The sequence below is a fragment of the Ursus arctos genome, unplaced genomic scaffold, assembly GCF_023065955.2.
Source record: "Ursus arctos isolate Adak ecotype North America unplaced genomic scaffold, UrsArc2.0 scaffold_15, whole genome shotgun sequence".
NCBI lineage: Eukaryota > Metazoa > Chordata > Mammalia > Carnivora > Ursidae > Ursus > Ursus arctos.
Genome location: NW_026622819.1, coordinates 1,523,618 through 2,100,333, shown reverse-complemented (window position 1 = coordinate 2,100,333; position 576,716 = coordinate 1,523,618). Strand labels below are relative to the sequence as shown.

General features: G+C 49.6%; 2 protein-coding genes and 1 pseudogene across 5 annotated transcripts; 2 read left to right on the top strand and 1 right to left on the bottom strand.

Moving 5' to 3' along the window:
- Positions 1 to 20,874: 20,874 nt before the first annotated feature.
- Positions 20,875 to 21,411, top strand: LOC123001444 (60S ribosomal protein L17-like; annotated as a pseudogene).
- Positions 21,412 to 96,198: 74,787 nt separating this feature from the next.
- On the bottom strand, positions 96,199 to 100,225 carry LOC130543733 (uncharacterized). 4 transcript variants are annotated; one of them, XR_008959286.1, is made up of 5 exons: positions 99,742 to 100,225; positions 99,431 to 99,590; positions 98,850 to 99,055; positions 97,416 to 97,752; positions 96,199 to 97,246 (listed from the first exon to the last, which is right to left on the bottom strand). XR_008959286.1 is itself a non-coding variant. In XM_057312393.1 (4 exons), exons 2-4 carry the CDS (start codon positions 98,861 to 98,863, stop codon positions 96,740 to 96,742), a joined length of 858 nt encoding a protein of 285 aa, XP_057168376.1. In that variant the 5' UTR covers positions 98,864 to 99,055; positions 99,431 to 100,225; the 3' UTR covers positions 96,199 to 96,739. The 4 variants fall into 4 exon arrangements, 1 of the variants encoding a protein (XP_057168376.1); XR_008959288.1 differs by having other exon boundaries at positions 98,854 to 99,055; XR_008959287.1 differs by having other exon boundaries at positions 98,850 to 98,934.
- A 501-nt stretch (positions 100,226 to 100,726) lies between these two features.
- IRX2 (iroquois homeobox 2) lies at positions 100,727 to 106,095 on the top strand. The gene is made up of 5 exons (XM_026506655.4): positions 100,727 to 101,092; positions 102,414 to 102,819; positions 103,073 to 103,786; positions 104,590 to 104,665; positions 105,344 to 106,095. The coding sequence occupies exons 1-4, from the start codon at positions 100,844 to 100,846 to the stop codon at positions 104,640 to 104,642; spliced, it is 1,422 nt and encodes a 473-aa protein (XP_026362440.1). The 5' UTR covers positions 100,727 to 100,843; the 3' UTR covers positions 104,643 to 104,665; positions 105,344 to 106,095.
- The last annotated feature ends 470,621 nt before the right edge of the window (positions 106,096 to 576,716 follow it).

The window sequence follows — 576,716 nt, the reverse complement described above, 5'->3', positions numbered from 1 at the left end:
TTTTTTTTCAATTTCTTTCCTCTCATCTATGTTTTAATTTGAAGAATAACACACCTGAGCATTGGTGTGAAGTGTGTTAATCTGAAGTGTGTCCTGCGGGAGCTGATGAGTTGGCATCATCGCCTGTACGCTGTGACCACCACCCAGATAGATAATAGAGAGAACACGCTCAGTACCATTTGCTCCTTCTCTGCCCCAAAGTAGCCTCTATCTGACTTTTATCTCAGGAGGTTAATTTTGCCTCTTATCAAACTCCCTCTACATAGGACCACATGCACTTTTTGTGTCTGGGTTTTATTGTTCAGGATAAGGTTTGTGAGAGTCAAGTCAGGCACTTGACTCGTTTTTATTGTTGTATAGTGTTATATTCTATGACTCCACAAGTCTTATTCATTTTCCCATTTTGTCTTTTCTGTCATTGTGTATACATTTTCTATGAACTTTTTTTTCAAGCACAGATAGGCTAATTTCCCTTGGACTTAAACTTAGGGATGGAATTGCTGGGTCGTAGTGTAAAAGTATATTTAGCTACAGCAAATATCTCCAAACAGATCTAAAAATGGTTGTACAAACTTACACACCAAAAGCAGAAGAGGAGCATTTCCATCATCTCTGCATCCTGCCTGTGTTTCTCAGTCTTCCCTTATAGTGGGTATGCGATGGTATCTGATGATGGATTTAGTTTGCATGTCCCTGATGATTAGTGATGTTGAGTACACTTGCTTATTGTCATTTTGATATAATTTTTAGTGAAAGCCTATTGAACCTTTTTCTGATGTTTATTTTTTTCTTATTGATTTGGAGGAGCTCTTGTATATCCTGGGTGTGCATTCTATGTCAGATACATTTATTGCAAATATCCCCTCCCAGTCTGTGGCTTTATTTTTTTTTTTTATTCTCTTAATGATGAACAGGAGTTCTTCACTTTTGGAACAGCTGGGTGGCTCAACTGGTTATGCATCTGCTTTCCGCTCAGGTCATGATCCCAGGGCCCTGGGATTGAGTTCTGCACTGGGCTCCTTGCTCAGTGGGAGACTGCTTCTCCCTCTGCCCACTCCTCCCCTGCTTGTGCACTCCCCCCTTCTCTCTCTGACAAATAAGTAAAATAAAATCTTTTTTTTTTAAGTTCTTCACTTTCTTTCACACAGAAATGACATTCTCACAGGACAATTATTTGAAAAAAATAATCCCTATTGAATTATGGTCTTTTTTTCATTATTTGTGTTTTCTTTACTTTCTCTCAGCTATGTTTTCTAGTTGCAGGGTGAAGTCATGCATAGCTTCTCTCAGATTTACTCCTGTTTATCTAATATTCTCTGTTGCTATGATCAGGGGCTGGCAAATGGAGGCCCACTGGCCAGCCTGAGCCATCAATCTGCTTTTGTGCAAAAGAACATTAAGAAAATAAAAGAGAGAGAAAGAATTGATATACAGTAGTGATTACATGTGGCCTGCAAAGCCTAGATTATTTCCTTCCTGGCCATTTACAAAAGAAAAAGTTTGCTGACACCTGATATTTTTGTTTTCCAATTGTTTATTATTTGTACATAATACACTATTGATTTTTATATTGACTTTGAATTCAGTGACCTAATTAAGTTCATATTAATTTTAAGTCAACCATCTGGATATTTGTTTTCAGTTTGTTCTGTTTATTTCTATTCTTTTATTCTTTTTTGTCTCTTTTGGCTTAATTTTTTTCATTGATTATGCATTTTTTATTAACTCTTTGGTTATGGATTTTGAACATTCTTTTTGTAGCTACCCCAAATATACTATATACATCTTTGACTTACTATACTTTACCTTAAATAAGTAGGATTGCTATTATCTAAACTTTGGGGAAAAAATCTTACAACAGTTTATGATTATTTATTCTCTCCTACATTTTGCACAATTTTTGTTATGTATTTTACAGGTACATATATTAGAAATACTTTAAATTATAGCTCTTTGGTTTTACTTTACATAGGCAACATTGTTCTGTATATTTATTGACACATATGCATTTTCAGATGCTCTTTGGTCCTTGCTAAAGTTATATGCTTCCATGTAGATCATTACTATATAGCCTGAAGAATTCTGTAATAATTATTATACTGCAAGTTTGCTGGTAATAAATTCTAGACTGGTAGATTGCCCCGGGGACTCTTTAAATATCTATTGTCTTCTGGCTTCCATAATTTCCACTCAAAAGTCATCTGTAAGTCTAAGTTTTGCTCCTTTTTATGCAACTTCTTTCATTTCTCTTGTCTTTGTTTCCTTTCAGATCTTTCTTTCTTTCTTTCTTTCTTTCTTTCTTTCTTCTTCTTCTTTTCTTTCTTTCTTTCTTTCTTTCTTTCTTTCTTTCTTTCTTTCTTTCTTTCTTTCTTTCTTTCTTTCTTATTTTTTTAAGGCACTTGCCTGTGATATGCCTAGATGTGTGTCTGTCTTGTTGAATTGCTTTGGTTTTGTTGCTTTGAGTCCAATGATCTTCTAGAATCAGTGGGTTGATGTCTTTTACAAATTTTGGAAAATGCCCAGTAATTATCTCTTCCAGTATTTCTTCTGCCCATTATTTTTTCCTTTTCCTTCTAGATTCTACCTGTACTCATGTGAGAAGTTTTCACCATAGCTTATGTGTGTATTTCTATTCTCCCTTTGTCTCCCCCTCTCTCTTTCTCCCTCACTGTCTTTCAGTTTGGATACATTCCACTAACCTGTCTTTGGATTCACTAATTCTTTTTTCTGCTTTATCCAGTCTTCTATAGGTGTTTATTGGCAAAACCCAAGTGACACATCATTGTCTTATGTGCAAGGGAATCTAGGTAAGCAATCTGGCAAAAATGAGATAGTCACCAAACATAGAAAGAAATTCATATGCTGGGTAGCCAGAGTTAACAACAGATATCCACTACATTGAATATAGCATGTTTTCCTAAAGACTTCTACCATATCCTTTGGTTTTTAATTGTATTTTTCTAGTTTTTCTTTCTTGGTTTGTTTATAACATAACTTTAATTTCCATAAATGCCTTTTTTTTTCCATCTTAAATATATTTCAGAACTCTAAAAATGCACTATTCCTTTCTTCTATGATTGTATAGTCTCTCTTTTGAACATTTATGTTTATTTGTTGAGCTTATTTTCTGGTACCTGATATTGTCTGCAATATCTTTGAGATTATGGTGAACCAGTTGTCTGAACTCTTTGGATACCTTTTTCATGTTTTTTGTTCATTTACTTTTTTGCTTATATTACTTTTCTCCTTTTATTTCCTAAATCTTTAGGCCAGGTCCCTTTTTGGTTCCTTTGTGATTATTATTCATTTTTCTGGTGCCAGATCTTTGTTAAGAAGAGCCCAGGGAGGGATACATGGAAAATTACTTGGAAAAACATTTACCTTTGAACAGGACTTAACAGGGGGTCTCAAACGTATCTTGAGAAATCTGATAATTATTTTATCTGAGGAATGCACACCATGTAATTTGCAGAAGTTCCCCATCCAGTCTCTCCACAATGCCAGCAGCCCTTGCTGTCTCCTTGTCTGGCCTCACTCCTACCACCCACCCCCAGAGTCAAATCCTCAGCAAGGGAGCCAAGTTGGAGATGATGGAAATGCTGGTCAGCATAATTTTCCCTTCAGCTTCTTCTCCCCTGACATTACTTGGTATTGAATCGGGTTTGCTCTTCTGTGGTCCAACCACGGCCCTAGATCTCATTGCACTTAAAAAACATCTTTGGCATGGTTGTTACATATGTATCATTTTTGAGGATTTGGCACAATTTCACAGGACTTGGCACATTGTCGTCCTGGTTTGTTTTTGTTAGTTGTGGAAATTCCTCTGTTTAATTGAAGATGGCATTTCTCTTTTTAAAAAATTATTTTTCCTTTATTTTTCTTCTCATGGGTTTTGATGGAGGGGAGTGGTGTTTCATCAGGAGGACCATACTTTAAGTTTTGCTTATACTGCCTTCAACACCAATTCTTAACCCTCAATAGAAACCATTCCAGCCAAGTTCAGGGACACAAACTTTCTATTCTTACCACATCCTGGGAGAGATTTCAACACTGCAAATTTGATTGTTACACCTAGATGTATACTTGCCTTGGCTCACACACACGCTCGCTCAAGTTCACACACACACACACACACACACATACACACACACTGGGGGGCAGAGGAGGATGGATGCAGCAGCAGAGGATCAGTGGTTCCTGCTCCAACCTATGGTGGGCCCCTGACAAGTTCAGCAGCACGTCTGTGTGTGGTCTCCACACCTGTAGGCTGCACTTTGTCCTGCACATTGCTCCCAGAGGTGAGGGAGTGGTGAGTGAGCACAGGAGAGTATGGGAGATAAGCAGACTTCTTCAACCAGGTTGCTGCTATTGTTGGCCACAGTGCGCACAACAGTGTAGATGCTTAAAGAACTAGACCGTTGAACCTCTCATGCTTTGGTTTCTTGCAAAATGCTTCTCCAGAACTGGTTCAGATTCTCCTGCTCCTGGAGCACTGAATCATGGCTTCAGTTTTCATTGGGTGGAGCCCAGTGAAACAAGCACAGCTGTCTTCTGACCTACCCCATTAACTTTATTTCAGACGATCAGTTCTTACAAAGCCAAGATTTCTCCAGACAAGCAACCAGAGGAGGGGCTGAAGGCTGGACGTCTAGAGAGAAGACTTCCCACCCACAACATGACTGAGCCTTTCTCTGGAGAAGGCTGGCCCTCAGCTCCTGTGGAGGTCACTGCATCCGAGTTTTCTTGGCTGCTTGGCTTCCTGGTAATTGACTTGTAATTAAGTTGCTCTGGTGGAAGGACCAGACCATAGGTACCCGTAGTCCCAGGACAGCCACTTCCCTGCAGCAAAGTGACTCACAGCCAACAATGGGACTTCATGTCAGCACTCAGGGAGATAAGGAGGTTTGGTGATGTGGTTTCTGCTCAACTTTTCCAGGTTCTATAACTGTGGGCGGGAAATGATAATAAAATAGAATTACCATTTCTAGAACAAGTGTTCTCAACTTATCTGGTCGTCCTACAGCCCCATATTCAATCTGTCACAGAAATTAGATTTTCCTACACTAGAAATAAAATTAACTTTTTGCCAAGAAGAACATTTATCTACCTAATAACATTGAGTTTTTATATTTATCATTTACAGTAAATTTTAAAGACAAAAATGTAGTAATGCTTTATAGAATCTATTTCATTGCTACAGGTTAAAATATAAACAGAAATAATAAATTAGCTACTAGTTGGAATTAATGTGTTAAGTGTATTTTTATTCTGATGGAAGTATACTTAATGAACACAAAGATAACATACATAAAAAGTTCAGTGGTATTAATTGCAAAAATGGCTTATTGCTCTGAATAAAAAAATACAAAGTTAAGAATTCCATCAAACATTTAAATCATCATAATTCTATTGGCCATCTTTTTTGCTATAACAATAAAATGCAAAATAAGGAATTTCATCATTGGCAAATTTTTAAATTATTTTTTTCTTAAAATAAAGAAAACAAAAAAACTGTACCATACGTTCCATGTGGCTCCTTGTGTCAGCACTGCCAACTCCCTGCTGTCATTTTGCTCTAAGCCACTGCACTCAGGCAGGCGTTGGTGAGGCCATAGACACATGCTCTACTGCCCGAGGTTCCCTTCTGGATGTCCTCCCAAAGAGAGAAACAGAAGAGACAACGTGGAAATGAAGCATCACAACTAACACCTACAGGACTTGGCTGTAGCCAGCAGGAGAAGCGGCATGTTAGAGGGTCCAGAAGCAGCATCCAGCTTCAAGGTAATGCTTTGATGTGCAACCAGATTCTTTCCTTTCTCCTTCTGTGGCAGAAAAGGTTATAAACTTCTTTCCAGAGCTTCCTCCGGGGTGGAGTTGATTAGGCCATGTTCAACCCCACTCCCACTGTTTGTAATAATTACGTGCAGTTTTTTTACAGGATGATACCAGTACCACTGGGGAAAGTGTGCAGAGTTTTAAGTCTGAATTCCAGAGCTCCAGTGCTTGGGTTCAAATCCCAGCTCCGCTGGCCAAGCACAGGTGAGTACTGGCCTTTACTCATGTGTGTGTCGGTCATAGTAACAGTACCATTCTCATCGGACTTATCTTCACCAAGTTGCTCTGCGAAGCATTTAGGAAGTGCTCAGATAATTATCAGTGGTTATTTTCGAAACAGTAGCATGAAAACCTTCACCTGCAAGGCAGGACACTGAGGTAAGCTTTTGCATTTAAAGATGCTCAAGAATGACTCCTAAGAAGGGAGCAAATGGCTAAGGATGAACGTTCTCCTGCTGCTTTTGTTTCTAGGAGGGTGCACCCTCAGCCGTCCTGATGCTGTGCTGTGGTAACAGGCGATCTAACAGCTCGGGGAGCGGGGAGGGCCTCACATGGTTTCTTTCTGTCTTGACTGCTGCTCTGCTCCACATCCCTCCTTCCTTCTGGGGTCTAGGCTGAAGGCGCAGCTCCTGCCATCCTTGAGGAGGAGGAAAAGAACACCATGCGCTTGCTGTGAAAGCTGCTGCCCAGAAATGGCAGGTGTCCTTCCCACTGACATTTCATTGGCCAAAGTGATTCACATGCCCGCACCTGCTGTCTGGGGGCGGGGGGGCAGGGAAACACAATCCTCTTCACGGGGGTGGTCAGCAAGCGATTGAGAATAATAGCACAGCCTGGCAGAGCCAGTGTCCCAGGGACAGGCTCCTCTATAGAGCGAACTATTCTCCCTCATTCTCTGGGGCACCGTCATGGCTGTCAAAGGCCTAGACTAGCGGTCCCCACCGGAGCTCCCATGCAGGCAGTGTGGGCCTCCTGTTCACACAGACAAGCACATAGTTGGAACGTAGGATAATGTGTTGAACGTATGGGGCACAGAGCACAGAAGGGGCTTTTTAAACTTGAAGCACACCTCCGTGTGTTGCCAACAACAGCTGCACCCAGCACCTCTGAATATTTATGATGGGAGAAGGAACTTGATTCCCAAATCTACAAGTATCTGTATCAGCATTAGGCAGCTAATCCCCAGCAATGACTGGGAACAGATGACCACAAGTCTGCAGCTTGGGGGAAGCTCCGTCCCTACACTGATGAATGGCCAAGGGCCATCCTGCTCTGGGTCAGCGTCAAGCACACAGACCTGTCCGTAACACAAGCTGCAGAGGCTGAGAGGTGGCATCATTCTTGGGGGCAGAGAGACACGGGGCTGAATGCCAAGGTGAGCAAGAATCACACGCAGAAATGGTCACAGTCAATCATATACCTGCCCCGAACCCCGGCAACAAACCCAAGCTAATTGTGACTGTGCTGGTGTTGCCCCCAAGAAAAAGTCCCGCTGATCAGAGATACACAGCTGACATCTGGCAAAAAGGGAGGCCTGACGTTCGGGCTGGTCTAGCAGGCTCTTCCTGCTCACTCCTCTGCCCACAAGTGGAGGGCACACGAAGCCTCCACGGTGCATCTGCTGAACTCTGGGTGGATCTGGAGGTTTATTAAGCACCCGCCTCAGCTCGCAGTGCAGTGAAGGAGACAGGTCTGCCCACGGTGTCTGCAAAGTCCCACAAGGACACGTCCAGAAGCTGGCTTAGAAGTGGCTCTCTCTCCCCCACGTCTGCAGGAGGAAGAGCTTCCCTGGCACTGACTGAAGTTGTATATGTTCTTACTTACATGCTCTGCAGGGCTTGTCTGTTAAACAGAGCTCCCAAAACCTGTCTCTGCTCCTCACGCGAGCCTCTCCAACGATTGTTGCGTTTGAGTGCGTATTTGCTTACCTCGTCTCTGCGCACAGATCCTGAATAGCTTATCTCTACCTTTACTTGCACCTAAACAGCAATAAGAATGGTCATGCCCCTGGTGTGAGCGCTGCCACCACTGAGCCACCCTGGAGAACCGGGTGTGGACACCGTGTTTGCTCAGGGTCACACGGCGGTGTGCAGGGGAGCCAGGCGTGGAGCGCACCCTGCTGAATGCAGACGCCAGGACCTGTGCTGCCCCTGGACTCCACCCTGCGCCCCAGGCATGTGATGCGCGAGCCACGGACCCTCACTCCAGCTACCTCTCAAGAGCCAGCTGCATGGCACAGCCCCCAGTGTACTTATCAGCTTCATCGAACTCACTTCTTCCGCTCTGCTTGGAGCAGAACTCATTTATTTTATGATGCATGATGTTGAATCACTTCCATAAACCATGGGGAAAGGTCAAGAGGCCATGAAGTGTTGCCCCACGTAGGGACATGCTGCTCATTGAGAAAATCTCTGAGGGGTGGAGACGGGGAGCCTGAGGGCTGGGTGTCAGCAACGCAGCCCCTGCGCTTAATTGCAAAAGAAACCTGAAGTCAAACACAGAAGCGTATGTTTAATTACATTTTTAAAAGAAAACTTAATTGTTACTCAATTGTCCCTTCCTAATGACTTTCTGAAAGACAATTAAAAATATATACTCTCATGAATAAAAAAGAACGTATCATTTTAGCACATTATAGTCCATGTGTTCGAGAATAATTGAATCTCTGTCAATTATGATTCCAGTGAATTATAGGAAAGATCCATTCTTAGCCACGTGAATGGGAATGTGAAGCTGGCATGGTCCGACACTGCACACTTATTTTAATAAATTGATGACCTTATAATGGGCTCTTCCCAAAGCATTTTTCCCACTCAATTCATCACTTGGGTTGACCCACTTTCTCAGTGCTTGACTTAAGGATCCCTGGAAACATGAATAGAGGATACAGCTGTGTTTCTCTCCTTCGGGACCCCCCGTGCGCCCCACCTGCCTCTGCCTGACCGCACCCCCTTGGAGCATCGCAGGGCTCGTGGCACTTTCTGCCTCTGATATGCTCCGCTTGGAGAGATTTCTTTCAGGGGTCCCTCACTCCCAGATCCTGGCGTGGCTCCCACATTGTCTAGGAACTGAACAGCCGCACATGTCATGACGTAGGTCTTCTGCTCAAGCCGACCACTGTCTGTGTTGTAAGGAAAGGCACTAGTACTGTATCGTCAGTCTCTCTTCCCAACACCATCTGCCAAGCAACAGATTCATTCTCTAGTGATGTGGGGAGCAGTGTCATCATGTTTTCAGTCCTCGTAGATGTGCAGGTCTCCGCTCTGTTCCACGGTTCCATCCGCCTGGTTTTACGTCAATACGGACTGTGCTTATGACTGGGGCTGTGTGTTTCTTAATATCTGGGAGGCCGACCCTGTTGTCTTTCGTTTTATAAGGTTAATGTGGATCTTCATGAAACTTCGTTCTTCCGTTAAACTTTACATTTATGAAGTGTCAAGCTAGACTGCTGATTGGGATTTCATTCCTGTGACAGAGGAGTTTGACAGAATTGACATCTTTGAAGCCACCCCCGCGAAGAGCATGCAAATCTCTCCAATTTGCTCAGATCAGATTCTATGTCCTGTGTTAGGGTTTTATAGGGTTCTTTATAGAGCCGCTGTGTGCTCCTGGTAAAATTAACTGCAGATACTTCATAGTTTCTGTGACTATTATGAACAATTTGTACTTTCGAATGGCCACTGCTGGTTCAAAGACGGGCTGTTGATTTCTGCACATGGAAAACTTCCTGAGCAGCTACTGGTTCTAACAGCTCACCTAATAAAACTGTCGCTTTTTCCTGGGTATGATGCCGATAATGAGAGTTCCAGCTTTTCTGTCTCCCAGCACCAGAACTCGGACAGTTACGGCCAATGACCACGCTACCCCGCCAGCACCCCCAGGCTGGGAGGAGCCCCTGCCAGCCTGATGGGGCCAATCTTCAGAGCACCTCTGACCTTCAGCAGCAGGGCTCTGGGGCTTGGAGATATTCTGTGGCTCACACGAGACTCCGTCTAACCTGAACCCTGAGATGTGGGAAGAGTCCCATCTTGCCCCACGTCTCTGTTCCTCTATGCACTGTGGATGTTTTGGGCCCCTAGCTTGCCCTCTCGCATGGGTCCTCATGGCTCTGTGGCCTTGCCACCTCTGTCCTACTGCCCTTCTCATCACACAACTGCCCTGGGATCCGACCTCCTGAGAGAAGACCAGGGGGCAAGTACCCTTCTCCTTTGTTTGGGGCCACATGTGCCCAGAAACCTGGAGTCCCCGCCACGGACTGCAGAGAGGACCTGCCCTTCGCACTTCATCCCTAGGAGGAGGGCAGTGACGCCTGGCCGGCTGGCCCTGAGCCCCACGCGCAGCTCTCCAGCCTCCCAGGAGTTAACATTTCCTCCTGCGTCCCTCAGGGCTACGCTCCGGTCAGCGGGGGTGCCTGCAGTGGGCATGGCCAGAGCCCTCCCCTGAGGCCACGGGGACTGGAGGGGCGGGCACGGCACCCACAGTCACAAGTGCCGCTGAGCCTGCATGGCTCACGGGGCCCCACAGTCCTTGCTGCTGCCCCTGACCGCCAGCAAAGCCTGGCCCCATGCAGTCGCCCCCATCAGCAAGCCGGCTTCGTAGGTGCAGCTGCCCCCAACCTGTCTGGGCCTAGACGCCGGCAGGAGCTGCCTCCCACACAGGTGATCAAGGGAAGAGCGCCTCTCCGGCCTCGAACTCGCTCTTCCCTGGGCGCTGCAGAGAAAACTTCTGCTCCTGTGGCTGGTGAAATGGAGAACAGCATCTTGTATGAATTTTAACACCACATGCCCTCTTCCCAAGGCTTGCAGGCAAGTCACGTCCTTAGGCTTCTCACGTTTGAAGCTCCAAGTGGCACCACTTCTGTTTGCAAACACGTGTGGGCGATGTGGGCACATTCCTTTCACTTCCCCGTGCCTCCCTGTTCCACGGTCACCGATGCAGCCACCAGGCCTGGCCTGCCAAGGCCACATGGACACACACCATTCACAGGCATTTCGTTCAAAATCTGAGGTTCCAGACACTTCCATTTCATGCATTATGAAGGTGTGATGCTGGAGCCAGAGGGCATCTTCTGCAGTAGGAGAAGCAGCTCGGCCGCAGGCACGGAGCCGGGGGCAGCAGCTGCCTGGGCCGGGGCCGACACAGGCCGGGACGTCAGCACAAGGCCAGGGCCAAGTCCAGCAGGAGTGGTGGTCACATTGCACGAGGCCTTTCCCACTGGACGTAAGCAGACAGAGCATAAGACTGCCATTCATGGTGAGGCTGGGAAATAGACACTGGCCATGGCCTGCATCTGTCCCCGTGGTGCTTCCCCCCGCCCGGCTGGAGGTGACGTCACCCATCTGCCGTCAGGCAAGCACTGTCACTGCCTGGAGACTGCCTTGCCCACTCCAGCCTGATGACAGCTCCTGCCTGATAGGATCACCGTAAGTCAGTCACCGTCGGAGCCGATCCTGTCCCTCTCCTCCACCCAAGTGGCCAGCCCAGGACGCTTCCTCCCTCTCTGGCCTTCCAAAGAGAGCAGATGATAAATGGCAGGAAAGTCTGGACGCTCCCTGATCCGGTAATAAACTGCCTCGTCCTGTGTGTTTGCAGAGTCTCTGCTTTGGGTTTGCCTTCTGCACTAAATGCGGGAGTCTGTGCAAACCTCCAAGACAGTGTCCGACCGGCAACAAACATTCTCAGTTAGCTAGAGTATGACCCCAGCAATACGAGTGCGTCAAAACAGGACCACGTAAAAGCCGGGACGAGCGTAGCCAGAGTGCACACGGCAGCACAGTTGCACAGTGGGATGATTTTCACTGCAAACAAGAGTATGCTGAATAACTTCTAGGGGTAGCAAGGCTCCTGGGGAGATTCCTGCTGTGGACGGAGCCAAGTGAGGCCTCTAGCTTGTGTCAAACTTACTCGGTGGTATTTGCGGAACAGATAATTGGGGCTAGTACCTTGATCCCTGTCCAGTGGCCCCTGGGTACCAAGCCTCCTTCCCCAAGCGCTGCACTCAGCGAACCTTGGCACTGGTCAAATGCCCAGAGGTCCCCATGGCCGGGACGGTCTGTGAGTCAGCACACACAGATCACTTGTGTTTGCAGACTCGTTCATGCCACTTGCTTCCATGGGAAAAGAAATGTCCCCGTCACAGAGTCTCATAAAAAAGAAGTACTGCCCCCCCTTACCAATGAGGAAGCACCTCTTCTCCTTGGCTGATTGACGGAGCCAATTAGATCCACAATTCCCAGTCACCGCTCAGTTTTACAAGCCACGTTTCCCAAAAGAACTCTCCCTGGGTCAATCACGCACATAGAATCTGCATGCCTTCACCAAGTGTAGGTTGCCCTTTGTGGGGTGATTTCCCATCTCGAATCCCAGAACCACCCGGCATGCCTTCCCGTGGCCGACACGGCACTGCCTGGCAGACACCAGGATTTCGCCCCTTTCTTCTGCAGACGGGCTTTCTCTTTCCGGGGGGTTGCTGGGGACTCGGTGGCTCCCTTTTAGGAGCAGAATGTGCCCTGGTCAGGTGTGACCTTCCTGAACCCACTTTCTCCATTGAATGCATCCCCCTTCCCTCCCACAGCTAGCTGAGCACAGAATTGGCTGGAGAAAATGTTAAATACTAATTCCTGGGTCACATACTTAGAAGTCTAGTGGCCTTTTTTATGGTGATTTTTTTAAATGAAGCAAAACTCTAGTTCTGGGTAGGTGACACATTCCTATGGTACAAAACTCACAAGGTTGAAATGGGGCACAGGGGAAAACCCTCCTTCCCTGCTGACCTCCGGTACCCAGCCTCTCACACTGAGGGCCTACACCCACAAACCCAGAGCCAGCCACGGGTGGGCGTGATCTGCGCGCCAGAGACAGAGAGCCGAGCAGAGCAAAGGGCACCCTACGCCTCACAGATAGAGGTTCGAACGGTTAGCTGAGGGCTGGGATATGTGTATTTCCATCATTCATAGAAAGATCTCATCTCCACAGCATAACATGATGTGAGTCCGTTAGAAAGCCCTTAGGAAACACTACCCACCACGAGAGTGACCTCCCTTAATGCACAGGCTTCTTTGTGACCCTTTCCCTAGAGATGTCTTCACAACCTCCGGAGGAACACTCCAAGATCTGGACGCTCGCGGGGCCTCGTGAAGCCCTCCACTGCTCTGGGTGGAGACCCTCGCCAGGGGCCCCACCTCGCCTCCTGGTGTGGACAGTCACCGAAACCGCAGAGCTCTTTCTGATGTCTACACTCAATGAAACATTAATTCATGATTTTCTTAATATCTTATTGATCTCCCCTCTCCAAAGGCCAGAGGTTAAGAAACTCCATAAAAACGTCCTGGCAATTTATTGCCATCCCTCGAAGACACTGCAGTAGGCTCCCAGCTATTTGCTCTCCCATTGTCTTTCCACGTAAGGTTGCAGTTCAAAATGACAAATTTACCTTTTTCTATGAACTTTATATGAACTTGTTTTTAAATTTAATATATAAAGACCCAAGTGCCTGTCTTGGATGGCTGTAGATTCAGACGCTCAACAAAGCCACGGTCGTAGGGGAAGCCTGGCCACCCGCCCCGGTGAGCTGGGTCAGAGTCAGTCTGCACGGGAACACCTTGCAACCGCGCGGCTCACCGACCCTGACCGTGCTCTTCCTTCACAAGAGGATGACAAACCATGAACTGTGGTCTTGTGACGCCTCTTGTTTGTGCTGAGAAGATGGGGACATAAAGAGAGCAAGGCGTGGGTTCCCTGCCGGACGCCCCATCCGGTTGCAGGCCCGGAGCTCTCAGCTGCTAATTGACCACCACGCTGCCCAGTAATTGTGTGCGGCGTCCACACTCCACAGGGCAACAGCTCCCTCCAAAAGAGCCAAGTGTGGATTCACTTCCAACTTCCAACATGAAGGGGATTGATCGGACATTTGGGAGCAGAAAATCATGAACCAGAAGATTAAAAATGGAAACCAGTTTGTAATTTCAGGGAAAACATTTGTTACTGTAAATGCTATAATGAACAGGTGAAAAACTAAATGTCTTTTTAATTACATTATTTAGCTCAAATAGGCACAGACTTGAGAGTTTTAATTAACCTGACTCAGAAAGGAAATAATTTCGCATTGCGATTCTGCTCCAGCCTCTCCCTTGGAGAACCAGCCAAGGTGTGTGATGGCGTCCTGACGTGTCCGAGGGCAGAGCCCCCTACCCCCGCCCCCTCACCTCCCCCCCCCCCCCAAGGAAACAAGCAGATAAGTTGTAGGTGAGGGATCAGTGCTGGTCGGAGGGAACTTGCTTTTTCTTTTTCTTTTTTTTTTTCTTTTTTAATCTTCCCCTCAGGCTTTAACTAAGCAAATCTCAGGGAAGCCTAGAGATAAGAAAGTTGACTGTCTAAAAATAGTGTGTTCCTAAAAACTGCGTATTTGGACTAGAATCTCTTGTTCCTTGTTTTAAGTAGACACTTGGACAGATTTTTTTTTTGTCCTCAAGCTTCAATTCAGATCTATCAACTAGAGCATCTGGAGACAAGCTTTGCTCTCTCATTCAGAAATCTAGTATTTCAAGATAATCTTTTACGTAGCAGAAGGAGGGCTATGCACGCGCATTCCTCCATGCTCAGTGATGTCGGTCCGCGCGCACAGGTGCAACCCCGCGGGAACCCACCGAGGCGTGTGCGGGCCGCGCTCTGCCTCAGTGTACATCCGGCCACTTAGCCTTGTTCACTTCATCTTTCTTTCAGGGAAAGCACTCCTGTACTGGGCACTTTCTGGCTTATGCATTTCTAAGTGCGGTCCCGCCAAAAGAGGAGTCAAAAAGGCTTAGAGTCTGAAATATGATGCTCTTTGGGGCTTTTAATAAACAAACTAGAGATTCCAAATTCAAGTTACTTGAATTCTTTAAGTTTTGGTAAATAATTGTGTCCCCTTTCCACCTTATTTGAAATAGCATTGGCATTTTAAATTAGGGGGTAGCAAATAATAGTTTCCCTTTTAAAAGTGCCTGACAGGGGCGCCTGGGTGGCCTAGTTGTTAAGTGTCTGCCTTCGGCTCAGGGCGTGATCCCAGCGTTCTGGGATCGAGCCCCACATCAGGCTTCTCTGCTAGGAGCCTGCTTCTTCCTCTCCCACTCCCCCTGCTTGTGTTCCCTCTCTCGCTGGCTATCTCTCTCTGTTAAATAAATAAAACCTTAAAAAAAAAAAAGTGCCTGACAGGGATGGAATAGTCCTGGTTCTCGTTATCAGTCTATAAAAGGTCCCCACGGTCTGCTGCCACATCTGGGTCAGCCTGTGCACCTCTGTGGTGACTGCGCAGCACAGGGACCCCTGGAGACCCTGACCTCCAGCTCTCCAACCCCACACAGAAGGTGGTTCAGGGACACAGGCACAGGGTGCAGCGTGTCTCCTGGGCGGTGCTGCCCTGCCCCAGTTCCAGAACTTTCTGAAAGTCCTGTGAGGTGCAGAAAGCACTGTGCATTGTCAGCGCCTGGAGGGGGTGATTACCCCGCCAGGAAGACCCACTGGCAGCAGGTGGGCTGTGCAGGGACAGGCGCTGCCATCAGCACTGGGTGGTCTCACCCCATGTGCCTTTTCAGGGAGAGAACAGCAAGAGCTGGGCCTCAGGGAGCCTACGACCTCCTCCCAGCCCCAGAACAGACATGTGCTGGGGCCCAGACAAAATCCTAGCAGCCGAGTAGGATGGGAAACACCCCTAAAGAGGTTTCAGACCGACTTCGAACTCTCCCGAAGCTTCACATCTACGCAGTGCTTTCTGGTTTTGAAGTTGTGACGCAGTATTTCGAGACAAATGAGGTTTATCAGCCTGAATTTACAGGTAGGGAGACAAAGGCCAGGGCACACGATAAAGCAGGAGGAGTACCAGACCGAGAACAACAGGACTCAAAGCCAGACGCCCAGCCTCGCTCTGAGTCATTCTGGTCTTAGGCTCAGACAGCTTTCCGTTCAGCAATCACCAAATTCACTCAACTGCAGTAAGCATGAATGGCCCCATTAATAACGTCGGACCATTTGGGGAATCACTGTAGCAAGAGTCAGATCTCCAGATTATGAATACATTCAATGAGACAGAATAATTTGAAAGAGTTTGATGAAGAGTATGTGGCAAGAATCTAAGAATTAACACTTCTCCTGCAACTGGGCTAAGTGTTGATACACAATAATTTAAAAGAAGTCAGAAAAAAATGTAAAAATAAGCGAACATTAAACACTATTCGCAAGTGTTTACATATGGAACACCAGTTTATGTAATATTCATGGAATAAGTTCCGTACTTGTTGCAAGTTTCAGAGGGACTGCCTCAACTGAAATCATTTCATGTCCAACATCAACAAGGGCCCTTCCTATCTCTGTACCTCTGTCCCCTCTCTGTTGTTCGCTCCCCTTCTCCGTCTCTTGCTCTTCTGTCTCCCTGTGCTTGTGTCCCTATAGTGCATTGAATGGCACTCCTCCAAAACTCATGCCCACTGGGACCTCGGGATGTGACCTTGTGTGCAGAGAAGGCCTTTGCAGATGTAATGGAGATGAGCTCTTCCATCTCTAGGAGGGCTTTAAATGCAGTGGCTGGTGTCCCTGCTAGCGGATGAGAGCACAGACTCCCACGGAGGACAGATGGAAGTGATGCAGCCTTAAGTCAAGGGACACCGGAAGCCACCAGAAATGAGAAAGATAAAGGAGGAGGCACTCCCAGAGCCTTCAGAGGGAGTGCAATCCTGCTGACACCTTTACTTTGTACCCCCACCTCCAGGACAGAGAATCAACTTCTGTTTCAGGCCGCCTGGCTTGTGCTGACTTATTACAGAGCCCCGGAGACTAACCCACTCCCTCTTCACCATCCAGACTTCCAAACATCAACATCTGTCATTCTGTGCTATGGAAGATCTCCTCCCACTCACCCATGGTGTGTGTGTGGGCATATGTGTGCACGTATGTGTGTATGTATATGTATATGTGCATGTGTATATACGTATGTGTGTATGCGTGTGCGTATGTGTGCGTGTGTATGTGTGTATATATGTATGTGTGTATGTAGGTATGTGTGTATGTGCATATGCATTCATGTGCATGTTTACATGTGTATGTGTGCACACGTGCATGTGTGTATACATGTATGTGTGCGTGCATGTGTTGTGTATGTATGTGTGTATGTGCATGTGTACATGTATTTATTTATGTGTGTACATGCATATACATGTGCATGTGTGTGCGTGTATAGGTGTGTACATGCATGTGCGTGCATGTGGGCATGTGCATGTGTGTATGTGTATCATGTATGTGTGTGTGCGTGTGTGTGTATCTGTATGTATGTGTGCACATTTATTTTTATTTTTTAATTGCCTCTGTAGAATGGAAGATTGTCTATCTAATCTATGGACCAAGCATTACCTTCTGGGCATAGGGGTCCCTGATGGTGTTTTCCTGTCCCCTCCCCTAGATGAAATTTGCCAACAGTTGGAAAACTAACAAGGTGAAAAGGTGTTGGGACTTGGAAAAATGTATTAGAAATTATGAAACTTAAAATTACAGCTCTGCATCATCAAAGAAACTTTATTTTTGGAACTGATACGACAGACTCTGCGGAAGACAGTTTGGTGGTTTCTTAGAAAAGCAAATGTGCTCTTTCCATATGATGCAACGATCGCACTCTGACATTTACCCAACAGAGCTGAAAACTTGTGTCGACAGAAAAACCAGCACATGGACGTTTTTCGCAGCTTTATTCATAACTGCTAAAACTTGAAGCAACCAAGTTGTTCTTCAGTAGGTAAATGAATAATCTGGGGTCCATCTGGACAATCGAATGTTATTCAGGGATAAAAGGAAATGGGCTACCAAGCCATAAAAAGACATGGAGGGATCTGAAGTGCATGTTACTAGATGCAAGGCTACCATATACTGTAGGATTCCAACTCTGGGACGTTCTGGGGAAAGCAAAACTGTGGAGACAGTAGAAAGATCAGTGGTTGTTGGGGTTCAGGGAAGAAGGATGAATAGGCAGATCACAAACGGTTTTCAGGGCAGTGAAATACTCTGTGTGATACTATAATGGTGGATTCATGCCATTATGCATTTGTCCAAACCCATACAATATACAACAGCAAGATTAAATCCTTGGGTAAACTATGGGCTTTGGGTGGCGATGGCATGTCCATGCAGGCTCATCAACTGTAACAAATGTATCACTCTGGAGGGTGTGTTGAGGGTGGGGGAGGCTATGCGTGGGGGGAGGGGCAAGGGACTTCTGGGAAATATCTATACCTTCTGCTCAATTTTGCTGGGAATTTAAAACTCTTCCTTAAAAAAATAAGTCTTAAAAAAAACCTTAAATATGTTAGAATTGTAATTTTCATTTAAATAATCTATGGTTTAAAATTGTTTTATAGTACACATATAGTGCATACATTAGTAAGAGCCACACACATACAGGATATATAGTATGCGTGTGCTTGTCGACATTTACTCTGGAACAGTTTTAAATATACTTCCTTACCTTGTCAAAAAGCAAAGGATTGTTTTAGTTTCCTCTGCATTTATGATATAAATTGCCTTGAAACTTTGGGGAAATAATCTCAGCTATAGCAGATAGAACATTCATGGGAAATTCTCCAGTGACTTTTACTCACTTTTCATAAGTAGAATGTGAGCTATTTTCCTGCTTTGTTAATAGCTATATGTACTTTCCATTCTTTAAAGTTTCAATGATTAGGATCAATTTTTAATTTTTCTAGATATAGATGCTCCATTATACATTTCCTATGTAATAAATTTGAATTTCTATATTCATTAACCCTTCAGTAGTCTTTTTTCCATGACAGTGTATGGCAGTCTTGTGGGTTCCCAGTGCGTCTCCTAGCTGGCCTAGACACTCGGTAGAGATGACCCTATTCCACTGACTCATGCCATAAGCATTTTGCAGAATGTGCTTGCAGCTCATCTGAAAATCTGGGGTGGGGAACGGAGTAAGATTTTATTAGTTCACATCTTATTATTTTTTAAGCCAGTTTCTGGTGTCCATATGGCCAACGCAGATTCAATTTTCCAGAACAGATGCCCCTGGGCCTTGGTCCTCCAGAATCTATGCCACATGCACACAGACTCTTCCTTTGGAGAACACAGATGGCCAACCATGGGAAGCAACCTTGGAAGTGCCTAACTGAGGTCCAGCAAGGTGTTGCCTTGTGGTATTGGGTTGGTCCACTCAGGCTAATGATTTTAAAGTTAGGGAGGCCGGGGCTCTGGCCCCCTTTATAGCTGAGACCTGATGACCTCCACACACGTTTCCCTGAGGACACAGAAGGACACCATGGAGGATGATGTCCACTCACTCATTGCTGCCTAACCCTGTGGCCTCTGCACTGCTGTGTCTGGTTTTGGGGGAAAACTGAAGGGAAATGTGCTTCTCACCTGTCTTTAGACTTGCCATCTGCCCAGCTCAGGTGCACTCTCAGAGGAGAACAGGGTGGTTTGGCTTGCTTCTATCCCCAAAGGAGCCTGTACTTTTATAGTGATTGAATCTGGAGAAGATGCCAAAGGCCTGCGTGGAACACTCTAACAGCTCATTCTCACCACAAATCAGAATGATTTTCTATACAGAGTAGATAATGGATGGATAAAGGTGTTTTCTAATTAATCATAAATACTAAGTATATGACAATACTAATTAGTATGATATATGTGATTAAATAAGACTATCAATAACCAAATTTTGATAGCAAGAATGTGGAATTGGTTGTGATTAGTCTTTTTGACCAAGCTAGAAAAGTTGCCTGGAGAGAGTAATAGAACATATCCAAATAAATTTTATGTGATTTCAAATCTTCCAAGAAGCTTTGAATAAGAGAAATCACTATTGGTAATATTAATGATTTTTTTCCCCAATAGCACATGGCATCTTAACAATGGGACTGTTTTCATGGAGAGAGAGACTTAGGAAGGAACATTGAGTATGTGTCCTTTCAGCCAAATTTTATAAAAATGACAAGCACAGAAAGAAATCCTGCAGGTCATTATACTCAACAAAAGGCCAGCAGCATGCTGTCCCCATGAAGAACTGGTAAATTCTTAGATGACCAACCAACTTGGGGAACATAAGAGTGAGAAATCATAGTCCCAAATACAAGACAAACTCCCTACAAAGATGACAGTAATTCCAGAGATATTCCAAATTGAGAGAAAAATAAATACCATGAAACAGCACACTAGGAGAGAAACAATGCCAGTCTGGGAAATCAGTTGCATTGTGGGGAAAACTGTCCTCAATGTAAATAGAAGCAAACAACCCAAAAATTTCAAACACTTAGAAAAACTAACACGATAAAAGAGAAACTTTAATGTAAATAACAGGAGAACCAAAACCCGAGAGAACAGAATAAAACAAATGGAAAAAATCTTTAAAATAATTAAAACAGATGTCCTAAGAGAGATTAAAGAGGAAATCACATACAAAGAAGATGAGATCCAAAAACAAAACAAAACAAAACACTAATGAGTCTTTAATAAATTGAATCGAACAAACAGAAGAGAAGATGTGGATGAGGGTCAAATCCAGGGAGCTGCGAGATTCATGTCACTCAAAACCACGAACGCCCAGAGCCCCTAGGAGGCCTGACGAGTACATGCACAAGTTACAGTGTGTGCTCAATGGAGTCCCAGGGGCAGCAGAGGAGAGGAATTTATCTTAAAATATCAGTAGAAAGAAGGAGGAGGAGGAGAATAAATTTTCCCAGAAATTCTTTAATTTAAATATTTCAGATTAAAACACCTGCCTGTGCTCTGCCACGCCATACACGCAGACACACGAGGTTAAGTATCATAAATTCTAAGATGCTTACCTACTTCTAAAGGCATACCTCGATTAAATTTTAGAACTGCACAGATAAAAAGAAAACAGTAAAGTCTTTAAAAAAAAACTAACTAAATGTCTGAAAAATGAACAAGAGTTAAGTTGGCTTCAGACTTCTCCTTGCTTTGCTACGTGACAATACTTACGGCTTTGAAGCTCAGAATAAGATATTTTGAAGTGGCCTTGAGAGGTGATCTCTCAAGATGGCTTGCTCTTCACATGACCCAGAAAACCCTACAAAACCATGCAAATCAGGAGGTCAAATCTTTGTGTTCACTTTGGTAACACAAGTGAAAGTGCCCAGGCCATCAAGGGTACGCACATCCGAAAGGCCACCCAGTATCTGAAAGACGTCACTATGCAGAAGCAGCGTGTGCCTCTCCCTCACTGTGGTGGTGGAGCTGGGAGGTGTGCCCAGGCCAAACAGTGAGTCAGTGGCCCAAAACAGTGCAAAACTTTTACTGCACATGCTTAAAAATGCAGAGAGTAATGCTGAACTTGCGGGTTTCAATGTAGGTTCTCTGGTCTCTGAGCACTTCCAGGTGAATAAAGCCCCCGAGATATGGTGTAGAACTTACAGGGCTCATGGTTGGATTAACCACATGAGCTCTCCCTGCCACATCAAGATGATCCTGATGGAAAAAGAGCAGATTCCTCCTAAACCAGAAGAGGATGGTGAACAAAAGAAAAAGATACCCCAAAAGAAACCGAAGAAATGAGAACTTATGGCCTGGGAGTGAATTCTGCATAAAATAAATGCAAGTAAAAGTAAAAAATATATATATGTTTTAAACCTAGGACCATTTACCAAATAAGATAAGCCTTTAATGTTTGAAAACAAAAGAATGGCAGTGTTTGTAGACATTGTCAAACATATTGAACAGCAAACTCAGATTGCCACTGAGAAAATATTCCTTGAGAATGTACTCAGGCAAGGCAAAACAACCAGCCGTGGAAAGCAAAATGCAGGGTTTAAACAATGATGACAAACTCAGAAATCGGGAAAATTCATCTTTACATACAAGTACTCTTTGAGTCATAATGAGACCGTAACTGATTCAAACAGCTATTGCTTAAGTTATTTCTAACACTAATGCTTTGTGCAGAATAGTAAGGGCAGGTACTGAGTTTAGATATTCATAGAACAATGCAATTTAAAGTGTGTTTACCTAACTTAATTTCACATGTTAAAATTTTAAGAGAACTGCCAACATAAAATAAGGCGACAAAAATGAGTCTAAAGATACCCAAGGGCAATGAGATCATTACGTGGGATTGGTTAAACTCAACTATTTCAAGAAAGAGTCCAACATTGGAGAGGCTTCCCAACTATGCTCATTTTGTGTCTTCATTATATATTGCTGGGTAAAATATCACCCCCAAACTCAGCTTAAAATGGTAGACAGTTATTATGTCCCGGCCCCTGAGCCAGGAGTCTGGGTGAGGCTGAGCTGAGCTGTCCAGTTTCAGATCTCCCACTGTTGTGGTCAAGAGGTTGCCTAAGGCTGTGGTTTCATCTTAGGCTCGACTGGGGCAGGACCCAAACTCACTCGGTGGTTGTCGACAGGATTGAGTTCCTCGTTTGTTGTTGGCCTGCAGGTTTCCATTCTTTGCTGGCTCGTTTTTGCTACATGGGGTAGCTCAGAACACGGCAGCTTGTTTCATCAGAGGGAGCAAGTGAGAAGAGCCAAGGACAGTGGGAAAGCATGACTCTTTATAACCTCATCTTGGAAATGGCAATCCATCACTTTTGCCAGGTTCTGCTCCTTAAAAGCAAGTCACTAGATGAAGCCCATCTTCAAGGACTTGGATGCCAGGAGTGGAGATCATTTGTAAGCTTGTCAGGGGCTGCCCACCACAAGTGACAAGCAAACACAATGCAAATCAAGAAGCAATCTGGCATGGAAATGGTAATCAGGAAGCTATCAGAGAAAATAGGGTTCATGCAAACAGTGATTAACAAGAACAAATGGGTTTGTTATTATGCAGCTTGCTATGTGTATAAACACGAAATCTACCAAGGAGTTACAAGTAAATAAAACATGTTCCTCTAACAAAGGAACTTTGAAATAAAGCAAAAGTTCATTGAAATACAAGGAGAACGATTTGAACATTCTTTGCTCAGATGAACTATCCCCCAAACAAATAAGGATACACTTTTGCTTCCAATAATAATCCTGGCCTGAATATGATTGTGAGGTTTGAGTACAACCAGAAGACTGTGTCTGTTCTTTTCAAACAGGAAAATATTACAAAAATTGTATGAATTAGAGACATCCTTAAGAAAATGTTAATAAATGCTAGTCCCCAATAGAGTCATGTAAGCCAAATCCTTCAAGAATAAAAGAAAAAACAGATGAGCATTTTAAGGAAATCACAAAACTTGGAAATTTACAAACAATGTATTAAATAACTCATAGCTTAAAGAAAGAAAACTTTAAAAAATATATCTTCTTGCTATGCAGCAATGCTAGGAAAAAAAAACATACTCCCATACATTCTTTGTGGGGCTGTGAATTGTTTGACTTTTGACAAGCAATCTGGAATTGGCTATAAAAATCAAAATAACATACTTTTTGGTCTAGCAGTCTGACTCCTGGCAATCTATTCTAAATAATTAAGATCACCAACGTCTAAGACAGTATCTACATGTATACATCTGTATTGTTTGAAGTGACCAACGTTTGAAGTGAAGCATATGTACACGTATGGAATTGAAGACCAGATCCCAGTTCTGCCTGACCACGAGTGGGAGAATAGCCATGCAAGAAAGCATAGGGCCTCAGGATAGCCCGGAGCGGGGGACACATGGCCTTGTGGAATGAGCAAAACTACTGTGAGCAGTGTCCAAAAACAATGTCTCCTCCATGACAAGGAGGAAAGCAAGAAGAATACTCTGTCCCATTTGTGTTGCATAAATCCACACACTCGTCCTGGACGGTCAGCACAGAGGGTCTGCAGTGGCGGGGGCGGGGCGCTAAGGATCTGCAGTTGGAGAAGCTGCACAAATCGTCAGCATGGGCTTCACCTCTTATTCATAGTGAGAAATGTTTGTAAATTATCTGGGGGAGAACAAAAGCTTAAATCATACACACGTGTGTGTACATTCATATGCATGTATATATGTATTTATGTGTGTGTGTGGACAGTGTGTATATGTGTATGTATGTATTTTTCAAAGCCCAAATGCCTTCCCATGCACACACAGCACCGCATTCTCCTCCCCAAATGTCTACTTTTCTAGATGGTTAAATTAATTACAGGATTCTGTTTGTCTTCTTTCTTTCCAATAGAAACAGAAGGTTTGCATCTAAAAAAAAGATTCTGCTACAAGAATAGATCAAGAATGACAGAAATCATCAAGGGTTAAGTGACAGTCCCAAATTACACAAAGGACAGAGCCTCGGACCCATTTGGTCACTCATTCTTGATCAACAGGTGTCACAGATCCTGCCAGGCAGGTCTGGGCGGAGGCACTGTCTCCTGTCTGTGCCCACACTCAGAGGGCTGTCCTCAGCAAGTGACTGCCTGTGCCCACAGGTCCTCCCAAAACCCACTGAGGCCCTGGATGAGAGCCAGGCCCTGCCCTGTTGCCATGGAAACCGTGCACTGTCCTTGGTGCTCTGGTGCTCCAGTGTCCCACCTAATATGAGTGTAATTTATAGCAAATGTACGGCTTTATTTCAAGAAGTCATCATAACCACTCCCTGGCCCTTCAATCAAAGCTCAAACAACTGAAAAACTACACAGACATCGAAGAGACATCTCTACTTGAGGTCGGAATTCTTTAACTGAATCATAGGAATACTGAGTTTCAAGTACCAAAAGTGTTTGTTTGTATAGGAACTTTGATTAGGAACAGTTTATCTTAAAAACTCCTCTTCCTAATACAATATTATTTTTAATCATTTAGGAAAGAAATTATATATAAAAATATAGCATTTTCATTGTGTTTCTCCTCCCCAAAAGTCTACTTTTGTATATGGTTAAATTAATTATAGGATTCTGTTCATTTCCTTTCTGTTTCAGTTTCCAGCCTCAGAAATCATTAACTGCTCATTTGAAATACAATTTAAGAAAAAAATCATCCATTATGTTGGAGTATATGTATGTCTATTCTAAAATGTTCTATCAGGAGAATGCATTATAATACAATAAATTAATCTTTAAATGCAAGTATCTCAGTGTTCTGAGGTGGGTAAATAAGAATTTCCTCTCTCTCTGTCTCTCTCTCTCTCTCTCTCTCATTTTTTTTAAATAAGGCAGTTAAAGGACAGGAAGTAATTCCAGCAATCTAGTTTGGCACAGCTAGAGGGAGGTTGAAATGCATTTGAGCTGAGGGGCCCAGGCTGGAACGGACACCCCGAGGGCCTCCCGGGTCTGCAATGAGGAATTAGCAGACAAGGCAGGTGTTCTTGGTCTGGAAGGGAGCAGGGTGGTACTTCTCTTATGCCCCCCTGGGTTGTAAGAGCATCGCTGCCCCCATGTTGAATACTGCACAATAAAGCCACATTCTCTTGGGGTACAAATTGTCAAAACCCCGCAGCACCTGAACAGAGACCACATCTGCCCAAAGAAGGGCAGGATTTTAAACAGTACTGATTATATTGAGCAAAAGACAAACCTTTCACAAAATTATGAGAAAGATGCCAGGCTGCTTGAAAGCACTTCACTTCTCTGCTTCCTTTCTTCACATTGCCCCCTGAGACCCAGAATCTTCTGGCCCCTGCAGCCTTCCTGAGGCAGCGTGCCCCCACCCAGGGCCACCCTCTCAGCCTGGGCAGCTCCCTGTGAGGTCTGGAGTCTCCTGAGATAGGCCTGCAAGGCAGGGCTGGGATCTGTGTGCTGAGGGAGTGTAGGTGTGGCCCCTTAGGGCTGTGTCGTTCACGCTACAGCATGGGAGGTGGGCCTTCTCCAATGTGATCAGAGCTCCAGCCCTTCTAGGGGCCAAGGTGAGTGCCCTCCTTCAGCACCTGCAAGGTCACCGTTAGCCGCCTCTCCCTCCTCTCTTTGAGTACCTGTACCTTCCCCCAGGTGTGCAATGGCATGCTCCTGCAGCTCTAGTATACTGATTTACAAACATGTTTTTTTCCTTTATCTAATGTACCCTGGTGTTATCAGTAGGATTGTGTCCTGCCCACAAAAGACAGGTCGAAGTCCTAACTCCCTGTACCTGTGAATGTGACCTTATTTGGAAAGAGGGTTTTTGCAGGTACAGTCAAGATGGAGTCGTGGGGCGGGCGGGATCCACTAGGGCTGGAGTTCTTGCAAGAAGTCAGAGACGGGAGTAGGAGACCATGTGCATGGGAGGCAGGGGCTGGAGCTGAGCAGCCTGAGCCAAGGAGCTCAGGGACTGTCACCACCAGCAGAGGCTGAAAGAGGGAGGATGAGCGCTAGCCAGGATCGCAGAGGGCGTGCGGGCGGCGCTGTCCGCACCCTGAGCCCAGATGCAGGGCACCCAGATGGCGAGTTGGTGATTTCTGTTGCCGTGAGCCAACCAGATCCTGGATCTTCGTGGCGGCAGACCCGGCAAACGGATGGACCTGCCTAGAAAACTACACGCATCATTTACAAATACCCAAAGCACGTTCTACTTAACTTCAATTAAATCAAAGACTTCCTAACAAAAACCAGAGAATTTTATGTCTGTCCCAGAAACTGTCGCCTCGGTACACCTTGGTATGACCCCATCTCTGTTCTTCCCACTTCATCGGGGCGTGAAGTTATCTACGGAAAAGGTTTGTCTTGTTTTGTTTGTACAGAAATGACTGACCTCCTGCTTTCCACAGCTCTTCCTCACGCAGAATGTTAGCAAGAGTTCGCGTACTGTTTTCCTCAAGTGATCTACTCAAGGAAGATCGAGACACGTTGCCACCTGTGAAATGAGCACTGGTATCATTTCTGTGCTGAATACGCAATGAGGAAGACAGAGGTAGCTGAGGACACCCACCTGCACCCCTGAGCTCCTGTGCCCGGCCGGTGAGTCCCCTGCTGCTCCGGGGCCTGGTCGGGCAGGCTGGACGCTCCAGGGTGGGGGGCAGGCATTTCCGGCACCCACACCTCCTCCAGGCAGCTGGTCCGGGGAGGAAGGTGTGACCTCAGCCCTCCTGCGGCAGAGCCCCAGGTGAATGCCCATCACGAGGTTCTCGGGCTGTGCAGGCTTTTACTATCTGCATATTTATTTCACCTCTTAAATGAAATCCAATTTGAGGCTATTAATATTAATGCACGGAGATAATTCTGATGATGAATTAATAAAACACTTGGCCTCTCAATGTGCTGTTTGCTCTTACATTTAATGATGCTCTTAACTGGAAAGAGGAAGAGGCAGAGCAGGCTCCACCTGGAGCCTGGAAATTAGAAACCACTTCATTGTTTTGAGCTCGCTGCTTTAATGACAATCAATAGAATCGATCTGGGAGAAGAAAAGTATTTACTCAAGCTCTTCCACGTGCTGCGCTCCCTGTTTAGATTTCTCAAGCATCATCTGAATACAATATTTCGTCAAGGTCCTACATCTGCTAATGAATTACATGCTGAACGAATTTTTCACCCGTCCCCCCGCCCCCTGACCCCGCTCCCCGCACGGTTTTGGTACCACAAAATACTGCTTTCCCCTAATAACAGCACAGAACTGCGCGGCCAGGGCAGAGAAGGGAGGCGTTGCCGCAAAATCAAGAAGCCATCTCCGCTGTGGTCGGATTTGCTTGCAAAACAGACAGGATCCTTGGCCCTCCCTTTCCCAAAAATAATTCCTGGCTGGTGGTCTTTTGTTGTTCAAATGAAGATAATTTACCATTCACCCTCCACTGGATTAGTCATTGAAAAGACAATTTAGCTTCAATTAACTTAACTAGATTTAGCATTAAACTTCAGCTAAATACACGTTCAGTTCAACAGTCATTCAACAAATATGTGTTAAAGTCCTCTAATTAGGGTGGTTTCTCAGTTGATTAAAAACAACAACATCCACAATCTATTGTTCTTGGAACCCCTCCCAGACGCAAGCACGTCCGTGTCCAATACGCAGCCGGAGACTGCTCTCGAAGGAAGAGACTATTACCCATTTTACCAGGAATGAAAATTAAGATCTCACACGGAAGCCATTAATATGAAGCCAACGACTCCAAGGAGCTAAAAGAAACAGGCTAAATCAAGATGGGATGAATCGTAAAAAAAGAATCACTGCTCAAATAAGGTGATGTGAGCAAGAAAAAGCACCAGCCAGCCTGTTCCTCAGCTTGCAAAATAGACACTTTTAAAGCCCATTTAAATTTTAGGACAGCCAGCAGGATAAGACAAAAATCTATTTGGGGCCGAATTGATTTGTTCACTGTCATTTACAAGGAGCTTCATAGCATATATTCTCCTATTAAATTGGAACGAGCTGTTACATGGGGAACAAGCCACGGGTTTGTGTTTGTCTCGCAGTGTTTAAAGGGCACCTGCTTCAGATTCGAAGCCTCGCTGGGTCTTTCTCTATTGCAAGATGAAAGGGGAGTACGTTTTAATCACTGGTGATCATGCATGTCTAGGAAAGTAGCAGGAGGGTGCATGGGGGTCGCCAGGTGGACGGAGCTCCACCAAGAGCTTTGGGGGCCGGTTTTTCTAACGTGTGTGACAGCGCTGGCTGAACAGTCCTTGGAACTGCTAACCTCAAAAGGTCCATTCATCTGAGCACATTACCAGGAACAAATCCAGCATGGTGGAAAACAGACTTATATGAACACATTGTAGCAAATGCATTGACAATCTCACACACGCACGCACACGCACACACGCACACACGCATGCACACGCACATGTCGCATATACACATTTGTAATATATGATACATATGATACATATATATACTTTCTGCAAACAGAAAATGTTACCACAACGTTTTCAGTGGTTGTCAGCCATTTCACCTCCTTAAAATATGCTCTAAATTACTGTGATACGATATTTTTTTGTCTACTGACAAATGTAGCCACAACACAAGTCTAGAAAGTCACACATGATGTAAAAGACGAAAAACCCTCAAATGTCATTAGTGTAAAACTCACGCACACTAGGCAGAGTCGTGGCATAGAGCACGCGGAGGAAGCAGTCCTGGGAGCCATGTCCACAAAAGTCCCAACTGGACCTAAACCACCAGCCGAGTTTCCCACCTGAGAAGAGCCTGCACTGGCAATATGCATTGGGTTTTCGTAAACTGTGGATTCTACTCATTCACAACCCACACAGAGATTTCGGGGATTAAAAATACTAACAGTTAATCATAGAAACACACATGGACCTTAGGACCAGAGTCTGTGGTTTAAGAGCAGAAGGGGGACAGCCCTTCACAAACAGTGGAGCAAGGACACACAGCAGCCACCGGACTTGTCCGCTGGGGTCTGAACGGTTGAAAGAAAGAGCAGTCTCTCAGGCAGGCCAGTGGGAGAACCCCAGGAGCCATCCCCGCGGGGGTCCCCTCTGGGGTCATCCCGGCCGGGGGCGCACGGAGCCCGACTCTGGAACCTGCTCTGAGCTGCCGCGGAGCCGAGCGTTTGAGCAGCTGCCCGCCCCTCTGAGGCAGCACGGGGGTCCACCCTTGGCCGCTGTGAACGCTGGGCCTCTAGTCAAATAGCTCCATTTTTTCCACGAAGTCTTTTTGGAAAAGGTGTGGTATAAATACACAAATACATAAAATAAAGTGCAATGGAGTAAAATAAAATAAAAATATTTTCCACCTCCTACCACCTTCACCATGGCTCCACGGATCAGATTTATGCTGGAGGGGGGGAGATAGCAAGTGAAAAATGAAAAACAATTTCATATTTTAAATTTATGAGACTGGAGGATAATATATCACTTTTTTTCCCCTCCAGCTCGCGGCAATAAATTGTCTATCGCCTATTCGGTATGTTTTCTGTATCACTCAGCCGGCTCGGTTTCAGTTAACACCTTTAGTATTAACTAAATTGTTCATTTCAAAAGTGCTGCTGCATAGTTAATTATCTGGGGGAAGAGCTGGTCCTATTTTTCTAGACGTAAACAGATAACGTAGAAAGAGAGAAAAGGCAGACCGGAGCCTTGCCCGGCACCTCCCCACCCTTGGTGTCTATAAAATGCTTTCCCCAAGCTTTGAGGTGATGAAAAGGACAGGGGATGGGGTCTAAATCAGCTAAGCTTGATATGATGCCAAAGCCTTTGGCTAAACAGAGATTGACTTAATTCTTTCCATAATGACTTTGGTCCGGAGCGCTTCTCCACCACAAGAGGGAGAAACCCAACAGAACAGAGAAAATCTCCTCAGTCGGGTTATCTTGACTCTGCTCCAGGCAAAACCTAGAAATATTTTTTTAATCGAGATTCTCTACAGCAGCTCTTTCCAAATGCCAGTATCCATCATCGCTGACTGGATCGATAGCTGTGTTTTGGCCCCAGTCTCCTGCGAGAGATGGTATGCCATCAGTGATAGACAAATATCACAGTTAAGCAAAGTATCCAGCCAGACCTAGTAACATTTTTATTGATTTTTGTTGTGCAAATAATGTCTTTTTGGGCTGAATAAATGGCTTTGAGCCAAACAGTCATTGTTTATGATTCCAAAATGCAATAAAGGGACAGGAAATATATTATGGCCAATGTCTCAAGGCACACAACATAATCATCCTTTGGTAGTAAAAAACTAGCCATCTGAAACCAAGAGTGCATATTTATCCATGCTTAAAGGTGCCTGTAGGACTTGCAAATCTTACACAAAATGTCCTGTTAGGAAACAGATGGCGTTGCCCTCTAACCCTATTGAACAACTACTAGAAAACCGAGCAAAAAAATAAGCACCATATTTCTTCAATCAATACAAAGAAAACAGTTTATTATACTCCCTTCAAATGAAATATCAAAGTTGCCAAAACAGCACCCATTCACTTTAAAAGAAAACACATCAAAAAACTCCCTGACTTTATCAAATGCTATAGAATCAGAAAATATTTTAGTAAGGTTTTTTTTAAACCATACCCATCCAAAGTAACTGTGAGCTTGTTCCCCGTGGTAGCTCAGCAGAAAGTGGGCCGTTCGAGACTTGCCCCCAAACTAAAATAAGTCCTTTGTGTGGGTGGATTTTGGCATCCTTATGTCTGCGTTAGACAGCCTGGTTTCTCAAAGGGGTAACGGAGGTGGGCTCACACTCACCTCTCTGCGTGATGCGCTCTCGCTGCATGTTTTTGTTCAGACCCGAACAAAATCACGGTGTTGCGAGGGTTCCCACGCATCCGGTTCACAGATCCAGCGCACGGCCCCACGATGAAGAACGTGCAATTGTGCTGGATTCCTGCAAGAACTCTGCCTCCGGGAATCAGCGCGATCTGGCGGAATTAGACCTCCCAAGTCCTGCAAAAGCGAGCATGCATTCCAAAACATGGGATTGTTCCGCCCTTTATGTCCTGCCATGGATACACAGAAAAGGGGAAATTCAGCTGTACCTGTTTTCTGTGTGTGCTGAGATTTATTCTTGTACTTATCATTGGACTCGTACTTTCTCTTTTCAGAAGTATAAGGGTTATTTAACGAATAAACAATCAGTTGCATCCTATTTTAAATTATTCATTTATTTATATTATGGCTACTTATTGAATTACTTCTCCATGAACTAAAGCGTTTATTTTTTCAAAGAGCATTTCATATGTTATCAGAATATACTCGATGCCAAAAACACGGCAGCTCAGAAAACAGATTTTAAACAAACTCCCAATTTTACTACCCTAGCACTAGAAACATGATTCTTTTGTTACGTGTCTGTTGTAACTACCCGTGCATACCTCTGTGGGGGATAATATGTACCTATGTATTAAGCAAAATGTTCCCTTCTTACCTAGTGCGTGTCCCATTGTCTGTTTAGACACTGAACAAAATGAGTTCTCACACACACGAGTGCTAACCCGAGGCCACGTCCTTGACAGAGGTCAAGGACCTCTCGCCCACCTCCCAGCGCCACAGCCAGCACTGAACAGCGGTGTTCTTTTGAATCCAAGCTGATCTGGCAGTAAAATTTATCTCACAATTTTAAGTTTTATTTTTCTTATTTCTAGTGAATCTGAATATTTTTAGAAGTCCACTCACTCCTCTATCTTTTGTAAAACATGATTATTATCAATTCTCATTTTTATTGTTATTTATATTTTTTCTTTATCGTAGGTTTTCTCGTTATTCCACATGAAGAATAAAAGTCCTTTGTCAGCGGTGGGGGGCACGACGTTGTCCTGTTTTCTCGTTCAACTGTCAGCGTGTTGATGGTGTTGATTGTTTTACATGCCAAATGATTTTTCTTTCCATTTTAATTAGCTTCTCCGTCAGTCTCTGACGGCTGCGATCTCTGACGTTATTCCGAGGGAGACAGACGTCCTCTGTCCCCGTCATGTATGGAGCTCCAGCCCGTCTCGGGTTTGCTTTTGCGCAGAGACCTTTCCTGGATCATTCCAAATGCCTCACGCATCATCCACTGAAGATTTCGTTATAATTCAGACCGTTTCTGGTGTGTCCACACTATTTCATTTCTCCCTCTCTCTTCTGCTCACTCTGCCTTTATCGTAGCCTCGCACGCCTTGGGCTGTCTGGCAAGTAGAGAATCGCTCTCAGTGCTCTCTTAAACTATCTCGACTACAACATCCGTTTAGACTTTCAGGTGAACCTTAGCGTTTCGATTGGAATCACACAGTATTTATAAATTAAGTCAGGAGAGATGAGTATCCGGCAGTGTAGAGTCTTGTCCGGGAGACTGGCACTTTCCTCTCCAGTCCAGTCACTTCCAGATTAGGTCGCCGTCGTCTTTGGTATACTGCGTGTCTCTGTTATGTTTCTTTGTTAGTGTTAGATTAACTAATGACACCTTTAGTTTACGAATCCACCCCCCCACCTCTGCAACACACACACACACACACACATGCACACACACACACACATCACAGGGAGTAAAATACCAAAACCTGACCGGGAGTTTCAGAAGGCTTTATATTCTAGATCTATTGGGTGTTTGAAAATCTATCCCGATGACATGGAGCAGCTTGGTGAAAACAAGTGTTAGGAATAACAGTGAGACTCCACTGTGCACACATTGGAATGGCCAAAATCCAGAGCACTGACAGCACCAAATACCAACGACGGAGGCACAGGGACCCTCGTTCACTGCTCGTGGAAACAAGAGGCAGCACAACCACTCTGGAAGACAGTTTGGTCGTCTCACAAAACTTGACCTACTCATACCATACGGCCCAGCCATCGTGCTCCTTGGTGTTTATCCAGAGGAGTTGAAACCCACACGGGGATGTTTATAGCAGCGTTATTCATAATTGCTGAAACTTGGGAGCAACCAGGACATCCTCCAGTAGGTGAAGAGATACATTAACTGTGGTGCATCCAGACAATGGAATATTGCACCAAAAGAAATGAGCTTTCAAGGACCAAAAGACATGGCGGAAACTTAAATGCACATTACTAAGCGCAAGAAGTCAATCCCAAAAGCCTCCACACTGTAGGATTCCAACTAGATGACATTCTGGAAAATGCAAAACTATGGAGACAGTCAAAGGATGAGGGCTTTCCCAGTTAAGAGAAGGGATGAGTGGGTGGAGGATTCTTAGAGCAGTGAAAACACTCCGTATGGGACCGACGTGGTGGATACGTGTCATGACCTTTGTCCAAACTCAGGGGGCACGCCACTCCAAGAATGAACCCAATGTCAACTGTTTTCCTGTGGGTTCATCCATCACAACACAAGCGCCACTCTGCCGGGAATGTCACGGTGGCAGAGCTGCTGTGGGGGTAGGGGCTCTATGCGGAATCCCTGTACCTTCCTTTCAACTCTGCTTAACCTGAGAAAGTGAAGTCTTTTAAAAGGCAAGAGCAAGAGCTTATACTGAACAATGTGAGGGTGTCCTGGGGCTCTTCTAGGCTCCTGTCAACGGCAGAGGCTTTCCACGTCAGACGTGATAGAGACCGGCACCTCAAGAAGCCCGCTGGAGGGAGTTGGACTCCACCCAGGGAATAAGCCTGCACTGCAGGGGCTATTCATATAAAAGCCCATTTCACACACGAAATTAGCAGGACAGGCACCCGGGAGTCTATTTACTGTGCCAGAGCTGACCCCCAAGAACTGGCATGCGGCAAATCCACGGACTGTCCACCATCCCAGCAGCACTGCATACCTGAATGCTGGCATCAGTTACCACAATTTCCAGGTCACACTCTCCAGCCAAACACCGGCCTCTTGGGCTCTACAGCATTTGAAGAAGGCAGTAGCAACAAAGAGCCTGGGATGCAGGGAGGAAGGCACCCAGGTAAGAGTTCTACCAACCAGGCACGGTCCCCTGGACTAACCCAAGGGGCATGAAAGTCACCGTCGGGGACTGACGTGCAGACCATAAGACGACGACTGCCAGGTTTTTCTTGGTCCTATTCTGTAAACTTCCTCGTGATCTTTGACCAGTTCCGTAAACATCTTTAGCTTCAGGTTGCTCATTTTTAAAATGGCAATAATAATACGATCAATCCTAAAGGATCGTAATAAGAAATGGTCAATATACAGAATGCCTGGAGCAAAGAGGGGCTTAGGAACGCTCTTTACTGTCCTGCCTTTATTCCTTTCCTCCTCCCCAAGATGATCTGTGTTTTAAGGCACGAGCTGGGGAGCCCAGTGCTAAGGATCAAATACCACCAGTCAGGAAGCAGGTTTCATGACTTTTAATTTTTAAAAACAACTTGACTTGCCCCACATCAAACATTCCAGCCTGTGCTCACCCACAGGTGTGCTGATAAAGACAAGCTGGGGGATAGGCAGCCGTCTGCGGAGGAACAAAGGAAGACATTTGGGGAGCAAACCCTCTTTGAGCAGCTGTGTGGGGTCACGTTGGGCCATCACAACTGTCACGCACCTGACCGTTAGTCTCAAGGCTGCAAGTGTCAGGTCACAGACCAGATCCTGGGACGAGGCTTTGGTGTCTAAATGGGCCAAAGCCACCAACACTGTGCACAGCTTAATAAAAACCAAAAACAGCAGTTCCGTTGTTTTCTTTTTCTTTTGGAAAAATTTTAAAGTTTTTGTGAAGACAATTTTAATCTTCTGGTCTCTATGGGAAGCCAAGAGGTTTTGTTTGCATTAGGCACACAGGGTCCATTTAAATAGATCATTATAATTTTCATTGCATATCCTACATTCTTTATAATTCTAAAGTTGGGGTAGAATAATTCAGGAGTAGACTTCTGGGAAAAGTGGCCAAATTCTTGAATGAATCTCCCTTGAGAACGATCTCCTGCTTGTACATGAAGCAAAGTGGCAGAAAAGCTCCAATGCACACAAATATATCGATGGGTGTTGGAATTCTCTGTGACGTTCTGTCTACTCAGCTCCTGGCCTCTTTAAATAAATGGCAGAAAATCCTACCACATAGTCTGGGGAGGGGACAAGACGTTGAATGGCTAACGTTGACAGGTCAACAGCATTCATTCCACAGACCTGAAATCCAGATCAGCACCTGGCCAGAGCTGTGGGATCCGCTCTCTCTTGTGTTCACCAGGGCAGCCAAAATGTCGGTGGCCTCGAGTAAGAAAGATTTGTGGTCGCTGCGCAAGTGAGCAGTTGGTGAGACGGTGAGCAAGGTTGGAAGTGAGAGAAATCTTTCGAAGTGGATGCCCTAGAGTGCTCTCCACCATCTATCGTGATATCAGGTACTGCTGGACTGTGGAGACTCTTCCCAAATCCAGGGGACGAGATCCCCTGCCTCCGTTCACACGACTTCCCGGAGAGAAGGTCTTCTGACTATCCTGGGAGCAAACCACAGAGGGGAAGGTGCAGAGGGAGCAGAGTGCAGGGCTCCCCATGGGAGGGAGGGAACGTCCTTCACATCCTTCAGTCTGCAGGGCTGGACGCCAGGACAGAGTTCGCCTCTGGGACCTGGGAGGTTGCCTTTGGATTTTCTACAGAAAGCCACCTGTCCTGGACTGGAAGGGTTGCCTTCTCTGCTGATGGCAGCCAAGCACAGTTTCAGATTTCGGAGGGCACTTCGGGAGTGGGGTAGAGCTTTCTTGGACCGCGGGGAGTTCGCATGTAGTACAGTCGGGGTGAGGAGTTTACCCTGACTTCTTTTTAATGCAGCTCTATTGAAATATAATTTACATATCGTATAATTCATCTATTTAAAAGGTGCAACTCGATACTTTTGGGTACACTTACAGTTATGGGCAACTGTCATGCAGTCAATATCAGAACCTCGAAAGAAACCCAAAGTCTTTAGCTCTTACTCCCTATGACCCCCATGGCCCCAGCCCTAAGAAACCACTCATCTACTCTGTGTCTATAAATCTGCCTCTTCTGGACATTTTGTATAACTGGAATCCTAAAATATGTGGCATTTTGTTTGGCTTCTTTCGCCTAGCCTCATGTTCATGAACCTCGAGGTTCATCCATCTTGTACCCTGGGTCAGCATTTCACTCCCTTCTGTGGAGGACTAGTCTTCCGTCCCGCGGATGGACCATATTTGCTTATGCATTCGTACGTTGATGTGCATTTGAGTGGTTTCCATCTTTCGGCTATGACGATGCGTGCTTCTGTGAACATTTGTGTTCCAGCTTTCTTATAGGGAACATTTTTGTTTACCTTGAGTATTAATAGGCGTGGAATTGCTGGGTCCTATGGTGAGTCCATGTTTGATTTAATCTTTGGAGGAGCCACCAGGCTGCTTCCAAAGCGGCTGTGCCGTCGTACATTCCCACCAACAGTGTATGATGGTTCTGATGTTGCTGTATTCATGCCCACACGCATTTGTTTCCGACTTCGGATTCGAGCCTTCCTGGTACGTGGGAAGTGCTATCTCCTTGTGGTTCTGATCTGCATTTCACTGATGGCTAATGACATGGAACTTCCTTCCATGTGTTTATTGCACATTTGTGTATCTTCCTTTGTCCTTTTTTTAAATTGAATTGTATGTCTTTTATTTTTGAGCGTAAGAGTCCCTTATGTATTCCATGCACAAACCCCTTATCAGATACATAATTCGTGAATATTTTCTCTCATTCCATCCATTGTCTTTTCAATTTCTTCATGGCATCCTTTCAAGCACAGACGTTTTTAATTTTGATGAAGTCTAACTTGCTGTTTGGTACTTTGCTCATGCTTTTGGTGTCATACCTACGATCCACCACCAATTCCACGGCCACGGAAATTTACCCCTGTGTTTTCTTCTAAGAGTTTTATTGTTTTAGTTCATACATTTAGATCATCGATCCATCTTGAGCTAATTTTGTAAATGGTGTAAGGATCCAACTTCATCCTTTTGAATGTGGCCATCTAGTTGTCCCAGCACCATTTATTGTAAAAACTATTCTTCCTATCATTGAATGGTCTTGGCACCCTTGTCCAAAATCAATTGACCATAGACACAATTTAGCAGTGATGGTCTACAAAAGGTTCATCCTCTGTCCACTACCAGCTAAGAACAGAAGTTGAAAGTAGACATTTAGAAACTGTTACAGTATCGTGACAGAGTAATTTTATGTCTATTGAACTTAATAAGTTAAAAGTTCATTCTTTCATTATTTAAATTAGCTGTTATTGTGTTTTACAAAAAAAAAAAAAAAAGGTCTGCTCTGGACTGAGGGTATGGCAATTCTGGTCCTTCCTGCCGGGTAGCAGAGAAGCAGTGGTCGTCAGGACGGCTGGGGAGGGCAGGTTCTTGGGCACACTCTCCTGTCATGAGTGGAAAATCTACGTTGATGCAGTCTGGCCAATAGCAATCTGCTCCTGACCTCATCCATATTAAATGCAAGGTCTTTATCATTTAAAGTGCTAGTGAAAAATTAGTAAAAATGTACTGTTTTTTTCTAAAGTTAGCCAAGAAGTCAGAGTGTGTAGATTTGGCAATCGGAGGCACGGGATCTTCAAATGAAGCTGATAAGGTTGAGTGTTCAGGGTGACTTCAAATATCGCAACATACTTAGAAGATGTGCAAATTCAAATAAATCTCAAAGCCTGAGTTTATAGCTAATGTTTTGGGTTTTTTTTTTTTCAATTTTAAAATTGCTTCTTCTGGTTAAAAATAAAAATGCTGAGAGCACATTACTTTGCAGCGAAGCCCAAGTAGAACACAACAGGAAAGCCTCCTTATCGGGTTCTAGAAACTGACTCTGAGGGGACCTGCGTCTGGGGCTTGGGAGCGCGCACCGGGCACTCACTGCGAGGCCTTTCCTGGGTTATCTGGCTTTGAAAGGATCATGTTCAAACCCTGCAAAGATAAAAGGCGGCCTCCACAGGCTATGAGCTGGACCGTTAAACATTTCCATATGACAAAGTCCTCTCCTGAGGTCTGACCTGCCGGGAGAGCCCAAGTCTGCAGATCTGAAGAAGCCAGACCCTCTTCTGCCTGCTTCTCACAGGCAAGTCTGGTGGGAGAGCTTTTGAAAACGACTTGAAAATGCCTTCTGTGGGGGGAAAGTCTTAATGAAAAAGGAACCACATACATAACAATGTTCAAAACCAAACTCTTATTTAAATGGGTTTTTAGAATTAAAAAAAGGACAACTAGGGATGAGAGTAGATCTTGTGAAATAAAGTCCATTTCTGTTGGGACCCACTCACTCCTTTTAATACAATTGTCAGATATTATTTCTTTACTATTTTTAAATTTATTTAATCAATTTAAAATAGTGGTAGCTTTCTCTTATTAGAAGCACTACAGCCGTCTTTTCCCAACACCTTAAGTTTCTAAAAGGTCTCTCCTACTGGACGTGATCTACACGGGAGAAATACCTGGATTTTCTTTTTTTCTTTTTCTTTTTTTTGTTTTTTTTTTCTCCTGCCTTTTCCACTGTTTAATGTTAATCATTTTCTCTTGACCTTTTTACTCGTTTTTAGATATGTGCTAACACCAGGTATCGAATACAACTAATATAAGATATATTGTTTAATGACATCATTTCTGACGAGCATCTCCTATAACATATGCAACTGGTAAGTGATTCCCCAATGACTGCAGAAGGTCTGCCTTCTCAAGTGTTCGTCAGGCTTTTAGAAACCATTTTTATGTAAAAACGAGAACATAGAACATAGATTCTCCTGGAAACATCTGCCCAGTTTGTCTATGAGCTTTTCATGCTCTTATTTCCAAATGTTGCTGACGTCAGGTGTGTGCTGAGGTCAGGACGTCCAAGCCTATGCAGATCGGACCTCTCTTATGGTTTAGAGAAGACAGGATGATTCAAAGAGACACACGACGGATGGTTTTAACATAGAAACTCTGTTAATATGGTATCCGCCTGTAATTGGCTTTGAAAGTTGCTGGGAAGTGACTGGCTTGAGACCGCACTGCAGAACGTGTGAAGTCCATGGCGCCAAAGGTGTTCAGTGCAAGGACTGTGTGGTGTCCTAAGGACGGCAGCGTGCCTGAGGCTTCCGTCGCCGAGCGGCCCCGTCGGAAGGACCCAGCCAACCCCTGCATCGGAGCAGCCTGCATGCCTGTCCCGTGCTGGAGGACAGGGTCCCTAGGAACAGGTGTCTCGACTCAGCTGGGTCCCCCAGGAGGTGACAGGGCTGCCCTGTACACGCGTGCTGGGGGGTTCGGTTCGTTGTCACCGCTGCGGAAAAACCCGCCTCAGGAAGGATGCTGTTCTCAGAGCCCTAAAACCTCACCTTTGTAGGCAACTCGTCCTCGTAACCCTTGGGAATTAATAAAACCCTATTTCTGTCGTCTCTAGGAGCTTCCGGGTCACCTGCTCTGACCTGCGATCGAGAGAAACAGTGTGCGTCACCCAACACACCCAAGAGAACAATGAAGTCACAAAATAAAGGAAAATGATGTATGTTTTCAGTTTAACTATGTGTCAGGCAATAAAAAAAAAAAGTTGCTAAAATGTACGTTTAGCAGCCAAAAGGCTAAATGGATCCACTGAAACTACCTTTACTGTTTTTAAGAAACTGAATGTAATGCTTTTTAAAAGTGTATTTGGAAGGCCCAGAAAGTTGTATTTTAATCTGTCAATCTTAAAATAAAATTTGGAGAGCTCTTTAGAGCTCTTTAGAACTGATTCTATCCTAAAAGTTCCTTCTGAAAATTAGATTAATAAACGTATCCAATTTACCAAATTTGAGGCCAACGCTGAAGATTCTGAGGAATAAATTGAATGCACTGCACTTTCCAGCTTATGGCACACCGTTGTGCAAGCCCTTGTGCTCCTGTTAAGAATTTACCAGCAGCAATGAAAGAATGTAGAGCTGTATCCGAGTCTCCCAAGTTGGTTTCTCTAACTCTGTGAATATTTAAATGCTCCAAAGTTACCCTGTTGGTTCCCTTTCCTTCCAGGCTCTTCATTTTGCAGAGTGACAGGGAAAAAACACCCCCCAACACATTCTAAACATTTTGCATAATAATCTTTACAAGAGATTATTGAGATGTGGGTTTTAATAATTTTAGTATGAAAAGATATTAATCACTGTTCTGCCCATAAAAATCACAATTCACCCTTTTCCTCCTCAGACTCAGCATCAGGACTCCTGTTGCAATGACTTCTCGAGGCCCCTCCCCACGACTTCTACGTCTGGCAACCCCCCGGGGATGGGGTGTCTCTCCTCCCGCCTCCTCTGGCCTTGGCCACAGCTGGCTTCTGGCCTTGAGAACGGCCTTCTCCTTCGCTGGTTTGCAGACTCCTGCCCACTGTGCACCCACATGGCAAACTTGAGCTCCATGGGTCTTAGCAAGAGGAGCCCAGCAGCGACTAAGGCTGGAGGAGGGCCTCGCAGTGGGAAGCAGGCGCTGGCATGGGGATCTCCTGCCTCCCGCTCAAAGCTTTCTTGCCTGTTTACTTGCTGGTTTTGCTGGATGCATCAGTGACGTTGTCGGAGGGAAAGGATTATCAGTAAAACGGGACCAACGTTTGCTCCTCAAGTCAGATCTTTCATAGAACAGGCAGAAAAAGAAGGCAGCCTCAGTGGACAAAGAGCTACAAGGATGCTGAGGTCCCCACAATCAAGCAGATGCCACCATCCCCGTCCCCCAGTCGGGAACATAGTTCCGACATTTTGCAGGTCATTATCCCTATGCCGTCTGCCACCGTTTGGTGGGTTAGCACTTAGCACTAAGTGTTCCAGCACATGCCTTCCACCAAATGACGCACCTAAATGCAGTCCCACATGCAGGGACGGGGAGAGACGAGGACAGAGCAGGTCACGTCCCGGGGCGCCCCTGCACTCAGCGCCAGCAGCAGGGACAACGGGCTTGCCCCACGTCAGGCTCTTCGCAAGCACTTTAGAAGACCATCGCCTTTGTTCAGGGTCCTGTGGGGCGGACACCGTCGTCTGCATTTCATAGATGGAAACACCGAGGTTCCAGAGGGTAGGGTGCCGTGCCAGACGTAAGTGAGGAGAAGCATCTCTCCCAGGGGCATCCGTGGGATGTCTACTCCATTCTCAGAGTGACCTCTGTCCTGGCCAGGATGGTTTGGGCCGAGCTATTCTGTATCAGGTGGCCGTTGCTGGAGATCCTCGGATCTTCCCACAGGAAGGAAGGAAGGAAGGAACCTTCCACAGCAGAACAGGGGTTCGTCCAGAGCCAGGAACTGGAAAGGCTCCCTGGTCTCTGCAAACCCACTAGGAGCCGGCTCCGTGACTGGTCTTGTTTACTGAATTACTCTCAGAAATGTGCGCTCGGAGCTTTGCGCCTCCAGGGAGGGTTTGGTTTGGTTTTGTCTTGCATTGTTGTTTTTTTAAGCTGGAGGAAAACTGCAGGGTCACACGTTTTGACTTAACAAAGCTTATGCACCTCCGATCCTTGGCACGGAAATGAGGCTACTGGGGGGATTTGGGCCGCGTAGCCTCCTGCTTTCTGCATCCAAAGGGAGAGTGAGCAGAAGGAGTGGTGAGTGGGAGAGGATTCCAGAACTCCCCGTGACCCAGCCACGGGGCTCGCGGGGCCTGCCCACGGACGACGAGCCACTGCAGCGGTCACCTCTAAGGTCTCTTTAGGGGCAAAACGTAAAAGGAATTTTGCAGTTGCATTAAGTTGCTTGAAATGACCAATAGGAGAAATCTCACCTTCCCAAAAGCTTTGTTTAAAAATAAACGGACGCTTCCAGTCGCTCGTGACCTGATGTGAGCGGACTGCAGAGACCCGACGGGCACACAGGAAGCCGCGCACCTCCACGTGTCTCCCTCCCAGAGCAGCCGAGGAAATGAGATCAGCTTCAATTCCGTCCCTTTCATTAAAAGTTCGCTTCAAACAGCGTCTTGCGCGTGGTCACTTCACGGGCTGTCACGGATGCAACGCGACATTAAGCCCGTCCTGGATGTTACCGAGTCAACACGCTAATTCATTTCATTTCTAAATGACATTTACTTATACATTGTAAAACCAGGGGAGAGAGCGTCTGTGTTGGCTTTATCTTCTCCGAAATTAAGATAGCGGTTTAAATTGAAAATGTAATTTAAATCCTTTCCGGCGTGGGAGCCGCGCCTGGGCCCCCTCCGCAGGGCTTCCCAGAGAGACCGGAGCGGCCGAGAGGCTGCAGAAGCGGCTCTCCAGTCAAAAGAGAATTCGGAGCAGATAGAGACAAATCATCCCATGACAGAGGTTAAAAGAAACCTGTTACTATGACAACAGATGGGGTCAGATAACAAAATGAACAGCCACTTTTGATCTTCAAAAAATTCTCTTCCCTTTGCTCTCGCCTGTTATCTGGACCACTCCATCAAACACCCGGCAGATAACACAGCTGAAACCCCAATCGACCTTCAAGAGAACCCAGACCGGTTGGGAAGTGTGTGGAAAGCTTACCATCACAGCGGAAGGGTTTCTGATGCTCTGTGCCTGTGTACACAGGAGCACACATAGCCGCTGCTCACAGACGCAGTGGGGTAGGGTTCAAAGGCACCCACACAAGTGCTTAACACATGTACGCAACAGTAATGTTTCTACGGCCCCGAGAATTGAAAAAGGAAGAGGCGTTCAGTTAAAAGATTTAGATGTCAGGGCTCGCTGTCGTCTTATTTTGGATTAGTTAGTATAAACACATTTCACATAAAATCGACAAGCCAGTAAAAGTATATCCAGGAGCGACTGAGAGAGCTCAAACGCATTCGGGGATACTCGAAGACGACTTGATCAAAAAGCCCATGTAAATGGGCAGAACACGGTGAGCATCCTGGCCGTGCTATTTGGCTGTGGGGAAACCGAGCGGGAGACCAGGGTGCTGGGCGTTTCCTCCCAGCACCTGGCTCCGCACGCGCCCCGAGCACCGCGAGTCTCCTGCTTCTGCGGCAGATGCTTTCAGAAAAGCTAGACGAACGTGTTTTGTGTTTTAGCCCACGTGAGTTTCCGTTTTTACTATGATGGTCCACAAATACGTTTGCCTTGAAGACCATGAAGTTGTTTGCCCAAAATGAAGGAAACTTTCCACATCAATGGTGCACAGTGCGCTCGCGGCAGGTGGGTGCCCCCCTCTGCTGCTTGGACCAGACTGCAGCTGAGATGTGGGTAAATGGGGAATTCGTCCTCGAGGAGCATGTTCCATCCAGAGCCTGAGTCCCAGGGGCCGTGGCAGGGAGACAGAAGAGATGCCTCCTCCATGCAGACCACCCGGACCCTCTGGTGCCCCCGTTCTGAACTGGACTTTCCAGGCATGGCTCAGGCTGGAGAGGATTTACTCACATTTTACTTTAAGAAAAAAAATATATATATATATTTATTTATTTATTTATTTATTTATTTATGTATCTCAATCATATCTTTCATTCAAAAGATTTCGAAAAGTATACACCTTTTTCCCATTGGCTTCTAAAATAAATTACTTCCAAAAGGAAATAATTTCGGATGCAAAATGCATGAAGCTAAGGCAGCGAAGAGTGAATTCAGACCGGCTTCGGCAAGAAACATTTGCTCTGCTCAAGACCAAGTACGCAGAAAATAACCTACATGGTCGATTTCTCCAAATACCAATACAGGTCTAAATCTAACAGAATACGGGAAACGGCCACATGTCCATTTTGAAGTGACCCCAAAACTCATAATGTCTATAATAATGACAAGATTACGACACTTTGACATAAAGATGCTGAAAGACAGTAGAATTTCTGTTTTAGGGTACATGGCACTTGGAATTTGTGATTTCTGGGTCTAAGAACTAAAGGTCTCCCAACTGCACTGAGGAGAGTGTTAAAAATCTGATTGTGAAATGAACATTTTCCAAATATTCTTCAGGATGTATTAGAACAGCATTCAATTTACAGAAAATATTTGGGGTCATTATGAAGTAATTTTGATGATATACATTCTGTAGAAACAATAAATTCTGGGTGTTTCCAGGAGGCTGGATGGTGCTGGTCAGGGATGGACATGCTCTTATCACCTACATCCCACCACGGTCCAGTGGGGTAGCTCGTACGTCTAATTTCAAATAGGAAAACCAAGGTTTGGAGACATGGTCATTCCCAGGAGCACTCAGCTGTCAGGGTGGCCATGAGCCTGGGTTGGGGACCATCCAAGCAGATGCGATCTCTGTGCCCACAGGTTCTCCAGGTCTCCTTCACTTCGCCAATAAAGCAATTGATCTCCGATTCGGCAATACTATTCTCACAGCGTTGTGTTTTTGTTCACCATCTTTGTCTTCGTCGAAGGTGGGTTTACATGTGTGGGGAGGTATGCGTTCCGCTGACACCGCACCACACGCACAGTGCGGGGTACGTACCCATGGAAGGGACGTTCTTCGACGCACGCGAGGTGCGCCCATTCTGTATCTCATTCATGCGTACATCACCCACCCATCACCACGTTATTTCCACTTTTCTCTGTGTTCCATCGTTGTAACTTTCAGAAGACCACATTTCACCTTTCTGTAGTATTCCACTTTCTCGTTTACAAAAATAACTGACCGTTGATACAACTTTGAGGTGCAAGCCAGGGGCACAAAAGTGCAAATTTGGTAAGCATGAACGTGGAACAGATCGGACAGCATTCTCTTTCATGCTATGATTCAGTGTAGCAAACAGGTGCTTTTCAGTCACAACTGCGTATAAGGCATTCTGGTAGCCAAGGGTCCTCCCAGACCCACTTCACTAAATGAAAACCAAGTCACAGAGTAACCTGACGTCTGTCTCACTGACGTAAAATAACCACCAAGCTGTGTGCTTGTAGGGGGATCGTCTAAGCACCCTGGTCTGGGCTACTGGTTCTTCACGGGGGACACTGATGTCCACCCTACTGCTTCTTTCAAGCCAACCATCCCGCAATCGGAACAAACCCACACAACCCCACAAACCCCACAATTGGACAAGTTCTCCCACCAAATGCCTCCTCTTCCTTGGGGAGACCTGATCACCCCCAGAAAGAAGTGCTCCCTTCCTGGAGTGTCCTGTCTGGGCAGGGCTTGAAAGCCCCCAGGGACGATCTTTATGTCTGAGCCCCTAAAGCTCCAGTCACAGTGCCTTCAAATCCTCAAAGTCGTAGGACCACAGAACATGTTTGTGGCATCCAGTGATACAAGGAAAGGACCCCTCCCACCAGAGCTATCTGGCCTGCATCAGCCCTCCCTTCCCAGCTGACGTCAGCAGCCTGGTGACCCGGGCTCAGGAGGGCAGCCCTCTATATTCCTGTTACCCGAGAGATGCCCTCACTTCCTGGCTCCCGTGTGAGCAGAGCACAGGCACACTCGGGCATCCCTGGGTGATGGAGGCCAGGCTCCCCACTGACCTGCTGGCCCTGGTTCCCTTTGAAGACTTGATGTCAGAGGCCCTGGGAGAAGCACACAGCCAGAATCTGTCTTTGCAGAGCAACTCCATTTCCTCAAAGCTACTGCAAAAGAAAAGACCAACAAGAGATAGACAATCACCCCTCGATTAAAGGTAGGGGAGAGTAGAAACCAGCTCTAAGGTGGGTGCCAGATGGGGGGCCTTGTGGGTGTGAGATATCACATGACCCAGCAGCAGGAATGGGTAATGTCATCTAAGCCCGTGATGATCTGAGCACATTGCCAGCACAGCACTGGGCTGACCCCATCTGAGGTCCCGTCACTATGCGGATGCCCACCTGGGCCCACCCAGCACGGCCACACACCGCCCCATGCATGTCAGAAGGGGTAGCCTCTAGCTAGGGGGCTGTGCTCATATGTAGTTTGAGGTGATGAATAAGACCATTCCACTTGAAGGGATTGATTTCAACTCCATCAAAGGGTTGGGACGAGAGGTCTGGCTCACATTCAATCATGCTTCATGTCCTACAAATGCCTTCTGCACCCATCTCTTTCTTTCAAGACATCTGTGCGATGTTGTGCGTTGGAAAGACAAATATTCAGGCCATATTCCGTTTACAGGATGACTAACTGGCTGTGGGAGCAGTCTTGGACTTTGAGATAGCCTCAGACATCACACGTAAGAAAAGCCTTCCCATTACCAAAATATGAATCCTAGGAATATCTTCAATACTTTGGCATTTCAGGAAAGACCTTTTGTTTTAAAGAATCATCAATAAGCATCTTCTTCCTCTCAAGTTTCCAGAGACACCGTTAGACTCAGCCTCCCAAACCTCGGAAGGGTTACGGGCTCTGCTTTGTGAATGTTTAAAACAAACAAACAAGCACACAAAAACTTAGAACGTACAAAGACATAAATTAAGTGGGAAATACTTTCTAACAAAGGAAATGCAGAAACATTTTTTCCAGACAATAAGTATGGGTTTACTTTTCATTCACTTTGGAACATTTGCATGTATATGATTTTTTCAGGCAAATAAATATCTTTTTCCCCCTTTATTGGAATGAGATGTACTTGCCCATGAAATATAAAAGATACTTGTATTACGGTTAATGCTCACGACGTGATGTTGCCAACCAACAGAGATTTTCCACACGTAGCCTCGAGGAACACTCAGTGAGTAGCCTGAAACCCGTGTGACCGTGTTTCAGTCTTTGTCTCTTGACCTCAAGCCCGTCTCTGAGCTCTGCTGACCTCATCCTTACCCTCCGTGTGGTAAGCTCGGCTCTCTTGCCAGACGGCCAGTGTGAGTCCGAGAATTATCTTCTAGAAAGCCTTCAGTGTTCTACCTGGAAATCTTTGAGGCACAAATGCAGAATAATAAGGAGTAGGAGAAGAAAAGGAAGATGTGTGTAATTCTCCTCTGTTTTTATCTATTTCTGGATGATCTTAGGAAAGTAAAATGCTGTTGAACAATTGGTTTACCCAACACTGGAGAAGTTCTTAAACATGTCCAAGTAACAGAGGGCAGTTGTTTAAGAAAGGAAAAAGATAAATGCATAAAATGAATTAGAGAAATCAAATGAAAATGTTTTATTATGCTTTATGTCCAAACTTATACTCCAAATTTTAATTCCAAGTTTTAATGTCCAAGATATTAGTGACCATAAGTGACAGATGTTTAATTCACTGTATCAAATCAATCACCAGCAAAGAAAAATCCTGCTAACGCCCCCTCGGCATCCGCGAGGCAGGCGGCGGGTGCTGTGCAGTCAGATGAAAGCGTTTCCACTCGCAGCTAAAACTAAGGAGGCAAAACTCGTCTGGAAAGCAAAGCTCATGAAGGGATTCTTTGAAGGGTTGGGTGTTATTTCGTATTTATATTTAAAAGCAAATTAAGGACTGTTTAAAGGCTGTTTGCATTAAGAGATTGGATTTGCTTTAATTGTGTGGTTATTTGTTGTTCCTATATAGCATTTATTAGTGAAATGAAAATATGGCTTTTAATAGATTTCAATTCTTTTACAGAAGAGCTCGCTAAATTATTTAATGGCAACGTCCCTTCTGGGATCGGCACTCCTCTCCCCCCTCCCCCAGCCCCCAGCCTCGCCCCAGCCTCCTTCCTCTGCGGGCTTGCAAACTCGGGGGCCCTCGCTGGCACCCCCACTTGCAGCAGCGCCTCTAGGGATCACATGCCACCGAATTTCATATAAAATCTGTAGTCTTGACCTTACTGAAGACTGAGGCTTCTTTAACTCGGTGGGTAGTGGGCTGGCATGGACAGCACTGGTTGCACCTTTCACCTCCTGTGGGGGCCAGCCGTGCAGGAATCAAAAACTGACCCTGGCCAGCTCCACGCCTCTGTCTCCAGCCCCACATCGAAAGTGTACCAATTTCTGGACCTGAGGTGGCATTTCAAGGGTTGGAAAACATAACGGGAGGCCCAAGGACAATCACAGAGCAGAAAGCCAGATGCCCCACGCTGCAGAGCACGGCTCCCCTTCCCGGTGACCCGGTGGGTGCACGCTGAGCCTTAGCACCCCTCCTCTCTGGGAACGCGCCTCGCACCTCCGTCCCCACGACAAACTGGCCTCCTGCAGCAAGGCCACCTCCACCCACCTGTGCGCAGAGACTCCGCTGGGCTGCAGAGCAGCCTACTGCTGGAACCCCTCTCCTGGGGGACCCCCAGCAAGGAGCCACTGCCAGAGCTTTCGAGGTAGCTGGTCGAGGGTCTAGGGAAGTTAATGTAACTGTAACATCAGGCAGGATGTTGTCTCAGGTAATCTGGTACCAAGGTCGCCCTCTGAACCATGACTCACCCAGCCCTCGGACTCGGTCCAGCTGGGCACTGTGATGCTGTGCACCTGGCCATCTCCTGGCCCTCGCTTGGGGCCCTTTCCCAGACCAGCAGCAAGATGCCGACAATTGCAGCAGGTGCAAGGAAGGGAGTGCGTGAGCAGACAGCAGCCACGGCAGAAGACACGCCCCGCGGAGCCTCCTTCTGCCTTCCTCCATGATTGCTCTCCTCCGTCTGCTCCGCAGCCCCACCCTGTGCGCGTCCTTGTTCACTCAACTTCCTACCTGGTTTTATTTCATCTCACTTCACATTTGTTACGCATACTAGGTACATTTATGTTATTCCATCCATTTTATTTCTTGAATTCCTGCAAAGTGAGTTCACTGTTATTGTGGCATCAAAAACATTCCCTCGGAAGGTCATGACCACCTGTTTCTTGTCAAGCTCAATAACCTTTTCCTCCGTCGGACTCTGCACCCCTGGCTGGCACCTCTCTGCCAACATTACTGAGCCTTTTTTGTTCGAACTGGAAAGCTCGCACCCCTGTCCTCCACGCTTCCTTCCGAGTGCCTCCCTGCTCTGCCATCGAGGTGCTGGGACGTGCACATGCTCCCCCCACTTCTGCAGGGGCCTGTCGCCTCTCCTCAGCGTCTGCAGAGTGTCCTGGCACAGCTCAGCCACGGAAGTCATCGTTTTGAGCGATCAAAATCGCTCAAGTTCTACTCTGTTTCCTAGTAGAAAATAAACTCTTTGGAAGTGACTCTACAGGACTTGTAAATGCTGATTTGTTGGAAGGCAGGGAAGAGGGTGGGAGGGAGGGTGCATGGGCAGGTGGGAACAGTGATGACCCCACCTCTGACCTTTCCTTCTTCTAGGGTCTGTATGAAATCTTAGCTGCCCTCCCCTCTGCCGAGCTGACCCCAGCCACCGCCCTAACCCTCCCCAAGGCTCTTCCCTTATGAAACGCACTTCCCAGGCATTTACCATATATAAACATACATACCCAGGCTTCTGAAACAAGCTTGTAGGCTGGGATTATAATGGTCCTATAGTGACTCCACCTGCAGTCCAAGCGCCTGGGTTCAGAGACCCTCCCTGAGTCCCCTTCCTTACACAAATGTGGTAACGACATCAGCTCACTCCTGAGACTGCGTGCCCCGCCCAGAGAACCTTCTGGCCTTTCTCTTCCCCAGCCCACATCAGGCCACACTCCCATAAGGAGCACACCTGTGATGTCGGTTTTGTGGTTTAGATTTTTAAACAGGATTAGAGTATCGATTTCTGAGGGTGACACCTGTTTTCAGAATAAAACCTGTTCACGGGACTTGATTAGTGTAAGTACACTTACAGAGACAGACTACAGAACCCTGCAGTCCACAGCACGTCTGAAAACACCCGCAACAAACATTGAGCGAAGTGTGGTCTCCCGCCCCTGCCTAGCTCACGCCCGAGGCTTCCTCGCGTGGTTCCAGCCAGGACCCCCGCCACCTGGTCCTGGGGATGCATGTGCCCCCCACCCCCCAGCAGCCCGCAGAGCTCAGCCTTCTCTCTCATTCTGCTCGGAGCACAAAGGACTCTCTGGATCAGCTTACTTATGCACCAGGGAGACCGACAGGCAAATTTTCAAAAAGGGTTGTATGTCATTAATTCTTGTTGATGTTAAAACTTTCCTTTTTAGCAAAACAAAACCTGTGGGGTAAGCATCATAGTCTGTGTCAATAACAGGAGGGGAAATAAATGTTGAAACATACTAAGTAATTGCCCGACGGTACTTGTACTAATGACCGTAAACTTCTACTATGCTAATTTTTCTCTACACTTTTAATTACCGATCAATAATACTTTGCAGTTGACATTTAAAAATGCTGAACCATGTGTACCAACACAGACTGAGAGAAAATCTACAATGTGGGACTGAATTTGCCAAATCAATAAAGTCTGCCATTTAACAAGTAGCATCATGTACACAGTCACCAAGATTAGCCAGCGTGAAGGACTGGACCTGGAGCGTTTAATTACCGCTTAATAACGGGGCTGCCTTTCTTGGACAAAGCCCTCTGCTGGGAAAAGTGGGGCGCCCCTGTCCAGACCCACCTCCTCAGCCAGAGGAAAGTCTGCTTAGAAGACACAGGGCTTCATGGTCTGGAGGGAAAGACACCTCCGTGCATGGGCATTATCCTGACTTAAAAGGAATTCCTTCATGAAAATCAAAGGATCTGCCCAATGTCTGTAATCGATTGAATCATAAAGGCATCAGATAGAGATATGTGATCTTAAAACCATCCTCTCGTGAGGGTATCAATAGTATGTGGATCATTCATTTGGAATTTAGGGGATAGAGGCAATGAAATACCCATCCACCTTGGAGACTAGAGAAAAGGAAGTCTTAGAACACCACACAGACCTCAGGAAAATCAATTTTTGTAGAGCACTGTGGTAGAGCATTAGCAGTCTTCATTTTCATTATTATTAGCGATAATAATAAATCTAGACCTTAAGTATCCGGAGCATGTGATTGTCGAAATGCCGTTATCCGCACAGGAAGCCGAAGCGATTTGTCTTGGTTGAGCCGGGTTGGCTCCAGGCGGCCGGGCCGTCGGTGCGCCTGTGGGTCGTCTTCGTCTCCGCAACTTTCTACGCAACGTTTGGCGAGAAAAAGCTGAACACAAAGTGAAGATGTCAGCTCACGTCGTGACTGCTGAGGGGTCTGCTAGCTTCTGTAGTCACCTCTTACTCTCGACGGGAAACTTCCAGAAACTATTAAATGCTCCTGTTTACATAACAGCGTCCCATCGCATCCACCAGAAGCGGTTGCCTCCACCTGTTGAATGTGTGCGATCGAGTCCATGTTGATGAAACGGCCAGGCAAGAGCTCAGCAGCCAGGGCCGGTGATGGTGGGTCTCCTGCTGGTCCTCTGCCCGGCCTTGCAGTCAGTGGAGCCCAGGGGTCCCACCAGGATTCACAGACTTTCTTATTTTCCAAGGAACATTTTCCTTTATAAAGATGCTGGGGGATGCCAGGCTGACCTCTGCACTTTGCTCTTCCTGCATCCAGACTGGGCTCACAACATGTCCCTGGTTCTCCCTGCATCATGAAGTCCCATCTACAAGTGTGCCCGGCCCCTCACATCCACCTGACCAAATCCCACGTATCCCTCAGGGATTGATACGATAATATAAACCAACTCTGTTCCAAGTCTTCCTTCCCTGCCCCCAAGACTGCTGAGCTGCCTTCCTCCTCTCAGTCCTGTGGCCTCGGCGGGTGGTCAGGGGTGTCACGGAGGGAGGCCCAGTGAGAGGAGGCAGTGGAGGCATCCAGACCACGTCCCTCACAGGCTCTGTGAGAGACCACCTTCCTCCACCTGCAGTCCTCACTGCCAGCCCAGAGCACACGGGTTGACCAGATGCCCCGCCCTTCACCTGCTCACCCTTCTTCACAGCTCAGTATCACATTGGCCCCCTCATATGGGCAAGGAATGTTAAGACCACTCCAGTTCTCACTCTGCACTTGGGCCACAGTGCTCTGACACTATCCTTCCCAGTGCCCTGCCCAGCTTCACTATCCCATCCACCCCTGCTCATGACTTACCCCTCTGTGACTCAACCCTGAGACAGCCTCTGTTTCCCAATAAAATCAAAATGCGCCCATGTCACTTCCCCCCCACAGATCCACAAATGAAGTGCACACCCTCTCCCATGGCATTCGAGGACCCAGTGTCCTGACCCCACCCTTGTCCCCTCTCAGTGTCTTCTTCCAGCCCGAGCACAGCCCCGCCCATGGGCCATGGAGCTCAGCAGAAACCTGGCCTTGCTCGAGCAGCTCTGCTCATATTCCCTCTCTGCAAGTGTCTCCCAGGCCTCTGGGTTATTCGTTTCTACCTCTGTAACAGTGCTGACTTTATGAAAATAATGAGTACATCATCCTTTAAGTGGAAAATGTGCTTTCACAGCAGATTTATGATTGTCTGCATAAATCACTTGTCTCCCATTGCGGGGTGGGGGGGGACAGAAAGAAAGCAAGCACCTGAGGGCAAGAGTCTGATTTTAAATATCATCTTACTCACAGCACCCTGCTGTTTTGTTGTCTTGGAACAGCGTTGACTATATGGTCCTGGGATTTTCTAGGAGCCTCTGATGGGTTTGGCCTCCTGCCATGGGTATTGTGGCCTTGACCTCCTCTGGGTCACTCTGAACACCAAACCCCGGGATAGCTTGTGATGTTACAAGCTCTCGTCTATCTGGAAATACTAATGTACTTATCCAACCCCACCCCTGTCCTCCCAGGCAGCTGTCAGGTACAGAGGGACCCCAGCCAGGGACAAGATCAGTGGGGGTGGGGTGGGGGGGGTGTCCCTCTGAAAGCCCACATTTGATTCCGGGCTGAAGAGTGAATCCACTCAATATAGCAGGAAAGATCTATGTTCCCAATATTGGGAAAACAAGCCAGAGGCTGGGCTTGAGTGCAGGGTGAAGGGCCAAGAGCTCAGAATCATGATGAGCTGGGGTCAAAGGGAAGGGAGAGCAGAGGGGGGCACTTTTTACCTTGTGCACTCACCTGGAGCACAGGGCTCCCCATGCTGTGAACCAGGGCATGGGCAGGTTCAGGCTGAGGGAAGAGCAGTCAGGTCCTCCTGGCTCTCTTTTCAGAGATTTTCCCATCACCATGACCAATTCTTGAAACTAGCAACAGGATACTCAATACTATTTGATTGCTCTCCATGAACTAAAGTACGGACCGCAACAGTGGCATCCCTCCCCCCTCCAGGCATGCTGTCTGCTCTGGAGGAAGCAGATGGTAGCAGCACCTGCAGTGAGGTACATAGCAGTGGAAGGTCAATGAGCACAACTCAATCTCCTGGCTTGGTCCTGGGTTCAGCAGAGCCTTAAGACCCCATTCAGGCAGATGAATCTGGAGAAAACACCTGCTCAGGACTGTACCCCATCCTCAGGAAAGTACAAAGTAGGAATTCTTCCTTATTCACCACTATGAGAGACTTGATTTTGCAGAGGAGGACAGTTCTAAGACAGTCATAGCTAAACCAGCCAGAGGCTTGATCGAGCCATACCTGATTTCCATACCAATCTCTGGGCTTATCTGTTGTGAGAGCCAATAAGCTCCTCCTATTAAACAAAAATAAAATAAAATGTAGGACTGTAAGTGGGAGGAGAGATCCAAAGGTTTTTCTTTACCTAAAAGTGAAGCACATTTCTACATACATGGCAGGGACTGATTAACTGAGGGAAGCCAGACTGTGACATTGGAGAACTCTTGGTGGGATGCAGGAAATTCCTAATAGAAATGCCATGGCCAGGATGCTTCCAGAGCATGTGGAAGTGAAATCAAGGTTAACTCCGCTCTTCAGAGCCTGGGGCTTCCTAACAAGTGTTCGTCGGCTCTGACGTGTCAGGGTCAAGGTTTCTGCAGAGGCCACAGAACCTCCCCAGACCGAAGTCTCTGTTCCTGTTCATGAGCAGGAAAGAATCGCAAGAAATAGCAACAGAAATGCCAAAAATCTTTCTAGGCATTTAGCTTTATAACTTCCAGAAATAGGAACCCATTAATTGTTTGGTGAACACATCACTTTGGGTTACATTTTCAAATTTACAATGTTTGTGCCCACCTTTTTAAACCACTGTTATTAGAAATTCCCTCAAGACCATGCTATCCCGACTTCACTGGCGAGCTTGCTCAGTGTTCCAGCTGGAAACTCGCCGCGAGGGCCACCGGGCAGAAATCACTGGAAACAAGTGAAAACCAGGACTTCTCTCCCCACTGCTCCCCAGATTGTTCAAATGGACCCAAACAAGGTGGAATGAGGCTCCAACTGGTGGACTACAGCTTGACACGGCGGCGAGTTTTCAACAGCCAGAGGAGTTATCCTGAGCAGGAAGTGAAACGAGACAGGTCCCACGTGGGACGCGGGGCGTCGGACGCCTGTCCCACCCTTGGCGACTTGCGCAGATTCTGCGAGCAGCTTGTCTAAGAGCAAACAGGACCTGCCTATCACTGAAGCACTCTGCACGTGTCCCAGCACTGAAACTGCTTTTCCAAGAGAAAGATACTGAAATTTTAAAAAATAGAGGGCTATCTTCACGGTGTCGGTGAGCCCCGAGGACAGCGCCAACAGCTGGTGGCCGTGGGGCTCCAACAGTGACCTCTTCCGGTTTGCACTGAGTTTTCAATCAGGACAAGTTTGGTTCATTGTCTTGTTTTCTTTCTCATGCCAAGAAACACTATGAAATAAAATATAAAAATATTCCCTGATTTTTAAATCAAAAAGGCCAAGATGCCGAATGCTCCTCAGACCCGCTGCCTGGAATGCAAACATGCCCAGGACTGTGGAGCTGGCCCGCTCGGCGCACACCCTGTGAGTGGGGCTCGGTCCCCGTGGACCATGCATCCACAGGACGTGCGATTGGCCCTCATGTTTGCTGGACCATCACAACCCGCCTAGCTTTTTTGGACAACTGTTGGGAAGTGAGCTTGCAATCTGGGTAGAAATATATCAAAATAATAAGCGAGGGAAATGTTACATATCTGAAGAGGTAGTTAGAGTCTGTCAACTTGCACTACGGAAGGAGGAAGTCTGAAGGCCGCAGACCTACTCACGGTCGCCCCTGAAATCACGTCCCCCAGGACGCGCCTGTCTTGTTAAGAGCAGACAGATTCGCGGTCTGGTTGAGCCGCAACAGCTGCTCCCTGCTAGGAACTAAATGCTCCTGGTTGAGACCGTGACTTCATTTTCCCACGGCGTCAGAAAGAAACCCCACTTACGGGGTAGTCACCCTTCCCGTGAGTCGGGGGGCAGAGGACAGCAGAGGAGACTGATCAGGGATGGCGATCACACGTGCCTGCAGGAAGTGGCCTCGCCCAGAGACCACAGAGGTAAACGCGTGTGCGCATCAATGAGTGTGTAGCGTGTGTGCACGTGCGCGCATGCTCATGCCTGTGCACGCTGGGGGAGGTGGCGGATGTGCCGCATGCATGGACGCATGCGCATGTGAGGATGCCACTGTTAAATGTGGCCGGGGTTCGGAGGGACCGGTCCAGCCGTTAAGCTGGTGTGTGCATCTTCTCACTGCTCAAATGTAACATGTTCTCTACACTGTGCCTGTTCCAGCCCAAAGGCTGCCGGGGGAAGGAACCCCCACTGCAAGAAATAGCCTGGAGTCCACGTGTCTCCTGGTCTCTTGGTGGCCTGTGTGCGTCCCATGTCCCCTTGGACTCCTCACCATGCACCCGGGTCACTGTCTGGGGCCACCGTAGCTTCTAGAACCTACTTCCCCTGAGCTGGCCGTGCCTGGGAATTGACAAACAGCATCCTCCCCAGGCTGCCCCTAAGCAATCCTTGAGGGGTGGGGGCGTCCCACCTCCCCCCCGCCCTTGCACCAAAGTCCACCCCTTCCCAGGGCATCACCCAGGGTTCCCTCCATGGAGTTTGCAGGACCCCATGCCCAGCGTGGCTCCTCCCACTCCAGATCCCGTGCCTGTGCCCCTACTGGAATCCCTCCCTGATGCAGGACTGTTCGTCCAGAGCCGACTTTGGGAGAAGCCAGCCCGACGCAGCACAGTCTTCCTTCTTGGCTGCCATGCTTTTAAGACTCCACGGAGGAGGCCGTCCAGCCAACGCTGAAACTGCCCCCCGCAGGTGCGCTCGCCCCAGGAGGCCGGCCGCCCACCCCAGCACCCGCAGCCCGCTAAAGCCCACTCTGATGCATCAGCTCCACTGCACACTTGGTCCACAGTCCTCGTCCTAGTGGCACGTGGGCATGCCCAGTCTGCCCCCTGAGGGCCGCGGGTTGTACGCATCCTGCCGTTAGTCTTCATGCCGCCGCACCGGGTGAGCGTCCAGCGAGCGCTGGAATGAGCGGCTTCCCATTCTCCCAAGTGACGCTTCCCTGATACTGCCCGCATCGCCGTGTGGGCTCGGGTGACCAAGTGCGCTGCTGTGGAGAGGACCACTGGCCGTCTTCCGCACTGTGGTCCAGAGCGTCTCTTGTAGTGCATAAAATTGCATATTTCAAGATCAGATGGCCCGCGAGAAAACAGCTGGTAATACACCCCCTAAACTTTAAAATACCTTCTATATTCTGCTGACCGTGGTATGATCTACAAGAAAACAATATAAAATAAGTAAAAAAAATAGGTCAATAAGCATAGGAGATTAGTTTAAGGGGTGAATATTGTAATGAATTTGGCTCAGAAACCAAATATGAAATCAGTTAAAATCAAATGAAAATCTAATCAAACGTTCTCAGTAAGATTGTTGAATTTTGAGGGCACTGACCCAGTCATCCTCCCCCAGCGGCGTCAAGGAGAACTGTGCGTCGGGATCTTTTGGAGCTCAGTTTTCATGTCACTGCTACAACACGGTGTTTGGGGAAATCGAGCATGTCCTTCTGTGTCCCTTACATCCCACGACAGGTGGCTTGGAAGGGAAGCAACGGCACAGAACTCGGACGGCCTCGAGCCCGGGGGCTGTGCTGGCCTCCGGGGGCAGCCGCACCCTCATCCCCCTTAGTTTTCCCGCTGAAGCCCGGGCCCGTCACAGTCTGGTTCCCTTCCTCCAGGTATTGCTCGGTTTTATGTAATACCAGATCCAAACACATTTTAGAAACCTCACAAGCTGTTTCCATGGGTTTTGCACAAAGAACTTTCGTCTGCAAATGTGGACATGTCTATGAAAGCAAACCATCCCAACAGAAGCACCTGACCTTCCCGGGAAAAGCCTCTGCTCACTCAGCCACCTCGACTGCACAGATGACTTCTAACAAACATTGTGTAAAGGGGAAAACGTGTGGTCCCAGGAGACCCTCTGGGGAACTATTCGAGCCCGTGTCAGGTCCCCTCCGCAGGAGCTGCCCACCCACCCAGGGCCCAGGGACGGAGAGCAGGGTAGGGGGGAGAGCTAAAATTTGGCACGAATCTTGGTGCAGAGAGACGACAAACAATAGTCTTCAAGGGTGTCTATGGGGGTGTGTCTGTTAAGCCTCATTTTCAGATTTGTTTTTTTGTAGGACTTTGTTTTTCTGCCATTTTCATTAGACTGTCTTAAATGTAGTGTCAGTACTTTTCAAAATAATAAGTATTTATTGACATAGGTTACACAGATTTCCAAAAACTGTAGTCCACAATGTATTTCAGGGGGAAAATGATATTAAGAAAATTCTAAAACAGCCACAAAAGGAGTTGCTGTGCCTTCCTGTAAATGCGCCCATCCAGACTGCACGTCCCCGTTTGCTGATTAATAAGCACAATAATGGTAGCACCCCCGAGACTGACTTCAGAGGCCCGCTCACCACCGAGTCCCAGCTCCGGTGCACCCCAGTCCTCGGATTAGCTGTGACAACATCCTGGGGGAAATTATACGACAGTCTAGATTTGGTTCTCATTTCTTCCGAAGTATTTGTACAAAAACGAGGAGTAAATTAAGCACACAGAGTGATTTCCCAGGATCTTTGAAGAGCAATCCATCCCGAGGCTGGCATTCACATGGCCGTGGCGCCTTTCATAGCAAGTCTGGGACGCGTTCCCTCCATCTGCCAGCCTCATTCTTCTGCAGGCCCAAAATCTCAACATGTTTTAGAAAGTTAATTATTAAATACTGTCAACTGTTGCTGAGTTGACAATCGCACGGGTAGAGCCCAAGTACATTGCGCTATCTCTTTCCCCGTCGACCGCACATTTAACTACCTTTGATCTTATCTAATAGTAGATATAGAATTGAAATAATCACCATTTAAATATATTAGGTTGTTTGACATAAGTACTACACACAGGGAAAATCAATAATGATTATACAATCACCAGATACAATGTAAACGGCATACCGCAAAGTCTTTACGGGGCGAGATAACATCACAGAAATCCCAACGAGAGTCAATAGCCATTAGTTTTTAAGAGTGACCACTTGAACTTGTGTGTGTGGGTGTGTGCACCGGAGCCAGCTACCCACAGGGGACGGATCTTCAAATAGGTGAGGTTCAAAGAAATGAAGAGAAGTCGGGTTTAAGAAACGCGTCTCGGGGCAGCTAAGACTTGCTGGACTCCTGTAAACCCAAGTGTTACCTGCTTCTATGAAAGCAAGGAATAGCGGCTTGCATGTAGCTCAATTTTAAGCAGAAGTCTAACAGCTAAGGAAGTTATTTATAATTATAGTTAAATCGAGTGTCTGGAACCCTCGTGACAGCACAGAGAACTCGGCCGGCAGGCATTGGCATCTAGCAGGATTCTTCACAGCTGAAATTTGGTCCTAACACCTAGCATGCCTTTCTCAGCTAGGAGGGGAGGAGAAAATCTTAAGGACGAGTCTATTCTGTACTATCTTCCTCAAGGCCGTGGAATCCTGACATCTGCACAAATTAATTTTCACCACTGAGTCATTTGGGAAAGAAAACAGTTTTCGCTCCGGGAAATACCTGCATGAGTTCCTGGAGCCCAGAGACCTATCTTTGGCATCTGAAAGTTGATACACGTCAAGGATTCTTGGCCAGTCCTGAAGAATTAGGAAATGGATTCGGTAAAATGGAAGCAGTTATCAACTTTCCAGATTGTTCTCGGGCAGAAGAGGAGCTATGATGATCAATCTGTTCTGAGTCCTCGAAGCCAACCCCGAAAATGCATGTGCTGATTCCATTGACATATTGGTCCCTCTTCGCGGTCCAGACGCCATTCCAATAGGCCCACCTTGGTGGGCATTAATCAAGATGGCAGCCAATGTGTTCTTCCTGTGCTGAGAGTCATCGAGAGAGGCATTTTGAAAAAAAGTCAGTTATTCCTCTATTTACATCCTCCAGTACGACAAACTTGGCATGCCTAAACCCTAAGCAAATACTGCAGGATGAAGAAAAAGTCCAGCAAAAAATAGAATGCCGTCATTCCTGTCGTCTTAGAAAATTAAAAGCTCCTGGAAGGAACACAGGCATCACTTTATAACCCTTCTCCTCTAGCCTCTCCAACCTAGCTGTCAAATTTACTGTTTAAGCTTTTCTTTGTAATCACACGATTATGCACTTGGTCACCTTCCCCACCCCCATCATTCCATCTAATGGTTTTAAAGGGAGAGGAAATTACTTGTCTTCCCAGCCAGTACTTGACACTTTTATGGGTCGTTTGTAATGAAGCCATTCTTCGGCTTTAATGGAGACCTTGATCCCGAGCAGTGTGAATAATTGTCAAAAGGTGATTAATTAAATATTCACCACTCCCCTATAAAATTGATCAACATATTACATTACAGTGCTCCAAAAGTTATTTTATTTCTTCATTCCACTTCAAATTCTATGCATTTAAACAAGCTTTAAACTGGAGCCATATAATTTACTACACATTAATTATACATACACACTGACTAAAGTAAGAAGTGTCTTACACCTTTTTTAACTCTGTAAAACGTGCCACCGTCACTTACACCACTGAGAAGTCCTGTCTGGGAGATGAAATGCCTGACGTATCTGCTTCCTGCGCGTCTACAGCTTGTTAGCTTGCTTAGAGGGCTTTCGGTTGTACAAACACGTAGATTTATGGGAAACAGGTTTCCAAGGCAAATATATATATATATATATATATTACCTAATTCAATCGATACATATAGTTTTGGCTTTTAAAATACTATCCCAGGACGAGGCATGTCAGGGAACTTTGCCCAACCATCCCTTCAAACACTTGAGGGCCAGCCGCTGAGGTGGGGACGGGGCCCAGGGAAGGGAGATCACCAACCAGGGACTTTGTTGAAATAAAAATAAAGCCTGGGCTTCCTTCCTCATCACACCTACCCTGGCCTCGGCTTACTCTGGGTTTTGACGGTCTGCATAAATAAATGCAGAATCTTCCTAGAATATCCGTCCTTCCTGCCTGCGTCCTGTCCTCCCACCCAGCATCCAAGCCGTCCTCAGGTCTGGCTGGGAGGCGAGCAGAGATCACCAAAAAATAAAAAATAAAAGACAAAATTACCAATTTCAAATGTAAACTCCACTTCAAAGACATCCACAAGGCTCAGCAATCAAACCAGATTTTATTATTAACAAGAAATACAGGTGACCTCGTGATTTAGTTTAAAAATCTGGTAAAATAAAGGGGAAAATGACAAAAAATAAAGCAAAGCAGTCTGTTTGTTTCTATCTTCTAGAGACAACGTTTCTGCACTTGACCTGGGAGCGGTCGACGAGAAATGGAGTGGTACAGTGCTGGCACACTAAGGAGCATAGGAAAGGCAACACTTCACAGAAATACGTGGGTCTCCGCCACTGGCTTGCAGACGTGCCCACCGTCTTGAACCCTGCAGAGCAGCCGCGGCTTAGTGCACACCTGGGGTCCCTCCTGCGGCAGAAGCACCCAGGACGGAACCCCGCACACCGTGGGACTCTGATCCAGGTGCCCAAGCCCACGCACTGGCGTTCGAGAAGGCCCCGGAGGCCCTCTCAATGCAGATTACTGATTTCATTGAAGTGGTCAATCAACCACTTTTTTTTTTTCCAGGCTGTTAAAATGTCATTGAGTGAGCATAGCAGATAAAAAAAAATGATGAGCAAAAAAAATAATATTTCAACTTGAACAAACTTGCTATTTGTACACTTGATCACATGGGTCTGCTGTAGTCAAGATGATTCCGGCAGCAGCTACAGGAATGAGTCCCACAAAGGGACTGAGTTTAATCATCCAATCCCAGACTGTATTGATTTTGGGACTACTTGCAATGACTATATAAATAAGCCATTTCTTTGCAACTGTATCTACAGCCGGTCATGAACCCAAAACCTTCACAACCTGGTCCAAAGTGAATTATGCCCCGCAGAAATAAATTAATAAAACTAACACAGCCGGGCTCCTCCACCAACTTATTTTCACGTTTCAAGAGCTTAAAAATATAAAATCAATAATCATTTAGTCATAAGGGTAAATGAAGCGACATAACATCAAAGTATACCCTTTAGCTATTCAAGTCATCCTAGGTAATTTATCTCATCAAAAGGCAGTGGTAATAATCCTTTCCACTCCGAGACAAGCTGCCACACAGCTGCTGTATTATCCTAGAGTAAACACGTTGGGAGAAAATATTAAAAATCAATATCTGTTTCCTTCTATCAGACCAGATGGCATCCATCATAAATCCGTCCCTGTAAAGAGTCCTTGGAGCTGGGTGCCCAGAGTGAGGAAGACAACTGAATTAACAACATAAAACGAAGGTGTGCTCAACGGGGAATGACAGCTGGATTTCTTTAAAATTTCAGTATTTTACCATTGCAAAAAATTTGCTGAAATTATAATTATGAGGAAAAAATCTATTGTAGCCATAGGGCGCAGAGAGGAAGCAATTACCGGTACTGTAAAATAAAAATGTGAACGGCAGCTTTCAGTCATCCCTGCAAGTGATCCCAGTGATTTGATTTATTTATTTGATCATTCATTCGTTCATTCATTCGTGTAGCCTCGTGGTTTCTAGCCATGAAACGCAGGCGTCAGCCCCTCCACCTGGAGAATCTATCACAGTGTCATATGGGGTCATAAGGCATCTGTTCCCCCGAGAACTTCCTAAAAAGTTTCTGAAGCACTTTTCTGACCCCCATTGCCCAAGGGGAAGCAGCTGGGTGCTAAGCCCCCGAGAGGTCTGCTCCCTACGAGGGGGGAGCCTGATCCTAGGCGCCGGGCAGTGGGCTCTGCTGGTGACAGATTGACACGGCGGACACCCTGGACGCGGAGCCCGAGCCAGAAGCCGCCGCCACACTGTGCCAGACCGTGAGGCTGCTGAGCTTTGGAGCACGTGGGAGAAAACGCCGGGGAAGCCCTTCCAAAGGGGGGCAGCTCCCCACTGGCACGGTCTCCTTGCCTTCAAGCCTAGCCTGAATTTTATGATTTCTGGGAAGCGGGACATCGTTGCTATTTTTAGGGGGTTTTAGCCTCACCTCTGTCAGACATCAGGGCACACACACAGTAATGAAGCACTTGTAAAACACAAACTTCCTCCAACACGAGGACTTTTCCGGAAGATCTGGCTCATGTCTTTGGAGCTTGCTTGTGGCCCCCTTCCTCTTGACCAACCACGGAGATTTCACATTGTCCCTGACAGACCCAACTCTGCTCCCCCATTCGTAGGTTGAAACCCTACCCCCCATGGGCACCTGGGTGGCACAGTCGTTAAGCGTCTGCCTTCAGCTCAGGTCATGATCCCAGGACCCTGGGATCGAGCCCCACATCAGGCTCCTTGCTCAGCGGGAAGCCTGCTTCTTCCTCTCCCCCTCCCCCTGCTTGTGTTCCCTCTCTCACTGCCTGTGTCTCTCTCTGTCAAATAAATAAATCTTAAAAGAAAGAAAGAAAGAATGAAAGAAAGAAGAAAGAAAGAAAGAAAGAAAGAAAGAAAGAAAGAAAGAAGAAGGAAAGAAAAGAAAAGAAAAGAAAAGAAAAGAAAAGAAAAGAAAAGAAAAGAAAGGAAAGAAAGAAAGAAACCCTACCCCCCAGCACTTCAGAATGTGGCTCTGTGAAGATGGGGCCCTTACAAAGAGGTAACTAAGGTTAACGAGGTTGAAGGGTGGGTGGGCCCTCCAGCAGCACTCGTGTCTGGGAAGAGGAACAGCCTCCAGGCAAGAGCCACCTGCAAGCCAAGGAGACCGCTCTCACCAGAAACTGTTCCTGCTGCACCTTGATCTTAAACTTCCAGCCTCCAAATGGTGGGAAAGTAGAAGTCTGTGGTGTCCGTGGCCCCAGCAGACGAATGCACCCCCCCGAAGTCACCTGCCCTTGGAGCTCCAGAAAACGGCTTCCTCCGAGTCTCCTTGGTGCAACGGCGGGATACACGGTTGGCTTCATAACGAGGTTCCTCATATACTGGAATAAACGATCCCTTGAAGAGGCCCCCAAATAAATCTCTTTTGAAGTAAATCCTGCTTGTGTCAGTTTAGGGAGCAATCCCCATATTTTATTCCAGAATAAGAAAATGTTCTCTTCCTCGGTTCCAGTCACTGAACTACCCCCAGGACCCAGTTATCTCATCTTTAACTACGCATCCCCAGATTGAACACCTCATTTGGGTGTTGTCTGACAAGCACACGCAGCCTACTGTTCACATCTAGATACCAGGTATTTATGAGTAAGAGTGATAGAAACCTCATCATCGCTGATTTATTGGGGATTTATATTTAATCAAAAGTTCTAAATCATTTTCACATATATTCTTATGTAGATATTCATGATTCATCATCTATCTGACATTTTGAAGTTGCTTTTATTTTACTTTAGACTAGGTGCATGCCCTTAGATTTTTTCCCTAGCAAATGTGAGGTTGGGTTCCACTCCTTGCTCTAGCCTAAGGAAAGCTCCATGCAGATCTTGACTCTCAGATGGAGAACTTACTAGCATTCCCAGAGGGCATGTCAGGTCACAGATTGTGGCATGGCGGACAGAGCATACAGAACATCCAGTACCATGCCGCTCAGCCGGCACAGAGTAGAGATCTCCACAAAAGCATGCGTGTCCCTGGGAACATGCACCCCGAAGAGCAGAGCTCTCCCCCACCCACCTGCTGGCTATGTCCAGGGCCCCGACGCCCCTGCAGCTGCATTAACCAAGCACTCAGAGGAACTGGCCAACCAAATGAGAAACCACTGCCTTACACGACATCAGAAAATAACAGAGGGATCCTTCACTATTCCAAGAATGTTCCAAACTTGAGCCAAATTACAGATCATATCAAAAGTCTAAAACAACGTTCTCATGTTAGAAGAGTTTACTGTGAGGATAATGTTTCAGCTCATTTGGTGTCTTCCAGTCTTTCTCGGAGAATCTCTTTCAAATTGGGCACTTGTTTTTGACTAAGTACTGGATGTAGAATAATATTTGTAAAATTATTCCATTCCTTGAATTATTCCATTCCTTGAATTATTCCATTCCTTGAATTATTCCATTCCTTGAATATAACTTTTCCTTCTTAGAAATGACTAACTGAGCTCTTGTTATCTGCTTGGTTCAGAACCCAGAATATAAACATTTGGACTGTGAAGAATTTGAATATCAATCCTCAAAAAAACCACATTTACCTTCACATAATACTATATATCAAATCATCAAATGGATTACAAATGAGACTCACTCACAGAAAGTCACCTGAAAGCCCACTGAATGCCATCCCAGACCATGACGCCAGCTTCACTTACCAAGATGGCTGTGAAGGTGGGCCATACATCAAGACCGCTGCCAGGTGTTATCAGGGGGGGTGGGAACATCAATCATGTGAGCCTTCCCCAGGACCCTCCCACGCCAGTGGTGCTCCATATCTTTCTTTTAGGAAACATTTAATCATTGACACACTTCTCAATGGGTATTAAGAAAGTCAACTCTTTAAATCTCTATGGTTGCTAAGAGACTGTTATTTAATGTTTGAAAATTTTCATCTATATCAGATATATTATTTTCTTCCATGGCAGACAGGATCTTGAGATCTGCCAACGGGCTTAAAAAATGACTTTTACAAAGAGAAATCACACAATTCCTTAAATAGTAGTCTTTCTTTTTTAGAAATGATTCTCTGCAAGTCTAATTTATTAATGAATTTTCAACACAGCATATAAAGCATACTCACTCTGGCTAATGGCAATTACTTATTTGTATTTAGTAACTGAATATTTGACAAGGAAAGTATATAGGCACTAGATAGCATTTTCCCATTTATGCTTTCTTCTCTTTTCTTGCTTAGGTTAAACTAAACCATTTCCTAAATCAGATTTGAAAACTTGAATGAAATGGGCAAATTAAAAGAATAACATCCATTTTTAAAACTGAGGCCAGAAAGAATATTGTAAATAAACCCATATGCTCTTTAAAAAAAAAAAAAGTTTTCAGTGGTCAAATATAGACCCCCAGCTTCATCCTCTTCATCATCCTCATCACCATCACCCAGATCAGGTGGTATATCTACTGGAGTTGAGGAAGCCATATCTTATACTCCAGCATTTCTGCTTAATTTTAAACTATAGAAAATTCATGAACATAGATTTTCATATAAAAAAGTTAATTTTTACATTTTTATGGTACTATTATAGCTTCCTCTCTCTAGGCAATCTAGTATGTATTTTATTCATATATTATGTACATATTATTACATAAAAGCATATGCAGGTTTTTTGTTTGGCTGGTTTGGGTCATTGATTTATATTGTACTCAATTGTATGTGTTGTGCCTTCTCATGCTATTCCTTATAAAAATTCAGCCAAGAGCCAAATGAAACTTCTAGAGTTAAAAAGTCAATATCTAAAAAGAAAAATCACTGATGGACTTAGCAGATTAAGCACCACAGAAAAGGATGATTTGGAGGGCAGAGGGAGCAGACATCCAAGCACAGAGGGTAAAAAAGGAAGACTGTGCTGAAATAAAATGTATGAAATCATCACACTAACTATTTTGTGTCAACCATATAAGTACATAATCAAACAGACATGTGTGAGACGGAATATGTAGAAAGCGACAATACCTGGCAATAATTTTGAAATGAAAAAAGAAACACATATGCTTTTTGACTCAGAAATCCCACACCTAGAACCCTATCACACAGAAACAAAACTAAAGAAGAATATATGCACAAGGATGTTTTTTGTATGACCATTGCAAATAGTAAACACTTAGAAATAATATAAATGTGTTTTATTGGGGAAATGGGTAAATAAATTATGGTAACCTACTTTCATGCCATGGACTACGAGGCCATTATCCAAAAGAGAGAGAGAGAGAGAGCACTGCACACCACAGAAGGAAAGATTAGGGAACTTAAAGACACAGCAGTATAATGTATCCAAAAAGAAGCACACAAAGGAGGAAAAAAGACAAAACAACAACAAAAACTAGAACCTCGGTGACCTATGGAAAAATATCAAACAATCTAATATAAATACATTTGGAGTTTCTGAGAAAGGGAAAGGATCAGGAATATATTTGAAAAAATAACACTGGATAGTTTTACAAATTAATGAGAAAATTTACCAAAGCCCAGTCAAGACAGATACAAAGAAAACCATGCAAGGCAACTGGGGTTAAGGGGGTGGGAGCACATGATTCAGGGAACACAGATAACAATGACTGCAGACTTCTTCTTAGGACCACTGAAAGCTAGGAGACAATGAAAAGAATCTATAAAGTGCTGAAAGCGGGGGGGGGGGGGGAGTCAACTTATAATTCTGTGTCCAGAGAAATATTTTCAAAAATTTTTTGAAAAATTTTTAAAGATTTTTCCAGGTCAATAAAAGAGAAAGAATTTATCGCCAGAAGACATTTACTACAAGCAATGCTAATGCTAAAAACCTCTTATTGCTGAAGTTAAATAATGCTGGATAGGAACTTAGGTCTACTCGATGTGAGACAGGAATCCATCAAAATTCTAGAGGAGAACATAGGCAGCAACCTCTACGACATCGGCCAAAGCAACCTTTTTCATGACACATCCCCAAAGGCAAGAGAAACAAAAGATAAAATGAATTTATGGGACTTCATCAAGATTAAAAGTTTCTGCACATCCAAGGAAACAGAAAAACTAAGAGGCAGCCCACGGAATGGGAGAATATATTTGCAAATGACACTACAGATAAAGGACTGGTATCCAAGATCTACAAAGAACTTCTCAAACTCAATACACGAGAAACAAATAAACAAATCAAAAAATGGGCAGAAGATATGAACAGACACTTTTCCAATGAAGACATACAAATGGCTAACAGACACATGAAAAAATGTTCAAAATCATTAGCCATCAAGGAAATTCAAATCAAAACCACACTGAGATACCACCTTACGCCAGTTAGAATGGCAAAAATAGACAAGGCAAGAAACAACAATTGGTTGGAGAGGATGTGGAGAAAGGGGATCCCTCCTACATTGTTGGTGGGAATGCAAGTTGGTACAGCCACTCTGGAAAACCGTGTGGAGGTCCCTTAAAAAGTTAAAAATTGAGCTACCCTATGATCCAGCCATTGCACTACTGGGTGTTTACCCCAAAGATACAGACGTGGTGAAGAGAAGGGCCATATGCACCCCAATGTTCATAGCAGCAATGTCCACAATAGCTAAATCGTGGAAGGAGCCGAGATGCCCTGCAACAGATGACTGGATTAAGAAGTTGTGGTCCATATATACAATGGAATATTACTCAGCAATCAGAAAGAATGAGTTCTCAACATTTGCTACAACATGGACGGCACTGGAGGAGATAATGCTTAGTGAAATAAGTCAAGCAGAGAAAGACAACTATCATATGATTTCTCTCATCTATGGAACATAAGAACTAGAATGATCAGTAGGGGAAGAAAGGGATAAAGAAAGGGGGGTAATCAGAAGGGGGAATGAAACATGAGAGACTATGGACTATGAGAAACAAACTGAGGGCTACAGAGGGGAGGGGGGTGGGGGAATGGGATAGACCAGTGATGGGTAGTAAGGAGGGCACATATTGCATGGTGCACTGGGTGTTATACGCAACTAATGAATCATCGAGCCTTACATCGAAAACCGGGGATGTACTGTATGGTGACTAACATAATATAATAAAAAATCATTATTAAAATAAAATAAAATAAAATAAAATAAAAAAGGAACTTAGGTCTACAGAAAAGAATAAAGAGCTCCAGAACTGATAAATATGTAGATAAATATTAAAGTTATTTGTCTTAATTTTGAATTTTTTAAAGGTTAATTGACCATTTAAAGCAAAAATGTAAATAACATATTATGAGGCTTATATCATATGTATAAATAAAATGTATGACTTAGGGAATTGTCTTATAACGGTTTTGCATTACATACAAAGATATATAATATTTGAAGGTAGAGTCTTTTGAATTAAAGTTGTGTACTGTAAACTCTAGAGACCACTAAAAATTATAATTAAAAAGAGGTATAATTAATAAGCCAATAATGGAAATAAAGTGGAATAAGGGAAAAGAATCAATCTAAAAAAGACAAGGAAAGATAAAGGTAAAAAAAGAACAGGTAAGTAGCAATATGGCAGACTTAAGCAAAACCGTAACAAGTGATATTAAATATAAAAAAAAAATCTAAGACACCAGCTAAAAGGCAGAGATTATTAGACATGATAAAATGCAAGACCCAACTATATACTGTCAATAAGAAATAAACTTCAAATATTAAAAAAAGAGCTTTGTTAAAATAAAAGGATGAAAAAAGGTATACAATAAAAACACTAATCATAAGAAACCTGAAGGGACTATCTTAGTATCAGACAACATAGACTTCAGGACTAGGAATATTCGTATGTCTATATAAGGTATTTCATAATGATAAAGTAGTTAATCAAGAAAATAAAACAATGCTACATTTGTATGCACCTAATAATGTGTTGAAATACGTGAGGCAAAAAAACTGATAGAGTGAAAAAGGAACAGACATGAATGATTGGTGACATTAACACTCCTCCTTCAGCAATTGATAGAACAAGTAGAAAGAAATCAATAAGGACATAGAAAACCTAAATAACACCATCAACCAAATTTAATTAATTGATCTATATAGAATATTCTGCCTTACAGCAGCAGAATACATAGTTTCTCAAGTGAATCTGGAATCTTCCACAATGCAGACCCAAGTAATTGACTGTAATATAAGTTTCAATAAACATAAGAGGGACGAAATTATACAGAATATATTCTCTGATATAGTAGTATTAAATTAGAAATAAACAATAAGAATACATTTATAATATTCCCAAGTATTTGGAAATTAAGCAAAATATGTTTAAATAACGCAATGTGTCAAAGAAGAGGGCAAGAACAAAGAGAAATTAGAAAATAATTTAAATAAAAATGAAAACAGAGCATATAAAATTTTGCAGGCTTCAGCAAAAGCAGTGCTTAAAAGGTGATTTGTAGCTTACTGCTAAATGTACTTATGTTAGAAAAGAAGAACATTGAAAATCAATGGTCTAGGCCTCCACCTTTAGAAGCAAAAAAAGGAAAAAAAGAAATATCAAAGTAAATAAGAGAAGGAGGAAAATAATAAAGATCAGAGCTGAAATCAATGAATTAAAAAAAAAGTACTTACAATAGGAAGAAGTCAATGAAACCAAAGCTCATTCTTTGAAAAAAAAATCAATAAAATTCATGAATCTCTAGTCGACTTAAAAAGAAAAAATGAGAAGATATAAATTATTAATATCAAGAATCAAAGAAGGCACATCACTACAGATCTCACAGATATTAAAGATATAATAAGGAAACATTTTAAAGTGTTTTATGCCAATACAGTCAACCATTCAGATGAAATGGAGACATTTCTTGAAAGATACAAAACATAAGAAAGAACAAAAAGTCTGAGTAGTTCTGTATTTTTCCTAATATTAAATTTATCATGAAAAATTTCCCTACAAAGAAAATTCAGTGATCATTCCATCAACATTTTCAGAAATAATGATGATGAGGATACACAAAATGTTTCAGAAAATAGAGGAGGAGGGAAATACTTCAATCTCATTTTGTGAGGCAGGAGTACTTCAATACCAAGACACCAAAAACATAAGGAAAGAGAACTATCAAAATCCATCATAGAAAAAAAAAGATGTAGGGGCACCCGGGTGGCACAGCGGTTAAGCGTCTGCCTTCGGCTCAGGGCGTGATCCCGGCGATCCGGGATCGAGCCCCACATCAGGCTCTTCGGCTATGAGCCTGCTTCTTCCTCTCCCACTCCCCCTGCTTGTGTTCCCTCTCTCGCTGGCTGTCTCTATCTCTGTCGAATAAATAAATAAAATCTTTAAAAAAAAAAGATGTAAATTCCTTTGCAAAATACCATTAAATTAAAACTAGTGATAAAAAGAAAATATTATGACCAAATAGACATTCATCTCAAAAATTTAAGATTAACTTAACATCCAAAAATCAATTAACATAATTCACCATATTAACAAGAAATGAAGAAGGAGGAGGAGGAGGAGGAGGGGGAGGAGGAGGAGGAAGAGGAGGGGGGAAGAGGAAGAGAGGACCAGGAGGAGGGGGAGGAAGGGGAGGAGAGGAGGAGGAGGAGGGGAAGGGGGAGGAGGATGGAGATGAGGAGAAGAGGAAGAAGAAGAAGGGGAGACATGATTACTTCAATAGATGGGGAAAAAAGCATTTGACAAAATTCAGCACCTATTCATGATTAAAAACTCAGCAAACTGAAAACATTGATGAAAGAAATTGAAGATGACACACAAATAGAAAGATAACCAACTTCATCGAATGGAAGAATTGTTAAAAAGTCCATACTACCCAAAGCAATCTACAGATTTAAAGCAACCCCTGTCAAAATGCCAACAGCATTTTTCACAGAACTAGAACAAATAATCCTAAAACCTGTATGGAACCACGAAAGACCCCAAGTAGCCAGAGCAAATTTGAGGAAAGAGAACAGGGCGGAGGTATCACAGTTGAGGTTTCAAGATACACCACAAAGCTGTAGTATGACATTATGGCCCTAGCACAAAAATTGACAGATAGATCAATGGGACAGAATAGAGGACCCAGAAATGAACCCATACTTATATGGTCAATTAATATATGACAAAGGAGGCAAGAATATCCAATGGGAAAAGACAGTCTCTTTAATAAATGGTGTTGGGAAAACTGGACAGCTACATGCAAAAGAATGAAATTGGATCACTTTCTTACACCATACACAAAATAAACTCAAAATGGATTAAAGACCTAAATGTGAGACCCAAAACCATAAAACTCCTGAAAGAAAACATAAGCAATAATTTCTCTGACATCAGCCATAGAAATATTTTTCTAAATATGTCTCCTGAGGCAAGGGAAACAAAAGCAAAATTAAACTATTGGAACTACACCAAAATAAAGAGCTCTTGAACAGTGAAGGAAGCTGTCAACAAAACAAAAAGGCAACCTACTGAACGGGAGAAGATACTTGCAAATTTTTTATCCAATAGGAGGTTAATGTCCAAAATGTATACAGAACTTGTATAACTGAACACCAAAAAACAAATAATCCAATTAAAAATGGGCAGAAGACCTGAATAAACATTTTTCCAAAGAAGACATACAGATGGCCAACAGAAACATGGAAAGATTCTCTACATCACTCATCGTCAGGTTACCGCAAATCAAAACTGCAGTGAGATATCACTTTACACCTGTCAGAGTGGATAAAAATCAAAAACACAAGAAATAACAAGTGTTGGTGAGGATGTGGAATAAAAAGGAACACTTAGCTCTGTTGGAGGGAATGTAAATTGGTGCAGCCACCGTGAGGAACAGTATGGAGGTTTCTCAAAAAGTTAAAAACTGAATTACCCTATGATCCGGTAGTTCCACTACTGGGTATTTACCCAAAGAATATAAAAACGCTAATTCAAAGGGGTACGTGCACCCCTGCGTTTACGGCAGCATTATTTACAATAGCCACGATACGGAGGCAGCCCCAGCGTCCATCCGCCGATGAACGGATAAAGAAGTGGTGTATAAATATACACAACGGGACATTATGGATCCGTAAAAAAAGAATGAAATCTTGCCACTTGCAACAACATGGATGGAACTAGAGTGTTATGCTGAGTGAAATAAGTCAGTCAGAGAAAGACAAATACCGTATGATCTCACTCTTACGTGGAATTCAAGAAACCAAACAAATGAACAAACAAAAAGAGATAAGAACAACAACAGCAACAAAGACTCTTAACTACAGAGAACAAACTAGTTGTGGCTGGAGGGGAGGTGGGGGTGGTGCGGGAAGTAGATAAAGGGGATTAGAGTACACTATCTTGATGACCGCTGATGGAGGGAAGAAACGCCTTCAGCAAACCAAGGGCGCAGAGCACATCCTTGAACCTAGAAAGCCCATCGGCAGTTACCCTACAGGTAGCATCGTGTCCCGTGGTGAAAGCCTGAACGCCTCCCTCCAGGATCAAGAGCAAGGCAAGGGTGTCTGCCCCCCCAACACTTGGTCAACATTGTACCAGGGGTCTCTCCAGTGCAATAAGGCAAGAAAAAGAAGCTCACACCATACAGATTCCCAAAGAAGAAATAAAACTGTCTTTATTTGTAGATTTGTGGGTAACATATTTTGTGAATAATATAAATTTTATCTAGTAAATCCTAAATCTTTAGGAGTCATCAAAAGTTTCTAGAATTAAGAAATGGATTTGGCAAATTCACACGATGAAATGTCAATGTACCATGATTCATTATATTTATGCTAGCAGCAAGCAACTGGAAAATGAATTTTAATATCCATTATTGATAGCATTAAACATATGTGGAAACCAACATATCACAGTATGTGCAGTACTTGTATCCTCAGAACTACAGAATATTACTGAGGAGAATTAAAGAAACTTACCTAAATGGCAAAATATATTGTGCCGACCAGAACACCCAATTGGTTATAATATCCATCGTCCTTTAATTCGTCAATAGATTCATTGCAGTACAAATGAAAATCCCAACAGGGTTTTCAGTAGAAAATGATTCTAAACTTACGCAAAGTGAGACTCTTTAAAATGGAGCAGAGATGGAGGACTTAGCGGCCTGGTTCAAAGGTTGCTGCAGGAATGACATCCATGAGGTGTGGACACAGGCAGGCCGACTACCGCACACGACAAATCACTTCAGTGAGAGATGGCTTCTTCCGCAGAGAGGGGAGAGGACAGCCTTTCCCCCAAATGGTACTAGGGCAGACAACAAATACAAATTTTAACTTGAAATGAATCATGGGGCTAAACAGAAAGCTATAACAGTTCTTGAAGAAATAATAGAAAATCTTTGTGACGTTGGCTCAGACAAAGATCACTTAGGATGCAAAACACATAAACCTCATAAAAGAGAAACTGACAGTTGAACTTCACCAAACTAAAGACTTCGTTCTCAGGAGGATATCAAAGAAACCAAAAGGCCTGCCATTGACTGGAGAAAATATTCACAATACATGTGACAGACCACAGGCTGATACCCAAAATACAGCTCAACTGTAACAACACAAACAGCCAGTGGGGCACCTGGGTGGCTCAGTCAGTTCGTTTCGGCTCAGGTTATGATCTCAGGGTCATGAGATCGAGTCCTGCTTTCAGCTCTGTGCTCAGGAAGGTGGGGTGTCTATTTGAGATTCCCTCTCCCTCTCCCTGTGCCCCTCCCCTCCACTCCCACTTACTCTTGTACTCTCTCTCTCAAATAAATAAATCTTGAAAAAAAAAAAAACAATACAAACAGCCAATGTTTAAAAATGTTGATAATGTTTCAGCATACCATTTATAAGCCAAAAATTTGTGAAAGATCAATAAACTCATGGGAAAGTGTTTCTTTAAGTTATCAAAGAAATGCACATTAATGGGGCACCTGGGTGGCACAGCGGTTAAGCATCTGCCTTCGGCTCAGGGCGTGATCTTGGTGTTATGGGATCGAGGCCCACATCAGGCTCTTCCACTATGAGCCTGCTTCTTCCTCTCCCACTCCCCCTGCTTGTGTTCCCTCTCTCGCTGGCTGTCTCTATCTCTGTCGAATAAATAAATAAAATCTTTAAAAAAAAAAAAAAGAAGAAGAAATGCACATTAAAATCCCAAAAAGTTAACCGTGCAAACCCACTGGAATGGTGAAAATTCTAAATCTTGAAAATAGTTGGAGCCGGTACAGATGCTGAGCAACTATTGTAATTACTGGTGGAAATGCAAAATGAGGAGCCGTTTGGAAGATTCTTATAGACTCGAGCGTACCTTTACCCTTACTTTATGGCCCAGCACGAACACTCCTGTTTCCACAGGAGAAATGAAAGCGTATTCCACGCCAAGACCAGCTCATGAGTGTTCCCAGCAGTTTTATTCTCAGCAGCCACTAAATGAGTACGTTAAAACTATGCCCTAATAATACACCTACAAAGGTAATCACAGGGAAGCTGAGAAGTAACTAAGAAAGCACGATCAATGCAGCACATCGAAGTTTATAAAGAAAGAGTGAAACAGGAAAATATTGCATCTAGGAAATCAGAAACAAAAATATACTGCGAAGAAAGGATAAGTACATAGATCGGTACTTGTGATAAATGTGAGTGAGCTCCATTCATGTCATAAACGAGACAATCTTCCAAACTGGGTAAAAAACATCCTCCTACAAGTCAGTTTAGAGACACATCAAAGACGAAGTGGGAAAGAAGGGAAGGACAGGGAACCGGTCATCACAGGCTAACAAAGGGCAAGCAACTGGAGTGATGTGGGTGTGAAATAAGTGAGAATTTAGAGTGAAAGCACAGTGAAAAGTTAGAGAGTCACAAAATAAAAGGAAGAAGGCACTAAGACAATATGCCCATCGGAAACTTTTTGTACCCAAAACAGAGTTGAAAAACACACAAAGCCAAAAATTGGAGTAGAAAAATCTCAACCACAGGAAGAGACATTAACTTAAATACCAGAAACTAACAAATGGAATGGAAAAATAAAGAGTAGAAAAGTTGGATACTGTATTTAATAAGCTTGGTCTAATTTGCCTTTCACTATTGAAATTGAACAGTTACAGGATGCACTATATTCTTTTAAAATATTCGGGAAACTACCGTGAAGATTGAGCATTTTTTATTGTACGATGAGGTCTCAACATATTCTAAATCAATGTTTGCGTATATTATTTCTCTCTCTCTCTCTCCTTTTTCTTTCTTTATTTTTTCTTTCTTTATTATTTATTTTTTTAAGTAGCCTCCACGCTCAGCAGAGCCCAAGGCAGGCTGACTCATGACTCTGAGATCAAGACCTGAGCTGAGATCAAGAGTCCAATGCCTAACCTACTAAGCCACCCAGGGACCCCTGAGTACATTATCTCTTAACAAATATAAAAGTGGTGCTTTGAGGGGCGCCTGGGTGGCTCAGTCGGTTAAGCACCCAACTTTTGATTTTGGCTCAGGTCATGATCTCAGGGTCATGGGATCAAGCCCCACGTTGGGCTCTGTGCTGCACCTGGAGCCTGCTTCAGATTCTCTCTCTCCCTCTCTCTCTGCCCCTACCCCCTGCTCGCCCTTGCTCTCTCTCTAAAAAAACAAAAATTAAAGTGGTGCTTTGAAAAGAAATCCTAGTCCAACGATATATATATATGAATAGTGCAGGCACAACTAACCAAAATTCAAGGTGGAAGGTAATTAAAACTTTATGCAGACATTTTAAAACTGAGACATAATAAAATAATCTTGTAAATGTAAATAGCCAACACTGTCTGGAGACTAAGAAAAGCTAAAGCCGTGGAATACGATGCAGTTGGTAAAAAGCAAGGACTTGGGCAGCGTGGAAACCTCTTCGCTATGCTGTTAGCACAAGAAGAAAGCTTCAGACCACAGACGGCGTATGCTGTAGACGTGTCATATCATTCACTGTGAGGACTGCTATCGTGTCACTCTTTGGTGGTTCGGAAAGCTGAGTGACTCAGTGTCTCGTGAGGTGGGGTGCAGGGCTGTCTTGCAAGCTCATGACCGGAGCACGGGCGTGTGTATGCGTACGGCTTATGTGACTGCTGCGTGTGCGCTTACATACACAACGCTTACACGTCCGCAGGTGCGCGTACGTGCTGAGACAGTGCTAGGGGATACGCACTCACGCTGAGGAGGGGAAACGAGACTGAGGTTGGGGTCTACAGTGGGTGGAATGGTGATCCCCAGAAAGGTATGCTTGCGTCCTAATCCCAGAACCTGTGAATGGGATTTTGTTTGGAAAACATTGTCTGCTGGTGTCCCTTACGGACCTTGAGATAAAGTGCTCCTGGGTTTTTGGCATGTGCCAAGTCCAGAACAGCTCTCCGCGGGAGAAACAGAAGAGGAGCGAGTGGGCACAGGAAGAAGGCTCCGGAACAGGGAGGCGGAGATCGGAGCAGGCGGCCGCGAGCCCAGGAGTGCTCAGGGTCTCAAGCACCTGCCGCAGAGCAGGAGACAGAGGGATGACACCACTCTCCCCTGAAGTGTCCTGAGGAGCCCACCCTGACGACACCCGGGCCTCGGACCCCGGCGCTCAGAGCTGAGAGAGAATGAATTTCTACGGTGTCCTGCGGCCCAGTCTCTGGTCATTTTAGCAGCCACAGGCATCGCAACTTTGCCAATAATGTTGAACTTGTTGATATGGACGATGTAGTCACGTCTAATGTGTGGCAATAACAGCGAGCTCCGCTTGTTTCTGTTCGGACTTGGTTCATACGTGAAGCAGGAAAACCAAAGCACCGGTCGCCGGAGGGCTGTGGCTTGGCGCGGTCTCCGTGGGCTCCAGCCTGTGGACACAACGCACCGTCAGCTCCAGCCAGGGCAAGGTGGACAAGGGACAGCCTCCTTCCATCCCACTGGCCGGCACCCCATCGCATGGTCAGACCTCACGGCCGGACATTCTGAAAACTGTAGGCTTTATTTCCATGGCGATATCCTCAGCGGCCACACAGGATTCTAGCGTTGAACACGGTATTTCTGGCGTGGCCTGCCCTGTGGTGCGGCAGGGTCCTAAACTACACGGTGTCTGTCCTCACGACAACTGAACACCACCTCCTGTGGATGTCACTGCTCTGCCGGGGGGTTGCTAGTGAGGGACAGATGGAAGCCTCTGCCGCGTGGCCCCGAATGGCCCGTCCCTGCGACACTCAAACAGCGCACAGCTGCTGAGGGACGAGGACCCCGGGCCACCTGCTAAGTCACAGAAGCATGTATTTGGCCTTATTTCCAGATTTTTTTTATTACTTACGATTTCCAGGTTTGTGATGGTCACACCTGCTTTATCACACACATCATCTAGCCCGTTACAGCGGCCCTCTTCACATTTCCTTTCCTATCTCTCTGCTTCCCTCTTTATTCCAGTGTCTACTTAACATTCCACGGCGAGGCTGTATGATAGCCAGCCTGTTGCACCGAGGACCTAGTTTCTACTTCCTCTTTCTTTAATTATAAAATGCGACATGTGATGAAGAGTAATATGACAATTGATAAGAATGCAAACCCATCGTAGACCCCGTATTCTATTCCTCAGAAGTTAAACACCTTTAACCATATAGTGTGAATCCTGACGAACACTTCGTGTGTACGGGAGGGTGTGGGCACGATTGCAGAGCTGCCGGGGAGACCTGTCTGGTCTGGGAGACCCTGAACTACTGCACACCCCTGACTTGTGTTTAAGCTGGTTCCAGCTTTACACTATGACAGACGTGCAGTCATAAACTCTCTTAGACCCATGCTTTGGGGTATTTCCAGTTTACATTTCTAGAAACAAAATTCCTATTCAGAGACTATGAAGATTTTAAATTTTGACAAACATTTAAAAATAGCTTCCAAAACACTTTATAGCCTGCCCTTCTTCCCCTCCACCGTGAACACGCTCTCACATTCGCATGAGCTCCTCTCCCACTGTTGATTTATATTATTGTTGCCTAGGTATTTGTTGTTTGGGGGATTATGCGATAATTTTGCCACCTAAGACTTGCATCTTTTTATAGATTTTATGTACTTTATAAACGTATGTATTTTTTGTGGAAAACGTGCATATACATACATGCGTGTTTAGGCATTTCTAACACCACCTCTATTTGGTCACATAACGTGTATCAGGTAACAGCTGGTACAAGAGTTCCCCTTAGAGAGAAAGCCATCTTTGTCAGGGCAAACCCTTCTTAAGAAACCGAAGACCGTCTCTGTGGCCCTTGGCAGAAGTATACACACTGCTCTTCATGAGAAAGACTAGGCATTGTGTGCTTTCTCCCAATGGGAAAGCGCAGAGCAGAAAAGCAGGCCTGGGACAGAGGAACAGCGGGAAAGAGGGAGGCGGCCATCAGGGGAACCGGCCCGACATCAAATCTAAACTGCCTTTATCTTGAAGCAAACCCACCCCCACCCTTCCCATCTCCTCCACTGTTCATTAAAGGCCGGAAGACTGGGAGGAGGAAGAAGTGGGTCTGGCCTGCAGAGATGCCGCAGAGCTAGCTGGCTGGGCGGATGGACGGTGCGGGCCAGAGCATGTGGGAGAGCAGGTGTGGAGAGCTGCCCGCACCTGCTGCCCCCAGAGCCCACCTGGCCTGCAGATCTGTGTGCGCACGGCACTGCCCCGCAGGCTGCAGGGCTGGACCCTGCCTCGGGAACAGGCCTGTCTCTGGAATGGCCGAGGTTCCAGTTGTCCTAGTGGTGAAGAGTCTGGTGTGGAAACAGGTCGAACCAGTTGTGCTCAGGAGGACCTCTCACCTGCATTGAGGTGTGTGGGACCTGAGGGCACATTCCAGCCCGCGGTGGAGTGGAGGGCTGGGGGTGGGGTCAAGAGAAGTTAAAGGGAGTGGGCCCCTGGGCCAGCCCACACCAGGCTGGAGGCAGCTTCACACACAAACGAAACAAAGCAAGTTCCCAATTTAGAGGATGCCGTCAGTACGGCAATCTTGAAAGCAGTGAACCCCACTGCTAGTGGGGCCGCTGCGTATGCGGGGTCAGGGGCCAGGAAGACAGACAGATAGGAAGCCAGTACTCAGCCCCAGGCACAGGGAGGCCCCTGGCAAATTTTAGCTCTCGAAGCCGTAGGACAGCATAGGGATGCTGAAGCCCAGGGTAAAAGAACAGGGTCCCCGGGGGCTCAGGGAAATGAGAGGCCAGAGACCAGCATGGCAGACCTCCAAGTCCCCACTGGCCCTGTCCTCTGAGAAGATCAGCTCTGTTCTCACTGGGAAAGTCCTGTCCACTTAGATTCCACCTGTATTTCCAGGCTGGGAAGAACAGCTCTCTCTCCCATTCTTCTAAGGTGGTGTATTGATTCTGAATTCCTCCTAAAACCTGTATCTTCTGCATATATAACTGGTTAAATAGTGCCCTCCCCTCCCCACCCCCCAGAGATGGCGTCCACCCAAAACCCAGAAACGTGGCTTTGTTTAGAAATAGGGTCTTTGCAAACCTGCTTCAGCGAAGGACCTGCCTAGATTAGGGTGGGCCTAAATCGAAGGGTGGCATCCTTCCAGGAGAAGGAGACTTGGGGAAAGGTAGAGATTGGAGCAGGGAGACCCCAGGGCAGGACGCCTGGGGCACCAGAAGCTGAAGGATGCAGGATCCACACCCTGCTGACAGCCTGATGGCAAACTTCCGTCCTCGAGTTCTGACACAGTAAATTCCTGCTGTTCTAAGCCACCCTTCCGTGGTCCTTTTTCACATCAGCCACAGGAGACCAACGCAACACGGGTCCAGGTGCTGCTCCCTTTAGGACTTCGGAAGTCTGTGGCCACATTCCCCAGATACACCGTCCCACTTCCCTACGCCTTCCGGACGTTCACTCTCCCTTCATTCTGGTTTCTGCTCAGCTGTCACCTCCTCACTGTGACCTTCTTTCATGGCTGCTGATAAAATAGCCCTCTGCTTGCTTGCCTGGCTTCCCTGCTCTTCTTAGCACTGCTCACTCCCGGAGAAAACACCCTGTGTCCAGCAGACCAGCAGCCCCCCTGCCGAAGCCAGCTCAGACCTGTGTCTTCATCACACCAGACACCTCCCGGGACCTGGGTCCAGCCTGGCCACCACCAACCACACAGACAAGCCCCAGCTGTGTGCTCCTGGATTCGGGGGCCCCGCACAAATGTCTGTCTGAGTGCCAGCCAATACCACGGAGGATCCTGAAAATAGACTCGGGCGGCCTTCTACCCCTCGAGCACAAGCCTGAAAATCGACTTTGGCTAACACCAGCCCATGGAGATACATGCCCATGAATCTGTTATTCCTCCCAACAGCAAAGGGATCGAGGTGCAGGTGAGAGACCATGCTTCGTTCACAGTGCATTAAGGAAAACACATGAAAATGGTTGCAGGTAAGACAGAGGCCCCTCGGAGAGGACACTGTAATACTTTTAAAAATAAAAATTAAAGCATGCTCTAAGCCCTAGAAAGATGAACATGTCTTTCAGCAATCGTGAGAGGCACAGAAGGGAGATGAGAGGAACATCAGCGGTGAGTCTGGGGAATGAACACAGGCGTGCACGCGGATGCCCAGAAACGCACCTGAGGACGGTCGGGGCCACGGCGTGAGCGGCCTGAAGCAGCTAAGGTTACTCTGGACGCGGGCGGTCGATTTGCAGCTCCTGTTTTGCACTCTCAGCGCTGTCGGTGCTGGTGTCGCCCGCGAAGCCGGGGGTCTCTCCCCATCTTCAGTGGGCGGAGAAAGAAACTCTGCTCCAGGACCTCTCTCTGCTCTACAGCGCTAAGTTCTTTCATGCAAACGAAGCATGCAATAAACGTAAATAAATAACCAAAACATTCCAGTGCAAACAGTCATTCTCACTCCTGTGAACATAAATTCCCAAAGGAAACAGGATTGGGTCTCCCCGAGCCCCTACTTCTCCAAGGTGCACAAAGTCCCGGCCGAGGCCCTCGGCATGCACGTCAATGGGCCAGCGTGTGCCGCGGACGTGTCCAGAGAGTGTGTTGGCTGGGACCGCTGGTCATGGCCTCCCCCCTCGAGGAGTCTGTCAGTAATCCCTGCCGACCTAAAGCCCTAACCTGTGTTTGGAGCACAGTTCTGGAGACAGATCAGCTGGGAAGTACAAGCACCTATCGATTCTCCCTGGATTTGGTTGGGAGGTTGAGTGTGGCCACCTGTTAACCAGCGAATTTCTGTCCTCACCCCACATGAGAATAAGCCGGCCCCCTCTTTAATTCATTAGATCCATGTGGTGGGAGTTGTAGCTCTTACTTTGAAGGGCTCGTCATCACCAAGTGCAGGGACTGGGTGGCTTGAACAACAGAAACGCATCGTCTCTGGAGGCCAAAGTCCAAAATGGGTGTCTGCGTGGTTGGCTCCCTCCGAGGCCTCGCTCCCTGGCGTGGGGATGTGGTTTCCCCTGTCCCTCTGTGCCTGTCTCCTGTAAGGACACAGTCACATGGGGTTCGGGCCATCCCTAATGGCCGCAGGTAGGGGGTCACCTGGTTAAAGAGGTCGTGTCTGAAGAGTCACATGTAGAGGTACGAGGGCTTCAACAGATGAATTTGGGGGGACAGACTCACCCCACAACAGTTCTCAGAAACTGTTTGCTGGTGTATTTGACGAACACGTGAATTAACAGACAGAAACATGAAGCCAAATAAAAAATGTTGTCAGATTCTCTTGAAGCTTCAATCACGAGGACCAAAGATGCCCAGTAGGTATGCTGTTCTGGTCAGGTGGTGAGGACGATGCAGGAGATGGGAAGCCTGGACACCCTGGAGATTTGCAGAGCGTCCCGGGGGTGGTTGTGGTTAGTGAAATCACCCGTGCAGCGTGGATGCTGTCCAGGGTCGCAGGGTAAGCATCCACGGCTAACCACGGCCTCAGGGCAAGCACCCACGCTGACCACGGCCACAGGGCAAGCACTCACGGCTTCCCAGGATCACAGGGCAAGCACCCACGGCTGTTCACGGCCTCAGGGCAAGCACCCACGCTGACCACGGCCACAGGGCAAGCACTCACGGCTTCCCAGGATCACAGGGCAAGCACCCACGGCTGTCCACGGCCGCAGGGCAAGCACCCACGGCTGTCCACGGCCACGCAGTTTCACTGTCCCAGAAGTTAACAAACTGCTATGAGATGTCACTTAACCACATTCGATATCCCCTGAAACCCCTGCGTCAAAGTCTCTGTTTATTGTCACTGGGCCCTTGCTGCTCACCGCCTTCCTGCTGCCAGGACCTCAGCTTTTACTTGCCCCTTTTCCAGGGGAGCCCAGCAAACCCAGAGGCTTCTTTCCTTTCCTGGAGAAGACCTGGCATTCATCTGACCCCACTTTTCCCTCCGGCTACTTGATCTTCCACTTCCATTCCGCCTCCTGCCCTGACGGCTACAGCCTCTGTGTGCGTTTCCAAACGGCCTCAGTCCCCCTTTCTTCGGGAGAGGGAGGTTTTCCCGAGAGCACCCCCAGCTCCTATTCTGGCCTCTGCTGTCTGCTGGTGGCCGTCACGTCCAGAGCCTTTCTCAACCTGGAACCACGCCACGACCACAGCCCTCTCCCGCCGCTGCTGAAAAGTCAAGCTTTGGAAGTACCGCCTTGCCCTTTGCAGGAGCCCAGCTGAGCCTCCTGTGAATTCCAAGTACGTCCTCTGGAAGGCAACTGGCGGGATTTTACTGACTTGGTCGTTCAACTGAAACTCCTTCCAGTGCAGGCTCCCATCCTGCCGACGGGGAGTGAGCACGTCCTGCGAGCTTTCTCTGATGGAAAGGAAAGCTGCCTGCCCTGCACGCAGAGTCCCGGGGCCACCTCCGTGCACCCCCATCTCTGCCACTGCAGTTCCAACCCGGCGTTCTAGAGATCGCTCGGGCATGAGGCAGAAGGAGTTACACCCCAGCTCGTGCAGTACCGGGCTGTACTTACGTACCTCTTCCCCTCATGCCTGTGGCTGAATTTAGTCTAAAACAAAGACCGGTCACCATCATCCCCACTAGAGCACAGGAACGCCCGAGATCAGCACCGCAAAAGGTATTCCCATGCCTCTGTCAACCAAAAAAGAAGTTAAAAATATGGAAAGAACTGTTAAACCCAAATTAGAGCTGACGAGAAGCTAGGAGAGCAAGCACGTCATCCACAGCTCGGCACGTGGCTCTTGACAGGCACATATTAGGTGCACGTAAGGCTCTGCTAGGCCCCCAGCAGCATTTCCTTCTGAAGAACGGCCCTCCAAGGACGGCATCGGAGCCCTATTTTACAGATGAGAAGTCGAAGGTCACAGAGACCAGGTAATCGGCCCGAGGTCAGTGTAACAGTTTCCTAGTGCTAGGAAACACATTGTCCCAAACTTTGTGGCTGAGATCAAAAACACTGTTACTGTCCGTGATTCGTGGAATTGGCTGCACTTGGACATTAGTCCCTTCTGTTGGCCCCCACGGGGGTTTCCACCAGCCGGGGGCTCTCGACGTGTCCAGGATGTGTAGCCTCTGTCCATCGAGGGGTCTAGCCTGAGCCTCCTTATAACGTGGCAGCTGGGGGCCCAGGAAGTGACGCCTCCAGTTCCCTTCTGGAGCTGGAAGTCACTAAAAGTTGGTTCTGTTGCATTCTGTGATGAAAAACCGTCACAGGCCAGCACAGATCCAAGGGGTGGGGGCTGGCCCCTTCCTTCTGGTGTGAGGAGTGTGCGACATGAGCGTGCAAGGTTCGAGGAGCACAATCCGCACAGAACCAACAGTGACCATCACTGCTTCCTGGGGTTCCTGGGGGCTCAGTCGTGAAGCGTCTGCCTTCAGCTCAGGTCATGATCTCAGGGTCCTGGGATCGAGCCCCACGTCGGGCTTCCCATTCAGCGGGGAGTCTGCTTCTCCCTCTCCCTCTGCCGCTCCTGCCCACCTGCGTGCTCTCTCTCTCTCTCTCTCTCAAATAAGTAATATCTTCAAAAAAGAAATTGTTTCCTGATGGTGGGAAATGGAGAAGGGGGGGAGGGGGCTGTTGTAGAAGTATTTGAGTTTTCAAAATATGAGGATGTATACTTTGATAAAAATAAAAACAGAAGTAGAAAACAAGACAGACTAGATAAGACCTATAAATAACATGACAACATGGGGGGGGTGTTTCAAATAAGTGGTTCGTAGAAGAAATGAACTCGAGGCTTGGGAAAATTTGCTGTCCATGGAATAAATGTGACCTCACGCCATTAAAAAACAATTCCAAATGAATAGAAAATGCTATTGTGTAAGTCCTATTGTTATAAGAAGAAATACACATTTTGTATTCTAGGTTCTTTAAAAAATATCTTCAATCAACGAAAAGGTCACAACTTATAAAACACTAACAAATTATACTATTAAAAATCAAGGATTTATTTAAGTTAAAAAATACTTTAAATTGACTTGAAAGACCAAAAAATTAGGAAAATAATCTCCATTTACATGGATGTACAAGGCTTAATATCATAAATTATAAAGATCACTTATTAATAACAGAAAGATCAATCATCAAACAGACAAAAAAGCGAAGAAACTGAGGAGACAATTCAGAGAAGTGGAGAGATAAGTGCCCAGGAAAGAGGCGATGATGATCCCCAGCCTCAAACATAACACAAGACGAAGGAGAGTTCGCACAGGAGTAAAACGCCATTTATCTCCTGTCAGACGGACAAAGACAGAAACGATGGGGAGCTTTCCAGGTCTGACGAGGGTTTGCTAAACAGGCCGACTGATGCAAACACACACTCTTTATGAGTATTTTGAGCATTAATTTATTTTCGTAAAATATGAGATGTTTATGTTTATTAATTGAGACACTCGACATGATAAAAAGGTCGGAGGGTAAGTGTAAACTTGGGTGGTTTTCGTAAACATGTCTATCCTCGTGATCGCGACACCGAGCAGCATATAAAGTTAAGTCCCCACGTGTCCCAGGCTGGTCCCCCACCCTTCACCCCAGGGGACTTCCCCTGCTAAGGTTCATATTCGCCAGGACTGTTCTAGAATGCCGTGTAAATGCAGTTGTAGACTCCGCCGTCTTTTGTAGCTATCTCTTGTTTCAGCATGGTGGGTTTGAGATTCATCCATGGTGTGCGAGGTCGTTTGTGCCTTTTTATTGGGGCACAGGTTACATTCCGTAAATAGATCACGACTGAGCTCCTCCATCTATCCGTAACTACTTGGCTTGTTTCCAGTTCGGGGCTAATATAAATAATACCACAACCAACATTTCGGTCAAACAGTTTGCAGGGCATGTGTTCTCACTTCTCTTGGGTAGACACCCAAGAGCAGCATTTCTTAGACAAGCGGCAAGCATGTGTCTGACTTTATACGAAGCCACCAGCAATCTTCCAAAGCACTCATGCAATGTTACACTTCTCCCAGCGGTGGTCGGGACTCAGATGTTCCTCATCATTGCTAACACTTGACATTATCAGTCTTTTTAAATTTAGCCTGATTCGAATGGGTTTGTAGTAATGTCTGTGCTTTGAGTTCATATTTCTCTTACGACAAACAATGTTGATCATTTTTGAAAGTTTTATTGGCCATTTATCTATCTTCTTTAGGCAAGTGTCCATTCAAGACGTTTATCCATTATTCATCAGACTCTTTTGTCTTATCAAAATGTGTGATGTGTGTCTCTCTCTCTATATATATATAGACATATATACATACATATATATGTCTTTTTGTCAAATTATACACTATCGACAATATATCCCATATCACAAATGATATGCTATGTACAGTATAATCCACATTATAATTACACACTATGGCTTGCTCTCTCATCATATTGTCTTTGTCCACTACAGACAATTTGAAGTCCAATTAATCCCTTTTCTCTTTAAGGATATTCTTGTGTGTGCCCTATTGAAGGAATAATTGCATACCCCAAATCGTAAAGATTTACTCATATGTCTTTTCCAGGTGGTTTAGCTTCCTCATTTAGATTTATAAATGATGTGCGGTAGAAGACATAGTTATTTATTTTTCACGTGGATATTGAGTTGTTCTTGTACCAGGACATCCACGTGAAGACGAAGTGATCGCGTATATGTAGATCTATGGTGGGACTCCCTCTTCTGCTCTGTGGGTCTGTAGGGCTATCCTTCCACCAGCGTTAAGCTGTCCTAATTACTGTAATTTTATAGTAAGGCTTGAACTCAAGAAGCTTAAGCTTTCCAGGTTGGTTCTTCTTCAAAACTGTTAGACTAATCTTGTTCTTTGTAATTCCATGTAAACTCTAGAATCAATCCATCAGTTCCTACAAAAAAAAAAAATCCTACTGATACTTTAATTGGTGTTGTATTGAATCCACATATCAATTTCGGGAGAATGAGCATCTTAACAGCATGGAGTTTGCAATCCAGGGCTAGGCTATTCCTCTCCTTTTATTTACATATCCTTCACTTACTCTCAGCACTATTTTGTAGTGTTTTGTGTAGAATTTTTGTGTATTACATTTGATTTAATTGATTTATATTTGTTTAAATTTAAATTCTTATTTGTTAAAAATTAAATTTCCTGGGGTGCCTGGGTGGCACAGTCGGTTGAGTGTCTGCCTCTTGATTTTGGTTCAGGTCGTGATCTCAGGGTCCTGAGATAGAGTCCATGTCAGGCTCCACATCCAGTGAGAGTCTGCTTCTCTCCCTCTCCTTCTGCCCCTCCACAACCCCCCTCTAAAATAAAAAAAAACTGAAAAAGAAAAATAAAATAAATCACAACTCCAGATTTCAAGTTACATTACAAAGCTAGTGAAATTAAAACAGTATGGTACTGGCATAAAAATAGACATGTAGATCAATGGAATTGAACAAAAATCCACAAATGAACCCACAACTATATGGTCAATTAATCTTTGACAAAGCAGGAAAGAAATATCCAATGGGGAAAAGACAGTGTCTTCAACAAATGGTGTTGGGAAAACTGGACAGCCACATGCAGAAGAATGAAACTGGACTATTTCTAACACCATACACAAAGATAAACTCAAAATGAATTAAAGACCTAAATGTAAGACCTGAATCCATAAAAAGCCTTGTAGAGAGCACAGGCAGTAATCTTTCTGACATCAGCTGTAGCAACATTTTCCTAGCTATGTCCCCTGAGGCAAGGTAAATAAAAAGCAAAAATAAAGCACTGGGACCATCAAAATAAAAAGCTTCCGCACAGCAAAGAAAACAATCAACAAAACTAAAAGGCAGCCTACCAAATCGGAGAAGATATTTGCAAGTGACATATCCCATAAAGAGTTAGTATCCACAATATATGAAGAAGTGATACAACTCAATACCCCCAAAACAAATAATCCAATTAGAAAATAGGCAGAAGACAGGGATAGTCATTTCTCCAAAGAAGACGTCCAGAGGCCATCAGACACATGGAAATGAGCTCAACACCACTCATCATCAGGAAAACGCAAACCAAAACCACAATGAGACACCACCTCACACCTGTCAGAACGGCTGAAATAAAAACACAATGGGAAACCGGGGATGTACTGTACGGTGACTAACATAATATAATAAAAAAATTTTTTTAATTAAAAAAGTAAAAAAGAAAAAAAAGAAAAAGAAAAAGAAAATAAATAAAATATTTATCCTTAAAAAAAAAAAACAAAACACAATGGGAAGCCTGGCTCACTCAGCTAGTAGAGCATGTGACTCTTGATCTCGGGGTTGTAAGTTCAAGCCCCACGCTGGGAATAGAAATTATTTAAAAATAAAATCTTTAAAAAATACCTCACAAGAAACAACAAGTGTTGGCATGGATGTGGAGAAAGGGGAACCCTTGTGCACTCTTGGTGGGAATGCAGACGGGTGCAGCCACTGTGGAAAACAGTATGGAGATTCCTCAAAAAATTAAAAATAGAGCTACCCTATGACCCAAAAATCATACTACTGGGTGTTTACCCCCCAAAATATAAAAACACTAATTCAAAGGGATACATGCACTCCTATGTTTATAGCAGCATTATTTTCAATAGTCAAGATATGGAAGGAGCCCAGATGTCCATCGACAGATGAATGGATAAATGAGATGTGGTATATAAATAGACTGGAATATTACTCAGCCATAAAAAGAATGAAATCTTGCCATTTGCAATGACATGGATGGAACTAGAGAGTACAATGCTAAGTGAAATAAGTTAGAGAAAATACCATATGATCTCATTCATATATAGAATTTAAGAAATAAAACAAATGAGCAAAGGAGAAATAAAAAGAGAGAGACAAACCAAGAAAAAGACTCTTAACTACAGAGAACACACTGACGATAACCAGAGAGGAGGTGGGTTGGGTGATGGGGGAAATAGATGATGGGGATTAAAGAGCACACTTATCATGATGAAAAAAAGAAATACAACTGATTGTTTTAATATGGATTTTGGATCCTGTGACCTTGTTAAATTCACATATTAATTCTAATAGATGTTTTGTTTTTTGCAATCATATTGCCTTAAAAACCTTTCCAAATTTTGTCTTGTGTCTTTGTTTGCTTGTTTGTTTATTAACTTATTGTCTTCTTACACCAGCTAAGACCCCAGTGTAATGTCGAGTCCAAGTGGAAATCCTTATCTTGCTCCCATCCTGAAAAGCATTCACTCTTTCGTAATTAACAATGATGTCAGCTCTGGTGTGGGTTGCTGTCCTTTGTCAGGTTGAGAGATTTCATTCTGCCCACAGTTCTCTGAGTGTTCTTAACAAGGGACTTGTAAATTTTGCACAATTTTTTTTTCTGCCCATCTACTGATAGGACTTTTCTCCTTTATTCTGTCAATATAACGAATTACATTGATTTTCCCAAGTTGAGCCAATCCTAAGTTCCTGGGATGAACCCCGTGTGTGCATGGTGCTTTACTGTTTGATGTGTTGTGGAACTCGATTCCCCGATAAACTGGAGGACTCTTGTTTCTCTGCTCAGGAGACATCTTGGCACTGTGATGAACAGACGTCAAATGGACAAGGACAGTGTCTAAGAGAACACAGTCAGAGCCCGCTTCACAGCCACCAGAGTGGCTAAGTGGAAATCAGTGACCATGCCAAGTGTTGGCAGGAGCGTGAAGCAGCCAGCAGTCTTCACATTGTTGAGAGACGTAAATGGGACATTTTCCATCCCTGGAAAAACTCCTCATTCACCCTGTGACCCGGTCACCACTTCTTAGAATCCTGATTCTGTGCCGTCACGAATACGGGACTGCCTTTGTGGGAGGCTGCACGCTGCAGCACTGTTTCTCAAAGCCAAAGCTTCTAACAGCACAAATGTCTTTCCTAGACATCTGGTCAAACAGCCACAATGCGTTCCCAAGGTGAATGCTGTGAAGATACTTTAGAAAAAATGAGGAAAATCTCTATAAAATTATTTGTAATGATTTCCTTGATTTACTGTTCAGAAAAATAGCAGTAGAGAAGGGTATTTGTGTCTAAGAAAGAAAGGCAAAGGATTTACTTCTTCTCATGAATGCACGCATATCTTCACTTACGTTAGCAGAAACAATCACGGAAGGACCGTGAGAAGCTAACGAGGATGGACAAACGGAGGGAAAGGAAAGAATCAAGACTTTGCTGAGGACACTGTTCGTGACTTTTAAACCATGAACATTACTTCGCAAAAAGTGGAATCCAGTACAAAACGGAAAAAGCTCTAAAATTAACATAGAAATATAGAAATCTGTGTATAAAACTGACAGGATAATATAATATTTTCAAGTAACTTTGAACACAGTGCTTTGTGAATCCTGAATGTGATATCTTCCAGATACAAAAAGATTTGCAAAGAAAAAAAAATGTACTCATGAATTTATTGTGATTAGTAATGTTGATATAGCTTTGAAACTTTTATGTATATTTTAAGATAAATCAAAAAAATAAATATACAATGCTGAAGGAAACAAGACTTTCAATATATGGGGAGAGATTTAACTATAAATATTTTGATGCTAAATAAATTAGAAATACGTGTGTGTTTATCTGAGATATAATTGATTATCTACCGTACTTCAAATTCTCTATATAAAAGTTGACCATAAACATGTTTCTCAGAGGGGCACGTGGGTGGCACAGCGGTTAAGCGTCTGCCTTCGGCTCAGGGCGTGATCCCGGCGGTCTGGGATCGAGCCCCACATCAGGCTCTTCCTCTATGAGCCTGCTTCTTCCTCTCCCACTCCCCCTGCTTGTGTTCCCTCTCTCGCTGGCTGTCTCTCTCTCTGTCGAATAAATAAATAAATAAATATTTAAAAAAAAAATGTTTCTCAGAGAGTCACATAAAACTCTGGAGAGGTCAGAGATTTCACAAGATAACAGATAGAAAGCCTTGCTTGTCTTCTTGTTCCATGATAGTACATACCCGATTCATCAATTTCATACATAACTTTAAAATTACCAAATATATTTGAAGAGGTAAAAAAAAAATACATAAGTGACAAAACGTAAATTTTTCCCTATTCATGCTGCAGATTTTACTCCTCATAAGTAACTACTTGGAATTCTGTTTCTATCCTTACAATTCTTTCTGCACACAATAATAGCATTTAAAAACACACACACACACAAAAATCCTGCCAAATTTTGTAGTTGTTCATAGAACCCATTTTTACCCACTGGTAATGTTACAAATCTTCCCCGCTAGGCTTGCCTTGAAGTAAAAGAACAATGCAGAAATGTCCCCTCTTAGAGTTACCGTCATCACTGTGGGCGCCGGGCACTTCTGCAGCTCCTGGCAGCCGGGACAGCGACGCAGCGCCTGGCTCCGCATCCTCAGAAGGGTGCGGTCTTACGGCCTGGCCTCCCTGTGCTCAGAAGGGACTGCGCATGCTATCGGCCTCACAACTTCTTTAGCTGTCAGACTCTAGGTGTCCTGTAAGGTCTCTGAAATGCACACAGTCTGAACACTGCCATTCTCCAAGGGTCCTCCCTTTCACGTTTATAAACACGCCCGCCTCCCTCACTGCCCCCACCCTTGTCCCCAAGTGCTGGCAGCCACCAAACTGATCCCCACTTCCAAGACCTTCTAATTCAAAAATGCTCGATACATTTTTTTTATTTAAATTCTATGTATCGTGCAGGAAATAGCCTTTGGGATTGGCTTTGGTCGCTCTGCGTAGTTCCCTGGAGATCCACCCAGGCCGCCCTGTGGACCAACGCGCACTTGGTGCACGGCTGAGTGCTACCTCGACCACGGGGCCACGGAAGGACATCTGCGTGCTTCAGTGTCCATTACAAATGAAGCTGCTGTGAGCACCCACGTGTGGAGCTTTGTGTGAACATACGTTTCTATTTCTCCGGGACCAACGCCCAAGAATGCCATCGCTAGACCTCGTGGTCGTTTCAAGTGGAGTTTTACAAGAAGCTGCCAAACTGTCTTGCAGAGCGAATGTGCCATTTTCTACTCCCACCAGCAATGTGTGAATGATCCAATTTCTCCACATGGTCACCAGCAGTCGACATTGTCACTCTTGTTTATTTTAGCCATTATGGTGGGTGCATGTGTTCCCCCTGTGGTTTAGTTTGCATTTCCTTGATGGCTGATGGTGACTAAGGGCTTCCCACACCCTTATTTGTCCTTTGTATATCCTCCTTGGTGAAATGTCTTTTTGTGTCTTTTGTCCAAATTCTAATTGATTGTCTTCTGTCATTGTTTTCTTCCTTTTTTTTTTTTTGAGTATTCTTTATATATTCTAGATACTAGTCCTTTGTTGGATATATGGTTTGCAAATATTTTCCTCAGTCTGCATCCCATCTTTGTATTCTTTCAAAAGTATCTCTTAAAAAATAAGTAAGTAAATAAATAAATAAATAAATAAATAAATGTATCTTTCACAGAACAAAAAGTTTAGATTTGGATGAAATTCGGTTAATCAAATTTTCCTTTTATGGATGTGCTTTTGGTGTCTGGTCTAGAGTTCACTGCCTAGCCCTAGATCTTAAAGATTTTCTTCTATATTTTTTCTGAAAGTCTTATGATTACATTTAAGTCAGCGATCCATTTTTAGTTAATTATTGTATGAGGTGTGAGAGTTGGGTTGACATGTTTTCTGTTGGTGTTCTGCTAGGGATATGCAGTTATTTCCACACCATTTGTCAGAAAGACGTAACTTTCCTCCATTGAATTATTTTGCATCTTCATCAAATAGGTCAGACATATTAGTGCAGATATGTCTCTGGGCTCTTGATGCTGCTCCAATGACCTACCTGTCTATTCCTCTACCAGTGGCACATACTCTCGACTCCTGTAGCCGTGCAGCGTCTTGAAATAAGGTACACTGATTCCTCCCACTTTATTCTTTGTCAAAATGTTAGCTATACTAATGACCGTGCCTTTAAAAATACATTTTGGAATTCGTTTGCCTGTAGCCACAAAAATCTTGCTGGGATCAAATTAATTGTTTAAATACTAGAACTCTTACCCACTCTGAATATTTTATGTAAAAATATCGCCAAAGTTCAGTTTGCTTATGTTCAAGCTTCCTTTTCCCAAATGTCAATGCGCTTTCATTCAGTCGCCCAATTAATCATTGTGAGCACCTGCTATGTGCTGGGGACTGCACAGGTCATTTGGGATGCAAAACTAAAAATGCATGTCCACTTTCCTCAAGGAATGCAAGGTTTGGGGCTGATTGCTAACTCAGGAATTTTTGTAAATTTTGTAAAACTCCATGCTACTTTAAATGTGAGTATCAGAGAGGGATATGAACCATGAGAGACTCTGGACTCCGGGAAACAAACTTAGGGTTTTAGAGGGGAGGGGGGTGGAGGGATGGGTTAGCTAGCCAGGAAAGGGTATTAAAGGAGGGCACGTATTGCGTGGAGCACTGGGTGCTATACGCAAACGATGAATCATGGAACACTACATCAAAAATTAAGGATGTACTGTATGGTGACTAACACAACATATAAATAAACAGATAAATAAATAAATAAATAAATAAATAAACAAACAAACAAACAAATAAATAAATGTGAGTATCCATTAGGTCCTCAAGTTTAACATCCCAGATCAATCATGTGCTCTATCAGAGAGCCGGGGCCTCGAGGAGTCATCTGATGCGCCCCGGTGCTCGCATGCCACCATGCTCCAGGCCAGTGGCGTCTCCACGGGGGAGCAGTGGTGACGTGTAAGCAAGTGTCCGGGTCAGTTTTCTGTTTATCTCCCTCAACTCCTTGCTGTGCCTTTTAGAAGTAAAAATGAATAACCAGGAGTGAGCCATTTATCCATCCATCCCATCAATACTTGTTTCCTGCTCATGACTTTCCCAGGCTTGGAGTGGGGGCAGGGGGACGAGGTCAGAGAGCCAACATACCAAGCGCCAGCAGCTCCCAAGGAGAAGGGGTAAATGAGAACCATGGGGAGCCTGAGGGGGTGAAGCAATGTGTGGAGGCCGGACACAGGAGGGAGTGTGACTGCAGCAGAAAGGTGAGGGGGCCGGGGCACTTGCAGCAGCGAGCAAGGGGGCCGCCGGCCTACAGCTGCGGGCAGAAGCAAGTTCCAAAGGGCTTTCAGCCATGTTGGCACAGGGAAGCTTTTGGAAGCCTGGTGGTTCCCAGGAAATAATGCCCTCCTCCTGGCCCGGCTCAGAACAGGTTGAGGAAGAGAATGACGTATGCAGACCACTGTAATCACTCACCAGGCCAGGCCAAAGGACTTGGCCTCACAGCCTCTCCCACTGAGCAAGGGCTTTAAGCAGACTTGTATTTGACGATCCATATCCTTCTGGCTGCAGTGGTGAGAGGGAGTCCTTTCTAGAAAGAGCTTAGGGCAGAAAGGTAGGAGCTCTCCTTCAGGAGTGAGGAGGTATGGGACGAGCCACAGCCTGCCAGGGCAGGCACCTTCTCGCTGGGCACTGACTCTCTTCTCTTTTCCTTGCTAGGCTGCATTCTGCCTTCCCCAACTTGCTGTCCCCCAGCCCCTCTCTCTAATCTTGATTTGAATTTCTAAAATATGTCCACTGTGACATCAAGAGAAGATGCAGAATTCCACGCAGCGTAAAGGCATGCGTCTCCCTATAAAGGCACGCAGGTGGCCAGGGGGCAGCCAGGCTCAGGAGAGACCTTGGAGCCCATGGCCTTGAGCAGAGCCGGGGCCAGGCCGAGCCTCCCCCAGAGTGAGGCAGTGGTTCTGCAGATCCCAGATGGAGCACACAGGGCTTCTGGGGAGCTTGTTGCCCAAGAAGCCTGTCCCCCTGCCATGCTCTGGATAACTGCACAAAGACATACACCCAAATGACAATCCATTTAAAGGTCTAAACTGCAAACCCAACACATTGTTTTTTGGCTTTTTAATTCTTTCTGAAGGGTAGGGAAATGGAGAGAGGAAAAAAGACATGAAGGATGTAAATTTTTAAGAATTTTTTAAAATAAAAGGCTAAATTAGCAAATTATACTTCTGTGCTATAACATTTTTTAAAATGCTAATTATTATTTTTGTTTTAATTTTCAAAACAAAATATTTTCACACAATAACAATGTACAGAGTAATATAATTGCATGTAACCATCATTCCAAGTTAATAGTCATTAATATTTTGTGACATTTGTGACATTTACGACTGATATATTTTTCAGAAATAAAACATCACTAAGAGTGCCAGGGCCCACCTCCCAGTCCCGCTGCCCCTCTTCAAAGGTCTTCTGAGTGCCCTGCAGTAGCATGGAGACCTCCTTCCGGCACAGCTGTTTTGCCCCCCCCCCCCCCCCCCCCCCCCCCCCCCCCCCCCCGCTGAGGACAGCACTGAATACCGTTGGTGGTCAACGCCCACCTTCTGCATCATCTGGTCTGTATCCTTTTTCTTTTTAATTATTATTTTTCCTCGCTCAGCTTTATACTTTCAGGATTTATTCCTGTTGATACAAGGAGAACTACCTTCATTCACATTCACCCCTGGGGACCATTCTATTCCCTGAAATATGCCACAAATTCTTTACCCAGGCCTGTACTGATCGCAGTTTGGGGGGTTCCAATCTTGCCCTTTGCAAACAATGCTGCAGGGCTGTGCTTGGCCTGCCTGCCATGCCTCCCAGACTTGCTCTGTGTGGTGGGCAAGGAAGCCAGGGGTTGCAAGTGAGAGGGAAGTGGGCATCTTCTGTTCTCCCAGATGCTGCCAAACATCTCCCTAGTTTCTTTGTAGCAATTTAAACTAGCAGGGCAGTGAGGGAGGGCTCCCTGCGTCTACACCCCTGGGCCTAGTGTGGTGTCGTCCAGTGGCTGGAACGTGGCATCTGCTCCGCTGACTCCCCCATCTCTAGGCAACTGGGGCATCTTTACGCTTTTTCCAATCTTCTCTGGGCAGAGTCTGTTCATATCTCTGGCCCGTTTTCCCACCAAATGGCTTGTCTTCACCCACTGACTGTCAGAATTCTTCCTGACTGTAGAGCAGCGTTTGTCCTATTTACAGGTGTTTCCCATTCCTTCTCGCTGGTGGGTGTCAGCCATTTACATGCTGTCCAGCTGAAGCTGTTTTTGTTTTTACTTTTAATGTGATTTGTCGAATTGGTGTTTCCGCATTCTCTCCGGTTTTTAAAAAGGGAAAACAAGACAAAACAAAACCCTCCTCCCTTCCCTACCTAAGCAATGCCAGTTGTGTCACGGCCTGAGGGAGAGTTTGGTGGGGGACAGGCACGCCTATGCGCATGCCATGTGCCCCCCGAATTAGCAGCCTAGTCAAGCTGTTTGGGGGTACACACACCAAAGTAAGATTAGCCAAAAGATCTGCAACATAGCCCTAGACAAACGCTCTCTAGAGCTTCTCTTGTTGGCTGAAAGTCATTGTCAGAAGAGTGCAGAAAATCTTCCTTTGCCAATGTATTCTTGGGATCGAGGAGTCCTACCTGCTCCCGCCGGGTCGGAGGTGACTCCTGCCCGCTCTGCACTGTCCCGGGCGCGCTCCCGGGCCGCACGCGCCGCCGAGGACGCCACCGAGGTGCGCTCTGGTGTTAAAGCGGCGACGACAAAGCCAGGGAGTAGCTGCCGCAGGGGCGAGGACGAGGGTGAGCTAAGTTCTTCCAAACACTGTCTTGCAGAAACAAACAAAAAAAGATCTAAAACCAAAACCACAACAAAACAAAACCCAAACCCAACAACTGCTCATGTGTTTCCACTTGCGCAGAAAAGCCGGCGCGGGGCGGCGCGGCCCTCTCGGGAAGCGCGAGTGTGCGCGTGCGTGTGTCCGCGCCTGGGTGCGGGGGTCCGGGCCTTCCTGCGAGCGCGGGGGGGAAAGACGCAAAGGCGGCCTTTCCAACCTTTCTTCTTCCAAAGTCGCTGGCCAACCAAGGCTGCTCCCGAAACGGGTCTCCCCGAATGGAACTCAGGCCCCTGCATTATTGCGCGTCGCCTCCCCTCTTCTCCCTCTCTCCGCGCTGCGCTCTCGAGCCAGCCCCTCCCAGGCCCGGGGGGCTGCGCACCCGGGCGAGGAGGAGCTGGAGAGGAGTGGGGAGAGTAGGGGTGGGGGGTGGGGGGCAGACACCGGGTCTGCAAGATGCGGAGAAATGGGAAGAGACACTCGGGAAGCACGTCGGAGGCGGGGCGCCATGGAGAGGACGGACACTTTGCTGCCCACTAAAGGAAACCAGGAGGGAGGAGGCAGCAATGAAGAGACCTCACAGTCACTAAGAGCTCAGAGTCAGTTACGTGGGGGAAGAGCCAGGTAACCAAAAGCGCGGTTCTTAGAAAGTCAGAGAAGAGTGCCCTCAGTCCTGGGATCCCGACCCCAGGGGGCTGCCCACTGGCCTCTAGAGACTTCCACCTCGGGTCTCCGCGAGGCTCCAGGCAGCTCCAGGCCAGGGACGGTGGGGACCTGTCCGCCTGCTGGGGATTCTGCTGCGCACTTGCTTTCCAGGGATCTGTCTCAGCATCAGAAACTTGTTGGAGAACCTCAGAATACCGTTGCATCTGAAATCCAGACGTAGTCCAAGCATAGGGAGAGGGTTGTCAACCGCGCTGGAGGGATATTTACGTTTCATTTTGACTGGCACTTAGTACAATATATGGCGGCGTATTTAGATTTGCAAACAGGGAGAGAGAGAAACAAAGGATAGTGCAGAACCGAACTTCTTGATCCTTTACTCCTTCTTGTTGCACTCCCTCCAGGATCCCAGCAAGTGCTGGGACAAGAGGGGTCCTTGATTAGGAATCCAATGGGAAGGTGCTCTGATACACCGAAACTACTTACATTGTAAAACTGACTGCATTAAGGGGAATCCATGTAAAATGTGTATATTTAACCTTAATGGACCCCCCCCCCATAAAAAATTAAGCATTCCAAAATGGTGCCTCTTTTCCCACCAAACTCTTAGAAAAACCCGGCCGATTGCCAGAGTAATAAGACAGAATAAGTCCCTGCGTGGCTTTGGTTTTATTAGAGTGCCCCTGCATAATTTTCCTTCTTCCCCAAATTAAACCGACGCGGGAAGAGAGAGGTCGGGCGGGGCTAGGGCGCCCACCGCCGATCGGTGGTCGGGGACGGCACCGGGGCCACCGCTGCAGGGACGAGGCCGCAGCCGCGGGCCACAGCGCCCCCTCGCCGCCCGCACGTACGACTTTTGGGCCCGCGTCGCTCCCTGGCCTCTCCCGCGCCCGAGAGCCCGGGACGGGCAGTGTCTGCGAGGCGCTTCGGCCTGCGCAGCCAGCCGCTTCCCGGAGAGAGACCCTCGGGCCCAAGCCCGCGTTCCAGGCATTTCTCCCGGCTCGGCCTCGCAGGAATCCCCGGCTCGTTGAAATGTGCATGTCCTCGCCGACTCGTTCTGAATGCATCGGCCACTGTGAGGACAAGAAACAAAAAATGTGACAGTGTTAACTTATTTTTACAAACGCACACAGGGGAGGAGGGGGAGGATCCCCCGCAAGCCTGAAACTGCGCGTTGCCCCTGAAATTGTTACAAAGTGATCGCGATTCCCAAGCAGTTCTCCAGTTTTCCTGCGCGCCTACCCGCTCGCTCTCCGCCGTTCCAGCTCGGACGGCAACCGAAAACAAGAGCGGCCAAGCGCCTGCCCAGCCTGGGCGCCTCCGCTGGCCTGGACGCCCCTCGCGCGTGAGCTGAGCGGCCCCGTCCCTGCTGTCACCGAGCGAGAGGCGGCCTTGGAGTCCGCGCCGCAGCGGCTCGCTCCCCGCGCGGCCTGCGCTCTCCGCGGTCACCGGAGACGGAGTTCGAGCGAAGCCAGGCCACCCTCGCAGGCGGCCGCGTGCGGAGCCACCGCGTCGAACCTCCACACTCGCAGCCCGTTCTTCCCATTGATTTATTTTAGAAGACCAAGCCAACTTTAATCTAAGAAAAGGAAAAGTGATTTTAAAAAATCAGGGAGCTTTAAAGTGAAACGGAGTTTATATATTCCAATAACAATGCAGAGCGTAAGTTTTAATGTCTCTGCGTAGGCATTTTAATTTGCTACAGTCACTACCAATAAAAACGGCATGTAGTGCGATTCGACTGTTTAATAGTGCAAGGTAGACGGTTTTTATTAGTAGCAGGCAGCAGTATGGAAAATTTAGATTTCAGTGGAGGAGTGTAATTGCTGGGGGAAAACACACTCGAGGAAGAGGCTGTCTTTCGAATCAGCAGCAGGAGCTAAAGAGGGGGAAGAGGAGACTGCGTTTGTGGAGATGCACCCAGGGCGACTCGGGCCCCTCCAAGCCACGTGCAATTGTCTGCTTATATGCTTAATTGATGTCAAAATCGAGTGTATCCGGAGCATACGCTCCTGCTCCAAACTGGGGATGTTTTTGTAATAATTCAATGTTTTCTTTTCTGCCCCTGGCAGAGATCAGGCCCAAGGGGGGTGGAGGGAGAGAGAGGGAGGGTGAGGGGGCGAGCCCCAAATGCTAATGAAACACAGCAGGAACTGGCCTTTAGAAATGGAAATACTGCAGGCCAATCATCCTTGGAGATAAAAATTAGACCTGATTTTTTTTTTCACTTAAACTATCTAATTGGAAGCGAACCCAAAAGCCTGCAATCTGATCTGCTGCTGTTTATGTTTGTCATTCAACGTGTGTGACTCGCATTTATGGCCTCATCCTGGCCCAGTCCTCTCCTGGGAAGACCAAAAGTATCATAGATCCTGTCAATGGTATGCTGCAGGGGACTGCTGGAGCGACCCCCGCTTCTCTTTCCTTTTGGACGCTACAATAATCGGTGTAAAGTGTCTGCCCTGCACTGAATTAGGACAGCCTGCCTGGGGTGGCAGCGTTGTTGAAATGGCTGGGCTGGGTCTTCCAAGTGGCCCAGGGTGGGGGAAGTGGTGTCTTTGGGGGTGATGTGGAGATTCAAGTGTTGAGGGTGCAGGGACTGGTTTTTAGGAAGGGGAGAACAATGGGGAGGCAGGGGTGGGAAGACTGGGGGGGGGGACTGGTGGCCACATGTACCTACTAGGGGTCATATGCCTGCAGTCCCAGGCGGATGGGTTCTTCCCAAGCCCAACACCTTGGTTTGCAACCGGTTCCCTCGGACCTAGAGAAAGACACAGGCAGCTTCACTGTGTCTCGAAGGTTCTCCTTGTGAACAGGCCTGGGCTGGAGCCTCTGGATCCGCAGGCTGCAGCCTCGCCTGGCCTGGCGATTGCCCTCGGGACCTAAACAGAAGTCCATAACAGGGCTGGAGGGTTAGGGTGCTGGGAGGCATGGGGGAGAGAGTGATGCAGGCCGGAGCTCCCCCTGCAGCAATGTCACCTTACAGGTAACCCACCCGAGAGGGCCTCCGAAGAAGAGGCACCTGTTGGGTGGGCAACCCCGGCCCAGGACTGCACACACAGACATCCCGTGGACCTCCTGAGCGCCCCCCATCGGCGACCACCCTGTCACCGGCGCCCACATCCTCTGGCCCGCCCAGGTGGGAGAGGGATGGAGAAGGGCTGAAGAGTAGAAGGTATTCTGGGGCTGGGGTCCCAGGTCTCATCACTAAGCATCTTGCCTCTGGACCCGAGGGCACCTCCCGAGCCGCAAGTTACCTGAGCTACCCGTGCTGCTGACGGCGTTCGTACCAGCAGCCTGTCTCTTTCTCCTTCCTTCCCAAGTGACCGCAAGGCTTCACGTCGTGCCAGAGGCGGGCTGTCCGGTGACAAGCATTCTCTCAAATGCTTTACGACACTTGTCCGAAAGAGGCGTCAACTTATTAAAATAAAATCAAATAAAACCTTTCGGGGGTGGCATCTTCACGGGAGAAACACTGGCGGCGTGTGTCAGAACATTCGCGACAGCGCAAAGTCCTACCACTCAGAGACCCAGGTCTCCACTATGGACTTCGGGGCACAAAGCTCACCTCTGGGCCCTCCTGGCAGTTCGCAATGAAGGACCCGGATCCGGGTCCCGCAGGGATGCGCTGGGTGGCGCGGGGCAGGCGACCAGACTCGAGGCCACGCGCGGAGCCTCACACGCCGTGAGGCAGAGTCGACGGAGGAAGGAGGAAGGGAGAGCCGCGCACGCCACCCCCAGGAGGACCTGGGCCGCGGGCGCTCCCATTACGCCCTCCCTTCGCCCCGGCTCCCGGCCCCCAGCCTGGGGTCACGCGCGCAGTCACCTGGGCCGGCCTCTTCGTGGCGCAGAGGGGACGTGGACCGTTCGTTCCCAAGGGGACCAGACCGGCCCGACTGCGGGCGGCCTCTGCCTAGTCCCTGCGGGCAGACCGGGGGGTGGAGCAGTGGCTTCAGGGGTGGAGGGGGGCGATGAGAAAGGTGACTGGGGCGGTTAGGGGGAGCTGGCCCGGGAGAGATGGGGTTGCCGGGTGGCGGGCGCGGGGGTGGGGGGCGCTGGGAGTACGTGCGAGTGGGAGGGGGGCGCGCCCGGGCGAGCTGTTCTGCCCGGCCAGGCTTCGGGGCCGCGGGCCGCGGCGCTGGGGCTGCGCGGGAGGCGGCTGCGCCACAAAAGCCTGCGCGTCCCTCCCTCCTTCTCCCCCGCCCTCCCGCCTCCTTCTCCGCCCTCCCCTCCCCGCCCCTCCCCCGGCCGCGGCCTGGCAGCGGGAGCAGGCGGAGCAGGCGGAGCAGGGGAGGGGGCGGGCGCCCGAATATGCAGATGAGCGTGTGACGGACAGCTTCGCGTTCCAATGTCCCTCGGAAACTCGAGCGCTCCTTCCTCAACTCCTCACTCCCGACTCCAGACTCCCCCAAACCCCGACCGCCGGCCTGGCGCGCGGCTGCGCCCACCGGCTCCGCGCTGCCGCTGCCGCCGCCGCCGCAGCTGCCGCCGCAGACGCCCCGCCGCTTCCCCGGCCCGCGGGCCTCCCGGGCTAGTGCGCGGGCCGGCCTGCCTCGGCCCGGGGCCCCCGCGCCCGCCGCCGCGCCGCGCCCAGGCCGGGCGTGGATGGAGGGCGCCGCGCGCCTTGCCCGCTGCTCGGCGTGACGCGGGCCCGGTGCCCCGCGCCCACCATGTCCTACCCGCAGGGCTACCTGTACCAGGCGCCCGGCTCGCTGGCGCTCTACTCGTGCCCGGCGTACGGCGCGTCGGCGCTGGCGGCGCCGCGCAGCGAGGAGCTGGCTCGCTCTGCGTCGGGCTCGGCTTTCAGCCCTTACCCGGGCTCCGCGGCCTTCACGGCACAGGCGGCCACCGGCTTCGGCAGCCCGCTGCAGTACTCGGCCGACGCTGCTGCCGCCGCCGCCGGCTTCCCGTCCTACATGGTAACCGCGCGCAGGCGGGTGGGAGGGGACGCGGGACACCCGGGCGGCGGGACCGCGATCGGGGCGCGAGGGCGCGGGGAAAGTGCCGTGGGCTGTGGCTCCGGAGTCTCGGACGCGGGCCGCCGCTCCACTGGCGGGACGGGAGGCCGGAGTGAGAAGCAACGCGGCCAGCTGGCGACGTCCCTCAGCCTGGAGGTCCGCTTCCCCTTGGCTCTCCGGGTGATGTTCCCTAAGAGCCTGAAAAGTGCGACACCAATGGGCTCGGGAATCTGTGCCGGGTTGTACTCCGTTCACGCGCCAAAGCCTGGCGAAGGTTGCGGAGCGGGCCGGGGGGCTCGCCTCTCTCGGCTCAGGGAGCGAGGCTCGGCGCCACTGGAGCCTCCGGGGCGACTGCCGGGCGCTCAGGGTTCACTTGCGGGGCTTGAGGGTCACCGGGTTGAGGGAGGGAGCGAAGCATCGGGCAGAAGCTCTGGGGCCCTGCCAGGCGCGCCACCATCTCGGCCTTAACCTGCCCACAGGCCGTGCTTTCGAAAACCATGTCGGCGGGCGTGTGGCAACCCTAATTGCCGCTGAAGTCCCCTGCGTACAGAGAGCAGCCACTGCTTCCCCGACCCCGGGTCTGCCCGCTCGCCTCCGGTTCCGCATCTGGGCCCGGCCCGGGTGGTGGCGACGCCCGTCTCGGGCGATTGAGGCCGTTACGGGAGGGAGGGGGGTTGTCGCCACTGCCCGCCCTCGGTGGAATTCCGGGGCAGCGACAGAGGAGCTGGGGCCTTGGCGAAGGCTGCAAACGTCTCGAATTTAAACGTTAAAGGCTGAATTAAAATGCTAATTACCGCGTATTTGAAGAATTCGAAACGGTGACTGGCTTCTGAGTTGCAAATTGGATTTGCCGAGCTTTAGAGCGGTGAATGGCGGAGCGGGGGCTCTGGGGTGGTTTTTTAACCATATAAGGGCGGGGAAGGGGGAGTAGGGGGAGCCAGCCAGAGAAATTTAGATATCAAGAAAGTACCTGTGGGTCTGTGTGCTTGCATGTTTGCGTACATCTGTGCCCGCAGCTCAGGGACATTTGGGGGAAGATATGTCATTTTAGGAAAGTGAAATAGTTTAAAAAAATTGAGATTAGAACTGCAGCGTTTTCGTTATCAGCAGCCTGTCTTACATTATGCGCTGCGTTTTTTCTGCTCGTTTGCTGCGGGAAATGAGGCTCCAGCGCGGAACTCCCCCGGGGAAAGGCTGCATCGGGAGGGCGGAGGGAGCACCTTTGGGCTGATGCGGGCCAGGTCCCCGCACACCCCACTCACCAGGCTCTTGTCGTTTCCAGGGCGCGCCCTACGACGCCCACACGACGGGGATGACGGGCGCCATCAGCTACCACCCATACGGCAGCGCGGCCTACCCGTACCAGCTCAATGACCCGGCATACCGCAAGAACGCCACGCGGGACGCCACGGCCACGCTCAAGGCCTGGCTCAACGAGCACCGCAAGAACCCGTACCCCACCAAGGGCGAGAAGATCATGCTGGCCATCATCACCAAGATGACCCTCACGCAGGTCTCCACCTGGTTCGCCAACGCGCGCCGGCGCCTCAAGAAGGAGAACAAGATGACGTGGGCCCCCAGAAACAAAAGCGAGGATGAGGACGAGGACGAGGGCGACGCTTCAAGGAGCAAGGGGGAGAGTCCAGACAAGGCGCAGGAGGGCACGGAGACATCTGCGGAGGACGAAGGTGAGCAGGGCCACGGCTGGCGCGAAGTCGCAGGGAGCTTTCTTCCCAGGCGGGCGCAGAGCCAGGTCGGGGAAGGTGCTGCCTGCCGCCACCCAGGTGTGCGTGGGGCTAGTCGAGTCCTCGGGCACTCCTGGGGAGGCTCTGCACCCCCTAGGACGTGGCTGGGTTGGGGTCGAGGTGGGAGATCACGTGGGGCGGAGGGCGCCCGGGCCGGGTTGTCACCGCGTCCCACAGCCCTGCCGCACCCCTGCAGGGATCAGCCTGCACGTCGACTCGCTCACGGATCACTCGTGCTCAGCTGAGTCGGACGGGGAAAAGCTGCCTTGTCGGGCCGGGGACCCCCTGTGCGAGTCGGGCTCGGAGTGCAAGGATAAGTACGACGACCTGGAGGACGACGAGGAGGACGAAGAGGAAGGCGAGCGGGACCTGGTGCCGCCCAAGCCCGTGACCTCGTCGCCGCTCACTGGCGTGGAGGCGCCGCTACTGAGCCCCCCGCCCGAGGCCGCGCCCCGCGGTGGCGGCGGCGGCAAGATGCCCCTGGGCAGCCGGACGTCGCCGGGCGCGCCGCAGCCCGCCAGCAAGCCCAAGCTGTGGTCTCTGGCCGAGATCGCCACGTCGGACCTCAAGCAGCCAAGCCTGGGCCCGGGCTGCGCGCCGCCGGGGTTGCCCGTGGCCGCCGCGCCCGCCTCCTCCGGGGCGCCGCCGGGCGGCTCGCCCTACCCCGCCTCGCCGCTGCTCGGCCGCCACCTCTACTACACATCGCCCTTCTACGGCAACTACACAAACTACGGGAACTTGAACGCGGCGCTGCAGGGCCAGGGGCTCCTGCGGTACAACTCGGCGGCCGCGGCCCCCGGAGAGGCGCTGCACTCCGCGCCCAAGGCGGCCAGCGACGCGGGCAAGGCGGGCACGCACCCGCTGGAGCCCCACTACCGGCCCCCGGGCGGCAGCTACGAGCCCAAGAAAGGTAGGCTGTGTGCGGCCCGCGGGGCCTCCGGGGAGGGAGAACTATGGGGTCCCGGCTTAGTCAGCACTCCAGAGAAAGCCTGGGTAAGGGACCAGGGAGACCCTTGGGCCTGGCAGGGGGAATCTTTGTTGCCCGAAAGGAGATAAGGGAAAAGACAGAGTGCGCCCCTCTGACCAGAAGTTAGGAGAGCAAAGGGGGCGGTAACACCAAAAAGGGGAGGAGAAGCCGGAGAGACCCTTGCCTTGCAATAAGGCTTAGCCCATTATTACTGCATTTTATTTAACTTGCTATTATAATTATGATTAGTATTATTATCATGATTGATTTGTTTCCGCAAAAAACAAATTTTCACAAAATGCAAATTACAGCTTGTCTCCCGTTTGACTGAGCTGAGGCTTCAGTGTGTTCTCAGTTTGGAGAGTCTGAGCTGAGTCTTCGCTTCTGCTTTTGGCTGGAAGGAAACAAATGTTCTAGTAACTCTGAGAGGCCCTAGTTCTGCCAAATAGAAGACAAGAGTCGTTGCCGCTTCCCTGCTCTCTCTGCCTCTCCTCCCGTGGCTCGTAGTTGAGGCTGGAGTTGCTAAGACCTGCAGAAGGAGCTCAAGGAGGCAAGAAAAGAAAATGAGAACAGGAAACATGCCCCAAATCTCTCTCCAACAGTGGCTGCACAGACAGTTTCCCTAAACTGTTGTGTGCGTTCAGGGAGCGAGTGTGCATGGGTGTGCGGGCTGGCGGGTGCGCAGCTGTCTGGGAGACAGATGGCTCTGGGGTCAGGTTCTGACTAACTGCCCCCTCCCCTGACAGATGCCAGTGAGGGCTGCACCGTGGTTGGTGGGGGCGTCCAGCCCTACCTATAGGAGGCCCGTGCGCGGCAACGCAAGTAAGTGGGAGCCGGGTGTTGCCTCCCGCCCTGGGAGAGCCTCCCCGCACCAATTGCACTGTCAACTTGCTTAACGTCTATTTCCTGCTCTTGTCCTGCAGTCTGAGGGGCATTGCAATGTTCTTCAGTCTTTTTTTTTGTTCCTTTAAGTGGGAAAGTAGCTGTTCTGTTTTAGTAGAGTCCCTCTTTTTCCGCCCAAGTTCTGCTGTGAAGACTCGCTCCTTTAACGGGGCGTGCATATTGCACCACTGCTGTCGTTTTCTCTTTGAAAAACATATTATTAAAATTCGGATATTTGTATGCAGTTTGGGACCATTTTTTACTACACTCGACGTGTAACAGACGCTGGCTTTGACGAGCTAGTGCTGCCGAGGCCCAGGCGTCAGGACCCTCTAGAGGTGATGTTTGCAGAGTAAGCTGAAGAGACAGGAGAAGCTCTGGCCCTTTAGCAGGCCCGCCCCCGTGTCCAGATGGAGTAGATAGGACCCTGCAGTTCGCCTGGCTCACAGCAGTAGCTCAAAAAATCCCTACTTCACAAGTAGGCAAAATTACTAATCACAGATCTTGAAGATTTGGGAAAGAGGCGGAATCATTTCAGATCGACTCATTTTTATAATGTGTGATGTTGGTGTGGAACTGAAGGATTTGGGATGATTTGGTTTTTTCCTTGGTCCACAGGTAGGTGTCACAATTGCTTTGGAAAAAAAAAGTCAGCAGCAGGCCATTCTCTCTCCCCAAGTTCATAAATATACAGATATAAAAAAACACGTCTCTAAACCCGGACCACATCTTGTGCCACTGTAAAGGACAAGGAGCCACAGACTCTAACGGAACAGACTTTTGTTGGACATACCGTGAATTTGTTGGCATAGTATAGCTTCCCCAATGTATGTGTGACTTTTGAAAACAATCTTTTTTCTCAGGATATCTTGAATTGATCACTTCATTGCCACGGTATATATTCTATAGCTGTGATAGGATTTACTGTAAAATTTATTTGTAAAAGATGTACACAGTAGAAATAAAATGTGATTGAAAAACTTGAGTACTTAAGAAGTGGAAACAAATTTGATATTTATTTTTATAATGATATAAAGCTTCTAGTAATTTATGCAAGTTGTATTGCAATGGAATCTAAACTTTTTGTAAATAAATTCTGCCTGGTTTTTATTTGAACATTGCTGGTTATACAATCTTTGTTGGTTGTTTAACAAGAATTCTTTACTAATTTATATCTTAAATTGTAAATAAAAACAGACTAGTCTATGACAATATGGTGTTTGGGGCTCATTTTTCCTAGGAGAGTGATTTGGGTAGGGAGCCCCAGTTGATAGCAGCCCCTCCCCCCAGGCGATCTGACCTCAGGCTTTTTAATGAAAATGTGTAAAATAATCTCTCCCTTCTCCCACTCAGAAAAAAAAAGGAGAAAGGCAGATGGAAGAGAAATGCACAGTACGGCAATAACATCCAGTTTTGGATTATTTATATGCACACGTATTGGAGCAAAATTAAGATTTTGTGCTCTGAATATGCAAATTACTTCTTAGTGTCCATTTTTTAACCTTGGCAAAATAAGATGACCTGACATCCTTACACGTTAGGATCCATTTTGTATTTCTCTCTGCTGGCTTATTGGACCTTCTCGGTAAGGTGAGCTGGAGAACCGTGACAGCACGGATAGTAAGGGAGTCCCCCCTCTGACGGACCATAAATTACTGGTGGAAGTAATTGTTCATTTTAAAGCCTGAATTGTCCACATTGGCATAGATTATTCAAATGTAAGGGCCTTGACTCTTCTTTTCATATATCTCACATTGAACACAAGGTGAAAATCTGGAGGAGAGATTTATTTTCCTTTCGGTGGCTCTTACCCTTACCCTGGGGGAAGAGAAAAGTTCAAACCACCTTAGACTCTAGCCTGGTTATTGCGCTGCTCACTGTCTAATTCTAGGACAAGTCCAGAGTTTGTAGGCAAGTAGCGTATTCCCTTGATTAGTATCATAAAAGCAGCAAACCTGTCACTTTAATTTTCAGCAAAATTATATGGATATCCATATAATATGATTTCAGAGAAGAAATGAACAATCATTTATTTCCTTTCCAAAGATAAATTGAGTGAATATAACTTACGGTTATAAAACAAGAATAATAGCTTCTTAGATTGCCCTTTAATCAATCATACACTTACTTTTCAAGAGGTTCATCTGTTTTATTCCATGATTAATAATGCTGCAGCATGAGCGCATTATTGGATCCCAGCGGGGGACGTCCCGGATGCTTTTAGCTGCTTTGGAATGGTCAGTTGGGGTTCATTATGGGCTGATATTGAACAATTTATAAAATCTTGTCTAAACATCTGCCAGCTCCGATGGCCGATGTGTCTGAGGATGGGAAATTGCTGGACCAGTTGATATTGACAAACGGATCTCTCTCCAGTGGCTTTTTGTGCCGTAGAAATTAGTGGCCTCTTGCTGGGGTCTTGTTAGAAAGGGTATTTGAAAGTAATCTTAGGTACTTGAGGCAAAGCCAGGGGACTGTGAGCTGGACACCGAGCCAGGCTGGTGGGGAGGAGCAGTAGTGGTTTGTCTCCTGAGAAAAGGGGTAGATCAGGGTTTTGGTTTTCTGCTACGTCTTAGGCATTTTGTTGGTTTCGAGTATACAAGCGTTTGGAGGCTGGACATAAAGCCAACCTTTAGGGTAGAGAGCTGTTTTGTTATGTCTTGTTTTGTTTTCTCCTTCCTGCCTCCCCAAGAAAGAGACGTGGACATGTTTGGAGCCGAGCTATTTCTTGGTGACAGGGAAGATTTTTCACACGGGAAACCATGCCACTCTGTGGCAGCGAGTCTGGAAGAAAACAAATGTGAGGTCTGGGAACGGAAAAGTGAGCTGTGAGCTCTTTTGCTCATTTTTGTTTCGTACGTGAAAGCTTCATAGAATTTCCATGAAGATAATGATTTTTCCCCTCCAGATAGCGTTTTTGAGCGCAATTTGAAGGGATGAAATAGTTTGCTTTTGTTGCTATTAGCCATATTTCCTAAATCAGCAGGGAACACAATACACATGGCAGCAATATCTGTTATATGTAAAATTCTAATTTAAGTCTTTGGAAGACTTCACTGCAAAGTATGGAAGTGAGTGATCTCTAACAAATTACACACTTCAAGACCACACTCCCTAACGAACATGTAACAGTTAAGGCACTGTCTCTTAGAGAAGGATGAAGTGTGGGAGTGGGAAACGCAAACAAGAACTGATCTTTGTGCATATGTTCAGAAACTGAAGCCTGGATAGAAGCTGCCTCCCTTTGGAACAGAAGATCGTTTTACCTGGACATGTGATCCGTTCCCGCACGCGCACGCGCCCACACCCGCCCCGTCCCCGACCGGGTTCTCCGGACAACCGCACCTTTCCGTTGCTGAAAACTCAAAGCAGCTCAGGAGATTAGCTCAGGCTAACGAATCTTCTTTGATGTTTATATGCCCGACAAATTATCAAAGATTTCCATAACTTACTCACCCTGCCTTCCTGACCTGAATTTCATTCCGGAGAACTTGATTTTTAAATGTGTGCTAAGAACATAAAACCCGCAGGTGTTTAGAGGGATCTTTCTAAAAGAGAAATGCAGAGTGATTTATGAGCTCTCCTCTGTGAAAATCATTAGGAAAGATGAAGGAGGAAGAAGAGAGAGGGGGAAGAGGAGGGAGGAGGGGCAGGAGGAGGGAGAGAGAGCGAGAGAGAAGAGGGAGGGAGAGAGAGAGAGAGAGAGGGAACGTTCCCTGGGGAAGGAAGTTGGTGTGGGGTCTGATTTTTATTTTTGCTTTAAAGTCTAGTTAATCGAACTGTCGCCGGCCAGGAGAGACGCTTGCAGCTCCCGGAGCGGGCCGCCGGGCGCGCGGGGCGCTGGCGAGCGGGGCGCGGAACGGTCGGCCTGGGCCCGGCGCTGCGGCTGCGGGCCGGGCGCTCGCGTCCCGTGGCGTGCGTGGCTCGGCCTGCCGACCCCTGCCCTCTGCGGCCGGGGCTTGGGCGCGGGGCTGGTGGATCGGACCCCGCGCTTTCATCTCAGGTGGGCCCCGGGGGCCGGGCGCTGCCGAGATCCCCGGGAGCGCTTGCCCGGCGGCCCTGGCCTCCCGCGCCCGTCAAATGTCAACATTTGTTCCCAATAAAAGAGTTATTGTTTCTGCAAAGCTGCCCAGCGACCGCCTTTGAAACTTGAAAAGAACTTCATCCACCTTTGTCTGACGCGAGGCGAGAGGGCGGGAGCGCAGAGGGGAAGGGGCTGCGGCCCGGCCCGTGGGGGGCGCCGCGGGCACCCACCCTCGAGGCCCGGCGCGAGCCCGCGTGCAGGCGGGAGCCGGGCCGGGGCGGCGGGGCTCCCCGCGGACACCTGCGGGCTTGGGCGCTGCGGCCAGTGCGGGAAGCCACTTGCCCCGCAGCCCGCCTGCGTTTCAGGGTCAGGGAAGACTGCATTTAAATATGTACTACAGAGGCCGAGCGTAAAGTGGGCCGTTAGTGTTTCATCGTTACGGAATAAATGTGCCCTGAACTTCCACGGCTAGTGTCGCGTAAACAGACAACAGTTTGAAAAAATCATTCCGAACCGATTTATTTGTTCTGTCTGAGGCAACCCTTTGGAATCTAAACACTACACTGGGTTATTAGAAAGTTTCCTCCAAGTAACACTATGCAATGATTACCTAACAGATGATTCTTCCTTAGTGCATTGAAAATCCCAAGAAAAGCATTTATTTTAACCCCAAATTAAGGATATAAGTAGATCTACGAAATAAGTGTTCTTACACAGCTTTACAAAAATAACATTTTAAACATTTTAAAAAAGTGTTAACACAAGAGGCAATCTTGGGAACAATACACAACAGTCTGTGATATGTGGGTATTACAATTAACATCATTTGAATTTCTACAAATCGCAAAGGGGACATGTCCCTTTGATGTATTTTCAAACCTTTATGTAAGTGACAAATCCCTACAGATATTTTAAAGGCTTATTATGAGAAGAAGTAATCTATGACAATATAATTTTCCAGTTGCTGAAAATTACTTTCTGTGGGCCGTAATGAAAGCACATGCCAGCCCTCCCCTTTGCTTTGGCTGGAGCTGCAGGAGACCAGTATTTCATGATGTGCTCATAGCCCTTGCCCGTGGGAGGCAAAGGAGAAAACACTTGTTTTAGGGTGCAGACACCCCCATTTGCATGCTTCACTACCTTCTCACCTGTATCTCCTGCAAACAGAGCCATATAGACTCACTGGTGCCTCCACCCTCCAAGCAGAGAATAGGCTCCTGTTCTCTCTACCGAGGGCAGAGCGTTCTCGATCTTTCTAAGAAAGATAAAAATTGAAGATGTCATTAAGGAGGACTATACCGGCAATATAATAAAAAGGAACGAGTTATGAAATCTCCCTCCTCTGTTCTTCTGCAATCCCAGGTAAAAGGAAAGAGGAAGAATGGTTTTTGTTTGTTTACTTAAGTCTGGTCCTGAGATAATAAGGGAGAGTCTTTAAAAAAGGTGTCCTCAATGTTACTTTATTCTATATGGAACTGAACACAAATTAAATCTAATATTCTTAAAGAAGCAAACTGTGAGGTTTGGAGCTGCCTCCAAATGGGAACACAGCGGATCTTCATAGGAAATACCCAGAGGGCAGAAACGAAACACAACACTACACAAGCACTGGCATTTTTTGTGGGGAGATAAATTGACAATTTATTGTGTGTAAGTCCTGATCAATTATTAATCCTTAGTGTCAACAACAGGGTTATAATTACCTTTGGTTATTTAAAGGAATATTTTTTTCCTTCCTCTGATCCATAATTAGTTAATGCTCTTGAGCAAGGATTCAAAGAGGAGCTGCTCCCACCAGGCCCCTGCCCACCACTCCATTCTGGTGACCTTTAGGGAAAACACCCTCAGTCACCTTCCTTCCCTCAGCAACTCCCTCCCAGGCTGCCTTCCAGTGGGGGGCACCTTCCCCCTCCGCTCCCCCAGCCATAAATAATGATTCCGGAGGAAAGGGGGAAATGACAAATAGAGCGCAGCTGGAATTAATAAGGGCGATCAAAGTTAGTGACAGTGGAACCGCTGGCAGCGACGAAGGTCTGAGGCCCATCAAGGTGCCCGTCGTAGCTCTGGCCTGTTCCTCCAAGATTAAGAGAAAGGGCACAGCGAATTTTTTAAGCCCTGGCATCTTCTAACAGGGGAGAGGGACTGCGGGAGGACCCCGGTTCCTAGGCCCTGAGAATCCCCGCGGAAAGGGGCCGACCTGGCTTGGGGTTTGAAGGGAGCTGGGTTTTCGCCCAGCGCGGTGCAGACCCCATATGCACCCCGCTCCGGTCCCCGGGCACAGTGAGGGGGGTGGTCTTCGGCCCTGAGAGGTTGGGTCGTGAGTTGGCGGGTTAGCTAGGCACAAACAGGTGGCCCGCGTTAGCGGGAGCGGCGGATGATCTGCGCCCGGAGGAGCTCGGAGGGGAAAGGCAGCGTCCGCAGGAGGGAAGCCGCTCCGCAGCGTAGAAGGAGCACCGCGGTTGCCGGCGCTGTCGCCCTCTGCGTCCCAGAGGCCGGCGGCCCTGAGTGCAGGTGCTGGAGCTGGAGGCGCCTGCTGCATTCTCCCTCGGGGCCCCAAGCCCCTTAATTCCCTAAAGCCCCACAGGGTCAGGTGCAAGCACATGTGTTTTGCCCTGGCACATCTACAATCATTTCTTCAGGGCGCTGCTTTCGTCCGAGCTCTCCAGACGCCTAAGCTGTCCGAGATGGGGACGGCTTCAGCTGACACCCCAGGCCCACGTCTGCCCTGCGGTCCTCCAACGCAGCGCCATGGCGCGTGTGCTTCACTGGTCACATCGAGGCCCCAAAGGCAGCCACCTCGACTTCCAGAGCAGCGGCAGGTCAAGGAAGCTGCAGATGCGGTGAACCACCTCGGGTTGCCCCTGCGCCCCACTCCCTGGCTGGAGTCCCTGCGGGGTCGCGGCCGGGAGCCCGCGGCGGGGGGTGGAGCACCTGGAAGTGGGGGGCTGCAGAGATCGGAGGGGTGCTGAGCTGGAACTCTGGGATCCGCAGTGCAGAATGGGCCCCATGTCACTGCGGCCTGAACGCTCCGAGTCCTCCTGCCTGCCCAGTTCTCCCACTTTTGACCCCCTCCCCTTGGGATTGGGGAGTATCTGGCCCTCGAGCCTCCTTAGAGGAGGCGGTAGCCAGGCGCCCTGGGCCTTGGAGCAGCCTGCCAGAACGTTCGATGGCTGCCAGTTCCCGGGAGACCCACCAGGCTCCCCGCACCGCCCCCCCCCCATTTCGGCAGGTCCCTTGCTCTCCCGTCCTCCAGCCCTGCTCAGGCCCCCTTCCGAGGTTGGTTCCGGGATCTGCATCCCCTTCCCCTGAGCGCCTCGGAACCCCCCCCCCCAATCCCCGGAAGTGCAGCTCCAAGGTGAAGAGTGTCGCGCAGTAGGCCAGGTGGAGGGGCGGAAGCCCTACTCTCAGAGCTGCAGCACCTTTCCGTGTCCCCTTCTCTCTTGAGATGTTCTTCCCTGCACGGGCACCGCACGTCTGTGGGCAGCAGAGCTCCACAGCCACACCGAAGCTGCGGAGACAGAGGGCCCTCCTTGCTCGCCTGGTGGTCGGCGGGAGCTGCGCAAGGACACGGACCCCGCGCGGCGCCCCGGACGCTCTCCCTCCGCGCAGGCAGGCCTGGCAGGTGGCACCTCCAGGGACGGCCTCGGCCTCGGATAAGCGCAGCGGGCCAGGGCGTTCAAGGGAGCTGTTGGCATCTCGGCACCAATGCCTGCAGACCAGTGGCCCTCAGAGCTCCTGCTTCTTTTGGGGGAATTTACCAGACAAGGTCAGTGATTTATAGACCCCACAAAGCCAATGTAGCCACCTCGACGTATTGCCTGACCCCTTCCTTGAACTCCTCCTTAAGAACCAGCCGGTGGGCTACCTGGAGGAGGTGAGGAGCCCTGTGTATGCAGCGCAGCCTGTGGCCCGGATGGGGGCGCCCGCGAGCGTGCTCTGTCTCCTGGTTTCCGTTGTGCTACAGCCCCCCAGTGCAGGGGGGGAGGTTCTCCAATACAGCCCCTCCTTAACCCCTTCCTTTCTGGGCTCCGTGGGACAGCTTTGACTCAGGGGCTCCGAGCTGGTAGAGCAAGGGTAGGACCTAGGAACCACATACGGACTCCTGTGGTCTGGGAGAGGATCCCAAGCGAGGACAGGACCTACAGGAGGCAGCATAGGCCATGGGGGCCCCGGGGAACGCTGGGAGATGGAGGGACGGGGAGGTGAGGGTCAGATCAGGGGAGGTGGTGTGCCCCCTAACCTTTGGCCTTGTTTATTTGGGGGGCATTATGGCCCCCAAAGAGACCTCGGCTCAGTCCTTCTGAGGACAGCTGCTGTGGGATCAGCCCACCAGGGCCTAGAGACAGGGATCCCCAGCCCTGGGTCCAAGTGCGGGGGGAGAGGGGGTGCAGATCAGGTTCCAGGCGGTACCCAGCCATGACGTTAGTTCTTTCAAACAGGAGGCCCAGACCAGCTCCAGGTTTATTCTTCCTGACTCTCAAGCAGTGGAAAAACAATTTGTTTTATAATGATTATGTGATACTCAGCCCCTCAAATAAAAGTGTCCTTGGTGGCGATGGCCCCAGATATAAACAGGAGTTACTGAAAAGGCCCAGGCTTTGGGGAACCTGCTTCCTGCAGGAGGTCCGATCTGGGGAGGGGAGAGGGTAAGGCTGAGCCCAAGCCTGGAGTGGAGAGCAGTGAGTTGGACATTTCTGTGGGGCTGGACTTTTTACAAAGACAGGGCCTGACTTGAGGCTGTGCCTTAAAGAAGATAAAGCCCGCCTGCCCAGAGACAGAACCACGAATGAGTTACACTGTAAACAACTCAACCGGCCTAAGTAGAAGCAAACAATGGATTCAGGTGCACACCCCTCCTCTCCCTTCTTCCCAGGGCAGACAAGGCTCAGTGAGCAGGAAGAAGCCCTAGTTGTAGGTGGGCTGTGGGCTGGGGAGGGGGGGGGGTGCGACTCTCAGGCCAGGAGCACTTTTGGCCTGACTCTCTGAGGTCAGGAAAGGCCAGATAACTTCTGACGTGGGGAAGGGAACAGGATGGTTCTAAGTCATCTCAGGTTTAGGGGTCCAGAAAAGCACGTGTCCATGGTACTGGTGCCCTCCTGTGAGCACTGGCAGTTTGGGACAGGGTGCATGGAGGCAGGTGCTGGCTCCTGCGGTGGGGTCATCCCCTGGAGTGTGTCCCCCAAGACAGAGTATAAGCCCTGCTCAGGGTGGGTGGCCTCCTTGGCGTGGCCTCATCTCGGGCTCTGAACAGCGGCCCTGCAGGAGGGCCAGTGCATGCTCTTGGGGGGGTGGGTGCTGCTTGGCAGGGGAGTCCAGGCGAGCCAGTGCTGGAAGGCCATCTCTGAAGCCTGGAGAGGGGAGGGAGCGGCGCTCGAGACTGTCCTATGTGACTCTTTCAGTGGCCCAGAAGGCCCTCTCCCCCAAACCCTAGCTCCTCCCACCCAGGAGGCTGTGCAAGGGGCTCCTTGTTGGGTGAAGCTGGTCCCAGCATCACCACCCACCTGCCCGGGTGGGTCAGCCCCAGCCCTCATCCTGGCCTGAGGCCCAGCGATAGCCACGCACCACAGGGACAAGTGAGGCCCGCACTGAAGGTCTGAATACTGAAACGTTTGCAAACCAGGCTTCTTTTTTTTTTTTTTTTTTTATTAATAATGATTTTTTATTATATTATGTTAGTCACCATACAGTACATCCCCGGTTTTCGATGTAAGGCTCGATGATTCATTAGTTGCGTATAACACCCAGTGCACCATGCAATATGTGCCCTCCTTACTACCCATCACCGGTCTATCCCATTCCCCCATCCCCCTCCCCTCTGTAGCCCTCAGTTTGTTTCTCATAGTCCATAGTCTCTCATGTTTCATTCCCCCTTCTGATTACCCCCCTTTCTTTATCCCTTTCTTCCCCTACTGATCATTCTAGTTCTTATGTTCCATAGATGAGAGAAATCATATGATAGTTGTCTTTCTCTGCTTGACTTATTTCACTAAGCATTATCTCCTCCAGTGCCGTCCATGTTGTAGCAAATGTTGAGAACTCATTCTTTCTGATTGCTGAGTAATATTCCATTGTATATATGGACCACAACTTCTTAATCCAGTCATCTGTTGCAGGGCATCTCGGCTCCTTCCACGATTTAGCTATTGTGGACATTGCTGCTATGAACATTGGGGTGCATATGGCCCTTCTCTTCACTACGTCTGTATCTTTGGGGTAAACACCCAGTAGTGCAATGGCTGGATCATAGGGTAGCTCAATTTTTAACTTTTTAAGGGACCTCCACACGGTTTTCCAGAGTGGCTGTACCAACTTGCATTCCCACCAACAATGTAGGAGGGATCCCCTTTCTCCACATCCTCTCCAACAATTGTTGTTTCTTGCCTTGTCTATTTTTGCCATTCTAACTGGCGTAAGGTGGTATCTCAGTGTGGTTTTGATTTGAATTTCCTTGATGGCTAATGATTTTGAACATTTTTTCATGTGTCTGTTAGCCATTTGTATGTCTTCATTGGAAAAGTGTCTGTTCATATCTTCTGCCCATTTTTTGATTTGTTTATTTGTTTCTCGTGTATTGAGTTTGAGAAGTTCTTTGTAGATCTTGGATACCAGTCCTTTATCTGTAGTGTCATTTGCAAATATATTCTCCCATTCCGTGGGCTGCCTCTTAGTTTTTCTGCTGGAAGAGATGGAATCCTTCCTGGAAACCTATAAACTACCAAGATTGAAAAAGGAAGAAATTGATTTCTTAAACAGGCCAATTAATTATGAAGAAATTGAGTCAGTGATAAACAACCTTCCAAATAACAAAACTCCAGGCCCGGACAGTTTTCCTGGGGAATTCTACCAAACATTCAAAGAAGAAATAATACCTATTCTCCTAAAGCTATTTCAAAAAATAGAAACAGAAGGAAAGCTACCAAACTCATTCTATGAGGCCAATATTACCTTGATCCCCAAACCAGGCAAAGACCCCCTCAAAAAGGAGAATTACAGACCGATCTCCCTAATGAATATGGACGCCAAAATCCTCAACAAGATACTTGCTAATAGAATCCAACAGTTCATTAAAAGGATTATCCACCACGATCAAGTGGGATTCATACCTGGGATGCAAGCGTGGTTCAATATTCGCAAATCAATCAGCGTGATACATCATATCAACAAGAAAAGACTCAAGAACCATATGATCCTCTCAATCGATGCCGAAAAAGCATTTGACAAAATACAGCATCCTTTCCTGATTAAAACCCTTCAGAGTGTAGGAATAGAAGGTACATTTCTCAATCTCATAAAAGCCATCTATGAAAAGCCTACTGCAAATATTATTCTCAATGGGGAAAAGCTGGAAGCCTTTCCCTTAAGATCAGGAACTCGACAAGGATGCCCACTCTCGCCACTATTATTCAACATAGTACTAGAAGTCCTTGCAACAGCAATCAGACAACAAAAAGGGATCAAAGGTATTCAAATCGGCAAAGAAGAAGTCAAAATGTCTCTCTTCGCAGACGACATGATACTCTATATGGAAAACCCAAAAGAAGCCACTCCCAAACTATTAGAAGTTATAGAGCAATTCAGTAACGTGGCGGGATACAAAATCAATGCTCAGAAATCAGTTGCATTTCTGTACACGAATAACGAGAACGAAGAAAGAGAAATCAGGGAATCCATCCCATTTACAATAGCACCAAAAACCATACATTACCTTGGAATTAACTTAACCAGAGACGTAAAGGACCTTTATTCTAGAAACTATAAATCACTCTTAAAAGACATTGAGGAAGACATAAAAAGATGGAAAGATATTCCATGCTCATGGATCGGAAGAATTAACATAGTTAAAATGTCCATGCTACCCAGAGCAATCTACACTTTCAATGCTATCCCGATCAAAATACCGAGAACGTTTTTCAAAGAACTGGAACAAATAGTCCTTAAATTTGTATGGAACCAGAAAAGACCCCGAATCTCCAAGGAACTGTTGAAAAGGAAAAACAAAGCTGGGGGCATCACAATGCCGGATTTTGAGCTGTACTACAAAGCTGTGATCACAAAGACAGCATGGTACTGGCACAAAAACAGACACATAGACCAATGGAACAGAATAGAGAGCCCAGAAATGGACCCTCAGCTCTTTGGGCAACTAATATTTGATAAAGCAGGAAAAAACATCCGGTGGGAAAAAGACAGTCTCTTCAATAAATGGTGCTGGGAAAATTGGACAGCTACATGCAAGAGAATGAAACTTGACCACTATCTCACACCATACACAAAAATAAACTCCAAATGGATGAAAGACCTCGATGTGAGACAGGAATCCATCAAAATTCTAGAGGAGAACATAGGCAGCAACCTCTACAACATCAGCCAAAGCAACCTTTTTCATGACACATCCCCAAAGGCAAGAGAAACAAAAGATAAAATGAATTTATGGGACTTCATCAAGATTAAAAGTTTCTGCACATCCAAGCAAACCAGGCTTCTTAAGTGCCGGGGACAAGGCGTGTCAGCCACCCACCTTGGGAAGTACACCTTCAAGGGAAAGCATCACAAAACAAAACACAAGCAGAGTACGATTTGCATGGAAGTTGGGACATTAAAACGAGGACGACTGGATTTAATTGTCACTGTGCCTGTCTGGGCCCTGCGTTCTGAGGGGCGGCAATGTGTGGATTTGTCATAACAGAAAAACAGCAGCATTCACAAATCATACATTCATTCCATTGATTTGCTCTTGTCTTTCGCATAATTATCCCTTGTAACAATCAAGATTTTCATATGATTTGTGTCCCACTGACAATCTATGATGTAAAAATTAAAAAGCTGTTGTATTCGAAGTGTAGACTTGGACATATTTTCAACAGAAACTGTGCAGTTCACCAGATGCAAGAAATAAAAATAGCCAAAATAGCCAACTTGTTTGTTTTCCCAAAAAAGTTATTTTCTTCTATAATATTCAGTTATCTCTTGAGATTTAAAGGCAAAATACACATTACAATTTATAAATACCCATATTTTAAATAAAAACTTGAAAAAAATAAAGCTGCCCTGTTTTACATTTTGATATGCCATCCCGGACAGGGCAACACCCAAGGAGAAATCTCCATGGAGTGGAGAGCGTGGACGGCAGGTGGGGGCGGCCCTCCTGTGCCTTCCCAGGCCCGGGCCCTGCTCAGAGCAGGAAAGGACTCAGGTTGCTGAGCCTCCTTCTCCCCTTCTGCACGTGGGAAGCCACGTCCCCCACACAGAGCAGCTGTTGGGAAGATGAAATGCCAAGGTGTGGAGGGGATGTCGGGGGCAGGGCGGAGAAGATGCTTTCAAGGACACGGGGTCGGAAGTCCGTGGGGTGGGCAGTGGGCAACAGGTAACTTCAGATAGTATGAGGAGCAGACAAAGACCCCAGTAATGCCCTAACAGGGGAAGGGTCAGGTAAAGAAGGGCTTCAGGGGACTTCTTTCCTTGGGGTCCACAGTTCCAGCCCCACCTGGCCTGCAGCAGAGAGCAGCCCCACTCCAGGCCGGATTCTCCAGGCAGCTGACCTCGGGGTCTGCTAACTTCGGCAGCACAAAGCTGGACCCTGTTCACACATATGGCACTGCTCGTAACACGGAGGAAGTTAGAGCATTTTTAGGGACACAGAGAAATTGCCCAGCAGGGGCAGAGAGCTCCCTGTGCCCCCTCCTCATGGCACAGCTTCCCCAGCTCCTCTCACCTTGGTTCCTAGTAGTGCACTTGTTTCCACGGATGATTGAGTATCGATACGTTATCAACTGAAGTCCATCGTTTATGTCAGGGTTTGCTCTTTGTGTCCCACACTCTGTGGGTTTTGACAAATGCACGTGGCATGAGGTTTGATTTTATACAGACCTTTCCTGCCTTAGATGTGTCCCTTAGACTTTTGCAAGAAGTGATAGATACAATCAATAAATAGGTACAATACAAATAGAGTAGTATGTACACGTGACTATATAAAATATTCAAACGTGAATATGTAAATATACATAAATACCAGAGTTGTAAATAAAATACAAGACATCCAGTTACATTTGATCGTTTTCATAAACAATGGATACTTCTGAAATATAAGAGCCAAGTGTGTCCCTTGCAGTGTTTACCTCTAAAGTTTTGTTGGTTTTCTGTACTTTGAATTTAACTGTATTTGTTTTATTTTATTTTTATTTGCTAAACCTGGCCATCTCAATATTGATGAGGCACAGTAAAAAATATTTGTCAAGTGATACTTTTTTAAAATCCATGTCTTGAAATGGAGGAGTGGGACCGAGGGAGCAAAGCAGAGCCCGTAGGATGAAATTTACTGTGTGTTCGTGGATGGAGCTGGGGGCGTCCGGTGGCTCTCGTTAGATCCGGAATCACCTTTCGTAAGATAGGAAGCAGGTGAAGAGGGAGCCTTTAAACACGGAGATCCTTTTGACATCTCTCTTGCCATGGTCAGCTCTCCACACCTTCCTGTCTCTTTTTTCTACCATGAAGATCTCTTCTCAAATCACATATCTTTTCATAAGTAAATGCTACTATTTAAAAATGGACACTTTAATTCAGCATAAACCCATTGACGGTCACCGATGTTCCCGGTGTTCACACAGTCCACATGACCGCGTGTCTTAATGTCCTTAAGCCAGAATGGCGTTGGAATCACCTGGAGAGAGATTCAGGGTCCGGTGGCTTGGCGTGGACCCAGGCACAGGTATTTTTTTAAACAGTGATGGCCTGAGGCTAAGAAAATGCGAAATTAAGAAATAAAATGCCCAAGGTGGAAATTTAGACACCGTTCGGGTGGTGGACCCAAGTGGGAACGAGCCGGGGCTTTGCGGTATGCCTGAAATACCACCTGGGTGGATCTGGAATATGGTGACTCGCACACTCTTGAAGGAGCCAGGAGGTTCCACAGACCACAGAGGTCCTGCAGGCAGAGCTGTCCGTAGACCGTGGGGGCTGGGTAGTTTTGCTTGGCCATCAGTGGGTGAAAGCTCTTTGGTTTCCATCAGAAGCAGGGTAAGTGTCTGCATGTTATGGGTCACGATGCCCAGCATTAGAAATAGGCCTTGGCCCTGACTCGGCGGTGGGCCCACAGACCAGGCTTCATCACGCGCAGCAGGACGGAGGGATGATGGCGTGGAAATGTGGGCCTCGCCTCTGTTCTGCAGACTGTTTGATTTGCAAGGCTGCGCACCCCAGCTTCGGCCAGCACCGAGATTCACGAATGCAATGGGCCAGGGATTCGCTGGGTTTACACTGGCTTCAAGTCTACACAGTGAATATTTACGGGCTCGAGGGTTTGCAGATGGAGAAATGAGAATCAATGTGATGTGATCACAGTGCCAACTCCAGTCACGAGGCTCATCCTGGAGACTGAGAGTCCTGATGCGGGAGATGCCCCTACAAGCTGCACTGGGTCGGCTCGCGTTGGATTGCCAGGCTGTCGGTGAAGGACTGGAGTCCCTTTGAAGCCCCCACTTGTCAGTTCAACTGGGACAGAAAGCTAGAGATGGCAGCTTGAGTTTTCAATAATTTCTTGTTGGCTTCCATTGTGTTGCTGTGCAGCCCCACTAATGAATCTAGATGTGTTATCAATAAGCCCATTAAAATCCGCTGTAAACCCACAGGGGACATAGATTTCTTGGGAGTTTCCTGTTGGCTTCAGGGGATGTCAATCCCTGTGCATTTGTGAGTGTGTTTCCCACGCTGCTGCTCTCTGGTCTTCAGTCTGCAGGCTTTTGTCTACCAGACGCAGCGCGGAGCAGGACCCACACGCAGCCCCGGCCGGTTCACTGCCGCTGTGTCGTCCGTCTGTGGAAGGACGCCAGGCCACTCCACAGGAGCGCGACTTCAAGTAGTCACCTGTGCTCTGAGCGGAGAGGATGTACAGTGACAAGGAGAAACCAGGGCCATGCTCGGTGCTAAGCCCTGGACACCTGTGGAACATTTTCATTTCAACTGTTTTGATGGGGAGACACGTGATCATTGAAAAAGCAATGGGTACATGTCTGCCTCCTCTGTGCTCTTCCCCTGCTCCTCTGTTCCACCCAGCACGGCCCTTCCCTGCGCCCTCATTCTCCCCTCTGCCCACAACAGCATCCAAACCCTGGTTTCCTGCCCCCAAGCCTTCTTCTCGCCGTGCCATGCTGCATCGCCCTCCAGAATACCTTCCTCACGCCCTCACACTGGCCTGATCAAGGCCTTTGCCAATGGACCTGGGTCTCACTGGCCTTCTGCATAACCCCCCACTTCCCTTGCTTGCTCCCCTTGCTTGCTCATTTTTGAAAACACGTCTTTGTGATGGGGCTCTGTGCGGACTGCCAGCTGCAGGAATCCTGTGTAGACACTGTCTGGGGCCTTGTGTAGACAGTCAGCTACAAGAAACTAGTGTAGACAGCCTCAAGAAATCTGTGTAGACAGTAACCTGCAGGAGATTTGTGTAGACAGTCAGGTTCAGGCGGCTGTATAGATAGGGGTAGGAGGCGGTGTGCATAGCAGGGTGCAGGAGGTGGTGTGAAAAGTGGGTTGTAGGAGGCAGTGTGCACAGCAGGGTGCAGGAGGCAGTGTGCACAGCGGGGTGCAGGAGGCATGGTGCACAGTGGGGTGCAGGAGGTAGTGTGAACAACAGGGTGCAGGAGGCGGTGTGAACAGTGGGGTGCAGGAGGCGGTGTGAACAGTGGGGTGCAGGAGGTGGTGTGAACAGCGGTGTGCAGGAGGTTTTGTGCACAGAGGGGTCCAGGAGACGGTGTGCACTGTGGGGTGCAGGAGGTGGTGTGAACAGCAGGTTACAGGAGGTGGTCTGAACAGCAGTGTGCAGGAGGTGATGTGCACAGAGGGGTCCAGGAGGCGGTGTAAACAGCGGGGTGCAGGAGGTGGTGTGAACAGCGGGGTGCAGGAGGTGGTCTGAACAGCGGTGTGCAGGAGGTGATGTGCACAGAGGTGTCCAGGAGGCGGTGTGAACAGTGGGGTGCAGGAGGTGGTGTGAACAACAGGGTGTAGGAGGTGGTGTGAAGTGCAGGGTCCAGGAGGCGGTGTGCACAGGGGCACAATAGGCAGAGTGCTCAGTGGGTGAGTAGACTACAACCTCAGGCTTGTTCTCAAAGGCATTCTGTGCCTTCTTTCTTCACAAGAATCTTCTCCCTCTTGAACTAGTTAGGACCCTGTGCACATGAAAGTGCCTCCACGTCTCTGTAGCACAATCTGAATTGAACACAGATGATTCGAACTTATTTTATGTATGTGCCCTTATGAAATACTTGTAAAATGATCGTGATGTCTGGAAAAGCCGCAGACTGGTTAAACTTGGTGTGGGATGAGAAGCGGAGGGTGTCTCATCGGGGGGAGGGAGGGACACACCGCAGGTGGATGCCTCATCCAGCAGCTCACCGGCAGCTCCTCGGCGTTACCGCATTCCACTCTTAGCTTTGCAGGAGGTGAGCTCAGCGGCACCATCCCCCATTTCTTTAAGGGGGACAAATGCAAAGGGAACTGAGATTTAATTTCTGTGTCGCCGAACTCTTAGCTGCCACGGAATAAGTGATGGCTTCTTAGCAATGGCATCGATCCAGGTCATAATTCTGTTTATAAACGCATTTTGTACAGGCAGACCTCATTCTCTTGTACTTTGCTTTATTGCACTTTGAAGATACTGCATTTTCACAAATGGAAGGTTTGCGGCAGTGCTGCATAGAGCGACTCTATTGGAGTCATTTTCCCAACAGCATTTGCTCACTGTATGTCTCTGTGTTACTTTTCATTAAATTCCCCAATATTTGAATGATGAAAATTTTGTTATTATTATATTTGCCTTGGTGATTCTGTGATCAGCGATCTTTGATATTACTGTTGTAATTGCTCGGGCTCTGTGTCCATGGGGCGCCTTCACATCCAGCATCTCACTGAAACACTGTACAAAGCCCACAGCCTCCCTGGATTGATGTGACTCACTTCACACGTTAGTCAGGAGGGGGCCGGAGCTCAGGGATTTCAGGACATGCCGCCAATTACACAGGCAGAACCCGCCAGCGCAGGTGCAGGGCTTCCTCGGTGCACTTACTGTGGGCCTCATCCACGCCTCACCCCCACACTGCACAACCGCGAGGACGGTCATCTCCATTCCACACTGAGGAAACTCGTTGCGAGTTACAGGGACTTACAGAACAGACTTGGACTCAGCCCAAAATAACCCAAGGCAACAAATGGGCTCTGGATCCTGCACTGGGCAAAGTGCAGGCCCCCTGCTCCCTTCCCAGCCCGGCCAAGTCTCCACCCAAGGCTGCTCTTCCAGGCTGATTTGTCTTTCCCTCCACCACAGGCCCTCTTCACCCATGCTCAGCTGTCCCTGCTGCAAACTGGCCGTTGTGCAAATAAAGACAATGAGCGAGAACCCAGCCAAGAGTCACGCGGATGACATATTCCCAAAACCTCCTCCACTGGGGGGACTGTCTTTGTGAACCCCCAGCAGGACCTGCAGATCTGGGTCAGCGCAGAGCAAAGTAAAGTGAGCAGAGACTCCGTCTCACATGCAACGAGACTTTCGCTGCGCGGGTGGAGAACGTGCAGAGCGCTTCCAGAGGGAGGCAGAGCAGCAGCTAGCTTCAGCTGTTCTCCTTCAATTACTCTGTAGCAGTTTGCAGCTTTAGCCTTCACGAGCACAAACCAATGACCCGTACTGCCTAGAACCGGTGCAATGCAAAATGGCAGTAATGACAGCGGTCTCAGCTCTCAGGCCGGCCTCTGTCACCCTCAGGGCTGCTCGCCGGGACAGTGCCCTTCTGGGTCCAACCTCATCATCTTTGGCCTCAGCCCTCGGCTTCTTTCCTGAGATCTTTCCTTCCTGATTTTATGTATCTAGCTATCTGCCACTCACCCACGGAGTTTAAATTCCCAGAGTAAGTAAAACTCCGAAATGAGGAGGAAGCATGGAGCTGGGGCTCATGCAGACATCCTTTAATCCACCCTCTTCTAAGGAGGGAGCTGCCAGCTTCCAGCTGACTCAAGCTCCCCAGGACAGCCCGGCTTGCCCCATTTACACAGAGCGGAGGGCACGGCCCACACAAGCACATCCCATTTCTTGCACTTTCTATCAAATTCCTCTCCTTTTTTGAGTGTTCTTGATTTAAACATTAGGCAACGTTGCTTCAACCTTCAGAATCGTGCACGACATCGTCGCCTTTTGCTCGGACGCACAAAGGCTGTTCAGTTCCGGAAGACCACGCCGCTGCCCTAACTGCACACCAAGGCTCGTCCCCTCGGATCCATGCTCTGACTGCACCATCTAATTTTGGAACAGGAGCTGTCTGTGTTACTTCCTATGGATTAAGAAGCCCTCGGCGAGATGTATTGAGGCTATCATGGATTTCAGGAATATTTGGGACTGTCACTCATCAACCAGTCAGCACCTTGTCCCCGTGTGGACAACACTGCAGGGTAGGAGTGGAGTTTACCCTTCCTGTTCCTTAGGCTTCCCTTCCACAGATGCCTCGAGCTGGTAGGAAGGGTCTGAAGGCCGACTTCCCATGAATACACACGTGCAGGTTGTGAATACACATAAATGTATTAGGTTTGGGACACCGTGTGGAGGCAGGGCTTGACGGTGGACAAGCAGGTGGCTTCTGGGCGATGCTGAGCACCACGTGGGCACATTCTTCTCGAGCACGTCCTCCTTTCGAGGTGCTCCCACCTCTTGACCTCTTGTGTGACCTCATCTTCCTGCTCACTGGCCTCTCAGTGGTGTCTTCGGCAAGCTGGCCACTTGCTGGCCCCTCCTGGTGCCACCTGGCCTCCACGGAACCCCCTTGGTGGCCAGTGGGTGCTAGCGAACTTTCCTGCAGGGGAGCCCAGGAAGGACTGTCCACTGCCCAGCTGTGTGGCCCCATGCTTGGCACAGTGCCAGACAGGTGTGTTCCCCAGGAGTAATTATCAGAGCAGGTATGTTGAAACCCACATTTGGATTTGTTGGGTTCAATACAATGCACAGACATTCATCAGATATCTAGTGAGCTGAGAGGGTGTGGGAAGAGCATGCCATGCGTGGAGTCCGGCCACCGGCCTTCTGGCCCCAGCGGGCCACGTCCCGTAAACCCCCGACCTTACTAGCCTCAGGTGTGCCGGCAGAGGATGGAGCACAGCATTCCTGAGGACGTGTCCACACGGAAACCCTGGCGTTCAGTTCCTTTTCTGGATCAGGCTGCCAGAGAGTTCTACAACATTAGAAAATATCCGGCAACATAATCATCGATTTATTATCTGGGAGGACCACTTGCTTTCACAGCAGACTCTCAGCTGCAAAGTGAACATTGCAGTAACAAAATTAAAATTATTTTCTTTCAAAAAGGTTTTGTTTAAAGTGGAGCACACACGAAGCAGACAGGAATCAGAAGATTTTATAGGTCTGTGAAAAATTATTTAATATATTATTCAATTTCTTGAATATTATTAACTCTATTGAGCTACTTACAGAATCTTTTATTAGAGGAGTAGCTTGGAACGGTTCATAAATCTTCTGGGCTGCAAATGGATGTTACGTATGCCGTCCATAAAGGTAATTTCAAACCTACGAGGAAATGTTGGAAAGAAAAAGCATTGTGACCCTCCTATAGTGGTGTGTTCACTTGATGGCAGGTAGGAAGGAGGAGAGACATCAAGAAAGACTTCCTAACATCGCAAAGAAAGCCAGCGTTAGCTCTGAGATTTAGGACCTTTCTTGGTAAAGCAGTGCAAACGCATCGGCAAATGGCTTGCATCTGCGAGGTGGGCCCGTGAGCTTCTGCATCCCTGTTTGGGGCAGGACGTCTTCTGAATTATTGGAGATGGTACACAGGGAGGGTCTGTAATGTGCAGCAGGACCACGGCATGTTCCGTTGAGTCAGCTTGGGTGTTTGCGTCTCTTTCCCTGTGTTTTCGGCCTGTGAGCTGATCCATGGCTTCCTGACCCCAGAGACCCTTGTCCAAACAGCTCTCAGAACTTCACAGATACCAGCTCATTATGCACCACTGGCCATGAGATGCAGGAGTGCAGAATGCAACTCTATCCGTGTGTTCCAGCAGCCGTCCCTCAGACGATGTGGTTTCTCCGGGGTCCCACGCGGCTGTCACGTGGCTGGAGAGAAGCCTGTTGCCCAGACCACAGTCCAGGGCAGTGTGTAGAGTGGCAGGATACACTCCACGCTCTGGCCGGAAATCCAGCTTTTCTTTCTTGAGAAGCCCCCCATCCTGCCCCACCCCCATTGTTTCAGATTGCCGCATTTTCATGATGTGGTTTTGAAGCAAAAAGTCAAAAGTGATTACGGTGATGGGCCGCCATCTCTCCAACGCTCGCTGGCTTTGAGCCACGCTGGAGAAAGGGGAGCTTTACACGTGGACAAACTATTTCTGCTGCTCTTGGAAGTCATGAAATATATTGAAAGACGTTTAAAAATACTTTTCCCAGATCGTAGGACGATGGCAGCTAGGTAAGGAAGAGTTTAGTATGCTCCGAGTGAAAGTTCTTTATTGGAAAAGCTGACAGGTGCTCCATTTGTATGAGAAAACCCAGCCATTGTTATCCAAACCTCTCAGAATCTGTAACACTGTGCTTGTCAGAGGCGTATAGATCATGATTCTGTTTGAGCAGTATTGTTCAAAATTTCTATTAATAATTCCACAAGCACTTCACTAGTGACTAAAATGACCTTGGATTTTACAAATGGAAAATGTTCCCAGCCACATCCAGGGGTGAGAAGCAGGCAGCCAGGCCCCAGTGGGTTCTTATCCTTTTATATCATTTGCATGGCCTTTCTCAGGCAATTTTCATTTCAAAGTCTTAGTTTAACTTCCCTTGGGGGTGCCATTGCATGGGTGTGAATTTAGATTAAAAAACAACAACAACAAAACTTCCTATTTCTTGTTTTTTTTTCTTTTCTTTTCTTCTCTTCTTTTCTCTTCTCTTGTCTTCTCTTCCCTTCCCTTCCCCTCCCCTCCCCTCCCCTTCTCCCCTCCCCTCCCCTCTTCCTTCCTTTCCCTTCCCTTCCCTTCCCTTCCCTTCCATTTTTTCCCCCAATCTGACCTCATCAAAACATAGAGCTAATGAAGCTAGGGTTGTACATTCGACTTTTGGGTAAGCATAGCACAGATGACTCGTTTTCAGAGCCGCGATCCCCGCATCCTCTCTCAACTCTGAGGTCTTCACACCCTCGCAAATTGTGTAGATAGTTCAGAGTGCCCGTGATCCTGTCGACTCTCTTTTCCCCCTCCTGGTGAGACGGTGAGCGTGGACGGTAGACAGCCATGGCACGGACATAGAACTCCCCACGTGCACACCCCTAGTTCTGGCGCCTGCTGTGTGGCCTTGGCCTTGCCCACATCAGCATGTACCTTAAATCAACTCACAGTACTGAGCTCTTCCTGTGCTCCAGAGGCTGGACCGCTCAATTTGACCCATACATGTTTTCCTTTTAGTCCATAGGACAAGAATCGGGAAGGAGAATCAATGGAATCTCTTCTAGATCTAAGTGTTTATTATCTCAAGATTCTCTGGGTTGATGTGGGATCTTTTTATAGTTAGTAAGAGCTCCTTGAACAAAGAAAGTCCTGTACGAAGTTCACCAATAACTCCTATTTGTTCCATTGAGTTTAAATTACTTAAAAGCCCGTGTCATAGGTTCAATTCCATTAGGACTCAGTCCTCCTAGTGGTAGTTGGAAACTGCACTAAAAATGTAGCCTGATGTCTCTTGAATACATGCTTCCTGACACAAGACAGAGCGTGGCTTTAGGAACACAAGTATCTGCCCCATGACGCAACAAGCAAATGGACAGAGGCTTCTCACCGTGGGTGGGCAGTGACGCAGTCGTGAACGTGCAAGATGGTCTAAGATGTGGGTTTAGACTGTTTTCAAGATGTGGGTTGTGACCCGTAGTGAGTCTTAAGATCAATTAGCAGGTTCCTTTAAACAAAATAAAATAGAAAAGGTCATTGGGTAGATAAGGAGGCTTTGTGAACCAGTGTTTCAGGTGTGTTTGTGTGTCTATGTGTAGATATGAAAATATATTTCTTGCAGAGGATTGTGGTCGGACAGATTAAAGGCCACTGGTGTAGTCGATAAGCAACAGATTATCCCGCTTCTCTGAAAGGTGGTCAGGATTTTAGTTGTATTCTAAGTGGGACCCTTCGTTTCTATGGGACTTAGAGAGGCCAGCGTGCCCCCTGGCTGCCCACTGCAGCATGGCAGGGCTCCGCTTCTGCTGCTATGAACAGGAGCTAGAGAGAGGGCCTGCCCGTCAGTAAAGACGGTGAATATCCCTAAAATGTGAGTGAAGCAAAGCTAACCAGGTGTGCACACTGGAGCCATGGTGACAGGTGTCTAGCTTCAGGGAACAGGTAGGGCATCGACTACACTCATCAGTTGCCCTGATTACCAGGGACTGTCACGCCTTTCCTCGTCACCGATAGAGGCCAGCCTGTGCCCAACCAGGGGTGGCAGGGCCCGGAAAGGCCTTCCCGCTGCCTTTGCAGGAGTCCTTGCTTCTGGAAGCTTCCAGCCCTGCTGTTTCTTCCCCAAGCACTCTGTGGCCTCCCTCTGTAATTCCACCGGCCACGTGGCATTCCACAGAGGCCACGAGGGAGACTGTTTTACAAATCCTTGGCATGGTGTTCCGAGGACAGAAATCCCAACAAATAAATAGCCCAAACCTGTGAGTTGAGTGTAACAAATTCTTAAAATACATAGAAAGAAAAAAAGAGCACTGACCAAGACCCCGTGCAGCGGAGCCTGATTTCCAAGGGCGGTTTCCGCCTCTCGGGCCCTAGGATGGACACACAGAGTCAATTGTCTTTCAGGGCAACCTTTCTTCCAGGAAACTCACCAAGGAGCATTAGTCTTATTGCATTTAGTCACTGAATGCGAACCAGGAGGCGTCCTCTTCATTAAAGGCACTCAGAAATTCTGGCCAGCTGTTTCCTGCCACTTGGCTGAAGACAATTGCGGGGACTCTGGGCGGTGCTCAGCACATCTCTGCCCCCAAATTACACTGCCATCGTTTCCTTCCTAAATTGGATCCCAGTGCAAGAGGGGGCCTGTGACGGACGGGCTCAACTTCAACACGCTCTAATGCACGGTACCCACGCGGAAGGTTCTGGAGACTGTGGGCATCATGCCCAGCTAAGTCCTTGTTTTGGCAAGTACATTTACCCCCTAAAGCCCCGGAACTTGCAGCCTCAGAATGGGGCCCGAGAGAAGCCACGGCCGGCATGCCACGCTCACGGAGACCAGCGGCTCACGCGTGCGCTCAGTGCCCACGAGATGGGGCCTACTTCTTGTCTGCCACTCTATTTTAGAACACAAAGAACACTTTTCCTCCAAAAACGGTGCTCCATGCATTATGCACACCTTGCAATGATCCCAAAACGCCCAAACCCCAGAGCGGCTGAACAGGAGTTTCTCGTTTCTTCTTTTTTTTTTTTTTTGTTAAAGATTTTATTTATTTATTCGACAGAGACAGAGACAGCCAGCGAGAGAGGGAACACAAGCAGGGGGAGTGGGAGAGGAAGAAGCAGGCTCATAGCGGAGGAGCCTGATGTGGGGCTCGATCCCAGAACGCCGGGATCACGCCCTGAGCTGAAGGCAGGCGCTTAACCGCTGTGCCACCCAGGCGCCCCTCGTTTCTCTATACCAGTAGGCAGACCATTCACCTGTGTCCTTGAGGGTGGCGTGGCGTGGTGCATCCGTGGACACAGAGCTGTCAGGGCGGAAGAGGGGCCTGTCCACAAGGGGAGAGACCCGTCCTGGAATGATGGGACTGTGAGGCTTCGTTGCCCACAGAGGGGCAGCTTATTTTCCACAGGTGAATTCCCCGTTAGCCTACCCTCCAGACAGGCCAGTGGTCACCATGCACCATCACGGGAAAGGATGACCATGGCTCTGCGGTTCCGTTGTAATGGGAAATGCGTCCTCCCCCATGTGATGTCCCATCACGACTCTAGGGCCAGCCAGGATGTGCTCCTTCCCTTTGACTTGCCTCTTCCTCTTATCAAGGGCTCATGTTAAATAAGTAAGGGGCTGCCGGCTGAGTTTGGGGCACCCCAGTGAAGACGGGGATGGGTGAGGCCCTTGGGGCTGACGACCACAGGGGAGTCGGCTGTGATCCTCTAGTCTGTCTTTTACACGTGCTTGCACGTTCCAAATTCTGTGTCATGCATACCCACAGCTAGAACCCAGTAAACATCCTAGCAGTGACCCAGGCTGGGGAATGGGTTTTCTGGAGCATGTGGGGCACTGCTGCATTGGGAGATGGGCCCCACGTGGGACAGGGTGGAGGGGACTGCACAGGGCTCTGGTTACAGGGACTCCTGTTCAAGACACACTGATGAGTGTGCACCCCCGGGGAGCATGGCTCCCACACGGGCATGAGCCCAGCTCCTCAGGCGACAGCTCCCCTCCTCATCAGGTCCTGGGAACCCAGGGCCCGTGGCTCCCAGGGCCCCCTCCCCTCCAGCAGAAGGGAGGACAGGTCTGCCATGTGTCTGTCCTCCACTCTGCACAAGAACACATGCCTTGTGTTCTGGGTCTACTTGTCCTTGGTGTTTTAGGGAGGAACGGGGTTAGGGGAGGCAGAGAGCAAGGCAGATGAAGTAACCGTCCCAGCCTTGGCTGAGACTGGGCTGGGGGCAGGTGCCCATCTCTGGACAGTCACCGCGGGCTGTGCTGACCACCTGGCCTGGCCACATGTCCAGCCCTGGGCCGGCCCCTGGGCACGGGATTCTGCCCGTGTGCTGACGGGCCGGCCAAGGGGGCGCAGGACCAATAGAGCACACGCATAGCGGTGGATGGTGGTTCCGGGTCCAGACAGGCACAGCCGTCTCAAAGGCCGCCTCCTGCAGGTGTCCCCAGAACCCACCACCCACAGCCCCACAGAATCACTCACAGGCACGGTCTCAGCGGCCGGGCGAGGACTCACCACTACCGTGAGCACAGGGAGGCTAAGTAGCCATAGCCCCTGAACATGTGGGGAGAATGAATTAATAATGTGAATGTCTTGTCTTTTTTCCCAAGTAATACACACCATCGTGAGCATCTGGTCTTCTGACTTGGCTGTTTCTTGAGACCAGAATAATTCACAGAATTCGGTGGCCTGGGATTTTGGACAGAGCTGGGCTCCTGGCTGTGGAGACGCAGGCTGCCGTCTTCCCGCGCTCCCTGACTCCGCTCAGGGCAAGGATGCGGTGCTGCGGGTCCGTTAAAGCCGCTCTAAGTGCTGGGCCTCCTTCCGTCCCGGGCCGAGGAGTGGCTGCTGACCGCGTGTCTTTAGAAGTGGGCTCTGCTGGCTCCCGTCACAGGCCCGTGAGAGAACATCGGGGACCCTGAGCCGGGTCCCCCGCCTGCACCCCCACCGCACCGCGAGGGAGCCTCCCACACTTGTTGGGCTTGGTGAGAGTCCGGCAGCCGAGTCAGCCCTGATGCATCACGGCGCCCTTCACGCTGCTCACTTATTTGCAATCCGGCAAAACTTGGGAAATACAATGGCTTCTATGTTTGTGTGTGGGCAGGAATATTCTCAGAATTATTAAGTTCTGGTGTCTCTCTATGGCCTTTGGAGAGCGGGATAATTCAAGAGTGGAAGTGAAGTTTGTAACGAATGTGTCTATTGGGATTCTGACAAGTAGAAAAAAAATATTCCTTTAAAATATACATACATTTTTGAATTGACAAATAATATGCAAATATATACAATCACATAGTAATTTTGCTCTAAGTCAATCATGTGAGACGTTGGCAAAATGCCGTACCATAGGCGTGTCATTATGTCATGAAGTCCTTGTCCCCTCTGAGTCCCCGATGGGTGCTGCAGAGCCGAGAAGCGGATGAAACCCTTTCCGGGATGCTTTCCTGATTTCTGTCTGTCCGGTCGCAGATCTCTGTTTCCGTCTGTAAGTCACCAGCTGCATGCAGAAATTACACACCCTTCCATACCGATTCTCCCCTCCAACTACACACTTAAAAATATATGATTCATGTTGGATTAATTTAAAACTATTTTTGGAAAAAAATTTCTAAACATTTATAAAAATAATGGGACAATCACAATTAAGCACTTGCAATGGGCACCACTTAAAACTATGTTGGATCAGTGGCTGCTTTTTAGATGAGCCTTGACAATCTGACGAAGGCAGAATGGAACTGGGAGTTGGGAACTTATGGCCACCAGCACCTGCCGCTTCCACCCTGGATATGAAATAATGGACGGCGCTCATCGTAATAATGATCACGGTAATTTATTTGCAGAATAAATTGTTATCCCTCAGGAGCTAGAGAGGAAGGATTAAAATGCGAGCTGCTCTACGTCGAATCTCCATGAAGAAGGTCGCTCTTCTGTGACCTGAGAGGCTGCGCTGAGCCGCGCAGGGAGAGCTGCCGTGCAGGGGCTTCTGGGGGTGGCGGCCTGACGCAGAAGCATGCCCCTGCAGCCACCCCGGTGCACTCACGCAGGGTCGAGCACAGTTTGCAGGAGGGTTGTGGCCCACCTCATAGGCTGCCCATCCGCATCTTCAGCGCCCCGCCCTCTCTTTCATAATTCCTTCTTTCTGCAGAGTTTGGGAAAGCTGTGCATTCACTTCCCCAGAAAAGTTTTCCAGCTAAGGCTTGGCCACATGACACAGTTCAAGTCCATGAGGCAAAACGGAAAATCACGGTGGGTGTGTGATGGGTAGGAGAAGAGGGATTCTGAGAAAATGTGCTTCCTTGACTATAATCCAAACAAAACACATTTCTTTCTTATTTCCCTGCGCTGTCCCTTTGTCTCTGCAAGCAGCTGTGGGAGGAGGTGACACTTCTGGGGAACCGTGGGGGTAGGGTTTGCATCTCAAGTGGACAAGTCCAAGGATACAGAGCCAGCAGAGTGAGGGTGAGAAACGGGACAGTGCAGAGAACACGGTCCTCGGTGCGTGCCTGAGTGGACACACCCGACCGCGACCTGGCCCGTGTCTTGTGATTTGGGAAGTCCCTTTGCAGGGTGCCCGAAGAAGTCCCAGCTGACCTAGAAGGACACCCAACAGAGCACTGATCACAGAAACCGCACTGGAGGGACTCTGGGCATGTCAGCATCCAAGGGCATTCATGAGAAGGAGCCAGGCCTGCGCCTTCATCCTGGGAGTCACTGAAATGCAGGTTGTGTCTCCCACCTTAACGCCGTCGTTAAACGGCACACATTCAGCAGCTACTTCTGTCCCGAGTGACCTTGTTCTTCATCATGTCCCCAGGTCTCAGAACGTATCTCTGTGTGACGTTGATGACAGGGCTCACAGAGCAGAAATACCTCCCTCGGCCAGCAGGGCACCGGGCAGGGGCTGTGGCCGCTGCCCCCACGCGTGCCGCCCGTGAGACCGGCTGCCGGCCCCGTCTTCCCACTGTCACTCGATCGTGCCCTTTACCCTCACAGAGCGGCCGCACCGGCAACCTTCCTCACGTTCTGCCTCAAGGTCGGGACGAGACTAGGAAGCAAGGGGCCCCTCCCTCGTCCATTTCAGCTTTTAGGTCCGAACCTTGCAGCCCCTGTCCAGTTGTGCAGACGCAGAACCTCATTTCTCTCTCTCAGGATCGGTTTCCCCGCCCGGTGCTACTGCTGCTGGGGGCCAGGTGTGTGTGGGGGGAAGGTAGCATCTTGGTTCAGGCTGCCTTCAGCCACTTCCAGGTTAACCCAGACTGGGGGACCCAGCGGCTTCCTCCCCCTCTGTCCTGCAGCATCTGCCCATGAGAATCCACACCTCATCTTCGGCCCCCACCCCAAGACTCCATCTCTCCTGCTCTGGTTGCTCTTGTCTGCAGTCCAGTCTGAGCGCACTTGCTTCCTGCCTCCAAACCCATCCCAGCACTCAGGGCGCTGCCAGCCAGCACGCTCAGCCCTTCCCAAGCACGCGGGGGCACAGGCTACTCCAAGCCCTTCCATCCTGCCCTGAATGTCCTGGGAGGTCACAGGCTGCCGACGCCAGGCCCAGACTCCAGACCTTCCTTCCCTCCGCTGGTGGAAAGGCCACTGCGCCGCGTCCTGCTCTCAGGATGCATTCTCTGTCCTGCGCCCATCAGGCTCTGGCCCTTGGCATGTCAAAGGAAACCCTCGGAGTTCAGGAAATCCTTTGCTTTCTCGAGGACGTGGCTCCTGGGCTGAACTTTGGCTCCTAAGTTCAGCGGGCTCCATGTTATAAAAAGTCTATTTGGAAAGTGACCGTGGAGCACTGTGCCTTGACTTTCAGCTCCACCCGTCCTTACCACGAAGCATGGCTGCGTCCTTTTAGAAATGCACCATTAGTGAGATAATTCACAGGAATTAGAGCTACAGTGGGCTAACGAAAATCATGAAGCATTTGAAATATTTTACAAAATGTAATCCTAGCACACGAGCTTTTGTAAATCCACAGGAGAGACAAGAGACTGGAAAGCCAGGCTCTCGACTCTAGGAAACAGATACGGAGAGAATTCTAGCAGCTTAGGTGGGAGCACGTACAGCCCGAGGCTGGTGGGTGCAGCACACGCACGGTCACCATCTCTCCAAACTGATGATAATACAGAGAAAACCAATAATCTTCTACACATCAATATCTATCACTAGTAATCTATACATAGTATCAATACGTACCTGCCACTAATAATGTCTAGGGAGGCTGGGCGTGCCCTTGTGTGATGAGGCCCATGAACTTTCGAGCCCAGGGTTACTCTAGCGGTCACACGAAGGGCTGCGGATTCTCTCAGAGATCCAGTTGCAGAGACCAGTCACCAGGATCAATTAGTCGGTCATTTCGTTCATTCAGTCGACGCCTGTGTATTCAGGACCAGGTACAAGTGAGTTTCTGTGTAAGGCACTTTACCCCCTGTGCCCAAGAACTAAGTGGAAAGATCAGGATGAAGTATTACTGAATATCGACATCAAACATGAGTCCTTTAAAACGACTAATTATTAACTCTAAACCAGAAGGTATTTGGCAGACTGGGAGAAGGAAGCGATTGGATTTCATAGTATAAAGTAATGAGTAAAGCAAGAAGGACCCTGAAGAAATGTTTTCAGGGTTCGACTTAAACCCCTTAAAATCATTTTTTAAAGATAAAATTTTATTTCATGGAAATCATAAGCCATGTTACTACAAACCCAGTTCAACCTACTGCATATAAAAACTCCATCACCTTGCCTCAAGGTAAGAAAATGCAGTTTACTACTATTGAATCACACTAAAATATTCGTCTGTCAGTACTTTGTCAACCATGGTTTTGATGGCATTTAAATTGAATTTAATATAAATTTAAAGGCATCTCCATTTGATGTGATGAATAATTTGGGGCCACCATCAACTTCAATTCTAACACCGTAAATGGGGGCAGTGCCAGCTGTCCTGATGCGTTTACAGCTGGGACTTACTCGTTAGAATATATTTTTTAAACACTTGGTTATTTTAAATTTGCAAAGAATACTGAAGCCAGAGGTAGAATCCCAACTTCAATACCACGCCCCTGAGGAGGCTCCAAAAGCAACTGGTGAGCAACCCCACCCGCAGTGGCCCTCGGTGAGCGGCCGTCATGGAGAGGGGCCCCTGGCCAGGTTGCCACCTCCCGGCAGCCCCCCGCTGACCGTGTGGACGGCGCTGGCGCCCCTGCCTCTCGATCTTCCAAACCCACACAATCCAGCAGAATCATGCTTCTCTTTGCACAATACCCGGTTTTCTTTGTTTTGCTATTCGAGAACAGCTGGTAAGAGGTACGGACGATTTTCAGAGGCAGGAGCTTGAATACGTCCCTGGGGGGGTCAGGTGTACATAGTGGACATTGTTTCTGGGCTGTGTGTCTCCTGCCTCAGGAAGGAGGAGTGCTTGGTGGTGACGGAGAAGGACCTCGAAGGGCAGGTGGGGCCGGGCTCGCTGAGGGGAGAAGACGCTGAGACAAGCACCTCTCCAGGTCATTGCGGATGTTGAGAACTGGCACGGACGGGGAAGGCAGGGATGCGCCCCATCATGGGAGCTGTGCGTGGCTTTGAGTTCCAGCCCGGCGGGGAGGGGAAGGTTTGAAGGGCTGCCCATCAGAGCAGGCCTGACTTCCACCGACAGAAAGCCCTGTGGCTGCAGACTGAGGACAGCTTGCAGTCGTCACACTGGGGACCCAGAGGGGGTGGGTGGATCCCTCTGCAGGAGACACGGTGGGGACAGACAGGAGGCCGCAGGTGGCGGATATGTAAGGCACTTGGAAGTGAGACTGTGCCCGGTGTGGAAGCATCAGGACAGGTGGGGGGTGGCAGGTGGGCTGGAGCCGTCGCCCACAGCACTGTGGGGTCCCCAGTGCGTGTGGAGGGGCCGGCGACTGCGCTAGCTTCGCACATGTGGGCTGGCGGCTGTTTAACTGGGGGCTGATGTGGGGGTTTGCAGACCAGCAGCGATGCCCGCCTGGCCGGGTGTCACTCTCCGAAGCGTGTCGTGAGCCAGACCAGCGTGGGTATGACTTATCGCAGGTACAGGGAGCCAAGGCAGGCACCTTAGCCGGGGGCCCAAGAGGAAGAGCCAGCGATGGGAGCCCGGCATCCTGGGAAGTCCGAGGGGCAGGAGACGTGTTGTCCTGGCCCGGCCAAGGGGAACAAAGGGTCAGACTTAGAAGTGGCAGCGGCCCGCGGTCCACAGCCGACTCGCGCTCCTAGGTCACATCGCCCGGGGCTTCCAGGCACAGCTGGCGTGTAGCTAGTCAGGAGTGTGGCAAGTGGGAGGGGGACGTGAGGCCAGGCCCTCTGACCGCCAGGAGGCCAGCCCCCTGGGGCCGCGGGCCAGGGTGGCGGCGTCTGGTTGGGACGGTCCGTGCTGGGGGCCTGGGCTGGGCCAGACAGCGTGCAGCACGGGCCGGGGCGGAGCCTGGTTGCCGCGGTCCCCACGAGGGCAAAGGCTGAAGACCCCTAGGGAAAGGAGGTGACCCCTACTCTTGGTGTTCAGATAGCACAGAAGCTTGCGGCAACAGGACAGAGGAAGCGTATGCTGAAGGGCTCGGCCGCAGTTCCCAGGGACAGGCGGCTTCTGGGATGCTTCGCTCCGTGGGAGGCAGTGACTGACCTACTCCTGCTCGCCAGGGTGGCCTAACTGAGCTCGCTTTTCATGGCCGTCATGCTCCATGTTTTTGCTGCTGCTTCTTTTTTAAAACTGATCTTAGTTTCTCTATTTATTTGTATCTTGAGTTTATGAATACATGTGCAATTGAATTTTTTGAAGTATATGCAGGTATGGACTATGGAAATGGTATTTTTAAGGTCTGAGCTCTATCACACTTTACCAATTAATCTGGCTCAACATAAAATAAATAAAACATCTCATAGGGGTTTACTACATTCTGTGAATTGATACTGTAGTGTTTGATTTAGCTCTGGTTTAGTTTTAGACTTTCTTTCTTTCTTTCTTTCTTTCTTTCTTTTTTTCTTCTTTCTTTCTTTCTTTCTTTTTTTCTTCTTTCTTTCTTTTTTTTCATTTTTAGTATGTTTTATTCCACTTTTTTTATAATAATTTTTTATTATATTATGTTAGTCACCATACAGTACATCCCTGGTTTTTGATGTAAAGTTCGATGATTCATTAGTTGTGTATAACACCTAGTGCACCATGCAATACGTGCCGTCCTTACTACCCATCACCAGCCTATCCCATTCCCCCACCCCCTCCCCTCTGAAGCCCTCAGTTTGTTTTCTAGAGTCCATAGTCTCTCATGGTTCATTCCCACTTCTGTTTATCCCTCCTTCATTCTTCCCTTCCTTCTCCTACCAATCTTTGTAGATCTTAGGTTCCATAGATGAGAGAAATCATATGATAATTGTCTTTCTCTGCTTGACTTATTTCACTAGGCATTATCTCCTCCAGAGCCGTCCATGTTGTAGCAAATGTTGAGAACTCGTTCTTTCTGATGGCTGAGTAATATTCCATTGTATATATGGACCACATCTTCTTAATCCAGTCATCTGTTGAAGGGCATCTTGGTTCCTTCCACACTTTGGCTATTGTGGACAATGCTGCTATGAACATTGGGGTGCATATGGCCCTTCTCTTCACTACGTCTGTATCTTTGGGGTAAATACCCAGTAGTGGAATTGCTGGATCATAGGGTAGCTCAATTTTTAACTTTTTGAGGGACCTCCACACTGTTTTCCAGAGTGGCTGTACCAACTTGCATTCCCACCAACAGTGTAAGAGGGTTCCCCTTTCTCCACATCCTCTCCAACATTTGTTTTTTTCTTGTCTTGTCCATTTTTGCCATTCTAACTGGCGTAAGGTGGTATCTCAATGTGGGTCTCTCTTCGCAGAGGACATGATACTCTTTTTTTTTTTTTTTTTTAGACCTACACTTGCCTATTGGATGGAATAAGAAAAGTATTGACTTTTGACACTGGATTACAGGGTACCAAACTTTGAAAGAACCTGATTGAAAATGTGAAATCTGTTTTCTTGGTAACTCTGTATGGTTTTCCTTCTGCTAGGAGGGTGTCGGATCGGGGTTCATGGAGATACTCAAACCCTGGAAGCAGTTGACTGCCCCCCGCTTGTGCAGAGGAGGGTGAGGGCTTGCTGCATCCCCCAACCTTCCCCCCCTCACGCTGGGTCTGCAATGCAAGCCCACCTAACTCACTCTCGGGCTCCCGGAGCAAAGCCTCATCCTGGCCCCTAGAAGCTCCCGCCTGGTGTCCCAGGGTCACAGGTGAAGACACTTGCTGCTAGGAAGGAGGAAGGAGGGCCCAGCCACGTGCCTGGAGCACAGCGTGCCTACCCATCTTCCCCGTGCCTGTGACCACTGTGTCTCCCTGAGTGGCGGGTCTACCCTGGACACAGGTGTGCTGGTGAGGCGGACCTCACCCCAGTGTGAGTCGGCCTCAGTGCACCTGCCGCATTCCCGAGGCAGAGAGGTCCCTGCAGACGCAGGTGCCCTCGTCGGAGAGCTCTCCTGACCACCAGGAGCCCAGAGCAGGTCTGACGTCTCCCAAGGACAACCACAGCTGGAGACCCCACCTTGCTGTTGATTAGGGCCAGGTGTGGCACACGCAGCAGGGCGGACGCTGAAGTTCCCGCCACTGGCCTTGGGGAGAATGCATGCCCAGCGGCCAGGTGGCAGGGCAAAGAGAGGCTCTAGAAACCTCTTCCCAGGGACTGGCCTCAATGGTAGGAATGAGCCCAACTGGGAGGGAGAAAGGGAGGTGAGCGTCAGTCCTGGAAGTCAGAAACGGTGCCAAGCACAGGCGTAAATATCTGGTGTGGGTCCAGATGGGCCAGACTGAGGGAGGTGGGCCGTGCCTTTCCAGGAGCTGCTCAGCGAGGGGGGAGGGGGCGGGCCTGTTCCTGCCAACACCACTGCTGTCCTGAAGTTCAGGGGCTTGGAGGCTGCAGGACGCTGGGAAGAGACGGGGCCTCGACCAGAGAGGCTCAGGGAGCTCGGGGCAGGCTGAGCGGCAGCGAGGAGCCAGCTCCTGCCCTGGTCCCTCCCGTCAGTCGTTCTGTGAGGACGTCGCAGCTCCGTCTGTGTGGAGAGGAGGTGTCCTGCCTCCAGGAAGGCACGGCAGACCAGGGGCACGGTGGGGCACAGCAGGAACACGCCCGTCAGCGAGGTGTGTGGAGCCTGAGCAAAACAGAAGACCCAACCGGGGGCAGCTCCTTTTACAGCGGGGGGACATGTCTGGACCCAGAGGTCCTGCTGTAACCCTGGGGACCCTGTCCCCCCCCCCCCCACCCGGAGGCAGGGGGCTCAGGACAAACCCCGCAGCTGGCTGCTTGGGCCGACCTGGGTGTGGGAGCCAGCCTCCCCCACACCTGTGCCCCTACCACCTCTGACCCCAACCTCCTGCCTCTTCCAGCAGGTTCCCGGACACCTGCTGCACTGCCCGCTCTCACCCCGAATTCGGGGAAAGGATTAGGATGTTCCATCACTACTGGTTTTCGCGTACAGCTTCCTGTGATTTCTATGTGCCCCTACTGAAGTTCCCCGGCTGTGGGTCTGTTAACTGTTTCCCAAATGCATCCTGAGCAGGAGTCGTCCCACAGGGGGTCCCACCTGCTCTGGACGCAGAGCCCCAGGGGGCGCCCAGGCTGGCCTCGCTCCACACCAGCACCCGCACGCTGCAGGCCTGCCTACGTTCTGAAGCCGTATTCAGTCTAGCGCTGGGCAGCAAGCTCATTCCCAGCTGCACCCCTGAGTAGGTGGGAGGGAGGGAGGGGAGTTCCAACCCCTTCCTGAAGGGTCAGCTCAGAGGAATCCAGCTTCCTCCCAAGGACTTCAGGACTTCCATCCCAGGCATGTGGAGGCCTCTGGTCCCAGGGACCTGTTTTGCTCTGGATCCATGCTCATCACCGTGCAATGCACCCCGTTTCCAGGCACAAGGATGCTCCTTGCTTGCTTTCCTAGGCAGCTGTGTATTTAAAATTAAATGATCTTTATCCAACATATCCATGCGTTTGGAGTGGAAGGGGAAGATCCGACACTTACCCCATCTACTGACATGACCTTGGAGTCTAAATAACCTATTTCAACAATTAAAAATCTTCTTTAGCGACATTTAGGCAGATATAAATGTGACACATACAACTCAGTTGCCTTCCTATGTACCCCAAACAACCACTTAGAAGATGTAAGGAAAGAGAAAATTTTACTGAAAATATCAATGAAAAACACAAAATTCTTTTTTTTTTAAAGATTTTATTTATTTATTTGACAGAGAGAGAGAGAGAGAGAGCGCGCACACAAGCAGGGGAAGCTGCAGAGGGAAGGGAGAACCAGACTCCCCTGCTGAGCAGGGAGTCTGACCTGAGGTTTGATCCCAGGACCCTGGGACCATGACCTGAGCTGAAGGCAGACCCTTAACGGACTGAGCCACCCAGGCATCCCAAGAACATAAAATGCCTATGAATAAACTTGATAAGCAACTGCAAAATATATGTTGGGAAACTTTCAAATACTTCCGACAGCGTCGGGTCTGGGTCTGGGCGGTGGGAAGGTACTTTTTGAGGTCGGCTAGGAGGACTCGGTTCTACCCGAGTTAATATATGAATTCAGCCCAAACCCAATACATATGCCAGCAAGTGTATGTTACGACCGTGCATGTGGTCGTACAGTTTATATGGATGAGAAATCATGCCAGACTCCCTAGAAAATCCCTAAAAAAGATGTGCAAGGACGAAGAGAGGCAGCAGGCCTACCAGACAGGAAAACGTGTTGTAAAGTGTCCACAACCGAACGGCCCCCAGCGCGTGCCTGGGCGAAGGGAGCAGAAGGTGAGCACAACGGACAGAAGCAGGGAACACGGGGTTTTGTTTGTGACACACGCAGCATCTCACATCATCAAGGCAAAAATAAGTGACAGACAACGGAACAGCCATCTAAAATTAGCCATAAAATTGGACCCTTCTCTTACTTCACACAGGAACAAACAAACAAACAAGCAGCAACAAAATGCCAAATGGGTACGAGAGCTCTAGGAAAAAAGTGAAAAATGAGACCTCAGTTATGCCAGAAGAACACACGGACAAATTCCTTCCTAACCTGAGTGGTGAAAATCTCCAGCTATGACCCAAGTAAAGATTCAATTAAATAAGGAAAAATTAGTAGCATCAATAATATATAAATATTTGCATAGCCCCTAAAACCCCCAAAACCCATGATCAAAAGCAATGGCAAAGTGGGAAAATATTCTCCGCTCTTACTCCAGCTTATGGGCTAGCGGTTTAACCAACCAAGGAAAACGGAGCCCCCCCCCCCCATGCAACAGAACAATGGGCAAACAGCCAGAAAAGACATTTTACTGGAAAACACCCACGAGCTGCCTTTAGACACGCGGGTAATGTTCCACGTCGCCGTCTGGGGAGCAAGGCAGCCCTGTGGAGGGGAGCTGGACAATATCCAGCAAATGTGGACTCTAACCCAGTCCCGGAAATTCTGCGGAAGGTTGAGCTCCACAGATACGAGGTAGCAAACACAAGGCAGCGTCTGCTACAGCAAGTTCAAAGTCACTAGCCATCGTGCGTGGACAGGCGGCCTCTGCAATTTGTCCGTGTCCTCACCCCCAACCCGTGAAGGGGACCCTCTTTGGAAAAAGGGTTTGCCGATGTAATTAAGTGAAGGGTTTTGCATTGAGGAACTTCTCCTGGATCATCTTGGTGGCCCCAAGTCCAATGACAGGTGCACTCTAGGAGCGAGGGAGAGGCAGATGAGACAGACAGACGGAAGAATACACAGAGGAAGAGGCCACGAGAAGACAAAGGCAAAGATTGGAAAGACGTGGCCACAAGCCCAGTGCTGGGGCCACGAAGGCTGGGAGAGGCAGGAAGGGTCTTCCCTAGAGCTTTTGGAGGCAGCGAAGCCCTGCCGACACCTTGATTTCAGACTCTGGCCTCCAGAGCGGCGGGAGAATCCAGTTCCTGCTGGAGGCCAGCCGCCGTGGCGATTTGTCCTGCGGCCGCAGAGAATGAACATGGTGAGCCGCCTGTCCTTGAGAAGGGGCTTAGGAACTGCTGCAGCCACCCAAGGGCTGAGTGGCCCTGGGCCTCCCTGGCAGGACCCTGGGCGCCTGGGGATCTGCTCTGACATGAAGAGGCTGCATGTGAGCATCCCAGAGTAGCCGGCCACCTGTTACGGAGTGACAGTGGCATAGGAAGGCACTCGGCTTTTCTGACTTTGGGAACCAAAGAACAGAGAGGCGACAGGAGGACGGTGATGGAAAGATTCCCGGGCAGGGGAGTGGCTGGGTGAAGTGGGGGGCGTGGAGGGAACACTGCTTTCCCAACCTTTTGGGACCTACGGACTTCACTGAGGAGCACGCTTCTTTTAATATGCAGCATACATAACTATCTTATTCTTTGTGAATGATGGTGTAAGTGGACGTAGAGCGCGGAGCGTGGAATCAAGATGAATTGCCAATGTCCTTGTAGAAAGAGCAGGGACACTAAAAGGGAAACAGCTTCAGAAATGATACACGGCAGAGAATTTCCTTCCCAAGTGCTCAGGATATTCCAGGCAGAAATCATGCTTGCAGATTTATTATTTTTTAATTATGGAGATGCACCAAGAGTTACTGCTCTGTAAAAGGGGAGCAGAGGACAGGCCTCTCCCAAGGTCGCGGCAAGAGCACCTCTGTCAACATTGCAGGAAACACTCGCACCAGTGCTGTATACTCAGATAATTGCTTGTTGATGCAGGAAATCGACAGAAAACTGTTGTCACAGAGAGTGTCCGGGCCCCAGTCCCCCTTATGAGATTTTCTCAAGTGGCTCCTTGTGCCTCCTCTAAATGGCCATGAACCTCCAAGGGGGCTGGCTGCATTTCCAGCTGGCAGAAAGCCTGGATGCTGGGACTGACCCCATCCCCTGCCACACCTGCCCCCTCGGGAGGAACGAGAGCTGGCCCGATTCAGAAGGCTGTTCAGAACACGTGCTGGCTGTGACACAGAGCCACTTTCTGCCCAGAGTGCATGGCTAGGAAGGAAGCATTCAGGCCTGCTGGGCATTGGCAACCCTACTGTGACCATGAGGCCCTCCAGCCAAGGACAGTGCTGGTGCTCCAGGTCACAGGGTGAGAGGGAGACCACTCCTGGGGCATCAGTGGCACTTCTAACTTGACCCACAGTCTGGGCGGCTCCCCTCACCTCTGCACACAGCTAGCGGTTCCCTGCGGTTCTGGACTTTCAGCCTCTGCACACGGCTAGAGGTTCCCTGCGGTTCCAGACATGCCTGACAGACAAACAGCTCAGACAGCATAACACTTGGTTGATTTTTCTGAAAAAGAACAAAAGTCTGCAAGCTGAAGTTTCCTGGGAAGACTGGAAGGTGAAGAGAAGCAGGATGGGGCCACCAGGCCAGATGTGGGGAGGGCATGAGAATAAACATGGGGTGAGCCCCAAGTGATGTCGGAGAGGCAGATCACAAGGGAGAATAAGCTCTGATTTTTCTAAGGAGGGTAATTGGTGTTTCAACCCTCAAATTTTATCAGAAAAAAAGAGAAAAAAACTAGGACAGTGGGAGACAGCAAAGATTTTCTCTCGTGTGAAGGGATTAAGACGATTTTTATTTTTGACTTTAATAATGAACATATGAATGAACAGATCTCTAAACTCAGGGCAATCATGAGAAGAACGGAAGGCAGGATAAATGCGTCCTGCAGGTTCCCAGAGAAGACACTTAGTTCAACTAAACCGTAACCAGGCCGCGGAAGACAAGAAACGTCAGACAGTTTTTGGAAGACTGAAATGACTGGAAGAAAGCCAAGCAGATACATTTTTTTTAAAAGATTTTATTTATTTATTTTACCAAGACCAAGAGCACATGTAGGGGGAGCAGCAGACAGAGGTAGAGGGAGGAGCAGACTTGCCGCTGAGCAGGGAGCCCGACGTGAGGTTCTATCCCAGGACCCTGGGATCATGACCTGAGCCGAAGGCAGATGCTTCACCAGCTGAGCCCCTCAGGTGCTCCATGACTTTTTTTTTCATAAGAGTAAGAATAAGGGACAGGACATTGAAATCATGCACCCACAGACTTCATTGTATTAAAAATGTACAAATATAGAAAAAACACGGAAGTAGAGTATCTGCCACATTAACATCATGGGCCAGTCAAACCCCACAGGTGCAGTGCAGCTTTCCAGCGTTCGATGATGAGTGGGTACATTTCTAGCCATAAATGTACCATAAAATTAACTAAATCCGCATATCTTCAGATGTAAACAGAGATATATGTTTATTGCATATTTATTTATGTATTTAGTAATATATATTCATTAGTTACATGTCCAATTATGGAAACAATGGGAAGACTGGGTGTCTGTGTTTGTCCTGTACTCGTTTCTGGAATCATTTCGTGAACAGTGGTGTTTGCTCCTGACCTGGACAGCGGTGACCCCAGTCTATGACAGGACCCCGGCCCCCACCGCAATGCCGGACAAGCACCTGGTAGCCCCAATACTTCCTGTCCCGCAGCCTCAGAGGCTCGGGCTCGGCTCAAGTCGCAGCCGACCTGGGTCTCAGAAAGGGGAAGGGCATCCCAGCTCATACAGTCACACCGCAAACACACCCCGAGCAGCCCTCAAGGCCGAGGTGGCAGTGCACACATTGGGGGCCCTGCCCCGCTGGTCCTCCCTCTAGGCTTCCACGCAGTACGAGCAGGTCACCGGGAGTGTCCACACACGGGCTCTCCTCGTCTCCAAGGGAGACATCTGTGAAAACTGTTGGTCACCTGAAACAGCGGGCTTTCTACGAAATATGCCACTTTGCTCTCAGCCTGACAGTGAGAAATCTGGTGAGAAGGGGCTTACCCAGCATTCCAGGGCCCAACAGATGTGAGGGACGGCTTCGCGCGGGCCACGCCACCAGGGGCAGAAAGGCAGGAGGCGCAGCCGGCAGGGCCTGGGTGTCGCGCGGTGCCCCGCGGCACGTGTCATCCCTTCCCCTCCCGGGGAGGAAACGTCATGCTGGCGGGGACTTACAGACAACATGAGGACCTGGCCTTGTCTCCGCAGTGGTCTGCTGACGATTCTGGGGCTCAGTGTCCCCCTGTTTCCCCTGTGGTTTCGAGTTCTCGTTCCGCATCTGCAGGGTGGGTGAGCTAGTGCCGGGGAAGCGGGGAGGGGGTGGGGGGGGGGACGGGACTCTTTCCTAATTAAGAGACGCGAACGAGTAGGAGCAGGTCCAGAGAGAAAGGGACAACGGTGCTGGCTGCTTCTCCGCGGACGGCGACGCGGCGGAGGAAAGGAGGGCGCTGCTGGATCAAATAGGATCCAGTTGTGCACCCCCAGGAGCTCGCGCTCCCAGCGCATGGCTGCGGCGAAGCGCCCGCGCGCCTTGAGCGCTAGCAGGTCCGCTTGTCCCCCGTGATTGATCGTGGGGCCGCGGCCGGTCACCTCCAGGGCTGCAGAAGCATCTGCTCATGTGCTCCTTATCATTGCTTTAAGTGGCAGAAAGGTGCATTTTCTGAGATTGGAATCCCGACTCTACTCGGAAGGCCCCTCCCACCGCCGCATGCCCCTGGCCTCCGCGGAGCCCCCCCCCCCCCCCCCCCCCCCCGGGGAGGGAGACACCAGCTTCCCCAGGCCCGGTCAGTGCTGCCTGTTCCTTTCAAGGAAGCATTTCGAGAACGGCTGCCCACCATGTCCTCACTGGTGCTGTAACGTCTAAGAGGAGGCCCTGCAAAGCAGCTTCTGAGTAAAGATTTCCGGGGCATGTTTGCTTGGGGGTGCTCCTGGAGGTGGGTAAGGAGGGCGAGAAAGGGCCCACGGAAGTGCCTCAGAAGGCCCACCTCCAGGCAGCCGAAGCCACCTCGGCCCCAAGACCACTGGGAGAAGTGGGCGGTGTGCTTATTCTCTGCTCTGGCAACTTGTGAGGGTCCCCCTCCAGGTGACCGGGCGGAGGCCTGCGTGCTGTCCCCCTGTGCGGGCCTGGGGCAGGCTGGAGTCGGGGGAGGTAGGGGCCCACCTCCAGGTCCCTGGAGGCCCCGCTGCCCTCTGCAGGAGAGGACTGGAGAGCTGCCTGCAGAACTTCTCCAGGCCATGGTCCCTGGCACCGGGATGCTCTGAGCGGAGAACAGGGACTCGAACCAGGGAACCAGGGGCTCCATCATCTGTGTGCAACACACAGACGCATTTTGCTTCTGTGTTATCAAACTTTAAGCTTCTAAGAAAACAAGTTTGACCTTTGTCATCCCACAAGTCCCTGTGCACTTAGTGCCTAGCCTGCGTGCCTCCCCTCCCCCACCAGGTTTCACTGCCTGGAGCCACAACAGCGCTCACCCGTGGGGAAGAAGCAGGCCTTCACGGGAACTCCGGCAATCTTTCAAACCCATCCGAGATAAGCATCCATGGCCCATATCTGATATGATACATTCGCGTCCCCTTAACCTGTCTGGAAGGAACACTTTCCTGCTGGTGTGTGATGGTCCATTTCAGCTGCGCTCAACGGCAGGGTGCAGGAGCCCCAGCAGGGCAAGGAAACGTCCACATAGCGGCCCTTGTTCGGTATCAACGGGGTGAGACCTTCTTAACGCATTTCACTCGCGATCTTTTAAAGCTGTCAGACCAGAATGATTTTCAGTCACTTTGCTCTGGATTGGATTTAAAATCATGTCCCAAAGGTGGTAGATTAATAGATTAAAAAGGCAAAGTATTAATCTAGCACATCGTCCTGTCTCCTTATGCGGAAGATACAGTATAACTGTCACGCGGTGGCACATCTTCGATGAGGCGTCAACGGGCTTAGAGCTGGCTTCTCAGACATGCGTCCGCTGACCGTGTGGACCTAAATGCTCCTGGTCTGACCGGATGTTGGGCGGGAGAGGCGTATCCAACAGCCCTGGAAAGCAATTAGCGTTGAAATTTGTTCCTGAGACGCAGGGAAAGAGTGTCCTCGCTCACAGTGACTCTCAGAGTGCTGGGACCTGCTGTGCGTTTACCTTCACTGTGTTCTTGAAAGAAAGAAATACGGTTCTTTATTGTTTAATGTTGAATTCCCAAGGAAAGCAAAAGGAGGTGTTAAAGGCCATTCCTTTCAACATTTTGCCTTTAAGGATTTATGGTAAAAATGAGAATTTGGATGCACAGCTGTCAGAAACTTTTGAAAGCGCCTGAAAGCTGGCTGAGACTGTTTTTGGAACGGAATTTGCTAAACTGTGGCTCTGTCCAGGGGAGGCTGAGGTTTTCGGTCCTGCTCGCACGGTGTGCAGTTTTGTGGTCAGCTTCTAGGGCAGAGTTGGGAATTCTGCACAGGAGGAGAGACAGGCAGCTCTCCGCTCTCCCTCAGCTGAGACAAAACTCCTCTCATCGGAGGAGAATTTGCGTGCCGCACTTGAGGGGTCCCCTCTGTGCACCGGCGCTGCGGCCCTCTGGGGCCAGTGCTCTGTGGGGCACTTCTGCACGCCCCGGCACAGAGCACACACCCTCCACGCACATGTGTGTGCATCTCCTGCCGAGTGAATGAATGATTTTAGCAGAGAATCTGCACCCTCCCTTCCCTTTCTGCAGAGCCAGGCACACAGCAGGTGCTCAGTAAGTGCTCCACGCACAGAGGCATGTTCGGTGAATCTATGCTCCACCTATCTAGGGCCCGCATGCCTATTCTGGATCAAACTTCATGCATCACAAAGGATCACATTGGCAACTCACTCAGATGGATTGTTCTGGAACATTTTCTCTTTGCCTTATAGAATTCGTGCAAGACTGTGAACTTAGACACTACCTCCAGAGCACCTCCCCCTTACACTGGGATGACAGCGGCGTGAGCCAGACCCTCAGGACAAACACTTCCTTTGTACTTAGAGCGAGCACCAACCAAGCAAAATTCATGTAAAACTTTGCATTCTGAAGCCGCAGGCAGCTCCATGGACTGTTTTCTTCTCCTGAAATTTCAGAAACAAAAAATTCTTCCAGGGGCCCCTCAGCGGTCGCGCCCCCTAAATCATGAGGATGTCTGAAGTTTTGTGTCACAGGGACCATATTTTCTATGCTGTTCTTTCAAAGTATGTTCCTGGAAAAGTACTTTGGGAGGCAGAATCTGAAAGTCTTAGAAATTATTATTATTTTTATTTCCCCACGAAGCAATGGGGCAGAACGGTGCTGGAGGCCACGTGCCAAGTGTGGTGCCGGCAGGGGCTCCTGCACATCTCGTCCGAAAGTCCCCACAGCTGGGTCCTAGTGCGAGGGCTCCGCGTGCGTGATGCAGAAAATCCCCGATGCGGTTGCTGGCTTGATGGAAAAATAGGAAGTCAGGGGGACGCCCATCAGCACGGCCAGCTTCGTCCCTGCCTCTGCGGGGCTGTGAGGTCAGCCTGGCTCCCCCAGACTCCGCAACACACAGGACACTGGGGAGGGGGCCAGGCACAGGGGCTGCCCTGGCTGAGACCCCAAGGACACGGGCAGTCGTCAGGTGTCTGGGGAGCAGGGGGTCCCCGGGGAGTGTCTAGGGCAGCAGAGAGGAGGTCGCCTGGAAGGCAGTCTGGGCTCCACCTGCCAGTCCCCTTGCCCCCTCTGGAGACTCAGGGGCTGCAGTCTCTTCTCCACTCCCTTTGGAGGCTGGGCATTTGTTGTTTTCCAAACATGATTCGCTGTGCTGTGGATGGACCTCTGGGTTCAGTAGGGTCACACATTTTCTGCAGAATGGTGTTGACTATGGTGGTAAATGCTGCTGGATGCATGACCCCTGGGGGCCTGGCATCTAGGGCCTGGGTCTCCTCCTGCTGTCCAGCTCTGTGGGCTCTGGGGCTGCTCAGACCCCGCCACAGGCTGGCAGAGACAGAAGGTACAGACAGGCGCAGCTCGGGACACGTTGCCTGGGGAAGAGGCCCCCAGCTGACCTCGGCTGAGGTGGTTGGGGTCATTTGGAAAGGTGGGTGCACAGCAGAGAGCAGACATATGGATGTAGCGTGTGCAAGCGTGCACACTGGCCCTCAGGCCTAGGACAGCACAGTGAACACGCTGTTTTTGCATCCTTACTGTCCATGAGATCAGCATGCATGTAAAACCTGCTTTTCCTCCTCTCGAAAGCATGTTTTTCAGACCGAGTTATCTTGTAGTTCAAGCTGGAGCCTTTGGTGCTAACCTGTGCATGCTTCGTCAGTGGGCTTACAGTCTTCCTCCTCATCGGTGGGCTCCGGGGGCTGCCCGCCTGGTCGCCACACCGCCTTGTGCCCAGCCCAGAGGCTGCCCTGCCAAGGAAGCTGGTCTCACGTTCGCGTGTTGACGCCTCCCCTGCAAAGCAATGGCATTAGGAGGCGGGCCATTGGGCGCGGATCAGGTCCTGGGGTGGAGTCCGGACAATTGGGATCAGCGGCCTCATAGAAGACACCCCACAGAGCGTCTGCCACATGAGGACGCCGCAAAGAGGAGGCTACCACGTGCAACCCCAGAGCCCACCCCTGCCAGCACCTCGGCCTCGGCCCCTCAGCCTCCAGATCGGAGCGCAGGCATCGCTGCTGGTTGTCAGCCCCGGTCTGTGCGATGTTGTTAGGGCAGCCCGGAGGGATAAGACGGTCATGCTCTAAGGGCCACGCAGCCGTATCCCCTGCAGGGGCGGGGGGCGCGGGGACACTGAGCAGCCCACTACCATGGGAGTCCGCTGAATGGCACCTTCCTCAGGAGTCAGAAGGATCAGAGGCCCTTCGGGAAGGCGTCCTCCTCAGGTCTGCTCTTGTCCCTATGGACGAGCACATCTCCAAAGGGAACAGAGGGCCGAGCGGAAAGAGGTCTGTTTTTTACTTCTTGCATGTTTATCTTGTCAATACGCTCACTGTTTTATAACAAAACGATCAACATTGAATTACATTTGCCTATTCAAAACCTGGTGTGAAGGGATTGTTTTAAAAAGAAATTTCTTCAAATTTTGGGAGGCTTTATTTTGCATTTTGTTCTGGGATTTTGAGGCTATCTGAAAATCCCTTGAGCAAATGGATTCACTTTAGATTATGAGCCACTGCTTTGAAAATTCTGGTCCCCAGCAGAATAAAGTGTTCTTGCATGAGGAAAACTTGACCAGCTTCATTCCAGAGATCTCGGAGGGCTGGGGTTTGACCTAGGTTTCTTCTGTGTTTCGGCTTCCTCTCATTGAAAGTGTGAATGAGTAAAAACAGGATCTCTCTGCTCACCCCAGTGGTGTCCGGGGCATCGGGTGAACATTGCGTTAGTGCATGAGGATTGGAACTCCGGAGGAGAGATTTACAAAGAGATCCTATGAGAACCACGCCAATCTGGAAGGGTCCCTGCTGTGGAAAGTTTGGTGTCAGGTCGACCTCGGCCCCGCCCGGGGGCAGAGGAGGAGCTGCTCTCCCTGGGTCCTGGGTGACCCCACGGCAACCCCCCAGCTCTGCTCCCAAGGCAGCTCTGTAACCCCTAGTTCTCTTTTATAACGAGCCCCACCAATATGCGGCAAGCCTTGGAACACTCCGCCGTTCTCTTGTGAATGATTTTAGGGAAGAACAGAAATTTGCCAAGAACATCCAGGACTCTGGGTATCTTGCCTTTGAAGACTTTGGGAAATTTAGATTGCATGCAATCCCTAGCACCATAATTTATACTTCAGAAGATAAGGCTGATCTGGGGAAATGTAATTTTGACTAATTTATTGGCAATCGTTCGACTCTTCTCGCTGTGACACATCTGCAGATAATTTCCCCCCCACGATCTGTTTTGGGGTTTCCTGGTTTTCAAAGCCCCCGCACATCTGCCTGCCGCATGAGCATGAAGGGGCGCATGCCTGCACCCTGACCAGCCTTCCCCAGAAACCGCCGCGTCCTCTGCCTGCTGTGGGAAAGATACATACACAGGAGGGGGGCTCAAAAGTGCTCTTCCTTCTGCAATCGCTTTATCTTTCCTTCTTGCATTTCCATCTTATTTGCCAATGCAGTGGGATCAGTGATAAGGCATGGAGGTAACAATGTTGGGTTAGTATCAGCCAGTTCTTGAGAGAGACACAGCTGCACGGCTCATAGCCTAGATTCTGTCCGATCTAGCCAACCTCACCGTCCAAAGAGCGGTGTTGTCCCAGACTATGTCCAGAAATTCTCCATGGGTCGCTCACGTAGCAGGATGCTCCTCTCCTGACAACGGCCTGTCTGACCCTCCTCTGACTGTCTTGCCAGGTGCCACCCCTCTCTGTTGCCCGCGCTCCCATCAGCATCACTGACCAGTGGTTTGCAGGCCAGTTCTAGAAGCTCGGAGAGTCCGGCAAGGCAGCTAACGAAGCTGCCCAAACTGGAGAGGTGCGTGACGATTAGCAACGTGGTAACCCCAAACGAGGTTTGTCTCGGCTTCCAGCTTTCATGCAAGAAGCAAAGAAAGTGTGTAAGAAGAAAAAGCAACTCTCATCGCACAGCAAGCAAGCAAACAAAACAAAGAGAAAAATTAAATCCTCGTGGAGAAACTCCACCTCAGCAGGTACTTGGATAGGGGTAGAAGCTCAGTGTCTGTGGTCCAGGCTGCTTGTGACAGCTGTCCCCAGCCTGGTGCTTGGGGGTCCCAGCAGGGGGACAACAGCAGGTGCCCTGGGGGCACAGGCAGGCTGAGCTCATCTCCATGGGACCAGGGTCCTCTCAGGGTTTTGCAGTTTACACCAGGAACTTCACTCCCACCTGGACACCCGGGAACTGTCTGACTGCAGCCCAGACACATCATGGGGCTGAGGTCAAGGTGCTCGGCTGTGGGATGTCCCGGTCTCCCCTCTGAGGGTGGGGCAGCAGTGTGGCCCCCATATCACAGCTCAGTCTGCCCCACCTGGGAAAGTGAGGGAGAAGGGAGGCTCCGGGCCACCGGGCAGCGGAGACGTGATGTTCCCTGTGGCTCTGGGCTGCTTTTGCAGACAGAGGCGGTCTGAATGTCTCAGTGGCAGAGAGCCCTGACGGGGGCTTTCTCTCTTTGTGTGCCCTCTGCCTCGGGAGCGAGCAGAAAGCTTTCTTTACCATTTTTAGATCTCCTCTTGCTGGTGAGTCTGCCGGGTAGCAGATGGCCAGGGGCGCTGGCCCTGATGGTTGGCCATGAGCGTGCGCCAGAGATGGGTCTCCCCCACGCACGTCCCCGGGGGGCTGCTGCTTTCCTGCAAAGGTGACTTGCAGACGGGCATCAGGAGTTCCTACTGCCCACGCACTACTCGCACCCCTCACCCCACCCCCAGCGCTCTCGTGTCTGTCCCTGTCACTGCTCGTGGCACTGGGCTCCCCCCGCTCCCCGGTGCACAGCTTGTGGGTCCGCATGCACTGCACACCTCCATGCAGCCTGGTCCCTGCGTCCAGCTCCCAGCGGGGCGAGTGCAGGGAGATGGCGCTCAGGGCGAACGCCAGGCCAGGCCAGTGCGCTTCCCCAGACACGTCATCCTCACATGACATTTTGTATCTGTCCCTGGGACTGCTGTAACAAAGTCCACAAATTTTGTGACTTAAGAACACAGAAATGTATTCTCTCACACCTGGAGGCCAGACGTCCAAAATCTAGGTGCTGGCAGGGCCACACTCTCTGGAGAGACTCTAAGCAAGGACCCTTCTTCGCCTCGTCCAGAGGCCAGTGGCCGTTGTCCTTGGCTTGTGCCTGACCTTGGAGGTCCTTTTACTCATGTGTCCCCGCTGGGATTGCAGACCAGGGCCATGTGCCTTCTTCCGAATGCTTAGGCTTCTTTGTGCCACGGTGGCCATAAGGCAGCAGGGCTCCTTTGGGGGAGGGCTCAGGGTTCCACCTGAGTGTTCCACAGTGCCAGGGAAAACCTGGATCATTTTTATGGACTAACTTCAGAAATCAAAAGCATCCTTCCTACTGCATTAGTGGTTAAAACAGGCAAAAGCCCTTCCAGATTTAAAAGCTCCATAGGCCCCATTTCTGAATGGGAGACTGTCAAAGAAATTCATGGCCGTTTTCCTTAAAAAAGGATATAACAGTCTATCCTCTGGTCACAAGTTATTTACATTCTATCCCTGTGCAGAATAGGTCAAGACCATCCCCAGTCATCCTGGCAGCAGGTTCAGGGTCCATGTGAGGCTGAGGCTTCTGTGTGGTTCCTTGTATGCACTTCCTCTCAATCTGAAGACCTGTGTACAAAGCAGTCATTCTCCCTTTTTGTAGGAAACAAACCTGAGTTTGTAAGGGAAGGAACACCCTTCTCAGTCTATTTCCTGATGCCAAATGTTGTAGCTACAAAATACTCTTCATTTTGTGATGTTTCTGTATTGTTCCTGGCCAAGTCAATACAATTCCCTTAAAAACATTGTGGGTTTCCTCTGTATCATTTCATGTTTATTCTACTAGTCAAAAGGCACATCCACAAATCTCTTTAAGACAAATCCTTCTCTTGAGCATAAAGTGGGGGAAATGACTGTAAGATTCTTAAAAGCCCTTAACACACAGGGTTTGTGATCTGACATTCTTGAAAGACTCCTTCATCAAAAGAGTGTATAAATCACCACTCTAACTCCTTCTTTGGAGAGACTGAAAATGAGAAGAAGTTTATTTTCTAAGTTAACAAGTCCTGGGGTGCCTGGGTGGCACAGCGGTTAAGCATCTGCCTTCGGCTCAGGGCGTGATCCCGGCGTTATGGGATCGAGCCCCACATCAGGCTCTTCGGCTATGAGCCTGCTTCTTCCTCTCCCACTCCCCCTGCTTGTGTTCCCTCTCTCGCTGGCTGTCTCTATCTCTGTCAAATAAATAAATAAAATCTTTAAAAAAAACAACAACAAAAAAAACAAGTCCTGCCTATTTGTATTTCTTCTACATTCTGCTTGAAAGTTGAATAATTCCAACTGTAACTCATCCTTCTTTATCCTTACCTTATAATATTCAGTTGAAACAAACAAACAAACAAACAAGAAATTGGCATTTTCAACATTCTGCCTAAAAATTTCCTTAGCTGAACCCATCCCTTTATTGCATACTTTTGCTGTTTGCTTCATTATTTCAGACAATGTCTTGCTAAAATTTCCATTGCTAAATAGTAAGGGTCTTCTTTCCTTAAATAGTATTTCCTCACCTTTGACTGGGTTTTCACTGACATCTGTTGTGACAACTCTCTGGCTTCTACCAAGAGCCTCCTCAAGGCTCTTGAGCTTCCACCAGCCCCCAAACCAATGCTGTGTATTTTAGGTTTTTATTATGGCAGCATCCCACTCTCAGCTTCCAAATTCTGTTCCAGCCCCCACTGATGCAAAACAAGTCACCTAAAACTTAGTGATCAGCATAAACCACTTCATTTTGCTAGTATGTTCAGGGGATCAAAAATTTTAAAAAGACACAGAGGAAATGGTCCGTCTTTGATTTGCAATGTCTGGGAACTTTGGTGCAAATTACAAAGTTTGTGCTGCCCGGGGGAGGGGAGGGCAAAAGCATTTGAATCAAAATTTAGCAAAGCCGTCTGGTGCTGGAACTGTCAGCCAGAATGCCTTTTGTGGCTGGACTTCTCAAGCAAATTCTCCAACTCCAGGGCTCAAAAGAGCCGAGTAAAAGCTGTATTGTATGTTTTACACTAGCCTTAGATGTCATCCAACGTGCCTCTCTTCCACTGTGTGGGTTAAAGGAGACACTAGCCACCCAAGATTTAAGAGGAGGGGAGTTGCATCCCACAGCTCAAAGGAAGGAACAGCAAAGACTTTTGTGGTTGCTTTTTTTTTCTTCTTTTTGAGTTCCCTCATGCATTACGCCAAATTAGATTAACCAAACCAACCAACCATTCTAAATAATGAAACTGCCACATAGTTGAGAGCAAGTGATTTTCTATTCAGTCATTAGTAGAATCCATTCATCCACCCATCCATCCATCCATCCATCCATCCATCATCCATCTATCCATCCATCCATCATCTATCCATCCATCTCTCCATCCATCCATCCATCCATCCATCCATCATCCATCCATCCATTCACACGTTTACATATGTGCTTATTAAACACTGAGTACCCACTACGCAGCTCACATGACAGGCTCTGAAGAGCTGTGTCCCCTGAGACGTTGGTCATCACACTTTATCCTCACTGGTCCTGCTCTGTCTCAGGAGAGCCTTCCTACTCCAAGAGGACAGTGCAACTCTCCTGAGTGCCTCTTCCATGAGTGCCTCCATGAGTGCCTCTTCTCATCTGCTGGCCACTGAGCAACTAGAAAGTTCTCTCTAAAATGTAAGGTGGATTGTGGTTTTTATTGCTCACAATGTTTCAGGGGCTCCAGCTGCTTCTAAGATAGAGCCTGGTGTCCCAGAGTGTCCTCTGAAGTCCCAGAGATTTGGGCCTACCCCTCTGTCTAGTCTCAGGATCTCAGCCACCTCCTTCTGTCACTCTCCTGATGGACTCCAGACCTAAAGCACAGAGCTCTACCTTGAATTTTTTTTAATTTTACTTTGTTTAAATTCAATTAATTAACATATAGTGTATTACTAGTTTCAGAAGTAGAGGTTAGTGATTCAGCAGTTGCATATAACACTCAGTACTCATTCCATCATGTGTCCTCCTTAATGGCCATCACCCAGTTACCCCATCCCCCCACCCACCTCCCCTCCAGCAACCCTCAATTTGTTTCCCAGAGTTTAGAGTCTCTTGTGGTTTGTCTCCCTCTCTGTTTTCGTCTCATTTTATTTTTCCCTCCCTTCCCCTATGCTCCTCTGTTTTGTTTCTTAAATTCCACATATGAGTGAGATCATATGATAACTGTCTTCCCCCTGATTGACTTATATCCCTTAGCGTAATACCCTTTAGATCCATCTACATCATTGCAAATGGCTAGATTTCATTTTTGATGGCTGAGTAATACTCCATTGTGTATACACCACCTCTTCTTTATCCATTCAGCTGTTGATGGACATCTGGTCTCTTTCCATAGTTAGGCTGCTGTGAACATTGGGGTGCAGGTGCCCCTTTGGATCACTATGTTTGTATCCTTTAGGTAAACACCTAGTAGTGAATCACCAGGTCAGAGCATAGTTTTATTTTTAACTTCTTGAGGGACACTACATTTTCCAGAGTGGCTGTACTAGGCTGCATTCCCACCAACAGTGTATGAGTGAAATTAGACAACTTTCCTACATCATACACAAAAATAAACTCAAAATGGAGGAAAGACCTAAACGTGAGACAGGAATCCATCAAAATCCTAGAGGAGAACACAGGCAACAACCTCTGTGACCTTAGCTTCAGCAAATTCCTGCTAAATATATCTCCAAAGGCAAGGGAAACAAAAGCAAAAATGAACTATTGGGACTTCACCAAGATAAAAAGCTTTTGCATAGCAAAAGAAACAGTCAACAAAACTAAAAGACAACTGACAGAATAGGAGAAGATATTTGCAAATGTCTTGTCAGATAAAGGGCTAGTGTCCAAAAATGTAAAGAACTTACCAAACTCAACACACAAAAAACAAAGAATCCAGTCAAGAAATGGGCAGAAGGGAGAAGGAGTTAAAATGGCGGAGGAGTAGGGACCCCTTTTTCAGCTGGTCCCCTGAGACGAGTTGGATAGGTACCAGACCAGCCTGAACATCCATGGAATCAGCCTGAGACGCAGGAAGATACATCTGGATCTCTACAAATGAACATCTCCAGCGCTGAGTATTGAGGTACGAAGCGGGGAGCCGTGAAACCGCGCACAGATATCGGAAGATAAACGGAAGGGGGAGGGAGCCGCCGCGTTCGGGCACCGGGAAGCGGTAGCCACCTGCACGGGGGAGCGGGCGGACTCCCGGACTGGCACCTGCGAGACAGCAGACTGAGACCGTGAGCCGGGGAGTGCGCCACCAGACTGAAAACCGGAGCTCCGGTGCGCTCACTGGAACCAGACTGAGACCGGGAGCTCCGGGAGTGCGTGGGGGCGGCTGGTGGCTGGCGGCTGCCGGTGTTAGAAACACAAAGGATAGAGACGCGCCGGCCCTGGAAGTGAGGGCTGGGATGCCGGGTGTGGGGCGCACAACCTGGACGCTGCAGGGTTGAGCAGCACCAACAGAAACAGAGTTAAAGTGGCCAGAACATCAGTGGAGAACGGTCCGTGATCCCTGTTCTGAGACAGAGGCTGAGATTCGGCCACTGCTGCTCTGACTCTCAGAAGAGGCACAGCAAACCGCCAGGGAAAGCCGCCAGAGAACAAAAGCCTGGAAATACCGGCTCACAGTGTGCCCATCCCCATCCCCCCTCGCAGGGGACACAGAGACTCTACCCAAACAGGGTTGCCTGAGTATCGTTGCGGCAGGCCCCTCCCCCAAAAGGCAGGCTGAAAAATCAAGAAGCCCACATCCCTAAGGTCCCTATAAAACAAGGGCGCACGGCCTGGGTCCTGGTCAATAATTTGGGCTCTGGGGGCGCCTGGGTGGCATAGCGGTTAAGCGTCTGCCTTCGGCTCAGGGCGTGATCCTGGTGTTATGGGATCGAGCCCCACATCAGGCTCTTCTGCTATGAGCCTGTTTCTTCCTCTCCCACTCCCCCTGCTTGTGTTCCCTCTCTCGCTGGCTGTCTCTGTCGAATAAATAAGTAAAATCTTTAAAAAAAAAATAATAATTTGGGCTCTGGACAACCCCGCAACCTCTCCTCATCAGAATGACAAGAAGGAGAAATCCCCCCCAACAAAGAAAAGACAATGAGTCTGTGGCCTCTGCCACAGAACTAATGGATATGGATATAACCAAATTACCAGAAATGGAATTCAGAGTAACAATGGTCAAGATGATGTGTAGACTTGAAAAAAGTATTAACGAAAATGTTAATGAGAATATAGAATCCCTAAGGGTGGAAATGAGAGCAAATCTGGCAAAAATTAAAAATTCTATGAGCCAAATGCAGTCAAAACTAGAGGCTCTGATGGCCAGGGTGAATGAGGCAGAAGAATGTATCAGTGAATTGGAGGATGGGTTAGTAGAAGAGAAAGCTAAAATAGAATCTGGACTCAAAAAAATCCACACTCAAGAATGTAGGTTATGGGAGATTACTGGCTCAATGAAACGTTCTAATGTCAGAATCATCGGCATCCCTGAGGGGGTGGAGAAAAACAGAGGTCTAGAAGAGATATTTGAAGAGATATTTGAACAAATTGTAGCTGAAAACTTCCCTAATCTAGCAAGGGAAACAAACATTCGTGTCCAAGAGGCAGAGAGGACTCCTCCCAAGCTCAACCACGACAAACCTACGCCACGTCACGTCATAGTGCAATTCGCAAATATTAGATCCAAGGATACAGTATTGAAAGTGGCCAGGGCAAAGAAATTTCTCACGTACCAAGGCAAAGGTATCAGAATTACGTCAGACCTGTCTACACAGACCTGGAATGAGAGAAAGGGTTGGGGGGGGGGGGAATTTTAAAGCTCTTTCAGAGAAAAACATGCAGCCAAGGATCCTTTATCCAGCAAGGCTGTCATTCAGAATTGATGGAGAAATAAAGACCTTCCTGAATCGCCAGTCATTGACCAATTTCATAACCATGAAACCAGCCCTACAGGACATATTAAGGGGGGGTTCTATAAAAGTAAAAAGACCCCATGAGTGATACAGAACAGAAAGTCACAATCTATAGAAACAAAGACTTTACTGGCAACATGGCATCATTAAAATCGTATCTCTCAATAATCAGTCTCAATGTAAATGGCCTAAATGCTCCCATAAAACACCACAGGGTTGCAGATTGGATAAAAAGACATGACCCATCCATTTGCTGTCTATAAGAGACTCATTTGGAACCCAAAGATACATTCAGACTGAAAGTAAAGGGATGGAATACCATCTTTCACACCAATGGACCCCAAAAGAAAGCTGGGGTAGCAATTCTCATATCAGACAGATTGGATTTTAAACTAAAGACTATAGTTAGAGACACAGAAGGGCACTATATTATTCTTAAAGGATGTATCCAACAAGTGGATATGACAATTATAAATACATATCCCCCCAACAGGGGAGCAGCAAGATACACAAGCCAACTCTTAGCCAGAATAAAGAGACATACAGATAAAAATACATTAATAGTAGGGGACCTCAACACTCCACTATCAGAAATAGACAGAGCACCCATGCAGAAAATTGACAAAGAAACAAGGGCTTTGAATGCCATACTCGACGAGTTGGACCTCATAGATATATATAGAACACTACACCCCAGAACCAAAGAATACTCATTCTATTCTAATGCCCATGGAACATTCTCAAGAATACACCGTATTCTGGGTCACAAAACAGGTCTCAACTGATACCAAAAGACTGAAATTATTCCCCGTGTATTCTCAGACCACAGCGCTTTGAAATTGGAACTCAACCACAAGGAAAAATTTGGAAGAAACTCAAACACTTGGAGACTAAGAACCATCCTGCTCAGGAATGATTCAATAAACCAGGAAATCAAAAATCAATTTAAACAATTTATGGAGACCAACAAAAATGAAAACACAATGGTCCAAAACCTATGGGATACTGCAAAGGCAGTCCTAAGGGGGAAATACATAGCCATCCAAGCCTCGCTCAAAAGAATAGAAAAATCTAAAATGCAGTTTTTATATTCTCACCTCAAGAAGCTGGAACAGCAACAGAGGGACAGGCCTAATCCACGCACGAGGAAACAGTTGACCAAGATTAGAGTAGAAATCAATGAATTAGAAACCAGAAGTATAGTAGAGCAGATCAACAGAACTAGAAGCTGGTTCTTTGAGAGAATTAATAAAATTGACAGACCACTGGCAAGACTTATCCAAAAGAATAGAGAAAGGACCCAAATTAATAAAATTATGAATGAAAAAGGAGAGGTCACAACCAACACCAATGAAATTGGAAGGATTATTAGAAACTTTTATCAACAGCTTTATGCTAATAAATTAAGCAATCTGGAAGAGATGGAGGACTTCCTGGAAACCTATAAACTACCAAGACTGAAACAGGAAGAAATTGATTTTTTAAACAGCCAATTAATTATGAAGAGATTGAGTCAGTGATAAACAACCTTCCAAAAAACAAAACTCCAGGCCCGGACAGTTTTCCTGGGGAATTCTACCAAGCATTCAAAGAAGAAATAATACGTATTCTCCTAAAGCTATTTCAAAAAATAGAAACAGAAGGAAAGCTACCAAACTCATTCTATGAGGCCAATATTACCTTGATCCCCAAATCAGGCAAAGACCCCCTCAAAAAGGAGAATTACAGACCAATTTCCCTAATGAATATGGACACCAAAATCCTCAACAAGATCCTGGCTAATAGAATCCAACAATACATTAAAAGGATTATCCATAATGACCAAGTGGGATTAATCCCTGGGATGCAAGGGTGGTTCAACATTCGCAAATCTATCAGTATCTTAGATTTTATCCAGAAGGAAAAATTCAAAAATCATATGATTCTCTCAATAGATGCAGAAAAAGCATTTGACAAAATACAGCATCCTTTCCTGATTAAAACCCTTCAGAGTGTAGGGATAGAGGGTACATTCCTCAATCTCATAAAAACCATCTATGAAAAGCCTACAGCAAATATCATTCTCAATGGGGAAAAGCTGGAAGCCTTTCCCTTAAGATCAGGAACACGACAAGGATGCCCACTCTTGCAATTACTATTCAACATAGTACTGGAAGTCCTTGCAACAGAAATCAGACAACAAAAAGGGATAAAAGGTATCCAAATTGGCAAAGAAGAAGTCAAAATGTCTCTCTTCGCAGATGACATGATACTCTATATGGAAAACCCAAAAGAATCCACTCCCAAACTATTAGAAGTCATAGAGCAATTCAGTAATGTGGCGGGATACAAAATCAATGCTCAGAAATCAGTTGCATTTCTATACACGAATAATGAGACTGAAGAAAGAGAAATTAGGGAATCCATCCCATTTACAATAGCACCAAAAACCATATGTTACCTTGGAATTAACTTAACCAGAGACATAAAGGATCTATATTCTAGAAACTATAAATCACTCTTGAAAGACATTGAAGAAGACACAAAAAGGTGGGAAAATATTCCATGCTCATGGATCGGAAGAATTAACATAGTTAAAATGTCCATGCTACCCAGAGCAATCTACACTTTCAATGCTATCCCGATCAAAATACCGATGACATTTTTCAAAGAACTGGAACAAATAGTCCTTAAATTTGTGTGGAACCAGAAAAGGCCCCGAATCGCCAAGGAATTGTTGAAAAGGAAAAACAAAGCTGGGGCATCACAATGCCGGATTTTGAGCTGTACTACAAAGCTGTGATCACAAAGACAGCATGGTACTGGCACAAAAACAGACACATAGACCAATGGAACAGAATAGAGAACCCAGAAATGGACCCTTGTCTCTTTGGGCAACTAATCTTTGATAAAGCAGGAAAAAACATCCAGTGGAAAAAGACAGTCTCTTCAATAAATGGTGCTGGGAAAATTGGACAGCTACATGCAAAAGAATGAAACTTGACCACTCTCTCACACCATACACAAAGATAAACTCCAAATGGATGAAAGACCTCGATGTGAGACAGGAATCTATCAAAATCCTAGAGGAGAACATAAGCAGCAACCTCTACGACATCGGCCAAAGCAACCTTTTTCATGACACATCTCCAAAGGCAAGAGAAACAAAAGATAAAATGAACTTGTGGGACTTCATCAAGATAAAAAGCTTCTGCACAGCCAAGGAAACCATCAAAAAAACTAAGAGGCAGCCCACAGAATGGGAGAATATATTTGTAAATGATACTACAGATAGAAGACTGGTATCCAAGATCTACAAAGAACTTCTCAAACTCAATACGTGAGAAACAAATAAACAAATCATAAAATGAGCAGAAGATATGAACAGACACTTTTCCAATGAGGACATACAAATGGCTAACAGACACATGAAAAAGTGTTCAAAATCATTAGCCATCAGGGAAATTCAAATCAAAACCACATAAGATACCACCTTACGCCAGTTAGAATGGCAAAAATAGACAAGGCAAGAAACAACAATTGTTGGAGAGGATGTGGAGAAAGGGGATCCCTCCTACATTGTTGGTGGGAATGCAAGTTGGTACAGCCACTCTGGAAAACAGTGTGGAGGTCCCTCAAAAATTTAAAAATTGAGCTACCCTATGACCCAGCCATTGCACTACTGGGTATTTACCCCAAAGATACAGACGTACTGAAGAGAAGGGCCATATGCACCCCAATGTTCATAGCAGCATTGTCCAAAATAGCCAAAGTGTGGAAGGAACCGAGATGCCCTTCAACAGATGACTGGATTAAGAAGTTGTGGTCCATATATACAATGGAATATTACTCAGCCATCAAAAAGAACTAGTTTTCAACATTTGCTGCAACACGGACAGCACTGGAGGAGATAATGCTAAGTGAAATAAGTCAAGCAGAGAAAGACCATTATCATATGATTTCTCTCATCTATGGAACCTAAGAACTAGGAAGATCAGTAGGGGAAGAAAGGGATAAAGAACGGGGGGGGTGTAAACAGAAGGGGGGATGAAGCATAAGAGACTATGGACTATGAGAAATGAACTGAGGGCTTCAGAGGGGAGGGGGTGGGGGAATGGGATAGACTGGTGATGGGTAGTAAGGAGGGCATGTATTGCATGGAGCACTGGGTGTTATACGCAACTAATGAATCATCAAACTTTACATCAGAAACCAGGGATGTACTGTATGGTGACTAACATAATATAATAAAAAAATGTTAAAAGAAAAAAAAAAGAAATGGGCAGAAGACATGAACAGACATTTCTCCAAAGAAGATATACAAATTGCCAACAGACACATGAAAAGATGTTCATTATTATTCATCATCAGGGAAATACAAATCAAAACCACAATGAGGTACCACCTCACACCAGTCAGAATGGCTAAAATTATCACGTCAGGAAACAGCAGATATTGGTGAGGATGTGGAGAAATGGGAACCCTCTATCCTGGTTTTTGAATGCCGTCTCCCCTCCCTCTCCTTCTTCCTCTCTCCCTTCCTTCCTTGCTCCCACTTTCACCAAAAATGCCTTTCCCCTTTGGAGCCATTCTTACCTCCCAGAGTTGGTTTGGTGGTGTCCTCCACAGTTTCCTATCCAGGTGTTTTCCTGCACTTGTGTCCATGTCTGTGGCCGCAGCTGGACTCCACTGGGGGCAGCTCAACGCACACACCTTGCACCTAGGACAGAGCAGTAAGCATTTGTCGAATTGTTTCAGGAATGGCTTTTTCAGGTGATTGTGGTCACTTCAGTGCAGCTTGGGCTCCTGAAATGAATGGGAGGAATCGACCTTGGAGGTGCTTGTTTCTCATAGCTTGCCATGGAGATACTCATGAGCCCCACCAAGTATCTGTGGCCAAAGAATGCAAAGCCATGGGAAACAATGTATGCAGAGTGCGAGCCTGTCTCTGTGATGGTGTGAAGACAGGCTCTGGTTCTTACAGGCGCTGAGCTGACCTCTGTGGGGCTGTGGCTCGCATTCCACTTACATCTCCTCTTACATCTGCATCGGAAAGGGGACATCTGTTCCAGATGGTTGCATATGCATGCGCACGATTTCTTTGTCCAATTCACAGATAATTTGACAGACAGATGGGGGAAGAGCAGCATGCTGGTGTGGCCTGGCTGGTGTGAGGTGTGGGGAGACCTCTGTGGGTCTGCGCACAAGGACCTGCTTCCATCTGAACAGAATCTCTGCCAAGCCTTTCTGGGAACTTTCTGGAAGCAGGGCCTTGGTATAGCAACCCTCTGACATGTCGTGGATCCACTCTTACTTGGCCTAAACCTTTGCAATCTTCTTTCTGCTCCACGGTTCGCAGCTCTGGTGGAAGAGAGGAAAAGCAACTTTGCACCAGGGTAATTTTACAAGTTTGGTGGGAACGCGTCTGCCTGCTCTTTCCAGGACTGAAGGGACCCACTGTGAACTCATACTTTGAATTCAGGTTGTGACCAACCCCTGAGTCATGTGTTCTTGTCCCCACTTTGCATGTGGGGAAACTGAGTCCAGGGAGAGCAGGCTATGTGGCAAGACTCACAACTAGCAAAGGGCACCATCAGAATGGGAACCCAGTTCTGAAGTCCTCACAGCCTGGACAGGAGATGTCGAGAGGGGTCCCGTCTGAGGGTCATGATGGAAATACAGCCTCTCCTACTCCCGGGCGGGAGCTCGGAGTCACTCGGCTGGACAGGGACCCTCCCTCCCTTTTCCTCCAGGTGTTGGAGCATGTGGTGGCGGCACAAAGGTGCTGCAGGAAGGAGCCCCCATTCAGTCACAGCTCATCCCACCCCCCAAAGCTGGGTCCTTCCTTCTGAAGCAGGCTCTCCGAGAAGCAGTGTGGGACCATCTCAAGCGCGGGCAAAGCTGCTTCAAGCTCCTCACGGCTCTGCATGGCGCTGACCCGCAGGTCCGACGATGTGCACATTCTTCCCCGTTGGTAGCTGCTCCTACTCGTCCCAGGGTGCCTCCCGTGCCGGCCGCGGGCTCCATGCACCTGTTTGAACCTGTGCTTTCTCGGAGTCATTTCTCCTTGACAAGCTTGGGGGGGTCTTGTCAAGATGGGGTGATTGTTTATAGAGGGAGCTTTGCTGTGCCCGCCCCTCTGGTCCTTCCAGCACCAGATGTATTTAATTACTGCCATGCATGCTGAACACCCGGCCTCGCCATCTCCCCTTTAGCAAGATCATGTGTGAGTGTGTGTGCGTGTGTGTGAAAAAACGCAAACAGATTGTATAACAAAGTGTTCTCTAGCTGTCAGCAAGAGCTTTGAAAATAAAACACTTCCCTCCCAACTCACCATTGGCTGGCAGTCGGCACATAATGAATAATCGCTCCGGGGACCCGCGGAGAGATGTGTGGGAAAACTTTAATTAAAAGCTTGTCAGTACAATTTTACCTGGGTGACATCACCTGCGTGAAATGCCGCTGCGGGCTTTGTTGTCTGTGGGATCGCAGGGCACACACTTGTTTTGCTGACAGCAAACAATTCAGAAAGGCCTTTAAGAGCTGGTGGTGGGTGGACGGAGTGGGAGGGAGCCGCTGGGCTCGGGCGAAACCCCATCGTGTGTGGGGCTCTCATTGTCTAATGAGCAGCTGGAGTTGGCTCTGGGGTGCGGGGGCAGGGGGCGGTCTGGGCCTGGGCCTGGGGCAAGGCGAGTCCAGCAGGCGGCGCCAGGGCTTTTGGTGGGGTTCCCGGCCAGGTCTCCTGGGGGTGCCGGGGCACCGCGTTCACCCTCAAGGTACTCCCCAGCCCTCCCACAGTGCGAGCAGGGGAGCAGTGTCCCTGGTGGGCGGGATGTCCAGCCCCCTCCCTGAACAGAGCAGTATTAGAAAAGACAGGCCTGGTTTGAGCCTGAGCTCAAAGCGAACATGAATGCGGGGGACACGTGGGGTTCTTGTCCTTCCAAACAAGCCGTGCTAGATGCTTCCTCCCGGCAAAGCAATTATTTTCAGATGTACTCTCAATTGAAGACACCCACTCCCGCCTCACCTCTAAATGAGTCATCAAAACTAATACTGAAGCCACCTTAGCCATTTAAAATGGCTTTTGAGGTTAGAAAGAGAAACTGAGTTTTCACCTGTGGAGAGATCTGGAGATTCCTGAGGACCAACTGAGTCAACATTGCAGGAGGTGGGAGTTCTCTTGGGTTTTGGATTTGGCAAACAATCCCTCATTCCTTGTTGGCTTCTTTGGCTCCCCTCTAATTTGTTACAAGCTTGCATTCCTAATATTAACGGATTAATTGCAAGTTATAGCAATTAAATACTAATTAATCCATTTTCTGAACAATGCCCTTCTTTTATCTATAAACTGTTTACTTGACATACAATATTTTGGTAGCAATTAAATGTTACAATACAACCCAACACTTTCCAAACTGTGTTTAGGCAAGTAAGTAAGCAAGCAACTTCACTACTTTTATCAATCACCGAGCAAGCGGAGTGTGGACAAGGCTGGATAGGGAAGGCCTGGGTACCCGCCAGGTACCCGCTGGGGTTATTGCGTGGGACTTATCTTGGGTGGAACACGTTCACGTCTGCGCAGTGACAGCCAGCTGAAAGGGGTTAAGGCAACGGCAGCTCGCGCTGCCCGGCAAGAGTCAGAGCAGACTCCGTTGCAGAAGACCCAGCACTCCCTGGGAAGGTCCCCAGCCCCTTGCTCCCAAAGGGGTATTTGGAGCCAAGCCGCTTTTCTAGCAGAGGCAGTTGTCGTCCCAGGAATGGGCAAATTCGTCTGTGGCAAAGATGGGCAGATTTCAGTTAGGAATGGATTGCACTCCGAGAGCTCACGTGTGAGCCCACGCTCGATGCCGGGGTGCGTTTCCCAGGCTGGCGTGCAGCCCTGTCCTACAGCTGCTCGAAGAGAGGGTGCATTCTAGGCCCCAATCCAGAAGGGACTGGGCACCCCTTCTTCCAGCAGAAACTGCAGACACTGTGGTGTGGGAACGGCCATGGAAGAGGGGGTGTGTGTCTGGAACACCCCCACTCAGGGCATGAGGTTGTTACTACCAAGGGGGGAAGCTGTAGCTTGAAGGCGTCCTCCGTGGGCCTCTGCGCCCTCCAAGTTCAGACTGAAGGCGGGTCACTGTCGGGGGCGGGGGCGGGGGGCTCCTGATTGGGGCCCGGGCTCCACCTGCTGAGCCTAGGCAGGGTCTTCATAAGCTGGTTTGATGGTTTTATTTGGCATTTCCCTGGTAATGAACCCACCCAGGGATGTTTTCAGGAGCCCGCGCTACACCCCTTCCCCCGCCTGACCCCTCCCCCTCCCCCATCTCTCTCTCCCTGTTTCCTTTTGCCCTTTTTTGTTTCCCACACTGAATCCCCTCTTCTCAACTGAGGGGGCGGGGGATGGGTTTGGTCTCTTTCATCTTCTGCAAAGAGATCCAGATGTATTCTTCGGTTTATGTTCCGCTCACTTTCCTTTTCTCTGTACTGTCTTCTGCTTCATTGCCGACCTCGGTGTTACGCAGAGCCCCGGACGTTGCAATTTCTGAGATCCCTGTGCCTCGGAGTGAGGACCGCCCGCTTTCTGCCTTCGTGAAAGCCAAGGACACCTTTCGCTCCCTCCCACCACATTCAGGTTCAGCTTAGACGATGCAAGTAAAGCCGGGCGTGTTCTTAGGAGACCCCCTTCAAAAGGAATTTTGATAGTGATTCGGGGTCTTCTCGGTGAATGTCATAGTTTGGGTTGGCAAAAAAGTCATTCTTCTAAAAACATTGTTTTGAGACAACACTTGTTAAAGCCACCAATACTTGTCAGCGAGTGGTAGTCTTAAAACACAGATTATTGCTTCCAAAACTACTTCCCGGGTCCGCGCCCAGAATGGCCCCCATGCCACTATTGCTTTGCTGGGGGGACTGGGCCTGTCGGCAGGAGCGGCCATGGACTCGGAACAGAGCGGGAAGTTCAGGTGGCTCTGGGAGCTTCAGAGACCCGCTCCCGTGTGGCCCAGGCTCGCCCTGCTGGCTGGCGCACACTGGCCATGAGAAGCCGTGTTAATCCAGGCTTTCCTCCCTGTACGAGAGGAGTCGGTCTGCTAAACCCAGGGCTGCACGACGGCTGTCCCATGACTGTGACCCGCTCCCCTGACCCTCCGCTTGCTCTGTAAAGTCGGATTCAGCTCCTCAGTATCACTGATGGCTCCGGACTGTGCGTGGACGTGGTCTTTGACAATCGTGGCTCTGCGCCTTCTTCCGGCTTGTTTATACAAATGTTTCTCTTTCACTTTTTTGTTCCTGGCTGAGTGTGGTTTTACATAAGTCATTGCGTGTTTCTCCCCGTAGATGACTTATTTTAAACACACTTTTTTTGAAAATTATTCATATAACTTTACGAAAGAAATCTGGTAATTAAAATCATTGAGTATTTATTTGTCTAGGAAAAGACAGGGGGATTAATGGAAGAGAGTTCCTTGTCCAAGGAAGGATGACGTACAGAGGGGCACCTGACAATTACCAAGGAGGGGATGTTTACTACGTGATGATACCATGGCTAGCCGTTTGGAAGAAAGAAACACGGAAAAAAAAATATACATCCTATGTGAAAAATTCATCTAATAAATATGCATCTCACACGGAAATAAATTTAAGATGGACAAACTGCACAAATATGAAAAATGAAACCACAAAAGGTCAGGAAGAAAATTAAGTGCATTTTTGTTACATTGGTCTGGTTTTGAGAAGGACTTTCAAATATGGATCACAATTATTCTGAAAAAAGAAAGAAAAATTTGACTGATAAACATGTAAAGGCGCTTAAGGCAAATAAAAACAAAAAGTGAGAAGAAATGATAAAATGGGGGGAAACATTTTTTACAAAGAAAAGAACTCCCCAGATCAAGAAGAAGATTAACGCCCGCACAGGAGACTCCCGGCAGTCCCAGCTCACACACTCGCTGGTGTGCACGGCGGCCGCGGCCTGCACGCCTCCCAGAGTGTGTCACACTGCTGATGGCAGGAAGTCGAAAACAAAGGCCATGTTTAAGCTGGCAAACATGGAACTTTCAGTGACACGGGGTCCGAGGCGCTCTACCACACTCCACGGCAGGCCCAGCGCTGCAGAGTTCCTTGAGGAAGTTAACGTAAAAACTTCGTGCAGAAATTCAACATGTACAAATTTGTTAAGGGAATGGTTTCCCCTCTCTTCTATGTTGCTGTCTGATTATTACAGGCTGCATCCCCTCGTTATTTCTGATAAACAGGTAGCACTCTCCTAACAAGAAAAATAGTAATTTTAAGATTAAATATTCCTCCTTGCATGTATACATTTTTTAAACTCTAAACATTCCAAATCAAACTTTCAAAGCACAAGTTACTCTTGAGCGAGGCACCATCTCAGTCCTGAAGCAACGCGGGGTCGTTTCCAGTCGAGAGGTGCTTGGATGAGGGGAGTGGGCAGCGTGGAGCAGGAGAGGGCACGAGGGTGTCCTTTCCCCGGGACGCCGCCCTGCCCTCGCCAGCAGCTGATCTGCAAAAGAGAAAAAGAGAAAGCACGTTGTACGATGAATGCGTCTGGGAGTTCACCACCACAGGGACTGTTTCTGCAAAGTACTGCTGACCTCGCTGGCCTGCTCAGAGGCCCCCAGAGGACTTCCCGCAAATGGGCGCAGGACACGAGAACACTCTCGCTTTGCCTGTGATGACAGAGACAGAGCTGCCGAGGCCATGAGCTTCTTCTGTGCAAGGCCAGCCCTCCTTCAGGCCCCGCCCAACACTCGGTGACACCTGGGGCCCCACTGCTTATCTGTTTGACCGCGGCTCTCCCACCAGAGGCTAGATCCCCAGCCCCCACCTGCAGGCCTGTGTCTGCAGCCACGAGGGGCGGACAGAGTGGCTCAGCATCCTGCCTTTACGGCGCTATGATCCACGAGTGACTTCTTTGACGATGGGACCTGGGGATACAAAGTGGGAGCCTCAGCTTCTAAGTCCCCCACTCTGTTTTGCTCCCACTGGTTAACGCATCCTTTCTTTCTCTGGAATCCTGAGCCCTGAGACGGCGCACGGAGAGAACGCGCCAGGCTAGTGAGATGAACAGGAGAGAACTCAGCACACGTGGTCCTCTCACTAGAGCTTGGTGAACCTGTGCGCGGCCCTCTGTTCACGGGGTGAGGGGCAGAACACAGAGCCTTTCAAGGTAGTTGGGCCCCAGGGTTTGGAAGTTGTGGCTCCCGCTGCTGGTTTCATGTCTGCTGCTGCTGTTGCTGTCACCGGGGGACCATTTGCAGGGCGAGGTGGGGCCCCCACGCCAAGCTCGGCAGGTGCGTCATCTGTGCTGGAGCTGGGGGGCACTACTTAGCCCACAAGCTTCGAGCCTCTCTGGCAGGACACCTCCAAGATGGCGTAATCACCTGTCAGGGCTATACCGCCTCAACGGCAGGTCTCTAAATAAATGTGCACGATTTCAGTCCAGACCAAGAGAGAAGGCTTCCCGTTGCAAGACGTCCTCCTCTGTTTGAAACAGTGTACCCAAATTTGCTCTGCTTCCATTGGCTTTCTCCAAATCCATGGCATCTCCTTGGTAAGTGCTTCACCGTTGTGCCTGGAACAAAGCCATGGACCTGCCCGGGGAGGGGAGCCATGGCCCGGGGACTGAGTCCCTGAGGATGGAACTCGGCCTCAGCATCACTCCTTCCACTGACAAGGCCTTCCTTCCTTTGTCTCCCTTGCCTCTCCCTGCATCACCGTCCCCACCACCCCTGCCTCTCCCTGCATCACTGTCCCCACCACCCCTGCCTCTCCCTGCATCACTGTCCCCACCACCCCTGCCTCTCCCTGCATCACCGTCCCCACTACCCACTGCACTCAAATCCAACCTCTTGTACCAAAGTTGAAGTCATTTTCTATGACAGGGGATTGGAACTTCTGAATTTCCAAGAACTAATAAAATAAATGTATTATAGGCTGGAAGAAAGGTGGCCAACTTTTATGTAAGCAACAAAAAGACAATAAAGATAAGCAAAACCAAAACACATCAACTATTATTACTATCACCAACTTTTGTAAAGGAAAGACATTTTAAGCCCCAACCCGTAGAACGTTGTAATTCAGAATAAAGAATAATGCCTTCCAAGCATGGTTGGTGGGCAACTTGATACCCACACACACTACATTTTTCTTGTTTTTCGCCTTCCCTCCCAGACTGTTGGAACCTCTGGGGCTGAGCGGTATTTGGGAACCCTGCCCCACGGTAGGCTTGCCGGCTCGAGTGTCCTATTTCTACCTCAGCTAGACATGGAAGAAAGCCCAGTGATTATTTGGTCTCATGGCAGGAATAATTTAAAAATCTCCCCAAATATACTTCTGTCCATTGGAAATGGATTAAACATAAACAGGTAATAGAGTTGCTTCCAGAAGAATCATCTCATTCATCAACTTTTGCTCCAACTGTTTGCCAACTTCCACATTAAGCCAAATCTCATTCCTACAGACTCCTCTTTGATCTTCTCGTGGCTGCCGTCTTGAGACCATCGTGCAATACGAGAGATGTTCCGCGGTAGTTTCGTGATGTGCAGTTAGCTGCGGAATCCGTTGGCTTGGGTTCTGTAATGTGTGCACACCCCTGGTTTGTGCAACACACAGCATTTCAAACAGGCAGACCCTCATTTCTTTGTCTGAATTTGTGTTGGCCGAGAACACTGTGTCATTGCTTGGGCTCTGCCAGTTACTCTCTCTCAGTGTATCATTATTTAAGGATTGGAGCTCAAGACAAAACAAAAACAGAGGCACTGAAGCTGGTGTGGCTACACTTCTGCAAGAGAACACAGATCAAACGATCAGCTTGTTAGAACCTCGCTCGCTTCTGTGTTCTCAGACTGAGCTATGCAAATCGTCCTCTAGGAAGCTCATAACTGAACGATTGTCTTGATGAACCCAGGCAGTCAAAATAATCCAGCCTGAGATAACACATATACACAGGCCCGCTCTGTTCTCCAGCACGTGAACAACAAGAGTGCAGACCTCCTGGTTTCCAGCCTAACACACAGCGTTTTCAGGTCGCTCAGACTGCTGTTTACCCGGGCACGCCTGATGCCGAGGCTGGAGCGCTTGCCAGGTTCTGGAGTTGTTCGTTGAGTAAGTGCATGACTTTCTCTCCTCTTCAGGTTACTGCAGACCTTTGTGACAAAGAATGCCGATCACCAGCTCAATAGTGGCACAGCGTCAAAATCACCTTTGGGTTTCAGAGCCTTTCCATCCATGTATCTGGCTGGTCATACGAGCCTGCAGATGGTAATTGTGGGTGATGCTGGCTGTGTGACTTCGCAGCAGATAGGAAAGGAGAGGAAGAGCGTGGCTCCCGTCCAGCCTCATCAGAGGAGCGGAGGGTGTGGGCACTGCAGCTCGCACGGACTATTGGGAAGGTGTTAGAGTTACATGGGGCAAGTGGGAAGGTACCTGTTTGGATAGTGACCGTACTAGAATTGCACTTTTAAACTGATGTTTTCTCTCTTAAAGATGACAGTTGGGGGGGGGCACTTAACTCAAGTCTCATTTTAAACTGTGGCCCTGAAGGTTCAGAATCGTCAGATTCTACATTGCACTATGGTTTTATGTGCTGTGGGGACAGCGAATATTCTTCGCTGAGGGTAGAATTCCTTTGTAGAACTGGCCCAGAATCTCTTCACACCTGGCAGGTGAAGAAAATGTAAATACAAAATCCAATAACCAATAAACCAATGCTATTTATTTGGAGTCTTCACATAAAATACGTTTATAAATAATGAAACTGATTATTTTTGAGATTTTTAAAATGTGGTTTCTAAGATTATTCCAAAAGGGATATTTTTTTTAAGTTCTGAAATTTTATGGGGCACCTGGGGGGCTCAGTCAGTGAAGTGTCTGCCTTTGGCTCAGGTCATGATCTCTGGGTTCCTGGGATTGAGCCCCTCGTTGGGCTCCCTGCTCCTTGGGGAGCCTGCTACTCCCTCTGTGCTCTCTCTTTCTCTCTCTCTCTCTCTCTCTGTCTCAAATAAATAAATAAAATCTTTAAGAAAAAAAGTAAAGTTCTGAAATCTAAAAAACAAGCTTGCATTATTAGGATCAACATACACTAAAAGTAACAACCTATTGAACACAACAGTACATCAGGCGTTATGCTAAGGGTTTTATGTGCACGATCTCATTTAATTTCCAAAGAGACTTTTTATCTCAGCTCATAGTTTCTTTGGAAGGACAACTACCTTAAAAACATAATAAATTTCCTTGTGCACCAAAGGACAGTATCAACAGAGGAAAAAGCTACCTGCAGAATGGGAGGAAATATTTACAAATCACATATCTCATAAGGAATTAATATGCAGAATACATAAAGAACTCCTACAACCCAGCAACAAAGAAAAAAAAAACTGATTTAAAAATAGGCAAAGAATATGAATAGACATTTCCACAAAGAAGATGTACAAATGGCCAATAAGCACATGAAAAATGTTCAAGATCATTGATCACTGGGGGATTGTAAATCATAACAGTGACACAAACCACTTCATGCCCATTAGGGTGGCTACTATTGAAAAAAGGCAGAAAATAAGTATTGGCGAGGATGTGGAGAAATTGGAGCCCTCGTGCCCTGCTGGTGCGGAAGGAAAATGGTGCAGCCTCTATGGAGAACAGTCCTTAAAAAGTTAAACATAGAACTGCCATATAATCTAGCAGTTCCACTTCTGGGTAGATCTCCAAAAGAACTGAAGGCAGGACTGGAACCGATATTTGCACATCCATGTTACAGCAGCAAAGCCAAAAGGCGGAAGCAACCCGCGTCCAAGGACAGGCACGTGGATGAACAGGACGTGGTACACGCACACAGTGGTATAGTATTCATGCTTAAAAAGAAGGAAATTCTGACCCGACCTTGAAGACACCATGCTGAGTCGGATAAGCCCACCACAAAAGGATAAATCCTGTACGTTTCCACCTAGACAAGGTGCTCAGAGTCGTCAGAATCATACAGACAGAAAGTAGGACGGTGGGGGACCAGGTGGGGGAGGGGGCGGGAAGTTCGGGCTTCCTGAGGGCGGGGTTTCGGTTTTGGAAGGTGAAACCGCTCTGGTGATGGGTGGTGCTGATGCTTGCACAGCAATGGAAATGCCCTTGAATGGTGCACCTAAAAAGGGTTAAAATGGCAAATGCTATCTTATGTATGGCTTAACAAAATTAAAAAACAAAAACAGACAATGAATTTCTTATCTATTTGCCTCCAGTCAGCTCCAATATTCTGGATGTCCTTAGACTTGCTCTGTTGCTTGGCTCCTTTACTCCCTGCCGGTCTCTCTGGGCCTTGATCTCTGCCCTGAATCAGGCCGTGTGGCTTTGCTGGAAGAACCACACTCTAGTCCTGTCCCCTGGGCATTGTGGGCGGTTGAAAGCATCACCTTTGCTCTGAGATATCCTAACCTATTCAGAAGTTTTAACAAAGGGCTTGATGGCTTTGATGAGAAGAGATTATAACCTTCCGATTCTGAAAACCCCCTTATTTTCTTTTTTGAGCTCACATCTTTCTTGCAGCACCATGTCAGACACAGCCAGCAAACACCATCATCCAGTCTCTCCAGTCCATACACTTCCTGTGAGCCACCCAAGTTAGCAGAGCTGAGAACTGCTCCAAACACTTCCCCCCTTCCTGCGGTGGGTCTGCACCTGCAGAGGGGCCAGTACCAGTGTCCTCGACGGCTGACACCCATCCCCCAAATGCACGCCACGTACTGTAGGTGTCCTGTTAGGACAGCACCTCACCTCTGGTCCTAATGCCAGCACCACCTATGATGATCTAAATCACTTTTTTGTGAGCAATAATCCCAAAACGTCAGCAGGTTTTTAAAGATATATTTATTTATTCTAGAGAGGGGGGAGGGGCAGAGGGAGAGGGAGAAAGAAACTTTAGCAGACTCCTCACTGAGCGTGGAGCCAATGTGGAGCTCGATCCCACGACCCTGAGATCACGACCTGAGCCTAAACCACGAGTCGGACGCTTAATGGACTGCACCACTCAGAGGCCTTTAAAATGTCAAGGGGTTTAAAACCACAGATGGATTTCTCATTGTACTCTTTCAAGGACCTCTAACCTGGCAGAAAAGTCATAATCCTCAATGTTGCTATTGGCCAGGGGCCGGTCATTGCTCCTGGGGGGCTGCCATTCTTTCTCAGGCTTTCCAGTGAGTCACGGCTCTCTCACATTTCAGATCTTTCCAAATTTCCCTTCTGCTACTTCACTCCTGCCTCTAGCTAGAGAATGTTCTCTACTTCTAAGATCTTGTGTGACGGGACCAGGCCAACCTGGAAAACCCAGGATGATTCCCGGTTCATCACATCCACAGTCTCTTTTGCCATTTACCCTCACGTAGTCACAGGTTCCCGAGAATTAGGGCATGGGTATCTCCGGGGAGCCTTACTGGATTCACCGTACTGTCACAGACCAGAAGAGTAGGAGACAAGACACGACAAACCAACCTCCTACTCGTATGACTCTTGTCCTTGCCTACTTGGCCTCCACGATGGCTGACGCGTCTTTGCCGTTGTTTGCTGGGCAGGTGCAGACTCCTGCCTGGGGTACAGGTGGCCAGTCACCGAGGGAACTGCATGGTTCAGTGGAAAGAGCTGAATTTTAGATCTTTTTCCCTGGGAGGGCACTGATCCCTGTGGATGTTTGTTCACTTATTTGTAAAATAGATTTCAAAATTTGTGTGTGTCATGGAAACCCTTGCTCCGGGCTCCAGAGAGACTGGAGGGGGCAGCTCCAGGTCACGTTGCCCTGTCGGCTTCCTCCCCGCGGCCCCCATGCCCCAACCGGCACCGCCCCTGCTGACGGGCCTCGGAGAGAAACGTCCTCTGCCGCTCCCTGCCGGGACCTTCCTTGCTCGCGCCATGAGATCAGCGGACACATCGTTCTAAGATCTCCTGTTGGAGAAGAGTCTTGGCCTGAACGTCTGTGCTCTCTGTGGTTTGAAGGGTTCTCCAGGCCGCTCAAGGACAGAGTCTGACCCTGAGGCGAGAGCTGAGCAGAGCCTGTGCCCTGCATCCTCTAGATGAGATTTTTGTCCCTTTTTGAATCAGCTGCTGGGTTTTCTTTCCAGCTCCAGGGGCGGTGATTACTCAATGCACAGAGTGCTGCCTTCCTGATAGATATCTCTGCCGCCGCGGTTTGATGGGGTTCATTTGTACAGCGTGGGGAGCTGTCCCGATCCTCGCTGGCTTCTGGTGGCCTGCGTGCAGGCAAACACCTGCCGGGACCTGCCTGCAGCCAGGGCACCTCGGGACAGCGGCCCCCGCCTCTGTGCCGTCTGCAACAGCGTGAAAGGCCGAACCAAGGGCTTCGTGATGGTCTGCAAGCACTGAGCTTTTACAAACACGTATAGGAAGGGAATGTATTTACTCTCCAACCATAGAAGTTTCGGATTGCAAATACGGCAAGCCATCAGGGAAAGCTGAGGGATGTACTTCACGTCCTACAAGATTGTGTCTAATATCTTTACTGAAGGTTAGTCTGGGGGCTCCTACAGGGACAGAGCCCATCTCAATGGGAGACACGACACCCTTGGGGAATTCTGAGTCTTTAATCTTGAGACAAACACTTGCGCTAAGTCACAGTGGTATTTTGCCGGTTAGCCGAGGAGAGGATTCAGCTCCCATGATGGCACTAGCCGTATGGGCCATGCGGATGCTGCGAACTGATTCGGTGGTTTTCGATGGGAGGTGAGTGGCTGGGTGTTGACATTGCGCAAGCCTGGCTGCAAGCGTACGGTCCCCCAGGTCCTGTCGCAAGCGGCGGAGTTGGCCTCAGCAGTCACCCTGCGGTGTCTTCACCGTGTGCTCAGCCACTGTGGCTCGGGTGGCCTCCCCCAGCCATGCACCGGCCGTGCTTTCTCCACTGCGGGGCTGCCCTGTGGCCACGTCAGCCCTCCTTGCATTTGGAGGGCTCCTCTGGCCGAGAAGGCAGCGACTCAGAATTGGGGCAACAGGAGGCGGCTCCCAGCCCCAGCAAGCTGCGTGCACGTCAGCGCACACGGGACTCGCAGGCAGGCCTGCAGCTAGTGCAGCAGGTCATGTCGGGGGGCCGGTGGCTGGAGGCAGCATGCGGAGTGGGTCAGGACTTGGGAACCGTGCTTTCCAGCCACAGCAAATGGAGGCAAGCTCTACAAACACGTCCGTTCCTGGCAGCATCTGTGGGCTCGTCCACGGTCTCCATGTTTCGCACATGTTCACTGAAACGGGAGTGACGGGGGAACTTCATGGACAGAACTGTGGCTTAGTTGTGCTCTTTAATAAAATTCTGACTTAACCCTTCAACATTTCCTCTGGCTTCGGTCTCGCCAAATTATGCTAATCGTTTGGCTGGTCCAAAGATCCTAGAATAGGCTCCTATCACATTTCCTTCCGTGAGGAGTGTTCCGGGACAATTTCTCTGTGTCCCTCCATGGTCTTGGGTTCTTACCAAAGGATGAAAACAGGGGCTTCCTGGTGAGAAAGCCTCATAAGTGGCGTTGAACACACGGACCAGCTCTTACCCTGAATGAACGGTAGAGAAAGGGCAGTCAGTGGTAGTTAAGTTCAAGTTTTGCCAGGATGCCTTTGCTGTGGCGATGACTGTCACCCATCTGTGCTTGTCGGTCACCATCATGAGACGTGCTCCAGGGTTCCCTGTCTGCAGCCCGGAGAGACAACAGTGTCTTCGGGAAAGTCCTTACTGCTACCCAGTTATGATGGATCCTAGGGCTTTCGTTAGTTTCCGGTAGCGGTACGAGCTTATCATGGATGTGACATTATCCTAGATTACAGGATGGTGCCGTAGAGGGATGGGACGCACATCAGGAAAGCCGCCCAGAAATACCGTGCTCTCTCCCAGCTCTTTACTGGCAGGGATTTCTTTGCAACATGTAACTCCAGTTCTGTGACTTCAATTTAAAACTGTCTATTTAACAGTCGTAATTGCCATGTTCCAAAATCTCTCGGCAAAAGTAACTGCAGAAAAGGGTTTGCACAGCAGGCCGGAGCCTGCTACATTTAGAAAGGCCTGATGGCAAGGTGGCCTCGGCTGGTGTCTGGGAACATGATCGGGGGAGTGTCTCGTCCCCTAACTGATGAGAGGGGCTCCCTGTGCCCAAACTGTTCATACGAACCGGGCTGACACTGGATCCCGCCTTCCTGCTGGGAGGCTGGGATTTCAGCATGTGGCACTCAGACGTGCCTGCAGGACCCACCCAGGAAGGTCCCTGGGCCTGTGTCTCTACGAGCTTCCCGAGGACAGCGTTTTCCTTATGGGCACGACTGCTTTCTGGGGACTTCGGCTCGTCCTTCGATGACCCTGGTAGAGGGCTGTGGAAGCTGGTGCCTGGTTGGCCCTGGACTCCACGCCAACGCCCTTCCCTTGCTGATCTGCATCGTGTCCACGAGCATGAGGATATGTCGAGTCCTGGGAGACCTCCCAGGGAGCTGCTGAACATGGGATGGTCTTGGGGATCCCGAAAATGTGTCCTTTGAACACACATCTTCACTCACACTCTCCTGTTCCCTCCTACTCTCCCACCAGGTTCTCAGTGAGTGTTTCTTAGGAAATCTATAATCACGGGATTTGGGGCTTAATGAGGCTGATAGCAGAACCCACAGAGTGAGGGTTTAGGAGAGACACACGTGGAACCCCACGCTCATGGAAGCGGCTGGGGTGCAGGCTCTAGCCGAGCCGCGGGCGCAGAGCAGAGGCGGTCCGGTGGGGGTGCACCGCCCCCCGCATGCGCTGTGAGGCTCTGCGGGAACTCCGTGACGTCATCTCACAGGAAACGAGTGTGCGGCATCGCCAGGTGCTTTCTGCGCGTGCAGCACGTGCTGGACCACAGGCTCTACTGTGGGCGGCCCAGAGTGCCACGGGGCTGGGATCGTCAGGGATGCCTGTGGAGAGACAGTGTGGACCGTTCAGCAGTCGGCTCGTCCAGGAACCCCCGGGGTCCGTGCTGCACACCCACACACCAGCCCACGGTAAGCAGGGGCCAGACGTGGACGCGAGGGAGAACCTTGGTTTCTAGAATTTTCCTGTCTCTAAGACAGATTCTGCTCCCCAAGTTCTTACCATCTGCGCAGTTATCTGAGCTGCGTTGTGGAGAAGGACGAAAATGCGTTACCAGGACGAACGTCTCTCCGCCCTGGCCTCAGCCTCTAAAGGCCTCATGGCTCTACTGTTTGCATGAGGGGTGAGCATGACTGCTGGTTGATGGGGTCCACTAGGACACCAGATCCTGGTTCCCTTGAGGGTAGAGCCCCAGCCTGTCTGCTTGTGCCGTGAAGAATGCCCAGTGGGGCCCACGTGTCAGCGTTAGGACGGGCTGTTGAATGAGCTGGTCGTCTCAGCATTTCATTCATCCTTATATTGTTTTGATCACAATTTCTTGAAAGAAAGGCAATTAAATGTAAAGTATGTGAATTTCATCTCTTATCTCCTTGATTGCCAGATAAAGCATTCTGTTGGGAAATGCTCAGATAGTAGCGATACTGAAAGTAACTGATGAAGTTCTTCAGGTCCCGCCCAATGAGTCCGAGGATTGGTTGGATTTAGGAGAAATGGCAGCAACGCCGCGTCACTCCTTCGTCCTCTCAGGCAGTAGTTACTGAGAACCTCCGGCGCTCCAAGCCACGTCACGACGGTAGGCGAGTCCAAGATCCTGGGACAAGAATGTCAGGGGGGACCGGGCCAATCTGAGAGCCTTGGAGGGGGTGTCTTGGGGCTTGCCCAAAGGGGTTGAGTGCAGGCTGGAGCTCTGTACGGAAGGCACGAGGAGGCAGGGGGGAGGTGCAGAGCCCGGGGCAGGTAGGTACATGGTGAGGGAGTCTGGAGGCCACCTCCCAGCTTTGTAACCCCATACGCTCCCCCTCTGACATCTTTGTCCTACAAATGGCGGGAAGCCATGGGGGGGGGTGGCAATGTTAAGAGCAGTACTGCGGGTGGAGGATGGGGCAGAGAGAGTGGAGGCATGGTGGCCGGCCGGTCAGGGGTGCCTACTCCTGGGCCAGTAACCTGTGCAGACCCTCGGAGCACATGCTAATGCATGGGTGGATGCAGTGGAGGACCCATGATGTCCTGGAAGGACTAGCTAGTGTGCGTACAAGATGGGGCTAGTAACCTGCCGAGGTCCTCCTTGGACCTGCTGGAAACCCCAGAGAGGACATCTCGTCCCAGGAGGCTGACAAGTCATGGTGGTGTCTCAGGTTGAGCTAACAAAAAGCCGCAGCAGGTCTGTGCTCATGGGACTGATTGTCTTCAGGGAGACTTTTATGCAAAACCAAAGAAATTCACAGATAACATGATTGTAGGTTCTGTGATCTTTGTGAAAAGTTGGCGTCTGAATACTACTCCTATCGCTAATTGCGGTCTCCCTGAAGTGTGGGCGCCCTTGGGAGGAAGAATGGGCTTGTTGAACATCAGCTGCCTACATTGCTTGTGACCACAGGCCATGGCAGGTTCAGAGGACGTGTGGCCCAGGCATGGGCCAGGGTCCCTGCAGGACGGGACAGCAGGACCGATAAGGGGCCTGGAGCCTGGGAAGGTCGAGGAGAGGAAAGAGGCCAGCAGGCGGATAGGTGCCAAGAGTAAAGTTCAGAATCATGGCTGGGGCTGGCATAGCTGCTGAGACCACGTGCTCTGCTGCTCGGAGTCTCCGTGATTTTACAGCGGCGGGATAACCGCAGACATGGGAAGGTATGGTCGCGTGTGTGCCCAACCTCTGATGCTACTGCTGTTTCTCCGTATTGGACATGTGGCATTAAGAATGAGATGTGAGTCTGTTCCTCAGCTGTGACATACTAGCTGCTGTCCCCCAGTGGTGCCTCCATGACATCAGTGCCACAGCGACCCTCCCAAGAGGAAAGACAACCTTCAGCTGACACCACCACTGATCTCCCTGGGGCAGGCAATCCAGCTTTGGGGGGCCAGACATTTTGGTGCTCTCAGACAACTCTGAAATTAAGATAAAATGAAATCTAATTTTTAACAGGAAAGCCAGAATTTGCTTCATTGTCAATCCATAACAGCCTCACATGGCCCATGTGAATGGAACCCCCAGGGGTTGCACAACTCTGCAGACAGGGAGGCCATGCACCTGAGGTGAGCAGGGGGGTGCACAGGCGAGTGCCGGTGAGGAATACAGGAAAAGCTGTGCAGGCGGGGCCTTGCATGTAAGACCATACAGGTGAGGCCACGCAGGTGAGGTGTGCAGGTGAGGTGACCTCTGAAATCACTGTCCTTTTTAAAGGATGAATTTTTTCATAGATGGTATTGGGTTTACCACTTGAGTAAAGATAAATTGTGATCCATACCTCACACCGTACTCCAGAAGAACTCCAGATATAGTAAAGATTTTAACTTAAAAAATAAAACCAGAGGTATTAGCGTGTGACCACAATTAGCGATCCTTCAGTGAGTGAAAGTGAGATGTGCAGGTGAGGAATACAGGAAAAGCTGTGCAGGCGGGGCCTTGCATGTAAGACCATACAGGTGAGGTCACGCACGTGAGGTGTGCAGGTGAGATACAGGTGAGGCTGGGGTCACAGCCGTTCTTCGACCCCAAAACCATCTGGAAGATTCATTTTCTACCTTTCTTGGTTCAGATGGGCATGTCTCTGGGCCTGGCAGAAGACTACCTTTTGCAGAACTTTGCCAAGATTTGTAGTATCTGAAACTGTATATTGACAGATCTATTAAGGAAAATATTTTACAGGGATGGTAAAAATTAAATAAGAAATTCTACTTTTTCTCCTTTTAGCACCTGAAGAATCAGTTCAAAAATGCTAGGAAAGACAGTTCAAAACAAAACAAAACAAAACAAAACAAAACACCACAGATCTTTTGAGGATTAAAGTAAGAGGAAAGAGTTATTTTCCTCACCTACGGCCCAGAAACTTCACTAAACAGTGTCTACTTTATGTTTGCTACTTGGCTACAATCCCTGTGGGATTATCCTCTGTGAATCCTTTCCAGTGACCAGAATTAGACAGTACCCACTTCTGCAGAGTCTTTTGCCAAATTTTGGGGAATTGTTGCCACTCTGATACATGAAAAATAATACATTGGTGTGATTTTTAAATTGTTTTGTGTGAAGTTGAGCATATATTGTCTTTGTCTCTTTTTCTGTAAGGTTTTTATCGTCTTCATTCTTAAACACTCTGTCAATATTTGCTTTCACTGAAATGGCTACTAATTTTTTTTCTCAGTTTGTCAGTTGTCTTTTGAATTTCCTTATGGTGATTTAATTTTGATGTAAGCATTTTTAAAATTTTGTAATCCAATTTATTAACATTTTATTGCTTTTGGATTTGGAACGATAATTAGAAGGGTGATATCCACTCCCATTTTAGGATCGAATCAATCCATGTTTTTACATCGCTGTCTAATACCTCTGGTTTTATTTTTTAAGTTAAAATCTTTACTATATCTGGAGTTCTTCTGGAGTATGATGTGAGGTATGGATCACAATTTATCTTTACCCAAGTGGTAAAACCAATACCATCTATGAAAAAATTCATCCTTTGGAAAGGACAGTGATTCGAGAGGTCACCTTTACCAATTACCAACTTTTCCTTCATGTTTTACTTTGTTCTGGGACGTTCCCTTCTGATTTGATGAAATCAGAATTTAGACAGCAGGTTCTCATCATAAAATGCAGACGTGTTCATTAGCCCACATGGCTGCTGCTTTCTAAGAACTATGTGTAGCGAGTTTTTAATAATTGATGAAGTCAAGGACTTTTTAACTTTAGTAAGTATTACTAAATGTGAAGAGCTGTCATTATTAATGGAGTCCTTTGGTTGACGTTGGGGAGAAAATTGTGCAATCCTGTAGCTACTTCAGTGGGTTCTATTCTTAGACTTTGGGGTGCACACGTCAGCGGTTGGGCACCAGGTCATCCAATACCGTGACATTTTCTGGGTCTTGCTGTTAAGCAGGTTTTTAATTTCCTTGTCACGAGTGAATTTCATATATATATATTCCTCCTTATAAAAGGCAAACACTGTTAACTCTCATTCATTGCAGACACAGCAAACGATTTCAGATTAGGGAACAGTTGTAAAAACAGAGAAAATGTACTGGAAAGGTACAGCTGCTGAAATATTACTTTGAGTACAATCACAGACTCGAATCTATCTTGTACTAATGGAGGGAGGTGCTTTCCCGGGACAGCACTAAGGCTCCGTGTTGGACGGAGCACTTTCCTGGCCCAGGAGAGGCCCATGTGCTGGCTGAGCCCACGCTCATCGCTCATCGGCTCGCTCATCAGCGGAGAGAGGCCGCTGGGAACCCCAGAGGGAAGCTGGGCACTGCCCCAGGGAAAGTGGGATTTGTCTTCTGAGCTGGAGGGGGCAGCCTTCGGTCGGTCAGGGAGCCACAGAGGGTCTGTCCTCCTAAATTGAGATTTGGGCCGACCTACTGTGGCTTCTAGGGAAATGCATCTCTTTGCTCAATCTGTAAAGACCATGACCCATTCCCCCAAATGGCTGGAAGCAAGTCAAATTTTGCTGAGAAGAAAATGTGTTTGAAAGCACATCCTTACGAAGAAGTCAAACTGCAAGGAAGATTTCTGACACTCTTTTAAGTCTGTCTTCCTTTTACGAGCGAGAACAGTTCTAAAGTACTAGCTTATAGTTTTGGTCTCTATCTTTAAGTACTTTTTATAATTTCCCTCTTCTTGGGATTCCCTGAACACATGGGGGCAGGGGATCCCCTGACCGCCATTTGAAGGCCATAAAACTCGGCAATTAAATAAAAATAAAAATAACATTTGATCATTTGTCCTCAAAGAAAATGTAAGTTTTGTAAAACATGCTTAAGAATATGGTGCTGGTACTGGAGGAGATAATGCTAAGTGAAATAAGTCAAGCAGAGAAAGACAATTATCATATGGTTTCTCTCATCTATGGAACATAAGAACTAGGAAGATCGGTAGGGGAAGAAAGGGATAAAGAAAGGGGGGTAATCAGAAGGGGGAATGAAGCATGAGAGACTATGGACTCAGAAACAAACTGAGGGCTTCAGAGGGGAGGGGGTGGGGGAATAGGATAGGCTGCTGATGGGTAGTAAGGAGGGCACGTATTGCATGGTGCACTGGGTGTTATACGCAACTAATGAATCATTGAACTTTACATCGGAAACCGGGGATGTACTGTATGGTGACTAACATAATATAATAAAAAAACATTAAAAACAACAACAACAAAAAACAAAACAAAACAAAAAGAATATGGTGCCGGTAAAGATCTTATAAACTCAAAGGACAAGAGTTTTCTTTTTCTTGGGTAGAGGGGCTTTTAGAACTTTATTATGATGACAACTGCAAAAGCGTCAGTCAAAGGAAGCTTCCTTTGTCCCGGGGAGATGCCCCCCGACCCGGCCTCTGAGCACCCTGGCCCCCCGTTCCCCCCACCAGCTCCCCTGAGCAGCCTGGCCCTCAGCCGGGCTCTGAGTCAGCTTCTCATCCTAGGCTCCTTTAGGACCATCTCGGCATCTTTTCCAGATGTGCTGCTCTCTCCAGGTCAAGCCCGATTTAGCACAAGGCGTATAATGTTGACTATTAGCCACAGTAGAAAAGTTCTTCAAATACAAATGATTGACCTTCCGTTACTGAGCCCTCTCTCTCTTGCTCGCTCTTTAATTGGAGGGAGATACAGGTAAACTATAAAAGTTACTAGTGGTTTTGGGTTTTCAATCTCTGTAAGCAAAGTGAAACACACTCCTGGGATTTGCAGAATGTGGTGAGTTGGTGAAAACTGTGCTGTTTTTATTTACTGGAAAAGGTGCTTCGTGCTAAAAGCTGCTGTGAGAGGCAGTTCGCACGCACGCGAACGGGCGTTCTTGGAATATGTAACCATCAAAATGGAAAGGAAATATTTTTATAATGATAGTAAGTTTAAAACTTCTTAACTCACAAACCTAGCCGAACATTTCCTATATTCAGTAATTTCTGGAAGGAATGAGCTTCGGTAACAAGAGAGGATGAATGATTTTCTGCAAAGCTGTGTTTGCCTCGAGTTCATGACTCAGAAGACGCAGCAGGAATGTGCTCACGTGTCTGTCTTTCCTGCAACGACAGAACACAGGGGAAGGGCACGGGGACTCGGGGTGGCGGCCACGTGGAGCGTGAGGCTCCAGGCTGCCCACCTGACCTCCGAGGGCCTGGGCCACACACGTGCTGCCTCCCGGGTCAGCCCGGGCTCGCCAGAGCCTTGGGTTTTCTTTACAAACGGGTGGGGTTGGCCACACTTATCAACCATTTCTGGTCACCGGCCAATTAGGAGAAGTGTATGCATGCCTAGACCATGAAAACAATGTTCAGAGGGTCTGACTTTGTTAGCTCGGCCAAATGATCTGTTTTTAATGTAAATATTTTGGCTCTATTGAAAGTCAGCAAATCAAAGATTCTGCTGTTCCTTCATTTTAATTTCTTTTGGATGATACTTTGAAACATGCATGCTAGACCAGCCTTGCACCCCTGCGTCCGGTCACGTGGCCCTTTGGGGAATTGGTGTTGTTGGGGCCGCCGTGTGGGGCTCGCTGAGGTTTGCAGACTGAGATGTGGTTGTGGGTGGAGGTCAGCAGCCCAGGAGAGGGCCTTCCGCACGGTGAGGTGGCCACATGATCCCATCCGTTCCCATCTCAGGAGGGCAGTGTGGGGGACAGAGGGGAGAGAAACACAGTTACTGACTGACTGTGGAAATAATACTTATGGTTCTTGGTTTCCCAGGTTGGGGTGTGTTTGGGGTGTCGGAGAGGGTGGCTGTACCGTGTTCCGAGAGTGCAAACCGTGAAACCACAGCCAAGTAGGGCTCGGGTCAGGAATGCTGTGCTGGCAGCAGCCGGGGAGCCGCACCAGGGGCCGACGGAGAGGCATGGCTGGGCCGAGAGTCTGCGGCCAGGAGGGCAGGGGTGCAGCGGGCCCTGCGCGGCAGCTGGCCTCCCTGCACCACGGCCCCAAGCAAAACAAATCCCCCGCTGTTTAGCTGGCTTCGGGCTGCGCCTCCTTAAACGGGACCTCAGACCCAAAGGCCCTTTCTTAGGATGACTTAACCGTAAACAGTTGCCTCGTTCTGGGTGAGAACCCGGCTTTGCTGCGTGAGGAGCGCTTCGTAAAGGGCTGAGGTTGCTAATCCTTGTAAATGATGGCTCATTTTAATTTTAGGATTTAATGGTCTCATGTTGCTTTAAGTATACTTGTATTTAAAAAAAGCAGCAGATGACTGATTACAACAGTGACATTCATGAAGGTACAGAGGAAGGGCGTCTGTCTGGGCGAACAGCGCAGCGCCTACGGGACGGCTGGGCCGAGCGGGGCGCCAGGGTGCGGGGAGGCCTGGGCCCAGCCCGCTGGCAGCTCCCTGTGCGGCCTCGGCAGGGGGAGACCGGGGGCCTGGGCTTGGCGCGGACGTGGTGGGGAGGTGCCCAGCTCCCCCTTCCCCTGGAGGAGCACCCGCGGGGCCCCGTGCACGGCCGGCCTGGGGTCCGCTGGTGGTGTTTGTACTCGGGCTGACGGCTCTGTCTTCCAAACACAAGTCAGGTACGAGGAGCGTCTGCACCACCTTGTGCCTGGAACGGAGAAAACTCCCCCATGGCGCATGCCTGCGAGGCTGGGAGGGCTCCCCATCCCCGCCCAGAGGGCCCCTTAGGTCTTCTGTGGTGTTCCCTTGACCACATGCACTTCTTCCTCGGAGGAAGCCTGTTTGCTGTCAAGGCCCTTGCCGGGGGCTCTGTGCTGCCGTGTTGAGGAGAGAGTTGCAGGATGGTGTAGCTTCGGGGCGGACTGTCAGCAGCTGTGGGCTTGGGTGGCTTGGCCCTGCCGCTGCCTGGAACTGCCCGGAAAAGCTCAGGAGGCCGGTCATTCAGCTTTCTCTCTGTTCTTCCTCATAAACCTGTGCCCTGTTAGGACTCACTCCAAACACATGCTGACTTTTGTGAAAATGGCCTTTGCATGTATCCAGCACTTTGCCGTTCAGAGCAGAAGAGTAACAACAAGAAGACAAGATTCAACTATTACCAAAAAAAAAAAAAAAAAAAAAAATCAGAACTTCTCGTCACTATGTCCAGGAGCAGGCCCTCCGCATAACGTGAGCGGACACAGAGAGACCCGTTTGATAACTCGGCCCTGAGTTCCCCGGGCAGCATGAAAGGGAAGGCGGGGGCCAGAGGCATCCCCAGGATCACAGGCTTCTCCTCACTGCAGAGCCGAGCCTCCCCGAGCCCCAGCCCGCGGCCAGGGACCTGTGCCTTCTCCCGGACGTGGAAGCCCCTCTTGATGGGCGAGGATCTGGGGGCTCTCCTCCCGCTTACGCAGACAATGATTTGCTCCTTAATTTACAAACGGTAAAACAAAAGCAATTTGGCTAAACAGTGAATGAAATCTGACATGACTTATTTCTGCCCATCGTTGCTTTGGGATTTATTTATACTGTTGTTATTTATAGATGCCAAATACATATCATCAAAGACACTGTGGTTTTAATCATTTTTATGGAAGCCTGAATGTCACACATAATACTATTTTCATAAGAAAAAAATCCCCAAGCAAATGCGGTTAAAACCACGTTATGGAATATAAAGGAGAAAATGGAAACATTATCCTCCTTACTTTTTTTTTATTATTTATTTTTTATTTTTCTGGTGCTCCAGACTCCTTCTAAGTTTGGTCCAATATCATGGACAGAAGCACAATGGCCTTTACTCAGGCAAATGCTAATTTTTCAATGATGGCAAAAATTAGAAAAACTCCACTGGCTCCATATTTTCTTCTTGTGAAACCAATGAAAATGTAAATGGACTGTGTGCTTTTGTGTGGAAATTCTCACCAGCTTTATCGCTCCTCTCCCACCCTCGCCCTGGAATCCAATTATGTGACGGGCCGGGTTCGTGGCCCAGGGCGGTGAGAGGAGAGCCGAGGGGAGGCCGCCGGTTAAATTCTTCTCTCCGCTTCCAGGACACCAGCATGGGAAAGCTTTCCTCTGCTTTTACATATTCCAGAAAGAATTATTAGCCTTAAAGTTGCCACGGGACAGGTCTCATGCCCATTTAGGAGCTGACTTGGGTTGAGCAGAAATGGAAAGTCCTAAGAGTCACTTCCAGCTCCTCTGGGTCCTCGGTTAGTGGACCTGCTGTTTCTAAGAGCATGGTTTGTGCTGGGTTTGCTCTTGGTGCAGCACGGAAAATGACTCCCTCCCCCGGGAGCTGTGCGTCTTGGGGGGACGGTGGTTCACACGGCTTGGCTTCCCGTGAGGGGCCTTGCGAGCCCCCAGGCCCCGGCGCGGTCTGTGCGAGGACGGCGCTCCGGGCTGTGGCCCCCCTGCCCCCCGGCCATGTTTACACGATCTTTATCTCCAGCAACTATTACGGGCACAACCGTCGGTGAGCTCTGCACTTGCAAAATAGCACCTGGGAAAGCTTCTTCCGCAAACCTGTTTCACCTTTTTCCACCCCTCCCCGCGGTGACAGGTTAAGATTTACAGTTTTTAACACTGTGGCGGCAGCTGGCTTGATGCTATCGTGGGGAGAAATGCCTGGAGGAGGGGTTAGGGCAGGGAGCGCAGTTCATTAAGCAGGAACTTTACCCTAAGAGCACATGGAGTGTCCCGACTAACCACATTCTAAGGAACAGTTAATTCTGACCGGGCAGTCCTGGGCGAGGATCAGATGGTGGGTGGGACGCCGCCTGCCCCGCTGCCCTCCGGCCCGGGCCGGGCGAGCGAGGCGAGGCCTGTGTCCCCACCAGGGCTGCCATCCCCGGGAAGACAGAGGGCCGGCCCAGAAAGGCACCCGCGAATTCGAACCACTCAATGAACTTGCGGATAATGTCTCCTGCTTTAGAATCCGGGCTCCCTGTGGTGCTCCTGAGGAAGACGTTGGGATAACAGATGAGTGAAGCAGGCCAGCCGCCCGAGCTGGTGGCCCCCGTGCTGACCCGCGCATTTCTCATATTCTGCTCCTGGCCCCTTGGCCCCTGACGCCTCGTCATTAGCCCCGTTATTGGGGAGGCCACGCGTTTCACATCACGCGGTAGTTTGGTGATGAACTCGGGCTTATTGGAAAGATGTAATCTCCGGTCCCTGTTTGTAAGGAGCTGTAACTAGCAAGCTCCGTGCTCACGGGCTGGAGAGAGTCGTGCATCTTCTCTTCTTCCGAGCTGTCAGCTACATGCTGAAACTCGAGAGCCACCAGGTTGCCTTTCATGGGCTGCTTTCTTCTCTTTTCTTTTCTTCTTTTTTTTCTTTTCTTTTCTTTCTCCCTCTCTCTCTCTCCCTCCCTCCCTTCCTTTTCTTTTTTCATCACTAAGACATGGCTATGACTATGAGAAGCCATGCCTGAGCAAATGCTTCGCTTGGCAGTCTGGAGCCGGCCCAGCCACGGTCACTGGGACCCCGGCACACGGAGAGTGCATGCCTGCCTCGTGTGTGGGGGGCAGCATGGAGCCCTTCCCAACTCTGGGGCAGTGGGGGGGGGGGGGGGGGCTGCCGAGCAAAACAGCTGATCGCCAGCAGCTTCAAAGTAGGACCCTATTCCCACTCAGATGAAAGAGCATCTTTTTACAGGCTGTTTAAAAGAATTTTCCATAATTATAACAAGTACAAAATCAATGAAGCAGAGGGAAATGGAATTTTAGTCCAATAAATCAGTTCATTTTTTCTTCCATCTGTCTTCCATGTGAGTTGTTTTGTGGGAGGAATCCTGCTTGCTGAGGCCCCGGGGGTGCCGTCTTTGTCACAGCCTGGGGGGTGCTCATCCCTTTGCGGGGCTCAGGTAATTCTATGGGAGCCTCGGAGGACTGAAGGACACTCGGATGGAGAGCCCAGCGGAGACCTCAGGCGGGGGCCGTGGGGCTCCCTTGGCTGGAGGACCAGAGGCCCTCAGGAGGGCCTGGCTCTGCCAAGCGGCCTTGGGAGAGGCCCCACCTCCCTGCTGTTCAGTTTTACTCACCCCCAAAATAGAAAAAACATGATGCCCTCTCCAGGCTTTTGGAGCCTTCAACGAGAAGTTCTTTGTAGAAGCATCTAGAATAGTGCATGAGAGTCACTAAATTCTCAGAAGTGGTCGTTTCTCTCTTTGCGCTGGAAATTTAATGAAATAGCCCCAAAGGCCCCACAGTAAGTGAGCCAAACCAAGCAAATTTAGATTCAGCTTTTATTTAAAGACTAGAGTGCCATGTCAGATTTCAGACACTTTGGAATCATCTTGGTGAAACACAGAAGACAACAATTAAATGTATTTGCATCCGAGGGTTCACTCTCAACCGCAGGTGTTCAATGAGCATTACACCTGTTGGGGGTAGATAAGAGGAAGCCTCTCTCCTGCCTCCCTCACAGACACGGTGCAGGAAGAAGACGTCACACAACTGAGAGGCTGGACAGATGGGACATGCCCCTGGGTCCCTGTCCCCTGCTTCATGTGGCAGATGAGGGAGCCCCGTTGAGTCCTATTCGGGTCCTGGCCTCGTTTCTCTCTCTGCTTCATCAGGCTGTATGTAAGCACACCCACCATTGCTCCGGACTTGGACAGTGGGTCTACCCAGGTGAAGGGTGGGCCGATGGGGCCATCATTTAGGCTCTGAGCTCAATGAACGAGGGAGCCGCCGTCACATACCTGTGGCAGGGGCCCCATCCGCCAGGGCACTGCCTCCGAGCTGTGGACACGGGCCGCACACTGAGCTGTGCCCACACCCCACACTCCTGTCGGCCACGTTTCCCAGCCCCTCGGTGGGCACGGGACCGCTTCTTCCCACTCTTAACTCCTCATGGCTGCAGAACTGCTTCCTCCTGCCTGGCCATGGTTAGGAATGTTTCCCAGCCTCTGGTGCTTCTGGTCTATCTGGGGAGGGACAGGGGTGGGGCTGCTCAGGGCAAGGCGGACGGTCCTCCACCCTTAAAGGGCATCAGGATGGAGAATCGGTGAGCCAGGATAGGGGAGCCAGCCAGGTGAAGGATTTGCTCGGCCGCCGTGACCCAAAGCCCTTCGGCCTCTCTGTGCCCAACACCCAGGACTGGGGAGAAAAATGTTGTGTCCCTGGGAGAGCTCCGTGGCATTTTCCACTTTTTAGACAAATTAAATTAACAACTACAGTGGCAATGACAACAAATTGAAGTCAGTTCCTGAACATCTCCTCCTATCACATCGACACAGTGCCAACTGTCTGGGATAAAAACATAATTACCGAGCTGATAACCACGCCCAACAGGAAGGTTAATCTCTGGTTGAACTTAACTTTGAGTTTGAGCATGACACAGACGGTGGAAAGGTAAGTTTCCCCATCATGGTTTAATGCCCCGGTCTCCTCATCGGTGAAGCCGGTTCCGGTGCTGTCCGTCCGCCTGAGTGTGACGGCCCGGCGTGTGCCTGGAGCTGGACGAGGCTCTGAATACTGAAAGGCCTGATGCAGCATCAGGCCTGCTAGCTTCCCACTACTCTGCCTGTTTCTGCGATCTTCTCAGGCGACTAGAAGTCCCTTGCTCCTTGGGAAATAAACCAAATGCTTGTTAAGTGGGTGTTGAGGGCACTTTTCAGAGACAGTGAGAGGGAGAACCGAAGCATGCGAGTGAACGTTCTTCCACATCACTTGGTGGGATGAGAACTAAAACTCTTCATCTTAAATTGACATGAACAGAAAGATGAGCTTCAAAAAGGAAATGAGTCAGAGGCTCAGAGGTTGGGAAAGTTCCCGGCAGCCGGCAGCGGACAGGGGGTGATAATGACCCCAGGAAGGCTGGTAAAGCGTGGGCTGCAGTTGGCGCAGCCTTTGCCAACGGCTTCCAACAGGTCGTGTTTGCATAGACTCCCACCCTCTGAATTCTGCTTCGATGAGACATCCTCCCATGCCAAGAATCAAAGCACGTCTACTGAAGCTCCATGCCTTGTGTGACATGTGTTGGCAGTAATGTACCAGCCAACGCCTCCAAAGTCTTGGAAGTGGGCATTGCAATGCCTATTTTAGTAGACACTCGGAAAGGGGGTGTTACCACTAATCAGACTGTCAGAAATAATGACATTAAGAACTCTTTGCTGGCTCAGAATTCTCGCTGGGCCTCCTTTTACCTCTTCCACACTCATTCTCCTCAAACCTTCAGCAGATCACGAGAAGGATGTCCCAGGTCCCCTTGCAGATTTCCAAACGGTGCTCAGCACCACCCCTCTCCCTCCGAGCTGCAGGGTGGCAAGGTATGGCCTCCCCACTTCTTCCCCAGACACGCACTTTTCTAGAACGTGTCCTCTGATGTACCATCTGTTTAATTCCTCTTTTTCAACCCTGTTTAAAGGCACATTTTCCTCACTCTGTCCAGAAAATTGAAGCAAAGTCCTGTTGTTGTCTTCTTTCATCTGCTTTCAGACGGAGAGGTTTTGCTTAAGGAGTGATTACCTCCAAGGGAAGATTCTTCAGTCCTGTGGCTTAAACTATTGAAAAAAAAAAAAAAAGAGACATCCCCTCTCAATTTTCTACAGAATCATAAAAGGTGGTTTTATTCTTTTAAAAATCACCTAGTGTGACTGAAGAGGCCCGGGGGCTTTGGTGAACATAAGCAGTCATCTCTAAAACAATAGAGCAATTAATTCCGTGAAGTTTCCTGGTTCTCAGTGAGGTAATCTGCCATCAAAGCCAGAAAACATGCCCCTATAAATCTAGGCACTTGCCGGTTGTCCTGGCCTGAAAATATCCTTCCCTCTTGTTCCCACCCTGGGTGAGACCATTTTTGGATGCAGTGGCGTTGACTGCTGTGAACATCCTCCTCTCAGATGTTCTCTTGGTTCATGTGCTGGAAACACTACGATTGTTTTTTTTGTTTTTTTGCCCATCATGTATTGGCCTGTCCCTACACAGATTTGAATAAAATATGGGTCTAATTATATCACATGACAACAAAGCTCCTTAAAATAAAATCTTCGTAGAACACAAATTACTTATCATATCCTATTAATTTGATATCCCAACTAGGAGGATAACAGATTTCTCCTGCACACCACTTAAATCCTGTACTTACAGTATACTAGGGTTTCTTAGGTTGTGTGGTGGGGGCAAGGACGGAGCGACCACGGACCTGGTTTGGGAGTGCAGCTTTTGGAAAATCATGACTTGCATAAAAGTTTCTCACCAAACTTTATATTTTATTAATTAAAAGGACATTGTCAGGTGCCTAAAACCATAGGTTACTATCAAGTAGCACTGAATAAAAACATTGTGAGAAATTTAATTTTAAAAAAGCAGAGTAAGATAGATATTCTGAGGTCCCTTTATTTTATTGCCTTTTTCTGATGTGCAAACATTCTCCACACATTCTTCTCCCTTTGTGTTCTTCTCCCATTCAAGCATCCCTCTTGATGCTCCATATTTATCTTTTTCTGACAATGGAGTTAATTCTACCAAGCCATGTGATTTGGTTGCTCTCGTAACCATTGGACTGTTCCCCTTAAAGACACATGTGGGACACCACTCCCCTGCCCCACTGAGGTCAGGAAGGTACAGGACACTTGCACTGGCCACTGAAATTCAAGCGGAAGTGGGTAGTTGCTTCCGTGTGGACCTTCCAGGAGCTCCTGCCTCCCTGACCTCAAAGGGAGCTTGTGTAGTGATGGAGCCTCTGTCGGCCTGGGCCGCGGAAAGCGTTACCCCCACATGTAGTGTGAATGAGTGAGAGACAGAACTTGGTTCTTTAATCTGCGAAGGCTTTAGGCTGAGAGCTGCAATTACCATCACCTCACACTGCCCCCTAGACTACTGCACTTGGTGTAATTACTGGTGTGTGTTTCCCAACACAACGGCCGAATCAGCAAGCTTCATAAATCCGTGCTGAAACCCTTCTGCGTTTCTGTCTGAAATATTCCTCGAGGATTCACTACACCAAGTTCATAGGTTAGCTTCTGAATCATGTCTTTGTGTGTTTCTCACAGGACCTCTCAGGAGCAAAGTTTCAGGTGCAAATGCCCACCTATCATTTGGGGGAGGTGACTTGACTATCTATGGGGACACAGGTCCACCTTCCATCCAGACATGGCATTGTGCTTGCTGAGGTGGCCACAGCATTCAGTGGAGCCATGGTGGCCAGCGCTCCTTGGGAGGACTAACCCGTATACACAAAGGGAAACATTTTCACCATTTCGAAGAAACCTAGTCATAGGCTGGTCACAAAATTAAGAGGAACACTGGGTGTTATATGCAAGTAATGAATCATGGGACTTTACATCAAAAACTAGGGATGTGCTGTATGGTGACTAACATAATATAATAAAAAATATTATTATAAAACAAAAAACAAAATTAAGAGGAACCCAAAGAGAGTTAATATTTTAACAATGATTTCATGGTGAATTCATCCTTTAATCCTGACCAACACCTACTGGTTTTCAACAACCTCAGGTAAAATTCTTAAGCCTCATCAGGGTTTCTGAAAAGACAGAATGGCCTTTGTTTTTCAGGGGCCATTATTATCTGTGTCTTGAAGGAAAGTCTACAGCCTCTACGTGGACACTGAACTATCGCAGAGGCAGGCAGCTCAGGCTGTTTGGTTAGACCCAAGTGGAGGATGGAGCAGAGGACTTCTGGTCCACCAAGGGAGCTCCACTGCGTCTCACTCTCAGTGGCCTAGTGCCCCGGAAGAGTGGTCCTAGAAAAAGAACTTTGAATATCGAGTGGTCTAATCTTCCTCGATACATTTTTTCTTGTGCTGGATGAGAGGAGAGGACTGGGAGGCTAGCAAGCAGGAGCGCGTGGACATCAGGAAGGAGCATGGTCGAATCAGCGGGAGGACCTTCACAGGACAGTGCAGCCCACCACTACAAAGGATGTCCAAGAGAAGATGGCTGAAAGCATGCCATGGTCTCTTTTGGAAGTGGTTAGAATTTTGGAAAATAATTCAGTGTGAGTTACAAAGAATCATACAAATAAGTCTGGGGGAAAGACCAAGAGTCAATGAGACTGACTCACCCCTTGTCAACTCTCCGTCAGAATATTAGGGAAGATACAGAACATGAAGAAAGCTCATACTGGCTCTTGGAGAAATGTCAACTAAAAACAATCTAAGCATTTTGCTGCCTTTCTGTCTCCATGCACAACAAATGCACCACTTCAAATGAACCTAATACGGGAAGAAGGCACCATGCCCCTTCTTGATGATGAATCTAGTCAAGACCAAGAAATCTGGGGAAGCGATGAAGCACAAACCTGGTTAGTCTGTTTGGAGGAAACCGAGATTCCATCTTCTACATTCTCCCTTCGACTCACCCTCTACCTGTCCAGGGGCTCTAACACCGTGCAAAGAAGAGTCCCCATAGGCAGGTGGAGGGAGAGGAGGGCTGGAGGAACACTCTAAAGATGAGGTTTGGATAAACCTCCTTGGCTTTCCAGATGAACGGCAGCAAGGGAAATATTCTATTACAGTGAATCAAAAAAATATTAGATTGCATCTTTTTTAAAGATTTTATTTATTTGAGAGAGTGAGCATGAGTGGAGGGGTGGAGGGGCAGAGGGAGAGGGAGAAGCAGACTCTCCACTGAGCAGGGAGCCCAATGCTGGACTTAATCCTAGAATCCCAGGATCATGACCTGAGTGGAAGGCAGGCCCTTAACTGACTGAGCCACCCGAGGCATCCATATATATATATATATATATATATGGTAGGCAGCAAAGCAAGATTTATTGAGTTACAGTAAAGTTTGTAAAGTTTATTGAATGATAGAGCACAAAGCCCCCAGAGAGGGAGGGGATCCCAGAGGGTTGCCCAGATTGCATCTTAATATTCTTTTTTTTCTTTCTCTCATTTTTAAATTTTTAAATTATTTTTTAAAATTTGAACTCAATTAATATATAGTGTGTTACTTGTTTCAGAGGTAGAGGTCAGTGATTCATCAGTTGCGTATAATACCTGGTGCTCATTACATCAATTGCTCTCCTTAATGCCCATCACCCAGTTACCCAATTCCCCCACGCACTTCCCCCCCAGCAACCCTTAGTTTGTTTCTAGAGTTAAGAGTTTCTTATGGTTTGCCTCCCTGTCTGATTTCACCTTCTTTTATTTTTCCCCCTTCCCTTATGATCCTTTGTTTTGTTTCTTAAATTCCACATATGGATGAGATCATACGATAATTGCCTTTCTCTGATTGACTTATTTTGCTCAGCATAAAACCCTCTAGTTCCAACCACATTGTTGCAAATGGTAAGATTTCAACCTTTTTGATGGCTGAGTAATATTCCATTGTATATATGAACCACATCTTCTTTATCTATCCATCTGTCGATGGACATCTGGGCTCTTTCCACTGTTTGGCTATGGTGGACATTGCTGCTATAAACATTCAGGTGCAGGTGCCCCTTCTGATCACTACGTTTGTATCTTTGGGGTAAATACCTAGTAGTGTAATTGCTGGGTCATAGGGGAGCTCTATTTTTAACTTTTTGAGGAACCTCCTTACTGTTTTCCAGAGTGGTGTACCAGCTTGCATTCCCACTAACAGTGTAAGAAGAATTCCCTTTCTCCACATCCTCGCCAACAGTTTTCATTTCCTGCCTTGTTAATTTTTGCCATTCTGACTGGTATGATGTGATAACTCATTGTGGTTTTGATTCGAACTTCCCTGATGCTGAATGGTGTTGAACATTTTTTCTTATGTCTGTTGGCCATTTTTATGTCTTCTTCAGAGAAATGTGTGTTCATGTCTTCTGCCCATTTCTTGACTGGATTCTGTTTTTTGAGTGTTGAGTTTGATAAATTCTTCACAGGTCTTGGATACTAGCCCTTTATCTGATATGCCATTTTCAGATATCTTCTCCCATTCCATGGTTTGTCTTTTGGTTTTGTTGACTATTTCCTTTGCTGTGTAAAAGCCTTTTATCTTGATGAAGTCCCAATAGTTGATTTTTGCCTTTGTTTCCCTTGCCTTTGGAGACATGTCTAGCAAGAAGTTGCTGTGGCCGAGGTCACAGCGGTTACTTCCTATGTTCTTCTCTAGGATTTTGATGGATTTCTGTCTCACATTTATGTCATTCATCCATTTTGAGTTTTTTTGTGTGTATGGTGTTAGAAAGTGGTCCAATTTCATTCTTCTGCATGTTGTCTCTTAATATACTTAAAGAAATGCAGGAATACACAGTCCCTGGGAAATAGGAGAGCATTCCTTAAGAAAATGCAGAGATTAAAAGAACAAGAAGAACTCAAGCCCATGAAGGACACTTAAGATTGGCATTAAGAGAAGTAGACGAGTTAGAAATATTAAAATTTTTATACGAAACACATCTACTGCATTTGATAAAACCAGAAGTAGTTTTATACCATGAAACATTAAATCATTGTTCCGAAAGACAGATTTGAGAATGTCTGTAAGAAGGCAGAGAAATGGATGAAAATAAAATAATAAAAAGTAAAGAACATACTGTATCTGCAGAGCAGAGTCCAAACTAAGGGCCTGAGCTTTCTTAAGGAAGAGATTAAAAAAAAAAAAAAAAAAAGCAGTAGCAATTAAGACCACAGTGGGGAAAAAAAAAACTTTCTGAATTGGAAAGAGAAAGTCACATGGATTCCATGGCTTACAATGTTCTAGGCAAAATGGCAAAAGCAGTCTGTGTAGAAACAGTCACACCTACATAGACCCCAGTGATTTTTTTTTTGAAGTCCAAATATTTAAAACTCTATCTGCAAGCATTTATGAGAAAGAGAGTAGGAAGTTGAGTTAGCTGTATACGTCCTTTGAGTCACCCCAGCTGATGGGAGATAATGAAGCCACTTGACACAGGAGCAAAACTACTTGCTTGTCTAAAATTTCTTTCTCCTACAAGTTATCTTTCAAGTTGGAAAATGTCCTAAGTGGAAAGCCTCCGAAAGTGTGCCACCCGCATACCCTTCATAAGAAGAAGAATGTACTCGAAGATAGTTTGTAGCCATCAGACACAGAGGCCACATGTAAAAGTTAGAATAAGGACGTCGTGCTACAGAATAGCACTGGCTGAGGCCGAAGTCAGGGAAGCTAGAGACGACTGACGTCGCCCGCTGGTCTCGAGAACCAAGTGCCTATTGCACGTTACAAAGCATAGCAGGGAAAAGATTTTTGGTTCTTTGTTGTTTGCTCACTAGTTCGTTTACATACTGCTGATATTTTTGCTTTCCTTGATGTTAAATGGGAGGGTTTAACATAAGTTTTCTAAGTTATAAGTAAGAAAAAGAAGAGACATTGACTAATTTTGTGCTTAGGCAGTAAATGAAGATACTTATCACGCAGGAATACTGCACAACAGTGCGGTTTTGTTTCTCCATGCAGTAAAAATTTATCTGGAAAGCTGTGTCTGTCCATCTGTCTGTCTATCTATGTTTTTAATATGCTGTTAATATGCTTTAATAGTTGATCCCAAATGTACTACTTAAACATGGTATTTACAAGTATATTTTAGAGCTGGGAATGCAAAAAGGACTGACCAGTGGTGATACTTGCTGAGTCCTACTCCATGAAATAGCACATGCATCACATCCCAGGAAAGCTCTGCAGGCAGAAATAAGACCTGCTACCTCGTCCCACTTTCTAGCAAATCAGATAACTGTGAATCGGTAGATCTATTGATTATCGGTGAGGCATTATGAGGGGTATGATATTTTTAAGGACAGTCCTTCTACCTTCACGCACTTCTAACACAGTTGGGGAAGCACGTGCTCTTCGTAGGAAATTTTATATAAACTATTATCTGGAGACAGCTGTGTCAATGAGACACAAGATAGTCTGGGCTTAATTGTCAAAGGAAACACCTAGATAAGCATTTCTGTGTTTTCCGAGGAGGCAGAAAGCAGGCCGGGGTGTCAACATAGTCTGAGAAGAAGGTGAGTGCTTGAGTGGCAGGAAGGGCTGGCTTTGCCAGGTGAAGGGCGGGAGCAAGCGAGGGCGCAGGCAGAGAGGACCAGGCCTGGGCGGTCAGCTGGGCTGCGCGGCAGGCCCGTGAGCCGCCGCAAACACCGCTGGGGAGGCAGACAGAAGCCAGATGCTGAGGCCCTTGCTTGACATGCTGTGCGTGTTTGATCGAATTCTATGGCTGGGGGCCACTGATGGTGTTCAGATGGTAAGTGGCTCGATTACAGTGCATTTTATTTGCTTCTAGATTTATTTTACTTTATTTTTAAAGTCCCACAAACAGAAGTCTTCATGGTAACAAACTGAAACTGCTTGAATACAGGAAAAGGAAGCTTTCCGCCTCCCCCACCCACCCAGGCCCCTGCCAGCAGCCCATCGTGCCCACCCTGTCACACCTCCTGTCTATTCGTCTCAACTTTGGGGCGTCTTCACCAGTGGAGATGTTTTCCCCCCATAACTGGAATATAACTGCACGACTCTGAAAGTCCTTCTTTTTTCACACAAAATATCTGCATGCCAATATGTACAGACTTGAGATTGTTCTAACAATGCTGTATTAAAATTCATAATATCTAGATGCCATTATTGCTTAACACTTGAGTTGTTCTCCACAAGCATCTCTGGATATGTATCATTGCAGAGCTGTGCTTTCATTTAAAAAAAGTAAACTTACCTAAATGGGAATGCTGGATAACAGGGAAGGTAGATTTTAATTGTACCCTCAAAAGTCTACAGGAGTTTGAAGACAGAAGTTGCGGTGACTTATAGGGGAAAGGCATGGGGGCAGCCTCAGACTTCTCCGCGGAACTGGAAGCCGGAGGCAGAGGGGATCGGAGCAGAGGATGGCGAGATAAGAATTTTGTAACCTCAGCTGAGATATTGTTCATCTTTCAGAACAAATGACAATGATTTTGAACATGTGAGACTATCAGGAGAACATCACCATGTTTGCTATGTAAGGAAATAATCAAGAAGTCATTGGCCAAATGACAATTGAATCAGGAATTTCAAGATAGGAAAAGACAGAGGTGGGGAGAGAGTGTCAGACAGTCAATCCACCCTGTGTGAAATGACATCGGAGGGCACAGCGGCCACAGCGAGGCATTTGTAATACACACATTAGCTAAGGATGCTGGGAAAATACAAACTTCATGGAAGAGCAAATTACGGAGTGAAATTAAATTTTACGATGTCTCAGCAGAACCAGGAGTGCAGGAGATGGGTGGCTTTGGAGAAGTAAAACCTTCCTAAATTATTCATTTAGATGGCAAGAAGGAGAGGGTAGGCAAGTTAACCAGGTGTGGTCTTCACTCTCTTGTGGGGTTACAAACTTAAGGTAGGTTGTTACAGTAGAGCTACTCAAGGAACAGGAACTCCACCCAAACAGCAACGCAGGGAGACAGAAGAGCAGCAGGGGAACCTCAGGCTGCAGGTAGGAAGCATGGCCTGCGATGGGTAAAGACCATCCCTTCAACTATCACGCACGCTACCTCTGAATTCAGGAAGGGTGGGGGTCAGATTGTTAACAAAACCCAGTTCTGTTCTTGGCAAGAAAGTCCTCCAAGTCAAGTGACAAGGGAAGATTGAAAATAAAGATATGGATGGTTCTATGTTTAACTTTTTGAGGCACCTCCACACCATTCTACAACCCAACAATTGCACTACTAGGTTTTTACCCAAACATACAAATGGAGTGATCTGAAAGGGCACCTGTACCCCAGTGTTTAGAGCAGCAATGTCCACAGCAGCCAAACTATGGAAAGAGCCCCGATGTCCGTCGACAGATATGGATAAAGAAGGTGTGGTGTATATACACAATGGAATATCGTGCAGCCATCACAAAGAATGAAATCTTGCCATTTGCCAGGACGTGGAGGGAACTAGAGGGTGTTATGCTGAGTGAATTAAGTCAATCAGAGAAAGATAATTGTCATATGATCTCACTCGTATGTGGAAATTAAGAAACAAAACAGAGGATCATGGGGAAAGGGAGGGGAAAATAAGATGAAATCAGAGAAGGAGGCAAACCATGAGAGACTCTTAATCATAGGAAACAAACTGACGGTTGCTGGAGGGGAGGGCAGTGGGGAGATGGGGTGACTGGGGGATGGGCATTAAGGAGGGCACGTGATGTGATGAGCACTGGGTATCGTATGCAACTGATGAATCACTAAACTCTACCTCTGAAACTAATGATACATTGTATGTTAACTACAATGAATTTAAATAAAACATTTTAAAAAATAAGGAAAAGAAAAAGAAAGATATGGGCCAGTATCTATCACTGAAATCAAACCAAATCAAATCAAAGTAGAAATACTGCTACTAAATGTAAAATACAACATTCCAGACAGTTTGAAGACCAGCGTTGCGTGCTGATAAAATGCGCACCCAGTGAGGAAGTTATGCATTTGGTTTGGTTTTTTTAGAGCTGTGGGGAGGGGCAGAGGGAGAGAGAGTCTTAAACAGGCTCCACACTCAGCGCAGAGCCCATTGCGGGGCTCGATCTCACAACCCTGAGATCATGACCTGCGCCGAGATCATGACCTGCGCCGAAATCAAGAGTTGGATGCTTAACTGACTGAGCCACCCAGGTTCTCCAAAATTTATGGCATTCTTAAAATTCAACGAACAATATAGGAGCTAAATATAAAAAAGCATGTGTACGTGTGTGTGCGTGTGTGTGTGTGGGGGGGTACATACACACCAAGCATACAGGATGGAATTATAATGGGAGACTCAAATATACTTGCCTCATAATTTGACAAATCAAATACAGCAGTGGTTCTCTTTCAGTTTTCATTATCATTCTCCTAATGAGCCTTTTCCCACCACGTAAATTGTAATACTGAAGTCATACAATATATCTGTTGTGTTGCAGGTATATCTGTGTTTTATATGTAAAAAGAGTAAGAATGTTTTGCCCCCCTAAAAAACAGTTTCTGCCCCTTTTTGGGCAACACCATTCCCATTGAAAATGCATAGATTTTAAAAATAAATGAAAATACAGGGATATGAGCATAACAGAACAGGTACGATCCTTTACAGAGGCACTAGGAAGACCAGATCCCCAAGGCCAGCATGCACAGCGGTGGAAGGGAGATGGTCCCCAGCTACGGGGTCCTCAGCACCTAAGGAGGGAAGTGTGCATGGGACGGCACAGCACTCGGCTGAGTGGACGTATGTGGTCATGTCTCCCTGAGCCTCTCCTCCAGGAAGGACTCCATGGTTAACACATTTGAGAAACTAGGTTAAATCCAATTAAACTGGTCACTACAGGAAGGCTCTCAACTTTAATGTGCTAATTTGCTCATGAAGCCAAAGAGGAGATGGGAGAAGCACAGTGTTCTAAACTTACCAGAGTCCCACCAGCAGAGCCACGAGCTTGGGGCTCCTATCGCTCTCTCAGGAACACCCGGTAGAACAGCATACATGGGAAACGCTGCCTTCCTGGGGGAACGTCCTCATTGCAACAGAACCAGGTAAAGCAAGAATGAAATCCTACAAGACAGAGTCCCTGTCTTTGACCTTGACCTCCTTCCCTCCCTTCTTCCTTACTCTTTTTCTCCTGAGCCAGATTTTAAAAATAAGAAAATTAGCAACAAAAAGGCAACATTTAAAGAAATCACCTCTGAGGTCATTGGCCTTTGTCATCTCAGTACTCCCAGAGCCTTTATGTAATGCAGCGCCGTGTCTGCCGTGTGCTGGACATCTGACCCTGAGCACCACGTGGCCGGCAGGCAGAGACCAGCGTGGCCTCTGCTCTTGGCTCCAGGAGCCCGTTCTGGAATACAGCACTGACCGTGAAGTGGCATAGGTGATGGGAGAATGTCACGGAGGGAGCACCGTGTTCCATAATTTGCAGAAGTGAGCAAGTCATCCCTAATCCTATAGATTTGTCTACGCCATAAACTCACACAAAGAATGGTGCATGTTCCAGATGTGATGGAAAGAATCTGTTAGGGCTGTTCAGCGTGTTCTAAGGTCTCCTATCTTGTTATCTTTTAGAGGAAAATGGTGCCATCTCCTTGCAGCCTGATGGTGGTGACTTGGAGTCAGGGAGAGCTGGAGGAGCTCATGCTGACCTGCCTTATGTCACCATGGACGCAGCGACGGCCTTCCACCAGCCGCTGTGAGGGAATCAGGACGGCCAAGTCAAGGCCAGCTGTGCTGCTGGCCCCTATCCGAGTGTGGCCAGGCATGACCAAAGGTTCTGGATCCAGAGAGCCCCTTCACACCTGGAAAGCAGTTTCAGGAGTTTGGGAGAGCAAATGGGAAGGTTCCAGCAATTCTTTCAACCTGGGGTGCTCGAAGGAGTCATCTCTGCTGTGTGAATGTCTGTGGGTCTGAGCTCGAGGACCTTCTGCATAAATGCCAGGTCAATGCCCTTTGGTTCTTCGCAGTCTGGACCCCCAGGTGGAGTCTAAAACACAAGTCAGGTGGGACAGAGTGTGCTTGATGCCTTTACGAGAGGCTGTATTGACTCCTAGAGGAAACTAATGTGGCAGGGGTGCGGAGGGCCGCACACAGACGCTCTCACTGGGACTTTGTGGTTCCCAGTCGTGCTGTATGATCCTGAAAACAAATGATACCATGAGGAAGGGCTTCCCGTGGGCCCCGCTGGTTAGGCCTCCAGGGAAGTTCAGAAACCAAACAGGTGGGCATTTTCAACTCACTTTAAAAAAACTGGTTGGGAGTCATGGACAAATCCAAGATGTGTGCGGAATTTGCATTCGTATCATTTGGTGTTTGGATTTCTTTGGTCCTGCTGGGTCCTATTCCAACATTGTATCAGAGTTGGCGTTTGCTTTAAAAACATAAAGCAAAGTACATGATAAAGCCACTGGGATTGTCATCCAAATACGAACTTTTCTTCAGCTTTACGAAGACCTGTTTTCCTACGTAAAGGTGGTGTCTATACCGGTGTATGGTTTTAACAGAGATGAGCTGAAGTTAGCTTGAAACTTCTTTCCTAAGCAGCTGCCATGGTGTATTCCAAAGTCGGTGAGGGCTCATCTCACCACTAGGTCGATGTCTCAGGAGCGTCTTGCCTGGGCATTCTTAAAATATGCTTCAGTCCCCAAACCGAGGAACCTGTGCGGGAGCCCCTCACAGCCTGCATCCTGCATGATGAATGTGGAGGCGTCGCTGGAAGGACACGCGGCAGGACATTCTGCTCCCGCGGTGTGGACCATCGGGGGATCCTGGAAGGTGGTGGCATTCCTCCCGAAAAACTTGAAGGAACTTTTGGGAGCTTTCCCCCGCTTCCTGCTCCTCCCACCTGCCTCCTCCCCGGGCATGTCTCTGCCATCACTCACTGCCCACCAGGCTGGGCAGAACCCCACCACTTTGCAGGTGGGGCGGCTGCTGCCCGTGGCAGAGACGGATGACATATTTATTAGCTTGTCAAAACCTCCCCTGTTTATGGAAGTCTCACCCGGCTAAACAAAACAGTCTGCTTCCCATTGGCTCATCGAGAGGCCCCTGTTGAGAGCTTCAGCAAAGTGCTTGATGAGGCATAAAATGATGATTAATTAATTTACTGCTCGGTTCATCCTCACACCGCGTGGCTGATGGCTCTCCCAGCGGTCAGCCCTCGCTCGGCGGCGTGTGCCCGGCCTGCCTTTGCTTTGACCCGAGCTCGGGGCTCTCGGAGACTCTGGGCAGGAAGGAGAGGAAGGCGGGCACAGAGTCTCTGGGGAGGGGTGGGTGGGGGACCCCCAGGAAACAGGTGCGGACCACAGAGCAGCCTTGGCGCACCTGCCCTGGGACCAGCGCTGGAGTCCAGGAGGGATTTCGGAGTCTGGGAGGGATTTCAGCGCCCAAGGGTGTGGTGGGGGCGGGGACCTGGCCTCCATCTTCACCGGACCAGCAGCTTGCGCCCATGGTCACTGCGGGAGATGGACGCCGTCCCCCAGTGCCTGGCGCCAGGATGGCCGGAGACCTGCCTGCCTGCCTGTCTGCCCTTCACGTGGGATCTGTGTGTGAGGAGGCGCCACCTGGGTCAGGAGATCCAGCGCGGCTGCCAATGGGTCAGGACTGAAGTTCAAGGAAAGGGAGGCTTTAAGGGATGGGGTTTCCTTTTCCCTTCTTAATTCAACTCTACATGGTACCCAAGTGGTTCCATTTGTTGGGTTTTAAGAGCTTAGGCAGTGTAATCTTTTTGAAAGTTAGAGAAATGTTTCAGATGGGAGGTCTTGGTTGATTATGCACTTCCCACTGGCCAAGAAGAACAGGCTTGCCGATGGAACCCAGGTATACCGCAAAATGACAGACTGACGCGCTCACAGTCCCGAGGGACTCCAGTGAAGAGTCATCACCTTGTCTCCAAGCACATGGTCCTCACGTGCAGGTTCTGTGAAGTGAAGGAGACTCGGCCCCAGGTCAGGTGACCAGCTCGCAGTCAAGGGACGTATCTGAGCCCCCGAGAGCATGTGGGAGTACTGAGGGCTGCGAGCTCGGGGCAGCAGGAGCCCTACACTCTCCTTTCCATCTGAACTGCCATAGCAGAGGGGCTGGTGGTGCATGGGGGGCACTGTAATCCCCCCATGGGTGACCAGAGGACCACAGACCCTGCGGGACAGCCGTGTCTGCCCTTCCCCTGTCCCTTCGCAGCTGAGCGGCAAAGAAAAGGGGCTCACAGACCATCTGCTATGGCCGAGCAGGAGCTGGACGAGCCAACCTTCACCAAGCTAGGCTCTCCAAGAACCCCTGACCCAGTCTGGCTGTTCCCCAAGACAGAGCTGGGGACATTGACAGTGACTGTGACACATTTGGGGGGCCACATCAGGCCACGGGGACAGATGGTCGACCTGTTGGCAAGGGGCTACTGCTCCACTGGGTCAGGTCCTGGGCAGCAGGGTCCAGAGAAGCTCCAGATGGGCAGGAGGCCTGCATGGACTGGGCACCCCTCCAGGCTCCCGTCTGATGAGGAACGCTGCCCTTGCGGAATGCAGTCTCACATGGGACAGGTGCACCTGCAGCCCGGTGTCCCCCACAGGCCTGACCCTGTGCCAGCCACTCACCCCGAAGGGCACAGAGCAGAGGGCACCACCCGTGCTGGGTCACGGCTGCTGGTCTTTGCTTATAAACGGGGTCATCTTACCTTGAGATGGTATTGGGTGTGGAGTGAGCTAGAAGGTCTTCTAGAAACGTAAAATCCAGAGCAAGAGCTCCCGCCTTGTCGGGGTTTCCTCGAAGAGGAGTCTGTAGAGACACAACCCGGTCATATGTGAAAAGTGCTAAAAAGCCCGTCAGCCAAGAAGCCAGTTTACCTGCACTCCTCTCCACATTGTCCAAACTCTCCGCACAACAGAACACGACATTAAAGAATCACGTGCTTAATCCCTCCGGGAAAGGGGACTGCACGTTCCTTAGGATACAACACAATAACACAATCTTGGCCCTCTTAATTTAAGGTATTCTTAGTAATTCAAGGGATCTCTGTTGAGCACCCACGTGGGGGGCATCCCAGCCCCGTGTGCTGTCCCTGGGCCGACGATGAGCCCAGGACAGAGGCATGGAAGGTGGGCGGGGGCGTTGGTGGGCTGCCATGGGGAACGTCTGCCCTTCGGGGGGTTGAGGCAGCTTCAGGAGGAGGGTTCACTGAGTAAAGACTGTGAGCTGGGTTCAAGGGGATCTCTCAGTCCATGGCCCTGGGTGGGTCGGCGTTCCCACAGACGGGGAGCAGCATGGCGCCCAGAGGCCAGGCCTGGCGTTTGATGTTAGGGACAATGGGGCATCATGGAGGCCAGGGGACAGGACATACAGTTAACAAGAGTGCGGGGGTTGGGGCGTCTGGCCCTGTCTCAAAAGTACATGGGATGGGCTGGGCTGGCAGTGGGGACGAGGACATCACCTTACCCAGGAAAGCCTGGGAGTTAAGAAACTGTGTGTGCAGAAGGCTACTGGAGGTCAGAATTGAAATCTGGTGTAAACACACGTAGGGCGATGCCTGCACGCATGGGTGCTTCCTCAGGACAACCCAAGGCTCGGTTTCCCGGTGTAGGAACAGACGGCAGTGCCCTATAGGATGATCTGATGGAGGTAATATGGGACTGAGAGTGGCGCCAGCAAGTCTGGCTCATTCCTGCCTGGCTCCTGTTGCCCGTGGAAGACATCCAAGGACGGGGCCCGGCGCAGGCGGAGGGCGCTGTGGGTCCTTTCCGGGCAGGGTGGAGGGCGACTCTCGGTCCTGGGAGCACATGGAGGGGGTTGTTGATTCTGAACTTCCCCTTCTCCTCTTCTCATGCCCCGCCTGCATGTGAGAGACTGGCTGTCCCAGTCAACAGGGTCACTTTGGTGTCACTAGGATTTTAAAGCACCACTTCTGCGAGGTCATGAACGTGTGAAGGTCTCCAAGGCACAGTTTGAATTTTGAACACTTTCTTCTTTTTTAAAAAAATTCAACACTGTGTTTTGCCAGACCTGACCATGGGCCGGTTTAAAATCAGAACTCAGTGTTTGGAGGCTGGCTAAATGTGGCTGAGCGCTTCCTAAGGCCAATTAGGACATCATCCCGGAAAGGCAGTCTGTGCTAATGGGGCCTCCCCCGCTCCTGCTCCGGTGAATAAGCTCTGGCTTCACACGTGGCACAATAGCCCCATCTGGCTCGCACCATTTTCTAAGAATTTCTGTTTCCTACTGACTGTTAGCCATGTGTCCAGGATATTCTAGTTATGAGCGCCACATTTCCTCCTGCGTGCAAATAATTCAGCTCCAGAATCAGGACTTGATCAAAACTTCCAAGACAGAGTATTTAAAAAAAAAATGGGTATCTTTCTCCTTTTTCTGAAATTCCCAAACTGTCTTGTAATTGAACATCACAGGAAAAGTGAAGAAAGGCGCGATAGCCAAGGAGCGCCAGTCAGCGTGTGGGACCCAGGAGGCAGGTGCCCTGCCTCAGCTCTCTTGCAGCCAGCAGGGGAGCCGCCGTCCCCGGAGCTGGAGAAGCTCAGAGGTGCGTTTTCCCTCCAATACGGGAAGCTGTAGGGGGAAATGGTGGAGGAAGCTGATTGAAATGATAAAATCGTGGCGAGCAAAAGGTGGAAACTGGCCGCAGGTAGATGAGGGAGCTCTGATTGCGAGCTGTGTCCTGGCGGCCAGCGTGCACTTCCACCCCACAGACGGAGTGTCCTGGGGCTCGCAGGGGATGCAGCCCCCGGGTCACAGGAGGTGACCTCTTCAAGGAGCCTGGGGAGGCCCTCTCATGCCCCGCGGGTTTTGATTGTAATAAAGTAAAGATGTTGGTATTCTGTCGGTCCGAATTTTCATGAACTCTAAGGGCCCTTCATGAGTGAAATTTAAAGTTGTTGCTTTTCTTTTTTTTCCAAAAAAGTATCAGGAACTTGCACTAAATCTACAACAGAGTAATAGATACAACTATCTATTTCTTGAACAAATGAAGGATGCATTGGACTTAAACCCAAATGATCACATGCACTCCTTTCTACCTCATGGGGGGGCTCGGCTTTTCATGTGAATATTTTTAAGGATTCTATCGCCCCGTGAGGTGTGTATTGACTTGTTCGTTATTTTGAAAGTAAAGTAAAAAGAAAAAAATTAAATGTCTATTTTTCCCTTGTGATTTAAAAGTGCTACAGTAGAGGAATTTTTTCCTCTAATACAGTAATGGGGACAGTATCTCATTTAAAACCCTAAGTGAGTTTGCACAATAGAGACCAGGGGGCGAAGCAGCGACAGTACAAAGTGACAGTGATGCCTCCTCTACGGCTTCATTCAGTCCCCCCGGCCACGCTGACACCCGCCAGCTGCGCACCAGCCGCCCACCACCCCGCGGGGCTGCGTGGCAGCAAGAGGACATGGGAGGCGTCCGCCAGCACGACGGCCCCCGTGGATCGGCCGTCTGAGCTCACCTGGCTGCTGTAGTCCCATCAGATGTGCCTCGGCCGGAGGCGCTCCCGCGTGCAGGTGCTGGCGGAGGTGGGGCCAGGGGAGCCAGTGGGGGGATGGCGTGCAGGGCCGCTCCCAGGCTCAGAAAGATGCAAGCCTCAGGGTCGTCAGAGACCTTCCCGTACTGATGCAGATTTACTGCTCCAGAAAAAAGAAAAAAAAGAAAAAAGCAGCCTTGTTGTATGATCAAAGCTAATAAAATAGAAAGCAAATGGCGCTGTGGCGGAACGGAACCACATTCCACGTAATGAGCGCTCATCGACCGGTAACCTGTGGCCCGCGTGCCTATGGATTTCTGCTTTGTCTGTTTGCGGCTCTAGGAAGCAGCCGTCGGGCCTCCCCGGGCAGGATGAGGGGAGAGTTAACAAAGCTGTGTTCTATGTAGTGTTAGACAAAGCGGTCAAGTTAAACGCGGCGTGGGCGGGAAAGCCAGCTCTGGGGCTGAGGGAAGCCAGGGCCTGGAGCCTCGTGCCGCGCTCTGGGACGGTGCTGTGGATTACCATCACGTTCACGAAAGTGGTGGGAGGATTCGTCAATGTCCTGCATCCCCGGGTGGGGACTTAAAACCAGCATCCTCCCTGTGGAGTGATTCTTAGCGTAATGGCCACCTGACTTCGTTTGGGTCCCCTCTGTGTGAATGTGACACAGTTGATCTGAGCGCCCTGGGCACAGAGAGACGGAGTGGTTGCATTATTATACATACAACTTAAAAGGCAGAGTTCCCGGGGGCGCCGCAGTCGGGGGAGGGCGCAGCTCCTGGGTTTGGCTCAGGTTGTGATCTCAGGTCCATGGGATCGAGCCCTGCATCAGGCTCTGTACTCAATGGGGGAGTCTGCTTGAGATTCTGTCCCTGTCCCTCCCCTCACTTGTGCTCCCTCTTTCTCAAATAAATAATCAAATAAACAAATAAAATCTTAAAAAAAAAAAAAGCAGAGCTTCCGAATGGGTGAGCTGGGGGTCCGAAGCCCTGGGAGCAGTGCTAGGCAGAGCCGAAGAGGAGCCTGGGGAGGCGGTCTCAGCCCCAGCAGGATCTCGGCAGGAAAGCTGTCCCCCACTCCTGCCCTGGACACTTTTCCTGTGACATTGGACTCGTAGGCTCACTAGCAGCCCGTCCCGAGCTAAGCCGGGCACTGTCGGAAATGTCTCCCTGCGTCATGGATCTGAGCTCAGGCCTGTTCCTGGACCAGGGGCCCGGGCCGCTCTGCCGTCTTCTCCCTTGGAGGAGGGCAGTTGCAGTCCCCTTGGGTCCTCTCCTGTCTGAGTCACTGCCACCCAGTTCTCTCCCCTGAACGTCCAGGCTGGCCTCCTCTCCTGTCCCCCTCACAGGGCCCTGGGGTGAGCCTGCCTGGGTAGGGAGCGGCATTGTCCAGAGGGAGCGCAGCTGTGGAGAAGAGAAAGCTTTGGCCCAGGCCCCCACGGCAGGAGCGGCAGGTCTGGGCCTGAATCTCAGGTGTCCGACCCCGGCCTGTGTTCTCCCAGCGGGACTCCTGCATGCTTCTTGCTGGCCCACAGTGCACGGCCGGGCGCTGCCGCTATTCCCTGCGTGGGCTTCCTCACTGTGACCGGGCCGGCTTTGCCTCAGGATGCCTCCGTGCTCAGCAGCCAGGAGGGAGGGGGAGGGGGAGTGGGCAGCTCCTTGTTGCCTTAGCACCAGAACCTGTCTGGTTTGCTCCACAGCTAAACAGGGAGCATATCAACCTCAGGCTACAGAAGGAGAAACTGAGGCTGAAGGAGGCCGTTGCCTTGGGAGGAATAACTAGGCGCATTTGAGTTCCTGCGTGAGAAGATGCTTACATGGGAACGGAGCTCACGAACACTGTCAATGACCTTACAAACACAGACCGTCTCCACAGTCGGAGCCCTCTGACTCTCTTTGCTCCCGAAATGAACCCACTCCTGTGCGGTGGCCCAGACTCTGTGACCCTCACTGCCCCACGCGGGAGTGGCTTGCAGGATGGAGAACGTCTCCTTCGGGAGGCGTGGAGCGGCCTGGCAGGGCCCCTGCCGTCTCCGCCCCTGCCTTTGCAGCTCTGCCAACCCCACTGTTCGCACAAAGCGATTCTTGGGTTGGGAACCGTGCGTCCTTCTGGAAGTGTGTCATGAAGCCCTGCAGTCAAGCTTTGCTCCAAGTCAAACGTTGGTGGCATCACCGGTGTTTGGTTCAAATGTTCCCTGCAAGACGCGCAGCCGTGTCGTGGGAACGTCCCAGGCAAGGGGGCTCTGGGAGGAGTTGTAGACCTGGCTCCATAGCAGTTCAACAGGGGGCCAGCTGCTTCTGGATCTTGATCCAACCTCTCCTCCTAGCTGAAGACAGACACCAGTGACAAGGCGGGTAGCAGCCAGCAAACATCAAGGGCAGGAGAAAGGGGCCGTCCGGGGGAACATCTTTCACATCTGGGAACCAAGAATAATAACACCTGGAAGGAAGGCAGAGCCCTTGGTCTGGATGCCGACCCCACTGCGTGCCGGGGTCCCCACAGCCCGGGTGGTGGGCAGCTTCGGTGTTATTTTCAGGAAACAGAGAACACGGAAAACTGAAGTGCATTAGGCACTAGCCAGGGGACTCACGACGGCTGAATTATCCTCTGCAGCTTTTCCATTTTTAAAAAGCCGTAGCCTGGAAAGGGAGGCCGTGATGTCAAATGATCACGGACTCAAACCGCCTCAGACCTGCCGGGGTCTGACTCCTGAGCCAGCTTTCTCTCATCGGTAGCCCTTGGGGTGGTCAGTTCCTTCCTCTCTTGGCCTGGCTGCACCTGGCTGCCCATCACTTCCCAGTTCCACAGATGGTGACATCGTGGCAGGCACTTCACATCGTCCAGGGTGGGAGCATTTACACCATTGAAATAGGCAAATGCTACACATCAGAGCTTTTGTGCCCGGGACTGCTGGCTGTTCGGTATCTGTCAGCACCCCCTTTCTCTCACGGGCATGCTTCTCTGTGTGAGGGGAATCGTGGGGGCACGGAGGCCACGCTGTCGGGGTGCAGGGAGGGAGTCAATGACGTCACCCAGGCACGGGCATGGCCCACCGTACACGCCTGATAAACGTGCAGCTACAGCTGCCCTTCGTTTTGCTCTTAGCGCTGTCCTTGGGCTTGCTTCTGTGTGTAGTTCGCCGGTTGGATAACGTTCCCCGCGCTGAGAAACCGAAGCATGGGGCAGGTGTCGCCTCCCAGAAAAATACACTTCACTGAGATTCGCTTTCAAGGTGAATTTTGCACAACTTGCGGAGGGCAAAAATAAAACCCAGCAAGAAGTGGCAGAGATTGAGCAGATAAGCCCCAAATGAGTCAGAGGCACCTGAGGCCTCAGATTCCCTCCCGGGGTTTCCAGGAGGCCTTGTGAGCAGGTGTCCTCGCGTCCCGCCCACGCCTCCGTGGTTCCACAGGTGTCCACGCGGCTCCCGAGGCTCAGATGTCTTCCGAGTGTGTTTTTCCTTCTTGCTGGCACACGGCTGACTCAAGCAGACACAGGCACTGCGGGGAAGGAGGAGAAGGTGAAGCCTCCAAACCGTATGGTGAGCTCTGCTTTCCAAAATATTTCCACCCTTGTGCACAAGCGTAGACCCGCCCCCTGTACCGCGTGTCTGGGACGCGGCTGCAGCCAGCACAGCCACTACAGCCACTGGCGTCCTGCTAGCAGGCGGCCCCTGAGCAAGGGGGTTTCTTCTCACATCTGGAGTTCCCTTGGCAAAGGGTGTTTCACAGCAAGTCTTCAGAGGCTCTCAGTGCACTTGGCAGTGTTCTGTTCTTTATTTTTTGAACTCTGACCCACTGCAGTGTTTTATGTAAGTAACGAACACAGTTCAGGCGAGAATCTCAGTCTCCCCTCCAAGAGCATGGACGGTGACCAGTGGAGCAAATTACCAGGCACAGGAGACAGAAAGAGGGGAAGTCCCCTCCCTATGCCTCCGATTCCCTGTGACAGCTGATAATGGCCCCTTCCACTCTCTAAGGACCACTTGAATTCACTCCGTGGCCTCACATGCTTCCCTTCCTTCCCTTGTGGTAAGTCCGTGGTGGGGCCACAACGGACCCAGTGAGGCCATGCGGTTGGGTGCCCTTCACAGTTGGCCAAGATTTCCATTAGCAGCCACCTAAGGAGAATTAGAGATCAAATATATGACATCCAAGATCCTTCAAAGACCCTCCATGTTCTACCACCGTTGGGTCCTGTTGGTAGAGACAACTTTGCTGACGTGGAGCTTGCAAAGGCCAGAGGGGGATGGCTGGGCAGGGTGGCCGTGCCCGGCAGACATGCCCACCCTCTCTGATAGGCTTCCTGGCCTGGGGTTCTGCAGCTGAGTCCCAAAGCAAGGAGCCCAGCTGGCAAACTCCTGAGTATGGCCCTGCTTCTCCCCATGAGGCTGTGTGATGTGCTTGCTTAAGGCCCGACTCCAGGCAGGACTCATGGCAGGAAAGCGTGTGCCGACTGTCACATGGGGATGGAAGGGTCCTGGCTTTGCTTATCAGGAGAGTAACTAGAAAGCTCACACTTATGTGCAGGGTCCAGACCAGGGCCCGACTGAGGAATCTCCCGATTCTCATGACCCGACCGGCTCTCCGTCCGACCTGAGCAGGCACATGTCGCTGCTAGGGCTGCTGTCCCGCCTCCCTCCTGCTCCTTACGTCACATTCACCAAGAATCAGCTCTGGTTTTCCCTGGTCCTGTTCGAATCCTTTACCCCTATTATTCAATTATACAGCTCAGTTAAATACCAACCAAGGAGGCACCTGGGGGGCTCTGTCGGTGAAGCGTTGGCCTTCGGCTCAGGTTATGATCCCGGGGTCCTGGGATTGGGTCCCACATCGGGCTCCCTGCTCGGCGGGGAGCCCGCTTCTCCCTCTCCTCCTCTGCCCCCCGCTCCTCCTGCTCCTGCTCGCTCTCTCTGTCTCGCAAAAACAAATAAACAAAATATTTTAAAAAATCAGCCCAGAGCCTACTCAGTACCAACACACTTACTGTATGGAAAATTAACATAAGTTCGAGGAACGCTATTTTTTTTTTCTAGGAAAACTAAGTTGCATGCTTTGCAAAAACTTCATAAAAGCATCACTTAAACGTTCTGTCATACAACTGCACACAATTCAGAGAAATTCTACTTGCTCACCACACTCAGATTGTTTTGCAAATATCTTCAGGAATCGCTAGACTTTGTGGAAACAAGCACACGAGGAATCATGATGCTGATTCCTTCCAATGAGGAAAGTCTTATCCAAAGAAAAGTCTTTGACCTTGTATCAAGATTACTGAGTGAATGAATATTTCTATTTGTAAACATTTAAGGCATGTTCACATGTATGCTTGATAATTGAGTTATTTTTATTAATGAAGCAGCTTCTCACCCTGCTGGGTGGAGGAAGAGGCTGGCGTTGTATTCAGGACTCCTCCAGTGAACGCGGTTTGGGGGGCGAGGCCACGGAGCATCGGCCCCTCTCACTCCTGTGCAGACCGAGCGCCTCCCCGGCAGTAGCCATGCCCGTCTTGACCTGTTACCTCATAGTCGTTTTCCTAGTAATTAAACGTACATTCCTCACAATGGAAGGTTACAGACATCAAGCACTATTTGGCAGCATAATTGACAGGGATTTGTGGGGAAAATCCATGTACACGCGTATCAGGCGAGTCCCTGTGTTCCAAGACAACACAAAGATGACAGAGGCAAAGAACAAATGTTAAAGGTAGCTGTTTCCCAATATTGTTTGAAAAGTACCTATCTAATTAGAGATGAATCTGTTTGAATTCAGCAGTAAAATAAGCTGATGAAAGAAAGAAAAAAAAAACTAGGTCAGTTGGAGATCTGTGTAAGTTGGGTCTCTAATGGGACGATCGTTAAAAATAATTTCAATTATTCACGTTTGAATGACTTTTATATAAAGCTTTTTAAATAACGTGAAATCTGCTGCACAAAGTCTAAGTGAAAGAATGGCCGAGTTAATCTCTGACATATTATCTGAGCTTGTACATTGTGGAAAGGAGCCCAGCAGAATGTTAAATCCCACATAAAATATTCTGGTTTCCTCTGGTTTATTTTAGAGCTGTGGTGTCATTTATGATTACATTTTATGAGAAGATAATTACAAGCAGAACTGCTTTTCTAAGCTTGAAAAAGGTAATCTAAACGCTAAGATTAATGCATTTGGGACATTAATAAGCTCAATTCTCTCCAACTTGATGGATTTGTAACTTTCCCTGCAGTGCAGACTTGAGGGGGTCACCCCTCTCTGCAGAGTCCACGCATGCCACAGACTTCCCTCCCCCTAACGGAGAGGAAAGCAGTCCTCCGAGGCTCACGTGGGATAAAGCCCCGGCTCTGTAAGGAATATTGGCGTATTGTGTATTGAGTCATAGGAAGAATCAAGAGCTCTGCAAACAATGCAGATGTTACAAAGTGGGGCCAGAAACATCTGTGTCTTTTGCTGTGATCATCATGCATTCTATCCAAAGCAAGTGGTAAGTCAAGCAAAATAGAAATTTAGAAATGTTCAAAGGAGTAAAGGGTAAAATGAAAAGAGTAAAACCTCCTGAGAGTGAATGTGAATGTGAAAGTTCCAAGTAGATTAGATGAGTAATCACATCACCACCCTCTCTGAAGTTTGGGCTTGGGGAAATTTTAATTTCTGGGTGTTTATCCAAAGGAAATGAAATCACTATCTTGAGGACATATCTGCACTCCCATGTTTATTGCAGCATTATTCACAATAGTCATGACATGAAAACAGCCTACAAGGGTGGGGGGTTAAGAAGGTGTGGGACATACATACGACAGAATACCACTCAGTTGTAAAAAGGAGGAAGCCCTGCCATTTGGGACAACACGGATGGACCTTGAGGGCATTATGCTAAGTGAAATAAGTCAGAATGAGAAAGACAAATGCTGTCTGATCTTTCTATACGTGGAATCTGAAACATTTTTGAACTCTTAGAAACAAAACAGATTGACCCTTGCCAAAGGCAGAGAGTGGGAGCTAGGGAAATGGGTGAGTGGGGTCAAAAGGTACAAACTTGGAGTTATCAAATACATAAGTCATGGGGAAGTCATGTACAGCATGCCAGGTACGGTTAATAATACTGTATTATATATTTGAAGGATGCCAAGAAGTAGATGTTTAAAGTTCTCACCATACGTACATACATACAAATGTTAACTCACATTTTGTTTTGATGTGTTAAGTAACCTAATGCTGATCATCCTTTTACACATATACCTCTATCACATCATGATATTGCATACCTTAAACTCACACTATGTCATATGTCGATATATTTTAATAGAACTGGAAAAAAATTGGGCTTTGGGGATACTTCCTTTCTAAAGAAGGAGAATTCATCTCCCAGGTGAGGTGATGAACTTCTCTACTGGGTCCCTGAATTCTGCTAATTAGCTCTGAAAAAATGCTCATTTCCCAACATTCAGTGAAATGCCTGATGACTAATCCTTGCTCCATGGATCCTGGGGGTCCCGTGCACAGAAGAGGGTGAGGTCTCTGCCATGGACTGTGTCCCTGGAAATGACAGGGCACCGTGCCTCCGGTTACCAAGTTATTGTGATCATAAATAAAAGTGAACATTTTATCATTCGAAGTATAACAATGTATCTATTAGATATGATCATTGTTCAATTTTTTTTCAAAACTAATTCTGATGGATACAAATAAAATCAAATTAAGTATTAAGTAGCCTTGGTCAATAATTTTCCAAGGGCACAGACTATTTATTAGGGAGGACAAGTGTGGAGAAATGGAGATTGCCTTTTGAATGGCCATGAGTTACCGGAGGGAAGCTGACACAGGAAAGACCCTCACAGCAGCAGAGACCGAACCATTCAGTGTCCATCGCTCTGCGGGCACATACCTGGTTGCTGAACAGCCATACTCTTCAGGAGTTCTTCCTCCTTCTTTTCTAGCTGTTTCCCTCATTTCTTGCTTTTTCTTTGTTTAATTTTTCCCCCTTTTACAGATTTGCACTTGCATTACTTTGGAGCAAGACTTGTTGTTGCCACTATATATTTCAATCTTTTAACCCTTAATCTGTCTTTAAGCTACTCTGTCAGCTGTTCGGTTTCATTTTAAACAAACTCCATATTTAATTAAAGCATCTCCATGCTTTCACCCAAGTCAATGATGAAAATCCCTAAGTGGAGTGCTCTCCGAAGTTATCCCTCTGAGTCTCCCCAGTTGTTGCCCTCTTGGGCAGGCCATCATGATGAAAGAGATATAATTATTATTTTTATCTTATAAATAGCAGTGAGGTTAAACTATGAGCTAATCATTTGTTTATAAGAAAATGGTAACAGTGGGTCCCGAAATCTTTTGAACTGCAGAAGAGACCCGGCTCCGGCTTCCCCATCTCCACGGGACCTCATGTTGTCAGTTTGCTCTGGTTTGGATGTCTCAGAGTTCTTTCTACCTGTTCACATGGCCACGCTCCCTGTGTGTTGGGCACTGTTCTGGGCACTGGGATGGGATGCAGTGGTGAGCTGGGACATGTGTGGTCACTGTCCTTATGGATTTATAGTTGGGAGGAGACACAGGCACTTATTAGATCATCACACAAACACAGGTAAACTTGCTGTTATGACTCATGTGGCCAAGAAGAGGCACAGGCTCTGTGGGTCCTAAAATAGAAGGAGCTGAACAAGCCAGGGAGGCCAGGGAATGCTTTTTTGTCAAAGTAGGCTGGAACTGACATTTAAAGGAGCTCTTTCTTCAGAGGGAGGGAAGAGCTACCAGCCAGAAGAAGCAGCATGTGCAAAGGCCCTGTGGCAAGAGGGTGGGGGGGGAGCGTGGCAAACAAGAGGAAGCATTTGGATATTCAGTTAGGGACAGAGCACTTAAGACCTCCTGATCTTTTTTTTTTTTTTTTTTTTTTTTTTTTTAAAGATTTTATTTATTTATTCGACAGAGATAGAGACAGCCAGCGAGAGAGGGAACACAAGCAGGGGGAGTGGGAGAGGAAGAAGCAGGCTCATAGCGGAGGAGCCTGATGTGGGGCTCGATCCCAGAACGCCGGGATCACGCCCTGAGCCGAAGGCAGACGCTTAACGACTGAGCCACCCAGGCGCCCCAAGACCTCCTGATCTTGATTAGGGATTTTCCTTTCTCTTTAGAGCTTTGGGAAGCCACAACAGGAATGTAAGGGAGGGAGCCAGGCGGGCAGGGTTGATATGCATGGGTAAATTCATCTCATAGGCTTATGGAGGAGGAAGTATGAGCAGCAGCAGAATGGATGGGGCAGAGTGGTGTGTGGACCAGGGGAAATTGGGGGGCTGGGCAAGGATGATGGTGTGATGAATGGGGACAGGGGGGAATGGAGGAGGAAACTCAGCAAGTCTTGGTGAGGGAAGCAATGTGGGAACTGTGGGGCAAGGAAGGTGCAGCATAGCGTGGCTTCTGGCTGTCACCTTCACTGAGACTGGCTGCTCTGCAAGGCACCAGCCCAGGGAGGGGCTCCCGCGTCAGGGTGTAGGGTGTGAGGTATTTCTGGGCTCTCCAAGAAGGCACGCTGAGCCGACTGTGCTTGTTATGAGCAGGGAAGGAGGGCTGGGCTGCAGACACAAATGCAAATGGGCAGGTGACCTGCATATCTGTGTAAATCAGGACTTGACTCTAGGTGAGATTTAGAAGCTTCTAGAACAGAAGAGATGAGACCTGCGATCAAGCTACGCGCAATCTCTAATCGCTGGTTAATACAGACTGGCTAAGGGATGGGCAGAAGAGCAGGAGGAGATCCTGGAAAGTGTCTGTGTCATCAAAGCCAAGAGAAGAGAGGGTGTTTCAACAAGAAAGACATGTGTACTCCATGCCGAACACTGTTCCAGAGGGATCCAGGGAGGTGAGGAAAGTCCGTGAGTCTTTCTCCTTGTAGAAGTCACTGGAGACCTGAAGTTGCATTTGGGGAGTGATGGAGCCCCAAGCAGAGTAGGGTGTTGAAGGGTGAGGGGCAAGGTTTGAAAATGGAGACAAACGTGTAGATGAGAGATCTGTCTGTGACTCTGTAAATGTTAAGAAAGGTGGAGGCAGACAGGGTCCAGTGGGGTTGTTTTGTCGTTGTTGTTATTGTTTTTTGCCTTTAAGAAGGACATGACCATGTTCCAACCACCAGAAAGGAAACAAAGGAGGAAAAGAAGGGACAGCTCCTTGGGCAGGAGCCCTGGAAGGCAGGAGGGCAAGTTTCCATGGTGCAAGGGGAAGGGCTAGCCTGGGGCAGGAACAGGGCACCTCTGTCACAGTGACCAGACCGTGGTGTTACTCTGGGCAATGTCCTATCCTGTGGTTCCCCTCCACAGCACTCTAGAAACCTCATCTTCCCTGGAGGCCTTATTGACATTTTCCACCTTTGTCTCTGACCCCACCCCACATCTCTGGCTCTTCCTGAGCTCCACGTAAAGGTCTCTCACTGCCTGCGGTGGGGTGGCTTTAAGTGCCTTGCATTACTCCAAACTCACCACGGCGCACCGAAGCTATCGCCTCCCCAGGTTTTCTACATTCCTAGTGTTCTCAGCATCATGAATGGTGACCCAGCTGCCCAAGCTGGAACCCTGGAGTCGTGCTGATTTCTCCCTCCCCCTTACCCACAATGAGCTCCCATGATTCTGCTTCTTCAATATTCTGCCATTTCCTCCACTGCTCCCTGCCCACGTCCCTCTACCTCCTGCAGGCATCATCTTCACTTACTTGGAGAGTTGCAATAACATCTGAAATGATTTCCTTATCTCTAGTGTTTCTCATGGCTCTGCATTTCCTAATTCTTAGCGGTCGAGGCTCCCACCAAACCTTCAGAAGCTGGGGCTCAAAGGAAACCAGAAGTCTACTCTCAAGTTATCTGATGTGAAGGCTCTTCTGATGTTTCCTGATGGCAGGGAGGATTCCTGAGGGCAAACACAAAGTCTTACCCCTCTTTTACTTGTTCATCTTGTAATTCCCTGCAACACCGGATGATGTATGTTGCACATAGCAGGGACCCAAAAATCGGTAACTGTGAAGTCGCACGTTAACTTCTTGCCAGATCTTACTGGTGGTGGTTGTGGGGCCACAGGAACGGAAAGGGCCCCTTATGGACAGAGGGGTGTCCATATAAGGAGGGGGGTGAGCAATTAGACCCGACTGGGAAGCAAGACAAATCCTCTGAAAACTGCCCAGACTGCTCCAAGCTGGGAAAACCAAGTTCTGGAGAAATCTGATATTAACGAGATACCTGGAGCCAGACACCTCCATCACCTAGCAAGTCTTTGGTGAGAGGTAACAATTGTGTTTACCTGTAAGGGACATGCAGATTTAGCTAGAGAAAGAAACACATGGGAATTGTACGTGCCCAGCCCCTAGGAAGTGAGGGGAGTGGAGGAGGACCCCCAGGGAGTACAGGGAGAATATGTGTGTGCAATGATTGAATCAGATGGATACTTGCTCAATCTTCACTTTGTACTTCGTGCATATCTGTCTGTAAAGGAACAATTTGTTTTGTTATGGCACAAAGTATGGAATGTTTGATGATAGGTCAAGTGATGTAAGAAGATGATAAGATCATCTGATAAGACTTTCTAGCTTACTAATAACTAACTGTGTTTTCAAGAAATTGTGATTGTCATGCTCTATCTGCCCACACAAAATATAGATCCCTATTGAAGACAAGTGGGAGCATTAGGGGAATCTGCTGCTCACTGTCCCTTTACAGAGTAGTTTGAGAAAATCTAGCAGAGAAAGTTCAGGAGGGAACATGGCTGTCCTTCACTCCGGAAGTGACTCACAGCTCACTGTTACTTGGTTTTAGTCCATATCTGATCCCACTTGGGAAAGTTTGCTTCAGGCCCTCACCTGTTGCGTGGGCCCTGAGGAGAGTGGGAAACTCAGCCTTCAGGTTTTGACAACAATCATTTTTAGAAACAATGATTTTGTCTGATGAAGAACACACAGGAAAGTTGACCCCTTTCCCTTGAATTGCCCAGTGCAGAACTGGGGCAGCTACTAAGTCTTTTTGTGGGCCCTTTATTTTCCCAAGAGTTTTCAGTTGCTTCTGGCATTGGAATGTAGGCAGCACACACTTGAGGCACATGGACTACTTCAGGTTAATTTATTCAATCAAGATGGATCGGGTGGCCCATTGTTAGGGCTTTGGTGGCTTGCAGCCAGAGGGAAGAAATGGGACTTGTCTAAACGGGCAGTTATGATCAACGGCCTCACATATTTAGTTAGGTGGATTCTTTCTTTCTTCTTTTTAAATTTTGAATCCTTACATCAACATAGTTAACATCTTCTGTCAATTTTGCCTCAGCAGTGATTGAGAGGGAATGCTTGAATTGGCTGAGCCAATTTTCTTCTCCTCTGTAGACTTCATAAGTCTCTGAGCCTCATATGTATGAAATAGCATATAAGAAAGGAGCTGGCCAACCACACCTCTAAGCCCCCCCCCCCATCACTTCCTCATTGTCTCCCAGGCCCTCCAGTCCAGATAAGGCATTTTTCCAATCTGAGCATAGGTGATTCTATTGACGAAGCTTTGAATATCATACATAAATTGTTAAAGAAGTTTGAAAACATTAACTTTATCACTTACATTATTAAGAATGTATCAAACCAGTGGAAAAAAGGTTACCATTTTGAACCATGGTGAGAAATATTTGTTTTGAATTTCTACCATCTACCATCTAGCCTGGTTATTAGGTCAGGTTTCCTCAAAACACGCTCTAAGAGCTTGCCCACAGTGAGTATTAAGAAATTACTCCCAGGTGTGGGATAGCAAAAAAGAAGCTGTGCAAGAATGCATTCAGACAGTCCCAGCCTCGGCCGGATCCCACGAGGGACCCTGGAGTAGAAGTGTGCCTCCAGGTTTCTCCCAGCTCTGGCACCGGAGTCCAGCTTCCCTCTACTTCCTCAGGCAGCCACTGTCTGAAGGCTGCCCTGGAGGGAAGGAGTGGACATTTCTGGGCACTTCTGGCTTTTGTCATGTGCACAAAGTGCTTCACTAACCTGTAGTTCTATAATACTTCCCAAGGAAAGTCCTCCAAAGAGAAATTCAGGTGCTGGCAATTAAAGGGAAGACCAAGAGGTGAGAACGCACCTGGCACCTGCTACTCTCTCAAGAAAGCTTTTGAAAGGAATGTTTGAGAGAGTGAATAGCCTTTTGACCACAATCAGGATTATTTTTACGGCAAGTTTAGCAAGAACCCTGCAGCTTATAAAAATTCATTTCATTAAGGACTCAGGTATAACCACAAGAAAGCCATTAATTAATGTTGTTGATAAATATTAGTTGATAAATGGACATTTCCTATGCTATAGAAAACGTTTTTGTGATTTTTCTACAAAGATGATAAATGTTTCTCTAAAACTTTTTAAAATGAACTTGACTCTGTCATAGTCGCAAACGAACATAATTTGTGTTTTTTGGGGCCATAACATACATATGGAAAAATACACAACTGTGTTAAAAAATTGGTCAATACATTGTGTGGACATTTTTGGTACATCCCAACCTACTAGAAACTGGAAACTTCATACCAATAATTTTCTCAAAGCAAATTAGTTTTGGCTTGTAGTAATTGGTTTTCTAGTGGAAGGAAGGTCACAGCAGTGGAAAGAATGGGGCCAATACATGTGAGCGATTTTTTCCCCCAACTGCCAAGCATGGGTCATCTGCAAACAGGCAGAATGTGGGGAAAAAGACATGGAAATACAGAAGGTTCAAGGAAAGCTGCCTCAGTCAGTGTCTCTCACAGAGTCCCTCTCGTCCCTGGCTGTGCCTGGCTGCTTTCAATGCCTTTTCTTCCCTTTAGACTCTAAAGAAATGAAATTTTTTTCCAGCATTCCAAAAGGAAAACAATTGCTTTAAAATTCCATAACTGCCTTCAATCCTATAAATTTCTGTCTTTCATGTTTTATCTCAAACAATACATATGATGTTCATATTTTAGAAATGGTTTTCTTGATGTTCTCTGGAGTTATATTCATAAAAATGAACAATTAGGTAGGCTATATTCCTAAGGGGAAAAATTCAGTATTCACATTTTAACATATAAAAAATGAGTATGTCATTAACTACCTTAAATCCTTTTATGGAAAAATATGTTATAAATAAACACATGCATCAATGCATAAATAGAAACTTCTGCCCTCTTTGTTCCTGCGTGCGGGTTTCTTGCACCTTGCGGGGCGGCCCCGTTGCTGCTCTGGCTTTGCCTTCCCAAATTGCTGTAGCATCACACAGCAGCCCGTCTTGTCTCCTCAATAGGGCCGCTGCCACTCCAGCCCTGGGCATGAGGCAAAGTGCTGATATGAGTGTTTGGCAGTGCCAAGGCAGCTCAACCTAACAGGACATCTTTGTAGTGCCGATTGCTCAGAAGCACGTAGGAAATATTGTGAAAATTGACCAAGTCGGTTAATTGCATTTATAGACAGAATGCAGGGGGATTACCAAATGTCCCTGGTTCTCACAGAGATGTTTTCTCACTGAGATAACAAAACAGTCAACTTGGCACAGAAAACATTCACTCACGCAGCGGGTCTCCTTCTGCAGTCTAACCCTGGGCTTAAACCCACAGACCAGACAGGACACGGGCTCAAATGCTGTGATCCAGGGATGCTGAAGCAATATCTCAGAGCACCACCAATGAGCAGCTGGCCTCAGTGGTCAAGGACATAGACCCTGGAGCCAGGCTGCCCAAGTCCACTCCTGAGAAGCTACAGGACCTTGGGTAAGGCACCGACCGCTCCCTGCCTCAGTTTCCACCTGTGGAAAGGGGATAATGATGGTTGTTATGGGGATCAGAGAAGCCAGGTCTGTCAAGTGCTAAGAATGGAACCTGGCACAGGGTGGGTTCCACATAGGTTGTCAGTAAATCCACGACAATGGCAGGTTGGCTGTGCAGAAATCCTGGATGTTCCAAAGGCATAAAGATATAGGGCAAAACATTGTTTGTGCTCTTTTATGTGCTGCCCGTGGCTCAGCAAGAGTCCCGAGATGTCTCAGGGCTCTGGTTCTTCCCTCAGAGAAATAGAGACAATCCCACAGATGCGAGGCTGATTTGAGAGATCAGAGGTGAAGTCAGTCAAGAACGGCGTGCTCAGCTGGGGCTCAGTAAGCAGCAGCCACAGACCCTGAAACAACTTTGCTCTCGTTATCATTTGCTCATGTTAGGTCTAAAAAGAAAAGGTATATCTCTGTGAGCCCAGCTCAGCCTACACGGCAGGGCTGTGAGTGTGTCTGTGAGCATGGCTCAGCCTACACGACAGGGCTGTGAGTGCCTCCAGGGGCATGGCTCAGCCTACACAGCAGGGCTGTGAGTGTCTCTGTGAGCGTGGCTCAGCCTACACGGGAGGGCTGTGAGTGCCTCCAGGGGCATGGCTCAGCCTACACAGCAGGGCTGTGAGTGCCTCCAGGGGCATGGCTCAGCCTACACAGCAGGGCTGTGAGTGTCTCTGTGAGCGTGGCTCAGCCTACACGGGAGGGCTGTGAGTGCCTCCAGGGGCATGGCTCAGCCTACACGGCAGGGCTGTGAGTATCTCCAGGGGCATGGCTCAGCCTACACCTCAGGGCTGTGAGGGTCTCCGTGAGCTTGGCTCAGCCTACACGGCAGGGCTGTGAGTGTCTCTGTGAGCATGGGTCAGCCTACACCTCAGGGCTGTGAGGGTCTCTGTGAATGTGGCTCAGCATACACGGCAGGGCTGTGAGGGTCTCCGTGAGCACAGCTCAGCCTATACGGTGGGGCTGGGAGGGTCTCTGTGAGCACGGCTCAGCCTGTGTTATTTGAAACCGTGTGCTCTCACTTCGGTTTGGCCACATTTCTCAGATTTCTGCCCTTCCAGGCTTCATGACTCTGGGTTAGGGTCATGAGGTGTGATTTAATAAATACCACCCCGCGCCACAGATGAGTGGCTGATTCACAAACCCAGCCTGCTCTGTGTTGTAGTTTAGTCTGAGAATATACAGCAGGACTCATCACTTCAGATGATCCTAAACCGTAAGCTTTCCTTTTATTTTAAGGAAGACCGAAAACTTCACGCGAGTCCGCCCTCGCTCACAAGTCGACTGTACGTCATGACCATACATTTCAATACTTCCGAGTATGTCAACTATCTGCAAACAATTTGATCTCCATCACCGTTTGACCAATGCAGTAAAACAAAACGTTGGCATCCCAGAAAGAATGTTTCGACGCGGAACTCGAGAGAACCACTTTTGCCTCCTGACACTCCTCGTGCTGCAGAGCAAGACGCAGACTGGCCCGAGTTGCCGTAGCTCGGCCCCGACCCGGGGCGTAGTCCTGGGCAAGCCGCTCGATTCTCAATCCCACCTGTGCTCCGGACCTGCCACGCAGCCCCCACAGGATATGACCCCTGGCAGCTTCCTGGAGCTCGACCAGGGACCCTCTCTACTTTCCCCACCCACCTCCCCTTCGGTGCCTCGGCTGAATTTTCTAAGGCAGCTCACGTTAATTTGTAAATCTTTTCCTTTCACCTCTATACATTTCTTAAAAATCTGCAGCAGGAATGAATGGTACCTAAATAACTTGATTAGGTTACTGAAAATTGTTTTAATTTGGTTAGCTAAAGTTCAGAAAAGAATTGAAACTTGCTAATTCTCAAGGAATCCATATATAAAAGCTTACAATACTTGCTGAATAATTTTCTCTGTTAGACTCACTTTCACAGAAAATCAAGTGGTCTAAGAAATACAGAGACCGTAATTTGCTTCAGGAGGGCATGACATTTCCCTAAGTATCAGCAGTGTCTGTTTAACTACAACTCACCGCTGAGCAAAATAGATGCGCCTCCTGACGATAAGGTCCCGGGTTATCCAGAAGCATGGGTTTGTCTTTGATGGTTCCAGACCCCAGTGAGATTTTTCTCATGTGTTTTGGTATGTCTGCACGCGAGGCTGGAAGTGAACATGGATTTTATTGAACATCATGCTTAAGACGATCCAGAAGAATCCATAGGTTTTAGTTAACGATTCAGAATTGCAGAAGGTCTAATATCAGACAAGCATCACTCAGTGCCCACATAAGTGACAGGGATAAATCCTTCATGCACAGAAGTTAGATCCTGAAGATTTCTGGTATTGACATTAATTGGTAGAGAGGTGACCCCTTGCTCTAAAAGGTGAGAGGGCCCTCAAGGAGCTGGGACCCAGACCTGGACCCTGGGCTGAGCTGTCCCTCTCCGGCCCCTGACTCTGGCCTGCGCTCAGCTCTTGATGGTGATGTGGAGACGTGAGACTGGCTGTTCACAGTGGTTCTCATGAGCCGTCTCACTCACGCAATAGAGATTTATTAACTCCTCTGCAGTTCTAGCACTTGGGGACACATCGTAAATGACACAGATGAAAACTGCTGCTCTGGTCGAGCTCACCCCAACTTGACTCAACCCCCAGCAACCCCCGGGACGCAGGCGGATGCTTCTCGCCTGTCACAGCCAAGTTGCAATGAGAGGGCTCTTTAACTGTGTGCCTCCCCTTGTGTGAGACACTGCAGGGACAACGGACCCTTGAGTTCCTGCCCAGAAAGTTCTGAGTCACTGCTGTGTCCTGGGCCTCTCCCAGACCTAATCTCCCCAGAGCTGGCCACACTGGCTCAAGGGACAGTGAAAGGGTGAATGTTGGGTGGGGTGTGTCTCAAGCCCGGAGGTGCAGGCTGTCATATCCATATGTGTGTGGACAGACCCACGGGGTAGGCAGAAGGCAGAACAGGCCAGTCCTCAGGGGGACACCAGGCCCTAAAACAGCACCCTGAATCTGAGCCTGAACTTTCCATCGGTTGTGAAGGTATGTGGGTCGGGGCAGGAGTATAAAGCCGTTTTATTCTGTTATCACGAGGGCTGGCTCAACTGATAACGTCACATACTCAGACATACTGTGTGGGGAATAGTGGGGGACGAGCCTGGCTCCTTCTGGCTGCCAAGAGCTGACAGTTACCTTCTCAGGCATTTTGGGAACCCTCAGCCTCTGGAGATTGGCCGGGAGCACTCACACTGTAGGCACCGGCAGACGCCAGAAGTCAGGTGTTCTCCCAGAGCCCTCACCTGTCCTGCTGCTCCAGCTGCACGTCTTAGGGTGGCCTGTCAGGGGCTCGTACCACTCACCTCTGGCCTTGTCCTCAAGTTGGTGCCTCCTGGTGACAGCGTGGCTACGGCAGCATCTCCCAGGCGGGAAGGAGAGAGCGGAGGGGGAGCACCTGTGTCCCTGTGGATTTCCACCTTTGTTTCATCGGCTGTGCGGTGTGTCTGTGTTAGATGTCAGGGGCTCTGAACTCCAGCCTTTGTCTTTCCCTCTGGCATGGAGAAGGGGGTGACGATGCATAAGGAACCGGGGTCACCCATGGACACCTGATTCAAGCCACTCCTCTTCCCACCAATGTGGACTTGGGGCAAAGTGATTCCGGGAACCATCGGCATCCCCCCGAACGGAGCGGACAGGGATGTGAACCAGGAGCATCGGTCGTGAGTCCATTGTCCTCCACGCGAGAATGTGCAGAGGCGGTCAGACCACAGACGGGAGAAAGCGGGGAGGTGCACAGGCTCAAGGGGACACACGTCTCTGCAAGGGGAGGCTGAAAGCTCAGGGACTTCCTCTGGGTGGTTTTCCACTTCCTGCTCCCAGGCTGGCAAAGTTCCAGCACCCATCCCATGCTGGACCTCCATAATAAGTTCCACATTTTATAATAACAAGTTTATTATTTTATAACGTTTTAAAGCTTATAACTTTAAAATATGCTCCAATCTGGTTTCTGTTATTAGCAATAAAATTATTTTGCATAACTTTTTTAATGAAAATTTTGATTGTCTTTTTGTAGGATAAGTTAACTCATAAATACTTGACATTCATTTAAAATTGTGGTTTTTTAAAAGATTTTATTTATTTGGGGTCGGGGGGCAAAAGGAGATGGAGAAACAGACTCCCTTCTGAGCAAGGACTCTGGGATCATGAGCTGAGCAGAAGGCAGACGCCTAGCTGACTGAACCACCCAGGAGCCCCTTAAAATTGGTTTTTTGAATTAACCATGTTTTTCACTCTATCCTGAAGAAGAAAGCATTAAAAAAATCCCAAAGAATCAAAAGTATCTTACAGAATCACAAAATAAGTTGAGTATTCTCTGCCTCAGAAAAAAAAAAATCGAATTCCCAGAACTTTTCAGGGCTATCTTGAAATATTTTGTTAGGAACGTTGGTGTACTGGAAACGTAGAGGGAAACTATACATTTTCCATATTTAAGACACGACTGGAAGGGAAATCGAGATAACATCATCTCTGCCCCTGGGCAAGGCCGTCCTGAATCCTGAAACGTGGTGCTTGACAGGCGTCTCTGATGTCACGTCCCGTAACCCCCTCCTACGGCTGTGAGTCAGAGTTTCCATATTTAGGAAGACTTACATCTTGTCTAGGTTTGCGGTAACTAATCCCGACCTAATACCACGATGTTCTCACCCCGAGAAGACCACGCGGCACGCTTTCAAATCATGACGCGTTAACATTAACGGTTGTCTTTTGAAGGGGTGCTGGGCGAGTTCTTCAGGCATCGCTGCTGCTCTGGGGGGGCTGCGGGCTGTTGGGCAGGCAGAAGGCGGAGCCCTGGGCGGACTCCGCGTTGATGTCTTGGGCTCCTGGGGGCTCAGTAACGTGGGAAATGTGATCAGTTTGGAAGACAAACAAAGATCGGTGAAGTGATCGAATAAGAAGAGTGTGTACCCTCGGGATGGTGCAGCCGGCGTGTTTCTCCAAGTCAGTCCTGAGGGCAGACTCTAAAAAATAGCGTGTTGGAGGAATCAGTAGATAAAAATTCTTGTGCTGTTAATTACCGCCTGGTGATATGGGGAGCTGAACGTGTACCGGTGGTGATAGGTGAGGCGAAATGAACCGAAGAAAACCAGCACAAAGTCCATCTTTTAGGAGAGTCCTAAGTAGACTAGCCACCCCAACTTCTAAAGGACCGTCGTGAGCGTTCGGGTGAGGAATGGCGCTTCTCCTCGCGTATCAGTTTGAGACAAGCCCCCCCGCCCCATGTATGTGCAAGCCCAAACCTACCACTTCCAGCCATGGCCTTAACTACAGACATGCAGATGTGACGGGGCCTGAAGAGCTCCTTGGCCACACTCCACACTCGAATTCCACGTGGGACGGTGTGCTTCATTTCAGGCTGGCTGTGGAGACACTTTCTGTTTTGTCTTGTTTAATATGCTAAACAAAGAGGTATAGATATGAGTACATAAAGAGTGGGTGGTCTTAAATTCACTGAGGTAGAAATTGAGCATGGGTTCCAAGGAGGTGAGCTTCTTCCAAAGCGGAAGGCTTTCCAAACAACTTACGTCAGGGGAGCGAGCATAATTACCTAATTATGCAATGTAAGGCACTTTGTTTTTAGAGAGGAAACCAGATGCACAAAGACTTCTTATGTGAAACCGAGTGTGATGGGGCGGAAGATGAATGTGCGCATTACAAAGGTGGTGTTTGCAAGCCATGTTTTCCCGGAGAAGCAAACTCCAAAGGCGTGGACCCGGTTGGACACATGTCAAAAGAGCTTTGGTGTTCACTGCGGCAGATTCAAGATGGGTCTGACTGGTTCCTTGCCCACCGCCCACTGAAAGGTGGCATCTAACTCCCCTCCCCTGGGTTACAGGCAGTCTTGGTGCTTGCTCTGACAATAGAACGGAGCACGAGATTCTTGACCTGGCAGCTCCCGCCTTCTGTGTCTTGGGGCAGTTTCTGAGGGAGGCTCGAACCACCACCGAAGAGCCTGAGACCGTGTTCCCAGAAAGACCACGCGTAGAGTCCCGGTGGACAGTCTCAGCCAGGCCCAGCCAGGCAGCCCTGCCCCCCGAGACTCGGGGTTTGTGGGGCAAGCGCTCTTGGGCCCCCCAGACCAGCTGGTCTGCCGGGTGAACACCAGCAGGGCACCGCAGTCAACACTCTATGACACAGAAGCAGAGCCCACCTGAGCCCTGCCCACGTCCCTACCCTGACACTGTGCCATGCAATCAGTTAGTTGTTGTAAGCTGTTAAATGCGCAACCATCTGTTATGTGGGACTAGATAATTGGGATACTCACCAATAGTCCACCTTCAGGATTTTCCTTGGTTCTCTGGGTTTAGCGCGATATTTATTATGCTCTGCTTCATAACTTAAACACGAAGAATAAGGCTGGTTAGGACATACCCTTCTCTGGGTATAGATGATACGCAAAGTCGTTCTAAAAACTACAGAGTACTGTTTATACGATGTTCTAGAAACTTCCTAATCTTGGGAAAAAAATTTTGAAGTTCTTTTCAGTTGATTCATCTGTACATGGGCGATGACTAATTTCTACCTCACAGGGTTGCTGGAGGAATTACATGGGATAATGTTTGCAAAATAACCTGGAATCTTTAAAAGCCAAATGCGTTGAGAAAGAAATATTATAGAAAGTATTTCTATGGGAATTCTTTTCCAATATCAATAATGTTCCTACTTATATAGTAGAAAATCTAATTTTTTTATTATTAAAAATTTGTATTAATACAGAATGTTTTTTTATTATAATAATATTTTTTTATTTTATTATGTTAGTCAACATATAGTACATCCCTGGTTTTTGATGTAAAGTTCAATGCATAATATTTTTTGAAGCCTTTTTATAAACGGGTTTTATATAATATCAATGATGGTCATATAATAATTAATAGAAGAAAGATTTCAATGTCCAAATCTTTTATTTGTGTCCCCCAATTGAGTCAGCTGTATTTTATATATAAAAAAAGACAATCACAATGCAATGATTTAGAAATCTCTAAATGATTACCAGCTAATAGTAGATTATAATCCTAAAATCTTGAAAAATCTTGTAAAATGGTAAAATAATCATCTGGACATGAGAATCGCTGTGGGTTCCAACTTCCTTCATTTGTCTCCCTTGTGCTGAGACTCAACTCAAGTGAAATGCACGCAAAGAGGTTTAGAGCGGGACATGGCTGCTTCCACACCTGTCTTCTTCATGTTTGGTTTAACAGCAGGGCTGGCTGGGCCGCATTCATCCTTTCCAAGAGTGGAGCTCTGCGTCGAGCCTCAATTTATAGATAGGAGGAGAAGGAGAGAATGTGAAGAAGATTCTGGAAAGGAAAGCAGGAGGACAGCTTTAAATCGCTGTGTCTTGCAGACCATTTTAGGAGGCAGCAGGGGGTCGGCCATGGCACAACCACAGTCAGGGTCAGGGAAGGGCTTGGTAGGGCAGGAACGGTGCATGGCCTTCTCCAAGGGCCTCGGCTGCAAGAGAAATGGGTAACACTGGCGGGGGCAGGGGGGAGATGCAGTGAGAAGGAAAGGTGGGATGAGAGAAGCCTGACCATGAAGAGAAGGAGGCAGGTAGATGCTTTACTGGGTTGAGGAAGGTTTGGTTTTTATGATCAGAAAGGCGTGTTTCTTTGGTCCAAGGGAAAGGCTGGAAGGGAGGCAGACGCAGCAGGGAGCAGGTCGGGGACAGTGAACCCTTGGGACCAGGACAAGGCCTCTCAGAGACTCACTAGGAGGCAAACTGGGCTGCTGGCTCCTCGGAACTGCCATGTCATGACGTCTCCTGGGTCTCCTCAGCAAGACGGTGCCCTCTTCTCCCTCACCTCCAGCCTCCATGGCCCAGAGAGTCCACCAAACCATCCACTTTGAACGACGGTTTCTACCTCTCAGTGTGCTCAAAGATGCCACATCTGGGTAACAAGCAAGGTGTGGAGAAGTTGACAAATAGACGTTCTTCCTCCCTCACCTTGTGGAGCAGACAGACGAGCACGAGGAAAGTTCCCTGAGAAGATGACAGCATCCCGCTGTATGTCTGACTCCTCTGTGTTTCGTTGGAAGGCAGGAGTCAAGAGCAGGCATCCTACATCTTATCAGTTCACTGCCTTCCTCCTTCTCCAGAGACCTGTGCTAACAGGTCAAGGTCATATAAAATAGGTAGGTACCATGGTCCCTTCTCTCCATGAAATTTTCCCTCTTGATGGAGAAACAACACTTTTATGCAGTAAGCGTTTCAGAGGAGATGTGTCACAGACGCTTGTGGCCCAGGCAGGGTGGGGCGAGGGGCAAGATCTGCAGAACTTCAGAGAAGGAGGCAGGACAGGTGTGAACATGGTGGGGACCAGCAGGCCCTGGGCAGCGGGGATGGGACACTGTCCCCTGCCTCATGTTAGTCTCTGTCCTGGCTTGCTGGGCAATCAAGGACTCTCTGTTCTTTGGTTTTCTCACTGGCAAAATGAGGTTAGGCCAGAACCCCCAGATAATTTCTAAGATTGCTTCTACCTCAGAAATTCTGTAAAGTCACACAGACTTTAACAACCAGGTGGAAATCAGTTTCACACCAAAGTCAATGTTTGAAATTTCACATTTCATTTTTGAGATTTAAAAATGCTGAACTCCGCGCCTCCAAAAAAAAGTAAAGAAATTTTATGACGTTTAAAAAAATAATAAAATAAAATGCTGAACCCATATGACACTAGTGCTGTCGTCCTACACTGTACGAGCTGATCATATATGCTCCAAGTCTGTCGTAACCTTTAATAATGCTGAGGGATACGTAGCGAGCCCCACGCACACCAGCCGGTGTCCCCCCGAAGCTGCCATCCGCATCCCATCGCACCCGCCCCTGCTCATCAGCGTCTTGCAAGTCGGAGGCGAGCTTCAATCAGTGAAAACAGTGGGCTGTCGGTCTGACAGTGCTAGAAAGGAGCTCTCATCGATGAGGCTAGCTGTGTCAAGAGGCAGATTACCTAAAATACGTGAGAGATGTTCCCCATCTTGTACGCCCAGGGCTTAGGAACCTAGAAGATTTTTTTTTTTTAACAACCCACCAAACTCATTTTTTTTGGGGGGGGGACTATTTTTCCTTTAAATTCAATTAGCCGACATACAGTACATCATTTGTTTCAGAGGTAGAGGTCAGTGATTCATCAGTTGCCTATAACACCCAGCGCTCATCACACCACGTGCCCTCCTTAATGCCCGTCACCCGGTCACCCCGTGCCCCACCCACCTCCCTGAACTTATAGCTTGACTGATGTCAGGCTTGACCCCTAACCATCCTCCTCCAGCCTTGAGTTGGCTTTCTGGTTGTTTGATAGGGTGATGGCCTTAGGATTGTCCAGAGAAACAGAACCAATAGGATCTGTCTGTCCATCTGTCTATCTGTATATCAATCATCTTACTGAAGTATCATTGAGAGAGAGAGAGAGAGACGGATTTGAAGCAATCAGCCCATACAGTTTGGGGGTGACAAGCCTGAAGTGCACAGGGTGGGCCAGCAAGCTGGAGACTCAGGGAAGGAATGACACTGCTGTCCTGAGCCTGAATCCTGAAGGCTGGAAGTTCAGGCAGGGTGTCTGTGTTGCAGTCTTGGGGAGAATTGCTTCTCTTTTGGGAAACCTCGATCTTTGCTCTTGAGTCCTTCCACTGATTGGATGAGGCCCACCCACTTTCTAAAGGTCCTCTTTTACTCCAACTCTACTGCTTTAAAAGTTAATCACATCTAAATAAATAAATATATAATACTCACATCTTAAAATCACCCTCCCAACATCTGGTCCATGGCATTTAACTGAACAACAGGGCATTCAGTCTGGCCAAGTTGATCCATAAAATTAATCCTCCCAGTGATCATGTTTTCTCCTTTGCTCAGGACAGCCCTGGTTGGCACAGACTGTCTTGGTGTAATTATTAATAGCACTCAATCTCTCTAAAAGTGCTATAGTTCAAAACACAGAGTCATCCTACTTCAAGGGAAGTGGCTGGGACTCCATCAAGCCTGCAGAACAGGTCGTAGGGATTTTATACTTGCCTGGTCATAAAGATGTACTTAATGGGTTTCATAGGTGTAGCCTAATTGGGTCTAATATTTGCTTTCATTATAATCACATTATGAGGTTAGGAGAATTAGACAGTTAACCTTTACCCTCCTCAAGTTTTCTACAGTTATGGTTAGCTGCCGAAGGAACCTATGAGTGTGCATGACTGCATTGGCTTGGGTCTGCTCGCCAGCTAAGGCCTTCTCCATTCTGAGAAGGTACAGCTGTGGTTTTTCTTTTCCTGGTGGAGCCCAAGGATCCCGGATCTTAGGTTGGCCCGGGCTGATGTCATATGCCACGAGGTGCAGCCTCCAGGTCGGCTGCCAGGGAGATGGCAGTGGCTGGTGCTGGCCGTGGTGTGGACGAGTGCTTTCCTCTGAAGCTGAAGTCTCATTCCCTGGTTCCCTTCAGTTCAAGTCCCTTCATGGGACCTTTTACCTTCATCAGTGTTTCTCAAAGTGAGATTCCCAAGCTCTCGGAATCAAGATGCACTGGGGACTTGCTAAAAATGCCCTAACTCAGACCTGACCCATCAGGATGGGGAAGGCAGCTAGTCTTCAGGAAGACCTGTTGATCCAGCCTCCGAGGTCCATGTCCTTGTGCAGACCCCACCCTCCACATGGCACTAAGTTGTGCCCAGTAGAAGGCGTGGTAGTGACAGCATGTCGCTTCTGAGAGTCGTGGGGACCACTGGCTCTGCCTTGACTTCTTAGATCGCTCACTCTGGGGACAGCCAGTGATCACATCTTGAGGACCCCCAGGCAGCCCCGTGGAGAAGCCTCCCACCTACGGCCACGGGAGGAGCCGCTTTGGGAGCGGGTCTCCCAGTCCTGGTCATGACTTCGGGTGAGGTACATAGACTGACTCCAACTTGTGAGAAACCTTGGGCCAGAACCACATGGCTGTTCTCAGATGCTGTCAAATGATAAATGTCCGTTGTTTCAAGCCGCCCAACTTGCAGCTGGCTTGTCACACAGGAGTCAGCAGCAAATGGGAAGGGAAGTTTGTGTTCTTGTCAGCAGGTGGGTCTCACGCACCCGAGAGGTGAGGCCTCACAGTAGGTCAGCACGCAGGCTCTGGGGATGGGCAGTGAGACGCCAGTGTGCACTCTCGTCGGTCGTCACTGCTGCCACCTGGACCCCTGTGAGAGCCTCGCCACCAAGGCTGTTGGGAATGTGTAGGCCCTGTTCTCCACTTGTAACAGGTCTATCAGTACATCACTCCCCTGTCCCAACACCTCCAGTGGTTCCCATCTCATTCATCCCCAATTTGTGCTCCCATCTGTGGTGGACAAGACTGCATATGGCGCATCCTGGGCCCCCCCATGACCTCATTTCCCACCACCCTCCCCTTCCTCCCTCTCCCCTCCGCTCCCCACTCCTTCGCTTCCGGCCCTCTCCCCCTGCCCACTCTAACTCCCACACACCCCTGACCCAGTTGCAGCCACTCGTCTGTTTTTTGTCCGTCTCCCCACCAGCACGGCAGCCCCAGGAAGGGGAGGACCCTCCCTGCCTGGCTCGTCGCTGTCTTCCTGACGCCTAGAAATGCCCCTGACACGCGGTTGTGCCTCAACCACTATGTGTTGAATAAATGGAAACCACGCATGCCTGGCAAGCCCGCGTGTCACAGCAGGGCTCTGGTGCCTGCCACCCCAGCCTGCGTTTGTCCGTGAATCTCCCAGTCTGTGTCATTTTCACAGGCTGCTTAATTAAAATTGAAACTATGATAACATATAATTATATTTCAATTAAAATGCTTAAAATTAAGACTCAGCTTGGGGCTTCCGTCTTCGTGATGGTTTATACGTCTGCACTTACGTGCTCTCCCGTGGGTCTGACCCTCCCAGCCCTGGGGATGTCTCAGGGGCTTAGTCACACCGTGCCTTCCCTCACACACTGGAAGCCTTTTTAGGGCAGGCAAGCATCTCATTTCTCCAGCACGGGGGTCACCAAACATGGTCCATGGGTGGCATTCATCAGAGCACACACGTGTGTCCGCACACTGTCTGCTTTCATGGCACAATGGTGGAGTTGAGTAGTAGCCACGGGAGCGTATGGGCTGAAAGACTAAAACAATTACTCTTTGGTTCTCTACATGGAGTTTGACAATCTCTGGTCTAGCACATGGGAGACACTGAGTGACACTAAGTCTCTAAAGGGAGAAACGTTTAACATGAGGAATACTGTCGTGAGCTAAGTCAACATCAGCAGGAAAGTGAAAGGGATATGAGTCAACCACTTGCTGAGTCCCACTGAAACAGGTTCACTTAATATTACACAGTGTAAAGAAATGGGTCCCGTAGAAAGCGTATTGTTCCGTAGTATCCCTGTCACAGAGCCCAGGGTTTGAGATTTTCACATTTTCCATGTAATGCAGTTGATACATACTGACTCTGTGCCCTAAATGTTCTAAAACTAGAAACATTAACAATAGCTTAGGAATCCCAAATAAAAGATTGTGATGAATGTTGATGTGAAATATGTTCTATGACTAATGGATCCTTTAACATTAACTATTTTATCACTGCCATATTACTTTAATTTGCCTTTAAAATGGGTGAATAACCTTAGAAGTTTCCAATTAGGAGTGATTTCTGTTTGATACCAAGACTAGATATATGAACTTAATGTCCCACAGAAAAAGTTAGATTTCCACGGGTCTTAAGAATAAAAGCTGTGCATTTCTGGGTCCTCTCTAACAGGCAGCTGATCGGAGTCAAGCCTTCCCAAAGCGCAAGGTCATTTTATTGCACAAAAGGAGACTTTTCAGTGTGTTCGGAGCCGCTTAGGGGGTATAATCATTTATACAGAGTTGAAACTGAACAAGAACAAATGAATATCAAAGGCAAAGCCATTAAAAATCATTAAAAACCATTAATTATGACCCTTGCCATTCCCAGGGTACTCCAGGCTTGGGAAGCTGAGGGAATTCCTGTGGGTGGTGAAGCCTCTGCCAGTCTCTCCAGGTGCACAGGTGGTTACCTGGGAAGATGTGTCTAAGCCTTGCTGGGTCTGACGGTCTTAATGAAATCGACTTGTGTGCTGAAAGTCCTCCCTTCACTTCCACAAGATACCAGATTGGTCCGATGGAACACAGAACGTCATTTCTCCTACACTGTTCCCACTGCAGCCCTTGTAGGCCAGTGGGACTCTTTCCATCTGTGAACACTTTGTCCCATGAAAATGCACGGTAGGGAAGCTTGTGGGTGCCGAGTCTGGAAGACCTTAATGTGTGGACACTGAAAACCTTCACCCTTACTTCTTTTAATAAAGAGATTTTAAAACACTCATTGCTGTGAAACTTTAAGGTTCACAAATGATAAAGAGCATAAATGACTGGAACTCCAGGCATGGTTGATTCCATTACAAAGATTTATTTATTTGGTCCTATCTGAGTCGGAGGCATTCAGTTTCCTGAATGAAGGATTTCTTATTAGCAACATATGTTGGGTGAATTCTGAGCTCCCTGAAAAAAATATGTTTATGCATTATGAAGAAGCTGATAGGGTCACATATTAGCTATGGAATGGAAATTAATAATCACTCACTGGGAACCATTATACTAAAGGTGAGATAACAATATTTTATTTTAGTGTTTCATGTGCATGTTTATTTCTTTCACGGACCATTCACGTTCCAGCCACATCTTCTCCAAACGAACACAACTGCACAGTTTGGGATAGGACTGTAATGTGTTATCAAAGTGCTACCAAGGACTGTAGCAGTGGTCATGTAAATTCATCACCACACTTGACCGTCAAGCCAAACCTTCTCACGTACCTGAACAACTTTTTCTTTTCTTTTTTTTTAAATGTTTTTTTTTATTATATTATGTTAGTCACCATACAGTACATCCCTGGTTTTTGATGTAAAGTTCGATGATTCATTAGTTGTGTATAACACCCAGTATGATCCAGCCATTGCACTACTGGGTATTTACCCCAAAGATACAGACGTAGTGAAGAGAAGGGCCATATGCACCCCAGTGTTCATAGCAGCATTGTCCACAATAGCTAAATCGTGGAAGGAGCCGAGATGCCCTTCAACAGATGACTGGATTAAGAAGATGTGGTCCATATATACAATGGAATATTACTCAGCTATCAAAAAGAACGATATCTCAACATTTGCTGCAACATGGATGGCACTGGAGGAGATAATGCTAAGTGAAATAACTCAAGCAGAGAAAGACAATTATCATTGTAAAATATTTGGACAGTAACAAAGAAGAAAAATTTGAAATCACAGACCTATGTTTCCAGTTTAAAAAGCTAGAAAAAGAAATGTAAATTGAAAATAGAAAGAACATGAATAGAACAGAAATCAATGAAATAGAAAACAGAGAAACAATAGAGAAAATTAACAAAATCCAAAGTTGGTTATTTGAAAACACTAATACAATTTATAATCTCCTAGTAAAATTTATGAATGAGCGGACAGAACTACATATGCTAAAGTCATTTAAAATCCAAATGATATGTAACAGCCTTTAAATATTTCTAGGATATGTACAGGTGACTCCTCTTACATGATAATGAAGAAATTTTACAATGAAGAGATGTATGAGTAATTCAAATGAGTAATTCAAAGAAAACCATGACTCAGCAAAACTGACATATAAAGAAATAAAAATATGAATAGGCCTACAGCCATTAGAAATCTATTTTGTGATAAATATCTTCCCCACAAAGAATACTCCAGATCCATATTACACCCTTGGTAAATCCTAACAAAGATTTAAAGAAAAAATAGTACCAATTTTATGAAACACTCTCAGGAAATATAGAAGAGGGAGATGTTCCCCAACTCATTTGGTGAAGTGAATAATTCCTTAATAACAAAATCTCAGAAAGATTTTACAAAAATAAAGAAGGCAACTTTCCTCACAAGGCATACATTTTTTTTAAAAAAATTTTATTTATTTATTTGATACAGCGAAAGAGACCACAAGCAGGGAAAGCAGCAGGCAGAGGGAGAGGGCGAAGCAGACTCCTGCTGAGCAAGGAGCCTGATGCGGGACTCCATCCCAGGGCCCTAGGATTATGACCTAAGCCAAAGGCAGACACTTAACCCGCTGAGCCACCCAGGTGCCCCTAGGCACAAATCTTTCATAAAGGATTGGCAAATTGAGTCCAGCAATATATGTGACGCTTTGGTAGGTTTTATCCCAGAAAAGCAAAGTTGATTAGCACTTGAAAATCAGCCACTGTAGCTCATCAACTCATGGTGGTGACCTGCCGACCCCCAAGTCCACGGCACTCACAGCTGCCTGCGGAACAACAGCTACACTTGTAAATCCTGAAAAATGTACGAATCCAGCCGATTAGCAAGTTCATGTAATAAAAGGAATCTATGGAGAAACCGTGTGTGTGGATGGGTGATGAACAAAACGTGACGTGCACACTGACACAGTAGTTCTAATGTACCTGTGTACGTAGGCGTTTGTAGATTTTGGTTTTATCGACTCTCTAATGAACTTTTTTCTGAATATGAATTTGCCTATGTGACTTGTTTCCTTGCTGTGTGTCCACATGAGTTTTGAGCTGATTCTCGTGATTCTCCAATCCAGAGAGGACCATGACAGTCTGAAAGGAAATGCCTAGCCCCGACTTACCCTTCCTCCAGTTATTCAGAACTAGGCAATTTCAGGGATGGAGTTGCTAAAATAATGTCAATTGCAACAAAAAATAGTCTTCCCAGATTAGATATAAAACACTTCTTTTGCCATAATTACCTGGTAACTCCAAAATATTTAATAAACTAGAGTCTTAAAGTATAGAAACAAAGCCTTTTAATATATTCATGTAATATATTTCATCAATAAGTAAGTGCTTTTAAGAACTATTATTTATTTCATCACCTAGACTATCTCTGTGATATAGGGGGGGGTGTGTGTGTGTGTCCACTTTCATGGAGATAAAGAAACTAATGTGTGTAGGTCTAATGAATGTATCTGCTTTTAAAGGAAGGGGTGACATCAGAACATACATCCTACATAACCCCCATGGAGGGAGTAGTTATTTACAGATCTCCAAGGTCTGTAAGGCCAGGAATGGTCCTATCTATTTGGGAAAGTTATATTTAATACTCTTACCTAGGGCACAGTAGCTTTAGCTATCCATTCCAAGACAGGGTCAGAGAAGGCACAGCGGGAGTAGGTCAGATGTGGGAAGCTAGAAGATGGAAGGCAGAATGCCCAAACCGGGCTGTAAGGTAGATTGGATCCATATCAGGCCAAGAAGATTTGCCAGATTCCTTACTGGGGAGGGGGGCTGTGGCACATGAAAGCAGAGGACAGGCATCTAATTTGAAGGCTACCCTCAGTTGGTCCAGGAGAATCACGTTTAGGGATGTTTTTAATGGCGTGGTCTCTGCCTATGATCGCGACCCTCAGTCTTGAGAGCACAGAAGGGAGGGAGCTACAGAGCTGGTGGATGGGGACAATGATTATCCAGTAGGAAAATCCAGCTGTCCAGCAAAGTATGAGAGTGTGTGTATGTTTTAAAATACATTATTCATGTACCATAATGACTCTTGGTTTGAAAAGGAAGCTCTGTTTGGTAATATTTATACATTTCCATTAATAAGTTTGAAATACAACACAGATTTGCATAGAAAAAAAAATCATTGGTTTGGCATTAAACTCATAAATTTCCTCTTTTGATGTGTAGGAAATAAGTCACTTTTTCTAGATATGGCAACTTAAGCCCAGATGTCCAACATCCCTCTCTCAAAAACCAACAGTGATAATCAAAGGAAGCTAAAAATAGATTCAGTGCAGGAATCCAGGAAAGGGCATCATTAGAATGCCGGAAGGTTTAATGAATTTCTTGGATATAGAGTACAGATGGGACTAGATTAAAAGAAGTCATGAGGGCTCACACGTCCCCTCTTCCAACATGCTCCTGCTTCTTGGCAGAACTCCCAATAGTCTCTGAAATAAGTGTTAGGACTGGAAGAAAAAGAAGAACCCCTGTCTCTGGACCCCACATCTTCTTTCTGGGACAGACCAGCAGTATTCAGAATGAGCTGTACCAGAAGTTCCGAGGGAGAGACAGAGAGGTGCAACCATGCAGGAACCTCAGTACGCTGGGCTTCTCCTGGCTGGGAATTTCTCCTGAGAAGTGGAGGCCCTGTCAGCCTGGAGGCCCTCTTTCCTGACCCAGTAGGGTTTTGCTCAAACTCAAGACAGCAAAGCTCTGATCACTGCATTTAGCCACAAGACACCTAGACTAGAGGATTCACTGAATATAAAACTAACCAGAAAACATTGGTCCCCCAACAGCAGTTTTGGGGACACAGAAGGAAAGCACCTAGAAGGGCAAGTGTGGTTGGGTCTACCCGATCTTCCAGGCTTTGTCCACCACGGCCTCCCTTAGCACAGACTCTGAGCTAACTGCATTAGCTTTTCAGCTAAGAATGAAGATCGTTCTAACAGCATCCGGGAGCCCTGTGTAGAAAACCAATTATAATCATGCATACTGAGATATGCTTCCATTTAAGCTGGAAAACTCAGGAAAAGAAATGTAGAACATAGAAAAACATCCTACTTTGTAAAACCAACCAACCAACCTGTGTGTGTGTGTGTGTGTGTGTGTGTGTGTGTACACACCTATGTACATATATGCATAAGGCTCAAATACAGGAAGAAAATATTTTGGAAAAAAATACCAAAGGGAGTAAGTTACGTGTATCCAGAATCTCTCTCTCTCCTTTTTTTTTTTTTTTTTTTTTTTTGGTGCTCCCACTGAATGGGAAGAAAATATAAACTTTGAACTAAGAGATTCATGATGAGAGAGGAAGGTGTGAGGGAATCTGATGGGCTTCAGGACAGAAGGAGAGAGGAAATAATAAATGCCTCAGGATGATTAAAAGGGTAAAAGGAGCAGGACATCTCAGAATCTGTAACAAACACTGACTCAGGTTTTCCAAAGAAAAACTCAAGTAATGTTTCCCAGAAGCAGAAGAATAGGACAACGAGACAAATATCAATAAGAGAGAAAAAGAAGAAAATGGAGATTCAGCCACAAACATTGGTTTCCTGAAAAAGAAGCCACCTCAAGATGATCCACTTTTTTTTTTTCCCTCATGACATTTCTGACTCCCTTCATTTTTTCTTGAAGAGCTGTTTCCAGCTGGTACTATTTCCCTTCAACTTAAAGAACTTGGTTAAGCATTTCTTGGACTGAAGGGTGGCGGACAGCGTATTTCCTTCATTTTCTTTTATCTGAAAATACCTCCATGCTGCCTCTCTCTTGAAGACCTTTTGCTGAACACGGAAGACTGGGTTAACCTACAGTTTTAACAGCGGCTGCTCCACTGCCTTCGGGCCTCCACTGTTTGGAGTTAGAAGTCAGTTGAATGTGAATCATTGGTCCTTCATATGCAAAGTGTCATTTTTCTCAGGCCACTCTGAAGATTTCTGTTCCTCTTTGGTTTACGTCAGTTTGTCTATAATGTACCTGGGTATGCTTTCTTTTGTATTTATTCTGCTGGGGTCCACTGACCTTCACTGAGATTCAGAAATCTGTGAATTTATGTGTTTCATCAAATTTGGGAAGATTGTGGTCGTTGTTTTCTGAAATATTCTTTTGCCTTAGTCTCTTCCTCCTCCTTCTTGGACTCCAATCATACCCATGTTAGCGCTTATTATATTGCACACCTTTCATTTCCTTCAAGCTTTTTTTCCTTTCTCTTCTCAAAACTATGTAATTTCTATTGATTAAAAAAAAAACAAATTCAGTGGATTTTCTGTCATCTCACTCCTACTGTGTAGCCCATTAATGATTTTTTTAGACTATAGATATTGTCGTTTTCAGCTTTCTGATTCCGTTTCTCTGCGGCTGTTACGTCAGCGCGCTTCCCTCTCCATCCTCGAGAGTAGTAGCAGCTGCTCTAAAATCCCATTTGCTAATTGGGGCATCTGGATAATGGAGTTACCCTCGCTGACGGCCTTTTCTCCAGAGAACATGTCATAGTTTTCTGCTGCTTCATCCTAGATATTGTGAAGAATTTGTTGTAGAAGTTCTAGGGTTTTTTATGTGCCTCAGCAGACTTTTGCTTTATTTTTGAAGCATGCAGTGAACTTGGCAGAACTCGGTCTGCAACTTACTCCTGCACTGAGATGAGCCACAGGTCAAGATCAACGCAATTCCTGCAGCCTTAGTTGGGCTGCTCGAGTTACACTCTGCATGTATACAGCTAATGGGCCAGCCAGAAACTTGGGCAGAACATAGATTTTGGCTCCCTCAGCTCTCTTTTTATAGCACAGTATGAAATAGTAGTCGAGACAGTGGGTAACGCATTTTATTTATGACTTTCATAGGAAAGCTTTTATAATGTTTAGGAATTAGCAAACAATTCCTGTTTTTGAGGATTTTAATATGACGTGGGTGAAGTTGATTAAAGGTCTTTTCTACATCTGTGAAGATGATTGCGTGACTTCTCTCCTTATTCCTATTTGATGACTTTCCTAACATTGAACCAGCCTGACATTTTTGGAATTGCCTCGATTGGCCATGATGTCTTGGTTAGCATGTATTTTACACTTGGCCATTATCTTTTTAAGGATTTTTTAAAGACTTTATGTTTTCTAAAGCAGTTTTAAATTCATGGTAAAGTTGAGATGAGGATACAGAGATTTCCAGCTCCACCACCAGAGTGATACATTTGTTCCATTTATTACAAGTGATAAACCTACATGGACACAAGAATCCAGTGTCCACAGATTACATTGGTGTTCCCTCTTGGTGTTGGTCAAGTGTATAATTACATATCTCTACAATTATAGTGTTATACAGAGTAGTTTCACCATCCTAAAAATCCTTTCTCTTCCGCCTATTCAAACCTCCCTCTCCCCAAACCCTTGGAGACCATTATCGCTTTACTGTCTTTATAGTTTTGCTTCTTCTAGAATGTCATAGAGTTGGAATCACCTGGTATGTAGCATTTTAAGGTTGGCTTCCTTCACTTAGAAACATACATTTAAGGTCCCTCCATGTCTTTTCATGGCTCTATAGTTTATTTCTTTTTAGCAGTGAATAATATTATATAATAATATCCCATTGTCTGTATGTATCCATTCACAGACTAAAGGGCATCTTTGTTGCCTCTAAATTTTGGCAATTATGAATAAAGCTGCTATAAACATCCATGTGCAGAATTTTGCATATGTCTAAGTTTTCAACTCCTTTGGGAAAATGCCAAGGAATGGGATTGCTGGATCACATGGCAGGAGTATGTGTAGTTTTGTAAGAAACTGCCACGCTGTCTTCCAAAGTCGCTGTGCCATTTTTCATTCCCTCCAGGAGTGATTAAGAGTTCATTTTTGCTCCACATCCTCTCCAGAATTTGTTGTCAGTATTCAGGATTTTAGTCATTCTAGTAGGTGTGTAGATATCTCGTTTTAATTTGAACTTCCTGATAACATATGAGGTAACATATATTTTCATCTTCATGCCTTTTTCAGTGAGGTGTCTGTTAGGGGATTTTGCCCATTTTCAGTCTCATTTGGTTTCCTGCTGTTGAGATTTTAGAGTTCTTTGTGTATGTGGCATAACAGTCCTTTATCAGATGTGTTTAGAAAATATTTTCTCCCAGTCCATGGCTGTTCTTCTCCTTCTCTTGACATGGTCATTTGCAGAGCGAAGTGCTTCGTCTGTTTGTGTTTTTATGACGCCCAGCTTATCAGTTATGTCCTTCATGGATCATGAAGGTCGTTGCCACACTCAACGACATCGAGGTTTTCTCCTGCACTCTCTTCTGAGTTTCCTCATTCTGAATTGCATATCAAAGTTAATGTGTCACAAAGCAAATTTAAAGAAAAAATTTGAAAACCAGAGAAGAAAGACACACGGCACAGAGAACATCGAACGGAGCGATGGTGTGTCATCACCAGCCGCCGAGGCCAGAACACAGTGGGCGGCATGTTCACGGCACAGAAGAAAGGAACTGCCAACCCAGAATTCCGGACCTGCTGAAAATACCTTCCAGTAATTAAAGCAAAATAAAAACAATAAATACATAAATAGGTAGTTTAAAGTTTTTTTTCCTTTCTTAATTTCAAAAAATCTTTGAGAAATTACAAAATTTAGTGGTTGATCTGCCATGTTGTTTTCCTTTCCCTCAAGCTCCTTTCATTCTGTTAGACCTTCTTGGGCCAGTCCCCATTACTGTCACTTCCACACTCTTTTAAACATTTTCTTAGTTTGGGGCGCCTGGGTGGCTCAGTCAGTGAAGCGTCTGACTCTTGGTTTCAGCTCAGGTCATGATCTCAGGGTTGTGAGATCGAGCCCCATGTCAGCCTCCGCAATGGGCAAGGAGCCTGTTTAAAATTCTCTCTCTCTGCCTCTGCCCCTCCCCGCTTGTGCTCTCTCTCTCGAAACAAAAAAGGTCTTTTAAATTTCCTTTGCTCTTGTTAACATGTTCTTTGTCCTCCTTCAACCACTCTGCTCTGTTCACTAGCCCTCGTGGTACTTCGAGTTTTGTCGTCTTTTCAAAAATATTTTCCTTTTTTCTTGGTCTGCCTTGAATTCTGTCATTTTATCTCTGAGCGTTTGTAATTCTGGTTTGTTCTACTTTTCATATAGTCTATCATTCTTTTTATTTCTTTTAGCTTGTCTTGAAGTACACCAAAATACATATTTCTCAGCATCTAAAACTAAAATAGCAAAATCAAAAGTAAAAACAGCCACCTGGGAAAAAGTATTTTCACATGTATAACTTATTTAAGATTAATAGCCTAATATGTAGTGAGTTTTACAAATAAATTATAATGATTTTAGGGGACCAATATAAAGATTACAAAATAGGCATGTAGAGAATAATCATAGGGGCGCCTGGGTGGCTCAGTCGGTTAAGCATCTGACTTTGGCTCAGGTCATGATCTCAGGGTCCTGGGATCGAGCCCCCAACGTCAGGGCTGCTTCTCCCTCTTCCTCTGCTGCTCCCCCTGCTTGTGCTCTCTCTCTCTCAATTTAATAAACAAATTTTTCTTTTAAAAAAGAGAATAATCATAAATATCTGGCTGTTTTCTTTCCAGTTGGTGAGCAAAAGAAGAAATTAAAGTATTATCAAAACTGGCCATTGAATAGGGACTCTCAAAATAGGGACAATTTTCCAAGAAAGGTATATTAATTTCTACTTTTTTCAGAGTGTCAATGTCTAAAAAATAGCCTTGTCAGTAAGTATCGAACATCTCTTAAAATGCCCTGTGTTAGGGCTGAGCCGTTCTGCCTCCAGGGATTCAGCATGAGAAAGTGATTGGAGATAAAAACAGTTGTTTGAATAAAAATAATCCTAACTTTTATGCTTATTAATAATTATGTTCCACCATAGAATACTTACTAAATACATTTGAGAGAGCCAAAATGTAAATTATTTTACAGATATGGAAGTAATGTTTTAGGACCATATTTAATATTATGAAGAAATGCCACTCTATGCTACAAGTAAAACAAAAAGTAGTTTTGAAAAGAGCACATATGGGGGCGTCTGGGGGGCTCAGTCAGTTCAGTGTCTGACTCTTGATTTCCACTCAGGTCATGATCTCAAGGTCATGGGACCGAGCCCCCTGTCGGGCCCCGTGCTCAACGGGGAGTCTGCTAGAGATTCTCTCTCTCCCCCTCCCTCTGCCCCTCCCTCTGCTCATACTCTCTCTAAAATAAATAAATGAATCTTTAAAAAATAGCATATATAGTAGATCTCTATTTTCAACAAAAAATACTCATAGAAATAAGACTGAAAAGTATAAATACAAACAGTTCGAAGTTAGTCTTAAATCTGGGACTATAGGAGGTATTTTCTTGTCACGTTTTTTGAAATTTTCTAAATTATATTTATATATATATTATATGCTTGTATAGTGTGCCTATCATGTAATATCAACATAGTAATATACATTCTTGTCATATTAATAAAATATTAACATATTCTTATATGTTGTGTTGTATATAACAGGTAATACTTGAGTAACCAATTGGTCTATCATCTGTCTTTAAAAACTATAGAATGTGAAGGGAACGCTTATCGGTGTCCTATTCTTTTTCCCTCTGGGTTTCCCCTTCACCAGCAACTCCTGCGGAAAGAATACAGACAACTTATAAACCTAGTTTTTAGGATAGAATCCTCTACGTGCGTCAGACTGTATATTCTCATTTACGCCTTCTGTGACCGTGAGGACTTACTGGCTTAGAAATACAGCACGGTCCCTACATCTCCAGATAATTGGCCACTTTGTTAACAAGGTTGACTTCTACGTAATTAAAAGTAATTCTTGCCCCTAATTAAGAGTAGTGCTGTATCACCACTTCCTCCCTTTCCCTCGGGGTCATCACACTACGGTTAAGCACTAAACAATAGGATTTTCTGGAGGGGAAACTAAGGGACCCTTTGACTTCTAATAGAAATACCCCTTTTGTGTCTCTAAACTACAAAGTATGAGGTTGTCTAAACTTCCCCGTGGCGTCCACCTCCCAGGGTCCTGTACAGACAGCCACTTGCAGACCATTTCTCCGTGTTGCTGCCGTGCTCCCCAATGCCTCTGATCACAGACTTGAGAGTGTGCGTGTGCGAGTGTCAGCCTCACCAGGAGCTTCTGGGGTGCCGCTGACCTTGGAGAGCCAATCCCGGTGGGATTGGGCGAGGCCGGCCCCCAGCTCGCCGTCGTGGAGGCCAGCGTCTCCCTGTCACCTGCCTGCCGCCAGCTCCCCCAGCAGCGCAACCTTGACTGTTCACTTGTACGACCTCCATCTCAGGCTGTGCCTCTACAGAACCCCAGCTAAACCACTTTCCTTTAAGCTTCCTTTTTCTTTAAATAAAGACATTTTTATTTTCAAAAGCGGTACCCTCTTGCCTCTTCAGTCAGAATACGCGAAACACTACTGAACAGAGACCTTTTTGACTTTGTTTTTACTTTGCTAAGGGCTGCCTGCCACTTCTGGGCGTCCTCACTTCCCCTGTTTGCGGTTTGTGTGGCCGGCCATGTCCCTTGCTGCCCCCGCCCCCCCCCCCCCCCCGCTGGCTTTCTCCTTCACACATGGAGAAGGACAGACCTCATGCAATCACGGAGTTTGGAGGGAGAAACCTGAGGTATTCGCCTGCCTACTTGTGGTCTTTCTTCAAGATTTTACTTATTTATTTGTTTAGAGGCAGCGAGCAGAGAAGGGGCAGAGAGAGAGGGAGAAAGAACCCCCCGCAGACTCCCTGCTGAGCACAGAGCTCGACCCTGGACTCTATGTCACGACCCTGAGATTATGCCCTGAGCCGAAACCAAGAGTCGGAGGCTTAACTCACTGAGCCGCCCAGACACCCCTACTTGTGGTCTTCCTTACCCTGAAAGGTCAGATTTTTCAGAAAAAAGACACCACCCCACCCCCTCTTGCTCTAACTGTGCAGAAACTCTGTCCCCAGGAGTGGATGAGGCTGTGACTTTCTTCTAAATGGCTTCTTTTCCCAGCTGTGGCTCCTTCCTCATCCTACCTGGATCTCCTGACGTGCACATCACTCACACACACACACAGGCACACAAGCATCACACATACATGTTACACGTACACACACACACAGAGGCACACAAGCATCACACATACATGTTACACATACACACACAGGCACACAAGCATCACACATACACGTTACACATACACACACACACAGGCACACAAGCATCACACATACATATTACACGTGCACACACACAGGCACACAAGCATCACACATACACGTTACACGTACACACACACGCACAGGCACACAAGCATCACACATACACGTTACACGTACACACACACGCACAGGCACACAAGCATCACACATACACGTTACACGTGCACACACACAGAGGCACACAAGCATCACACATACACGTTACACGTACACACACACAGGCACACAAGCATCACACATACACGTTACACGTACACACACACAGGCACACAAGCATCACACATACACGTTACACGTACACACACAGGCACACAAGCATCACACATACACGTTACACGTACACACACACAGGCACACAAGCATCACACATACACATTACACGTGCACACACACAGAGGCACACAAGCATCACACATACACGTTACACGTACACACACACAGACACACAAGCATCACACATACACGTTACACGTACACACACAGGCACACAAGCATCACACATACACATTACACGTGCACACACACAGAGGCACACAAGCATCACACATACACGTTACACGTACACACACACAGACACACAAGCATCACACATACACATTACACGTACACACACAGGCACACAAGCATCACACATACACGTTACACGTACACACACACACACACACACGCACACAGGCGTTCTTTGAAGCCAGGAGATTCTGAACAGTAGGAGTTGTAATCTCCCAGCTGTATCATTTTCTCTTTCCCCATAAAGTAAAATCATTTCAACTAATGATTGAGTCAAAGGTTTACACCTGTCCATACATTAATCATTTCCAAAACCCATTGTCATTAGAAATCTCTTACAAGATACTCGTCTTTTGGCAGTGTTGCTTGTTTGGTTTAATTGAGGTGTTAAGCGAATTGGAAATGACATCATCAGAGAGAAATGGATGAGTGGGTTGGAAGTGGGTCAGAGCTTGCTCACAGGGAGAGCAGGACTGCCTGAGGCATAGTCGTATTAATTTATTAAGGGTTTATGTGTTTCATGCAATTAAAGGAAATCTTGAACGGTAAGTCTCCACACCCCAGCAGCAGCCGTCTCTGTCAGGGAGAAGTCCGTCGTACTCTACAAAACCAGCGTTCGTCCGGATGACGGTGTGTCTAAAAGTATAGCTCATTTGACCTATTTCTTCCTAGAGTTCGTACAAGATCGTTTTCCCGGGCTCCGTTTGAACCACCTTATTTGTATGTGGTTTTTATGTAATTTAGTCTCAGGAAAGGAAACGATTCTTCGTACGACTTTCTGTGTTTCTATGGTTCACACTGACCCCCGAACCGCATCACCCAGGAATGAGATACGCATTCTTCCCACGCCTGACCCCACAGTCCCCACGGCTCGAGAGCTGGACTCTCTAATGCTCACAGCACCTGCTCAGGACTCCAGCGGGATGCGCGGCCCGCTGAGCGGAGGGATGCAGGCAGGCGGGCTCCATAGGGCCGAGAGGCCGGTGGGAGTCTGCCGCTGGCTCCCACGAAGCCTGCATTTGCTCTGCCAATGAAATATGGTGGATCCTTGAACAACGAAGGGGCCTGGGTGCCCACCCCCGTGAGGTCGAAAATCCACGTATAACCTTGGACTCCCCACAAGACTTCACTGTTGACTAGAAGCCTCCCTGAGAACATAAACAGTCGATTAACACGCATTTCGTATGTTACGAGGCACATACTGTGTTCTTACAATACGGCGAGCCAGAGTAAGGAATGTGTCATGAAGAAAACTATAAGGAAGAGAAAATACATTGAGATCATGCGCTGTATTTATTGAAAAAATCCACGTACAAAGGGACCCTGCCGTCCAAACCCGCGTTGTTCAGGAGTTCCAGAGCCAAGTGTGGCAGGCCGAGCCCCCGCTGACAGCAGGGCCCCAGCGCGGTGGGAGCCGCCTCGTGGGAAGCCTACAGCGGGTGGGTGGGCCTGGCCACACCCGGCAGCCGGCCGTGCAGGTGGGGCGCCCCAGGCGGCGCTCCCTGACACCGTCCTACACCCATCTGTGTTGTCAGCAATCTCGGAGGCTTCCGTGTTACAAGACACCACCAGAAAGCGTGTGCAATCCCTCCCGCGTCTTATCTCCGTGCTGATCTGTATCCATAAATACGCGGCACATTTCTGAGTCCTGCACCCGGGGAGCTGCCCAGAGAGGAACCGGTGAGGGCCTCGCCTTGTCCTCCAAGCACGGTCAGCAGTGCTGGCCCTAGACCCGCTGCCAGGGGTTCCTGCACGTGGCTGTGGGGCCTGCAGGTTCTCTGTGTGCATTGGGCCACAGCTCACAGGGCAGGTCCAGAGCACGTCCAGACGGCCCTCCCCGGTGTCACAGAGGACACATTGCCCACTCGACTGAAGCTCTCTGGTCTCAGTCCCACCCTGTAAACCATCTCTGGAAGTGGGAAGTTTGCAAGAGTCCAGCCCTGCTTTGCCAGGACACAGGCAGCTGTCACCCCCACCCTCAGTCAGGGGCATCGCCAGCTCAGGGGCTGCCTCCTCCCTGCACTCTGCCCTGCTGCCTGTGTTTCCTCGGGCAGGGGGGCACTCGCTGGCCCGGGCAGACCCCTTCCCAGCACAGGGTGAGGGCGTCTTGTTTCTGGAGGGGCCCTCCCAGGAGCTAGCTAGGCATGCCTGGGGGTGTAAAGGGTCCCTCCTGCAGTGGGAATTCATGGAGGGGACCCGGGGACCTGAGTGGATTGGTCAAGGGGGCCCTGCCGCCCCTCCCTGGCCTTTCTGCCTTCTCTCTCCCTCTGGCTCTCTCTTTCTCTTTTCTCCTTTTGTATTTTCAGCATTTTACAGCCTGTTTGTCCAGCCGCTTCCTTGCTCTCAGGGATACCCCACAGACGGGGTTCCGTGTCAGCCCTTCCTAGCACTCCGGTCCCCTTGAGCCATCGCCCTCCGGCAGGCACCCCTGCGGCGGAGGCCTGGCTGCCCTGCACGCGAGGGTCCCTGGGCGCTCCTCCCGAGGACTGGGCTCTGAAGGCCGCCTGCTGCCCCCGGCTCCATGCCAAGTCTGCGCCGGTCCTGTCCTGGGACAGGCCTCAGCCGGGAGGACGCAGAGACACCTACTACCCACTCGGCTGGAGACCGAATTTTCCCAGGCGCTCCCCAGCAGGAGGGGTCCACGTTGGACTTCCACCAGCCAGGTCTTGGCGCCCTCCTTCCCGTTCTTACCAAGCCCCGGGCTGTTCCACGAGCGGGTGTGTCTCCCTCTCAATCTGCATTGTGTCTTCCCTCGCTCTTCTCAGGGGCCCCTGAGTGTGTGCACGTGCACCCCCCACACGTGTGGAGTAAATGCCCGTGCACACTCACACACCCCACTCATGCCTGTGTGCACGTGTTCATGCCAGGGCATGCCCACACTTACGCCCAGGCGTGCATGCGCACACGCCCAAGCACACCCACACTCACACGCACTTGTGTGTGCACACACCCACCAATGGCAGCCCTTGCTCCTTGGTTCTCTCCTCTGCAATTGGTTTCCTGTTCCTGTGCGTCTCAGCCTCGTGCCAAAGCCCCACCCCAGACAATCCGCAGAAATGCTTGGCACAGGTGGCTTGACCTCCTCATCCGCAAAGTCACCCAAAATTTGTAAGACTCCTATTTTCCATATTTGTTCCCACCATCTCCCCTGGGTTCCCCTGTCTGGGAGCTGTCACTGGCTCTCCCAGGGCCCCGGCTCTGCCCTCCCTCTCCTGGGCCTCCTTGGGTCCCTTCCAGGGAGCCCCCCATTCTGGGCTTCCTCACGTGGAGTCCCACAGCTGCCCCACCCTCTGGGGGGCTGTGCTCATAAGCACACCCAGCTCCAGCCCTCGCCCAGGGGATACCAGGGTCCATCTTGCCCACCCTGTCTCCCAGGCCCTCCCTACCATCCCCTCTGCTCTGGACCATCCTGTTTCCTCTATCTGACCTCCCTGGTCCCCTCCTGCCGTGCCCCAGCCAGGAGCTCCCCAAAGCCAACCCATGCCTCCGCGTAAGCCCTTCCATTCACTGTTCACAGAAGGCCAGCTGTGCATTGCATGGGAGGCCCCCGTGGTCCAGTCTGTCCGCGCCCGTCTCTTTCTCCTGGGCTGAGCTTTCTGGCGGAGGGCACCAGGCACATTCGTCCTCAGGCTTCAGGGCGGACGTGCGCACCCTCCGTTATTTGCTGGGAGAAGGACCAAACCAAGAACACCGACAGTTGATAAACCAGTGGGAATTAGACAGAGAGCGTGGGGATGGTTTTTCCGAGGAAACAAGCAGCAGAACGTGAAAGACAGTGCAGAAAGTCGGGAAGAGAAGGAAAGTGAGGTATGCATCGCCAGGTTCTAACAGACTGAGAGAACATCTTTGCAATGCAATTCCTTCGCTTTAAAGAATGGCGGTTGTGTTAGTTTTCTGTTGCTGTCATACAATCAGGTGTTTATTGCCTCCCACAGAGCGCATCTTCCCCTGGTGGCCAGCTGGGTCCCACTCCAGACTGTCCACTAGCTGAGATCAAGGTGCCACCAGCTGGCCCTTACCTGGAAACTCTGGAGCAGGGTCTGCTGCCAGTCTCATTCTGGTTGTTGGCAGAGTTCTGCTCCCTGCGGCTCTAAGACGGGGCCTTATTTGGGTGGATGGGTAGATGGGTACGTTGGTGGATGAGTGGGTGAGTGGATGGTAAGCGATGCTGGATTTGGGGGCAACCCAGCTGTGTGGTTTTCCCTTTCATACCCTATGTCCTCGGGGATCCTGGGCGTGGTCGATTCTGCTCAGTGTCCCTGAATTGCCTTACAGACACCCTGTTTCTGGGCACTGGGGACGCAGCCATCAACCAGAGTGCCATGGACCCAATACTCTCATCCATTCTAGGTTCTTCCCTTCTCTGCATTTGTTGGAAATCACGTGCTCTCCCATCATAAACAGATCGTTTTTGGAGGAGTCTCTGGGGACAACGATGGCTCACCCCAAATGCCCCGAGCAGCTGAAGAGGACCAGCATGCCAAAGACTAAAACCTCACCCTCCTTTATCGGAGGGGACTGCCGTGGGGGCCGGTGTGGCACAGGACCACAGTGACCCTGCGTGTGCTACAGAGAAGTGAGGCCTCTCTGTTCTTTCCTATTCTCCTCACAAAGTCCAGCCTCTTCCTCCTTGGTGGTTGGAGTCAGCAAAGCCGTCTCGCAGGTGAAGTCCCTGTGTAGGAATTAGGGGCATGTGCACATGTGTGTGTGTATGAATGTAGGCGTGTGCACACACATGCACAGGCATGTGTGTATGTGTGTGTATTGAGAGTAGGGGCTTGAGACAGGTTAGGGGACCCCTGTCACAGCCACGAAGAGGGGATGCCATGCACTGGGAGAGGCTGGAGTCTCTGGACCCAAACTTCCTGGCTCTCCCTCACTGAGCCGGAGTCTCTGGACCCAAACTTCCTGGCTTTCCCTCACTGAGCCGCATCTCTGCCTGTCGTCCTCGACCTCTGAGAATCGGGCAAACATCGGTAACAGAAATACTTCTGTCCAACACTAAACCCGCTGGGTCCAGACACACTCTCGGTGCGCATGTCCCCCCAACAATCTAGTAGGAGGACCCTCTCTGCCCACAGGTAGGAAAGACTCGTTTCTCCTTCCCGTCCCTCCGCACCTGCTTAGCACTAGGGAACGGGAGCAATCCTGCACTTGCCTCCTGCCCTAGCTTTCCTGTGCCTCCTCCTACTGACATTCTGGTCATTTCGGCCCTCCCAGGGCAAATTCTAGGGACCACGTGGTCCCTGCACAGTGGGATGAAGAAATGAAGATGCTCAGTGGGTGCCCAGAAACCCAACCGCAGGCTTGCAGCGCCAGAAGCTTGGGGACATCTAGGGTTTGGGGTCCATCCTGGCCTGTGGTAGATGCCTACAGGAGAGAGTGTCGTGCTCATGCTGGACCGGGGCAGGTGGGAATGGACCCCTGAGGACGTCGGGGATTTCCTTCTCAGTTTCAGGATGTGTCTGTTCTCTGGTGGGCAAAATTCCCAGCGCCCCCCTCCCATGAGTTCTGCCTTTCTCTTTTGAGTATGAGTAGACCTGCAGGTGTGGAGAAATGGTCTCATGATGATACTGTTATGAGGCAAAGGGAAAGCGTCCTGGTGGGGCTTTTGAAAGCAGATTTTTCTCTGGGCAGTGACAGAAAAGAAAGTCTAAGAGACATCTGCCCCAAGCAGCCTGAAGGAAAGCAAGCATCCATGCTCTGAACCATCTGCAAGGGCCACATGGCGGGGACATGCGGGGGCTCCCGGGACCTCAGCGTGGCCCCAGGTGACTGCCAGCTACAACTGCATGGAAATGAGTCTCCCAATGACCTGAGCCTGCACAAAGACCACGGAGAATCTGAGCACCATTCCCAACCTACGGAAATGCCAGATCTAAGTCAGTGCTGTTTGAACCTACAAACTGTGTGATGACTTGTTACACAGCAGCAGGTAACGAACACCTACCCACGACTCTGCTCGTGGCCAGAGTCCTAGAGATATTCCAATGGACCAGAGTTCAAATAGTTTTCAAATAAGACGTGGTAACTCAGGGTTGGACTCCGTAATTTGGGGGTTTTCTTCAAATCATATTATCTGCAAGTCTCGTAAATATTTTTGCGGCAGAACGAGATGGGCTTTTTTTTTTCTTCCTTTTTTTTTCTTCTTGTGGGAGGAGAGTCTAATAATCTGAAAGAGTCAGCATAATGTTGCATTGTGTTAAACTTTTTTTTTTCAGTGACTCATTTTAAACTAAATGGAAATCCTGAAAGGATTAATGAGTTCATATGTGTTTCATGTTTTGAGATACCCAGTAAGTAGGAGCAAATACTATTAAAATGAGAATCACACTGTGATTGAATGTAAGGCTTATAACTATATATATTTGTACACTTTAAACATCTGACTTCCTGGGGGAATTCCAACTGAATCACGGAAATCGCTCTGCAGTTGTAATCCAGGGAGCCTGAGAAAAGAGCAGGGAGATGCCCTGCTGCCTCCAGGGCCCTGTGACGTCCCCTCTGGCAGCACTTGGCGCCTCTCACTCGCTTCGCTATTTCACAAGAGCAGTTATGAATGTGTCTATTGAGAGAAAAGTGATACCTTTGATTTTTACTTACTATGTCTTTGACAAGAGACTTCCTCCTTCTGCTTATCAGAATGAAATATTCATAGGTTCTCTGCAAGGACGGTCGACGCTCGCCTGCTTTGGGTGGTGTCCTTCGCAGTTGGTGTCTGACCCTCAGTCAGTGGACATCGGCGCGGCCCAGATGCTCCCGTGAGCGCCCCCGGCAGGTGCTCACCAGGAGGGACGTCCATCTCCAGCATCGGCACTGCTCCCAGCGACGTTGCTGGGATGGAACCGTGAGAGGAAAACAGACGTGCCGTGTGGTCCGAGGAGGACAGAGGAGGCACATGTGTGGTTGCTCACTTTGGTGAAAAAAAGAAAATCCGGCATTCCTAATCAGTTGGTGACTGGATAGGAGCTGGTTCCTTCGTAAACCATGCTGTTGGTGTTCATCCCCAGCCTGTGGGGAAGGTCTGCTCACTTGCGTCTGGCCATGTGGGTAGGGGTGGCATTAATTCTGTAATGCCGCTTAGTCTGGTCCCCTTGACTTGCTGCCGGCAACACGCTCATTTCCTCTCGTGAGCTCATGAGCACAGAGCCTTACCGAAGTATTTTCGTAAGCAGTTTTGTGGGGATTTTACTGCACAGGAACACTTAAGTGCTTTCAACTTGTAGACGTTTTCTGTCTCTATCTGTCTTTGAAAGACATATTCTGTCCAGAATATAGGGTGATACCATGCACTCTCTTTCTTGGCCAGGCACTTCTGAGCAAGCCACGCCCTTCCAAATTTCCATTCTAGTAAGGTACATTATCTCCATCCATCTCTGATGACAATCAGACATGGTTTCCACACCAAGCATGACTTCAAGTTCTTCCTGTTTATTAATTAGACTTCAATTTGTTCCCAGTGCCAATTTTCAAACCTCCTACGTTCTTTACTCACCTTTTTCTCTTTCCATCAATCAACTGTTCCCCAGATGTAATTAAATGCTTATAAAATGTGCAGAACATTGTGTGATGTGCTAAGAGAGCCAGGTGAGGGGAGAGAGAGAGATTGTGCTCATGTCAGGTTAGGATACGGGGCAGACCCACGAGCACAAAACTGCTTTTGTAAACAGCTCATTGACAAGAGAAAAGTACACAGTGCATCTGATTTCGACTTAAGTAAATTATCAATCCAGAAATCTGCAAACAATGACTTTCTAAGAGATATTTCCAAAAGTCTGAAAATTTCCCGAACACAATAGGGGAAGGTGATGAACAGAAATCTCTCTCATCAAGCCGTAGGGCAAACTCAGAAGACTGATCTCGTCTTTTAATCGGTTGATGTAAGCCAATTTATGAAGAAAGGATTTCACAACCTCTGCCACTAAAAACGCTGTAAGCCAACTGGCTGGTGTTGGAGGGGAGGGAAGCTGTGCCCGGGAGATGGGTCTGGGCATATCCTGGCTGCCAAGTGCTCATGCCCTGCACCCCAGAGACCGTTGGGCAATGCAGATGGGAGATACGCTGCCTTCCCCAGGATCACCCGGAAATCTGCCGACCAGGGCTATGGGAAAAGCACAGGCCCCACAGATCATTACAGCAATTTGTTTTCTTAACTGTTTGTTGTGGCTTCCCTTTTGCAAATAGCAATGCCTACATCAAACTCTTAGTTTGCGGAAAGCACACACCCAGATCTAGCATAGAGGCAGTCCCTTCCCTCCATCATGAAAGAGAATTCTATAATTGGTGAATGTGAGGATGAATGTGTGCCAACCCCACCAACTTACTCAAATTTTTGAGAAAAATGGAAATAGTCCGTGCATTAATCGTGATTAAATCTAGGAATTATTCAAAGTAACAAACCATAGTGTGAGACACCATAAAGACCTAAAAGCTGTCTTATGACGTCACATTCATTAAAAATTAATTTGCTTACATAATTATAAAAACATCCTGTGTAGCAGAACCACTTTTTTTCCCCCCGTGTTCCTCTTTTTCTTAACTCCGCCTCAGCCCCAACCAATGGGCACATACGCACATCCGTGCAAACTCACACCTGCCTCCTTCGGCAAATGACCCTCCACCCACCTCTGCCCACCTGCGTACCTTGGGAGCCACCTGAGGGGACCGTGTGTCCCTGGGTCCTGGCACAGGAGACTGGTCCTGAGATGTCCCAGGGCCCCGGCTGGACCGTGGAGAGCCTTCCTGGGAACCTGACATTGGGAATCAGAGAGGCTGGCCCTGCCTGACTGTTCTCCTGAAAGCATCGGCTGTGGACTTAGGAGCCGGCGGTGACATCCAGTTTCTCCTAGGTGTCCTGGAAATCAAGGATGGTGACTTGCATGGAAGAGAGAGGCAGACCCTCAGATGTGATGAGATCGGAGGCAGAGGAGAACCTGACCGCACGCGGGCCCGTGGCTGCCGGTTGCCTGAGTTTGTCCCTATTCTGAATTCTGAAGCACATGCAAGTTTCCTTTTCTAAATTCTTCTTTCACTTTAAGCCAACTCAGATTTCTCTCCCTTTTATGCACTGGAATCCTCATTAAAACCACAAGAAGAAATTCACCAGGATGTCCATAAGTGAATATTTCCACTTAGCGGGATTGAGGTGGTTTTTATTTCTTCTTAGTCCCATGACAAGAGGCCTTCTTAAAGTTTTAATTTGTCTTATTCTCCCAGTTTTAGGAGACTTCAATAATAATAATAATTTAAAAAAAACAATCATTTTTTCTAAAGAGAAAAAAGGGAGAGAGTAGCAGGGATTTCACAGCCATTGGAAAAATTCGTGATGTAGTTTATATCTTATAACATTCATTATTTTTATCATAATTATTTTCCATCAAGAAACCAGACAAAACAATTAGTATTACACAGGACAGACAGCATTAACCTGAAAATATATAATGGAACAATTGCTTAACATTTTCTCAGGCTTGAGGAGACATCTATGTTAAACACAGTTTGTTATGTAATGAGATATTTGCTAATAGAAGCAAGAAGCTGGCACTTTATGACCAAGCAACTTGAAAGAACATTCTGGAAAGTCTTTTGCTGAAAGACCCAATCTATAGCCAGAACTACTCCTACTTCTTTCTGTGCTTCTACATGTTTTCCAGAGGTCAGCTTGGTCCAAGGACTCAGTGGCTGACTCCTCTGGGGAGTTTTCTAGGAGAGTGGGATCTCCATAGAAGGACACATTTGCTGTGTCAACCTAAAATGCAACAAGGTTACCTTCTCTTTCTCAGGTGTATGAGTGGGAGAAACACGGTGCTCTGTGGATTCAGAGGTAAGAGTGCCATCTACTGAATTAAAGACTTCATTTCCGGCAGCCCCATAGCCAATCCTAAGAGACCTCTTCCCCGGAGCCCCAGCTGGGAAGATGCTGGGGTGTGGCTGGGAGCAGAGAACAAATACAGGACAGCCTGAGGGTAGGGCGAATGCCAGCCTGACAGTGTTTGCAGTGAAAAGGAGCATTCTCAAGCGGAGGGCTGCTCTTTGCTAGTTCAGAAGATGATTCGAGCAGCTGATTTGAGAAGACACTCAGATGCAGTCACGGATGGTCATTTGGGAGAAAGCAAGCACGTGTGCAGTGGGGAGCTCGGTGTGACCAGGAGAGCAGCGGAGGGTCCCGCCTGGCTCGGATGTTCACGGTTCAGAAAGAAGGAAGACGTCTTTCAAACAATTGGACCATGGATATGGCTGGGGGGGCGTGTCCTTGGTCTGCCCAGGACAAGCACGTGTGTTCCCGTGTGTGTGTGTGTGTGTGTGTGTGTGTGTGTGTGTGTGTGTGGTGGGGGTGGACATTAATGTAACTATTTTCCCGCACTTTCTCCATGACCGATCACTGGTGATGATAAGGTTCTGTTCATCTGTCCCGCATCACTACGGTGGAGATTAATTTGCTGACGCTTTGAAGAGCCTTTGAAGATGCTAAGTGTTATTATTATAATTGCTACATAAAGTTCCTGAAGGAGCATAAGCAGAGGCTGAACTCGGTTTATTTCACTTTCGTTTATGTTGTGGAACTAGTCATCTACTATTTGTACGGCTACATCACACTTAAGATGGAAGGGTCCTGAGCAGACGGCAGAGGAAGAAGCAGGTGCACGCTTCTGTTGGGCCGGACGTTTGGACATTGGACCACTTTCCATTCGATGTCTGCAATCGAAGGGTTCTGGAGGGTCATGGAGGGAAGACAATCACCTATTATAATCCTCCTTGGTTTTCTGGGGAGTTAGGATTGAGCTAGTAGCATAGAGAAAAATTAACCAAAATTTGGCACGTAATATTGGAGAAAGAGTCCAAAATTCCAAGTGGAAAAACCCCTGCTCTTGGGTGTGTTTGGAAGACTTGGAAGCCAAGTGCTCACTTGTCTTGGGTGAAGATACTGGCATGGAGCCTCCCTGCACTCATGGTTTGGGCTCCTTCCTTCTCTCATAAACCTCCAGGAGACAGATATTACCCTCATGCTTCCAACATGGGACTCGGTGTGTGTGCGTACATGTGAGCGTGTGAGAGTGTGTGTGCATGCAAGTGAGCATGGGAGACTGTGTGTGGACAAGCACTGATCAAGGGGGACAAGGGTGTCTGCAGTCCTTGGGGATCCTGGGAGATGACCATCAAGTCACACGTGGGCACCTCTTATTCCAGAGGCCTTCCCTCCTTCTTTCCTTCCTTCCTTCCTTCCTTCCTTCCTTCCTTCCTTCCTTCCTTCTTTCTTCCTTCTTTCCCTCTCTCCTTCCTTCCTTCCCTCATTCAGCACGCACTTGGTGAGTTGCCAGCATTCTCTGGGTAGCCTAGAGACCATGTGAGGAGCCCTGGTCCTAGCAGAGCTGGTATTCCAACTGAGACACAGATACTTTAGGACGGATAGGAAATTAATTAATGTCATTAATGCATGACAAGTATGATAACTTTCCATAAAAGAGAAAGATGGGGTATTTTGAATGCATAAACCAGGATAACATGACCTAGTGTGGAGTTAGGAAGTCTTTCTGGAGGAAAGCTTAACGTTATGAGGAAGGACATGTGGTTCCAGGCAGAGGAGCAGCTTGTGCAAAGGCTCTGAGGTCATGATGAAAGCATGTCCTCTAGAGCCCACAGACCTGCAAGTGAACCTGCCCAGACAGAAGATATGAGGTTGGGCTGTAGCCAGGGACAGACAAGTAAGAGCCCTACAGTTCTGGGTAAAGATTGTTTATCCAACCAGCAAAGAAGTCAGGACAAGCTTTAAAGCTGGAGTCATGAGGTCAGATGAGTGTCCGGAGGAGGGCAGACATGGCATAAGAGAGAGTAAGGAGGCCATGGAAGGGGCTTGGCTTGAAGATGCATAGGAGAATTTGGGAACTGTAAGTAGGTAAAATTTTCAGGGCTGTTCCATGACTGGGTGGAAACTGAGCTCGTTGGAGGGGAAACGGGAAGAGCAGGTGTTTGAGGCATCCCTGCATGGGCCCTTTCTGCATTTCTGTTCCTAACATTGCTTTTCTTCCCCAATTATACAAGCAGCACATAAACACACTGGTTTTGTGCAAAGCTGGATGTCGCCCAGGTAGACAGAACAGAGTGAGTCTCGGTACTGCCTCCTCCTTTCCGTGTCCTTCTGTGCAGGCGTGTGTTTGGGAGCAAAGGCAGCTCATCTTCCCAAAGTCAGAAGTGACACTGTGCCTGACTCAGGCTGCTGTGTGGGGCCCCATCACCTCCTTTCACGTGGCTGCTTAGGGTCCCCTAGGACGTGTGGCCACCACAGTGGGCAGCCTCCAGTCACCGCAGAGAGCGTTGTGTGTGTACATATGTGAGCGTGGGAGAGCGTGTGTGCGAACATGTGAGCGTGGGAGAGCGTGTGTGCGTGCACATGAGCACGGGAGACTGTGTGTGTCTGGGCTCCGGTGCCTGGCCCTGCGCTGGCTTCTCCGTGCACTGCACGAGCTGGCGGCCCCCGCGCTCCAGGGCCGGGATGCGACACGGCTCAGCCAGGGCAGCGTCACCCTGATGCTCTGACCAGATTCGTACATGCTGTGGTGGGGCCAAAGGCGAGCTATCTCAAGTGGACAGGGTCAGGTGCATTCCAGAACGTCTCCACCACTTTCCTGTGGCACCAAAAGCGTGCAAAAACCTCATTTCCCCCAAATATCTCAACACATGTCATTATACATCTTTAAAGAAAACCCCGTGAATCTGGAGGGTGTGGAAAATACGGATGGAGACATTCCCTCGTTTACTTTTTCCTGATACCGAACGAAGCCAAGCATCTCCTGTTATGTTAATTAATTACTTGTGCTCATCCTTCTCTGAGTCTCTGGATCACGTCCTTGTTGCTTTTCTTTAGGGTCATTGGCCTCTTACCACTTATTTGTCCTAACTGTTCATGTGTCACGGTTACACTTTCCTTCGTACACATACTGCAAATGTTTTCTTGCAAACGACTCTTTGTATTTCAACGTTGTTTATGATGTGTTTGTCCACTCAGGGACTTTAATCTTCTTTTCATTTTCAAATCCAATGTGGCTGTCTTCCCTTCATGAGTTCTGGGGTTTGTATCTTGCTAAGAAAACCCTCATTAAAAATTATTAAAATAGGGGCACCTGCTTATTTGGTGAAGGGTCTGCCTTCGGCTCAGGTCATGATCTCAGGGTCCTGGGATCCAGCCCCACATCGGGCTCCCTGCTCAGTAGGGAGCCTGCTTTTCCTCTCCCCTGCTGCTCTCCCCCTGCTTGTGCTCTCTCTGTCTCTCAAATAAATTAATTAAATAAAAAATTATTAAAATAATCTTTTATATCTTCTTTATTTACGTTCTGTATGTATTTGCATGTATGTGTAACAGAGTTTAATCTAGGGGTGATGTGACATGGGAGCTTTCTTATCGCTGTGATTTCTGTCCTCAGAGAGAGGCTGCTTACGTGGTCCATTCTTTCACTGGTGACCGTAACACCAGGCCTGGGTTCCTGGTGTTCGGGCTCATTGTCCATTGGTTTGCAGGCTCTTCGACTTAGCCGACATTTATGGACCCCACCAGGCCCTGCCCCAGCTGCTGGGCTGGCCACACACTGGCAGGTGAGGCCCGCGAGCCCCTGCCCCCTGGTGCTTGAGGTCTGCTGCGAAGACACAGCCAACAGCTCAGCCACTGAGTGGGGGTGCAATGGGTGGGGACACGCGCGAAGAACAAAGGGAAACGCTGAGTCCCAGAAAAGGGAGCCAGTGGAACTTCTGCGGAAGGGAACAGGGGCGCTGCTTTGATGTCTGTGGGGGCGCTGAGCTGCCCTGGGGTCAGCAAACCCTCTGCACGGAGAATCCAGGACGCAGTCGATCCAACCGTAAGGCATATTGGCGTACGGCAGGCGCCCTCTGGACACCGCGGGATGGCGAGGGCAGTCGGCACCTTCCGCTGGGCAGGAGGAGAAAGGCAGGGGAGGTGGTGCTGGAGCCAGGCACAGGGGCAGGGTGGTGGGCACGCACACTCCAGATGCGCACACGGTCCTGCGGGCCGACGGGCTTCCAGCTGGCCTCGGTGCGGTCACATGCAGAGCACCCTTCTCCACCTGATGCGCTAAGTCTCCCTGTCTGGCCTCTGACGGCGGCAGCCACCCACAGGGCGGTCCTCACATCTCTCTCGCGAGGCCCATCGGCTCCAGCTCACCATCTCCTATTTTACACAACGGATCTTCCAGGCAGGTGAGGACACCGGCTGGGCCATCACACCGGGGACAGAGCTGAGGTCTGAACCAGGATGGCCTCCTAGGCTGTCTTTGAGCCCTGCCATGTGGTGAGGGGCTGGCGAGCGCCCCCTTCCCCATATGTCCCCACTCTCTCCCTGTCTCTTTGTCTCTGCTGTTGGCCTCCTGACGTGCCTCTCCAAGGCCCCACCATGTCCGTGCTCCGCGGGGCCGGGTGCCCTGGGAAGTCTGGCTCTGTGGTGCCTCGTCCTTGCGGCTTTGTTCTGGGGGTTTCCTTGTGTCCCTGTTGTTTCCCAAACGTGTGTGTGTGATTTCACATTTCCAGCGGGATTACTTCTGCCCCCATCTCCTTCACTCCGCCGGCCTGCGTGCTCCCGAGGCCCGGGGTAAAGCCAGCAGCGGACAGAGCCCCAACCAGGCAAGGTGGGTTCTCAGCATCAGAGAGGGTAGGTCATAGTTTTTAAATCTCCCCCCCCAAAGTGTGTGTCTCCCCAGATGGAGAGGCAGCTGGACGTGGGGAGGGAATTAAATGGTGATTTCAGAATCCAGGACTTTCTAAGACTTCATTTGTATGCATCTGTCTGTCCATCCATCCTCCACCCATCTCCTCGCCACCGACAGCAAGAAAACAGCAAGGAGTTCAGGACCCAACGGGCCAGCAGAGATGTGGACTGGAAGCTACCTGGAGGGTAGGCTGCTCCACGGATGTGTGCACAGGTGGGGAACCTGGAGGGCTCTTCAGAACAGACCAGGGCTTGGGGAAGCTTCCAGAAACGGCCTTACCCCAGCCGTTACGGGCCCGGCACCTTGACCCTCAGTTGCCCATTCACTCACCCTCCTGCAGGAGGGAGGCAGCTACGGCAATGCCGCCGAGACGCTGGCTATGAGGACGCCTGCGCACGTCTCTCCCCTTTTCCCGGGATGCCCTGGTCCAGATTTAGGGTTGGCACTAACAGACGCACGCTTGAGGGAGTCAGGAACGGTTGGTGACTGGGAGGATCTCCACCGTGGGGAGGCATCCAGGTGAGGGGCTCAAGGAGGCCACGGCCCATCTCCCGCCCTGTGCCCTCGCTTTTCAGTTTCCTTCTCCCTGAGGCCTGTAAAGCACGTGGAGAGAGATTTTAAAGCTCCAATGTGAATTTTCACACCTCATGTCTTAAACACTTGAGGAGAGTTGACAAGATGTGGAGGCTCAGGATATGAAGCAGAGGGATCTCTTTCCCTGAGAGCTGGGCCTCTGGGCCGCGCAGAGCCCTGGACCCAGGTCCCGGGGGCAGGGGGCCTGCAGCATGGCTGTGTGCCTGCCCGGGGTCCTCCACAGAGGATTTTTGCACAGAGGCAAAGAGGAGGCCCCTCGAGGTCGCTCTGGACTACAGTGGCCACGGGGGCAGAACAAAGGAGTCCAGAGTGTGGCCTGAGATTCCCACACATTCAGAGCCCCTCCAGGAAAGCCAGCTTCCTCTGCAGGCCGCAGGTTGAGGCCACCATCCCTGGCATGAATTGGAGGCATCGGGACCTGATTCACAGCCCAGTCTGCTGGGGCTGTCCTTACCCCTTGCTGCCACTTCTGGTGATGGCTGAGTGGACCCTCTGGCAGGGGGTCACAACCTGTCAGCAGGGCAGTAGAATGGACACCCACCGACCTTGCCCTCCAGGCCCCTGAATTCCCAGCCTGGGCCTGTTTCTCCACTCAGCAGGAGGGCACGGGGCTGCAGTGCCACTGAAAGCTTGTGGCACATTGGTCCGCTCTGGCCGCCATACAAAACACTCCTGACTGACTGCATTAAACACGGTATTATCAGCTCCCAGTTCTGGAAGCTGGACGTCCAAAACCAAGGTGTCGGCCGGGCTAGTTCCTGTGAGGCCTCTCTCCTTGGCGTGGAGAGGTCCTCTTTTGCCTGTCTCCTCATGTGGGTGTTGCTGTCTGTCTGTGTCATCATCGCCTCTTCTTTCGAGGACGCCGGCCCTACTGGATTGCAGCCCCCTCTCAAGAGTCCATTTCGAGCTAATTGCACTTTAAAATGTCCCGTCTCCAGATACCATCACATTCTGTGGTCCTGGGGGGACTCCAACATATGAACGTGGGGGACGCCACGCAGCCCACGGCAACAGGGAGGCTGCCATTGAAGGAAAGACGGCCACGTAACGTGAGAGCAGCTGTGATTTTATTACCCATTAGCAACAGAATGTGACAGATTCTAAGTTATTCCTCCAGGTAAGGGATCTAAATAAGAAATAGAGATAATTTTTTGCATCACCAAACTCTCATTACATTTTCTTTGATGTTTTATTGCTAAGTTCTTTCTTGCATGGTGATATTCTGATTTGAGAACAGCGAGCGATATTGCAGCCAAGAATATATCCAAGCTGTGATAAATATGTTGGCTAATATTTTCCTTCCCAAGTTATTTTGGTGATAATTGATGTGTGTATTTTATAGTTCACTGAATCTTCAGCCAAATAAAGGCTCACAAAGAAATATGGGGCTGAAATATTTGGAATGGTCGAACTTTCATCCTTGGTGAAGTATTAGGGTCATTTCAAACGTTCCAGAAGCAAATACGTGCTTCAGTCGCTCTATCTTTGACTCGGTGGCTCAGTAGCCTGTAAAAATATGCAAATCAGTTTTGAGACAAATAATTTGGTAAGTAAATTATTAACTAATAAAACATCTTTTCCCCCAATAATCTACCAACTGTCTGGAACAACTTATCACACAGAAACAAAATAAATGCCCAGTGTTGCAAAAAGAGATAAAAATCATCGAGACAGGTGCGCAAAGCCATGTTGGAAAATGTCTGCCGTGGTGGAGATGAAGTAGGGTGGAAGGCACGTGTTGGGAAGGGCACGCGTTCATACATGAGAAACGTCTGCAGCTGATGGGGTCCTTAGCCACCGCTCACCCGTTCCTTGGGCGTTAGCTAGTGAGTGTAATGAGATCGTCTTTAGAAACCCATCGCTGGGAAGCTTGCAAAGAAAAACGTGTATCCCCCTGTTGCAGAGTTACCTCGTTTGGGGGAAGGGAAATTTGAACAATCTGAACATTGACGGACTCTTATTTTCTCCTGAAATGTGGCAGAGAACATGTGGCCAAGTTGGTTCAGATGGCTGACTGCAGAGGGGACCCGCGTCCCTGGGCTGGGTGGGAAGGGCCTTGCTGCCAGGGTGGGTGAGCGCCTGGTAAGCTCAAGGGCAGCCGGGCTCTGCGGCAAAGTCCCCCATGGGAACGGGCAGAGGCAGGAGGCAGGGGGCCCCCCTCAGCAGTCCTGCCTGGTTTGCACTCACAGGGATGCCCAGGCGGGATTTGCACCAGAAAGTGACTTACCTTCTTTTGGAGGGAAACGAAAGAATGTCATTCAAGATAGGTTGGGACGTTTCAATTTGACATACAACGTATCATACTTTCTACATACAACGTTCACTCCCATCAAATATTTCTGATTGTTGATTGATTTTCCCCCAGAATTATTATTTCTTAGAGGGAAAAAGACCTTGAGGCTCAGCTCCCTGCAGTGCTTCCCTTCCCCCCCCCCCCGGTTGCTACTGCCCTATTACCCTGGCAGCACCACAACAGCCCCCCTCCAGACCCCCGCAGCCCCTCCGGCATCTCCCTGACGCTTTCTCCGTGTGGCTGCTAGAGTGAGCTTTAAAATCACAGTGACTGAGGTATGGTGCGTATACAGTGAAACCCGCCCATCCTCACTGCACGGTTTGCCGAGTCCTGACAAACTATGTGGCCGTGTAACGACCAACACAAGAAAGATCGAGGCTATTTCCACCGGCCCCAAAATTGCCTCGTGCCCTGTTCCGTCAACCCACCCCCTGCCCCTGACAACAGCTGACCATTCTGTGGCTCTAGGTTTGCCTTCTCGGGAGCTGTGCACATGGCCTGCGGTGTTCTCGCGCCTGGCCTCCGCCGTGGAGGGAGCGCGATGCCGCCGGGACGCACCCGTGTCAGGGGTTTATCCCTTTGTATCACCGAGCAGTATTCCATTGTGTGAATTTGTCACGATTTGTTTTTCCATTCACCGGATGATGGACATTTGGGTTGTTTCCAATGTGCAGCTATTAAGCATGAAGCTGCTGTGAATACCCGTGTTCAGGTCTTTGTGTGGACATGTTGTCATTTCCCTTAGGTGACGACTCAGGAGTGGGGCTCCTGACTCATACGGTGAGCGTGCGCTCAACTCCCAGGAAACTGCCAGACTGTCTTCTAGAGTCGCTGTAGCCGCTGCCGTCCCACCACAATGGATGGAAGTCCCACCTCCTCCACGATGTCCCCAGTCCCTGCTAATGCTCAGTCGGGCATTATCAGACGCCTGCATCTTCGGACATCGTGGAAGTGAGTTTTGTCCAGTTTCCCTGATGACTAGAGAGGCTGAGCTTCCCCTCACTAACCGTACATGCTTCTCTGTTCACAGTTCTGCATGTATGCTCCCATTTTATTTTTATTGAATCATCTTATTATTTCATTGTAAGAGTTCTTTATATTTTTAGGAGCACAACCTTTAAGTGTTTTGTAAATATTTTCTCCTACTCTATTATTTTTTTCCTTCATTTTTCCTAAAAATATCTTTGGAAGAACAAATTCTTTAATTTTTCAAGAGGTCTAATTGACGGTGTTTTATCAGACTTTTGATACCCTCTCTAAGAATCTTGAGTAGCTTGAGGTCATAAAGATTTTGACCTAAAATATACTAGAGAGGATTTATGGTTTTAGCTGCTATGCTTAGGTCTCTGGTCTGAGCCAATTTTTGTGTTGGTGTGAAGCAAGGATTCAAATCAGTTTTGTTTTTTATTTGCATATGAATATCTGACTGTTCAACAGCCTTTGTTGGAAAGAAGACCCTTTCTGCATTGAACTGCTTTGGTGTCTTTGTTGAAAATCAATTGACTGTGTACGTGTTGAGTCTATTTCTGGATTTCTGGATATATCCATTGATCTTTATGCTAATGCCACACTTCCTTGATTATTGTAACTTTATAGAAATCTTGAGTCATGTAGAAGTCCTATATTTTTGTTCCTTCTCAGACAGGAGTTAGATACTATAAGTCACTGTGTTTCCATATTAGATTTTTAATAATTTTGTTAAATTTACTCCTAAGTATTTCATGTGTTTTATGCTATTAAAAAGAGTACTTTTTAAATTTAAAATGTCTGATTAATTAAAGCTTGCATACAAAAATATAATAGGTTTTTATTTACTGCCTTTGCCTGGTGACCTTTTTTGTTAGTTGTTTGTTTTTTGCATGTGATGTTTGTAGCAGTTTTATCCCTTATTGCCAAAAAATCAGAAGTAACCAAGATGACTTGCAGTAAGTGAATGGGTAAACAGTGATATGTATATATAATGGACTAGTAGTATTGCGATAAAATACATGTATATGTTTATACTTAAATATAAATACATTGTGATAGGTGCGTCTGGGTGGTACAGTCAGCTAAGTGTCTGACTCTTGGTTTCGGCTCAGGGCATGCTCTCAGGTCATGGGATGCAGCCCCACACTGGGCTCCATGCTCGGTGTGGAATCTGCTTGGCTCTCTCTCTCCCTCTTCTTCTGCCCCTCCTGCTCATGCATTCTCTCTCTTTCTAAAATAAATAAATATTTAAATAAAATAAATAAATAAATACATTGTGATCATGGTAAAAAGAAATTAGCTATCAAGACAGGGAAATACGTGGATGACTCTTTAATGCATATTGATAAGGGAACAAGCCAGCTTTTCAGGCTTCATACCATATGATTCCACCTCTATGACCTTCTGGAGAAGAGAAAACGAAGGAAGCGGTAGAAAGGTCAGTGGTTGCTCAGGGTTCGCATGGAGGGAAGTGTGAATTGGTGGAGCACAGAGCATTTTTAGGGCGACAAATCTATTCTGCGTGATACCATAATGGTGGATACATGTCCTTACGCATTAGTTCAAACGCACAGAATATACAGCACCAAGAATGAGCTCTAAATAAACTATGGGCTTTAGTTAATAGTAGTATACTGGCATTGGTTCATCAATTGTAATAAATTAGCTCACCAATGCAAGATAATAGTAGGGAAAATGTGTGCATGGGGGGGCTGCACATGGGAACTCTGTACTTCCTAATTAATTATCCAGTAAGCCTAAAACTGCTCTAAAAATAACCTATTAAGTTAAATAAAAGCAAAAATTATGAGATTACTGGCTCCTATGGCTATTAATTCCCCTAACCAAGTAGGAAAACCCTCCAAGCTTCCCTCCCTGTCTTTAAGGTTATGACATCTACTGACATCTGTCACTCACTCAATAACCACTTACAGAGAGCCGGATGTTGGAGATGCAGCAGGACGCAGAATGGGCCGGGTGGGTACCTGTCCCCATTGGGGACACTTTGTGGGAAGACAAATACATAAACCAGTCATCGGAATAACATCAGACAGTGGTGATCAGGGAGAAGGAAATTAAAAATAAGGCATGGTGGCAGAATAGAGAGTGATGGGGTGGGAGGTCCTGGGGCCTCCCTGGGAGGCAGGTTTTTGAGCTGAGCCTTGAATGTTGGGAAGGAAGGTGCACGGGGAAGGGTGCCAGGAGGAGAGACAACAAGCTTACGGTGCTCAGGGGAGAACGTATTTGGAATGACCGAGGCCTCAAAATGACCACGAGTGTTGCAGAACAGGGGGCCCAGGTAGTGAGGGGCAGAAGGTGAGGGTGGAGCCACGGGCCTGCAGTGGATCCCAGGGATGCTTGCTTCTTTTTGTTCAGGGAAGCTTCTAGAAGATAAGTTTTAGTAGCTCATTCTGTAGATTGCTCCACATTTTCTCCATATGTGATCAAGTCATCTGTAAGTGAAGACGTTTTTCTTGTCCATTCAATCTGTGTCTCTTCTCTCCCCTCTCCATCCCTCGTTTGCGGAGAGTTTTTGTCATAAATGGGTATCAGATTTTGTCAAATGTTTTTCTGCGATATGAGCATATGATTCTGTTGTTATTTTAATCCAATAAGGTTTTGAAATATTAAACCAATTTAGTGTTCTTGGTCTGTACCCCACGTGGTCACGATGTATCATCTTCTGATTAATTGCTGGGTCTGCTCTGCTAACATCTGCATCAGGAACTTGATGACTGTGTGTATGGTGTGTGGGTTCCTGTAAGGTCTCTGCCTGCTCTCTTACGAGGATGCTCCAGGCCTTAGGAGTGTATTCAGGAGTTTCTATGGGGCCGGTGTCACCCTGTCTCAGTGTTTGACAGCATCCCCAGAGCCGTCCTAACTGGGAGCTTCCTCCGGGGGAAGGTGTCAGACTGGTCCATGTGTGTAACAGACATGAGCCGATGCACATCCTCTCTCTTCTTCGGTGAAATCTGGTAGTTCTTCATCATGCAAGGATGTTGCCTGTGTCACCCACGTTGTGGAATTCATTGGCACAAAGCTGTTCATAAATCCCCCTATTTTCCTCGCCATGTTTGTAGACCGTGCACCGTGTCCGCTCTCATCCTGACTCCGGGCAGGGCGCTGGGTCACAGCGTCTCCCCACCTCCCACTGTGAACGGCTCCGGGGCCATGCTTCCCATCTCCAAGTGTCTGCAGATAGAGGCAGCTTTTCCCTGAAGTCACCTTTCGATTTCGAGAAGCTGCCCGGGAGCCCTCACACTTCCCTCTGTCTGTGTAGTCCGGGGGAGCAAGAGCTGATGTGGAAATCACAGGTACAGGAAGGCCTATTAGGTGCCCAGCTTTGAGCATGACCCCTGAAGCACAGCAGGGGCTCCGGCACGCTCCCGGGTGAGTGATGGAGAGGCTCCGAGGAAGCGGAAGCTGACTTGGGACGCAGACATTGTACGCCCTGGGACAGAGGGTTCAGGACCTTACCACCCTCATATGTCCTCCGGTGCTCTTTGCTCAACATCAGAGTCTCCTGTTCTTGTGTTCACGTGGAGGCTCATTCTTGGCTCCTTGAAGTAGGGGGATGCAGGACTAGCAGGGACATTGTTCCAAGGGCTCCGATAAACGTCACCGGACAAGGTGGGAAATGTCTCAATGCTAGAAGCAAAACTAAAACACAGAAAACCCTTGATCCCTTGTGGCTTTCTCTGCATCTCTGTAATGGGGCTGTTAGATACACGTAACAGAGGGACCACACGAGATGGATGGGCTGATGTGAAACGTGTTCACCACCATCACTGGTGGGGAAACAGCCATAATTGTTGAGAGTCTTAATGGAAGATTTATTTTTGAAAATGTACATTAATGAACAATTGTCACAGCCTCTGGGTACGTTGGCTCCTTGTTGGATCATTTCATACTCGAGCCCTTGTTGGAGTCTTCACATGAATATCTCTCTATATGCTTGAAAAACCGTGAGGTGGGTATCACTTTTATCTCATTGAACAAACAAAGCAAAACAAAACTGAAACCGGGCACACGGAGAGACTGGTGCAGATGTCACAGCGGGTCGTTGGAGGATTGGGGCGCGAGCCAGCAATGTGCCGCGGCCCACGGCTCGTCCTCGCCGCGGTGCACCAAGGCCTTGCTGGAGCAGTTAGAGACGATCTGTTACTATCGCAACTGTTTAATTAAACGTGCCTGTTTGAAAATGCTTGAAATGTTTGGCTTGTGATTCTAATGGGGTGGGGGGATTACTGGGTGGGCTACCGGGAGAATCGTCTGGAAAAGCTTCAGAGAGGGGGGATGCTTGCCGACGACGTTGAGCTATTCTCCTCCAAAGTCCGTTTCCTCTGAGGTCACTGCTTTCCAGCTGGGCCTGCCGGGAGATGACTTGGGATGCGGCAGGGATGGGGATGACGAGGCGCAAGCTTTGAGATGCCCGTGGAGGGATCTCAATGCCTGGGTTACAAGCAATGGGTGCATCTGTGAATGAAGGCCCTGCTGTCAGTCTTAGTGCGGTGCCATTCACTTCTCTGCTCTGCTTTCTACAATAAAGCACCAGTGATGGGGGCAGATTTAAATGTGTTTCGGCTGATGCCCGGTGTGTTTTCATTTCCCGTGCACCGCTTTTGACGGCAGGGCTCACGGACTGACACAGCCTCGCCGGTATCTGTGGATTTTATCACGTGCCTGAGAGTGGGAAAAGTGAAAAATCCCTGCACAGGAAGGACAAAATGGAACAGAAACTCAATACACAGAAAGAGCAACAAAACTCCCAGACCCCCGAAGACTTGTGCATGGCCCAACGTGCTGCTGGGCTGGGCTCCCTTGAGGCTCCAGCTGCCGGGACAGGTGCGCAGCTGTGTCCTGCTGAGGAGTGAGCGGTTCTGTGGACCAGGGGTTGTGCTTGTTTTTCTCTTCAGAGCAGCCACTCCTTGCTGCTTTTGCTGCTCTGACACCGAGTCTGTTTTGTGACCACCCTGTGTCTCACTGTCCCCCTGGAATCCTGGACCTCTGTGGGGTGGAGATGGGGCTTCCAGGAGAGGCGCTCAGCCCCACCTGCTCCTCGGGACCTGACGCTCACTCCCAGTACCAATGCCAGCGCTGCCATCTGGAGCCGGGACAGCCCCTTGCCCCCCAAATCTGGCACCTTTCCGACTGACTTCCAGATCTGTGAGTGGGTTTCAGGTCCTCTACTCCCCAGAAGTGCGACCCCCGGATATGCCAGGAATGGCTTATTACCCAGTGACATAGGGAATGACTCATCTGAGCTGGCCAGAGTCAGAGTACAACCAACACTCTGAACCTTCTAGCGTTTTCTGTACGTGGTGGTGACAATCCCAGAGCACCAAGCAGACGGACTCCCCGAAGTCGCAGAGCCCGTGACATCCCACCAGCCGTGCAGCCTCTACGGTGTTTTACCCGCAGTGCAGACTTGGGTTCAATACCGTCGATCCAGCTGGGCCTGGGTCTGCTTCCCCTGGCGGCCCCGCCCAGCTCTCCTGCCCACTGGTCTCTGGGCCCTCGCGGCTGTGGATGGCAAACACCCGGGAAGGTGCTGGCAGGAGACTTGAGCGTGGCAGGAAGGAAGCGCCCGATGTTTCTCCTTCTCTCCTCTGTTTGGGCGATACCTCCCACCGTCATCACGGGCCTCTCGCCTGGGGTCCGCCGGCTGCAGACGGCTCGCCTTTCCCAGGTCCTTGTTCCCAGATTCCTCACCCCATCAGCCCCGGGCTCCGGCAACACTCCCTCCCCCATTCCTGCTCCCAGGTGAAGTAACCGGATTGCTGATCCTAGATTCTGGGTGCTCGGTTGGTGGACTCCCCAGTTTTCCCGACACCTTTGCAGCGACCCTCACCCCACCGGCTGGTGTGGGTGCTCTTGCCTCAACCAGGCTGGGAGTGAAGCAAGCTTTCGGACAAGCCGCTACATGCAGAGTGCATAATTTGGATCCATAATGATTAAATATTCATGGAGAGATTAGCTGGAGCCACAGGAAGGGGAAGGTCAGTTCTGTCAACGGCTCCGGGCCTTTGTTTGTTTTTAACCTCTCCATAAATGGGCGTATCAGTCTGCTTGCAGAGGCCCCAAGTCCAATTATTTCCCAGGGAACAGAGACTGGGGGGGCTCATGCGGACGTGCAGGATGGGAAGGTCTACATATTTGCGGTGCTCTCAACTACCACACCGCCAGCCATGCACGTGCACGTGGAGGGGACTGCGTGCTGACGCACCCACGCAGGGAACACCGCGACGGCTGGCGACGGCTGCGAAGCGCCACGTGTGTTGGCTGAACAGGAAGGCCATTCAGGCCCAACGAGGCGCTGCCGAGCTCCACGGGCCCCAGGCGCCAGCGGCCCCTCGCTGCCCCGCTCCCTCAGCGGTGCTCAGACCCGAGCAGAGGCCAGTGGGGACGTGAGAAACTGGGATAATCACAATATGGCTCTAGAAATAAAGCCTGGATTCACCCGGAAGGTTTCAGTTGGAGTCTTGACAAATAGGAAATATGAACTCAATACTGTACTTTTCCCTGGAATTTCAATGCTTTAGTATATAGCAAGGCAGCTCTCTGGACTCCCAGGCAGGTAAGGAAAGAAGCATCTTTGCGCCATATTTATTAAATTTTGAAAATCCCATATTTGCCTCAGCAGTGAACATAGTTTAAAGAAATGCAAAGTATAGAGGAACTGTGTCTGTGGTGTAGACCATAACCGCCGGGAGACCCGGGTGCCCGGCACTGGCCGATGTGTTACGTATGCCACCCCAACGTGTCAGCGAGGGCACAGGAGGACACTGCTGTCAGTGGTCGGCAAGGACGCCCTTTCCTGGGAGAGCACACGCAGATCGAATATCCCATGTTCCCACTAAAATAGGGACACTCCATGCGTTAATGACTGTGAAACGTCAAAATGTTCTGAGCTCACGTGTGAGAGCGGTCCACTCGTAGCCGCATTGCATCAGCAAACACACAGTGACGGCACCTTATTGAGTTTGGAGAACCGTCCACATGTGTCTGCAGGGGCGATCATGTCTGGCTGGGGCACCCGGCTTCACGCACTTTGTCCCCGCAGCATGCAGGCTGCGCGTCCCCAGCCCCCTGGCGCTGAGGAGCCCCACCCCCTCCCCCAGGGTAGCGCACCATTAGCAGCAAGGACTGAGAAAAACACGCCCGACCACGGAGTGTCTTCTTTCTCTTGTGTGTCAGTGCCGATGGCGCCCCGGACTTGGCCCCACCGTACAGGCAAAATCTTAGTAACGACCCTGTACTATACACTCGCTCGCACCCTTGGGCTTCCACGTCTTCTTCTGCTGGAGGGCTCTTGGCGCCCAAGATCCCCTAAACACTCAGGCTCGTTGCGAGGCTTGCGACTGTTCCGAAAGACCCCCTCATCTCTGCATGGCGAAGGGCTGGGAGGGCGGCCACGGCGCTGGCCCCTTTCAAGGCACAAGCACTGAGTGGACAGCGAGTCTGAGAACCCTCCCCATCGGTGGCTTGACGTGAGCCCAGGCTCTGGTCTTCACTCCAAGTTCCTGGACAGACCACAGCGGCAGGAGCACAGCCCTAAAGCAAAACCAACGTTTCCACTGATTCAGTCTCACCAGGCAGCCCTTGCAGCTGGTTTATGCATCTTCATCAGAGACAGCTGATCTTGGCTAAGCTCGGGCCCTTGTGTGACTTCCCGCTTCTGCTGAAATTTAATTCCATTCAACAGGTACGTATCACCGCTTGCTGCTTACAGTCCGTACGGATATAAGCAAGGAGCTTGGGAGAGGTGCCCTTCTGAAAGGCAGAGGCGAAAGGACAAGGCGCCCAGGATGGTGGTGTAGGAGGGGGGCAGGGCAAGGCAGGGGCAGGGCTGCAGAGAAACAGAACCCAGAGCAGATTGTACACATATCATCTGCAGGAATCGGCTGTTCACGAACGGGGCTGAGAAAGCTGGTGCTGTGGCTCTGGTCTGTGTCTGAAGGCCCAGGAACCAGGAGCATCCCTGGTGTGAGCCAGTCCACGGTCAGGTGTGCCTATGGCTCTAGTTAACATGAACAGTGGACCCTCACAGGTGGCCAGGCCCTGGCGGGTATGGCTGGCTCTCCATTTCCCTGATTGGGCCAAAAGTGATGCCATCCTTACAGGCTCCCAGAAAATGGGGTAAGATCCCTCTCTCTGGTCTCCAGAGTGGGAAATAAGACTCTGTCTTCCAACATCATCCATGGCTTCCCCCAGGCACTGGCTGTGAACCCCCACTCTGGATATAACCACAGTGAGCGTGGGAGAAGGTCCCACGGGGTGCCAGAGGCCCAGCCTTGTTCCCAGTGACCATGGGGGAGGCATGTGGCCCCAACTGCTTCTCAGATCTTGGTGAGAAGAAAAGAGCCGGCCCCATTCTAGGAGGACACGTGGATGGAGGGGACAGGGGTGAAAGCCCCATCCTGAAAGCACCCCCATGCTGGCCCGTGAGGTGATCAGCTAAAGAAGCCAACCTGAACATCGCCCGCCATGACGTCACATAATGAGGAGCAAACAGGGCTTTGGAGAGAGTCCGTGACCCCCCAGTCTCACGAGGAGTTTTCCGTTCTGGTTGGAGCGCCTGTCTACCCTGAATTCATTGGAAGCTGAATTCATTGGAAGCACGTGTTCCCAGGACGTCCCCCCTGTGGCAAGGTTCACGTGGGGACTAGAGAGCTGGAAGGACAGTGGTCCCATCTCCTGGTGGCCGGGTGGCCGCACTTCTGAGAACGGGGTAGAGCTCTCCACCCGCCGCAATTCTGAAGCCCAGTGAGAACCGGCCTGTCACGTTCTTCTTCAGAACTTTTTACAGGAAGAACTTTCTCCTGCCTCAAATCATTTGAAATTTCGTTGATTCTCCCTTATTTTGTTTAACCTGCGAGACGCCTGCCCGTTGGCCGGGGAGCAACAGGACCCATTGGAGTCTGACAGTGCGGATGGAATAACCGTCCTCCCGATCCTGTAACGCCGTGGACCCCACCCCTGCGTCGGCTCTCCCTCCTGGGGAGGACAGGAACCGGCCACCTGAAAGGTGCGCGGTCGGGAGGTTGCACGTCCCCAGGGCCAGCTCAGGCCGACGGCGGGGAGGGCACCCACGATGCCCCATGGTCACGCGGTTCCCTGGCCTGAGCCGGTGGAGCAGACAAGGCCACCCGGAGGAGCGCGGGCGGGCGTGGGGCTCAGGGAAAGGAGCGGCGGCCTGCGCTGTGGGCCCCGAGCAGCTGCTCCCCACAGTTCAGATTACGGAGCTTAAATTAGCACGTCTGATAAGAGGGCGGCCTCTCTTCGTGTCAGAGTGGCCGCAGCACCGGCCTCTGCGGCCAGGACCGTGACCTCCGAGCCGTAAGGCGAGTCACCGCTGGAAATTATTTATCAGCCGAGCGGCTCATCCCGTTTCAGCCTCCTGGGCCTTTCGCATCTAATTGACACAGCAATAATGGCCTATGAACTTTTGATCCAATTAATTGTTAATGAGAGGTTTGATCAGCAAATAAAGGGCCTATTAGGTTGGCTGCTTGTCTTTCGTAGTAGCAGGGGCCAACATTCTGCAAAGGGAGAAATAAAAGTATTGCTGGCTATCCACTTACCCACCATGCCCTATCTTACATAAGCCACGTGGTCTTTGATCTTTGGTACAAAGGTTGGCCACCCCTACAAACTCACATGTAAACACACACACGCTATATATTTTTTTAAAAAATGTATTTATGGATGTTTTTTAAAAATATAATAATTTCTGTGATTTTTATGTTTGCTCTCTACGAAAAAATTCAGAATTTTACTGACCCAGTATAAATTGCAGAAGAAATCATAGTTTTATCTTTTGTGATTGGTTTCCTTATATTTTTTCAAAATGAAGCTGAATTGATATCTTTCTAACTATCAAAGTCATATTTATGTTCCTAGAGACAGATCATGAAAATCAGAGAACACATTTTTTTTTTCTTTTTAATAGACTTTATTTTTTAGAGAAGTTTTAAATTCACAGCAAAATTGAACAAAAGGAACATAGATTTCTCATATACCCCTGGTCCTCGTACAAGGATTGCCTCTCCCATTCTCAACATCCTCCACCAGAATGGTACATTATTCAGAGAGCACATTTTTAAAAAAGTGAATACCGCCGGTAATTCCGCCGCTGAGAAGTAGTAACTGCTAGCTGGTGTCGGCCGGCAGAGCCCGTTTGTGTGCTGGGCACCTGCAGGGGGCGCTGTTCACGCCCAGATCCGCCTGAGCGGCTCTGGAGCTGGGCTGTGAACACCTGCACCAGCCCTGGTCCAGCCCGGACATTTTCATATATGTACTTATGTGAATATGTGTCTATGTCATTCCAGAAATGGGCTAATTTTGTTTGAATCTTTGGTTTTCAGTATAGAACATTTCTAAATTGCTTTCCCAAAGAGATACTTCTGTCATGTTCTGAATCCTCCCTGAAGAACGCAGTCTTGGAACTCCTACACCACTGTCTGTAATTGGTACATAGAAATTGTTTCTCCACCAGTCAGATAAGTGTGTGGGGTCCTTGTGTCCACCCTGATGAGACCCACAGTGATGAGGACTGTTTGCCTGCTCTGCCTGAAACAGGTGAGCAGGAAGAGTCAGTGCGCTGGGTCCTCACAAGGATCACTCTCAACTCCAGGTGTCACTTGCTAGGTGACGTGATCGCAGTGCACCCGGAGAAGCTTCTGCTGAGATTTTACCTTCAGAGCTTTGCATATGTGATGCTAATATATTTTTGAGAGTTAACACATCAAGTTGTCAATCAATCCAGCCACAGATTGCGGCATTCCAGCTCCCTGACTCATTCAGCGTGTGACCTTCTACTGGGAGCTCAACTCCTGCCAGCCCCTGACCCTTCTCCGTGTGAAGGAAGGTGATCATGAGTGAGCCTCAGAACCAGCGTGTTCCGAGAGACTGGGACCTGGAAAGCGCTCGGCGCATAATAACCATTAGTGCTCTCTTACCTGTAGCACTCCTGCAGTACCAGAGTCGGATCCCGCAGGCAGGTGTGGTTGAGTTTAATCGAACGGCCCAGTACTTCAGCAGTAGACACAGTGATGCAGTGATGACATGGAGAGCAGGATGGAGGGTGACCAGTAGCGGCTGCCAGGCACGGGCCACCCGAACGGAACGTTGGGATGGAGAGTTCCATCCGCTGGGGACGATGGTAGTGAGTCACACTGCCCCACTTGGTTAGCTTTGTCCTCAGCAACAGGGCCATATATTGTGCATATTTAAGCGCTTTGTTTCTTTCTTTTTTTTATTTCCAATTAACCAACATATAGTACGTCATTAGTTTTTGATGCAGTGTTCAATGATTTATCAGTTGCGTATGACACCCAGGGCTCATCACCACACGCAGTGTTGCGTCTCAACTCTGTTCCACGTCGTCTAAGCCTGACAAATGCAGGCCAAGCTGACCAGCTCAGGGCCTTCTTCCACCTTCTTCTCTATGTTTTCAGAGCTAGGCCAAGGAAGAACGGCACTGACATAATGGAAATACCTTCAGAGCTATTTAGAGAAAACATGAAATGGGATTACTTGGAGGAATAAGGGAAGGGAGACAGTGGGGAGGGCGAGATAAGAAGCAGGGGACATACGAACATTGGTACAGGGACTCCAGCCACAATTCAGTGGGGGTGACGTGCTTCTTGGAGAAGCCCAGCACATGGCTGCACCACTAGGTTGGGGCAGATGGGCGAGTCTGGGACAGAGCTCTTAGATGCCTCTTATGCTGTCCCATGATCTGGCATTCCCGTGTATGGGTGTGGAGGTGTGGAGGGAATAGGTGGTGGTACAAAAGGCCACGAAGTTCTTTGGAAGTGATGTGAATGGTAGAGGTTGACTCTGGAGGAGGATGACAATGTCCTGCTCTAAATGGCCAGAGGGCACTTCTGTATCTTAGGGGTGCTCAGTCTGCTCTCTGGATCAGACACTCCATCACAAGGACCCAATGTGGAAGCCAGGCTCCTTTCCACCCCCACCATCGCAGGATCGTTGGACTACCCATACACCCCCCTACACTCAAGTACCATCTTGAACCAGAGGAGGAAGAGAGTCTCAAAGAATGAACAGCTACTCTAGAGAAATTATGTTTAGTTTTGTAAGAAACGGCCAAACTGTTTTCCAAAATGGTTGTGCATGTTGCATTCCCACCAGCAATGAAGGAGAGTTTCTGTTGCTCCACATCCTCACCAGCATTTGGTGTTGTCAGTTTTCCAGATTTTGGCCATAGGTGCATAATGGCATCTCATTGTTTAACTTGTATTTCGCAGATGACGTAAGATGTAGAGCATCTTTTCATACGCTTGTTTGCCTTCTGTATATCTTCTTTAGTGGAGTGACTATTAGTGTCTTTGGTCCATTTTTTAATCAGGTTGTTTGTTTTCTTATTGTTGAGTTTCAAGAGTTCTTTGTATATGCTGGATAATCATCCTCTATCAGATGCATTTTTTAAAAAATTCATTTATTTATTTGAGAGAGAGCACGCACACAGGGGGAGGGACAGAGGGAGAAAATTTTTGAGCAGACTCCCCACTGAGTGCAGAGCCTGACCTGGGGTTCAATCTCATGACCCATGAGATGACGACCTGAGCTGAAACCAAGAGTCAGACACTTCACCAACAGAGCCACCCAGGTGCCCCTATCAGATGAATCTTTGGCAAATATCTTTTTCCAGTCTCTGGCTCGTCATCTTGTTTTCTTGACAATTTGTTTCACAAAGCAGAAGTTTTTAATTTTAGAAAAGTCCGGTGTATTAGTTCTTTCATGGATCATGCCTTTGGTGTGGTGTCTGAAAAGTCAGTTGGGTTTTCTCTTATGTTACATTCTAGGAGATTTTTTTTGTATAACTTTGTGTTTTACATGTAAGTCTATGATCCATTTTGAGTTAAGTTTTGTGAAGTGTGTAAAGTCTGTGTCTAGGTTCATTTTTCTACATGTGGATGTCCAGTTGTTCCAGCACCAATTGTTGAAAAGATTGTCTTTGCTCCATTATATTGTCTTTGCTCCTTTGTCAAAGATCAATTCACTATGTTTATGTGGATCTATTTCCAGGCTCTCTGTGACATTCCATTGATCTATTGGTCTGTTCTTTCACCCATACCATATTGCCTTGACTACTGTAACTTCATAGTGAGTTATTGAGTCAAATGGTTTCAGGCCTCCCACTTTCTTCTTCTTCCATATTGCATTAGCTATTCTGCATTTTTGCCTCTCCATGTAAACTTTATTTTTTTATATTTTTTAAAACCTAGCTGTCTTTTTTTTTTTTTAAGATTCATTTATTTATTTGTCAGAGAGAGAGAGTGCTGGAGCACAAGCAGGGGGAGGGAGAAGCAGGCTCCCTGCTGAGCAAGAGCCTGATGTGGGACTCGATCCCAGGACCCTGGGATCATGACCTGAGCCGAAGGTGGACACTTAACCGATTGACACCCAGGTGTCTCTCCATGTAAACTTTAGAATCAGTGTATTGGTATCCATGAAATAAATTGCTGGAATTTTGATTGGGATCGTATTGAATCTATTGACTAAGTTGAAAAGAACTGACATCTTCACAATGTTGAATCTCCCTATCCGTGAACATGTGATCTCTCTCCATTCATTTAGTTCTTAGATTTCATTCATCAGAGTCTTGTAGGTTTCTTCATATAAATCTTTACATTTTTTGTAAGATTTATGTCTACATAGTTCGTTGTTCAGATTGCTAATATAAATTGTATTGTGTTTTTAATTTTGAATTCTACTTATTATTGGTATATAGGAAAGCAATCAAATTTTGTACATTAACCCTGTATCCTAAACCTTGCTCCAATGGCCTATTATTTCCTGGAGTTTTTGGTAGACTCTTCTGGACTATCTACATAGAAATCAGGTCATCTGTGATCAAAATCAATTTTATTTTTTTCCTTTTCAAGCTGTATATTTTTGTTTCCTTTTCTTGACTTATTGCACTAGTTAGTATCCCCAGTACAATGTTGAAAAGGAGTGGTGCGAGGGGACATTTTTGCTCTGGTCCTGGTCTTATTGGAAAAGCCTCAAGTTTCCCACCATTAAGTATGATATTGACTGGGTTTTGTTTTGTTGTAAATATTCTTTTTCAGGTTGACGAAGTTCCTCCTCCAATACTAGTTGGCTAAGAGTTTCTATCATGAATTAATGTTGGATTTTGTCAAATGCTTTTTGTCCACCTATAGACATGATAGTGTGATTTTTTTTAGTTTGTTGGTGTGATGTATTACATTAAATGATCTCTGAATGTTGAACCAACTTTGCATAACTGAGATAAATTCCACTTGATTGTGGTGTTAATTTTTTTTTTATAAATTGTTGAATTTAACTTGCTAATATTTAGTGGAGTGTGTTTTGCATCTGTGTTTGGGAGAGATATTGGTCTGTAGTTTTCTTTTCTGGTAATGTATTTTTCTGGTTTAGTATTAGGGTAATGCTGACATTATAGAATGAATTATAAAGTAATCCTTCTGCTTCTATCCTCTGAAAGAGATTGTAGAGAATTGGTATAATGTCTTCCTTAAATGTTTGGTAGAATTCATCAGTGAACCCATCTGGGCCTGGTGCTTTCTGTTTTGAAAGATTATTGATTTTTTATCTAATTTCTTTACAAATGTAGGCTTATTCATGTTATTTCTTCTTGTGTGAGTTTTGGCTGATTGTGTTTTTGAAGGACTTGGTTAATTTCATCTATGGTATCAAATTTGTGGGTATAGAGTTGTTCATAGTATTGGATATTACCCTTTCAATATCTATTGGATCTGTAGTTATGTTTTCTCTTTCCTTTCTGATATTAGTAATTTATATCCTCTCTCTTTCTTTCTTCATTAGCCTGGCTAGAGAAATTGATTTTATTGCTTTTTTCAAAGAACTAGCTTTTGCTTTCATTGATTTTCTCTATTGATTTCGTGTTGTCAATTACACTGATTTCTGCTCTAATTCTTACTATTTCTTTACTTTTGTTTACTTTGGACTTAATTTGCTCTTCTTTTTCTGGTTTCCATATTGATTTTAGATCTTTTTCTCTTTTTTAATATGTGCATTTCATGCTATAAATTTCCCTCTAACACTGCTTTCACAGCAACCCACAAAATTTAATAAGGTTGTATTTTCATTTTCATTTAGTTCAAAACATTTTTAAATTACTCTTCATACGTTTTCTTTGACCCATGTGTTATTTGGAAGTGTGTTAATCTCAATGTATTTTGGGATTTTCTAGTTATATTTCTGTTATTTATTTCTAGTTCAATTCCATGTGGTCTGAAAGAAGACGGGGCATGATTTCTGCTTTTTTATATTTGTTAAGGTGTGTTTAAGTCCCAGAATGTAGTCAGTCCTGGTGACTGTTCCATGTATGCTTGAAAATAATGCATTCTTCTATTGTTGGATGAAATAGTCTACAGATGTCAATTATATCCAGCCAATTGATGCTGTTCTTCAGTTCAATTATGTCTTTACTGGTATTTGGTCTTCTGGATCTATTTGTGATGCAAGGATGTTTAAGTCTTCAACTTTAAGAGTGGGTTTATATTTTTCTCCTTGCAGTTCTATTAGCTTTTCCCTCTTGTGGTTTGGTGCTCTATTTTAGGTACCTATATATTACAGGTTTTTATGTCTTCTTGGAGAATTGTCCCCTTCATAGTTATGTAATGCCCTTCCTTATACCTGATAACCTTTTTTTTGTTTTGAAATTTGCTCTGTCTGAAATTAATATAGTTATGTTTGCTTACTTTTGGTTAGTGCTAGCAAGATGTATTTTTCCCAATCCATTTACTTTTAAAAAAATTCTTTATTTAAATTCAATTTGTTAGCATATAGTGTATTTTTAGTTTCAGGGGTAGAATTTCATGATTCATCATATAACACCCATGCATATAACACCCAGCACTCATTACAACAAGTGCCCTCCTTAATCCCCATCACCCAGTTACCCCACCTCTCACCTACCTCTCCTCCAGCAACCCTCAGTTTGTTTCCTAGAGTTAAGAGTCTCTTATGGTTTGCTTCCCTATCTGTTTTCTTCTTATTTTATTTTTCCTTCCCTTCCTCTATGTTCATTTGTTTTGTTTCATAAATTCCACATATAAGTGAGATCATATGGTATTTTTCTTTCTCTCACTGACTTATTTTGCTTAGCATAATACTATTCACTTTTAATCTATATGTGTCTTATAATTAAAGTGGGTTTCTTATGGATGATATATATTTGTATCTTCTTTTCTGATTCACTCTGACAACCTCTGTCATTTAATTAGACTATTGATGCTCAAAGTGATTATTGGTATGGTTGGAATAATATCTACTGTATTTGTTGTCCTTATTTTTTGTTCCCATTTTTGTCTTCTTTGTGTTTTTTATTTTTTGTAGCTTTGAGTATTTTATATGATTCCATATTCTCTGTTTTCTTAGCAGGTCAGTCATACTTTATCTTATCTCATTTCCTCTTATCTTATTTTAGTGGTTCCCCTCCAGTTTTCAATATACATTTATGACTGATCTAAGTACACTTTCAAATAATACTATACTAATTCATGGCTAATGTAAGTATCTTGTAATAAAAAAGTCTTATTTACTACCTTTCATCTCATGTATCATGACTGTCATATATTTCACTTATATGTAAGCTACATAAGTACATGTACATACTTATATGTATACATATATAGATATATTTACACACAAGATATATACATAAGCATAAATAATATGATACTTCATAGCTATTATTCTAAACAAATGGTTAGGAGTTAGAGTAATTAAGAATAAAATAATAAGGGGTGCCTGGGTGGCTCAGTTGGTTAAGTGTTTGCCTTCAGCTCAGATCATGATCCCAGCGTCCCAGGATTGAGCCCCACGTAGGGCTCCTTGCTTAGTGGGAGTCTGCTTCTCCCTCCGTCCCTCACACCACTTGTGCTCTCTCTCACTCTCTGTGTCTCTCTCTCAAATAATAAATAAAATCTTTAAAAAAGAATAAAAAATAAGTTTTTTATTTAACCCTCACTTATTCATCCTTCAATGTTCTTCCTTTCTTTATGTTGAGCTGAGTATTTTTGTTGTTGTTGTTGTTTTGTTGTTTTTCGTAGTTTCTTTAGAGTCCTCTTATATCATTCTCCTCTGTCAAAACACTTCTTTCAACATTTCTTATAAGCAGGTCTACTGACAATACATTTCCTCAATTTTTAGTTTTCTGAGAAAGTCTTTCTTCTTCACTTTTGAAGGATAATTTTTCAGGGTACAAAATCCTGGGTTGGTGTTTTCACTTTTCTTTCTCTCAAAATTTATATATTTCACTCCACTCTCCTCTTGCTTTCATGCTTTCTGAAAAGAAGTCAGATGAAACTCTTACATTTGTTTCTCTGTAAGTAAAGTGTTTTATTTTTCTGGCTTCCTTCAGGATTTTTTTTTCTTTAACTCTGATTTTTTGTAGTTTGAAAATGATATGCCTAGGTATAGCCTTTTTGACATTTGTTCTGCTTCGTATTCTCTGACCTCCCTGAATCTGTGATTTGGTGTCTGACATTCATTTAGGAAAACTCTCAGTCATGGTTGTTTCATTTTTTTTTTTTCTGTTCCATTCTTTCTTCTCCTTCTGGCATTTCTATTATGGGTATTAAATCTTCTGTTGTTGTCCCATAGTTCCTAGATAGTCTGTGGGCTTTTTTATTTTCTTGTTTTTTGTTTTTTGGGGTTTTTTTTTGTCTTTGTTCTCTTTTCAGTTTTTGAAGTTTCAGTTGATATATTCTCTAATTCAGAATTCTTTCCTTAGCCACATCCAGTCTACTAATAAGCCCATCAAAAGTATTCTTCATTTCTATACAGTGTTTTTGATCTCTCACATGTCTTTTGGATTCTTTCTTAATATTCCCATCTCTCTGCTTCCACAGTCCATCTCTTCTTGCGTGCATTTTATCCATCAGAGTCCTTAACATATTAATCCATTTGTTTTATATTCCCAGTCTGATCATTCCAACATCCTTGCCATGTTGAATGTTCTGAGGCCTGCTCTGTCTCTTCAATTGTTTCTGGCCTCTTAGTCTGTCTTGTGAGTTTTGAAATGGCACACGAGGTAAGAAGAACAGATGTAAATAGGTCTCCCAGTGTGGTAATAAGGAGTGGGGGAGGGAGAGTGCTTTCTATTCCTCTGATTAAGGCCCAGGGTTTTAGTGAGCTCATGCTCCTGGACTGTAATATCCACAAATGCCCCTCAGTGTTGTTCTTCCTTGTTGAAAGGGACTGAATGGCTAGAATGGGTTGTATTGGGGTGTTTCCCTTCTCCCACAAAGAAGGTTAGAGGTGACAGGAGTTGGGTATTTCCTTTCCTCCAGGTCACTTAGGTTATGTTGATACTCTAGCAGGTTGGGCTCTGTTGACTAGTTTCTCCTGTGGCAGGCCTTGTTAAGAAGAACAGAGTGCTCCAGTGAATTTCAAAATGGCTTTTTTTCCCACTTCCCCTTCTCAAAGTCTAAAGGGATTGCTCTTTAATATTTACTGTGGGGAATTGGTCAAACTCCTGAAGGTAAATCTCACAATATTGTGGGGGTCCTTTTATGACCAGGTCCTCTTGGAGTTTTTAACTCCCAGAATTGTCCACACTGAGCCCCCAGCAATTCTTCAACTATAGTTCAGGTTTTCCCACTCTCGTTCTGGTTCCTATAGTGGTTTCTGCTTGTGAGCCCCTTCTCCAGGAAGCCATAAATCTCTGTATCATCTGTCTCTCCAATCTTGTTGGCAGTCATTTTCCCTGTGTCCTCACCTGTCTTACAGACCCAAAAAAGGGCTGTTGATTCTTCAGTCTGTTAGCATTCTACTTACAGTGAGGATGGATGGCAACTCCAAGCTCCTCTTGAGAGGTTCTTAAATCAACAAAAATAATTGCTTAATGACATGATAGTAAGTTAACAAAAGGAGTAGACAAAATAATTTTGAAACTGTAATCATTTCCTGATACAAAGATTATGTCTTGAATCATGTCTACACAATAGTAAATAAAGTGGAGATTCAATAAATATCTTGTTATGTAATCAAGAAAAGTCAACTTGATTATTTCAAGCCAAATGATTTAACTCTGAGAACATAGTGATCTGAATCAGTTCTCTACCTTGGACAAATTAACCAGCTAATTGTCAAATTTTTGCTTAATTTTCTCTTGTTGCAGCTTTAGATTAAATAATACAAACCACTTACTTCTTAAAACCCATAAAACATTTGTCTTTACCTCAAAAGCTCATTTGTCCCAGTGAAATTATTAGGTCAGATTTTCATGTCTGGTTGTAATGCAATCATGGAGGTTAGAGCAGACTCTCACCAGGACCAGCTGTAAAACTTGACAAATTTGTGAGACCCTGGTTTCCATTCAGGGCACAAGAAGTAGGCCAGAAGGTAAAACTCAGGCAGTGAGCTGAGCTCACCCAGCTCTTGCCTGGTGGCAGCCCACTCCCCACTTCAGAATGGAATAGAATGGATGCATAGAATGGAAACTATCAGGCATAAAGTAAAAAGTCTAAAGTGTGAAGATGTACAATATTGAACCTAAATGGCCTTATAGTAACCACTAGCATCTAGTAACAAAAGTTTTAGGTAAGTAGGTAATAGATGAAATTAAAAAAAAAATTAAACTATGAATCCAAGCAAAATAACAGTAGAATGACAGACAGACAGAAAAGCAGAATGGATAAATGATAAATGAAGAAAGAAATGTTGGTTTAACTCAATCACTATATACGTACAATAAATTTAAATGGACTAAACATGTAAATTATAAGGCAGAGATCTCAGGCTGGTTAGACTAGTCAGACCCAACTGAACTCCATCTACGGAGGTGTGTTTCATGCATAAAGACAGATATTGAGAGTGAACATGAGCCGTGGCCCTGTTTGTGAGATTATAACATAATCTCAAACAACATGACAGAGCTGGTTTGGTTATATTGATATCAAGCAAAAGGACTGGACGGCATCAACTCTAAAACATAACTTCAAAGACAGTGTCAAGAATGAGAAACAACACAACCCCAGCCTGGAGGAAAAGTGTCACAACACAGGTGTAAATGACCAAAGACTTATGTCAGGGATTTTCATATATGTGTAACATCTGGGTATGTGTCTTTCTCCATAAATTTACATATATGCAAATATTTCACAAATTACATGTATATGGGTAATATGTAGACATATACATACATATATATACAAAGAGAACCAGTGATAAAAATGATTTCTCAGACAGAGAAAGACAAATGCCATAGGATCTCATCTACATGTGGAATCTAAAACAAAGACAACAACAAAGAAAACCTGAGCTCACAGGTACAGAGCATCACCTGGTGGTGTCAGAGGCGGGGGAGCGGAGGGGGGCAAAATGTGTGAAGGGGGTCAGAAAATACAAACTTCCAGCTAAAAAATAAATAAGTTCTGGGTATGGAATGTACATCATGGTGACTATAGTTAATAATACTATATTGTATAAAAAATTCTTGTTAATAGGACCACCGTTCTAATTAAAAAGTGGGCAAACTATTTGAATAGCTAGTTCTGCAAAGAAAAGATATAAATGGCAATATGCTTATGAGAGATGCTCAGCCTTGTGGGTTGTCAGGTGTATACACACCCCATTCACAATGATCTCAAATCTCACTACAATTTAAAAAGATGATAGACGGATGAAGAGCAGAAAGCCAACAGAGCCCTTGCATGTTGCCGGGAAGTCAAGAACGGTGTGATCACTCTGTTAGACTTACACTTGCTGCCAGAACCACTTCTAAGTACTTACTTTGGAGAAATGAAAACTTATGTGTCTGCCAATAGATGGATGCATAAACAAAATGCAGTACCTTCCTACCATGGAATGATATTCAGCTCTAAAAACAAATGAATTACCCAAACACACAACATGGGTGCATCTCACAGCCTTACGTTGAGCAAAAGAGCCCGGACTTAAATGAGTAAAACTGTGTAATTCCATTCACATGAAATTCTGGAACAGGCAACATGAGTCTGAATTGATAGAAATCAGATCGATGATGGCCTGAGGAGGGCCCTCTTAGTTGAGAAGACAGAACTTTCTGGGGAGATAGAAGTGTTCTGTTTTGATGTAAGTAGTTTCTCTGCTGTGTATGTCTACCAAAACTTACCAAATTGTACACTTAAAATGTGTGAATTTCATTGTATATAAATTATACCTCGGTGAGGTTGATTTACAATAGTCAAACCAAGTAAGAGTTCCCCAAATTATCCAGAGTCTCTACACCCTGTTTTCTGCAAGCTTGTGCGCTGTCCTGCACTAGACGCTTGCGTGAGGGACGTGGTCCTTGCACAAAGGCGATCAGGAGGCAGCGGCAAACAGGGCCACGGCTCATCCGTCTTCACCGTGTTCGGTCAGGTCTGAAGACGTGTGGCCGTGTGTCTCGGGAAGGTGGCAATTGAGGGCTAATCCGTTTCTAACAACATTCACAGCTTCCGCCAGGCTCTCCCACTGCCAAGTTTCTGAGCGTATTGAGAATAGACCTATTGTTTGCAAAGCCGACAAGTAAAATTCTTTCATCCAAGACTGACTCACCCACGGTCATGTTACCCAACTGAACTGTTTTCAATAGCGTGAGTCCTTGCTGGTGGCCATTCACGACTGGGCACTAGGAGTATTTATTTTGAAATTTCTGAATTTTCCTGAGGGATGCAATTTTCTTGTCGCTACCTAAAGCATCAATTATTAAGGCTCTATGAAATTTTCCCCAATTATGCTTTTGATTCACTGCTTCAAGCAGTCTGCATTATCCAGAATATGTCTGTGAACGTCACTCACGGTTTATGCTCTCCAGTTTACTGGCTTCATAAACTTAGGGGTGCTACTGATTCTGCTTCTTTATTTTCCTTCAAAGCCCATGGAGTCTAATGTTTTCTACTTTGCTTAGATTGTTGTTTTGTCATTAAAATTGGTTCTGGCTCCTTCCCAGCTCTTCCATCAGTATGTTATAATCTCACAATTAAAATGTCTAATTTATTTCCTCATGTTCCCGATGTTATTGAAATTGGCTAGAACCCTCTAGAAAGGATGCCAAAATCTTAATAGGCACCAAGGTAACAAAACATTTTGTCTCCTTTTATTTTCTGTTTTCATTATACTAACAAAATAAAATATTTAACCTATAGTCAGATGGAAATCAGTTTACCTGTATTTCTTTTAGAAATAAATTACTTTGCAACTTTAAATTAAGTTGCTTTTATGACTTTCCATTGAGGAAGAAAGTATTGCTATCAAATGTAATGTTAAGATGTTAATTTTAATAAAATAGTAACTTTAAAAGGTAGCCTCACAGCTATAGACAATGCTTTAAGTGAAAGGACAGTAGTTTACCTTCATTATCTTTTTTGGGCTGATCTGTCCGTAAATTATTAATCTGACAAATAGAATAACAGTTTTGAATTTTTTAAAATGTAACCTGAAATTTAATTGCTTTGCCTTGCCACTTGGGATTGTCTTTGTGAAGTTTTCTTCACTCTGATATAAACTTTTAATATTAATTAAAATAATTGCTCAATGCATCCAGCAGCAGATGGGTCTAGAATGCTGGGCAGAGCCGGGCTCATCGGTGGATTTGGGAGTCTGTGTCTTGTGTGGTCTGTGGGGCCCTCCACCTATGAGGCTCCCAGAAACCCAGCCTTGGGTTTTCCATGGATCGTTGCTCACCAAAGCCATCCTGCCAGCCAGGAGGAGGGGGTGCCGAAAGGAAATTAAAACTAAGCATTGCTATGCTCATTCCTTCGGCAGGTGTTTACTCAAGTCCCACCAGGCACCGGGCTGCGTCCACAGCTGGAAACACTGCCCTCACTTCAGCCCCGTGGGGAGAGAAGACCACCAGGCGATGCTGCGAGGGATAGTGACGAGTGGATCTCACCTCTTCAACCACGCGGGACCCAGTTAGTTCATTTATTCTGAACGTTGCTTAACAAGTCACCCCAAAACTTAGTTCTTAAGACAGCAATTTAGTTTAGCCCTGGGGTCCTGTGGTTTGCTGGGGCTGGAGCAGCCTGCAGGCTCCCCCGTGCTGGGTACCCAAGATAGTGCCCTCACACATCTGGTATTGATTCTGCCTGTGGCCTGGTAGCTCAGATGTCAGCCAGAGCCACGATGTGGCCACTCCCTGTGCTCGGGCTTCTCATAGTGCAGATGTTTCCAGAGGGAATATTCCCAAGGGCAAGCATTCCAAGAGGCGAGGAGAGGAAGCTTCTGGGCTAGCTAAAGGCTCTATCTGGACTGTTGCCGTGTCACTAACTGAACTGGGTTGGTCAAAGCAGTCATAGGGTCCTCCCCTAGTCCGTGGGGAGAAACAACACCAACAAAAAACAGAATCTCATCATGGGAGAGGGGCAAGGTCCCACTGCAGAAGGGCACGTGGTACGGGAGGAGGTAGCGACACAGTCAGCTTTGGAAAACAACATGTATCACCAGATCTAAGACAGCGGTCGTGAACGAGTGGCATTTCCTGCAAGGCCTCTTGTTTACATGTTAAGTTAATAAGAGGTAAATCTAACAAATATTTATTATGTTAGTGTGCAAATGGCCCAAGCACCTTACCTAGATTAGCTCATTCAGTCCCTATCGTCTCCCTAAGGGGTGGCTAACATTAGGATTTTCATCTTACAGATAAGGAAACTGACACAAGACCCCGAGGAACCGCCACGTCCACGCGTCTGCGCAGAGACTAGAACACCTCTCCGTGGCTGCACCGCGCTGCACAGGATTTAGCCTTTCCGAGGGCACGTGGACACGGCGGAGCAGGGGTGACCCTGAAGGGCAGGTGGACAAGCGTGCCAGGCAAATTAAACACCCTCGGAGGATTTCTGCCCAGAGACGGTCCGGTGAGGAGGCAGAAGGGAAAGAACTTGCGGCTGGACTAAGGTGAAGGAGGGCTGGGGGCAAAGAGGGATTGGAAGGCTCGTCCGGGACTTCAGAAATATTTTAAGCATGGGGATTCTGCGACCAGGTGTGTGGCTTGCGAGGCTCACCCCGGCTGCTCTGTGAGGAAGGACTGGAGTGGGGATGGCGCGGAGAAGAGAGACAGGGTCCAGCCGGAGGAGGCTGCAGGGGCTCATGGGAAGACCGAGGCTGAGCCCTGGGGTGGTGCCAGCAGAGATGAAGGACAGCAGATGTGTTCGGTCCAGGCACGTCGTGGAGAGGCTGCATCTGCGGGATGTGGGGGGGGGTTGTTGCTGGGCCGAGATGCCCCCCTGGCCTCAGGTTTCCATGATGAAACCTGTGTTGTTGGGGGCACCTGCTACAGAGGGAGAACATTATAGAAGCTGCAGGCTGGGAGGAAAACCCTCTCCCTCGCTTCCGCCTGCTGACAGGCTGACGGTACGAAGACTTCCTCAAGGGGCTAGACTACCTGCTTCGAGCTCCTGCGTTCAGGCACGCCTCTCCAGGGGCAGGTGTCCCAAGTCTTGGACAACACGATCCGCATGAAATCATGCGTTGGCTGGGGAAGGAGGCAGATCTGTAGGTAACATGGGGCCCTCATCGTGACAATATTCAGGATGCTGGCCATGAAGTCCTCGAGCCTGCTTTTGTAGATGTCACATGTTCTAGCCAATTGGAAGGTGGGGGTCAGCTTGGAGATGGGCAGGTGGGGTGGAGGGAGGGAGCGAACCAAGTGAGGTTAGAATGAGGTGAGAAAGGTTGGGGGCACGCGGGGTCCTGGAGCGGGAGCGCGGTAGAATCATCATTGCTGCTCCCGTGTGGAGACCCCCTTTAATACTCTCCCCATCTTTAAATTGCTCTATAAGGCAGACTCCGTGTAAGTAACAAAGGGTGTTTTTCAGCCTTCCTGGGAGGGGAACCGGGCTGTCAGCAGCGGGAGCTGGAGAGGTGTTTTGCAGGAGATGATGTTCCGTCCTCTGAAACCATCCGTTTCCAGGAGGGAACAACTCTGCAGTTGTGGGTGTAAGAAATAGACTTTGTGCTTCCCAATATTGAAAAAAAAATCTAACATCATTTAAATTGGGGTTTTAGATCGACATTTTCTTTTTAAAGGTGACTTATAGACAGCTTCAAAGTAGCTCTTTCAGTTTCAAAGCAGGTCAGATATATTTATTACATTGACTTTCTTTCAGATCTTGATGCTCGGAGAATAATTTCTTATTGGTATTTATTTTTCTCTAAATTAGCTATTTGCTTATTGACCCAAAATAGTTATCATCTCAGCTGGAAATATATTGGAACTCTGGTTGCCAAACAAATATTCAGCAAAAGATGAATAAAAGCATATGGGGAGGAAAACCCTACCAAGTCCGGCCTGCCGGTGCTCTGGAAGGCGTCCTGGCCGGCAGCCACGTGCCCCACGGAGGCAGGCGTGGGGGTGACAGTGATAGATTCAGCAGCGGGAAGGTATTAATGATATTCACCGCTGATGGCTGAGCACTTCACCGTCATTTGCATTTCCATTTATCATTATGAAGAGGACGCCAGAGCTAATTAAATTCTGGGCTAACAGGGTGACCGGGGAGTCTGGTGGCCACCAACGCCCAGAAAGACCTGGGAAAGTTTCCAGCAGGAAGGACACCAACCTTACACCAAACCCAATTAAGTTAATTCTTCAGGAAATCGTGTGAGGCACTTTCATTTGGGCAAACTGGAGGATTTTAAGCGTATCTCGTATTTCCTGCTTGAATCAAAGGCTGGCAGTGACCACTGTGCCCCCTCGCCCTGCCTCCAGCCCCAGCCAAACCCATCTCTGAAAATCCTTACATTTAAAACAATCCGAAACCTGGAAACTCGCAGGTTTTGTTTGCATGGCACCTCACGCTTCTCTGTTGCTGTCTCTGAATTTTCTCAAACGTTCTACACATTTAATTCAAAAGATAAATTCTGGACCATTTATTCCCTGTTTCAGTGCAGAATACACATGTACAGAATAACAGGATCTCATAATCCGGTTGTAGTGCACACAGTCCACAAGCCGTGATTCCCAAAGTGTGAAGTTTCCTCGATGCATTTTCATTAGTATGATTCCCCCCTTAGTATCCATGACAATAAATGGCATCATTAAAGAATGGGATTTAATTTTTCCTTTATGAGTTTTAATTAGAGACTGACATTTTGATTCTTCTCCGCTGCCTAGCAGACCAACAGCATGCCGTTTGGGGGGGTTCAACTCAGTTCTTCCTCCTGACGCTGATCCAGGAAAATCAGAGATGCCCTTGGAGAAAGCTCTGCAGAGAAGAACGGACAGACTTTATTGAAGAGCGTCGATCTTGACCTTTTGTAGAACCAGGGGGGCTCTCCGTGGGCTTCCTCCCCTTCTGAATGGAGAGGGGTGGCTCCCACACCGCCCCTGACTTGTCGGCGTAGCAGCAAGAGGGAAAGAATTAGTGCCACGTTTAATCGTATTGATCGCAAAGATTGGTTTAGTCCCGATTAAAGCAAAGCTTAAAAAGGGCTTTTCTTCTGTGGAATGAAGGAGGGGGATGCAGGTCTTCAAAGGACATGGGAAATGACATTTGTGCCCACCTTGTACCAGGCACCACACTGCACCCTTGACTTGGGAAACGTCATCCCGCCTGCTTGGTGCAGTGGGAGTGGCCCTCCTCCTTGGTCCCACAGCGAGGAGACCCTTGGAAAGAGAGGTACAGTGAACACACACGGGCAGCTCGGGGGTGTTCAAACCCGGTCTCCTGCCCCGGACCAGGGCTGCGCCTTGCTCCCAGCCGTGCCTCCAGGCTGAGTCCTGACTTGCTGGCTTTCACCCCCAGCTCTCCTGTGCAGGTGGCAGGGGTGTAGGGAGAGGGTGTCTTCAGAACCCCCTCCCCACCTGCAGTAGGAGAAGCGGCCGTGCCGTGGTGAGGGCACGTGGCCTCTGGGTCCAGGTCACTATAGTGGTGTTGCTGACGGAGTCCTCGATCCCCGTGTGGTGAGTGAGATCGGAGGGCCATCAGGACACAGCCGCACCAAGAACAGAGTAAGAGGCTGCAGGTGTTGGCGTTCACTGGTTTTACATCCGCAGTGGCGTGCGGCTAACCAGTGGCGTGCGGCTAACCATAAAAGGAAGACGTGAAAAGTGATAAAGACACAAGAACTAATTTTAAGAAATGGTGATCTGAGTTCTCCCAGCACAGTCTGAGCTGGCAGTATAACCAAGGGGATATAAATGATCTGCCTCGCTGTGTTCTCGTCTCTCTGGACATGAGGCGTCTGGAGTTCACAGGAAGTGGAGCCTGGATCCTTCTTGCCCCCTTCATTCTGGGACCTGGGTCCCTTCCCCTGATGATAGTTCCAGGAGCCAAGCAGCCACAGAAGCCTCATTCATAGTGGGACTGAACCCCCAGGACCTGAGCAGGGCTCAGGACACAGTAAGGGTGCAGCCAGTATGTGTGGAATGAGTGGACGGATGGATGGATGGGTGGATGATGGACGGATGATGGATGGATGGGTGGATGGATGATGGGCGGATGGACAGATGGATGGACGGATGGATGGACGGATGGATGGATGGGTGGATGATGGGTGGATGATGGATGGATGGCGGATGATGGGTGGATGGGTGAATAAATGAACAAACTTGGGGCGTTCAACCCAGCTTTCACCTGACATACTCAGGATGTGACCCTGGAGTGCTACCCTGAGGTCTGGTCTGTATCTAACTCCTGTTCTGAGCCCAGGCCTGGTTTAACAGGGCCCTGGCTCCCAGCCAGTTCAAGTCCTTGCTCACAAAGTGGTCTCCTGCTGTTGGCAACACCTGGAATTTAGATGACCTTCAGACAGGTCATATGGAATCCAAAGCGGGTCCCCATGCCCCTCTCTCCATGCTTCACAGTGAAGGTCCAATGGGCGCCAACTTGTTACGACTCCATTCAGTGGTTGTTCTCTTGGTGACAAACGGAGCATTCTGCATGCAGCAGCAAGGACGGATGATGTGATACAATGATCAGACATGTATATTTCATTAAGAATGATGAAGTTCACCACTGGTGAAATTAAGCTTTCTTTCATTAACAACTAATGTTAATCTAAAAAGCCAGTCCACCATTTTAAACATTGTGACTTCATACTACTTTATCCTATAAATGAACTAAGTTATTCTGGATTTACAATTAGAAGCACACAGAATACAAATGGTACAGCCCAAATTAAACCCTTATGAACCAGAGGTGAACATTCAGCAGGAGGAATGCTGAACTTTGTCCAGCACACCAGTAATTATCTTACCCTTCGTTAAGTCACTAACCTTGTGGTTCACCAAAGATACGAAGAACCTGGTTTTACATTTCATGGTTGGGTTTCGAGAAGCCCAGCTCTCAAAGTAGGTAAACTCGCAGGAGGAAGTTAAGCACTGCTCTCATCCACATGACCAATCTTATCATCAAAAGACATTTATTAAATACCTAATTGTGCATAGCGCTGAGTTAGATGGTGAACAGAGAATTAGGTGAACCGAATTTCTTGTCTCCCATGAAGCTACTGGACATACAAGAGAGTGAATAAAATGCCAGGCCAAGAGAAGAAATACAGAATGAAACCGGCTGCTGGGAGGTCACTTTGGAGAGGCCATGGGGAGGGAAAGTGGCATGCGCACAGAGGACAGCCCAAAGGACAGCTGAGAACTCTTACCTCTTATCTGAGCAGACACAGCCAGGGCTACCAGGCAACCCCAGAAACTTGAGGGTAGGCACTGTGTTGGGGAAGAGATCTCAGGTGCCCCTGACATGCTGAGGAGGAGGGGTGTGGAAGAAGGCTGGGGAAAGGGGCACATCATCCTCTCTTATTGCTGAATCCCAACGGTAGTTTGCTGGGAAAGAATCAGATCTGCCAGCTCTGCTCAAGACGGTCATTCTTCTTCCTGTCTGATCCCTGTGACCAGGGACAGGGATACATGGACATCGTGTGTGGCATGCACTCATACATGGGCAGGGATCACTGTGTTCTGGGCAGGCCCTCCCAAAGGGTCTGCTGCAGACCTTATCAGGACCTTGTAGAGGCAGCATTTCAATCAGGAGGCAACACATACTGCTTTGCCTCTGAGAGTTCTTGTTTTAGTTTTAGTTCTATTTAGTTTCTTTTTACTTATTTTAGTCATGCTAAATTACGTGATTTTTTTTTTTTTATCCTCACGACTGAGGTATTAACGGACGGCTCATTCGAAGTCCAGTTGCATGAGTGGTGACAATTGTATTCAGGCACATAGCCACCAGCACAATCACAGAACATTCCCATCACTCCCACATGCTTCCTCCTGTCCATTTGCAGATGATCCTTGCCCCAAACCTGACTGCTAATGAACACGGATCAGCCTTCTGTAACTATATTTTGCCATTTCTATTTGTATGTAAGTGGAATTATTTTGTGAGTCTTTTGGGTCTGACTCTTTTTCATTTAGCAAAATGCTTCTGAGATTTGTGCATGGTGCTGTCTCAGTACCCGTTGCTCTTCACTGCTGAGAAGTGTTGCATGGGATGCATGCACCACGATGTGCTTATCCACTCGCTAGAAGAGAACCCTTGCCACCTTTCCGGTTTGGGGCTCTTATGGATAATGCTGCCATGAGTACCAGAGTTTAGGGAGTATATGTTTTCCGCTCTTTTGGGCAGATCCCAGGAGCGGAATTGCTAAGTGGTAGTGATGTTTAATTTTATAACGTACTGCCAGACTGTATTCCAAACTGTCCCCCCCCATTTTGCATTTCCACCAGCAGCATGGAAGTTTCAGCGCTCCACCTTTTCACCAACACTTGCTATTTTCTACTGTTTTCACTCCCTGTTTAGTCGGTGTGCCGTGGTATTGATGAAGCTTTTAATTAACATTCTTAGGTCACGTGATTCTACTTTTAACTTTGTGCTAACACCATCAATAGGACTCATTGTGGAAGCAGTTCGATGCTTGGTGTGTCGTGACCATGAAACACGCACGTGACCTGCTGCTGCTGCTGGGGCCACGCAGTGGCTTTGCCAGTACTTCGCAGCAAACGTGCTCGCAGAATCACATAGTGCCACCCGGGGTCTCTAAAGCATGTTTGCCTGTGGGATGCAGAGGCAAACAACCCCCATGTGTTCTGATGGAAGTAGGTGCCCTGCCTGACCTTTCCATTTGCCTTCAGCATCAGCTCACCGATGCCTTCCACCAGGGTTCGCTCAACTCAACAGCATGGCTGTCACTTAAACTATTAAGCTTTACCTTCTTTCATGGGCCTAAACAAAGCCCACCGCCCTGACCATACTCTCCAGGCTGAACCAGAGCAGTGTTTGGAATTTATATTTATTTTAAAAACAGCCTGTGGCTTGGGTGGGGAAATGGCATGCTTCCTAACACAATTTTGTTGTAATTCTTTGTACCTATCTGTTATGGACCCAACGTGTCTCCTCCAAACTTGTATGTTGAGGCCCTACACTCCAATGTGTTGGGAGTTTGGAGATGGAGTATTTGGGAGGTAATGAGAGTTGCGTGAGGTCAGGGGGGTGGGTTCGTGCCCTTATGAGACAGACACCACAGAGCTCTCTCTCTTTCTCTGTCTACCATGTAGGGGGACACAGGGAGAAGGGGGCTGTCTGCAAGCCGGGAAGAGGGCTCTCATCAGAAACTGACCATGCCCGCACCCTGAACGTGGGCTTTCAGCCTCTAGAACTGTGAACAAGTAGAAGGTCTGGCATGTCAGCCTCCTGGCCCACAGTGTGGTGTTAGGACCGTACAGACGAAGACACTCGTGAAGCTTTGTCTGGTGCTTGAACTGCATCTGTCTGCTGCCTCAGCCCTGTGACCCAGAGACTCATCTTACAGACTAACTCCTTGGTTTCTGCTGTCTTTGCAAAATAAACATCAAAGCTTAGAAAGTACAGCATTGATTCTTAGGGGCAGGAGAAGGGCAGAGTGGGGTACAGAGTTTCTTTTTGGGGTGCCGAAATGTTCTAAAATTGACAGTGGCGTTAGTGGCACAACTCTGAATATACTAGAACGTACTGAATCCCACACTTTGAAGGGGTGACTCTTACGGAATGTGGGTTGTATCTCAATCAATCTGTTATTACAAAAATACAGCAGACGAGCGCATGGAGACATTAGTTCTTCTGAAAACACCAGTCCTTTGATTGCACTTTTGATTCATATGCCTGGGACGCTGGGGGGACTTGTGATAAACTCGGGAAAGTCTAAGGCTGTTTGCCCTTGAGGCAGAACTGAAAAGAGCCTTCAGAAACACAGATCGCTGGCTACGGCTTTGTGCACAATGTAAGTAGAACCAAATGGTTGTCCAGAGACACATGGATCTGCAGAAACTATTGTCTCCAATTATTTTATGATAGAATAATGAATAAGGGGTACCTTATTGTTAGTATATTCTATTCTAAATGTTCAAAGGGCATGGCATATGAAATGATAAGCAAACGTTAAAGATGCTTTAGAGCCCTTACTGAATTTTCTGAGCCCACCGATTATGTATTCTGCTTTATCGATCAATTTCTGATAACTCTTCAGTCAAATATGGTTATGAGTATGGCTATTAAGGGTTGTAGGGCAAATGAGGTCATGCCTACTCCAGCTGCTGGGTGATCCAGGCGTGCATCGTGGGCCCGGCAGACCCCTACTGACCGCCCACACTGGGGCCCCTGGGCGTTCCCACCGCTCATGGCTCCTGGCACATCTCCTGCTCTCACTGACTAGTGGGCAGGAGAACCCGGGGAAAGAGTGAGAGACAACGCGTTTTGCTCAGCCTGTCCGAGACGCTTCAGGAGCCTTCAATCCACCGGTTCACGGCTGACCGTCTCTGAAAGACCAGAGTGGGGTGAGCCAATTCTGTGGCAGAACGCCGGGGGGACCCCGTCGGTGTCCACTTGTTTTAAGTTCATATGTTGATTACCTTCAGACCTAGATGCCTTCTCTCTAGATCAGAATCGCCCAATTAGGAGGGTGATGTGAGCCACACAGATGGCGTCAGGCTGGGTAGTGCCCATTTTTAAGAGAAGCAAAGAGAACGAGGTGAAATTAAAAAGCCTTCAGTACAACCAAATTTTATCACATCAACGTATAATTAATACAAACAATTATTAATGAGATAATTTGCATTCATTTGTATTGAACTGAGCCTTCAAAATCCGTGATTAGATTACATTTGTATCACATCTCAAATCGGGCACTAAATTTTCATCGGTTCAGGTGAAATGCTTAGTCCTGGCAAAAGACCAAGTTGTGTTTAATGGGAAGATAGTTAACACTGTTTCAGCCTTAAAATCTAAATATAACATGTATGTTATATACACATCTAAAAATAAGTTAATGAAGATTGAAATAGTCCAGTTCAGTTTCTCGATCATGCCAGAGGCCCGTGTGGCTGGTGGCTTTGTTCTCAGACAGAGCAAGGCTAGACTACACAGCGACCAAGCCAGGTGGCCGGGGCAGGACAGAAAACAGTCACCCCTGAGTGCCATCAGTTACCTCACACTCACAGGTTAGAAGATGTGCACAGCCGTTCCCCCGACATAAATAATGGGTATGTGGAGACAGGACGTGTAACGAAGAAGGATTTGAACTTGAATTGTTACTTTCCAGGGTCTACAATTAATTCCACACCCGGGAAGGTCAATGAATCAAGTATTTGAAGCATATCAAAGGAGCTCTTGGGAGAGATTTTGCATTTCTACACTGACAGCAACGTTCCGCACAGCTGTGTGGACCATTGCCTGGAACGCTGGCCGGCCAGGCACTGCCCGAGGTTACGGTGCAGGAGGAGACCTGGCCACATCATGTCCTCGGGAGCTCCCCACTATGTGGGGATGGCGGGCCTCTGGATCCCTCGCCTCCTGTCCCGGGGGGATGGCTTCCTCAGCAGCAGCTTCGCTACCTCCCCTAACACCACCTCCCCCGGGCTTGGCCGGCTGGCTGGCTCGGCGCTGTGCACCCCACACACTGCAGCCTTGCTGCACTGACCCGGCGGCTTGCTCGTCAAGGTGGGGGCTGTTGTCTGGCACCGATGTCCGCGCACCAGCCAGCTCAGAGCACTGGGCGTGGGAGTTGCTCTGCTCTGCTCAGGTCCTCAGGTGTAGGGGTTGAGTTGGCTAGAGGTAGTGGTGTTAGCCGTGGTGCAAATTTCAGAAACCAGAGTGAGGAAGGGGGATATAATGAAAACCATCCCTCCTCCCATTTTTTCTAATGTTTCTTGAGCTGAATTTTGAAGAGAACAAGAAGTAGAAGGTACCTTATAAATACTTCTTTCTTCTCTGGGAAAACATCTGGAAGGTTGACACAGAGGGACCCACAACTGCTTTTTTGTTGTCATAAAGTCCGTGGTGGAACGGAAAGGGCTGGAGCAAGGGGGAGCCAAACCAATCATTTTAAATTGGGCTGAGAAAAGCCATTTAGTTCCACTCCATCTGAACTTACCAAACACTTGGTTCAGACCTGAAACCCTAGGCCACCACCCTCCCCTGGGCCTGGGGGCCCACAGCCAAGCCAACGAGCCTCTAGGAAAACATCTTGAATGTGTTTGGCTGAAAACAGGAATGAATCCAGGGCTTGGGAGACAGCTAGGGTTTGCTAGAGGGCATTTTCTTTCTTCTCTGCTCAGGGTTGCTTCATCCTACAGATGTGTGCATGGTGGGACCCATACGCATGCACACACACACACATATACACAAAAAATTGAGGGGAAGGACCCAGAAGTTTCAACAAAATGAAGAGGAAATGCACAGGTTTTGAAAAAGAAAAAGAAACATTCAGGCCAAAGTTCAACATGGCTATGGTCAGTCCCAGTCGGCCCAAGTCAGCCCCAGGTGCATGGGGACAAGGGAAGGGTAGGCTCTTCTCTCTGGGCAAAGGGGAGATGTCCTCATGCACTCATGGCCTTTGTGTTACTGACGGGTCAGTTGAATCAAGTTATGGTGCATGCAGACTAGGTGAGGCACGGCCCAGAGATCACTGGGGTGCGATTCTGAATGTGTCGGTCCCCATTCCCCCCTTGTGCACCCTAGATCTGGCTCACACACAGCCTGAGCCTTAGGCATGGGAGGGAAGAGGCTTGTGGGGACAGCAGATGAGAGGGTGGGAGTCTCAGAAGGCTTTCAGAAGTGGGTGGCCTTGGACTGGGACATGGAAGGTGATGGTTGGGACAAGGAAGGAGGGATTTTGTAGCAGCAAAGGCTCTGAGGCCTCAGCGTGCAGTGTGCATCTACATAACAGCTCAGATCGTGTCCTGGTGTTTTCTGAGCTTCTTTGAGATGCATGACTGGAAAGGAAAACACAGTTCCATCCTTTCTGGGAACCGTTAGTTCCTGTTATCCTACCCACCAGTCAGACTTTGGGAGGCTGGTCAAGCGCACGACAGGCTTCCTAGGTGAGCAGAGTTGAGCCAGGAGATAATTGTTGTCTTGGTTGGGTGGGAGCAGACCCCAGTCACATTCTTCTCTGAGCCTCGCAAATAACCAATGCTTTGACCCAAAAGAGAGCAGAGTGGGCCATGCATGAGCAGATTCCATCGTGGAACGGAAGGGAGAGGTTAAACAGCATAGGGTAACAGTCGTATCCCCACATCCCGTTAATTGGAAAACTTTGAAGTACTTACATTTTGAACGAAAAACAGTGATCGACAATGGAAAGAATTCTGATAGATGATAAACAGATGATAGATAGATAGATAGATAGATAGATAGATAGATAGATAATAGATAGATAATAGAGACAGGTAAGGTAGATGGACAAATAGACAGGTGAAGATGATAGGGACAGGGGAGCAGAAGGCAAGCTGAGGACAAAGCAGAAACTGACACCCCATAACCCCTCCCCCTAAGGGGATGTATGTGACCTTTCTCAGGCACTCCCAGCTGCCCTAAAGGAAAAACAAATAGTTCCCTTACAGAGACCACAATACTGCAAGACCTGAGTCTCCCTCAGTTTACAAATGTCTTAGCAATCTACAAGAACAAAGCATTTCTATCAATAACCTAGCTTCCGGAAGGAAATGTAGATACAATTAAATGTCCTTATAACCTGCAGCCCATTAAAGATACTGGAAGCAGGCAGAGTGTAATGTTCCTCCCGGAAATTCCCAACTATCTTCATGTTAATTCCTTGCTAGAGGGGTAAACAACCTTAACTTGACAATGGCAAGGCCTCTGGTATCCAGCGAGTCTTCTTTAGCATATGAAAATCCTTTCTCAACCTCCCTGTTTCCTTACCTCTCCCAACCCCATAGTATATAATCAGCCACCCTCACAACCCAGGGCAGCAGCTCTTTCTGCCCATGGGTCCTGTCCCCGTGCTTTATTAAACCACCATTTTGCACCAAAGACGTCTCAAGAATTCTTTCTTGGTCTTTGGCTCCAGTCTCCACCCCACTGAACCTCACCTATATCCCAAAACCACACCAGTAGTGTCCGGGGAAAGTAAAAGCATCAACAACACATACTATTCCCGGGACTCCCAGTGTCTTCAAGAACTAATGTGACACACATGAGGAGCAGTAGTGGTGGGGGGACTGATGGGATGAACATGAATCAGGTGGGGGGACTGATGGGATGAGCATGAAGCAGGTGGGGGGACTGATGGGATGAACATGAAGCTGGTGGGGGGACTGATGGGATGAACATGAAGCAGGTGGGGGGACTGATGGGATGAACATGAAGCAGGTGGGGGGACTGATGGGATGAACATGAAGCTGGTGGGGGGACTGATGGGATGAACATGAACCTGGTGGGGGGACTGATGGGATGAACATGAACCTGGTGGGGGGGGCTACTCAAGGGTTGATCTTGTTTGACTCAGAGATGGTCACAACCTCAGTTTTGCAACAGAAAATCAGAAGGGACTTTGGTTTCTTTTTGTCCAGCTCAAATGTAAGATTCGTCCGTCGGGTCTAAACCGTGAGTCCGGAGTGAAGGGCATAGACCGTCAGCAGGAGCCTGTTCCCCGGGCAAGCGCGAGTGTGTGTTCTGAGCCGTTCCTGGGAGGGGCTCAGCACAGCTCACACACAACGGATGTGGTTTAGGAATATAGGTGAGGTTCAGTGGGGTGGAGACTGGAGCCAAAGACCAAGAAAGAATTCTTGAGACGTCTTTGGTGCAAAATGGTGGTTTAATAAAGCACGGGGACAGGACCCATGGGCAGAAAGAGCTGCTGCCCTGGGTTGTGAGGGTGGCTGATTATATACTATGGGGTTGGGGGAGGTAAGGAAACAGGGAGGTTGAGAAAGTACTTCCATATGTTAAAGAAGACTCACAGGATACCAGAGGCCTTGCCATTGTCAAGTTAAGGTTGTTTTCCCCTCTAGCAAGGCATTAGCATTGAGATGGTTGGGGGCTCCTGGGAAGAATGTCACAGGTGTCCCACCCAAGAGTGGGGGGTGGGGGGAGGTTGCAGGTGTCAGCTGATGCTTTGTCTTCAGCCAGCCTTCTGCTCCCTCATCTCAACCACCCCAGTTCCGTACCCATGGGGGGAGCTCACGGATGACCTCCCCTTCTAGAAGGGGCAGAGACGAGATCCACATGAGAAGGGAAATGTGGCCAGATGGGATGTGGTCACCTCCCTGCCCTCCGTCTTAGTGGGCATGGGGGCTCCGAGGAAACAGGTCCCTCTGCAGGAGTTCGGAAACCCCAGTTCCGAATCTCAGGAGGCAACGCCCTGGCTGCCCTGTTCCTGGTCCGCGACCTCGGCATGGCCGTGGGCATCTTCTGGCCGCTGAGGGTTTGGTACCAGGGGCTGAGAGAAGGTCTCGGGTGTGTGTAGGTGCTCCTTACAGCCCCCGCTGTGCCACGGCCCATGGGCACCATTTCCAACTCTCAGGGTACTGCCAGGACCCCAGCCTTGACTTCACAAGTCACATGGAGGAGGGAGCCAGATCTGCCGCAGGGAGAGAGATTTCCTTCAGCTGCTGCTTGTCCACAAGGGTTTGCTTTGGCCCACGCGGGCCGGCACCACTGCCGCCAGGCCTCTAGGGGTCAGGGTCGGCAGGGTCCAGAGACGGGGCCTGGGGGAGGCAGGAGGAAACCACCCAGGTCACGAGGGCAACTGCCGGGGGGGTCTCTGTCTCCAGCTGCAGGCCAGCCGTGCACGCTCGGTGCTGGAGCCGCAGCTGCGGGCGCCAGGCCCCCGACTCTGGGCAGGTGGGAGCCACAGTGGTCCCCTCCTTTCCTGTCCTGGGCTCTGTGGGTATAGCTCCCTCTTCTCACCCCTTCTGATTTCTTTCCTTCCTGCTGAAATTGTTATGGCCATTTGCTGCTCACCCTTTTCTCTTTCTGGTTTAAAGAATGTTCCGGCATCTCTCCATCACCCACGCTTTTCTCTTGTCTGCTTCTGGCCAGACTGTTGGAAACCTTTCCCTTCCTCCCTCCTCTCTGCCCTTCCTGCTGTTTCTTGTTTCACAGTGTTTTAAAGCCACAGAGGACTCCTGGTGGTGGCTCCCCGCTGGGTTGGCGACAATGGGCCAGGAGCACCTGCCCTTGGCTCTGGGGGAGGGGCAGGGCCCTGTGCTCTGGGAGGCGACCAGGGTCCCTCCTCATGCCCTTTCCTCCTGGGGGTGCTGCCCCCGGACTCCAGCACCCCCAGAACCCTCTGCCATGGCCTTTTGTGGGGAAGAGTCCCCAGAAAGTCACTCCCTGCCTGTTGGCAGACCCCGGATGGCCTCTCCCTCACACAGCAGGCCTCCAGCTTCTCCACCAACTGGCAGCCCCCTTTCAGCTGTGTCTCCAGCCAGAGAGGCTTCGACACCACTGTCTCTAGGAGGTCCCAATAAAAGGATTCTTTCCTTTGAAAATGACCTACGATAAACACCGGGATGATATCTGAAAGGATGGCTATTCTTTATTTCATCAACTTATCGAAAGGACACAAACACAACAATACAAAACTGGATGGAAACAGATCTTAAAAAAAAAAAAAAAAAGCAGCAGTAAGAGCACATCTTAAAATAGCTCAGGGTTTCAAAGTCATCCTGGCCAGGGCGGCACCGAGGGGATAATGTTCAGGTTCGCATCGTGCGCCTGTGCGGGCTTGGGAGGCAGGGCTGCGTCCCAGCTACAGATACATCCAGACACGCGGCCTAGCGGGGACCGTCCCTCCCCCACGACACCCCGTTCGGCGACCCCACAGGAGCAGGGAGCACACGCCGCGCAGACCGGAGACTTGCTCTGCTGCCAGGCACCCTGAGCCCCAAACCCAGGCTCCACGGCGGCTAGCGCCCCGCTGGCCGAGAGAGACGCGCCCCACGCAAGCGGCAAGGCAGCCGCGGCGGCGGAAGGAGAAGAAACAACTTTACACAAGTTGTTTCCGCGGCTGCTCTTTGTGATAAGGGACTTCTGCTCCCTGTCAGCCCAGTGCCATATGCTGCAGGAAAGCAGGGGCCTTGAAGAAGGAGCGGCTCCTGAATTATTGATCAATGATTAGCAAATGCAATCGAAATTGTAGACTTGATGTTGTGCGCAAATCCATAATTTATGAGTGGACAAAATAGGAGGTAGTAGAGGCAGCAGTAGGTGATTTCAGCCCCGTATTGATTACTTAAAACAACAGGAGGGAAGTGTAGTGTGACAGATGGAACAAAGCTGACGGCTCCCGGCCGGCCGTCGGCAGGGGCAGAGCTGGGGAATACTCGGCTGCAGAAGCAAATACGTTTCCATTGTGCCTCTTTGATCACCACGCTGTTCCACGAGACCAAAGGACATATTTGTTTATAATTTATGTATTCTCTCGCTATGAAAGATTGATGGTGCCCTATTAGATACTCCAGGATCTAAATTTCCAGATACTTTGTACTGTGACAGCCGGCGACTCGGTGTTGTGAAGTGTCCTCGGCCGTCCTCCAGCAGGGCACCATCCCTGGAGGGCTGGGCCGGGCAGCCGGCCACCCAGGGCCACCCGGGACTGCCCGAGCCCGTGGCCCCACACACGGCCCCCACCCACTCTCAGCCCAGCCTCCAGGATGAGCTGACGGAGCCCTCGGCCGGACGCAGGCAGGAGATGACCTGACCCTCAGCCGGCGGCCAGGAGAGCCCGGTGAAGCCCATCGTAGGTGGACGTTTTCTCCTGGGGAGTTTGGAAGAACAGCTTGAGTTCCCACATTTGTGAATACTGTGGATTGGGAAGTTTCAACTGCATACGTAATAAAGGCAGTTTGGGAATTTAGAGCAACGGGGCGGCGGGGGGGGGTGATTTTGCACCCAGGGGAAGTCAAGCACAGTCTAGGGGCATCTGGGGTTGTCCCAGGTGGGGAGAGTGCCCCTGGTGAGAAGAGAGGATGCTGCTGACCATACTCCAGGGGACAGGGGGAGCCCCAACAAAGAATTATTGCCCCCAATGCCTACTGTGCGCTCATCGTCCCTTTCAAGGGGGCACAGTCTTCACAGCTGAGGGTGTTAGTGCCCCAGAACTGGGGGCTTACTCAGGGGAGTTCTACACTCTGGTCTAAAGAGGGTTCTCCAAGCCCCTGTGTCACAGTCTCCTCCCCTGTAAAGTGGGGGAAGAAAACTGTCCCCCCCATACTGTGGTATGCAGGCAGTTCAGGGGACACAGAGCCGGGCACATAAGATGCGTTGAGAGAATGTTAGTGTAGTATTACATTCATTACGACCGCCGTGTCACTGAACAGCACAAGCCCATATCCAGCACAGTAGGAGTCCCACTGTGCAGGGTCTCAGCTCTGCTCGTTGCTTATCTGTCTCTCCATCCATCTATCCATCTATTGTCTATCCATCATCTATCTATCCATCTATCTAGCTATCATCTATCTATGGAGATGGGTTAAATCAGCTAAGAACACTTTCTTAATTCTGAGCCAAAACCAAAATGTGGTGTGAATCGAGAGTTAGTTTCTAAATCACTCTGTTGCTGGGATCTGCACAACCCTATAACATCGCATCCTAGGCTTGGAAGTGACCATAGGAAACCCACCACAAACTGCTCTTGAAAGTCCCAGCAAAGTATGTGAGCATTGAGAAAGTTGCTACATGCAGGAGAAAATATATAAGGAGGCTTTTGAAATCAGTTTGAAACTCCTGCCCTCTATTGTTTTAAAAATGTAAAACCAAATAAAATGGAATTTGCTCAGAGGAGCCTTCATGGTTTTGCCTCCTCTTTTTTGGCGTCTAACTAAAACGGACATGGGAGTAGTTGTTTGCAGAAGTGGCCGGCATTCCAGTCTACCATATCATTTCATGGTTAGGGTCCAGGACATCATCAAACAACCCACATAGCCAACGCTTCCTAAATTTTTGAGGAACGTGTATTGCTTGACAAATGGAAAGAAGTTCCATGGGCAGGGTGCAGGGCAGCACACTCAGCTTCCCCGGGGCCAGCCCCTGGGCCCGCTGCGATGGGGAGAGCCTGTTGTCACCGGGATCCGGTGGCCGGTGTTGCTAACCAGTGTGCTTCCTCGGCCAGGCTCTGCACAGGGGCCCGAGATGCAGTGTGCAGGACACACATCTGCTATAAACTCATGAACAGCGGAGATGTCTTTTCAGTTCTTAGGAGGCTTTTCTAGTCACTGAAAATAATTCAAGTCCTTGTTCTCTGAATTTGCAGGTAAAAATTCTGAATTGAAAAGTGAACACTGCTGTCTGCTAAGTTGCAGCTCTCTGGGGCAGGGGCTGCCATGAGAATGTGCGGTTTCACCAGGAGCTGCGGTCCCTGGGAAGTCATATAGCGGCTGGCCAGGTGTGGCAGGTCTAAAGCATGGAGAGGTGGGGTCCCTCGAATCTGGTAGGGCAGCACAGGGAGGATGTTATGTGACTTCTGAGGTGCGGTCATAAAAGGCCACCCGGCTGCTCCCTCCCATGGTCCCTGGAAGCCAGGAATCTGGCTACCCTGAGGCCACCAGTGGTAGTCAGGCCAAGAGTCCTGTCTGAGCCCAGGCATGCGGCTGGACCAGACGTGGAGGGTGCCATCCTGAGTGCTCCAGACCAGACATCTGCCAGCTAAGTATGCAGAGTGTCCACACCTCAGGGACAGGAGAATCGCCCAGCTGAGCCCCAAACATTCCCAAGCCACAAAATGATCAAACAAGGTGACAGGGTTGTTGTTGGAGCCCCGGAGGCTTTGGGGTCATTTGTTCCACAGCAGTAGACCGATCCAAGCTTCCAGCGGGAGGGACAGACCTGTGTCTGTGGTCACAGGTCACACACATCTGGCTTATTTCAAAGGGGCCATGACCTCAGTGACCTCCAGATCCTGGGTGCAGACCGCAGTCAGAAACTGCACACACATCAACACAGAGTGTCATACGGACTTAACCTCACCACCGCCAGTAAAATCTGCTGTGTTCTATTCTCTTCCTTGTCATTGTGATTTCATGACTGAAATTCGGGCAGAGGCCCCAGCACTGCCTTCCTGTCCCGTCGCAGGGAAAGCACAGCCACCCACACCTCCCATTCCAGTCATGCCGTCGTCCACCCGACTGCTTTGTTTGCACAGAAACGCTTTATTTCTCCAACACCCGCTTGGCTCCTTTAATTCCTCTCAAGTGCTAGTTTTGCTTTATTCGCTTCAGGAGGTGCGGAGAACTGAGAGTTGAAGGTGGGCTCCCTCTCCGAGCACGGGGAGGCTCTGGAGCAGAGGCTGCCGCGGGGACCGCCACCCTGCAAGCGTGTCCACCTTGACGACCGCACTGACCGCACTTGTTGTTAACGGACTCTGTGTTCTGTGCATCTGGCCCTGCTGTCTGCTTGGTGGGGGGAAAATCGCCTAATGTTTATTTTACGGGTAAATTCAATTGCACCCAGTGATTTCTCAGGCAAACCCCAGGCTCCCCTGTCCTTCTCCTCGGCACTGCGTCGGCATCCTGTCCTGCGGGAGGGGCCACCCCGGCAGCTGCTCTCAGCACGGCACTTGGCGTATGTGGTCACCCTCACGAGCCTTCTCCCCGGTCACCTTCAGGTCCCCAGCTGCCATCGCCCAGGTGCTCTGCTCCAGAGGGGGCCTCTCTCTGGTCCTGACCACTCTCAGCTCTGGAGGCATCCCTCTGAGGGCAGGAAAACTCCCAGGGCTACCTTCCCCAGAGATAGCCTGCCCAACGTCCCCACGGCGGCAAACTGACCTTGGCTGCGTGAAGGGCCTCTCCTGCTGCTGCTGACGTGGGTGCCCAAGTGGCCGGTGGACACGGCCCCTTCCCAGGGTCGCAGGCGGAAGGAGGTTCAATGGCTCCGTCCCACCTAGTCTGCTGAGGAGGGAAATGGGAGTGGGCAGGGACACACGGCCTAGACTGTGGATTCTTCTCTGATCCTTGTGGGTTATTATTCACCAGGTAGGCAAGTTTCTTCCAAATCCAATGTTCCTCACTCTGTTCTAGACTCAGGGTCGCGTAGTCAACTAATTTAAAGAACACCAACAACACCCTTTTACAGAAAAAGCCTGGTCCTTAAAGACCAAGAAGGACTTGTCTGTCAAGATGACTAATTATGCTTTGCATTTATTTTTTTTCATAATAATTTTTTATTATGTTATGTTAGTCTCCATACAGTACATCCTAAGTTTTTGATGTAAAGTTCCATGATTCATTAGTTGCGTATAACACCCAGTGCTCCATGCAATGCGTGCCCTCCTTACTGCCCATCACCGGCCTATCCCAATCCCCCAACCCCTCCCCTCTGAAGCCCTCAGTTTGCTTCTCAGAGTCCATAGTCTCTCATGCTTCATTCCCCCTTCTGATTACCCCCCCTTTCTTCTTCCCTTATTTCTCAAACTGATCTTCCTAGTTCTTATGTTCCATAGATGAGAGAAATCATATGATATTTGCCTTTCTCTGCTTGACTTATTTCACTTACAATTATATCCTCCAGTGCCGTCCATGTTGCAGCAAATGTTGGGTAATCGTTCTTTCTGATAGCTGAGTAATATTCCATTGTATATATGGACCACAGCTTCTTAATCGATTTAGCTAGTGTGGACAATGCTGCTATGAACATTAGGGTGCATATGGCCCTTCTCTTCAGTACATCTGTATCTTTTAAACACAAAACAAATATGCACACACAGCAACCCAGCTAGGAAAATGTCTGTATTTAGAAATCCAGTTGACTTCTTTTTCCTCCTTGTATTCTGATGTGTTCTCTGCCTAGGACACAGGCAAGGGTGCATGTGCACTCGTGTTCACGTGTGCATGTGTTCATGTGTGTCGTGTGTTCACACGTGTGCATGTGTGCTCATGTGTTCATCTTCACTGTGCTGTGTTCCCATGTGTGCATGTGTGTTCACATGTGTGCTAACGTGTGCATATGTGTTCACACGTGGTGTGTATTCCTGTGTATGCATGTGTGTGTGTGTGTGTATGTGTGTGTGTGTGTGTTGGGGAGGGGGCAGAGAACTCTGAAGGAGGCATAGAGACAATAAAAAAAAGATGAGTTTATGTCTCTGGATCCTGTCCAGTCATAGATAAATGCAGAGATTTATAAAATATAACTGCCTTTTTCCTCAAAATAGTATGAGTATGACAAAACAAAAACTTTGTCACGGAGATAAGGTGGTGACTAATAGGAAAGCTATATTAAAAGCATGCGACATAAGGGCTAGACCCTTAGGCAAGTTCCCCTGAAACAGTCAGACCTTTTCCTTTGCACACCGTCGCCAGGGTCTGTCCCCTTGGGGGAAGAGCTGGGCACTGCCCACGGTCCCTCCCGCCTGGCGGAAACACACGTTTAATTGGACGATTCTCCTCCCCTGGGCCGGGGGAGGAGGGACGCGTGGCTGTCCCCTGCCGTGGGAGTGCACCTCCCACTCTCGGCTCTTCCCAGATGACCAGGCCGGCTTTGGTTAATCCACTTGTCCCTGGGGCCGGGCCCAGGCTGGTGGCAGGCACCCTTGGGTTCCTTGGCTGAATGACAATTAAGTCAATATTTGGGGTGGGGAAAACCAGTCTTGGGGGATGGAGCTGTGGTTCCCTGGTTTTGCCTTCTTACCATCTTATTTCTCTCAGGGTAGCACAGCTGACACCACTTACTGCCAGCCGCTGGGGGCCTAAGACTGAGGTGCCCTGATGTCCCTGCTCGCTTCTCTTGCACTGGCTAATGCCAGTTTATTAGGTAAACTCTGCCTTTTAAAGATTAATTGATTCCCTGAACTTAAATATAGTGCACTGCTAGTTGGGGGACCTTTCCCTTCGTGATGCTGCTGAATGATTCAAAGGGTCTCACTGTATCAGCATGGCCACCCTGCTCTCCAGCTGTCACCACCATATGCTGTGCCCGCCCATGAACAGAGGAGGGCGGGCGACTCAGGACCTCGAGCCCGAGGAGAACGCTGTGGCCACTGCAGTGTTCTCGTTACGGGACCCCTGTTTTAGCCACAGCTAAGGGACACCTTAGTGCTGACTTAATTTTTCCAGGCAAGTACGTATACCTAGACGGATATTAGAAGGCAAGCAATCACGGTGCCGTAGCAGGACTGGAGGTAGCACGCGTTCCTGTCGGAGTCCCGCTGGGATGCTTCCCTGGCAGCTTGCGGCACGAGGCTGCTTGAGCTCCTGCCATGTCTGACCGAGTCCCCTGCGGCAAATCAGGTGTAAACTCATGGGATGAGAACCTACATGAACATATCTGACAACAGATCGGGGTTCTTTGCAAAATTGGGTTCTTACGGTCAACATAATGGCAGCTTCAGCCAGTGAAGCCCTCTGCAGAGGGCGGGTCTCCTTGCAGGACCCCGGGAAAGAGGTGATGAGCTTCCCTTGGCGGCGTGGCAAGCCCAACCCAGGGCTGAACATGCTGCAGCCGCGCCCTGACCCCAGAAGGGAAGGGACTGAGAGGTCTCTGTGCCGGTGGGAGAGACAGAGAGAAAGCCCACATGAGAGACAGACAGAAAGCCCACGTGAGACCTGGGGTGGGGCCGCAGCCGCTGCGCCCTCTGATTGCTGTGAGGAGGCAGGAGACCCCAGGGCGGGTCGGTTTCCGAGCACAGATGGGGAATCTCGGAACCTCCGGACTTCAGGCCCAGCCTGCACTCACACTGCTGTGAGCGGCCTCCTGCTGGCGTCCCAGTCTCGCCCGAGCTCGAGGTCACAGGTCAGACGTCGGATGATTGGTCTGACACCATAGAGCCTTGACCTGCGGTGGCAGCGAGTTCCGGACTCCAGACGTTTCCGGGGATGACTGCGCTGGGCCCAGGCGCTCTGCATTTGTAGGGTGGAGAGGCTGTGATGCGATGCTACTGGGAGTCTTGGTGACACCCCACAGAGGGGGCTGCAGGGAGATCGGGTCCCGCAGGAGCTGCAATCGTCCCGGGCAGACGGCTCAGGCGCGGCTGCTGGGCGCCCTCCTCCTCTGGGCCTTTGCCCCCTCTCCACCTGAGACTGAGCGGAAGGAATAAATTTATTATATTGGGTATAGGTTTCCATTCTTCCCTGGGGATTTTATCACTTATTCTTGGCATTCTGTTGTTAGAGGACCTGTCTATAGCTTTTGGTCTCTGATAGCATAGGTTGGGCAGTAAGAGTAGATGTAATTTGGGGTGAAAAACTGATTAGAAGCCATTTCCCTTTTGATCCACCAAGATCAAGGGGCTGCTTTGGCCGATGAACAGACGTCGTGTGTTTCCAGCCTTGGGATGGAGCGGCACAGCCTTGCCATCCTGGGCTCCCTCGGAGAAGCCCGTGGTGGCAGCCGCCTCACCGACGTCTCCTTCAGCGGCTGTGTCAGCCAAACCTGACGTTTCTAGCTCTTCTGTCTACTTTTTGTCTTTTTCATTGGTTCAGACTCGGGCAAAGAAAACAGGACGACGACGGTCTCAGTAAAGAGAGGCCAAGCCAGGCGCTAAACCGTCACAAGCTCTGGCTCTTTTAACCTAAAGAATGTTATGGAGGGTGAACTATTATTACCTGCAGGCTACTCCAGGCCCGGGTTTCAGGGAGGGCCACGTTTTCCAAGATCCCACCAACCGCAAGTGGCGCATGGTTGGCGATGGTTAACCTCATGTGTCCACTGGAGAGGATCGCAAGGAGCCCCGATGTTTGCTTAAACCTTATTTCGGGGTGTCTGTGAGGGTGTTTCCAAAAGAGATTAGCAATTGAATTGGTGAACTGAGTAAAGCCGTTAGTCCTTCCTGGTGCGCTTGGGCCTCACCCACTCCGCGGAGGGTGCAAATACCGCAAAATGGTGGAAGCAGGTTGAATCCACTCCTCGTCCCAACGTGCTTGTACTGGACTTTGCTCTTCTCCCATCTTCATGCACCTGAGTCTCCGGACTTCAGACCCAGCCTGCAACCCACACCACGGGCTCTCCTGGGTCTCCAGATTACAGACCGCAGTTTCTATGTGGACTTCTTGACCCTCAGAATCCTGTGAGCCAATACCTTATAATAAATCTCATTTTTTGCTTCTGTCTCTGGAGATGTCTGACTAATACAAACGCCAGACCCAGAGCCCCAGCTGTGGCCCCAGGGTTAGGCTGCGGGGATGCTACGTGAAATCATGGTCAAGGGGGGGTCTTTCTAGAGGGTTTGAAACCAGCCTTGATGAGGAGCAGGTGGGGAGAAACATTCCTAGGAACTAAACTTCACTTTTTGGGCACCCTGGATTGGTTTTGTTTCTTTCTAGGAAAATACCCCAATGGTCTCCTGAACACGCTAGACATTCTCTACTCTGGTGATGTGTTAGGGTCACTGCGGGGGGGGGGGTGTCTATGGAAAATACCAATGCGTGTGCCCCTTATTACCTATGGAAACAGAATCTCAGAGAGGAAGGGGCCATCCCAGCAGGTGTCCTGCTTTTTTTTTTTTTTTTTTTTTTTACTCACAGACAATTTTATGTGAAGCCAAGTTCAAGAGCAGATGTACATCAAGCATTCATTCACCATAAATTTGGAGGAAACTGCTATCACCAAAAGACCAGGCACAGAAGACACGGTGATTCTCTTATTTACGGTAGCTGTGTTCTGTAACGTCACTGAGAACACAGATTAGCGCACGACGGGCTGTTGCTCCTGGAGGAAACACGGGGTTAGGTTTCTATGAGCCCTGTAGCAAGATTTTGCTCAACCAATCAATACAGGATCATGCTTTATGGGTGTTTCTCTTTGAAGACACCTTATTGGTATATATCTTGGACTCACTAACATTGAACTTTCAGCCAATGAAATGTATTTGGGCTTGAAAGAGGTTTCCCTAACATGCATTTGCTGTGTGAGGCACATTGCAGCCCTCTTGTGCTTGGGGTCCCCAAAGACCACTTCACTCCATGCTCAGGGGCCGTTGTAAACAGCAAGGTCACCAACAACAAGCACAAAAATTCAAAAGGCACTACATTAAATAGACTGCAGGGAAGACCCTTGTTTCTAGCACGCAGGCTGAACATTGCCTGGTTCCGCCTCAGCTGGGAACGTGCACCCAGAGACGAAATGTGTCAGCCCCCCGCACATGTCACTGAATGATCGAGAAAGCACATCCCCTTCTCACGGAGGATCCGTTGTCCCCAGGCCCCCAGGGGAGGTCCGAAACCATGGTGGTATCATACTCTATATAGAACCGTGATTTTCCCCTTATGTACATACTTACAATAAAGTTTAATTTACAAATGAGTCACGGTAAGAGATTAACAACAGTGTGTAACAATAAAATAGAACAATTATAACAATGTACAGTAATAACAATTACCTGAGACGGTCTCTCTCTCAGCATCTTATTCTATCGTACGCGGGTTTCTCCTCGTAATGATGTGAGATGATAAAGTGCCCGGGTGACGGGACAAAGCGGGGAGGGTGACATAGGCACGTGACATGGTGCAAAGCCACCACTAACCTTCTGCCTCCCGTCAGTGGCCGGCAGCAGAAACAGCAGCCACAGATTTGAGGGTTACAAGTAAATTTAAAACAATAGGACAATTTGCAGCTGTGGAATCCATGAATGCTGAGAGTCGGCTGTACTGCTTTTTTTTTTTTTTTAATTCAATTTAGTTAACATATAGTGTATTATTAGTTTCAGAGGTAGAGGTCAGTGATTCATCGTTGCATATAACACCCAGTGCCCATTCCATCACGTACCCTCCTTATGCCCATCCCCCAGTCATCCCATTCCGCCCCCCACCTTCCCTCCAGCAACCTTCGGTTTGTTTCTTAGTGTTAAGAGTCTGTCATGGTTTTTCTCCTGTTTCTTAAATTCTATATATGTGGTGAGATCGTATGACAATTGTCTTTCTCTGACTTGTTTTCTTAGCATTATACCCTCCAGTTCCACCCACACTGTTGCAAATGGTAAGATTTCATCCTTTATGATGGCTGAGTAGTACTCCATTGTATATAAACCACATCTTCTTTACCCGTCCATCGATGGCCATCCGGGCTCTCTCCACAGTTGGGCTGTTGTGGACTTTGCTGCCCTGAACATTGAGGTGCAAGTGCCCCTTAGGATCACCATGTGTGTATCCTTTGGAAGCATGTAAATTATTGCGGGTGGTTGAGCAGGGCTGTGTCCCCGAGGAAGCCGCCTCTCTCAAGAGCGAGGGGAGGGAGGAGAGATGTTTTCTCTGTGTGTAGGTGGCTGGAGGAGCCTGGCCCACTGTCCCCTGAGCCTAAGGGCAGGGGTGGTTTGATGCTGCTTCTGCGTTGGAGCAGGGCGTGGGCAGGACGCGAGAGCCTGGAGAGCTCTGATTGCTGCCTCTACTGCGTGCACAAAGTCCGGCTTGGACCCTCCAGCTTGCAGGGGGCTGGAGGCAGAGACGGCTGCAGAGGCCCGTCCTTCGTGGCAAAGGTGCTCGGAGCCACTGTGATTTGGAGTTGTCATCCGTATTTGAGTGAGTGAAAGCCAGGTGCACATGAGGGAGAGAAAGAAGTGCATGTGAGTTTTCTGTGGAGATTTCTGTGGAACTTTGCAGCAAGTTCACACTCTTGTCTCTAGGAGGGCGCCAGGTGGGACTTACAGATTGGCTACGTCTTTGGAAGACGGCAGCCCCACGAAAGCCCGGCGTCAGGTACTCGCCGGAGCCTGGCCCCATCCGGCAGAACACCATCGTCTCATCACCCCCTGCCCTCAGCTCCGTGCTGGGCAAGGTCCAGAGGGTTCTCGGGGGAGGCCCTGGAGCCCGGTGGCAGCTGCTGGGGCTCCGAGCCCGGCCGCCTGCCCTCCCCACAGAAGCTCTCTGCCGGAGGAGGACCCGGAGCCGGACCACCACGTCTACACCCGGCCGCTCTGCCCGGAAGGCCCTGCAGCCAGCCCTTCCTGCGATGGACAGTAGGCAGGCTGCTTGGATGGACAACATAACACTGAGACGGACTGGTTTGCAGACGGAAGGAGGAGGATGGCTGGGATGGCGCCCCGGGTCATCCGCGATGGCCCTCACACCCTGTCTGCCGCGAGAGCCCGGGGTGCCTGTGACTCTGCTCTCTTCCGTGAACTAGGACATCGTGAGGCACTTGCCCACCTTCCCTGTCTCCACATGTGCTCACAAGCTCACACACATGCTCACACATGCATTCACACACTCATATGTTCACACACATGCTCACACATTCACACATGCTCACGCACGCTCTCACACGTGTTCACACATGTTCTAACATGCTCACAGGTTCATACACATGCTCACACACATAATGCTCTCACACGTGTTTGCACACATTTTCACATGCTCTCACATGTGTTTACACACAGGTTCTCACATGCTCACACACGCTCACACATTCACACATGCTCACACACACTGTCACACACACGCTCTCACACGTGTTCACACATATTCTCACATGCTCACAGGTTCATAATGTGCTCACACACGCTCACACATGCTCACACGCAGGCTCACATAATGCTCTCACACGTGTTTACACACGTGTTCTCACATGCTCACACACAGGCTCTCATAATGCTCTCACACATGTTTACACATGTGTTCTCACATGCTCACATGCAGGCTCTCATAATGCTTTCACGTGTGTTTATACACACATGCTCACACGCTCACACATTGTTCAGAGACCCCCCCATCTCCCCACCGGCCATGCGCACGGACTCCTAGGTCAGCCCTGAGCAGCAGACTTGCCCAAAGCTATCCCCATCACACAGCAATTTTCTGTAAAGCCTTTGGCTTGTCTCCAGAGCCAGCCTCATACTTTTTCCTCATATTTTAAGAAGCGAAGTTAGATGAATTTCAACATCTTTATATATGGCATTATCAATTCAATTCAAAGTTCACGCATGCATTATTTCACCCAGTAAGACATTAGGAAGGCCTACTGTGCACCAGGCTCTATACTAGGTGTCTGGGTGGGTGGAGGGGAGCTGGCTGAAAAGGGGAATAAATAGGCTTACCTCTGTCCCTCCCCCCTCCCCTCCCTTCCTGCCTCCCCCTCCTTCTTCCCTCTTTTTTTCTTAGTCATATTTGGATGCCCTACATAGTATTAGAGATAAAAAGATGAATAAGAAAAACTGTTTCTCAGGAGTTCAGATTCTAGAGCATTGTCTCAAGCTGACTCTGGTGATCTCTTGGCTCAGCTCGATACCGGGTGTTTAATGAAGAACTGACTTTGTGGGACCCCTCGCCATACGGAGTGTGCTCTCAATGCCCATGAGCGTATTACAGACTCTAGTCTACTGTACCCCAACCTTCAGCAAAGAGCCGTCCTCTTGCAGGCAAGGCAGTGCCCATCAGTGCCCCTCAGTGCCCCTCAGACCCGTGAGCCCAATGAAGATACAGGGTCTCCTACCCTGTCACCCCACCGACTCCTTCCTGGAGGAGGAAGGAAAAGAGCCTCAGAGCTCTGTTTCCAGAGTCAGCTTAGTGCTTTCTTCTGATTTTTTGCAGTCTAGTTAGAGTCAACAACTTTGCGAATGTTTATTGTTTTGGTTCATCTCTATTAATAATTTGCATATAGTCCTGGCCTACTGTTCCACTGAGAGCGTACCACCACATGGAGACACATGCGTTACCGGAATGTTCCGCAAAGAATTTGAAATGGGAATGTCGTCCTTATGCTGTGCTCTGTATCTCTCCGTCATTTCCCTTCCGTTCATCACCTGCCATCTATCTCTCTGCCTGTCTGTCTCTCCACCCTCTGCCAAGTTTGAGAGACTCTGACTGAATTTCAGGATTTCCTTTTCCAAAGCAGAGTCTGTGATCCAAACGGGTTGAGTAGCTTCAAGTTCTTGAGCAAGGCGGCTGGAGCGCTGGGGTGCACCGTGGGCAAGATACTGCTCTGGTGGAAGCAGTTCCCATCTCCCCGGTGGTGTTAGAAGTTCAGCGACTTACGGTGAATAGTGAACCCCGCATTCTGTTGGACAGTCCTTATTCTTACAACCAAATGGCCACCTTCCCGTCTCAGCATAGTGTCTGTGCTGGGAGCATGGACACACAGCAACAGTCCCCTGGCCTTTGTCAAAGTCTACATTGAACACCATCCCGCGTGCATTTCTGCTTCTTTCTGTGTGTCGGTATCCCCGTATCACACATGTAAAAATACACTTGCAGTGGGGGGTGCAGGGGAGTGGGCGGGGGGAAGGGGAAGGGTGGGCAGAGGTCTGTGGGCAGAGCTCGGGGCTAGCACAGCGCTGTCCAGGTGCTACGGAGCCGTCAGGGACGGGGGACGGCAGGGTTTGCCTGTGCGGCCCAGCCCCGGGAGACCCCAGGAGACCCGCAGAGCGATGTCACTCCCCTGGGGTGGGCTCTCAGCTCTGGCCGGCTCTTGGGTCCCTGCTAATAAGGCCCCGCTTGAAGATTTGGCCAGTAATCTTGCTCTCGAGTCCCCAGCTCGGCCACCTTGTCATGAGAGTCTCACCCACAGTGATCTGTCTCTTCCCGAAAATGGTGCGAATCAGGTTAGAGGCATCAGTGACTCTGAAGGGACAAGCCTACACGAGCCGGCCTTTTTGGAAGATGTATTGGACTTTAATAAAACTTGATCAATGCATTTCAGTCAAATTGAATTATATGTAAGTGGATAGGGTTGACATATGTTTCAATATCTGCGAGTGATACATTACTCTCCAGTGAGCATAAAATTTAATGAAATATAAATACCCATTAATCCTCACGTTTCAACCAATCAGTCACTACAGCTCCTGCCTGCTGTGAGCAGAAGCGGGCCCAGAGATTCATCTGTTTCATCCGAGCGGGAGCTCCAACCTGGAAAGACTTCAGAAGACGAGGCGACAGAGGAGGCCCAGGACAGGAAGCCTGCCAGTGCGGTGGCGGGGGCGCCGGGGCTCACACGGATCGCACGGCCCTGGTCCGCGGAGGGGCCAACTGCCTCCGCAACTGTCGGGGGACAAAGGACAAGAGAGGTCGCCCCTCTTCTCCTCAAACACGTCCTTCCCTTCTCGTCTGCTGGTGGGTTTGCCATGAGACGTGGCGCCAAGTGCCAGGCGGGGCGGGTCCGGAGCTGCCAGACACAGGGCGTCAGGCTGCACAGCGGAGTCTGCACGGTCCCTTCGTCCCCGGGCGGGGCTTAGTTGCCAATATATGTCCCTAAAACCATGCACACAGAAATACAAACATAGGAAAGAGAAGTGTTGAAGCGGTTTACCGTCAGTGTGTGTCTGATTACACGGGTGAAAACAGCTCTGTGCCTCCCCCTCGAAGAAGCAGTCATGCTCTGCGAATCACCTGCGGCCATGCAGGGCCCACGTGGCAGGGGGCTCAGCCCCCGAGCTCCGCCCCTGCGCCCCGGTACCCCCCACACGCCACTCCGCACTCTAAAGCTGGAGGAGGTGAGGACGTACCGTGATAAGTCCCAACCAGGCGCTACAATGGCTGTCCGCCCGCGGAAAGGGGAGAGAAACGCCACCCCAGGAGCAGAGGAGCCGTGCATCTGGGGGTCCCGCCAGCATTGGCTCCATGTGGGGGCTGGCGGACCGCTTGGAGGCACATGGTGTTTGCGGTGCAGACCCCTGCACTGGCAGGTCATGAGTCACTGGTTGTTACGTGACCGACCTCTACGCTGAATGTCTTTGAGGGGTTGCTGTGCACCTTGCCAAGTGTCCCAGCCAGTCCCCTTGGGTTCAAAATGAGACCCGCTAGCCAGTCCCCTTGCAGATTCAATTCAGACCCAAACTACTGCCTGGGAGCACTGCCCGCTTGGAGTTGGGAACTCGCAGGGACAGAGTCAGGTGGGTGCTGGCTCCAAGGTTGGTGCTGCTGGGTGTAGAGACAGGTGGATACTTGGGGAACTGTTCCCTAAGAAGACTCACCCCGCACCAGAAGCATACAGACAGCACTCACAAAGGATTCCAGAAGGTGGGAGGATGAGCTCTGGTCGCAGGAGGAGGGGTCTGAATCCCCAGAGAGCAGCAGGCTCCCTGGTGACCCGGGGCACGGCCGAAGCAGGGAGGGGTGGCACCCGGTCTGCAGACATGGTGGGGAGCGGACAAAGGAAGAAACAGCACGGAGCTCCTGGATGCTCCTTTTCCTGACACCCTGAGAGCCCCCCTGCAGGGCCAGCCCTGGAGTGGAGCGTGGGAAACCAGTTGAAGGTGACACCCCAGTCCAAGCTCGTGTCACCCCAAACTACATGAAGGCACAGAACACTCTGTCAAAGAACATCAACGCCCAGTGTTGCAACTGGAAACAGAGGCAAGCCGCCGGTGGGGAGGAAGCTCATTGGGGCGTCTGCAGGCAGTGCGTGCTCTGGGGGGGGGCACGCATCCCCCTGGGGGGCAGACAGCAGGCTCCGCAAAGGGACTGTGCCCAGGGTCCCGCCAGTGGAGACCAGCTCCCAGGAGCAGAAGCCTGGCCTCTCCCCCTGCTGCCCTGGGATGCGGACGTGTTCCCTGCAGAGTTTCGTTCTAAACACAGGGAGGAAACACTCCCAAGAAAGACGGCAACCTGGTGAGGAGCCCACACGGTCCCGTGAAGACGGAGCTTGGTGATTGGATGGAGATGTTTGACGCCCCCGTCTCTCTATTTACGTTTTAGTTTTCCCATAACTTGTTAATGCACATAACATCCGAATGAAGAAGGATGCTCTTCTCATTTTTGTTTCACCGATGAGAGCCATTAAATCGGCTGAATTCAAGTGGCCCACGTGAGACGGGCTCACGTGTCTGCCGGCCATCCACAGCAGAGGCAAACGCACCTCAGAACCCTACAGGCCGACTACCAGCACACATCAGGAGCCCTACCGCACACTGCAGTTCCGGACACATGTCGCGCACGGCTTGGCATCTAAATTACGTGTCACCGCAAGTGCCAACTCGCTTTCGAAGATCTGTTCCCCTGTGGAGAAGGGGAAGGGGAGCCCAGGAACCACAAGAAGGACGAGGTGACCCCCCCCAGCCGGGCACCCTGCAGGACGGCCCGGGGTCTGGTCGGGAGGATTTCCGGCCCGCCGGCTCCGCGTCTGGTGGTGGAGGTGCGCACTTTAACCCGGCTGCTCCCACTCCACTCCGGGCGCGGCTCCGGCAGCACAAAGCAGAATCCGAGTTGCCTGAGGCAAGTTTACACCTGTTCCGTGGCTGCGGGGTGAAAGCCCCAAGGTCCCGACTGCTGGCCCCTCGGCAGAACAGGCCAAGTCTGCTGGGCCTCGCTGGGTGGGCGGCCCCCATGCCTGTCGGCTGTTACCCACCCCGTCCGCGTCGCCTTCCCCCAACACAGCTCCCCACACGGGACGCGCGCTCATGAGCCCCGCACAGGCCGTTGGGGCCACGTGTGCCCGCCAGTGCGGAAAGACCTTCGGTGGAGGTCGTCCCCGCCCGGTGGACTCGCTCTCAGGCCACGATGCATCGTGGAGGGTGAGGAGGTCCCCCAGAGATGGCGCCGCCGTCGCACAGAAGCGCAAGGCCGCGTGACACAGGCTGCGGCCTCGGCGTCCGGGGAGGTGGTCCGGGTGTGCGCGGAGTCCGCCGGGCGTCCCTGCTCCACAGCACAGAGGACTCCGTGGATGTTGGAGTCACGCAGACCGTAGGAGGTCTGGTGTTTCTCCAGGGCTGCGCGCAACTGAGGGACGGAGGTTTCTTGGGCTTTGGGACTCTGTCTGCAGCCGCATCGTGGAGCCCGCCTGCGCTGTGGCCTGGACATGCCGGGTGTGGCTGGGTCTGCCCATGGGCCTCTCACCAACTGGTGGGGGAGACGGGGCGGGACTCACACCCGCGACAGGGCCATCCCCGGCGTCTCTGCTCTTCCTGCTCCTTGGCCACTGGGGTCCCGCGGACGAGCCTGGGAAACATCCGCTGGGCTGGGGTCCTATTGACTCTTGTCCTTCCTTCCTCCTCGTTCCTTGTGTCCAAAGTGGGAGGACTCCTCCCCACTCTCCTGTGCACACACATCCTAGGGGAGACGTTGCTCCGAGCAATGTATTGCCACATGGGCTCTGTCATCCGGGCATTTTATTCTATAGAAACTTCGCTGATGTGAAAAATCCAGAAAGACACCGCAACTGACCTGCATGAACGTGGCTCCAGCCCTTGCAGGACAGACAGCATTCCCCACAGCCGCGCGGGCGGGGTCCCCACACCCCGCCCCAGTGTGCTTGTCTGTAACCCTACTGGAACTTCTGGGTCGATGACTAGCTGTGGGGTCTTAACTCCAGACTCGCCCTCCTGGAGTGCCGTCCGCCTGGCCGTGCTGGGGTCTGGATCTGCTGAGAGCAGCTGTCCTCTGCCAGCCACGTACTCAGAGCCTCCCACACCAGGGCCCCCCCAGGAGGCCGCAGGGCTGGGACGGGGAGGCCCTCCCTCTGACCGTGTTGCTACTGTCGACGGCATCACCCTGACAATGGCCTTTAGTTTGTCCCAGGTCCTGCTTGTGAGACCCCCACACACCTGCGGCAGCCTCCCCTGAGGACTCCATGACAGGCAGGCCTCACCCCTTCCTCCCGAGGTCTGAGCCTCAGCTCCGGCACCGTTCTGCAGGCTCTCAGCTGGGATGCCCTGCCTCTTCCCTCAGTCCCCTGGGTATGAGGCTGTCATCTCAGGGCCCCCATATGCTATTTTCAACTCCCCAGTATCTGTTTAAGCAATTTCTTATATATAGACATGAGTGTCGTTTCTCTATTCTGGCCTGGACTTTGGACGAATCACCCACAAACCCACAACACCAAAAAGAGCTAGAAAGTGAGAAAAAAAAATTATAGTGCCAGCGGCTAACGTGGACGTCACCAGGTCTGTGTATCCACGGGTGTATCGGTCTCGGAGTTGTGGAGGTCCTCGGCATGAAGCGCCATGTGCCACGTGCTGTGGCATCGCAGTTGAGTGAGTCACGCCCACAGGGGGGTGGCGGTCAGCTCAGATGGCCACTTGCTGCCCCAGCCGGCCCCCACGAGACTGGCTTGCCCGGAGAAACAGCGCCATTGCACAGGGCTCAGCAGAGAGAACCATCAGTTCCAGAGCTGTTGATCTCACAGGGGAGGCGAGAGCTGCACTGGCCTTTGGAGAATAAGGGGTTTGGCCAAGCGAGGGGGCGACGGGAGACTGCAGTGAGGACACAGAGTGAGGCAAAAATCCCCATCCTGGAAGGAGCCCCCCAGACCTCTACCAGAGCCTTCAGACTCACGTGGAGAGGGTAAGTACGGGAAGGTCGGAAGCGGGCGTTCAGGAAACGGTGAGGACCGCCCCACAGGCCTAGAGACAGTCATCCTGGGCAGAGTGAGTCCAGAGGGTCTGTTAGCAAAGAAGACACGGACACCAAATACCGCAGAAGTAAACCTGATTAAGAGTTCAGGGCCGCTATCTCCATACACCTTGTCCGATTTTGAGGCCCCGCCGGGCAAGCCAAGATGGCAAAGTGATGACTGAGTCATCCAGAGATAACTGAATTGCATTAAGTAGAGAAGGAGGATGAATGTATGTAATAATTTCAGGAATATATGAAGGTAAAGTGATGTGAGCACGTCACAGAAAAGGGCTTCAGGGTTTCGGGGGGGCACCTTTGGCTGAGAACCACGAGGCAGCATGACGCCCTCTGTGCCGGGAGACCTCCCTGGGTAACTCAGGCCCGCCCTGGACCTCTGTGTTCTGGGAATGGTAGTTACCCTGTTCATGGGGACACGGGCTGCTGTGCTCGAGCCCCTCGGGGCTGCGGCTCGGTGGGGGCTGCACAGAACTGCCCTAAAGCCACAGTGTCCGCGCGAGGCCTGTTCCCAGGGACCGCAGCCTCTGCAGCCTGTGCCCGCGGGTCAGGAGCAAAGGGCCCATCTCCCCTGCCTGGATCCGACATCAGGTTTCCTCCCTCCAAGGCTGCTGTCCTCCCCTGCTGTGCCCTGCCCCCGCGATGCTGGTCCCCCTGCTCCATCAGATGCTGTTTGGTTCTCCCGGTTCCCCGCCTGCAGACTCACCCGCAGTGCGCCAGGAGATGCTTCATCTGCGACCACCTTCCAGTTAACCTCACAGAGGATGGAGGCCAGTCTCAAGGCGCGGAAGCGGGCTCCCAAGATAGAAGCACCTCAAGGTCACAGAGTTCAGTTTATGACCGCCATGGTCGCGCGATCCCACAGAATGGAAAGAACGAGGGAAAGGGTGCAAAGCAAAGAGCATATACTGAGTGGAACTGAAGCATCCCCTGTGTTGTAGAGACCATCAGGACCGGCGGGTGAGGCAGGAGGGGCAACTGTCCTCTGGGAGCGTGAGTGGGTGCTGGCGGCAGGTGCACAGGGCGGCAGGTGCACAGGACAACAGGTGCATGGGGCACCCGCATGCTCTGACGGTCGGTGTGCTCCTGCTTTACTTCCGTCCAAGACCAGCCCCCTAGAATGTGGCCCAGGCTGAATACTTTAAATAACCAAGCGAAACACGCACTTTACGGAGAGCAGTTAATCTCCTCTTTTTGGTCCTAAAGTCCATAATCAGGACTTTTAACAAGCAGTCAGACACTTCATTAACTGCTTGATGCGCATTTCCCCCCTTCATCCTCTCAAGCTCCTTAACATCGGTACAGTTATTGTCCCCTTTTAACAGATGAAGAAGCTATGTTTTTAGGAGACAAGTTGACTGTGACTCCAGCCCAGGCGTCTACCTCCAACGGCCACGGAGACCCCTCACTCGCTGACCAGTGGAGGCTCAGTGCTCAGGTGGGCCAACATGAGTGGCTTGCCTACCAAGTTCCACACTGCGCTGTGCACTTCCTGTGAAGTGAGGCGCTTGAAACACAGGTGAGAAAATGATCAAGAGCGAACAAACCTCCCTCTGGCTTTCAGGTCCTTGCAGCGGACGGAAGGAGACTCAGTAATACCAGGAATGGAAGCATCCTGAAAGTACCGTGTGTGTGTGTGTGTGTGTGTGCACACGCGCACACGTGCAGGGGGCAATGCAAGGGGATGCTTCACAAGGAATTATTGTAATTTAATTTAAATATATTTAATTATAACCACTTATGTTACATTTAATATTATATGTTAATTTTTCTCAGTCTTAAATCAGTCCTGAGTTTGGATTGGAAATATGAGCTTGAATTCATGATGATATTATCTTTAAAATTCACAAAATGTTGGGGCACCTGGCTGGCTCAGTCAGTAGGGCATGAGATCCTTGATCTCAAGGTTGTGAGTTCATGCCCCATGTTGGGTGTAAGGCTTAGTAAAAATAAAATAAAATAAAGTAAAATAAAATTCACAAAGTGTCCCAGATCTGAAAGGTAGCAAGGAACACATTGGCACCTGCAAGGTGGTCTCTGAGAACTGTGGGCCACCAAGAGGGACAAGTGGAGGTCAACTCCCATGGAGGCTGGGAGGGTTCATCTGTGTAAAGGACATGACGACCAAGAGGACAAGCCCAGAAGCAAACGTGCAGCACATCACATGGGAGCACGTGGCCAGCTAGCAAGAAGGCCACCTCCTGAGAGCCAGGAGAATGGACAGGTGTGGAAAGGAAGGTATGAAATAGGTCCCTAGGGTCTGTAGTCTGGGAGACTGGAGAGCCAGAGGATTAGGTCATTGGCGTGCACGTGCTCAGAGAGTCCCTGAGCTACTCAGGGACCTGAGTGAGAGCTCAGTCAGCACGGCTGTGTCCAGGGTCCAAGATGCAGACATAGAGTGGGCAGCTTTCAGCACATGGGTTACCTGGCCAAGACTGTGGCAGGTGAGAAAGTGCTAAAGGCTGGCAGGTGGGGGGGTCATTGGGGGTGACGATGGTGCACGAGCACCAGTCCAGTGGGTAGTGGGAGCCCATGGTGCATGATGGGGAGACCGTTGAGAGATGACGCTTGCTAACAGCTGGCCCAGAGTTCCAGAGCCAAGAGGAGAAGACTCCCAAAGTTGGGAAGGGGTGGAATATGGGTTCACAAAATGAGAATTATGGAACAATGTAGATGTGAATCCCCAGGAGTTGGGGAGCCTGGGCTTCCTGCATAGGAACAGAGGGAGGGAGCCGTGAAGTGAACTATGGCTTCCGTGATGCCGTGAGTGTGCAAGGTGGGGTGGGGCAGATGGAAATCATCTAGTATGATGGACATCCTCTCGGAGAAAGAGAAGGATGAGAAAAATCAAGGATCGTGAATGCCAGCTGGTATGCCAGCCTCCACCCTACTGATCAGAACCAGAACCATGAGCCGAAGGAGATCCATGCAGGAAAACACGGTGCCACGTCAATAACTGCATAACTGGCCATGATAAAAAATAATGAGGAGCCCTTTTTATAAAGTCATCACGGGATTTGGGATGTGTTAGAATGAGGACCTGAAGCCTGGGCATTCCGATGATGAGATCCATGACAGGTTGACTCAGTGCTCAGTGCTGGCTCTGTTCTTGCCTCAGGTGACAGGGCGGGCAGTCCCAGCTGCCCAGTGGCCAGGAAAACAGGAGGGAGTCCTTGGGAAACTGGGAGGGGGCAGCAGCAGTGACCAGCCCCCCGTCCTGGGAGGATGTCTCCGGAGGCAGCCAGCAGGAAATGGCCCTGGAGTCTGAACACAGGCGAGAATGGGGCACACAGTGCGCTCTGTGCTGAATGTCCGTGCTATGTTTTGATGGTACTGCCCTTCAGGTGTCCTGGCATAAGGTGCTGGAAAGATTTCCAACGAGAGCTCTGATTCCTCAGGAGCCACCCTCTGTATTAAATATCAATAGTGTAGCCTGAGTTCGACTTCTATCAAAATAAACTGAATTATAAGGGGAAAAAAAACACCCGGTCTCCACTTACAGATTTATACTCACTTACATAAGACAGTGATTAATACACCGCAATCTCTTGGCCCCTGGGCAAAGATGATACATTTTCATTCATTGTTCTTATTCTCTTTCTGATTGAAAGCCTGAGTTTTTCTACAAATCACAGTTCTAATGCATATTGTTAGAAAATGATTATTGTTGATTTTGCAAAATTCTCCATTTCCTTAATCGTTCATCTCATGTGTTAACTTATTATTCGGCAGGTCGTTTATTAAACCTGTTGAATTCTCTGTTCTAGCAGGGGAGAGCCACAGAGCCATGCAGTGTCTTCTGTGAAGCTGTTGAAGAAGCACAGTGCTGTGGGGGCAGTGCCCCCCGCCCCCGGGTTCAGGAGCGGTCCTCCTAAGCATTTTGGTGCTGGCGAATGGTACCAACCCATTATTCCCTGGCATGTTCTGCAGGGGGAAGGGTTGCAGTGGGGTGGAAAGGGCCAGGGAAGGGCCACTCTGAAAGCACAATTCCAAACACCTGTCCCAGTGTCCCAGAACCCCGACTGCATCCAGACTCCATATGGTCGGAGTCCACAGTTGCGAAGGCAAGAACGCATTCTAACTTGTAAGAGCAGAAAGGGGTTTAGTAAAGCTGCTAGCAGCCCCGACACCTTCAGCACAAGCAAGCGCCAGGCAGGTCCAGGAACAGCATAGTTGGAGGCAACCCAGCCATTGGGCACGATCCTTCTAGTGTAAACAGTCTTGCTGCCACGCTGCCCCTGAGTTGGATGGAAGAAGCTCCAGGGGTTGTTTTAGGAAAATCCAGAAGCAGTGCATTGCCTTCCCCATCATCTCCTTGCAGACAGTCATGGAAGCCAGAACACGGGCTCACCCACCAGCCATATAGGAGTCTAGGAGACGTGTTTTCCCCTCTATTAAATACTGATGTAACGGAGCTCATAGGTGGGAAGTTGTCGAAATGTCAAAAGAGTGTCCAAATGATGTGGGGCACCTACCAGGAACAAGCGTGTGGGGTGAGACTCACAGGGTAAGCCGGAGTTACTCGGGCTGACCGTTATTACCCAGAATTTAACACTTGCAAAGAAGAAAGACACAATCTTTTGAAAGTTCTCAAGATAGATTATGCATGATTTGAGAAAGTAACGCACAGGTTGTATCATAATAAAATGTCACTTATGAAGAAACGGCCACAAGAATGGGCATAGGACATCTGTAGGGGAGCACCATAAAACAAATTCTTAATTTTTCTTAGAAATACTCAATGACTGTTGTTACACGCAGGAACTACAGAGCAGAGGAAGGCACGGCTAGACGCCCAGGATGCAACTATCTTTACCAGACTTAGAAATAACTGTCATCACCTTTGAAAACCTGATGTGTACAAACGCTATTATTTTAAGTTTCTCAAGGCTTGAAAAATATTTGACCCTATCTCACCACCCTCTGCTTTCCAAAATCTTTTTTCTGCCCCTTAGTATCTTGGTAGAGATTGTACAGACTCTAAAGCTAGCCCGAGATACTCAAATTGGGCATGGGGAGTCAGCACGAAGCCTAGAGCCCCTCCAACACACTCCCAATGCCTGCAGGTTGAGACCGTGGGTCAGGGAGCATCGAGAGGGCATCGTAGGGCTTCCAGCAGGGGCTGTTGGGCCCTCCGGCCCATGTCCCCACCCCGCAGCCCATGTGTCAACCCTGCTGGAGGAAGAAGGGGCTCTGCAGAGGACTGTGTCACCAGACATGCTGCCCACGACCTCGGATCGCGGGAGGAGGCTGCGATAATCAGTGCTTCACTATTCCAACACAGCCCCGGGACCTCAGGAATTTCATTTCTCACTGGCTAAAAAATGCTCTCCTTCCTTTAAAAGTTTCCTCGTGGTTAATGTAACCAGACAGTGAGCAGTAATAATGGAAGGGCACAGAGAGATATGGAATTTGCTGCTTAATAAAGCAAAACTCAGCATTAATGTAGTCGGAATGCAAGGGAGTCATAATGAAGGGTTTTTTTTTTCCTTAAATGCACTTTATCATGAGGGATTTGTGTCTAATCATGGGTCCTTTTTAAGCCACAACAGTGTTTTACTGCTCATATTTTGTGATTCTCCTTAATTCAGAGTATTCGTTGCTCCGTGAAGAATTGATCTTTCATCAAAAGGGCCAAACCAAGAGCGAAGAGCCCCGGGCTCCCAGGAGTGTGGATGTGTGTGTGGCTCTGAGTACATACGAGCAACGAAACGGGCATTTCTGAGTTTGTTTCCAAATACAATACACACGATGCCATTTCCTTTTGCACAATATTTCACGATAATCTCATTACCTTTTCTCCCATCACAGATGTGCTGGGATCAAGGGGTGACCCACAAGGAGAAAGAAACTCGGAAGGGCTTGGTCCGAGCATTTGCTCGAGCCGCTCAGACTTGGAGCCCTCGCTGTGCTCCTCGATGATTTGCATGGTAATAGTTACACTGTGAGGACACATTTTTCTCTGTCACTATGATATAGAGGATTTAATACCACAGTGAGTGTGACATATCTGAGACTGTGAAAGAAGACTCTGAAAATAGTTGCTTCTGAAGGTTTTATAAATGCCTTATAATTCTTCTATTTGAATATTGTCAATATGAGAGCCGAAGCTCACGTGGCAAAGTTTCACTCTAGCGCCTCGCTTTCCTTCATCATTTTTTATCCTGAAGTTAGTGGTGGCCGCTCTTTGCGAGGAGCGGGAGCCCGGCTCGCTGCTCACCCCGTTTCCCTTGTTCACAATAACCGGGCTGCGCACGGCGGGAACCCCACAAAAGCCCTCCTGCCTGGAGGTGAGGAGGCTGAGCAGCGGGACTCCGCCATCTGAGCACTCGCACACCTGCGTCCATGAAAGACCTCCTCCCGCTGCTCCTCCTCTGTGATTGGCTGCAAGTGACGTCACCGAGCCACGCTCCAGCATCCCGGGCAAGCTCAGGTGCCGCGCGCTGCCGGCTCGTGGCCTGCGCCTCATTAGTCTTCCGGGGTCGATCTGGTACCCGCTTGAAGTTAAGAATAGATGGCAAAGATGCACACAAAATGATCAGCTATTAATCCTGTGGTTCTGGGATGCCCGCCTGCGGGGTAATGTGCAGCCTCCGTAGATGGCTCGTCAGACTAGTCCCACTCTTTGGAGGGGGTCTTTCACTCGCGTGTATTTGCCCCGGCGGAAATCAGAGGCGCCTCCTTCAGGGGTAGTTTGCTGTGCTGTTTCCCCTTTACACGTATGAGGCTCAGACACACGGTTCCTATATGCGAGTGGGGAAGTGTTAAGAGAACCAGAACATTTGGTGGAGAGAACACTGATTTTCTGTCAGGAATGTAAGCAGAAATCACTGTGACTCGAGTATCATCATTCAGACGGGCCTTACCTTCTTCCACATACAGTGTGAATTCATGTTGTTCGAACATATCGGTCAGGCCCGTGTGCCTGGTTTCCTAATTTTCCCAACACCTGTCAACCATCTACTGCATACCAGACACTCTACCAGGTAACTGGAATACAAACATAAATACAATGGCAACTCTAGAAACTTGCCACCTGACCAGGAAGACCGTACGTCCTGAAATGAGACGGTCTGCAGCGGGCGTCCACGGAGCACGCCGGAGGCACGGCCACTCAGCCTCAGGGGGGTCACTTCTTTAACCCTCGCAGAATCCTGGCTGGTGGTGATCAGTCGGCATCAACTAGGCCTGGCTGCAGTAACGACAAGCCCCAGTCATCAGAGGGTTTTTTCTCTGCTCGCGCAGTGTGTTTTGTGGTCCGCAGGCCCCCAGCACAGCTGCCTCTGTGGCTGGCCTGCGACTCCAGGCTGCTCTGGACATCCTCCTGTACAGTAAAGGGTGGGGGAAGCGCAGGTTGCAAAGCAGAGCACCAGCAAGCGACTGCTTCTCCCCGAAACTGACCTAAGGCATCTGTGTTGGCATTTTATTGGCCAAAGAAGATCTCATGATCATGACGGTCTTCCCAGGGAGCAGGGAGGTACCGTCCTTCCTCTCAGGAAGGGAGAACCGCCCCGGGGCTCACGTGCAGTCGTGAAGACCCCAGGGATGAACTACCCGTGGTCCCACCCTACGGGTGAACAGAACAAGCTACAGTGGGTTAGACACTCAGCAGGCAGTTTCACCCAGTCGGAGACCCCGGCAACCCCGCTCTGGACCAGGGCTCCACGGCAGCATGGTGTTGCATCCAGAACCCTCGCACAGCAGTAAACCACAGCGTGCGTCCCCCTGGGGAGGGTTGTCCAGGGTTTTCTCAGACTCCAGCCAGGTCTGGGGCTGGAAACGGGTAGTCTCTGAGGCAGGGTGGGGAGGGGTGAGAAGGTGCAGCAGGGCTGGGTCCAGCATGCCACAGCATCGATGAGGTTGGGATGGAGATGGGGTGTCAGGTTTCCGTGTGGCCAGGTCCAAAGGAGCCCTTGGCCACACCACAATCTGTGTGCAGGAGGCCGTCTTCTGACCGAGGGCCTCCCTCTTACTGGGAAGCAGCCTTGCGGCACTGAACACGTGGTCGTATTTTCCATTTCTATTTATGGCTATTTACTCTAGGAGACTGTGGCCTCTTGGCTTTTTCAGCCTCCTCGATCACTATCCCAGAGAGGGCAAAAAATGCGTATAATTTTTATGAGGTTGCAATTTTTATCTAATTTAATTTCAATAATTATATGACTCCAATTTTTCCTTTATTGGTTTCATGGTTAAAAATACTAATGCTTGGCTGGAATGTAAAACTTGTTAGCCATGTTTCTTGAATCTGAGTAATTCTTAAACTCCTTCCAGGTTCTTGCGAGCCCCCAGTGTTCACTTAAATTGACTTTGTTTTAGTTCTTAAATACGTATAAGTTGGAAGGTGGGTATAAGTGGTTATGTCAGCCATATAACTGTAAAACTAAAACAGATTCTAGATTAAATACAAACAAAATTTCAAATCTGACATAATTTCAATTGCAACACAAATTCAATGTGACAGATGAGATTGTTGTGTTGAAGCACGACTGCAGAAGGACAGAAGGTCTGCCTACTCATGATCTTGTATTACTGGCCTGTAATCACATATTAGAGAGTAATTCAACTAACATCCAAATATCCCAGGAGGGGGAATATGTGAGCTCGTTTTCATCAATCACTGTCTCTGCTCTGCAGTTGTGAGAAAACCAGGTTTCTCTGCTTCTACAAATGTTTGATCCTGATTTCACCATCATGTTTTTAAATTATAAGCTTAAAATAAGGCACTAACCAATGCATTGTAAGCCAGCTGGAACGAGGGAGGGTCCTGACAGGTGAAAAGCAGCTCTGGTCACCTGGCTTTTGTGGAATATCACTTTTTCTTTGGCCTGGGCACATACATTGAGGTGTGTCTGCTTGATCGGGCTGTTTAAAACTCAAAGCCTGTGTATCTCTGCCGATACAAAAACACATACAACTCTGTGTCACCGAGTAGATGTGCAAAAACACGCTTACATATAACACATCCCACGCAGGACAGCATACATCACCTTCTGAAAGTTTTAAGAACTTTAATCTGACCTCTAATAAGCTGCAAAACCCCGTTGGAGAACGCAGGGTCAAAATATACAGTACTTAGGGGCACCGGGGCGGCTCGGTCGGTTAAGCATCTGCCTTCAGCTCAGGTCATGATCCCAGGGTCCTGAGATCAAATCCCTTGTTGGGGTCCCTGCTCAGCGGGGAGCCTGCTTCTCCCTCTCCCCCTTGCTGTCTCTCTCTCTCTCTCTCTCTCTCAAATAAGTACAATCTTTATAAAGACAGTATAGTACTTAGACACAAGCAGCAGGCCAGGGAGAAATGGAGATTTTAAGACACAAACATGAACCAGATCTGGTTGCTTTGAAACTCTGAGCAGACACCTGCCCCAAGCCAACACTGAGCATCCGGGATAGTAAAGCGATGTTGGGTACCATTTAACCACATTTGATGAACACTTCGTGTGAAAGAGGGAGACTGAGGCTGACAGTGGGAGCATCACATTTCTGGAAGTACGAGAAGCTGTCTGTGCTGTGAAGGACCCTCAGGGATCCACGTCCAGGCAGCGACCTCTCCCCACCCAAGCTTCTGTGTTTGCTCAAACGAAGCACAACTTGACTTTGCAAGTCAAGCAATCAGAAAAATTGCCACAGCTGCAGCTGCTTGTTTGGAAGTCAGAAGATTCCTGATACTGGGCAAGCTGAAGAAATTACCATGAAAATGAGCAGGAAGGCAAATGTGAGTATAATTAATAACCCTCATTAAAAATTTGTATTCACTAAAATATCTCCATTTTCTGATTGATTGATTTTTGCTAAATGTTAATAAAAATGTCCACATATCCAATTAATTTATAGGACTCAAACCCCACTTTTATCTCTTCTTTATATCCTGAGGCTTTAAGAAAAAAATAATTTTAAGAAAGAGCTAAACTAAAAACAGAAAAGAAAAGCTTTCATATGCCGAAATAACTCCCTTGAAAAGCAGGAACAGAAATATGGGAAATAATGTTTAAAATGTGAACATTAAGCCACTTTGATTAGTCAGAGGAGGAACAGGCATGGAATATCAGGAAGAGAGAACGTGTAAGAACTCCTTGGAGTCCCCATGCTGGCGTGGGACCTGGGCGGGGCTGGGGGGCCGTGGCTCCGGACGACAGGCCAAGGCTTCCTGAGCGACGGGGGCTCCGATGCACGTCGTCTGCGGGGCTCCCACACGCAAGCCTGGTGCAGTATTGAAGCTGAAGTGTTCTATTGCATTTGCCAGCTCAAAATTAATGGCATATAAATTGACTTTCCATATTTCTGAGGTTAATACCGCGTTCCTGAGAGTATGCTGGATGTATGACACATCTGACTAGACCGACGTCACTGAAGTGTGAATTCAGTCGTGTTTAATATTAGAGAAAGTGCTAAATAAGTCCTCACATCCACCAGTCAGAAGACAAAAACAAACAGATGATTAAAACACATTTAGAAGTGAGATACTAATTACTAGCCAAAAATTATCTTAGTGATCCACAAATAAGAAATAAAAAATTCTTAATATAGTTTCTAAAGACCTCCATCTCAAACACATAGCTAAGGTCAGAATAAGGTTAAAACAAGAGAAATTTATATTAACTTGGAAAAGCAGAAATGATGATACCATTTATTTTTTTCCTGTCAGTTCAAGACAAGGCAACAAGAAAAGAAAAATGTATCATGCATGAGTTACGAAGAAAAGAAGACGACACTGCCCACATCTGCAGAAGATAAAAATGTCTACCTGGAAATTCAAAGGACTCAACCGAACACCTGCCGGAATCAACAGTGGCTGGTTACGGTCAATAGGGACCTAACGTCCTTGCTGATCTCTGTATGGGTGGACCCACGGGCCGGAGAAGGAGCACAGTGTGGACGAGGGTGTCTGCATGCATGTGTGCGGGTGCCAGAGAAGCCAGACAGGCGCACAGAAAGTGACACAACTTCGCGAGGCACAGAACAGGTCCGGCTAAGTGCAGGCGCAAGTGAGCCTGGGTATGGAACTCTCAGCATCAGCAGTGTGTCAGCCTTTGTAAAGTAACCAGCAATGTAAACGCTGCTCCAACATAACTTTCTTTTTTCTAAATTTACTTAGAATATTAAAATATGCTTCTAAGTTTAATTTGGGAGCATAAATGCACAGCACATTGTCCCTTTAAAATGCCAAGCAGTAAAGCATCTTACAAAAGCACAATGATTAAAACACCATGAATGGATCCCGAGGTACACTGAGAAACCCAGACACAGACCCAGCTACAAACAAGCAATGAATACATTGTAAGTCAGCGTTTCTAATCCTCGGAAAGAGCCCATGTCCGAAATAAGCTTTTGAACTATAAGTAGCCTCTTTAAAAAAACTAAATAACACCAAAACAAATTTCTGAATGCACACATGTAATTATACATCTATACGTACATATGATTATAAATGTAAAATAAATACACCAAAAGAGTGCTATACAGTAGAAATATGGTACAAGCTACATACATAATTATACATTTTCCAATAGCCATATTTAAAAAGGTAAACGGGAAGAGGTGAACTTAATTTTAATAATATATTTATATATATATAATATATATATTTTATTCAACCCAATATATCAAAAATCCTCATTTCATAAGGATCATTTAAAGATACTTCTACTTTTGGGGGCACCTGGGGGGCTCAGATGGTGAAGCATCTGCCTTTGGCTCAGGTCATGATCTCCGGGTTCTGGGATCGAGCCCCACGTCGGGCTCCCAGCTCAGTAGGGAGCCTGCTTCTCCCTCTCCCTCTCCCTCTGCTCGAGCTCTCTCTCTGTCTCTCTGTCTCAGATGAATAAATAAAATCTTGAAAAAAATAAAAACAAATAGAATACTTCCATTTTTTTTCATATGAAGACTTTGCCATCTCCTGTGTATTTTAGACTTGAATCGCACCTCACTATGGACTGGCCACGTGATGTGCTCAGTGATTATGTGGCACCGAGCAGTGGGGCACCAGGAGGAAAAACCAGTATGCAGGTAATGTACAATGTCCCATAAGAAAGTCCTCTTACGCATAATATCAAAGGCAAAAACACAAAGTAAAACATTAGCATGTACCCATATTCGATTAACATCCTCTGGTGTACAAATAGTTATTAAAATAACACTGAAGTGTTTATAAGAACAAGATAACACTTTAATGCACAAGCGAGCAAAGGTCATTCAGTAATTCATAAAAGTAAAATACAAGAAGTCCATCAGGAAATAAAATCTTAAAAAAGTAAAAAGGTCAAACAAATTCAACCAATGGACATTTCAAGAAAATCTCCTGGATCCTCTGTTGCTTCATTTGTAAAGTTAGAACAAAAATGAAATCTACATCTCTGAAGATTAAACAGGAGAGCTCATGTATAAAATGTGGAACATGGTAGACTAGCAATAAATCTTAATTTAAACCACAGATATTTTTTGGATCATAAACATCCGTTGAGAATAAACATTTGTAAATTAGAACTATTTAGCCACTTAAAACAATCTTCTTTTCATAACACAGTGATCATTTTCTGTAGGTAACAGAAACATAATTTAATTTGACAAGAAAGTGTGTGTTGCCGCTTCTTATCTCTCTGCAGGTTGTTTTCAGTCATTACTTGTAAATAAATATGACTTCTCAGTTTTAGAGTGTTCGAATTTACCATCACGAACCAATGCACTTCCTGAGCTGGGTTTCATCAGATCCCCAGCACCTGGGAGCCTTGCCCTGTATTGAGTTCATCTATTGGCTAAAGACCAATTACAGACGGCTGGCTCTGGTACAGAAGGAGAATCAATATAAAGACTTTGTGGGAGTTTGTTTATATTTGTGTTTATATCCATTTCTGTGCTGTTTTCATGCCTGTCCTCAATGGAACTGTCCGCAGCTGTCCACGAATGATAATGCACTAGAATTTTAAACACGTTTGAATTCCAGACACTGTGCAATTAACTGTAAAAATTGCAATTACTATTTTATCATCACATAGTCTTAGAACCGGGAGACACTTATAAAATATTTAATCTAAAAATACTTTTTAAAAGCTATTTGGACATGGGGGCAGGGAGTAAGTTGTTGGAGGCAGAGAACATTCGATCCAGAGCTCGCAGTACCCACATCGTGATTTTGCACGGGCCTCTCTGTCGAATAAAGTGAACAAGCTGCTGAACTTCGTAAAGGAGACTTCATTTTACTGGATGTTTAATAAATTGTGACTTTCTGATGGAAGTATTTGCCACCGGGATCGTCAGATTAACACACACGGGCGGGCGCACACGTGCGGTCACACACACACACACACACTCCCACGTGGCAGGCGAGACCCTGGTCACCGCGTTCCTCTGGGGGTGCAGCCAAGCCTCCCAAGCTTCCTTGCTCCCGAATCACGAGACCCGATAGAGGCTGGAAAGCGAAATGACCACCTTGCAAGTGTCCACATTCGGTTAAGCCTCCAAACGAACGCCCTAAAATAAGAACTTAATTTGCATTCACTAGGGCAGCTAGCCTCTGCCAGCTGAAGACAGAGAAACCCTTTAAGAGACCTCCACTGGGGTGGGACAGCTCTGAGAGAGACGCGGCCCCGCTGCACCCTGCTCTGGCTAACCTTCCGTAACGGGGTTGGCACCCATCGATTGGGGTTTGATCGTCGGGAAAGACCCCTCTTGGTAGGTCTCAATCATGGCACAGGGTAGAATTTCTGGCCACTGCAGGTGAGGGTTTAGGGTTTGATGGAGTGGCTTGGTGCTGCTGACATGCCTGCACTCCTCACGCCTTTCACTTGCTTGTCCTGTTTTCCTAATGTGATCTCAGTTTTAAAATGTTAATTGATACCATTCAGATGTTCTTGTTACTGGATATTGATTTATATATATATATATATAGTTAGTTTATAATGAAAAAATTGAAATTAAAACAATATTTTCGTTCTTTCATGGTAGGTATATTTTTATCCATTGTACAAAAACCCATACTGAGGAAAATAGAGGCATCATTTTAAATATGTTTAAGTAATTAAACTTTTTTGATCCAATAAAGAATTATTGAGTAAATAAATCAGATTATGTTTGTCTTTGTCAGCTCAGGCTACCATGGCAAAACAACGGAGGGGAGGGCTGGAATGACAAAGGCTCTGGGGGTGGGGACCCGAGGTCAGCGCGCTGGCGGGGTGGGTGTCCATGAGCCCCCTCCTCCCGCCTGCGGCCAGCTCCGTAGCTGCGTCTTCCCATGGCCTTCCTGCACATGGGGCGTCTGTGCGGCCTCAATCTGTAAGTACAATAATCCCATCGGATGAAGATCCCCCTGCACGACTTCATTTAACCCGCTCACCTCCTAGAGGCCCCATCCCCAAACAGTCACATTGCAGGTGGGGCTTTAACGTGGGGATGGGGGCCAGCGACAGGCACAGGTCGGTCCACAGCCACAGTTCATGACAGAACACAAAAGGTCTGTTTCTAATTGAAAATAAGGGTCCAGGGAAAATGTAATACAGCGTCATCATCTCCTAATCTGTGCAAATTCTCCTTCTGCACTGCGTTTCCTGGAATAGTAATAACATGCCTTCCCTCCCTGGTCCTGGGAATGTATAAAATGCTGGACTGGCTACCTTCTGTACCAGTATTTGAAGTAACAGCAAGCACATACGGTTGTGGGATATGTGGACTACACCCAATCTCTCAGCCGTGTACGGACAGAAACAGTCCGCGGTGACAGCTGACTCAGCTCTGCTCCTCCTGCTGGAAAGAGCCCCAGGCACCGCACCCCTCCCTCCCATGGACGCCGTGCACGGAGGGTGCACATTGCAGTCCTTCCTTCCAGGCGGCCAGAGGCGGACTCCGGCTGCTACCTGTGGAGACCTTTTCAGCCCCACCACACACTGGGGAGAGCCTGCCCAGCCCCCTCGGCGGGCACAGGAGCCTGTCAGAGGCCCCGCCTCTCCTCCCAGCCGGACCCTCTCCTCCTAGCCCTCTGGGCTGAGACCGCCCCCAGCCTCATTTCCTACCACCATGGGGCTCTACTTGCCCAGTGACCCCCCTGGACACCGAAGGCCTGGCTGCTGGTGCAGCCCATGCCTGAAGAGAGGATGTTCGTGGCCCTGGAAGGACAGAGGAAAGCCTCAGAGCCTCGAGACTCCTGGAAAGCCGGGCAGGTGGGATGAGGAGCCAGGTGCAGGCGTGCATCCACAGCTCCTCCACGAGCCCCGCCCGGCCTCTGCTGAGCTGTCCAGGAAGGGTGCCGAGGAGACAGGCCCACGTTTGCTCTCCTGCGGTCTACACTGGGGGCGCCATTCGTGTGTTCAGGAACGATCTGGAGAATAAGTGATTTATCACAGAGACTTGGGAGTCGTCTGAGACACTGAGGAACTTCCCCTCCAGCAGAGCACGAACACGCTTGGACAGCGTGGACCAGCCCCATGGCTGAGGGGAGCCGCGGGAGCCACTCCACCGTATTTATAAGCAGAGGAGACTTTCTTCACAGTCTGTTTTACCTCATAGATGCCTGCACGTCAGCTTCATCTGGAAAGAGAGCTGACGTCCCACCTGCGACCTCACGGGTCTGCGTCTGGCATCGCTCTGACCTTTGTCTGCTCCTGTATCATCGAGGGAAGCGGCGAGCTTCTCACCCTGGACCGGATTTCAGATCTGGCGGGATGGCTTTTCCTCGGCAGTAACAACCCTCTGTGAAGCTAGCGCTGACCCTAGAGTTATTACATTCTAATTATAATGACGTGTTTAGTCAGGTGTTCTGGCAGATACAGCTTTGGAAGAAACTCACTTGTTCACTTTTCTGAATGGCGTGTGCATCTTGGCAAACTGGTATAAATACAGTCCTGTGTATAGAATTTTTTAATTTCATGGGAGTTTTTCAAATGGCATTTAAATATTTTTAAAAATAATTAAATAGGAATGTTAGTGCTGATTTGTTCTTTGGAAAGAATTCTATCACTCCTCATCTTTCCCTTCATTACTAATTGCACCTAACAACTCACGATAGGGTGAGGGTGGGATTTTAATTTTCACTGTACACATCTCTGAGTTTGTATGCTCCCAACTTCATCAAGATTATGTCACGTATCATTGGGATTTTAATAATGCAGCACGTTTGATGGCTGCCGAGGAAAGCAGATGCAGGTGCCAGGCGGAGCAAAAGAGGTAAGCATTTAGTCTCTCTCAAATTCCACAGAGGGGATGAGAATTTATAACAAAACAATGATTTCCAAGCACTTCTAGCTAAATGATGAAAATACGTGATTTACGATCCACACGTTGTAAGCCGGACACTAACACACATGCCAGGACCACAGGCGCAAAGAGCGACTGCCTCAGGCTACTGCAGGAAACCCAGCCACGCTGGCCAAGGCATGATAATAGTAACCAATATGCCCACAGGCCCTGCCTGCCAGGCACGTCCCAAGGCCCAAGCTAACTCATGTAATCCTCAGTAACTCTAAGAAAAAGGTTTGGTTATAAGTGTCCCCTGTTTACAGATGGGAAATGGAGGCTCAGAGGGGCCGAGTAAGTCATGCCAACCTCAGGGCCAGGGAGTGTTAGACCCAGGTTCAGACTCCGCCACCAACCTGAGAACAGCTGTCCACATCCGCTCTCTGCAGAACTGCCTCCCCAATAGTACGTGTGAGCACACACACACGCACAAACACAAGCACACACGTGCACACGCACACAGCCAAGCCTATGTGCATGCACACACAGACACACATGCTGTACCCACATCTACACACGTGTGCGTGGGTTCTCACCAGGATGTGCACACATGTATGTAAACACACCAGGCAGCACTGACACGTGCATAGGCATGTGTAAACACACACACAACACATACATGGCACATAAACCATGTGCATAGAACACATGTGTGCACACCTGAACCCATGGACACAAAATAGCACCAGTACTCACACATGTGCATATGCCCACAGTGGCCCTCGTACATTCATGCATATATGTACACACACATACAACAGGCATCTGCACAGCTCATTCCCACACAAAACTTCATATGCACATCTTTCCACGTGTGTACACATGTATATTCACATGCGCATCCACACATAAGCACACGGGGACGTTTATGCGAACATACGCATTCACACATTCACGTATGATATCCATGCACATAGATGTATGCACAGAGAGGTGCTCACACACGTGCACACATTCATGCAGGGATCTGTGTACAAACACACACATGTACTCATGGGTATATGCACACACTTACTTGTGCATCTCAAGCACATGTGCACACACATACATGTATGTGGCATGTGCACATACTAATGAAAGTAATCATATACACACGAATGCACACACACTCACCCACACACATGTGCACACCTCACACCCACGTGCACCCACCGACACTGACACTCACACACAAATATGCACATGTACACGTGTGTTCACACCCAGAGGCATGTGTACACAACCGCACATGCAAGCATTCACACTATGCACACTAACGACACTCACACATAGATACCCACACACACACATAAAGCACTCATGCACCTGCACGTACACACAGGCGGCCACGTGAACACGTGCACGCAGACACAGACACATACATTCACTGAAAACATGAAGGTCAGCTCTGCTGATGTGAGCAGGGGCGGTGAACATTCCAGGCCAGGAAGACCTACGGACTGTGGCATATCATCTCTCCTTGAAACGGACTTCTGGGGATGTAGGCACCCAGCAAGGGCTGAGCTCACGGGCAGTTCGCTTAATCACTGCCATCACATCCGTGGGAACCCCATGAAGTACACACCCCTCCCCAGCAGCGGACTGTCGCACTTACCAGGAGGGCGGGAACCACAGCCGGACCCTGCGTCCGCTCTGGTCTTCCACCAGCCACAGAAAGCAAGCGGCTGGGGACAGAGGCGCCTGCAGGGATATCCTTGGGTGGGACCGGCTCAGAATTTCCACTTTCAGCTTGTCTGCCTCCACCTGTGGCAGCGGAGCTGCTGGTCCCGGGATGCGCCTGCTCCTCGGGACACGAGTCCTGCCCAGAAGCGCCCTGAGCGGACCGCGCTTGCCTTGGACACCGGAGGCCGGGTCCCACGGGAGTTCTCCACCGTGAGCACTTGCCCCGGAGGCTGGCAGGGCTGCAGCATCTCCTGTCAGCCCACCTGTCGTGGGTGGAACCAGATCAGCTCAACACGTATCGAGCACGTGCGCAGCACCTGCACCGGGCAGACCAACTAGGAGCCGAGCCACAGCGGAGACCCCCTCTCCCGACAGTGGGATGTGCCTCCAGCTGGCAGCAGGTGGGTCCCCCGGTTCCCGTCCTCTGGCCGCCCCTTTGCTGCTCCCCTCGTCTCTGCACCCAGAGGGGGTTGTAGGTCCGCCTCCACACCCACGTGTCCCACCTTCCCTCAGCCAGTTCCACCATCACCACCACCCCTGGGTCAGGCAATTCGGGCCATCGCCGCCATGTCCCGTGGCTGGCAGAGCACGGGTACCACCCTCCATCGGTTCAAGACTTGAGGTGAGGGCTCTTCCTCCGCCGGGTGTCCTCTCTGTCCGGAGCTCTCCTGTTCCCTCAGCGCCGCCAAGACACCGCTTCAGCTGCCCGCACTGCCCGTCGCATGTCCTCTCTCTTCCACGTCCAGCTGCTCCGGGAGATGTTCCCTGACTGCCAGTGTGTGCCGGGCCCTGGCCAGGCCTGGCACCAGGGTGGGAAAACCGTGCCCGCATCCAAGAAGCGCCTGATGAAGGGGAGGCTCCATGCTGGTGGGACGGCCCTGAGCCTCCCGTGCCATCCCTCCCCGGCTTTGCGGCAGCTGCCCATGCAGACTCTCGCTTCCGGCCCACGTCCCAGCCCTGCTTTGGCCACGGGGGGCCGGGCACCTCTGCCATCTTGGTGTCCTGGCCAACAGCTCACCCCGTGGGCTGGAGTTTTCGTGCCTATCTTGACCCTTATTTCTGACACATCTTTGGTTTGGTGCCTGTCTCCCCCACCCCAGAGGCCAGTGCCCACATTTCTGTACCCGCTGCCCACGCTCCCGCCCAACCAGCCCCATGAGCGTGCTTCATGGAAGAGGCCTCTGTGTTCAGCTTCATTGGGTGGGTTTTTCAAGGGGGTGATTGAGCACATGAGTGTTGGCTTCACCGTCTCCCCGGCCCTGCCTCACCGAGCAGGTCGGGATCTCACAGTTGAGGATCTCCGCTGTCCTGACAACTGTCCCCCTAATGACTGGGCATCTGCCCCTGAACTTAATACAGCCGATAACCAATCCACAAGTGAATAGAGAGTAGGACAGACGGGCTGGAGGTAGGTTTCAACAGTGCCCTGGTTATCCTGATGAAACACGCAAATAAGTCAACAAGGATGTTGACATTTTAGCTTTTGTGTTTGTAGTTAAATGAAACCAATTTGGTTCATGAAGCAGTTTTGCTCTTTTTTTTCAACTTGAGTGAAGATTTTAAAGTTGATGTATTTTATTTCACCATTAAAAATAAGGGGATTTGTTAACTCACTTGTCTTTGGATCTTTGCAGCTGAATTAAATTATTTAAAAATCAAGTTGCATCCTGTTTTATGGCATGAAGTGATCTCCACCACAGTCTTATAACTAATGTGCCCCTTTGTCCAGCTGGACGACGTGCTTCACATGCAAAGGGCAGGTGCCGCCCTGCTCCCGGCCTTCTTCCTGCCTCAGTCCCTCGGGCCTGGGCCTGGCCGCTCCTCAGGGCACGGGAGCCACAGCACCCCACTGAAGCTGCTGTGGCCCCAGCCAGTGCACTGAGTCCCAGACCCGTGTGCCCTCTCAAAGGTCAAGTGGTACGTCATTCTTAATTTCTGTTCAATGATCTCTTGCTTTATGTTCATCTCGTAAGGAGTAAATTTTGAATGGAAGGACTTGAGTTTCATGGGAGGGACAACCTTCAGAGTTAAGGCAAACGTGAGACCTTCTCCTTATATCTCATCACTTACCCTGTTGGGAAGGGCTTTTCTGAGCATGATTCAGTGAGAAAGGTGTTCAGCTACAGATGACGTAAGAAGAAAAATTCACATTTGGGCGAACAAAGCATCTATTCCTTGTGGGGCAGGAAGGGAATCAGCGATCAGCATGGACGTGGGGGGGCTGCTGCCGGCCAGCCAGACACCCCCAGCACGGGAGACGGGCTAACGAGGCACTCCCCAGGGACAGGGACCCACGGGAGGTTTAAAGAAAGGCGTCCCCTGACAATTGCTGGGGTTAAAGCTGATTGGAGTTTTCCTCCTGTTTCTTATCAGCGACACACCCCGAGAGCCCACTGCCCACGTCCGCCTTTGTTCTCAACACGAGGGATCCGGTTCTGTTCGCTGTTTCCTGCCTCAGACTCAGAAGCTGAGGGTCCTGTAGGAGCGCCCCGCCCGGACCTGCCCTGCATTTGAGGAAGGAGCTGGACTGCACAGCTGGGGCCCAACATTAGCCCCTCAATAATTAATAACACAGCCATGAAAGTTTAATGGCACCTTTGTAAGTAATGGTTTGGCTGCCATGTCTCTGGACCGTTCACGGAGCAAGTTGCCTGGAAATGTTCTGGGTGTGCCATCTGCACCCAGCCTAATGGGGGGAAGAGGGAAGGACAGGAAGGGTTTGGGGAAGCCAGGGCCCTACGCTTGCTTGTGGGAAGCAAGGGGCACCGGAAAGGGTCAGGATTCATGACAACATAGCTTGACTGGCCTCAACTCACTCCACGGCCAATATCCATCCCACGTTAAAGATAAGCACCGTGGTGTCTCTGTCAGATGGAAGCTGGGACTGTGCTGGTCAAGGCGCCAAACCAAGTCGTGCAGTTCCTGGCCGGTCCGGAGTTTCTTGGAGCTGCTCGTTGGGTGTCCTCCCAGACCGGGGCAGGCCACCCCTCTGGGTGCACCTGCATCACCCCCCTCACCTGCCTCACCTGCCACACCTGTATCACCTGCATCACCTGCCTCTCAGAGTCCTCAACTGGTTGGTCCAAAATGGAAGGAAAATCACTTGTTAAATTTTATGTTTCCAATAATCACATCAATCATCATAAGGTCAACAAGCGTCTGACCTGATGGAGGAAGAATTTTGCTAAGAGCACTGGATGTGCCTTTTCCCGCTCCACAGGTGTTCCCTGTCTACCTCCCTCTCTTCCCCCTACAAGTGGGGTCCCAGTGGATAAGGGATGGGGGCCTGAGACCCTCTGGCAGTCATCTGCTCCACTAGTAATGCCTGCGTAATTAGCCGGACATGCTCAACTAGTCATGCCTGCCTGGTTATCTCGGGATACTCCACTGGTAATGAGCGCTAGGGGATCCCAACACGCTCTACTGGTAACGCCTGCCCTGGGACACGGCTCACACCTCCCCATTTCTCAGTAAAGCGAGGAGCCCCTGCCCAGGACATTTACTGTCACATATATTTACCAGAACCCTCACTTTCTGAGCTGAGACAGTGGAGAGCAGAGGCCTCACTGGAGGTCCTGGGCTGCCCACCACTGCGCACCTGCTGTTGTGTCTAGAACAGTTTCAGGCTCACAGCGGAAGCGAGGGGAAGAGACAGGTTCTGCTCTCTGAGCCTCCTCTGTTGTGCTTCCCAGGCTGTGTTTCTCAGACCAGCAAGTCTGTTGGCAGCATTTTCCTTCCAGCCCTTGGTCCCTGTGTGTGGTGTCAGATCCCGCTCCGTGCCCGTCCCCCAGTTCACACTGTTCTGTCGCACTCCTGTATTCATCTGTTCTTTCACCAACACCATGCTGACTCGGTTACTGTGCTTTTACACAAGTCTTGAAGTTGGGTGGTGTGAGTCCTGGACTTTGTTGTTCTCCTTTGATGCTGTGTTGGTTGTTCTCGGCATTTTGCTTCTTCTCCATGGAACCTTAAAACCAGTTGGTTGAGAGTCACAAAATAACCTCCTGGAATTTTGATTGCACTGAATCTATGGACTGAGTTGTAAAGAACTGACGATATTGAGTCTTCCCATCCATGAACATGGACTGTCTTTCCATGTATTCAGTTCTTTGATTTTCTTCATCAGAGTTTGATAGTTTTCCTCACTTAGATCTTGTACATATTTTGTTAGATTTACATCTAAGTGTTTCATTTTGGGAGATGTTAACAGAAGTTGCATTTTTTATTTCAAGCTTACTTGCTTATTTCTGTGATATAGGAAACTGACTTTTGTGGATTGGCCTTGTGTCCTGCTACCTTGCTAAAATCACTTTCTTAGTTCTAAGAGGTTTTCTTATCTGCTTTTTGAGTATTATTTTTGGATTTTTTACATAAATATCATGTCATCTGTGAACAAAGAGAATTTTATTTCTTCCTTCACAAACTCTATGCCTCTTATTTCCTCTTCTCGTCGTATTGCATCGTGACAATCGCCAGTAGATGTTGAGAAAGAATGGTGGGTGGGGGCACCCTTGCCTGATTCCTGAACTTAGTAGGAAAGATTTGAATTTCTCACCATGAAGTATTTTGTTAGCTGTAGGTGTTTTTAGACAGGTATTCTTTATTAACGTAAGGAAGTCCCACTCTATTCTTAGCTTATCGAGGGTTTAGATTATGAGCGGGAGTTGGATTTTGTCAAACGCCTTTTCCACATCTATCGATACGGTCATGTGATTTTTCTTCTTTAGCCTGTTGATGTGACAGGTTACATTATTTGATTTTTAAAAGTTGAGCCAGACTTGCATTCCTGAGATAAACCCCACTTAGTCATGATGTATAATTATTTGTATACATTGTTGGATTCGATTTTTCAACATTTTGTTGAGAATTGTTCCATCTGTGTTCATGAGGGACATTGGTCTGCAGTTTGTCTCTGTTGTGATGTCTTTGTCTGGCTTTGGTATCAGGGAGGTGCTGACTTACCACCCACCTCCTCTGGGTTTGCCTTATTGCTCCTTCCTGAAGGGCTAATGCCAAATGCTGATTCCTGGCTCCCTGAGCTGTCCCATCTCAGGACTCACCCAGGGCTGTCGCTCCTACCTGTCCTCATGACGGCCTCAAACAGGGGCCGCCACTCCACTCACAGCCTGAGCTGCTGGCTTTCTGTGGACACAGGTAACTATATATCCATGATGCCTCTTTCCTCCCAAATCCCCACCTCTGTGAAAGCCCCACTGTCCCCACAGTTCCTACAACCAGACATCTGAATGTCATTTTCAAGGACCCGTGTCCTCAGGTCCAGTCCCAGCATTGGAGCCCAGTCCAGGTGTCCCCTTGGGCTCAGCTACACCAATGTTCTCTTTGTTGGTGTCCTGCTTTTAGCCATCTAGCTGCTGCCCCATCCTCACACTGCAGCCAAAGGACTTTCTTGATGTGAACATGTGATGTCACTCAACAGAGGTGAAACTTCTCAGCACAGGGCACAGCCTACACCCCCGCTCTGCCCTGGGTCCCATACCTATCCACCACGTGTGCCTACACCCTGTTTTCCTCAGCTGAGAATCCTTGCCAGCTAAGGAGAGAGCCTGCAAACCCACAGCTAGGCTCAGAGTCCTCTCCTCCTGGGCTGAACATGAGCGCAAAGATTTTTAGGGGTTTCTTTTGTATTCTGGTAGGAGCTCTTTGTTGAAAAAAAAAATTGCAATCTTGCCTCATTCCACTGCCTGTTTCACTACTTAACAAACAACACACACACGCACATATGTATACATTCTATATTCTCTCCATACATTCATTTGTCTGTTGCTGATACACTGGAGTATAATTCATCTTTGAATAATTATTTCATATATAATGACCTTGCTAAATTTACTTTTTAATTTTAATAATCTAGTCCTGGATTTTTAAAGATTATTCATAAATGTGATCTTGTATCATTATTTCTTATTTTCTAATCTTTTTATTCTTTTTATTCCATATATACATATATAGAATAATATATATATATATATATATATATATATATATATATATATATACACGCACACTATGTGCGTGTATTCTCATCTTTCATGTCAGAGTATTTTAACATTATGTATGATATTAGCTATAGGGTTTTTAAAATATTACTTGTAGGTTTAAGAAAATTCCCTTCTATATCTTATTTTCTTGAATTTATAGAATTTTTTCAAACAGATGTTGAATTTTTCACATGCTATATATCCACACCAAGTGAGATATTATACACATTTCTCCTTTATTTTCTCAAAGTAGTGAAATGTGTTAATTGAATTTCAAATGTTAAATTGAATCTGCTTTTCCTTTTTTAAAAAGATTTATTTATTTATTTGAGAGAAAGAGAGAGAGTGTGTGAGCAGGGGGAGGGGGAGAGAGAGAGAGAGAGAGAATCTCAAGCAGACTCCCCGATGAGCACAGAACCTGACTTGGGGTTTGGTCCTAGGACCCCAAGGTCATGACCTGAGCAAAATCAGGAGTCAGTCACTTTACTGACTGAGCCACCCAGGTGCCCCAAGAATATGCTGTTCTTGAAATAAACTAAACTTCATTATGGCATTTTATTATTTGTTTATATATTGATGGAATTACAGGCAAAACTTTCTGGGCCTAGAAATGTCTTTGTTGGATGTTTGTAAGTATAGTAAAATATTTTAGTTTCAGAGTAAATTCAAAGCTATTACAATGTTCTACTTCTTGTCAATTTTAAAAAAGGTTGTGTTTTTCTAGTAACTTAGCCATTTCATTTAAATTTTCAAATTCATTGCCATAAATTATTCATAATTTCCTCTTTTATTTTAATATCAGTGGTATATGTAATGATATCACAGGTTTCATTACTGGCATATGTTTTATGCCTTCTCTCTCACTTTCTGTGTCTTGCATCTTCTACCCCATCCCCACCCACAGCCTGGTGATGTCTTGCTAAGTCTTAAGTCTTTATTAATATTTTTAGTTATTCAAGCCAAAGTTTGGTTTTTGATAATTATCTTAATGATATTTTAAGGTTCCATTTCATTACTTTTAGCTCATATTTTTAACATGTTTTACTTTTTTTTCCTAATTTCTTGATGCATACATTATGAAAAATATATTCAATGCTATAACTTTTCTCTAGAAGAAACTTTAGATGCATTACTCAAGTTTTTTATATAATAACATTTTAATTTGTATTTAATTCAAACTATTTTTAATTGGCACTGTGATTTATTCCTTGACACATTAGTTATTTAGAAGTGCATTGCTTAATTGTAAAATATATGAGTATTTTCTAGTTTCTTTCTCTCGTTTTTGATTTCTGGCTTGTTTCCACTGCAGTCCGAGTAAGTACTGTGAATGACTTCAGGCCTTTGAATTTGGTTGAATCTTGTTTTATGGCCCAGCATGTGGTCGATTTTTGTAACTGTCTAAGGGGTCCTCAAAAGCATTCTTGTTCTGTAGTGATTAGCTCCAATGTTCTGAGTTAATAGGAACATGCTTATAAATCATGTTGCTCAGATCCAGATCCCTACTGAGTTTTGCCTCATGTACTCTATATAAATTCTTTACCAGAGATACAATCTGTAAATATTTTCTTCTAGTCTGTGGGATATCTTTTCATTTTCTTGATATTGTCTTTTGAAGCACACATTTTTTTTTTTCTTTTTTATTTGACAAAATCCGGTGTATCTTTCTTTCTTTCCTTCTGCTTTCGGTGTTATAGCTAACAGATCACGGCCGATCCAGAGGTCAGAGAGATTTACACCTATGTTTTCTTCTAGGAATTTCGTGGATTTAGTGTGTATATTTGGGGTTTGGTTCATATTGAGTGAATTTTTGTATTTGGTGTGAGGTAAAGATCAAACTTCATGATTTTGCTTGTTCATATCCTGTTTTCCCAGAACCATGAGTTGAGAAGACTGTGTTTCTCTATTGAATGATCTTGGCTCTTCTGTCAGTGATTAGTCGGCCACAGATGGATGGACTTATTTCTGCATTTCACTTCTAGTCCGTTGATCTATATGCCATTTTCACACAGTAATGATTATTGTAGATTTGGAGTAATCTTGAAATTGCAAAGTGTCAGTCTTTTGACTTTCTTCTTTTTCAAGATCGTTTTGACTATTTTGGATTCCTAGAATTTTAATGCAAATTTTAGTATCAGCTTCCAATTTCTGTGCACACACACACACACACACACACAAACCCAGCTAGGAAAATGACTGGAACTGTGTTGACTCTATACATCAGTCTGGAGGAGTATTTTTGTCTTGACGTCCTCCAGCTCAGACACAGATGTATTTCCATTTACTTAAGTTTTATTCAACTTAGTTCAATGATGTTTTGTAGTTCTCAGGGCATAACTCTCATGCTTCCTCTGTTAAATTTATTCCTAAGTGTACTGATGCTACTCTAAATAGATTATTTTCTTAATTTTATTTTCAGATTGTTTATTCCTGGAGTAAAGAAATACAGTTGATGGTTATATATTGATCTTGTATCCTGAAACTTTGCTGGAGGTTGGAAAGAGGGAGATCTTTTATACGATCCCATACCCGGAAACCGTGAGTTTACCAGTCTTTGCTGAGGGCCTGTGTGCACGTTGAGGAACGTTTTCAACACACAGCCAGGCAGGTTACAGCTCGACCTTACCCTTCACCTCCTGCCTGTGCAGAGCCAGAAGGGTGGCTAAAGGTAAGACCTTAAGGTCAGCTCTTTCTTGAGCATATGCAGAGCCCTGGACATCTACATGGCCCTCTAGATTCCAAAGAATATTTTGGAGTTTCTCCAGCCTCTATGGACTTCTCATTCCCTAATTTTACCTTTTAAGTGTTTTTGGTTAGCCTGCATTTGCCCCAACTGTAATCTATCGCCTCAAGCGACTTCAGTGTTCAGAAATTGCCTCTAATTGTTTTTGATACACACCACAGGGTAAAAGGCTGTTCTGCTGGGTGAACCTGAAATGGGGTCAAACGAAAACAGCCTCATGAGTGAGTCTTTTAGGGAATTACCAGACAGATAAAAAAAATGCCAATTTTGGAGAAGGAGGCTTTGAAGGATCTCCAACCTCATTCTTTCTGCTCCAGTGGCAGCCAGGCTGCTGGTTTTCACCATGACTGTGGGCTGTTGGTTTTCAAACAGAGCTGGGGATGCGGAGATGGGAATAGGGCAGGTTAACATGCCACACAGCCCCTTCCTAATGACATTCAGTTGTTTTTCCCGAATCAGCACTCCCTAGATTGCTGCAAACCTTTGGTTAATTTCCAGAGTTTTGAAAAAGTTGATTCTGGCGAATGTTATACACTGTGTTTGGTTTTAAGAATTAGGATTTTCAGAGGTCCTTACTCTGCTGTTTTCATTGAGACTCTCTTCTTGACTTGAGTTTGGAAGGGTGTGGCATGTAGCATAGAATCCTGTTTTGACATTTCTGTTCCCCCAACATCTGAAATCTGTCCTCTATTCTACTCCAGCTTTCATTGTTTCCATTGAGAAGTCAGCCATCAGTCTTACTGTCTTGGTTTTGTAACTTTGAAGTTGGTGTGACTTTTATGGCTCCTTTAAAGATGTATTTGTTTGTTTGATTATTTATTCATGGATTTGTTTTTGTGTGTTCGGGTGGTTCTCTCCTTCACTACATGTTCGCAGTGTGTAGGGGCACTTTTGCTGTCACAGTGATGGGATCGCCACTGGCGTTGTCTTGGCAAAGGCCAGGGATTCATTAAACTTCTGTACTTTGTGGGAGGGCTCAGCAACGTATGAAGCCAAACTTGTAGTGATTCCTCGCAGAAGAATGTCGTGAGAGTTGGGTCTCAGTGACTGGAGAGAAGTCTGCCCACGCCATGACCTCCAGACTGTGGCACTCCAACACTTTTCGATCCTGCACTGGTGAGACCGAGGTTCTCTACACCCACATTTCCAAGGGCAAGGTGAGCTGAGGACCTAGGAGAATCTGTCTCCAGAAGAAAGTCCCCAGAGATTCCTACAGCTGTGTATCTTGGGAAGTCACCACGGACTCAACTCAGAGGGAAACAAAGCAGGAATTGAGATGTATTTTTCCCTCAGAAATTGGCAGTTAGATGGAATGTGAGATAGACTCCTTGTTTCAGAGGAAATAAGAGATCAGGTGAAGTTCAGTGAGACACATCGCTTGTGAGATGCCCTGATAGACCTCTCAGTGGAGACGTGGAGTGGTTGGATCTGGGACACGTGATTCTGCCAGACTTGGCTTTCAGAAAGTCACTCTGTAACTGTAGATTGCATGGAACGAGGAGGAATAATGTCGCTCTGTAACCAGATGAGGGATACAACTTCAGCTCTCTCAGCTTTGTTGCCACGTAGGCAAAGGTGTACTCTCTTCACGTGCCATCTTTGGTTTGAAGACTTCTTAAGGGGCACTGTTCTAGAAGGGAAAGGGCTAGTTAAAACCATCTCGTGTCTATTAAAACTCCTAATTATTAACTCAAGTTCAGTTCACTTCCTTCTCGTGAAATCTACCCTCTGGCTGAAGAGCCCTTCAGGCGAGGAGACGTTTTCTGGCTGGTGTCTGTCATGGGCGCCAGAGAGCGCTTTTCAGATCAACGTCGTCCGTCGGTAAGTAAGTGGAGAACATCTAAGATGCCCAGAGCTTTCTCACTAATACAATTTGTCAAAGGAAAAAGCACATAAAAGTGCTTCCTCTGTGGCCAGTAACAGAGATTTCATGGTAACACACCCTTACCCTGTGGGTTTCTGTAGATGAATCTCGCGGGTGTGAAAGTGCCCCATGAATTGTTTGAGAAGACGGATGAGTGTGGTTTTCGGGCAGCCTGCATGCCCACCCACACGTCTAGTGTTATCTCAAGGGGAGCGTGTCCTCTAAACCCAGTTGCATTGTCTCAGTGTAACGTAAGTCAGCTGATTACAGCATCCTACGACCCTGTTCCCAAATACATTTACTTAGCTTCTGGCGTCTGGACCAGTCACCTGAAAGTCCCCACACACATCCCTTCGTTGTCCCCCTGGCGCTATCAGCGTCTGGAGACACACATCCTGCCACGCCCTTCAGAGGATAAAGGCCCTATTTCACGTCCTGAGCTCCGCGCTCGGGGAACAGGGCGGGTTGTAACTCGGGAGTGCACCAAACATTTGCATCGGTAAGTAGAGTCCACTCCTGCAAGAGTGACACGACCGCTCCATGCGGACGCCAGGGTTTTAAATAATAGAAACTCCTATTAGGTGAATTTATGAAGAAACTGTGAAAAGTTGTAACAATAATGTGTCCCCTTCAGTACATTCTTCTCAGTGAATACATAAGTGGTCCTGAATCATTTATGCCAATATGCAGGAAACTGATAAATTTTGAACAAATTTAATTGAAATCACCCTGGGAGTGAGTGTGAAGGATTAAATTTCGTGGTCTCACCAAGTGTCGCAGCACTAGACCCCTCCCTTCTGAAGTCTATTTTTTCTTCCGAAATGAAAGTTTCCAAACCTCAATCAGGAATGAATGTGTGCTTAATCACATCTTAGGAATGAAAAGCATGGTACTTTGCTGTGTAATGAGATATAAAGAAGATGTTTAACCAGACAAATCACAATGTGTCGCTTCGTTTTCACAGTGCAAACGAGGTGCATGTGCTCTGTTGGGATCCCCGCACCCCCCTGGCGCGATGGTGTGCCCCCAGAATGACACACACTCCGAGCAGGTGCGGGGGGATGCCTGTGTCCCAGCACGGAGCCCGAGTCTCCCTGAAGGCGTCGCCTCTGCCCCTGCCGTGGGCTTATTCAAGAAGCACCATCTTTTAAACTGCATGGTGCCAACTTCCCAACTGGCCACTTAGGGACGGAACCTACCCTCCACCCCGATGGTCCAGACAGGGGGTTGGATCTTCCAATCCTTCCGCTGAAGGTTACGTGGCACCGATTCCCTGAAATGCAGACCACAGCATGACGTAGGGAGGAGCGTGGGGTCTTCTGGAAGGAAACGGAATCCACAGCGAGGGTCTCCTACTTGTCCCACGGTGTTTGTGCATGAAAGCACACAGGCCGAGGAGTGGTGTCTGGGGAATGTGGCTCCTCTGTCTGCCTGGCCCATCTCTGGGGTGCTGCTGGCGGCCAGAGAACCAACCGCTGTGTCACGGAGACAAGCGGTCAGGGGAGGGACCGTCCCTTGCTGGCTTAGAGCCGACAGCCCCAGTCCCACTTTATTGCTTTTCTGAGAGTTTCTGGGCTGACAAGAGCTGGAAGGGGCAGAAAGTGGTTCATTCAATCCATATTTTTGAAGGACTTTAGTAAGATCAGACACCTGATTCTGCCAGGCCTGCGGGGGCTGGAGCCAGAGTCCAGCAGGTGGCCTCGAGCGGGTACCAAGGAACGTCCCTGCCGCCAGCCTTCCGTGTCCTCCTCGCCCACCATCAGGAGCTGCCTGTGGGACGCTGGATTGCAGTCCTGAAGAGCCTGTCTGTTAACAGAACGGGGTCCTGAGCAGGGTCTTCTCAGGAACACCCCAAACGGGGGGTCACACTACATACGCTGGCTTCGCGGGGCTCTGGAGGCTGGCAGCCACATCCAGATGCCAGTGGACGAGCCAGCCTTCCCTGGTCCACTGACTCCGTCCCTCGCGGGGTCCTCCCCCCCACGAAGGTGTCGGCAGCCCCCTGGGGCCTCTTTCTAAGGACGCTAATCCCGTTCATGGGGGCTCCACCCTCCAGCCTCCTCACCTTCCAAAGGCCCACCTCCAAACTCCATCACCTCGGGGGTGAGGATTTCAGTGCATGAACGGCGAAGGAGAACAAACATTCCATCTTTTGTAACCGGAAAATGACATTCTTTACCAATGAGATGAACGGTTGTAGGAAAGAGTTCGAACCTTCGTTTCAGCTGGAGATTTCCATAAACAAAGCAAATCATTTTAACACAAGAGCAGAATTTTAAACAAAAACAATAAAACATTGGTTGCTAGTGTGGTCTGGGAGGGAATCCACGTAGAGGCCTGACTGGCTGAGGGTCCCAAGTGGCCTGTGGCTGTGACGCAGGCGGGTCGCGCTGGGGCCCCAGGTCCAGGCCCCGGGGTCCTCGGCCTCAGCAGCAGCGGGCGAGGAAGCGAGCAGCTCTCCCCAAAGGACAGGTGTCCATGCTCCCCAGACACGAAGCTGAGTGTGTCACACGGAGGACCCAGGGCCAGCTACACCCTCTGCTATAATCACACAAAAGTAATATTAATAAAAATACGAGAAGAGTAATCTAATCACTGCGTGAAGTGCTGTAGACGTGGTCTCACTGCAAGTCTGGGTCTACGTGAGAACTTCTGTTCTGCAGAAAACTGGGTGGTTTTTTTTTTTTTTTACAATCCTTTGCACATCCTCTAAAGTGTTTACTTTCACACTTTTTATTTCCATTTTACAGATACTGCCCAATAAATCTATCTCCCTCCTTCCCTCTCTCTCCCTCCCTCTTGCCCCCACCCACTGCCACCATAGGTATTTATTTTTCTCTGTTGAGTTCCCCCGTGGACACTTTGAAGCAGAGGAGGTCCAAGACGCTGGTGTAGGAGAGCATTTTCCATCGTAAGTTGCCCCCGCCCCCCCGGCCCTGCTACACGGAGCTGTCGGAGCTGTGCAGGGGAACAGAAGGTGGGCAATGATTCCAGGGCGTTCAGCCTCACACCTTCCACAAATTAAAGACGGCAGATCTGGGGCCTCCTCTCTGTAACCGAGCTGGGCTTGGCCCAACTGAGCTCACTGGAGTTTGTCCTTGGAACCCAGCTCCTGTGCGTTACCTTCATTTCCAAATATAAAACCGTCAGCTGCGTCAGGGTCTTTGATTTCTCTGGATGTCAGGCTTGGTTTTCAAATGTAAATGTGCCCCAGGTTAGTCTTAGTAAAGTTACCTGGCCCGGGACCAGGAGCACACCTGTCAGGTGCAGCCCCCCGTCCTTCCACCTTGTGTAATCCTTCATGTCTTGTATCAAAGACACCCTCCCACCCGGAGTTGAAAGCAAAATTATTCTCAAAGGAATTTATGACAAATACAATAATTCCTTTTAATTCAGGGATTGTTCTATCTACCAGCACATCAAGTGCAGTATACCACCAGGAAACAGCCATTATGTCTATGATTCCCAGATGATAGTTAAGAAGACAATTAATCTCTTAATTGGAGTGAGAAATGCGTGGTTTCCTCCGAGCAGCTGCTCTGATGCTAACCTGTAGCTGAGAGCTCCTGAGGAGCCCCGGCCCGTCCAGTGGGGACCCCCGTGGCTCGTTAGCGTCTTGGAGGTGTGGGAGCTTTGGGAACCCCGGTCGAGTCTCCTCTGTCCCTAACTTTTGGGTCACACCCGTCGATTTCCTCTATGGGGAGCAGGCATTCATCAAAGACCTGGGCTTTTCCCAGCGTGGAGGACACATGCACCTCGGCGGTGACCCCACCTCGCGCTCCATCGCTAGGTGTCACGAGACCCCCGAGGGATCTGCAGTCACCCTGCCGCTTCCCTTGGGGTTGGTACCGTCCCCAAGCCAGCCATCGAAAATAAGTCTAGAAACCTCATTCTGTCGGCTCTTTAAAGAAGAGACAGAGAAAGCCTCGCTCCCTTGGCAGACGGGCATCGTGTCGCTTTCCTCCCCACCGACCCCCGCGGCGGTGCCCCCCGTGCTGCCCCCATGCTGTCCCCATGCTGTCCGTCTCTTCGGAAGCACTCTGAAGGTCTGAGCGGGTCCCCCGCACAAGTCTGCCCTGGAACCAGACCTGCAGACGGCTCCCGGTTTCTTTACTATCACGAGCGGTGGGGCCATGGGCAGGACACCATCTTCTTCAGCTCACAACGTACCAGGAGCATTTGTCCCAAAAAGGAATTTACGTGAATTTATGATTTGGATATGATTGATTTGAATATATGATTTAGCAATTTGGTAAGAGTAAAAAATATGTATTTTTTAAAGAACACATTGTCTTACTTCCCAGATTTATTTTAAACATATTAGGGTAGTTTTCCCCCCAAATTTTCACTTATGTGTACATAGATATTTATATCTCTCTCTTGAAGTTTGGGATCATTATGCATTGTTTTTTTTTTAATTCTACCATCTGAAGTTCATGCTATGGGGGCTGTCACAGGCCGTCACTAAGGTTTTATTATAGGGCTGCTGCCCGGGACATTGTGATGTGCATACGCGCACGGAGCCGGGGGCATTTCTGACTGTGCTCAGGAGACGACCCCTAACTTTAATCAAATAACCTGATGACAACTGCTTAGACAAGCACGTGTCGGGCCACCACCCCCCACCGGCTCGGACCCCGCAGCTCCCACAGAGGCCTCACCTGGTGGACGGCCGGTGCCCTGTCTGAGTCTCACGCTATGGCCACGTGGATGCTTTAGAGTCAGAAGGGACTGTCTGAACCCGAAGAACTTGACGCAGGTAAACATTTCATCCTTGTCCAGTGGGGCAAGTGCTGAACCAAACCAAACCAGCCAGCAGGAAATAAGACACCGTGAAAAGTCATGAAGAACAGTGGCCGGGCGAGAGCTAAGGGGAGAGAACCTGAGGTGACCCCAGGCGCAGCGGGAGCCATGGTTTATCTGCGCCCTGGTGAGAAAATCCCCAGAATCGTGGGCACCCTTTCTGAAGGGTCTGCACCGCCAAGCGTGTGGCTCGGTGGCCCTTGTCCGCACTGTGCGTTCAGGGCTCTGCCTTCCCAGCACCACAGTCCGGGCAGGTCGTCCATGGGCACGATCCCACGCTCCCGCTCATCTCTACCGGGGAGGGGCGACGAGAGTCCATGGGTTAAACCAGGTTGCCACTCGGTTGTGCAATGTTTCTGAGATTTTCCAAGAGGATTCCCGGCCTGGCCTGAAGCAGCACAGCGAGGCCTTGGCAGCCGAGAGGATTTGGACAAAAAGGGGGATTGGGGAGAGGCATCCTTTCTGTCCTAGAAAAAGACCCGGGCAAGACGGTTTCTCCCAGAAGCTCCTTCCAGGGACTTAAAATAGTTGCAGGGGCCACATGGAGCTGAGATCCACAGATAAAAATCTAAACCGGGAAGGTTTGATAACTATCTGCTTCTCTCTGTTGTGCAACAGCGACTTCACCTCCACGTGAAAGCTGAGCATCCCTTTTAAAATGTTCAAAGGCATTCCTTCCCCATTCTGAGGCTGTTTATGGAAAGATCTCCATTAATGTGTTCTTACACGAGTGGCATGCGACCAGGGGCTTCCTGTTAAGGTTTTCAGATATATATGAGGAATTTTAGAAGACAGGGTGTCTGAGAGTATGTTAGTTATTACGTGGGGGTGAACTCTCCCAGAACTCTGCACCAGGGTGAGAACCTAAGGTTCAACATCCAGAAAAAGTACGGCATGGTCTGGGGGTGGAGGGACTAAACTGTTAAGGGCTTTACGATTTTTAATACCGTCTGTGTTAAGTATTCTTTACTGTAACAAATTTGTTTCCACTTACAAAGGCAAGCAGCACTTTTTCTTACCCATGATTTTACAGGAGAGGTTCTCTGGATGTTACTTCACGGCAGACCACTATGACAAGTTCATGCTAGCTAGGGAAGTATGCAACTCCGTGCGATTCCAATCTTTTTAATTAATTGAGTTACCACCAGAGTAAAAGTAATGTTGCAAAAATATGTTGATGTGGGTGGTGTTCCCTTTGGCAAAGTAGTACGCACACAAGGCGAAACCATGATTAAAAAGAAAGAAACATTTCACTGACAATTCAAACAGCACATTGCATTGTTTAATAGAAGATGAAAATCCTATCGGGCTGGCAAAGACATCTGTGCCTCCCGGGTAGGACTCTGCCGAGAATCCCAACAAATGTGGACACAGTCCAGCCTGGTCTCCTCATCTGTGACCTCCGAGTCCCGGCCAGGCCAGACCCAGCTCTGGGAACGACTGGCTTTTCTTGACAAAGTGCCCTGCTGTTCCTCCTCGAAATACCGGGCACACGCCTGCGGGGGTTGATCTCAAAGCCACGTTACCCAAGAAGAAGAAAGTTCCTGTGAAAACATAACCACCACTGACCTACCCGCAGTTCGCTTGTTTTTGCCCACATGAACCCCTCAGCCCAGGAGGGGCCCCTGGGGAGTGTTTACTTCGTTATTCGGTGTATTTATTTGCTTACTGCAGTTAGAGATACAGCACATTCCAGACACAACTGGGAAGATGATTTGAAAGTGTTCTTGCTGCTGTAGTTGCTAGACAAGAATTTAGCAGGCCGGGGATACTTCTGTGCCCGTTTGTTAAAATAATGCACATTGATGGGGCGGTGTCCAGGGTTTCCTGCACCCTGGGGGCGGGCCGGCGTCTCACGCACATCATCCCATGTGACCACACTGTGGCTTCCCCAGCCGGGTGCTGTTATCACTGGGAGGCCATGGAGGCTTCTGGCTGGTGGGCGATTTTTCCAGGGTCCCCTGAACAGGGAGAAGTGAGACCCAGAGCCTGGCATGGTTCAGAGCTGCCGCTCCACCGAGCAGCCCAGCCCGGCCCTTGGGCAGCCTGTCCCGGGCGTGGCAGGACATTGACTGTGGCACCATTGGCCTCCACCCACCAGACAGCAGGAGCGCTCACCCGTCATGACAACCTGTCAGTGCCGCAGGTGTCTTGGTGGTGATGGTGCCTTTGCCCTTCCTCCACGTGTCCTTCCAACCCTGGGCACCAGGACCCCTGACGGGTGTACCGAGCCAGATGGCATCATGGCCAAGTCTCTGCCGTGGCCCCTTCGCCTGTCCCTCTCCTCCCCTCGCCTCGAGGCTTTCCAAGAGCCCAGCCCCGACAGCTAGAGGCTGTGGCACTGGCACACGTGGGCAGGGCCCACATCAGCATTGGCTCGGCTAGGGAGCTCAGGCCACCCAGCGACCTCAGGTCCCCTCTCTCTGCAGGAGGGCGGGCCAGGAAAGCTGGTGCCTGGAGACCCAGGGGAGGCCAGCTCTGGGGAGGCCAACAGGCTGGCAGTGGGAGGCAGGAAGAGGGGAGTTGAGGCTTCCTCTGGGCCTGCCCATGCCAGGGGTCCCCCACCGCCTGCCCCAGACTGCTGGCCCTCCTGACACTCCACAGAAAAGACCATGAAGCCACATCTTCCTGCAACATATCTGATCCCAGAGGACTGGGCACTCCAGGACCGCCACATGTGTCCCAGGTGCGGGATGGCCGGACCAGCAGGAGCAGAAGGGCGTACATCCTGGGGCCTGGACACCAACACCACACCTGCCATGGGACAGAGGGGAAAGGGGAACAGAGTCAAGGAGCCCAGACCCAGCGTCTGTGGGGGCAGGAAGTGGGGGCAGAAGGGTGTGGGGGGAGTAGGAGGGAGCAGGAGGAGGGGTGGGGGGCCAGCCAGGAAGAGGGGTGGGGAGAGGGTAGGAAGAGGGTATGGAGGGTGTGGGGGGGGAACCAGGAGGAGGGGTGCGGGAAGGGTCTGGGAGCAGGGTCTGCAGCTATGCAGCCTGAAGCCCCCCCCACCCACTTAGCAGGAAGGGTAATGCTTCCTGGACAGTTGTCACAATTCTTGATGATAAAGGAAAAATCATAAAATAGTGTTGTTATTACTCACATCTTACTTTAAAATTTTATTTTTTCCTATTCATTCCCGCACACCAGGCAGAGCCCCAGCTGCCTGGTTTCAGAGTCTCATTCACCCCTGCTCCCAGATTAACCCTTATGGAGCCGCTCCACGGGACTGCCTCTGGCTCCTCCCCGTGGCCCTCCCCACGGCTGGTTCCCCGTGGCTGGGCCTGTGGGGCTGGACCTGGGGTAGGTGGGGCAGGGTACCCCCTGGAGGGCGGGGGGTGGCGCGGGCTGGCCTGGGATGCAGGCGGTCAGCGCTGCCCGCAGGGCTCAGCTCACTGCGCCCACCTGAATCAATTATTTTTGAAACATACATTTCCATTTAGTGATCTGTGCTGGGTCTAATTCACTTGCTGTTTAGTGTCACTTAGAATCATCCAGGGACTAAAACAGGCCCACAGAGAACAGATTTTAAAAGTATATTTTAAAGATAAAGATGGGCCTTTAATATTGTACAGGATTTCAAATCCCTGGACAAAGAATGTCAGCTTAAGTTTAAAAGGAGTGCTTTAATATCTGTCTTTGAAAAGGAAAGGCAGCCTCGGCCTGCGTGTGAGCAGAGGGCTCACCTTTTTCAAATTACAGTTTTCAAGTCTGATACAGCCAGATAATCATCAGCGGCTCACATAAAATCATTATTTTGTCAGAGAGAGAAAGTGTGTTCGGGGGGAAATTAATGACAGCGCAGAAAGAACAAAGGTGCGTCCTAATAGGGAGACTTTTTCCAAGATTAAAGGAGTCTTGGCCCTTCCTTTGGCTTCAGGTGTTACTCTAAAATCATCCTGAAGGCTGCGGGGAGACCCGGCCTTGAAGTCGGGGATTGGAAAGGCCCTGGGGAGAAACAGAAACTGCCCCCCCCCAACCCCGCCTCCAGTGTCCAGGGCAATCTGTTTCTTTCTCAGACATTCTGCAATTTGTATGCCGAGTATCTCGACATGGTTTTAATGTGGGGGGGGGGGCGGCGAGCAGATCTCAGAAGAGGAAAGTCTGGTGACCCCGGAACAGCGTGCCCTCCTGAGGAAAAAGAGAACAAATTCATTCTTGATGACTCAGAAGGAAATTGAAAGCGGCATCTAAGCCTTTTGAAGCTGGACCCGAAATGCAAACTCTGGGCAGCAGTGTGGCTGGGATTTGACAGCCAGTTTGAGGACTCAGGTTCGGGAGGGGTGAGGGATTCTGTCCCCTGCGACGCTGCTCCCTCCCTGGAGGAGTGGGGATTCCCTACAGGCCCAGACCAGGAGGTGTCCAGCCAGGGCTTGGCCCATGCAGTGGATTCAGTACCCGCGGAACCGCCTGTGGGCTCTGCCTCCTGCCAGAGCCCTTTCTGAGGGCAGTCCTGTCTCACCCTTCATCTAACGGCCGCCTTGTCCCCGAGGCCACCCGAGGGTTCCCACCGCATCACGGGCTTTCGAGACAGCTCACGGCTCCTGGGGAAGTGGGGAGGGTCACCAGGCTTGGGCTGGAAGAGGAAGGGAGAAGGGTGCACGTGGGGTCGGCCCAGGAGGCATGGGAGGGCGGCGTACTCACCTGGTTCCCATAGAGGCGCTCCTGTTATTCCACGGGCTCCCCTACGGTCTGGCCCGGGGGCCGCTCTCTTCATTCGTGTTGGCACAGCTTGTTGGCTGCCGTGTGTCTCAGGAGTCCGAGGGGCTCCCAGACGTGCAACGCAGGGCATATCCTCCCTCAGCCCTGCCGTGGCCAGACCCGCCCTTTGCTGACCCCCGCCCCCACCCCTATGTTTCCAGAACCTCTGGTCCAGTGGGAGCTCCCGCCAGAAACTGATTCCATTCCTTGCGGTATCCTGAGATTTGTGGGGCTGAGGAGTGGCTAATTTTAGGATCTGTGAGTGTGCTTTGCATGAGCAGAACGGTCCTAAAAAATCCTGAGTTTAACCAAACTGCCTTGGGACACGTGAACTGTTCCATTTTTTCTCACCGTGTTGAGTTCAGCAATGTGAATAGCGTCTGTGTCTCCTGAAGCGAAGCTATTTTGCATGGCCTGTTTTTCCAAACTTTTGACTTTTAATAATGTGGAAAAATTTATCCTAGTGCATTTTAGGGCGTTCCAGGCCTATGGGACTGAATGTGGATGCGAGCAGTTCTGTCTGTCCAACTGTCGAAGGGCTGGTGGAGCTGCCGCCTGTCCACGGCCTGTCGTGTAGACCAGATGCATTCCACGCAGCCCACGTCATCCCCGGGCACAGCCTTTGCAATTGGCTGAGGGTCTTAGTGTCTCTGCTGGTGAAGCCAGATCTACAAAATCGCAGTAGAGAAACTTATTTGTTAAATATTTCTGTCCTGAAGGCTAATGTTTGCCCTCAGCTCCCCACCGTGTCAGTCAGGATCTGGATTGCATGTCTACGCTGAGGGCCCACGGACTCAGGGCTGGACAGACAGCTGCTCCCAGGGCCACACAGGCAGGAGGAGGAGGCAGGCCTGCCCAGGGCCAGCGTGCACACCGCGGTGGTCAGGGGCCGCCCGGGGGTTCGTGGGATCTGCTGGCGACGCTGAGGTAGCAAGAGCCTGCCCCGGGAGCTCCCGCTGACTGCACAAAATACCGCCGCCTTTGCGGTAGGAATGGGCAGGTTCACAGCAGTTCACATCTACCCAGTTTCTTCCGAAAGGAGAAAGAGAAAGCAGCCTCAAGCTCCGAACCTACCTGGACCGTAGCTCCGGGTGCATATTCAGCGGCGACGGGACAGCTGGAGCCGGACATCAGCCTGAGGACAGGACGGGGCTCGCACCAGAGAAGCCGTACTTCTAGGAAAGACAGCGGCGTTTCTGCAGAGCAGAGAGAGCGGGAGCGCATGCCCTGCAAGCAAATAAGGAGCTCGAGGGAACAGAGAGATCAATGGTATGCAAACTACAGGCCGAAAGGCCGCTGGGGCCCGAGGCTCCCCAGCCCAGGATCTGGGGTGCTTCCCCGACGCTGTCCTACCTCAGCCCCGTGGAAACAGCTTTTCTGACCTACTGGGTTTGAAATTGGGAGCTGAGAGGAGGCGTTGGTTGTGAATCTCTCTCGGCTCTCGGCATACCACACGGAGGGAGCGAGGGAGGGAGCAGACGTGGCTCCGGCAAGACGGGCGTTACCCCAAAGGACGAGATGTCTGGGGCGCACGGGCCTGTGCAGAAAGTGTCTGCTACTGAGTGCCTGCCCCTGAAAACCACGGCAAACAGGACCCGTCCTCGGGAGTGTGCGTGTGTGTGCGTGTGTGTGTGTGTGCGTGCACGCGCGCAGCAGGGAGAACCCGTGGGCAGAGCACCGGCCGGCGTGGGGCACGCCCCACCTGCAGACTGCACACGGCTCACGGCCCTCACGGTGACCCCGGGACCTTTACACCCATGACGCTGACTTCTAGGCAGCCAACTTGGTACCAGGGAGCGTGCAAACGGAACGTTCAGAACGGGACACACCTCAGCCGTGCGCACCGTCCTTTCCCAAGGACTGACACCGGGCGCTCAGGACACGCGTTCCCGCCAGCTCAGGGCATGTTTCTCAGCCTCGTGCGGTAGTTTGCTTGGAGCTCGTATGTCCCCGAGCCCGGGAGGTGGTGTGTGCAGAGCGCCACTCTGCTTCTGAAAGCAGCCGTCATTGTCACCGGGCCGCGGGATGATGGAGGTGCTTAAGGCTCCTTAAGCAGGCTTTGGCAGTGATGTTTACTTTCTGGGTTAGCGCAAACATGACGATGTTGTTAGCACGATGAATGGAGCTTTTGTTAGGGTATTACGGGAATTACAGTATTTAAAGGAGCACCTCTTACTGGAAGATAACTTTGAATGTATCTAAAGTGCATTTCTTGACAGACTGTTATTGTAAGTGGATCTGGTTAAATCACCCATACTTTTAGGAATTCCCATCCCAGGGGTGGCTTTGCAACGTGACCCGGGAGACTTGGATGGGAAAGAATCACCTGCCAGCGGCCTGGCATGTCCACAGACCGCGGGCCATGCCGGAACGTGGAGGCGGTTGCTTAGTGCTACTGATTCCCGACTTGCAGGGGGCCCATCACCTGTGCAGCCAGAAGGAAAGCTGGGGCACCCTGGCTGGCACAGTGCAGCGGGGGGACACCACCCCTCGAGGCACCGGTGACCGTCCCAGAGAAAACAGGGGCCGTGGGGAAAAGGTGCAGGCTGAAGGCATGAACACAAAGCCCAACTTGCAGTTGGGGCTTTGTTCCCCAGGAGCACTGGGGAAATACTGCGTTCTTCTTCCCAAGCCGTGTTACAGGACAAGCAGTTGAAAAACAGAATAAGAATGTGGAGGGAAGCTTTAGGAAAACCTGAATTCCTTAATTAAAGAGAAAAAAGGAAGTGTCCTCTGCTGTGTTTTCTCACTTCCAGAAAAGACCAAGGATTGGTAGCCACGGGCTGCACGTTCACGGTTGGTTTCTGGGGGCATCACGGAGTCCACCACGTCTCTAGTTTCTAGAATCATCTGGGGGTCAAAGCGGATAAACAATGTCAGCGCTTCTTCTCACCTCCGACTCCCCTGTTACCCAGCATCACGAGGCACAGACCCCAGCGGTAACAGATTACTGAACACCCACTCTGTCACTCTGCGGGCGGCACGGGAACACGGACAACGGAGACCGTGCCATCCGCATCGGTAGGGCTGGCGTGGGGTGCGGGGTGCTGAGGAACAGGTTGACCTGCCGCTTGTCCCCCACGTACCGGTGGCTTTACCGACGCGGGCAGGACGTCACCCACACGTGGGGACACAGCCCGGGCCTGAGAAGGCCGGCCGCATGCACACTGGCCCGAGCCGGCCCTGGCCACCCTTCACCTCCTGACCCAGGCCTGCCAACTCCCCTCTTGCCACCTGTTTGAATTACAGACTTTAAAATATTTATTCTATGTGGTTATGAAAACTTGATCCTGGTATAAAACATTTGATCTTGTTCTTTAAAACGAAAATCAAAGGATGGGAGGAACAGGATAGCGTGCCCAGGCCTCCCAGCTTCCTTCGGGAAGAAGTAGCAGGTCATTTCCACTCTCCGTCCCGGTGAGAGGTGCCCCACCTCCCAGCTCCTGTGACACGGATCAGGTTAATGAGCAAAACTGCAAGGTTCCTCTTGAAAGTAAGGTACTGACTGCCGAATATCAAGGCAACAGAAGCCTCACTGAGAGCCGGGAGCCCAAGACACGAGGTGAGAGCATGTGAAAAGGAGAAAGCCAAATTAACAATATGCCATAAAATGCACAAAATTTGAGCTCTATTCGTAAGTGGAAAGGGAAACCTAATCCCACATATGTGACAACAAAGTATGTAAGCCTTTGAGGGGGCAACATGGTCATGCCAACGCAGCATGGAGAGACAGCAAGCGTCTAAGTGCGGCCAGTGACTGAGCACTGGCTGCGGGTGGGGTGGGGGGGCTGCTTGTCCCGGACCCTGCTGGTGGGCGTAACGACCGTGAATCCCACTGCGATCACGACACTCAGAACACAGCTTTGGGCCACCGTTCTACCCCGGGCAGGAGAAGAAACCGTAATGAGAAGGAAACGGGTATCCGGCCCCCACTAAGGGTGGACGTCTTCAGGCGCATGGCCAGGCAGTGGGAATCTCCTCAAGCAGAAATCCGAATTTTATACATAATTTGGAGGCTACCAAGGGAGACCAAGTTTGGGGGAAAGACAAGTCAGGGGAGACGTCCGTCAGCATGGGATTACACGCTTCTCCTAGGAGCCCGGAAGGTCTGGGAGGGTCAGGGGTTGTAAACCCCCCATGGAAACACTGAGGCGGGGCTCCTTCCCAGCAATGGAGGAATTGGGGTGCTGGAGGCTGATGGGGGACCAGCATGAAGGGGGTGAGGCAGGGCCGGGCAGGGGCCCCTGGAAGGATGAGTCAGTCTGTCCGGGGCTAGAGAAGCTTCCAGGAGCCACCTCCAGAAAAGGTCACACAGCCCTACCCACGGTGCAGAGAAAGGCCCTGGAGATCTTGGGGCCACCAGGCTGTGGAAGTCAACCTGAGTAACGTCCCCAGAAAGAGACATTAGAGCAGAGTCAGGCCCGCACAGCCCAGAGAGGAGGGGACACAGTGCCAGCACGTTGTGCTTGGGAGCTGGGCTTGAAAACCTTTCTGTTTCTTCATTTTTCAACCCTGTGACCCGAGAGAGCCAGACAGAGAGGGCCTGATGGGAGAGGAGCCGAGCACGGCCCCACACCCTCTGCTCTGGGGACTGGAGCCCAGGCAGGGCCTGCTCCCAGGGGCTCAGCGAGGAGGAGCTCTGATCATGGCCTCATCTGTGGGTGCAGGGCCATCCCGCTTTGTGACCTCAGGCCCGAGGCACAACTCGGGGAGGATGTGGGTTCGCAGGCCCAGCCTCTTGTTTTCTCTGCTTTGCTTTAAACCTGGGGGTGAGTGTGGGCACCTGGGCTCCGGAGCCTCTGGGCTCCCCGTGCCATGCGAGGCCTCCAGGGTGCTCACTGTGGGGTATGGGCAGCAGGCTCTGGGGGGCAAAGGTGAGCAGGCAGCAAGCTGGACATGGTGGCCTATGTGCTGTGTGGGAACTGGGCCCTGACACCGCTGGGAATGTCAGGATGCCGTTCTAGCATCCCTCTGCATTATGGACCTTTCTCCTCACCACACTGGCCCGTGCGAGCAAATTGCATTCATGTGCAATGAGCTGAATCTCACCCCAAAACCTGGGTGTTACCCCTCATTCCCTGCATCTTACAGGTGGAGGAAGGGGTGGTCCCAGGAGGCTGCAAGATGACAGGAGAAGACACATACTGCCCGTACTGAGTGACCCCTGGACTCCTCTGGCACCTGCGTCCTGGTTACTCGACGCGGCGACGTGCTCCAGTGCTGATCTGGGGACACAGGTGTCCTTCATCTACTCAGGGTGTAAGAAGGCGGGGCTTCACCGACGTACTCCCCCACACCGACCCCAGGAGTAACCCTCACAATGTGCTGGGGGTGGGGGACACTGTCATCACCACTTACGGAGTTGGGGCTAGGGCAGGCTGAAGGTAAGAAAGTGCCAGGTTCCCAGCAGACCAGGGATGCCCACTTAGGCTGTGACGCCGTGTCCCTGCCCTTCCCCTCGTGGGCTTGTCCCAGTTCTCAGGGCCCCATAAATACACCCCTCTCTCCTCTGAAGCCAGGAGCCATGGGCAAGCAGACAGAGGATTGTGGCCACGACTGGGGTGAGGAAAGCACACACTCGATAAATGCCCCAGAGATGCCATGACCCAGCCACTTGAAACAACAGAAACGTATTCTCTCCTGGTTCTGGTCGCTGGGAATCCACAGTCTAGCTGTGGGTAGGGCCGGTTCCTTGTGAGGCCCTGAGGGAGCATCTGTTCCGTATCACGTCCAGTGTCTGCTGGCAGCTGGCCATCCTTGGCATCCCTGAGCTTGTGGCTTCGCCATCCCAGTGTCTGTCTTCATGTTCACCCGGCATTCTGCTCATGTGTGTCTGGGTCCAAACTTCCCTTCTTACAAGGGATTGGGGCCCATCACTCCAGTACCACCTCATCATAACGAATTACATCTGCAATGACCTTGTTTTCAAATAAAGTCGCAGTCTGGGGTCCTGGGGATTAGCACTTTAATACATGAATCTGTTTTGGGGGGGCACAGTTCCACCCATAATATCTCAGGTGCAACAATTGAAGGGTGCCCAAAAGCTGTCACCAAGATAAGCCACTTTGTAATGCAATATTTAAGAATATCAAAATTCATGGAAAACCCCATGGTGGACAAAACAGAAGTTTCCATAGAAACAAGATCAGTATTGGTGATTTCTCCTTCTGCCTCTGGGACTGGCAGGGTCCCCCTCAGTCCTACTGCTAGTTAAAAATGTGGTACTTAATGAATATGCACTTTTGTTTGCATTAATTTTAATTTTCTAAAATATCGCATGAAATATTCTTTCTCTTGATGACTGAGATTGTTGGTGCCTCTTAGAGGCAAGTGTCTTACCTGCCCCACTCCCCTTGGGCTCCTACAGAACTCAGCTGGAGACAAAAGCATTGGCAACCAGAGCGGATGAGACTTGCTTTTCCCCACCTCGGCTGCATGTGACGGGAAGGCAGAATCCCTTCGTCCAACTCTCTCTGGCCGCTGTGCCGGGGAGCGGGTGAGGAGACTGGTGCTGGCCCCCACCTGGGGTCTTGCAATGGCCTTACCTGCCAGGGTGGCCCGTCCCTGACCCTGGCCTGCCGGGACCTGAATCCTCACCTCCTCTCTGTCCTGCAGCTAGTAACACTAGCCCTCTCTCTGCACTAAGATGACCCTTGGCCAGATCGCTAGCATCCCCATGACCCCGGGTTACCAAGTTCCCCAGCACCACCTGAGCTCCCACTCTACAGAAAGTCTACCCTGTTCCTTTTGTTGAATGGGGCTATTGGTAATAAAACTTGTACGATGATTAAAAGAATGATTGTATCTCCGGTGCTTAGCACTTCTTCATGCATTAGTAATGCAGGGATTCAATAAAGCTTCATCTGCTTTCCGCCGACAACTGTTTAACTTTCCTTTACACTGTGCGGCCGTGCTCCTTCTGCGGTATGACAAAGCCTAATGCAAGGCCTAGGAGGCACTTCCGTTGAGACCCGGCTTTAATTATGGACGGCCTGCGTGGGACATTCTTCTACGTGTGTTTCTTCCACCCAAGAGCAGCAGTGTCAGTCTGTGATCAAAGAGAGGCGGGCAGAAATGTGCCTTCATAAATCCGGCCCAAGCTGGCCTCCTCGGACCTGACTGGTTTTGTCTATTTGCTGTCCTGCCATCGGACACTCAACGTTCCCATCACAGGGGTCCCGGAAGGCCTGTGCTCCCATCTCAGCAGATTATTCTCCCCCACACTGGCCACGACTGAAATATCAAGCTGTTGCAGTCCACGAGCTGACGTTACATTCTGCTGACCTCATCAAGCAGACCCAGGACCCTCAGATGTGTCCGTGATGAGCCACGGAGCGTTCTTCCCAGATTCTGTGCATTCTCTGCACGTTTCCAAGCCACTAGGGTAGACGGACAAGCTCAGACAGGGCTTCCCCGGAGCTTCTGGCATGGAGTTCTGGGCATTCGGAGAACTTTTCCTCTGCTTTAATCATGTGTTTGTTTAACTGATGCAAATCGATTCTGTGCCTGGCACGGAGGATGCCAAATGTACACAGATCTGAACTCTGCCGTCAGCAGGCACATGGGGAGGGACAGTTGTGCCGATGTCCCCCAAGATGCGAGGCTGGATCCCTCAGCTTTCTGAGCCTCAGATTTGGCCTCAGTAGGAAGGTTGTGGTTTCAGCCCCCTCCTTGGGAGTGGCTGGTGTCTGATCGGACTATTGGATCAAGACTCGGGTCTTGATTTGGAATATTCTGGGTGAAGTGGGTGCTTCAGTTGACCACTTCTCTAGTTTCTCTTGCCTCCAGTGTGAGAGAATCAGCCACCGTCCCTGTGGACACCAAAGGGCCCCAGAGTCCCCAGGGTCAGGGCTGCATACCAGGTGTCTGCTCATTACAGCCGAGTGAAGCAGGTCGCGGGAAGAAAGGAAGGGCATATGCATTCATGGATATGAGGCATCACTTTCTTTCCCAACCTGTACCAGACTCACGTGCTGTAAGGGGGGCCTACAGTGGGTGCCTGTGGAGACCCTGAGAGTTCGTCTTATGCGAACCCCCCTGCACCGCACATCCTGTGCTCCCGTGCATACGCACAGACACATGCGCTACCCGAAGCCTCTGGCTCCGCGCGGCTCTCGTCGCAGTTCATGTCCAGGCCACACCCCTGCGCCCCTGCAGGAGGCTGCATCCAGTCCTGGGCTCTTCGATTCTTGTTCCCCCAAAGACGCCCTGCTGCACATTTTCTAAGACGAACACCGGTCTACATTTACAGAAGCATCTGACGTCTTCAGATGAAAAGATTTCTACTAGTTCAAGATGCAAAAAGATTCCCACATGTCCCCTTTGATGTGTATTTTTCTAAGTGCTCAGAAGGATTTCTGGGAGGCTGTGTGAGTCCCTTTTGTTTCTAGAATGTTTGGTTGATGTGTTTCAAAGTAGCAGTGAGAGCAATACTGGCAAGCTCTTGCTTTTTAATTGTGGCTCCCGTGCGCGGCAATCCTACACCTTAATTCCACGCTCTCGTGTTGAAAACACATCCCTCTGTGAAGTCGACTAGCTACACTGTAAACATCTTGGAAAACTTTGCCAACATTACTCAAAATAGGCAGCTGGATTTTTTTTTTTTTTTATCATTTCCAGGTGCATTTGAGGGAAAGGAGAGTTCTAATGGACCTAAATTGTCTGTGTGATCCAAATCCTGAAAGTTATACCCACACATTTCAAAGAGATATTGCTTTGGAGACTAAAGGCAAATGAAATGTCCCCAGTCCTGTGTACCAATCTGCAGTGCTGTTCACCACATTTACAGTGCATGCTTAAGCACTGATTCTCCCCAAATATCCGTGTCTCAGATACTATTCTCCGATTCCAAATTCAGGCAGGAGATGTCCCTGCCTCCAGCCCGAGGAGCCTGTAGCATTCAGGTGAGCGCATGTGCCAAAATGTGCCGAGGACTCCGGATCCTATTTGAGAAGCTGGGGTGGAAGGAACGTCACCTGTCCCTTACAGACCTGGGGGATCCCCCCTGGATGCAGGCTTGCTCAGGGTGGAAATTATGCATTCTTACTGGGGCAGACATGTTATGCCAAGAGTCCCTCTTTTGGAAAGAACACTGTATCCTAACTGGAAACTTAACAAAGTTGAAATTTGGCAAGAAATTAACTTCTCATGATAATGTTCACTAATTCCGGTCCATCAAAGCAAAAATGTGATTCATGTTTTATTTTATGTTTTTATTTTTTTGAATAGGATAATCTCAGTAGATAATCATTTTGGATTCCTAGGAGTGTGAACTTTGGGACAGAGGCGCACTAACATGGGGCTAAGTGGGGAGACCCAGGAGAGTCAGCCGTCCAGTACCGCGTGAGGCATCCTCACGCATAGCACACGCAGGGCTGCAGATGTCCATGGGGCTCTCCGCGGGCCAGCCCAGGCCATCCTGATTTGCCTCTTCGCACAGAACCACCCTGCAGAGCCCTGACGCAGATGTCATCTCCATGCAAAGTACTTTCAAAAGCCCTTGATCATTTGAAATCCCATTTCTTCTGGCTTTCAAAGTCTCCCACTGGCCCGGGCTCTGATTACCTAAGTACATTTCCCACTCTACTTCTGGTGCCAAATCCCATTTCTGTAGGGTGTTCTGTGTCTAATGTCCTTCACATCACGTCCGCACCCACTCCTGGTTTGGGCCATGCTGCATTTCCGTCTGAGCGTCCAGACTCAGCGGTGTCTGCACCCCACCGATGACAGCCTCTCTCCCTGAGTCTGCAGACACCTACCTGTGCGATGCTCCCCGGTCCATCCCCGTATGCTTTCCCCTTTCTGCAAGCTAGCGGGCAGGGACTTTGCTGCAGGCCTGTTGGTGCCTCCTGCACCCAGCAAAGGTCTGGACACACATTAACCGCTCTAGAAAAGCTGTTGGCTTTAAATTGGAGGCAGGGGGCTAGCGCCCTCCTCTGGCCCAGCTCTCTGGCCCCTCACTGTGTGGTCTCCTTCCATGGCACGGTCTCCACATGGAGAAGCAGGTGACAGGACCTGTCCGGCAGAGGAGCAGAGCTTCTGAAGGGAAGCAGCTCCTTCCCCGGGTGATACCCCGTGTTTCACCGAGGGGGGCTGGGATGTAAAGACTCAGCTTCTCCCGGAACACGGCTCTCTGTTGAGCTTTCCCTCCATACTGGGTCACACAAGCTCGACACCCTGCTCTTGCTTCAGGGTGGTGTGGGGGACACCAGGTGGGGCAAGGTCTGTGTTTCTGGTCGGCACGGGCAGAGTGGGGCTGACCTGGATGTGGGGTTGGAGAGGACCCACTTCCTCTCCAAACCAAGCATGGGTTTCTGTTAACCCACCGTCAGAGAGGATTGTTGGGAGCCTTTGTGGTATTTGTCTCTTCTTGAAGTAGGCCACCATGGTGTTTCCCATGAAGACAGAGAAACCAGAAGCAAGTTTCCATCACGGAGTCTCCCTTGCACACCTTTCTGGATCTCTAAAAATTCTTCCAAATATGCCGAGGACTCTGTGGTGTTATCTGTATTCCGAGTCTCATTCACATGAAGACTCAACACCACAAGCAGCCAGCCTCGGTCCCTTCAGGTCGCAGCTCAGCCACGCTTTGCACCTGCCCTTGCAGCTTGTGGGGCACTGATCTCCTCTCCGTGCAAGTGTGTTCTTGTTTATTCTTAAGGCGCAGAATGCAAACACAGCAACAATGTTATGATCACATTTTAATTTATCCTGCAAAATAATGTTTTAATCAATAGTGTAAACACATACCTCATTGTTCTGTGCTGAGCGGGGAGAGTGACAGTCTCTCCAAATGTCCGGAGAGGAGGCCAGGGTGTTGCTCAAGGGTCAGGAAGTCTTTCCTCCGAGCCCCACATGACCACCTGGCCAGCAAGCCGTCTCTTTGCCTGCTCCCACCTGAGCAGTCTGGAGCATGGGGATGACGGACAGAGAGCTCTGAGGACAGTCGGGGCTGGGGCCGGGAGCCTCCACTGACGAGAGCTGCCCTGGCCACCACAGCAGGGCAGCTCGACCTTAAACTCTTGTATTCACCTTGCAGTTGCCACTGAGCTTAGCTAGAAACTAATGGAAACCTGCTCTAGTACTTTTAGTTATAAAGGGAATCCCTTTAGTCAGTCGATGCTGGATTGGATCCCATGAAAATTAAATACTCAGTTTACAAAATGATCTCATTAGTGGGTAGATTGAAGTACGCCGTGGTCCCTGATGGGGATCCCTAAAGAGGATATTCAACGTGATTTGAGCGTATTTTGTTTCTTAGAAAATTGAGTTAATCAAGTGATGATACATTTCTTAGAAATGAGTATCAGTTATTAAAAATCCTCGGCAAGGACTGAGTGCCGATGCCGGGCAGCCCGTCTGCGCCCTGGGCTGCAGCTGGGACGCTGGGAGTCAGCCCCAGGCCTCATCATCCTTAGCAGCCAGTGCAATTTATTTCCCATTTAGAATAATTCATCTCCTTAACGTCTTTATTACTACTTCTTTATTGTGTTCTTACGGTTATTATATAAAAAACAAGATTTAACTGTACTAATTTAGTGTTACAGACTGGCTGATGGTCTATGCAGCCAATCTATGTATTGGCAATGATTACAGAATTCACTCTGCTTCTTAGCATATCCAGTATTCTCAGGGGTAGACCACTTAAGAAAATCTGACGTGAGTTACATTTACAAGACTGTTAAGGAGTAAGATTTCCTTTGTTTTATCAAAGCACAAAATATAGGGTTTCTTTAAACAGCAATGGCCTAGTTGGAGTAACTATGGCTCAGTTAATACACATTGTTTCTCCAAATCCCACGACAGAGGCTGCAAGGCCTGTGCGTCGTCTAACATGGGGTGAAACTTTGTGGGTTTGTGCCCCCACGTGGGAGCTTAGGGAATGAAAATACCCCCTTGTCGCAAGCACTGGCAGTGTCCGCAGCCTGGGGAGGTCCAGTAACTCACGCCCGAGGCCTGCCGTCACCGGGGTCCTACGGCCTGCTCTCGAAAGTCCCTCTACTGACCAAGCATCTCTGTGCACTCAGGACTCAGAGGTGCCCGGGAGGCCAGGCTCAGGATCAACAGCAGTAAAGCTCCAGGCAGTCTGAGACGGGCTTGTCATTTCCTTCCCACCCATTCTGTCGGTCACGCGAGTCACGGAAGCAGGGCAGGGTCAAGGGAAAGGAGTGGAGACCGTTTTCCAGGAGGAGCTGTGAAAGGTGGGACCATCTTTACTCTGCCATGCGCAATGTAAGGGAAGTCGTGACCACATGGAAAGTACATCTCATGGACAAGAAGACTCATTATTGCAAAGGCATCTTTTTCCCCAAATCACCCTGTGATTTTAGTGTAATTACAATTCAGATTTCCACAGCGTCTCTTTGTGGGAAACTGAACTCCACAAATATCCAATAGATGTTCAGGGACATGACATAAAAAACAAACATGGAAGAGTAAAGATGGGGGAGTTAATACATTAGGTTTAAAAAACGATGATCCATGTGGACAAATTAGACTAATGAAATTAGATACCTTCTTTATAGCATCTGTAAAATAGAAACCCTCAGTGTGAAAAGGAATGTCCTAAAGCATTCTGAAGTTACCTTTATGATCTAAGGGCTAAGAAATCATTTCTCTTAAAAAAAAACACAAAAGCAGGAAGAAAAAAGCAAAGCAGTAGAGAAAAAAAAAGATAGGAACACTTCATTGCATCAAAAGTGAAGACTGGCCCACACCAAGTGCCCTACACCAAGGGATGAGGGAAGGTGTAAGTTAATGTTGTAACTGCATAAGCGATAAAAGATTGATTTCATGAATTACAGAAAAGTCTTTCAATATATATAATCTCACAAGAATACGTGAAGGAATTTACAGAGAAACAGAAGAGAAAGCAAAGGGATAAACTACGTAGTTGCTAGAAGAGGATCCTGGAAATGTGCAGAGAAGGGACAATTAGGGTATCAGAGCGTACGCATCGAACTGGCAGAAACATTCACCCGTGAGCCCAGGAAGCTGGGTGGGGGCAGAGAATCGGGGTCCCGGGTGCTGCTGGCTGGAGCGCAGCTGGGAAAGCACCACGGCCCGTCGGTGGGCGAGGCTGGGGCTCTCCTGGCCTGAGCCCCCTTCTGCATGTGTCCTAGGAATGTCTGTCTCCACATCGCCTGAGACGGAGAAAAACCGAGCGGCCACGTAACCAGCTCGCAAGAGGAGAGTGTGAGCAAATCATGCAATATTCACACAACGGAGCCCGCCCAGGAGTTTAAACAACGGGCCTCAGCGAGTGTGGGGGGGGGTCTGCATACCGGAGCCACCGACCGGATCTGGCCGCTGCGTGTTTTGTAAAGTTTTGATTGGAACACAGCCAAACCCATTAGCTTACCTGTTGTCAGTGGCTATTTTCACATTACAAGGGCTTGGTCGAGTGGCTGCCCACAAAGCCAAAAACCGCTATTCTCTGGCCCTTTACAGGAAAAGCCGAAAGCATCCACATTTCAAACTTTCACACGGAACAACAACTCGACTTGCACAAGCATGTCTGCGGCACAGCTGCGTGTAGACGCTTGTAAATATATACAGCGTAACAACGTGCAGCATAAAGCTTGTGCTGTGTGCGGGTGAATAGATACAGAGCAGGGGGGTGCCCCACGGTAACTGACATGGCCGCACACGCACGCCGCACACGCACCCACGGCACAAGCACACACACGCACACTGCACACACACTGCACACACACACCGGGCACAGACACCATGCATGCACACCACGCACACACATGCACCGCACACACACACCGAGCACAGACACCACACACACACACCGTGCACACACACCACGCACACGCACCACGCACACACACCGGGCACACACACCGTGCACACACACCATGCACGCACACCACGCATGTGCACCGCACACACACACCGCACACACACACCGTGCACACACACCACGCATGCACACCATGTGTGGTTGCCTCGGGAAGAACGGGGCACCCGGGCTGTGAGGCTGCCTCTGGTTCAGCAATGCTTCTTTCTCTTTTAAATAGATCTGGATAACATTTACTAACTTGAAAAATAAATAAAAATAAACAATAAAAGCACCTGGATAATACAATCCAATGACAGGACAGGAGACGGAAGCATGTTGGGTGTAACGTACTCACTGCGTCTTTCTGTGGAGATTGCACGGGAAGCGTGGGCCCCAGCACGCCCTGTCCTTGGGACAAAGGATGGAACAGCCCCGAGTCCACCTGCGTGTCCATTGTCTGCATGTTTTACCAGAGTAACTTTCGAAGGTTTGTCAAAGACAAGAAAAGCACAGAGAAACAGGTAACAAAGCAAAATCAGGCACAGCCTGGATTAAATACACAGACTAGAAAGCTCCTGGTGTGTCCCATTGGGAGGCCGCGGGCGTCCTTTAGAGCTGCTCCCACCCCTTAGATCTTCCATGTCTTTGCGGGTCACCCGCGTCCAGAGTGACACCCATCAGTAAGAAGTCGTTTATCCTGGGCGCCTGGGTGGCTCAGTCGGTGAAGCAGCTGCCTTCGGCTCAGGTCATGATCCCAGGGTCCTGGGATCAATCCCTGCATGGGGCTCCCTGCTCGGCGGGGAGCCTGCTTCTCCCTCTCCTTCTACTGCTCCCCCTGCTTGTGCTCTCCAACTCTCTCTGTCAAATAAATAAATAAAATCTTAAAAAAAAAAAAAAAAAGAAAAGTTATTTATCCTTCCGTCCACGTCATAGGCTTTTCAGTTCTGAGAACACTTTGCCACGGGAAGTGAGCGTGTAAACAGACGGCACGTGGAATTTGGGACAGAGGGCCTGGCCACTCAGTTCCCAATTGCTGCAGGTTGGCACAGAGCTTAGGGTTCTGGCTGTTCCTTAGGGGTGGTCTCGGGTTGGTGCCTATGGACGGCGGGGAGCTCAGCACCGGGCGGAGGGGGCTGGCCTGCAGGGCTGTCCCCACGAAGGTGTTGGCTGAGTGGGGACTGTCTCTTAGGTGAGATAACTAGGGTTTTCTCAGTTCATGTTAGGGGGCATAGCCCTGGAAGGAGGGGTGTCTTGGGGTGGGCGTGCTCTGCATGGAAGGCGGCATCGGCTGAGCCCTGAGGGCTGACTGCTGGCCTCATGCCCAATAGCCGAGGAGGTCGGCTCTCCACCCCTGAAGGGACATCCGGGTGACCCCTCAACCGCAGAGCGTCACTGCATAAACAGCAGGGCTCTGGGCTCCCATGAAACCCCGGAGCTCTTCCCACTCCGCGAGCACGCGACCACACCTGCCGGGGAGCTTGAGCTATGTAGAACCCACGCTCCTGCGGCCCAGCAGCTCTGCTGGACTGTTTTCTTGGCGGCTCGATCTTGTTGAATTGAGTTGTGGGGGAGTTGTTGCTAGGAAGTAATTTTGATTATTGGAGGGGTTAGATGCAGTTCATCTCCCTTCCTTGAGGGTGCGCGTGACTCGGTGGACGCAGAGCCCGCAGCGCCATGCTGTGTGCTGTGTGCTGTGTGTTCATACGTGTCCATGGCTCCACGCTCGGACCTTTCCATCACCAGAGCTGCCAGGAAGCCGTGGCGTTCTCCTGCGCGCATGGTGTCCCCTTGGGCGCCCAGAACCGAATCCAGCATCCCAGAACGAGCCCGGCCTCGGTCTCCCTGCCACACCTCCCTCTGGCCTCTGTGAGGGAGGAACTGTCCCAGCCTCTCTGTTCTCAGTTTTCACACCGGACAATGCGGAGTTGGTGCGCTTTTTCGTAGTGAGCCGCTCAGGTCACGTTAGAGCGTATCTAGTACATTCCTGCTTGGAAGGGAGTCCTGAACTAAAGCAGGTGCTCTTTTCTCCTGCTGCTTTGAAATTCTGCTGGATTTCCCCTCCTCACTTGAAACAACCGGTTGTCCTTGCATCATTTCCTAGATAATTCTTTTCTTAAATACTTGTACATGCTTTGTGGGTTTTTTTTTTTTAATTACCTGTGCATAGCAGGGCCAGCTTCTGGCTCGCTCACGTATTCTGTGAGGCTGCTTGTGTAGACTGTGCCAGCTGCACATCCCATCCATCAGCTCCGTTGGCTCCAGCTGGTTCTATGCCACACTGGGTGCTTAGCTTTGGGGCTGGCCATGGCAACAGAGCCTTGACCTTGAACTCTCACGCCCTCTGCTTCCCCCTCCACCTGCTGACGCCCGGGTTGGTGTTACCCTGCTGTTTATAGTCTGTTTATTTTTCCAGGACCACAGATGTGGCTGGTGAGTTCCTTGGGAGACATCCGAAGTGTGCCCTGCAGCGAGTGACCGGCAGCAGAGCTGCCTCCTGCTCCCCTAGCTGCCCCCACACATTCCCCACAAGAGCTCCCCAAACCTGGCCACCCCAATCGCATCTCCCTCTGTCCCCTCCTTCAACGCCTGTCCTTAGTTTTATGAAGGGAATTGAGTTTGCTTTTTTTTTTCATTATTTATTTATTTATTTATTTTTAATATTTTTTATTATATTATGTTAGTCACCATACAGTACATCCCTGGTTTCTGATGTAAAGTTCGATGATTCATTGGTTGCGTATAACACCCAGTGCACCATGCAATACGTGCCCTCCTTACTACCCATCACCGGCCTATCCCATTCCCCCCCCCACCCCCAGAAGCCCTCGGTTTGTTTCTCAGACAATTATCATATAGTTTCTCTCATCTATGGAACATAAGAACTAGGAAGATTGGTAGGAGAAGAAAGGGATAAAAAAAGGGGGGGTAATCAGAAGGGGGAATGAAGCATGAGAGACTATGGACTCTGAGAAACAAATTGAGTTTGCTTTTTGTCCTTTGTGAACTAGGGTCTTTCTGTCCTTTTGCTGTTTTATTCCTTTGACCCCTATGTCTTCCCGGATCCTCATGGCTTCCCTGCCCGAGAAGGGCATCCCTGTAGGCCCTTCACAGGTGCTCGATGCTGACATCTCTCCGGTCCACAACGCGACCCTTTCTCCATCTTAAAAAATCCAACATCCACTGCCTTTGGCAGGCGTGCTGTGGTCTGTCCTTTCACAGATGAGTTTCTCAACACGAGATCTAACGAGCCAATTCTCTGTTTTCCTTGCTCTCTGTTCCTGAAGGTCACCTACGACTCCCAGGCCAATGTCCTCTCCTCGGCACTTGCATCCTTCAGCTTTGTCCTGAGAACCTCCATGTCCAGCAACTGTCCTCAGACTGACGTGCGCTTTGGGCTCCAAATCCCATGCTGGCCTCTCCTGTCACTGGCACTTTGCTCTGAGGTCCCCCCAATATTGCCATCGCCTGTTATGTGCCTCCCATCTTCCGTCTGATTTCACTCTGAGTTATTTGAAACCTTCAGATCACACCTGAGAGATGGTTATTCCGGCTTCCACGTCCTCGATCCCAACTTCCAGCCCTTTATTTGCGCACATTTCTGTTCAGAAGCCTCAGCGTAAAGTCAACATGTCAGACTCTGAACTATTTCCCCACCAGCTACTCTGCCCGCGACCCAGACCCCGTGTGCTCTCGTGGGCACAGCCGGCTGGGATGGGACCCCACCCTTCCTCCTTCCTCCGTTAGCACATGTCCATCAGAGTGTGATTTTCTAGAAATGGGACGTTGTGTCCCTTTCTCATTTTAAATGTATAGCAAGGGTTTTACACAAGGAAATGCCTCACACACTTGAGATATCTATTGAATTAACTCAGTCATCGAAAACTGCTACGTCTGCTTTCCAATTTTGGTGGCCCCTGAATTTACAGGGACCACGAAGAAAGGCTTCGGTGTTAGCCACACTGCCGGCCGGTTCTGCCTCTAGTTCACAGCATCTGTGCCTGTGCGCAGGTGTGCACGTTTGTATGTGTGCGTGTGTGTGCAGGTGTGCACGTTTGTATGTGTGCGTGTGCGCAGGTGTGCACGTTTGTATGTGTGTGCGCAGGTGTGCACGTTTGTGTGTGTGTGCGCAGGTGTGCACGCTTGTATGTGTGCGTGTGCACAGGTGTGCACGTTTGCATGTGTGCGTGCGCAGGTGTGCACGTTTGTATGTGTGCGTGTGTGCAGGTGTGCACGTTTGTATGTGTGTGTGCAGGTGTGCACGTTTGTATGTGTGTGTGTGTGCTCGTTTGTATGTGCATGTGCGCAGGTGTGCACGTTTGTATGTGTGCGTGTGTGCAGGTGTGCACGTTTGTATGTGTGCGTGTGTGCAGGTGTGCACGTTTGTATGTGTGTGTGCAGGTGTGCACGTTTGTATGTGTGTGTGTGTGCTCGTTTGTATGTGTGCGTGTGTGCAGGTGTGCTCGTTCGTATGTGCATGTGCGCAGGTGTGCACGTTTGTATGTGTGCGTGTGTGCAGGTGTGCACGTTTGTATGTGTGCGTGTGTGCAGGTGTGCACGTTTGTATGTGTGTGTGCAGGTGTGCACGTTTGTATGTGTGCGTGTGTGCTCGTTTGTATGTGTGCGTGTGTGCAGGTGTGCTCGTTCGTATGTGCATGTGCGCAGGTGTGCACGTTTGTATGTGTGCGTGTGCGCAGGTGTGCACGTTTGTATGTGTGCGTGTGCGCAGGTGTGCACATTTGTATGTGTGCGTGTGCGTGCACCTGTGAATTTTCCGATAAGGACTTTGTGATCATTTATATCTATATAATTAATTTTGAAACTAAATTCAGTCCATCCTTCCAGCCTGTTGTGAACTGCTCAGACCCTGACTCTGTTCCCTTTCTTAATAGCCAGCCTCCGGAGGCCTGTCATCTGAGCGTCTGCTCAAGATTTTGTCGGCTCCCTCACCGAAGGCACCAACGCGTCTGTGGGACACGTGAGAACCCTGACAGGGCCTGCGAACATCACGCTGTCCTGTCCTCTGGGCTGGGTGCGCCCACAGGTCCTGCCCTTGGTCATGTCCACGGTTGCTGACAGGCCACATTTGTGGAAAGGCATGAAGACGTGGACGCAGTATCTCACTGAACGTTTATGACTGATGACTTGGGATCACCATGCCCCACGCGTGGAGAAGGAGCCCCGGAAGCGAGGTCTGTCATACCTCGGGCTCCACTCCATCCACACTCCTCTGTGGGTCGCTCCTACCGGCCAAGCGCGCTCACGCGGAGATCCCTCGACCTCTGCACGCGGCCACCTCATTGTTCCCTTCCGCCCGGCCCGCCCGCCTGACCGTGCTCCGCACACCTTTCTCCCTGGCCGCAGACGCCACCCGTCTGCACCGACCGCGGGCACCTGCGGAGCTCCGCGTCCACCTCAGGGTCTGAGAAAGCGCGTCAGCGGGGTCTGCTCTAGGGCTGTCGTGGGGCGAACTGGAGGAATTGGTAGAAAGCGTTTGCACTGCTGGTCCCAGAGTAGGGGCTCTGTGAAGGTCAGCATCGACCCTTCGTGGGTCTTTCTCCAAAGTGTTTCGATGGCCTGGACACGCCACTGCTGGTAACTGGTCCACTGACTTCAGCACTGATCTTCTGTTATCAAGCATGTTGTTGTGACGCTTTTTCCAAGGACCTACTGCCTCACAATTAGAAGAGGAGCTTCTGGGAAGCAAAGAGACGTGGCCCCCGGCACAGTTTAGCTCAGCGCTCCTCAGCGTGCCTTCCGGAAGCCCAGCCTCTGTAGGAGGGACGGTACCAGTTACACACAAATGTATTGTACCCATACTGTGTAAACAATTCATACATAACATATTATCTTATATATAACGAAAACGTATAATTTTGTATTTCATTGCAAACATTTACAATACGTAACATGTACAATATGCACATTTTGTATGACTTCAAAAAGTATAGAAAAGTGTGTATAATAAAATACAAATTGCCTATGGTCTTTAACTGACCTCCGGAAGAGCGCCTCAGAGCGGTATATATACGTAGATTCATATATATACACATATCTCACATACGTATATATACATTTTGTGTGTCTTATATAACATATATTTTACACATCTCTATTATGTATAATAGTATTAATATATTAAAATGATACCTATGATTTTGCAAATTTTACCAGTATTATTTTTGTAATGATAACACATACAGCCTCTTAAACGGCCCAGAAAAGCATAAAACTCACTGATTCGATCTTTTAATTTCTTAGGTGTTGACTCAGAGTGTCAGGGCCCAGCTCACAGCATGGCTGACTCTATCTCTCTGCAGGTGAAAGCTGGAGACGTGGGAGAGCAACACGGAGAGCCCCAGACGGAGAACTCGATAAAGGCACGTTGGTCTGAGACAACAGGAAACACAGCAGCGTCTTCTCAGCTCTGGAAGGTGTGGCTTCCCTTCTATCTCTCCGTGCTTTCTCGGTGTTCAGTACGTGCCGATAGCCGGCCGAGCCCTGACGGGGGAGACGGGTCATTAATCTTGGTTAGGGCTGGCTCCTCGCTGACACAGCACCCTGTCCCACAGCACTCTGCCCTCTTGACACACAGAGATCCTCTTCCTGCCAAAGACAGAGCCCAGCACGTAGATAATTAAAATCTTTAAAATCCTGAAATAATTGTATTTATTCACTTCCACGAGGGCACAGAAAGCACATTCCCGGGTCGTTATTTTTAAAGCCGACATTGTTGAACACGCCTGTATCAGCAAAGCCTCAGGCTTCGTTATGACTAATTTGATGAATTGTTCCCCATCTCAGCACAGACAGGAAGACGGCGAATGCCCACAGAAGCAGCCCCTGGGACTCCTGTTGGAACACGTTCTGAGAAAGCACAGGTGTGGGCTTGCCGCGGGAAAGGGAAAGGAAGGGAGAGTGCCCAGGGCAGTGGGGACGCGGGATGCTGGTCTGGCCCCCATCGTGGCAAAGCCACTGCTGCCCTTCCCGACAACCCTGGTGAAGACCGCCGATCAACATGCCAGCGGCCGGTTTCAAGAATCCACATCAGCCAGGTGAGCTGCAGTGGACACCAGGGGGAGTATTCCGTCTACCTGTTAGCAGCTGACCGCTCGCCCAGGTCCCTGTCCTCCTTTGGAAAGGGACTCTTGATCAACTCCCGCACGGGTGTGGGACTTTGGGCTCAAGTTATAAACTGCTTGGTTTATTTTTAGACATGTGTTTCATTAAGAGACTCTTAATACAAAGGGAACCAAAGTGTTTTCCTTGACTTGGCTATTTCTTAACCCATAAACTTTGGGAGGTGGAAGTCGTCCAGGCTCACGGCAATTTCACAAAATATGAGTCAAGTTGCAAAGTGTTCCTGCTCCAATCCACAAGGACAAATGCATAAATACGTTGTTGTTGAGCTTGGTTTCTACTCAAACTCAAGCATGGCCTCTTGTTCAAAATTTATTTCTCTGATCTCAGGGTACGTTATCTAAGTTTTCCCTAAGTTGCCTTGTGTTATTTCCGGTAAACTGAGGTACCAATGCCCCAATACTCTGGCTCCATTGTGAGTGCGCCCAGGGAAAAGGGCCGAAGAGTGACCAGCCCAATGAGAGCCGGACAGCCAGATCCTAAGTGATGGTAGCTCGTCAGTTGGGAGGCAGGTGGGAACTGTCCTAAGCACCTGCTAATAGACTGTTAAGAGTGGCTGTCTTCTGCAAACTTCTGCAAACTAGAGCAGAGTGAAGGTTGGCAAGGTAATAATGTTATGCTCCTTGACTTACATTCTAGAACATTCTCTTTAATGAGATAAACATGGTGGGGTTGTAGCTCCAGGCTGCTAATTGTCCACAGCCAGAGCAGGGGCTACTTGCCAGACTGCTGTGCTGACCCCTGGGAGCCGTGTACACCCTCCCTTCCCCCTGCTGTTTATCCGCCACACTGCTGCTCGGGTTTCATCCGTGTCGGGGCCCCCACAGCACTGCACCTTCCCGTCTCTGGACAACCCTTGGTCATGGAGATGGAGCTGAGAAGTTCTGTGCTGGAAGCCCCGCCCAGCTGCTCGGGGTCAGCACATCTCCAAACTGGACTGTGGGGGGAGTGAGCCCATTCTCAGTGCCCCTCTGGGGCTTCTGGGGTGAAGCATTGCAAAGCTGCTCTGAAACTTGCACCATCGGCCAGAAGAGAGGGTCTTGGTAAGGACTCCTGTGCATTCACAATTCTTAAATGATTGTCAATTTTAATCAGCAAAAATGTTACTCCCCATTACTTGCATATGTATATACATGATTCTTTGTGAGGCTGAATATATTTTCATATTTACAAAATCATCTATTTGCCTGTTGATGAATTTTTATTTATTTTTTATCTAAATTCTTGGTGGATGCGCTCATGGCTTACTTACTGCTTCTAGTACTTCGTCTGTGGGCCTGGACAGTCCGTCGGCAGCAGAGGTCGAAGTGCTCCCCACCACTGCCTCGACCGGCTGCTGTATCCATTGAGGACCGTTTGTCCTGGGGTCTTGCCTTTCCCCCCGGGCTGTGCGCCAGATGGCGTGCTGGGGCGTGCGGAGGCGCTGAGGCGTGCGCAGTCCTCGGTTTCCCCAGCGCCAGCATCCGGCTGAGAAGAGCCAAGGGCCGCTCCGGGGCCTGTGGGCCGATGCGCAGGTCCCTGGGCAGGGTATTGGCCACTCTGGGTCCCAGGCAGGATTGCTGGGCACACGGGCATGTCTGCCTTTTATAACGCTGGAGAGCCTTTGTGTACTTGACTTCCAATAGAGCGTAATTTCTAATGTTCATTGACTGCGGTGTGGCCTTAGCCATTTGTGCGGCTCTTTTCAAAGCCTTTGGGTCCAGCGTGGGCATTTCTTCATTTGCGAAGACAAGAGAGAGGGCAGGCGGGGGCAGGGTGCCCCAGGCTCAGTCCTGCGCCCCTGTGACCGCCGCCCCGGCTCCTTTCTCTCCGCTGACCCGCTGGCTCGCGCCTCCTGACCTGTGACACCCTCCAATTGTTATCTAATCAATTCAGCCGAAATTAAAAAGGTGTATTTGTGTTTGCTTTAACACCCTTTCCCTGGGATGTTTGTGGCTGTGACCTTTCAGAATTGGATTCCGCTCCTGATAGCGCGCGGCCAGCCAGATTGCTTGGCTAATAAATAATGAAGCACCTTGTGAGGAGGGAGCGGGCTGCATGGAGGGCTGGGCAGGGAGCCCGCGCCCACCCGCCCGCTCCTCCGAGAGTCCCAGGGCTCTGCGTGCAAAACGAGCTTCCAAGCACTGCCAGGAACCACACTCTCGGGTTTTTATGTGTTACTTTCAGTACCTTTACCCGATTTACAGGAGCTGGAGTTTTATTTTTTTTATTGGAGTGAAATGCACATCACATAAAACTGACCAGTGTAGCCATTTTTAAGTGTACAATACAGTGGCATAAGGGAATTCAAAATGTGTAGCCCTCGTGACTATTTTTAGAACTTCTCCATCATCCCAAACAGACACTTGTGCCCATTACATGACCACTCCCAACCCCGTCCTGCCCCCGGGCCCCGGAGTCATGTCTCTACACATGTGGGGGCTCACATCGTGCACGCGGAGTCAGGCAGCACGTGTCCTCTTGTGTCCATCCCTCACTTAGCGGCACGTTTTCAGGGTGCGGCCAGGTTTCAGTGTGGATTGGTACTTCATAGACAAGAGGTTGGTTCTTAGTATTTTCATTTCTTCTGCCACATACAAATAAGTTATGAATTATTAAGGGAAAAATGAAAAACACTTTAACACCAAACCAAAAAGCCCATAGAATATGTAATCCTCTTAAATAGAAGACAGGCTCAGCTGCTTTGGTGTTCACAAAATTAAAAGTTTCCTTGGAGGAAATCCTGGAAACCAACAACGGTTCACTCTAATGTGTATCACAGGGTCTAAAGAATTGGGGATCCAGCTGTGCGTGCCTTAGAACCCGGACCAGGAAAACACCGTATGTCTAATCACTTGCAACATTGTCTTGTTCTTATCACTGCAACGTTTTCTAGCCTGGAGTCTTGGCTCTGTATGGCTGGTTAACTTTACAGACTTAAACAGACATTTAATCAAAGGTATGAAAAGTATAAAGCAAATTATGATAATACATGAGGATGATAAATAGCCAATTTTTAAAAATATATACAATTTGGTCATTATTTTTAACTCTGGAGCTGAAGAATCTATAGAAAAAAGTTAAAAGTAGCTGTGTAGGGGCCTGGTAGAGCTCTCATGTTGACCAGACACCCAGCTGTTTCTGATGTCCAAAATAGTTGTTAGGCTGTCTTCCCTGCCTCTTCATATCCTCACTCCATCGCGGAAGTCCTGGAGGTTGTCAGGAAGAAGTGGGAACATCAGGGACACAGACAAGATATTCTTGGAGTCTCAGGGTCGTAAGCAAAGGATCTGGTGCCAGACAGGTGAGGTATGAACGGATGAACATACTAACTAAAGGATCTGAGAAGGTGAGTGATCTAGAGAGGACTGTCTGCATGTAGCTTTCCGGAGCATGTCCACCTTCCTATCAAAGCATAGAGAAGAGACCCTGTCACTCACAGATGACACCTTGGCACCTGGGTTCAATGATACGGAGACACATATTGCAACATCCTCTGAACCCAGACCGCTTCTGGGCCACATCCATCAACTCCTAGGGGCTAAATTATGTGATCCTTAAGATTCTTTTAGCTCCTAGACATCTGGTTTGTCTCTGGTTGAGGCAACTAACAGGACCATGATGGTGGTGGTGGTAATGATTGTTGCTGGAGAAGATGGTGATAAATGGTGATGATGATAGTGATGGTGATGATGGTGATAATGATGATAATAATGATGGTGATGATGATGATGATAATGATGGTGATGGCAATGGTAATGGTGACAATGGTGATGATGATAGTGATGGTGATGATAATGATGGTGATGATGATGGTGATGGTGACAGTGATGATAATGATGGTTATAATGGGGGTGATGATGATGATGGTGTTGATGATGATGATGGTGATGACAATGGTGGTGTTGATGGTGATGCTGATGATGCTGCTGATGATGTTGGTGATGGTGCTGATGATGGTGCTGATGATGGTAGTGATGGTGATGATGATGGGGATGATGATGGTGATGTTGGTGATGACAGTGATGATAATGGTGATGATGATGATAATAATGATGGTGATGATGATGATCGTGATGATAATGATGGTGATGATGGGTGTGATGGTGATGATGGTGATGGTGATGACAATGGTGGTGGTGACAATGGTGATGATCGTGATGGTGATGATAATGATGATGATGAAGATGGTGATGGTGATGGTGACAGTGATGATAATGATGGTTATAATGGGGGTGGTGATGATGATGATGGTGATGACAATGGTGGTGATGATGGCGATGACAATGGTGGTATTGATGGTGATGCTGCTGCTGCTGCTGCTGATGAGGCTGATATGAATAACTTCAATTCATGGGATTCCTACTATATGCTGGCCCCATAGGAGTTCTCTGCTTTCCTCACTCTCACAGTAGACAAGTGTAAGTCTCCTTCTGCATGAGGACACAGGTCAGCAAGAAGAAGCAGCTGTTCAATGTCACCTAACTCGGAGGCAGCAGAACTGACTGGCAGGTCTCCTTTGCTGCCTCTGAAGTGCTTGATGTTGGCTGCTAGTGAGCTCCTTCTTTTTCTTTATAAAGCTCAAGATGTGCCAACTGGCCTAAAAAGTGTGGGCTTTGCAAACTCTCTATGTTTGACCTATTACATAATGGATTTCCTCCCTCTACATGCAATTCTTCTGGTCTATGGTCTGTTCTTTCCAGGTTCTGTTTAAACATGGGTTCCTTTCCCACCACCTTGCTCACCTCCCCTAACTTCTCTCTGATGTGCCACCATGCTGTGTTCACCTGCCTCTCTTCCTCCATGTTCTGCCAGGGGCCAATGGCTGTGAAATTCAAGGTAAGAGTCAGAGTTACAGATGGGAAGTATAAATACTGTATATTATTAATATAGATTAAAAGAAAGGAAACTTTCTTGCCGCAATCTCACGTTATTTTAAAAATATGGACACATGGAATACCCTATTTTAAAGCAATGCCTTTTGAATTTTTGGAAAATAGTTGGAAAAAAAGTAGAATTTAAAGAAGCATAGATAAAGAATTTAATATTTATGTAAAGCTAATCCTTTACTTTAATGATTAATTAAAAACATCTTTACAGCAAATGAAATTTTCAGAGCACTTTCAACATTTGACCACATTATTAGAACATTGACAACTTAAGACTTTTTTTCTCGAACATTACATGACATCCTCTCCCTACCATAAATATCCACATCAGTATGAATAAAACAGAGAAGGAAGATTAGTATGTTGTGGGACACTGAATTATTTCTACTATTTCAGCAGAATATTTTATTCAAAATCACACAAAAATAAAAATTTTTCATTATAATGTTAGCTATTTTTTGAAGGGGAATAATGCTTTACATTTGCTGAAAATCTGTTCTCTGCATAGTAATGTGTTTTTCTATTCATTTATTACGTATATTAATTGACTTTCTCCTTCTACACAGCTGACTTTCATTGTGACCTTAGACGAGGACAGGAACTCCAGAAGAATGCCTGAATTGAAGTGGCTTAGCTGGTTAGACACCAGCTGTAAGTATGGGAAAAAAAACAAAAAACCAAAACAACAACAGCAACAGCTGTATCTGATCCTGTGGGGAAGTAAAGATAAAGCATATGGGGAGTAACACATGTCTCCAAGATACAAAAAGTACAGCAGAAGGTGAAGATTCTGGGAAGCGCACCACCCTCTCCCTGTAGCTGGGGCAAGCCTCTGCCCCTGCGGCCAGTCCGCTGGGATGAGGGCCTGGGGGGGAGGGGCTACGTTTGTATGACCTGTTACATGGTCAGCTACTGCTGGACTCGAAGCTTCTTGAAGCTGGAGACTTCTCTTGCATTTCCCCACGCAGCCCAGGAAAGCAATGCACTTGTAAGAGATGGTCTCTGAGTGATTACTGATGTGTCTCAGAATGATCTTTAGAGGTCTGTATGTAATGCAGCTATGCCGTTTTCTTTAAACCTCTGTGCGTTATAGCTGCATGGCTCATGCATCATCTGGCTTCTCTTCCCTCTTTCCTGATATTGTGTGCGGGTCTACAAACGTATGGGTTTTGTAACAGCATCTCGCATGAAATTATTTAAGATGACTTACAAACATGTACACACACACCACACACACCCATTTTCTGAACAGTCAGGACCTCTGCATCACATAAAAGTATTTAATGAGATGAATGTTTTGGCAAATTGAAAATGTTTACAGTTGTTCAGGAATTTAGCAAGAAATGGCTTAATTTGTATGTTAGAAGTCCCTGAGTTTCTACTACAAAAAAAAAATGCATTTTTTGACTAAGAGAAAACTGTCTTAAAGTGGCAAATTTAACACAGACCATTGCATGATAATATTATGGTAAACTGTCATATTTTCTCACTTACTGCCTGGGCAGTTAACTTAGCTGGTTTTGAATGGACACTTCAAGGCCTATGATACCGGTTGGAAGTAGCAGTCGGCTCCGTGAAATGTGAGGAGAATTCTTTGCCTGTAATACGGAGATGCATTTTTGTAGAGGCAGTGCTGATAGGTAAGGCTAAAAATTATGTTAGAGGAAGCGTCACTTTCAGCATTAAGCAGTGGGCACTTAGCAAATAAGTTCTCCAACAAGTAACAGCTGAGGACTCCAGATAAAATATGGAAACAGCTAGCTGGTCCTGGAGACACTGATCAGTGTCTGGGATATCATCCAAAATTTCTCGACATAAAAAGATAGAGGAACATATCTCAAGGGAAAGTCTCAAGGGAAAAGGCAACAGATGCCAAGCCCAAGATGACTTAGACACTGAGGGTATCAGACAGGAACTTCAAAGCAACCATTACAAGTGTGCTCGGTAAGAAAAAGAAAGATACATTTGTAATGAATAAAAAGACAGGACGTCGTATCAAGAAAATTAAATATATACATGTTAAAAAACAAAATTGAATTAATACCCATTAAAAAAACAGTAGAAATTTTAGAAGGGAACAATCTGAAAAAAAAAGTCACTGGGTAGGCTTCATTATAAATGGAGATAACCAATGACAGATTCACTGACCTTGAGACCAGATCAATAATGATTGTCCAATGTAAACAAGAAAGAAAAGCCGGTAACTAGATCCCAGAAGAAGAGGGAAGAGAAAATGGGACTGAAAATAATGCTCAGAAATTAACTTAGAGTGTGATGACCAGAATGCCTGGGAAGGAGGTCAGACTCTGAATGGAAGTCCTGCAGGGAGTTTTGATCTCTGGGGTATTCTGGAGTCGTAGCTAGGCATAGACTGGGTAGGCCTGATAGCAGGTTCGTGGAGACGAGCCGGTCACTGCCGCGGTTTTCCTGAGGACGGTAAAGGCAGACACCAGCCCATGGGTGGGAGCAGAGATGAGGACACGATTTGAGAAACTCTTCTGAAATTGAATGGACAGAACATGACTTTAGTTAACAATAACTTTGGGGTTTCTGATTTGGGCGGACGGATAATGTTTCCACTAAATAAAGTGCAGTGTGTTCCAGGGCCAGGGAATCGTGTGGGGTAGGCAGCACGGGACAGCTGTACGTATCATAGCTCTTTACTGGCGTGAACGGTAAGCTCCTCTTGCTCCCCTGCCTCAGGTACCAAACACAGCTCTCTATGATTTTGTTTTCTGCTTTTATCAAGTATCTGTATGCGCAGAGGATGAAGATTTGTTCTCACCAATGATGAGAGCAAATAAGGTATGTGGGCGCCAGGGTAGCGGGTAAGACTTGCACAGGTCTCTGTGGACAGTTGTCTCTCAAAGGTTGTGGCTTCCACAGCCCCTACTACAGCCCAACTGCAGCGGGATAGGAAGTGAACAGACTGGGGAGTCGCATGTGACGGAGCCGAGCTTCACATGTCAGAAAAGGTTCCATCTCAGGTGGGGCTTAGAGAGGGAGGTCAAGGGAAGACCCCCTAGGATGGGTCTCCTGTTGTGTAGAGGGAGAGAGACCAGGGCCAAGGGTGGGAAGACAGTTCTAGGTGTTCAAGCAGAGAGGCCTGGAAGTTCATTTAAGGCCAGGGTGGAAAGGACAGGCTCGGCTGTCCGGGGCCACAGGGTCCAGGCACATGGGTTTTGGAACATTGGAGGGGCACATGGTCTGTGTGTGCACAGTCCTCCAGAGGGAAAGCCAGATGAACTTAAAGTTCTCTATGAAACTGACATGCAGTGTTTAAAAACCACCATGGTGTCTTGAGGAAGGGATCGTACGACAACTTCTCGGGACCCCAGAACGTTCCAAGCCCAAAGTGTGCTGTTTTTGTTCATTTGTTTCTTTTTGTTTTTATCCTCACAGCGTCTGCTGTAACAGTTCACACTGCAAATGACTAGAAGTCTGGGCATGCTCACCCAGCCACGTCCAACAAGACTGAGGACCCCCAGCTGATCCATGAGGAGAGGGCAGAGAGCTGGCAGCCCTGTGGGTGGCTGAGGCCACAGGCCAGGTATGGACCAGCAAGGTTGCCGTGGCCTCTGCCAGGGCCCCTGTGTGGAAGTGCTGGCTCTCTGCGGGACAAACCGGAAAGGCCCATCTTTCTGGGAGCCCAAGAATGGTAGCCCAAACATGGACCCTTCTGCAGCACGTGTGCACTGTTTATCCCATGTAAGGGGTGAAACCCCATAAGCCCTTGCCTTCCCTTCTGAAGATCCTCTCCATCTTCTCGGCAGTGGTGATGAGGGGGAGCTCTATCCGTATGCTCTGATTCTCTTTGTCGACAGGAGAGAGACCTGGCTTAACTGTCCCCCAAAGAAAAGAATTCCATGGATTTTAGGCTGCAGTTTGCTGGTGTCAGGTCAACACCTTCTGGAGTTCTTTTTCTCTCAAGTTTATCAACAGGCAGCTTTTGCCATATTTACTGCTCTTTCACCCTGGACCCCGAGTGACGGCTGACGATCGCCCCTGCTTGCCTGCGGAAGGAAGCCCTGTTGCTGGGAGCCGTTACAATTCCAGGCCTCTTTGTTGTAGCAGCACGACTTAACCTCACTAACTGATACACGTAGGTGACGGTCGACTACTGTTATCAGGCACTCACTGTGATTTTGGCCACAGAATTAATGAAATGTGGGCTCAGAAGTCATAGTAACAATAGTCACGGCACCAGCTAGCACTGCAGAGCCTACTGGGGGGCGTTCCCTATCACTGAATCCCCACGTGGGGCCCTTATTACCGTGATTCTACTCCATAAAGAGGGAACGAGGCTCCGAGAGGCTGGGGAAATTTCTCAAGTCAGCAGAGCTAGTGAGTGATGCAGTTTGCACTTGACCCTGGGCTTCCCTTCTCAACCACGGCCCACCCCATGGTGTGAGCGAAGCCACAGGGTTTCCTCAAAGCAGTGTCCAAGGACGACTGAGCTCTTTCAAGCCACCACAGCTTGCCGTGTGCAGGGGGATGGACCTCTCAGCTCCCTAAACAGAGGACACGACAGCCCTGATGCTCCCACCTGCCGTGGTCCCCTGGGCTGGGAAGCCCCGAGAGCACAGAAGGCCACCCAAAAGAGGTGAGGGTGGGAGACAGCAGCACTCAGACACCTGGTGGAGGGCGTGTGACCACAGATGGAGGGAAGCATTAAGGGCGGGGTCATTCCCACCAGGCCGTAGCAGTCCACAGAACTAGAAGTACGTCTCCGTGTGCACGATACGAGGTGACAGTGATGGGAGGAGGGTGGCCGCCCACCCGTCCCTGCAGAATGCTTCCCAGATGGCCCGAAAGTTACGTCAGGAGCACCTGGTCTGACCAGAGGCTGGACTGAAACCCCTTGTTTAACAGAACGGTGGATTACTGCTTAACTTTTATTTATTTAACCTATCTAATTACTTCTATTTAAATATGTATATTTGGGGCACCTGGGTGGCTGTCGTTAAGCATCTGCCTTCAGCTCAGGGAGTGATCCCGGTGGTCTGGGATCGAGCCCCACATCGGGCTCCTCTGCTATGAGCCTGCTTCTTCCTCTCCCACTCCCCCTGCCTGTGTTCCCTCTCTCGCTGGCTGTCTCTCTCTCTCTGTCGAATAAATAAATAAAATCTTTAAAAAATAAATAAAGGTAAATAAATAAATATGCATATTTATGTATGTATATGTACACCTAAGTCTGTCTACATAACTGTGATACACACGTGTGTGTGAATATGTAAATGGACATCATGTGCATGCATGTCTACGTAAACGAATTACATGATGCATGTGCACATGTGTAAATACACGGGTAGATGCATGTCTGTGCACACACACACGTCCGGGAGCATGTGTGCAAACGCATTTACCCATGCACACGTCTGTCTACTACCCAACTCCACATTCTACAGGACAAACCCTGAAGTTCCCCCGGGAGTGCAGACACTGCATTGGAGGGGGAGCCGTTCTGAGCCTGTGCGCCCGTGTACTCGGGAACTGTAACGGGGGCGTCCGTAGCTCTCCCACGAAGGTTGCCCTGGGACTCATTTCCTGACCCTGGGCGCTGGGCCAGGCGAGAGTCCTTGCAAACTGCTTTGTTTGAGGGACTCCCCGGAACCATCTCCTGACCATCCTCCAACCACATGTCAAAGCCACGATCAGAAAAGCAAACACACTGGCCTTGCCCCGGTCACGTTGGGCTGTGAGGTCAGATTCTTTCAACCTCCTGTTTTGGCTCTCCCTGCGGACGCCCTTCCCCCTGGAATCCACTCAAGTAGTTACTTTGATGAAAGCAGCCAGAAAATGAGATGCTCTCATTACTTTATAATTATCGCTCTATTTACAGAGAAACCAGTATGAACACATGCAGGGTACCGCACACACATACACGTTTTCATTATTTGCATTTGAAATTTGAATTTATTCTCTCTAATCTGGGAAAGTACATCAGGGTAGTAAGGCGAGATGCTGCGCACAGCCCCGTGGAGAGAGGGCGCGGTGTGGGGAAGCCGGCTGGAGCGCCGGGGCTGCGCAGCTGGGCTGGGGGCCTCAGGACAGTCTGCGCGACGCGTGCCTTGATGGCACAGGCAACAGGGACATTCGCGCCCAGCCAGAGGCACACGCTGGGCCTTGCGCTTCTCGCGGCAAAGCTGGATTGTGAGTGTTTGGATTTAATTCATGCTTCAAATACATTTTATTACAAATATTTTAATCTTCCATGGTAGATCAATCAAATTGAAGTTAATTGGCCAAAAAATACTAATGATTGGTTATTCCCAATTGTTATTTTGCATATTAAGAACTTGGTGAATTGAAATGCTATGAAAGAGGCATTATTATTAATGGAAAAACATTTAATAGTAAAGTATGGCCAATCTGATCTGCAATACAGCACCCCCCCCCCCATGACCAGCAAATATTCAGTAAGCGCTCAGAACACACCTTCCTCCGGATAATGCCTAAAAACGCTCCCTGTCCCAAAGAAAGGTGAAGCCGAGAGAACTAAAAATTTCCCATGAGCTCTCAGAAAAGAATGAGAAAATTGAGTTTAATGATCGAGAATTATAAGCAAGTCTGTCTGCAGGAGAAAAAGTGCAAGCATAAAAATTGCCTTGTGTTGGGAAGAAATTTGTTATTGCCCTGACGAGATTAACCGCGGTAATTGGCACTGTTTTTTTCCCCTCACATATTGCGCGTCCCTGCCGAGGCAGCAGTAATAAATAATGTGCACTTAGCCGCACCATTGGTCATCCCCACCGCTATCGCGGCCACCTCCCCCAGCCGCCGAAGATAAATGTGATTTAAATTAATAGCCAGTCCTAAATAACTCCTCGGCTGGTAAACGGCGCATTTATCAGGCCCAGACAGGCAGTGTCCTTTGATTCATGGTCCCCCCCCTACAATGTGAAGGGTGCGTACAAAAATTGTTATTACTTTTTAATAAAGTGTAGCAGTCTGTCTTCAGCCATTTATCAGAAACGGTGGCATTCTGACAAACAGAAATATCTTAGCAGAGGATGAATGAGGGGGATAAAGGACACATTTCTCAACAAAAATAATCACTGCCTAAATAATCTCATAAAAGTCAGTTTTTAAGTACCTCGAAATAAATGTCTCCAGAAAGATACAGGCCCCGTGGGTTGTCGAACTAAAAACTAAGCAAACTATTTTCATATTCACCTTCGCAGGGAGGAGAATTCGCGTTCCTGTCGTCAGCGCTGTGTGGTAGGGATTCTAATACACGTCGGGCCAGTTTAGAGGGAGGCGCCCGCGCCCTGCCCGCCCGCCCGTGCCCGGTGAGGCGCTCCCGAGCCCGGATCAATACGCAGAACCTTCCACGGGGTGAATAATGCGCAACAGCTCTCGCTGCAATTTTGACACTGAGACTCCGTTGCCGTTGCCTTTGATTCCCCGCTCCGACATATTTTTCAGAACAGCAGCCCACTTTGTGGGATCTTGATTCATTTTGTGACTGATTGTCCGTGCTTTGCGGAAGATACTCACAATTACCCACATAATTGGATTGGTCAGCGAAAACGACAAAGGGAGCTCAGAGCCTGCGCTCCACGGAAACCCTTTCTCTCTTAATTAAATGAGGAGTAAACCCTGCCCGGTGTCAGCAGGTCATCCTTTCAAAGCTATTGGGCAGGTTCAGAATGGGGATCCCTTGCTCAGTGATTTCCTTTGTGCTTGGGGGGATGAGCACACCCTGCAACCCTCCCCTCCACCCCGGCAGCGGCCTTTCGTGACACAGAAGCACGCTGGCGGAAGCCGTGGCCAAATCCACTTTTGTAGGGCACGCAGAGACCAAAGCCAGAGTCTGCAACATCCGAAAGGCTTAGGGGTGGAATGCTGCGATTTGTAGCCCTTGAGCAAGGACGCAGTTTTGAAGCCTCACTGAAAGGTGACTTCTCAGAGCACTGACGCATCTTCAGGGGGCGGCTGGCAATCAGTTTACCTCGTAAGAGACATCGGCTCCAGTGTCTCCCGGTGCCACTGGGTTTCTCCTTCTCCCAGGTCAGCCTGGTTCTGAAGGGGGACTTCACGTCTCTGGATTCGTTTGAAGCTTTAGGTTTTATGGTTTTAGTTCATTGGAAATACTGCTGCGTGTCTGGGAATGAATGCGTACGGTAAGGCACTTGCTACCGCAGCGGGCTCGCTACCCGTGCTCTGTGACAGGGTGTCAGTGTGACTCCTGCCCGCTGGCGCACCTGTCCCTTTACGATGGGGAAATGGAGCGAAGATGGCACAGAGCAAGTCTGCGAGAGGGAACATAGCTCCAGCACTAGCAGAACACGCCCAACCTTCAGAGCATCTGGGGTTTTGAAATAGTTTTCTGCTGGCTGACAGTGTCCCTGGTCATGAGCGCAGGGACGTGCCAGCTCGAGTGGTGTTTGCCCTGTTTCCCCGAGGAGAGCAGCTTGATTCTGCTAGAGGGTCCACTGATCTGGTCGGTGGTCATTTGACTACCCTGTGGATTTTCAGTCCCGTCAGTTTTGCGGAGGACAGCGCACGGTTGGCAACACGACTCAGTGTCACCAGAATGGAAACAAGCGTTTTGCTTGAAAACAGTGGCATCTGTTGCATGGCCGTATTCCCGTGTCACGGAGCTGCCGGAAGCATGCTGTTCTTTCCCCCCACAGTTTACACAGCCTCCCTACAACCAAAGACTGGACACAGGGGACTTCCTCAATCTGGGAGCTCTGGGCCATCGGTTACTCACCCAGGCAATAGACAGGAGGCTCTTGGTGTCATGGGTTCTCTGCAATCACCTCCCGGGAACCCGCTGTCCCATCGTCAGGCCAGGCCCAGGCTGGGGAGTGCGTTCTGTTGTGTCTGACTCCTAGCTCTCCTGCTAGGGGGTTTTTAGGGGGACCAAGCTCCTGGGGGAAAGGTAACAGCTTCTTCTGCTGCTATTCAAGCTACTCTTTTTAAAGTCTCCTTCGTGCTGTTTGTCATTCAAAATACTTTCCAAACTAGCGATTAATGTTTTGATTGCTACAGCCCGATCCCTCAGCACCATTGATCTGTCAAGACCCACAGACCACCGTCTCTGTGTCGCACAGAAGCCCGGTGCTGGGTAGGGGCCTGGCAGTTGGTAAGGGAAGAGCACCTGCCTTCTTTTCCTAACTCAGGCCTTGCAAGCTTCTGTAACGGGGCCTTTCAGGAGGGATCCTCTCCTGGAAACCAGTAGGCTAGTGGGACGCAAAGACCCCTCATTCAGTTTTTCAGTAAAGAAAGAACACAGATCCCCGAGCCTCCCGAGTAGGGCCGGCGCTGTGCCGCGCACACAGGTAATAGTCAATCCATTAACCTTTGCTCACGGCCACCTGCATGATTTAATGCCTTCCCGGTAATAGCTGTGCCGCGAAAGGGCAAAGCGCCCCTCCACGCCAGCCCCACCGCCTGCTTCTCCGGAGCGCCAGCCACTCTCTCTCTTCCTTTCTGTTGTTTAGAAGCTAATCTAAAAGCAGCTATGGAGGCAGAGGTCGGTTAAACTGTAACGCAAATGTTATTCCTCGATTATCTGGCTGGGGTAAATGTCAACTGCTCCGGGCTCAGGCGACTGGGGAGAGAGAGTGAGGCTGCAGCAAAACAAGAAAGCGGGCTTGGGGTTGGACGCCGCCGTGCCGGCACTGAGCACCTGCTCCTCCATCCTTCCCTCCCGGACCTTGGGTTCCCAGCCCCGTAGCCTTCTGGCACCCAGTCCCCCAGCTTCCCAGTTCCCAACCCCCAGCTCCCCAGTCCCGGGCTTTCAGCTCGCAACCCCCCAGCATGTGGCAGCCCTGAGCACCCACCTACCCAGCCTACTGCGTCTCCCGCCCACCCTGAACCCTGCCTGGGCCTGTCTTTAGGAGACAGCTCTGCTACGTTAACACCCTCCTCTGAATGTCATGCACCCTCTTGAATAGGATGACCGCCTTTACAGCAAAGGCAGTGTCAATATCCCCCATACACGCACACACACACGTGCATATGCCCCCCACATGCATATACCCCACATGCATGCACACACATGTACATGACCCCACATGCACACACACACATGCATATACCCACATACATGCACACATGTGCACACACATGTACACGCCCCCAGATGTACACACACATGCATATACCCCACACGCACGCACACACGTGCACACACATGTACATGCCCCCACATGCACGCAACATGTATGCATATACCCACACATGCACACATGTGCACACACATGTACATGCCCCCCACATGCACACACACACATGCATATACCCCCCACACATGCACACACACGTACACACATGCATATGCCCTCCACACATGCACACACACAGAGATGCTTTTTTTTTCCGCAGAAGTTTAATGCAGCAAACTGAGTACTTCCTATAGACTAAAAGGGACATTGTTTTTCAAGTTAAATTAAAGCCTTCATATTTCTTATGAAAATGCATGTTTTTATATCCCCCAAAACAGCAAGATATAAAACAAATGGCATCAGAAACGTCTTTGATGCTGAGTGAAATAAGTCAAGCAGAGGAAGACAATTATCATATGGTTTCTCTCATCTATGGAACATAAGAACTAGGAAGATCGGTAGGGGAAGAAAGGGATAAAGAAAGGGGGGGTAATCAGAAGGGGGAATGAAGCATGAGAGACTATGGACTCTGGGAAACAAACTGAGGGCTTCAGAGGGGAGGGGGGTGGGGGATTGGGATAGGCTGGTGATGGGTAGCAGGGAGGGCACGTATTGCATGGTGCCCTGGGTGTTATACGCAACTAATGAATCATCAAACCTTGAATCAGAAACCAGGGATGTACTGTATGGTGACTAACATAATATAATAAAAAAACATTAAAAAAAAAAAGAAACATCTTTGAGGCCCAACAGTCAGCTCATGACCAGAGGTAAGGGAGGAACAAGGAGACACACCCTGTCTTTTGGGGCAGAAAGGCAGAAGAGAGAACTGGTCAGGCACCCCCCACCTGGGCGTGTCTGCAGCGTGTCTGCCTTCTTCTGCTCGGGGCCTGGCTCAGCAAGAACTGGCTGTCACCCTCCCTGAATCCGGTGACCTGCTTTCACTCGGCGGTCACCTCAGCCCAGTGGGCCCCAGTGTCCCACGGTGAGCAGAGACGGGAGGGGCCCAAGGAGCACGGGGATGGGATCCCGCCTTCCAGGCAGGAAGAGCAGATGTGCAGGGTCAGGAGGCTGGGACAGCCCTCAGTATGGACGGGGGTTTCATTTTTGCTCTTGCTCTTTTTTTTTCTTTCGTTTCTATGTTCTTGGTCCAGCTCCCTGGGTGACAGAGAAATCTTATTATCACCTAATTTTTGGTGCAGGGATCCAATTATTTACGTATTCATAATTTAGAGCCAGGCAGTGGCAGGCCACTCGCTGTCACGGCGGCCGACTACGAACAGCAGCGTTGTCTCCCTGCTGCCCAGGCGGTGCGGAGAGGGCCCAGGGCCACGGCCTGCTCTGCGCTCCAGACTCTGTGCTCCGAGCCCAGGCTGCCACCCACCACGCCCCGGCGGAGACCCTCTTCAACGTGTCAAGGCGCAGGGGGATTCCGGTGGGACCGCCAGGCCTCCAGGAAGATGCCTCTGTGCACCCCGGTTCTCACCCTCCGATGCGCCGACACCCCGAGGAGTGGCCAGCAAATGTCGGCCCCGTCCTCCTCCCTTCCCTGTGGGATGACCTCCAGCTTCTTGCCGATCACATCAGAGCAGAGTGTCCCTCACGAGTGCTTCTCGGCCTCCGGAGAGGGGCCAGCGTGTGTGTGTGTTTAATGCCCAACTGACGAGTACACACACTCTTATAAGACATAATGAGAGTAAACTCCTGGTAAAAGGAACTTTCAAAGCCATGAAATCCCATGTTCACATTTATGTGGGAATTCGAGTCACCAGACATGAAATCACTCTGTCGGGTTGTTAGGAAATCCTTTCCAGGGGCTTACGCTGGGTGTCTACTCAAATCCTTAGGACCTGGTGAGAGTTTGCAAAATAGTTTGTTCCCTCCCTTGTGGACACGAATGTACATAAGTAAGATTGGCTTCCCGTCTGTGAGTCTTGAAAAGACAAACAGAAACCAAGATCCTGGTAGAAAATGCTATCATCATGAACCCTGCAGGCTGCCAAGGGTGTCCCCTGCTGCTGGTCGGCCGAAGCCGCGCTCCTGTGGAGTCCGCAGGACGGTGGGAAGAGGTTCTAGAATTATTGCACCATGACAGGCACCAAAACAAAGACGCACAGGTGTGCCTGTCTACGGTGGATCCGTGGCCAGTGGCAGAGGTGTAGTGAAGCCCGGCTGGCAGCCCTCGGGGAGCACGGAAGGCACAGGCGGCCCCATCCTGGGAAGCCACGCAGATGGGCCCTTGCCCGGAGACAAACCCACATTGTACCTTTCCTACCCCTGCGCTGGGATAAACAGGTTTACCTCGGTTTAAAAAAAGTAAGTTCTTGTAACGTTTTCTTTTCTTTTATGTTTCAGAATAAGAAAATTAGATATATGTATACAACTGTTTTTTTAAGCAGTGAGGTAAATGTGGATGAAATGCAAAAGAATGATTTATAATTATCCGTGTTCCAGTGAAAATTAGATATTTGAGCATTAAAATATAGAGAGGATTTAAATTTAATTCTAGCTCTTTCAAAAATTTAATTGCATTTTAATTTTAAAATAACAAATTAAAATATTATCACGCATTGATCTAACATCTTTCTTCAAAGGAATTCCATGTATTCGTTGAAGAGGGGAAAAGTTTTGTTAGCATCCTAGGCCAAATTTTGGTGAGAACACTGCACATGAATTATTTCATGTACTAATTAGCATAAAGGGCACGGCTCAGGACACGGACTATTTTAAAGCATTATGTATGTGGCTCTCTTTCTAACAGGACTTTGCAAATATTTATGAAACTCCCACATCAGTGTTCTTCTTTTTATCTTTCTGTTCGCTCAGCCCTGTTACAGCCTAATTGAAATACAATAATTATAAATGGGCTTAGCTCCTCAATTTAATTTCCTTGCAAGCACTGTCATTTATTTTTCTTTGGCTTTGTTAACATGCCTTAATTAAAAGATTTAACAAAGCTAAAGAAACAAAATGCCATTGGGGGCATTGCACCCCGGGCTCCATCTGCAAGACAGCCCTACACATGTGTGCGAGTCCTGAAGGGCAGAGGGAGGTCCTCCGTCACAGAGTGGAGGCGAGCTGCTGCCTTCCCTGCCCAGGTGTGCAAAGCGGTGATGAGTTCCAAAGGCCCGGGTGGCTCCGAGCCCCGTGTTCAGCTCACGTGGCCACATCTACATGGCACATCCCCAGGCATGTAGTTAGTTCTCCTGGGTTCCTGTTGCCTTGTCCCTTAGACGAGGCAACGATGTCTGCACTGCTGGGCCAGCGTGACGGGTGATCGCACAGCTCTGGCGAAGCCCTCATTTAACGTGACCATCAGGCCCACGGTGAGTCCTTCGCCAGCAAGTGTGCTGCCCAGAGCGTATGAGTTTTGGATAAAAAACTAATTTTTAGGGGCGCCTGGGTAGCGCAGTCGTTAAGCGTCTGCTTTCGGCTCAGGGCGTGATCCCAGCGTTCTGGGATCGAGCCCCACATCAGGCTCCTCCGCTATGAGCCTGCTTCTTCCTCTCCCACTCCCCCTGCTTGTGTTCCCTCTCTCGCTGGCTGTCTCTCTGTCAAATAAATAAATAAAATCTTTAAAAAAAAGAAACTAATTTTTAAGAATTAAATGGCAAATGAATTATTATAAAGGCAATAAAACATTCTAAGAAAGTATATTTCTACATCTCTTGAAAATGGTAGTCATCAGCTGATACTAAAAAACCCTTTAAATGGATTTGTAAGATGCCTTGTCTGAACACAAACTACTTTGAGGTAGTTCTTAGCACCTGGGTTCACAGCTGGGTCTGCTTTCTCAGGCTTTCAAGTCAGTTAGGAGCCGTCCTCATCCCTGCAGAAGCAGCGGCAAAGGACAGGCCTCCCCCCCTCCCCCCCCCCCCCCCCCCCGCATAGGCCTCAGTCATCTCCCCTGTAACACAGACCCTGGGGCTGGATTGTCCTGGCCGTGTCCTTCCAGCACCGAGAGACAGAGCTGGCCCTGCTGCCGTGGCACCAGGGCGAGATTTCCTGGTGTCCACCTTCCCACCACTACGGGTCCCTCTGATCAGGCGATGCCCGGATTTCTGGGTTATCAGCACAGCCATGAGCCACAAACTTGCTGGTGAGAGAAAAGACACATGATGGGTTTCTGCTTTGAATGTGCACCAAATGCCTAAAACAATCCATGAGTGCGCTCCAGGCCAAGAGCAGTAAGAAAAAGAAATAAAGATAGGAGACAAATCTTTGCTTTCAAAGCTCCTTTTCTCCATTTCAGGAAAAATATCAAATTAAATGTTACGGAGCACAAACAGGGGCTTCGAGATGCGGCGTAGTCATGTGGCCCGTTCGCAGGGCTGCGCCCCCGGCTGCACCTGGGCGTGGAAATCTGGAACGCACACCTGTCTGTGGGGCTGCTCCCACCCTGACGGAGCTCAGGCGGCCCTTCACCTGCTCTCGCCTCCACTCAGCACCTCAGCATGGGCACGGTCACGTGTTGTACTAATCTGAGGGCTGAACAAAGTAACGTACGTAAACGTGTTTAGACAGCTACGAGAGGTTATGTAAGTGTTGGTCTTTTGTTGGTTTTTTATTTCAAACTGTAAATTATTTTTATGGTTGAGGAACATTTCCTGGCGAGGGTTGAGCCTGAATTGGGTTCTGGAGGACGACTCCGTGCAGGAACGTAGAGATGAGCGGACGCGGTAATCTACCCGGGACTTTCGGGACTCGTGTCTGCAGCCGACCTTGTGTGCTGGGAGAAGGGTGAGTGGCAGGTGCGAAGGGCACACAGAACAGTGGGGGCCTCGGGGCTGCTCACGCTTTGCTAATATACTCAGATAAACACCGTCCTCGCACTGCTTAGGGACAACTCACAATTATACGTCACGTTCAGGACGGAAAAGATCACAGCTTCAGAAGAAGGATCATTTTGTGAGGACGACAACGATGAACGGCAGCAGCGATGTGTCTCTGTGGGTCTTGAAATGCCAACGATCTGGTGACCCCGGGGGACCCGCGTGCTGGTGCTCTCCGCGCCATAGCCCGCACAGCATGTGCCGACGGGCTCGCCGGGGCACGTGCACTTCGTGTGTAAGAGTAGACGTGAACGATCACCCACGTCCAGCCTTCAGCTTGCGCGAGTCAGAGGTCGGGGGTTCAGGCCCACTGCTGAGCTCTCCCAGCACAGAACGCAGGAGAGGCCAACACCCCACCATTCAGCAGTACCGGCAGATGACTCGGTGCCAGAAGGAAAGACGGTTACATGCAAAAACGTCATTGTACCTGGAGCCTAGATTCAACACGAAATGCGTTCCCGCAGTGCGTCACTGGTGAAGAAGGGTTTATTTCTACAGCTTCAAACCACAGCGGCACCTGGACACATAGCAGCTGAAGACCTATTTTTAAAGAACAAAGGCAAGATCCCGGATACTTTCTGGAGGACTCCTGCCATTGCCGCGTGTTTTCTATTATTAGACAGACACAATATGACTTCCCTGTTTCTTCTCTGGGCTTGGGGATGTCATTGCTTTCTATTCTTTGTTTCCCATGGACCCAAACAGAGACACACGTTAAATAAAACAAAAAATCCAGTCTGATGGGAAAAAATTAAGTCTAGTTTCATTCATTCACCAAATATTTCCTGCGGGCCAACTCTGTGTAAGAGGGTGTGCAGTGGGGGGGGGGGGGGGGCGGCTGTGCGAGGCCGAGGCCGCTGGGTGCCCAGGGGCGTAGCGCTGGGGAGTTCTGTGGACTGTCAGAGCTGCCAAACTCAACAGTCAATTTTAGAAAAAGAAGATAGGGCATTTCTATGAAGGAAAGAAAGAAGGTTGACTTGAAGTCCATTTGTTTAGGAAATTGGAGAACGGATGGTTAATATAATATGTGTTTTGTTGAATACCTTAAGTTTATTCATTTATTCAAGGACTGCTATAGGAAAGCCCTTCATGTGCTAAGTGATAAAAAGAAAACAAAGTAAAAATGCTACTTTTTAATTTATCTAGTGGTCCAGAAAGAGTAAATAATACAGTGTGATAAATTCTATAAAAGTAACACTTAAAAACTCTACTGTTGAAAAAGTGATATAAAAATATGGCAAAAAGGGCGCCTGGGTGGAGCAGTCCTTAAGCGTCTGCCTTCGGCTCAGGGCGTGATCCCAGCGTTCTGGGATCAAGCCCCACATCAGGCTCCTCTGCTAGGAGCCTGCTTCTTCCTCTCCCACTCCTCTTGCTGTGTTCCCTCTCTCGCTGGCTGTCTCTTGGTCAAATAAATAAATAAATAATCTTTAAAAAAAATATGGCAAAAAATCTAGTATATTCAAGTAGAATAGTAATATATACATTAAGATACATAAGAAATATATGTATATATACACATAAGATATGTATACACAGATATATCTATAACTACTAAAATAACTATTTAGAAGAAAATAAGAAGGGAAACAAAAAGGACAAAAAACAGAGGAAACAAACAAAAATAATAGAAGGTGGGTGTACATGTAGCTTCTGTGATAGTGACACTAATAGACGTGGTCTAAAAGGCAGAAATTATTAAATTGCATTTAATTTAAAAAGCCTCACCTATATGCTATTTCAAGAAATCTACTTTAGTCATAAAACACACCTAGGTTTAAAGTAAAAATAGTTTTTCTTTAAAAAATTTATTTAAAAAGCAAAGAAATCTTGAGTAGCTGTATCAATACCGGGCAATGTAAACTGGGAACAAGGAATTTTACCAAGGCTAAAAAGAGATACCAAGAAGGGTTCAAAAGCCAATTCACTGAAAAGGTGTAACAATTCAAAATATGTGGAACATAAGGAATAGCCTGAGGACCACAGGGGAAGGGAGGGAAATCCAAAGGGGGTGGAAATCAGAGAGGGAGACGAACCATGAGAGACTCTGGACCCTGGGAAACAAACTGAGGGTTTCAGAGGGAAGGCGGTGGGGGGATGGGGTAACTGGGTGATGGGTATTGAGGAGGGCACGCGTTGTGATGAGCACTGGGTGTTATATGCAACTAGTGAATCGTTGAACACTACATCTGAAACTAATGATGTACTGTATGCTGGCTAATTGAACATAATAACAAAATAAAAATTAAAAAATAAATAAATGCTTTTACACCTAACAATGGAGTTCCAAAATTCATAAAGTAAAAACTGATAGAATTGCAGAAAGCAATAGACAAATCCGCAATTGTTGTTGCAGACTTCAACACTCCCCTCTCAGAAAATAGACAGAACTCATACCTAGAAGAGAGACATAAATCAGGAAAGACTCAGATGAGTTGAATAACATTTTGACAACTCGACCTCACTGACAGTTGGGGTAAAAGCCTTTACCCCAAAACAGCCGAATAGGTGTTCTTGCTAAGTGTGCATGGAACATTCACCAACATACACCATCTTCTGGGCCACGCAACAAACTTTAACAAATGTAAAAAACAAAAACAAAAACCAAAAAAAAAAAAAAAAACCCTAAATTACACAAACATGTCTTAGGTCGTAATGGAATTAAGTTAGCAATAGTAACAAAGTTATTAGGAAAATACCTAAATAGTTGGTAAACAGAAGATTTCTAAATAACTTAAGGGCCAAAGAAAATCAAAAGATTGGGAAAATATTTTTATATGAAAGAAATGAAAAGAAATCGTGCGTGATGCTGCTAACCAGCTCCTTGAAAGGAGGTTCACGGCCTTAACACGCTTATCGCCAAAGTCAAGATTTCACGTCCCTGATCTAAGCTACTCTCATAAGAAAAGAGGAGGAACAGAGTAAATTAAAACCAAAGTTAACAGAAGGAAGAAAATAACTCGATGAGCAGAGGTCGATGGAAGTGAAGACATGAAAACGATGGAAGGACAAAGCTTCTTCAGGAAGGCAGCAGAATTGCCGCCCATCTACCAGCCCAGGCAGGAGAAACACAGAAAACTCAAGTTACCTGCCCACAAAAGAAAGGGGAAAGTACTTCACTTCCCACCCAAATTCAAGTACAAAAAGGAAATAAGACAAATAATGTGCCCATAAATGTAGACAGTTTAGATAAATGAACGAGATAAATTCCTTGAGAGACACACACTATAAAAGCTCATTGAGAAGAAACAGGTCATTTGAATAATCACATTCTGTTGAAGAAATTGATCCTCTAGCTAAAATCCCTCCCACGGGCGCCTGGGTGGCGCAGCGGTTAGCGTCTGCCTTCGGCTCAGGGTGTGATCCTGGCGTTATGGGATCGAGCCCCACATCAGGCTCCTCCGCTATGAGCCTGCTTCTTCCTCTCCCACTCCCCCTGCTTGTGTTCCCTCTCTCGCTGGCTGTCTCTATCTCTGTCGAATAAATAAATAAAATCTTAAAAAAAAAAAAACCCTCCCTCAAAGGAGACTCCAGGCCCATATTACACCAAACATCTGAGGAGGTGGAAGGACTCAGTTCACCGGCACTTCCAGGAAATGGACCAGGAGGGATCACGGGAGAAGGGTGGGCCAGCACTGCTCACCAATACGGATGCAAACACCCTCAACAAAGCTTCAGCAAAGCCTCTGCCAATACATACAAAGAAAAATGAAACAGGACCACGTGGGGTTCACCTCAGGAATACAAGGCTCTGTCGACATTCAAAATGCAATTCATGGAATTCACCAAATTAGCAAATTTAAGATGGAAAAATGTGACCATTTTAGTGAATGCAGAAGAAATCATTTGACGGAATTCAGTATCTATTCCTGTTGAAATCTCACAGCAAATTTCTTAACCTTGTGAATTTCTTGACCTGTAAGCTATCTCACGAGTAGCATCTATAAAAAGACTACAGCTAATAATATCATACTTACTGGTGAAAAATCAAAAGCTTTCTCCCCAAGGCTGGAAACAAGACAAGAATGTCTGCAATCTTTGATTCCTAGTCAATGTTGTACTGGAGATCCTAGAAAGTTCAAAAGGGCCAAAGAGAAACAAAAGGCTTATAACTTTGAAATGAAGAAACAAACTCACTCTATTCCCAGACCGAAAGAAAACAAACGATTCTGTGGACCATAGAGGCAGGCTAAGGCTTTGGAGAGGAGAGGGCAGCTGAGATGGGATGGAAGAATGGGTTGAGGCTTGTCATGAACCAGGGGAGAGAAGGGCCTTCGAGGAGGACTGGAGAGCAGAGCGACCTCCTGGCGCGTTCTTGGATCCCCAGCGCTCATTGAAAGTTGAGGCTGCACTTCCGACATCCGAAGGAGTGGAGGGAAGGGGGGCAGCTTTGGCCAGGCTAGGAGTTTCCTTTGTGGGAGGGTTTTTAACTGAGGCAAGATTTGCCTGCATAGACACAGCCAGGCTTTGAACCATCCTCCGCAGGCTCAAGGCCGGGGATGGGGCCAGGCAGAGGCAGGTGGAGAAGGGCAGTGGGCGAGGGGCTCATGGTCCTGATGTTCTTGCCCTTCCCAATATCTCCCTCATGTTTTTTTTTTTTTTTTTTAAGATTTGAATTTATTTCTAATTTTTAAAAAGCAAGTCTTTTTACACAACATCGCTACGGTGATTTAGCAGACACGGAAGGTCGCATTTGCATCTCCGCGGAGGAGCAAGCAATTCAGGGGCCGCTGTCCTCCGTCCACGCGTGCCATGCACCGCCCTGCCCTGTGGGAGTTTGCCCCGTGTGAGGCATGGGTAGCTTGGGGCGGCGGGAGCGGAGAGGACGAGGTGGTGCTGGAGACAAGGGGGCAATGGTGCTTCCAGCTGGGGCCGCCTGGGGAAGGGAGACACACCGTCTGCGGGGTGCGGGGGTGGGTTTGGAGGACTGTGACTTTGCCATCACCATCATGACCGCCCTCCTGCCTTCTAACGCCTTAATTTTTTTAACAGACTCATTCGTGGTTAAAATTAATGAACGTGCCGTGGTCTTTCAGATGCACTGTCGCTGTTCTCGTGGAGACTGATTCCGTTTGTAGGGTTGAGACAGGCTGATTGGGTTGTCCCGTAGAGCCCACTCCTCCATGTGATGATACAGAAGTAGTCGGAAGTGGGGAGATGCCGCATCTCGCCCTCAATGGGTATCTGGCATTTCTGTCCTGGCTTCTGAACACAGAAACATTTTTCGCCCTCTTGTAAATAATAACCGTTGGAGGGCTCACTCTGAGGCAGGCGTTTTCTAGGCACATCATGTATTTTAACTCCTGAAGCGTTCAGAGTTTCTGCTCCTTTATTCCCATCTTCCTGATGAAGCAACGAGGTCCAGAAAGTTCAAAGAACTTCCAGGAGACAGAGGAAGCTTGCAGCAGAGCTGGGATTGAATCACAGGGTCTGCACCCCGAGCCTGGTCTCCTGACCCCCGACACAGACCGTTTGGATGCAATATTCTTGGAGAACGTAGCTTATAGAGCACGGGCAGGAAGCCAGGATAACCCCTTGATCTAATTGTCATGAAACACAATTTTAAAATTTATTTTCTTGAAATTATTTTCATTAGGATGAATAATTTTCCATATAAAAATTAAAAAATTAAAAAGAAAGATTTCCTTCAGTTTTCTTCTGTGGCCATTTCTTTTAACAAGTGCGATTTTTTCCCTAGAGTCAGATTTGTTGTTATAAATATCATCACAAAGATTTGAGTATTTGGCCAATTTAGTCAATGGTACATTTCTTGGTCATTGTTAGACTTACTTTTATAGGTTATTCATACCTTGAATATTTAATAAGATTTGCCCGATTTCTTAGGAGCAATTCCTCTGACATGTCTCAGAATTTCTTCACAGAGGTTTGGAATGAAGGGTCAAGGATGCCGTGCCTGTACGAGGTTACTATACAAGAATTAACGAACAGTACCGGACTCCACCTGCAGGAAAATGAGTCTAGACCGAGCCTGTACAACTTGCACGAGAGTTAGCTCACAACAGACCATAGAACTCAGTGTGAAGTGTGACTCTGCGACGCTTCCTGAAGTCTATCCACGGAGCAGAAGACCGCGGTGAGCTTGTGCGACTGAACCAGGTCTGTCCCCGTGCTCGAAAGGCCAGCTGTCAAGAGACATGTGAGACTGGAAAGGAATTTTATTTGGAGGGCCACCAACTCCAGTCCAAAAGCCAACCCCGCAGTTTCTGCCTGGCCCCGGGGTTCTCAAGGGGGCTGAGGTGGTTAATCAGCAAAGGGAGCACCGTGGCCTGCAACGTGCCTCGGTCACGTGCACACTGGATGATGCCAGCTACAGACAGTATCTCCAGTGCTCGGGGGCTGAGCGAAGGGGCTGGCTTCTGTTTCATCACGGGCAGGAGCGTTCTGTTCTTTCTGCAAAGGAGGGCAAGGTCTACAGATACACAAAGGGAAGTTAGTAAAATCATTTATGTGACCTGAGAAACAAAAGCATTTTGCTAAAGAAAAAAAAAAAAAAAGCTAGACTAATCAGAAGACCAAGGCAGTTTCGAACAGACTTGCTGGCCTCTGTGGCCTGGGAATGTCCTTCTCTCCCCAAGGCCAGTGGTCTGCAAATCTCAAAGAAAGTGAATTAGTTCTGCTACAGATCAAGGGCTCTGGGTCAGCAAGCAAGGAGTGTGTGTACTTGAAGCAAGGTAACCCTTACAACGGGCTGGATTGCAGTCACACGGGGGCGTGGTGATGGCTCTCTAGACACAGCATCAAGGTCATGATCCTTGAAAGAAGTGATGGATGGGCTGTGCTCCAGTACAACCAGGAACCTCTGCTCCGAGAGAGACCAGGGCACGAAAATGAGAAGCCAAGGCACAGACGAGGAGAAAATATTTGCAAAAACACATCGGATAAAGGACTGTCCCTCAGAACATACAAAGAGCTCTTAGAACTCAACAGTAGGAACACAAACGGTCCAGAGATCTTACCAGACTCCTCACCGAAGATTTGCGGTTGGTGGGAAAACCCACCAAAGACATTTGGCATCACGTGCCTTCAGGAAACAGGAACGACAGCAGTAGGAAGGCACCGCGCACCTGTCTGGACGGCCAAAACCCAACAACGACACCCAACACCGCGAAGGCTGAGGGGCCACAGAAGCTCTCGTTCCTTCTTCCAAAACAAGGAAGCCGCCGCAGAAGAGAGTTTCATACTTCCTTACAAAAATGAGTGCTTGCTACCAGATCCAGCAAGTGCACTCCTTGGTATTTATCCAAAGGTGTGGAAAACGTGTCTACACCGGATTCCGTGCCTGGACGTCTACAGTGGCTTTAGTCATAACTGTCAAAACTTGGAAGCAGCCAAGATGTCCTGTAGATAAACGGATAACACACTGGGGGCATCCGGCCAGCGTCGTCGTATCCGGCTAAAAAATGAGCTGTCAGCCACGAAAAGACATGGAGGAACCGTCAACACACATGACCAAGTGAGAGAAGCCAGTCCTAAAAAGCTACCTTCTGTATGATTCCAATCCTATGACATTCTGGAAAACGATGGCGACATTAGAAAGATCAGGGGTTGCCAGGGGCCGGGGCGGGGGCAGGGGGAGCCAGGAGGGTTTCTAGGGCAGGGCAGCTACGCCGTATGGTGCTGTAGTGTGGGTACATGCCACATACACTTCTGCAAACCTATGGAAGGTCCAAGTCCAAGAGGGACGCCAACACGAACGATGGGATCTGGGTGACGATGGGATCGTGTAGGTCCATCGATCGCAACGAACATACGAGTCTGGTGGGGGTGTGGGTAGCAGGGGAGGCTGTGCGTGGGAGGCCAGGAGGTACATGGGAATGCCCCAACAAATAAAAGGAAAAAATCCCCAAAAAGTTTGCAGCAGCAGCGTCAAGTTTTGTTGTAGTCCTAAACCTTTCCATAGCCCATTCTATGAGGTAAGTTCGCTTCTCTTGTGAGGTACCTCTCTGGTCTAACTCATGAGTAGAGTTTAGTGTATTGTACTTTCAAAGTGCAAGTTGTGCAATGAAAAGTCTTAGCAATCACAAGCGAGGTTTGGGAGAAAGCCAAACACGAAACCGACCCAGCAGCAAACACGCAACCGACCCAGCAGCAAACACGCTGTCGACACAGCCACCACGGGGTTCTGGGAAATCCCTCCTTTCTCTCCCGAACTGCTCTTCCTCCTCCTCCTCCTGCGTCTGAAATGCTCATGCCCCGGATCGCCCGCGGGATCCAGCCCCACGCGGCGCACGTGCGCACCAGCCCACCCTCTCCCTTCTGCATCATTTGCCTCATGCAAAATCACCTATGAGAAATATTTGGGTGGCAACTTATTGAATGTTTATATATTTTTTAGAGATCATTGACAATCAAGTGGTTCTGGGTGAAAACAAGGGTCTGCCCATGTTCTCGATTCATAAATTGTCCCTGGTAAACGACAATGTTCACTAACATGGAATAGATTTCCCTGCTTACAAGGAGCTTTCGAAAACATGCTTTGAATTGCTGACCTTTCGAGAAAAGGAAACAATTGTATCAAGACACACAGGACAGATTTCTCAGTGTGCTGAAGGCTTGTGGTTACATCTCAGAAGAGCTTTTCCTCAGGCTGCAAGGACAGAGACCGGACTTGCTGAAAACACCAGGCCCGGAAGCACCCTGGAGGCTCCCCGCCCAGCCCCGAGCAAAAGGGTGGGTCTGGGAGGGTCTTGCATTCCAGCTCAGCCCCCTGAAGGGCTGGAGGAGGGGGCGGCCTGAGGAGTTCTGCCCTGGGCCTGCCCGGCACCCCTCCGTTCTTCCTTCTCTCCCTGGTCTGTCCCATGACAGTCAAGTGTGAGAAGACCCACTTTGCTTTATTTATCTCAAATAAGCCCAACTCTTGGTGGGAAAATCAATGCCAGCCACGTACTGAAGCGTCTCTCCTTTGCACTACTCATGAGGCTTTGGAGATGGGGTCTTCTTAGCTTGGAAACTGTTTGGGAGATTATATCTGGATTTTAGCTGCCCGGGCCAAGTCCTGATGCCCCATTCCAAGCCAAGCCTCCACGGCTCACCGTTTCCTGTCCCCCACATGTGGCCAGGCCACCAGGACTGCCACTGGCATCTCAAAGCTGGGACACTGTCCTTCCTGGTTCTGCAGGCGTGCTGTGGGGAGCAGGGGTGGGGCTCTGCCTTAGAAGGGAGCCAGCTGTCTCATCCCACAGGACTTAACCCTTTCTTTAGGGGTGTGCTTCTGCTCACAAAACACCACATCTTCAAGCTCATTTAACTCCCCGAGACTTGGCTTGTAAAGCAGCCCCGTCTCCGCCCTCCACCGGGGCCAGGGTGACCCGCGTCCACCGGGGCAGGGTGACCGCGTCCGTGCTGCACAGCTGGGTTTGCTGGGAGCACCGTGGGAGCATCAGGACCCTTGTCTCCATCGGGTCGACATTAGAGGAGGGGCAGGTGCTGTGCCCTCAAAAGGGCTCAGTCCATGGACTGAGAAGACCATTCCGTTCGCGTCTGCCCGAGGGCAGGATGCTCCGAGGGCCGCAGCCCTGCAGGAGCCCCGGGCCGCCGTCCACGGCAGCCTCAGGGAGGGCTTTCCTGTGGGGTGTGCGTGCTGAAACCCACGAAGGCGACTTCCAGCCACGCACTGTGCCCCCAGCCCTCGGTCCCAGGACGCTGGAGCCCTGGTGTCAGGGACAGCGCCAGGCAGCCCAGTGACAGGGCCTGGGAGGAGCCTCTGGCCACTTGGGCGGTGAAAACCCAGAGCAGGGGTACGGCTCAGGGAAGACTGGAGGTGCAGAAAACCCCAGCGCTTTGACGCAACAGCAGCAAAGGGGCTGCGCCGAGACAGGACGCCGCGGCTCTGCGAGGTGAGGTTCCGTGGCGGGGTTGGTGGCCTGTATGTGGAAGTCAGTAGCCATCGCCTGGGGGTGTGCGGAGATAGCCCTGTTCTCATGCACAGGCCTCAGAGAGCAGCCCGAGACGTGTGCTGTGAGCGCCAGGACAGCTCGCTCACCTGCACAGTGGGGACAGGACACGGGACAGAGAGCCTCTCGTGTAATCCTCAGGAGGTCAAGCCTTTATGCCAGAACGGGGCGCCGTGAATATACCTATCGGCATTTCAAAACTCCTTTTGGATAACTTTAAAAAGTGAGTTAAAAAAAAAAGTGGTATACAAACAGGCACTACTCTTGATTTAGAAATGTGGTTTGTGTTTCTCACCCCCCCCCCAAACCCCCTATAAAGCACATGGTCAAACTGCTAGTGTTTTGAATCCCTCACGCCAGGAGCTGTCTGGGGTCTGGGAGCTTTGAAGCTACTCATGCGGGTCCACTGCTTAAAGCAAAGGAAACCAAACTCAAAGTTAGATCTCTGGTTGTTAGTCAAGTCCCAACAACCCCGTAGAAGTCGTCAGGTTGCTTTTTTCTTCTATAAAACAGTAAGCAATATTCTGAATGCTCATGCGAGTCTCTGTTTAAATCCAGAGCTGAGTGGGATTCAGTTGTAAAAGCCATGAAAGGAAATAGGAAAAAAAGTCATTGAGAATATCAAGGTCTAGAGAAAATACAAGTATTTCCCCATTAATAGAAGAGGATTAAAGAGAATCTAGAAATTGACAGATATCATTGCAAAATGTTCAGCGTGCTTTGTAATGTATGAAAAATTCCTCGAAGAAGAAGGAGGAGAACAGGAAGAATGGGAAAGGAATAGTCAGCTCAGCCCAAGCCTGGGAGACGGGGCCAGGAAAAAGGTTTGTATTTCTGCAGAGCTCAGGGCCGCTCACGGGGGTGGCTGAGGACTGAGAATCCTCTGTGCCCCGGGGACAGGCCAGCCATGGTGGCGGCCCTCCCGTGCCAGCAGAAAGGCCTACTGAGATCCAGGCCAGGGTGCGTGCTCCCCATAAATATGACACATTTTATACATTTTTGCCAGAATATCCGTTTATTTATACACACTTACGATCGTCACAGAACAAGAAAATAATTTTAAATGAAACTATTTGACTTTGAAAAGACTTTGAATTATATGTGTCCAGGAAATCTCAAAGTATATGAGCCATTCATTGAAAGAAAAAAAAAAGTCACTAGTGTATGACCGAGTGAAAAGTGTCTACCCCTCGGGGCTGCAGGAAGCAATTTCCCCGAAGCTACGTGACCTGAAGTTCAGGCCCCCGGCGACCTCATGAAGCCGTGTTTGTGGCCACGTCCTTCTCTCCCCAAATAGCCAGGGCCACGAGGCAGGCATGAGCCCCACCCCGTTTGCGTGAACTTGGGTCAGCGAGAATCCCTCTCTGCCCTTGTCCAGGTCATCGCACCAGGCGTGTCCGTGCGGGCCTGGCTCCCAGCCTCCCTCCCGTCTGCACCAAGACGTCCTACGGATTAAGCGTCCATCGCCGATGCGTGGAATTGTTCATCTTGTTCATAGTGGGACATTCTTGATATGAACAAAATGGAAATAAAATAAAGTTAAAAGGGAAAAAGAGTCTTGCAAATCTCGAAAAACAAATAGATGTCTACCAGGAATAAAGTTGGGAATTTGATCCAACAACCGCCTTTTGCCGGGATTCAGAAACCTTGCCTCTCCTAGTGTTTGTGCCTTTTCCTTTGTGAGGGGGCTGTCAGCACGCGGGAAACGGCGCCCTGCACTCTCAGGACCGGCTCCGGGCCGGAGAACAGTGCCCGCCGTCCTGCCCTCCTGAGGGTCTGGCTGCGGCCCCCGCCTGAGCTCAGCTCAGCCTCCTGCAGAGCCCCCCAGCGGGGAGGGGAGGCTGGTGTGACCTATGCACGGGAGGGTCAGGGGACAGACCATCACACACCTTTGGCTTTTGGAACCTCTGCAACGGGCGACTTATGTCTGCATTTACGGCCCAGGCTCGGTGCACCCCTGCCCCAGCTCAGCTCCTCAGGGGCTGCCCCCCACCTGGGGGCCGAGGGACAGCTGGAGATCGCTGCGCCCGGGAATAAGGAAGTTACCATCTGTGCCTCTCCTGGTGCGCGGACCCCAGTGAGCTAAGCTCCACCCAGCACAGGAGCAGGGAGCCGCCTGTGAACAACGGGAGGCACCACCGTGCATGTTCGTGCCGCTGGGCCCCGTCCGAAGATGCTCAGACAGGACCCTGAAGTCAGCACCGTCTGCAGCCGCTCAGATGGGACGCCGGAAGTTGGCACAGTGCACGTGCGTGCCGCTGGGCCCCGTCCACAGGCGCTCAGACAGGATGCCTGAAGTCCTCTGCCTTTGCTCATCGTTTGGTCCAGAAGCCATCCATGGGGCCCCAGATAGTTACAATAAACAGCTTTTGCAAACTTTACTTGTCCAGGTCACACAAATAACTAGAGCCTACTTTCCACTGCCTTTATTTCTGCTGAGATTTTAAAATAACGCATTTATCTAAAAATGTTTAAGAAAGAAGATGTGGTCCATATATACAATGGAATATTACTCAGCCATCAGAAAGAACGATTACCCAACATTTGCAGCAACATGGATGGGACTGGAGGAGATTATGCTAAGCGAAATAAGTCAAGCAGAGAAAGACAATTATCATATGGTTTCACTCATATGTGGAACATAAGAAATAGCAGGGAGATCGGTAGAAGGAAGGGAAGAAGAAAGGGGGGGTAATCAGAAGGGGGAATGAAGCATGAGAGACTATGGACTCTGGGAAACAAACTGAGGGCTTCAGAGGGGAGGGGGTAGGGGAATGGGATAGACTGGTGATGGGTAGTAAGGAGGGCACGTATTGCATGGTGCACTGGGTGTTATGTGCAAGTAATGAATCATCAAACTTTACATAAAAAACCAGGGATGTACTGTATGGTGACTAACATAATATAATAAAAATATTATAAAAAAATAAATAAAAACAAAAAGTTAGTATGCAATAAAAAAAAAAGAAAGAAAAGAAACGAGCATTTTTGTCATCAAGATGGCACCTGCCCTGTGGCCCTGGGAACCTGGAGGCTGACCTGGAGCCGCCGTTGAGAGGCTCTCCTCAATGAGCCGGCGCTCACTGTCCTCACTTTCTTGCCCGTCCTCAGCGCCCCGTGCACGTGCTCTGTCCTCGCTCCGTCACCGTGAGTCTGTTCAGTGACTTCGGCTCTTGGAAATGTTGCTGGGGCTCAGTCCCCGCAGTGAATGTCTCGAACGGTGCCTCCAAGCGAGATGCTAAAGCCCTGTTCCCACTGCGCCTGCGTTAGCACCTCCGCTGTGGGGGCCCTTTACTTCATGGGTTCCCATCCCGGAAAACAGGAATGATAGCTGTTCTGCGGGGTTATAACGCAGACGAGAATAAGGTAACAACCGAAACTACCCCACTCCCTACTGGGTGATTGCCAGCTAGGTGTGAGCTCCATGACACTAAAGCGGCGTTAACGGCTTTTATTTTCCCAGGGACGTAAGCCACACAGAAGAGCTTCTTTGCACAGACACACAACAACTGAAAATCCACGGTCCTCGTCCTCCCCTGCAGGAGACGTCCCCAGAACAGGGGGTCTGTCTTCTGAGGACGTGAGGACCCGGCCTTCAGGTACAGTATGCAGGCAGTGGCCGGCCCGGGCAGTCTTGGTCTTAAGTCATTGACGAGGCATTTCAAATGAGGTTTGAGGAGTGTTTTGGGGCCTCACCTGACACTTCACAGAAAGTGACCACCCTCGGGAAGACACTGATTTTTTTTGTATTTAAATTAAATTAGTCAAGGTATAGTACGTCATTAGTTTTTGATATATTGTTCAGTGATTCATCAGTTGCATATAACACTCAGTGCTCATCACATCACGTGCCCTCTTTAATGCCCATCACGCAGTTACCCATCCCTTGGACAAAGGAACTTTTTGCAAGACAAGTCTCCAAAGGCAAGGGAAACAAAAGCAAAAATGAACTAGTGGGACGTCATCAAGATAAAAAGCTTCTGCACAGCCAAGGAAACAACCAACAAAACTAAGAGGCGATGCACGGAATGGGGAGAAGATATTTGCAAATGACACTACAGATAAAGGGCTGGTATCCAAGCTCTATAAAGAACTTCTCAAACTCAACACCCAAAAAACAAAGAAGCCAGTGAAGAAATGGGAGGACGCTGATTGCCCACGGCTCCCAGCCCCTGCTTTCCATCCCCGTGGACTCCCGGAGGGGCAGCCTAGGAGGCTGGACGGCAGGAGCTGGTTGGGGGGAGGGAAGGGAACCACGGGAGGCCACACAACTCAGACCCGTAAAGCTCTCCTCTCCTCGGTGGTGCGATGAGCCTTCGTTCCTGGGCTCCGTCCAGAACACCAAGCGCCACCCAACACCACACGTCAGTCCGTGGACAAAGGGGCTCGAGCACGGGTGCTTTGTAAGTCCGATCCCGATCGCCAGCGGAGGTTTTAATTAGATTTCTGTACTTCCAACCTTGGCATGCAATATCAGCCGTATGGACAGAGATGAGTAATCATTTCCACATTAAGTTTGGGGTGGAAAGAATGGATTCAATCGCATCCTTCATCAGACATCTCCAGGGTTCAAACCACACTCAGGGTGGGCCAGAGATCTTATCCTGCAGCCCAGGCATGAGAAACCCGAACGGTGAGCAGGAAATTGGACTGTTCCTATACAGGAAATAACAGCACTCTGTCAAAATCTACAGGAGAAACATGTGTTCACATTTGCTGTCAGTGCTGTACATATCTGATCGGAGAGCGGGAGAGGACGAGATTGCCGAGTGCTGTAATATCGGACGGGCCTCCGTTTCAACAGGAAGCGCACGCGGGCTCAGCGATGTTGGCCGCACGCAGCGTTTTCTCAGGGACAGTACACACGTCCTGTAAAATTTGCACGCACACAATCTGTGCATGTTAAAATTCTACGGCGATTTCGTAGAACCAATTTTTGAAAAAAAATTATCAGTAACTGGTAGTTATTCATGATTCACAACCAAAATAAAGCGAAGAGCTCCACGCTAAAATGAGGCAATGAGAATGACCTGAAATTTGCTGAAACTGGGGACCTGGCTGGCTCGGTTGGTGGACATGTGAGTCCTGTTCTCCGGGTTGTGAGTTCGAGCCCCGCGCTGGCTCTAGGGATTACCCATTACGGGTGGGTACCCATTCAGGATGATCTTTCCATCCAAAGACACTGAACTTACAAGGCTTTCAAAGTCCCTTTTGCCACGTAAGTCAGCATAGTCCCGGGTTCTGGGATCAGCACGTGGACAGCTCTGGGGCGTCGCTCAGCCCGCCACACCTCAGGAGCGCCACGTCATCGTGGAGCCACTGACAGGTGTTGGAGAATGACCTGAAAGCCACAGTTTTCCAAAGTACGTGTTGCCTGGACGTTGTACCAGGCTGAGATGGAGAGCTTGGCAGGCTCCCATCCCTGCAGGTAGTGCGGGCCCTGAGGGTCCAGGCCGCCATCTGTCTGCAAGGGACAGTGGACCAATCCCCTATTGAGGACAACAGGGGCTCTGGCCCAAGGAGCCCCTTTGGTGTCCTCTGTGCACAGGTGGGGGTGGGGTAGAACCCAGACTTTGCCCTTGTTGGGGGGCAGATCTAATCCCTACCTGGCTCTGCTGCCTGAAGGAGGAGTAGCTGTGCACTCAAGAGCAGAGAACGGACCCCCAGGCATCAGGCAGGCCTGGACCCTCTGCTGCCCCGCCGTCCTGACCCTCGTGTGGGGGACCCATTCTCAGGTGGCCCTGCAGTGGCCCCTTCTCCTGGTCGGGGTCGAGGGCATTGCAGGCAGGCGGGTGGCATGAAGGAGGGGTGGGGGTCGGTGGGACAGAGGTCAGCTGCAGGGCCCGAGGCCGGCAAGGGGCAGCTACTTCTCAGCTGCCCCCCGACACCCATGTTAGTATGTGGACACCACGTGTCAAAATATTTTCCTGATATGTCACAGAAATGTGTATTTTATGTAAAATCTTCAGATTAGTATTTGTTCTGTTTTTAAAAAAACTGTGTTTTTAGAACAGTTTTAGAATTACAGAGAATTGCAAAGAGTACAAAGCGTTTCCAAGTCCCCAGTTTTACCTATTATTCGATCTTCGCTCAGTAAGATCTAGCCGTCACAATTAATGAACCAATATCAATACGTTATAATGAACCAAGGCCCACACTTTATTCAGATGTCCTTTGTTTTTACTTCTTTTTCCAGGGTCCCATAGAGGACGCCCCCTTTCCTTAGCAGTCACCAAAGCCGAGGTCATCTAGAGGTGCTCCAGTTTTGCCCTTGACATGTAGGCGTCCGGGCCGCTTTGAGCTACTGCTTGTGCAAGCAGTGAGGTATGTCTTGGCTTCTTTACTTCCTGGCTGGCTGACCGCAGGTGTGTGACAGGTTGTTCCGTGTCTGCGGAAAAGACGTCCTTCTCACTGACACGTCCTCGCAGTTGAACACGTTGCTTTTTAGTTCGTCCGTATCTACACAACAGGCTTCTGGCATATTGGCCGATACTGTGTCGAATCTATCCATCAGGTGGGAGAGAAGCAACATGTTAACAGCACAAATCTCCCAATCCACGAACGCGGAAAACCTCTGCATGTATGGCTTCGATTTTGTAACCAAATTTTGCAGTTTGCTCCATATAGAAGGTATGCCTGTTTCGTTAGATTTATACCTAGGGATTTTGCTTTAATGGGTGCGTTGTAAATGGTATGTGTGCAAATGGTATCTGTCTATGGACAGACAGACAGACAGATACAGATAGATTATGTGTGTGCCTGACATTTTAATTGTTCATCGCTGATACATAGGAAATCAATTGACTTTTTGTATATTAATTGTCTCTATGTCCGTGATCTTGCTATGCTTGCTTATTACTGCCAGGCCTTGTTTTCACAGTTCTTTGAGATTTCCGCACCCGCAGGCGGCAGCGTCCCCACTTCCCATGAGGCTGCCCGGCCCCCATGTGTCTTTGAGCAGGACACACCGCCCACAGAAACGTTGACTTGCCCCAGAAACCTTCTTTTGGATATATATTTGGGGACCCACAAATCTGGTTCACAGATGCTATGGGTGTGGACATCAAGGAGGGACAAAGTGGTGGAAGGGGGAGAGATTTTCCAAGAACATCGAAAGAAGTCAAGGTGGGGACCATGCCGAGCAGGGAGAACGGTTTGTTTACTTCCCGGCGATTTCTCCTTTTCCTTTAATATTTTGCTTCTGGACGGATGGTTGCCCCTGAGGATGTTATATTTAGAAAAGCAGCTGGAGAGAGACGGGGTTACCTTTCAGATCCTCTGGCGAGTTGATCACACAAGCCTTCCTGTGTGTAGCTCGGAGGCACAATTAAGCGTAAGCAGGACCCCCTCTGAGAATTCACGTGAGGATCCAAAACTGGAGATGGGGTCGACGGCGCTCGTGTCACATTTAACATAATTATTCTAACAGCTAATATTCTGCCGCCACATCTGTCCTCTCTCCTTCCACAGAAACGGGAAATCAGACTCACAGGCGGTAGGTTTCCTCGGCCGCGTGCACGCTGGCGTTTTGTTACGGGAGCAGCTCCTTTGGGGGGCAGATGGTGCTGCGGCTCCGTGGACGTGGAATTGCGTGGGCCCTGACCCCCCCGCTGGTATAGCACGTCTCATTCCTAAGGTGCCGGATTTGTGCCGCTCCTCACCAGAACTCTGTGAGCTAGGCTTGGCAAAGAGAAACATCCCACTGTGCACACGGCAGACACGGTGGCATATAGATAATCTGGACTGTGGTTCCACAGCGCTAAACACGGCCTGAGCAGGGCTGGCAGGTGCTGCTCCCAGCCGCCCGCCCAGCCCTGAGGCCCCGGGGCCTGCCTGGGATTCCCGCATCCACGCTCTCAAGCTCCTTGTCCCGCTGGCTCCCGGCGGCCTGGGCAAAGCCGCACCAGGAATGTCAGGACCTGGGAGCCCCAGGCTCCACGCATTACTCAGAGTTGACCCCATCCCCTCTATGTGAGCACTTTCATAGGGCAAACCCATAAGTCCCTTGACAAAAGCTGCGTTTCCCCCGTGATGTCACCCACATGGTCTGTGAGAGCCCGCAGCCAGGCCTCTGAGCCCAAACACCTCATTTTGGCTTTGTGGGGAGACACTTAGTCTTCCCAATCTGTGAAGGGCTCCTCAGATGTAAAGTGTCTGACCTTGGGGATATGACGCTTCTCATCTGTAAGATGGGAGCAGGAGACGCCAGTCCTTCCCACGTTGCAGGCTGTGTGTGAAGATAGAGTAATAGAACAGGCCTTTTTCCACGTTTGTTAAAGTGTCTTGAAACTCAAGAGCCCTTTGGATATTGGCTGTTGGGCATTTTAGAGAAAACCCTAGAAACTTGGGATTCTTTTTTCTTTGTATAAGGAAGTCGTGAAGGCTAACATAAGCCATAGCTGTGACATGAAGAGTCTCAGATAATCGTTTACAGCAGTGAGAGAGTGCATTCAAGCTGAGCACGACTGGGCGTCCACACTAAGTGATCTCTGCTTGAGTGGGTCCTTGGTGGGGCAGGGGGTTCTCGCACACAGCAGGGACCAGAGGAGCGAAGACGACGAGGGTGGGGAGGGGGGACTTGGTCAAGGACAGTCTGTGCCCCTGTCAGGCCTCACCTACGGGCTCGATGCCACCGGCCTGGGGGCAGCTCAGGTGCCTGTGCAGTCAGCAAGGTCACCCCTGCTTGGTGGGATCCCCGGAGTGCACAACGCTGTGTGTGCAGAAGCAGACAGACCCAGGTATGCTCGGACTGCCTTTGGGAGGTCAGCGATCTCTGTGTTGACTAGTGTGGATCGAATGGCTTCGTGGACATTTGGGGTCCAGCGCTTTCTGTGCACTGGGATCTGGTCTAGCACGCCCACCGTTCTTCTCTGGGGTCTGCAGACACAGCCTTGGCACAGCAGTGTTCCCGCCAGGAAGCTTCCCTCACCGTGTTTCCCGTGGAGAAACCGCTGCTCGAGCGAGGGCGTGGCACCACGTCTTCCTGCTCCTGACCCCACCATCCGGAGGTTTCCGGCAAACCAAGAGCAGCAGGTCCAGCGTGGTTCGAGAACCTTGTGGGAGCTACAGCGGAGCTTTGGGAAAGGCTCACACATCACGCTCCTGCTTGGACCCCGGCTGCCACCTTTGTCACAGAGATGCCATCACTGTCGAAATGATGGCTGTTTTGTAAAGAAGCTCTTTGCTCCCATGCTGCCAGGGCAACACACCTGCACTCCGTGGCCACCAACAGGACAAGAAGGCTAACGTCAGCAGGTCCAAGGCTGGGCAGGCGGCTGTGCTCCTGTGAGGAGCTCTGGTTCCCACGCTGGCAAGGCTCATGGGCAGCTAGCAGGTGGTGGCACCCAGGGGGTCCAGTTGGCCCAGAGAAAGCTGTGGCGAGGAGAAGTCCCTGTGCCCTCTTTAGGGCTGAGCCATGGCAAGCCTGCTCCCTCTACCCATACCCAAGACTGCGTCCCACTCAGTCCAGCATCCTAAAGGACACACAGAAGTGGAGGAATGATATTTTAGAGATATTAGACTTCTTTCTCACTCCCCCCTCTGTTCATGGCTCCAGGGACAGGTCAGAGGGGACCCAGGCAGTTCATGAGAACACATATCCTAATAGCCTTCAGAAGCATCCGAGGGTATGTGCAGCCAGAGGGGAGAGATTGGAGGGGGGAGCCTGGGTAGAGCCCTGAAGCCTGTAAGCCAAGGCTGGGCGATGGTCCAGCAAGGCCAAAGAAAAATCTCAGAGATGCTGATGGAGACAGGAGACGGGTTTATGGGGGGAGCTGCCATCCAGGGAGCCCAGGAGTGGCAGACGGGACAGAGCATCCGTTGCTGGGATCCACACGGTCTACCTGGCAGCTGTCGGTGGCACGTCCCCTCCTGGCACAGCCAGCGTGCAGAGGGTTCAGGGCCTGCCACCCGACATGCTTCACTACGAAGAAGAGGGAGGTGCTCCACGTTGGCCATGCAGGACCCCTGAGCTTGAGCTCGGGACTCTGCATGTTCTTCTGCACGTTCTGCTCGTTGGGAATAGAAACTGAGGACGGGATCGCTCCGTTCTCAAGACAGTGACTGACACGGGTGACACGCAGGGTGTGCTTGTCCAAACCAGAGTCCAGCATGTACCACACAGTGTCCGATGGTGCCAGCCTCCGTGCTGGGCCTTGTGCTCGTAATCCAGATGGAGCCCAGGGGAAAGGAGACGATGTTTCCACCATCCAGAGCGATGAGGGGCCAAGGAAGGGAGGAAGATGAGGGGCAGCCAAGTCAAGCTCGAGCCCTTGCAGGGCGCCTGAGCCTGGATCCTGAGTTCCACGCCCCTGATAAGATGAGCTGCTGAAAACAAACGCTGGGAACGTAGCGGCTGAGGGTCCAGGACCCTTGCTCTCCAGACCTTGGCTGCTCAGTGTGGTTCATGGATGTGGAGCATTGAGAGATCCTGGGGGCCCTGCAGAAAGCAGAGCCCTCGACCCCCAGAACACAGACTCGGAATCGGCATTTTAGCCAGATCTCATGACTCGTGCTTGCGCTCGAGTTTGAGACGCCCTGATGTTTTGGAAGACTGCACTCGCTCTGTTCGTTCTGTTCTATTCTATTCCACCTGGAATGGATAACTCGTCCACTGCGTTGGTGAAGCCTGCACAGGAAGGAGCCGACCCTCACGGCCAGGGCGTGGGGCTGGGATCTACACGAGTGCTCCCCGAGGGAGCAGTGGATGGTGTCAGGGGCTTCCAGCCTGACACCCACGACACAGGCACGCAACAGGACACCGTGATCGCTGAGGAAGGGACTTCGGGGAAAGCAGAGCGGTCTGCATGTTTACCGATGCTTTGGTAACCACGCCACTTGCAGGTTGTCCCAGACGAAAGCTGCCAGCCCCATTTCGGAGCAGAGGACCGCTGCCATGCGCTGGTGGTCAGCTCCTGTCTACACCACAGCGCCCCAGGCAAGACCTGGGTGGGCGCCCCTGGCTGGGCCAGGGGGTGGGTGCAATGTCCATGGAAGGCCCCTTCCCAGCCACATGGAGCCGCACCAGGAGAGGTTCTGGTTTCGGGGTCTCCAGGTGCAGCCAAGAAGGCCGGGGGGTCCCTATGAGGCAATGGAGTTACTGAATAAAGCGGGGGGTTCAGGCAGGAAGCAGCTTCATTGTCTCCTAGGGTCTCTTCTGCTCCCTCCCTCTGGGATTACCACTCGGGATGATTGCTGAGCAGCTCGGGTCCCTCTGAGGGAGCCTGACAGGCCCCCTCCAGCTTCTTGTCAACACTGGGGTCTCACCCCACGTCGGCAGCCACCTGCTTCCACAGGTCCCCGACGCCAACTGAAGGACGGTCCCTATCCCTCCCCAACCGGATGCTGAAGGGCTCATGCCCTGGTCTCAGTGTTCGTGTCCCCCAAATACATATATTGAAATCCGGTGCCCAAGGCAACCGTGTAATAAGGGTGGGGCCTTGGGGAGGGGACTGGGTCATGAGGGTGGGGTCCCCCTGGTGGGATTGGAGCCCCCATCAGCCCTCCGCCAGGTGAGGGCACAGGGAGAAGTCGCCGCCTCACCGGGAAGAGGCCCTCCCAGAACTCGCCCGGCGGCACCCTGATCTGGGTCCTCCAGGGCCAGACCCGCCAGAAATACGTGTCTGCTGTTGATGAGCCCGTCGGCCTGGTCTGCGGCGTTTGCCGTAGCAGCTCAAGCTATGACAGGTCACCTATGGGGCCAGGAGGGCCAGGCTCGCGTGTGCCTCTACCTGTCACATCATCCTGAGACTCCAGATAATCTGCAACAGAAGAGATCTTACAACTTCCAGAGATAAAAAAAAGTCGGTTGTGCAGCAAAGTTAAGGCAACGCTGGGAATGGGGGACCCAGGAACGGGGGTGAGAATTCTTCCTGCAGCCAGACCCCCAGCCATGGGGGAGGGGCCAAGACTGCTCCAGGCGTCAGGTGACGGGGCTCCGAAACCCTCCTTTTCAGGGAGGTGCTGAAGACACATCCCACGGAGCATGAGAATTAACTCAGGAAAAGTAAGGGGTCAGCTCTGAGAGTCACGGGCTAGAACCCAGGACAGGGGCCCAGAGACGCCCAGCTGGAGAGCGGAGAGGGTCAGCGGCCGTGTGCACAGCCCTGGGCCAGCTGTCCTCGTGCAGGAGCAGGACGTGGGGGACGCTGCAATGAGGCCTGCAGGATGAAAGAAGGGAGGGGAGACAAGAAAAGAAATTCACAGTTTATGAGATGCGTTGACCCTATTGAGAATTCTACAGTTTCTACTGACATAGTAAAACGTTCAAAAAGGCTAAGCAGATGAAAACCAATTATTAGCCCTTCTCCAAAAGTTCCATGTGCCTCTGCCGTGTGCATGTGTGCACGCGTGTGCGTGACCGTGTGCGTGCACGTGCGTGCATGTGTGTGTGTGTATGCCGGGGACACAGAGCCTCAGCCAGCAAATCCTACATGTCAGGTTTCCAAAATGGGCCATGGCTGCATGGCAGAAATGGGTGGAGAAGTGTGGGTGTCTGGTGACAGGGAGCATGGGAGGGCAAGGGACTCAATAGAAAATGTCTAAACTAAGTAAAATTGAAAACGAAAACAAGGTGAGGGCTGCTGCCCGGGGCACACTGTGTCACCATGAGGTCCCTGGACCAGCATGAGCGTCACCTGAGACCAGAGAGCCCAGACCTTCTCAATCCACTGCCCGGGGGCCACTGTCTGTGTTCAGCTCCCACCCTGGGGGTCCTGCCTGTGCCTCCAGCTCAGAAGCCACGCCCTGGGGGTGGCCTCTAGGACAGGAGGGCTGAGAGTCCTGCTGGGGACCCACAGAGGGCGGGGTGGGTCCTCTTTCATCAACTCTGGCTTGGTCATCGATTTGACTTCATACATACACATGTATTCTTCTGATAAAACATATATTAGGTTTTTCAAGAACGGTTTCTAGGAAAACCCGAGCCATGGAATATGCTACCCCAGGCGTTCCAGGGGCCTGATGCTTTCACAGCAGACCAGGGGCACAAAGCTGAAGCCAGCCTTCCCTGCCACCCGCCTGCCGTGGACCTGTGCTATTTTCCTCCTCCACTGCGGTCACCCTCCCTCCCACATCAGTGACCCGACACCAGAAGCATCTCCTCGGTCAGGCCCCCTCCTGTAGGGGCCCTGTATCCCGGGACCAGCTGGGACCCACCCACTCACTGAGGCCACACGCCCTCCACCCCTCGGTGGCACCTGCGTGTCTGTGTCCCCCTTGCTCCTGAACAAGTGACCACTGGACAGGAGAGAATGAGAGTCCAATGCCCGGTTCATCACAGGCACGACACCATAGGCTGATGATTTGGGAAATGCCTCCCCTCTGATGGCCTAGGAGACCCCCAGGGCAGCCCCCTGCCCCACATCACAGGGCTCCTGACTCCTGGGAAGCATCTCCACCAGCCCAGCCTTGCATATGAGTTCTTGCTAAAATGACGGACTCGGAGGGGACTGGCCATCTCTGTCTAAGCCCAGAGCCACATCTCACCCTCGACTGTGGGGACAGTGTGCTCGAAGGCCCCCGGCCCAGACCCAGTGTCTCCACTGGCTGGGCCTGGCGTGCCCGGACAGCTGGCTCCACAAGTGCCCAGGACAGCTGTTGAGCGTGGACACCTGTGCCCTCCGTGAGCATGTCAATGCTTTCTTTGCATCCCAAAGTCTTAGGTCTGTTCTGAAATTCTACAGGGTGCTCAGGAAGATACAATCCAATAGTATTTGTAAAATTTAAAAAATAATAGAAGATACAATGCACAATACAAATGCAAGAATAATTATTAATAAACGATTATTAAGTCGAGAAGATCCACAAGTGGAAATCATGTGAACGTCCCAACAGAGAATTCTACATTATGCAGTTAAATCACACGAACTATGATTGAATCCCACCTGCTACGGCATTCTCCGATAACGCATCACTGCACAAAAGCCTCCATGAGACGTACTCCGGGAAGGGTGTGCACAGTTTGCTCGCCGTTCTTGGTTTGTGGGTGAACTTTCCAACTGATAAGGCGCCTAATGATTCGAGCGTCAAGACTGGAGACATGAGAGCCAAGCTCTGGCCCCCGCCTCCCGAGGAAGTGGCCTTTGAGAAGCACGGTCCCCAAGGCCACACACTGGCCCGTGGTGGTTGAGGAACTTCTCTGTGAAGATGGGCTGGGTCAGCTGGCAGAGCTCCTTTCCGCCAGGGGTCAGCTCCAGAGTTTGGGTGGGGGTCTCGTGTGGCCCACCTAGGCACTTGGTCTACACAGTGAACCACAAAGAGCCCTGTCCTTACATAACCCACATTCTAATGGGAGCGGTGGACAGAAGGAGCAGCTAAATCTTGGAGACGGAGAAGGCAGAGCGGGACGGTCAGACCAGTGAATGCAGGACGGTGGGTAAGGACAGAGTCAGACACCAAGGGAAGGACAAGCAAGGTGACATTCGAGGACAGCTCTGCAGAAAGTGAAGAAGCAGACCAGAAGATAACCTGGGACAGAGCTTCCTGGTAGAGGTCACAACAAGTGCAAAGGCCCTGAGGCAGGAGTGTGCCTGCTGTTAGAGGAGCCGGGGAGAGGCTTCTGTGGCTGAGCAGGGAGAGTAAGGGCGAGCAACGGGTGATGGGAGCTGGCAGGTGCCAGGGTGGCCCAGGTAGGGCTTAAAGGTAACTGTGAGGACCCAGGCTTCTACTCCTTTGGGCGGGGGGGCCCCAGGACCACCTCAGGCAGAGGGAGGGTGGGGCAGTGGAGGTGGTCTTTATTTGTTTGCCTTATGCTTTAAGAGCAGACTTTCCGGGCTGAGTGAGTGCAGAGGGGAGGTGGGCGGGCCAGCCAGGAGGCTGCAGGGGATGCAGGTGGGACCGGAGCAGCAGGCCAGGGCTCCACCGGGAGCTGAGCTGAATGTGTCGAGTTTTTGATCCTGTATCCAGAAAGGATGTTCACACTCATGACAGCTTTATCCTTGAGATCACTGAGAGGCTAAGGGTTTAACTCCAGAGAAGCCGATGGGCCGCGTGTCGTTTCTGGGTGTATAATCCCCCCACACTGTTAGAACCCACTGGGGTGTTGAACTCCAGAATCAAAGTCAGTTGATGAAATTTGCTAGAAGCTGAATACCAAATTATTACACACAGAGGCATGCTCTCCCACGGGCTCAATGGCCCAGTTTCTTAATTTACTGACACAGTCACATTAACTAGTCTTTGAGATTGGTTTGATTCTTTGGAGATTTTTTCCTGATTCCATTGGTGGCTGTGGGTGGCAGGGATGTGGGTTTCCCTTTCCAGATTTTGGGGGTAATTCTGCACAGCGTAGGAATGTAAAATGGGGAGCTCAGAATGAGCTCCCGGGTCAGACGCATTGAAAGGAAAGTATTCTCCAACAGTGGAGTGAAGTGAAGACAGGATTGTTTTGCAGTTCTCAGAAAACCTTCCACAGCTGGTTTAGGCTGGGGGGCCCAGGGTCAGGTGTGGGGCTCGATTTGGGGATGCGTGGGCGAGAGGACACACACACGTGGCCACACACCCGGGGCCCCTGCAGACGACGAGGAGCCGGCCTGCCCCTCACATGGCAACGGAGGACGAGGGGGGACGGAAGAGGGTCCCGGCCTCACCAGCTGCCACCGCCGCCCCTCCCGCCGAGCCTGGAGCCCCGGGCCCCGTGGCAGGCAGGGCCAGCTGTTGACATCCCGACTTGGGCCACCGGGGGCCAGTCAGCTGATCCGGGACGGCTCTGGTTCTCATCTGGCGAGGGGAGCGGAATCTGCGCCCACAGTGAGAACACAGAGCACCCCTCGGAACAGATGGCCGGATGCCTGCTCGCTTCTGTTTCGGGGGCTGTTTACATCCTTAAGTGACTGACTGTGACATGTCCCACCAGTAATGAAGTTTCTCGGCGTGACCCAGTCAACTGTGCCGTGCAGCCAGGACCGTATGGGTGGGCTTCGGAGCCCGTGTGGCTTGCACTCTACAGGCTGCCTGAGTGATTATGACGGGCCCGTCACCCAGGACGGGAAACGCCCCCGCACCCTGCTCACGGCAGCCGGAACGGTTCATCACGGCCCGAAGTCAAGGTTCTCAGGTTCATCCCCTCACCACCACACCCGTATCACCAATCGGCAAATATTCGCAACGACAGGACGTAACTCAAGAAGCAAACCGTGCACGCAGCATCTTGCTGTCACCCGAGACTCCGGAAGGGCAGGGGCCCCATCTCGGTGGGTCTCCCTCCGTCAACAGGCCGCCGCTGGTGTTGACCATCCCTCTGTGTCAGGAGACTGAGCCCCACTGGGCAGGGCTGACGGCCACGCGGTGTTTGGGCAGAAACCCTGGTGTAGGTAGAGGGGGCGTCCCTGGGGCTGGATGCAGCTGGGGACACAGCCAAAACACACAAGCAGGCCCAGGAGAACAGATTTCGCGAGGGCCACCCGTGCCTGCCGTGAGCTGCGGGGTGGGGTTCAGCTTAGGGTGGCTCAGGGCAGGAGCTCCAGCAGCCTCTCAGGTTTCCCAGAGCCCTTCGTGTGCTGCGTTAGCGCCGTGCGAATCAAAAACAGGCTGGAAAACACGCAGTACACCCTCCCACCCCGCTGGACCCCGTCTGCACAACCCACCACGCCCCGGACAGCCTGTGCAATGGGCGTGTCTGTGACCACGGGGACGCCAAGGTCAGCCGTCCTCATAACCGTCATCCAACCTGCCCTCACGTTCCAGCCACTGTCAGAAATAAGATTCGCAGAGTCTAAAAAGAGCATAAAAATACGTCTTTTGCAGTTGAATTAGAGCTAGTAGTGTCCATTATCTTCCTATTAACATATGACTGTGTATATTCATATCTGCGTCTGTATATACATGTTAAGATCGACAGATAGTTGACACTCAAAGTGTGTCCATAGCACAAAACTTAATCATCGAACTCGTCATTAGGTGTGACAGTTGATTAGAAGTTTATATTCATTTTTCAACCACGCCCATCAAGTCTTAACATTCCCTGGATTTTGCGTATCGTTCGGTATGTTTGTTTTCCTCACCTGAGTGCCAGGAACTGTGCTCAGTAGTTCTGGGTGTGCAATAGGACGTGAGCCCGGGTCTGAAGGAGCTTGGTAAAAGAGAACGTCCATTACTAGGACATGTCGGAGAGCAGTGACTATAAACATGGGTTAAGACTTAGGGATGTCAGAGTCTCATGTCTGTAAGACAAGCTGGGTGATAGCAAAGACAACTCAGAGGTCGCATAATCTAGCTAAAATTTTAACATAAGACCAAAATCTAACCGCTGTTGAGACAGATGAATCTGGCAGAGTTTATAATGAGCCGTTTCTCAAGTAAATAACATATGTCTTAAAATATACAATTAGGGCGCAACGATTATGGGATTCTCCCCGTCCCTGTAAGAGAAAGAATCAGCACCTGTTGATAGAAATGTGTTTCCCAATAAACGTGGTTGGGTCAGAACAACAGATTCTTATCTTCCCCACATTTTGAGTGCACGTGCCTAACATCCGTACGCCCCCTGAAGCTGAGTGGAGATCTGTGTGAAGAGAACCTTTGTTGGTACAGGTGTGCTTACAATGCAGGTCACATGGGAAAAGTCAACCACAAACACCGGGACACCCAGCTCTGTCCAGACTCAGAAGCCTTTAGTCCAAACGCGCCCGTGTCTGGTGGAAGTATCTCCATGGTCGCGGGTTGAAGCCGTTATGCAAGTGTGTGCGCGTTGCCCTTGTCTGTTGACTTGGCCAACACTGGTGTCGCCGTCAGGGCAGGACGTACCTGAGGGTGTCTCTCAGAGCTGCGCACAGACCGGCGTGCGGGAGCGTCGTGATACATAGCTGGCAGATTGTGGTACCGGAGGTATGGTTCAGGAACAATATTATATTAGTTTCAGGCGCACAGCATAGGGATTCGATGTTCATATGCATTGTGGAGCGAGCACCGTGCTGAGTCTCGCTGCCATCCGTCACCGCACGAAGTCGTTGCGGTATCGCTGGCCTGCTCCCTCTGCTGCACTTTCCGTCCCGTGACTCGGTTATTGTGTGGCTGCGGGTCTGTACCTCCTAATCCCCTTCCCTAGCGAGCGAGGTGATTTCGCTCGTCCCCGACCCCTCTGCCTCTGGCAGCCACGGTCCGCACGTGAGTGACATCAGGCAGCATCTGCTTTCCCTGCCTGACTTACTTCACCTCCCATGATGCCCTCTAGGTCCGCCCGTGTCGTATTTGGGGAGTGTTGACACGTCATGACTGTCTTGTCGCCTGCACCAGAGAAGGAAATGCCTGAGGGCTCCGAGTCCGGGAAAGCTTTCTAGAAAGGGGTCCTGGGAACGCCTTCGTGGTTCTTCTAAAAGCTGGCTATAGTCATTATTTTAAGGCACTGAGTTAGAATTTATTTTTCTAACAACGCTTGGGTGTGAGCCAGCGAGGATGGCTTCGATGGAGTGTGAGTTCCTGGCCTGTAACACACCCCTTCAGCACATAGGGCAGGTGCCTGAAGACGTGCATGCCCCGCGGTGAGCGCAGACTCCACCTCAGGGGGGCCCGCCCACCGAGGGAAGACACAGACTTTCAGAAAGCGGCACAGCGGTCGAGAGGTATTTTCACAGGAGGATCGCTGGAAACCCCTGATCTAGGTAAATGGGTGTGAGATGGAAACGTGAGACGTCAGTGGAGGGGAGCAACAAACGTGTCCGCAGGGTCCACGGTGTCCGTGGGGTGCAGAGCGCAGGGACAGGAGAGCGCCGCGTGCGTCTGCCCGGGACAAGCATGTCAGAACTGCTCGGTGCATCGGGGAAGCTGGGGGAGCACAAGCCCCGTTCTTGCCAGTGAGGAAGCAGCGTCTGTGGGAGAGCAGGGCTGAGACCACGGACCCGAGGACCACAAGGTGGACGTGGAATGGTGCGGACACAGGATGAATGCAGCGTGGACGCCTGCCATTCGCTGGTCGGGGCCTCTCAGCCGGAGGCTGGAAAATTACTGAGAACGAGTTAAACGAGCCTTTGCACTTGAAGCAGGAATGAGCACGCGGAAGTCCGTGCTCTAGGGCCACCCGGGGACCTGAGGTGGACCTGAGAGGCCATCTGCGGAGGGTTGAGGCCCACGTGCATTTCTGCCGCATGGGTTTGTGGACATGTGTCCAAACGCAGGAACACGCGAGGAGGTGGGTGTCAGACGATGACGAAGCCAGACGGCTTTCTTTGGATCCTGGCTGCCGAGGGTCATAGTGGACCTCTGTGAGAGAAAAGCTGGTGTGACCAGGGCTCATTTCTCAGAAAGCAGCCCGAGGAGCGCCCCGCCCCCCAAAGGCCTCCTCGCTGGCAGGTAGCAGGTGCCCCCGGAGGGGCTGCTGGGCGGAACCAAAGCCCGAGCGAGCTATCGGGCTGTGTGTGGAGAGGGTTTGGGACCAGCTTCGCCGGGATACCTGCTTTCTGGAGAAACAGAGCCCCGCGTGCGGGGACATGGCCCGGAGCGAGAAGGGGACGTCTCGTCGTAAGAGTGGGGCTTCTGGTTGCCCCGTGTGGGAATCCCGCCTGGCTTCTTAGGACAGAATCGCAAAGCGCTGAGTAGAGTTCCGAAGCCCCGTTTCTGCGGCTACCACGTGACCGTTCAATCTGCTTCAGAATTTCCGTCCATTAAGGCAGTAATCGCAGCTGACAGACGCTCTCACCGCCGGCCTCTGTCGGGAGTCTGATTACTAATGGCCGTTCAACCCCGCTCTGCGAAGCCACTGACGCCCTGACGTGCTCCACAGGGTCACGTCCTTGCGACTTTTCCCCTCATCCCGCAGCTGGAAGCGGACTGAGGCCTGGAGAGGACGTGTGGCACAGCCACGGCGCCCGGCGACTCGCTGTCCACGGGCGGTCACGCCGCCTGCCGGCCGAGGCTCCCTGCGGGTCAGGGCCGCTTCCGCAGCGGCGGAGGCCGATGGGAGTCCGGTGGAGTCGGGACGGTAGGCCCGCGGGCGGTAGGCCATCCGGAGCCGGCACCAGCACGGCTCCAGATTGGGGGCGATTTACCTTCACCCGCATTTTCCTCCAGGCACTGAGCCCACCCCTCATGGATGGGCTGGCTCGCCTCTCAGGCCTGGCGTCGGAAGGAGCGAAGAGCCATGGTGCTCAACGTCTCCCCTGAAGTTCCAGGAAAATGGTGGAGAGGAACCTTCTTCTGTGACGGGGTTCACGCACGCTCCCAGCTGTACCAGCATCTGTGCGCACAGCCTCTCTCGCGAGCACCCTCTGTGTCGTGTGGATGGAGAGTAGGAGCCAGACGGGCTTTACGACCCGCGACCTGCGGCGACCCAGGGCACTCGCAGGTGGAGCGCGTGGCCGAGCCGAACTCCAGGTCTGCCCACCTGCCCACCTGCTCACCTGCCACTCCCAGGAACGGCCCCCCCAGAGGCAGAGTGATACATGGGGACACGGGCTTATTGGCTCACCAACCGGCAAATCCTCACCTCCCACGAAACGGTGGGACCGGCGTGTGTTTCAAGATAGACGGCGGTACTATGGTCATTTAGCTGAAGCGTCTCTTCCCTGTTGTGGGGCAGGAGAAAACCCGCATGCAATCACGTCCATTCTCAGAAAGTTTTCTCCGCTTGGGCTTACTCGCCATGGTCCCCGGGCTCCCCTTGGAATACGACACCACCCGGAGGGTGAGGATGTAGTTCGCGTAAACGCAATGTGACTCGATGAAGCAACAGTAAATCCCACCTTGGGAATCTGCCTTACAAATCAGCTCTAGGACACACGTGTTTACAAGAGCTCCTGGGCAAGGGCTCTGAGGTCTGAGGGCTCCGGCCTTTCCCACCGAGGGCCTTCACTGTCCTGAGTCCGTGGGCATCCGTGGCCCTCACCCTGCCCCGTCTCCTGTGGGCTGTGAGATGAAAGGGGTGGAGCGCCTGGTTGGTGAGGTGTTCAGTGGGAGCATGCTCAGACCAGGGGCCTCCAGAAGCTCGTGTGAACACAGTCCCTAACCCAGCCGAGGGGTGCTTGTGTGCCTGGGCCCTCGCAGGAGACGGGGATGTCGCTGAAGGTCCAACAGCAACGCTAGATACTTGAGGAAGCGCTGACTACGGTTTTTAGATTTGTCTTTGAGCCGAAGCCACAGTCCAGAAGGCATGACACTAGGTCGGTAACGCAGGCCACACCTGGACAATGCGGCAAAGCCCCCCTCGTGCGGCGGGTCTGTGGGCAATGAGCCAGGAAGCCCGAGGTGGCCCGACGACAGCCAGCCCTGCAGACCGTGGCTCAACACCGCCTTGCTCTGGGCCTAAGTACAGAAAGATCCGGCGTGTACCCTCTTCACAAGACAAACATGGACTCTGCAACATGGACACATTGTTGGGGGAAATGGGAGGATTTTCATGTTTCTAATGGCCAGAGTTTTTGGATAAAGAATCCTGACACACTGGGTTAAAAGATGAGGGGTGGGCGCCTGCGGGGCTCAGTCAGTGGAGCACCCGACTCTTGGTTTTGGCTCAGGTCCTGATCTCGGGGTCGTGGGATAGAGACCGGAGTTGGGCTCTGCGCTCAGTGCGAGTCTGCTTGTCCTTCTCCCTCTGCTCCTCCCCCACTGACTCTCTCTCTCTCTCAATCTTTCAATCTCTCTCTCAAATAAATAAATAAATCTTAAAAAAAATGAGGGGTAGTGAGCACGTTTTGGAAGTCAAAGATAGTGAGACACCCGGGCCATTTAGAGGCTCATGCCTCCCGGGATATTCTCACGCACTCTGAACACCTGGGGAGCCCTGGACGTCCCGGGGAGGGCTTCTTGCCCTGGAGAGCGGAGCTGTGCCTCCCTCGCAGACAGGCCACAGCACGGCGCCTCCCACAAGTCTGAGCGCGATACTTGGGGTTCCTCTCCCACAGGCGGCATCTGCCCTCACTGTGTCTCCCGGGGGTTGGGCATTACAGGTGCCCTGTAAGTAAATTATCAGTCTTCTCCTGATCTGGAAACCGTGAGTTTGCTGCTGGGGTGAAACAGATCTCGAAGCTGAACCGTGCAGTGCTGAGCCCAAGGACGATGCGGCCCTGGAAACATTTTGCTCCAGCCACTGAGCACTTCAGGATGGGGTCTGCCTTCTTCCCCAAAGCTGTAGGGCCTTGAGCCCTTCTCACCAGACAGGGGTACATGTGGTCAGAAACCACGTGTCCATCTCCCTGAAGAAGTGTCCCCCTGGTCCTGGTGGCATTTGGGGGTGCAGAGGATGACACGTAGTGTTCGCTGCACAAGGGAGATGCACTGACCTAGCTTGGGGAGGAGGGGAGCAGTGAGACCATTCCCGCCCGTTCTGGAGTTCGCGGGCACCAGTGGTGGCAGCCACCCCGTGGACTCCTCTCCCTGCCTCCTGAGCAGCTTCACACAATGCCGAGGAGCCAGAGGCTCACGGTCGCAGTGTCGGCCTACCCCAGGATACAGCTTCTGGGAAGAGTAAGAGGACCCAGCACAGGTGCTGATTTGTAATTTACTTTTAGAAGATTTCTCTTTCCAAAAGGGTTGTATTACTAAAGTCATTTCACTCTGAGAAGTTGAGAAGGAAACGTTTGGTCGATTGTCAAGCGGACATTCTTGTCCAGAGAAGCATTCGGTCTGCAAATCTCAGCCCCGGATGGGGGATACGGGGACACTGTCCGTTCCGGAAGCCCCTCACCGGTCCCAGGGGCCGTCGCGCTCTGCTCGGGCTCTCCAGTTATACGGCCTAAATGGACGGAGGACGGGAATCGGGCCCCTGGGTCCTCCCGCTCCTTTTTCCCACATGCCGCCCGGCTGAGGGGGAGCGCGGGGCACTCGCTGTGGCCCACACTAATTAAAATCAGATTGACCCTCAGACTTCGGAGCAGAAAGACCCAGAAAATACAAGGTGCCGAGAGCCGAGGACATGATAAGCAATTAAGGGTTGATGGAGTATCGTGTCCAGCAGAGTAGACCGAGCATCGGTGTTCAAAAAAATCTCCCCCAAGAAAACGCCCACATGGGGGGAGGGTTTTTAATTGCAAGTGTTGGGACGGCTGCAGAGCCACGGCTTTATCAGCCGAGCGGACGCGGTGATGGATGAACAGACAACACAGATGGCACAGCGGATACGGGGCGCCGCGGCACGTGACGAGGTCGGCCGTGGGACGCGGCAGACAGACAGACGGAGGCTGATGGCAGGCCCGATGGACCCGCCGCGGCCCCAAGCTGCGCCGCGGCCGCCCGGGTTTGGCACACACGTGACAGGGGCGCTGCGGTGGGCAGACGGGAGAGGCGAGAATGATGGAGGCGGGCGCGCGGCCCGCTGTGAGCTGGCAGATGCTGCTGGCTCGCGTTCCATCCAGGCCTGGCTGCGCTCTCCTGGCACCTGCCGCGGGGTCCGGAGCCTGCCGCCTCACCGGCCGTGGGAGGGCGGGGAGCTGTGCGGCGCCGAGAGGAGGCTTCGGAGAAAAAACAGAGCACAAAGAAAAGCAGGCCCACATCCTTGGCATGTGACGCCCGGGAGCCACGGCGTACTGGGCTGCACGGCCTCTCACCTTGACATCTGAGCGCGCTGTCGGCTGAGGGGCCGATGGTGATTGCTCAGCACTGCCCTCCGTGTCCCCACACCCCGTCCGGCACCTGTCCTCTCAGGACGGCCCCACCGGCAGCCTACGGAACAATGGATGACGTGATCTGTGTGTGCCTGGCGGCCAGATGTTACAGCCCCAGCAACACCTGGAATAGCGGCAGGGCGGAGAGCAGGTGACCTTCACGTGGGGCTGAGACACCTGCCCTCTGAGCAGGACACATCCATCCTCTTCAGTGTCCTTGGAGCTCCTCCGACCATGACACCTGCTTGTGGAGGAGACATCGGTCACCCTCGCCGGCTGTGGGGGGGCATCCCAGAGTAAGCATCTGTTAGGGGCACTGAAGGGACCCTGCTTTGTGTGGGACGCTGGTCTCCACCCTGTCCCTCTGCAGCCCCTCACTTGCAGGCCTGCGACTACCAGCTTCTTACCATTGAGCACCGGGGATAGGCTAAGAATAGCAGTGGCCAGGATAATCCTCACGGGGACCTGGGAGGGGGTGTCCCCTCCCCGTGTCAGGCTAAGAGGAGGCGAGCGATTGCCCAACAGCACGCAGCACACTGGCCACCAATCAGCCTGGGTCTGTGTGATGCCCGCACCCTGCTTCCCACCCTGTCTCACCGAGAAACCACAGATGGTGCTGCGGTGATCACGGATCCTGACTCCACAGCGACAACTTCCAATTTTGCCATCAGGCCAGGGGTCCACGTGGTAAGAGTTAATACAGCATGGGAACTAAGGTCGGTCCCCTTTGTCCTTGAAAGTCACGCACTACCGTTCTAGGCCCTGTTCATTCATTCTCCACAAACGCTCTGGAGACGTCCCTGAAGTTTAGAGTCTGGTATTGAGGTTGGCTGGATATCATCCAAGGTTTTCAGGGACAGCCTGTCCCGTAAGGTGACCCCGTCAGTGGCTGATGATTGTCTGCATACACGCGGGCGCACGGCAAGATGGGGTCAGGTCTGCGCCCAAGCTGGGGGGAAGCGCACCCCAAGGTCCTGGTGCACCTTCCACAGGGGAATTCCCAGCCCCCGCTGAAGTGTGGATGGGCAGGCGGAGCTGAGGCGACTCTGGGCCCAGCCATGAAGCCACTCCCAGGAGGAGAGGGATGAAAGGCAAGCAACGGGGGCCCTTCCAGGCAGTCAGGGGTCGACGTGATGGTCCATGCACCTCCCGCTCCCAGAATCTCCGGGAGGACCAGCCCTGGGCCTGAGGTGACCGGCCTGGTCTGCAGCAGAGCACGAGGGAGCCTGCGTGAGCCACAGACACGTGAGAAGCGGGCTTCCAGAGCGCACATTGGGCCTCCTGCCACGGAGGATGGGCTGCCTCCTGGCTGCCCTCACGCAGCCCTGAAGAAAGCCATGTTCCTGTGCGGGCTGTCCCCCGCCTGGCCTCCCTGCTCAGAGACGGGCAGGTTTTACTCCTGAGAAGGACTGGCAGCCACTACCACCCTCAGACCTACAGACGCGTCTGTCTATCCTTCCTGAGCCCTAGCTACTGGCCACACAACACATGGTCCGAAAACGGGGGTAAACCAGCACACATTTTATTTGTCTCCCGAGTCCCGGGTTACCTGCAGTCGGGGGGTGGGTTCTGGAGCTCCGTAGGCTCTGGTGTCTCATCACTTGTCTGCGGCCTCTGCCTGGGAGGCTGGGAGGCTGGGAGCCGCTATGGACTGGACTGTGTCCCCCCAAGTCCATATGTTGGAGCCCTAACTCCCAATGTGACCGTGTTTGGAGACGGGCTATTCAGGAGGTAACCAAGTTAGTGAGGTCCTAAAAACAGAGCCCTGACCCTGGAGGGCCGGTGTCCTCACAGGCAGAGGAAGGCACACGGGAGCTCTCTGTCACTGTGTGTGGGGAAGAGGCCACGGCAGGACACAGCGAGAAGGTGGCCATCTGCAAGCCGGGAAGAGGCCACGGCAGGACAGGGTGAGAAGGTGGCTGTCTGCGACCCGGGAAGAGAGGCCTCAGCAGGAAGCATCCTGCCGATGCCAGCGTCTCAGACTTCCAGCCTCCTGGAATGGAGAGCACATAAACGTCTGCTGTGTAAGCCGCCTGTCCGTGGAACCATGCATGACGGCCGCTGTCTGTCCCCGCCCAGGAGGCCAGCCTGGGCTCTTCACAGAGGGACCTCCAGGAAAAGCGGCCTGGCCTCTGGAGACACACACCTCACTTCTGCCACTGGTGTCAGTCAGGTGAGTTTCAACACCAGCCCCGAGCAGGACAGTAAGGACACAACACAGTGCACGTCTTGGTGGGAGGGGCTGGGAGGAGTGAGTGACCATTTGCAGCCTGCCCCCTTTCCCAATCAGAGGCAGACGCGGACGGTGCGCACGTGTGTTTTAACTGAGACGTTTTTATCAGTAGTTTTATGTTTAAGGAAAACGCGTGGAGAGAATGGGAAGTGCCCCATTCCTCGAGTATTAGCGTCGGTGTGATGCGTCTGTAACCACCGACGAGCCCGCACCGACGGGCTAACTGAAGCCCCGGTGCGTCGGGTCACTCCTGGCGCCGTGCATTCTCGCGGCTGCGACAAACGCACCGTGACAGGCGTCACCGTTACCGCGTCAGACAGGGTGGTGTCACTGCACGGAGCGTCTCTGTGCTTCACTTGCTCACCCGTCACCACCCCGGCCCCCGATCGTTCTACTGTCTCTTCCGGAACATCATAGAGCGGGGATCGTACGGCGTGTAGCCTTCCAGGTTGGCCTCTCGCATAGAGTACTAGCGCTCGAGGTTCCTCCCTGTTTTTCAGGGGTTGGTGGCTCATTTTCCGAGTGCACAATAGTACTTCGTTGTCTGGACAGACCGCAGGTGATGGTTGAACGGTTGCTTCCAAGTTTCGTTGATCGTGGGTGAGGCTGTCGTACGCGCCCCCGTGCGGGTCTGCGTGCGGACACACCTTCCAACTCTGGAAGAAAGTTAAGGCGTGCCGTTGCTGGAGCAAATGGGGGCAGCGAGGTTAGCTCTGTAGGGAACAAGGTGGCTTCCAACGTGGCCGCCCCGCGTGGCGTTCCGCCGGCGATGGACGAGGGCTCCCGCGGCGGCCCGTCCTCACCAGCACGAGGTGATGTCAGTGTTCTGGATCGGGGCGTCTGAGTACGTGCGTGGTGGCATCGCGGGGTTGTGCTAACTTGCAGCCCTCTGCCGACATACAACGCGGAGCACCTTCTCACCGCTTGTCTGCCGTCTGTGTGCCTTTTCTGGGGAGGCGTCCAGATCTTCTGCCGTCTTCCAATCGGGTCACCTGTTGTTATATCATTGAGCTGTAAGTGTTCTTTGTATGTTTGAACACTAAGCTTTTATCAGATGTATGTTTTGCAGATCATTTCATCTCTGAACCGTGTCTTTGCAGACATTTTTTACTTTAATGAGGCACCATCTCTGACCTTTTAAGGACATGACCTGGTCTCTAAGTCCTGGTCCAGTTTCTCTCCTAATGGCCTCTGTCTGGCTGTCCTTCCCGGGATCTGCCACGTCTGTCTTCACACTGTCCCCACCTCCCCCAGGGAGTTTTGCAAAGGGCTCAGCCTGCTGACCATCGGCACGGCCCAACGGTCATGGAGAAGGAAGGCTGGGTGCAGGTGGCTGGCCCTTGAGCCTGGAGCGAGCACACAGCGCTGTCCGACCTTGGGAGGGCAGGCAGGCGGTGAAAAATGAGGCTGAGTGGCTGATTCATGAATCGCTGCCTGAGACTGAATCTAATGGAAGCAAATTATGCAAAACAAGGTGTGGTTTAGATAAATGATCATTACAGTTTGGTGCCCAGATTCCCGTGTCATTTGCTGCAGAAATAACACAGGTGGGGTGGGCAGTGCAGTCTCCTCTAGAATACCAAGAAACAGCCCAAACTGTTGTGTTTCTGTTTGTTCATGCATTTTGAGATCTTCTCCCATGTTGTTGGCTTCCTCACAGAGGGGTCACATGGCACGCTGTCTTGTCCCCGAGACCACAGTGCAAGCCGACCTCACAGCAGCGGTGTCCGGGACTGCAGGCACCAACGGTGAACATGGGTGAAAACGTCGACAACACCCCTAGCTCGGGGAACCACACACACATGAAGTACTGTCTGTGCTTTGTTCGGGGGCTGTCCCTTCGCTCGCTGTGGACCCTGATGACTAAGTTCACAGGGACAAACCCAGCAGAGGGAGGGGCTTGTCTGGCCGAGAGCTTGGGCCACTCAGCTGAGATTAGCGGAGGGTTTTGCCTGAAAGACATGTCCAAAGGTCCTACTTGAGGTCCTAAAGACCAAAAGGAAGCCCAACCCCGTCTCTGGTTTCACAAGGGCAGTGTGGGGACAGATGGGAACAGCACCTAGGAGACACTGGCCACAGGGAAGCAGCGATGGCCGGGATCTGGACAATGTATCATCTGTGCTCAGAAACGGAAAGCTCTCCTTTTACCTAGAGCTTGAAATTAAATATAAATACTTCAGTACAGAACTTTGCATTCTGCAGCCCCAGACCTTCTCCAAATCCCTGAGGCTGAGGAGGCAGGAAGTGGACATACAGGTGTCCTGGGGTAGAAACACAGGTCCAGCTGCAATGAGATGGAAGCAGGGATCCCCGTGTGCCCCACTGCCCAGGGGCTCGGCTTGTCCCCGCAGGGCTTTGGGCTCCCATCACCCTCCTGCGACGACCCCAGGGCACCGGGCTGCACCTGTCGGGGGCTGGGTGGAGGGTCTCCGTGGCACGAGCACAGGCGTATGTTCCCGCGGAACCATGAGAGCGAAGCTGCCATGCGAGGGTCCTGGCAGGGAGTCCGACCCCGCAGGACAGTGGGACTGCTTGTGCTTCTGTGGCAGGAGGTCGGGGAAGGGCACCTGCCAGGCTGGACGGAAAGGTAGGAACTTGCAGGCGAGAAAGAAGTTTCCTCTGCTTTGGGTTGTTAGCTGGGGGCACGGGTTGCACGGGTTGAACTCTCGTGTTAGAAGGAGTTGTTTGAACACCTCCAGTGAGCGGGCGGGCTGTGTGAGACAGAGCTTTTTGCCCCAGGATCACTGGACCACATCCAGGGCCCACCCTCATGGCCAGCAGCCAGTGGCCCCAGGATCTCCCCTGGGGTGTCACCCCCCACTCATCCTCCTGGCTTCACCTGTCTGCTCTCTCGCTCACCGAGCAAGTGTTTCTGAAAACCAAGGCTGGTTCTTACAAGGCAAAACAACGGTCAGAGATGTGAGCCCACCTGACACAGGTCAAGTTCATCGGGATTCCTTCCCGCACTTTTTGGACGGCACCTGGTACATGCTGGGCCCTGAACCCAAGGTGCCCAGGAAATCGACTCCAACCACAAGATTGCGGCATGTGCCCGGGTGATCACAGCGCCACCTGAGAAGGTCGCAGCCCCCACGGATGGGACCAAGGTTCTCGCGCGGGTGCCTGTGGGGGGCGGCGGAAAGGGACTCTCCAAAGTGACTCAGGGACAGGTCGGGGACTTTGCAGGGACATAAAGACTGGCACTTCATGGAGACAGGGGAGTCTAATTAGAACTCCGTGAGCTCAGGGAACAGAGGGCGGCCTGTGGAATGGTGTCCCAGGCAGCACCTGGAGGTCAGTCCGGGAGGGCAGCCTGGGGAGGGGCCTGTGAGCAAGCTATGGTCCAGTCCTTGAGCAGGTGGGTCAGGTAGCGGACAGGGAGAAATGACTTGCAGATGACACCTTGGGACCTGGTATTGATCAGGTGGGGGCTGGGGAGGAGGGGTGACAGGAGTGTTGGTCCCAGGTGAAGGTCAGGGAGGTCATTCTAAGGCCATGGGCCTCAGAACCTCCGACCCCAGGGAAAGCAGGGCCAGGTGTGGTTTGGGACTCTACCTGAGGCCATCCCAGTGGACAAGATGGAGTTTGTGAGGGCACAGAGAAGCTCCCCTGTGGGTGACGGGGTCGTTGACCTGGACAGTCCCCACTCTCACCAGCTGTCCTGCCGCCATCCCTGTCTCCTTCACTCTCAGCCTCACACGTGGGCGTCAGGCTCACTCCTCCCTGATGGCCAGATGCATTCTCGGGAAGTGGCCGATAGGAAGGGCAGACGGGGTGAGCAGGAGACCAGTCAGCCCTGCTGGGCGGTGGGCCAGCAGGAACACAGTCACACAGGAGGTCCCCCAGCAAGGCCCTCTGTCACCACGCCACACTCTGGGGCAGAGGCGGGGGCCGTTGTTGCTGGTTAGCAAGGGTCCTAGTGCAAGCAAGGCTGCAAGCCCTGCTGGGAAGGAGCAGATTCCAGGCACAACGGTCCAGGCTGGGTGAAGGACTCTCACCCCACGACGTCCAGGGTGAAGCCAAGACGCTGGAGTGACGCGGCCCAGACCATGAAACCACAGGGGAGGAAGGCACCGCTGGACAGACGGCCGGGGTGTTTCTGAGCAGCGCTGGCCTCCAGGGAGCCGCCCAGCTGTTAGGACCACCACACAGATCCAGACTGAGGCTCCAATCTGGGAGCTGCTGTTTGCTCGAGGTCACGGGACGAGACAGAGGCCAGGGCCCTTTCTCAGGCTGCTCCCGCCCAGGGTCCACTTTCACTGTCCTGAGCTCGCTGTTCTGCCTGTTCCTGTTCCGTGTGCACCTGTCCCGGAGCTGCAGCAGGGGCCCAGAGCCCGTCTGTCCCCAGGGACCTTTCTGGCCTCCACGTAGACTGCATCCACCGCCCCCCCCAAGGCCCGGGCTCAGCCACGTGGGGCCGTGCCGGGAGCCGCAAACATCGTCCCTGTGCTTTCTGACAGGAGCCAGCTGCTGACCCCCCAGGACGGCTGGTTCTCCGAGGTCACACGCCTGCGGTGTATCTCACGATGCCCGGTGCCAGCCTGACGAGACACCGTGTCACTGGCAGCCACGTGCCCTTTACTGTGACTGGCCGTGTGCTTGCCCCGGGGGGGAGGCTGAGGGCAGGACAGCGGGCACAGCCAGCAGAAGTCTTCAGAAAGCCGGGCGACACGCAGGACCCCACACCCCGGGGCCTCACTTCCATTCAGGCTTTCTGACGTGTTCCCTCAAGTGAGCTCTTGGTTTGTGGAAGTTGTGGTAAGAGTTGAATCCCTCCCGAGAACACCCAGGACACCCGAGTCAAGACAGGATGGCGCGCGGGATCCGTCTTTGCCCAAACTGCCAGCGTCTTTACCACGTCCGGAAATGCAGATTCAGAACAATAATGATAAAAAAGGTGTGTTCCATCTGGAAGGTCTTAACTCCACTAAACCACTTTCGAAACGTGGTAATAAAAAGGAAAGGCGGGAAACAGAAACTTTAGGGAAGCTGAGTGCCTGTCCCCTGAAAGTCCCCGGGAAAGACGCGCAGACAGAGCTCAGGCCCCAGCAGGTGGGCTGTGCGGGGCCCGGGTGCGCGCTGGGCCCTCCTCCGCCAGCTCGTTCATCACAGCCTGTTACTGTAATTTTAATGAATGTTTATCTTATTTTCTTTGTGAGATCCAATTACTTTTGTTTTCTCAGCCAGCATCAGGGATCTCTCGGTTTCCGAAGTCTGCCAGTCAGTCCACTTTCCATGAGAACAATTCAATTCATTATCATTAAGCGCCTACTTTTAATACCACTTTGGGGGGAAATCAGTGAAAGGAGAGCTGCCCTGCCCAGCCCGCGCACAGCGCAGGGGAGAGGCGATCTGTTCGAGCACCTGAGCAGGCCCGCGCCGCCGCCCCCCGAGCCCCCTAATGACATTGTGAGCTGCCAGCTCATTAGCAACCCCGTCGCCTGGCAGCCCCGCTTGGCGGGGAAGAAGCTGACAGTTGGGTTTGAAGGCTGTGGGGATGTGCCGCGGCGTGGGTCACTTAGGTGGCTGCCACTGCTGCTGCCGCGCTCGGCCAGGGTGCCCGGGGCAGGGATGGCCTTTGTGTCTCCACGCGTGCGTGTGGGTACACGTGTGCACCTGTGTTCGTCACGGGAGTCCGCGCCATGCTGATGATTCCATCACACTCCTGTGACCGTGCTGTCTGGAGCAGCCACCAGGATCGTGGCGGACACAGGACGGCCCACGTTCCTGTCCACTCGACAGGCAAGAGGACCACAGCGGCCGTTTCCACCTGACACCCTGAGGTGGCTGTAAGCCCATTTCCTTTGCTCTCTCAGGAAAAGTGCTCTGCGTGGAGAACCAGGAGCCCCACCGGGCATTCCTCACGCTGTGTTCCTGCCACCCTGTCCCTGTCCCTGTCCACCTTGCCGGGGAGGAGGTGTACGCACCTGCTTCTCCACGGAGCCACCCTGCCAGTTTCCTCTTTCCGCGACGGAGGTAAGCGCTTCGTGGCAGCTTGGAGGGATTCCGTGGGCAATTGGAAGCACATCTCGGAGGCCGTCCTGCAGAATTGAATCCCGCAGACGCCGGAAAGACACAATTAAGAATAACCTGAGGCCTGGAAGGAGGGAGGCAGAAACGGGAAACAAAATATCTTCTAAATGCCAAGTAATCTTGTTCAAGCAGCAGAAGTAATTGAGAACCACGATTAACCTGCGGTGGTCAGCAAAGGTGATCGACGGGGTAATGGCTCACCGGAGGAAAGTCATCAGGGCACAGCGTGGCTGCACTGTGGACGGCTGGTTGAGGAAGAAGACGATCAGAACACAGTCCACCCAGAAATGTCTAGTTGGAGAATAGCCTGGCATTCGAAGTTCACGAGGAAAACGCACAAAGATTAAGGGTTTCAGCAGGTAATAAACGCGAAATTACGGGACGTCCCCAGCAAGCAGCCAGTTGAACGGAAGCAGTTCTCCTTCACTACGGTCACGTCCGGGGGCCGTTGGGGCACCCCCCCCCGATGGATAGGACCTCTGATCCACCGGCACTGACTCGGGCTTGACCCGGCCGCTCTGTCTGCACACAAACGGGGAGCGAAGACCTCGCACAAAGGACCCACGGTAGTGAATGACCCCTGAGCCAGAGTCGAGATTCTTGCTGGAGTGTTAAATGTGCCACATCCTCTGGCACAAGGAGGAGCCTCCTTTCCCCAAATACCCCTGATACATAGGAGAGTAAAGGACGCGCCGCTCAAACGCCAAAGCGCTAAACCAACGCAAGGAGCCCTGGATTGTAGAAGCACTTTGTGTATTTCATGGTATATTTTTATTATAAAACAGAAAAGGGGCCCTGAAGTGGCACAGAGCAAACACGTCCACGGAAACTCTGATGTGCACACAGGTGACGGGAGGCGTGTTGCCATGGTGACTGCTGTGGTGGGTGCATGTGGGGCGTGTCTAACCAGCTCTCAGGTGACCCTCACGCTGCTGGTGCCGTTGGTCTTGGACCAGAGCTGGGGCTGCCAAGGTTCGAGAGCAGGGCTTGACCCAGCGGCCAGGGTTCCTCCCGCCGTGGCTGTCAGGGACCGCCTGGAGCACGTCTGGCGTCACGACGCCCGACATGCGGACAGTTGGCGGTAAATATCAGCTCTCGGGAATACTGTGGAGTTTTTTTAATCAATCATCGGGTGGTGCTAGATACATACTAACATCTTGATCTTGTGAAAGTATTATTTATGTCATAAACCCAAATTGCTATCTCGTTTTCAATGATACATGTAAACTAAAACTTAATTTTCAATGACCTGAAACATATTTTTTGATATTAAAATGTTAAAGAAATAGACTATGGTATTTTATTTCTACTGTTTTGAAGCGTTATTTTCACTTAATCAGATTAATTTTCCCCAAAGCAGTTTTTCCAATGTCTTTATCTATAAAAATAATACCACTTAATTACAGAATAAAATAAGCCATCAGTCTGTTCCTGGATTTCTCCCCTCACAAACGTATCGCAGACTGTCAGACATCACTGCATCGGGGGTAAGAGTTATCTCCGCGTGTGGTCGCTGCTCCTGAACAAAACTGACGGTTCTGACTGGAAGCCCTTTGAAGGTACCTTCTATGCGTGCCTCACGGTCATGCACACCTGCAGGACAGAAGTCGGAATTTGGGGCTGTAACGTTGTATGACTGGAACTGTTTGGATTTGGGTGACATCCTTTCTTTTTTTTTTTTAAGATTTATTTATTTATTAAAGAGGGTGTGAGCAGGGGGAGGAGCAGAGGGAGAAGGAGAGAATCTCAAGCAGACTCTGCACCCACCATGGAGCCCAATATGGGCCTGGATCCCACGACCCTGAGATCATGACCTGAGCCGAAATCAAGAGTGGGCCGCTTAACCAACTGAGCCACCCAGGCGCCCCAGATGACATCCTTTTGAAATGAATATTCAACTCCGCTTCTCAGCCCTTGCTGCTCCATAGAATACTTGGGGAATTCCTAAAAATGCCAATTCCTGGTCCCCACCCAAAGACCTCCACTGAACTGGTTGGGAATGAGGCCCCACATGAGTGTTTCTTGCAATTCCTCATGGGATCCAGAGTCTAGAATCATGGCTATAACAGATTCCTCTGTTGTACTTTTGTTTCTCTCCATATCACGTGTGGCTGGGAAGGACCGGGGAGTGCCCTCTGCTGTCAGGTGCACCGGTGCGAGCCAGCCTCTGGCCACATGCCATTTTCCGGTTGTGCAGAATCTGTCTACTCAACGTGTGTGTTTGATGTAACAACAACAACAAAAAAAATCGAGACTATCTTGCTGCTGTCTTCAAAGGGCCTAGAGAGTTAGGAGAAAACACCCTGTAAACACTAAGGATTCTCCCACGTCAGGGATCTGGTGTATTGTAAGCATCTACACACACTTTGGGAACTTTACTGGGCCTGGGACCCGAGCCCCGCGGGAGCATTTGGTTAGAGAGGAAGTGTGTTCAGAGACCTTCCAGATCTGCAGGAAGTCCTGCCGGGCAGTGGACTCCCCACGGGAACACGAGCCCAACGGCAGGATCCGGGAGAGCAAGCAAAGTGTGGTACCTTCACAGATGAGGACGAATTCCATCCCAGAGCCGCAGATTAAAGATGCGTCTTATTGTGACAACAAAACAAACACAAATGTACCAAAAAGAATAAAAGGAAAACAAGGCTCTTCCGCCTCATGACGCTGCTCTTTGCCCATCGGGCTCCGTGCTGGGTGCAGAGAACGCTGAGCGGGAATTGTCAGAACTAGACATTGCGGACTGACTTCCAAAAGTGCAATGGCCCCGTCTGCTAACTCTGGTTCCACCAGAAGAAACTAAGCCCCTGAACTCCTGCTCAGGGTTTCACTTTGGTCTCTGTTTTCTTCTCTTTGGTCAAAAGTGCCATCATGAACTCATCACTTCCAACCTCAGTGACAGGCTGTGGACTCTGCCACTGACATCCCACAGCGAGTAGCCTGTTCCCAGAGCTGCTCATCGTGCCTATCAGCTGACGAGCCCCGCCGTGTCCACTGAAGCACCGGGATCTCATGGGACGTCTCTCTTCCCCCCGGGACCACCTTCCCCGTCAGCCGACTACAGCCAGAAACACTAAGTCATCCCTGAACAAATACTGAAACCTACTCTTCTCGGTTAGAGAAATACCACCCAATACACACACTAAAAACGTTATCTTTAATTATGTCTTATGTTTGCACAAAGTTTACAGATTTGTTTTATGTTTTCATCTGTGTATTTGCTTCAGTGTTATCTCTTTTAAATTATAAACTAGAAGGCAGGGAAGCAGTTTTAAATAATGTTTGCACAGTACTTAGCCTAAATCTCAACCAGATGAACAAGGTCAAATCAAGTCATCTATGAGAGTTCAAGCTCGTGCGGGTTTCCAAATCAACATTCAGACTGGTTATTAGGATGTGTCTCTCGTCCGTGAGGTGTCAGCAGCTACAGGTCCCTCAGCGTCTACTCCATGTATGCCTTTTTAAAGTGTCTTTGCTCCTCACAGCATAGTCCTGCCTAGACCTGATGGACGAGGGCGTTCCGTGAAGCTCCGAGCATGACACTACTTTGTCCGAGCTCCTGCAGCGAGTCCGTGGCAGGGCAGGACCTGAACCTAGATGCCGGGCGCTAGACCTTGTTCCCTGACGTTCTTCAGGGACCCATATTCGCTCTCTCTGTAACAGTGTAACAGTCACTGCAAACTCAGGGGCTCCAAACAACGCGTGTTTATCATCTCACCATTTCCGTGGGTCGTAAGTGTGAGTGTGGTTTACCCAAATTCTCCAGTTCCTGCTCTCTCCCAGCTGCAGTCCAGATGTTGACCAATCCACAAGCTCACCAGAGCCCCAGCTGGAGAAGGACGTGCTTCCGAGCTCAAATTGTTAGTAGATCATCTCCCTGCAGTTGTGGGGCAGACGTGTTCCTGCTCTTGCGGACTGTCAGCTGGGAACCGCTCAGCTCTGAGAGCCCACCACAGGCGTCTTGCCATATGGCAGCCTGCGTCTTCGAAGCCGTGCAGGTCTCCTTCCTGCTGGTCCGCTGAGGGGCGTCTTCTGCAATGCAACCTAATCATGGGGTGACATCCCTCCAGTCCTGTCCCTGCAGTTGGTTAAAAGCAAGTTGAGGATTTCCCCTGTACTCAAGGAAAGAGATTGTGCAAAGGCATCACTCATTAGGGACCCCCTGAGGTGCAACTTCCATACTACTGTTGAGGAAACAATATCAGAGTCAATGCCGGAATCTCACAGACGTGGGCACATGAGGATGCATTTTAGCTCCATTAAATGTCAACTTCTTTATTTGAAAATCCCCGGATACACTCTGGGAAAGACTGTTGTCTGGTAGGAGACCTGGGCTCTCTCGCTGGCTCTGCTGCTGACACCCCTGGTGAGCACAGAAAGACCAATACTAGCTGGGAAACTGAGGCACAGTTGGGTCCATGAGCTGGGGTCAGGCTGCAGAGCTTGGAGGAAGTTCCAGGATAGGGTATGGTCTGGGAGGGTGACGAAAGGCATCAATGCCAAAGAGGAGCAAGGCGAGACAAGCAGGTGCGCTTACACGGGGAACACCGGAGGGAGGGAGGCGGATGAGAGGAAGGGGAAGATGGGGGCAGGAAGGAGGGCAGGAATCTGGTGAGAGAGGACGGGGGCTCAGGGTGTGGGGGTTGAGGTTGGAAAAGAGACATCTGTACCCAAGGACTGGGATGGTCACTTTGCACAAGACTCACTGCAAACAAGCTCTCTATTGCCTCTTTCATGACCTCAGTGATTTGATTTTCTTTTTTTTTTATAAAAATTTTTTGTTGTGTTATGTTAGTCACCATACAGTACATCCCTAGTTTTTGATGTAAAGTTCCATGATTCATTATTTGCGTATAACACCCATTGCACCATGCAATATGTGCCCTCCTTAATAATGATTTTCTTATTAAAAACCACCCAATACCACGGTCACTAAATCCTGCTTTGATTGTGCGGATGGGCCAACATTTTAGGTAACTCCCCGGTGTATTCAGTCACAAACGCCCACACCTGCACAGGAGTGGAATCTACGCCCCTCCAATAGACCTAATGTCTGCCCCCTGCCTCGAAGCTAATTCCTATCAGTCTGTGAGATCATGGCTTTTGAATGACCACAGCACTGCGGGCGAGTCCTGTTAAGGAATGCTGGGAAAAAACGCAAGCTCAGGTCTCCTGTGGGGCTCAGGCTTGTGCGTCTTGCTCTCTTGCCTACACTAGCATAGGAGAAGTCTGTGGGTCATTACAGCATCCTTAACATTCTTACAATCCCTTAGTACACTATATAAAAATCTTTAATTACAGCAATAAAGAAGAGGCACGGATTATCAGCGGTACATCTTGGTTCCTCTTCCGCAAGTCCCTCCCTGGGGCCCTATAATTGCTTTAGCCAACCATTAACCCAAAGCAAGGAACTAATAGAGACTATATTATTGTTTAAATAATGCATTTGCTTTGAATATACAATTATGGGGCACGGATAGGGAGCCACGAGAGGAATATAATTTAGCACACACCTTCCGCAAGCGAGTTTCTTCAGTGTTCTCCTTCCAGAGGGCTCCGAAAATAACCTGTCCATTGTGTCTGAGCATGAACGGGGCCGGGGATTCATGAACCTGAGTCACTTCGCACGTCCCAATATCCCACAGAAGCCCCTCACTCTTATTGATTAACCAGTGACCTGCCACAGCGACTAATAAATTGGGGTAAATGACCGTGTGGACGCATCTCCCGGAAGAAAGATGTTTGTGTGTGTCGAGCAGCCGGGTTTCAGCGGCATTTAGCAGAAATTTATCGAGAGCCTGTTGTGAGCTGGACACTGTGGATTATAAAGATGAGTAACTGGAGACATTCACCTTGAGTGTTTATTATCTAGTCGGGGGGAGAGAAAACACTCCAGAATCGCACCCCGCATAGTTTGAGAGCTGTGGCCAGTTGGGTACACAGCGTGGCCACCTCAGACGACTGAGGAGCCCCCTCCCTGCACGGACCACCGAACTCAGCCTTGAGCGATGGGCAGTGCGTTGGCAGGTCAGGACCCGGGAAGCCGCCTCACAACCCCGGTTCAGGGAGTTCCCGGTAGGAGACAAGCATGGGCAGTGCTCCGGCAGCTCTGGGAGCTCAGTTCTGCGGGCAGCCGGGGCAGAGAGAGGAATCCAGGAGCTCTGCCAAGAAGTCTCTGCAAGAGCGGGGGAGCCTGGTGGGGAATGGGGGGCAGTCGAGGTTTCCATGGGAGGAAATCCCATCCTCTGAGCTGCACTGGAGATGGTGAGCTTGGAAAAAGCCAGAGTAGATCAGACACTGTGATAGGGTCCAGACAGGAAGAGAGGGCGGGGGAGAGCATGATGGTCTCACCTGCAACAGTGAGATTCCTTTTATTTTTAATAATAATATTTTTTATTATATTATGTTGGTCACCATACAGTACATCCCTGGTTTCTGATGCAAAGTTCGATGATTCATTAGCTGCGTATAACACCCAGTGCACCATGCAATATGTGCCCTCCTTACTACCCATCACCAGTCTATCCCATTCCCCCACCCCCCTCCCCTCTGAAGCCCTCAGTTTGTTTCTCAGAGTCCATAGTCTCTCATGCTTCATTCCCCCTTCTGATTACCCCCCTTTCTTTATCCCTTTCTTCCTCTACCGATCTTCCTAGTTCTTATGTTCCATAGATGAGAGAAACCATATGATAATTGTCTTTCTCTGCTTGACTTATTTCACTTAGCATTATCTCCTCCAGTGCCATCCATGTTGTAGCAAATATTGAGAATTCGTTCTTTCTGACGGCTGAGTAATATTCCATTGTATATATGGACCACAACTTCTTAATCCAGTCATCTGTTGAATGGCATCTCGGCTCCTTCCATGATTTAGCTATAGTGGACAATGCTGCTATGAACACTGGGGTGCATCAGGCCCTTCTCTTCACTACACAGCAGTGAGATTTTTATAAATAACTTGCATTTGAAATTATTATCTCCTCTCCTGCTGTTAAGAACACTGAGCTCAGATGGGTCGCCATCAGCCGAGATGATGCAGGTATAAGGTCAGTTTGAACTGAGGCAGCCTTTCCTAATAGAAGGAGAGGTCAGCAGAGCCCTCTGGCAGGCCAAGGGGCCAGAGGCAGGGGCTGGGAAGGCCTGTCGGGGAAGGTGTGCTGCAGTCCACGGCTCTGCATCACCCCGCCACGGCCTGGCCACACTGACTGGGGAAAGGGGAACGGACACAAGAAGAGGCTCGCAGTGCAGAGAGGGTGGGGGGTTCAGTTCAGTTCAGCCAAGGTTTACAGGAAGTCCATCCTGCTCAGGCCAGTGTGTCCCCTGGCACGATGACGCAGAGGCAAGCCCTGTCCTGGGGCTCCCGCAGAGACGTCCAGTGGGGAGGGGCCTGGCCAGCAGGTCACGGCGTCCAGTGGACTAGAGCGGTCGGCCAGCCGGTTCACACTAAAGCAGATGGCTAATCCAGGGATTCCACGGCTGCATGGAAACGGGGATGTCCCAAGTCACACTGGCATCGTAACCCTAGCGAACAGGATGTCCCACCAACTTCCCAGCCCAGAGCAGGTGCTGGTGACAAACATCACGTTAGGCCACAACGGGACCCAGCTGGGAAATCCTGGTGTCTGTCTTGCCCACCACAACGAGCCACTCGGAGAACACTGCGGACCTGCCAGGGCTGGGAAGGTCTTTGCTGGTCCACCGGTTTTATTTTATTTTATTTTATTTATTTATTTTTCATAGTTTTTTTTTTTTTTAATTGAGCTGAAATTCACACAACATACAATCATTTCAATGTGTACATTTCGGGGTTACTTAGTACACTCACGGCCTTGTGCAATCATCCCCTTTAATTCCCTAAACACCTTCATCACCCCAAATGAAACGTGAACCCCTTAGGCGGTCACCCCACCTTCTCCTACCCTGCAGCCCCTGGCAGCCACCCATCTGCTTTCTGTCTCCATGGAGTTACCTATTCTGTGCATTTCGAATAAATGGAAGCATGCAACACGGAGCCTTGCAGTGTCTGGCTTCTCTCACTGAGCACAGTGCTTGAGATTCATCCACACGGTGGCATGCATCTAAACACCAGTTCATTTTAGAGTTTGTTTGTTTGTTTGTTTTTAAGAAGCAAGGAGCTGGAGGAGTAGGGACCACTACCTGTCTAGGGTCCCAAGAACCCTGAGGCTTCATGGTCAAGACAGAACCCAGTTGTCCAGTCTTGAACACACAAAAGGTCTGCTTCTCTTTCTCTCCACTTTGCTTTAAGACTGTGTGCTGATTTCAATCCCCAAACTGCCCTGTTGGCTTCTCAAAATAATGGAAAAGAAAATAATTAACAGCTGTACGATCAGTGGGGAGCAAACCACCCACGGCTGTGTTTCTGGGGCAGATTTCTGACTGGTCGTCTTAAAAGCGATATGAACTCCTAAGTACGTTTGAACATGCGAATAAATATTTTCAGCTTCTCAGGAGCTGTTGCCACGGTCGTGAGTCAGGGACAGCGTCACCACCCTTCCCAGCACTTAGTTCTGCGCACAGAAATCACCCAGCTGACGTGGGAGGAATTCGCTCAGACCTTCTTTGTGCTGGTGGGGAGTGGGCTGACCGGGGGACAGCGAGGGGACTGCCCACACCAGAGAGGCTTTGCGGTCTTTGCCTCCTGTTCATGCCACACTGCAGACCTGGAGAGGTGGTGGAATCTGCAAACGGACTGTTGGACTAATGCCAGTGACTGTCTGGTGACACAGGGTGTAGACACAGGTGTGTGTGTCTTCTTGCCATGGACTCCAGCAGAATGAACCACGTGCTTGGGGTCGCACTGCCCGGTGATGGCAGCTGCATCTGCACTCGAGGACCACATGTCAGTCTTCTTCCAGAATGTTCGCTCAACGGGTGGATGGCATTTTAGACTTTATTACTCAAAGTTCTCCAGGGCACACATAGGATGGATGGATAGATTTACAGTCCGGAATGTCTCACACTCTGTGGATCCTTCTGGAGACCCAGGAGAGCCGTCAGTATAGTTCTTCTCTGAGTCTGAAGGCCTGAGAGCTAAGAGGGCCAATAGTGAAGGTTCCAACCCGAGTCCATGTCCACAGGGAGGGGAAGACCAATGTCGCAGCTCTGTGACAGGAAGGGATGGAGCACAGGAGAGAGGTGGGTGGAGGGAGGGAGGCAGGGAGAGAGAGAAAGAGAATTCTCTCTTACTCAGCCTTTGCATTTTAGTCAAGCCTTCACCAGATTGGGTGAGGCTCACCCACACTGGGGAGGGCCTCTGCCTTATGCAGTCTCGAATTCAAATGCTAATCTTATCCAGAAACACCCAGAAATTTGCTTAACTAAATGGGCATCCCATGGCCCACTTGACACATAAAACTAACCACCACCACACAGAGACTTAAAATCAAGCATACATAGCACGTGCACAGTAAGGACATCCTGTGTAGACGTGAGTGATGGGTGAGGGCCACACAGGCTTACAGCTGTGGGATAAAGAAATGCTTATTAACGACCCATTCATCTTCAATAAAATGTCTGTTTCTCCTGCTTTTTATTTGGGTTGTTTATCTCACTGTTGGAGTATAAGCCTCCTTTTTATACTCCGGATTCAAGTACTTTGTTCGACATGCAGTCTGCAAACCTTTCCCCCACTTTGAGGTTTGTCTTCCTGTGTATCTAATGATGCATTCTGAGAAGAGACGTTCAATTCTCGTTCATGGATCGTGCCTTTCATGTTATATCGAAGTAGATCTAAGAAGTATTTGCCAATTCCAAGGTCACAAAACTTCTCTTGTAGAAATTCCGCAATTTTAAGTTCTGACGTTTGGGCTGCCTCGACTCCCGTAGTCACGGTAAATTCTGAAATATGGCAGCGTAAGCCTCCCACTCGGTGCTTCTTTTCCAAAGTTGTCTTGGGTATTTGAAGCTCCTTGCGTTTCCATAGACACATTAGTCAGCATCTTAATTTTGACAAAGCACCCTGTTGAGATTCCAGCAGGGACTGTGTTTACACTCTGGGGCAGGCACATCACAGAGAATCACCGTCTCAGCAATACTGACTTTTCCAGTCCATGAACATTGGATACCTCTCCATTTACATGAGACTTCAGTAATTTCTCTATGCAGAATGCTGTAGTTTTTAATATGCAGGTCCAGAACTTTATATTGCTGTGGTTTTAAAATTTACTGCCATGTGTTTTACTCTTTGTGGCACTATTGTGAGTGGAATCGTTTTCTGTATCTCATTTTTGGAGTGTTCACCGTTGGTATATAGAAATACAACAGATTTTTACATATTACCCTCATAAAATACAACCTCTCTAAACCCATTTATTTTCTAGCTCTTTGCTTCTCTTGTCATTTCTTAGCATTGTCTTCATACAACAGAGCAGAATTCATTTCTTTTTTCAATATTTTATAAAATTGATGCATAAATTCACTTGGGCTTTTATTTTTTTAATCAAGGCATTGTATTTTAGATGTTAATTTAATTTCTCTGGTTGTTATAGATCTGTTCAAATTATCTATTTCTTTGAGTCAGCGCTATAGTAATCTTTGTCATTCTGGGAATTTTCCACCTTCTAAGCTGTCTAAAATGTTCATAAATATTCTCCTATATACTTTTAAATCCTTTTTTTTTGAAAGACTTTACTTATTTTTTTAAGATTTTATTTATTTACTTGAGAAAGAGCATGAGAGAGAGAGAGAGTACTAGCAGGGGGAGGAGCAGAGGGAGAGGGAGAAGCCAACTCCCTGTTGAGCAGGGAGCCTGATGCAGGGCTTGATCCCAGGACCCTGGGATTAGGACCTGGGCCGAAGGCAGACACTTAACGGCTGAGCCACCCAGGCACCCCTTTATTTATTTATTTATTTATTTATTTATTTGGGGGGCAGGGGGAAGAGCAGAGGGAGAGGGACAAGCAGACTCCACACTGAGTGTAGAGCCCGGCACAGGGCTCGATCTCACGACCCTGAGATCATGAGCTGAGCTGAAATCAAGAGTCTGATGCTTAACTGACTGAGCCACCCAGGTGCCCCCTTTTAAATTCTAAATCAGTAGAAATGTCTCCTCCTTATTCTTGATTTTGGTAATTTGTGTCTTCTCTGTCTTTTCTTGCTCCATCCAGCTGAACTTTTATCAATTTAGTCGATCAGTTAGAAAGCCAACTTTTGAGTCATTGTTTTCTTCTGCCTTTGGATTTTTTAAAAAAACTTGTTATTTGTCTTCAAGATTCTACAGTTTTGCTGGCACATCTCGGGGCTTAGAATTCTGTTGTATTCACCCTGTTTGGATTTTGCTCTAAATATGAATCTAAGAGTAAGTAAGTAAAAGTAATCAACTCTGGAAAAATTTTTGTCCTTTTTTCAATATCATTCTGTCCTGTTTTCTGTGGCCTCCTAGAAGTCCAACCAGGTGTATTAGACCCGCTCCCATGACATCCATGTCTTCTGCTAAGTTTTCTCTCACTTCCTCTCTTGGCTGTGTTCTGGGCAAGGTCTTTCACAACTGCCTCCAGGTGCCCATCTCACCTTCAGCTGTGTCTAATTCTGTGAGCATCCACTAATTTTTTTTTTTCACTTCAATGGTAGTATTATTATTATTAGTTCCAGTAAGGGGTTTTTTGGGTACTTTTCCAAATAGGTTCTTGTTTTTTTTCCTTTTACAAGATGGTTATTTCTGTAAGCATTTTTTAAATGACCATTTTATATTACGTATATGAATATTCAAACATCTGAAGTCCTTTACTATTTTTTCTTGCTGATTTGTGTTCAAATGTTGAATTTGTGTATGTGTTATATTTTTAAATTGTAACTTATACTGATATCTCTCTCTCTTTTTTTTAAGATTTTATTTATTTATTTGAGAGAGCAACGGGGCAGGGGAGAGGGAGAGCAAGCAGAAGTAGGGGAAGCAGAGGGAGAGGGAGAAGCAGGCTCCCCACTGAGCAGGGAGCCCTATGTGGACCTCAATCCCAGGACCCCGAGATCATGACGTGAGCCAAAGGCAGACGCTTAACCAACTGAGCCACCCAGGGGCCCCATGTACTGATTTATCTTAATCTAGGGAGTTCTGAAGTGCTTGGGTTGTGAGTATTTTTTTCTAGAGAGATTTTATTTGCTTCTATCATTTGCCTAGGATGAATGTCAACCTAACATCTCTTAAATTCAGTGTATTGGTTTGGATTTCTTATATGTGACAAAGAGTTCAGATTTGGAAAGCCACTCTACCGGCAGGCACAACAGATACACGTTTCTAATTTACATCATTTTCCCTCCTAGACCTATGGCTTCATTCCCCCCAGTGGCAGATACTAGTATTTGCCCATCCAGGGTTTATTTTCTCTTCTTCCCTACTTAAGGAACTTAACCTTGGGCATATATATATTCCCATACAACTAAAAAATGACATTTTCAGGCTCCATTGCAAATACTGATGGTTAATGCCACACCCTTCCAGCCAATGGCATATGCACGGGATTCTACCTCGTAGAAGCTCCTGGGAAGCTGTCGTTTCCTTGACCGAGAGAGAAGGGCTCATCTTGTGAGCACATGCAGAGAGAAGTGATGTCCAAGTCTTCCACAGAATAGTCTAGACACCCTCCTGGCCCTGGACTGATGACCTCTAGACTTGTTACGAGGCAAAAGCAAGCCCTAGTCACGTGGGCCTCAGTGGTGTGGCTCTTGTTCCATGCAGTCATACAGGACCTCTGAGGGCTGCAGCCTCCCGCGGACAGACTCAGCTGGACGTGGAGCCTTAGTCTACTTCTCTCCACTGCTCAATCCAGACCTTGGCCGTGCGGGAAAACGGGACAATAAAGCTCATGTCTTCTGATGCCTAGAGTCAGCAAAGGTCCTTTGGGCAGCCTGGGCTCCTTTGGCTTTAACTCCTGTTATTCAGCTTTTGACTCTTCTCCTCGGGGGACTTAGTCTCTTTGTATCTGTTTCTTGTAAAGGTGGAGTTCATGGCAGCACCTTCCTCACTGGAGGGCCATAGAGGTTCAATGTGTTAGTCCATGTAGAGAACAGAGTCGTTCCCGACACACACTGTGCCTGCGCAGTCATCGGCTAACGGGGGCCGTGGGCTCACCTGAGCGTGCAAGTGGGCCTGGGTGTCAGCCTCAGTCTGGTCTGTTGATGGTGCTTCTTCAGTGGGTCCTTGCTCTTGGTGACTGACTCCAGGTGCCGTAAGCAAGGGGACCCAGACCAGCCTGAGGCAAGGGATGAGGGTGGTGGCAGAGGAAGGTTAGGGGAGATGGCATGAAGAGGACAGGAAAATGAGAAGCCCAGGACAAAAGATGGAGAAAAGAACCCGGAGGCGTGTTTTCAGCCAAATATTACTGCGTTAATGCAATGTAAAGATAACTGGTATTTTTTTTTTCCTTTTTTTTTCTTTTGCTTAAACCAGTTATATTTCTTTTTTTTTTAATGTTTTTTTATTATATTATGTTAGTCACCATACAGTACATCCCTGGTTTTTGATGTAAAGTTCGATGATTCATTAGTTGCGTATAACACCCAGTGCACCATGCAATACGTGCCCTCCTTACTACCCATCACCAGCCTATCCCATTCCCCCCTCCCCCTCCCCACTGAAGCCCTCAGTTTGTTTCTCAGAGTCCATAGTCTCTGGTGGTTCATTCCCCCTTCTGATTACCCCCCTTTCTTTATCCCTTTCTTCCAGATAACTGGTATTTAGACCCCTTGCAAGCAGCAAAGTGTTAAATCAAGAATTACTGATGTGCTCTAGATACATAAAAAATAAAATGGCAAGTGTGAGCACTTCTTGAAAACTCAGACCAAAAACGTGATACCTAGAAAAATCGTGTTTCAGGCCTGGGTCACCCAGATCATCATTTGGGTTAAATTAACTGGGAATATAATTATGCACCAGTCTGCAAAGAGTGAGCTCTCCTCTCAGGCAAAGCTCTTCTCTATGGCCGGGACTTGGAAAAGAGGAATAAATACATTAAAATACTTCTCTGGGTGCTTGGAGAATTTGCAGGATAATGTCTGTAATGAACTCTAAGCTTCTTAAAAAATAATCCTTGCGAAACCACACAGGGAGACTCATTATAACGGTGTCCTCAGGAGTAGCCGGGCCAGGTGCGTCGTATGTGGCGTTATAATGATGTCCTAGTGCTATGCAGAGAAACAGAGCCCCGTGGCCGCGGCTCGATCAGCTCTTCTGCGGCACGGGAGCCCGGAAGTCGTCTGGTCCCTGAGGGAGTCTGGCTCTCTTTTCCGCCCAGCACCTGTGCTGAGGGCTTCGTATACAGGTATCTCTAAATCGTCCTTCCTTTGTGTGTTTAACAAACTCTTGGTGAACTCCTTCTTCGTGCACGGTTAGGAAAAGAGCAGTCCTTGTCTTCGGTTCATTTACAGCATCTCAAGGTTATGCTTATAAACAGGAGCGTAAATAAACACACACACACACACACATGAGCCAAGGACCAGAACAGACTCCTGCAAGCACTGTGTGTGTGTGTGCGTGCGCACACGTGCATGTGTGTGTGTGCGTGTGCATGCGTGCGTGGGTGTGTGTGTTACTCAGAAGGGCTCCAAAGCTCTTGGAGAGGCACAGATGTGATGGGCACAGATGTGATGCCCCGAAGTCACGCTAACGAGCCCCAGAGAGAGGACGCACGGTCCCCACTGTGTCCAGGAGCGGGTGTCTCTGGGGCCACATCCTCAAATGGTTTCCATTTGGAGGCAGGAAGCTGACTGGCAGGTTTTCTAATATACTTGTGATTCGACGATCTGACTCTGCACGCACCTTGACTACTCTGCCTCAGTTTCCCTGTCTGTGAAGTGGGTAGATTGCTGTGGGGATCCGGCACTCCAGCAAGTACCGTGTTCCATGTCTGGTGCCACATGGTTACTCACCCTGCCTTCCTGCTTCTCTCGGTTTTCTTCTTTTTTTTTTTTTTTTAAAGATTTTATTTATTTATTTGACAGAGATAGAGACAGCCAGCAAGAGAGGGAACACAAGCAGGGGGAGTGGGAGAGGAAGAAGCAGGCTCATAGTGGAGGAGCCTGATGTGGGGCTCGATCCCATAACGCCGGAATCACGCCCTGAGCCGAAGGCAGATGCCCAACCGCTGTGCCACCCAGGCGCCCCTCTCGGTTTTCTAAGACAGCACGTGGGGGAGTGAGCGAAGGAGGCTGGATGTGTGGGTCGGGCCAACCTCGAGCCAGCTCCCGCCTCCACTCCCGAGGCTGAGGCACACTGCCCTTTGTGACTCGCTCAGCATCTCTGTGAAACCTCACCGAGCTCGCGCCCGTTCTGATGGACTTGGGGACCAAGCATGTGGCATGAGCGAGCAAGCCTGACTCTCCCCGGACTCTGCGGCAGATTCCCAGCACTCCCACCACAGTGCAGGTCTGGGGGGGGATGGGCTAGAAGACACAGAAAGCCAAGAGGAGCACGCCATGGCCAGATTTTAACAGTTATCTGGAAAAACCTCAAAGGCGCTGTGAGCTTTTTTAATGCTATTTTCAATGGGAAACTCACTTTCTTTAATTTAAATAAACTTCTGTACACATACATCTTTATTTAAGTCCTGCACCAGCCGATCGATCCAGGCAGGATGGTTACAGATTTGAGCAGCTGCGGCTTTAACTTTTCTTTTCCTTTTTGTCTGCGTGCCTTCTCCCAAACCCGTCCCCACTGTGTCCAGAACGGTCAGCCGAAGTTCACTAATTAGCTGAGCTTCGGGGTGAAGTTGGGTGGTTACAGGCGTTCCTCCCTCCCCACACTTCTTCGCTCAGTAATAATTAAAAACCAAGGGCCAGATAGTTAGACCATTTTGCAGAGACCACGGTCCATAGTTTCCCTGGAAATGTCAAGAGTGCACAAGGTGTGATTCTTCAAAGCATCTCTGGAAAGTTTGCAGGCTCAGGATGTGGCTTCAAGAATTTAAATGAGTTCTATATTCAAATGACCAAGTAAGAGGAAGTTATGCACGCCGAGGGGAAATGCATGGGTCACAGCCACCATAAAAACCCCGGAACTACACGTAAAATGCATCACTTAAGGAGAGACTAGATTATTTTCTTAATACCCAAGTGAATAATCACATTCTACATGATTTGTAACAAGAGCTACAGATGAAAATTATAAAGTGAAGCCAGGCGCATGCCTGCTTCGACAGTTCTGTCTTATTAAAGTGAATTCTAAAAATATTTTCCCAACACACATGTAACATTTTCTCCCAGAAGTGTTCTTTCTGCAGAATAAATTGTATCTTGTGTGGAGTTATGAAAATTGATACTTATCCCAGGTGTTACAAACTTGCGAAACTGAACTATTTAGGTTTACGTATGAAGTATATACATACTATCACATATACTGTTGACCGGTGAATACCTTGAGTTTATACTTGGAGGTCGATAGCAAATGAACTTTTGTCGGCACATTTAAATGTGCCTCTGAGTGAAGCAGCGTGCACATCCCCAGCAGTGGTTCCAGGTGGGGTCCCTGCACCTGCAGCATCAGCCTCACCTGGAACCTTTGGGAGACGCAGATCCTCAGCCCCACCTGCGGGTTACAGACCCTGAAGACAGAGGCTGGTGCCCGGCACGGTGTTTAACAAACACTGTGGGCAAGCCTGATGCCCTGTAGTGGCTGAAACCACGAACCAACACCAACTGTAAGAACATTGGTCGATCCTGAAAATACGATCTTATCCTCTGACCATGCACATGGTGAGACATGTTGCTGGAATGCATTTTTCTAGAGTTTTCCATTACATGATTGGGTTACTTGCTCCATCCTTGCAAGATTAAGAGTCAGTCATTTTAAAGACAAAAAAGAACTGATCTCCATTAGGAAGACAAGGAACACGGAGACCCCACTTGGTCTTCATTCCACTGCATCCTAAGCAAGCTGTTTACATCATTACTATGATTACTTATGATGTAGTTATATTTACATTATTATTTTTATATTTAGTATTATATTTATAGTGGCTTTTATGGTGTAGGTGCTAATGCTTAGAACTCTCAAATAGCCTATGTTTGGAGATGCAGTAATTTCTTTAACTTGTACCAAATTCTAGGAAATGCTTCTCTCTTGGAAACAAGCCTTCAGTGATGGACAGTAGCTTCCAGCAAGGTCCACGGGCCAGTGTGGACAGCTGAGCCTCCCCAGTGCCTGCCCAGGGCCTCTGCCTCTCAGAACACTGACCCCTTCTCTTGAAGTGTAGGCTGACCTGGGCCTTGGTCCTTCCCCAGGTGAATTTCCTACCTGCAAACTGACCAGTGCTTCTCCCCAGATCATGAGAGGTGTGGTCACCTGAGTGTGCAACCCTGGGCGGGTGTCCTCAGTGGGCCTACTGTGTGCCAGACCCTTGTTGGGTGCTTGGGCTGGGGGCCGAAGACCCAGTCCTGCCCTCACAGACCACAACACGCTCACACAGGGCAGGGGGCGGAGGGCAGGGAAGGGGCGCACCCGGTGCTGTGGGGGTGGGGGTGGGGCCTACTCAGCTGGGTGCACAAGAACTCCCGGAAGCCAAGGTCCGAGTTCCAGAAATCTGGGAAACTGGTTGTAAAAACAGCCATTATTAAAGATTAAATGATATCAGTGTATAGCTAAGGGGATCATATTCCAAATGTCGATAGTAAACATTCAAAACCCACCATTTCCTAATTATCTTACTGCCTTTCACTACTCTCTATGGCTTTGAGGCTACGGTGTCTCTCATCCACACAGCGGAAACACAGGGGTGGGGGCCGTGTGCGTCTAATTCCACGCGCGGTGACATCTCGACCGCGTGAGCTTCGCTGTGCTGGGAGTAGTCGCACCTCCCACGCGGGGCAATGCTGCTGCTCACTCAGGTTTTGCTGTTTGGGGATCATCTACATTTAAGGAAGTGATGGGGAAATCCCCGGCTGCCGGAGAATCCGCAGACGTCAGAGCGGTTGAAAGCTTGACCTTCCCAAGTAACGCAGGGACTGGGGGAAATATGTCACTTATTTTCAACAGTCTTTCCTCTGGAGACACCAGGCAGAGTCCAGGAGCGTGGGCTGGAGGAGAGAGATCACCGAGACGGAGAACCGCCCCTTTCTTGGAGTACCCAGGGTCTCAGGGTCACGGAGCCAGGCCTCCGGTCCCCTGTGTGTGCGAGTCCTGCCCCGGTGAGCAGACAGCGCCAACAGCTACCTCACATCAGGGAGTCTTCTCTCCAGCTCCGTGCTTCTCGAACTTTCCCATGTTCCTAGCTGAATTGTGTCCCCCAAAATTCCTCCATTGAAGTCCTAATCCCCAGGACCTCAGAATGTGGCTGTGTTTGGAGAGAGGTCTTTGAAGAGGAATTTAAGGTGAAATGAGGCTGTTAAGGGTAGCCCTCGTCCGGAAGGACGCAGACATGCACGGGGCCGGCCACGTGAGGACACAGGGAGGAGATGGTGGAGGAGACAAGGCTCAGCAGAAAGCAGCTCTGCAGACACCTGGATCATGGACGCCCAGCCCCAGGTCTGCAAGAGAGTGACTATTGCCGGAGCCGCTGTCTCTGGTGTCAAGCACGCTAACACACCCCTCAAATGTCCCTGCCTGCACGTGCATTCCAGGGGCCTGGGTGCCTACGGAAGCCCCATGGTGCACTGCCCACGAGCCTACGAAACTCTGGAGTCTGAGACCTTTGCTGCATCACCTCACATGGTGACAGCCGCACAGGCTTCGTTCTCCAAATGGCTGATCCAGCAACGCGGTTGGAAGGAGCTGCCTGCGTAGCCGGCAGGGAGCTCTGTGCACCCTGCACCCACAGACCGGAGGCCGAGGGGGAGCAGAGGGGCCAGAATGCCAGCACGCATCTGTGGAATCTTCCGGTGACCGGGCACCTCTGGAATGGACCTTATTCTGTGTATTGTTCGCACACAATAGGTTTGGATATTAAAAAGGAAGAGGATCTGAGCACAATCAAAGAGTCAGCTGCATCTCCTTGCTTTGGTCCCTTCCAACACCGTCACTGATAACCAGAACGTGGACCAAGGCCCGGGCCCTGTGGCGGGTGCGCCCTTTCAGAGGGCAAGACAAAGTGGCGTCAGACAAAGCAGCAAGTGTCCCTGTGCTGCGGGCTGACCTTTCCGTAATTGTGGATGCTGGACAAGAAGACCACCGGCGCGGGCGGGGGCCTTCCCTGCACTTTACAAAATGAGCCCCCTTTAAAGTGAAACGGCATTATTGATCAAAGCATGGGGAGGCTGCGTATGGGAAGCAGGACCAGCTGGCATCCCCCACGCCTCTCGTGCACTCCAGCAAGAGACGGTCCCCTTGTTCGAACGGGTCAGATTGCATCCAGGCCCGGCCTGCAAAATTAATGACGGGCTTGCAGTAGAGCTCCAGTGTGGACTCGGGCCTTGCAATGCGCCAGGATTCCTCGCGGTGTACCCGCGGCCCGAGCCGTAGGCCCGGCCGGCTGGTATTTGACGCACAGACGGGGATGTGGTGAAGCCCCGCACACCACCGCCACTTCAAAGTCACGGCCCTGCTGGCTGGGTTTACGCCTGAGCCAATTAGCCCGGGAGATCAGAAGAGGTCTGGAAACGGAGCTGAGCCCCGAGTCCTGGGCTGGGGGAAGTCACTTGATCCCAGGTAAGATGATACAGCGAGAACAATGGCAGATGCAGCAGAAGAGGGGAGGGGAGCGGCGGGCCGTGGAGCGCCCCATAGGAGCAGGAAATAAAGGAACCCAGCGCTGGGCCGAGCACCGTGTGCCTGGCCCGCGCTCAGGGTGTTTGCCTGGCTTTTGTTGGCAACAACGGGGCTAATTGAAATGAAACAGTCTGCAGTCTGTGTGTTGGCACATCAAATATGCTGTAAGATATGCTGATTCTTGCTCCTTCTGAATTATTGAGCATGGTGGCTTCCAGAAACGAGGCAGGCGATGAGAGGGCGGGTGGGCAGGGGTGGGGGGGTCTTGTAAACATGACACTGTTTTGCACGGACTGTGTTGCCAGGAAGGTAGAAAATACAGCAGTGGCAAATGGAGAATTGAGGGGCGCCGTCCACCCTCCCAGGAAGCTCTGAAATTGCGGTGTCCCAGTGCCCTCGAGTGAGCAAGGAACCGGCCGCTGCCTGGCTCCCTCAGTCAACACTGCCAAGGGCCTTCTGCACACAGGGGCTGCCACCTGGGGCAGAACGAGGGCCTCTACACCTGCCAGTAGCCCGGAGAATGGGGTCTCCTGGGCACGGCCAGAGTCCCGTGCCTTCCATAACGTTTTCAGCAGGAGACACAAGGTGGGCGAGGCAGGGCTCTAGGTGTGGCTGGGTCTCCACCTGGCAGGGACGGGAAGACGTAGGAGCACATCTGTGGGTCACCCGGTCCCTGTGAAACTGGACATGGATGGACTCTCCATGAAGAAGAGCAGAACATGCCCATAAAGAATGGGGGTGTGCACGTGGGTGTGCACGTGGGTGTGCATGCATGAAAGGCACATGCACGTGCCCTTGCCTGAGGGGTGACTGTGGCTTACTAGGTAAGGCAGCGATGAGGGGGGACATGACCTAGGGACCTGAATAAGGTGCCAAAACAATTCATTTATTTAAAGTCCAAAGTATGTCTTGATGAAACTTACTAATAGCTGAAGACATGCTTTTATTTCTGCAGAAAGTTAGAATTACCGTCTTTCTGAGTTTGGCAACAAGACAAGATTTCAGACATTTCTGTTTTCCATCACGATTCCTGGCGACCCGTCTCAGGCATGTGTCCATGGCTCTTCCTCTCCTGGAGTCAGAGCTCATGCTTTAATTGAGGAGCTGTCTCAGGGCCGCTCGCTTGGAGTTTCGCCAAGACGTGTGTAATTATTTTTCTAATGAAGGGAGAGTGGTGTCCCCGGCTTTCAGCGTGTGGTGGCAACCACAGCCGCCGGAGACAGGATGGAGTGACGCTGTGCGCAAACACCTGGAAGCCACTTCCCAGGGGAGGGCAAGAGTGTTGAGACGCGGCCCCTTCGATGTGCTCGATGCCGCCTCCTTCTCCCCAGCACGTTCCTGTCATCCCCTCTGCACGTGCGTCGTCCCCTCCCAGGCTCATGCTGGACATGGTACGTTTGATTTGGATCTTGGGAGGGTTCATGAAGGGAGAAGGTGGCAAACGCACTGCTCCAGATTTCGTTTCTGTGATGTGCTGCCCTCCCAGCCCCCGAGGGAGGACTGAATACGTGAGGACTGTTGTCAGGGAGATGCGCTCCTCCTTCTCCCGATTGCTGTCCCGCTGTCTCCCTCCCCACACCACCACTATCCACGTGCATACACACGTGCACACACATGTGCACACACCCACGCTGCGCACACACACGAGCACATATCCACTCTGTGCACCACATGTGTACACACCTCCACGTGGGGACACCCACACGTGTGCACACACCCACACGGGCACACACACTTTAACTTCCTTTGCCCAGGACTTGCTGACTGCTCTGGCTGCCTGCGTTGGCACTTGCTGTGGAGTGGAAAGTCCTTCCCACTGTCCCCACGTCTCAATACCACCCACTCTTCCCCAGCCAGGCCATGGCCATCTTCTCCAGAGGGCATCCCGTGATCCTCTCCGGCAGGTACAAAATGCCCACAGCACTTCTAGCACTTTCTTAGCACTTAGCATCTTCTCTTTGCTGGACTAGCTATTTGAATGGATTGCTTACCTCCCTGCTGGTCTCCAAATTCCCTAACAGGAGGATTCATTCATTCACTCGTTCATTCATTCATTCATTCATTCATTCATTCATTCATTCAGGAAATGTGTATTTAACATCTACCACATACCAAAGCCTGGGCTACACCCTGATCAAGAGAGATGGAGGAAGTGGGCCATTTCTGCAAGAGACAGAAAGCTTGACACAGGCAAAAAGAAGGGCACGGAATGTGCTGGGCCAGTGAGGGGCAGCGATCCACACACAGGACATCGCCCTTATTCTCATCACTGTTTAGGGGATACTGGTGGTAACACACACATAAAAGTTGTGAGTGGCAGTGATTTGCAACAATTGTCATTTTTATTTTAATTTTGGTGAACTTGCATTATTTAAAATTGCCAAATATTCCCTCATTAGGGTATGGGAGACAGGGTGGAGCTGATCTGCAGGTCTAGGAATGAGATTTTTAAATTTAGAACTCAAATAATCAACATTTTCATGCTACTATATCCTTTCCTTCTGAAAACTTTTGATTTTACTTGTACTGGTAGGACATATATGCAAGAATATTTTTAAACAAATAATTCTAAAGGCAGAATGGTTGAGCTTTTTGACTTGCTGACGTATTTTTTCCAAGCGTTTTGGGCATTTTTGCCCATGGCCCACCCCGTTGCCAAGCCGCTATGGATGGCATTCTGTACCAAGGCACACGTGGGGACAGCTGCTACACAGGTCCTTGTATTTAGTGACACCGGTGTGTCACCAGCACACGTTACTACATTCCCAAGTTAAAGAGAGAGGCCACAGCAATTTTGGGAGGCAATTCCCTCATCTCTCTAGGGTCTGGTGTCTGCTGGAAGGCCAAGGTTATTTATTTTTAAACACGTAAATCAGGCCCATTGGCACGTTGACTAGTTAGTGCTGAATTCACAGTGAGCTGAAGGACGTCAAGCCAGCGCCCTGAGCCCCTGCACCTGTCTCTGAATTGGTGGCCGAATGCTCCTCTGCTGGGTCCAGAGGGTGCCCAGAGCTGCAAAGGGGTTGTCAGCACACACACATTCCTTTCACCACCAGCCTCTGGCTCCAGATACTTCTACGGGACCCCATGACTGCGGTGAGCTGTGCAGGTCATGCAGGAGCCCTAGAATGCCCCAGCTCAAAGCTCAGCCTAGAGGGGTCCAGCCACCCTCACTTCCCAGCCTCAGCCTTAGGTCTCTATGAGAACTGATAGGGCAGACAACAGAAGGCCAAGCCAAGGACTCGGAGCACTTGTCACAAAGGCATCAGTGTGCCCTTAACATGATGTCTTACCTCATTGTTCCTGATATGGTTCCTGCTCCCCAGAGTCCCAAACCGTGATCAACAGCCCCTTATGATGAAGGTGGACCAGGGTCAACCCTGGCTCTCACCATCACTGTGTGACCATGAGAATGTGAGTAAGCCTCTGTTTACCTGCAAAAATGGAAACACGAGAGGCCCCTTCCTCTCATAGTTCCTGTGGACATAGAATGGAATAGTGTGTGGTGTAGGACACGTTTTAAGTGCTCCCTACATGCTAATTTCAGTATTTTGCTTCGTCTCCAACCTCTGAGGCCACTTTTCTTGGCCACTCTGCGCCAAGTTCTTTTCTATCTTGGCAGTTTTGTATTTTCTAATATTTCTCTGCAATGTTTTCCTCTCCATCTTTTTTCTTGCTAAATTGTAGCCTCGTCCATGTATCACCTTATGTTTTGCTTCCTCATTTTACCTGGAGTGATTGAGTATTAACTTGAAGCAGATGGCATTAAGCTTAAAATGCATATTCTAATCTCTAAAGCAATGACTAAAAATGAATGCAAAGAGATCCAGCAAGGAAGCCAGTAAAGGAATTGAAATACACTGTTATATTAGTTTGACACCTCCAAGAAGCAAACACCAAGATAGGATTAGACATCTCAGAGGTTTTTAGGAGAAAATGCCTGGAAAGGAATACTGGCCTGGGAGAGTTGCCAGACCATGATGCAGAAGAGAGGGGGAAGGAAGAAAGAATAAGTAGAAGGCTTATTCTGTAATGCAAGCCTAAGAAAATTGTGACTGGAACGACAGGGAAAAGTCACAGGGCAGAGAAGACCCTTGTCTTGCAGGAGTGGGCTAGCCACACTCGTTGATTGGGAACTGGCTGTCAGAAGCACGGCCCAGGCACAAGCACAGTGATGGACTCATGTTCACCGACTGGAGTGGCCAGTCTATTAACTCTCTGCACTTAGAGACCTGAGAGCTATATTTTCATGGCCACCACTGAGACTAAAAAATATTTGCTTAACACTAATGAAGGGTGGGAGAAAGGGACAGAGGGACAAGGATGAGACAAATAAAAAAACAAATAACAAAATGGCGGCCTAAATGCAGCCCTATCCATAATTACATTAAATATAAATGAACTAAACCCTTCAATAAAGGCAGAGATTGTCAGCCTGAATAATAAAGCAAAGCCAAATACACTGTCTATCAGAGATGTGCTTTAAGTACTAGGACATAAACAGACTAAAGCAAAAAATTAGGGGGGAAAACATATCAACTTTAAGCACAAGAAAACCAAATTGTCTCTACTAATATCAGACAAAAGGGATTTCTGTCCAAGAGCATCACTAGAAACACTGAGGCTCCTTTTCTCATGATAAAAGGGCCAATATTCCAGGAGAATTTATCAAGTGTAAACATGTATGCACCTAACAGCAGGTATGTGGTGCAATATATAAGGCAAAAACTGACTCCCAGCTTTGCCTATGAAGAGTGTTGGGAACTCTACTCACTTTCCTGATTCGGAGTCCAAGCCGTCCTGGAATCTGCAAGTGTCTTGAGGGAAAGTCATGCTTAATGCCACAGCACTTTATGCTGTGCTGCTCTTATCAAGGGCCTCTGCCCCTGTAAGCCTAGCTGTCCTGGTAGCTTCCAAAACCTTTAATCAGCCTGGTTTGTGTTGTTGTTGTTGTTGCTGGTGGTGGTGGTGGTGGTGGTGTATTTTTATCCAGCTTTTTCAGTTACTTGCAGAAGGAAAGATGGGCTAACATAACTACTAAGTCATCGTAAATGCAGAACAGAGAAGCCTTTTTCCGAAAGCTCTTTTCCCATATGATAATGTATCTACTTGCTGCACATTCTCTTGGGAGCCTGCAAACTTTCCTCATGGGTATTACCATAAGTTATAACCACACACAGCATTTTATTCTTATAATGATGTTTAGTACCTTTTTTATTAGAATTTAAGCCTCCTGAGAAAAAAGACATCTTTCTTTTGTCCATCACTCTATCTCCAACACTGAGCCAATCCAATAGAAATAGATATGATAGATAGATAGATAGATAGATAGATAGATAGATAGATAGATAGATAGATAGATAGATAGATAGATAGATAGATAGATAGATGAAATACAGGTAGGCAAGGGGGAGATAGGTAGATAGATAAATAGATACCAGATGATGATGATAGATGGTTAGATAGATAGATGATACATAGATATAAAAAAAATTTAAATTATATAGATAAAAAAAGAATAAATAAATGAATGTACTTCAAAAATGTATTTCTATGTTTCCCGTACATACAACTCATATACACCTCCCCAGCTTATGGGAGACATCTTTAGGGAGAAGGAGGGAGATCAAGCAAGAATGATTTCAGGAAAGCATTGTATACTTAAAATTTGTAGCTATTTTTAAAAGATTCTTGAGAAGGGATCTTGACTAGGCATTTGGAACTTGTCTCACATCTTAAAGTTAGAGTGAGAGGTTAGAAAAGGAGACTTCTCAAATTTGAACCCTCACCCCACCACTTACCATGTTTATCATCTGATTGTGTTACTTATACACTCCCAGATTCTCACCGGCAAAATTGGGATTCTAATATTATCTGCCTTTTGGGGTTGTTGCAAGGATTCAGCAAGACAAATATAAAACATTAAAAGCATTGCTTGGCATGTATTAAAATGACCAATTAAAAATATCAGTGTTCATAGTACAGTACGTAATCGCACAGAATTATAATCCAGATAAAAATATTTTGCAAAAGACAATCTTTGGAATGGTCTCCTCAGTTTATTCCTTATAGGTCTCAGTCTTACTCTGATGAAAATTCATATCAATTGATCCAAATAAATTTTCAGTAAGACTCAATCACCTTTATATTAACCCCATTGCAGTGGGGTTTGACACCTCTAACTATGCAGTCTTTTTTGTTCTTTATTTTCCTACTCTTGTAACCCAACGAGTAACTGAGGAAAACACTCAAGAAGTTAGGTAAATAAAGAACATTCCTGGGGAAGACTGGCATGTCCTAGGTTGTATTCCATTTTTAAACATGTGTAGCCCTTTGAGGAGAAGACGTTTTAGCTTAGGAACACTTTCATTTTTCTCACCACAACAAAATAACTAGTTTCCTTTCAGTAAGAGTTTCTGTGAAATAAGTGTTTCATCAACAAACAAAGATAGCAAGGGCCACCTGATTCACCTGCTTCTCTCTCAAGATAAGCAGAGAACGCCTTAGAATCTTCGTGTCCATATTATGCATTTGCCCTGATTCACCAGCCACACTTCAACCCGAGTTATCTGGACATTGTTGAGCAATTGGCCTGCGGGCCCCCTCAGTGGTTACTGCCCACACTTCCTCGTATCTGTCCCGCATACCAAACCCGAAGTTCCTGGACGGTCTCTCATTTCACTTTCTTCAAAGAGGCCAAGAGCTTGTTAAATCTACTCATCTTGACTGATTGCGTTGAAGTTAGGCTTCAGAGAAACAACAACTCACCTTTTATTCAAATTCAGCCTTTATCTTTTAAATAACAGTTGGCAAGTTTGGTTATTACGACGGCACGCTCAGATATGACAAACAACTGTAGGAAAACCTACCATACAGCTCACTGGAAGTCACAGAACCCCCATGGTTCCAGCTGTTCATCCTATGGGGAAAGTGGATGTCTCTGGGCATCGTGGCAGGCTGGTCGCACGAAGGTGCCTAAGACAGCGGCTCTGTCGTTACCCCTTTGTCCGTGAGCTTTTACATTCATATAAACCCCCGACGCTGAAAACCACCAACCCCATCCACAAAGCTCTTTCCTTTCTCTTGGTTTTGTTGGCAACAAATGTAATTCTCTCCTCTGCTGTATCTTGCTGACAAAGCGCCAGGAGACCATCGGATAAATGATGGACACTGTTTTCCAACCACCCGGGAGTCTAGGTAGTTAGAAGACATCAGTCATTAGTTCATCATGGGAGCAGCGAGGGCCCTACATTTAGAAAGCAGATAGCAGGGCTGCCTGCCACGTGGTTGCCCGTGCTGCTGTGTATGGGTGTGGAGATGGAATCTGGGGGAACAGCACCCAGCTACCAGCCGCCCTAACACGGCCCATCTGCTGCTGACTTAAAATCAGATTAATGCATGCAGTTTCGAATGTCGGATCATGCTGCAAGGTGAAGATTGTACACATCCTTCTTCCCGACCCACCGCTACCCCGACCCCCAACTCCTGCTACATTGGGTAAAAGAAACAGCTCTTGATTCTTTTAGGTATTTTCCCTAGCATCAACTTTATATTTTTAAATAACACACTTATACCACTGCTTTCTGATTCATTAGAATTAGAAACTGTGTTGACTTTCTCGCTTTCTACTGTGAAAGACAAGGACTCGGTGGACTTGTCCCCCAACCCAGAACATGTACACACATTTGCAACGACACACAAAGTAGATTGTGGTTTCCTTTTTTGGTACAGACTTTTAGGTTTTTGTTTTGTTTTGTTTTGTTTTGTTGTATCATAGGTTCCATAAATTTCTTCTGCCTGTCACCTATCTGTGCCCAAACTTCAGGTGCAGCTAGAGAATTCTTCTTGGTGGACGGGCACCCCAGGCTATGCACAGTCCTGTTTAAGGACTGTGGTCCTGCCACCGCTGTCTCAAGGGGCTGTCCCCCAAGGTCTATCCCCAAGGAGCTCTCCTAATTGCCCACTACACCCGACACTCTCTGACTTTCTCCAGGTTAGATGCTGTCTTCTGGATCCACATCTCAGCCTCTTATCAGAAACACAACATCAGTAGCTTCAGGAGGAAAAAGGGAACAAGAACAAGACTTTACTATGACTGAATATTTGAAAACAATTTTGAAATTTGCTTTCACATTTAAAACTTGGGGAGTACTTAGCAATGACTGAATCAATGTGTCTGTAAGTTATTGTTCCAGCTGAAAGAAACCCAGTCTGAAAACATGAGGAGCTCGGCATTCCCTGCTTGGGTCAGTCCCTTTCCTCATTTCTAGCAGCACGCCTTGAGCCTGGAGATGCCTGGGATGCCTCCCAAGTGGCTCTTGTTTTCCAAAAGACCCCTCACCACATGCTCAGCGGTGCAGGTGTCCCAGGGGCTGCAGCCCTTCCCAGTGACCCCTCCAGTGAGTGGGCCTCCCTGTTCCTGCCCGCGTGTGTGTACGGGGGTGGGGCAGGCACTCTGTGTAGGGAGCAGGAGAGGATCTGCTCATCTTCTCTTTGTAAAGTCCAAAGATTCCCACTGGTCTCCCTAACTTTAGGTCTGAGTTCAGATCTTCCTGGAGACTCAGTCTTCTCCTGCAGTTGGCAGGGTCAGCCAGCTTCGCTTCCCAGGCTTTGCTGCCATGCCCTCCATCCGGCTAGGTCGGGCCCACTTCCATCTTCCAGAACTGTGTTGACTGGCCCGCGAAGGTGTCATCTGTCTTTTGGTCATTCTGTCTCATAAGCTCATGCGTATTTTATTTTCCAACTTTATCAGAGCTCCAAGAAAGAGCAGATGTAAATACGTCTGTGCAAAGAAATCTGATGCGTTGAAGACATTGATTTACCCTGGAAAACAAAGGAAATGTGTGCTTCAATTCACTGTCGCTTCTTCACTGTGTTCTGACAAAACAAACTTTGTACGTGGAGACTCCGGACAGACACAGAAAGACGGTCATGTCCTTCTGTGGCCGTTTGCTCTCCTGCATCACTTCTGGTTTCCACACGGGCCCCCCCTCCCTGATTGCCGGTGGGACTGCCCGAACCGGCAAGCACACACATGCACACACATGCATGCACATACACGAGCACGTGGCAGCACAACGCACCACACGTGTGCACGCACGCACGCATGTACTCACACAGGTGTGCACACACACACACGCACGCACATCTCTGATGGGACCTCCAGAAGCCAGCATTTGTCTTGTGATATGTCCAGGGAGTGAGGCTGACAGGGCACCCAACTTCCTTCCAATATTCACCACGTGTTGGTCTGTCCTCAGCCCCCTTCAGTGAAGGTCTCTGTATCTTAATTTCCTACAGGCAGCTCTTCACTGTGTTTCTCTGATTTTTCTTTGGTCTTCAGCCTTGCACTGTCCTTTCTCTGCACTTGATCCCCGGGTCTGCTGGGGTGTCCGTGTGGGGGTCACTGTGTGCCCTGCTCTGCCAGCCCCGAAGCAGGGACAGCACTGTTCGAGCTCTCCGCACATCCTTCCGTAGTCTCTGGCTCCCCCCGTAGACAGGCTCTGCTCTGTGCGCAGCCGTGGTGCTGGCTCTGCCGCCGGCAGGCCCCGGACCGGAACCGGGATGAGGTCGGCTCCCAGCCACGCCCGACGCACAGACCCTCCTCTCACGCTGCACGTGGCCCAGACCACCTCTGACATTTTCTGTTCGGACTTTGAAATGAAATAGATGTCCTTCCTTTGATACTATGAAGAGTTAGAATTATTTAATTTTTTATGGATTTGATTTGTTAAAATAAGTTGATTTTCAAATATATGAAAAATACCGTAATCCTTAAATGCATGTTTAATGGACATTTTAACATATATGTCAAATATCATGTAAATATCACATTAAATATTAATTCATAAGTGATATATTGTATTGTGTGGTCACACAATGCACCTTGTACGTATTATTCTATTTTATTTATATATAAATATATTACACACAGTTTTTTCCCTTTAGAAATTCACCCAAATATTTAAGAGTTCTATAAAATTGAATTTTCAAATTTCCAATTAACTTCTAATTACATTAACTGATGTCTCCCTCCCTCTTTTTTCCCCTCAAATAATCTGTCCACTGAAGACATCTATAGCAAAGACAAACAGGCCCATGTGTCCTTCTTGGGGACCGTTCCCTTGGGGAGCTGGAAGGGTGACGGCGGCCCTTCTACCCCAGGGCTGGCCTGAGGTCTGGTGCAGCGAGCTTGCTCACCTCCAGCTGTGATCATCTGTCAGGTGTCCATTCCCCCAGCCCAGAACTTTAAAGACATGGAAAATAGAAAACCACATTCTTTGTTAAACTGCATTGTGCCTATTTTCAGTGTTGTACCATTTACTTAATCGCTGCCTGTTAATTGGCCCACGTTTTAGTTAATCATTGGTGTGAATGTGGTCTATAACGGCACAACAGATATTTTCTGGAATACCAATTCTGTAGCGTGGTTAAATTTGTTATTGTAGGAGACACTCTGAAAATCAACATTAAATAATAGTTTTTAAAAGAGGAGACTATGAAATAAAATTATGAGCTTTAAAAAAATAAGTCCCATTGCCCCCACATATTTTAATAGATTTTATTTATTTACATGAGAGAGAGACAGACAGAGAGAGAGCATGAGCAGGGGGAGGGGCAGAGGCAGAGGGAGAAGCAGACTCCTTGTGGGGCAGGGAGCCCAACTGGGGCTGGATCCCAGGACCCTGAGATCATGACCTGAGCCAAAATCAAGAGTCAGACACTTAACTGACAGAACCACCCAGGCGCCCCAACCCCCAAATATTTTTAAAACCTACATTTCCTTCATTGAATCCTAATAAAACAAAAATAAACTGAAACAGAAGACATTTAAGTCAAATATAAAAAAGGAAGTTGCCAGGGTTAGGACATATTTGATACTTGAACAAGTTACCAAGGGAGCTTCGGAAGCGTCATTAAGGGGACAAACAAGGATAGCGGCTCTGCTTGCTGTGACGGAGGCACACGTCCCGCCGTCCCGCCGGGGCGAACGTGATGGAGGTGGCAGAGGGCAAAGCTGGCGGTCGGTCCGCACTGGAGGGGGCGGGACACGTGCGGCCGCAGTCAGGGCCGCTGCAGAGCAAGTACCAAGCTGAAGTCCGCGGCTGTTGCGAGGAGACGGCCGGTGTTCCCCACGGTCCTACCTGCGCGGCTTGGCGCTGGGTCTGTTCAGCCCCCTTCCGCCCCCTCATCTCCCTCTCCAGAGTGTTTATTTATCCATCCCTCCGGAAAGGCTACGTTGAAGCAAATCTCAACTTTCCAACTGAATGCCGAGCAGCGGGGCATGAGCTGGGCAGCAGGGAGCGGCACGAGGAAGTCCAGAGACAGGACACTTGGGCGTGTGGCCGGCCCCACCCTCGTGCCCCATCCCCCGCGGCGGTCCGCGTGCCTGGACCCGGAGCACATTCAGGCCCAGGCAGAGGCTGGGACGGGAGGGAGCGGAAGCTTCCCTTTGTATGGTCCGCGCCCAGGGAGGAACTCCAACGCTGAAGGTCAGGGGGTCAGTCAGGGGGGTCAGGGCGATCGTCTGGATGGTCCGTAAAGAGCCGGCGAGAGCGAACGGTGTGAATTTGCGCCTGGACTGCTGTCTCCCTTCGTGGAGACTTGGGAAGGCGGCTGGCACTGGAACCAGAGTCGCCAATAAACAGACACTGGCACAGGCAGCCTTTGGCATAGTTTACGTTGGTCTTGGTTTTTCAAGTGAGGCAGTTAGCCCCGTTGTCTCATTTCCCTGATACTGCTGGTGAGCGTTTGGGCTGCCCTAACCCCAGGAAACCGTATTACGGCAGCTCGGCGTAACTGCAGAGCCCGACCCCCATGACTAAGTGGCCTCCCCCAGCCTCTGAGCTCCATGGTCGCGTCCCCTGCTGCACCCACAGACACTATCGTCCCCTATGCTGTGCAAGTCCTGTGTCACACCACGGACAGCCCGGCCCTTCCAGGAGAGACGCCACCGTGGGGAAAGCCGGCTGTGGGCACACACGGTAGCCCACAGTGCTGACCTCTTTCAACCCACCCTGAGTGTCAGTTCCAAGCAGGGCCCATGGATCCAGTACGGGAAGGCCAACCCTGGCTGGTTTCTTCTCTGGCTTACTTGGTGCCCTGGGTCTGCACCCCTTTGGTCTCTGGGTCTCTGCAGAGAGTGAAACGTGGCTAACACAGCGACTGGTGCATTTGACTCTTTAATTCCCCTCTGGAACATCTTTTTCTTCAACAGATGTTTTCAAAATAATTAAGTGATGGAGAGCATGCATTATTGAAAATGCTGGATGCCTCCCTAATGCTCTCCACATTTGTATATCTGTCAGCTCAGAATTGAGTACTCAGAAATGTTGGGCTATTTATTTTGCAAATTACCAAACATTCACTCAAGCCAAGGAGGAGAGGAAGGGAGAAAGCAGCCCAGCAAGCTCTCGGGTCCCTGCAAACGCTCCACTTCTGTGCCTGCAGGAGTCACGGGGTCCCATGTGACTTGTTAGCAGGGAACCCTTTCAAAAAGTATCCATCTGATCACCTGCCCATAAAGCAATTCCTGGCATTGGGGCCATTTCTTTACTTAATTTTAAAATTTCAAAAATTTCACATTCTATGTTGATAACCTTTGTCCGACATGAAATAATTCCTGGAATGGGAAATTGCCTTTTATATTTAGTTATTTTTTCAGTATCTGGATCTGTTCTGTCCCTGGGATGCTCCAGTCTGGTTGACCTACACACTTACTCCAGTGCCCAGCTTGCTCGGGAGCAGATGCTGCCCTCCTGAGCTGCGTGGTCCTGCTCTGACCAATGTCTGAGTGTTGGGCAACAAGGAGGCTCAACGCATGCCCATGTCTTCAGAATGGCGGGCGTGAAAACAATTCTAAGAAATACGGGAATAAATTTACAATTTTCATAGGACTATAGATCGTTATCTCCCTTTAAGAATACATTTTTGGGTGTAATTGGAATTCATTCTTGGAAAACTTTTGAATTTGGTGATTCGACTTTGGGCTGATGGCCTGGACGCTTCACTTGATGTCTCAGACCTGTTTGTGAAAGCTTGCTGGGTCCCGCCGTGAGACCACAATGACTAGAAGTATCGGTGAGGACAAGGTGTTTGCATCGAAGTAAGCAGAGTCGCAAGTCCATAAGTGCTGTTCAGATTCCAGAAAGTTCTTCTAAAAGGAAACGCATTGTTGCAGAATGCCTTGGTCTTGAAGATAAAAAACCTCATTTATTCTGTTTTTCCCCCAAAGAATGGAGCGCTTACCTGGTCCCAGGTCCTGTAGGTAAAGCCATAAATGTGATAAAGGAGCCCCCAGCTTTCATGGAAGGTACACAGATGGAGGAGACAGGTGGGGAACAAAGAGACACAAAGTACAATTTCGGGTCCTGATTAAGGCCCTTAGCAATCTCCTCACAACTTTGCAAATGCAGATTTGTCATTTCCTAATGATCGTCTGTCGATTGCTTCATGCCTGGCTGGTCATCAACCCCGGCTTCTGCAGTTCACGAAGTGTTTGCAAGGTCATAGTCTAAGCCCTCCTCAGGGCTGCTGGCTTCGTTAGTACCAGGCTCTGCACATGAGACAAGGTGGGTGTGAAAGTGCCTTTCCTGGCCACCTTCTCTGCTCGCAAAGCTGCTGAGTGCACGAGGACCAGCCCTGTCGTCACGGGGGCTGCCCAGCTCCCGGCCACACTGCATTAGTCAGTGTCCACTGGTTCGGATGGGATATAAAAGAAGGAGGAAGACGAGAAGTGGTGGGAGGAGGAGGAGAATTTAAAATACAAAAGAAAGACGAGTAGTGTATATTTTGCTATTAAATGGCATTTTTGGTACGACAGAAGTTTTTGACAAATGATGAAAAATCACTGTCAAACACTATGTGCCTTTAAGAAATTTGGGACATTAAAAGTAAGGAACATTTTTATACTGGACGGGTTGTCATGTCACAAAAGTGGAATAGTCCATCAATATCCTTTCATATGGGAAGTGAAGACTGATTTTTAAGATGCTGATAGCCCCAAGATTCATAAAAGAAATCCTTTTAGAGAAAAATGAATGACTGCAGATCTGCTTCTGGGAAGACGGAGTACATGCACTTTTCCTGTCACAAACTCTCTGGGTGTTATATATGAAACACAACCACACCGACTCCAAAAGGCGGAGCTAGGAGAGACTGGCTAGGGTCCAGTCTAGTCAGGTCTTGACACGGTGGTGTGTTAGCTGGGTTTCCTTCCGCCTCATGTGTCCAGACTTGGAGCTAAAGACACCAGCAACCCAGGACTGCCAACAGGGGCAGAAAGAGGCCAATGAAAGTCTGCTCTCTCTAGCCAAATGCCCAGGAAAGGAGCCTGCCAGCAGGAGAGTCCACTGGACACAGTAGCAGCCAGAGGCCATATCAAAGTTGTGGCTCTATCTGACCCCTACCACGAGGGCCAAACGGGGAGCCTGGACTTGCACCCTATGGGCTCTAATGAGACTCCCCAAGCCCCTGCCAGGTGCTGTGGGAGAAAAGCAAGTCGAGAGACTGAGAGATTGCCACAGCTGTCAGTGGTAACCGGGGCGTGTGGCTCCCCTGTCTGCAGGGGTGGTATCGGAGGCGGCCTAGGGGAGGCCAGGACTTCCATCACTCCCAGCAGTAACGAGGCCACCCCTGAGATGTCCACGAGGACACTGGACTTCTACGTCCTCACACCCTGTGCTCCCCTGGTGCCAGAGAAAGCAGCTAAGTCAGCGGTGTGAATAAGGCCCATGGCCCCATGACATGCTGGGAAAACACGGAATTTCAGTTAAAAATCCCTCCTCACACCACCTACCAGGAGGGTCTCAAACTGAATGGGAAAACGGGCCATCGGCAGATGCCCCTGCTGGGGCGATACGGTAATCGCATCCCTGGACAAGATTTTAAAGCTTCCTTGATCAAAGTGCTTCCGGGAACAGAATGAACACAGTGGAAAATAAAAGAAGAAAATGAAAATCTCAGAAAATAAGAAGAAAATATAAAGAAGGGCCAAATGGAAATCTTAGAACTAAATATACATACATTTTTTTAATGAAGAGAAGAATCAATGGCTGTACTTGACACCAACTTGGAGGGAACAAATTTAGTAAGCTTGAAGATAGAGTACTAGAAATTACCCAAATTGAATAACGGAGAGAAAATAGAACAACAGTTACCAGACCGCAGGGACCTGTGGGAGCTTCACGCCACTGCAGGTCTCAGAAGGACGGCCACCAGAAAGCTCTCCTAGAGATAACAGCTGAATATTCCCCGAATACGGCAAAGGCATAACATTAACTTGCAAGAGGCAGAGCAACACTTGCTCAGAATAAAACACCCATCAGAACGAAATCCCCCAAATTTATCCAAAACACATCGTTGTCAAACTTCGGAGAACTACAGGCAGTGGAAAGTTTTGGAAGAGATGAAATTTTCCCTATTAGGAAAAAAATGATCCAGATGGCAGCAAATTTCTGGATGGGAAGTGTGGAGGCCAGGACAGGTGAGAAGACCTCCTCTGACCACTGAAAGGAAAGAGCTATCGTCCCAGAATCCCAACCAAGCAAGAACGTCCTTGAGGAAGGAAGCGTGTATCAAGATACTCTCAGATAAAGGAAAAATAAGAAAATTTTCTGCAAGCTGATGTACCATGGAAGAATGGCTAAAGATTGCTTTAAACAGAAAGAAAATGATAAAAGAAAAAAATCTTAGAATATCAGAAATAAAGAAGATCAGAAAGAGTAAAATTAAGGCAAACACATTTTTCTTCTCCTCTTAAGTTTCCCAATTATATTTGATGATTGAAACAAAACTTTTAACACTGTTTATTCTATTCTAGATGTAGGTAGAGGAGATACTTAAGACAATTATATTACAGACAAGGGGGGTAAAGGGGCATAAAGAGAGGTAAGGTCCCATGCTTCTCCTGAACTGATAAAAAACCACAAATAGATTCTGATAAATTATGTATGTTATGTAACAGCGAGAGCATCCACAATGAAGCCTAAACAAAGAGCTATACTAAAGAACACTGTAAATATAGCAAAACTGAATTCTAAAAATAATATTTAAGTAACCCATAGGAAAGCAGAAAAAAGAAAAAGAGAAATGAGAAGCAGAGAGAACAAATAAAGAACAAAAAGGCGGAATGAATCCCTAACACAATAAATATATTAAACATAGGTGATCTAAATACATCAGTTGAAAGGCAGCGACTGGCAGAGTGGGCTTAAGAAAAAAAGTTATGACTCAACTTTATGTCGAGCACAAGAAACTCAGTTCACACATAATGATGGAGGCAGATTGAAAGTAAAGGGGTGGGTTAGTGCAATACCTATCAGAGCCCTAGCAAGGTTTTGTAGATACAGATAATAGTAATCAACTGTCTGATTCCCATACTTCATTTTTTAAAACTCCAGTTATCCAGACTGGGTACTATGGGTGGACGGACAGTGACATAGATTCATGGAACAAAGTACGAAACCCAGAAATAGACCCCCATTGATATGCACAATTTACTGACAAAAGCCCAGAAGTAATCCAACATAAAAGGGAAAGTCTTTTTTTTAATAATAATTTTTATTATATTATGTTAGTCACCATAGAGTACATCCCTAGTTTTTGATGTAAAGTTCCATGATTCATTACTTGCATATAACACCCAGTGCACCATGCAATACATGCCCTCCTTACTACCCATCACCAGCCTATCCCGTCCTCCCACCCGCTCCCCTCTGAAGCCCTCAGTTTGTTTCTCAGAGTCCATAGTCTCTTGTGGTTCATTCCCCCTTCTGTTTACCCCCCTCCCCTTTCTTCTTCCCTTTCTCCTCTACCGATATTCCTACTTCTTATGTTCCATAAATGACTGAAACCATATGATAGTTGTCTTTCTCTGCTTGACTTATTTCGCTTAGCATTATCTCCTCCAGTCCCATCCATGTTGCTGTAAATGTTGTGAAATCATTCTTTTTGATGGCTGAGTAATATTCTATTGTATATATGGACCACATCTTCTTAATCCAGTCATCTGTTGAAGGGCATCTCAGCTTCTTCCACGATTTAGCTATTGTGGACAATGCTGCTGTGAACATTGGGGTGCATAAGGCCCTTCTCTTCACTACATCTGTATCTTTGGGGTAGTGCAATTTTTGCACCCAGTAGTGCAATTGCTGGATCATAGGGTAGCTCAATTTTTAACTTTTTAAGGGACCTATACACCATTTTCCAAAGTGGCTGTACCAACTTGCATTCCCACCAACAGTGTAAGAGGGGTCCCCTCTCTCCACATTCTCTCCAACATTTGTTGTTTCCTGCCTTGTCAATTTTTGCCATTGTAACTGGCATAAGGTGGTATCTCAATGTGGTTTTGATTTGAATTTCCCTGATGGCTAATGATTTTGTACATTTTTTCATGTGTCTGTTAGCCATTTGTATGTCTTCATTGGAAAAGGATCTGTTCCTATCTTCTGCCCATTTTTTTTTGATTTGATTATTTGTTTCCCGTGTATTGAGTTTGAGAAGTTCTTTGTAGATCTTGGATACTAATCTTTTATCTGTAGTGTCATTTGCAAATACCTTCTAAGAAGAAGTCAAACTGTCTCTCTTCACAGATGACATGATACTGTATATGGAAAACCCAAAAGGCTCCACTCCCAAACTACTAGAATTATTGAGCAATTCAGTAATGTGGTGGGATACAAAATCAATGCTCAGAAATCAGTTGCATTTTTATACACGAACAAAGAGACTGAAGAAAGAGAAATTAGGGAATCCATTCCATTTACAATAGCACCAAAAATCATACATTATCTCGGAATTAATCAGAGACATAAAAGATCTATATTCTAGAAACTACAAATCACTCTTGAAAGACATTGAAGAAGACACAAAAAGATGGAAAAATATTCCATGCTCATGGATGGAAGAATAAACATAGTTAAAATTCTATGCTATCCAGAGCAAGCTACACTTTCAATGCCATCCCGATCAAAATACCAATGACATTTTTTAAAGAACTGGAACAAACAGCCCTTAAATTTGTGTGGAACCAGAAAAGGCCCCGAATCGCCAAGGAATTGTTGAAACGGAAAAACAAAGCTGGGGGCATCACGTTGCCGGATTTCAAGCTATACTACAAAGCTTTGATCACAAAGATAGCATGGTACTGGCACAAAAACAGACACATAGACCAATGGAACAGAATAGAGAACCCAGAAATGGACCCTCGGCTCTTTGGGCAACTAATCTTTGCCAAAGCAGGAAAAAACATCCGGTGGAAAAAAGACAAGTCTCTTCAATAAATGATGCTGGGAAAATTGGTCAGCTACATGCAAAACAATGAAACTTGACCACTCTCTCACACCATACACAAAGATAAACTCCAAATGGATGAAAGACCTCGATGTGAGACAGGAATCCATCAAAATCCTAGAGGAGAACATAGGCAGCAACCTCTACGACATCGGCCACAGCAAACTTTTCCATGACACATCTCCAAAGGCAAGAGAAACAAAAGATAAAGTGAACTTGTGGGACTTCATCAAGATAAAAAGCTTCTGCACAGCCAAGGAAACCATCAAAAAAACTAAGAGGCTGCCCACGGAATGGGGGAAAGGGAAAGTCTTTTAACAAATGATGTTAGGTGCAATTGGGCACCCACATGCAGAAAAATGAACCCTGACCTAAACTTCACACTGGATACAAAAAGTAACTGAAAATATATCAGATTTGAATATAGAACATAAAATTTTGTAATTTTAGAAAAAAAAAACAGCAGAAAATCTTTGAGATCTCTGGCTAGGCAAATAGATCCCAAAACATGATTCGTGAAAGGTAAAATTGATAAATAAGACTTTATCAAAATTAAAAATCTTAATTCTGTGAAGAAAAAAAAACCCTTTAACTGTATGAAATGACAGTCTGGGGGAATATATGTGCAAACCAGAGAGCCACCAAAAGTAAGTGTCTGATTTAATAAGAAGCTCTCACCACTCAATGTTAAAAAAAAAAAAAAAAAAAAACAATCCAAGTAGAAAATGGGAAAAAGACATGAACAAGCATTTCACCAAGGAAGATATACAGGTGGCAAATAAGCACCTAAAATTATATTCGACATCATTAGCAATTAGGCAGATGCAAATTGAAACCCTAATGAGACACCATTGCACATCTATCAGAAATGTTATTTAAAAAATAGTGTCAGCACCAAATGCTGGCAAGGCTGTGGAAAAGCAAGATCACGCACACATTGCTGGTGAGAATGTAATTGACGTAGTCATTCTGGAAGACGGTTTGTTGTTTCTTAAAGGACAAAGCACACAAATACCATTTGACCAAGTGATTGCATAAGTTCCTAGGAACTTTTGGCATAATACCCATGTGGTCTTCTTTCTACAAAAGTGTTTGTATCTCTTCTTCTTTGGGCTCAGAGAAGCAAGACTAGGGTGAGATTGTTCAACACAGAGGGCAGGTGGGGAAGAACTTTGTCCCGCTTGCAGCAATGTGCCTCAGAAGCCGGGGCACAGAGAAGGAATTGTGGAGGGGTTGGGCAGACACGGGAGACTCAAGGCCACTGCCCCCTGGGCCATGCTGTGTGGCCACATTTCGCCTCTGCAGAGAGGGGCACTCATGGAGACCAGCTCCTGACCCCCCAGGAGGGGTCAGCTCACACAGCGGTCCCAGTCAGCCCTGAGCCCCCCGCCCACCAACAAATCACACTCCGGCACAAGGACAGGGATGTCCTCCCTTTCCTTGTCCCCTGGGGCAGAATCTAACAGTGGCGGGAGCTGGGACGCGCTTCCATCGTCTTCACAACGGCGCTCCACAGCTCCACTCCTCCAGTGACGGAAGCCCCATCCTGGTACAGGCGCCCTTCTGCGTCTCACGGGACACTCGGCAGTCCGGATGCAAGTGACTGACGTGGCATCCATTCAGAGCATCAGTCTGGCTTGCAGCCTAAAAAGGCAAATTCTTCAATTATCTTGAAGATATCAAGAGTCAAAACTGCTGTGAGCACCAGAAAACTAGACAGCCCCCACACCTGCCTCAATTAATTTTTATATTTGTCCTCTTAAAAAATTGTCCCATTCACCCGAGAAGAGCTCAGAGAAAAGCAGCAGGATTATGAGCAAACGAGGACATCGGAGCGTGACCGTAATAAGACCTGGAGCATTACTGCCAGGAAGTCTGAGGAGCAGGAAGACTCAAGCCACACGGAAGTAGGAGGTGGAGCAGGACCCCTCTCCCTCTCTGTTTATGTTTGGGGTTGGAGGAGGCGGACAGCGTGCAGGGAGGGAGGGAAGGACCCCCACTCTCACGTGGCTTCCACGGTCTTCAACAGGTGTTTAGGGGCATCGGTGGCTACCAAAAACTGGCTCATTTTTCCTGCCCAGGAGTATCGTTCTCATGTTGGGTGGCTGGAAGGATCGGTGCCGGATCGTCCTGCATTCCCTCCTTGCCATGTCCCCAGGCACTCCCGCAGCAGAGCGCTGGCTCCTGCAAGCCAAGCCCTCACTTGTTGTAGGGACCCCAGCACCCTGTAAACAGTAGGGCAGTCTCCCCGGACACATCCCTACAAATGGAGTGGAGAAGTTTGACTGCTTGCTTTTGATCATTTCTGGAAACACATTGTAAGTGCTCCAAGCTGTGGGCACATTGCCTCTCTGGATGCACTTTACTCACTGGGAAAGTGAGGGGGGTGGTAGTGGGGGCCCACAGATCTGCTCTCCGGAAATTTCCCAACCATAGCTCATCCCCAAGAGTGCTTGGAATTGCCCTGCCTCCCTCCGCCTTGTCTAGACTGGGGTGCTTGAGCGTAAGGGTCACACTTTGTGTTAGAAGTCATACGTCTATCTTTCACCACCAGCACAGTGTTGGGAACCTCACAGCGCTGCACTGGGATGTCCTCAGTGCATCGTGGAGCCGTGCGGGGTGACACAGGACACATACGTGCACACAGGGAGCTGGAGGTGAGCACCACGTCAACCCAGTGGCACAAAGACTGTGAGCCGTGGCAGCACCTTGGGGCTGGTTCTAGAGTCAGAGGACATGGCAGAGGGGACGTTCCGAAGAGCCAGTGAGGGCCCACACACACTGCTTCTTGGTTGGCTGGAGTCTCCTGGCAGCGCCGGGCAAGTCTATGGAAACAGCACAGGGAGGTTCGGCCAAATACTTCCCCAGGTCTCTCCTGAGACCGTTGTGAGCACGAGGAAGACATGCTGGCGTGCTGAAAGCCCTAAGTGGAGACACGAGCCCTCTCAGAGAGCAGAGTGCAAGCAGCTTGCAGACCCAGGGCTCCGTGGCTGCGGGATGACCCCGTCTTTGTTCCCTTTCGTGTTCTCATCCACAACGTCCAGTGAGACATGGCCCGCGCTCCGCGAAGTGAGCTAAATCTAACGTCACTGCCGTCGGCTCCACACTTGGCGTGGGCGTGTTCCAATCCTTGGCCAACGGTGACCAGCATCGCCGTGATGCCAAGGAACCCCCGGGCTCCAGCTGGCACAGACCTCCGAAGGGAAGCATCGTGGAAAAAGCTGGGGTATAATTTTACAGTGTTTTCAAAATGGCGCAGTAATTCCAGCCATTACAAAAATGGCCGTGAAGGTATAAAGGTCCCTTATTTCGAAAGGTTCTACGTGGAGAAACACCAAACCATAAGTCACTCTCAAACCAAATATATTTTTGCATGTTCCAATGAGCTGGAAAACCTGCCCAAGGTGTGCAGTAATTCTCAAAATTCAGTCCATTGAAAATAAATGCCCTAAACTTACAACACCCCCCACCAATTACAGTTTAGAAGTCATGGGGCAGGCCCGGGAACGTGCATTCCAGCCAGCCCCCAGGGTGTTGATGCCGGTGGCCGAGTGGAGAGGGGGACGACCGTCAAGGGCCATCCTGCTGGGGACCAGGAGGCACTCTGCCAAGCATCGTCTGAGGTGGGCAACAGCCCTGGAGACCCGACGCCATTTTTAGGTTCACCCATCTTTCGAGCCTGGTTCGACCGTGTGCAGGGAATACACACTCCCTTTGCTCCCGTACACCCTTCCTGCCCACTTATGCTCGAGAAACGGCCTCTCTGGAAATGGCCCACACGAGCCAGGGTGACCAGAGCTTCTCGTCGGGACGTCCGCGCGTCGGGAAACCCATGTCCTGTCACTTTGTCTTCTTACGACGTTTGGCCACTGTCACTCATCCATGTCTTCCCCAAAATGCTTGGCCCTGGTTGTGGTTAAAATTGGTTCATGCTACTCTTTGACTTGGGGACCCAGTCAGAATCCAGCCAGCTGTTAAAAAGACTCGTGGCTCTTCAGAGCATCCCAAGCTCCTGGCAAAAGATGTTTCATTCAGAATCCAGGAGTTTCTGTGGAGTTAATGGGGAACATGCGAGCACGGCATCGAACGGGCCGCCTGTGGCCTCCGTGCAAAGACACAGAACGCTGGTTTGCAGGTGCAGGAGAAAGCAGCATGGTCCCTGGGCTCCATGACCCTGGGGCCAGTGTGGGCTGTCTGCGGGGACGGCAGCTCGGGGTGGGCTCAACGTGGCTGTGCTCCATCACTGGAAAAGGAGTCCCACACGTGTCCTCAGCACCTGTTATAACAGGCTCCGCTCACCTGGGCCAGGACTGGGTCGCCCGCGGTGGCGGCCAGCAGCAATGGGGCGGCCCCCGAGGTGGCTCCCTGGGGCTAGTGCGGCAGGTTTGCCCCAAGCAGGGAGCTCCCCTTCAGAGGGTGGTGGCCGCCTGCCCAGGGGACGGCGACACTGGTTCTCGAGGCGCCAAGGGAGGAGGCCTGTTGTTGGTTCCTTTTCCTTTGCCTGGTGTCAGGCCTCCGTCAGCGACCAGGGCTCGTCTCCCCGATCCCCTCATTCCCCACTTGGGCTTTGGCTGAGGGAGGCACCACCGTCTGAATGAGCCAGAGGGTCCTGGTGCAGCCGGGGGACCCAGGCCAGCTGTCCCCTCCATGCCGCGCTCAGAAAGCCGCCCAGGGCCCCGCGTGGGTACGTCCTCCACGAGGTGCTGCTGTCCCGTCGCGGGGACTGCGCTTGTGTCTGTGATAATTGCCGACACTCCCCGCGCCTGTGCCTCTTGCCACAGGGCTGAGGTTGAGCAGCGATGGCTTTGCTTCCCCTGCGTCGGGACACGGCCTCGGGAGACACGCTGTGTGTCACCTTGTCCTCGTCCAGCCGCGATGAGGCTGGGTCGGCCCCCATGGTGCCCACAGCCTGTGTCTCACGCGGCCTGCATGGCATGGCGGTTGTTTCTGATGTGTTCCTGGCTCTCAATGAGGCGGACAGCCCCAGAAAAGCTGGACATGTAAAGTCACGATCCCAGGGGAAAGGGTGTTTCTAGAACATTCCCAACCAAAAGCTGGCAGCAGAAACTCACACAAAGTCCTGAAAGACTTCCTGGAAAACTTCTTTTTGAGAATTTCCATGACTCCTAATTTATCTCCAGAGTATCTTTCAAGAACCAGAAATAACAAATAGCTGAGGCCTACTGTTCAGGACCGAATGTCTGTGTCCCCCCAAATTTGTATGTGGGACCCCCTTGACTGTGGCTGCAGGTGGTGACGGGGCCCTGAGAAAGTCATCTAAGTAAAGGAAGCTGCGGGATGGGGCGGATCCCAGGGGGTCCGTGTCCTTACAAGAAGGGATGCCGGGCGCTCCTCCTTCCTGGGGCCCCTGCTGAGGAACAGCCCGCGAGGACGCGGCTGTCCCCAGGCCAACGGGCCGTCCCCAGGACCTGGGTCTGCTGGGACCTCCGTCCCAGACTTCCAGCCTCCCAGACAGTGAGGAGGTGCGTGCCGCGGAGCCGCCCTGTCTGGTATTTTGTTACCACGGCCGACCTGGCAACAGACCTTTGTGCTCCTCGCGGCCCACGAAGCACCTCAGCTCTCCGGAGGCAGCCGCGCCTTGTTCGGTGGCTGGGCCGCGGCAGGTGCACGGGCAGTCGCCTGAGCAGAGCTCAGCAGGGCTCATGCAGGACGCCCCCCGCCCCCGCCCACGGCTCTTCCTGCCACCGAAGCTTCCCGAGGGCGCCCCCGGCACACCTCTCAGTCCTCTCAGTCACGGCTTTCCCTCCTTGCTTGTGGAGGGCGGGTGTGAGCTGAGAGCCTGTGCTTTCAAGGTCGGGATTGTTTCCCAGCTGGCTGAGGACTGAGTAAGACGGTGGAAGGCGGGTGCGTGCGGAGCGCAGAAAACGGCCTACGAAGTAAAATTAGAATGGTGCAAGAAAAGAGAACAAGAGAATTGTCTCGGCTGAGGTGGGGGCTGCCCTCTGTCCAGCCGGGCAGGCAGGACAGGCCCCAGCCCACCGAGCAGACCCGCGGGGCCTCCCTTGGCTTCAGAGAGAGTGTTCGGGGCTTCGGGCCTCCAGGGAGGCCTGGGCTGGGCCGCCTCCCACGCGGAGGGACTGCTGGAGGCCGGGACCGGGTTTAGCCACTTGCAGATAGAGGTCACCCTTCGAAGCGGTAGAGAAGTGTTAGTAATGACATGGGAAAGGTTTAGTAGAAACCGGTCACACTATGATGTTAATGTTTTATTTACTTATACGTATGAAAGGCAGTGTGTGTGTGTGTGTGTGTGTGTGTGTGTGAAGAATATTCAGCACAAATAAAACAAAACAAAACAAAATAAGAATTTGCTCAGCCCCAGAGCTGGAAGAACAGGTAGGAGGTGTGATTGTTCTCCTTTTAAAAATTCATATTTTGATTTAAAGCCTTTGGGTTTGTTTTTTTTTAATTTTGTTTTTAAGTAAAGTCTACCTCCAACATGGGGCTTGAACTCATGACCCTGAGAACATGGGTGGCAAGCTCCTGTGACCGAGCCAGGCGGGCACCCCAAAGGCTTTGGTTTCAACCAGGCTATGTCAAGGGCAGCACAATTCTCTTGTAACTGGGATCACGGCCCTTCACCTGCCTCCTCCAGCACCGCGGGCTGCAAGCCAGTTCCTTCGTCTGAGCCACGGCCCTCAGACAGACGGGGTCCGTGTCCATGACGTCCACGAGGTGCGAAGTGCTCGCCAGTGTTGACATGAGCGTGCTCCTGGTACGCGAGGGTCCGCCTCCCCGACCGTGACCTGAGTGCAGGTGACATTGGTTTCGGGAACTCTCTGGAGCTCTGGGGGAAGGCTGTGACTTCAACCCCGAGATGACCCTCTCTCCTTTCCGGCTCACGAGGACGCTGTGACCAAGCAGCACGCCTACCACCCCTTCGTTTCAGTGGGCTCTTTGTTCGAAGTGCCTTACGTTCGTGTCGGTGAACTTGCAACATGGGAAGAGAAACACATGTACGCTTCTTCCCCAGCTTGGCAAGGTCTCCTCGGGGCTGGGGGAGCTTCGAGAGCTTCGAGAGCAGAGCCAGATGGTGCGAGCTGCTCCTGCAGCCCCGTGTTCTCATTCCACACCCGGGGCCCAGACACCTCCAGCCCTGGTCTGCATTCCAAACACTCGTAAACACCAGCACCTACACCCCGAGTGCATCTGGGCACAGCCCGGGCGGCCAACTCCTCAGGTTTCCTCCAAGAGGAAGGTGGGGTGACCTTGGGCCAGAAGCCAACGGCTTGAAGATTCACAGAAGGAGAACCACTGTGTCTCCATTAAAAGGAGAAATGTAAATCCCAAGCTGAGACCTGGCCTCGGCCGAGCCCGAGTACGAGCAGGTGCCCCAGCAGAGCTCCCGAAGAAGCAAAGTCCTTACTTTGTGCCGTTTCCCCTCCTGTCACCTCAGTGCGAGCAGCAGAGGGGGAGCTTACCACACTCCCCGTTCTGCTATTATATTAGATAAACCGCTTCCAAAGAAACAGGAACACGACACGTATCTTGTGCTCCTCTCTCCAACAGTGTGAGTCTTTCCCTTGACGGTCCCTAACAAAGTCGTCCTCCGCCACGTTGTGTGGTGAAGGGGAGAGAAGAGTCTACGTCTGCAGTTTCCCACTTGGGATGCCGTCTGCTTCATCAGACTCCTTCGGGAGCCCGGAACCTCTGTTGTCTCACAGCACGTGTGAACTCTGAGGAATGGGTATCACTGTCTGGTCACTCACAACCTCCTTTCTCAAAGATTAAACTTGTAGAAACTAACTGAGAAGCTTTCTGAGCACCAAACATTTCTTACAAAATACTCCGATGACTTATGTGTAAATGGGGCCCGAACACATGGCCCTCATTTCCCTTAAGACACACATGATTCGGAATTACAGGGGAAGGGGCTTGGCAAAGTGCTCTCAGCTTTTCCAAACCCAAATGCCGGAGTCCTTTGCCAAAATCTAAACCTTCTTGGTGTTCCCACTACTCTTCCCCCAAATAACCGATGTGACGTGTGAGAGCCGGTCGTTAAGGCTCGGCTCTGGACACATGTGCGTACGCGCACACTGGTTTCTACAAACGGGCACTTTCTGAAAGCTCAACTGATTTAAACGCCAAGATCGGAGGAGTACAGAATCTGTAGGAAAACTGCTCAAAGCGGACCCTGCCTAGAACCACGGGGATTCAGAATTTACGGTGGGGAAGCGTGTCTGCTCCACGCTCCCCTTTTCCTCGCGCAAGCCCGTTAGAAACGCGGTGACTTCTGTTAGGACGGGGTTCTCCAGCCGGCTGCCCCCTAGCCCTGCCAAAGTCCTCTCAGCAAGCACCCCACTGGCCTCGGGCCGCTGTCCTCCCGGGACTGGGGGCTCCGCCCTCCTCGGGGGCTCACCCTGATTATTCCACGTGTTTATGTTAACTGGCCGCCAGCGCTGAGACCTGCCGTGAACGATCAGGGACGGGGACACCGACCGCGACCGTGTTTGCTTTGGGTCACGCGGAGATTGCTTTGTAGCATTGAGGGCCCTGTTCACAAAGAACCAGGATGGACCTGTCACTGAGGCGGCCGTCCCCTTGTGTCTTCGGGCTCAAAGCCCTGAAATCTGAGAAGCCGGGGCTGGGCCCGAGAAGAGCACAACCAGCTTGGAAAGGGTCAGGGAAACCCCGGGGCATTTCTCCTCTAGAGGGTGATACAGGGGTGGAGGAGGGGAGCAGGAGGGGTCCCGGAGGACTGCAGAGGCCCACCGCGCTCCTGGGGCCAGACTTCCGGCTCTAAAACCCGCACAGCCCCAGGCAAATGCAGTCCCCGGGGTCAGCCCAGGCCCCCAGGACCCGGCCAGGCTGTGCCAACTTGCTTCAGGCGAACGCTGAGCTTGGGTGTTTGGTAGCCGCGTGGCGCAGGGTGGGCTCAGCCGGCAGCACGACTGCGCCACTGGGCCTGGAGGTGGAACTTAGAACAGACCGTGCAGAACGTTCCAGCAGATGAAGACCTAGAACTGGCCGCACTTACTGATCGGCTGTTGCTCTTGTCAAACCGAAATAAACGGTCTCTGATAGACCCTGCACGGAGGAGAGAGCTGCAAGCATCTCACGGTGCCTGCGGTGCTCAGGTAAGGACCTTCTCACTAATCAGTGCTCATTTAAATGTGACTTTCTCAGGGGCTAGTATGGGCTCTGCCATATAGTATGTGCTCAGGAAATGTGTCTTGGATGAATAACCCCGAAGCCTTCGTTGAATGTTTAAGGAGAAGTGGACGCAGGAGTTGGGCAGACATGCTCTGCAAAATGAATTAGTGGTAGAAGAGAATTATTGCAAAAATAAACAGTTTCCAACAAAGTCCCTCCCGTGGGGCTGAGACTGGTGCTCCAGCCTCCAGCCACGCCCCGGCTGGCACACTGGCCACGCGAGAGGCACCTGCTTCGTGTTCACCGAACACGTTATCAACGTAGAACTATATTCCCGACATCTGAAAACTAAGCTGCAAATGTTGGCCTTGCAGCTTTGGCTGCGCGGTGCACGGTGTGGCCACTCGCGGGCAGCGGGGGCTTCATGCTGCGCGGAGCTTCCAGGGACTTCTGCATTATTGTTAATTGAACGAATGTCCTGAGCCTTAAAACACCTCCATGCTGTGTGGCTCTGGAGGCCAACACAGGTGTCAGAGCAGCTGGAAGAATCCTACATAATTAGAAGCAGCAGAAAGATTGCACCTACTAAGCGCATCAGCCCTCCCGACCAAGTCTGTGGGCAGCTCTATGGTCACCCCATGTCATGCCACGTGCGAGTTTCGTGCTCCTCATCCTCTCTCTAGATACTTTTAAGTACTATAGCCTCTAATTTAGCTCTTCTGAAAAATCCAAGTCTAAATTAATTATGGTTCTGCTAAAGGGGGAAAAAAGATATTAGATGCCTGAGCTAGAATAAAATGAAATCAACTTTTTTCTTTCTTTATTAGATTTTAATGGTATTATTATAATAATTAAGCTTTTCATTAATTTTTTCACGCTTATTGAGTCACGGTTCCCTGCAGACTTGAATCATATTTAACTTATAATCATGGCGGTCCATTCTTGGGAGGGAGTTGGAAGGTGGAGAGGGGCCTCACCCACACTTCTTAAATTAAAGCGAGCAGCTCAGGGACCACTCACTGTTTTTTAAAGATTTTTTGAAGATTTTATTTATTTATTTATTTGAGAGAAAGAAAGAGGGAGAGCACGAGGGGGGTGGGGAGCAGAGGGAGAAGCAGGCTCCCCACTGAGCCGAGAGCCCCACGCGGGACTCGATCCCAAGACCTTGAGATCATGACTGAGCCGGAGTCAGACACCCAACCAGCTGAGGCCCCCAGGCGCCCTAGGACCACTCACTCTTTGCTGACAAACCAAGAGGGGCTTCAACAAAGCTTCCCGCTGCTTCCTGGGCGTGTGTGGGAGGGGGACAGGGCCCCTGCGGCCCTGGGGGTCATGTCCAGGTTTGGGGGATGGCTGGGGGTTGTTGATTCCAGCATAGATGTACTGTGTTGCGACTCAGGTCTGCTGTGGAGCTTCCGAGAAGAATGCATCGCACGTGCCCACGTGTGTCACTCACTGTCATTGGCTTGGGCCTTGGGAGAGTTTCCAGGTGAGATGGAGAAGACAAGTCTGCCCGAGACCCCGTCTGGGCCCTAGGGACTCTGCCCGAATGCACCGCGCTCACTCTCCATGGCAGATCCCTTACACATAAGGACACCAACGTCCATGCACAGAGACAACTTGCTTAACATTTTAATCTGTTTACTTGTTTTTCAATAAGAATGAAAACGACTCCCCTGCTTTGGGAAGCCTGGTTGCCACAAAGTTATCTCACAAGGGACTCTTCAGTCTCGTGTGATGGCGAGTTACGGGAAAGAGGACAGCAAGACAGGGGCTGGGGAGGAGGGAGGGTGCACCTGGGAGGGACAGGTGCAGAGAAACAGGTTCCCTGCTCACAGAGGGAGTTTTCCCACACAATGGGAAAGTTCCAGAATCCAATCCTAGGAGCTCAGTCATGGCCAGAAGGAGATAAGGAGAGCACTTATCTGGGGCCTGGGGCCGGGGGAGGAGGTGGATGGGGGAGAAAAGAGAAGAGAAGGGAAGGGGAGGGCAGTGAGGAGGAGGGTAGGGCAGGTGAAGGGAAGGGCAGAAGAGGAGGGGAGAAGAGGGCGAGGCAGATCAGTGATGAGGACGGCAGGGCAGGGAGGGCAGGGAAGGGGAACAGGAGACAGGAAGATCTGGAGACACATGGGATGGACGTAGTTTTCAAGGGAACAGGTGACTGCCGAGGTGGCTTCTGCGCGCGCGGCCGTGTCACCTGGGAAAGCTCCTCACCCCCGTGCGATGGGGTTCTCATCCCCGGCCGACGTATTTCCCGCTCAGTCCCATTGAGGGGTGGCCAGACCGCAGAGAGCCGCGGAGCACGCCACACTGTGTGCAGAGTGCAGGCTGCAGGGACAGGCCGGCGGCGGAACGTATCGCACGTTCCACCATTGGAAGCTGCACACGAGGGGGGAAAACCTCCCTCCTACGAACACAGCAGCAGGAACGCGCTCGTTTCCGACATCCTCACAACTTACGCATCTGTGCGCGTGCGTTTAGTCGTACCTCTGCTTGTTCTCCTCTCCGTTCTGACCGCAGCGTGGACTCCTCTCTCTCTGCAAAGTACGCACTTACATGTCCAGCGTCGGGCTGCTAGGTGACCGAGTGGGAATAGACTTGCGTCGGCTGCCTTAACTCCACACACGCATGCGGTCCACGGAGCTGTGGCATGTCCTGTGGGACACGTGGCCCTCCTAACCGGAGTGACCGCAGCCGGCCGTCCCAGGGAAGGGCAGTCCCCCCTGTGGACAGGTGTCGGCAGAGTCCCCAGCTCCGAGAGTGAAAGGGGGTGTTGTGGGTGAAACTGTGGGATGATCAGACCCTTGTGTGTGGTGTGCTCGCCCTGACCCAGGTGGGGACGCCCTGTCTAGCCTCAGTGGGCTCCTGAGCCCTTGTGGACAAGCCCTGCTCCCATGTCAGCAAGAACCCTCGAAACCACGGTCTGAGAGCCCGCCCTTGCTGAGTCCCCGGGACCCGGCCGGCCCGTCTCCCCGCCCCTGACTCCCCCGACCCCGACCCAGCCCAGGGTGGACGTCTCCGGTGCAGGTCTCTGCCGGTCGCTGGCTGACTGTGTCCCGTTGCAGGTGCCCGGCTATTGCATGAAGCGTCAGGAGTTTCCCTGCAGCACATCAGGCATGGCGCTTAGAGGAGGGGCTCATGAAGCGCTGGCACTCCCAGCCGGCTGTAAGTGGGGGGGGTGCGTCCTTTCACAGGACGTAGGGAGAGGCCGTGGGCTTCCAGGGCCTGGGACCCTGGTTGGGGAGCACACCACAGTCCCCCTGCCCCACGTGCCCCACACCACTCAGGGAGGCACAAGGAAAACGTCCAGGATCAGGTGGTGGCCGCCCACAGGTCTGGCTGCAGGGGGCAACAAGCTTGCCCCTCACTCCGGCACAGCAAACAGAGGCTCCGCAGACCCCCAGCCCTCGAACGCGCAGCGGGAGCCGTTGCTGGTGGCAGGACCGACTCTCTTGGGTTTTATCTCGCCGTCCCTGTCAGTCTGGTAAGTCCAGGGAAAACCTCTGGTCTGGCAATTTGCCTAAGTTTGCTTTACCATTTTGTGGAGTGCGTGCAGTGGGCTGTAGGAGAATATTCCAGCGTCCGCTGCCCGGGATGGCGCCAAGGAGCTGCGTGGCGAAACCGCCGATCGGACCCGGTGTAGTCGGTGTGGCTGGAGAGGGTGACGGGAGAGAGATGCGAGCTGGTCAATATGACCAAATACAGGAAACTGCGTCTGAGTTAGAGTAACAGAATGCCTTTTTCTCCCCCCTGAAGGAGACTTTGTAAGTTCCCCCGTTTGTTGCATCTTTAGCTGGGCATTCTAAGGACCGAGTCTGGGGAAGTTATGTGGCGTACCCACACACACTGTGTGCACCGCACGGAACCCCCATCGGTAGTCCTGGCGGGCAGGTCTGGGGCCTCCTGCTCTGAATATAAAACCCATCCTGCGGCACTTTGATGTAAAAACATCCTGAAAGGATCACAGGGGTATTTGCTGCCATCCCATGAGCGGCTCCTTGCAGGCTCAGAAGCCAGCGTTGGTCCCTCCTTAGGAAACCGGAACCCATGACTCCTGCCACTTGCCCCGAAAGGAGAGCCGAAAACCAAAACCCTGCGAGTGTCCGTGTGTGTGTCCACGCTGACATCTTGGCCACAGCCCACCCGGGTGTGTTTGAGGGTGAGGCCACGCACGCAGGAACTGGTAGCACGCTGTCCCCGGGGCCTCTACCTACATGCAGCCTCGGTCAGTAAAACCGGGACCCAGAGGGGAGGACGGACTGGAACCCACAGAAATGCTTCCTCACTGACGTCTTCTCCACAAAGGTGTCAACAGGTTACAAATCAACAGTTAAAGAAACATTTAAATTTACTGCAGATAAAGATACACAGAGCACATGCTTTCAGATTCACTGGACCCACTGTCTCAGCCCAGATGGACGAGGGAGAGCCTCCACCTGCCCCCGATTCTGCTGGATCGCCCTTGGCCCTCCCACTTTCTGGAGATTTCATGCAAACGTGCTTTAACCTACACCATTCCCTACCTTGCCCCATCTCTGGACTAATTCCCGGGAGGTTTTGTTTTAAACAGAATAAATGAGGGACTTAAAATATCCATGATCGGTGCCGAAGGCCTCACTTCTGTGCAAGGAAGACCTGAGCCCATGACTCTACCCGGCCAGGTCAGTGAGGGCAGAGAGCAGCGGCAGTATGAAGACCCAGGGACCTCTACCCATGTGGGTGCCCAGGGGCTGCCGGGCCCAGTTCAGGAAGACAGCAGGTATGGAAGCAGAAGGATGCTGAACCCCATTTGTTCACACGTCCCTGCTCTTCACCGCAAACTGCACAGACAAGCCTGCCCGCCTGCCTGCAGGAGCCCTGAGCTTGGTACAGGGGGCCTCCCTGTGCACGGAGAGCTCACTCCCACCAGCGTGGAGGCGGGCCGACTCCCACGGGGCTTCAGAAGCAGACAGAGCCGACTCAGGGAGGGCATCTTGTCTGAGCGGCAGAGGGCTGATGACCTTGGAGTTGGGGTGCATGTGGCAAGGCGGCTGGAGCTCCATGAGATGAAGGCCACAGGCTCGCGGCCAACGCCCACACCCAAGATGTGAGTCCCAGCATCACAGTGGGGAGGGAAAGGGCAGGCAAGCTCTGCACCCCTTCCTCCCGCACCTGTGGTCGTGGAGGGTAGGGCTCCCCTTACCCCAAGCACTGATACCCCCAGGGACCCAGCTCCAGTCTGCAGTGAGCCCCTAATCCGGAAGAAAATCAAGGTCCCAGAGTGAATCAAGGGTGAGTGGAAGCTTGCTTGTCTTTTTAGATGGGGCAGAGGCACGTACAGAGAGAGGAAGGGGCTGGTCGCAGGTGTGAGTGGGGCCAGGCTTTGGGGAAGAGACCGGGGCGCAAGTCTTAGGCACCTGTCTTCCATTGCTCGGTCAGCCAAGAAGCCTCTTGGGTGGGGGGTCCTATCTGAAGACTAGCTCTCCTGGCAGAGCACTCCAGAAACGCTGGCCAACACTTGCCAAGTCAGAAGCTTCAGTGAGTGTTCTTTCTGGGTTTCTTCCTCTTCCACACTCAAGAGAAGGGGAAGAGGAGGAGGAAAGAGGAGGAAGAGTGGGGGGTAGGAGGAGGCATGCAGGAGGAATGGGAGGAGGGAGGAGGAGTGGGAAGAAGGGGGAGGGAGGAGGAGGAAGAGGGGGAGAAGGGGAGGAGGGAGAGGAGTTCTCCAAGGCTGCACTTGGAAGGTTTGGGAACTAATCTAGCTATTTGGAAAAGTGACCAAGGAATCCGTAAAACACGGGAAGAAATGGGACAAGCTTAAGAGAAGGTACTGAGCAGAAAGGGGGGGTCTGGAGGCTGCTCTGGGACTCCGCTGGCTCTAGGCACCCCCTGACCATCCGAAGCAGGTCTTGCTACAGCTCGTGGCCCCAGGAAGCCCGCTCGCAGCCCTCTGTAAAGCCGGTTGCAGGTACCGTGGTCCCCCAGCTGCTGCTTCTGTAAGCCCGTGGCCAGGTCCCCAGCGAACATTCCCGAGGCCGGCAGGTGGAGGGCCGGGCCCTCGGTGCAGGGGCTGCGGCTAGGGCAGCTACCTGAGTGCACTCGGCCAGATGCAGGTGCCTCGTTCCAACAGCTGACTCTCTGTGCAGAGGCTTTGCCTGGCGTGGCCAAGCTGCTCGCGGCAATCTATTATCAAAGGCAGAAATCCGTGACACTGAACCCTGGTCCCTAGCACAGCGTACAAGCCTGCAGTTTCTGTCCAAGGGCGCTCACAGCAGACCGCTTCAAGGGTGTAGACCCTTCCCCTCCACGAGCAGAGAGAGAAGGCCGTCCTGAGTCCTCGCTCCACGCCCCTCCACCCCGCAGATGTTCTCAAAGGCCACGGGGCTGCATGGCGAAGGGTCCTGGGCTCTGGACCCTTCAGACACCGCTCAGAGGGTCTGAAAAGCAAACACAAATGGGTATTGCTTGTGACATGTGTGGAACTTGTCTCTCTCTTGTATCTGGAGAGAACATGGGGCCTTCTGGGCCTCTTTGTGCCGTCCTTCATTTTTAATGACTGTCCCTGGAAAGGAGGGAGAGCAAGATGTCACGTCCACAGATTTCATCCCTGATCGAATTCGGGCTGGCAGCCGTCCTGAACTTTTGGGCGAGGACACAGGCTGAGGGTCCGGGGCAGAGGAGGTGGGTCTGCTCACCGGCCCACCCCAGCCCGGGCATCTGCAGGAGACGAACACGCAGCCCAGAGCTCTGCCTTGTCTCCACCTGTCACCAGAAAGGAGAGAGGGGGGTCTGCATTTTAGAAGAAAATTCCCAGTGTGCAAACCCATGTTCAGACCCATGGTCGTAAACCCATTTGCACACCCATCCATCGCATCCCATCCCTAACTCGTAGGCCGATGACTGCAAGGGCCTCCGAAATCACGTGTCCCCTGTGGCACTGACTTCCAGCTGTCCCAGACATGTGGGGGCCGGCCCCCAGTCCACAAAGAGCTCAGGAGAGACCTCTTCTTAGAGCCTTTCAAATTAGGCTTTTAAAACACTGTTGAGCAACGTCAGAGGTCGGGGTGCACACGGGGTACCCCAGGGCCACACTGCACCTGGCCTGCTCTCTGCCCCGATGACTGATGTGAATTATCGCACAGCAGGCACATGGGGGCATCGCAGGGCCTCGAGACCCCCCCAGGGAGCCCCACCCCCCCATGGAGCCCTCTCCCTCCCTCTGCCCAGGTGCACAGGACCCTCAGACACGTGGGCGGAGCATCCTGGGTGGAGGGGTAGATGGAGAGGAGGGAGTGGCCGCACAAGCAGAGCGGTCCCCAAGTCTGAAACGGGGTCTCCATTTTTCACCCTCAACCAAGCAAATCGGTGGAAAGTGACAAGTGCGGCAGGTGAGGGTGCCGAGGGCCCCGCATGTCTGTCTCCTCCCAGCCGAGGCAGCTCAGAAGATTACCCTGGCTTTGCAGCCCCTGCCATCTCCCCTCCCGTATCTGCGGACGCTCCGCTCGGTCTGGGAAGCCCCATCCCGTGGGGCTCTATCTCCAGTCCCACGGACCTCCTTGTCCTCCAGATCCTGCCCTCCCCTGCTGGGCCTGAGAGCTCCGCGGCCTCCCTGGTGGTGGGACCCACGTGGTGCCAGGCCGACTCTGGAAGAGCACTCTGCCCTCCTCACCCAGACATGTGCTGAAGGTGAGCTCTGTGTCCCTGGGGGTTGATAATTCCGTCTCTCCCTGGGCTGGGCTCCATGGGGTGGGCTCACCAGGCCCTGACACCTGCTCTCTGGGCCACCTGGGCCTCACTGCCTCTTGGAGCCCCTGGCCGGCCCCACCCTGGCTCTGTGCCCACCTGCCCGAGTTGGGAGCCCAGGTCCCTGCTTCTGCTCCTAGGCAGGGGGTCCTGCTCTTGCTGCCCTCGCTCAATGGGGAGACCTGCATCCTGAGCCCCATCCTGGTCTCGGGGTGCGGCTCACGGGAGACTGGCTGGGCTTCGTGACGGCTGACATGTGTGCTGTGCCTCATGGACACCCCCACTCCGCCCTCCTCCCCCCCGGGGTCCTCAGACCTTCAGAGTCTGCCTCGGACAGAACCTGCCGGGCACCTGTCCTGGGGCAGGGGCTGCCTGCTCTCAGGCCCTCCAGCCCTTGGCTCTGCCCCTGTCCCAGGCCCGGCCCTGGTGGCACGGCATGGCCGCTAGAAGAGCAAGCCACTGATGAGTGGTCCACATGGTCTGAAGCTAGCTTGGCAGAGACGCAGGCGTGGGCCCCCCGAGGAGCAGGTCAGGCTGCTGTGAGCGCAGCTTTAGTCTGTCTTGGGCTTTTGTCCTAAACTGCCGACCTTCTCAACCTCTGTCATCCGTGCCCTAACCCCACTCAGGGCTCTTTCCCTTAACAAGCGGAACATTCTCTCATCATCCTGGGTCATGTCCTGGAATAAACAAGGTGAGTGCAGAGGAGGGGTTGCTTCTGGGGACCTGGAATCGGGCCTCCCTCCCCAGAGTCAAGGTGGCAGCGGGGAAACCCATCCCTCCTCCCTCCAGACATGTTCCATGTCCACGCTGTCTCTCAAAAGCAGATTATTATTCTAAAATTATATTTTAAATGGCTACACTATCTGAGGGGGCCTGTTTCTCCCTTTTCTCTAAGTGAGGAAAAAACTCATGGATGTGGGTGAGTAATGTCCCCGACCCTCACTGACATTCCCATCCATCCTGGCTCTCTCATAGCTGAAACATCTGTCCAGGGTTAAGGATGTCTTGTGCAAGGAGATGGCAGTGAGATCCACCAGACGAGCAAGGCCCATCCACCCACCCATCCGTCTACTTAACCCACTCACTCACCTATCACCTGCCCATCCACTCATCCACCTAGCAACCCCCCAGTCCTTTATGCACCCACCCACCTGCCATTCAACCATCTATTCATCTACTCACCCATCTTTCCATGTACCCACTCATCCACCATCTGTGTATCTACCCACCATCCATCCACCATCCATTCACCAACCATCCACCATCCACCCACCATCCACCCACCATCCACCCACCATCCATTCACCATCCATCCACCATCAACCCACCATCCACCCACCATCCATCCACCATCCATTCACCATCCACCCACCATCCACCCACCATCCACCCACCATCCATTCACCATCCATCCACCATCCACCCACCATCCCTCCACCATCCATCCACCATCCATCCACCATCCACCCACCATCCATCCACCATCCATTCACCATCCATCCACCATCCATCCACCATCCACCCACCATCCCTCCACCATCCATCCACCATCCATCCACCATCCACCCACCATCCCTCCACCATCCATCCACAATCCATCCACCATCCCACCACCATCCCACCACCATCCATCCACCATCCATCCACCATCCATCCATAATCCATCCACCATCCATGCATCATCCATCCATCTACACACCCACTTAGGAATTTTCACCAAAGAACAGAACTGTTGGTCTACTTATGACATTCCCATACCCGTTCCTTTTTCCAGGTGACTGTATGGGTGCCTTCTAATGAGCGGAGAATCCTGCCCACAATGTGGAGAGCACAGGAAGAAAGGGGAAAATGTTTCCCCACCCCGTCCCTCAAGGGACGTCAAGGAGTCTGCTCTTCGGGGAGCTGGAAGTATCCGTTCCTCTTGTGTAGAAGGAATCAGAGTCAGGATGGATGTCTCCATTGTACAACACAAAGAAGTTCCTGGAGGTGAAACTGGCACAGTGCTCAGCCGGGACCACAGGGGTCTGCCTGCTGACCCTTAATGAACACTCAGAGCCCCCACTTTCGCAATAGACCCAGTGGCTTTGTGTCTAATAGATTCATGTGAGAATTGACATAACCTTGGACATCCACATAATGACTGCAGTGACGCTCCCTGTGATCTCCCGTGAGGTTCAGTGCAGTTTTCAAAGTGAATAAATACGTCGCCCCCAGTTCAGGTCAGTGATCTCCGCAGACCTATTGAGCTGGGGGGATCCCGGCTACTGACACGAGAGCAGGAAGCAATCATCTGAGAGCTTGGAGTTGATGGCAGATGCTGGACTGGGGACTTTGGAGGCTCCTGCAGTGAGCGGCGAGCCTGAGCAGGCAGCGTCCCCTACCTGGTGTCAGACCCCACCCCTCAGCGGGTCTGCACCGAGCACAGCATCTGGTCACTTGTGGGGACGGTAGCAAGAGGAAGGGCCGGCGCATAATTTAATTGCTTTTCCTTCCTCCCTCAGGTCTGCATATTATATTATATTGAAAAGTAATTATGCAGCAAAAGTAAAATGTCACCCAGGCGCTGTCTGGGAACAGCGGCCCAGATGTGAATTATTCTCTCCGCACCTCTCCTCGGTCACGCCACGGCGAGTGCTCTCGTGCGGGCGGATTTATGCACACAAGATGAGATTTGCCGGGTTTTGTTTTTTTCCTTTCCCCTCGCAGCATCTAGATCCCAAGCCGAGTTGCCTTGTTGGCAATGATTGATTACCCAATATCTAATTAAACCTGATCCAATCACTTATTATGCAGAGTGGAACAAACAAACTGAAGGCGCTGTCAGCGCGATGATTGATGGCGCGGCCGGCCCGGCTGCTGTGGCTCGAATGTCCCGACGCTTGTTACAACCAGGCAAAGCCGCGCTGGACCAAGCGCCTGTCACTCTGCCGGCCCGCCACCCCTCCGCCCTCCCCTTCCTCCAAGCGAACTTCCAGTGAAGAAGTAAATGGGGATGAAGGGGACCGCGGTGTTGTGGCCCGAGGAGACTGTTTGGGTTAGGTACGTAGTGAGACCAAAGTCCTGCCCAAACAGCCTCCTTAAGGCGCAGAGGCTGGAGAGGCCACAGAAGACGGGCATGTGCGGGGGACGCAGACGGACAGAGAGCCCATGAGCTCGCGGCTGTGACGTCTGTCTCTGCTGTGTGTGCTCTCCAGTCGGACTGTGTCGGTCTTGGTGCCGTGTGCCGGCCGCACGGGGTCCCGGCCACGGCAGAGAGGCGCCTCGGGGAGAGTGACAGACAGAGCATTAAGACACACGGAGCAGGGTAATCATTTCCTTTCTATTGTCTGCCAGGCAGGATTCCTCTTAGCAGCTCTCATTTATAAATTTTTCAGTTTTAATGTTTTAATTATTTAAAATGCAAATAGGTTCAAGAAGAAAGCAGCAGAAAATACAAATTTCCTAAACAAATTCCCCTTCGAGGGGCTTCCGGGCTGGGCAGAGCATCTCCCGCGGGCTTGGGCTCTGTTCGCTGTGGGGTCATGTCCCCGGAGGTGCTCAGACGGGAGGGGTGAGGACTTCTGACACCCAAACAGAAGCTCCCAAGATGGTGTAAACAAAATGGAGATGCCCGGCATTAACCATGTTGTGAAATACTGGAGCCCCTGGGCCAGCAGTGCCCCTGAGCCTTCTCTGAGAGATCCCTTGCCCGCCAATGCTCATACCGAGCAGAGGAGGGCAGGTGGGACCCACCTCAGTGAACCCTTGGTGCTCGACAGTCGGGTCAAAAGAGGTGCACAGGGAGCCCGTCCCTCCGCCCTCGAGCTGCCGGTCTAGCTTTACAAGGCATGACGGGGTTCGTTCTCCACACCCCTGGGAGGAAGGACCACATGCTCGGCCCCGGGGCCCCACTCGGATCTGGGGCTGGTGACCCCCAGTCTGTGCAGCTCCCACTCTTCACCACCTGTGTGGAGCCATCGGGACACCTGGAGAAGGAGTGGGACAGTCTTCCGTGTCCTCTGCCCGCACGTGAGGGTACGCCAGGGCAGCAGGGCACGGGAGCCCTGTGCACACGCTTCAGGGGCGCCAGCTCCCCCGGCACGGCGCACGTGCACCGTGGAAGCAGACTGTGGGCGTGGGCTTCCGTGGAGGAGGTCCCCAGCACCACCACATTTGCTCCTCAAGTGAAGAGAACAGTGTCGGTAGCCCAGTCTCCAAGTCAGAGCATTGCTGTGGGTCCCAGCTCAGCCCCACCCGCTTCCCAAACTTGGGAAAATCACTAGATCGTCCCTGGTAAAGTTCCTCATCTGGGAAATGGTAAGTTTTACCCGACACCCAGCAGAAAGACGACTGTGTGAGGCGGGGTCCGCGGCGGGACGGCGCTGCGCGGGGGCCACGGGCTCCCCGCTCAGCCTCCTGCCCCCTTGTCCACGGCATCAGATGCTCATGTGGGGCCCACGGGGGGGGAGGGGGTGGGCTGGCGACGTCTCCAAAGACCCAGGACAACTTCTAAACTCTTCCTCGTGTTAGAAGTCAACCTCATGCAAAACATGAGAAACGTACTCCTTTTGTGGTTTTTCTGTGCTTCCCGAGCGACTCCCCCTAAGCCACTCATGGTGCAGTCCCCTCACGCTCAGCACCACGGATTCAGACGCCTCTTGCCCACCCGCCTTCCACGACCCCTGCTCCCCGGCGCCGATTGCCCAGTTTGGGCTCCCACGGCAAACCCGGGCTCGACACCAGCTGATTCAAGGGACCAGCTCTCACTTCTCAGAATGTGCTCAGGGCTGAGCTAAACTGATGTGCGAATTTGTCAGAATTGCAAGTCCGGTTACCCTGGCAGCCATAGGCCACTGTCCACTTTTTGCGGACGATAGCGCGTGCGGTCGAGGGCCCAGACAGGCATCGTGCGGGCGAGGCTCTCTCTGTCCTGCGTCATCACTGTACCCGCTCTGCTGGGCGCTGTCTGCTGGCTCTTGGCCGCAAGTCCCGGGCCTGGCGGAGGCTGCTGCGGGGGTCCCTGGAACCCCTGCGAAGGGCTTAGAGATGGGGCTGCCTCAGACCCCAGTCGGGGGTGGGGGTGCTAAGAAACTGTCACTCAACCACGAAGAAGAAGAACACCGTTCACAGCAGCGCAGACAGACACGGACGGTGTTACGCCAAATGAAATAAGTCAGAGAAAGACCAGAACCCTATGACTTCACAAATGTGGGCACCGAAAAGCAAAATGGATGATCGAACAGGACAAAATACAAACAGACCCAGAGGCACAGAGAACCACCTGGGGGTCGCCCGAGGCTGGGGGCCGGTGAACTAGGTGACGGGGATTAAGAGGCACAAAGTTCCAGGGGTCAGACAGGTAAGTCACGGGGATGGAAGTGCAGCGTGGGGCATGCGGCCAGTAACACGGTACCGACCCTGCCCGCGACGGCCGGCCCGGACTGACGCCGGGATCGTTCTGTGAGGCCTGTGGGGGCTGAGCCGCTCTGAGGCCTCCGGAAACCAGGAGCACGTCCCGTTCTGTTGTAGCTCAACGAACAACGAGGAAGACCGGCCTTTGTGAGCGGAGCGTGCAGGGGCGCCGCCCGGGGCGTGAAGCAGGCGGTCCCGGCCACGAGTCCTGGGCCTCGCCGGGCCTCCCCCGCCATCGGGCGAGCCTGCTCTTACCTCCTAGCAAGACGGACAAGGAGTGTGAGGGCAGCAGCTTCGGAAGTGAGTGTTCCGAGCCGGGTCGAGCAGTGATACAGGGCGGTCAAGGACACCGTCTCGGCCTGTCTTGGATTCGGAGCTCTGGGCCGCAGGGATCTGTCAAGAAGAGGAAGAAAGAGCCTGAGGTGATGGCAGCAGGAATTGAGATCAGGAAGAGCAAGCTCTGGGCCTGGGTGCGGCCGCCGGCCGGGCGGGTGGAGCCCAGCTCAGAGCCACGGATGCACGCCCATCCCCGCTGCCCACCCGTGCCCGTTGACCAGTGAGACAGCGGCAAGCACGAATTTACGGAAATTCACAAGGAGCTGAGAAACAAATCAGCTGGAAACCGACTGTGGCCTTCGGCGGCGCTGGGAGCCGTGTTCGCGGTGAGGACGCAGCGAGGCCCGAGCCCGGCCGGCGACATGCAGCCCGGGAAAGGTTATCTCAGGCGGGCACTTATGGTGCTTTCCTCTACATTTTCTCTTCAATTAATCTCTAGAAATTTGGTGTCTGATCCCCGTGACAGTAGCCTCTGGCTTCTTCAGAGTGACTGCCAAGGAAAAATTATCTGACACGTATCAAACAAGCGAGGAACGACACTGGACAGCATTAATCAAAACTTTCTCATTTCCCGAAGAATTAAGCATTAAATAATTAATCCCAGCACTACAGGCAGCTGTAAAGGAGGCCTCATGCCTCCCTGCTGGTAAGAATTTGTCCTTGTCTAAAAGACTAGATTGATATATTTATTATTTATCAGATTAATCACGGCCAGGAACATCATAGATTGGCAGCCAGGCCCGGCCGGCGAGGGCGTCTGGCCTTCTCTGAGCGGGAGACTCCCGCAGAATCGCGCACAAGGGCTGTCCTCGGGCTTCCTTGGTTAAAGAGCAAGGTGTGCAAACATTGTTTTTAAAAAGCCCAGAAAGCGAGCAGAGGAAGGAGATGAAGAAGGTGCCATTGACAGGGGGCGGAGGGAGGGCGCAGGGAGGGCGCAGGGAGGGCTCGGGCCCCTGGAGACCTTGGCTACACTGGGGACCACCTGACTCCAGAAACCACTGTCTCGAGCTGCAATCCCCCCTCCAGTACACAGGCGTGAAAATCAACGCTCCCTTCTGGGGCCGGGGGTGGGGGTGCTTGGAGGACCCCGCCTCTCCAGCCTGGCCCAGGACCCCCCCGGAAGGCAAACTCCTCCCACTTCTACAAGCCTGGGTCACCAAGCGGCTGGTGTTCGTGTCTTGAGAGGTGGGACCCATCAAACTTAGAGCAGTAGACAGAGCAGGAGTTTGGGAGAGAAGTTGTTAGACTTCATCTGCTGGAAGGATCCTAGTTCGGAAGAGCAAGAGCTTTCTGATCAAGCGAATCCAGACGTTCAGCTCCCCCACTACCAAGGTCGGTCCGTGGAGACAGGAGATGATTTGTGATTCTGAACACCAAGCAGAAAGGAGCATTAATGTTTGAATCTCATCGTTATTGCCAGGTATTTTAGGGAAGAAAGAGGTCACCTTGCTCGATAAATTTGGAACCTGGGTAAGTCAGTTTAAATAGGTTGCCATTCCACAGGACTGCTCAGAGCCTTTATAGGGCAAAGAAGCTTTATGGGCCTCTGGATGGCGCTGTCCCAGCTGGAGCCCTGCGCAGGCTTTCAGAGTCCCCCTGGGCGATGTTAATCCCCATAAGTAAATGCATCTCTCGGGCTTTGTCTCTGGTGGCCCATCTCCTGGCCAAGGGGAGCTGGGAGGATTCTCTCCATCCCTCCACCCACCTCAGGATGGCCGGTCCTTACAGAAAGGCAACCAGCCTGAGATGAGGAAGCCGTTCCTGGTCAGGTGAAAGGACACACCTGTTGGCTGAGGGAGGGGAGTCCTTCTGGCTCCCTCCGGCCCCTCCCAGCTGCTGGGGACGCGGGACATCTAAGGGCTCCGCCAGCAGAGTGGGGGCCGCCATATTGTGATCCCTCCTCTGCACTTTCTAAGTAAAACTTCCTGCAGGATGTTACTAGCACATAAAATATATTTATGAGATACCTGACTGCACGTGCTTATGGAAAATAATCACATAAATATGTCATGCAGGATAAACTTTATTCTCTCAGAGTAAATTCCAGTAATCTAAAATTACTCAGATAATTATTTCAGATTCGACTTCCGTTTGCCCTGAGAGTGTAGATCTGATCCACTTCTAAGAGCTCCTTTACACCGAATGCTGTCCTGTGGACGCTTGTCTGTCCGAGTGGGTCAGTGACAACAGCCACAGCCGGGCACTCCCCTGGACCCACGTCCCCTACCTTCCTAGAGATGGTCAACTCTGGGCCAACACGGATGACCCCAGCACCCCCCGCCCCCACCAGGGTCAGCGACACACTGATTTTGGAGATACACGGGCTGCAGTTTTGAAGAAGGCTCCCTGCCAGAGCCAGTGCACCCGGGGCAGGGGCCAGTCAGCTCCTCACCTGCTCCCAACAAGGCTCAGGCTTTCTCCCTGGGTTTTCATAAACATCGCTGATTTCTTCAGTGATGTTTGGCTCACCCGCATAAAATAAAACATGCTGTTTTACAGATGGAAAGTAAGATACAGACAGCTCAATGTGACTTTTCCATTGCTACACCCCGTCTATACTTAATTTAAGTATAATGTCACCCCAAGTCCAGTGGGGTGGAGGGCAGCTGGAGAGCCTCCAGGAGGTTGGGAAGGATTACTGTAATTAGAAGGACAGAGCAGGTTGAAAACATCAGCACAATTTATAATCTTCTAGCAAATAAAAACAAGCACAGTTAACTCAAGATGAAGGAACTTGGAGCTGATCAATGATATATGTAACTTGAAAAAAATCAGTTGTTCTATAGTGGTTCCTACAACAAGGTGGATTTTTTAACTAATTCTATCAAAATTTCAAGAAACATTTTATTCCAATACCATATAAATTATAAGAAAGTTGAAAGAAAACACAGAAAACAGTCCAATCGACAAATCTGGGTATGAAAACCGAACAAAGGAAAGACAGGGAAACATAGCTTGGGGTCCCGTGTGAGTCACGGGCCAGCCAGGAGAGCGAACTGCTCAACTGTTAGGGGGCTTGCAAGCCAGTTGTTAAAAATGGCCATTATTAAAAATTAAGTTGTATAAACTTAAATAAATTATACTTAAGAGGAAATACGAAAACCTGCTCACGGTCCAACTATTTTACTTACGTAATCGCTAAGCCTCTCGAGCCTGCCTAGTGACGGCGGGTCATCCCAGACCACACCCCGCGAGGTCATGCTGGCAGCTTGAATCGGCCACCACCGTGGGACTATCTATCCTGCAGACAGCGGCACCGGCCACACGGAGGCTCTGGCTAGTTGTTTGGTTTTGTTGACCGTCTAGACTCACAGAAGTTAAAAATGCCTGTTACACTTAAGCACATGTCACTTCTGAGCCGTTTTACGCTAAGCAGCACAACACGCCGAGGGAAGACGCTGCCGGAGTCCTAGTAGATGGGAACTCATCCGATTCAGCAAAGACACTGCCCCCATCGCCGGCAAAACGGTGACCTTCCAAAACAATGTCGGCCCACACTCATCTCGTCCGTGTTGAAACTGAGGGTCGGCTGCAGTCATAGGTTGGCTGCAGAGTCGAGAGTTTATGTTCAAATGTTCTGAGAATCCATGGATGGCGTTTACGGTCGAGTGCGGCATAGTTTATCATTAGCTGTTGATTATGTGCTATATCCTTTAGATACATTCTTTTTTGTCTAAAAACTTACGTGTAACTATGCACATAAGTTTTCAGAGAGCTAGATATTTCGCCAGCATACCACTGGGTAAAATGCTAATACATTGACTTCAACGAATCTACCAGATCAACATTGATTCATCAAAAAAATAAGATGACTCTTAATATACGATACCGCATTAATAGGTTAAGTATCAGGAAGCCATATAGTTCCATGAACTGATGTTCAAATGGCAGACTCATTAACGTTCATTTATTACAGTAATGATATTAGCACAGTATATATAACATAGATACAATGTTGATATTATTAATTAGCAATATTCAATTAGTTCATGTCATTAATTTTTGAACTCTACAGAGTATATTACTTTAAAAACTCTAAAGAGTGTGTACTTATTCCAAAGAGGAATATTTGCCTCAATCCAACAATCTACACAATTAACAGCAAAACTCTGGAGAATCTCTACTGAAATCCGAGGAAGGACGGATGCGTCCCCGCCCTCCCCCACTCCTCCTGCGCCCTGGTAACCTGCAGGTGCTCACGCCCCGGGTCAGCTGGAGTCTGACCTCCACCTTTGCCACCAATCAGCCTGGCAATTGGGGTGCACTGTTGATTGTTGGTTTCTTTTGGGAGAATCTGAGGATTAAATTATATAATACACGTGAAGCCCTCCCTGGGCCGTCTTACCTACTTTGAGGTAAATAAACGCCTTATGACTAATGCAGGGCTAAGAATCAGAAACGACGAGCAAAGGGACTGAGAGGCAGGAAGTCAAAGGATCTTTGTTTGCAGATCTTGTGACTTTTGCTTGCGTACCAAGCCAAAGAATCAACCAAAAATAACAAAATTACATGGAAGAGCAGAGCACGGGCGGAGACATGTGCATATAATGTTACCAGATCAGTGACTTTTCTGTCAAACTGAAACGATCACTTAGAACACGTGATGGGGAAAAGATAATTCAATTTGTCAAACCAAACAAATATACATACATACAGATCTATAAAGAAATGAGTGGGACCCACGTAAAGAAAAGTATTTTTATAAATTGAAGGATACAGAAGAAATCGGGTCAAGGAAGAAACAGAAAATATGTAGTTTTAATTTAACAAATTAGCATGGGAACTATGTTGGAAGTAAACGTGACAAAATGTTTCCAAAAATGTATGTGAAATAACAAAGCCACCGCACACAGCTTTCCTTCCTTCCTCTTCCTCCCTCCCTCCCTCCCCCTCCCACTCTCTCTCTCTCTCTCTCTGTTTTTGTAAAAAAAGGTCACGCAATCTAGAAGATTGTAAAACATGTTTTAAGGTTAGAGTTATCATTAAAGTTTGGCTTTGATGCCAAAATATACAAATGAAGAAAACAGACACACTTACCAGGATATGAATATTAGCATTTAATACATGATGGTTAGGCCTTACAAATAAGTGGGGCATTAGTGATTATAATAACAAGATAGTTTAAAAGCTAAACACAAAAACATGCAAACACATGCATACTAGAAAGAAATGGGGTCACCCATCTCTTGATGAAAAAGGACTTTCCAAATATATAAGATTTTGAAGAAATATGCAAATACTTATTGATACATTTGACCATATAAACAAGTAACCCATTTACCCATTTAAAAAATAATAGTAAGTGGCAGACACACTGAGAAAATATTGAATCAGATACGATTAAAAAAAATCTTATGAACTAGTAAGACAAAATACTAAGCCCTCAGCAGAGGAGAGGGTCCAGTCGTGTGCAGCACAGAGAGAGCCGGTCAAGAGAGCAGAGCAAAAGCAGGCTCTTAGGTAATCAAGTCAATAAAAAATAAACAATCAAGAAATAGCGTTTTTATCTGTTTAACTTGTGTATTTTTTAAAAAATGAAAATACTGATGGAGCCTAGAGATGCTAAGTGACCCCTTCATTCTGCGATCATGTAACATTTCATAATATGTATTAACCTTACGTAATAAAAAATTTTTTTAAAAGATTAATGATTTTTCAAATTATAGAATAAACCTAAATTCATTGTAGAAATTTTCTTTGGGAAAAGGTAAAATGACAAAGATAAAAATAAGTCACAGTTCAGGTGCCTGGGTGACTCACTCAGTTAAGGGTCCAACTCTTGGTTTTGGCTCAAGTCATGAATCCTGCGATCGAGCCCCGCATCAGGCTCCCTGCTCAGCAGGGGAGTCCGCTTCTCCGTCTGCCTCTGCCCCTCCTCCCCCTGCTTATGCTCTCTCGCCCTCCAATAAATAAATAAAAATCTTTAATAAAAAAAAAAGATTTTCTCACTCCCTCTGCCCCTCCTCTCTTCTCTCTCTAAAAAAATCAATGAATCAATCAATCAATCGCAGGTGAACTGTTTGTATTTACTCTTCCTACCAGCCATTTCAGGGCACGAGGGAGTGTGTGTTCACATTCATATTTATGCTTATATAAAATACATACACTTATGTGTTCGTATACACCCTGTGTATACACAGAGAAATATAGTAAATACAGATATATTGGATATATTGCTTCTATCTTGCCTTTTTTACTTAGCAGTGTACAATTATCACTTTTGCAATTTCTTTACATGTCCTCCAAAATGCACCTTTCAGGGCTTCACGCCGTCTACATGGTAAGCACATCCTAATCACTCCTCCTCTTGTGTCGTCTGCTCAGGTGCTTACAGAGACTTCACCGTGGAGGACTGCTCTGCACAGTGACCTTGACCGTGCGCCCTGGGCACATCTCAGACCACCACCTGATGTGCTTCTGCTGGCTCCAGTGGCTCAACCCCAGTACCCGGGCCAAGGGGCTGAGTCGCCAAGCTCCCTGCACCATCACGCATGACCATGACGTGCAAATGGCCTGCAGGGCTCACCCGCCTGCCCTGCCTTTCATACGCCTACTATGGGCCAAGCTCCTACATGAGGACAGGGCTTTGCAAAGAATGATGCTGGTTTTCATCCTTCTCTACATGAATCACCTCCAGGTGATGCAATAGTCAGTTTCATTTTCCTGACAGGTGTCACCTGCTAAGTGACAAATAGGTTGTGATATGCATAATAGATACGCATTTCTCATTGTGAAAGACGTGCCCTCCTGTAAGCCTCCCCTGGTCTGAGAGGTGTCCTTGCGATGTAGAAATTGTAGTGGCCTCAAAATTACTGAATCCCTCAAATGTCCTCCTTTGGATATTGGGTACCATAGATTTCATTTGGTATAAATGAAACCCCAAAGCCTTCTTATTGCTACTTGTTTAACTTTAAAAAGAATAAAATAGACAAGAAACACAGTTGTACAAATTAAGATAATAAAATTAGCATTTCCATCCACATGAAGAGGCGGCATTTGCAATCATCGCTCTGCTTTGATACGTTGAGTCTAATCTTATTTTAGTTTTAAGAAATAGGACATTCATCTTATTAAAAATAAATATTTTATACATGTTTTCATAATTTCCTTCGTAACAGATTGCTGTTGAAATTGTTCATGTGCTTCTATCTTTTTCCATTTGGGTCTGGTTACAGAGCTTGATTATTTCTTCATTGAAGTTGATTCATCCCACTGAGCATTAATACTTTGAATTTGTGTCATTAATTTCATACCTGACCCTGAGCTATATTTTTATTACATTAAAGAGTTCTGGAGTAGATTGTGTTCATTTAGAAATAAGCATTAGGAAAAAAAAAAATCCAACCGAGAGTATGTTGAAGGTTTCTCTACTTTGTCTATACGCACTCCTCTTTAAAGCATGGTTGCCCAAGGTCTGGCGAAGTGCGTTCCGGGAGGAGGCCGGGAAATGCCCGTCTCCTGCCCAGCTGCCGGCTGGCTGCCGTGGGCCCCCGGAGCTCTTGCTAGACCCTGGCTGCCTTCTTGCTTGTCCTGGGACTTGGGTCGGGGGAATGCCCTGGAGGGAGCCTCACTCAGACAGCCTGCCAGCCAGTGCGCACCCTTCTCACGCCAGCTGCAACTTTGCTGGAAGCTTCCCAGTGTTGCGGGTCCTCGAGGCAGCGCCCAGCGCCCTTCAATGTCCCTGCTCTGTGCACAGCAGAGAAGCAAGGGGAGAGGACGGGTCCTGGAGGCAAGAAGGGAGGGAAGCTTTGCTGAGCACCTATTCTGCCTGGCAACGCCCAAGAAGATTTTTGGTTTGGGGAGTTTTTTGCTTTTTTTTTGAACTGTCATTTCTACTTAACACTCGCCGCCGACCCTATGTTTGCCTGAGAAACTCAGCAGTCTGGTCTGAACTGCATGCTGACCTCAGCTGGTCCTTTTAGGAAACCCCATGGTTTGAGCAGGAACGGATGGAGCTTCCTGGCCACGTGCACTGGGAAGACCAGCCCTCACACCCTGGCAGGGCTTTGGGAGAGCGGGGAAACGGATTCCTTTCTGCTGCTCTGAGCACTCATTTCAAATGTCCTTTGGGCTCCAGAGAAGCTGCCAGAATATAAGATTGCACTTGTGTTAGTCGCCTATCGCTGGCCCACAGCCACACACTCACACGTCCACACTCACTAACACACACCCTCCTGTCCTTCCTGCTTCTCCACTGAGCCTTTCCTGCTTATCGTGCACAATGAGACAAGTGTGCAGACCTGCTGGGGTGGCCCTGAGTGGTGACGCTCTCTTTGTGGGAGGATGAGCTCAAAGTGGCCACTGGTGGCCCCATGCTCTTCTCTCAGCTTCCAGCCAAAGATGACCACGGCAGACGGTTCTACAGAACCCAAGGCTCAGTCCGCCACGTGGCCTGGGGATTCTCTCCACTTGAGCCCCTGAGCACCAGGACCCCAATCTGACCTTATTTCTCACGTCAGTGGTAAAGTCTGCAAGCTCCATGACCACCACCCCATGTGGGACCCCCACGGCGCCCGGAAAGCAGTCTGGGAACAGAATGTGCCTGCAGGGGGACCCCGGGCCTCGTGGCCAGGACAGCAGGACGCTGGAACAGGCTTGCGCTTCCAGGAGCCTCGGCCGCATTCCGTGAATTACAAGAGTAAGACCTGAGCGCAGGGTCTGGCTCAGGAGGTGATGACTGACAGTCTCACGGCCGCGAAGCCCTGAACATGTCGGATATTTAACCTGTGCAGTGGCTACTTGATAATTTGTTCAGCAAATATCAAAGACACGCACACAGGGGCCAGAGGGAGTGCTTTCGGGTGTTCTATTTACAAATTTTTAATTACATTTTCTGTTTGAATTGGTTCTCCAAAGAATTAAAAATAGCAGGCTTGCTCTGGGACCGCTCCCCGTGCTCCCCGGCGGCCTCACTCGGAGCGCGAGCCTGCGATCACCTGAGTGGATACTGCGTTTGTCAGTTAGGTCGTGTGTGGCGCCTGGGACCTGCGGCAGTGCCGGCCCGCCGGGCAGGGTCACCCGACTCCGTCTCCTCACCCGCTGCCCTGTCACCCACGCACCAGCTTCGGGGAGCAAAAGGCCATGTTTATTGTTTTAAAACTTGCTAGGATGTGCCGCTAATTATTCTTGCCTTGGCTATAAGGCTTTCATCTATGTTCAGCAGTATTCCATCTGCACAGCAGCAAGGCCAACTTTTAAGGAAATTGGCGGGACATCGCTGGGTGAGGCTCTTGCTACTCCGCGTCATTTCTCCGTCGGGACGCCCGCGGGGTGGTGCGCAGCTCCGGCCTGGCTGTGCGACATTCGTGCCCAGGCCCCCGGTCCCTACTGGCGGGGGCTCCGCACCTCGCATAGAACGCCCACTCCCCGTTGAAGGGACGGCGTGGCCCAGCTTGGCCTCAGGTCCCTGTCACGCTCACCTCCGTGTGCGTCTGAGCACAAACGGAGGAGTGACGCTGGCAGTGAGTGGTGAGAGGGCACCACGGGGCCTCCAGGAACGTCCGGAAAAGCATAGAGTCCCATGGAACACGGACCTCCTCAGCCTCGAGAGCAAGGTGCAGAGAGTCCCATGCACGACGAGACTGCGGCAGGAAGCGTGTTCCCCCAAATGTCCCCACAGTGACCTTGAGGAAGGTCGTCCTGCAAAACTGCGTGTGAGTCCGGACTCAAGAAGCAGATCGAGTTCTGAGAGTTGAGCATGGGGTCGAGGCGGGGTCGACGGCATGGCGAGGTGTTGGCATGTGTGTCTGATCCCCATGGGGCACACGGGGAACAGGGCACGCAGTCCCACCCCGAGGACCAGGCGGCTCCTCACACCGTTGGGCCAGCTCTGGGCTCTCATGGTGCAGCCCCAGTGTCACAGGTGGTCCTGGCCTCCGGGGTGTAGGTCAGGGAAGGTGCCACGTGAGCTGCCCCACGGGTGCCCCTCCGCTGTCCTTCTGGGAGGTGCTGAACAGACAGCTACTGGACCCTGGCTTCTTGGGCAGTGCCCTGTGTCCCAGGGTCCAGTGCTCAGGGAGCCCCTTCCCCAGCTGGGTAGTCATCATCTGTCCACTTATTCTCACAGCTGAGCCCCTGCCGGGGTCAGACTCAGGCTGATGATGCGGAAATGCCACGGGCGGCAGGAAGACGTCAGCGAGCAGCGGTTCTCCTGCGTGGGGGGCAGCAAGGAGAACGTAGACTAGTACACGCATACTTAGTTTAGATAACCGCCAGCTCTCTCAGGAAAGTAAGGGGTGGACAGGGAGGGTGCCCAGCAGCAGAGACGGAGGTCAGGGACGGTCTCTGAGAGGGTGAGGGGGCTCCATGCAGATGCCTGACCAGGTGTAGCAGAGACAAAAGCCGGTGTCGACCCAGCCGTGTCCACAGAGTCACACGTGCCTCGGAGCTGCCCCACTTGTGAGGACTGGGTGGCGGGTGTCCCCTTGGGGCTTGGCCCCTGGCCTGTCCCAGTCCAACCCTGTTTCCTGAAAGTGGAACAGACCCCCGGATGGAACAGCACCCAAGTGCCCCTCACATGGCTTTTCTGCTGACGACTGCGAAGAAAAACAAGAAACAGGTACCTGTGAGTGACAACCTCAGCCAATAGCTCTCATTCTGCCTCCGTCATGGTGACGGGAGCCCTGAGCACCGCCGAGAAGGGCGCCAGCCACCCCCATCGCCCTGCAGCTGCCCATCAAGAGGAAACAGGGCCCCAGCAGGATCCAAGGGGAGGGGAGATGCCCTCAGGCCCTGCAGCCTCCTGCCTATGTCTGCAGTCATGTGCACGCCACACACAGGTACACACACACACACGCACATAGACACACTACACACCCACACACCCTCGCACACCGGCAGCACCACCACTCTGTCCAGTGGCTCTGATCTGCATCCCAGGGATGCCGGGAAGGAGACGCAGCTGAGGACGAGCCCAGCTCCAGGGGTGCTGCTGCAAGAGGGGTGACACGGTTCCCAACAAGGCCGCAGAGCCCTAGAGCCCGGAAGTCAGGCGAGGGTTCAGGGGTCAAGAACATGCAGGCCTGCTCCCCTGGAGTATCTGCCCTGGCCCAACCTCGCGGGAAAACCACACCCTGAAGCCCTCCACTTCACTAAGGCCATGCTTCCGGAAGGCACCGGAGTGTCCTGGAACACTGGAGACAGAGCGTGGTGGGAGTGCATCCTCACGGGTTCAGCAGGCTCCAGTGACCTCTCCGGGCCAGCTAATCCCTTCCACTCTTGGAGTGGAGCTGGGCGGGGGGGGGGGGGGGGGGGCGGGCGGATCCTGACGGGGGCTGTGGAGCCGTCTAAGGCAGGCCCTGAATTTGTCTTGCTTAAAATGAGGCCATCACGTTCCACCCAGAAACGGGGCCAGGGAGGCAGCCACTCTCCCCCTCAGCCCAAGCCAGTGCGTCCAGCCTGTCAACAGTGGTGGGGATGCAGGTCCGGGGCCCGGACAGCCCTGGGGTCTCAGCGAAGCCCGCCACGTGCTGGTGAGACCCTGTGGGGTGGCTTTCCTGCACCCTGGGTGGGAGCTCCCAAGCTCACCCCACCAAACACAGAGACTTGTGAATGTTCGGCCACCGCCCGTCACAGCATGCTGGGGCTGCCGCGGGCTCGGGCCACCTTGGAGCACACGGCAGCCCTGGGGCTTCAGCCCAGACAGCTGATGCTCGTCGTTGGTGGAATCAGGAGCCAAATCTCAGGGACAGTCTTTCTCCCAGTGAAATGCTCACCTCAGCAGCTGTGACTTTAAGGACAACGCTGTGACCTCTGGCGCCTTCTGCCTGGCACCCAGGCTGCCCCCCTGAGGGTCAAGCAAAGCGACCTTCAGCCCCTCTGTCTTGGTTTCGGGGAGATGAGCAGTGTGGTGCTGCAGCCCCGGGACTGAGCTTCTCTCCTTTCTCCCTGACGGGGGCCTCAGCGGGACAGTCGGACCCCTGGCATGGGTGCTCTGGGCTGGGGGGGGCCTGCTGGAACCCCACAATTCCGCCTGACTCAGGAGTTTCTTGGGACAACGGTTCTGAGCTCGGCTCCTATGAAAGAATCCCCAAGCTCCAGATCTAATATCCTGGAGTCTGACACCTCGATGTCACCCGTGCCCTGTCGTATAATAGCCTGTGATCCACGGCCAGCGGCTTGCGTTCCGTGGGTTTCTTCATGCATGAAGTGAAGCCTTTGGACAAGATCGTCTCTAAGGGTCATGGATTTCCAAGATCCAGATCCTATTTTCCAGAGCGTGACCAGGAAACTGTTACAGGCATCATGACGTCGACATCTTTGCATCCAAGGACTCCCAGCATCCATGACCTCCTAATTATCACTGACACACGTGCACACATACACCTAGTCTTCACCGGCACACGTGCACACACACATGCACACCCATGCACGCATGGGCTCCGAGACCTGTGGGAGGAGGCAGAAGCCCACACCGCGCTCACAGCCAGCCCTGCAGCTCACCCACCAGCTCCAGCCGGGGTATTTTAAGAAGAGCTCTTTCCTGAAAACTTGCTGTCTCTGGTGTGAACACTGCAAACACACACCCAACAAGCACACTCGCATGCGTGCGCATGCAGACCCACCAGTCTGGCTGGAAAGCCTGCTACTTAAGACCCATTTGTCAGCATTCTCATCACCACCCATCAAAAGGGGATAAACCAAATAAGCCCAGTTATCAACCAAATAACCTATCTCAAAGTTATTTTTAAAGAAATCTGTGCTATGTTTTTCAGAAACAAGTACCCCTCTTGGAGAACAAGCACTTTTACAACCCGGTTTTTGGTCTGGAATTTCTTAGAACTTCGTGCATAGAGACATGAGTGCCACCTATGGAATGAAGTGACAGCTATAGATCTCCTCTGCATGAGGACGGCAGGGAGGAGACGGAAAGCGGGACCGCAGGGGGAGCTGCCCCACCGAGCGTGGAACGCAAGCCGGCACCTGCGACTTTGGACTTCCCAGGCTGGCCAAGCTCTTGCTGTGACACGTGATTTTTTTTTCTTCACAAAGTTTAGGATTTTATTGTATCTTTTCATTTATATTATAAATTCAATTAAATTTAATATATGCAAGATCTGAATTTTTTAAAAGGAACAATGGGTCCAAAAAGGAATAAACAAAACCTTGCACAACTGTAAATATGAGAGAAAATAATTAGAGAGGTGAGAGCAATTCAAAGCCACGAGGGCCTTGCTTTAAACTCGTCTCTGTATCTCTGTCTCAGCAAAAATGAAATTACATAAAGATTTCTGATAGTTCCAAATCTCCATCCCCCCCAGAGTGCCGTGAAACAAATGGAGAATTTCACTCCGGATCTTTCACCTACTTTGTTTTCTTTGATCTTCTTGTCTGGCCTTCAATTGAAGCCGTAAAGATACAAAGTGTTTCTCCGCGGACCATCTCATGAAAGGTTTCTCTCTCCCCTGTCTGCTGTCCCCCTCCTGGTCCGCAGTTAACCGCTTTCTTTTCATGATGAAAAGGATTTTAATTGCAGTGATGGGAGGGAATGTGTCGCGCTTTATCTGAAGCCTTTCTGCTAGTTATATATCTTTAAGTTGCAAATATATCCAGCTTGTAATTTAAATCGTAATTGTACTTTCTATGGAAGATTCTAGGATGAAAAGCAGAGGGCAGCCTACCACACGCCAATGCAATCACACGCAGACACACACACACACACACACACACACACACACAAAGGAGAGGGGAAAAAAAGAAAAAAAGGATGAGCCAAATAAAAACAGCTTGTGTCAGTCTTTAAAAAAATCCATTTGTGATCACAAATGAAACATTTCCAATCTCATAATGGGTAGATTGCTCGGTTTTATTACCAGCCATGCAAAGCAAGACCTCATCAAAAGAAGAGCTGCATGAAGGTCCCAGTTTTCCATTAAAATAATTTCAAAAAGCTTTTTTTCTCCCACTGAAAGAACCCATTTTGCAAGATGATTTAGCTCAAAATCTGCTGGGAGTAACCCTTGACATAAAGTCATATTGTGTTGGAGTTTAGTCCTAAATTCATACATCAATTATTTACTGTCAACGCCGATTGTATAAGTGTAGAAAATTACTAGGAATGATATTTTCTCTCAGGCAGAAAAAATGTGATCCAGCGGAGACTCCGCACCTCGGATGCGGCCCCACCGTCCGGAGCCCAGAATTATTTATGCATTGGAAGGCAGTGTGCTGAGCAGAGGGGAGAGGCAGGGGAGAGGGGACAGACACATTATTTTAAACCTTTCATAACACCCATAAATATTTCATAACAAATAAATAAAGAATGTCGGGCTCGTGTGGAGACAGCTGTAGGCTCACGGTTCAATGCTCCGCAAAGCTCGGGGGACCCTGCGCTTACCCTCAGTTAAGCCCCCCATTCCTTTTTAATCATCCACTTAGTGCATTATGGGTAGAGGCGCTCTCCAGGTGAGTGGGACGCTGAAGGTTACGGACGTGCAGGCCACTGTTCATCTGATTTCAGTCTTCGTTCTTATTTTTTTTTTTAGGCAGAAAAACAAGAAAACAGGGGTCTCCTTATGTTTCCAGGAATCCTAGCCAACGTCTGGTCTGAAGGTTTTCACACCAGTGTCACTAACACATGTTGCCTTTACAGGTTCTCCCCAAGTAAAAAATAATCCCTCTATAGCCCATAGAACGCAGTTTTTGAGATTAATGACGCTTCATGCTGCAGGAGGCTTCCCTCAAGGACAACTACTGTGGCTGGTGAGCCACGGATGGGCCCTGACGTGTTCTTTTCCTCCCACTTTATTGGTTTTTAAATCGATGAGAACCTTCATGGCAAAAGAAAAGAAAAGAAAAGAAAGGACTACAAACACACACACAGGGACAGAACACAATTTGCTTTTGTGTGAGCGAACCCAGGGCGGGATGTGTGCACGTGCGTGTGCCTGCTGCCGTCTGGGATGGTGGCGTCTGGGGGCTTCATTCCTAGGATTTAGGTAAACAGTTTTCAAATCTATAACACACATGTCCCGAGCGCCTGGCTGCTGGGGTTTGCAGAGGGGCCCCAAGGAGAGACGGCGCACACACGGGCCCTGCTTCTCGGGGCAGAAGAGCACCGCCGCGGCTCCCTTTGCTCTCAGAGCTCGAGGGACTTGCTCTTGCACTTGCTTCTTCCCCCCATCCCGACCGTGGGAGAGCGGCCCTTACAGATGGAGGAGCACAGGCAGGTGAAGGGGCTACCCTGTGGCCACTCAGCGCCTGGTTCAGACTGTGGCGGGACTTGGGGGGGAGCTGGCAGATCCCTCCTGCAATGCAAGGACTGTGCCATCTAAAAGGTTCATAGGCAGGGCCATCCCCGAAACCATGTAGCCATGAATCCTCAGAGGCCCATCGTCAGTTCTGAGGGACCCGGGGCCCTGCCTCCAGTGTTCACCACGCACTGGCTGCAGGAGCACCTTTGGGGAGACTTCCCGAACCGTAGATCTGGACCCTACAGTGGCCTCTCCCAGACTCAGCAACAAGCTGCCTCTGAGTGGCACCTGGGCCCAGGGCTGCCTCCGACACAGAGGGGGATTGGGTCTGTTTGCTTCTTGGTGCCGACCCTCAGGCTCGGGTCCCACGGAGCCACGATCACACTGATCTCCTGGTTTCCACGTGCTGGCAGAGAGGACGGCTCCCCTGGGGCCCCTTCCACAGGGTCTCCCCACGGTCTCCTGGTGCCTCCTGCTAGGCAGCTCCCCCGGGCAAGCTCTGCTGGATTCTTCTCTGAAGGCTGAGCTCAGACTCGGGTCCTCCTACCTGACCCAGAGATTTTACGGGGCCATAACTCCCTGTTCTGAACCCTTAGCTTCTAACAGCTGGGGTGCTTTCAGAAACCAGGGAGCAAAGCCTGGCTTGCTACACACCTTGTCTTTCTGCCCCAGTCTCTGTCCAGGACGTCTGTCCGCAGCCTCTGTTCTGTCGTTTGGCCCACCCTGCTATGGAAAACAAATCCTTTCTTTTCTGAATTTAGGAAGTTGCATTGTGAAATACTTCTATGGAGTCATAGTTGAAAGTTTTAATAACCTTCTCATTATTTTTTAAACATCTGAGGATATAGCAAAGATCCCAAATAACCTGCTAAATATTTATTTCATTAATACTTAAGTACACATTTATTTTTACTAATTATCGCACACATTGCCAAGGCTTTTTTACATGAGTTCATCAATGGTAATTTCCAGTTTAGAAGAAAGCCAGACGCAGACATTTAGACCTTATTTTCCCCAGCCATAGGAACACATGTGGGACTTTGATGGGGTCTAGGCCCCTCACTCCCTCCATCCCAGACACCCAGAGAGGAGTCATCCTCAGGCACACAGGGATGCGTCTCCACTTGCTGGGACACTGCCTGCACTGGCGGGGCCCACAAACTCAACTCACAAAACGCCATCCTTAGAGAGATAAAAATGTAAGATGTAGCAGATATCAGGGTGATGAGAGGGGACAGAAAACATAAACAGACAACACAGGGAGGAGACATTGACTCAGTTACCGGGGAACAGGGCTGTGTGGGCACCTGCACTGACCACAGCCTGGATTCCTCCCCACACTGACTAACTTAACAAAGCCCCAATGCCTGGACATTGCCTTGGTGTCCCTGCTTCTTCTGACTCAAGGTTCCCCTGGTCTGGGAGATACTCTCGCAAAACGAGATTTTCCTGATCGTGAATTTCAAACACTGTTCTCGCCAGAAGAGTTAAGGGCGTGTTCTGGTTTGGGTTTTGTTGTTGATTGCTTCCTGCCATGTTTTGTAAGCAAGGAGACTTTATTTTCAGAATATTACTTAGATAATATAAAATCTTAGAAACCTGGTTGCACACTTGGGACCCCTCAGTTACTTCTAAGTATATCATGATGTGTTTGTTAAATACTTCAGGAAAAATCAATCATTTTTCTCTAAGCACACAAGCCTACACTGATGCCCGTGACCCTCCTTCAGTCCTGTCTTTAGAAATTGGAGCCCGGGGACGTTTTCAATGGCATCTAAACTGTTTGCTTGAGTTCCCGCCTTGAAGCCTCTGGCTGCAGCCACACAGGCTGGTATCAGTTACTCCCTGAAAATGTGAATCTCTCTGTGTGTAAATCCCTCTCATTTTGAAAAGAAAGAAACCCACAGAACTGATGTGGGGTGAAACTCTAAGGTCTTCAGGGTCTGAAATTGTACGAGGCAGAGCAGCTGGAAGCGTCCGGTGATGTCTCCTCCCAGAACCCACAGAACCTCTTCTTCTTGGGCATGTTCAGGTGAAAGAGGGGTCCTGCTCAGGTTGGCTGTCCTCAGGGCTCCATGGGGACCTGGCGGAGTCAAGGCCGTGGAGGGCACTCGGGGCTGCTGCTCGGCCGGGCACTGGCAGCAAGTGGAAACCGGGGTGGTTTCGAACGACCTCTGAGGGTGCCCTTGGTTCCGCTAACAGCCAGGCAGCACTCTGCCTGTGGAGTTGTTCCCCCTCGGATACCAGGGACTGGTCTTTCCTCACTCACTGAGTCTCAAAGTTTTCCTATCCTGGGGTCGGAAATGAGTCCCACGGGCCGAATCTACAGCCAGGGGAATAGCTGAATGGTGTCCCTGCAAGGACGCCTCCCCTGGGGACTTGTGGCCACTCGGTCCCATGAGCCTCAGTAGGAGGCAGGTCTAGGAGGCTGGGCTCACCTCCTCAGATGCCTCAGAATCAAACACTAACCAGAGAAATTTTTAAGAATGGTGATGCACCACAGATGGAATTTCTTCCTTTCTTGGCTAAGGCAAATATATTATTCTATATCCCAACATTAATATTTATTAGTTATATATTAATATTTATTAATATATCTGTGATGGCTGAAGAACACAATTCTCCTCTTGGAGGAGATGCCAAAGTTAGCGTTGACATTTAAAGGGTGTGGTGCTTTCCACTCCAGTCCTTACAGCAAGAGAAAACTGGACAACCTGAAAACACCAGTTTGCAATGCAAACCACCACCCTGAAATCTGGAGGGGCAGGCTAGTCCAGGGAGGTATGGCCAAGGCAGAAGCTGCTGGAGCCATAAACTGGTAGGGACAGATGAGTGGTGCTTTGGTGGGTTTCTGGGAGCTGAGTGTGAGGTGTGTGGGGGCTGTGGTGTCAGTGGCTCTACTCCCAGGAGCTCTAAGATCTCCTGGTGGAGGTCTCAGGAAGACCCCCTCTCGACTCCCACAGTGGGAAAGAAGAGCTGCACTATGAAATACACCCAGAAACTTCTCTGTAACAAAGGGGACAGGTTTCCCATGAGCCGCAGCACAGAGCCCAGGGGAGGGTGTTCCTTGACTCTGGCCCCCTTTGAGTCTTCTGGTCTCAACCAGTGGAGAAGAAGAAGCCGCAGGAGAGAAATATCCTCTGTGTAGGTGACATCCAAGGGACCACGACCGCTGAAGGACACTTCCCTCCCCCAGAGCACGTCCTGCTCCAACAAGGCTCTAGTACAACCGTGGATTATGGCCAAACAGGCTGCAGAGGCAGACATGCTCTGGGGAAGAGCTCTCAGCAAAGCCTGAAGTCAGGAGTGATGAGGCCAGAGAAAGCCTTAGATAAAGGCAAGGTCCCAGCCGTATTGGCAAAAGCACTTGCTCTAGAGACCTATTTCTTTCCAAGTGGACAGGACACGTCTGGCTTTAAACAAAAAATTACAAGGCATGTTAAACAGCAAGAACAAACATGTCTGGAAACACAGTGAACTTGAAGACAGGTCAACAGAAACTTCTACGCTGAACACAACGTGACCAAAAAAAAAAAAAAAAAAAAAAAGGAGAAGAAACACAATATCCAGGAACAGAGGGTGTAACATATATAACTGCAGTACCAGGAGAAGACAGAGAGAGGGGCTCAGAATAACTGTGCGAAGCGACGGTAGCCAAGAACTCTCTAGTGCTAAAGACAGACGCCAAGCCACAGATCCAAGACGCTCAGTGACCATGGAGCACTAACACAACTGCACACAAACACAACACGACGACTGCAGGGAGTCAGAGACACAGGAAAGCTGAGAGCCCGCCTGAAGGGATGGAAACGCACACGACCAAGAGAGCAGCTCTCACAGAGACGTCTCAGCAGGAATCATGGAAGCAAGAGGGAAACATTAAGTGGAGGGAATATTTAAACTGTTGGAAGAAAAGAACCCATCAACTCAGCATTCTATAACCAGTGACCGTAACTTTCAGAAGTGGAGGATAAGTAAAGACCTTCCCAGACAAACCAAAAAACGAGTGGATTTATGAAGAAAGGATCAAAGAAATTCAAGAAACAATAGCTTAAGCTCTTGAGGGAGAAGGAATAAGATAAAGATCAGAAACTTGAGTCTACACATAGGAAGAGAGTCCGAGAAGGAGTAAGTAAGGAGGACACACTCGGGGTGATTCTAGTAGATGGGGAGGTGATGCGAGTGTAGCGGGGGTGGGGGAGGAGCTGGGCTTTCTCTGCCACAAGGTCCGGAGCTGCCACACACGGAGATGGGTTTGGTAGGTGGGCTTGGGTCCCTGCAAAACGCATGCTGTAAACTTCAAGGAAACTGCTGTGTGCTCCTGAAGTTTAACTGATGCTCTGAGGGAGAAGGTAAAAGAATCACACAAAATCCTCAATTAAAACCAGAGAAGGCAGAAATAGGAGCCTTGGCAACGAACACAAGGCAGTCACAACACGGTTGATCAAGTTCGATCACTAACGTTGGCGCCTTGACAAAGGACGGGAGGGAAGGACTGGAAGGAGAAACACAAATCTGGGATTGCAGCTGGAGACATCAATGACCCCCTGTCAATAATTAATAGATCAAGAGAGCAGGAAATCAATAAGTGTACAGTTGAGATTTCACATGCAGGGGATTCAAGAAATTCTACCCTTGTTCGCGGAGAGAGGCAGAGGCCCTCTTAGGACCCACAGAGAGGGGCTCTGAGGGCTGGAAGTGGCAGGAGGGGTGCCCACGGGCGGCCAAATCTGCTAGGTGGACAGCTGGAAGTTAGGTGTTCTCAGTACGTGTCCGGGAAGGTCGGGACGTGGAAGCTCTTCCTGCAGCTCTTGTTCCCAAATTGTAATGGCCACAGGATGCATTGAAAAGATTTGGCCTTAGCCCTAGGAAATTTGGCCAATTTCAAACACCCGGGAGGAGAGCCCTAAATCTGCAAAGACAATAAACACCTCCAGTGGAGATCCAAGGATGGGAGCAGGAAACGCCAGACGGGAGGATTACCAGGTGCATCGCAATAGGGAAGCCCTGTGTCCCAGCTGGGCAGACTGACCCCAGGCCCTGACGGCGCTCCCAGAGCCCGGGGTGGGGGGGTGGCACCACGGGCAGGTTTTCCCGCAGGAGCCCAGGCAGGCAGGAGCTGCTTCAGTGGGCGATCACTGCAGCCCGCAAATATCCCAGAATGACAGTTCACTCAGCCGCGCCAGTCGAGCACACACACCTGCAAGGTAAGCACTGTAGAGTCGTCTTCTGTCGATGACCAGACGTCCTGGCAAACAGGTAGGTAATCCTACCTATTTTAGTATAGCTTTTTCTAGGATGTGGGTAAAGTATAAAAAATATTTTTATAGTATCAGCCTCTTATTGTCCCTATGAAAACGGAAGTACCTTATATTCTATCTCGTCCAGGGATCCGTGTGAGCAAGGCACATAAAGTCAGACACATGTAAACACTTCTGACGATTATCTGATTAAATGCCTAGATGACACACGAAATGCCTAGATGTTCACGAAAAACAAATTCACGAACAAAGCCCGAGGTCGGATATTCTGAACACGGCAGTGAGAAGTGAGGACTCTCAGCCTCCCTCAGGGCCTGCTGAGGCCATGAGGAGGGACAGGCATGTGGGCGTGGGACCCCCGTCTTCTAGGACGGGAGCCTAGGGGGCTGGGGCTGGGTGTTCATTCCCTTTCCCCCAGGTCAGTAGGACCGTGGTCAAATCCCATTTGCTGAGGGCACGCCTGTTGGGAACAGCATACCGTCAGATTTCTGGAGGGCTCCTTTTCCCTTCCTGCTTCTGGAATCTCGAGGGCCGTGTCCCTGACCCGTGTGAGGACCTGGGCTCCTGCAGGCAAGACTCCCACAAGTGCGGGTGCCCCCCTCCGCTGAGCCGTACCTCCCAGGCCGTCCCCGCAGAGCCCCCCGCACGGGCTCTCAGGGAGGCTCCCGCTCTGGCAAGCTGGCACTCCCTGTATCCACCTACCTGTCTCTCCCGTGAGAGGGCAGCGGTTCGTCCTGCGGCCTCACCTCTCGGGCCGATCTAGGAGGACTTGCTGATTTTCAGCCTGTTCAGCTTTTCTCCTGTCTCGAGGACAGGAGTGAGGGCTCCCAAGAGCCTCGTGTGCAGGAAATCTGAAGCTTCTTACTTTTAAGGGAAGTAAGTGAGGCATCCGTGGGCTTATAAAGAAGAGTCAATGGCTGCTCAGGTGTGGTCGCTGTTCTGGGAGACTGAGGGCAGGAGAGGGCACGCCGTCACCCACATTACAGGAGCCAGAGTAGGCAGGCCGGCCGCCCGCAGGTGTAGGCTGCAGACAGGGGTTCAGCCAGGTGCTGGTGCCCAGACCTGTACCCTGGGGAGCAGAGGCGTGGGCAGCAAGACCCTTAGGCTCTAATCACTGTGGTCCCATCTGAGTCAAGCTCCAGGTGCCCAGGGCCTGGTGGCCTAACTGGTGAATGTGCCCTAAGGCTGGCACGACACATGGCTTCACCCACTGTCCTCCTGCAGCCTCCAGATCATTCCCGAGGGCTGGCTCACCAAATCCCCTTTCTCCCTCTCGAGTTGGTCAGGCGGTGGCAGCCTTTGCAGGAACGGCTCTTAATGAGAGACTCGAGCCTCCCTGGGGCAGGGACTCTGACCACTTCTGCTGGTTCCCACACCGAGAGGGTGACGAAGGTCGCAGCGGCCCTGGAGCCGGGTTAGAGGTCCCTCATCGTCCAGCAGAGGCCGTGTGCAGTGTGGCAGTCACTAGGCTCTGAGCGGCACACGGAGGGCACAGCTCTGGTGGACATGCCCTCTAGGTCACTGGGCACCTGGTGACCCACCCACGGGATGGGCCCTGTGGCAGCATTCCTCGTGGTGCACCCAGCGGAGATGGGCTGGGGCACCCCAAACCCACACCAGGTGTGAGAAAGAGGAAGATGGAATGGGGCCCAGAACTGGGAGGAAGGCTTTGAGCCCGGTGTTGGGGCAGATGCAAGAAGGACGTTCAGATGCTGAAGATTGTTCTGGTCACGTTTAATTGTCATTAATCTGAAATAATTCTACAGCAGCGTTTTTGTTCACCTGCTTTGGACAAAACCAAGAACTGACTTCCTTTCTGTGCAGTGAGGGGAAAGGGTATAGCCAGCACCTGTGCCTGGACCACGAGGGCGCCGTGGACCCCAGTGCACTTGACGCACTGCTCGCCCTCCCCTGACTTCTCCTGCCCTCACTGCTCCCTGCCAAACGCCCCTCCCTTCACTTTTGTGTGGCGTGCCCCCGTATGTTCATTAAAGGTCTAATTACACTCTGTTCCACTGGTCGAGGATTGAGAAACATGCAAACATGAAGTGAGGAAAGAGGAAGGGGTACATCCGCTAATTGTTCTTTGAATTCTTTACGAGGCCACGTTTTTGCCTTGCTTTTAATTGGCACTGGACTTCAGGAGCCCTTGTCCATTTTATAAACGCTGGCATTAACAAGGTGTATTGTAAACTACAACTAACAGAGAGAAAACCGCTTCGCAACCTGTAACTGCATCTCTAACTTCCCCGGGGTTTCTGGAAGAGGGGTGATGAGGAGACCCGAGCCCTTTGCCTCACGTTTCATGTATGAAGATGATGGGTCCACATGTGGCGGCCGGCCCCCAGCGCGGCGTGAAGGTGCTGTCCAGGCTGGGACCTGCAGGAACACAGGGCTTGCCAGTGGGCTGTTATGGAAGCCACTCTGGGCAGAGACGTGGGCCTTGCAGGGCCTCCACGCCCTGCCCACGTCACCCACACAGCCTGGTGAGTGTGCCAAAGGGACTTCTGAAACCACACGGGCACCAGCCACCACCGCCTTTGCTGTGTGTTCTGGTTACGTCGCCATTGCTGTAAACTCCGGAGACCTTCAACGTGGCAAACCACAACCCCAAACAAGAGCCCTGATGTGTTAGCTGAAAAGCCACGGGCATTGCAAGTTCATCTGACAGTCACGCCATCGGCAGGGTGTCCACGCGGGGAAGGCCAGCCACGTGGCTCACCGCGGCCCTGCCCTGGGGAGTGCTCACGACAGTGAGTCAGTTCTCGATCACATGAGGACCATCCATGTTCCTGGGCAGTGCTGAGAACTCAGGGGTGTAGACATCATTGATAGGTTGTCATCTGCTGAAACGGCCGTTTCCCGAGCGCACGGCCTCGTCCATGGCGGGTCTGCGTTGGCCGTTGCACCCTCTCGACGCGACTCCCTGTTGTCTGGTGCGACCGTGAACTCCAGGCTGTTGCACATTCTCTGCTTCAGATCAGGAATCAGACATTTCCCCAAAAGCCCAGGTTTCTGTTAGCAGGATCACTGGGCCTGGGGCTAGGGTGCCTGTTGCGGCTGGACGCTCGGGGTCTCCAGGCACCTGGAGAGAACAGAATTATGATGGTGAATCACGACGCAGGAAGACAGGCCGCATGGGAGTCGGTGCTGGTATCCTACCTCGAATTCAGGACTCGGGCTCTGTGGTGATAGATTCCTTCCCCTGGAGATCGTGCTGCTGGGATGGAGGTGGTTGCGGCGTTCGACGGTCTCCCAGCTGCTCATGTTCCTTGTCCCGCGTGGACCTCAGAGCACCTCAGGATACTGGTACTAACAGCACCCAGGCAGCAGGACGTGTGTGGGAGGCTCCGTCTGTCTGGTTTGGGGGTAGTATACCGCGGTGGGGGCTGGGGGTCCGTGCATGTGAGGGTCTCGTCCCCGCGGTTCAGTCCTCCAACAGCTGTGAGCGCCCACGCCAGCCTCCACAGCAAGGCTTCTCCGGTGTCTTGTCTGTCCCTGGTGCTCAGAGCGGCTCCTGGGAGGCTCCTCCTGAGGTTCCCGTGTGTGAACAGAAGGAGCACGCGACCAACACGGAGTCTCCGGCTGCAAACCCATGGCTCACACCGTCCTTCCCTGCGTGTTTCACACGTGCGCCTCCGTTCGCGTCTGGCACGAAGCGTTACTGGAAATGTGACAGAACCCAGTTTCCTCTCCCTTGTAGGTCACATGTGTTTGCCTGACCCCGGAAGGACTTCCTTCCTTTCGTTTGTTACGCGCTCTGCCGAGATGGTCCTGGCCTTGGCCGTCAGAGCCCAGGTCCTGCCGCCCGGCCCTCACTGTGTCCAGCTGTCCCCTGCCATCTGGGGACCGCGTCCTTGAATAAAGCTGTTAACTTCTGCTTCCCTTCCCTGGGGGGTTCCTTCCAGGGGTCGCTGCCGCTGCCGCTGAACTTTCTGCGACAACTTCAGCATTTGTCGCTTCCGAGTGTTTCCTCATCTCTTAAATCTGGGTGTATTTGTAAGACTTCCCTCGCTTCCACCAGCTCTGTGTTGGCTCTGCACCCCATCCTTCTGGTTCACTGTCCCCGTCTGCTTGTCCCTCGTGCTCTCTCCTGGGTCCTGCCACCTCATGCTGCGGCTCTCCTCTGACGTAGGCTGGTTAGGGCCTGGCTGGCGTCACTTCCGAATGCCATTGCCCTTTGTGCTGAGCGAGAATCCAGAGGCTGGATCTCCTGCCTTTCCGTCCACCGCTCTGGGCACACTCTTCTGTTCCTCCTCCTTTTCTTACAGAAGTTTTGTTTGGGCTTGATACAGTCATATCGCTCATTTTTATGTGAAAATGTCGTTTCCTCTGACTCCGCTGGGTTCCCGCCACTGGGCTTTTTCTTGAGTGCTCGGCCAGGTTTGGCCCCCTGGGCTCCCCGGTCGGCCCCACTTTCTCTGGGCTTCCGTCCTCCACCTGCTTTGTCTCCCAACCTGCTCAGCTTTGGGTCTAAGTGAAGCAGTTTCTCCTCAGAAGGAGCCTAGTTTCGGAAGAAGCCCAGAGGGGCCCAAATTGACCTTGTCCACTGTGAGCCTCGGCCTCCCCCACCCAAGTAGACAGACCCTCTCCCCGTGTCTCTGCCACACCCAAGGCGGCCTGCAGCGCTTTCCAGGAGCAACTGCACGTCCCAGGTCTGCCCTCCGTGGGCTCGGGGGACACCCGCCCACGTCCCGGGTCTGCCCTCCGCGGGCTCAGGGGACACCCGCCCACGTCCTGGGTCTGCTCTCCATGGGCTCGGGGGACACCCGCCCCGCTGCCGTCCTCCACGAAGCAGCTCAGGCCAGCCGTGCACAGGGCTGTTGTTCGTCCCCACCCACATGCACTTCAGGTTCACTGGGGGGCTTCTCCTCTTTGATGCAAAGTTGCCCAGCAGCTTTTATTCCACTATCTACTGGTCTGTTCTTATGTGTAGATTGAGAGATTCAAAAACTACTCACGACCCCAGCCATGGGGTCCTCAGACTGTCTTACCTCTTTCTTGTAGTGAACCAAAAAGGGGGAGTTAGTTTAATTAACCTTTCAACGACTCTTGCAAAAATGCTAGGGGCGCGACGTGACAGGAGGCTGGACCTTGCCTCGAGCAGCAATGGTGCTATTCGCTGGACTACCAGATCCTGGCGCTTCTGAGTCCAGCTTCGAATCAATCTCATGGCAGGAAACCCCGACTTTAAAATCAGAAATGCTGCATCTCAAGCCCGCGTCTCGTTTCGGACACTAACACAAGCCTTCCCGCCAGGGGGTTTCCCTCGATGGATGCACAGTTCAACCCTTCCCTGAGGTCACACATGTGCCCCCGCCCCTCCTGCGGCCCTGCGACAAGGTCCACCAGCTAAAGAACGTTGTTCCTTCAGCTGCTGAAGGAAGCTCGGCTCCCGGCCCTCCGTCGTGTTTGCTTTCGCTCCCCACCTGCGGGAGAACCTCGCTTCGTCTCCTCAAGACCGAGGCCACGTGGGCGCGTGGAAATCCACTCTTCTCTCCTGTTTTTCCTCCAGAGACTTTGATATTCTTGGTCGATATTACTTTTCAAGTTCACTGCTTTACATTATAAAATAATTACTTGTGATGTATTTGATTCGGAAAAGTTGGGAAATCGAGGAAAAGAGGCAGGAAATAAAACCAACAGCCATGAGCAGACGCCGAGGTGTACGTCCCATTGTCTCTCTTCTCTCCAGAGGACACCGAAATGATAATTCCAGTAAGGAGTATAAGTTCTGGGCGGTGACCTAAGGCGGGTGCTCGGACCACAGCGCGGGGCCTGGTTTTGTGCAGCCCCCGAGCTCACAATGTCCCCTACGTTTTCAAATGGCTAGAGAAAAGTCAACATAAGGATATTTCATGACATGTGAGAATTATTAGGAATTCAAGCTCCAGTGTCCATCAGTAAGTCCACTGGCACAGCCACCACACCTGGTCACGAGCGCCATGGAGGCCTCGGCCCGACCCCACGGGGCCGGCTGCCTGCAGGGGGGGAGCGTGGCACGGGCATCCCCGGTGTCTGCAGGCTCGGGCGGCATGCACGGCTACACCCCCTGCAGCCCTGGGGAGCTGCTTCCACCGGTCCTCCCCGTTTCACAAGCACAAGGAGAGATGCCCAGATGCGGTAACTTCCCGAGTATCCCTCCCGGGAAGCCACAGTGTGTCTGCGAGGAGCGTTGATCTAGGATGCGTGTGGACTGATGCGCTAAACCCAGCATTTGGGGGGAGAAGGGGCCACTGCGTCCTTTGGTGCTTTTCTGCACTTTCCACCTGCCACTCAGCACAACACGGCCAAAGGCAAAGCAAGCAAACCCAAACCGCGAGGCTCTTCATAAAAACACGAGACGTTCGAGGCCTTGCCTCCGCCGCGCTGGGATGGCGATGCTGGACTTTGACCTGTGACACCCACGCCTCCTCACCCACTTCCGCAGTAGCTGCTGCGCGTGGGCCCCAGCTTCAGCATGGTGTGGGGGTCCAGCTCCCAAAGGAGAGGCCTGGGCTCCCGGGAAGTGCCCCTGGCCCCCTCCCCAGGGGCTGGGCCCCATCGCTGTAAAGGATCCCGTGCCCGGAGAGCGACCACGGCAGGCACTGCAGGACCCTGGATTCCAGAATCAGACGGTTGGGATTCACACCCCATGCCCACCGCAGACGGGGGCCTCAGAGGGAGAGTGCGAGGCAGGAGGCAACACCCGCCAAGACGGCAATCCCTGAGTTTTGTCTAATGGAAAATAAATGGGGGTGGGTTTGGGGAAGAAGAGGGATGACTTCTTATTTATAGGGAGAACACTTAAATTATCCAGAGTGTAAGAAAGATAGTTAGCTGTTAAACCTCAAAGGTTAAAAAAAAAAATCAATTTTTTACAAGAGAATGAATTTCAAAAGATTTATTAAAGCTTACTGAGATTTTCAGCATGTTAAGGAAAATCCATGAAAACACTCCTCTTCTTTACCTTTGGCTTCAGAAACCCCTGCACTGTTTTCTACAATTTCCCCCCGTTTGGTAGCTTTTCTGTTGTTTTCTGCTTATAACCTTTGCAATACTTTCATGAGCATATGCTATAATTCTCTCCCCTTTCTTTATCTTCTTGTTGCTACAAGCGGCTTGAATAAAGGAGTCATTATCAGCAGCCCCACAATGGACCCAGACATCCTCAGTCAAGATGCCGAGCAGATGAAATATTGATCAGTCTTCCGTGAGTAATAGCGCTCCCCTGAAAGGAGCAGCCGGAGTTAATGGGTCTGCCCGTGCCCGCCGCAAACAAGGCGGTCCGCGGCACACTGTCCAGCCTCGCCGATTATAATTACTCCCTACAACAATAAACGTCAGCACTGCTTTTATTTATTGACCACAATCAATGATCGTCTGTGGGCTACACATTGAAAATTCATTTTACAAACCAGCATCCCTTTTGGACTGTAGGCTTTCTTCCGGAGACCGCTGGGAGTTAACCCCAGAGCTGCCTGCCGGGCCGGTCCATCGCGACAGCAGGAGCCCAGAGCCTGGGGGGCGTCCCTGGAGAGCGCGGGGAAGTTGTCAGAGGCTCTGCACTGCACGCCCCGCTCCCCGCCAGGAGCCGGCATGCTGCTGACAGTGGCCCTGCCCGCCGTCCCCGACCTGACCTGACCTGCAGCCAACAGCCCCGGCCCACTGGAGACCAGCGAGTGTGGATGGGCGGCCACAGCCAGCCCCCACTCGCTCTGCGCTGGACATGCGGGGAGCCAAAGGGAAGTTAGTTCCAATGTGCCAATAGAGAGAAAGTTGGGTATTACTGAGCTTAACCCTTTTTGGTTGGTGTGTTCAGAATGCCTGCCGATACCTTGGGGGGCATCCCACCCCCAGGCCCAGCCTGTTCCGTGTGAGAAGCATGGTCAGTGTGCTTCCGTTCTCCTGCTGGAACCCTAACAGCAGCGTCAAGATTGGGTGGGGAAGATTTCATTCAGTTCTGGGTCCAAGTCACATTTTTCTTTCAAGATCAAATGTCGTATCACACATTCTAGGAGTAGCAGCTGAGTCAAATGAAACGGGCCATGCCCTCGGGGTGTCGTGACGCACCATCGTGCTCGTAGTGCTGCCCTTCCAGGGGCTTGGCCAGGTCGCCTGTGCTCCCAGGGAGTCCAGACTCCGCGTGCTCGCCTAGCCTTGCCACGGCCTGGCCTTGTCTCGGTGGACGCCCCGCACAGCCGCATGGAGTCACTCGGGCAGGACCGTGGGATTGTCCACGTACCTGACACCTGAAGGACCACAGGAAGAGCAGTGGAGCCGTGGTAAACAGTACAAAGCGGGGACCACAGGTCCAAAGCCAAGCCCACATCTGGTGTTTGCCACCCACAGTGATCCTTACAAGCAAAGGACCCTGGCCGGGGGTCACCGCCGCTTTCCCGGGAGGAGCCTCACTGTCTGAGGTTCAGCTGTCCCGTCTGCCAAGTGCCAGAAGCAGGGCCCAGGGTGCCGTGCAGTCACTGGGATGAGACGAGACCCGCACGCGGAGCCTGCAACGGGGTCCTCAGAGCTCCCCCTCCCCTGTCCCCCGCCTCCTCCTCGCCCATTTTAACCTCAGCGTAAAGTACAGCTGAAGCGTATTACGTCCGCCTGGCCCGTGGTTTGTCAGTAGAAGAGGGCAATTTCAGAGCACGGACCGAGGAGGCGGGGAGGGAACGCCCAGTCTCCAGGCCCGAGGGGCACAGGCCGGCCCGGCTGGTGCAGATGACCGTGCTCCGTGAGGAATGGACGCCTCATTAGTGGGTTATCGGGGCGTCACAGGCTGAACCGCACCTCCTTGGAGTCTGTGTCCCAGCACCGGGAATGCAGCACGGGGCTGTGCGTGGACGTGGGGTTTCCAAGCAGGTGACCGAGGTCGTGTGAAGCCGTGTGGATGCTCCCTGAGTCCAGTGGACTGCTGTTCCTATAGGGAGAGGAGATCGGGACACAGACACACAGAGGGACGGCCATGCGAGGACACAGGTCTGCACACCCAAGGGAGAGGCCCCACAAGCAACCAGCCTGCTCACGCCTGGATCTCAGACTCCCAGCCTCCAGCACAAAAAGAAAACACATTCTGTTCTTGAAATCCCCCAGTCGGGTTGTTATGCCCAGACAAATGCTCAGGGCATCAGCCAAAGACCCCATTCCAAGGACCCGGGGTGGGAAACGCAGCTGGTGATCTCGTGGGAAAGGCCTTGCCCAGACCGCCTGGCCAGGCGGGCCCCAGGGCCGGGTCTGCAGAGATGAGGAGGCCAGCTCGCACCTTCCCAGGCATCTGCTGGTTTCTGGCTGGGGGAATGCGTTCCGGAGCAGATTGCTGATGCCTGATGCCCTGGAGACCTCGGGCAGAGTGGACCTGCAACTCTTCCCCTGAAGACACTGAAGTCCCCGGGCACGCTGCCCTGTCCCTCTTCTGGTAATGCACTGTTGGCCACATCACGTTCTGCAGGAATCATAGAGCCAGACGCAGACAACGCACCCCCTCCCCAAGGACAGCCAGGCCCCCCAAGGACAGCCAGGTCCCCCAAGGACAGCCAGGCCCCTCAAGGTCAGCCGAGCACCCCAAGGACAGCCGGGCCCCCGAAGGATAGCCAGGCCCCTCAAGGACAGCCAGCCCCCCAAGGACAGCCGGGCCCCTCACCCTCTGTACCCCACAGTCCCTCCTCCACGAAGGGCAAGAGTGTGTCCTTCCAGACTCACCGCTCCAGATCAGGAAGAAACTGGACGGCACAGACTGAAAATGTGCCCCAGAGGTGACGTGGGGTGGGGAGAAAACACGTTGGCCCCGCTGCACAGCTGCCAGGCGAGGAGCTGGAGCCCGCGAGGGGCCAGGGGAGGCTCCTTGTGCTGAAGGTCAGCAGAGTAGGTCACGGAGACGAGGATGGTGATCGATTTCTGCATCCCTGTTCTTCTAACTGAAATTCGAGGACGGTGGTCTTTGCTTTATAAGCTTGTGAGCAAGACAGGGCTTGGTTTGCGAATTCAGTGTAGCCCTTGTCCCTTACCCTCACAGAGACCCCGGAACCCGCATCCTTTTCTAGGGAAAGTGTGTGGAGAGGCAGCTGCCCCAGGTCTCAGCAGTGGGATAGGTGCTGCTCCGTGTCCTAGTCCATCGCCGGGGTGCACTCTCCTGCCACCAGCCGCAGCTGACACGGTCAGCAGTCCCCGGCCTGGAGAAGGAGCCATCCCGGGAGCTGTCCTCCACGCTCCTGCAGCAAAGTCAGCTTCCTCCTTATGGGGGAGCAGTGGATGCCATGGTTGCTGGAGCTGGGCTCCAGGCAGCAAGCAGTTGAACCCCCCCGCTCCCTAGATCTCAATGCTGGTGATGTACTGACCTCCCCTGGACCGTCGGCGGGTCAGAGGAATGGGTATCACACTGTGCGTGGGGCATCTGGGACAGGCAGGATGCCAGTGACAGCCAAACATTCTTTTCTTTTCTTTTTAAAGAGTTATTTATTTGAGAGAGAGCGAGAGTGTGTGGAGTGGGGGTGGGGGGCAGAGGGAGAGTCCCAAGCAGACTCCCCACTAAGTGCAGAGCCCCGCTCGGAATCCAGCTCGGAGCCCAACTTGGGCCTGGATCCCACGACCCTGAGATCATGACCTGAGCTGAAATCCAGTCAGACACTTAACCGACGGAGCCACCCAGACACCCCTGAAATCTATTTCTTATTGAGTTTAACGGGACGAAATCACATGTTCTGGTCCATGAGCAGCACTGGGAAAATCCGACACCCGTCTAGGCACACGCACGTGCACACATTCACTGGAACCCATCGTACGAACTACGGCTGCGGAGAGAACAGGACCAGTGGTCTCTGACCTCAGGGCCCGCTGTCCCCACCCTTTATCACCGGGCCCTGTGCTGTCCTCTGGGGAAGATGTCAAGTCGGTGTCGTGGGAGCTGCGTCCACACAGACCTCCATAAACTCTGTCACTCAGGCCAGTGTGAGGGCTTCGTCCCGTCCGCCTGGGGCTACCCATCTGGGGGACACGCACAGACGGACAGGGCAGGGAGGAAACGTGTCTGCCATTGTTGTGTGGTAAGAGGTCAGTTGTAATAACTTGGTGATCATGGCAAAGAGAGAATAAACAAAAACACTGACTGCCGATTGTCACCACGAAAGGAACAATTTTTCCAGGGTTATTTTGCCCAAACAACACACAGATTTTCTTTTCATTTTTTTCCTGCTGTAATTTCAAACTTGGACACACATTTCTACAGCACATTTCAAGAACCAGACCATTTTTTAAATTAATTTTTAATAATGTGTAATAATCTGAGTGGCCCTGGTCTGTGTGCAGAATTAGAATTCCTCTGATAGAAAAAGAAATATTTGTGCAGAGTTTTATGAGCAAAGTTGACCTGAGGCTTCCCGAGGCTGATTGAGAAATTGCAGGCAACACAGCTACTTAACCCCTTCCGCGTCGGCGGCCCACTCACTCCCCAGCCTGGCCTCCCGTCCCGGCGCTTTCATTAGACGGAGCCCGACACAGCAGACGGGCTCCCGGGCTTATGAAGCAGAATCTGAAATTGAACACGGGCTTTATTTACAAATGCCCAGAGACCACGAGGTCACAGTGGACACTTTTACCCCACCGATGCCAAGCCCCGTGTCCCTGAAGATCGCGGGAGGAAAGCCTGCCCTAAGCTCCTCCACGGAGGAGGCCAGGAGCCCTGGCGGCGGCCTGCTCCTCGCCCCCCACCCCTGCGTTGGCGTCCTTGGCCAGGCCTGTTGTTCTGCACCGGGGATCCGCAGAGGGGCCAGGGTCCTGGTCCTGCCGCAGGCGTGAAACCCGGGACCTCCGTTTCTTCCAGACGTGTCTGCATCACAGACGCTTTCCAAGGTGGAGGAAGATACTCGCAGTCCCCCAAACAGCCCCCGCGTGTGTTGATGAGAACTTTGCCGTCTGCCGCTATGCGCTCATGTCAGGCTCCCCGGTCCGAGGTCTGCCAGTGAGAATCACAGGTTTTCATCCTGTCCGGGCACTCAAAAAACATAGATCCCGTGGTCCAAAGGATGCTCTTCCCAAAACCAGGTTGAGAAGAAATTCATTCCCGCCCCCAGGCCCCAAGAGGACAAACACACCTACAGCCGAAGCTATGACGTTTTGACGGCAGAAGAAAGGCGGCCGGTGAAGGGGATTTACTCGTGGAGGCCCCTTGGAGAGGCAGCGTGCTGGCCTGGCGAGAGCTGACAGTAACTGGGAGTCAGACTGGTGTCAGGTCATTACACACAGCACGCTTCTTGCTGGAAGTCTAAAACAAGAGGAACCCGTAAGTACTTTAGAAAAGATTTAGCCTGTGCTTTGAAGTTGATCGTAGAAAAACTTTTATTTTTTTTTTAAGATTTTATTTATTTATTTGACAGATATAGAGACAGCCAGCGAGAGAGGGAACACAAGCAGGGGGAGTGGGAGAGGAAGAAGCAGGCTCATAGCAGAGGAGCCTGATGTGGGGCTCGATCCTGTAACGCCGGGATCACGCCCTGAGCCGAAGGCAGACGCCCAACCGCTGTGCCACCTAGGCGCCCCATCGTAGAAAAACTTTTGTTAACCAAGAATTTAAAGTGATTCCACTTTATCTGAAGTTTGCAATAACTGTTCTTGCAGATCCACGGCCGGTCTCCGCCACAGCCGGAAACAAGGCGCTGGTGACGGTGGAAGCTGACGGCTTTGCCCACAGAGGACCACACACTGCATTGTCACCGTGGCTCGGCGGCGTGCTGCTGACCGCGCCCCAGCCGGCTGCTCGGGAGACCGCCTGTGACCCCGCCCTTGACCCCCGGTCAGACACGGGCCCGTGGGCACGTGCTCCTACCCCTAGTGCGTGCCAGGGGCTGGCGGTTCTGCTGGCTCTTTCCCCACTTCTCCGTCCACCACCTTCTTAGTCTCTTGGGCGGGAAGTGTGATTTTTACCAGCCCACAAACGGGCTGGGGTCCAGCAAGCAAGCAGCGGGAGCTTTCCCTGACGTCCATATCCTCGTCACCCGGGCTTCTCCCGCTGGCCCCTGAGCCTGGTACAGCCACAGGAAACCGCAAGACGTGCAGTGACCCAGGACCCCTCCATTTGGGGAGAGATGTGACCCAACATTCCCTGATGGACACGTGAACCCCACAGTCTGGCCTCCCCTACCACTCTCCCCAAGACCTCGTGGGTCCTCACGTGAAATAGAGCCTTTCCTGTGACCAGCCCCACGTTGGAGCATGGCAGCTGGAGAGCGCCAGCCTGGCCGGGGTGGCCGCGAGCTCCTCTCAAGACGCCCGCCCCCGTGGGGGCCTCCTGCGCTTTGCCTGAACCAGGTCGGTCAGGTCACACTCCCCAAGCTTCTGAGCATCTGAACCAGCACTTTGGGTCCTTCCTGGGCCACGGCCTGAGCTGAACCTTTTCTTCACACCCTCCACCACGGACAAGCCCTGCCCGCTCCCTTTCTTGCCTCCAAACTCTGTGGCACAAGGCTTTCTTCTGGCCACAGAAACGACACAGTGGGCACGTGGTTCCTTCCCTTTCACTTTCAAGGGAGTGCAAACTTGTCTGTAAAAATCCTGCAAGTATGTGTTTCAAAGATTTCATGATCCTGAAAAGCATGTTTAACTGAAGTGGAACTAATTCCAGGAAGCTGGTGTCAGGTGAGGGGAACCACCATATGTAAACAGCACTCGGACTCCAATGTGGACAGCGCAGCAATGCCAAGGGAGTCTCGGGACATCAGCGGCCACATACGGATTGCCTGTGTCCCCACTGGGAATTGTTTGTGTTACAGTTCGCACATCATCTAAAATGAAGCCGTCAAATTCCACAGAAATGAGCTGCCTCAAGCCCTTTCCTAAAACAGGGAGTTCGTTAGTGACAAATACAGTCTTACCGGAATGTGATTACTCTGAATCACTCTCCAAACATGTGAAGTTGATAAAAGCCCTAGCAGTTCATCTGACAAAACTGGAGGCAAGCACGCCCCCGCCCCCAGGACACTTTGTGTTTGTTAAATTGTAGAAAGGACATTGTTTCAACAGCAGTAACACTAAGCTTCCAAGCTTCCGAGGCTCTGAGCCAAACAGGGTTCTAGGTCGCCAAGGCCTGAAAGTGTCAAAAGTAACTTAAACACAAAGAGATCACAAGGTGAACCAGTCAAACCTGTTTGCCAACAATTTGCAAATCTGTTAGCAGCACCTTGTCGTCTTAAAAAGTAAAGTGATTTTTCTGAGAGGTTTCCTTAAAACGAAGTACAGCTGTGAACCAAGTTTAAAGGTGTATTTCATCTTGCAAAGCTGTGAAATTTTATAGAACTTAAAGAATCCAACAACTTAAAAACATTTTCACCGTCAAATGTTAGTCTTCACAGGGAGAAATAAACCGTGTTTTCGTAAAGAACAACTTCACAGAGCAAGGACAAGCAGGTGGAGCAAGCCACACACGGGGCCCACACCGCTCCTCTCGGCCGTGTGTCGAGTGTAATCGTACCAAACAGAGGAAAACGTGGCTATGAAATCCAATGAGTATCTTTTCCTCCGTGGGCTCGAGCACGGCTGCTGTCCCTTTCGGGTGTCCCGATAGGGAATCCAGGGGCAGAACTCCAGCGAGGTGATTCGGGGATGGTCTGGGGACGTCCCACTGTTTTCGAGGGGCCAGTCGGGTTCCCCCACACATAATGTCCAGCGCTGCCCATCCTCACTTCTGGGCAAGAAAAGGCAGGAAGGCACCTCCTCCCCAGTCCCACTGCAGGCTGGGTGACGGGGGAATGTGGCCACAGAGGAGAAGATGGTGGCTGGTGCCCAATGGTGTGAAACAGAGACACCTGCTGGCGGAGCCGTGGGCAATGCCTGCCCTGCTCCGTGCTCCATGGCCCAGGATAGATGAGGCGTTTCTAATCTGCCCTTAGACTTGAATGGGAGCGGGCCCAGAGTTTCACAGGCACGGCTGATGGGAAATCTGGAGAATGTTTCTCTAAAGCCGTGCTCTGGGGCGCAAAGCCCATCCCATGGAGGCTGTCCTGCGGCCGTCCTTGGGGACCAGCGCTCCAGCGGGAGACAGAAGTCACCCAGGGATGCTGAGGCCACCAGGCCACCGAGCCTACCTACCCTTATATATTTCCGGTGTGCGTGGACTTTGATTAGTGGATAAAATATGGGCACCAGGCACCCAAGTGTCTTTGAAGGTTTTTCGTGAGCGTGGAAGGGGGCCTAAATTCTTGAATCTGTGGGCCAACGTGCCACGAACAGGAACCTGGGTGGGTGGGGCTGAAATGTGCCCAGGTTTGCAGAGGCGGCTCTGTGTCAGGTCCTCCTGCGTCCCAGCTCGTCCCGGGTGACCTGCTGGGGCCAAGCAGGAGCAGCCTTGCAAGCGCCATGCTGAGCGGCTGAAGTCATTCCCTGATTCGGAGTCTTACAGGGGCTGCCAGAAGCCAACGCTTGGACGTGGGGGCTGGGGGCCGATGGCGGCCACGCCTTGTGTGTTTGCTCCCTTTGTTTCACTTCTGTGTTACTGCGGTGGTGCTTTTCTCTCGTGAAGTGTAAGTGTGCACGTGAGGAAGCACAGAGCTGGTTCCGCAACCCCGGGACGGTCCCTGGAGCGAGCCCGTCGGACCTGCCCTGGCCCAGCCATGGGCGGTTCCGGAGCCAGCGTGCGACCGTGCGTGATGAGGGTGACGGCCCCTCGGCCCGGAGGAGGGCCATGCTCCCCCTGCCCCCTCGGGCCTGCGAGGACACGCTGGCTCCGGCGGCTGGGGTCCCCAGCAGAGACCCCAGCCGCTTTCCCCACAAGGTGCTGAATTATCTGCAGCCCTTGTCCCTGTCTCCCCGTGAACCCTGCGAAGCTGCAGCGGGAGCTTTCAGGAACCGGGCTCCCGCTGTCCTTGTCTGCGGGCTAAGCTGGCACCAGCTGGGCCGGCGTTTACCTACGTGCTCTCGGGGGTGGGGCCGGGCCGCGGCGGCTGGCTCAGGTCTAATTGTCGAAATGTGTGCTTCGTTCACGTGAAACAATGGCTCCCGGGGAAAATAAAAGGCCCGCGGAGGGGCTGAGTTGTGACACAGAGCCGTTCGGGAGCCCAGGGCCCTGAATAGACTTGTTAAATACCACGGCTGGGTGTGCTGAGTGGGCAGGCGGGGAGCAGGGCGGCCCGCGGGCTCCTCGGACGGAGCGCTGAAAGCCAGGCTCGGCTCTCCGCTCTGTTTTTTTTCCATCTCTGCCATGCAAAGATAATCAGGTTTATGTAAAGTATGTGTGCTCTTTTGACAGCCCACGGTATCTCATTAATTCAATCACACCAAACTCCATTGTTCCCAAAGTGTTTGAAATGCGGATAGGGACCCCGCTTTTCTAATCCTGTCAATCACTGTTAACATTTTTCTTGCAGTTGCCATGGCTGGGGCCAGAGTTCATGAAAACACAGAATAAGAGCCAACAAAACAAGAATAAAGACTTATTTGAGATACTCTTTTTAAAGGACATCGACCATGCACAAAACATGGGAAGTGAATGTGGACAAGTTTGGACACTGTGCTTGCTGAGAGGGAAGAGGGTAGAAAGGGAATTTGAAAATCAAATAGGCCTATAAAAACTTGACCCAAGAGTCTCTGGGAAAAACCCGATGAATTGCCCCCTCGTAGAACAATGTTCTTTCTTTCGTGTGTTCTTCGGGGGACAATGGCTCATGTATTATGACACATGCCACTGGGGTCTTTACACTGTTGTAAGCGGCTCAGGCCCCCAGAATGCTGATCGCGGACAACAAGGGCCCGCGGGCCCGCGACGCACTCTTTCTCTGGCTTTGCCAAAAACAAGCACTGGGAAAATTATTCATGCATGGAGCCCAACAAAGCGGGGACGGAGATTGGCGATGTCACACAGCGAGATCATGTGACACACTCCGAGAAAGGACAGCACGCATTCACCCCGAGACATTGTTAAATTCCCATTTTATCTGCATGAGCGTACCGGCGGCCTGGGCACCTCGCCCCGTGGCGGCCCTGGCTGCCTCCGTGGTGCCACGCGGTCAGAGAGGCTATGGCACACCCCGCCCAAAGCCAGCACCAGCCACCAATCCCCCGACTTCTGGGGTGACCTGTGGGACGCCCCCACAGCACGGTGCAGACCCCCGGCCTGCACCCCGGCCTTCCCAGTGAGACACGCTGCCCGCCAGGGGCTTTGCTCCCCGGGACTCAGCCGCCCAGCTCAGAGACGGCCTCTCTTGGCCTCCCTTCTCCACTTGGGTAAACAGGCATGATACTGGGGGGCAAGTCGGTACTTAAAGTGGTTCATGTCGTTCTTTATATGTCCATCTTTTTTCCTATCAGAGGCACATCACGCAGCAACGTGGGAAGCTCTACTGGCAAGCACAAGACCCCTCTGAGCCTCCTTGCCTCGCCCTGGCCTGCACGGCCTGTTCTCCACCCTTCCTGGGATGTCCCTCCTGGCTCCGGACCTCCCAGTGGCCGAGGGTCACTTGGTGTCACAGCCAGGGCCCTCCAGTGCCTCACCCCTGCCTCTCTGGCTGCATCGTCCAGAGCGTCCCTCCCTCATCCCTGGAGTGTGTTCCCAGAGGAGCTCCTTCTCCTTGCGGCTTTTCCCCACACCTGGAGTTCCTGCCCCGACACCCCTTAGAGAATGGCCGGCACAGGAGAGCGCCTACTCCCCTGGGGCTCCTGTTGGCTGGTCTTGGCCCTGGGCAGGGCGGGAAGCTGCAGGAGGGCAGAGGCCTCCCTTTCTATGTCTCTCCTCTTGTGTCTGCAGCTCCCAGAAGGGTGTCTGGCTCAGGAGCCTGTCCCCGAGTGTGTGCGGTGGGCGTGCGTCCTGCAGGGACCGGCACAGTGCTGAGGATGCTGCTGCCAGTCAGGGCCAGCCACCGCGGTGCCTGCTGTAGGGACGTCTCGGGAGCGCCTCACGAGGATGCCCCTCCCCCCTTGGCAGGTTGGGAGATGCTCAGGTCCACGCCATGCCCAGCCCTGTCCCCTCTGTGGTACCCCCACCGCGCGCTGTGATGTCTGTTGCTCGCACCTAATCCTGGTTTGGATCCAGGCTGGGTGTGAGCAGACACACTGCTCAGCAACTTGTATTTGTGCAAAGGGAAAAAGGCACAAGCATGTTTGGCCTACAGTCACCCTAAGTGTCTTCTCCAAGTCAAAAAAATACGATTTTTAAGAAACATTTAAAACACCTGGCCTGTGCCGTCGTTTTGGTTTTAACCGTCTCACGTCTCACACAGCACAGCCCAGTGTTGGCCGAGACTCAGGAGCTTGTGGCCCACCCGCACTAGGAGTCCACGGACACTTCTCTGTGGTGTGTTTAGTGGCTCGTGGTCTCTCGGTCACAGAGTGCATCTGGCGCTCCGTTTTCATCACTAAGCCACGTAACTCTGAGCACCGGGCCCTGGGAAGGTGCTGGCGTCCCGGTGGACCCCTGTCTCGGGCAGCTCCAGCCTGTCCCCATGGCCACGTCGGTGACATCTGCGCGGCTTCATGGGCACCCAGACAATCTTCGGTTTTTACCTGCTTAACAATTTTAAGAAAAGAATACGAACTCAGCTAATTCGAGAATATTTTTACCGACTTCATCATTCTCATCTTATTAAAGCTTACATGGCTCACTTTTTAATCAAATGGTATATTAGTTTAATAAAAAAAAAAAAAGTCCTATTCATTCTCTCCCTCCAGCATTGACACACTGTGTTTTTTTAAGAACCTATATTTCTACCTTTATATTTTATAGGGCTACCTATAATAGATTCTCTGTGTGGATGCATTTATAATTAATTACTTTTCCTCTGTGTGGATGGCCTTTCCCCTGGTGAGCGCCTGCCTGCCTGCCTGCCTGCCAGGCCCACGTCTCCCTCCACGTCCGTCCCCTGCTCTCTCAGGGGTGGTCCAGCCAGCCCTCACGTTCCAGTTAAAAACAGAAGGGAGGGAATGTTTCAGGGACCCCAAACTATAGATGAGCTCAAATACATAATGTTTGGTCTGCGATGAATATTAATGTAAAATTACATTAAGACTTCGATTTGTAATAATTTTAAGGGGAGTGTACCTCAGTTATTCTGAAAATACTGTTCTGTTGATGCAGATTGGGTTTCCCAAAATATATCTAATGGGGGGGATCTATTTATTGTAGCATATTGTCCTTACCAGTATTAAAATTAGGTTAATTCTGTAAATATGCACTAACAACCCCTCCCCCACCTGCCCAGTCAGGGGGCCAGGCGGACCTTGTGGAAGGAGAAGCCACTCCCCAAAGTACTGAGCGCCCCCCCGGGGCCTGCTCTCCAGAGGGAGACGGCGGGTGGGGGTCACTGCCACTGTGAGAGCAGGGTCTCCCCTGGAAGCACCGAGGCCCGTCCGGCACCAACGTTTTATCTGGAGGACGGGAGGCACCTGACGCGGGCTGAGTGCCTGACAGTAGAAAACAGAAATGCTACCTGTTATCCCAGACCTCCCTGCTTCACACCTGACACGTCCTTAGCCCATCTACACTAGCTGTTTCATGTGAGCTGAAATCAGACAACTAGTCAGTCTGGCAAACGCTGTTTTAAAGCAGAACTGGAGGAGATAATGCTAAGTGAAATAAGTCAAGCAGAGAAAGACAATTATCATATGGTTTCTCTCATCTATGGAACATAAGAAGTAGGAAGATCGGTAGGGGAAGAAAGGGATAAAGAAAGGGGGGTAATCAGAAGGGGGAATGAAGCATGAGAGACTATGGACTCTGAGAAACAAACTGAGGGCCTCAGAGGGGAGGGGGGTGGGGGAATGGGATAGACCGGTGATGGGTAGTAAGGAGGGCACGTATTGCATGGTGCACTGGGTGTTATACGCAACTAATGAATCATCGAACTTTACATCGGAAACCAGGGATGTACTGTATGGTGACTAACATAATATAGTAAAAAAACATTAAAATAAAAAAAAAATAAAGCAGAATTTCCTAACTTGTGTGTCATTATAATCACGAATATAACCTCAGAAAAGCAAAAAGGGGTTCTAAGTCTGTTAAAAACAAAACCAAGGGGCGCCTGGGTGGCACCACAGTTAAGTGTCTGCCTTCAGCTCAGGGCGTGATCCCGGCGTTATGGGATCAAGCCCCACATCAGGCTCCTCTGCTATGAGCCTGCTTCTTCCTCTCCCACTCCCCCTGCTTGTGTTCCCTCTCTCGCTGGCTGTCTCTATCTCTGTCGAATAAATAAATAAAATCTTTAAAAAAAAAAAAAAACCAAAAACTATGCCAAAGAGTGAGTCCTAAATTACGAAATCTGTTAGAGTCTTCCCAGGGTAGACATTGCTTGTTACAAAGTACCTGATACTTTCCCTCCAGACCCTTCTCTTTCCAGTGATCACAATACTTCCAGGTAACTCCTGATGGAGAGGGAATTGGGAGGCGTGGACAGAAGGCGCCGGGCTCCTGCCGCCGGATGGCTGGCCTGGCACACGGGTTGATGCTGGACACAGTCCCTGGGCCGTCACCACTGAGCTCTTGCCTCGCCTGCGGGAAGGAGGCGGAACCCACCAGGTGGCCCAGTATCCCCTCCTGGGCTCACAGGACACACGTGAAACCAGGCTCTGAACTCGGGTCCTCTCTGCTTCCTCCTGCTGCCAGCTGAAAAGATCAGAGGAAAACCGAGGTGGAATTAATGAAAATAAAACCTCACCTACAAACAAGGAAAATCTGTTCCAGGTCAGGGAAGGAACTTCACGGGGAGCTTGAAAGCATAAAAGGGCGGGTCCTAGAAACCAGCTTGAAACCATGGTCTGCCGGCCTCCACGGGCTCACAGCGTTCTCTCTTAGCTGGGCATCTTCTGACAGGGGCCCAGGCGGGCAGCAACTGAGAGCCCGGGAGGGGCAGGAGGAGACAGACAGACAGAGGTTTCTGGGCATGCCTGAAACCCCCGGGGCTGACCATGACACCCCCACGCCCACCCCCAGGGAACGGCCAGTGTCCTTTCCGGGAGTTGGACGCCCATCGCTGCTGAGTGAGGCGTGCCTCAGGGGTTGGGCAAGGAGACAGGTGCACCATCCTGCTCTGCAGGGTGTCCGGCCACCTAGAGCATCTATTTCTGCAACATGGGCCTGATTCCTCCCCGGTCCTCCCCGGCCTGCTGTCCCGCTGGATGACAATGGCGTCCCCCAAATGTTCGGGTCTGCACGTGCAGCTCGTCCTTACCTGCTCTTTGATGGATTCTGGCTGGCTCCAAATGGCACACCCACAGCTCTGCTCCACAGCTCTCAGGAGCTCGGCCGGCATTGTCACGGTCCCAGGCTTCTAGACGGAGAGCATCGCGGCGGGGCCTGGCCGATTTCCGTGAGGGGGCCAGTGAGGCAGGGAACGTGCAGGATCTTGACTACGACACGTCTGTGGGGTGGAAGCCGGGCCCAGCTGGCACCCAGCTCCCTCTTCCCAGAGGCCTATGTCACTGTGGACACAACTAAGACTCAAGTCCTGACACTCCCGCTGCTCTTTGCGCCCCCTTTCGTAGAAGCCAAGGCCGGGCCTGGGTCTGGGGCCCGCCAGCTTCACGTCCGAATGAACCAGGGAGCAGGCCTGTGGCAGGGGAGCCTGCACAAGGAGTGAGCCCCTGGCTGGCCGGGTGGAGACAGTTGGACATCCTATTCCCAGTCCTGTGGCTGGCGTGGCCGCCCCCCCACGGGGCTGGTGGGGCAGTGATGCGTTCTGTGCTCAGGGAACAAAGGAGAAGAAGCCGTCCTGCTGTGGATGCCGTCAGCAGACACCGCTGAGCAGGGGTCTTGAGGAATGGAGGAAGTAGGCCCTCTGTCATTTCTTCGTGAAACCAGGGTCTCAGCCTCTCAAGCCACTGCCCTCTCCCATGGCCGGCGAGGGGCAGGGGTCCTGAGCCTCCAAAGCGCTCAGCGCACCTCAAACCCTAGAAGGTTCAGCTGCATGAACCCCCTTAGAATGTCTCTGCGACCCCTGCAGTTATTTCCAGAAAGACGTTTTCTTTGAGTCATTCCTCTTCCTCTGCCTTGAAGAGGGCAGTTCAAGTGCACCCCACCTCCTCGTGACAAATAGTCCTCTAGATGCCGTTTTTATCCTCCTGACCGCTAATTATTTGTGGTATCGAAGGAGAGGAGTGAAGTGTTTATCTGAAATCCCTGGATATTCCTCAAATACCTTTTAATAAATATTTAGTAGTTTGGGATGGTTCCCCAGGGAAACCGTTACAGACCATGACAGATCTCCAGAGTTTAGAAAGGGTTTCGTGCCTTGTCTGCTTGTTTTGTGTGTTAACCGTGGGGCGGCGTCTCCACGAGGCTCAGTGTGTGCTGAACGCGGACAGTCGAGGCAGAAGCCAGCGGCCCGCGGGACTCACGATCTCGTGGAAGAGTCGCCTGGCTACACACGTCACTGCTTCGTGTCTGCCAGCTCAGACCCGGACTTGGCGAACGCGTCTCCTCCGCCGTCTTCAGAGCACCCGAACCAAGGGAATGACCGAGGCAACCGGAACGTCCCAGCACTCCTTGAACTCCGCAGGGACTGTGGGATGGTCTCAGCGCTCTCGGGCCCTGAGGAAGGTGCATGCGGGTACGAGCGATCCGTATGCCGCACATACACACGCATCTGAGACTCCTCCCCGGAGGCCTTCCCAATTCCCAGTCACCTTCTTGGTGAGGGGTTGTGCTGGGCTCAGACCGCACAGGGTGGGGGGCGGCGTCCTCCCGCCCGGCAGCAAAGCCCTTCCCTCCTCCAGCCCAGTTCATACAGTGGGTGTCAACTTGCACGTGTGCCAGGCCCTTCCACGGCCCCTCGGGCACGCAGCTCTGTCCAGGTGCAAGCCTGTTTGGGCCCTGTCCCAACACGGCCTCCCCACACACTGAGCCCACAGTAGGGCTCGTACGCAGCAGGAGCATCTGTGTATTCAGCCGTGGGACGGGGTTGTGACGTATTTGATTCCTAACGTGGACCGAAGGCCACTGAAAAGATGCTCTGAGATCCCCCGATGGCTCCTCTTTGTGGGAGAGATTGTGCAGAGAGAACTAACAGCGTGAGGAGATGAAGCAGCCCCTTTCTCCTTTCCCTTCGGGTGTCTTGATCACAGCAAGAAAATAGGAAAAGTTTCCTGCCCCCGGAGAACAAGCTGACCATTGTGAGAAGAAGGCCTGGGTAGATTTGGATCAGCAAGCAAACTGTGTCCTGTTCTGAAGAGCCCTGATTCCACTCGGCTGTGTCGGATCGTTAAAAACGCTAACATTGTGTGTGACTATTCATTTTCGTCACCTGCTCTTGATTAATCCCGTTCTAAATGGCATCTGTGGACCCTGAAATCTCATACTACTTAATTAAATTAGCGACACATTTGTCTCCCCCGTTTTCCTATCAAAGGGTTGTGCTCAGGAGAAATAAAACCTTTGTTCCCCACTACTCCGTATAATTTACACTCTCTTCTCCCCTTTCTCATCCAGCTCCTGGCTCAGATGCTAAATTGTAGCTGGTAATAGGGAGCTATTAGGTTTAGTGAAGCATGTCGAAGAAGCAGCCAGTGGAAGGCCAGCTGAAAGGCAGCTTCGGCTCCCATGAAATAGCGAGGTCAGGAATCCTGGGTCCAAATTGTTCAGGATGGCTTTGTACCAAAAGTCACACTTTTTGCACTAAAACATTTGACCCCTATAAACCGAGGGGAGAAGAAAGCTGCTACTGAGTAGAGAGACAGGCAGAGCCCGGCGAGCGGTCAGACCTCCGTGCACCCAGCCGTGGGAGCTGAGGACGGACGTTGGCAGGGGTGAGAGAGAAGACACTTCCGCCCTGAAACAATCCACGTTAACCATTAATTAGAAGAATAAGGATGTTTCCCAACAGAAAACTCTAGGTGCCTGTGACCATCACCCTGGGGGATGTCGACTGTGGGACAGGCACTGTACCCACACCCTCCTTCGTGTCAATGTTGGGAAGACTGCTTTGTTTGGCCTTTGATTCTGTTGGTGCTACAAGTGCCGACTCTCGTATTTTGAATGTGCGGGACCGACAGACGCACGAATAACATTACTCAACAGGAGCACGCTCCTCGCCATGGCTGTCAGCCACAGGGAAGACACAGTAGCAACCCCAGCTTCTGCACACTGTCCACTGGGGACGCCATACCATGCCCGGGGCACCCTACAGGCTCCTGGGTCCTAGCCCAGGACAAAGGCACACATGTGCGTCGGAGCGGGTGGCGGTCTACCATTGACCTTGGCCCTGCTAATTTATTCTGTGTCGATCCACAAGTGACCTGAGCGCATTTATTGTCCTTTTGGTTCCCAGGGCTTGACCTTAGCCTTTGAAGTTCACCTGATTCTCAGGACCTGTGCGGACATTCGAGGGAATTCTAGGAGGTCTTCTGCTGTCTTCAGCAGGACAGGTCCCCTCGTGGGCCAGCAGGCGCCCCGCACTCTCTCTCCTGCACGGTGCAGGTATGCACAGACACACCTGGTTCTAAAGGTAAGTCTATGAAATCAGGGGCCTGAGCCAAAACCCTTTCACAGTAGAAATCAGAGCCCCTCATGTCCGCCCTGAGGTGGGACGTGCACGCTCACCACCACCTGGTTGCCAAGCAGCATGTCGGACTCCCACACAGTCGACCCCGTTAGGAAGAATTACGTGACATCAGCTTTTCATAATATGATTATGCTGATTGTGCTAATGATAAAATTTAATTGATCACATGACAATGAGATCATTACTGGTGGATTAGAGGGCAAATGATGAACATAAATATATTTTTTTTGGAAGCATCTTTTACTAAACCAACTCATTCTCATTATAAATGTCAAAACATCCCCATTCATTATTTCAAGTCACAAATGCAATTTAGGAACAGGAACCCAGCCGAGTGCTTATGGGTTTGAGTAAGCCCAAGGGGGAAGGTGGGGAGCCGCATGGTGTGGAATGGATTCCTTAGAAAGTGCCGAGGGCAGGACAACAACGAGGTAAGGGGTGGCAGGGGGAGAGCACAGGCAGCCTCTCTAAGCTCCGGCGTGGGGGCTCAGCCCGAGCACTCCCTCAGGACACTCTGCCTGCAGGACAGCAAACCTTGTGGAAGACGGTGGCCTCACCATGCAAGATGAGGAGATGAAACCGATTTTTAAAGCAAATTCCAGATCCTAGGGACTGTGCTACCCTGACCAGCTCTCCAGAAGTCAGGGTGTGGGATTCGGGTGAACTGACGGGTCCTCGTATGGCCTCGCCCATCAGAATAGGTGTATAAAGGGTCAGGGCAAAGCCTCCACTGGAGCGAGGGTTCCGGCACCAAGGACCCAACAACAGTCTGAGGCCTGGGTCAAGGGTCAAGGGTCAGAAGGTTCTTGGTCAGCAGTGCTGAAGGTAGATGTAGACACTACCTAGACGGGACACCAAAGAACTCAGTGATCTCTTGTCCAATGACCTCTGTGAAAGAAACAGATTTTCTTTATTTTTTGAAAGAGAGAGAACGCGTGTGCGAGTGGGGGGAAGGGCAAAGAGAGAGAATCTCAAGCAGACCGCACACTAAGCACGAAGCCCGACGCAGGGCTCAATCCCACCACCCTGAGACCACGACCTGAGCCGAAATCAGGAGTTAGATGCTTCACTGGCTGAGTCCCCAGGCGCCCCAGGAAGCAGATCTCTACCTGTGACCCCGTATTATGACTTCCAAACGGTGACTGCATTTCCAGGCACCAGAACAAAGTGATCATCTTCATTTCTCTTCAGGAAAACATGCACGTCCGCAATCGGAGAACCTTCGTGTGTTCCTCCGTGGTCTCCACACTACACCCTATCACAATGCGTCCGGTGACGTGTTCCGTGCACGACGACGCAGGCTTGCGTTCCCCCCTGGTCAGCCAGACGCCTGCACTGGAGCCCAGCTCTGAGAACCTGCTTTTAAATCTAACGGCAGGACATACACTTGCTACTACTGAAACTGATTTCGCTCATTTCCTCTGAATGTCTGAATACTGATGTCGCCAACTGGAGTTTGATGCCCCAGCACCTCGGCCCCTCGCGCAGCAGCCACGGCGTCTGTAGCTGGCATTCGTGGGCCGCAGGCACTGACCCTGGAAAGGTCCCTCCAACACCACCGGTGCTCCATTCAGCATCCCTGACACTTACACAATGGTGTATGTCACTTATCTCCATAAAGTTGGGCAGGCAGAGGGCGGAATAAAACCAAAATTTTAAATTAAAAAAAAATCAAACCCCAATATTCCCTGAATACAGCAATCCATTCCGTTTCCAATCACCTGAATCTGATATTATCTTATCTAACCGTTCAGTGACTCCCAGTCCTCAAGGACGTGATGAGAAGCTTCCCTAGAGACCTCCATAAATCCAGACGCTCCATGTTTGCTCGAAGTCTCTCTCGTAATCCCGCCAAGAAAGGAGAGTCGCTATCTCGGTGCGCCTCCTTATGGAGCACAGTCTTTATGCTTCCCAAGGTCAGATACCGTCACTAAAGACACCTTCCAGATCTTCCCAGCATGAGTGGATTCTGTGGCCTTGGGGGGGGGGGGGCGCTCTCTCGGGTGGCCCTCTGGGTTCACTGAGGGTCATCTGCCTTCCTGGTAGCTCTTCCCGTGCCACACGCTTGCTCCCCCAGCCACGGGGCTCAGATGCGAGGCGGCCAGGAAACCCACCATCACTCTCCTTGGGCCCACCTTCTCACCTAATCACCCCGAGCTGCTGGTGATATGGCACTTGGGCCCCCCAAGACCCACTGACCTGCTTCTGCATTGGACAGACGCCTCATGGCCAAACTCCGCTGCTAACTGGAATGTGGAGGAGCCCTGGTCACAGGTGAGCTGGGGCCAGGCATGGGTGCCCCTCAAAAGCAGCCCCTCCTGGCCTCCACCAGCTCCAGCACACATTCTGTGCCTTAGAGGGGCAGTGGGTCTCTCTCTCCCCTAGCACGGAAAGGAGGCTGGAAACCCCCCAGGGACCAAGTAAAGTCAATTTACTCATAAAAAGGCAATGTATTATGATAAGATTCAGATTTTCAATTGAATGCTGTAAAGGGAAGTTTTAAAAGTCACATATAATTTGATTTAATAGGGTTGCTTCCCCCGCTCAGCAGGAAAATGGGATGCAGACGGAAGTGTGATTTTCATTTAAATATCTTCGTGTGAGAGATGACGCGCACCATCAATCTTCTGGGGGACGAGGAGAGGCCGAGAATTATTGGTGTTTAGTAGTCACAGGATTACAAACAGGGAAATGGAAAGCAACACCTAATTGACAGGGCCTGTCCATTACCGTGGGAAAGCTCTGCCCGTTTCCCACCGCAAGGAGGGAACATAGAAACAGCTGGAAGGTGCGCCCGGCTAACACAACATCATAGTAAAACGGAAGCACGAACGATAGAGCAGGAAGCCCAGGCCCAAGATGCTTTCTCAGCCATCAGTGGCACGGCGGCGGCTGGGTTCCCACAGCTCCCAGGGGCTTCTGATGACGTTTCAGGCACCCAAGGGAGAAGCTGCCTTTTAGCCGCACAGCTGGTGAGGCTAACACGTCCTCAGAAGGTGGAGGGCGGGACTCACCTGGGCCGGGCTCTTGACCCGGGATGAGGACCAGCAGGTGTGGATGGTGCTGAACACAGCCCGCTGAGCCTGCGGCTTTGGATTTCCAGCCTTGGCCCGCTCTCTGCGGATCCCCGCCACGCTGTTTTGGGTACAAGGAGGTGATATTTGTGAAAACAACACATGAAAGTTAAAACAGCAGCACAGGGGAGCTCTTGCAGGTACGCTGTACTCTGGAAACATCTATCTCTTTCTTCAACACCCGTGTGTGTAGGAATTTATTGATAGATCTGCTATCAAATGGCCAGATAGGACACTGTCCAGATTCAAAGCGTCTTTGAAGATCTCCGTGCCCTGAGTTAGGTTCAGGAAAGGAGGAAACCAGAGGCGACCATCATAAGTGCCCATCAAGCCATCACACCAAGGTCCTGTATTCTCATTTCCCATTCCAGGGAGTTCCCAAGGCAGGGAGATGGTGGGATCAGGTCATCCACCGAACTCGTCCAAGACTCTGTGCACCTGCAGGTGGAACAGCGTGTGGTCAGGTGGAGACACGCTGGTTGGGGACAAGGTCCAATCCACATCCCAGGTGGGACATCCATCTGAGCAGTCCCCAGAAGAACACCCCTGCCTTGCCCTGCTCAAGACACTCGCCACTGGCCAAAGCAGGCACAGGGGAAGCACTCAAGGACATGCTGAAAACCACCCACGTGATGTTTAGCCGGCCTCTGTGTAAAGGATGGCTGAGATTTAAGAAGCCAATTTTAGCACCTAGGAAGGAAATGACCTGGATTAACGGCAATTTATTGAAAAAGGTTTGGTTGTTTCAACTGCAAGCTTCACACAAATCGTACGATCAGAGATGTTCGCAGCCCTTCAGAACCATGTGGGCTTCTAGACGGCATGGACAAGCTCTCCAACAGGTGAGAAGGGGCTGGTTCTGGGGTGGCAGACAGCAGGCCCAGGGTGGACGAGCAGCTGGCATGGGGACCCATCTCCACATTGTCATCCTGGCCTAGCTCTGTGACTCTTTGGGACCAAGAAGCCTGGGCAGGACCCCAGGTGGGGCACCACGGGGATGGATGGAGCATGTCTTCTCACTGACAACCAGGCCCAGTGGGCAGGTGACCAGGACCCACCAGCAGCCCCGCTCAGCAAGATAGAGCCCAGGCAGCTCAGAGACAGGGATCAGGAGGAAATCTGGCTCATGGCCAGGACGTGCCTCTGGCATCTAACCAAGGTAGTGGGGAACTTGAAAAAAGTATGATTCTTCTTCCTGAGTGAAGGTTACTGTAACTTTGACCTTATTTAGAACTATGGACTAATGGGGCCCCAGACCAAACCCCACTTGGGGTTTCATCTTCAGAAAATTGTACCCAAGAGGAAATTGCCAAGGACCAGGTCACCTCCTGCAGAGGCTTGCACCGATGCTCACAGGGTACTCTCCCTCCCATAACTCGTCTTGCCACTGAAGCAGCTCATCACAGATCCATGGAAGGCGTCTTCTTATAATTAATATGTTTACCAATGCAAGCCTCATAGTATAGGGTGATGATTGAGTACAGATCGGAATAGGAAATGTTATGAGTGCAGGCATAACCTTCATTACACAAATATCACAGGCTCACAAAGCCCCAGGGTGCTGTATCGGACCGATCCTATCTGGCATTCAATAAATCAGAAGGCTTCCCATCCAATTGGCTCTTCCTCTGTGAGCACCTTTGGTGGTGTTTCTTTTCACATCTTCTCAGATCCATCAGAGAATTAAGAGACAGTGATTGATTCTTAACCAAAGCCCATCAACCACAGTTAAAATTTCATAATATTCACATTAATTAAAGAGCTTCATTATCCATTTTCTTTTGCATACAGTGAGTTGGGCACCTCCGAGCTTTGGAAAAGCTTACCTATCTGAAATGAAGCCCTGGCTCAGAACATCTTAACCACTGACTGAGAAACAAGCACAAAATATTAAGCACAGAGTGTTCAAAAATTGTGACAGAAATGCACTCTCCAAAATAAGAACTCGGCAGGTGGGGGCTTGCAATGTTCCGGACGAGAGTCGTGGCGGCGGTGACTGAGCAATTTGGACCACAATTCCTCATACACAAGAAATTACTAATTTCTGGGTAACACTGAAAAAGCCTCAATTTTCTGAAAAAAAGATAATATTATACTGAAGGGCTAAGAGCATTGGGACTGGGTCAGGACCTACCCTAGGTTACTGTTAGTTTTTTAATCCACTGGACTGGGACAGATCGTGTGTGTCTGGTATTCATGTCCTCTGCAAAAGGTCTGGAGGGAGGGATTAATGGGGATTAGAAAAATAGAGAGCACTTTTTGAATTTATACAACTCCCATGTTGTATTAAAAGTATAAGAGAAAGGAAGATTAGACTTTAGAGAAAATACTTTATTAGTACACATATGCCTGAACACAAATATATGTATGTGCTCTCTATATAATATGCTGGCTGAGTCCAGGACACTGCACCACCACAGAAACTCAAACAGTCCATATGTTTTATGCTACCATAAAACATTTTCAAGGTACTGTTGGATTGATGGCTGCACTGTCACATCTCAAAATCAATAAATTTATCTCAAGATAAGATGGTAAGAAAACAATTGCTAGGATGGCTCTTGCATAACTACCAAACTATACAAATTATATTTCCCAAGTATTTAATAATTGACTAGCTCTGACTAAACTTGATCAGGCTAATTTTTTCCTGATGAACACAATCATTAAGATAATAATCTAAGCTTATCTTCTGTGCTATTGATCTCACTAACCACAAAAAGTAATTGGAACATAACTGAATAATTGTCATAAGAAAGCACTAAATCGGATAAAAAATGGTTTTTACTCCTCCTTAGAAGATGCAGAAATGTAGACAATATCTTTCCCCCATTTTTGAAAATTGTGAAGAAATCCTGTCAAAGCAGATACATGAAAAAAACTATAAAATTGAAATAAGGCTAAAATTTGGCAGAAACAACCTTAAAGTAGTAGAGCCTGACACTGCCTTGGAAAGACAGTGATGAGAAATAGAGGCACGCACTCTATGACCACTGCTGTGACACCGGATTTGATGCATTAACACAGACAATTCTTGTATACCTTGTCATGCCAATAAAATGATTGAAATTGAAATTCATTCCACTTTGGTGCTGGTAGAATCACTTTTAACTATGAATTCAAGGGTGGAATTAGAAACAGTAGGACGCTGTGTGTAACTAGGGCTGTCTGTTGGAAGAAGTCATTTCTTAGAGTCTGAAATTCGGATTTTTGTTCACTTTTCATGATGGAAGGAAGAACTTGTCACCAGCCTACTGAGTTCTCATTTTTCTCCTCTGGATAGAAGCCCGTGTCATTCAGCTGTTCCTTGATAAATTATAGTAAAGGTGTTGGAAATATCCAGAGTAGTGAGGAGACCTTTCCAGGAGTAAGTATATTTTGGTGATGGTGATGGCATAAATGCAGGTGATGATGGTGTGTGTGGTGATGCAGATGGTCGTGGTGATGCTGCCACTGCTGATAACGGTGATGCTGATGCTGATGATAAAGGTGGTGGAGATAGTGATGGTGGTAATGATGGTGATGACGGTGATGATGGTGATAATGTTGATTATGATGGTGATGATGGTGAAAATGCTGATTATGATGGTGATGATGGTGATAATGTTGATTATGATGGTGATGATGGTGATATTGTTGAATATGACGGTGATGATGGTGATACTGTTGAATATGATGGTGATGATGGTGATGATTTTGGTGAAGTGATGATGATGATGATAATGAAGGTAATGATCATGTTGGTGATGATGATGGTGGTGATGATTTTGATGAAGTGATGACAGTCTTGATACTGCAGGAAATGATCATGCTGGTGTTGATGGTGATGATAGTAATGATGATGATGGTTGTGATGATGATAGTGGTGATAATAAAGGTGGTGATGGTGGTAATGCTGGTTATGGTGATAATGATAAACATGCTAGCTAACATCTGATGGGTTCTTACCACATGTGTACTTACTGTGTACCAGGCACAGTTCTAAAGGCTTTACACATATTATCTTCTTTAATCTACCTGAAGTCCCTATAAGGAAGAGACATTATTATTCTTATTTTATTAGAGAATATTAAGATTTCAAGGGTTAGAAAAAGTGCTCCGGGACACTCTAGAATCTGCTTTTATCCATTCTAGCTCCATAGCATTGAAATAGCAAAACGTGTGAAAACAGACAGAGTTTAGGATTGATGCAGTCAGTTGCACTCAAGTGTTTTTAGTCACTAATACACACATCATCTTCCTCACTTTCCTCGTGGGTCACTTTAACCAGAGGTAACCCGCAGAGATGAGGGCTATCATGAATGCTCAAGGCTACTCTAGACACATCTGTCAGGGACACTACCCCCGCCTTTTCTTAAGGCGTAATTACTGCTGAGAGACATCATCTGGATCCAGCCCTTTGTTTTCATCCACAGCTCTTACCTCCATCAGATACATGATGCCCCTTGCTTACCTGTTTACTGTCCGTCTGCACTGAGTAGACCATAAGCTCCGTAGGAGGAGGCATTTTTTGTCTGTTTGATTCACGACCACAACCCCAACATCTAGAATGATGTCAGGCACATAGAAGTTGCTCAATATATATTGTTAAATGCATGAGCTGCCTCATGAAAACTGTGAATGTAGGCACTAATTTAAGTACCTTCCAGAAATAACTTAGATTTCTTTTTTTTTTTTTTTAAGATTTTATTTATTTATTTGACAGAGAGAGACAGCCAGCGAGAGAGGGAGCACAAGCAGGGGGAGTGAGAGAGGAAGAAGGAGGCTCCCAGCGGAGAAGTCTGATGTGGGGCTCGATCCCAGAACGCCGGGATCACGCCCTGAGCCAAAGGCAGACGCTTAACAACTGCGCCACCCAGGTGCCCCCAGAAATAACTTAGATTTCTGTCCAGATGAAGTAACAGGAGTAGGATTTACTTCCCCACATGAAATGACTAAAATAAGTTCCTGATTAAATATATGAAATGACTGTTTTCAGATATCAGTCAACATGAGCCAGCAGTCTCTGAGAGAAAATACAAACAAGGGGAGTCCGAGGATTACCCCAGTTTAGTGCCTGAAGAGAGATTCCAGATGTCAGTTCAGGGAGGAAAATAGAGGCAAAATCCAGTGCATTCCCTGATTTGGAAAAAAAAAAAAAAAAACAATAACAACAAAAAACAGAACTGGTATGTTGGGGAACTCAAAGCAGCTGAAGCTCATGGGGTAGAAGCCCAAAAAGAGAAATCCTGCACAGAAGGCGATGCGGAAATCTATGGAGACCTCCACCCCCACCCTGCTGAGGGAAGCTGAGTACTGGTCAGCACATGCACGTGACGGAAGTGTCTGTGCCAGGAAAAAGTCCCGAGGGCACAGGCAGGAGTGGGAATAGGGCCAGGAATCAGTAGAGAATCATAGGGTATCACCTCAGTAGAAGGGTGAAGTCGGCCCCCTGCTAAGACCACACTAGCCTCACACAGCAAGGCTGAGAAGCAAGGACTGAATTAAACTGTTGCCCCATAATTTAACTGAAATCTAGAAATAAAGTTCAAGGATATTTATATGAATATAAAAATATTCCACACCAAACAAGGCAAAATTTGCAAAGTCTAACATCTAATAAAAAGTTACCAGGCATGCAAAGAAGCAGAAAACCATGACCCATGATGAGGGAGAAGTCAGTCAATATAAGCAGACCCAGAAATAAGACAAAGGTTAGCATTAGTAGGACAAAGACATCAGAGCAGTTATTGTGCCCATACTCTATACGTTCAAGCAGAGATTGAAACATTAAAGAAAACACATGGAAGGTATAAGGAGTAGCCTTCAATCAAACCTGTCGATGAGAAAAATCAAGCATCAAGATGAAATGCACACAGGGTGAAGTAAAGCAGGTTACACACTGTGGAAGAAAGATCAATGAATTTGAAGAACTAGCAAGACAGGCAGTCCAAAGTCAAGGACACGGGGGGGGAAGAGGGCATCAGGGAGTGGTAGGCCAACATCAGCAGCCTCCTACACACATCATTTGAGATCCTGAAGGTAGGGGAGAGAAAAAAATATTTGAAAAAGTAACCTGAAATTTTCCAAATTTGATGAAAATGAAAGACCACAAAGTTCAATAAGCTGCTAGCACAAAAACATGAGGAAAACTGGGTGCATTGTAACCAAATTGCTTTAAGCCAGGGATAAAGAGAAAAATCTTAGAATTAGTCAGAGAAAAGACACATGGTCTGAAGATGGAACAAATACAAGCAGATTTTTCATGAAAACAGTTCAAACCAGAAGACAGTGAAGTGACACCACGGAATTCTGAAAAACAAAACAAACCACAAAACAAGAAAATATTTACCCAGTAAAAGTATCTTGCAAAAATGGAGGCAAAATAAAGTCTGTTTTGGCATATGCGAGCAGAAAAAATCCCTAGCCAGTAGACCTGCGCACAGTAAATGTTAGAGGATGTCTTTTAAGAAGGAAAATGACAATCGTTGGAAATCTAGGACAAAATGAAGAAATAAAGAGCATCTTAAGAGGTGATAATAAGTGATTTTTTTAATCTCTCAGAAGATAACTGACTGTTTGAAGAACAGTAGTAACGGTGTAGTGAAGTGTCGACCCCATATGCGGAGGCACAACTTGTGACAGCAACAGCCTGGGAATGAGAGACAAGGCTGCGAGTGCACTTGGTAGGGTTCTTGCCGAACACCTGAAGGTAGGCAGTGATAAGGTAAATGTTTAGGTTATAATCCCTAAAGCCACCACTAAGGAAAATAATTACCTTTAATAAGCTAACAAAAGGTATAAAATGGAATCATAAGCATACAATCTGAAACAAAATAGGAAAAGAGAAAAGAGAACAAAGAACTAACAGAGTAATACTTTTTCAAATAGCAATAGGATAAATTTAAACCCAACTGCATCAATAATCACATAAAATACAAATGATCCAAAAACCCCATCAAAAAGCAGATTTCAGCGGTGCCTCATTGGCTCAGTCGGTTAAGCACCTGCCTTTGGCTCAAGTCATGATCCCAGGGTCCTGGGGTCAAGCCCCACATTGAGCTCCCTGCTCAGCGGAGGGTCTGCTTCTCCCTCTTCCACTCCCTCTGCTCATGCTCTGTCTCTCTCTGTCAAATAAATAAATAAATAAAATCTTTTAAGAAAAAAGCAGATCTCAATGTAAAAATTTTAAAAAGTAAAACCCAAATATCCCAACTGAAAAACCCACTTGAAATGTCAAGGATGGAAAATACATACCATGAAAATACTAATCAGAGAAAGCTGGGCTGCTTATATTAAAATCAGACAAGGTAAATTTTAAAGCAAAGAATATTACCAGGGATAAAGAAGATCATTTCTTTATCAAGAAACCGCAGAAAAATCTCAAAAATGTAAACATCTAATAATATGAAGCACGAACTGATGAAACTAAAGGAGTGTTTCTAGTTTTCGAAGAAAATACATAATCACGGTCAGAGATTTAAACACCTTTCCAGCAACAACTTTAGAACAAGGAGAGAAAACCAGCAGGAACTCAGAAGGCTTGAAGCACCCTGCCCCCCTGCCCCCAACGTCTTTGGTCCGTGCAACAGAGCGCTGCAGTCACATTGTCTTTAAAGGGTACACAAAGCCTCACCGAGATAGACTGTATTCAGAACCATAACACCAGCCTTCAACTCAGATAGACTACGCTCTATCTCTATGCTCTGCGCTTCTAACCAAAGGAAATGAAATTAGAAATCAATAACAGAAAACACATCTGGAAAATCCCTAAATATTTCTAAACTAAATAAAACACTCAAAGTAAGTGTTTCCAAAGAATAAATCTAAAGTAAAATTTTAAAAAATGTATATTTGAGCTGAATTAAAACCATAGAACCACATATTGAAATATGTGGGCTGCAGCTGAAGCAGGGTGTTTACTATTTATAATGTTAGAATACTTATACTCTGAAGAAGAAATGTCTTAAATTAGTAACTTCTGCTCCTCCCTGAAGAAGCTAGTAAAAATAACAAATGAAACCAAAGTAAGAATAAAAAACCTAATGAAAAGAACAAAAAAGAATGGCATAAGAATGGAAAAAAGCTCAGAGAAAATAAAGAAACCAAAACCAGGTGTTTTGAGAAGATCCATAAAATTGATAAGCTTCTAGCTACATGGATCTGGCTACGTGGAAAAAAAGACTCAAATTATCAACAGCAGGAATGAGACATCACTACGGGTTCTAAAGATACTAAAATTTTATAGATATGTGTTTATTATTACGGACAGTACTACACTGACACAAAACCAAACACAAAAGTTGTTACAAAGCAACTACAAGCCAACATTTCTCGTGAAGATGCAAAGATTTTAGCAAATCAAATACAACAAATCTAAAAATGATGATATTTTATAATCAAATGGGGCTAACAACATGTGCAAAACTATTTGAGAACTCAAAAATTAATCAATGCAATCCACTCTATTAACAAATTTTTAAAAATTCACAGATCATCATAATAGTTACAGAAAATACATTTGACTAAATCCAAGAACTCTCCACAAGCTAGTAATAGGAGGGACTTCGGCAACCTGAGAAAGGGCGTACCTGCGAACACAACAGCAGCCCACAGCCGATCCCGTACCGAATGAGGAAGACTGAGGTCCGCAACCCGTAAGGTCAGGGACCAGCGGGGTGTCTGCTCAGCGTGTGTATTCAACACGACACCCATTGTGGTCACCATAAACACGTGACCTGTGTCTTGTAAGTGGCCACAAAATGCAGAATTCACAGTGACTATTAAATCATTATTTAATGCATGAGAAAGCTTTTAATAAAATTGGGGTGGAGCCGCTGAGCAAGGTCGCTGAGCTGATCCCTGCAGAGGAGGGCCGTTTGCTACCTGCAGTCTTCTCCAAGCTGTGCACACACCCCCAGCCCCCATCTTTGTACAACTCACGGGAAAGGTAACCGCACCTGTGTGCATTGGGTTTGTAAAATAAAAACCCAAGGTTGAATGTTCCAACTCCCCTTGCTTCTCTGGACAGCTAGATCTCCCGGGTCCCCCCAGGAAACTCAGGGTCTAGGAGCTTCGGAGTGCGGGGTTCAGAAATCTCTAGGCTGGCTCGGGTTTGCAAACCTCACAGACAGTACTGTAGCTCTTTAATGTAACTACGTTATCTGTTTATGCTCTGTGACATTCTCCGAGTCCTAACTGCAAGCTGTTCCACATCACGTGTGTGGATGTGCATGTGTGTATGCGTGCGTGCGTGTGACCTGTGGTGGCTTTCATTTGGCATGTTTTAAGCTCTTATGGGGAGACACGGCTCTGTGAGTGGGCTACACAGGGCAATTGCACCGTGCTCCACAGTCAGTTGTGCTGGGGAGGGGCCCCCGGGGCCAGTGATACAGGGACCAGAGAAGGCTGGCATCACAGAAGGGACCAGCCCGCCACACACAGGTGGTTCTGAATCCCACACTCCTCACTGAGGATCTGGGTTCATACAGGGGCAGAGATGCGGAGAGGGACAGGGAGCCTTTGAAGGGAGGTACACTGCGCGCTGTGGGTTCTTCCGCTTGTCCGTCACATGCAGCGGGCTGCCACAAGTTCTGCAGAAGGCTCTGAGCTTCCCGGTGGTGGCTTCGCTGTCCCAGACGCCGCTCAGAGCCTCCCTCATGGGCCTCGCTCTGCCGGGAGCTGGCACATGTCTGTGGCCGAGGCCCGGCCCCCGCCTCCTTTGGGGACATCCGTGGAAGACAGGAATACTCACAGGCTCTACGAAGGTGCTTGAAGTGGCCCCGTGTGATGCTTGCCTACGAATACACTCCACGGTCTGGCCCCGTGAGAACGGCCAGGCCAGGCAGGCAGCTGTGTCGCTGGGCAGCACCGGGAGAGAGGGCCACACCCCGGTCCCCTGTACTGTGGCGCCCACCCTGCTCCCGGCTGAGTCAGACCGAAGGATATGCAGGGAGTGCCAGCGTGCCCACGACCCACACTGTGATGGGGAACAGCGGGGACCAGGGTACTGGGGACCCCTCCCTGGCCCAGACACAGAGCCCATCTGCTAGGGAAGGAGGTCCCATGGGGAAGGTGCTGGGAGCTGGGGCAGGGGCAGAGCACCCCAGAGCAGTGGGACCAGGTGTGGCACAAAGCCAAGCTTACAGCAAAGACTGAGACAGGGCACAAGGCCCCAGGCCTGCCGAGGAATGACAGCTGGTCTGGGGCTCGGAGGGTCAGGCCCTCAGCAAAGCCTGCAGCTCTAGGGCTCATTTCTTGGATGGCGTAGAAGGAACCAATGCCTCCCTCACCGTCCTTTCCTCCAAAATCACTGCAGCCCGCCAGGGGGCTGGACCTTGTGTGGCTGAGCCACTGCAGGGGTGAGAGGAGAAACAGGTCTGTGGGCCCACGCACTTCATGGAGGGGAGGGCCCACCCGAGGGCCCACCCCACATAAAGACCCTCCCATGTGGGCAGCCTTGCCAGCTTGCACGTCCGGCCTGAACCAGCTTCTCCCTCGGTTTGCCCTGTCAGGGGGCTGCTGTCCTCCCTGCATCAGCCTTTGCACGGTAATATGGAAGTCTGGAATCTGAAACTACTCCAGGACCCTCAGGAAGGAGGAGTGACAGCCAAGCTCAGAAGCTGCTGGAAGGTGCTGGCAGGAGGGCACTGGAGAGGTCTCCATCTCAGGAAAGTCCGTGGATGCATCCAGAGCATCATCCTGCCTGGACCTGGCCTGACCCCAGGCCGGGAGCTTGTGGGACAGAAAAGGACACAGGAGACTGTGGATGCTGGTGGGCAGCTCACCACTTCCCCCAGGATGGACAGCGTGCTGCGAACTCATCACTGGGTATGGATAGAGAGTTGTTTCTTGGGCTGGAGCCTGGGGCTGGAGCTGCTGGAGGCTGGAGCTGGAGGCTGGGCCTAGAGCTAAAGTCTGGAGGCTGAGGCTGGAGCCGGAGGCTGGAGCTGAAGCCTGGAGGTGAGAGCCTGGAGGATGGAGGCTGGAGCTAAAGGGTGGAGGCTGGTCCAGCAAAAAGCCTCCTTGACCATGAGATGCTTGTGTCCAAGTATCAAGACTACCTTCTACCTGGCAGAAGAGATGGGAAGCAGGAATTTGGGGCCTAAAAACTGGGACCGCCCTTCCATGTTATGGCCCAGGGTCACAATTCATGCTCCAGAGTTCAAAGGAGAAAACGCCGCACACTCGGAGCTACTAGAAAGACACTGTATTTTCCACGCCCAGTCTTCTGTCCGCTGCTGGCTAGCTGTAGCTGCATATTGATACAAGCTTTCTATACAGCAGATCTTTTAAATCATTTGCTTAAAGACTGTATTTCATTCACATCCAAATTCAGTTATTTGAAATAAATTTACCTTTAAATAAATTGTATGATGTATGCATTACAAAACACAGTAATTATGATTAGGAAAATGAGCAGGCACTTATAAATAAATCTGGCCTTTCCCCAGCAAGTGATCAAATGATAAATTGGCCATTGATGTTTTGACTCATGTTTTTATCCAGGATTCCATCTGCAACGCTCAAGGTACATTCAAAAGGTCCCGATCCTTCCACAGCCATTTGGACTTGCTCGGGCAGAGCCAGCTTTCTCTTGGATACAAGTCAGAGCGCCTAATCCCACATTTCTTTAATTATCTGCCCAATTCACCTACTTGTTCCAAGGAACAAAGAAGAAAGATGGAGAGAGCCCCACATGATTTAGCCTCCATAACCTGTGTCATCTTGTGTTATCTTTCTTTCTGTTTTTCAAAATGCATTTAAATGCCTCGAATCATGGAAGCACTAGCACCTTACAAGGAAGGCAGAAGGAAGAAAATGGTAACAGTTTAAGTAATTAAGGAAATTAACAAGCAAAAAAAAAAAAAAAAAAAGAAAAGTTCTTCCTGCAGGAATTTAAAAGAAGATTTCTAACATATGCTTCACTGTTTTAAAACAGTATAAGGAAACTTCAAAAAAAATTAGCTGTTATCTCAAATATGATTAAAGTCAGAAAGACGGATTGGGATAGAGACCTAAGCTCCAGATTAGCGGTTCTGTGGTACAGTCCCCAGGCCAGCAGCGTCAGGGGCCTCTGGAAAGGTGTTGGAAATGGGAATTCTTGTCCTCCCTGCCCACCCGACACCTGAAGAATCTCAAGTTCAAGGGAAGGGCCCCGCGATCTGGGTTTGGCAGCCTCCAGAAGGCTTCTGTGCTCTTCAAAGTTTGAGGACAATGGCCCAGAGCCTGGGCCACTCTGCTCCCACTGCACCCCTTGTCACTGTCCCTTTCGTCCCTTTCTCTGCCAGGCCTAGGGGGTCAGAGGGAGGTGGCCCAGCCCCAGGCTCAGGTGAGCACAGGGTGCTGTCACTGCTGGGCTCCCAGAAGAGCTGCACGGGGCAGGGACAGCGCTGCCACCCCGTGCTCCTTGGCCAGGCAGGAGGCCACGTGGCACAGAAGAGCCTAGGGGATGGCAGGACCCCACGAGGTGAGGCTTGTGCGGCTCTCTGCAAAGCCAGGGAGGCCAGCTCCCTGCTACATGGAAACGGACAGACACAGGAAGTCCTCTCTCAGAGGCTGTCCATGAAACCCCTGTGTTCGTTTCACAGGGCACAGGTTTGAAATTGAGGTCCCTCAGCAGCATGCCAGATGGCCCATGCTGTGCTCCTGCTTTGCTGATTTTCTGCGACTTAGAGAAAGACCCCCAGTAAGCCCCCATAAGTAAGGGGCCCCCATAAGGAATGGAGAAAACAGCCAACAACCTGTCCAAATGCCATGCCCTTCTGAGCTATTGTAGAAATGTAATCCATTATAATGAATAAATTAACAGTAAACGTGTAGAATAACATTAATAGTAATAAAATAATAATCACAAAAATGGTTTAAGAAGGAACAACATGAGGCACCTGGGGGGCTCCGTGGGTGAAGCGTCTGACTTCAGCTCAGGTCATGATCCCAGAGTCCCGGCATCGAGCCCCACATCAAGCTCCCTGCTCTGCGGGGAGTCTGCTTCTCCCTCTCCCAGCTCGTGCTTTCTCCCCTCACCTCTCCAAATAAATAAATAAAATCTTTAAAAAAAAAAAAGAATAAAGAACATAATTAAGAACTGTAGGGACCATAAAAGGTGCTTCTGGATAAGCAGCTGAGTTCATTCCACAGGGGCGAACTTGAGATGACAGACAGCTCTGAGACGCACGATGAAGGCAGGCTTTAGAGCACCGAGTGCTGTGGAGTCGCAGTGACTTAGTCCCCATGTCCTGCTGCCACAGGACAGCACACGGCTGGGTCCCGCATGGTGCCCCTCAGACAGGGGGCCGGCCACCCCACACCCTTGCAGATCTTGTTATGTCCGGCGAGTATCTCACGCCACCTGTCAAAGTCCTTTCCGGGAAACTTAAAGTGTTAAATGTAGCCCAGGAAGGGCGTAAAATGCTAGAAGAAATGTATGTGAAGATTTATATGAACCTAGAATGGGGGAGAGAGCCCTAAGCATGTTACCAAATGCAGACACTGTTGAAGAATCAATTTGACAGGTTTGAGTAAATACAAATGAAACGCTACAGCAGGTGGAAAGCACAGTAAATAAAAAGCTAAAGGCAGAACTGTAAGGAGCACTGCAATCGCAGACTGGGGAAAAGGGCCAAAGCCTCTTAGCACGTCTCGAACACGATGCGAACATTTGCAGCCCAAACCAGGCAAGCGTATTTTAAAAAGTCAGTTCACAAAAAGTTTTTTAGAAAATCCTAATGGGGGGCGCCTGGGTGGCACAGCGGTTGGGCGTCTGCCTTCGGCTCAGGGCGTGATTCCGGCATTGTGGGATCGAGCCCCACATCAGGCTCCTCTGCTATGAGCCTGCTTCTTTCTCTCCCACTCCCCCTGCTTGTGTTCCCTCTCTCGCTGGCTGTCTCTATCTCTGTCGAATAAATAAATAAAATCTTAAAAAAAAAAAAAGAAAGAAAATCCTAATGGGCATTACTATAGGAAAAATGCCCTTCCACAGCCTACATGACTGGGAAACCAGACAGTGAGTCAACAGGGAGACTGGAGTGCCTGCTTCCCCGCTGGCTGGCCGATGCGGAGAGAGCCAACGCACCCAGGCTGCCCGTGAGAGCAGGGCCCCCTGTGCTGGCCGCAGGGGACAGTCCTGACCTCCGACAGACAGCCCGGGGCTGGGTGGGTCCCGCCACCGCCACCAACAAGCTCAAAGGATGACACCAGACATACTCAGCACAGGACGTTTAAAGTCGAAAATAGTAAACACTAAGCACATCTACTCAGGAAAGAAATTGAAGAAACCACGAGACCCCCAGGGACACCTGCCCACGGTGTGGAGCCTTGAGAAACGGTGTTCTGGGAAACCACAGGAGGTGGGCACAATGCACTTTCCTAAGGAAAAAGTTTACAACAGAGTGCAAAAAAAAGTGTTACTTTTTTGATATCACACATCTGAAAAAAAAATACAGTTACTAACAGTGATTACATCCAGGTGGTGAGATACAAAATTATGTTTTATTACCATCTTCCTGATTTCTATTTCACAACATGACATGTTTAAAGTTACCTTGTTACATTTATACAAATAAAAGAAATACAGACAATACTAAAAGATAGACTTCCAAAAGCTCTGTCTAAACTCCTTGTCCGGTGATGATGGCCCAGCGAATGCATCGGAGACCCCCGTCAAGCGCCAGAAAAAATCCCATGCCTTGCCTGGAAAGGCGACCTTTTCCCCCAGCCCCGCTCCAGCCAGATTCTACTGGTGGAAGCACAGCAGACACCCGTAAGCCTGCCCTGTCGAACACTCCGAGGTGTTCTAGAAGCTGAGGGATGCCTTGGCACGTTGAAGTCAACGTGGATACGCAAGCGTGCGGTTCTATCCTAATGACCGCCAGCTCACAGAACGCACACGGAGCAGCACAGAGATGGATCCTGCATTTGAGAGTTCTGCTTCTCCTTGTTATCCAGACTCTTCGAGTCTGTAGAGTGACTCTCAAAGAGCTTTTCACAGGCCTTGTGCTCTTAGGTGACTTTTAAACAAGCCCCGTGTAAGAACCTTCTCTGTCTCAGCAAGCAAACTAAATCTCCCCTGTCAGACCGCCGGCCCCACTATAAATAACCCAGACTTTCACGTCTGTGCAATTCCATAATTTCTCTTTCTTTCCCCTGAGGGCTGAAAGCTCCTTCTACAAATACTAGCAGAGAACCGTGCGAAGCCCGCCTCACAGCCCCCAGACCACGCCAAGACTTCAGCACCGCAGAGAAAATGGATAATCCCGCGTTCAGTCTGTCCTGGCGCGGCCTCTCATTCGCGGGCTCCAGGGCTCCAGAGAAACGCGAGCACAATTGCCAACAGGCTTCATTGAAATGAAAACATCATTTTTCCTTCCGTCCATCTCAGGGAAGTCTGAAACTGCCTCTGATAATTAATCCACTGAGAGAAATCAATACTACAACTGGTTGGAGATGAAACAACCCATAGCAAAATAAACTTTTCAGTGACGCTCCGGTAGTTTCTGCAAGTGCAGACGACCTGCTGCAGGTGTGGGATCTAAACAAACGTTGCGTCCTCTCCCCAAATAATCCCGCCCCACAAGTCAATTACCCCGAACCATTTAATATTGTACAACACTTTTGTGATAAATACAGTCTTTGTTCTCCAAATGTTGACGAGTTGGTTTTCTTTCTCCCGTTAGGAATAGCAAATGAGTCTACAGTTGGAGAGCTGCAAATAGACTGAACAAAATGCTTGCAGATGTGAACGATTTACAAGCAACCAGGAAAACTTGTGCTCGTCCTAGGAGCCATTTGTAAATCCAGGGTGGTTTTGTTTTGTGTCTGTGGGTTTTTTTGGGGAGGGGGCGGATATTTATTTATTTTTGGTTTGTTTTCTTTTTTTGGTTTCTGGGTTTTGGTTCAGCTTTTTTTTTTTTTTTAATTTAATGATTTTTAGAACACCAAGTCGAGCCACCAACATAAGCTGATCACATATTGTACTCAGCTTATTTCTCCTTATAAAGTATTACAGCATCACATTTTTAAAAAATAAATGCAGCTTAGATCATTTGTTCATAAGAAGCAACTGAGTGCTCTGCTGTTTGAAGGGCTGCAGTCCCTGGAGGCATGGAATTTGAACTGAATGAGCAAATCCAAGATGGTGCACCTTACGCTTCAGTGGGAGCGCTGTCGTGGCAAATAACGATCACTTAGCCATCATTCGGGTCACCTGTTGTTTAATTTAGCTTGGGCTATCTGGTCTACCTGAATTGCTGCAAAAAAAAAAAAAAAAAAAGGAGCCTGTGTTTGGCATGTTCACATATTTTTCTCAGTTCTTACAACGACCGACAGGGAGAACTGTGAGCTCAGGTATGGAGTCAGACTGCCAGGCTCTGCCTCTTCATAGCAGTGCAACCCCAGACGAGTTGCTTGCTCTCTCTGTGCCTCAGTTTCCCCTTCTATAGAACAGTACCTCCCTCCTGGCGTTGACACAAAGATCAGTTCGGTCTGGTGAGCTCTGGAGCTCAGGACTGTGCTTGGGGTGCGCCAGGGCTGGAGGAAGGCTAGTGATTGCAAATGTCATCCCAGAAGGACCAGGTCCCTTGCTTGGATCTAAGGATACATCAGAAAGAACCTGACCATATTTGCAAACTCCCAACTTCATACTTGTTCCACTGTTTCTAGAAATAGAAAGAAGGTGCTTGAAAGCCTCAAAAATGGCTTATGAAAGAGCCAGTGCTTTGAGTTGTCTCAAAAACTGAGGGTCCTTCTGAAACGCAGAGCCAAATGCAGATGGCATACTGTTGTTTTCTCTAACTAAATAAGGTGACATTCATTGACTCTCTAAATCCTGTTTTCCATTATAAAATTCCATTATATGCTTTTTAAATTAAAAAATTTGGAGAAAAACAAAGTACATATAAAGGAGGTATATACAAAACCCTAATTGGAAAGAAAGAAGAAACGCCCCCGTTCCCATTTTAAAAAAAGAGAAGAAAAGAAAGAAAGGAAAGAAAGCAAACAAACCATGACACCCTTTTTCTGTCCATCCTGCCTCATCCTGGGCAACAAGTAGGAAGTTCTTCATAACAGAAGTAAAGTAAGGTAATCACAGGCATTTTGAGGCACAAATTAAACGCTCTTCTGAGCTGAGAGTCTATTCTGTTGACTTCAGAAACCAGCGGCGCAGGACAAAAGCTCCTCTCCACAGGATAAGGGGACATCAGCATAGGTGTGGGCAGATCTTCTTGCTCACCCATCTCTCCTTCTGTCCTCAGCACCAGAAATACATGTGCATAATTAGTGTTCCTCCTGGGGTCTTCCCAGGCTGCTTCCTCCTGTAGAATCTGGGATGAAGTTTTTAACCGACCCTTCCAACCTCTCCCTCCTCAAAGTGGTTTCAGAGTTTTGCGTCTACATTTTGCAAAAGGCAACAGGAGCCGGACTGCTCAGAAGGAGGTGGTATTAATCACCCACAGATACCCTGAGCCACAGGGTAATTCATTAGCTGCACCCCCGCTCCTTGCAAAAGGCGTTTGAGGAAGATACTACACGTCTCAGAGCAAAGGACTCAGTTCGTTATAACTGGCGATCGGGAAGTCTGCCTTTGAGATTTCTCTCCCTCTCCTTCCTCCTTTAGACACACTCAAGTTTTCCCTGGAGTTCAGAGCAGATTGAAATAATTTTGGAACCTCCCTCTGGGGAGACGGAGAAGGTCTTTCTTAGCAGAAGCTGATTTTCCACTCCTGCTCTGTTCCCTGCTCCCGAGTGCAGTGCTCCTGGCCCACCCTCATGGATGAGTCCGCCGGAAGGCCAGCTCCGGATACAGTCTCTTGACGAACACTGTAACTGCTAGGCAAACGGTGACCCCACGCCAGTGCAGCCCTTGCTGTGGGGCCCAGGGCTGTCCTTTCTGTCCCTGGAGGTCCCACGCTGCCCTGTCCCCGAGCACGGACACCCTGGAAGAGCTGGCACCCAGACCAGAGGCGGTGTGTCCAGTCCTTGCCGCCATGGGCCTGCAAGTCCCAGAGGACCCACGTTTGCCACTTCTCCTCTGGTTCAGAAGGAGGCCGGGAGGACCACCTGCAGTGGACAGGGGGTCCAATGGGAGCAGCTTAGCCACCTGCTTCTCAGCACCAGACCAGGGTCCTCGGAGTGGCCAGGGGGTCACAGGGCAAGAACAAAGCCTGGGAAAACAGGTCAGACCCATGGCCATGGCAAGAGCTCAGTAGGGCAGGAGGGAGGCCCCTGACGGTGGGAGGAAGGCACCCCTCCCTCCCCAGCATGTCCTCGCTTTCTGCCCGCAGGTCACAGACCTGAAGCCTTGGCCAAGGTCCGGATGTCCACGGTGGGTGGACTCGGGAGCCCATGCACGTGCTGTGAGCCTGCCTCAGGCGCATACAGGCCAGGCTGCCGTTCTCCCGCGACAAGTGGCCGTCCTGTGTGCGGGCTCCCATTTGCGAGGCTTTGGCCCGCCCTGTCCACTTAAAAGATCATCCATCACCACCCCAGTTTATAAATCAAGGCGGCCGACTCGCCGTGCACCGCGGTGAGGTCGAAGCGCCCAGAAGTACTTAGCCAATTCCCAGACCCGGCCTGGCGCTCCCTTCTCTCCGCCTCCAGCAGCCAGACCATCCATCATCCCGCACCCACTGAGGCAGAAGGACTCCGACAAAGGAACGCCTGGGAGCCCAACAATGCGGTCTGCCGCGATGCGGGGACGGGAGCTCTTTAAAATTTCCAGCCAGTCCCTTAGCCTTTTGTGTTAACAAAACCTATTCATTTCAGGATTTGGCAGTTCAAATTATTTCAGACAAGACCTCAAGACAAATGGTTATTTGATAGAGTCACACAGCAGAAGTGCAGCCACTGGAAGAACGGGGGCTGCCCCGACGGGCGGCCTGGGGAGGGGGGGCAGGGGAGGGGCGGGGCGTCCCGAGAAAGGGCTGGGGCAGGGATGGGGGAGGGGAGGGGTCTGGGGAGGGGAGGAGGCGGCCCGGGAAGGGGCAGGGGCTGGGGTCGAGAAGGGGCTGGGGACAGGAGCCATCCCGGACCGGCTCCGTAGGAGGGCAAATGGGGCTGGAGCTGGAGGCCAAGAAGGGGCGGGGGCAGCAAAGGGGAGGGGACGGGAGCTGTGCCCCGACGGGCGGCGCCCAGAGGAGGCAGGGGTGGGCCCAGGAAGGCGAATGGGGGTGGTGCCGGGCAGGGCGGGGGAGAGGGGAAGGGCGCTGGTCCCCCATGACCGGCCCCAGGAAAGCGAAAGGGGGCGGGGCCTCCTACCCCCAAAACTGCCCTGCCTTCCGGACCTGGGATGCCTTCTAGAAGCCCCAGCTGAAGTTCCCCGGAGGGCGCGCAGGGCAGGCTTGAGAGAGTTGGGGGCACAGATGTTTTCAGCAGTTATCCGTGTCTGGCAATGGGAAGAAGCCAGCCAAGAGCGGTTTTTCTTCCTATTCCGATTACCTGCTAAGTTGCTTTGTACATATTTCAAACAGGGTCTTTTTTTTGTTTCCTGCAAAGAGAAAACATAAATTGTCCATCGTCCAGGAGAAAGTGAAACAGACAGTTCCCATTACCCCTCACGCTCGCGGAGACTGATTTGCAAAGGTTGGAAAATTGTGTTTGAAGCAATGTAATGACGTGTAATAATTTCCTGTCTGGACGTCAGTGAGAAGCACAGCGAGTGTGGTAATTTTTGTGCGCAGGAGTCGGAGGGGCGCGGTGGGCGGGAGGGAGGCAGGGGAGAGGTCGGGAAGCTCTTTTGTAGGATCTTTGGGTGCAGAAACTACTGAAAGCCTACCTGGAAGGGACAGGTGGCGGCCTGATAAAAGCCAGCCCCGGGAGCAGCCGACGGGTACTAACTCTGCTCTGCGTCCCCATTACTCTTGCAGGAGAGCCTGGGCCGCAGGTCCACGCAGGCCGTGTGCGGTTCGCAGGAGGACGGGAGCATCTCCAGCGCGCGGAGTGGGTGAGCCAGACGTCCTGACACAGTGAATCCCATCCACTTGGTGACATGCAAAAATATGTTTAATCTCGGGCTGCGCGGCGTGAAGGAAAACAGACTCGACCTATCAGTAAAGGAAAAACCAGTCTGAGCTTGAGTATCTGCTCTTGTCTCAAGACGGTGCTGTGTCCTGGACATCAGGACCCGCCAAGTGTACAGATCAGCCCGAGACGAATGAAGCGCTTCTCTCACAGTTCGCCTTCTCTCTTCTTGAACGGCAAGAAAATAGTGACGTTTTGTTACGTGCTAGCTTTACTACTCTATTTTCCTGGACAAACTGGCACAAAAATGCCATTGACCCAGGAATATGCCCTAGGAACACGAGTAAGCAGGTCACTCCAGACGGACCCCGTGGGACCGACCCTTTCACCCAGATGCAAGCGTGGCCCTGTGGCCGCCAGGTTTCCGTTCCCTGAGTCGTGGGGTCTAAAGAGGGCCGTGGACGGTCGGGGACCAGGCTCTGCACCCGTTGTCAGGGTCCTGTAAACAGAGACCACTGGCCTCTCTCGGGGCTCCCTGTTCCATCCCCACCCACATCTGCAACGCCCTTTCTGGACATTCTTGTCCCTGAAGAATGAGCCACATGGCCTGGGAAGCCTCTTCCATGTCTGCAGGGACCTTAAAAATAGCAACCCCCCACAAATCTGGTATGGAGTGCCTTTCGTCTGTCATTTCTGGGAGGGAGACTTCAGAGCCGCCCCGGGGGCAGCCGGCCTGTCTGGACCCGCTGCACTGGCCTGTGGTGAGGAGCCCTGAACTTCCTATTTTAAAAAATATGCGTAACAGCCTTTTAATGAATGCCGAGTGATTAAATCATTAAATTAATCTCCTCCTGCCCCCACCCCCACCCCAGAACAAGGGGTAGACAGTCCACATGGGCTCAGACAGGCCCTTCCTGAGCTCAGCCCTGCAGGACGGGGGCGGGGGCAGAGGCAAAGCCCCCGGCTCATCAGCCCCTGGCCTCACTCACCCGGTGCTCACACCCTCTTCCCAGCCACTCTAGGGAGAACAGAGCTGACTCACATCACAGTGCCCCCTGTGCCACTATCGCTGTCAAATAACCCAAGTCCCCTTTCAGCTTATGTGAAGAAATGAATTTCTAATTGTGGAGTTCCAAACATCTAGAACTGTGCTGGTCTCACTGCTACCAACAAGTTGCCATGAACTTGGCAGCCTAAAGCAACATGCGTTTATTAACTCCCAGTGCTGTGGGTCAGGAGTCTGGGCTCGGTTTTGCCGGGGCCTCTGCTCAGCGTCTAACCAGGCTGTGCTCCAGGCGTCGATGGGCTGAGTTCCTACCTGCAGGCTGGACTGGGGAAGAACCCACTTCCAAGCTCACTGTGGCTGTTAGAATCCATTTCCCCGTGGCAAGGCCTTGGCTGGGGCCATGCTTGGGCCCTCAGACTGCCCACAGCTCCTCACCATGTGAGGTCACCAGCACGGTCCCTGCCTTCGTCAAGCCCACAGGAGAGACTCTCCAGTGTGCCGAGAAGGAACTTCGGAGGGGACAGGATGCCACATCCTATTGGCTGGAAGCAAGCTACAGGTCCCACCCACAGTCAGCGTGCAGGCTTTCACATGGGTGTGAACTCTAGGAGGCAGTAGTCAGGAGGACCACCTCCGGTCTGCCTGCCTTCTGCAGGATGAGTCATTCCCACCTAAATGCCCATCCCCCGTGTCCTTAAGAGGGGCCTTCTGGAGAGCTTGGTTCCGGGCCCTGCATTGTCTCCCCAGCAGCCAGAGGCGACCATGCCCCCCTGCGTGAGAGACTGGACCATGTGCCCAGACTGATTATGACGACTGTCTTGGGGCTCACCCACCTACGACCCCCCTGTGTGTCACACTCTGTGTCTGACAGAGCCAAGAAGACCCAGAGGCCCACGTTTTGTCACTGTTGTACCGTCCTGCAAGGGGAGTTTAGGGTTGGAGGACCATCAGAAGTGGATGTGGCAGTATTTAATGAGCGCCTACTGTGTGAAAACCCTGGGGGCCAGGCGAGGGGATGTGGCTCCTGCCTGGGGTCCACATATACTTTCCCCATCAAGGTGCTGGAGAGGAATGTAATGGTGAGTCGTCTGCAGCAAGTCCTTTAGAACCGGCAGTCCCCAGGACAGAGACCTCCGTGCACGGAGCATCACACCCCACAGCCAGCTCAGGTGACCCCGTGACGGTGCCGCAGGAGCGGGGCAGCTGCTGTCACCTGCATTTCACTGATCGGAGGTGAGCGCAACATGGAGCACTGTCCTCAACACCTCCCTCAACACCACCCCCCGCCGCCATCAGCAGAGGCACTTGGGAACTTAACTTATCGGAAATGCACATTCGGGGCCCCACCCAGGCCCAGCTCTGTCACTGGCTGGGGGTGGAAGCAGGAACCTGCCCTATGGAGCCCTGGGGTGGTTCTGATGCTCGAGGCTGAGAGCCACGGGTCCAGATCACAAGCCAGGCTCCTCGGCTCGAGATCTCAGCCTTGCACATACACACACACACACGTGCACACACACATGCGTGCACACACACACACGCAAGCATGTGTACCGGGAAACTGCAAGGCCATCAAAAGAGCAGTCTGCATACCACGTTGAAGAGATCGTCTAGATTGTCTCTCACATTTTCATTTTCACTGGCATTTAGTGTTTTTATGGTCCTGTGTTATTATTTGAGATAGTTTTGTGAAAAAATTATAGGCCAAGGAGCAGCAGCTACACACAGAATATCAATTACAAAATCATAAATTAAGTTTTACGGACATTTAATTATAGGGACAGAAAGTGCGTTGCAGCATCTTTATATATTAGAACTAGAAAGACATATTTAGGCTCTTTTTTAATCTTTGCAAAAAAAATAGTGGGTATGTAATCAAGCCCATTAACTTGTTAATTAATCAGGAAAAAAAATCTTTACTTGTGATCATTCAGGGAAAAAACGTTGTGATGAAGTGGTCGCCCTGCAGGACTGAGAGAGCATCGGGCCCGTGCACCTGCTCGCTAAAGCTTGCTGTCTGGTCTCCTTCTGACTCCTCCACGGGCTCTGTGAAATTCTGCTTTTAGTTAGGCTCAAGCCGCCAAGGAGTTATCTGTGTCCTGGCCCTTAATCTCTGATCTGGAGGGATCAGCTGGCCCTCGGCCGATATCAGAACGAGGAGTTTCTCCTGTGAGGCCATGTGCTTTACAAATGACCCAGGTTTTAAATTCTTGTAAAAGACTAGCTGCTCTTGGGTTTCCTGGCAGAAAGGGAAAGCATGGAAAGTGAAAGTAACCTCAACTCAACACCAGCCTGTGTGAGCTATAACCAAGGCCACTTGTAGAGCTGTCTGGAACTTTCCTAAAATCAGTAATTAAAGCCGGCACAAGTCAGAGCAGAGAGGGAGAGGGGACTAAAGCCGTGGAGCGTGGGTGCCCACGGGCCTGTCTCTAAGCGCAGAGCTGTCCCCAGAGGGTCAGGCCTGCACCCACCACAGAGAGGCCCTCCAGGGTTCACAGCTTCCCACCACCAGGCAAGCAGCAGTGCGGGAGCACGGGTATGCGTGTACACGGGCCAGACCTCAGAGGATGCAGGCAAGTGGAAGGAGCAGGGCAGCCCGTGTGGCTGGCAGCGCAGTGGGAGCGATGCCTGAGGTCCCCGAGGCCAGAGCTGTAGGCAGACTGAGGGGAACTTGCAGGGCTGCTAGAACTTTCCTGTGGCAACAGAAATTTTTGGAGAGTCCTAACTGATGGGTACTGTGGTCTACATGTTAAATAAAGGTGTGTCTGGTTGCTGTGTGGGGGTAGATGTTTGGGGTCTGTGAGGGTGGATGGTTAGGGCCTGTGAGGATGGATGATTCTGGACTGTGAGGTGGATGGTTGGGGTCTGTGTGGGTGGATGGTTGGGGCCTGTGAGGATGGATGGTTCTGGACTGTGAGGTAGATGGTTGGGGTCTGTGTGGTGGATGGTTGTGGATTGTGAGGGTGGATGGTTGGGGTCTGTGAGGATGGATGGTTGGGGTCTGTGAGGGTGGATGGTTCTGGACTGTGAGGGTGGATGGTTGTGAACTGTGAGGTGGATAGTTGGGGACTGTGAGGGTGGATGGTTGTGGACTGTGAGGGTGGATGGTTGGGGTCTGTGTGAGGGTGGATGGTTGGGGCCTGTGAGTTGGATGGTTGGGGTCTGTGAGGGTGGATGGTTCTGGACTGTGAGGGTGGATGGTTGGGGTCTGTGAGGGTGGATGGTTCTGGACTGTGAGGATGGATGGTTGTGGACTGTGAGGTGGATGGTTGGGGACTGTGAGGGTGGATGGTTCTGGACTGTGAGGTGGATGGTTGGGGATTGTGAGGGTGGATGGTTCTGGACTGTGAGGGTGGATGGTTCTGGACTGTGAGGTGGATGGTTGGGGTCTGTGAGGGTGGATGGTTCTGCACTGTGAGGGTGGATGGTTGGGGTCTGTGTGAGGGTGGATGGTTGTGGACTGTGAGGTGGATAGTTGTGGACTGTGAGGTGTATGGTTGGGATCTGTGAGGTGTATGGTTGGGATCTGTGAGGTGGATGGTTCTGGACTGTGAGGGTGGATGGTTGGGGTCTGTGAGGGTGGATGGTTCT

Bases quoted from the DNA above. Each gene is read 5' to 3' on its own strand.
- LOC130543733 (XM_057312393.1), bottom strand. The intron at 97,247-97,415 runs GTAGGCGCGCAG...TTGTCCTCACAG, and splicing joins GAACGGCGGAGAGCGAGCGG to TGGCCGATGCATTCAGAACG.
- IRX2 (XM_026506655.4), top strand. From the start codon at position 100,844: ATGTCCTACCCGCAGGGCTACCTGTACCAGGCGCCCGGCTCGCTGGCG. The intron at 101,093-102,413 runs GTAACCGCGCGC...TGTCGTTTCCAG, and splicing joins CCGGCTTCCCGTCCTACATG to GGCGCGCCCTACGACGCCCA. The intron at 103,787-104,589 runs GTAGGCTGTGTG...CTCCCCTGACAG, and splicing joins CAGCTACGAGCCCAAGAAAG to ATGCCAGTGAGGGCTGCACC.